The sequence below is a fragment of the Budorcas taxicolor genome, chromosome 5 (assembly GCF_023091745.1).
Source record: "Budorcas taxicolor isolate Tak-1 chromosome 5, Takin1.1, whole genome shotgun sequence".
Classification (NCBI taxonomy): domain Eukaryota; kingdom Metazoa; phylum Chordata; class Mammalia; order Artiodactyla; family Bovidae; genus Budorcas; species Budorcas taxicolor.
The window spans coordinates 83,891,432-84,462,263 of record NC_068914.1 but is presented as its reverse complement, the minus strand read 5'-3'; the positions used below and the strand labels follow the sequence as shown (position 1 = coordinate 84,462,263).

At 37.7% G+C, this 570,832-nt stretch overlaps 1 protein-coding gene, 1 non-coding gene and 1 pseudogene across 2 annotated transcripts; all 3 read left to right on the top strand.

Annotated features, from left to right (window-relative positions):
- Positions 1 to 114,670: 114,670 nt before the first annotated feature.
- Positions 114,671 to 115,211, top strand: LOC128048593 (dihydrofolate reductase-like; annotated as a pseudogene).
- A 17,217-nt stretch (positions 115,212 to 132,428) lies between these two features.
- Positions 132,429 to 549,502, top strand: PDZRN4 (PDZ domain containing ring finger 4). Its single transcript, XM_052640517.1, has 10 exons — positions 132,429 to 133,079; positions 135,546 to 135,632; positions 137,468 to 137,575; positions 474,382 to 474,638; positions 477,892 to 477,994; positions 529,378 to 529,476; positions 531,545 to 531,607; positions 539,180 to 539,281; positions 543,485 to 543,601; positions 547,976 to 549,502. The coding sequence occupies exons 1-10, from the start codon at positions 132,429 to 132,431 to the stop codon at positions 549,500 to 549,502; spliced, it is 3,114 nt and encodes a 1,037-aa protein (XP_052496477.1).
- TRNAS-GGA (transfer RNA serine (anticodon GGA)) lies at positions 264,760 to 264,832 on the top strand. Its single transcript has one exon. It is a non-coding gene; the product is annotated as a tRNA-Ser (tRNA).
- Positions 549,503 to 570,832: the final 21,330 nt, after the last annotated feature.

The following is a 570,832-nucleotide window of genomic DNA, read 5'->3' as shown; positions in this document are numbered from 1 at the left end:
CTTTTAAAATAAACTCTTGATACACGTGATGAAATTCAACCTTCTTTTCTTCCACTTTGTTGTTATTGTGCGGTCACTAAGTCTTTTCGGACTCAATGTGACCCCATGGATTGCAGTATGCCAGGCTTCCCCGTCCTTTGTGAACCTAAAAAGAATTTAGAAGAGCTTAAAATTTCAGGGCTTAGTACCATGAATCATAACTAAGAATAAGCCTTTTGGGGAAAAAAAAAAAGAAAAAAAAAACTTTGAAAAATATATAAACAGAACAAAAATTCCATGTAGATGTCATCCAAAGTTATTGAAAAATTTTTATATCTTCTACTGAATCAGCACAAACTCTTATAAATCCTTTAGAGTAATTAATGCTGATTTCAGCCAGCAACTCCTTAGATGTTTCAGACTGTTGTTACAATAGCTGAGAAATTGTTTCTTCTGTGAAAGTACAAAAAGAAGTTTCACTTGATTATGATCCTTTTAAAAATTGTGAAGGTTCAATGAATTCAGACAATTTCTTATAAGGACTTCATGTGTATGTGAAAAAACAGCGAGACACCCATTAATCCTTGATGATAGATGGGTGACACTGAATCTTGCACTAAGGCCTCAAGGTCTGACAAACATATCAGTTCAGGATCAAATTGAAAAGGAAAATCTTAAATAAAAAATACCGCCTCAAACAGGTGAGTCCCTTATTTGTCATAGCCCCAAAGCAAAGAAAAATCAAATAGAACTTTTTTCTGGTTTTGCTCTGGGAAAGCGTCTAAGTATTTGTGACTCTGAACCACCACATTTAACCAGTAGGGGACTGGAGTCTGACTTCTGTGGCATGGAGATGTTTGGATACTCGTAATATTTTCTAAATCTCAAGTCATTACATTATGGAAGGAAGCATTCATGTAGCATCTTTGGAATAGAGAAAATAACATTGGGACCAGGTTTCAGTTCAAAAGTCAATTTTGCCTTTTGCTAGGTGGACAAATCTGACCCTTAGGCCTTTCATCTGTAAATGAGGATAATGAGACAAAATTTAACTGTATTATAAGAATTAAGCAAAATAACATGTTGCAAAAATTTCCTGGACAGAGCAGGCACTTAGTAAATTAAATAAAAATAATCTCTTGAACAAATATTTTTTATTTTTATTAAAAAAAATTTTATTTTTACTTTATTTTGCTTTACAATACTGTATTGGTTTTGCCATACACTGACAGGAATCCGCCACGGGTATACATGAGTTCCCAATCCTGAACCCCACTCTCACCTCCCACCCCATATCATCTCTCTGGATCATCCCGATGCACCAGCCCCAAGCATCCTGTATCCTGTATCGAACATAGACTGGCAATTCGTTTCTTACATGATAGTATACATGTTTCATGCCATTCTCCCAAATCATCCCACCCTCTCCCTCTCCCTCTGAGTCCAAAAGTCTGTTCTATACATCTGTGTCTCTTTTGCTGTCTCGCATACAGGGTTATCATTACCATCTTTCTAAATTCCATATAGATGTGTAAGTATACTGTATTGGTGTTTTTCTTGCTGGCTTACTTCACTCTGTATAATCGGCTCCAGTTTCATCCACCTCATTAGAACTGATTCAAATGTATTCTTTTTAATGGCTGAGTAATACTCCATTGTGTATATGTACCCCAGCTTTCTTATCCATTCATCTGCTAATGGACATTTAAGTTGCTTCCGTGTCCTGGCTATTATAAACAGTGCTGCGATGAACATTGGGGTACACGTGTCTCTTTCAGTTCTGGCTTCCTCGGTGTGTATGCCCAGCAGTGGGATTGCTGGGTCATAAGGCAGTTCTATTTGCAATTTTTTAAGGAATCTCCACACTGTTCTCCATATTGGCTGAACTAGTTTGCATTCCCACCAACAGTGTAGGAGGGCTCCCTTTTCTCCACACCCTCTCCAGCATTTCTTGCTTGTAGACTTTTGGATCGCAGCCCTTCTGACTGGTGTGAAATGGTACCTCATTGTGGTTTTGATTTGCATTTCTCTGATAATGAGTGATGTTGAGCATCTTTTCATGTGTTTGTTAGCCATCCGTATGTCTTCTTTGGAGAAATGTCTATTTAGTTCTTTGGCCCATTTTTTGATTGGGTCATTTATTTTTCTGGAATTGAGTTGCATAAGTTGCTTGTATATTTTTGAGATTAGTCGTTTGTCAGTTGCTTCATTTGCTATTATTATCTCCCATTCCGAAAGCTGTCTTTTCACCTTGCTTATAGTTTCCTTTGTTGTGCAGAAGCCTTTAATTTTAATTAGATCCCATTTGTTTATTTTTGCTTTTATTTCCAGTATTCTGGGAGGTGGATTATAGACGATCCTGCTGTGATTTATGTTGGAGAGTGTTTTGCCTATTGAACAAATATTTTTTAATGACAAGTATTGTTACTTAGGCCAGTTTTAAGAAAACTTATGAATAAATAAAGTAATTTTAAAGAAATCATTTTTATTCTTATATTACCACTATCTGTATATCTAAATTTTGGAGTTTTCCTCATTGTTAGGTGAAGATTTGATTTAAAGAGAAAAGCAGAGTTAATACTTAAATTTAAATTAACCTGCATCTATTCTTTGTTGAAACCTGACACGTGAATTGGAAACCACCCCCAGGTAGGCCAGCCAGATGAAAGATGGCTGCCTAGTTAGGGTCCTACAAAGCAGTTACATAAAACTGAAAGAGTTCCCATTATAGGGATTACAGTGCCCGTTGACAGAGGATTTTCTGTGTCATCCTCAGCACTCATCTTTTGAAAAATCTACTATTTCTAAGCAAATTTAAAAAGCAAGATACCTAACCTTTCCTAGAACTGCAGGATGACTTGTCCCACAAATATGAGTACCATAAATAGGCATGCAAATATGTATCTGCTAAAAATAGGTTATCTGTCTTATAATTTTAAGGATGCCTAAACAGAATAGATCCTCTATGAATAAATAGTCATGATGTCCAGAAGCATGACTAAGCTTTTTTGCTCCATGGTCTTACCAATAAGCAAACATTTTGCCTATCATGACCATAAGCATGAGTATTAAAATCAGCAAAAGATTATTTACTCAAATTTATTTTTAGAAAGAACTAAAAAAAATTCAGTGAGCTTTGTAGTAAGATGTATCTACCTACTTCCCTTTTTTGGATTTCTTCATTTGAATTTCTTTGATTATATACACTGATGAGTTTAAGAAAAATTGACTTTCATGACCAGTTAGTTTTATTCCAGGGCTATCCATGTTAGAATATTCTGCCAGTGAGCTATTTCTAGCACCAAAAGCAAAGGTGATCCAGTAAGCTGGCTCTGGTTGTTTGTGAATAAAAAAAGCAAAAGCTTGAAGGTTATTTGTTAAGGATTTTGAGGAAAAAATTAACCCCCTGAAATCCATTATATGTATGTCAAACAATTTATAGCACAGAAGAGAAGAGAGCACTGAGTCTCTTTGGTCTCATCCCATGCTCAATTTATTCTCATAGATATTCACTAAGTAGTAATTTTTAAATGAATGCACCAAATGTCATATTTCAAATTCATAATTATCAGATGGTGCTTACTATGCATTTTTAACTTTTTTTCATTTAATTATCATGAATACTGTGCTATGGAAGTATTCCCCATTTTGCTGATAAAGAAATGGAGACTCTGAGAGATTAAGTACCTTGCAGGAGGTTACACACTCAAGTGAGGATAACAGTATTCAAGTGGAATTTTTCTTAATGTCAAGTCTCATGCTTTAGTGAAAGCCTCATCTTACATTTCTAAAAAAGTAGGTAAACCAGTTTTAAAAGTCCTCAGCCTTATAGCCTCATCTTGCCCAAAAGTCATATCAAAATTAGGCTATGCACCATGTGCTTATTAACCCTAACCCTAATCAGCAAGGAGGTCCAACCAGTCCATCCTAAAGGAGATCAGTTCTGAATTGGCAGTCCTGAATTGGAATTAGAAAGACTGACCTTGAAGCTGAAACTCCAATACCTTGGCCACCTGATGCAAAGAACTGACTCATTTGAAAAGACCCTGATGCTGGGAAAGATTGAAGGCAGGAAGAAAAGGGGACGACAGAGGATGAGATGGTTGGATGGCATCACCAACTCAATGGACATGAGTCTGAGTAAGCTCCAGGAGTTGGTGATGAACAGGGAGGCCTGGTATGCTGCAGTCCATGGGGTCGCAAGGAGTCGGACACGACTGAACGACTGAACTGAACTGAACTGTTGGCCAATAATAGACAGAAGTTATGTTTACATTTCCCAACAAATAAGCAGTCATCACTCTATTAGAAATGCTTGCTCCTTTCTCAAAGAGGAAATGCATCCTTGCAATCTAGCATTTCCTGATAGGGAAAGGACCAGAGTCAACAGTAAGGAAAGTATACAACTACCAGAATAAGCTGCCAGCAAATCATATACCCTTGCCAAAAACAACACCATTTTGCTTGACATATGTGTTTATAATTGCCAAACAAATAGGAGTAACAAGATTAGTGGGTTTCACCAGTTTTAAAGAACCATCATAACCACTATCACTTACATAATCAAGCTTTTAATGTATATATAAACAAATATCAACTTAGATTATCATAGATAAGGAGAAATATAATAAACATCTTTGCAAAGTTGATGGCTCAATCCCTGACATTCTTAAATTAATCATGGTTTGCATGGAATCACCTACTAATAGCCAGGCTAAGAACCCAAGAACAAATCAATAGCCTTGACAAGTAAAATGCACAAAGATCACGCCAGCCTCAGAGTCATATTTTAAGTCCAAATTTTCTCTTTTCTCAAAGCTACACAACTAGCTATCGACAGGACTATAAATAGGTTTAAAATTGTCTTTTTCTCTTCTTCACACAGCTTAGTGTTTTGCTATCTGAAAGAGATGTAAGGAGAAAAAATTATAAAACACAAAATAAGCAAGCTGATACCACATAGGCACTATAATAAAATAGATCTCAAAGCAAAAAAAAAAAAAAAAAAAATCAAATATATACAAAGTCTACAGTATCTCAAAGAAAAAAAATCCATTTTAATATTTTATTTCTTTTTTTTCTTTTCTAGAAACTCTTAAAAATAGATTAGATTATTCCATTTTATCAAAGGCAGGTATTTATGCTTATAATAACTGAGATAACATTGAAAACTTTCTCAACATTTCCCCCAAGAGTTAGCAGAGTGAACTAACTTTTAAAAAGATATCTCTTTTAATTCTTCTTAGGCAATTTATAAAAATAACTGTTCTGGTATATGGCCCAGAGTAAATTTTAAGGTTAACCTTACTAGTTACAGGAGTTTTACTGAAAATTCTTTACCGGATTCTAGGCAAGGATAAAAAATAGGGTGGACTAACTGGAAGAATCCAGGAAAGGTCAAAAGGAGACTCCATGTATCCTACCACCTCCCAGAATCCTCGTTGGCATCCATCGTGGCTGAGCAATGTATGCGTGAGACAGAGTAATTGGGCAGAGACAACCAGGAAACTAATCTTATCACCATAAAATACTGAGACTGTGAACCATGTCGCACAGCAGTCCTGGGTTTCTTTTCCCTCCTGCTGTCTGCCCAGGCACCCTTTCCCAATAAAATCCCTTGATTTGTCAGCAAAAAAAAAAAAAAAAACAGGTGGAAATCAGGAAAAGGGCCAGAAGAAATGTATATGGTTTGCCGGCTACTTATGCTGGCAGTTGTATACTTTTCCTTACTGTTGACTCTAGTCCTTTCCCTGTCAGGAAATGCTAAACTGCAAGAATGCATTTCCTCCTTGAGAAAGGAGCAAGCACATAGAGTGATGTCTGGTTATTTGCTGGGAACTGTAAACATATGGTCTATTATTGGCCAACAAGCACATGCTAAATAACCTAATTTTGATATGATTTTTGGGCATGATGAGTCTATAATTATGAGGACTTTTAAAACTGGTTTACCTACTTCTTTAGAAATGTAAGAGTGAACATGAAAGAGAGAAGAGACATATAAGACGCAAAGCCTAGAAATTAATTTACCAATAACAAATCCATAATTGTTTCATCTGAGACATTTAATAAAATCCCAGTAGTCGAGACGAATTTTAAATAGTTTCTTTTTTTTTTTTTTTTTTTGCCTCAAAAGACTTCAGATCCTTCATGTTAAGTCCTGCAAGAAAATTGGAGTGTGTGATATTAAAAAAAAAAATGATCTTGGTCTCTTGGTCGGAAAATTCATTCATACATTAAATTATGTGTCAGGATTTCAAAGTAAGAAACAGTTTTTCCTCCTTTAACTTTGTTTTCACCCATCTCTGTCACAAAATTTAGGAAAATAAGTGCCATTTTTCTCACTTAATCCTCACAACATCTAATTGGTAAACAGATACAAAATATTTTCTAAAAGGTACACAGCCAAGGAGTGATAGAGTCAGGAGGCCCAACTGGTTAAGCTAACTCCAAAAACAAAGCTCTTAATTAATACCTGAGATTAGAAAGTTTAATGTCTTCTTAACTGACCCTTCTCCTTGGCCAGAGTGATTGACTGAGGGATGAGATGGGCACCTACTCTAATCTAGTTCAATCACACAAATCCACTAATTCAGCCACAATATTGGTTTTACAGTAGGTGTATGACTCAGACTTCTCAAATAAGAATTTTTCCTTAAGAGTTTCCTCACTGGAGTTGGCGTTAAAAGAAATCATCTCTTTGCTTTTAAGAATGTATAATTGTGAGCTTCACACTCTGGTCTATCTTGAGGAGTCAGTCTGAGAATGTGAGGCAATCAGCAAAGGAAGAAGAGATAAATGCCAGAAACGTGGCAGACACAAGTGTTCAGTTAACTGGCTCTAGCTGTCCCAAAGCAGTGCAAATTCAGCTTTTTCTTCATTGAGTTCCAGTGAATTAAAACAAAGAATCCCCAACTACCATGTCACCAAGGAGATCACCTTGAACTGCTGCTGCTAAGTTGCTTCAGTCGTGTCCGACTCTTTGCGACCCCATAGACGGCAGCCTACCAGCTCTCCGCCCGTGGGATTTTCCAGGCAAGAGTACTGAAGTGGGTTGCCATTGCCTTCTCTGCACCTTGAGCTAGACGACTACAGAAAAGTGCAATATCCCCTGTATTGATATATGAAACGACATTTCAGGGATGTTTGTGATCGAACAGGACACAATATATGATTGGGGAGCAGTAAGTAGGCATATAGGTTTCCAATGTAAGTTTTGTGCAGGGGGCACACCTACTTTCTCTATTGTTTTCCTTTGTTTTTATCTAACTATTTTTAAAAAATAGAATCAAGGATTATATAAAGAGACGAACAACATCAAATGTATGAATCACTGTCATTTATGGGAGTTTTCTATCAGCCATGCATTTTTTGAAGTGCTCTACATAAAATAACTATTTTCAAACTGTGATAAGCAAAGCGCCACTCATTTTCTGGAGTGATGGGCTTGGGGGAGTACAGGAATCAGCATGAATGTAAAGGAGGTCAAAAATATCTGTGGTTCCCTGCCCCAGGCCCATCTCTAAATAAAGCATCCCCTCTCCCTCCTTGTTCAGTTAAAGAGCTTCCACATATGATTGCTTCTGAAGAAAGGTTATGCTGCTAAAACACATGGAAGAACCATCGATACACATCTTCTCCATGTCTTCTCACAATAAAGACATGAGATATGTTATCCCTGTTTCTTATTTGAAAGAACTAGGACATAAAAAGATTAAAGAACATGCTCAGCATTACCTAGCCAATCGAAAGCAGAGGCAGAATATGGACTTCATTATCCTTGCTTGGCTCTAGAGCCCCATGACACTATTCTTAGTACACCCTTACATCTCCTGGCAGGACGGTGGCCTGCTGACAGATCTTCATATTTGCCTATTTGTTCTCAAAATCTAAACATCCAAAGACCAAGTACAAAGTCGTACTCTGACAGGCAGTCAGACCATCTGTAATTGACTAGATGTAACAAGGAAACACACCTCAACACAGGCATGGAGCAGCACTCAAGTAGGAGGGAGAAACATCTTATGTAAGGTTTGAGTTCTTGCTGAATAATCCAGAGGAGGGTCTAAGGGAAGAAGCAATCAGTTCTGAGTTATTTGCTGTTTCTAAGATAAGGCCAGGAGTATCAGGAATTAAGTAGGGTTGGGACCCATCATCGGGCTTCCCAGGTGGTGCTAGTGGTAAAGAACCCACCTGCCAGTGCAGGAGATGCAGGAGACATGGGTTCAATCTCTGGGTGGGTAAGATCCCCTGGAAAAGGAAATGGCAACCCATTCCAGTATTCTTGCCTGGAGAATCTCATGGACAGAGGACCCTGGTAGGCTACAGTCCATGGGGTCGCAAAGAGCTAGACATGACTAAAGTGACTTAGCATGCCAGGACCCATCATGAGGGGAGAGTAGTTTACCCGCTGCATGTTCCTAGTAAAAGATAGGAACAGTAAAGAAGGTATGGAATATTATTAGTAAGTCAACACTAGCCATTCAATGATGGGGTTGTTCTTGCATTTTCTAGTTGCTGCATGATCTTAGAAATGTTTCACAGTTGGCATTATCTTTCTCTCTCATACTACTAACCTAAATAAAGACAGGTCACTTTGGGTTGTTTTTTTTTTTTTTTTCACTCTGAGCTGATTTTTACTGTCAATCCCAGACAGACTTTTATATTCTCCAAACTTGCTGCTATCCCAGAGGGAGTTTTATCGAATTCAACACAAATACACACTGATGTATACCTAACATGTCTGATATATATGAAGATGGGGATAAATCATCTTATCAAAACACTTTCTTCCCCCAGCCCAAGGCCAAGGATAAGACTTTGAAGGAATCCAAAGTAACATCCTACCAAGACAAGCTGGAGAACGCTTTGGGCTGAGGAGTAAAATAAGGCCTTTCTGATGTTGCAGGTTTTTAACATTGTTTCTCTGATAAGAGATGCAGGTCACAGTGGTTGTCTTTGTCTTCTTCTTTCAACCCTCATGTCTTACCCCTTTACTGTCTTTCTGACCTTGTACTCCACAATCAGAAAAGATTCAGGGCTTTTAACTGTAAGAATTATCTATATCATAACTTTATAGTTAAATTACTATATGTTGGGCTTGGTATTAGACAACACAGCTGAAAATATAATTTGAATATATTCCCTGTCCTGAAGTTGTTCACAATCTAGAGATGTTAAAAATTGTGAACATAAAACATGACACCACAGGAGAAAATTACAGCAAACGTTAGCAATTAGGGTTGGAGTGTGTCCAAACTTAAGCATCAGAAAAGACATTTGTATTAAAAGCTGACTAGAGTGACTGTCTTGTGCTCGTGCTCAATGCTCAGTCGCTCAGTCATGTCTGACTCTTTGTGACCCCATGGACTGTAACCCCCCAGGCTCCTCTGTCCATGGGATTTCCCAAGAAAGAATACTGGAGTGGGTTGCCATTTTCTTCTCCAGGGGATATTCCCCACCCACTAATCAAACCCCCATCTCCTGCATTGGTAGGTGGACTCTTTACCACTGAGTCACCAAGGAAGCCTAGAGTGACCGCCTACTTACCATAAAACCTGAAAAGATGGTTAAGTACTGCTTGTTTTTTACTTAAATTTCTCTTCTCAATGTGTAACTAGGCAGTTTAGAGTAAAAAAAAATCCAGAAACCCAATGACATAGTATTCTAAATAGGCTTTACATGAGTTCTTATAGCCAAAAGTAATTAACCAGATTGATGATTTGTTCATGTTTGATATTCAGTGAAAGTGAAAGTTGCTCAATTGTGTCCAGCTCTTTGAAACCATGGACTATACCGTCCATGGAATTCTCCAGGCCAGAATACTGGAGTGGGTAGCCTTTCCCTTCTCCGGGGGATGATCCCAACCCAGGGATCGAATCCAGGTCTCCTTGCATTGATGCAAAATACATGTTTTCAACTAACCATGTAAGTACTGAAATTATTCATGATAGCAATATTATATACACTTTGTTAGGTAAAAAAAGAATATATGTTTAAAACCCCTCGAGAATATGGGGATCCCACATTTAAAATGGCTTTAAATAGCAATTCAGTGAGGTCTCTAATTTGTGTTTAGAATGTAGAAGAGAATTGAAGATGAAGACCACAATTACATAGGCTTGAGCCATTAGAGAAATTAAATATAACACACATAAACTTGAAGAGTTTATTTTAAATAAATTAAATATCCTGATGTTGCAGCCACAAGTTAGGAAATTATATTTTGTTTTCATACTAACACCAAAACTTCAAAATGGCATTCACAGTTGACTAACCTTCTTTCTGTTGCCACAGTTTGTACTGAGACAACCCACATATTGAGGCAAATATGCGAACGTGTACCCATCACTAATGTAATTTGTGGTCAAAGGACAGAGCATTTCAGAGACCCCGCTGTCATTCTCAGACAAAGGTCTTTAGGAAAGATCATTTAAATTAGGTCAAACATTGAAAACTAATATTTTTCTGTGTGATTGAGGTCATTATTGGTCATCTTATTGAATAAAATAATATGTGTGCTGAGGTATAGTTTTAAAATATCTATGTAGAAAAAGAGAAGGAAAACTACAAGAACAAATACCCCTGGAAACAGCTTAGGTGCTCTACTTTCCCCTATGTCGTTTGTTTTCCTTCAGTGCTCTGCCTTGACACTTGAAGTGCAGGATGCAGCATTCTAGTGCTTTTCTAGACTTGGTTCCTTTCCAAAGTGATCTGTAGAAAGCGGCAGCAAGGTAGAAAGAGCATGGACTTTGGAGCCAGGCTGGTCTGAGATCTAATCCTGGCTCTGCCTTCTAGTGGCTACTGGTCTTAAGCAGTAATTTTATCTGAATCTGAGTTACATAATCTATAAAGTGTAGGCATGAAATTAAGAGACACTTGCTCCTTGGAAGAAAAGCTATGACAAACTTAGACGGCATTTTAAAAAGCAGAGACATGACTTTGCCGACAAAGGTATATATAGTCAAAGCTATGGTTTTTCTAGTAGTCATGTGTGGATATGAGAGTTGGATCACAAAAAAGGCTGAGCTCTGAAGAATTGATGCTTTCATACTGTGCTGGAGAAGACTCTTGAGAGTCCCTTGGACTTCAAGGAGATCAAACCAGTCAATTCTAAAGGAAATCAACCCTGAATTTTCATTGGAAGGACTGATGCTGAAGCTGAAGCTCCAATACTTTGCCACCTAATGCAAACAGCCAACTCATTGGAAAAGACCCTGAGGCTGGGAAAGATTGAGAACAGGAGGAAAGGAGGTGACAGATTATGAGATGGTTGTATGGCATCACCAATTCAATGGACATGAGTTTGAGCATACTTCAGGAGATGGTGAAGGACAGGGAAACCCGGCATGCCTCAGTCCATGGTGTTGCAAAATCGGATGTGATTGAGTGACTGAACAGCAACAACAAATCTATAGAGTCAGGATAGTAAGTTCTACCACCTTAGACTACTGTATAAATATCACAAAACACATAAAGGGCCAGTGTGGTTCTGTCTTGTAATTATACAGCCGTGAATAGCAGCTATCATAGTTATTATTAGTGTCATCATTGCTACTGGTAGTGCTGTTAAGCAGCATCTCCATAACGAGGCAGCTACTTGAGGACCGATTATATTGTGCCTATTATTCTGCCCTCACTTTTGCCTTCACTGCCCTGCTCACTTCTAAGAACCCCTTTATGTGTGTCTCATAATGCTTTCTCTCTTACATTTTCCATGCAGTACCAAATGCTGCTAACAGGGCAATAGCGGAATATAGGCAGACACAATCATTGTCCACCTTACAAGGAGTATGACTGTGCTTTCAATGACCAAATTGAAGAGAAGATTCTTCTCTTCAATCTTGAGTCTTTTGAAATGTAAGGAGAATATTGTAAAGAAAGGGATATTTAGACAGCTGTTGATATAGTTGATAACAATGACTTAAAGTTTCAAATTTAGAGAACTTCCAAAAATCTATTATATTTACACAAATAGACACAAATCTATTATACTTGCAATCTGTTGACTGTATTTTTAGCCTGCCACTCTTCCCAGCAATGTATTCATTGAAAAAAGTACTTAACACAAATCTATTATACTTGCAATCTGTTGACTGTATTTTAACCTGCCACTCTTCCCAGCAATGCGTTCATTGAAAAGAGTACTTAATAATTGTGGAGAGTTGAAAGGAAGAGTATACTTTTTTGATCCCACTTTTCAACCCTTTCTCAAGAATTCCAGTGATGCTGGACTTAGATCCATAAATTTCCTTAGCACAGGAAGAGCCCTTCTAGATGGCACTCAAGGTGTATTTTAAGTATATAGAATATCACATCATTTTTATTCTTAAATCACAGCATTAGTATTTCAGGGCAATTGTTCTTTAGATACAAATTTGAATAGATTATTATTATCAAAAACACATTTCTCAAATCATTGTGTATAAGTCCCTAAATGTTTTAAAACTATTGATATATGGGATATGAAACCATGCAATATCTTCCAGTATACATATAATGTCATTCAGTTCAGTCGCTTAGCATGTCTGACTCTTTGTGACATCATGGACTGCAGTATGCCAGGCTTCCCTGTCCATCACCAACTCCCAGAGCTTGTTCAAACTCATGTCCATCGAGTCGGTGATGTCATCCAACCATCTCATCCTCTATTGTCCCCTTCTCCTCCTCAATGTCATTGTCCCAGGTTTAACATTATTTGCATTTTTGCTGCATCTTTTCATCTTATTGTGTCACAGCTTACTTATGATTTTTCACTTATGTATGTATATTTCTTGACCTAGTGCCTTCTAGTGGAAGTTTAGGACTCCTGAATCATAGGAAAAATAGAAACATTTGTGATCTTATTATCTTAAATGATTTATATGAGCTCGTGGTATAAATAGTCTATGCACTTTCACACACAAAATCCTTGATCAACCATTTCTATTTTTACTAAGTCACTTAAGACTGAGAGAAGCTGGTATTTCTTTCGAAGGAAACACTTGTTTTTCAGGGTTACATAATATGGTCTTCCCCAAAGCAGGGGAAATGAGCAATAGTGACTGTTATCAATGAACTAATAAGCACGTGTTTGATTTGCATTATAGGTGCATCCATCCTATCACCATGTCTTCTCGGCTTCCTGTTGCCTGCCCTTGGCATCCTTGTCTACTTGGAATTCTAAATGTGGTGTGACAACCTGCTTTTCCCAGCCCAGCTCAGAGAACACCCTTCATCCCTATGATGACTACAGGTCCTTCCAATCCCTGCGGCTCCATGCTAAGCCAAATAAATCATAATTTAACAAACTATCCAACTGATTCACAACATATGTTATGACTGAGGCATTCAGGAACCCCTTCATCCAAAAGAATAAACTTTTAAATCAATATAAAATGATTTTTAACTCGTTCCAATATGCCTTATAAACCACTTAAACTGATTCTGTGACAGTTGCATGATTTAATCCAATGGGACAAGTTACAGTGTTCAATTCAATACTATAGGCTGTAGAGTGAAAGTAAAATCACCATACACAGGTGCTTTAAATTTAATAACAAGTTGTGAAATATAATAGAGGTTGAAGTGTTGATCGTATGTGGTAAATGTAAGAGTACTATAGTCTCTTGTACTATCCTCTCTGTTTTGGGTCCTGCATATTTTTGAATGGCCCCTATCATTCTTGACATTTTGAGTTTTCTTAGAAAAAAAAAATAGAACTGAAGAATTAGACATAATATCCAATACCAAATCATTTTATTGAATAAGTTGGAAGATTTTGAATATTGAAAACCAAATTCTATAACTTATGATCAGTATTCCTATTTTGGAAGCAAGTAATTTTCTAAACATTTGGTTTTCAGAATCAGTAATTCTTTTAAGTTAGTTTTTTAATAGTAAAATTAACATACTGTATGAAGTTTTTTTTTTTTACTTTTGTATTCTACTCTGATGTTCTTTTATGCTTTTCTTATTATCAATTTCAAACCTCAAAAATCATAGCTCTTGTGATAGAGTATCATCATGTTGCTGTATTTATTCATATGTGAAATGATCAATTTTAAAAAGTAGAGAGCTCCCATTTTTTTAATTGAGATGTGACAGGCTTTACATAGCTAGGGATAAATGTCAGTTAAATGAATATCAGAATTATCTAATATTCTAGTGTCTTTGTTTTTGTGCTTCATTCTAAGTAAAACCTTTCTTTATTAAAGGTGTGGGATCAAGAAATCACCTGTAGCTTGGAAAAACTACAGTATTTCCCATTATTTTTTAAATTTAGTTTCAAATTCATTTCCTGCTTCAATGCAATACCGAAAACTGGCTAAAAATACCAAATCAAGGTTTGTTAATGGTACTTTGAAAAGTATCCAAAACTAGAAGGCTGGGAGGAGACAAATAGCTTGTCTGTGCAGTGGTATCTCCCAAGTGTTGGTATTTTCGGTTTTTATAAGACCTGGAAAGGAAGATGCACATTTCTTCATTCTCCATGGTGTGCACGGACATATGTTTGAGTGTGGATGTGAAAGAAGTCAAGTAATAAAGGATTAGCTGGCTAATGAAATAGTGCAATGTCTGATGCTTCAAGAGGTATAATCCTATTTTATTAGCACAACCTTGCTAGCTAATTAAAGATAGAGTTTATCTTTTTAGAAAGGATACCTTATAGGTTCATAAAAATATCTACAGGAAGCAAAATAGATCTATTACTATTTTACCCCCTTTTCTTTAATTTGTATAATTTTTGTACTATATATCTATGTGTAAATGTTTAGAGCTTTCATTATGAAAATACCAATAAATATTTCATTAGTTTACATTTAACTCTTTGTTATAAAATGAAACTTTTTAAAAACAAGTGAAAGGGATGATTCCCCAGTAGAAGTATGTCAGCAGTCTGAGATCATTGCCAGATTTCATAAAATATTTAATTATTTGAAAAAGCAACAAAATCTCTTCATACTTTTGGGAAACAGATATTCTGTAAGCCTTCTGTACAAATGTTTGTGTTTTCATTGTTACACTTTGGGGTTTTCCTTTTGCAATGTGACCCATGTTGGGCATTTTTATATAATCAACAACTAAATATTTTGCCAAATGCATGCTTGCCTTTTATTTTCTTATGTATGGTAATAAAGAGCAAAACTGGTTAGATTTTGCATGAAATGGTTCTGACAAATAAGAAGAAAACAGACTTTGAAGGTTGTTTGTTTAATTTTAAATTTGTGACAGAGATAAAATAGAGTAAAATCTCTCATACACTGATAATTCAAGCTTTCATTTCCTCATAGACATGTACAAATTTGACTGGGACCATCAGGTTTAAACTGTTGTCAAGCTAACTAATGCATCATCTGCTTTAAGACACAAGATTCTTAATTAAACTTTATATAGTGATAGATACATCTGTTGTTTCTTTGTATTTGAAGGAAAGGTGGTAGTAGTTTTATTTGATACTGATAAATATTGAATTGATTTTTTTAGTTATTTTTTATCATTTTTTTCAATGGAGTAGCCTAGGACTGTGCTTTGTCCTTTTTATGAATGAAAAAAAATTATAAAGAAATAAATGTCTTACTGTTACCCAAGAAATAACAACTGTCCTTTCAATTTACCTGACTTTGAAAATTCATTTTTAGAGGATTTTCATTAAAAATTTAATAACATGGAAAAAATATTACACATTAAACAAAACAACAGTTCACCGTTTGAAGCATTCTACAAAAAAAATATACATACAAACATATACATGCACACACTAGCATTACAATGACATATGATCACCTGGGAGATGACTTCAGTTTATGGAGAAGTCAGTGCATATCACTCAATCTTATGCTGGACACTAATGCAAGCTGTTAGATACTGAAAAAATAAGACTGGTTATACCCTGAATGAGCTGATACTCTTAATGGAGGAATTTACTTAAAAGCATAGCTGTTCCAACAGGAATCTGGTACAGGTGAAGCCTTCTCTGAGTCCTAAGCCAGACTGAACCTCAAATAGTGAATCCCAGAGGTTTCTGCCTTCCTTACATCCTCCCCTGTGTTCTGATTGTGATTTCTCACTGCCATTCTGACCTCTCTTTCTGTTTCATGAAGCTTGCTTCCACCCTGTACCCTGGCTCCCCTTTTGGACCCTGCCTCTGTTTCTTGACCCTAAATATTATATTACTTCCATTCTAATATTTTACTTTTGGTATTTGACCCAGGACTGACCCCATCTCTAATTCTCTAGGCTTTGGGAGATCAAAGCTTCTTTCTGTGAGTGCATTTTCCCTGTTAGTTGTCCTCAAACCTGGTTGTCCATCAGGATAACCTGGAGAATTTGAAAAAGCAAAACAGATTTCCTAGGCCTCAGTCAGGCTTACCAAATCAAAATTGGGCAGTGAGGCATAGGGATCTGTATCTTTTTAGGTTGTTCGTGAGAGTCTAAAGGGGATCCAGGTTTGAGAATCACAGGTTTTTTATCATTATTACAAGTTAGATTAATTGATATTTTAAATTGAATCAACAATATAAACATCATGGATACATAATTTAAATTCTCTTAAAAATAAATCCATTCTCTTGGTTTATCTAAAATGTTAATTTGTTCATTTGTTGTCTTTTGGTTCTATATCTTAAGTGTCAAAATGCTATATACGTTTTGTCTGTTAAAATTATCCTCTAATTTGTTTGTGTCTAAAATCCATGCAGCAGACTGAAATGCATTTCAGGTTTTCTCTCTAGAGAAATGTGGATTTTATTTTAATTTTTTCTTTTCTCTTTTTGTAACATGGAAAGTTAATTAAATTTTGATACCTAATTTCCTGAGTCTCTAATCTTCTGGAGACGGCTAATATAAAGATTGTTGAAAGGTGCCCCTTCCCCGACTTGAGCATTTTTTTTTTTCCAATGGAAACATGAGTGGTTATGAATGAGTTGACTTCAAAATTAGTGGGTAGGGTGGCCAAAATTAGTTTCTACATTGTTTATCACATTTTAGAAACAGGTTTCACTTTTCAATTACTACTAATAAATTTGATGCTTGGAGAAATTATATGCATCAGTATCCATGATGCTATTAATATTTGACTTTTGAATTTAATTGGGCATATCCTAAGGCAAAACTGTGAAGTGAAGAAACTTGGTCTTAATCGATCTTATGTCCTCAGTCAGGCTCTTTTGCTTTATGAAAGCTGCCTTAAAAGCAATCCCCTAACTTTCATACCTTCTTGTATTAGTTTCCTTGGTTTTCCACAGCAAATGACCACAAACTGAGTGGCTTCAAACAACAGAAATCCATCTCTTACATTTCTGGAAGTTGGAAGCTGGAATTCAAGGTGTCAGCAAGATTGGTTTCATGTGGAGATTCTGAGGGAGCATCTGTTCTGTTCCTCTCTTGTAGCTTCTTGTGGTTGGAGGCAATCCTTGGTGTTTCTCGGTTTGCAGCTGCATGTCTCCAATCTCAGCTTCTGTTGTCATGTGACATTATCCCTTTGTATCTAAACTTCTCTCTTTTTATGGTTGCTGGGGTGAAGGACAGGAGGAAGGGATAATTGCAGAGCTTGAGATGTGTGGCAACCTGAATGGGAGAGGAGTTTGGGGGAGAATGGATACATGTATATATAGGGTGAATCCCATGGTTGTTTACCTGAAACTATCGCAGTGCTGTTTGCTAATCAGCTATATCTCTACAAAATAAAAAAGTTTAAAAAATATAAATAAAGGAATAATTTTCTCTCTCCTCATAAAAACACCAGTCATTGGATTAGGGCCTACCCTAATCCAGTTTGACATGATCTTAATTTGATTACATCCAAAAAGTTCCTGTTTCCACAAAACTGTTTCCACAAAAGGTCTCATTCATAGATTCCAGCTGAATATAAATCTAGAATACTATTCATCCCAGGATATGTCTCTTTTCCTCTTTTTAAAATCTGTATATCCCCACTCCAACTTCCCATCTGAAGCACCGGTAAAGAATCTGCCTGTCAATAGAAGAGATACAAGAGACGTGGGTTTGATCCCTTGGTCAGAAAGATCCTCTGGAATAGGAAATGGCAACCCACTCCAGTATTCTTGCCTGGAGAATTCCATGGACAGAGGAGCCTGGCGGCCTGTAGTTCACGGGATTGGAAAACGTCAGACACAACTGAGCAACTGAACACACATACACACACACACAAATGCCCCACTCTGGCTCATGAGGATTAGACTGAAAAACTACTCCAGGCATGCTTTCATAAAACATTTATGTTGATAATATACAACAGTATGGAACAGAATACATTATGCTAAGTGAAAAAAAGCCAGATTGAAAAGACTGTGTGATTCCATTTATATGACATTCTGGAAAAGGCAAAATTCTAGGGACAGAGAACAAGTCAGCAGTTATAAAGTATTAAGAGTAAGGAGGAGAGTTTGACCTAAAAGGGACAGCATGGAGGGAACTTCTCAAGGGTGCCAAAACTGATGGCAGTGACTTGAATTTATTTATCAAAACTTATAAAACTATACAACAAAAAAGTGAGTTTTACTGTATGTACACTTTAGAAATTTTTATAATGTAGTTATGCAAATATCATGGATGTTGGACAGACCTGTGATCACATTCTAACTCTATTATTACCTTGTGAAACTTTGGATGAGTAAGTTGATGTTTGGAAGATAGTTTCCTTTACCATAAAGTGAGAGTAATACTTTTGAATCATTTAGAATCCTTTCAACTGCAAGTGGCACTCAACTCAAATAAGTTTAAGACAAACAAGGACTTTGTTGACTCAAATAATTGCATCTATGAGATATAGTTAGTTAGTTCAGTCTCTCAGTCATGTCCGACTCTTTGAGACCCCATAAATCGCAGCATGCCAGGCCTCCCTGTCCATCACCAACTCCCGGAGTTCACTCAGACTCACATCCATCGAGTTGGTGATGCCATCCAGCCATCTCATCCTCTGTCGGCCCCTTCTCCTCCTGCCCCCAATCCCTCCCAGCATAAGAGTCTTTTCCAATGAGTCAACTCTTCCCATGAGGTGGCCAAAGTACTGGAATTTCAGCTTTAGCATCATTCCTTCCAAAGAAATCCCAGGGCTGATCTCCTTCAGAATGGACTGGTTGGATCTCCTTGCAGTCCAAGGGACTCTCAAGAGTCTTCTCCAACACCACAGTTCAAAAGCATCAATTCTTCAGTGCTCAGCCTTCTTTACAGTCTCACATCCATACATGACCACAGGAAAAACCATAGCCTTAACTAGACGGACTTTAGTCGGCAAAGTAATGTCTCTGCTTTTGAATATGCTATCTAGGGATGGGTATAAGGGCTTAAATAGTGTTCTCAGAGAAGTATCTCTCCATCTGACGATTCTGGTTCTCCCTGTGCACATGTTTCATTCATAGGCAGGCTATCTCCTTGTGGCAGGAATCATGGATGCTGACTGGTCCAACCCTACATTCTACTGATTGGTGGCCCCAAAGCATTAGAGATTCTTTTTCTTACTTGTTACAGGCATAAAATTTCATTAAAGACTCATATTATCCCCAGGAGGCTGGCCATCATGGGCTGTCATGAGACCCCTGGCTGTCTTTCTATATAACTGGATGGTGGCAAGAGCACTGTAGGAAGTTTCACCGGAACCACATGAAATGGAAAAGGATGATTCCCTTAAATGGGGTACCAGGTGCTATTAACAAAAGGAGGGTATTGGACTAGCAGAAACAGTCTCCACTCCACTTGTTCTTCCTAAAATTCTGTGTGTTAAATAGGTGATAGAGTTAAAATGCCTAGCATATAATAAATACCTCCCAAATCTTAAATTTCCCCTCCCACCATAACTTTTCACCATATATATGCATATTAGCACATAGGGCTTCTAAAATTCTTAATTCAGGTGATTGAATAGCTAGAGCTTAGCATTCACAGTCAAATCAAGGTCTGCTATCCTCGGTAAGGTAGAGCTGATTTAGTTGAAATGAACGCAATCCTGTCAAGTCACTTCAGTCTTGTCTGACTCTTTGCTACACTATGGACTGTAGCACGCCAGACTCCTCTGTCCATAGGATTCTCCAGGCAAGAATACTGGAATGGGTTGCAATGCCCTCCTCCAGGGGATCTTCCAGACCCAGGGATCAAACACATCTCTATGTCTGCCGCTTTGGCAAGTTGGTTCTTTACCACTAGCGCCACCTGGGAAACCCCAATGAATGCAATGCTACTGCTAAGTCGCTTCAGTCGTGTCCGACTCTGTGCGACCCCATAGGTGGCAGCCCACCAGGCTCCCCCGTCCCTGGGATTCTCCAGGCAAGAACACTGGAGTGGGTTGTCATTTCCTTCTCCAATGCATGAAAGTGAAAAGTGAAAGTGAAGTCGCTCAGTCGTGTCTGACCCTCAGCGACCCCATGGACTGCAGCCTTCCGCCTTCCAGACTCCTCCGCCCAGACTCCTCCGCCTATGGGATTTTCCACGCGGGAGTACTGGAGTCGGGTGCCATTGCCTTCTCCGAATGAATGCAATAGCAGAATATAAAAGAGCAGGGTCAAGAATCTGATGGCTCTGAAATCTTCCTTTTATTTCATTTGCAATGTATAACATTTTCAATAATGAGGCGTGAGGGGAAAACATTGTCAAGCAGTCCCGTCTATACTTTTCTCATTATTTCTAAGAATGATGTGCATATCCAGGCATACTACAAGTTTCCAAGGGACTTGAGAACTTCTTTGGAACACATATACCAGTTAAAGTGAACTATATTAGTTATTGATCACCATAATAATGCTCCAGAAACATAGTCACAAAACCTTAGTGACATGTAACAGTAAACATTAGTTGTTCACACATAAGATCAGCAGTGGATCAGAAATGTGGCCTTGCTAATGTGAGCTGGACTTTCTCACACACTTGAGAGCAGGCTGACTATCAGCAGTTATAGCTGGCGCCTTTAGGGTCAGCTTGGATCTGCTCCACTTTTCTGTCATCCTGCAGCAGCCTAGTTCTGGCATGTTGTCAAGACAAACGGCAGAGGTAGAAGGAAGCAAATGGAAATGTGCATGCACTCTTTCAAGCCTTTGCTTGCCCCATGATTACTAGTATCTCATTAACTGAATCAAGTTATATTATAAAGCTCAGAGTCAAGGAGCAGGGCGGGTCACCCATGCATGTGGGTGGACACCTTAAAGTTACAGGCAAAGGGTGTGGATAAAGGGAATACCAATAAGTTGGAAACAAACGATGCAATCTACCATGTATATTTACCAAATCCCATGGTTTAAAGGCCACTAATTTTACCATCAAGAAAGAAAAAATAATTATAATTAAACTATAATACAATGTTTATCATATAGATATGTGTATTTATGGAAATATTTATTTAAACAAAATGTTTATGACTTGTGACTCTCATGTGCACACAAGAAAGAAACTATGTACGAAAGAAATTGTGTAATATAGTCTTAAATATTTCCTTATTCAGAAAATAATTCATCTAAACCAATCTTAAACTCTGAGTAATTGATATTTGTACTTTGCCACAAAATATTATTCTTTGGTGTTATTTGTATATGCATCATTTCTTAAAAGACTGCTTAAGTATATCTTTCAAGCTATCAATGCTCATTCTGCTGTACTTTCTCAATCTTATCAGGCATTGTTGTTGTGGTTGTTGTTGATCAGTCATTAAGTATATCTGAATTTTTGTAACCCCATGGACTGCAGCACGCCAGGCTTCCCTGTCCTTCACTATCTCTTGGAGTTTGCTCAAATTCATGTCCACTGAATTGGTGATGCTACCTAATGGTCTCATCCTCTGCCACGCTCTTCACCTTTGCCTTCAATCTTTCCTAGCATCAGGGTCAACTCTTCGCATCAGGTGTTGATCTCCTTGCAGTCCAAGGGATTCTCAAGCACCATAATTTAAAAGCATCAATTCTTCGGCTCAGCTTTCTTCACAGTCTAACTCTCACATCCATCCATGACCACTGGAAAAACCATAGCCTTGACTAGATGGACATTTGTTGGCAAAGTAATGTCTCTGCTTTTGAATATGCTATCTAGGTTGGTCATAACTTTCCTTCCAAGGAGTAAGCGTCTTTTAAATTCATGGCTGCAATCACCATCTGCAGTGATTTTGGAGCCCCCAAAATAAAGTCAGCCACTGTTTCCACTGTTTCCCCATCTATTCGCCATGAAGTGATGGGACCAGATGTCATAATCTTAGTTTTCTGAATGTTGAGCTTTAAGCCAACTTTTTCACTCTCCTCTTTCACTTTATCAAGAGGCTTTTTAGTTCTTTTTAGCTCTCTGACATAAGGGTGGTGTTATCTACATATCTGAGGTTATTGATATTTCTCCCGGCAATCTTGATTCCTGCTTGTGCTTCTTCCAGCCCAGCGTTTCTCATGATATACTCTGCAAATAAGTTAAATAAGCAAGGGTGACAATATATAGTCTTGATGTACTCGTTTCCCTATTTGGAACCAGTCTGTTTTTCTATGGGGAGATACCCCATGTCCAAGGTCAGAAAAACCCAGCAAGATGGTTGGCGCTGGAGTGGTGGCTGAACAGTGCTGGAGAGGCTGTGAGGAGAGACCCCACGCCCAAGGGCAAAGGAGAATCCCCAGCAAGACTGTAGGAGGGGCAAATTCCCCATTCCCACCAGAGATGCTCAGAGAGCTGAACAAACCTTGTGCGCACCAGGACCCAGGGACCCCACAGAGACTGAGGGAGAACTGTGTTTGAACATCTCCTGTGGAGGTACGGGTCAGCAGCGGACTGCCGCAGGGGCAGGGCCTCTGGGTGCAGCAGACCTGGGTATGGCATAAGCCCTCTTGGAGGAGGTCACCATTAACCCTACCATAGAATTGCCAGAACTTACACAGGACTGGGAAATAGTCTCTTGGAGGGCACAAACAGAACCTTCTGTGCACCAGAACCCAGGAGAAAGGAGCAGTGACCCCACAAAAGACTGATCTAGACTTGCCTGGGAGTGTCCAAGAGTCTCCAGCAGAGGCGTGGGTAGATGGCGGCCTGCTGCAGGGTTTGGGGCAGTGAGTGTAACAGCACAGGCATGGGATCTTTGAAAGAGTTCACCATTACCTTCATTACCTCCATAGGAACCAGCACTCAAACTGCCAACATCAGCTGGATTATTGAAAAAGCAAGAGAGTTTTCTTGTTTTTTCTTCTAAGGGAGTCTTGCCCACAGTAGTAGATATAATTGTCATCTGAGTTAAATTCACCCATTCCAGTCCATTTTAGTTCACTGATTCCTAAAATGTTGGTGTTCACTCTTGCCATCTCCTGTATGACCACTTCCAATTTGCCTTGATTCATGGACCTAACATTCCAGGTTCGTATGCAGTATTGCTTTTTAGAGCATTGGACTTCACTTCCTGTATGTCCAGGTGCTTTATTTCCATAACTTTCAGTAGATAATAAATTTTTGGTCTTATTGATGAATTATAAGACATTTAAAGAGCCATTAAACTCAATGTTTTATCCCCCAAATGCTCCTAACACAAATGAAGTAATACCAATTATAAACAGTTATGACCAAAGTCACATATGTGCAAGCAGGGACAATAAAGTCATTATTGTCTCCTGACTTATAGCATTTAAGAGAAGCTATACATTTTAAGATGCATTCCATTCGCAGATACCAGTCAGTTCAGTTCAGTTGCTCAGTTGTGCCTGACTCTTTGCAACCCCGTGGACTACAGCACGCCAGTCTTCCCTATCCATCTCCAAATCCCAAAGCTTGCTCAAACTCATCTCCATCGAGTCAGTGATGCCATCCAACCATCTCATCCTCTGTCATTCCCTTCTCCTACCTCCAGTCTTTCCCAGAATCAGGGTCTTTTCCAATGAGTCAGTTCTTTGCATCAGGTGGTCAAAGTTTGGGAGTTTCAGCTTCATCATCAGTCCTTCCAATGAATATTCAGAACTGATTGCCTTTCGAATTGACTGGTTTGATCTCCTTGCAGTCCAAGGGACTCTCAAGAGTCTTCTCCAACACCACAATTCAAAACTATCAATTCTTTAGCACTCATCATCAATTCTCATATATTAACATGTAAAAAACATTGAGTGTATTAGAAATAATGAAATATGAATATTTACAGTTTTGAATAACTACAGTTTCTGGACCAAATTTGAGTTAAAGAAGGTAAGAGTTATATTTAGGATGCTGAACATTTTTGTTTAGTTCACTGAGGAAGCAAAATGCCTAGCATAAGTGGTTAGAATCTCAGTGGTGATTTGAGATGAGCATGATTGCCAAGAGTAATAGTTTCTCTACATTTACATTTATCATAAAGACAACAGTTCAAAGTGTCCCAACAGGCTAAACTATGCTTCTTTTCACAGAACAGCACAAGATTTTGTATGTAATAAGACACACACACAAACACATGTGTGTTTGTATATGTATAAACACACATATGGCTCAAATAGAAAAGAATCTGCTTGCAGTGCAGGAAACCCAGCTTTGATTCTGGGTAGGGAAGATCCCCTGGAGAAGGAAATGGCAATGACTCCAGTATTCTTGCCTGGAGAATCCCATGGTCACAGGAGACTGGCAGGCTGCAGTCCATAGGATGGCAAACAGTAAGACATGACTGAACAGCTAACACAAACACCCATACACCATACAGAATGGTTTAGTGAATGAAAGAATGCAATCAACCTGATTTCTCTATTGACCATCTGGTGATGTCCATGTGTAGAGTCATTTCTTGTGTTGTTAAGGAAGGTGTTTTCTATGATCAGTACATTCTCCTGGCAAAACTCTATTAGTCTTTGCTCTGCTTCATTTTGTACTCCAAGGCTAAACTTGCCTGTTACCCCAGATATCTCTTGACTTCCTACTTTTGCATTCCAGTCCCCTATGGTGAAAAGGACATCTTTTTTGGTGTTAGTTCTAAAGGGTCTTGTAGGTCTTCATAGAACCATGCAGCTTCTTTGGCATTTGTGGTTGGAACATGGGCTTAGATTACTGTGATATTGAATGGTTTGCTTTGGAAATGAACAGAGAGCATTCCGTTGTTTTTGAGATTCCAACCAAATACTGCATTTCATGCTCTTTTGTTGACTATAAGGGCTACTCTGTTTCTTCTAAATGATTCTTGCCCACAGTAGTAGATATAATGATCATCTGAATTAAATTTGCCCATTCTGGTCCATTTTAGTTCACTGATTCCTAAAACGCTGATGTTCACTCTTGACATCTTCTGTTTGACCACTTCCAATTTGCTGTGATTCATGGACCTAACATTCCAGGTTAGTATGCAGTATTGTTCTTACAGCATCAGACTTTACTTCCATCACCAGTCATATCCACAACTGGGTGTTGTTTTTCCCTTGACTCAGCCTCTTCATTCTTTCTGGAGTTATTTATCCACTCCTCTCCAGCAGCATATTGGGCACCTACTGACATGGGGAGTTCATCTTTCAGTGTCATATCTTTTGCATTTTCATGCTGTTCTTCCGTTCTCCAGGAAAAATACTAAAGTGGTTTGCCATTCCCTTCTCCAGCGGGCCACATTTTGTCAGAACTCTACACTATGTCCCGTCCATCTTGGGTGGCCCTACATGGCATGGCTCATAGTTTCATTGAGTGAGACAAGGCTGTGATCCATGTGATCAGTTTGGTTATTGTTCTGTGATTGCGGTTTTCATTCTGTCTGCCCTCTGATGGAGAAGTTCTATACAGTGAGCAAAAACAAGACCAGGAGGTTACTGTGGCTCAGATAATGAACTTATTGCTAAACTCAAAACTAAATTGAAGAAAGTAGGGAAAGCCACTAGACCATTCAGGTATGACCTAAATCAAATCACTTATGATTATACAGTGGAAGTAACAAATAAATTTAAGGGATTAGATCTGATAGACAGAATGCCTGAAGAATTATGAATGGTGGGTTGTAACATTGTATAGGAGGTGGTGATCAAAACAATCCCTAAGAAAAAGAAATGCAAAAAAGACAAAACAGTTGACTGAGGAGGCTTACAAATAGATGAGAAAAGAAGAGAAGCAAAAGGCAAAGGAGAAAAGGAAAGATATACCCATGTGAATTCAGAGATCCAAAGAATAGCAAGGAGAGATAAGAAAGCCTTCCTAAGTGATCAGTGCAAAGAAATAGAGGAAAACAATAGAATGGGAAAGACTAGAGATCCCTTCAAGAAAATTAGAGATACTAAGGGAACATTGCATGCAAAGATGGGCACAATAAAGGACAAAAATGGTATGGAACTAACAGAAGCAGAAGATATTAGGAAGAGGTGACAGAAATACAGAGAAGATCCATACAAAAAAGATCTTAATGACCCAGATAACTATGATGGTATGATTACTCACATAGAGCCAGACATCCTGGGGTGCAAAAGTCAAGTGGGCCTTCAGAAACAACATTATGAATAAAGCTAGTGGGGGTGATGAAATTCCAGCTGAGCTATTTCAAATCCTAAGAGATGATGCTGTTAAAGTGCTGCACTCAATATGCCAGCACATCTGGAAAACATCAACAGTGGACACAGGACTTGAAAAGGTCAGTTTTTATTCCAATCCTAAAGAAACACAATGACAAGGAATGTTCAAATTACTGCACACTTGCACTCATTTCACATGCTAGCAAAGCAATGCACAAAACTCTTCATGCCAGAGTCAACATAAGGTGAACCAAGAACTTCCAGATGAACATGCTGGATTTAGAAAAGGCAGAGGAACCAGAGGTCAAAGTACCACATTCACCGGGTCATAGAAAAAGCAAGAGAATGCCAGAAAAAATATCTACTTCTGCTTCATTGACTATGTTAAAGCCTTTACTGTGTGGATCACAACAAACTGTGGAAAATTCTTAAAAAGATGGGAATATCAAACCACCTGACCTGCCTCCTGAGATATCTGTATGCTGGTCAAGAAGCAACAGTAAGAACTGGACATGAAACAACAGACTGGTTCCAAATCGGGAAAGGAGTATGTCAAGGCTGTATATTGTCACCCTGCTTATTTAACTTATATGCAGAGTACTTCATGTGAAATGCTGGGCTGGATGAAGCACAAGCTGGAATCAAGTTTGCCGGGAGAGATATCAATAACCTCAGATATGCAGATGACACCACCCTTATGGAAGAAAACAAAGAGAAACTAAAGAGCCTCTGGATGAAAGTGAAAGAGGAGAGTGAAAAATTTGGCTTAAAACTCAACATTCAAAATACTAAGATCATGACATCCAGTCCCATCATTTCACGGCAAATATTTGCAGAAAAAATGGGTAGAGTGAAAGACTTTATTTTCTTGAGCTCCAGAATCACTGCAGATGGTGACTGCAGTCATAAAATTAAAAGACACTTGCTCCTTGGAAAAAAAATCTATCACAAAGCTAGACAGCATATTTACAAGAAGAGACATTACTTTGTTGACAGAAGTCTGTAGAGTTAAAGCTCTGTTTTTTCCAGTAATCATGTATGGATGTAAGTGTTGGACCTCAAAGAATGCTGAATGCTGAAGAATTGGTGCTTTTGAATTGTGGTGTTGGAAAAGATGCTTGAGAGTCCCTTGAACTTCAGGGAGAGAAAAAACAGTCAAATCCTAAAGGAAATCAACCCTGAATTTCATGGGAAAGACTGATGCTGAAGCTGAAGCTCCAGTACTTTGGCTACCTGAAACGAAGAGCTGATTCATTAGAAAAGACCCTGATGCTGGGGAAGATTGAAGGCAGGAGGAGAAGTGGAGAAAAGAGGACGAGATGGTTGGATGGCATCACTGAGTCAATGAGCATCAGATTGGGCAAGCTCCAGAAGTTGGTGAAGGACAGGTAAGCTTGGTGAGCTGCAATCCATGGGGTTGCAAAGAGCCAGGCACAACTGAGTGGCTGAAAAAAAAACAATACTTGCTCCATGTTTTTAAGTACTCCTATGGTGTGCTGGAGAAGGAAATGGCACCCCACTCCAGTACTCTTGCCTGGAAAATCCCATGGACGGAGGAGCCTGGTAGGCTACAGTTCATGGGGTCTGGAAGAGTAGGTCACGACTGAGCGACTTCACTTTCACTTTTCACTCTCATGCATTGTAGAAGGAAATGGCAACCCACTCCAGTATTCTTGCCTGAAGAATCCCAAGGACAGAGGAGCCTGGTGGGCTGCTGTCTGTGGAGTCGCACAGGGTCAGACACGACTGAAGTGACTTAGCAGCAGTATGGTGTGCTGTGCTTAATCCCTCAGTCGTGTCTCTTTGCGACCTCATGGACTGTAGCCCGCCAGGCTCCTCTGCCACAGGGCTTCTCCAGGCAAGAATACTGGAGTGGGTTGCCATGCCCTCCTCTAGGGGATCTTCTCAACCTAGGAATCAAACCCATGTGTCTCACATTGTGGGCAGATTTTTTACCATATGAGCGTCCAGGGAAGCTCAAGTACTTCTATGTTGGGGTCCAATTTTGTCCGATACAAATACTATAAGACCCTGCTATCTTTCAATTTTCAGTTGCATGGATATCTTTTTCTCTCCTGTTACTATCAGTTTGTATGTATATTTAAAGTGTATCTCTTGTAGGTAGCATATAGATACCATTAAGAAATCATCATATTTAATCATTTCCAAGCTGTGTATTTTTTCATAATTTAACATGTCTTATATCAATAACCTCAGATATGCAGATGACACCACCCTTATGCCAGAAAGTGAAGAGGAACTAAAAAGCCTCTTGATGAAAGTGAAAGAGGAGAGTGAAAAAGTTGGCTTAAAGCTCAACATTCAGAAAATGAAGATCATGGCATCTGGTCCCATTACTTCATGGGAAATAGATGGGGAAACAGTGGAAACAGTGTCAGACTTTATTTTGGGGGGGCTCCAAAAGCACTGCAGATGGTGACTGCAGCCATGAAATTAAAAGACGCTTACTCCTTGGAAGAAAAGTTATGACCAACCTAGATAGCATATTCAAAAGCAGAGATATTACTTTGCCAACTAAGGTCCGTCTAGTCAAGGCTATGGTTTTACCTGTGGTCATGTACGGATGTGAGAGTTGGACTGTGAAGAAGGCTGAGTGCTGAAGAATTGATGCTTTTGAACTGTGGTGCTGGAGAAGACTCTTGAGAGTCCCTTGGACTGCAAGGAGATCCAACCAGTCCATTCTGAAGGAGATCAGCCCTGGGATTTCTTTGGAAAGACTGATGCTAAAGCTGAAACTCCAGTACTTTGGCCACCTCATAAGAAGAGTTGACTCACTGGAAGACTTTGAATGCTGGGAGGGATTGGGGGCAGGAGGAGAAGGGGCCGACAGAGGATGAGATGGCTGGATGGCATCACTGACTCGATGGACATGAATCTGAGTGAACTCCAGGAGTTGGTGATGGACAGGCAGGCCTGGCATGCCGCAATTCATGGGGTCGCAAAGAGTTGGACACGACTGAGTGACTGAACTGAACTGAACATGTCTTAAATGGCATCTCACAATTCTGGTGGGATACAGGTATTTTAAAGAAGATGATCTTGTCTGAGCATGTGAGACTTGGTTATAATGTTAATATTGTTCTCACTACAGTTAAAAAATAGCTGTATTTGGCACCATATATATTTTGTTTAATTACATGTTAAATATTCTGGTTATAGACGCGATTCGATTCTTACATGATAGTATACATGTTTCAATGCCATTCTTCCAAATCATCCCACCCTCTCCCTCTCCCTCTGAGTCCAAAAGTCCATTATACACATCTGTGTCTTTTTTGCTGTCTTGCATACAGGGTCGTCATTGCCATCTTTCTAAATTCCATATATATGTGTTAGTATACTGTATTGGTGTTTTTCTTTCTGGCTTACTTCACTCTGTATAATCGGCTCCAGTTTCATCCATCTCATCAGAACTGATTCAAATGTATTCTTTTTAACAGCTGAGTAATACTCCATTGTGTATATGTACGACGCAGGATATAGCATGCTTGGGGCTGGTGCACAGTGATGACCCAGAGAGATGTTATGGGGAGGGAGGTGGGAGGGGGGTTCATGTTTGGGAACACATGTACACCCGTGGTGGATTCATGTCAATGTATGGCAAAACCAATACAGTATTGTAAATAAAATAAAGTAAAAAAATAAAAATAAAAATAAAATAAAATAAAATATTCTGGTTAAACTATGAATTGGTACTTATTTTTAAATGATTATATATACAAAAAGATATAAAAGCAACATAATCCAAAGACATTATATTAGTGAAATTGTTACTCATCTTTGAAGACATGACTACAAGTAACAAAATTTGCTGAATGGTGTAAATTGTTCAGAAAAATATATCTGGGACTAAACGTGCTCCATCAATTAACCTCCTCTATAGCTTAGAAATCAAGAACACTGAGAACTCAGAGAATAAAAAGCAATTCACAGAATGAAGAGGATTTAGGTAATCCTTAGTCAATTTATTTCACTTATATTTTTCTTTTTATGTGCGATAGTGAAATATGACAAAAGTAAATTTGAAGGTATATCTAAAGAGGTTATTTACTAAATATAAAAAAAGTTCTAAGGGAAAAGAAAGCATTTCTGTGTAATTAGTGATCTTTTTGGGGGGAGATATATATAGTAATGCTGCATTTTGCATGTATAACATCTTAAAAATTGATGAAATCTGAAATGTCCTTAGCACTCCTATGTTTTTATACTTTTGTAATTTTGATAGAGATTCAGAATCCAAGGAAAGGGCACTTAGTAGCCTTACTTAAACAATATGAAAATCCCTTTTCCTTAAAGAGGGTGAATACCTTGATTGATAATGCCAATAAAATTTATTCCAATGAAGACCAGTTGGATACTCAAAGAACTATCAGAATTTTATTACAAAAAGAATGGCACATAGATATTAAGTGATCAAGACAGTTGTATAACAAAATGTTCATATTAGTATTTATAACTAGAATATTCTTAAGATATAAAAAACTAATTTAAATTAATCAACAGATATGAGAATATTAATATCCCAGAAACTTCATCTACACTTGATATTACAATTTTTTCTCAATCTGATGAGAGACTATTTCACAATTGTGTTAATTTGCATTTCCTTCCTTTCTATTTAAGGCAAACATCCTTTACATGTGTCTGGTCATTTGTATTTCCTCTTCTGCAGATGATTTGTTCAAAATTTTACCTTTTTTTTTTTTTTTACTGTATTTTTGTCTTTTCTTATTCAACATTCAGAAAACTAAGATCATGGCATCTGGTCCCATCACTTCAGGGCAAATGGATGGGGAAACATTGAAAACACTGGAAACAGGGGGGACTCCAAAATCACTGCAGATGGTGATTGCAGCCACGAAATTAAAAAATGCTTGCTCCTTGGAAGAAAAGCTATGACCAAACTAAACAGCATATTCAAAAGCAGAAGCATTACTTTGCCAACAAAGGTTCATCTAGTCAAAACTACGGTTTTTCCAGTAGTCATGTATGGATGTGAGAATTGGACTATAAAGAAAGCTGAGTATCAAAGAATTAATGCTTTTGAACTGTGGTGTTGGAGAAGACTCTTGAGAGTCCCTTGGTCTGCAAAGAGAGCCAATCAGTCAATCCTAAATGAAATCCTAAATGAAATCCTGAATATTCATTGGAAAGATTGATGCTGAAGCTGAAACTCCAAAACTTTGGCCACCTGATGAGAAGAACTGACTCATTGGAAAAGACCCTGATGCTAGGAAAGATTGAAGGCAGGAGGAGAATGGGACGACAAAGGATGAGATGGTTGAATGGCATCACTGGCTCAATGGACGTGAGTCTGAGCAAGCTTTGGGAGCTGGTGATGGACAGGGAAGCCTGGCATGCTACAGTCCATGAGGGCGCAGAGTTGTACACAACTGAGTGACTGAACTGAACTGATAGTCATTATGGAATATTCTGGATATTTCTTTTCTGTTATATATTGTTGCATACTCTATCAGTAAATTGTTTTACTTTTAATTTTGTTTACATACTGCTTTTTCAAACAGATAATTGTTATTTTGGTATTGTCAGGCATATAGATTTCCCAATTCACAGAGCAAAGACAGTTAACCTCAGTAGAATATGTTCTCTTGAAACCAGTGAGTATAACTGTATTCAGTGCAGCTTGCAAATGGAGGAAAAGCCTCCAGTGTGCTGAGATGATAACTAACTGGTCTATCCAAAATAGCTAAGGGTCAAGGACTTCACTTAGAGTTTCAATAGAGTGGAAGATCCCTTCTAGGTCATTGGTCTTCAGCTCTTTCTTCCATTACACCTTGTCATAAATAGAAATATAAAAAAGACATCTTTCACTCAGTCAGTCTTGATTCTTGAGGATCCCCAAGTTCCAAGAATGTGTGAATCCTATCAAGCCTCTAGTATTAGGTTAAAAAATCCATGTGCATTCCCAAACACCCTTGTCCAACACTGACTTTATTCCATTATTTACATCACATCTTTGGAAAGAGGGCATCACAAGCATGCAGAAATTTAGCTTTTAAGACATCAATATTTTTTTATGTCTGAGCTAAACTGCTACCTCAACAGTAAAGTGATAATTATGTAAGTGTAGTATTTACCCTAAGTAGTATTTATTAAGTATTCAAAAATGCTAACAGAAAATTTTAAATGTGTACATAAACTTTTGCAATTTAGAAAATAAGATCAATAATCATCAGTCAAATATCTTGAGTCAGTTTTTTTTAATACACCCTGATTTTATGTTTTATAATTGGTTTGTTTTACTCTACAAACAATATTAAGACAGATAAGAAAATTCCTAACTCCAGAAATATAACTAGGAAGACTACATTTTAAATTATACACCATGAAACTAAATTATGTGTTCATTTTTCATGCAAAAAAATGGGAATCTATTTGCAAGCATATTTTAAAACTTGGAAAAAGTTATGAAATCAAATACCTGAAAATATTGCAGAAGAGTAGCTCATTCAGAACCAAAATGTGCAAGCATAGCTGCTTGCAACATCAATCTCATCACAAGTTCTTGGGACATTTACAAAAAGCAATTCCAAGTTCAAACAAGAATGCATTTTAAATGCTGATGATATGTGTGTGGTACTAGAAACCATGAACACAATTATTTTTGAACAGCAATTGACACAAAATCATTGGTATTAAATGAGTGTCAGCAGAGTAACTCATTAATATAAATGCTTTTACCAAGTTATGGAGAGAAGTGTTGATTACTCTTAGGCAGAGGAAATTAAATGAAGTAAACTCTAAAATCTAACATCTTGACATTTTGCTAGTAAGCAAGAGATATTTTAAACTAATCCATGAAATTGGTTGGCTGACTGCCATTATTAGCTCAGATCTTGGGTTGTTAAAGGGAAAATTTGTTCTAATAGAAAGTCTTTTTCCAGAGTAACATACTTGATGCAGGCACTATTTAAATTCCCATAAATAGAAAAATTAAGCCTGTATATCTAAGAAAGAACTTTCATCGTGTTCAATAAATATTTTTGAAACATCTCAAAAACAAATCTAAATTAATGAAAAAGTTTTTCCTTTTATCCTGAATTATACCTTTCATAATCTTTTGTTGTTAGATTAACCCTATAAATAAACTCCATGGACAATACATTTTTTATTAAAAGACTAATATTTGAAGATTATTTCAGATTCTTTATAGCCTGAGATCAGAGCTTTGTCTACAGTGACATTATCAGTTGAAAGTCAACTTTAAATCCTGCTCACAAGAAGTTATTTTTTATATTTGTTAAAAAATTCTTAAAATAGTTAAATCACGGGAAAATTCACAGTAAATTTTGATTTCTTAAAAAAGATATTTTTCAAAAAGTGACCTAGAGAAAAAAAAGAGTTAACATAGTTTAGAGAAGCATTTTTAAAAGCTTTCTTCATGGAGCAAATCACTGTCCTTTAAAACATTTAAACATTTTAAAATGATGAAAATTTTATGTGTCTGCAGTGTTCAGTATGGTACTCACTAGTCACTGGCCACCTGGAATGTGGCTAGTAGAAAGAGAAATTGAATTTTAAGTTTATTTAATTTTAACAAATTTAAATAGTTTCATATGAATAGTGAATGCTATGTTAGACATTGTGGCTATACGCTGTAGACTACCTAATCAAATAACCAAAAGGCCTTGGAAAACCACCACAATATCGTAAAGTAATTAGCCTCCAATTAAAATAAATAAATGAAAGAAAAAAGAAACAGTGAAACTAATTGAAGCAACTCAGTTCTTCCAGGTAGAAATGGATAGACACTGGTTTAAGTTTCCCCCAAATGGATAAACCAATTGATCGTTTACATCTTACCTCTGGATATTGTTTGTTGTGAAACATTCTACTAGTGAATAATCAATACTCATTATCATTATTTAATATGATAAACTATTGGTTCACAAAAGTGATTTTATTCACTTCTCATTTTCTCAAATGAAATACATTAATCACCTTAGGCTGAGGTGTTTTATTTATAAGATTAACACCATCGACATGTTAAATATAGACACGCTTAGGCATGAGTTTGGCTTGGAGATGGGTTTCCCAGAAGAAATCTCATTTACTTAGTAATTTTGCAAATTTATAAGAATATGAAATATAAACAACTCATATAATCTATACTTTATTATCTTTAAATATAGAAACTGTATATTCATTTAATGATAAAATTTGCATGTTTAAAAATATCCAAGCCATTTAGTTTTTAAAAATCAAACTATTTCATCACTTAGATATAATCATTGCTAAATTTTAATGGTCTTAATTCCAGACAATCATTTATTCTTACGTGAGCATAGAGATACAAATATCTAGACTGAGAGAGCAAACTACCGCTATTAAAATGAAACTATACTTTCTTCTTTTCTTTTAAAAATCATCAATGTCATTTTATTTTAATTTAAAAGAAAAAGAGCTGAATTGAAGCTAAATCAACTACGATCATTTTGGTAATTGCTTCTTGCTCAGAAAAATACCTTAATTTAAAGTGTCTTTCCAAATTTAATTTTAAGTGTTCATGAAAGCCTAAAGAATTTATACCATTATTTCAACTAAATATCTCAGGTTCAGGCAATAGTGATTGACTGTCTGTTACGAAGATGAGTACATGAACACTCAAATTCATTCTCCTACCAATTACTTCCTAGTCTTCCACATAGCTAAACATTTGTTATACTCTCTATGGCTTTTGTTTGTTTAGTTGGAATTTTAGTTTTATTACATATGAATGTTTTACATCACTTGCACCCTATTCTGTGACTTTTTGGCCTCCTAATAAGCCTCTCAAACTTTGTTATGCCCAACAACCAGCTCAGCAGAAGATTAAAACCTGTTCTTCCACAATCTTGTCACATATTGGTTATTAGCAACTCTAGCCTCCAGTTGCTCAGTACATGAAACCTGGAGTCATTCTTGAGGCTCCAATTTCTCACCCCACATCCAAACCGTAAAAAATCCTGCCAGTCCACTGGTACAAATCACCAATAATCTACCTGAATCTAAGCAACAGCTTCCTACCTGGTCTCCCTGCTTTGCCTTGTGCCCCCTCAGTCACTTCTCAACACAGAATGATCCTTTTTTAAAAACAGTACAGTTATGTCACCCTTTGGAGGGAAACCCTTCAAAGTTTTAACAATGGCCAACAAGTCCCTGTACAATCTCACCCTATCCCCATTTCACCTAGTGTCTTACGACCCCACTCCAGCCACGTTGGCCTCCTCAAATATGACAGGGAACTCCAGACACTACTGGACATGGTCCTTGCTATGCGTTTCATACATTTTGTTGGATACATGATTAGAATGGAATGAGTCAAATAACATATATATACACAATTTCATACACAGTGCTAAATGGTTTTCCGATGTGGTTTTACCAATTTATACTTCTACTACCAATTTATACTCCATTCCATGAGAATGGAATGGAATGGAATCTCATGGAATATGTGGAGAATTATCACTCCACGTATTTGGAAACTTCAAATTGTTAGTCTTTCTAGCCATCTGGTGAGTGCATAGTGAACCTCTTTGCAGATTTACTCCTTATTTCCCCTATTACCAAGGAGGTTGGACAGCATTCTGAATTTTCTGTTCTCAACTTGGCATCACTAATTAAGATGTTTCCTTGTTATAGAGGAGAAGCCAGATATTTTATTTCCAAGAACTTCCTGTCTGCTTGATTCTGAATTGAAGTCTGACCTTGAGAGAATTCTGAGAAGGGAAGGGAAGGTCATATTCTCCAGAGAAAGTTATAGCCAGACTAACTGGCAGACATGAGAGTCTGAGCAGCTTCTGCTGAGCTCCTGAGCACTGTCACTTGACTGAAGCAGAGGAAGACAGTAAGAGCATCTCCGAGCTTTACTACCCAGGCTCTTTATAAAGCTATATAAGCTTCTAATTCACGATACTAAAACTCTTTATACATCCAAATATGTAATGTGTCTTCTGCTTTACTATCCAAAATTCTGATGGTATTAATACCTGTTCACGTATTTATTGGCCCTTGAGAAATTTTGTGAAGGGTTTATTCAAGCCTCCTGCCTTTTTATCATTCTGGGTTGTCTTTCTCTCATTGATTAGTAGGAATATTTAATATTATTTTAGAGTTTAGTTATAGATGATATAAGTATTTCTCCCACTCCATAGACTGCTTTTTTCAATCTCTCAAATGGTGTATTTTGATAAGATTAACAATTTTGAGGTAGTTTAACAAATACATGAGTGCAGTGTCTTAGTCATGTCCGACGCTTTGCGACCCCATGGACTGTAGCCTACCAAGCTCCTCTGTCCATGGGATTTTCCAGGCAATAGTACTGGAGTGGATTGCCATTTCCTTCTCCAGGGGATCTTCCTGACCCAGGGATTGAACCTGGGCCTCACGCATTGTAGACAGACGCTTTACCATCTGAGCCACCAGGGAAGTCAAATGTAACAAATACATGAATAATGATTTTATGTTTTAACTTTAAAAACTATTTCCTAACAATAGTCATGAAGTTATGCTCTTATGCTATTTTTATCTTTGGTTTTCCTTTCACATCCATATTTAAAATTTAAAATCTGTTTGGAAATAATTTTTTCAGTAAGGCATGAGGAGAGTTCATTGCCCTCCCCCCACATAGTTATCCAATTGATCAACACTTTATCAAATAGACCATTTTTTCCCTCCCATTTCTTGGGTGGCAACTTTTACATAGATAAACTCTCTATATCTATGTGGATTTCTTTCTGGGTTTTCTAGTCTATTTCTTTGAGCTTTTGGTGTATTCTTCAGTCAACCCCACACTGTCTTAATTATCTTCATTGCAAATACAAATATTCCTTAAAGAAAGCCTTTCTACCCGTTTTTCATCCTTTAGACTGTCTCAATTATTCTAGGTCTTTTGTAATTCTAAATAAATTCTTGAATAAGATTATCAATTTCCATTTTGGAAAACTGTGAATTTATTTACTTTATCTGTTCCATTTTGTTTCATTTAGATTTTGAAGGGAGAAGGTGTGGTACTTAAATCAATACTCCCTGCTCCCAGCGATATCTGACACACAAATATAATCTCAGCTCCTCAGTTTTAATTCCGAAAGTCACACTCACTCTAGATAAAATCTTTACAGATTGTTAGACTGTTGTGCAAGACCCTATACTGACTTCTTCTTGCCTTTATTTCCAGCCACAGTATATGCCAGGAATAGAGCTCGGGAACTATATATTAGATTCAACTTCTTTCTTTAGGTATTAACCTGGCTGTCATGTTTTTCCAGAAGTCTTTCTTGAGTTCATCAAGTAAGGATAATAACTCTCTTCTGTTGTATAAACCTCTGTATGTAAGATATATTCATCTGCAGCCTTAAAATTATTTAGGCATTATTCAGATCTCCCTAATAAAAAGATAGAGATCCAATATAATCATCTTGAATCTTGAATAAAAAATACTTAGGTAAACATCTCTACTTTAGAAACATAAATGGATACACAAATAGACATTTAGAGATAAATAGTTGGCATTTGAGTCTAATATCATATTAGTTTACACTATTTATCTGCAAGTCACTTCTATAGATTTTTTGATGATTATAAAGGACAGAACAACAGAGTCAGCATTAAAAGCAGATTGGGGATTCTGTAGGAAAATAGCTCTACAGTGGTATTCTAATGATTTTGCCTGCACACAGTCCATAAGGCCAACACAGTCTAACCCAAGTGTTGATCTGGAGCCCTATGACTCGGTTTGGAGAAAGCAGAGATAAGCCTCGTGAGAAGTTGCTGCAAGGCAGTTTCTCTCCTAATCTTGTGAAAGACTGACATAGAGCTAGTTCCTGTACATATCTCTAGTTTCAGCTGAGCACAGATTTTTCCACCACACCTCATCCCCTGGAGTACAGATACAGGTTCTGTGTAAGTTTATAAAACATCTTGGTTTTGGTTTAGAAACTGCTCCCCAATGACAGAGTGACCCCATCACCTGTGTTATCTGTCATCTGATATTGTCATTTAGACTCATAATGTGAAACAGGGAATATGGGGAACTGCTACTATACTGATCTTACTTTCCTTTGGCATAAGTAATAAAGAGTTCATTTGAGGCCATTGACTCTGCACATGCCAAATCTATGGTATGGTGATAAGAAAAAACCTGTTGTCACCCTGTTACTATGCTGTTTTTGGAATATCTGACAACTTTTTAAAATGCCAGCTATTAATAATTAGCAAATTTTTCCAACCATCAACAAAAGTGTTTATAAATATGCTCTTAAAGAGTGAAAATTCATGATAACACTCAATAGAATTTATAATCTACCTTTTGAAATTGGAGTCACAAAATAAATCAATAGTAAAAAGAATGGTGGCCTATGTGTATCAGGTTCAGTTCAGTTCAGTTGCTCAGTCGTGTCCGACTCTTTGTGACCCCATGGATTGCAGTACGCCTGGCTTTCCTGTCCATCACCATCTTCCAAAGCTTGCTCTAACTCATCTCCATCAAGTCAGTGATGTCATCCAACCATCTAATAATCTTCTGTCATTTCTTTCACCTCTTGTCTTCAATCTTTCCCAGCATCAGGGTCTTTTCCAATGAGTCAGTTCTCCTCATCAGGTGGCCAAAGTATTGGAGTTTCAGCCTCAGCATCAGTCCTTCCAATGAATATTCAGGACTGATTTTATTTAGGATTGACTGGTTTGATCTTCTTTCAGTCCAAGGGACTCTCAAGAGTTTTCTCCCACACCACAGTTCAAAAGCATCAATTCTTCAGCACTCAGCTTTCTTTATAATCCAACTCTCACATCCATATATGACTACTGGGAAAAACCATAGCCTTGACTAGATGGATCTTTGTTGGCAAAGTGATGTCTCTGCTTTTGAATATGCTGTCAAGGTTGGTCATCGCTTTTCTTCCAAGGAGCAAGTGTCTTTTAATTTGATGGCTGCAGTTACCATCTACAGTGATTTTGGAGCCCCCCAAAATAAATTCCGTTACTGTTTCCATTGTTTCCCCATCTATTTGCCATGAAGTGACAGGACCGGATGCCATGATCTTAGTTTTCTGAATGTTGAGTTTTAAGCCAACTTTTTCACTCTCCTCTTTCACTTTCATCCACAGGCTCTTTAGTTTCTCTTCACTTTATGTCATAAGGGTGTTGTCATCTGCATATCTGAGGTTATTGATATTTGTCCCTGCAATCTTGATTTCAGCTTGGGGTATATTCAGCCTGGCATTTTGCATGATGTACTCTGCATATAAGTTAAATAATCAGGTCATGACAATATGCAGCCTTGACATACTCCTTTCCCAATTTGCAACCCATCTGTTGTTCCATGTCCAGTTCTAACTGTTGCTTCTTGACTTGCATACAGATTTCTCTGGAGGCAGATCAGGTGGTCTGATATTCCCATCTCTTGAAGAATTTTCCAGTTTTTTGTGATCCACATAGTCAAAGGCTTTGGCATAGTCAATAAGGCAGAATTAGATAGTAGATGTTTTTCTGGAACTCTCTTGCTTTTTTGATGATCCAGCAGGTAATGGCAATTTGATCTCTGGTTCCTCTGTCTTTTCTAAATCCAGCTTGAACATCTGGAACTTCATGATTCATGTACTTGTTGAAGTTGGCTTGGAGAATTTTGAGCATTACTTCGCTAGCATGTGAGATGAGTGCAATTGTGCATTAGTTTGAACATTCTTTGGCATAGTCTTTCTTAGGGATTGGAATGAAAACTGACCTTTTCCAGTCCTGTGGCCACTGCTGAGTTTTCCAAATTTGCTGATATGTTGAATGCAGCACTTTCACAGCATCATTTTTTAGGATTTGAAATAGCTCAATGGAATTCCATCACCTCCACTAGCTTTGTTTGAAGTTATGCTTCCTAAGGCACACTTGACTTTGCTTTCCAGGATGTCTGGCTCTAGGTGAGTGATTACACCATCGTGGTTATCTGTGTCATGAGATCTTTTTTGTATTGTTCTTCTGTGTATTCTTGCCACCTTTTCTTAATATCTTAGTATCAGTTTCACTAGTAGGGAAAATCACACTTCTTAGCTCCTTCAATTCATGTCTTCTGTTTCACAGACATGAAATGTGTGCTAGATTCTTTCTTACCTCAGGACATCAAACAGGCTGTGTCCCTCTGCTGCTCACCAATCCACCTCTCACCCAACAAGAACATGTGTAGTCATCACATGATTAATCCTTTTTCTTTCTTCAGTTTTCAGTTTAAATGGCATTACCCAGAAAACCATTCTTTGAACTACTAATCTATCAACTGGTTCTCTGATTGCATTCTATAGTATCCCTTTGTCATATTTACCACATCTTAAAATAGAAAATAAAAAATAAAGCCTGAGAAACAAAAAAATAGATCATAATTATTCATGTTTATCTTTCTTTTAGAATGTGAATTTTATGAACACAGATGATAGTTTTCCATTTATTATTATTAATAATATTATTACCATTATCATCATTACTTTGTTAAAACTTTATTTCTACCACCTAGCTCAGACCCTGGCATATAGAGGAGCTTAAATGATGGGATGTAAATTAGAAAAAATGAGACACTGACTCTCAATTTCTTGGGTATGAATTCTTGAGTGCTGTATTTCCCTTATCCCTTAAATATTCTTTTCTTCTGTTCTATATAGTCAGGGACTTAAAATTCCAAAAGTATTTCATGTAAAGCATATGAGTTTGTTAGAACTGAATTGGAAATTTGGTGGAAAAGGGCAGCAGATAGAAAAGAAGGATATTGGTGATGTTACATTGGAACTTTGGAAATGGATTCCCCCATAAGAAAAATTTTACAGGTAGAGCAGACAGTGGAAAAGGTGCAAATATTAACAATGATTGGGTAATATTTTATTATACATTTTTATTAGTTTTATATCAAAGTAACTGGCTAAGAAATTCCAAGATATTCTATGTCTGTGCTTCAGATCTCATTTCCATATTGATTTGGGGGTTTGAAGATATAGACCTCAAGAAGCAATATATCAGAATAGCTGTGATCACCGCCTGAGTGATAAGAGTCCATATCAATCATTTCATCAAATGAAAAGAGAAAATCTCCAACTTCAGTTTTCCATCTGTGTCATGTTCTGTAATGGTCTCTGTGAAGCCAAAGGTTAATTTTTAAACAGCTATACATAAGGACCCAACAAATTTATTGAAGAACAAGTTAAAGATACCAATATCCTAAAGATTCAGAAAATACCAAATCAGACAAAAATCTTAGGAAACTGACATACTAAATTAAGAAAAAACAAAGACCTTGACTCAGGAGCAGAAATGATTATAAAAACCGGTATAGATGCAGAGTTCAGAGGTAAGATAATATAGACATGGTAGACATAAATAGAGTAGATAATCTTTTTAATTAATTACAAACTAAGTAATAATGAAAATCAAAATCTTGAAGAGAGTTTGAGAAATTCCCCAGGTTGAAGAAGAAAAAGATAGATGAAATTAATAAGAGATAACAGAAAGGAAAGATAATGGTGAATGGACTCAAGTATTATAGTAATTCCCAAGGAAGTCATTTGCTGTGTGGCTCACAACAAACTGTAACAAAATTCTTAAAGAGATGGGAATACAAGACCACCTTACAAGTCTTTTAGAAATCTGTGCGCAGGTCAAGAAGCAACAGAACCAGACATGGAACAATGGATGAGTTCAATATTGGGAAAGGCGTGTGTCAAGGCTGTATATTTTCACCCTGCTTATTTAATTTATATCCAAATCATATCATGCAGAATGCCAGGATAAATGAATCACAGGCTAGAATCAAGATTTCTGGGAGAAATATCAACATCAGATATGGAGATGATAGCCCTCTAATAGCAGAAAGTGAAGTTGAACTAAAGAGATGCTTGATGATGGTGAAAGAGGAGAGTGAAAAAGCTGACTTAAAACTAAACTTTCAAAAAACTAAGATCGTGACATCTCATCCCATCACTTCGTGGCAAACAGAAAGGTAAAATGTAGAAACCAGTGAGAGAATTTATTTTCTTGGGCTCCAAAATTAGTGTAGATGTTGACTGCAGCCATGAATTTAAAAAGCATTTGCTCCTTGGGAGGAGATCTAATAGATATTATTTGTTTGCTATAGTTAGCTATGGCAAACTATGGCAGCATATTAAAAAGCAGAGACATCACTTTGGTGACAAATATCCTCGTAGTCAAAGCTATGATTTTTCCAGTAGTCATACATGGATATGAGAGTTGGACCATAAAAGAAGGATGAACACTGAAGAACTGATGCTTTGAACTGCGATGTTGGAGAAGACTCTTGAGAGTCCCTTGGACTGCAAGGAGATCCAACCCATCAATCCTAAAGGAAATCAGTCCTGAATATTCATTGGAAGGACTGAGGCTGAAGCTGAAGCTCCAATACTCTGGGCCACCTGATGAGAGGAGCCAACTCATTGGAAAAATCCCTTTTAATGGGAAAGACTGAAGGCAAAAGGAGAAGGGGGCAGCATGAGATGATATGATTAGATAGCATCACCAACTCAACGTACACGAGTGAGCAAACTTCGGGAGAGAGTCAAGGACAAAATTCGTGACATGTTGCCATTCATGGGTTCGCAAAGATTTGGAAACAACTTAGCAACCGAACAATAACAACAACTGAAGAAGCTATCAGAACTGTTAGAAAACAATTCAAAATTTATCCTGTAAAATTTCTAAAAGCAATCTTCTTTCTAGAGAGGTGATATAACTTGTTCAATGGAAAAAACATTATCTTGCGATACATGGTTGGAAAAGAAAATATGTGTGGCATATAAACTTCACTACAAAACATTACAACCATTATTAGTAAAGAATTAAAAAGGAGGAGGACTGACTCATGTAGTGAATATCAGTTCAGTTCAGTTCAGTTCAGTTGCTCAGTCCTGTTTGACTCTTGGAGACTCCATGGACTGCAGCATGCCAGGCCTCCTTGTCCATCACCAGCTCCTGGAGTTCACCCAAACTCATGTCCATTTAGTCAGTGATGCCATCCAACCACTCATCCTCTGACGTCCCCTTCTCCTGCTGCCCTCAATCTTTCTCAGTATCAGGGTCTTTTCAAATGAGTCAGCTCTTCGCATCAGGTGGCCAAAGTATTGGAGTTTCAGCTTTAGCATCAGTCCTTCCAATGAACACCCAGGACTGATCTCCTTTAGGATGGACTGGTTGGGTCTCTTTGCAGTTCAAGGGTCTCTCAAGAGTCTTCTCCAACACCACAGTTCAAAAGCATCAGTTCTTCACCACTCAGCTTTCTTTATAGTCCAACTCTCATATCCATACATGACTACTGGAAAAACCATAGCCTTGACTACATGGACCTTTGTTGGCAAAGAAATGTCTTTGCTTTTTAATATGCTGTCTAGGTTGGTCATAACTTTCCTTCCAAGGAGCAAGCATCTTTTAATTTGATGGCTGCAGTCACCATTTGCAGTGATTTTGGAGCCCAGAAAAATAAAGTCAGCTGCTGTTTCCCCATCTATTTGCCATGAAGTGATGGGACCAGATGCCATGATCTTTGTTTTCTGAATGTTGATCTTTAAGTCAACTTTTTCACTCTCCTCTTTCACTTTCATCAAGAGGCTCTTTAGTTCTTCTTCACTTTCTGCTATAACAGTGGTGGCATCTGCATATCTGAGGTTATTGATACTTCTCTCGGCAATCTTGACTCCAGCTTGGGCTTTATTCAGCCCAGCGTTTCTCATGATATACTCTGCATGTAAGTTAAATAAGCAGGGTGACAATATACAGCCTTGAAGTACTCCTTTCCTGATTTGGAAACAGTCTGTTGTTCCATGTCCAGTTCTAACTGTTACTTCCTGACCTGCATACAGATTTTTCAAGAGGCAGGTCAGGTGGTCTGGTATTCCCATCTCTTGAAGAACTTTCCTCAGTTTATTGTGTTCCAGACAGTCAAAGGCTTTGGCATAGTCAATAAAGCAGAAATAGATGTTATCCTGGAACTCTTTCGCTTTTTTGATGATCCAGCAGATGCTGGCAATTTGATTTCTGGTTCTTCTGTGTTTTCTAAAACCAGCTTGAACATCAGGAAGTTCATGGTTCACTTATTGCGGAAACCTGGCTTGGAGAATTTTGAGCAGTACTTTGCTAGTGTGTGAGATGAGTGCAATTGTGTGGTAGTTTGAGCATTCTTTGACATTGCCTTTCTTTGGGATTGGAATGAAAACTGACCTTTTCCAGTCCTGTGGCCCCTGCTGAGGTTTCCAAATTTGCTAGCATATTGAGTGCAGCACTTTCAAAGCATCATCTTTCAGAATTTGAAATAGCTCAACTGGAATTCTATCACCTCTACTAGTGAATATCTGTAGTCCATGGAAAAACAAAACCAAAAAGACTGTGGACTTATCCAAACTTGGGTAACAGTATCCCAAAGAGGGAGAATTTATTAATATGTATATATAAAACACATCTTTAAAAAAATCTATATATAAAATTTATATTAACATTCTCCTCCACTACCTAAAAAATCATTTTGTGAACATGTTAAAATAAATGTTTTAAATATATAGTTTGGCAGAATTATGGAAATGGAAGCAGCCCAAAATAAGAAAAACAATAAGAATAGAATATGGAAAATAATTTTATAAGATGTTACAGATATATTGTGGAATATTTGTTTGTATCTGCAATTAAGGATAATTTCAAACTGTGTTCTGGACACTTTCAGAGGTGCTAAGAATTAATTTGATAATCAATTAATGGTAGTTTGTGTCAGAATTTAAGTAAATACATTGTAAAAAATCGCTGAAGAAATAAAAAAAGATGAAGACAGCTGTTCTGTGAGTAACACAAAGTCCAACACAGAATAGTATGTCACATCTAATGTAACCTACCAGATTACAGTGATGTAACTCTTAATCTATTCAATAATATAGGTTTACTTTTTTTATGTTTTAAACGTAAGTTATATGAGTTCTTATGTCATACATCTTTAGGTTTTTCCTAGACAGAAAGTTGGAAATTTTAGAACATGATCTCACCACCCAACAGAGCAACTACAATCATTTTGTTATTGTTCTTGTTCAGTTGCTAAGTCATGTCTGACTCTGCGATCCCATGGACTACAGCATTCCAGGCTTCCCTGTCCTTCACTATCTTCTGGAATTTGCTCATACTCATGTCCATTGATTCAGTGATGCCATCCAATCACCTCATTCTCTGTCGCCCCCTTCTCCTCCTGCCCTCAGTCTTTCATAGCATCAGGGTCTTTTCCAGTGAGTCAGCTCTTCAGATCAGGTGGCCAAATTATTGGAGCTTCAGCTCCAGCGTCAGTCTCTCTAATGAATGCTGTTCAAGGGACTATCAAGATTCTTATCCAGTACCACATTTCAAAAGCATCAATCCTTTGGTGCTCAGCCTACTTTATGGCCCAACTCTTACCTCCATACATGACTACTGGAAAAACCATAGTTTTGACTGTGGACTTTTAACAAAGTGATGTCTCCACCTTTTAATATGCTGTCTAGGGTTTGTCATAGCTTTTCTTACAAGGAGCAAGCAGGTTTAACTTCATGGCTTCAGTCACTGTTCATAGTGATTTTGGTACCCAAGAAAACAAACTTTGCCACTGTTTCCATTTTTTATCCCATCTATTTGCCATGAAGTGGTGGGACTGTAGACCATGCTCTTATTTTTTCTGAATGTTGAGTTTTAAGCCAGCTTTTTCACTCTCCTCTTTCACCTTCATTAGAGGCTCTTTCATTACTCTTCACATTTTGCCATTAGAGTGGTATTATCTGAGTATCTAAAGGTTGTTGCTATTTCTCCTAGCAATCTTGATTCCAGCTTGTGTTTGATTCAGCCACGCATTTCACATGATGTACTCTGCATGTAAGTTAAATAAGCAGGGTGACAATATTCAGCCCTTTCTCAATTTTGAACCAGTCCTAACTAATTGCATCTTATCTAATAACTTTTTGCTTATTACTTTGCTTGCTTGCAAAGTAATATATCCTGATTTTTTATATTGTAGAATTTACATTTGCTTTGTCATGTAGCAAAATAGTCTTCATAATTATTTTAACAATTACATACTGTTCCATTGAATAGATATATCATAATTTTCTCATCCACTTTTCATTTTAATTTTAACTTGTTTCTTATTTTTGACAATAGGTAACAAGGAATGCACATCATTTTTAAATTAATTGTTTCTTTAAATGGCTTTCATGAATCCTATTTTATTATCATAATATATTATAGTTGATTTATATCAGCCAAATAAACTAAAGCATGGTTTTGTCAAAGCATGTATGAAAGTATTAATTTTGCTGCATGCTTTTATCACTTATCACTAAATTTAAAAAACTTTTCCTCATTTGAAAGGTTGTGTGTTTTATTATTCATTTTATTATTTTATTTATATATGTGAAGAATATCTTTGAAAACTAGCAAAATTGAAAATTGTTCATATATTAGTTGTATTGGCTATGAAAATTTTATATCTATGCAACCAGTAACCCAACCCATCAACTTAGTGGATACATAGAGGAAATAGATATTGGAGGTTGGAAATCTGGTAACTCTTGTTATGAAATGGCAAAGCATTTGTTTGAAATGTCACCTACAGTACTTTGGAAGGCAGATCAAGTGCCAACCAAGAGTGTAGCCTTACGTAAATAACTAGTGAAAAAGAAGAACGTAACTGTGTACTGGCAGCTTATTGTCACTTTCAGTAAATAAATTTATCAAAAAATTTCTGCAATGAATTCACATTAGAGTGAACTATTTGGCAAGCAGAGAAAAATGATAATAAAGCTTTGTTAAGAAAGATACTGCCTCTAGCCTGCAGTCAAAATTGACTAAGAATCCAAGAATTTGAAATCTTGGTGTGTGAACCTACTACAGTAGACCCATAGCCTTGGGTAGGTGACACATAAATGGGAGGATAGCTGCAGAGCTTCTCTCCAAAGAGCAGTGAGTCTGTGCCCCACTTTGGCTACCCAGTCTGAGAGTCTTACACTAAGAAGATGAGCCACTGGAGCAATCAGCTTTGAAGGTCAGTGAGGCTTAATTTCCAGAGAAGGCAATGGCACCCCACTCCAGTATTCTTGCTTGGAAAATCCCATGGATGGAGGAGCCTGGTGGGCTGCAGTCCATGGGATCGCGAAGTCGGACACGACTGAACAACTTCACTTTCACTTTTCACTCTCATGCATTGGAGAAGGAAATGGCAACCCACTCCGGTGTTCTTTCCTGGAGAATCCCAGGGAGAGAAGAGCCTGGTAGGCTGCCATCTCTGGGGTTGCACAGAGTTGGACACGACTGAAGCGACTTAGCAGCAGCAGCAGCAGAGGCTTAATTTCAGAAGATCCAGAGGGTTGTGGGAAAGGACACCTTCTTAACAGACACACACAAAATTTTAGATGCTCCAGGACCAAGAGCAGAAGCAGTAATTTGAAAGGGGATTCAGACCCACACCTTGATCCCAGAGAATCTCCCAGAAGAGCAGAAGAGAGCTGAACGTATGGGGACAACTACACAGGCAGCAGCCATTTGGGGGAGCTTTTTCTACCACCTGGACAATGGTACTGGAAAATGTCAGTTTGGAATCCTTCCTCTCATTTATTAACACTGATTGGGTCCCCTCCCATCCACCAGCCTTTAGCATAAGTAGTGGAACACTTTAGGTCAAGCTAGCCACGAGGGAAAACAGTCCCACCCACCAAAAGCCAGGCTGAATAAAGACCTCCTGACCTCAGAATGGCAAAAAATTGATGCTTTTGAACTGTGATGTTGGAGAAGACTCTTGAGAGTCCCTTGGACTGCAAGGAGATCCAACCAGTCCATTCTGAAGGAGATCAACCCTGGGATTTCTTTGGAAGGAATGATGCTAAAGCTGAATCTCCAGTACTTTGGCCACCTCAGGCAAAGAGTTGACTCATTGGAAAAGACTCTGATGCTGGGAGGGATTGGGGCAGGAGGAGAAAGGGACGACTGAGGATGAGATGGCTGGATGGCATCATGGACTCGATGGACGTGAGTCTGAGTGAACTGCAGGAGATGGTGATGGACAGGGAGGCCTGGCGTACTGTGATTCATGGGGTCGCAAAGAGTCAGACACGACTGAGCCACTGAACTGAACTGAACTGAACTGACCTCATAGCTACCCAGGACATGGCTCTGTCTACCAGAGGAATCAGGCCCACACACCAATGTATGAACACTAGCCCTGCGATTCCCAGGACACTGCTGTGAGAGACCCCAGCTCATAGCTCTCTCCACCAATTGGCTGCCACCAAGTCACAGGACCCGCTGGGCTGAGAGCACCAACCAGCAGGCTTGAAATCTGCAACAGCCATGTCAGGAAGTGACCCTCTGATCAGTAGACTGACAATAGATCTGAGAACTCTGGCACTACAACCACCCACTCCAGAACACTGCTTTGACCATAATTGAGCCAGCACTAGCCCAGGGAGTACTCAAGCACCCAGGATTCCTCACCCAGGTGCCTTGTCACCTGGCCCCAACCACTGATAGCCAGCAGCCTCTGCACAGCAAGGCAAGCAGTGGAAAACAACAAGACCAGTAACCAGCTACATTTACCATATAGCCTACAGTAGTCAGTCTGCCACAATAGAGGGACACACAGTCCACATAAGGGGCACCCCTAGAGCATGTAGGTCAGGTGACCAGAGGGGAGTACACTGCTGGGACTCATAGGATATCTCCTACAGAAGGCTACCTCCTACAGAAGGCTACTTCTTCAAAACTGGGAAGCACAGCCAACTTAGCAGATACATCACAAGAAAAACAGCAAGGACTGATGTTGAAGCTGAAACTCCAATACTTTGGCCAGCTGATGGCAAAGAGCTGACTCATTTGAAAAGACCCTGATGCTGGGAAAGATTGAGGGCAGGAGGAGAAGGGGATAACAGAGGATGAGATGGTTGGATGGCATCATTGACTCAATGGACATGAGTTTGGGTAGACTCTGGGAGTTGGTGATGGACAGGGAGGCCTGGTGTGCTGCAGTTCATAGGGTCACAAAGAGTCGGATATGACTGAGAGACTGAACTGAACTAAGGCAAAATGAGGTAATAAAGAATTACCAATTTATCTTTCAAGTGAAGGATAAAGCCCCAGAAGAACTAAGTGAAGTGGAGACAGGCAATCTACCTGAAAAAAAAAAAAAAAAGAGAGATTTACAGATGATCCAAGCACTCAGAGAAGAATGGATGAACAAAGGGAGAACCTTAAGAAAGAATTAGAAGAAGCCAACAGAGCTGGAAAAAATAATACTTGAAATAAAAAATACAGTAGAAGGAATCAACAGTAGACGAGAAAATACAAAAGAACTAAAGAGTGGGTTGTGTGCTCAGTCACTTATTGTGTCCAGCTCTTTGCAGCCTTGTGGACTGTAACCCACCAGGATCCTCTGTCCATGGAATTTTACAGGCAAGAATACTGGAGTGGGTTGCCATTTCCTACTCCAGGGCATCTTCCCGACTCAGAAATCGAACCCACATCTCTTGCATCTCCTGCATTGGCAAGTAGATTCTTTACCACTAGCTCCACCTGGCAAACCTAAGCTAGAAAGTAAAGTAATGGAAATTAGTGAAGCCAAACAGAAAATAAACGGATAAATAAATGAGGACAGTTTAAGAGACTTCTGTGACAACATCATGCACAGTAACACCTGCATTATACGGACCCAGAGGACAAAAAAAAAAAAAAAAAAGGAAAATTATAGAAAACATATTTGAAGATAAAACAGCTGAAAACTTTCCTGGAAAAGATATCTAGATCCAGGGAGCTCAGAGCGTGCAAAACTGGATAGATTCAAAGGGAACCAATACAAGAAACATTGTAATTTAAATGGCAAAAATTAAAGATGAGAGACTATTAAAAGCAGCAAAAGAAAAGCAATAAGCTACATATCAGGAAACTCACATAAGGCTACCAGTTGATTTTTAGGAAAAACTACAGGCAAGAGGGAGTTATACAATATATTTAAAGTGATTATAGGGAAAAACTTACAACCAAGAATATTCTATCCAGTGTTGGGTTAGTTGCTCAGTCATGTCCGACTCTTTGACTACATTGATTGTAGTCCACCAGGCTCTTCTGTCCATGGAATTTTCCAGGCAAGAATACGACAGTGGATGGCCACTCCATTCTCCAGTGGATCTTCCCGACCCAGGAATTGAACCCAGGTCTCCTGCATTTCAGGAAGATTCTTTACCATTTCCCAGAAAGGCCTTTATTTTAATTTGATGGGAAGAACTACAACTTTACAGACAAAACCTAAACAAAAGCTAAAGAGGTCAGTTCCACCAAACTAACTTTACCAGAAATGTTAAAGGGACTTCTCTATACAAAAAAATAAAGCAGCAACTAAAAACTTAAAAATTACCAAAGAAAAAGGCTCACTGATAAAGATAAGCACACAGTAATAGCGATAAATTAACCATCTACAAAACTAGTAAGGAAGGTTAAAAGGTAAAGTAGTAAAATCATTTATTTCCACAATAAGTAGCTAATGAATGCACAAAACAAAAAGATATAAAATATGATGTCAAAAGCAGTAGTCATGGTGAGGGGAGTGAAAATGCAAGTTTGTTAAAGTTTTCTTGAAATTAAGAGATCACCAAATGAAATAATTACATATGTATGATTATACATGCATACACACACACACACACACACACACACACACATAGAGGAAGAAAGGGAGAAAGATAGAGGAAGTGAGAGAGACTGCTGTGTATAAACCTCATGAAAACCACAATTACGTATCCTATAATAGATACACACACACAAATTCAACCATATCATTAAATGCAGTCAGCAAGTAATAACAGAAGGGAACAAAGAAGAAACAAAAAACAATGAAAGCATCTCTAGAACAATTTTTTAAATTGTAATAAACACATGCCCATCAATAATAACTTTAAATGTAAATGGACTAAATGCTCCAATGAAAAAACATAAGAGTGGCTTAATGGCTACAAAAATGAGATTCATAAAGACACTACCTACAAGAGATTCACTTTAGGTGTAAAAACACACATAAATGAAAGTGAGAAAATAGAAAAAGATATTCCATGTAAATGGAAAATCAAAAGAAAGCTGGGAGAGCAATACTTCCTTCAGAAAAAAAAATACTTTAAAACAAAAATTCTAATAAGAGACAAAAACATTATTAATCATAAAGAATAAATTCATGAGAAAGATATAACAATTGTAAATATATATACACCCAATACCAGAGACTCTAAATACATAAAGCAAATAGTAGCAGCAATAATGAAAGAAATTGATTGTAACACAATAGAACTAGGAGAGTTTTTAAGCTCCACTTATATCAATGGACAGATTATTTAAGAAAACTCTGAACAAGAATGAAACATTAGACCAAATGGATATATGTGCCTGTGTGAGTGTGGTCTAAAGTATCATCCATACATTATACATATATAATGACATATTATATACATATATATATATGACATATATCTATAAATATGTCATTACATCCAAATGCAGCAGAATGCACATTCTTTTCAAGACAACCCCAAAACAATTTTTTAAATTGCAATAAATACAGGCCTATCAATAACCATTTTAAACGTAAATGGACATTCTCCAGGATGGATCATACTTTAGGCCACAGTGTAAGTCTCAATAAATGTAAGAAAACTGAAATATCTAGCATCTTTTCGGCCATAATGCTATAAGACAATAAATTAATTGCGAGGGAAATACTACAAAAACCACAAACACATGGAGGTTTAAAAATATATACTAAACAATCAATGAAGAAATCAAATGAGATATTTTAAAAAATACCTGGAGACAACTGAAAATGAAAATACAATGACCCCAATTCTGTGGAATGCAGCAAAAGTAGCTTTAAGAGGGAAGTCTAGAGCCCACCTTGGGAAGCAAGAAAAATCTCAAGTAAACAACCCATCCTTACAGCTAAAGGAACTGGAAAAAGGAAAAAGGAGCAAATTAGGTAGAGAGAAATTATAGATTAGAGAAAGAATACATGAAATATGATTAGAAAACAATAGAAGAAATCAATTAAACTAAGAGCTGGTCCTTTGAAAAAAGCAAACAGAATTGGTTAACCATTGGCCAAGCTTATCAAGAAAAAAAGAGACAGAGCTCAAATCAATAAAATCAGAAATGGAAAAGGAGAAGTTAAAAGTAATACCACAGAAATGCAAAGAATCACAGGAGTTTACTACAAAAAAATTATACCCTAGCAAAATGGACAATCCTAGAATTGTAAAACCTCCAAAGACTGAACCAGGAAGAAACAGAAAATATGAACAAAGTAAAAACAATGATATTGAATCATTAATTAAAAATTTTAAAATCACCCAATGAAAGGACAGGACAAGTGAATTCTATCACAAATTTAGAGAAGAGTTATCACCTACCCATCCTGAACTGTTACAAAAAACTAGAGGAAAAAATGTTTTTAACTCACTGTATAAGCCACTATCATCCTGATACTAAAACTAGAGAAAGATAGCAGAAATAAATTTATAGGTCAATATCTCTGATGAATATATATGCAAAAATCCTCAACAAATTCAATCATACATTAAAAACATCATACACCATTATCAAGTGGGATTTACTCTAGGGATATAGAAATAGTTCAACTTCTGTAAATCAATGTGATACACCACATTAACAAATTGAAGAATAAAATCATATGATCATCTGCATAAGTGCAAAAAAAGCTTTTGACAAAATTCAACATACTTTTTAAGGAAAACACCTCCCAGAAATTGGGTATTGAGGGAATATACCTCAACATTATAAAGGACATATATGAGAAGCCACAGCTAAAATCATATCGAACAATGAATGGTGAAAGCATTTCCTCTTAGGTGAGGAACAAGAAAAGGGTGTTCACACTTGCAAATTTTATTCAACATTGTATAGCAGGTCCTAGCCACAGAAATCAGACAAGAAAATGAAATAATAAGAATCCAAATTGGAAAGGAAGAAATAAAACTGTCACTGTTTCAAATGATATGAAGATATTACATATAAAATCCTAAAGACACAACACACACACACAAAAGCTACTATAGATCACCAATGAATTTGGTAAAGTTGCAGGATACAAAATTAAGACAGAGGACGATGTTGCATTTCCATACACTAACAATGAACTATCAAGAAGAGAAGTTAAGAAAATGATCATATTTATCATCACATCAAAAAGAATAAAATTATTTTCCTTTGCTAAGCTGTATCTGATTCTTTGTGACTCCATGGATTACAGAACACCAGATTTCTCTGTCCTCCATTATTTCCCAGAGTTTGCTCACATTCATGTCCACTGAGTCACTGATGCTATCTAATCATTTTATCCTCTGCCACCCTCTTCTCTTTTTGCCTTCAATCTTTCTCAGCCTTTGGATCAGGTGGCCCAAGTTTTGGAGCTTCATCTGCAGCATCATTCTGTCCAATGAATATTCAGGGTTGATTTCCTTTAGCATAGACTGGTTTGATATCCTTGCTGCCCAAGTAATTCTCAATAGTCTTCTCCTGCACCACAAAAGCATCAGTTCTTCTGCACTCAGCCTTCTTCATGGCCCAGCTCTCACATCTGTACATGACAACTAGAGAAACCACAGCTTTGACTATAAGAACATTTGTTGGCAAATGATATTTCTGCTTTTCAATATGCTGCCTAGGTTTGTTATAGCTTTCCTTCCAAGGAGAAAACATCTTTTAATTTGGTGGCTGCAGTCACTGTCTGCAGTGATTTTGGAGCCAAGAAAATTAAATCTGTCACTGCTTACACTCTTTTCTCCTTCTATTTGCCAGGCGTAAACCCACCTAAGGAGGCAAAAGATCTATACTCCAAAAGTATGAGATACTGATCAAAGAAAGAAAACATAAATAGATGAAAATATGTACAATGTTTCATGGATTAGAGGAACTAATATTGTTATAAAGGACCATATCCTCAAATCAATCTAAAGTTTCACTATAAACACCTATTAAAATAACAATAGCATTTTTCATAAAACTAGAACAAATAATTATAAGACTTGTATCAGTTCAGTTCTGTTCAGTCTCTCAGTCATGTCTGACTGTTTGCGACCCCATGAATCACAGCACGTCAGGCCTCCCTGTCCATCACCAACTTTCGGAGTTCACTCAGACTCATGTCCATTGAGTCAGTGATGCCATCCAGCCATCTCATCCTCTGTCGTCCCCTTCTCCAGACTTGTATATAAACACAAAAGATCCCAAATAGTCAAAGCAATCTTGAAAAAGAACAGCACCAGACATATACACTCCCTGATTTCAGACTATTCTACAAAGCTATAATCATCAAAACAGTTTGGTACTTGCACAAAAAAAGACATATAGATCACTGGAAAAATAGAGATCCCAGAAATAAACCCATGCATTTACAGTTAGCCTATTATGAAGGAGGGAGAACATATGTAATACAGAAAAAATAGTCTCTTCTAGACGTGCTGCTGGAAAAAATTAGACAGTTACTTGTAAAAGAATAAACTAGAACATTCTCTAACACCATATGCAAAAATAAATGCAGAATAAATTAAAGACCTAAATGTAAGACCAGAATCATAAAGCTCCTACAAGTAAACATAGGCAGAACACTCTTTGACATAAATAGTAGTAGTGTGTCTTTGGATCTGTGTTCTAATGCAAAGAAAACAAAAGCAAAGATTTTAAAATGGAAACTCATAAAACTTAAATGCTTTTGCAGAGCAAAGTAAACTACTGACAAACCAAAAAGACAACTTATGGAATGGTAGAAAATATTTGTAATTAACATGACCTATTAGGGGTTAAGGAAAAGGAGTATGTCAGGCTGTATATTGTCACCCTGCTTATTTAACTTATATGCAGAGTACATCATGAGAAACACAGGGCTGGAGAAACCACAAGCTGGAATCAAGATTGCCAGGAGAAATATCAATAACCTCAGATATGCAGATGACACCACCCTTATGGCAGAAAGAGAAGAATAACTAAAAAGCCTCTTAATGAAAGTGAAAGAGGAGAGTGAAAAAGTTGGCTTAAACCTCAACATTCAGAAAACTAAGATCATGGCATCTGCTCCCATCACTTCATGGGAAATAGCTGGGGAAACAGTGGAAACAGTGTCAGACTTTATTCTGGGGGGCTCCAGAATCACTGCAGATGGTGACTGCAGCCATGAAATTAAAAGACGCTTACTCCTTGGAAGGAAAGTTGTGACCAACCTAGACAGCATATTCAAAAGCAGAGACATTACTTTGCCAACAAAGGTCTGTCTAGTCAAGACTATGGTTTTTCCAGTGGTCATGTGTGGATGTGAGAGTTGGACTGTGAAGAAAGCTGAGCACCAAAGAATTGATGCTTTGGAACTGCGGTGCTGGAGAAGACTGTAGAGAGTCCCTTGGACTGCAAGGAGACCCAACCAGTTATTCTAAAGGAGATAAGTCCTGGGTGTTCATTGGAAGGACTGATGCTAAAGCTGAAACTCCAATACTTTGGCCACTTCATGCAAAAAGTTGACTCATTGGAAAAGACTCCGATGCTGGGAGGGATTGGGGGCAGGAGGAGAAGGGGCTGACAGAGGATGAGCTGTCTGGATGGCATCATTGACTCGATGGACATGAGTTTGAGTGAACTCTGGGAGTTGGTGATGGACAGGGAGGCATGGCATGCTGCGATTCATTGGGTTGCAACAAGTCGGACACAACTGAGCGAATGAAGTGAATTGAACTGAACTGATCCAAAATATACAAACAGCTCATACAGTTGAATATCCAAAAAAAAAATTTAAAATAGGCATAAATTCTTATAGACATTTTCCCAGAGAAGATATACAGATGGCCAACAGGCACTTTCAATGCTCAATACCACTAATTATTAGACAAATGGAAATCAAACAGAATAAGGAATTACCTACACCTGTTGGAATGGATATCATCAAAAAAGTCTACAGATAACCAAATATTGATGAGGATGTGGAGAAAAGGGAGACCTTGTACACTGTTAATTGGAATGTAAATTAGTGCAGCCACTATAGAAACAACAGTATGGAGTTTCCTTGGTATCAGTTTCTGTCCTATTTCAGACTGTTAGTACAGTGTACCATAGACTGAGTGGCTTATAAACAGAAACATTTTGTTCTCCCAGTTCTGGAGGATGGAAGTCTAAAGTCAGGTTACTCACATGGTCAGTTTCTGGTGAGTCTCCTCTTTAGAGTTGCAGCCTGCCAATTTATTTTATCATTACATGGCAAGAGCAGAGAGAGGAAACAAGGTCTCACATGACTCTTACAAAGATACTCATTCCATTCATGAGGGCACCACCCTCACGACTTCATGTAATCCTAATCACTTCCCCAAAACCTCACCTTCTAATACCTCCACATTGAGGCATAGAATTTCAACCTACAACTTTGGGAGAGACACAAATATTTAATCCATTGCACTCTTACATGGAACTGTTTATAATAAATTATAAATTCTTTTGAATAACAATACGTTACTTGCCCTCCCTCCTTAATTACTTTGAACCATTGCACCAAGTGCAAGACACTTTTTATTTCCCAATGTTTGTCTCTTTATTGAAAGCCCATTTATTTTTAAAAATAGTTCACTACAACCACCAATCCTTTTTATCCCTTTCCCCTGGTTAAACTTTTACTAATCTTGACATTCATAGTAGTGCCTCTCATAGTACCATAAATAGAGAAATTAAATTTATAAGATGTAATGGATACAAATCACCAAAATATGTATCTTCTTCTAATGATTCATAATAGTAGAGGGAACACCTTCATCTAAATGGGACCATTTCATTATAGTTCTCCTATTAAGTTAGGACTGAATACATGTTTTTATTTAGGTAATTTATATCTAACCATAATAAGAGTAATAAGGGGAAAATCTCTCTCTCTCTCCTCTCTTTGCTAGACAATCATTCAATTTTTCTTATTTTTCCTATGCTTTTGTTATACCAAGTACTTCCATGACAGCTTGTGTGAACCTCAGAAAGACTGTTTTCTTCAGGGTAGCCCCACAGCAGGCAGGGAATATTCTTGTATGAATAGCACAGCATAAAGTCTCAGAATTACAAATTTTATCTCATTTCAGGTGTAGATTCATTCCCTGTCATCCAATGACATTACTCTTTTTACAGACCAGTGAGCCAAATGTAAGTTAATTCACAAAGTGGCAGGCTGAAGAGCATGTGGAATGCTGAACAAAAAATAAACAAAAATGTAGATGAAACTGGGCGCTCTGCCTAGAAAACAGAATCTGTGTGCAAACAATAGTATTCAATGCCAAATTTTATAACATTTGTGAGGCCATTCAGTTATGTTCTCTCCAAGCATAGCACCAAAGTGGAAACAGGTGACTTTTCCATCAATACACAGTGGGAAGGTGTAAGGTGTAAAGATCATATCTGCTCTAGGAAAGGCTGAACAAAAGGATAAAAATTCAACTAATGCATCCCTAATTTGACAGGTTGACAAGTCACATAGAGGTAGCTACCATCAACCACAGAAAGTCCTAGGACTCTCTTCATAGTTGAGCTCCATGTCTTAAAATTTATTTTGACTCATCAAAGACTACATTTTTCACAATATTATTAGAGAACTCAAAGGCTAAAATTAGTATCAAGTGGCTTGCACCTTATCTCAGGTTATGTGATTGGACAAATCTCTTTCTTCCAGTCCCATGTTTAAAACAAAGTAAACCATTTCCCAAAGTCATAACTACAAAATACTCTGTAAATATCAGGTGCTATTATTGTTATAGACAGCAAGGAATAGTAAGAGCATTCCAGAGAAAATAGTACTCAATCAGTTTGCAGATCCTAAATGTGGAAGTAGGAAGTAGCCAGGCCACAGCTGGGAAACAAGTAGTATACCTATCTGGTTGGCCTGATAAATTCCAAAAAATATTTTTGAAGCTTTCCACCGGTCTGAAACTATTAGTTCAGAATAACTATCCCTTCCTTTAATTTTGATAGCTTTTTCCCTTATCTCTTAACAGTCAATTAATTCCTTTCTATAATTATTATCCAGAAATTAGGAAAAAAAAGCAACCTTCTACCTGATTTGAGATTCTATGATCTCATTTCTCTCCATTTCAATCCATGTTAAAAGTCCTCACTTATAGTTTTCATGTACTGAAATATCTGCTGAAGATTCAACCGAAAAATCACTCTAAAAAGCTTAATCTTTTAGTTATATTTATTACCCGATTTCAAAGTCCTGTATTACCTACTCCTATTCAAACAGTCTAATATCGTTTTCTATCCAGGTCTGAGTCAGAGCCATTCCTTCCATTTCTGGAGGGTTTCTCAATCAGATCCACCTCTCCTCTGAGGCAGGATCTGAAATAAGTTCCCTCTGAGGGTGAAAATATGATTTAAATATATCAGTGGTCCATACCATTCTAAAGTCAGAAATGTAGCTTTCTGAGATGGAAACTTTCTGTTTCAGTGTAAACTGTGTGGTCTGCATTATTCATGTTTAGCATTTAAATTTTACAAGGAATGAGAAAAAGTCATACTACACCTAGAAAAGGTGTAAACATTGAATGCTACACACATGGAAAGGTCTGTGTCTTGATAATATTTTTAATCAAAGTTGTTTCCACAGTTACAGTATTATTAACCAGATCATGCACGGTGTGATAAGCCAATGTAATTTTCTATTGTTACTTGGTTACTAAAATATGAAATTCAACTTAAATGATTGCTTAACAATTATATTGAATATATGTTTCAAAATAAGGCAGCAAAATCATCTATGCTTTTTATGTATTAATGAGGAGGACATTTTGTTTTTAAGTTTCATGTACTTTAGTCTTTTGGAGATAGATATGGCTAAATCTAATCTCAGAAAAATTATCCTTTCTAAACAGCTTGATTTGAGGAACTATGTTTATTGTTAGGATTTGATTTTGCTATTAGTCTAAGTAAAATAATACTGTGCTTCAAAAAAAAATCTATTCTCTGAATATGCAGAGTACATAGTATTTACTACCTCTTTCAAAAACCGATTTAGGTCTGGTTTTTATGGAGAAATTCAGGGAGAAGATGAAGAATAGAGGCTTCAACCTCTGAAAGGAGTGTCACACTCTTCCTTCTGACAGTTTCTAGTTTTACGACTCTAATTTGATCTATTTTAAAGAACTCCAATACTTTGGCCACCTGATGTGAAGAGCTGATTCATTGGAAAAGACCCTGATGCTGGGAAAGATTGAGGGCAGAGGAGAAGGGGACCACAGAGGATGAGATGGCTGGATGGCATCATCAACTCAATGGACATGGGCTTGGGTGGACTCAGGAGTTGGCGATGGATAGGGAGGCCTGACGTGCTGCTATTCGTGGGGTTGCAAAGAGTCGGACATGACTGAGCAACTGAACTGAACTGAAAGAACTGTGGCCTAAAGTCAGACTTTAAAAAATGTATTATGTAACTAAATATTGCATGCCTTATGCCTTTAAGTTTGGACAATTCCTTCCTCAGGTAAAATAATATGAGTCTCAGTTTGGAGGAGTGCAACAGCTTGAGCAAGAGCACAGGATATGCAGTGGTTTGCAAAAGTGAAGGGACAAGTGTCTGGTGAAGGAAGGGACAAGTGTCTGGTGAAGGAAAGGACAAGACAGAGAGCTGAGGGAAGAGGGGCTGGGAGGGCAAGTTCTTCCTGCAACTCTGCCTCCCCTCCCTTACAGGAGCTCCCCTGGGGAAGCCAGAAGTTTCATCAAGTCCTGAAATAAACCCAACGGTGAGCTGTGCCCTGGGCTTAAGTTAGAGTTTCCTTGCTTTTTTCCTCCTACAAAGAACCTTGGTTTCATTAGAGAAATGAAAACACATTTATATCAAGCAACTTCCAATATTCAAACTTCCTCACAATTTATCTATTGACTACATATTTACAGATTAAATATGATGAGTGTGAATATCAGTAAGTGGTTGAAATGATAGCAGCAGTGTGATGCAAGGTAACACTAACTTCATCTGCCCCACCTGTCCATGCCAAGAACACCAAAGTAATCACCACTTAACAATCCCTGCACCTGGATTCTGTATTAAACTTCAGGTGGATTTTTACATAAATATAACATTAATTTAATGCCAAAACCATGAAATGAAGTCACCTTAAATGCACCAGTGTACTATGTCAAGTTAGATGCTTTGATATACCTACAGTTATACATTATAAAAAGAATTTTAAAGCTATTGTATTTCCATGTTTATTCTCCAGTTAGTCTTATAAAATTTTAGTGTTCACATAATTTTCCCAAAGGAAACTTCAGATTCTAGGCATGGCATTATGATAGTCATGGCACTATTAAAAAATAATGATAGTTGTATTTGTGATTTATGGATTTAGGTGAGTCATATATAGAGTCATATGTATATGATATTAATTGAGCTGGATGAAATCCAGAAACAAATACTCATCTTCCCATTTCTACACAAAAGATTTGAATTCTCATCTGCGAAACATTATTTATTAGCACAATATATGCTTCATGTTCTGAAATGCTCACAAGTCTGCCAGCACATTCTGCTTAAACCCTCTGAATGTCCCTATCTACTTTTCCTCTTCTACCCTATTTCTCTTTCTCTCTCTCTCTCTCCTACACACACACGTGCGTACACACATCTCAGCTTATACTTCTCATGTCAGTTTGTAATGTGTTTACTTTGGTACATTTGAACTCTCAAGGGAACTGGGGGACTGTTCATGTTTGGGCTTCCCTTGTGGCTCAGATGGTAAAAAATCCACCTGCAATGCAGGAGACCCATTGTCACCTTTTACTATTTTGTTTAAAAAAAAAGTTTGAATCACCAAGCTTCCTATCGAGACTTTATCTCTTCATAAAGCTCAATTTCCCCTTAACTCTAAGGGGAGATGAAAGAAATTTTTGGCCTGTGATGAAACAGGCATCATCGTAGGTACCTGCTGTATGTATCTCATGTAATCCTCATACCTGTTCTGAAAGATTCACTCATTTTATTTCCATTTGTGTTCAAACATCACTCTGTCAGGAAGACCTTTAGAGAAAGTCTTTATTTTCATAAATCTATCTAAATAGAAATTCCTACCATCATCTCAATTGCTTTTACCTGTTACTTTTCTTTTTAGGTATGTATCTTCACCTGATAAGATTGTATAGATTTTGCTTGTTTATTATTTTCCCCTTACTATATCAAAACTATCATGAGAGTGACCATTTTTCTTTCTTTCATTCAGACCTGTATCTTCATTACAGCCAACACATAATACATGCAAACAAATATATGTAAAATGAATGATTAAAAAAGTGATTGACCTAATGTAATGAACAAAGTTGAGTTGAGTTCAGTTGCTCAGTCATGTCTGACTTTTTGTGACCCCATGGACAGCAGCATGCCAGGACTCCCTGTCCATCACCAACTACCGGAGTTTACTTAAATTGAGTCGGTGATGCTATCCAACCATTTCATCCACTGTCATCCCCTTCTGCTCCCGCCTTCATATTTCCCAGCGTCAGCATCTTTTCAAACAATTCAGGTCTTCTCATCAGGTAGCCAAAGTATTGGAGTTTCAGTTTCAGCATTAGTCAACCCAATGAATATTCAGGACTGATTTCCTTTAGGATGGACTGGTTAGATCTCCTTGCAGTGCAGGGGATATTCAAGAGTCTCCTCCAACAACACAGTTCAAAAGCATCAATTCCTCTGTGGTCAGCTTTCTTTATAAGAACACTCACATCCATACATGCTGCTGCTGTTAAGTCACTTCAGTCGCATCCGACTCTGTGTCCGATATAGACAGCAGCCCACCAGGCTCCCCCATCCCTGGGATTCTCCAGGCAAGAACACTGGAGTGGGTTGCTATTTCCTTCTCCAATGCAAGAAAGTGAGGAGTGAAAGTGAAGTTGCTCGGTCGTATCTGACTCTTAGCAACCCCATGGACTGCAGCCTACCAGGCTCCTCCGTCCATAGGATTTTCCAGGCAACAGTACTGGAGTGGGGTGCCATTGCCTTCTCCAACATCCATATATAAGTACTGGAAAACCTATAACTTTGACTAAATGGACCTTTGTTGGCAAAATAATGTCTCTGCATTTTAATATGCTGTCTAGGTTGGTCATAACTTTTCTTCTTAACATAATTTCTTAACAGATGTGTCTGTTAATTTCAAGGCTGCCGTCACTATCTGCAGTGATTTTGTACCCCAAAAAGTAGTTTGTCACTGTTTCCATCGTTTCCCCATCTATTTCCCATGAAGTGATGGGACCAGATGCCATGATCTTAGTTTTCTAAATGTTGAGTTTTAAGCCAACTTCACTCTCCTCTTTCACTTTCATCAAGAGGCTCTTTGGTTCTTCTTTGCTTTCTGCCTTAAGGGCGGTGTCCTCTGCATATCTGAGGTTATTGATATTTCTCCTGGCAATCTTGATTCCAGCTTGTGCTTCATCCAGTCCAATATTTCTCATTATGTACTCTGCATATAAGTTAAATAAGCACGGTGACAATGTAGAGCCTTGATGTACTCCTTTCCCGATTTGGAACCAGTCTGTTGTTCCATGTCCAGTTCTAACTGTTGCTTCTTGACCTCAGGAAGCAGGTGAGGTCATCTGGTATTTCCATCTCTTGAAAAATTTTCCACAGTTTATTGTGATCCACACAGTCAAAGACTTTGCCTTACTCAATAAAACAGAAGTAGATGTTTTTCTGGAACTCTCTTGCTTTATCGATGATCCAACAGATGTTGCCAATTTGATCTCTGGTTCCACTGCCTTTTCTAAATCCAGCTTGAATATCTGGAATTTCATGAATCACATACTCTTAAAGCCTGGCTTGGAAAATTCTGAGCATTACTTTGCTAGTGTGTGAGATGAGTGCAATTGTGCAGCAATTTGAGCATTCTTTGGTATTGCCTTTCTTTGGCACTGGAATGAAAACTGACCTTTTCCAGTCCTGTGGCCATTGCTGAGTTTTCTAAATTTGCTGACATGTTGAGTGCAGCACTTTTACAGCATCATCTTTTAGGATTTGATGTAGCTCAACTGGAATTTCATCATCTCCGTTAGCTTTGTTCATAGTGATGCTTCCTAAGGCCTACTGACTTTGCATTCCAGGATGTTTGGCTCTAGGTGAGTGACCACACCATCAAGAGTATTTGGGTCATGAAGATCTTTTTTGTTTAGTTGTTCTGTGTATTATTGTCACCTCTTCTTAATATTTTCTACTTCTGTTATGTCCATAACATTTCTGTCCTTTTTGAGTCCATCTTTACATAAAATGTTCCCTTGGTATCCCTAACTTTCTTGAAGAGATCTCTAGTCTTTCCCATTCTACTGCTTTCCTCTTATTTCTTTGCAATGACCACTGAGGAAGGCTTTCTTATCTCTCTTTGCTATTCTTTGGAACTCTGCATTCAAGTGGCTATATCCTTCCTTTTCTCCTTTGCCTTTTGCTTCTCTTCTTTTCACAGCTATTTGTAAGGCCTCCTCAGACAACCTTTTTGCCTTTTTGCATTTCTTTCCCTTGGGGATGGTGTTGATCCCTGTCTCCTATATAATGTCATAAACCTCCATCAATAGTTCTTCAGGCACTCTATCAGACCTTATCTCTGAATCTATTTCTCACTTCCACTGTATAATAGTAAGGGATTTGACTTACGTCATACCTGAATGTTCTAGTGGTTTTCCCTATTTTCTTCAATTTAAGTGTGAATTTGGCAATAAGGAGTTCATGATCTGAGCCACAGTCAGCTCCCAGTCTTGTTTTTGCTGACTGTGTAGAATTTCTCCATCTTTGACTGCAAAGAATATAATCAATCTGATTTCAGTATTGACCATCTGGTGATATCCATATGTAGAGTCTTCTCTTGTGTTGTTGGAAGAGGGTGATTCTATGACCAGTGTGTTCTCTTGGCAAAATTCTGTTAGCTTTTGCCCTGCTTTATTCTTTACTCCAAGGCTAAATTTTCCTGTTACTCCAGGTGTTTCTTGACTTCCTACTTTTGCATTCCAGTCCCCTATAATGAAAAGGACATCTTTTTGGGGTGTTAGTTTTAGAAGGTCTTGTAGATCTTCATGGAACCATTCAACATCATCTTCTTCAGCATTACAGGTCAAGGTATAGATTTGGATTACTGTAATATTGAATGGTTTGCCTTGGAAATGAACAGAGGTCATTCTGTCATTTTTGAGATTGCATCCAAGTACTGCATTTCAGACTCTTATTGGCTACTCCATTTCTTCTATGAGATTCTTGCCCACAGTAGTAGATAAATGGTCATCTGAGTTAAATTCACCCATTCCACTCCATTTTAGTTCACTGATTCCTAAAATGTCAATATTCACTCTTGCCATCTCCTGTTTGACCACTTCCAATTTGCCTTAATTCATGGACCTAACATTCCAGATTCCCATGCAATATTGTTCTTCACAGCATCAGACTTTACTTCCATCATCAGTCAATCCACAACTGGGTGTTGTTTTTGCTTTGGCTCTGTCTCTTCATTGTTTCTGGAATTATTTCTCCACTGATCTCCAGTAGCATAATGGGCACCAACTGACCTGGGAAGTTTATCTTTCAGTGTCCTATCTTTTTTGCCTTTTCATACTGTTCATGGGGTCCTCAAGGCAAGAATACTGAAGTGGTTTGCCATTCCCTTCTCCAGTAGACCTCATTTTGTCAGAACTCTCCACCATGACCTGTCTGTCTTGGGTGGCACTCCATGGTATGGCTCATAGTTTCATTGAGTTAGACAATGCTGTGGTCCATGTGATCAGATTGATTAGTTTTCTGTGATTGCGGTTTTCAGTCTGTCTGCCCTCTGATGGAGAAGGATAAGAAGCTTATGGAAACTTTCTGATGGGAGAGACTGATTGAGGGAGAAACTGGGTCTTGTTCTGATGGCCCAGACCATGCTCATTAAATCTTTAACCCAAGTTTTTCTTGATAGGCGGGGCTGTCTTCCCTCCCTGTTATTTGACCTGAGGCCAAATTATGGTGCAGATAATGAAGATAATAGTGACCTCCTTCAATAGGTCCCATGCAGGCATTGCTACACTCAGTGCCCCCAACTCTGCATCAGGCCACTGCCAACCCATGCCTCCATGGGAGACTCTTGGACCCTCACGAGCAAGTCTGGCTCAGTCTCTTATGGGGTCACTACTCCTCTCTCCTGGGTCCTGGTGCACACAAGGTTTTGTTTATGCCTTCCATGAGACGTTTCCCAAGTCCGGTGTAAGTTCTGGTGGCTCTGTGGTGGGGTTAATGGCGACCTCCTCTAAGAGGGCTTATGCCACACCCAGGTCTGCTGCACCCAGAGCCACTGCCCATGCAGCTGTCCACTGCTGATCTGTATCTCCTCAGGAGACCCTCAAATGCAGTTCTGTCTCAGTCTCTGTGGAGTCTCTGGGTCCTGGTGTGCACAAGGTATGTTTGAGCCCTCTGAGTATCTGTGGCAGGTATGGAGTTTCATTATAAACACAATTTCTCCCCTCCTACCATCTTGCTAGGGCTTCTCCTTTGCCCTTGGAGGTGGGGTATCTCCTCAGTGTCGCCCTGGCACCACGCAGCCGCTGCTCCAGTGCTTACCATCTTGCTGGGGCTTCTCTGCCTTTGGACACAGGGTACATCCTCACAGTCATTGCAGTGCCACGTGACCGTACTCCAGCAAGAGCAAAGGCTGTAGTCTTAACATCTGGGTTCAGCTCCCCATAGTGTCAATGCAGGTTAGCTGTTAAATTATGTAGCCTTGGAGTCAGTCCACTTGGGTTGGAAGCCCAGCTTTATCATTCACTTTACCATTCGTTTGCTATGTGACCTTGGATGAGGTTCTTCACTGCACTGGCTTCAAGGTTCTTCATCTGAAAGATGGTGTTCATAATAGCAACCACTTCATAGGGTTATGTGAGAAATGTATGAATGAAAATAGTGTAACTAGGACAGTATCTGGTGTTCCATGTTAAAAGTTATCATTGACTTCAGTTCACAGGTCAAGAAACAGAGACTCAGAGAAGTGATACTACATATAGCTGGGAAAATAGTTCAAGCAGAACTTTTTCTGATGCCACAAATTGTATGTTGTAATAAAGTGTTCTCTGTTTAAGGAAATAATCATGGAAAAAGATAATAGGGTAAGAAAAATGACTATATGAATGAATGTATGAGGAATATATGAGGAATAATAACTCATAGCCTCATTTTTCTCTAAAATCTTTGAATATTAAATTATCTACCTACAGAGATAGCTTTGAATTGCTTATTTAAAAATCCTTCAAAAGAATGCCCAGTGTACATGGCAGCACTGTTTTCAATAGCCAAGACATGGAAGCAACCTAAATGTCTACTGACAAAGGAATAGATAAAGAAGAAGTGGTATATATATAGATAGATAGATAGATAGATAGATAGATATGAATATTCAGTTCAGTTCAGTTCAGTTGCTCAGTCATGTCTGACTCTTATTACCTGGCCATTAAAAAGAATGAAATTATGCCATTTATAGCAGCACAGATGGCCCTAGAGAGTGTCATGCTGAGTGAAGTAAGCCAGACAGAGAAGGAGCAATATGTACAGCATCCCATTTATGGGGAATCTAAAAAGAAATGATACAAATTAATGTAATTACAGAACAGAAAGAGACTCACAGACTTAGGAAATGAACTTATGGTTGCCAAGGGGAAGGGATAGTAGGGACTTTGGGAAAGTCATATACACACTGCTATATTTAAAATGAGTGACCAAGAAGAATCTACTGTACAGCACATGGAACTCTGCTCAATGTTACATCCAGCCTGGATGGGAGGGGCTTCAGGGGAGAACTGATACATGTATATGCATGGCTGGGTCCTTTCACTGTTCACCCGAAACTACCACAACATTTTTAATGGGCTATAGCCCAATATAAAATAAAAAGTTTAAAGTTTTTGGGAAAAAATTCTTCACCACGAAATGTTATTCTGTAAGCACCACAAATATAGATTCTTTTAAGAGTGAATAAGGTTGCTTGATTGCTAATTTTAGCAATTTTGTTTTATTTGTTTCCTATGATGAAGGATTTTGGGGCTTTGCAGATTTTTAAAAATATATAAAAATGGAGTCACTCAGATTGAAGTAAGATAGGACAGTTCAGAGTCTAGATCATTCAGTCCCTCCTCTAGCTCCTATAGGAGTGCCTGAAAATACAGAGAAGTCTCCAGGGTAAGATTTTCATTTCAAAAGAAATATTGTAAAGCAGAACATACTTCCCAGATCCCCCTTTGACTTTGAAAAACTAATCTAAACCTTACAATACCCAACTGACCTTCAGGACAGTGAGCCTTCAGCCAGGCTGGCTCATCCAGACCCCACACTGAGTCCTAAATGTCAGTCACCTCAGATCAGGGACTGTCTCCTTGCTTGGAAAATTATTACATATGAGAGTATAGTTAGGGACTCTTTCCCTGACAGGGAAGACATGAAAATTTCTTAGATGTTCCTTATAATAATGACTAAATATCCGTTATTCTCAGTTGTAATAGGATGAGAATTTATTTAAAACAGGTCAAGAGACTAATCTTTTTTTTTTTGTACACTGCAGTCTGAAATTTATCTCAGCTACAAATAATTTAGAAGTATTTCTTCAATTTTAGAGATGGGATATTAACTTGATGTGTTTGCCTAATAATACTTCCAAGTAGAACAGAGTCATCAAAGACTGATATTGAGTAAATTATGATGGGATTGGTTGGCTCTGACTGCACATAATAAATACATGAGTGAATATTTTAAATTGCATAGAGTGAATATACTGAGTAGTATATTCAGTTTCCAACCTGACATTTGGTTTACAGTATTAATTTTTTAACAAATACTTTTTAAGAGTAAAATACTAAAAATTGTTTAAAAAACTATTACACCGTTACAATCATATGATAAATTACTACAAAGTGCATTAAAGTTTTGCTGTATTGACAAAACTGAGATTTCAACAATGCAGAAGATCCTGTTCACCACAGATAGCAAAAATTTTAATTTTATGAAACAAAATGAGAAAAGACAAACACAATAGAATGTCTGCATATCCTTTCAGAGGTGTGTAATTTTCTTTCTAAGCATATTTCACGTTCTAATAAAAGGCACATTCCCTTACTCAACCCACACATAACAGCTTCATAACTGCTTTTGTTAATGAGGGGGTAGAGGATGATTAATAATAGGGAGAATTTCATTGAATAAATATTTTATATACTTTGTATTAAAAAGAAATAAACTAGCAGTAATCACTAGTTTTGTGGGAATCTGCAACTACAAAGCTCATTAGGTGACCAATAGCTCCTATGCAATCTTATAAAGATCACCATTTGATGGGGTTAGAGCTGATTAATAGCTCTTAAAAAAAAAAAAAACTTCATTTGCAGCTTGGCTTCACCTAAGACCCTTTTGCTGCCACCTCATCCATCATAAAGCCTGGGTTGTCTCCTGTGATAGCAAGTCTCCAAAGGGTTGTAGTATGGCACACCAATTGGAATTTCCTTCTCTAGGTTTGTGAGGAATGTCTTTGGTCCATCCCTTTTGTTTAGAGGTGCTATATACCAGCTGAATCCTATTAGCTATCCTCTCAATAAAATGTTATTATATTAAAACGGCACATACCATGTTGGATGCTTAATACGTGAGGCAGTGTGCTAGACATCTTAAGATCCCTAACTTATTCTTATTATACAGATGGTGCAACTGAGAAAGATAAGGTCATGTTTCCATAGTTAATATTAGTTAGTCAGTGTCAAAAATGGGATTCCAGTCTAGATATGATGTTTACAACTTAGCAACATGTTGCTTTTATATATTCAGCCTGTGTAATTGTGTTAGCTCATTCATCCGCTGGTTTAACAACATTTATTAAGTGCTGACAGAAAGGTGCTAGAACATAAAATGCATAGAATAGTGTGCTTGGCCTCTTGGGTTTCTCCACATGTTGAGAAGCAAAGAAATTTCTAAATAATAATATAAATAAATATTAAATGATCAGGGAGGAAAACAGAATTCAATAATTGTGGAAGCCAAGGATAAAGTTCTCAAGTGAGGATGATATAGGAATTGATTCTTGAAAGATGAATAGTATTTGGATCTATAAATGCATGTTGACTTTGAAGAAGAATGTCAAGACTGAAGTGCAAAAATGGCAAACTTGAGAGAAGACAAGGTCATATCTTGTTTAGCATTCCAATAAAAGTAAAGATTATTCTAGATGTAGATATAGGGTAAATATGAGAGTATTTTAAGAATCTCTAAGATTTATAGGTAAGCTATTTAAGGATTCTTATCTTAGCATTCAGCACTAAAAGGTCCTAGCCTTTTAGTGGGTGCTCAGTTAATGTTTTCTTGTCCATTTAATGGGTTATAAAACAGAAAATTAAATTAAAAAATAATTTAAGTAAAAGAAAGGCAAAAACAGGTGGCCTCAGTTGAGAAGAGCTTGAGCACAAATGCATCAATTATTGAAAATTTGGAGAAACAGTAAAAATTTGAATATGAAAATGTGAAAGAGCACTGTGGAGAGAGTAAGTAATCACACATAAAAATATATATGGATGCAAAATATACAAGAAGATGTTAACACCTGCCTTACAGTAAGGGTTCAATATGAAACAGCTTTAAAAAAAAAAAGAGTAAATGAGGGAGCAGAAGATGGCGAAAGAGTGAGATGCGGAGATTGCCAGCCTCTCCAAAAATACATCAAAAACTCATCAAGATATGGAACAACAACAAAGCAACCTCTAGGTGACAGCAGAAGAGCCCAGTCCTCCAGAGTGACAGACTAAGCTCCCTGAAATGAGGTAGGAGAGGGGACTGAGACATAAAAAGGGAAAAGGCAGAGAAATCCTGGGTGGGAGCTTGTGCCACAGAGGGAGGAAGTCTTGAAACAGGAAGAGTTCCCATGCACTGGGAAGCTCCCTCAAAGGCACACCTAAAGGGAAGCTGTGGAGTCTCAGAAAACCTGGCAAAGCAGGGACTTAGAGGGCCGAAAACAGAGAAAGCTGCACTTCTCAGCACATAAACAGCTCACGGGCTGTGGCCCTGCCTGGACAGCAGGCTTGGCAAATGGAGAGAAGCCCATAGAAGCCCCACAAAGGGCAGGCCCAGGGTGCTGAGAGTGGAGAGGTGTACAAACCTCTCCAGTGCACACGACCCTTGTGGCAGAGAAGGTAGGCCCAGGGAGCCAAAAGAAGGACACACAAGCCCTGTGACATAGAGGGTGGGCTGGTGAGCCAAAACAAGTGCATACAAACTCCTCAATGCAGAGGGTGGGCCCCATGAGCCAAGACAAGTGCACACAAGCCCTGTGACATAGAGGGTGGGCCTGGAGAGTGAAGACAAGTGCACATAAGCCATGTGACACAGAGGGTGAGCTCAGGGGGCTGAGGGAAGCCCACACAAGACTCTGGCGATGAAGAGGGCATGGTCAGGAGCCGCAAAAAGATTCATACAAGCCCCTAACTAGCAAGGTTAGGCCAGCAGTGCAGGACGGGACCTGGGAACAGAAGCTCTGGCAATAATTCCAGGGACAAGAAGGGGGTTGGCAGCAGTGAAGACATGCTGAGAGGGACACTTTGAAGCAGCTGCAGAAATAGATGTGTCTAACACTGTCAAAGCCAGAAGGACTGCCCAAAGACATGCTGAACCCATAGACACCCCAAAACCTACCACTGGACACTGAATTGCCCTTCAGAGAGACGAGATCCAGCTCCATCAACCAGAATACAGGCACTATCTCCCCCAACCAGGAAAACAACACAGAACACTAACCCAACCCCATCCACTGGGGCAGACTCCACAAGCAAAAAGAACCATGATCTTGAGAACCTTTTTTTCTTATAAATCAAACTGTTTGTTCCCCCTACATATTTTTACCTTCACATTAGACTTTTGCAGTGCTGTGGAGTTTTCTTCTTTGTTTAAAAAAAAATTCATTTTAAGATTTTTTAAAATTTCTTTTTCATCCAATTTTTCATGATTTTCTGATTTTGTTTTTGATACATTCAGCTGCTTTTCTTATAGTTCTTCATCAGCTATAGCTATTCCTAAATACATATAAATCTTTTTCACATATATCTATTTATCTTTGTTTTTCTATTTTTTCTTTTCTCTCTTTTTTCCAAATACTCTGTTCCACCCCTTCCATTTTTCTTTTCCCTCCCTTCTCCTCTCTTTTTTTCCTTCTCCTTTTCCCTTTCAGTCTTTCTTTTTTCACTAAGTAGGTTAAATTGTTGAACTCTTTTTGCTATACTCCTCAGTTGCCACTCTGCTCATGCTCAGTTTTCCAGATTGATCATTAGCTAGCTCTGCTTTTATTTGGTCAATATCACTTTTGGTTTCTCTTGTTCACCAAGTCAACCTCCTGTACTCTTTTCTTTAGAATACTTTGGTTATAACCATGTGTGTGGAAGTGTGTATATAAGTCCCATTATTTCTGTAATTATGTGTTTGATCTCTTCCCAATAGGACACAGGCACAAGTCACCCCTAACAAGAAGTCAATACAAACCACTCAAACAATCTTTCCCTCTAAGGGTAAAAACCAAAAGGAAGAAGGAATAAAACCCTAAACCCTGGGAAAAGGAGACCTCAAGTGGAAAAGTTAGGAGAAAAAAAAAGAGAAATATAACACAAATGAAAGAACAAGGTAGAAACTCACAACCAAATAAATGAAGAGGAAATAAGTGATCTACCTGAAAGAGAATTCAGAATAATGCCAGTAAAGATGCTCTGAAGACTTGAAAATAGAGTGGAGAAAGTGAAAGAAACATTTAACACAGTTAATAAAATCACCAAGGACATAGAAGAAATAAAGAAAAGCAAACAGAGATGAAAAACACAATTACTGAATTTAAAAATACTCTAGAAGGAACCAATAGCAGAATAACTGAGACAGAGGAATGGATAAGTGAGCTGGAAGACAGAATGGTGGAAATAACTGCTGAAGAGCAGAATAAAGGGAAAGAAATGGAAAGAATTTGAGGATAGCCTCAGTGACTTTTGGGTCAATATTAAACACACCAACATTCAAATTATAGCAGTCTCAGAGGAGGAGGGGAAAAAAAGTAAGGCACTGAGAAAATTTTTTTAAGAAATTATAGTTTAAAACTTCCCCAACATGGGAAAGGAAATAGTCAATCAAGTCCAGGAAGCAGAGTCCCTTACAGGATAAATCCAAGGAGAAACACATAGAGACACATATTAATCAAGCTAACAGAGATTAAACACAAAGATTACTAAAAGCAGCAAGGAAAAAGCAACAAGTAACATATAAGGGAAAATCCATATGATTAACAGTGGATCTTTTAGCAGAAACTCTGCAGGCCAGAAGGTAGCAGGATATATTTAAAGTACTAAAAGGAAAAAATCTACAAGCAAGATTACTATACCCAGCAAAGAGCTCATTCAAAATTGATGGAGAAATCAAAAGCTTTACAGACAAGCAAAAGTTAAGAGAATTTAGCACCACCAAACCAGCCTTAAAACAATAGTAAAGGGATTTACATAGCCAGTAAATACAAGAGAAAGGAGAGATCTACAAAAGAAAACCCAAAACAATCACAAAAATCCCAATAGAACCATGTATATCAATAAGTACCTTAAATGTAAACAGATTAAACGCACCAACCAAAGATACAGACTGACTGAACAGATACAAAAACAAGACCCATATGTATCCCTACAAGAGACCCACTTCAACCTAGAGACACATACAGACTGAAAGTGAAAAAAATAGGGAAAAGATATTCCTTGCAAATGGAAACCAAAAGAAAGCCAGAGTGGCACTCTATATTTCAGAAAAAAAAATTTTTTTTAATAAGAAAATATTATAAAAGCCAAAGAGAGACACTACATAGTGATCAAGGGATCAATCAAGAGGAAAACATAACAATTGTAAGTATCTATGCACCCAATATAGGAGCACCACAATACACAAAGCAAACACTAACAGGAATTAGAGGGAAAATCATCAATAACACAGTAATAGTAGGGGACGTTAACATCCCACTTACAGCTATGGACAAATCATCAATACAGAGAATCAATAAGGAAATGCAAATCTTAAATGAAACATTAGATTTTATGGACCTAATTTATATCTTCAGGACTTTCCATCCAAATACAGAAGAATACACTTTCTTTTCAAGTGCACATGGTACATTCTCCAGGATAGATCACATCTTGGGCCACAAATCAAGCCTCAGTAAATTTAAGAAAATTGAAATCATATCAAGTATCTTCTCTGACCATAATGCTGTGAGACTAGATATCAACTATGGGGTGGGGGGGGACCACAAAAAACACAAACTCATGGAGATTAAACAATACATTACTAAATAATGTAGCAGTTACTGAAGAAATAAGGAAAAGCAAAAGATTCCTAGAAACAAATGACAATGAAAACATGATGACCCAAAATCTATGGGATTCAGCAAAAGCAGTTCTAACAGGTAAGTTTATAGCAATAGAATCTACCTCGAGAAACAAGAAAAACATCAAATAGACAACCTAACCTGACATTTAAAGCAGCTGGAAAAAGAACAAAAAAATAACTCCAAAGTCACCAGAAGGAAAGAAATCATAAAGATAAGAGCAGAAATAAGTGGAAAAGAAATGAAGGAAATCATAGCAAAGAGTAATAAAACTTTGAGAAGATGAAACTGATAAACCACTAGCCACATTCATTAAGAAAAATAAAAATAACAAAAATTAGAAATGAAAACCAAGAGGTTACAACAGACAACTCAGAAATACAAAGTATCATACAAGAATATTATAAGCAACTATATGCTGATTAAAATGATCAGCTTAGAGCAAATGGACAGATTCTTAGTTCAACCTCCCAAGACTGAACCAGGAAGAAATAGAAATTATGAATAAGTCAATTACAACACTATAATCGAAACTGTGACCAAAAATCTCCCAAAAAAACAAAAGCCCAAGGCCATATGGCTTCACAGAGGAATTTTATCAAACATTTAGAGAAGAGCTAATGGCTATTTTTCTGAAACTCTTCCAAAAACTGCAGAGGAAGGGACACTTCCAAATTCATTCTATGAGGCCACAATCACCTTGATACCAAAGCCAGGCAAAGACAACACATACAAAAAATAAAATTATAGGCTAGTATTACTGATGAACATAGATGCAAAAATCCTCAACAAAATTCTAGCAAACAGAATTCAACAACACATTAAAAAGCTCATACACCATGATCAAGTTGGGTTTATTCCAGGGATGCAAGGATTCTTCAAATATATGTAAATCAATCGTGATACACCATATTAACAAATTAAAGATAAAAAGCATGTGATCATCTTAATAGATGCAGAAAAAACCTTTGACAAAGTTCAGCACTAATTTATGAAAAAGTGCTTCACAAAATAGGCATAGAAGGTACCTACCTCAACATAGAAAAAGCCCTAAATGATAAACCCACTGCAAATATTATTCTCAATGATGAAAAACTAAAAGCATTCCCTCGAAGATCAGGAATAAGACAAGGGTGTCTATTCTCACCACTATTATTCAGCATAGTTTTGGAAGTCCTAGCTGTGGCAATTAGAGAAGAAAAAGAAATAAAAGAATCCAGATCAGAAAAGAAGTAAATTCTCACTGTTCACAGATGACATGATACTCTACATAGAAAGCCCACAAGAAACCATCAGAAATTTACTACAGCTAATCAGTGAATTCAGCAAAGTCACAGGATACAAGGTCAATATAAAGAAATCACTTGCATTTCTATATACTAACAATGAAAAATCAGAAAGAGAAATTAAGGAATCAATCTCATTTACCATCTCAACAAGAAGAATAAAATATCTAGGAATAAACCTAGCTAAGGAGACAAATGACCTGTATATGGAAAATTATAAGACACTGATGAAAGAAATCAAAGATGATATAAACAGATGGAGAGATATTCCATGTTTCTGGGTAGGAAGAATCAATATTGTAAAATGGCTATACTACCAAATGCAATCTACAGATTCAGTGCAATCCCTATTAATTTACCAATGGCATTTTTCACACAACTAGAACAAAAAACTTCACAATCCATATGGAAACACAAAAGACCCTGATTAGCCAAAGCAGTCTTGGGAAAGAAGAATGGAGCTGGGGGAATCAACCTTCCTGACTTCACACTATACTACAAAGCTATAGTCATCAAGACAGTATGGTACTGGCACAAAAACAGAAATATAAACCAATGGAACAAGATAGAGTACCCAGAGATAAACCCATGCACTTTGGGGTACCTTATTTTTGACAGAGGAGGCACGAATATACACTGGGGCAAAGATAACCTCTTTAATAAGTGGTACTTTGGAAATTGGACAGTTATGTGCAAAAGAATGAAATTAGAACACTTCCTAACACCATACACAAAGATAAACTCAAAATGGGTTAAAGACCCAAAAGTAAAACAAGAAATTATAAAATCTTAGAGGAAAGCATAGGCAGAACACTCAATGACATTAATCAAAGCAAGACCTTCTATGACCCATCTCCTAGAATAATGGAAATAAAAACACAATAAACAAGTGCAACCTAATTAAACTTAAAGGCTTTTGCACAGCAAAGGAAGCTACAAACAAGGTGAAAAGACAACCCTTAGAATTGGAGAAAATAGTGGTAAATGAAACAACCAACAAATAATTAATTTCCAAAATATAAGAACAGCTCATACAACTCAATATCAGAAAAACAAACAGCCCAATCAATCAAAAAGTGGGAAAAAAGCCCTAAAAAACATTTCTCCAAAGAAGACATACAGATGGCTAATAAACACATGAAAAATGCTTAACATCACTCATTATTAGAGAAATGAAAATCAAAACCACAACAAAGTATCATCTCATGCCAATCAGAATGGCTGCCATCAAAAGTGTCTGCAAATAGTAAATGCCAGAGAGGGTATGAATAAAAGGGAACCCTCCTACATTGCTGGGGAATGTAAATTGATACCCACTGTGGAAGATGGTATGGAGTTTCCTTAAAAATCTAAGAATGAAACCACCATATGACCCAGCAATCCCACTACTAGGCATATACCCTGAGGAAACCAAAATTGAAAAAGACACATGTACCACAATGTTCATTGCAGCACTGTTTACAATAGCTAGAACATGGAAGCAACCTAGATGTCCACTGATAGATGAATGGATAAAGAAGCTATGGTACATATATATGATGGAACACTACTCAGCCATAGAAAGGAATGAATTTGAGTCAGTTTTAATGAGGTGGACAAAGTAATGGCATGTTGAAAAGCAGAGACATTACTTTGCCAACAAAGATCCGTCTAGTCAAGGCTATGGTTTTCCCAGTGGTCATGTATGGATGGGAGAGTTGGACTGTGAAGAAGGCTGAGCGCCGAAGAATTGATGCTTTTGAACTGTGGTGTTGGAGAAGACTCTTGAGAGTCCCTTGGACTGCAAGGAGATCCAACCAGTCCATTCTGAAGGAGATCAGCCCTGGGATTTCTTTGGAAGGAATGATGCTAAAGCTGAAACTCCAGTACTTTGGCCACCTCATGCGAAGAGTTAACTCATTGGAAAAGACTCTGATGCTGGGAGGGACTGGGGGCAGGGAGGAGAAGGGGACGACAGAGGATGAGATAGCTGGATGGCATCTTCGACTCGATGGATGTGAGTTTGAGTGAACTCCAGGAGTTGGTGATGGACAGGGAGGCCTGGTGTGCTGCAATTCATGGGGTCGCAAAGAATTGGACATGACTGAGTGACTGAACTGAAGTGAACTGATGGTTGATTCTTATTGATGTTTGACAGAAAATCACAAAATTCTGTAAAGCAATTATCCTTCAATTAAAAAAATAAATTGATGAAAAAGAAAGTAAATGGCTAATTATTTATCAGGTAACTGGAGGAAGACTGAAGGGATAAGCAGTAGACTGAATAGAAAGTTAAAAATACTGTGAATAAATTAAAGAGTGAATGGGTAAAGTTGTAATGATAAAATATTACTGATTATCCTTATGAGAATGTCCAAATGAAGACTCCCAGTGATACATTTCTTAGGCAGTATAATACAATATCCAGCTCTTTTGAATAATTTCTTGTTTTACTCCTCTTTAATAATAATGATAACTTATAAATGAATGGATTTGTATTTTGTAAAGTGCTTTCCTACTCATTAGAGAAGGAAATGGCAACCCACTCCACTATTCTTCCCTGGAGAATCCCATGGCTAGAGGAGCTCGGTGGGCTGCAGTTCATGGGGTCGCAAAGAGTTGGACACGACTGAGCGACTTCACTTTCCTACTCATAATCCCATTTAATTGTACAATAATTATGTGGGGCACTCAAAGCAGTTATTATTTTCTTTTAACAAATAAAGAAGCAGTGAAAAGGTCATTTGCCCAATGGTACTTTCAAGTCCATGTAGGAGCCAGAGTAGATTTGCAGATCATGACAACCAGCCATTTATTTTGCAGATAAAGACTATCTTAAGGTCCATGCCTCAACCAGTTGCAGGGTAAAGAAGTGGTAGGTAGGCTTGCCTATTTCATATCTCCCAGGCAAGTGTATTTTTGATTTATCAAAATTGCTTTTGTATCATTGTCTGTATCACAGGCTTTTAAAGTTTCAGAAATTTTCATTTATCTTTGTGTTAAATTTGAGACTGATAACATCCCTGTATTAAAAGATTTCACCTCATGACTTTGTCCCAAGGCAGCTTTACCTGGAAAAAAACTGACAGATATGGTTTTGTGAATATGGTCTACATAGAAAGTGAGGTGATCCTATTCTTTGTTGGTTTCTTAGCTGTATGTAGACAATGGGTAAGAATTTCCAAAAATAATTATAGTAATAATAAAGCATGTAATATATCCTTCTTACTGGCATGGCCACAGTTTGGGGGTCCTTCCCTGTGGCTGCTAGTAATTGCCTTGTTAAGGAGAAAGTGCAGAGGAAGGAATCAACATACTCCCCTGGTTTTATACAAACATATTTGTACTGTTACCAGACCTAATCCCATACAACCACACACAGAAATCTAAGATTAGCATTTCTTCTGTTTATTAACTACCAGTATTTTATCTTTAACTATCTGAAAAAAGTCCTTGCTGATTATTCAGCAGACATAATTCCATATCTAATATGTTACTAAAAGATTTATTTTACTAGTATTGCATCCAGAAAATATCCACAAACAATGGAAAACAATACACTTCACATTTGGGGGAAAATGTAAACTTCATTGAAGATGGAAACAAGAAAAAAAAAAGAACATTTCTTCAAAGGGCTTTTGTGACAATTAACAAGCTAAAGCTTATAATTAATTATTGAGGAGACTCTGTCTTGAAAAGTACGTTGCAAAAAAAAAGCTTTGTTATCGCATATCCCCATATTACAAGGATTTAAAATTATAGCTTTAAGACCACTCAATGGAAAGATTAATGATCAGTTTATAGAATTCTCAAATAATATTCTTTAAGTTTGGTCAATCTCAAGATGCCAAGTTCAATTCAGACAGCATATGCTGAGATCAGTCAGAAAAGAACAAAATCTCTGCCTCTACTTTGCTTAGTATTGCCTTTTAGAGACAATAATCTCTAAATATTTTAAAGCAATAAATTATTGTTATGATTTCCCATGTAGCTGCTGCATTAAAACAAGGATATTTGTAAAGGTTAACACTATGACTACTGTGAGAAGGAATTATATTTATTAAATTTGCCTCATTTGGCTTATTTTTTTAATATAAATTTATTTATTTTAATTGGAGGTTAATTACTTTACAAAACTGTATTGGTTTTGCCATACATCAACATGAATCTGCCACAGGTATACACGTGTTCCCCATCCTGAACCCCCCTCCCTCCTCCCTCCCTGTACCTTCCCTCAGGGTCTTCTCAGTGCACCAGTCCCAAGCATCCTGTATCATCCATTGAATCTGGGATGACCATTCATTTCGTATATGATATCTACATGTTTCAATGCCATTCTCCCAAATCATCCTACTCTGGCCCTCTCCCACAGAGTCCAAAAGACTGTTCTGCACATCTTTGTCTCTTTTGCTGTCTTGCATACAGGGTTATCATTACCATCTTTCTAAATTTCATATAGATGTGTAAGTATACTGTATTGGTATTTTTCTTGCTGGCTTACTTCACTCTGTATAATCGGCTCCAGTTTCATCCACCTCATCAGAACTGATTCAAGTGTATCCTTTTTAATGGCTGAGTAATACTCCATTGTGTATATGTACCCCAGCTTTCTTATCCATTCATCTGCTGATGGACATCTAGGTTGCTTCCATGTCCTAGCTATTATAAACAGTGCTGCGATGAACAGTGGGGTACATGTGTCTCTTTCAATTCTGGTTTCCTCAGTGTGTATGCCCAGCAGTGGGATTGTGGGGTCATAAGGCAGTTCTATTTGCAGTTTTTTAAGGAATCTCCACACTGTTCTCCATAGTGGCTGTACTAGTTTGAATTCCCACCAACAGTGTAAGAGGGCTCCCTTTTCTCCACACCCTCTCCAGCATTTATTGCTTGTAGACTCTTTGATCACAGCCATTCTGACTAGCATGAACTGGTACCTCATTGTGGTTTTGATTTGCATTTCTCTGATAATGAGTGATGTTGAGTATCTTTTCATGTGTTTGTTAGCCATCTGTATGTCTTCTTTGGAGAAATGTCTATTTAGTTCTTTGGCCCATGTTTTGATTGGGTCGTTTATTTTTCTGGAATTGAGCTGCATAAGTTGCTTGTATATTTTTGAGATTAGTTGTTTGTCAGTTGCTTCATTTGCTATTATTTTCTCCTACTCTGAAGGCTGTCTTTTCACCTTGCTTATAGTATCCTTTGTTGTGCAGAAGCTTTAAAGTTTAATTAGGTCCCATTTGTTTATTTTTGCTTTTATTTCCAATATTCTTGGAGGTGGATCATAGAGGATTTTGCTGTGATGTATGTCGAAGAGTGTTTCGCCTATGTTCTCCTCTAGGAGTTTTATAGTTTCTGGTCTTACGTTTAGATCTTTAATCCATTTTGAGTTTATTTTTGTGTATGGTGTTAGAAAGTGTTCTAGTTTCATTCTTTTACAAGTAGTTGACCAGTTTTTCCAGCACCATTTGTTAAAGAGATTGTCTTTACTCCATTGTATATTCTTGCCTCCTTTGTCAAGATAAGGTGTCCACAGATGTGTGAATTTATGTCTGGGCTTTCTATTTTGTTCTATTGATCTATGTCTCTGTCTTTGTGCCAGTACCATACTGTCTTGATGACTGTGGCTTTGTAGTAGAGCCTGAAGTCAGGCAGGTTGATTCTTCCAGTTCCATTCTTCTTTCTCAAGATTGCTTTGGCTATTCAAGGTGTTTTGTATTTCCATACAAATTGTGAAATTATTTGTTTTAGCTCTGTGAAAAATACCGCTGGTAGTTTGATAGGGATTGCATTGAATCTGTAGATTGCTTTGGGTAGTATATTCATTTTCACTATATTGATTCTTCTGATCCATGAACATGGTATATTTCTCCATCTATTAGTGTCCTCTTTGATTTTTTCACTGGTGTTTTATAGTTTTCTATATATAGGTCTTTGGTTTCTTTAGGTAGATATATTCCTAAGTATTTTATTCTTTTCATTGCAATGGTGAATGGAATTGTTTCCTTAATTTCTCTTTTTATTTTCTCATTATTAGTGTATAGGAATGCAAGGGGTTTCTGTGTACTGATTTTATATTCTGCAACTTTACTATATTCATTGATTAGCTCCAGTAATTTTCTGGCGGAGTCTTTAGGGTTTTCTATATAGAGGATCATGTCATCTGCAAACAATGAGAGTTTTACTTCTTTTCCACTTAGGATTCCTTTTATTTCTTTTTCTGCTCTGATAGCTGTGGCCTAAAGTTCCAGAACTATGTTGAATAGCAGTGGTGAAAGTGGGCACCCTTGTCTTGTTCCTGACTTTAGGGGAAATGCTTTCAATTTTTCACCATTGAGGATAATGTTTGCTGTGGGTTTGTCATATATAGCTTTTATTATGTTGAGGTATGTTCCTTCTATTCCTGCTTTCTGGAGAGTTTTTATCATAAATGGATGTTGAATTTTGTCAAAGACCTTCTCTGCATCTATTGAGATAATCATATGGCTTTTATTTTTCAATTTGTTAATGTGGTGAATTACATTGATTGATTTGAGGATATTGAAGAATCCTTGCATCCCTGGGATAAAGCCCACTTGGTCATGGTGTTTGATCTTTTTAATGTGTTGTTGGATTCTGATTGCTAGAATTTTGTTGAGGATTTTTGCATCTATGTTCATCAGTGATATTGGCCTGTAGTTTTCTTTTTTTGTGGCATCTTTGTCAGGTTTTGATATTAGGGTGATGGTGGCCTCATAGAATGAGTTTGGAAGTTTCCCTTCCTCTGCAATTTTCTGGAAGAGTTTGAGTAAGATAGGTGTTAGCTCTTCTCTAAATTTTCGGTAGAATTCAGCTGTGAAGCCATCCGGACCTGGGCTTTTGTTTGCTGGAAGATTTCTGATTACAGTTTCAATTTCGGTGCTTGATGGGTCTGTTAAGATTTTCTATTTCTTCCTGGTTCACTTTCGGAAAGTTGTACTTTTCTAAGAATTTGTCCATTTCTTCCACGTTGTCCATTTTATTGGCATATAATTGCTGATAGTAGTCTCTTATGATCCTTTGTATTTCTGTGTTGTCTGTTGTGATCTCTCCATTTTCATTTCTAATTTCATTGATTTGATTTTTCTCCCTTTGTTTCTTGATGAGTCTGGCTAATGGTTTGTCAATTTTATTTACCCTTTCAAGGAACCAGCTTTTGGCTTTGTTGATTTTTGCTATGGTCTCTTTTGTTTCTTTTGCATTTATTTCTTCCTTAATTTTTAAGATTTCTTTCCTTCTCCTAACCCTGGGGTTCTCCATTTCTTCCTTTTCTAGTTGCTTTAGAGGTAGAGTTAAGTTATTTCTTTGACTATTTTCTTGCTTCTTGAGCTATGCCTGTATTGCTATGAACTTTCCCCTTAGCACTGCTTTTACAGTGTCCCACAGGTTTCGGGTTCTTGTGTTTTAATTTTTATTCGTTTCTATGCATATTTTGATTTCTTCTGTGATTTGTTGGTTATTCAGCAGCGTGTTGTTCAGATTACATATTTTGGAATTTTTAATAGTTTTTCTTTTGTAATTGAGATCTAATCTTACTGCATTGTGGTCAGAAAAGATGCTTGGAATGATTTCAATTTTTTTGAATTTACCAAGGCTAGATTTATGGCCTAGGATGTGATCTATCCTGGAGAAGGTTCTGTGAGCACTTGAGAAAAAGGTGAAATTCATTGTTTTGGGGTGAAATGTCCTATAGATATCAATTAGGTCTAACTGGTCTATTGTATCATTTAAAGTTTGTGTTTCCTTGTTAATTTTCTGTTTAGTTGATCTGTCCATAGGTGTGAGTGAGGTATTAAAGTCTCCCACTGTTATTGTGTTATTGTTAATTTCCCCTTTCATACTTGTTAGCATCTGTCTTACATATTGTGGTGCTCCTATGTTGAGTGCATATATATTTATAATTGTTATATCTTCTTCTTGGATTGATCCTTGATCATTATATAGTGGCCTTCTTTGTCTCTTTTCACAGCCTTTGTTTTAAAGTCTATTTTATCTGATATGAGTATTGCTCCTCCTGCTTTCTTTTGGTCTCTATTTGCGTGGTATATCTTTTTCCAGCCCTTCGCTTTCAGTCTGTATGTGTCCCCTGTTTTGCGGTGGGTCTCTTGTAGACAACATATATAGGGGTCTTGTTTTTGTATCCATTCAGCCAGGTTTTGTCTTTTGGTTGGGGCATTCAACCCATTTACGTTTAAGGTAATTATTGATAAGTATGACCCCATTGCCATTTACTTTATTGTTTTGGGTTTTGTGTTTCTTGTCTAGAGAATATCCTTAAGCATTTGTTGGAGAGCTGGTTTGGAGGTGATGAATTCTCTCAGCTTTTGCTTGTCTGTAAAGCTTTTCATTTCTCCTTCGTATTTAAATGAGATCCTTGCTGGGTACAGTAATCTGGGCTGTAGGTTATTTTCTTTCATCACTTTAAGTATGTCTTGCCATTCCCTCCTGGCCTGAAGAGTTTCTATTGAAAGATCAGCTGTCATCCTTATGGGAATCCCCTTGTGTGTTATTTGTTGTTTTTCCCTTGCTGCTTTTAATATTTGTTCTTTGTGTTTGATCTTTGTTAATTTGATTAATATGTGTCTTGGGGTGTTTCACCTTGGGTTTATCCTGTTTGGGACTCTCTGGATTTCTTGGACTTGGGTGATTATTTCCTTCCCCATTTTAGGGAAGTTTTCAACTATTATCTCCTCAAGTATTTTCTCATGCTCTTTCTTTTTGTCTTCTTCTTCTGGGACTCCTATGATTCAAATGTTGGGGCATTTGACACTGTCCTGGAGGTCTCTGAGATTGTCCTCATTTCTTTTAATTCGTTTTTCTTTTTTCCTCTCTAATTCATTTATTTCTACCATTCTAATTCACTAATCCTATCTTCTGCCTCTTTTATTCTACTATTTGTTGCCTCCAGAGTGTTTTTGATCTCATTTATTGCATTATTCATTATATATTGACTCTTTTTTAATTTCTTCTAGGTCCTTGTTAAACCTTTCTTCCATCTTCTCAATCCTTGTCTCCAGGCTATTTATCTGTGATTCCATTTTGATTTCAAGATTTTGGATCATTTTCACTATCATTGTTAGGAATTCTTTATCAGGTAGATTCCCTATCTCTTCCTCTTTTGCTTCATTTGGTGAGCATTTATACTGTTCCTTTACCTGCTGGATATTCCTCTGTCTCTTCATCTTCTTTATATTGCGGAGTTTGGGGTGTCATTTCTGTATTCTGTCAGTTTGTGGAGTTCTCTTTATTGTGGAGTTTCCTCACTGTGGGTGAGGTTGTACAGGTGGCTTGTCAAGGTTTCTTGGTTAGGGAAGCTTGTGTCGGTGTTCTGGTGGGTGGAGCTGGATTTCTTCTCTCTGGAGTGCAAAGAAGTGTCCAGTAATGAGTTATGAGATGTCTGGTTTTGGAGTAACTTTGGGCAGCCTGTATATTGGAGCTCAAGGCTGTGTTCCTGTGTTACTGGAGAATTTGTGTGGTATGTCTTGCTCTGGAACTTGTTGGCCCTTGGGTGGTGCTTGGTTTCAGTGCAGGTATGGAGGAGTTTGATGAGCTCCTGTCGATTAATGTTCCCTGGAGTCAGGAGTTTTCTGGTGTTCTCAGGATTTGGACTTGAGCCTCCTGCTTCTGGTTTTCAGTCTTATTTTTACAGTAGACTCAAGACTTCTCCTTCTATACAGCACCACTGATAAAACATCTAAGTTAAAGATGACAAGTTTCTCCACAGTGAGGGACACCCAGAGAGGTTCACAGAGTTACATGGAGAAGACAAGAAGGAGAAGGGAGTTAGAGGTGACTGAATGAGATGAGGTGGAATCAATAGAGGAGAGAGCAAGCTGGCCAGTAATCCCTTCCTCATGTGCACTCCACAACTGGACTGCTCGGAGATGTTCACAGAGTTATACAGAGAAGAGAAAAGGGAGGAAGGAGACAGAGGTGCCAGGAGGATAAAAGGGGGAAATCAAAAGGAGAGAGACAGATCCAGCCAGTAATCACTTCCCTAAGTGTTCTCCACCATCTGGAACATACAGAAATTCACCGAGTTGGATAGAGAAGAGAGGGGGTAAGGGAGGAGACACAGGCGACCTGGTGGAGAAAAAGGAGAGTTCAAAGGGGGAGAGAGCAGTCAAGCCAGTAATCTCGCTCCCAAGTAAAAATGGGTACTGAAGATTGGGTTCTTAAAGGTTCAAAATTGATAACAAATACCCAAAAGAAAAGATTAAAAATCTAGAGTAGAGTTTGGAATTTCAAAAATATGATATTAAAGAGAAGAAAAAAAAAACAAAGTCACAAAAATTATTATATATATATATATGTATGTATATATATATATATATATATATAGTTTGCTTTTAAAAAATAGGGGGTTTTTTGCAAAGTAATAGTAGGTTATAAAAGTGAAAATTAAAGGAGTAATAGAGGACTTAAAAATTAAAAAATAAATAAATGAAAAAAAAAGAATGATCGTAAAAATCCTTCCTATGTAGTTGGTACAAATGACAGGGTTTTAATTTATTGCACCTGTCACTTCCAAGGCGGTTCCCTCTGTTTTAGCTTCTTCTGTTTGCTGGTCTCTTCAGTGTCTGATTTCTGCCCTGACACAAAGGGAGTGGTGGTGGACACTTTTTTTAGGCTCACTGTTCAGTCGTGCTGTGGGGAAGGAGGGATACTGCAAATAAATAACACTGGCACGTGCTTGCAGTGCCTCAGCCACACTGGGCCTGCCCCCCTCACGGCGCATGTATACTCCCTGCCCACACTGCTCAGGCTCTAGGTTGCTCCACTGGTAACTGTCCAAGGTCGGCCCTGGGCTGCATGGACCTCCCAGGTCTAAGCCCCTCAGGTTCAGGCATGTGGGTAGTCCCCAGAGGCGCAGACTCGGTTGGGCCTGCATTTTGTGCCCTTCCCAGGTCCGAGCAGCTCAGGTGATGAGGTGTTTGGTGAGCACGGTCGCTGTGACTTATTGCCTCCCCTGTCCCTGCTGCTTGGTTTTTTGGGTGTACAACTGGCACACCTTCTCAGGAGGATGTTGACCATCCAGAACCCCAGGAAGTCTTAGCTAGCAAAGAAGCCTGCTTACAGTTTTGTAGATAATGTCTCTCTGGGGCTGCGATTGCCCCCTTCTGGCTCTGGCTGCCTGTCACCAGAGGGGGATGGTCTGCAGCCTGCTAGTTCTGTTCAGTCCTTTGTTCTGTGTGGGGGCCAGCCTGGCGGTGTCTTAGGTTAGGGCTGGCTTTTTGCATGGTAGTTATCCCACAGTCTGGTTTGCTAGCCCAAATTAGTTCACTCAGATTGCGCTCGGGGCATTCAGGCCAGATCTTTACTCTAGGCAATGCAGCCCACGCCTCCCTGCCCAGCCCCCGCTTGCTGGTGGCGGGTGCAGGCATCTGCGCTGCTTCTCCGCTGAGGGAGTTACCTTTGGGCTCCTAATCTGTGGGTTTTGATTATTTATTTATTTTTCCTCCCTGTTATGTTGCCCTCTGTGCTTCCAAGGGTCGCTACAGACTCGGCAGTGAGAGTGTTTCCTGGTGTTTGGAAACTTCTCTCTTTTTAAGACTCCCTTTCCAGGACAGAGCTCTGTCCCTACCTCTTTTGTCTCCTTTTTGTCTTTTATATTTTTTTCCTACCTCCTTTCAAAGACAATGGGCTCCTTTTCTGGGTACCTGATGTCCTTTGCCAGCATTCAGAAGAACTCATTTGGCTTCTGTAACTCGATTTCAGTTAGAAGGATGATAATGCACCACAGAGGTTTGCCAAACCATTCTACTCCACAACTAGGCTCACCATAAAGATTCAATCAAGATTTCATTTATCAAAATTTTCCATAGAGAGATACAGAAGTAAAATGATTTTTCAATTAAAAGCAGTTTGACTAAAATAACCCAAAAGAAAACTTTGGAGAGTAGTTACAGGGAAGAAAGGAGAGGAGAAAAAGGGAAACTGGGGACAGAGGAAGAATGGTAACATTTTCTCCTTACTTGATGTACATCTTCCCTTACAAGCCTTGTCTCTCACAGATAAGGCAATTTGTTATATGGTGAACAATATATTTTTGTCTATCTTTATCTCTTCCTTCAGGAAACCATCCTTTCTCCCTCCATATTTTCCTGGTGAGACTGACAATTATGTATCAACCATCCCTGAGACTATTTTACCCATTGTTCTCAATTCCTGGGGCTTCCCTGGTGATTCAGATGCTAAAAAAGTCTGCCTGTGATACAGGAGACCCAGGTTCAATCCCTGGGTTGGGAAGATCCCCTGGAGAAGGGAATGGTAATTCATTCTGGTATTCTTGCCTGGGGAATCCCATGACAGAAGAGCCTGGTGGGCTACAGTCCATACGGTTGCAAAGAATCAGACACGACTGAACAACTGAGGACATATATGATGAGTCATGAGACCTAAGCTAATCAGAGTCTTTCTAAAAATGGAATAGAAAAAAATCTCAACTCCCTTCGGGCTTCCCTGGTGGCTCAGATGGTAAAAAAAAATCTGCCTACAATACAAGAGACCCAGGTCAGGAAGATACCTGGAGAAGGGAAAAGCTACCCCCTCCAATATTCTTGCCTGGAGAATTCCATGGACATAGGAGCCCAGTGAACAATAGTTCATAGGACTGAAAAAGTCTGACGCGACTGAGCAATTAACTCCCTTTGGACTATGAGATATAAGAATACAATCTGATGGCTGCTAGCATCCCTCTTTTTATCCACACAGAGACTACCTGAGATTTAGTCCACAGACAAACCTAGGGAATATTTTTCAAGTCTCTTGTTCTAACTCTACCTAGACTTCCCAGTAACATGAGTCAATATGTTCTTTTCTTTCCTCTTCTTTTCTTTTTTATTTAGGTTAATTTAACTGAGTTTATTACAACCTCCTCAATTTGACAAACACAGCCTTTACATAAATTTTTCTCAATTAATCCTCTCCAAAATTAATTTTACAGATGAGAAGCTTAGTGAGGTTAAACTAACTATCCAAATTCACAATAGAAAATGTCATAGCTAAATTCAAAGCTGTGTGGTCTGATCAGATTTTTCTTGAACACAGTACCAATGCTAATAAAAGGCTGGACCTTGTGGATCTGACATTCATGAGAGACATACTTTTTCATTTTTCTTTGTTTTTTTTTTTAATTTTTCATTTATTATATTATTTACTTTAATTAACACATCTTCCTTTATATTCTAATATGTATTTCATAGATATTCAACTTTTTTCAGCAGTTTGTCCCCTGTTAGTAGAGAAAACTCACCTTCAGCAAATATGAGAGTGTGTTGCATATATACCATGATAATTTAGAACAATTTGCACCAATGAAGAAAAAATAAAATAATGGCTTATGATTTTCAATTTATATTACTGATTTTGTACACATTTTATAGATCAACCTCACTTCTGGTATTTTTTCTAAAATGTTTAGGGTAGATGTTATGAGACAATTGCTAAGCAGCAAAAGATTGTCATGTCTCCTACACGCTTCTTCCTTCTGTCACTAAATCTAGCTTATTCTTTTTCGACTTCACTTATGCAGCCTCTGTTCCAGTGTGACGGAAACTAAAGCTTTGCTTACATAAGTCAAAACTTCCTTTTCCTAGAACTCTCTTATTCTTCTTCATTGATCCTACTGTTCCATTCACTGCTACCACACTTATATGTAATTAATTTTCTACCTGCCTACTTGCTCTGCCACATGTGAAAAACTAATATTAATTAGGGACTTTCACTCTGCTCAGCCATGAATATGCAAAAATTATGGCATCATCCATAGCCTTAGAAGCAATACGTTCAGTTGGGAAGATAGACATGTTAATAAAATTTTATAGAGAAGCCATTAGTCTTATGGTATGAGTATAAGCTTGGATCTTCCCTGGTGGCTCAGATGGTAAACAATGCCTACAATGCTGGAGACCTGGATTCAATCCCTGGTTCAGGAAGAGATCCTGGAGAAGGAAATGGCAACCCACTCCAATATTCTTATCTGGAAAATCCCATGGATGGAGGAACCTGATTAGGCTACAGTCCATGGGCTCGCAAAGGGTCGGACATGACTGAGTGACTTCACTCATAAGCTTCAAAGGCAGTCCAGATATTGGACCAACTAACACAAACAAGACCCAGTGAAAATGTTAGATCTCAGTCATCAAGGTCCGACAAGGTTGTAGAGATATAGTTGGAGAAGGAGCAGTTGTGTCAAACAGAGGCATGCCAGACAGATGACACAACAGGAATGGAGACATAAGCCGTAAAGAAACTTCGCTTGGGTCACAAAGACATTTGAAGTATGTCTACCCTATGTATAAGGAATCCTTTATTAACAACTTTCTCCACTGACACTTCTCATCCATAGTAGCTGGTCCTCCAGCAGCTATATTTATACTCCATGTCTATAATTATGCACTCTTGATTATAACTCATTAGACTAGAGTGCTGCCTGATCCAAGCTGAATACATAAGTATCCCTTCCATTAGAATTTAGAATTTGGCTTAGAGAGAGAGCTAGAAAGAGATATTTTGTTATTAAATCTAAACTTTATGAGTTTCTCTACTAGATCTGCTATGTGGAGAAGAGAGACAAAGAAAAACATGAAACCATGAAGAGAACATGGACCAGTCTGGAAACAGAGAAAACCCTGATTCATTTATTCATACAACAAAATGTATTACAGAATTATGATATGGGAAGCATTGTGAAATTCAGAGAGCAAGAGGGCAAAGAATAAAATGCAGGCCCTGCTTTCATGAAACCAACGCCTAATGCAAAAATAATCGACAAACAAGAAGTCATCAGACAGTGATTAAGGCTTCAGTGCAGTAAATCAAGGGAATGTGGAAAAAAAATGTGTTGGGGATTAATTTGGATTAGGGGTTCAGAGAAGAAGTCTATAAGGAAGTTTCATCTAAGCTAAGATTTAGTGACAAGAAAAACTCATGAAACTGTGGGGAGGAACTTCTGAAGCTGAGAATACAGGAGGGAGTAAATTTAGCACATAATGGCACAGAAAGAAGGTCAGAGTGATTGGAGCTTAAAGACTGAAGTCAGGAAGATTAAGAGTGAGACAGAGAAGAAACAGGGACCAGATGAGTTAGGATCTTTGTGCCAGGTTAAGGATTTGGAATTCTATTTTAAATTCAATCATAAACCATTAAAGCATAGTAAGTAGGCCAATAATATGCTGACTTAAGTTCTAAAAAATATTGCTTTAACTTGCAAAGTGGATTCTAGTAAGGAAAGAGGGAAGCAAGGAAATCAGGTCACAGATAACCTAAAATAGCTCAAGTTAAAGAAAATGAAAACTCTTCTCACCAGGCTAATACTAATGTAGATGTAAGAAAAAAGGGATAGGAAATTTAAAAAAAAAAAAAGCTTGCTAATAGGTTAGAGATAAAAGATGAAGAAAAAAGATAAAGCAAGAATAATTCCGTGGCTTTTGGATTAAATATTCAAGTAATTGAAGATGCAATTTTTCTGAAATACATATGATGGTGAAAAAACACATATCTGGAGTTTAGCGGGGTGAATTAAGAGTTCTGTTTTGACTACTCCAAGTTTGAGATGCCTATGAGACATCGTCACATCCATACATGACTACTGGAAAAACCATAGCCTTGACTAGATGGACCTTAGTCAGCAAAGTAATGTCTCTGCTTTTGAAGATGCTATCTAGGCTGCTCATAACTTTTCTTACAAGGAGTAAGCGTCTTTTAATTTCATGACTGCAGTCACCATCTGCAGTGATTTTGGAGCCCAAAACAATAAAATCTGACACTGTTTCTACTGTTTCTCCATCTATTTCCCACGAAGTGATGGGACTGGATGCCATGATCTTCGTTTTCTGAATGTTGAGCTTTAAGCCAACTTTTTCACTCTCCTCTTTCACTTTCATCAGGAGGCTCTTTAGTCCCTCTTCACTTTCTGCCATAAGGGTGGTGTCATCTGCATATCTGAGGTTATTGATATTTCTCCCGGCAAACTTGATTCCAGTTTGTGCTTCTTCCAGTCCAGCGTTTCTCATGATGGACTCTGCATATAAGTTAAATAAGCAGGGTGACAATATACAGCCTTGACGTACTCCTTTTCCTATTTGGAAACAGTCTGTTGTTCCATGTCCAGTTCTAACTGTTGCTTCCTGACCTGCATACAGGTTTCTCAAGAGGCAGGTCAGGTGGTCTGATATTCCCATCTCTTTCAGAATGTTCCACAGTTTATTGTGATCCACACAGTCAAAGGCTTTGGCATAGTCAATAAAGCAGAAATAGATGTTTTTCTGGAACTCTCTTGCTTTTTCCATTATCCATTGGATGTTGCAATTTGATCTCTGGTTCCTCTGCCTTTTCTAAAACCAGCTTGAACATCTGGAAGTTCACGGTTCACGTATTGCTGAAGCCTGGCTTGGAGAATTTTGAGTATTACTTTACTAGCATGTGAGATGAGGGCAATTGTGCAGTAGTTTGAGCATTCTTTGGCATTGCCTTTCTTTGGGATTGGAATGAAAACTGACCTTTTCCAGTCCTGTGGCCACTGCTGAGTTTTCCAAATTTGCTGGCATATTGAATGCAGCACTTTCACAGCATCATCTTTCAGGATCTGAGCGCTGAAGAATTGATGCTTTTGAACTGTGGTGTTGGAGAAGACTCCTGAGAGTCCCTTGGACTGCAAGGAGATCCAACCAGTCCATTCTGAAGGAGATCAGCCCTGGGATTTCTTTGGAAGGAATGATGCTAAAGCTGAAACTCCAGTACTTTGGTCACCTCATAAGAAGAGTTGACTCATTGGAAAAGACTTTGATGCTGGGAGGGACTGGGGGCAGGAGATGAAGGGGACGACAGAGGATGAGATGGCTGGATGGCATTGTTGACTCTATGGACGTGAATCTGAGTGAACTCCGGGAGCTGGTGATGGATAGGGAGGACTGGCATGCTGCGATTCATGGGGTTGCAAAGAGTCGGACACGACTGACCAACTGAACTGAACTGAACTGATGAAACATCCAGGTGGATAGGTCAAATGAGCAATTAGAAAACTAAGTCTGATCATATATATAGAGTTTAAAGTCCTGAGCTGGGTGATATCACCTAAAAAAAAAAAAAAAAAATTGTATATAGAAGCAAAAGCCCAGCCAGTTATACATTAAGACAAGGAGAAAAGTCTTCAAAGAAAACTGAGAAAGGTTACCAGTTTTCTAGAATGAAAACACTAGAGTGTGATATTTCAGAAGCCAAGAGAAGAAAGGGTTTCAACAAGGAGGGAGTATTTCTCTTTGTTGAATAGTCAGGAAAGTTGAGTAAGATGTGAAGTTGAGTAAGATGAGAACATGCATGAAACTAAGTTTTGAAATGTTGAAGACTAATTTATTAACAGTATCAGTGTCAGGACAGTGATGAAGACAGAGGCCCTACAGGAGCAAGTTGAGGAAAGAATAGGAAATGATTTACTGGAGGAATTGAATTGACACAACTCTTTCAAAATTATGTTGTTAAGGAGACCAGAAATAGGTAGGAAGAACTTAAGGAGTAAATTCCCACAATATGACTGTATTGATGAGAATGAACCCATTGAACAGTAAAGACAGTGAAACAGATGATGCATGAGTGAGGGGAGATAGTTGCAGGAGTGAGGATCTTAAGACCTTGGTAGGGGATGAGAAAGGGAGTGAGTGAAGAGACTTTAGTTGAGTGGAGGTACCTCAACAATTGCAGTGGGGAAGTAAGCACAGGATGCTGCTATCAATGCTAGGAAAATGATGAAAATGATAGATTTGGGGATGTGAAGGTGTAGGTGTTCCTGCCTTATCCTGTTTTCTTTTTGAGGGCATTAGCTAAGAGTAAGAAAGAAGGTGGAGTGTTGGAGCTTGAGGAAAAGAAGATGGTGTGAAATAATCATTTTAGAGAAAAGGAGAACAAACATCCCAGGACAGAATGTAGGATTCCTGATCAAAGTTGAGTCCTCCCTTGAGATCTGTGGTCATGAATATAAGGTGAGGTCAGTTGTGTTTTTTCCAGTAACATTTATTTGTTCAAGTATTCACAGAGGAATAGCTGGGATTTACCAGATGTGGGGCTTTTCCACACATGAATTGAATGTAGGAGAGAGATGCATGATAGTCATTTGTTTTTTCAATTAAGTAATTTTCATTATTGGCCATGAAATCTAAGCTGTGTAACCATAGCAATGAGAATTAGAGGGATATGGTTGACAGAAGAAAAAGAAGTAAAGAATTAAAAATCTCAAGAAGGACAAAGAGTCGCTGGAGTAGGAGAACTAGAATAAGTAAAATGGGTAGGAGTCTAGGGATTGAAATAGAAATTCTGGCAGAGTTTGAGCTTTTGAAAGTTATAAATGTCAAGTTAAAACTGTGGGTTTTGATCAATGAGATAAAGTTAAAGAAAAAATAACTAATGCAAGTGAGGCCAAACAATTAAGCAGCCAAGGGATTAGACAGATTGTCTAAGTAAATACGGAATCAGCAAGAACCATCCCGAGTAAATGTGATGAAGAAGAAAGGGAGCAAAGACTCCAGTCAACCTGAATGAAAGGGGAGTGGCTGGAGATTGGCTGGTGATACTCTGAGGAGGGTGCAGTTGATAAAGTTTGTTGGCATAAACTTCAAAGAATCTGTGCATTTGAAAGGGAAGGACGGAGGCAACTTGGAAGCAGCGTGGAGGAGGCAAATAAGATGCACACCTTCCTCTTCTCTGAGCCCTCAGGTAAGTGGAGGGAAAACACAAGCAAATAAACTCTGCCTGGAGTGCAGCATCAGTAAAAATGGCCAGTTTCATTTAAGACAAAGAAAGAGAAACAATGTTCAGAAAAGAAGTTACTGAAAAAAAAGGGGTTGGCTGCTAATCAACCACGCGTTCCAAAGGGTACAATGGAAGGGCATTGGAGGGTGGAGGCTGGTGACAGACTGGGTCACATTAGGCTCTGCAGCATTAGCTTGTAATCCACAAAGGTAGAGTATTTAATTAAAGACCCATCCCACACACAGACAAGCACTTATGTAACTAAAAGCAGTTTCACAAAACAACAGTTTCCTATTTAATATGTGTGATGTGCTCTGATCAGTGGCAATCATTTGTAAACAAAGATAATGTCATTTTGGATCCACTAATTAATATTCACAAGTGGCTGATCATTTATAGAAACCCAGGGCTGGAAAACATTGCACTCGGTCCTGCTTTTCCTTCAGGTTCTCTGAGAGGTTTCCCTGTGGTTTACTAAAGTGGCTCAATTATTCATCTTATTTCCTTGTTTATTTGCTTTGTGATGTTTCCAGTTTCCTGTTTATCTTTCTAATTATTATTGTCCACAGTCTCTAAAAAGTGAACTCTGTGGAGCAGCGGCCTGTCTGGTCTGTCTTTTCACCACCAGCACAGCACGTAGGTAACACACTCTTCATGCTGTTGTTCAGTCACTCAGTGGTATCCGACTCTGCAACCCCATGGACTGCAGCACGCCAGCCTTCCCGATCCTTCACCAACTCCTGGAGCATGCTCAAACCCATGTTCATTGAGTTGGTAATGCCATCCAACCATCTCATTCTCTGTCGTCCCCTACTCCTTCTGCCTTCAGTCTTTCCCAGCATCAGGGTCTTTTCCAATGCGTCAGCTCTTTGCATCAGGTGGCCAAAGTATTGGAGTTTCAGCTTCAGTATCAGTCCTTCCAATGAATATTCAGGACTGATTTGCTTTAGGATTGACTGGCTTGATCTCCTTACAGTCAAAGGGACTCTCAAGAGTCTTCTCCAGCACCACAGTTTAAAGGCATCAACTCTTTAGTGCTCCGCCTTTTCTATTGTCTAGCTCTCATGTCCATACATGACTATTGGAAAAACAACAGCTTTGGCAATACAGGCCGTTGTAGGCAAAGTGATGGCTCTGCTTTTCAATACACTGCTGGTTTGTCATTCCTTTTCTTCTAAGGAGCAAGTATCTTTTAATTTCATGGCTACAGTCACAATCGTCAGTGATTTTGGAGCCCAAGAAAATAGTCTGTCACTGTTTCCATTGTTTCCCCATTATTTGCCATGAAATAATGGGACAGGATGTCATGATCTTCATTTTTTGAACATTGGGTTTTAAGCCAGCTGTTTCACTCTCCTCTTTCACCTTCATCAAGAGGCTCTTTAATTCCTCTTCACTTTCTGCCATAATGGTGGTGTCATCTGCATATCTGAGGTTACTGGTATTTCTCCCGGCAATCTTGATTACAGCTTGTGCTTCATCTAGTCTGGCATTTCACATGATGTACTCTGCATATAAATTAAATAAGCAGGGTGACAATATACAGCCTTGTAGTCTTTTCCCAATTTGGAACCAGTCCATAGTTCCATGCCCATTTCTAACTGTTGCTTTTTGACCCACATGTAGGTTTCTCAGTAGGCAGGTAAGGTGGTTTGGTATTCCCATCTCTTTAAGAATTTTCCACAGTTTGTTGTGATCCACACAGTCAAAAGCTTTGGAATAGTCAATAAAGCAGATGTTTTTCTGGCTTCTCTAGCTCTTTCTATGATCCAACAGATGTTCACAATTTGATCTGTTTCCTCTGCCTTTTCTAAATCCAGTTTGCACATCTGGAAGTTCTTGGTTCAAATACTGTTGAAGCCTAACTTGAAGAATTTTGAGCATTACCTTGCTAGTATGTGAAATGAGTGCCATTGTGCCATATTTTGAGCATACTTTAGCATTGCTTTCTTTGGGATTGGAATGAAAACTGACTTTTTTCAGTCCTATGACCACTGCTGAGTTTTCCAAATTCGCTGGTATTGACTGCAGCACTTTCACAGCATCATCTATTAGGATTTGAAATAGCTCAGCTGGAATTCCATCATCTCCACTAGTTTGTCTGTAGTGATGCTTCCTAAGGCCCACTTGAATTTGCACTCCTTGATGTCTGACTCTAGGTGAGTGATCATACCATCGTGGTTATCTGGGTATTAAGATCTTCTTTGTGTAGTTCTTCTGTGTATTCTTGCTACCTCTTCTTAATATGTTCTGCTTGTTAGGTCCATACTGTTTCTGTCCTTTATTGTGCCATTTTTGCATAAAATGTTTCCTTGGTATCTCTAATTTTCTTAAAGAGATCTCTAGTCTTTCCCATCGTATTGTTTTCCTCTATTTTTTTTTTTTTTTGCTTTGTTCACTTAGAAAGTCTTTCTTGTCTCTCTCTCCTTGTTATTCTCTGGAACTCTGCATTCAGATGGATATATCTTTCTTTTTCTCTTGCCTTTTGCTTCTCTTCTTTTCTCAGCTATTTGTAAGGCCTCCTCAGACAACCATTTTGACTTTTTACATTTCTTTTTCTTTGACATGGTTTTAATCATCACCTCCTGTACAATGTTATGAACTTCCATTCGTAGTTTTACAGGCACTCTGTCAGATCGAATCTATTGAATATTTGTCAGTTCCACTGTATAATCATAAGGGATCTGATTTAGGTCGTACCTGAATGGTCTAGTGATTTTCCCTACTTTCTTCAATTTAAGTCTGAATTTTGCCATAAGGAGTTCATGATTGGAGCCATAGTCAGGTCCTGATCTTGTTTTTGCTGACTGTATAGAGCTTATCCATCTTTGGCTAAAAAGAATATAACCAATCTGATTTCAGTATTAACCATCTGGTGATGTCCATGTGTATAGTTGTCTCGTGTGTTGTTGGAAGACAGTGTTTGCTATGACCAGCACATTCTCTTGGCAAAGCTCTGTTAACCTTTGCCCTGCTTCATTTTGTACTTCAAGGCCAAACACACTCTACATATATATTGAATGGATCAATTCTCAAAAATACTAATTTTATATATTCTGGCCTAGAAAATACCTAAGTTGTCCCTAGCTTAAATTCTAGACCTTTACTATGTTCACTAAAACAATATGCTCTAGAGAAGTATAAAAAGTTTTCCTTGACAACCTTTTGTTTAGGCTATATATGAAAAAAAAAAAAAAGAAAAGAAAGAAAGAAACTCTACTATGTATTGACAATGTTTCCCTTCATAGTTGCTTCCCCCACCCCCGCCCCACCTGCCCCTTTCCACTGTATTTTGTGACCATCTATAGACTGCATGTCCTCTGGCTTCCAGCTAGGTCTGACCTGTAAAGGTCCCAATAAGAGACCCAGAAGTAGGGGAGAAGGAAGGTAGGTGTTTATTCACCAGGCTCTCTGACTCTCCCATTGTGGACTCAGATCATACGTGTTCTTTTTTGGGAAGCTTCCTCAGGTTTCTGCCACTGCTCCTTCTTTTGCTTGTTGAGGCCCAGAGGTGATACCTGCCCTCTCCCCAGCCTCAGCCACAAAAACTTGTTTCATTCTCTTAACTCTGCCCAAGCCTTTCTAAATGTTATCTTCCTTAAACTCTCTCCCGTCATCTCATTTGAGTGCACTGTTTGTTTCCTGCCTGGATCCTGATTGAAACAAAAATATATTTTATTTAAAATATGAACCATTCTAGGTGCCTCTGAGTTGTAAAATCATGCCAAAGGCATTTCTGAACAAGTCTATAGATGTGTAAGAAGATACACTCTGCACACCCCATCTCTAAACTCAAAGAATTAAGAGGGTGTTTTGTAGCTACAGGCAATTATTCTATTATTACCATAGCAGTGTCATTCCTTAAGTCAAAAAACCATTTACCAGCCATCTACTATGCACCAGTCTATTGACACAAAGTCAAATGGGTCACAGTGCCTGTTTAAGGAACTTAAAATGTTCTTATGGAAACACTAACTTGTGCCTGGAATTCAAAGCAAAATGAGGGTTGAGAGCAAGCTTTAAGAACAATATTATGAGATATAGAAATATTCAATGTGAAAACTCAGGAAGGAGCAACTAAATATATCAATATTGAAACATCTCAATTTGATAATTAGATATTTAGTGTTTTTACATATAAGAAGCAAAAATGCTAGGTCTTTTTGAAGCACAAAATTAGATGTTGTTTGATACAGAATTTTTAAAAATCAGGAAGAATGTATGTATAGGTATATTTCTTTCTTTGAGGAACTAAAGAATAAAACAGATATAAAGAGAAATGAGTTAGCTAATTTGAGACTAATTTTTTTGGGTTAGTAAGGGACTATCTTCTGGGTAACATTCAAAATAGGAAGCATTTGTGCTTTTAAGATCTGTTACACAAAGATTTTTATTAGGGTCCCTTGAATTTATTTTGTGGTATACACATCATTTAGGCCTGAACCACTTATAACTGTAATAAACATTTTAATTCTACCTCAAAGGAATACTAGCATGACTCATGAATTGGGTTTTCAGATAAAAAGATATTAGTGGAAATTTCCAAAGTAAACCTTATATTCTGGCCTTAGCAGCTAGCTTACTTTTCATCATGAGTAAGGAAGTAGATTTATAGTTTAGTGTTCTCTAAAATATGCTAAATGTTTTCTCCATATTTCTTTTCTGTAAAGTGAGGAGAAGCCAAGATTGATTCTTTGATACTTGTCCATAAATTGTTAAATTTATAGAAATTAATTGGCAAAATCAAAAAGATACTCATGAAAATTAGGTAATATTCAGTATAAGAAAAACAGAAACCTCCTTTAAAACTCACGTTCAGATGACAGTGATGTTTGATTTATTAAATTTCTGATGAAGCTTCACAAAACCTTTTCTTTTCCTTTCTTTGCTGGAAGTTAGAAAAACATATCATTTAAAGTAAAATAAGGAGCTTGAAGTTGATTATATCTCTGTGTGGCTAGTATGCTTGGTATAAGATGTGGGTAAAACTGTTTACCTGTAAAGGTATGCTTCTCATAGCAAAATTCAGACTTAAACTAAAGAAAACTGGGAAAAAGAATAGGCCAGACAGGTATGACTTAAATCAAATCTTGTAACAACTTGCAATAGAGATAATTAATAGATTCAAGGAACTAGATCTACCTAACAGTGTGCCTGAAGAACTATGGACAGAGGTCCATAATATAGTACAGGAGGTGGTGAACAAAACTATCCCAAAGAAAAAGAAAAGCAAGAAGGGAAAATGGTGAGCTGAGGTGGTTACAAATAGCAGAAGAATGAGCAGAAGCGAAAAGCAAGGGGGGGAGGGAAAGGTACATCCAATTAAATGCAGAGTTCCAAAAAGCAGCTAGAAGAGACAAGAAGATCTTCAATGAACAATGCTTAACGACAGAAGAAAACAATAAAAGGGTGAAAGACTAGAAATCTCTTCAGGATAATTGGAAGCATCAAGGGAGCACTTTGCCCAAAGATGGGCACAATAAAGGATAAAAATGGTAGAGACCTAATAGATGCTGAAGAGATCAAGAAGGGATGGAAAGAATACATGGAAGATCTGTACAAAAGATATCTTATTGAACCAGATTACTATGATGGTGTAGTTAATCATCCAGAGCCAGACATTCTGGAGTGTGAAGGCAAGTGATCCTTAAGAAGCACTGATGTTAATACAGCTAATGGATACAGTGAGATTCCAGTAGAACTATTTAAATCCCTAAAGGATGATGCCATCAAGGTTTTGCATTCTTTATGTCAGTAAATTTGGAAGACCCAGAAGTGGCCACAGGACTGGAAAAGGTCAATCCTCATCCCAATTCCCAAGAAGGCTAGTACCAAAGAATGTGCTAAAAACTTCGGAGAATTGCACTCCTCTCTCATGCTAGTAAGGTCATGCTTAAAATCTTGCATGGTAGGCTTCAGCATTATGAGAACCAAGAACTTCCAGTTGTCCAAGCTGGGTTTAGAAAAGGAAGAGGAACTAGAGATCAAATTGCCAGCATTGACTGGATTATAAAGAAGGCAAGAAAATTTCAGGAAAGCATCTATCTCTGTTACACCGACTATGCTAAAGCCTTTGACTGTGTGGATCATAACAAACTGCAGAAAGCTCTTAGAGAGATGGGAATATAAGACCATCTTCCTGTCTCCTGAGAAACCCATATGCGGGTCAAGAAGCAAAGCTAGAACTCTGTTTGAAACAACTGATTGGTTCAGGATTGAGAAAGGAGTACAGACAGGGCTGTCGGCTGTCATCCTGTCTGTTTAACCTGTACGCTGAGCACATCATGAGAAATGCTGGGCTGGATGAGTTAAAACCTGGAATCAAGATAGATGGGAGAAACATCAACAACCTCAGATATGTGGATGATACCACTCTAATGGCAGAAAGTGAAGAGGAACTAAAGAGCCTCTTGATGAGGGTGAAGGAGGAGAATAGCTGGCTTAAGACCAAATGTATAAAAAAAAAAAAACTAAGATCATGGCATCTAGCCTCATTACTGCATGGCAAATAGCAGGGCAGTGATTGCAACCATGAAATCAGAAGACAGTAGCTTCTTGGCAGGAAAGCAATGGCAAATCTATACAGTGCATTGAAAAGCAGAGACATTACTCTGCTGACAAAGGTCCATATAGTCAAGGCTATGGTCCTCCCACTGGTTACGTAGGGTTGTGAGAACTGGACCATAAAGAAGCTGCTGCTGCTGCTAAGTCACTTCAGTACGTTCAGCTCTATGTGACCCCATAGACAGCAGGCCATTAGGCTCCCCTGTCCCTGGGATTCTCAAGGCAAGAATACTGGAGTGGGTTGCCATTTCCTTCTCCAATGCATGAAAGTGAAAAGCGAAAGTGAAGTCACTCAGTTGTGTCCGACTCTTTAACGACCCCACGGACTGCATCCTACCAGGCTCCTCCGGTCCATGGGATTTACCAGGCAAGAGTACTGGAGTGGGTTTTCATTGCCTTCTCCAGGACCATAAAAAAGGTAGAATGCCAAAGAATGCCTTTGAACTGTGGTGCTAGAGAAGACTCCTGGAAGTCCCTTGGACAGCAAGGAGATCAAACCAGTCAATTTTAAGGGAGATAAACCCTGAATATTCACTGGAAGGATCGATGCTGAAGCTGAAGCATCTGATGCAAACAGACAACTTATTGGAAAAGTCTCTGATGCCCAGAAAGATTGAGGGCAGAAGGAGAAGAAGGCATCAGAGAATGAGATGCCTGGACAGCATCACCGATGCAGAGAACAGGAACTTGGGCAAACTGGAGATGATGAGGGACAGGAAGGCCTGGTGTGCTTCAGTCCATGGGACTGCAAAGAATCGGACATGACTGGGTGACTAAACAGCAGCAACAACAAAGGTATGCTGAAGTCCTAACACAAGGTACCTGTGAATGTGACCTTATTTGTCTACATAGGGCCTTTGCAGCTATATTCAAGTTAAGATGAGGTCATCCTGAATTAGTTTAAGTTCTAAGTCCAATGACTAGTTACTTTATATGAAAACATAAGTTTGGGCACAGGCACATACAATACATTTCTATCATCTTAAGCCACCTAGTCTGTGGTACTTGTTTATGGCTGCCTTAGGAACTAACACCAACGTTTTCAGAGATGACTAGATCTTTCTCATTCATAGCTAAAGCCAAATACACACTATTAAAACAAGAAAGCAAAATATAAATAATTATGAGAAAACCACAAATAAAACATGAAACCTAAGTAGCTACACTAAAGGCTTCTGGAAGTTCCAAGGTAAAACATTTATTTCACATTCAGCAGTGATTTAAGTCTGGCTCTAGAATGATAAGAAACACACAACTCCTCTTAAAATTTTATTACTTTGAAAGATATTAAAAAGAAAAGAATTATGTATAGTCCCTATTATTTACCAGATCCAGTAAAAGACATTCTTTTTCTAGTATAAAAACTAATCATTACAGTGACTCTGAGATAGGAATGATAGCATCTTTCTTTTCTAAATAAGGAAATCATAAAGAATTTGCCTGAGTTATAGTAAAGACAATGCCCAAGGTAAAAGTACTTCCCACTATCCGGAGTGCTGCTGTTCCTAATCCAGAATGTTCAAGTGTTTTGTGCAATGAATAGAATGTATGTGCATTTGCTTAGGTCTATGGATACATATTTCTCTTCTCCAGATATATATTAAAGATACACACACACACACACACACACACACACATCCTTGAAATGAACATATCATCAGATATGACATTAAGAAGTAGCTAGTATACTGACATCTTATATTTCTGATATGTGAGATATATGGAACTAATTAAATTTTCCCTGATGTTTGCCAAACTTGAAAAAAGACATTGATATGAAACTACAGAGTGTATATGTCAATTGAAAACAAAAAAGCACAATGTGAGAGTGGTGAGTTAAGTTTTATTTGGGGCAAATGAGAACTGTAGCCCCTGAAACAGTCTCTCAAAGTGCTGCTCTGAGAGCTGCTCTGAAGAGGTGGAGGCGGAAGTCAGTATAGGTGTGATATTAGTGAAGAGGGACACGTGCAATCAAGAACAGATTTTGGCAGAAGGTTGCTGCTAGTCACAAGGAGCATATTCTCTGTTAATGATTTTAGTGCTTTTTAGATATGAGGAGAAATAAGAAATTGAGTTCATTAAGTTTCACAAAAATATCTATCTGAAAGCCTGTCTTGCCAGTTTTTCCAGGAACACAGACCCTCATTCCTGATCTCCCTGAACTCCTATCAGGGTGCATTGAAGGTTAGCAACTACTATGGCTATTGACCTAATCCCTGCAAAGGCAGATGGCAAGTGACAAATTTTAGCTGGCATGTAGAATATGCTTTGGGCTTGAAAAATTCACAAATATTGTATGATATACCACAACTACTCTGCCCAAACCAGCACCTTGTCTATCATTTCTATTCTTTATATCCCTATTGCCCATCATTTCTGCCTTATATATTATTTTGTTATAGCACAATTCTTTTTAGCAGCATTATAATTGCAAATCTGTGATAAATGAACAATATAAAAACACAGAAACAAACTGGTATTAATAGTGTAGTAATCCCTATTGTGCTATATTTGCATCAGAAAATGCAAAATACACATTTTATAAAGGACAAATTTTATGTTCTATTTTTATTTTCATTGCCTTGTATAATATTGTAAGATTATTGTATGTCTTAATTTGCATTATAATTTTTACTACTTAAAAGTATAAATATGGCAACTTTGCAAAGTTTATTAAGTTTTAATTTTTCCTTTTATAAAAAATTATCTAGTAATGGGACAACCATTGCCAATCATATATGAAATACGAATTTTACCCCTTATGATTATTTTATAAACATTCTATATTTGCCTAATAAAAGACATGTGATACTGTACTATACATAATTTCATTTTAATGCTGTTTCATATCAGCATTTTCAAGTTTTGCTTACATTTTTAATATTGGCAAAAAGTACCACATTGACTAAACCCTGTTGCATATGGGACAGGGTTTTGCCTTATTTTGCCTTCTATCTCTCCCCACTCTTGTTCTCACTTTCTCTGTCAATGACAAATTCACACATTTTTTAACATGGCAATAAAATATAACTTTTATGCAGAAAAAAAAAGTGAGTTGTCTATGATCACACACTAGTAAGCTATGGGGCTGGAGTTTGAACCTACATCTAATGTCAGAGTTAAGTTTTGTAGGGCCTAAAGCTTGTACAATATGTGAGGGTAGCTGTTATTTAAGCAAAAGAAAACAGTATTTATGAATACAAAATGCCTATCTGGGGCAAGCGAGCGGCCTTGGAGCTTAAACTCATTTTGTCAGCTCTTGTCTGGATATCTCTGACTTTCAGCATTTTCTTCCAGGTAATCAGACACATAATACAAATTAGTTAAAGGCAAAATTTAAATACAATTAATTACTTGTTTAGGTCACTAAAAATTCAACCATCTAGAGTTAGCCATTGTTAATTACAAATATTTATATATTCTGCAGAGATCTTTCCATACATATGCGTTTATGTTTGCTTTTTTTTTTTTGAGTTAATGTACTATGTTGTTGTTGTTTAGTCACTAAGTTGTGTCGGACTTTTTGCAACCCCATGGACTGTAGCCAGTCAGGCTCTTCTGTCCATGGATTTCCCAGGCAAGAATACTGGAGTGTGTAGCCATTTCCTTCTCCAAGGGATCTTCCTGATCCAGAGATCAAACCCGTGTCTCCTGCATTAGCACGAGGACTCTACCACTGAGCCACCTGGAAAGCCCTATGACTTATTATGGCAGATCAAAAATATTTGAAAAAAATTTTCAGAAATGTCAAAAAAAATACTTGAATTTGCAGCATCAAGCAACTATTTACAAAGCATTTACATCACATTTACAACAATTTACATAATATTTGCATTGTATCAGTCATTATAAATGATCTAGAGATAATTTAGGACTTCCCTGGTAGCTCAGACGGTAAGGCCTCTGTCTACAATGTGGGAGACCAGGGTCCAATCCCTGGTTTGGGAAGATCCCCTGGAGAAGGAAAGGGCAATCCACTCCAGTACTCCTGCCTGGAAAATCCCATGGACAGACGAGCCTGGTAGGCTACAGTCCATGGGGTTGCAAAGAGTCGGACCCAACTGAGCGACTTCACTTTCACTTTCAGAGATAATTTGAAGTATAGGGGAGGATATATTAATATTGTATGCAAATACTATTCCATTTTATATAAAGAACTTGAGCATCTGTGGATTTTGGTATGCAAAAGAGGTTCTGGAACCAATTCACAGTGATAGCAAGGGGAGGGAGACTGCATTTCTTCCGAAGTTCCAAACACGCTTCTATCCTCTAGACCTGCAACACAGCTGCTTCCCTGAGATCTCCCAGAGCTCCCCTCATAGGCTGATTTCGTTTTCTTTATTTCATTATCTAGCTTCAGTTCTCTCATGTCTGCTCTCATAGTTTTAGCCAGGTTTTTGCTTCTTTGCACATATCCCCTTTCTCCCTTAAAGTTCCTTTTTTTAGGTATCATGCTCTCTTTTCAGGTTTACAGTGCTGTCTTATTTTTCTGAGGGTGTGATATATATATATAGTGGTTTTCTTTTACTGCCTGTATTGTTTCTGTTTCCTTTAATATTTCGCTTTCTCTAATATTCTCAGAAAGCTTGATTTGTATTTCACGTGAAAATCTCTCCCCAAATGTGTGGAAATTATTGTCTTGCCATTAAAATATTTAAGTGTAGGGCACTAAAAAGGTAATTGAAAATTCTGTGTGCATGGAGGTAAAGCTTATCAGCTGAGGGGTTCCTCAGAGAGCGATTGAGTATTTCAGTGTTGGGGAAATGTACGGATAAGCAGGGGCAGTAATGTATATGCCTGTCTGCACTCTTCTTGAAGCCTCACCATTATTTATTGATTTTTACACAATTTTCCTATTTTACCACAAGACTTGGGCTCCACAATTAAGTACTGCAAGTGAATTTCACATGTTCCCTGAGATATTGATTTCCTAAGCCTTTTAAATAGCCAGTTGGAGTATGGGTGGGGCCATGTTAAGGCAATCATATTTCCCATTAGAGTCAACAACCTTGATTTACAATCATTACCCGAGTATAATTAAATAGCACCCCCTTCTACTAAATATCTCCTGGTTTGGATGATAAATTACTATTTGGTGTTTTCCCAACACTTTCCATTTTTAATCAGGCATTTCATGAAGTCATTATAGTTAAAAAAACTGATTCAAAATAGTAATTTAGAGTGACAACTTCATTCTTATTAAAATTAAGATTTTTCTATGAAATCTTTATATAAGTTTACTGTTTTCCCTAACAGTTTATTTTTTTTATAATACAAGTAAACATTCTTGAATGTTTCACCAGACTCGTAGATATTTGACAGCCACCCTAAGGGCCATACGCATTGTCATATTTGTACATTCTCTAGACTCCTTTATACTTGATGAGGGTCTGGACTTCTAGTGACTGGTGGAAGTTAAGCTTGTTAGCTTCTTCCACTAACAAGGCAGTGGCAGCTACCGTCCAGAGGGAGCCAGGTAAACCTCAGGTCACAGAAACTAGTTGTTTGGAAAAATAGTCTATACCATGGGGAAATTCCCCTAGCTTCTGTATAAGGACTCCCAGAGCTGCTCCCTGCTTTTAAGCCATATACAAGATGAATGGCTTTTTCAAGCAGGGGCTCTGGTGAGGGTTTGCTTGATACCTTTGAAAGCTTTTTCTGTTCTCCATTCCAAAATAATGGTATCTGGGCCTTTAGTGGCTTCATATAGAAGTTTAGTTATTAGCCCAAATGCTGGAGTCCAAATTCTAGAAAATCCTGCCATGCCCCAAAAGATACAGAGATGTTTGTTTTTGGAGTACTTAGACCTAATATAGTTTGTTTTCTATATGGAGATAACTGTCTGCTTTCAGGGTATATTATATATCCCAGATCATTAACTTGTTGCTTTGTGATTTGGGCATTTGAGATTTGTGTGTTTTTCTGAAAGACTCTGTAACCCTGGGCCCCAAAGAAATTAAGGACTTGCAATGGTATTTTGAATGAGACCTCCATGGAGGAGTTACATATAAATATATCATCTACATACTGTACAATTGCCTCTTCTTTTAGATTTATTTCCCTCAGTTCTTTTCCTAGGGCCTGGATAAACAAGCATGAAATGTGAAAGTGAAAATGTTAGTTATTCAGTCATGTCCAACCCCTTGGACTATAGCCCACCAAACTCCTCTGTCCATGGAATTCTACAGGCAAGAATACTGGAGTGGGTTGCCATTTCCTTCTCTGGGGGATCTTCCCAACCCAGTGATTGAACCTAGGGCTCCCACATTGCTAGCCAATTCTTTACCATCTGGGCTACCAGGGAAGCTCAAATAACTTTACTCACCAGGCTCCTCTGTCCATGGAATTTTTCAGGCAAGAATACTGGAGTTGGTAGTCACTCCCTTCTCCAGGGGATCTTCCCAACCCAGGGATTGAACCCAGGTCTTCTGCATTGCAGGCAGATTCTTTACTGTCTGAGCCACCAAGGAAGCCCAAGGTGCTTCCCAGCTGGCATTAGTGGTAAACAATCCACCTGTCAGATCAGGAGATATAATGAGACATGGGTTTGATCCCTGGATTGGGAAAATCCTCTGGAGGAGAGCATGGCAACCCACTCCAGTATTCTTACCTGGTGAATCTCATGGGCAGAGGACCCTGGTGGGTTACAGTCCATAGGGTCACAAACAGTCGGACACAACTGAAGCAGAAGAAACAAGTATGAGCTGTCCCTAAGGCAATACTGTCCAAATATGTTGCTGCATTTGGCCTTAGTTGGGGTTAATTCACTTGAAGGCAAACAAATATTGCAAAGAGGAATGAACTGGGATACAAAAAGAGGCATCCCTGAGATGGAGTATAGCAAACCATTCATTGTCCTCAGGGATTTGGGCTAATATATAAGGACTGGCCACAAGGGGATATATAGAGACCATTGCATCAGTTATTACTCTAAGGTCAGATACGATCCTATTTCCCCATTTGGCTTAATGACAGGCAAACTAGGGATATTGCACAGAAATTGGCAGAGTACCAAAGGCCATGTTCTAAGAATTTACCTATGAGAGATTGTTTTCAACTTTATGGGATATTGTCTCTTGTTAGGACAGATGGCTTCTGGCCCAAGGCTAATTCTTACCGTTCGGGCTTTAAGGCCCCTCCTGGGATTTCGTTATCACATATTGAAGGGTTCACTGCTTGTAGAATATGGCTGGAAATAGACCTTGCTCTGATGGCTAGTCTGTCTTGGTCAGAGTCAAGATAAAGAGTTGTTTGGGGCCTCCTAAGAAATTAAAAGATGCTTAGTCCTTGGAAGGAAAGTTATAACCAATCTAGATAGGGCTTATTAAAAAGCAGAGACATTGCTTTGCCAACAAAGGTCCGTCTAGTCAAGGCTATGGTTTTTCCAGTGGTTATGTATGGATGTGAGAGTTGGACTGTGAAGAAAGCTGAGTGCTGAAGAATTGATGATTTTGAACTGTGGTGTTGGAAAAGACTCTTGAGAGTCCCTTAGACTGCAAGGAGATCCAACCAGTCCATCCTAAAGGAGATCAGTCCTGAATATTCATTGGAAGGACTGATGCTAAAGCTGAAACTCCAATAATTTGGCCACCTGATGCAAAGAGTTGACCTATTGGAAAAGACTCCGATGCTGGAAGGGATTAGGGGCAGGAGGAGAAGGGGACAACAGAGGATGAGATAGCTGGATGGCATCACTGACTCGATGGACACGAGTTTGGGTAAACTCCGGGAGCTGGTGATGGACAGGGAGGCCTGGCATGCTGTGATTCATGGGTTCACAAAGAGTCGGACACGACTGAGTGACTGAACTGAACTGAACTGAACCACAGTATGGAGCCAAGGGAGCCCAGAAGGTCTCTTTCTGGAAGAGAGGAAGTACAGTCACGCACAACTATTAATAAAAAGGCAGGTGAAATCAACCAGTGTCCAAACCAGCAAGTGACAGGCCCAATGTAGCAACGGGTGTGAGGCTTTTCATTGGCACCAGTCACAGTACAATTTTTGGAGGAAAGCTTGAGAAATCAAGACAGAGTAAGTGGCTCCATATCAATTAAAAATCAATCTTGTACCTACCATGTCAAGGACTATGTATGACTCCTGGATGAAGATACACATCTCACTGGGGGAGCCACCAGAATTCCCGGGCAGTCTCAGTCATCCAGCATGGCCATCTCAGGAGCAGGAACCCCACTTCCCCTTTGGGACCAAGGGCAGTCTGTCTTCCAATGATATATTTGTTTGCAGGCAGGGATGGTCCAGGGGTGCTCTTACTGGCATTCTTGGGTCCAGTGGCCAGTTGATTTGCATTTGAAGCATTCACCCTTGTTGGTCTTACTTATAGATGGATAGTTGAACTTCCTGGGCCCTTTTGGTTGTCCTGAAGTCACAAGGCATGGCTGACAGCAACAGCTATCAGTTTTGCATGAGCCCTGGCCTGCTTTTCTATATTGGATTCTCTCTTCCTCCTTAGCTTGATCTCAATTACTAAATATCCCAAATGTCACCTCTATGAGTTGGGGCAAGGGGGTTTATGGCTTTAATTGTAACTTTTGGAGTTTCCACCTAATATCAGGGTCATAGTGGCTGATAAAATTGTCCTAGCAGGGATTGATCTTCCCAAGTGAATGGATCAGTCTTAGTATATTTTCTAAAAGCTTCCACAACCTGCCTATTAAAGAAGGTTGGATTTTCTTTTTCTTCTTGAGTCACTCATTTAACCCTTTCATAATTAACTGGCTTTTTATATACTTTCTCAGTGCTTCTAATGCACGTTGTATCAAAATCATTATAAGAAATCATACAGCTTATTTTGCATTCCAAACATATTATTTTTGAATGATTCTAGGAAGGTTGCTTCAAATCTCTAAACCTCAGTGTCCTCATCTGTAATTATTAGTTCTCACTCTTTAAGAATGTAATGACAATTAAATAGTACAATGTATGTAATATGCTTAGCACAGTGCTTAATAGCATAATAGGTACTTGATAAGTTCCAGCATGCTAGTGGCTTTGTGTTGCTTCAGACTATATCTTTTACCAGATTAGTTGCTATTTGACTTATGTTCTTTGGGGCATGTTATACTGTTTAACTTAGAAAAATGTCAGACAGGCTAATGTAGTTGACAATTTAGAACAAATAGCTAATTTTATGATTAAGAATATATAGAATTATTGTTTAGTTAAGTAAAACACTGCTTTCTTTCTATCTGTAAACTTTACTCCAAAGAGAGAAAATGTAAAAAAATAAAAGAATATATCTTTCTGCATTTTCTCTCTTTGGAGTAAGCCAGAAAGAAAAACACCAATACAGTATACTAACACATATATATGGAATTTAGAAAGATGGTAATGATGACCCTGTATGCGAGACAGCAAAAGAGACACTGATGTGTAGAGCGGACTTTTGGACTCAGAGGGAGAGGGAGAGAGTGGGATGATTTGGGAGAATGGCATTGAAACATGTATACTATCATGTAAGAAACGAATCACCAGTCTATGTTTGATGCAGGATACAGGATGCTTGGGGCTGGTACAAGGGATGATCCAGAGAGATGATATGGGGTGGGAGGTGGGAGGGGGGTTGATGTTTGGGAACTCTTGTACACCTGTGGTGGATTCATGTCAATGTATGGCAAAACCAATACAGTATTGTAAAGTAAAATAAAGTAAAAAGAAAAATTAAAAAAAAAAGAATATATGAAAGAAAACATGACCAAAAAGGTGACAGCAACTGTAAGAGTATACCATATAATCAGTCGTTCTCAAATTTTAGTCACATTGGTTCAACTTAAATACAATATACTAGTTTTTAAAAGCAATTTATTTTCCTGCATCCAACTCCAATCAGTTATGATTTTGTGGTCCTGTGGGAGAACCCAGGAACACTTATAGTTAATAAGCACACTATATGTGCAGCAGGTGGCTAGTGGACTACATTTTGAGACACACTAATCTTGCTAGGACAAGACATTAAAATTCAGTAAAAAAATACTCTACTGGCCTTCTATTACATGGTGATGTAATGCACATGCTCTCAGTTGCAGGTGAGACAACACAGCCATGTAATGCAAACACTGAAAGATAGCAATATGTGAAACAAGCACATGTGCTAAATCACTTCAGTCATGTCCAGCACTTTGCGACCCTATGGACTGTACACTGCCAGGCTCCTCTGACCATGGGATTCTCCAGGCAAGAATACTGGAGTGGGTTGCAATACCAAGCACATAGCAGTCCCAAATAAATTCAACACAGTTGTGTACTAACAACTCTCAGAAATAAAATCACAACTTTGCAAAATCATTTTGGAAACTTGCACTCAATAAAAATAAACAAGTAGAACGGCAAATACTTTCAACTTTCAGTTTGCTCTATTAACTTATCTGAAAACGTAAATCAGTTAGCCTTCACAACTCTAAGAGATAGGTACTTTTAATAGTCTAAAGATGAGAAAACTAAGGCACAAAAAGTTATGTAATTAATTTAGCTTGAGGACTCACAACTTACTAAAGTGGCAAATGCAGGCACTCTGTTTCCAGAGATATGCTCACGATGATGTTATAACTAGCTTCCTGGAAGGAAGAAGATAGACTGACTCCAATTCTAATATTTATTCTTGGCCATTACATAGCTTTATGTATTTTACAGACATTAAGGTTTAGTGTTCCTTTAAATATCTTATATTTTTTTCTGTTTCTTTTCTAACTTTTCAAGTGTGTATATTTGAGTTAGCGATGAACACCAAGAACAAACTGAACGGAGACTAGCAAGGAGGAATGATAGTTTGCTGCCTATATAGATATCAAGCAAGACAAACCTATGATATCCTAAGTTCTTTTTGACATTAACTGTTCTATTCTCACAAAGTGGATTAGTCTTCCATCGTACTACTTAATGGTATGAAAGAACAGCATTAGAATCTGCATTGTTATCCTATGTAATGCTGAAGGGACAGTTTACTGTGTTCACATTTAGCACTCTACTTTCTCATAAGAGAAACAAAATTGTATTTTTGAAGGTATTTTTCTCTATTGTTGTTCAGTATCTCAGTCATGTCTGACTCTTTACAACCCCACGGACTGTAGCATGCCAGGCTTCCCTGTCCTTCACCATCTCCAGGAGTTTGCTCAAACTCTTGTCCATTGAGTCAGTGATGTCATCCAATCATCTCATTCTCTGTTGCCCCCTTCTCCTCCTGCCCTCAATCTTTCCCAGCATCAGGGTCTTTTCCAATGAGTCAGCTCTTCACATCAGGTTGCCAAAGTATTGGAACTTCAGCTTCAGCATTAGTCCTTCCAGTGAATATTCAGGGTTGATTTCCTTTAGGATTGACTGGCTTGATTTCCTTGTTGTCCAAGGGACTCTTAAGAGTTTTTTCTCTATTATGATATACCAAAATGGTCACCAAAGCAAAGATATCTGTAATGGTCATCTTTGTTGTTGAAAGAATATGATTGCTATCTGAATGCTTCCAGAATGTTCTAAATAATATGCAAACTCTCTTTTCATATTTCAGTCATTCTGGTCTTTGTTTCCTTTTGTGAAATAATACCAATGACTTACTGTTTGCTGGTCCAATTTTCCTGTATCTTTCAAAATCTATCATTGTATTTTACACTTGACTCTGCCTTTGGCTATTTATTTCTACTTCTGAGTCCTATTGCTCAAGTTTGCTTTGACAATTTCATAATTATCAATTAGATTAGTTGCCATGTAAGTTAAAGGCCACAAAATGTGTGACTTCCTAAATAATTTTTCACTGCATTAAAGTTTTGTGTCTTAAACCATTGGTAGGATACATAACTGCCTTTTTATGTGTTTCATTAACTAAATTTTTATATGGTCATTTAGGAACTCAGCTTGTAGGGACAAAATGGACCCCTGAAATGCCTTCCATTTCCACATCTTCTTGAAATTTACCATCCATGCAATGTTATTTTCTGATAATTCCAGTTCACATAGTTCTGCTTATCCTTAAACATCCTATAGAACTCCATTTTCAGCCATTGAGCTTTTGCTTTGTGTTTTAAATCTGTTCATTCTCTTTACTCAATCATACTGTAAATTCATGGGGAATAGAGATTTTATATCCTCTACCATTATATCTCCTAGAGTGTCCTTTTGGGCACTGGGTAGGTACTCATTAAATACTCATTGAAAGTTTTTTAATCATATTGTTGAGTTTCTTCCCCATACTTTGGATTGAGCTCAAACATCACTTAATACATAGCCTTTCTTAGTGAAAAAGAAAACAAGAAAAAAATTACAAACTAAGACTTTTTATCTGGTTACTGGCCTTTAATTATACTAACTGCAACTTTTAAGCTGTATTACTGATCCAAAGAAAACACTGACTGTTGGTAATTTTCTGACCTGTGATTGATGAAATGTTATTGAGTAACATTAGTCATATTCTTTGTCAGAATATAACTTTGTATTTGGCAGCTATACCATCAATTAGCATTACTGCTGATAACCTCTATTTATATACCAAGTAATTTGTTTTTCCATATGAGCTGAAAGAAGGGGAGAAGGAAATGATAGTTGCTCATTGCCACAGTCATCTGCAGTAAGAAAAATAAAGAAATATTTTTTAAACTTTTGTTAAAATCTATGTTGTTAAGTACATGTACCCATGCATGCATGGTCATCTTAAGATGGTTTCTGCCTACCATTAAGTATCAGTTTATTCTTATTGCCCATTTTTAATCTATGTCTTTGATACTTCGTTTCTTACCTAGATTTTTGGATGAGTCAAATAATCCAAGTCTCCATACCAAGGTTCCAAGATCATTCACAATGCCAAACCAAAGAGTTGCTAACTTAGTTTATTTTTCCCCTTTTCTGAAATGCATTCTAATTAAGCAAATTCATATCTCAAAGCTTTTAAAAACACTTCTTAAAAAGGAGTTAAGCATTTATTTAATGTCTACTATGTGCCAAGCAATGTGGTGGGCATTCCGCATAAGTTTATAAATGAGAAAATAATAAGCTCTAAATAACTTGGACCAAAATAAAGCAAGCATAGTTCTTTAGATACCAATCTCTTTAGAGACCAAAGTATTGGAGCTTCAGCTTCAGTATCAGTCCTTCCAACGAATATTCAGGGCTGATTTCCTTTAGGATTGACTGGTTTGATCTTTCAGTCTAAGGGACTCTCAAGAGTCTTTTCTGACACCACAATTCAAAATCATCAATTCTTTAGCTCTAAGCTTTCTTTATGGTCCAACTCTCACATCCATACATGACTACTAGAAAAACCATAGTTATGACTATATGGACCTTTGTCGACAAAGCAATGTCTCTGCTTTTTAATATGCTATCTAGATTTGTCATAGATTTTCTTCCAAGGAGCAAGTGTCTTTTAATTTCATGGCTGCAGCTACCATCTGCAGTGATTTTGGAGCCTTTTTTTCCTTTGAGACTTTTTAAGGTATCTCAATAATGACAGTGGAGAAGGCAATGGCACCCCACTCCAGTACTCTTGCCTGGAAAAACCCATGGATTGAGAAGCCTGGTAGGCTGCAGTCCATGGGGTCGCTAAGAGTCCGACACAACTGAGTGGCTTCACTTTCACTTTTCACTTTCATGCATTGGAGAAGGAAATAGCAACCCACTCCAGTGTTCTTGCCTGGAGAATCCCAGGGACGGCGGAGGCTGGTGCGCTGCCGTCTATGCGGTCGCACAGAGTTGGACACAACTGAAGCGACTTAGCAGCAGCAGCAGCAGCAGCAGCAGCAATATTGACAGAGATAACCATAGAAGTCTCAATGGGAATAATTAATTTTTAGTACTTTAAGTAGTTTATAGTTAACATGCAACCAGTAAGAAGAATCATCTAGTTTGAAATTAAGACTATTAAATCATCCGTATTAGTAGCATGAATTTTGTTCACCTTTTCCCCTAAAAATAAGAATGTTAGAGGTTTTTTCCATTAATTCAACCTCTTTTTTCATATTTACCCAGACTATCATTTGGTGTAGGCAAATATAAATACAATACAGATTTCAAAAAAAAAGTAAAAATAATTCATTCTAAGCTTCAAATACACACACACACACACACACACACACACACATTTATATGTAGGCAGGAAGATAAAGAACATTTTTGATGGAAATTGGAGCAACACTTTTTGTAAGTAGCAAACACCAATGGTTTTTATCTAAGGATTCATTAGTTTTAAAATTTCATACTAAGTGGAAAGAAAATAATGATTAATGACTTAAAGTCAGATTTAGAAAATCTAACATTTTAATTGATTTAATGCTTTCTACATACAAGTTAACATATTTTAAAAATAAAGATGGTTCATCTGCTAAACTGCATCATCACTCTGTTCCATAGCATGGGGCATCAGCAAGAATGGAGACCTGCCTTAGCTCCTGCTCAGGTATGAATTCAAGCATTCCCTGTCAGTAGAAGATAAACAGAATTTGGTGATTCTGGGTAGGAAGACATGGTTCAACACTCCAGAAAAGAATCGATCTTTAAAAGAAAGAATTAATATAATTCTCAATAGAGAACTCAAGGAACCTCCCCAGGGAGCTCATTTTCTTGCCAAAAGTCTGGATGATGCTTTAGAACTTATCATGCAACCAGCATTAACAAATAAACTAGATATGGTTTGAATAGCAGGAAGCAGTTCTATTAAGGAAGCCTTGAACAAGCCAGGCCATCTTAGATTATTTGTGGCAATAATTATGCAAGAATTTGAAAGTGATGCATTTTTTCTAGAAAATGATTTGGAAAATTATAAACTTCTCCTGGAATATCCAGGTGTTCCTTCCGTCCAGGAGGAGAAAGTCATTAAGTACAAATTTGAAGTAAAAGAAAAAAGCAATTAAAGTGAAAGTGTTTTCTTATCTATTTTGATCTATCTTCCCTCTGTCAAAACAAAAAATTACGCATTTTTTGTTGTAAAGACTTTTGTTGACTTTGAAACAATTATTTCTAAACAATGTATTCTTATTCACCATTAATCTTTTTTAAATTTTTATTGGAGTCTACTTGCTTCATAATGTGTTAGTTTCTGCTGCACAGCAACGTGAATCGGCTATGCATATACACGTATCCCCTCTTGTTTGAATTTCCTTCCCATTTAGGTCACCACAGAGCACTGAGTAGAGTTCTCTGTGCTATACAGTAGGTTCCCATGAGTTATCTATTTTTTTAGTACTAAATTTCTCATTGTGAGCTTCCTTAGTGACAGCAGTAAAGGGTCTGCCTGCAATGCAGGAGATGTGGGTTCAATTTCTGGGTCAGGAAGAGTCGCTAGAGAAGCAGATGCCAGCCCACTGCAGTATTCTTGCCTGAGAAATACCATGGACAAAGGAGCCTGGTGGGCTACAGTCCAGGGATTTGCAAAAAAGTCAGACAAAACTTAGTGACTAAAACCAAACAACAACATACAAGTTAACACATGTTAAAGATAAATCTAGGCATTATTTCCACTAGCCTTCACTCTTACATCAAGGCTGTATATTGTCACCTTGCTTTTTAAACTTATATGCAGAGTGTACATGTGTGTGCTAAGTCACTTCAATTGTGTCTGACTCTCTGAGACCCTATGGACTGTAGCCCGTCAGGCTCCTTCTGTCATGGGATTCTCGAGGCAAGAATACTGGAGTGGGTTGCTGTGCCCTCCTCCAGGGGACCTTCCCAACTGAATAATCAAACCTGCATCTCTTACATCTCCTGCATTGGTGGGAGGGTTCTTTACCATTAGCACCATTAACTTTTTATTAATTTATTTGTAATAAGTCCAAATTGTTCTTCTGGAGTATAATGAGGTTAACTATTTCAATGAAAATTAGCAAGATCCTTATTAAAAAATTACCTGAGGGCTTCCTAGGTGGAACAGCAACTAGAAGTCCACCTACCAATGTAGGTGACATGAGCTCAGTCTTTGGCCCAGGAAGCTTCCACATGTCGTGAAACAACTAAACCTGTGTTCCACAGCTACTGAGCCCACATTCTAGACCATGAGCTGCAACTACTGAACCCTTTTGCCACAACTACTGAAGCCTACATGCCTAGAGTCTATGCTCCATAATGAAATAAGCCACCATAATGAGAATCCTGTGTGCTAAAACAATAGTGGCCCCTGCTTGCTGCAACTAGAGAAAGCCCCAGTGAAGACAAAAAATAGATAAATAAATAAAATGAAAGTTTTAAAAACATAACTTGAGATATTGAATTTTACTACTTTACCCCAAATATTTATCTACAAATTATTTTCTGTTTCAACTAACTATTGTGCATCTCCTGAAAAATTATTCAGTTTTAACATAAAAATTAAATGAGCTACACATGTCAATAATGTTAGAAAATGACTTTATTAAAATATTTTACCAAGTTCTTTGTCATGATTGATACTTTACAAATTTAAAATTAAAATTTGAAATCATTTCTGTTTAGCTTTCCTTCAAAAATATATTTTAAGCTATTTAGTAAAAAAAAAAAAAAAAAAAAACCTTCTTACATGGCTAGCCTTCTCATTGTATAATTTCTTCAATTATACCCAAATACATTATCCTCTGTGATTTTCTTCATTCTACTTCTTACATCTGATAGACATTTAAAATTCTATTTTCTGCTGTATCATGAATTCTGGGTTGATTTTTTTCATTTGTTTAAGAAACACTATTGCTTCCTTCTTTAAAACATTTTTACATCTTTTTAATATACACTATTAACTTTTTTAAGCTGTGCAACTGACAGAAATAAAACGAGCAGTAGTTTGGAAAGCACCAATGGGTTACATAGGAATTTGAAAATGAAAATAATCTTCTGTTAAGGATAATGAGGTATATGGCAGTATTTATGTTGTTATATGATGCTGTAGAGAATTTTTGATAAAGGAAGGGCCTGTCAGTTCAGTTCAGTCGCTCAGTTGTATCCAACTCTTTGCGACCCCATGAACCGCAGCATGCCAGTCCTCCCTGTCCATCACCAACTTCCCAAGTCCACCCAAACCCATGTCCATTGAGTCAGTGATATCATCCAACTATCTCATCCTCTATCGTCCCATTCTCCTGCCTTGAATCTTTCCCAGCATCAGGGTCTTTTCAAATGAGTCAGCTCTTTGCATTAGGTGGCCAAAATATTGGAGTTTCAGATTCAACATCAGTCCTTCCAATGAGCACCCAGGACTGATCTCCTTCAGGATGGACTGGTTGGATCTCCTTGCAGTCCAGGGGACTCTCAAGAATCTTCTCTAACACCACAGTTTAAAAGCATCAATTCTTCAGCACTCAGCTGTATTTATAGTCCAGCTCTCACATCTATACATGACCACTGGAAAAACCATAGCTTTGACTAGATGGACCTTTGTTGGCAAAGTAATATCTCTGCTTTTCAATATGCTATCTAGGTTGGTCATAACTTTCCTTCCAAGGAGTAAGCATCTTTTAATTTCATGGCTGCAATCACCATCTGCAGTGATCTTGGAGCCCAAAAAAATAAAGTCAGCCACTGTTTCCCCATCTATTTGCCATGAAGTGATGGGACCTAATGCCGTGATCTTAGTTTTCTGAATGTTGAGCTATAAGCCAACTTTTTCACTCTCCTCTTTCACTTTCATCAAGAGGCTTTTTAGTTCCTCTTCACTTTCCGCCATAAGGGTGGTGTCATCTGCATATCTGAGGTTATTGATATTTGTCCCAGGAATCTTGATTCCAGCTTGTGCTTCTTCCAGCCCAGTGTTTCGCATGATGTATTCTGCATAGAAGTTAAATAAGCAGGGTGACAATCTATAGCCTTGACATACTTAGCTTAAAGGTCTTTCAGTTCAGTTCAGTTCAGTCGTTGTCATGTCTGACTCTTTGCGACCCCATGAATTGCAGCACGCCAGGCCTCCCTGTCCATCACCATCTCCTGGAGTTCACTCAGACCCACGTCCATCAAGTCAGTGATGCCATCCAGCCATCTCATCCTCTGTCGTCCCCTTCTCCTCCTGCCCCCAATCCCTCCCAGCATCAGAGTCTTTTCCAATAAGTCAAGTCTTCGCATGACGTAGCCAAAGTATTGGAGTTTCAGCTTCAGCATCAGTCTTTCCAATGAACACTCAGGACCGATCTCTTTTAGCATGGACTGGTTGGATCTCCTTGCAGTCCAAGGGACTCTCAAGAGTCTTCTCCAACACCACAGTTCAAAACCATCAATTCTTCAGCGCTCAGCCTTCTTTACAGTCCAACTCTCACATCCATACATGACTGCTGGAAAAACCACAGCCTTCACTAGATGACCTTTGTTGGCAAAGTATTGTCTCTGCTTTATAATATGCTTGTCTAGGTTGGTCATAACTTTTCTTCCGAGGAGCAAGTGTCTTTTAATTTCATGGCTGCAGTTACCATCTGCAGTGACTTTGGAGCCCCCCAAAATAAAGTCTGACACTCTTTCCACTGTTTTCCCATCTATTTGCCATTTAGTGATGGCACCGGATGCTATGATCTTAGTTTTCTGAATGTTGAGGTTTAAACCAACTTTTTCACTCTCTTCTTTCACCTTCATCAAGAGGCTCTTTAGTTCTTCTTCACTTTCTGCCATAAGGGTGGTGTCATCTGCATATCTGAGGTTATTGATATTTCTCTTGGCAATCTTGATTTTCTATACATACATATCTATTATAAGGTTGAATTTATAAGTTAGGCACAGTAAGAAATTACCAACAATAACTTAAAATAGGACAACTATGACAGTATATTATAATAATAAACTAAATAAATAATAAAATAAAAAATAAATAAAAAATAAATAAAATAAATAAACTAAAATGAAAGTTATGTGAATGTTGTCTCTCAAAATATCTTGCACTCATCTTTCTTTTTGTGATGATGTGATAAAATTACATGACTACATGATGTGATGCAGTGAGGTGAATGACATAGGAATTGTGACAGCATTAGGCTGATATTGACCTTCTGATGGTACCTCAGATGGAGGATGATCTGTTTCCAGTAATTTTAAGTTATCAAGCCGTGATCATGTTGATGGTTGTGGATCCTGGGTAGGATTGAGTATAATGGCACTACTCAGAATGTTGTGCAATTTGTAATCTACGAATTACTGTTTATTTCTGGAATCTTCCATTGAATATTTTCAAAATGAAGTTGACTATGGAAACTGAAACCATACAAACCAAAATCTCAGATAAAGGGGAATAATTGTAACTGAGGGTAAATATAATTAGTGACATCTAACATTTCCTTAGTGCTGTCTTCAAACTATACTTACTAATATTAGTTTTAAGCTATAGCTCTGGTATCATTATAACAAGTGTGTGTGCATGCTCAGTCACCTCCAATTATTGGTGATCCCATGGACTGCTGCCTGCCAGGTTTCCTATATTATAACAAGTGGTAAAAACCAAAGACTTAATTCAACAAAATAATTTGCTGGCATTCACTAAGCAACAAATTTAAATAATTGAACTTACCATATCTCAAAAGCTTATGACTTTGTGGAGAAACAATTAGAAGATACTAAGTTACAGAAAATTTTCAGTGAAAAACTAAACGGAAAATAATAGTTGAATCAATATATATAGTGACTGATTAATTAAGCCAGGGTTTAAAGAACTGAGACAATTGGATTATTATATAGAAAACTCCCAGGTATTTGAGACCAGTTATATGGGACAAAGTGATTTCAAATATAACCACATTAGTATTGATGTTGTCGTTCAGTTGCTCAGTGGTGTCTATTTGTGACCCCTTGGACTGCAGCATGCCAGGCTTCCCTCTCCTTCATCATCTCACGGAGCTTGCTCAAACTCGTCTTCATTGAATTGGTGATGTAATCCAACCGTCTCATCCTTTTTCATCCCCTTCTCCTCTTCAGTTCAGTTCAGTTCAGTCACTTGGCTGTGTCCAGCTCTTTGCAACCCCGTCAGCCTCAGCATGCCAGGCCTCCCTGTCTATCACCAACTCTCAGAGTTCACCTAAACCCATGTCCACTGAGTTGGTGATGCCATCCAACCATCTCATCCTCTGCTGTCCCCTTTTCCTTCTGCCTTCAATCTTTCCCAACATCAGGGTCTTTTCAAATGAGTCAGCTCTTCACATCAGGTGGCCAAAATATTAAGATTCACCATCAGTCCTTCCAATGAATATTCAGGATTTATCTCCTTTAGACTTGACTGGCTTTATCACCTTGCAGTCCAAAGTACTCTCAAGAGTCTTCTCCAACATCACAGTTCAAAAGCATCAATCCTTTGGCATTCAGTCTTCTGTATAGTTCAAATCTTACATCCATACAGGACTACCAGCAAAAACATAGCTTTGACTATACAGGGGCTTCCCTCCTAGCTCGGTTGGTATAGAATCTGCCTGCATTGCAGGAGACCCTGGTTTGATTCCTGGGTCAGGAATCTTGGGCTTCCCTCTTGACTCAGCTGGTAAAGAATCCACCTTCTATGTGGGAGACCTGGGTTTGATCCCTGGGTTGGAAAGATCCCTTGGAGAAGGGAAAGGCTACCCACTCCAGTATTCTGGCTTGGAGAAATCCATGGACTGTATAGACCATGGGGTTGCAAAGAGTCAAACATGACTGAGTGACTTTCACTTTCACTTTGACTATATAGACTTTTGTTGGAAAGTAATGTCTCTGCTTTTTAATATGCAGTCTAGGTTGGTCATAGCTTTTTTTCCAAAGAGCAGGCATTTTGTAATTTCATGGCTGCAGTCACCGTCTGCGGTGGTTTTGGGGCCTAAGAAAATAAAGTCTGTCATTGTTTCCATTGTTTCCCCTTCTATTTGCCATGAAGTGATGGGACTAGATGTATTGATGCTCACTTTTTGAATGCTGAGTTTTAAACTAGCTTTTTCATTCTCCTCATTCACTTTCATCAAGAGGCTCTTTAGTTCCTCTTTGCTTTCTGCCATAAGGGTTGTGTCATCTGCATATCTGAGGTTATTGACATTTCTCCTGGAAATCTTGTTTCCAGCTTGTGCCTCATCCAGTCCAGCATTTCACATGATGTATTCTGCAAAAAAGTTAAATAAACAGGGTGACAATATACAGCCTTGACGTACTCCTTTCCCAATTTGGAACCAGTCTGTAGTTTCATGTCCTTTTCTAACTGTTGCTTCTTGACCTGCATACAGGTTTCTCAGGAGGCAGGTAAGGTGATCTGGTATTCCCTTCTCTTTAAGAATTTTCTACAGATTGTTGTGATCTACACATAGGCTTTAGGATAGTCAATGAAGCAGAAGTAGATGGTTTTCTGGAATTCTCTTGATTTTTCTATGATCCAATGGATGTTGGCAATTTGATCTCTGGTTCCTCTGCCTTTTCTAAATCCAGGTTGTATATCTGGCAGTTCTCAGTTCATGTACTATTCAAGTCTAGCTTGAAGAATTGTGAGCACTACATTGCTAGCTTGTGAAATAAGTACAATTGTATGATAGTTTGAACATACTTTGGCATTGCCTTTCTTTGGGATTGGAATGAAAACTGACCTTTTCCAGTCCTGTAGCCACTGCTGAGTTTTCCAAATTTTCTGACATACTGAGTGCAGCACTTTCACAGTATCATCTTTTAGGATTTGAAATAGCTCAACTGGAATTCCATCACCTCCACTAGCATTGTTCATAGTTATGCTTCCTAAAGCCCATTGACTTTAAACTCCAGGATGCCTGGCTCTAGGTGAGTGATCAGACAATTGTGGTTACCTGAGTCATTGAGATCTTTTTGTATAGTTCTTCTGTGTATTCTTGCCACCTCTTCTTAATATCTTCAGCTCCTGTTAGGTTAATACTGTTTCTGTCCTTTATTGTGCTCATCTTGGCATGAAATGTTCCCTTAGTATCTCTAATTTTCTTGAAGATATCTCTAGTCTTTCCTATTCTGTTACTTTCCTCTATTTCTTTGAATTGTTCTTTAGGAAGTCTTTCTTATCTCTCCTTGCTATTCTTTGAAATTCTGCATTCAGATAAGTTTATCTTTCCTTTTCTCCTTTGCCTTTGAGACAATTTTAGACCAATTATATGGGACAAACTGATCTAAAATATAACCACGTTAGCATTATGCATAACAATTAATAACATAGTCTCATTCATTAATTACTCCAAGATGTCTAATAAGTATGAACGTAGATGTTCTCTCCTTAAAGGACAGCAAAAAAGTTGTAACCTTTAAAGAGTGGTATTCAAATATACATATTTATCGTTTCAATTTGCAATGAGATTTGATATGCACATTTTATTCTAAAATAACTCAGCAGTCAAGGTGTGAAAAAAAATGTTGTTACAGTGTAATGTTTAAGAGTGAACGTTCTTTAATGAGGCAGATTTTGGTTTAATCCCTGTTCTGCCACTTTTTTTGTAAACTTGGGTAAATTGTAGGAGTAATAATAGTATCTACCCAAAATGGTCATTGAGAGAATTGACTGAGAGTGTGCATGTAAGGACTGCCTTCACATAGTAGAGTTATTACATACCAGCTCTTATAGTTGTTTTTAATAACTTCCCTCTTTATCAGCAACTATGATCCACAGAGATACAGCACAGAAAATCAAGGTAAATCAAATAAAGGATTTAATATATTTTCCTATACAAACCATCTCTCACTTAAGGTAACATTCAGTTCAGTTCAGTCTCTCAGTCATGTCTGACTCTTTGTGACCCCATGCACTGCAGCACGTCAGCCCTCCCTGTCCTTGAGCAAACTCCCGGAGCTTGCTCTAACTCATATTCATCCAGTCGGTGATGCCATCCAACCATATCATCCTCTGTCACCCCTTCTCCTCCTGCCTTCAATCATTCCCAACATCAGTGTCTTTTCAAATAAGTCAGTTCTTGGCAGCAGGTGGCCAAAATATTGGTGCTTCAACTTCAGTATCAGTCCTTCCAAACAATATTCAGGATGGATTTCCTTTAGGATGGACTGATTTGATCTCCTTGCTGTCCAAGGGACTGTCAAGAGTATTCTCCACCACCACAGTTCAAAAGCATCAATTATTTGGCACTCAGATTTCTTTATGGTTCAACTGTCACATCCATACATGACTACTAGAAAAACTATAGTTTTGACTAGACATACCTTTGCTGGCAAAGTAATGTCTCTGCTTTTTAATATGCTGTCTAGGTCCCTCATAGCTTTTCTTTTCAAGGAGCAAATGTCTTTAATTTCGCAGCTGACAAAACATGGTCCAGTGGAGAAAGGAATGGCAAACCTCTTCAGTATTCTTGCCTTGAGAACCCCATGAACATTATAAAAAGGTACCATTACTATCTTATTTAAGAGCAATCTCTCACAACTGACCTCTCTTAAACAGGGTGCAGGAGGGCCTAGAGGAGCCATCCCACGTTGAAGGTCAGGAAGGGCGGTGGTGAGGAGATACCCCTCATCCAAGGTAAGAGAAACCCAAGTAAGATGGTAGGTGCTGCAAGAGGGCATCAGAGGGCAGACACACTGAAACCATACTCACAGGAAACTAGTCAGTCTAATCACACTAGGACCACAGCCTTGTCTAACTTAATGAAACTAAGCCATGCCCGCGGGGCAACCCAGATGGGCAGGTCATGGTGGAGAGGTCTGACAGAGTGTGGTCCACTGGAGAAGGGAATGGCAAACCACTTCAGTATTCTTGCCTTGAGAACCCCATGAACAGTATGAAAAGGCAAAATGATAGGATACCAAAAGAGGAACTCCCCAGGTCAGTAGGTGCTCAATATGCTACTGGAGGTCAGTGGAGAAATAACTCTAGAAAAAATGAAGGGATGGAGCCAAAGCAAAAACAATACCCAGTTGTGGATGTGACTGGTGATAGAAGCAAGGTCCGATGCTGTAAAGAGCAATATTGCCTAGGAACCTGGAATGTCAGTTCCATGCATCAAGGCAAATTGGAAGTGGTCAAACAAGAGATGGCAAGAGTGAACGTCAACATTCTAGGAATCAGTGAACTAAAATGGACTGGAATGGGTGAATTTAACTCAGATGACCATTATATCTACTACTGTGGGCAGGAATCCCTCAGAAGAAATGGAGTACCCATCATGGTCAACAAAAGAGTCTGAAATGCAGTACTTGGATGCAATCTCAAAAATGACAGAATGATCTCTGTTCATCTCCAAGGTAAACCATTCAATATCACAGTAATTCAAGTATATGCCCCAACCAGTAACGCTGAAGAAGCTAAAGTTGAATGGTTCTATGAAGACCTATAAGACCTTTTAGAACTAACACCTAAAAAAGATATCCTTTTCATTATAGGGGACTGGAATGCAGAAGTACGAAAAACACCTGGAGTAACAGGCAAATTTGGCTTTGGAATGCAGGATGAAGCAGGGCAAAGACTAATAGAGTTTTGCCAAGAAAATGCACTGGTCATAGCAAACACCCTCTTCCAACAACACAAGAGAAGACTCTACACATGGACATCACCAGATGGTCAACACTGAAATCAGACTGATTATATTCTTTGCAGCCAAAGATGGAGAAGGTTTATACAGTCAACAAAAACAAGACCAGGAGCTGACTGTGGCTCAGATCATGAACTCCTTATTACCAAATTCAGACTCAAATTGAAGAAAGTAGGGAAAACCGCTAGAGCATTCAGGTATGACCTAAATCAAATCCCTTATGATTATACAGTGGAAGTGAGAAATAGACTTAAGGGCCTAGATCTGATAGATAGAGTGCCTGATGAACTATGGAATAAGGTTCATGACATTGTACAGGGGACAGGGATCAAGACCATCCCCATGGAAAAGAAATGCAAAAAAGCAAAATGGCTGTCTGGGGAGGCCTCACAAATAGCTGTGAAGAGAAGAGAAGTGAAAAGCAAAGGAGAAAAGGAAAGATATAAACATCTGAATCCAGAATCCCAAAGAATAGCAAGAAGAGATAAGAAAGCTTTCTTCAGCGATCAATGCAAAGAAATAGAGGAAAAGAACAGAATGGGAAAGACTAGAGATCTCTTCAGAAAATTAGAGATACCAAGGGAACTTTTCATTCAAAGATGGGCTCAATAAAGGACAGAAATGGTATGGACCTAACAGAAGCAGGAGATATTAAGAAGAGGTGGCAAGAATACACAGAAGAACTGTGCAAAAAAGATCTTCACAACCCGGATAATCACGATGGTGTGATCACTAATCTAGAGCCAGACATCTTGGAATGTGAAGTCAAGTGGGCCTTAGAAAGCATCACTACGAACAAAGCTAGTGGAGGTGATGGCATTCCAGTTGAGCTATTTCAAATCATGAAAGATGATGCTGTGAAAGTGCCACACTCAATATGCCAGCAAATTTGGAAAACTCAGCAGTGGCCACAGGACTGGAAAAGGTCTGTTTTCATTCCAATCCCAAAGAAAGGCAATGCCAAAGAATGCTCAATCTACCGCACAATTGCACTCATCTCACATGCTAGTAAAGTAATGCTCAAAATTCTCCAAGCCAGGCTTCAGCAATACGTGACCTGTGAACTTCCTGATGTTCAAGCTGATTTTAGAAAAGGCAGAGGAGCCAGTGATCAAATTGCCAACATCCGCTGGATCATGGGAAAAGCAATAGAGTTCCAGAAAAACATCTATTTCTGCTTTATTGACTATGCCAAAGCCATTGACTGTGTGTATCACAATAAACTATGGAAAATTCTGAAAGAGATGGGAATACCAGATCACCTGACCTGCCTCTTGAGAAATATGTATGCAGGCCAGGAAGCAACAGTTAGAACTGGACATGGAACAACAGACTGGTTCCAAGTAGGAAAAGGAGTACGTCAAGGCTGTATACTGTCACCCTGCTTATTTAACTTATATGCAGAGTCCATCATGAGAAACGCTGGGCTGAAAGAAACACTATCTGGAATCAAGATTGCCGGGAGAAATATCAATAACCTCAGATATGCAGATGACACCACCCTTATGGCAGAAAGTGAAGAGGAACTCAAAAGCCTCTTGATGAAAGTGAAAAAGGAGAGTGAAAAAGTTGTCTTAAAGCTCAACATTCAGAAAATTAAGATCATGGGATCCGGTTCCATCACTTCATGGGAAATAGATGAGGAAACAGTGGAAACAGTGTCAGACTTTTTTGGGGGGGCTCCAAAATCACTGCAGATGGTGACTGCAGCCATGAAATTAAAAGACGCTTACTGCTTGGAAGAAAAGTTACGACCAACCTAGACAGCATTTCAAAAGCAGAGACATTACTTTGCCAACTAAGGTCCGTCTAGCCAAGGCTATGGTTTTTCCTGTGGTCATGTATGGATGTGAGAGTTGGACTGTGAAGAAGGCTGAGCGCTGAAGAATTGATGCTTTTGAACTGTGGTGTTGGAGAAGACTCTTGAGAGTCCCTTGGACTGCAAGGAGATCCAACCAGTCCATTCTGAAGGAGATCAGCCCTGGGATTTCTTTGGAAGGAATGATGCTAAAGCTGAAACTCCAGTACTTTGGCCACCTCATTCGAGGAGTTGACTCATTGAAAAAGACTTGATGCTGGGAGGCATTGGGGGCAGGAGAAGAAGGGGATGACAGGATGAGATGGCTGGATGGCATCACTGACTTGATGGACTTGAATCTGAGTGAACTCCGGGAGTTGGTGATGGACAGGGAGGCCTGGCATGCTGCAATTCATGGGTCACAAAGAGTCGGACACCTCTGAGCGACTGAACTGAACTCTACTGAATGTTACTTTAAGTAATGTCTCAGTGACTTTAGAGGGTCAGATTATAAGGAAATTGAAAGTTGCCAAAATTTTTAATTGATTCATTTCAGTTGCAGAGTCAGTGTCTGAATCTTTGTGAACTCCATGGACTGTAGCATGCCAGGCTTCCCTGTCCATCACCAAATCCCAGAGCTTTTTTCAAACTCATGTCCGTTGAGTTGGTAATGCTGTCCAACCATCTCATTCTCTGTCATCCCCTTCTCCTCCTGCATTCATTCATTCCCAGCATCAGGGTCTTTTCAAATGAGTCAGTCCTTCACATCAAGTGGCCAAAGTAGTGGAGTTTCAGCCTCAGCATCAGTCCTTCCAATGAATATTCAGGACTGATTTCCTTTAGGATGGACTGGTTGGATCTCCTTGCATTTTAAGGGACTCTCAAGAGTCTTCCAACACCACAGTTCAAACGCATCAATTCTTCGGTGCTCAGCCTTCTTTACAATCCAGCTCTTACATCCATACATGACCACTGGAAAAACCAAAGCTTTGACCAGATGGACCTTTGTTGGCAAAGTAATGTCTATGCTTTTTAATATACTGTCTAAATTGATTGCTTTTCTTCAAATTCTCCATTTCACTTTGTTTGACAAGTTATTCTCACAGAGACTGCCCAATTACCATAAATCTTTTACTGTATTTGGAATGCATAATAGCTTTGTTCATATCACTTTATTCCTCTTAAAAATGGCATTCTGTACTGTCATGATGTTGCTTCTACCTCTTTATTTTGCCAAAGGTAGCCCAAAAGCAAGATAATAGCATATAACTCCTAAAGACAGGGATTGTAAAGACTTATACAGCTCTCCGTTCTCTGAGTGTAACCAATTCTTTATTTACCAATGAGTAAAATATATCATAGAGTGTCTCTCATCTGGCATAGTATGTAACCCACATATCTTCTAAAAATACCTACTGCTGCCACTGCTGCTAAGTCACTTCAGTCATGTCCGACTCTGTGCGACCCCATAGACGGCAGCCCACCAGGCTCCCCCGTCCCTGGGATTCTCCGGGCAAGAACACTTGAGTGGGTTACCATTTCCTTCTCCACTAAAAATACCTGCCTTGTTTTAAATGGACTTTCAAAAATTCAACTTTAAAGCATCTCTCGCTTTATCATGTTTGGAATTTTTAACTAGTCTCAAGTTGACAGTCTTGCTGTTCCTCGCTGTGCACACTGTTTGCTGAACCCAGGGTAGGCAAGACAGGAGAGGGGAAGCTGGAAGAAAACTCAAGGAGTCATAGGAACTGCAGACATGTTTATTCTCTAATGGCGGGTGCGCCGGCCATAGCAGCAGACACTCTGTGTTCTCTCCTTTTGTGGTTGACCCAGAGGACACAGCAATAATGTAGCCACAAGGGCTTTTTCAGGTGGAACTTATATATGCTTATAGAACAAAAGTGGCCTGTGGCCAAGCAGGTACATTGGGATGTGTGTGTGCAGTGCTACAGCTGTTACATAGCCATGCATTTAGGAAACATGGGGCAAGAATGAAAGCCTGACCTCTGCCATCTTGGCTAATTTTCTCTTTCCCTACATTGACCTTTATATTATCTTATGCTTTATGAACATATTTATTTATGCTACTAGATACAATCCTGATCCTAGATTATACTGCAAAACTATCAAGAACAAAAATGAATTTTAGTTTCGTTAATACTGATAAATATAGAGCAGCTGGGTATTTTTGTCTTATCTATCAGAATAATAATATATAGTTTTATTTTGTTGTTCAGTCACTAAGTCATGTCCGACTCTTATGCCCCATGGACTATATATAGTCCACCAGGCTCTATCCATAAATTTGGGAAAACGTATTTGATTATAGACCATGAAATTAATTAATGATAAATGACTAGAGAGTAAGAGAAAAGAAAATATAAATGATGGGATTTCCAGTTCTTATAATAGAAGATGTAAAAAATTACTCATGTTAAAAGTATGAATTATGCTATATAAACATATGAAATAAATGACATTTAATTTTTGAAAAAATTTCTTCAGGTGTCCTGATTTCATGATTCTTAATCAAATTCATGAGACACCATGACAAAAGTCACAAATGAGTTGGTGTAAGGTATTATCTTCGCATGGAGTGGAAAATATCTCTTCCTTATTTTTCACCTCTCCATTCATCATTTGTGATTCTTGGAATATAGTATTTCAGTATTAGGTCTTTTAACATTTGACTTAACAATAAGTAACTAATCCGATTCCCTATTCATCCCTGAAAGTAAGGATGACTCAGAACTGGGTTGGAACCCTGCCTCTGTTCACTCAAAACATCTATGGGCATACTTTATTTTTCATTACTGGTCTAGAAATTGACCCAAAGAATACAGCAAGTTAATTTTTTAATCTGCTTTCAAGAATATGATTCCTGACAGTGAAAAGGAAAAACTATTTCTTAAGCTGAAAATACCCAACCAAATATCAACTATTTAAAGATATTTTGAATCAAGCCAGAGCCCTTGGCTTAGTGACAAACTAGGTCTATGTATTGTCTCCCCTCATCTCTCAGTTGGCCATTCATATTCTCAAGTTCAGTCTGAAAGAAAGCTTAAGAGAAAAAAGACAGGCATGGTCTTGGCTACAGCCAGCAGGATACCTAGACAAGAAGGAAGACAATGGCTCATCTTTCAGTTCTTCCTACAATATTGCTATTCAGCCTGCAAACTTCACTAACCAGACACTCAAAAGAAAATTATGATAGTGAAAGCATAAGGATATGTACAAACTAATGATGCAAGGCACTAATTTGTCTCATTTGCCAAAAGACATTTAAATATTACTGGATCAGTTTTGCTGAAATATTGTGCATACTCTATTTTAAACTTATTCCAAATGCTTCCTTTGCTTACCGCAGCTAATTATCTCAATCTAAACTGAACTGAACTCAGCTTCATGTTTCTAGCTCGCCCAAGCTTTTCCTAGATATTACTATTTTTCTTATATGTGGAATAGTTTTTTGCAGTCTGTGAAGTGAAATCAGACTATTTGGATCAACTGATGTCACACCTTTACTATGTTGCAACATTTTCAGATGGGAAGAATCCATGGGGTTCATGTTAAGTGTGTCCATTACTTTAGGGTTTAACTTGTACTGTTTTTCTCCCGGCACTTAACTGTTTTGGAAACACTCAAGCTTGCATGTTCTCAAAATTAAAAGATTTTCCCAAGTTCACTTTTGGCCTCCTTTGTTACTTGGCTTCACTTTACGTGTTCTCAGTTTTGAACTTGTTATTCTCTGTGGACACAGTCTTTGACATCCATTTTCCCTTTAGCAATCAAAACATTATATAACCTGGAAAAACTCATACCATAACCTGTTCACGTTTCTAACTTTTGTTGTAAGAATTGCATGGATGGACCAAGTGCATTATATAACCATTGTTTTAATTCTTTCTTTACAAGTAACTGCAAGTCTCATTTTCTAGTATATTTCTAGAATATTTTTAGATTCCATCTGTTCACATTCACTTTTTTAAAAAGTTCCTATTGCCATTGTTTCTATTGTAAAACAATAATTGCCAAGCCCTATTTATAAAGTCACAGCTTTAAGTCACAGCTTTTTCAATAGCTTAAAAAGATGGAATAGATGCCTCTTGCTCAGAATTATTTGAATACATTTTTTTTGAATACATTTTATAACATTCTGCTTTTCCCGATTCACCCAGTTCCCAAGAATATGTTCATGCTGTTAAATGATTTATTTATTCAGTGAATTTATTGTTTATTTGCTTGGCCAACGGGGAGAGGAATGTAGAGCACTATGCCAAATGTCACTTTATCATATACTGTATGATATACTGTATACCCTATACTGTTACTGTACATATGCAATGATCTTGTTTTGAAACAAGTTTAAAAACATATCAGATATTTGGCAACCCACCCCAGGATCCTCACTTGCTACTGAACTAATGAAGTCTTGCTAATGAAGTCTCCTCTTTCAAAAGGCTCAGAAAATTCTTATTAGCCTCTACAATTAGCCTTTGCTAACTCTTTAGTTGGTGTCAAGGATTTAAAGGACAAAGTCTGGAGCCTCTTTCATGTGTTTCAACTGATACATTTTGACACTATATCAAGTACATAATTTTCTGGGAACAGTGAGGAGTCAATCAGGGACTACTTTAGGAAGTTCATCCTAAGTTATGTGGAAGTAACTTCAAGAAAAATGGCAGGAAGTGGCGTTATCCTGGAGATAGGATTGCTTTGCATTCCTAAGGTTCAGAAGATGGTGAAGGAAGCTGGGGCGGGAAGGCTGAAGGGTCCCCTTAACTCCATGTGTCCTGTAAGGCCTGCTTGCTACACACTTTGACGAGTCAAACTGGAGGAAGGCGGCAGTTTGGATCTAAACTGTATTTTCAAGGTAAGTAGGGGGAATTGGTCATAAATTTTTATTTCTGTTATTTCACTGCTTTTTTTCATAATCTTTTCCTTTAATTCTCCTTTTCAGGTGCCCAAATGATCACATTCCCGTCCCTAGTGGTAAAATGTTTGTGGAAGTAGAAGACAAGACGGATGGTGTGGAGCTTGAACTTGGAGTCAGACTGCCTGGTAACAGAATCGTAGAGTCCTCCTGCTGCAGAGGATCTTGAATGGCGATTCAAGCTCTCGCTAAGCGGGGGATGTCCCAAGGTGAGCACCTGGCCTTTTCCTGGCCTTTCTTGTCAGCCAACATCCCACCTCTCTTACACTCACCTGATTTCTGGATCGTGATTTAAGAAGCCTGGCTCTGTAGATACTTCAGAGTAGATACTTCGGCTGCAGTCACTTAGCGGATAATTTTGTTGCGGATTTGAAAGAACAGAAGCTCATCGACCTCAAACACATTTATTGAAGAACGACTGAATGCCTGGCGATGAAGACAGTGGAAAATCCGACAACGATCCTGCTCTTCCAGAGAGACCTTCCATTCTGGTGGGGTTGGCTTCTTTCTCAACGCCTGCACTGTGCCGTGCCAGCTCTATTCAAGGACTGCTTGAAGTTCGCTATTCGGACAAAGGGGTCCACAGCTTTCCAGGGGATCGCTGTAATCCGACCTCAGCTCTCTGACAAAATTTGAAATAATAAAAACTGCAGAGCAGCGGACAGCGAAGGAGTACGTAGATTGACGGAGGGGGGAGAGGGAAGAGGAGAAGGAGCTGGGGGAACTGGGGAGAGGGGGATCCCCTGGAGGTGGCGTCTATTCGTGTCAATACGGCAGAATCAGGGGACCGAGTCAGAGCCAGAAAACTTCCAGCCAAACAAACTCAGATCACTCCCCCTCACCCCTTCCTCTCCCCTCCGACGAACCATCTCAGCTAAGAGCACTGTCCCTGTGGTAGCTCGGGGGAGACAGGGGGTTCGGAGTAGGTGGACCCCGCATTCGTGCCCCCTTCTCCCCCATCCCCACCATGGGCTTTGCCCTGGAGCGCTTCGCCGAATCGGTGGACCCAGATTTCCAGTGCAGATTGTGCGGCCAGGTGCTGGAGGAGCCCCTGTGCACGCCGTGCGGGCATGTCTTCTGCGCCCGCTGTCTGCGGCCCTGGGCGGCGCGGCGGCGCCGGTGCCCGCTGCAGTGCGGGCCCCTGGCGCCGGGCGAGCTGTACCGGGTGCTGCCTCTGCGCAGCCTCGTCCAGAAGCTGCGCATCCAGTGCGACTACCGCCCCCGCGGCTGCGGCCGCTCGGTGCAGTTGAGCGAGCTGGCGGCGCACGTCGAACGCTGCGACTTCGGCCCTGCCCGCCGCCGCCACCCGGGCAGCGTTTCCCGGCCGAACGGCCTGGGCAGTGGGGACCGGTCACTGCGCGGGGGCTGCAGCTCAGCGCCCGGCATCCGCCGCGGCGGGGGCGGGGGCGCATGCGGGGGGTCGCCGGGCGTCCGCGGCGGGAGCTGGAGGGGACCCAGGCCTCGGGTCTGGAGGTGGCGCGAGAAGGCGCTGCTAGCGCAGCTCTGGGAGCTGCAGGGCGAGGTGCGGCTCACCGCCCGCAGGTACCAGGAGAAGTTGACCCAGTACATGGCTCACGTCCGCAACTTCGCCAGGGACCTGGGTGGCGGCCACGACGCGGTAAGCGCTGAGGGATGGGGCACCGGGGAATGATCCATCGGGGTGGAAAGGGGAACAGTGCTTTCTGGCACTCAAGATTCTTTTCCAAGGTGACATCCTTCCTCCCGCAGTAGGAAGCATCCACCGCTCTGTTCATCCACTGCTCTTACCTGCCTTGTGTTTTAGTATTGCAGTCAGCGAGGATTCTCCCCTTTCCCTTATAATGGGATTGGAAGAAGTAAACAGCTTCAATTCCAACTTCTCGGTGAAGGAGGAATTAATAAAACTCGTTTTCCCACCAGACCCTTGCTCCACGTCTTTCACTCTCCTGCCCTAGCCTCTCCGCCTTTTTTTTTTTTTTTTTTTTCACCTTTGGCCTTTGCCTGAAGCCAGTTTGAGGAGGAAAGCTAGGAAACAAGGACCTCTCTGACTCTGCCTCGCCTCTGCCGCTGGAGAGCATCCCAGGGCGTGTCAGTCAGTCTCATACCTTCAGGTCTGAAAGATTTAGTTTCTACCAAACCGCCGGTATCAGCCACCTTCTACTCAGCGCAGGGACTCTGAGGGGTGCGGGAAACCAGAATTACCTGGAGTTAAGAAATGAAAAGATGACATTTCTTAGACCCACCAGGTTATTTTCATCACTTCCTAATAGTTCTTCAGTGCTTCCGAATTTCATTATTAGTGGAATGTTGCGAGTGTGAGTGTGAGACTTGGGGAACCAAGTCAGGAGCTCACATCCATCTGCCCTCAGACTAGCCCGATGAGCTCCTGGGCTGTTTCATTTCTTTGTCGAGGCTTCTGGCCTTGAAATGTGTTCCTGGACTGCCCACTTTCCGACCGAATAAACAAGCCTCCCTGAAGCGGCGGGTGAGACGAGGCCTGTTTATAAAGCTGTTCCTTCTCTTCTGAAGGACTTCTGCACAGTGTTTGACATTGTTGGTCGCTGCCATGGTGAGCAGAGATTTAACAGAACTTACACTCCGTTCAAGGAGCTGTTTTCATTCCCCAGCTTCCTGGGGAGGAGCAGCCCAGGAGGGTGCCCATCTGGGACTGCTTTGCACTGCCTCCAGCTCAAGCACCAAGTTTAGAAGCTTCTGTCCTTGAACCTAAAAAAGGATAATTGAAGGATGAGGAGCTGAGTTGTATCTAGTCTGATCAACAGAAGTACACTGTTATTAAAAGATTGGATTCTATTACATTTCTTTCTCTATTGTATCTGTATCTAGTTAAATTTATAAGACCAGAGAGAAGCACAGAATTATGGTCTGTAATACTGGTTAAGGGTGCAAGGTTTTGGGGAAGCAGTGGTTGGTGGAAAGGAGCAAGGCTAGATTATATGACAGAGAAGTCCATGCAACAAGTCAGGCTGTGGTTCTGAGAAGTGAGGAAGAACTGAGCGAGATCTGTATCTACTTACCAAACTAAGGGAGATCTACAGACTACTTACCAAAAGGCCCCTCTGTGCTGCTCAGAAATGTTTTGCCTCTACCAGTAGGGGCTGCTGTGCACACTGCCTGGGAAAAGCTCCTGAGAAAAAGTGGTGATGATGGTAGTAGTGGTGACGATGTTTATGGAAATTCATCACTCCAGAGTAATTACCAAACATGTAATTTTCCCGGATAGTTAATAATATCCATAACCATGAGTAAAACTCATAGTCTCGTACTGTTTCATCTTATGTTTAAATTGGTCTTTATTAATAAGCAGATATTGTAGATAGAATTCCTGTTTGTTTGTGTAACCAATTATTTGGCCATCAGGAAAGCAATGCATACTACTTTAGTTAACACAAATCCTCTCTCTCTTTTTAAAATTCTGCCAAACCAAATAAAATACCATTTAAAATTAGGATTACTGTAACTTACAAGACCCTGTATTTCAATAGCAATCTGAATATTACTGAAAGAAATTTATAAATAATATATTATTATATATATAAATTTATAAATATCCTTTACATCCCTCAAGAATTTCCAAAGTGAAATTTTTATATAAAATAATTCTTAGATTATTTAACAATTTACTAAACTCATCTATAATGGAGAGGAAAAACACAGATAGCTGTACAGTTGAATCAGAAATCTATTTTAAATTACAGTGGACTCAGAATTAGATGCTACATTAGGATAAAAGCTGCATGTGTAAAAATACACAGCCATTTAGCCATTTTTGGAAATAGTTATTTTTCTTACATCCATGGTTTTTCCTTCAAATGCATACTTTCATTTAAATTTAGGAAGAAATTAATCTCAAGAATTTAGCCATCCTTATCTTTAAAACTTTAAGGTTTTCTCTTTTCCAAATTTAATTTTTTTACTTTAAAAAAATTTTGATTCATGTTGATGTACGGCAAAACCAATACAATATTGTAATTAGCCTCCAATTAAAATAAATAAATTTATATTAAAAAATAAAAATAATATTGTAGCATTTGCTTTTTTCTTTTATATTTTTAACTAGTTAGTTATTTTATCCCTTTTTTTCTAGGAAGGAGAACATAAGCCACTCACTATTGTATTGGAAAGAGAAAATGACACTTTGGGATTCAATATTATAGGAGGTCGACCAAATCAGGTAAGTGATCTTGTTAATGAATAACTCGTTCCTTGTTTATAAAATAATAGAAGACTTAGCTTTCATTTGTGGATTTGGAGTAAAAAAATAAATGGTGATTTAATCTTTAAAATAGTGCTTGTCATCAAGTATCAGATTTCTTAATTGTAAATATTCCAGAACATGGTGAGAGTTTTTTGAGAAAAATAAGACAAAATAACAGTTAACTTTGCTACTTAAGAAAAAAAGAGTACATTTCATATTTTATCTACATTGTATAGACCTGTTGGCAACTTTCTTAAATAAATCTATTTCACAAAAATGTATATGCAATTTCTGCTTGATAATCTTTGGTGTATTACTTGTTCATAACTCTTATTTATAATGTCAAATTGATCAATTTTCAGATGCTAACACAGACCAGTAAGTTTATAATATATCTTGAATGAATGAAGAGTTAAAATGAATTGAAATAAGAGATAGTTGTTTTCACAATTTCATAAAAAATATCATGCTTAGAAAAGATAGTTTATTTGACATATTTTTGACTCCCCAAATCAATTCCTTTATTTAATTGAATGAATAATTTTTTCTACACTGATGCCAATCATTTTCAAAATTCATGAGTTTATAAACTCATAATAAATACTGTAGCTGCAAAGTTCTTTCTTATTCTTCAAATACTGTATCAGCTTAATTTTCATCCTCACTAGGAGAGGTGATAAAATTGTTAAAAAAATCATATTCTTTCAATTTCCCAAATTAGCTGTCATGAAAGTTTTGCACCCTACATTGCAGTTGCTGTCTATGGGAACTGAACATTGTTGGCCATATGCTGTGTTCAGGCCAGGGTGGCAATGACATGTATCCTCCTTTTATTTAGTATTTTGAAAACCTAGAAACTAATGACTGCTACGTTTCTGTTTGTAGAACCGTTCCCTTTTATTATGAAAAGGTAGAAGTCTTTTTAGCATATCATTTTGTTTTCTTTTCCCCTAAGTAATATTTTTATAAATGCTAGTTAGGTGTTTGACATTTAGATGAAACTGGACATTTTCAAGAGCCTCTTAAAATTCATGTTAAAGAAAGCTAATAAATGAGAAATAATCTTATTTAACCTGCCATAAAGTGAGATGACATTTAAAACTATATAATTTATTATTATAGGATGTTGGGCATTTTCCCTAAATGAGTTTTGCAATGTAACTGGTGTTTTGTGACTTACTAAAATGCTCTCTATGTATGATACTGACTATGTGTTTGAGAGTTAACTAATAATCAGACTCACTGTACATGGAACTCATTCCAGGAAGCCACTGAAATTTGGAGTCGATCTTTTAGAGTTTTATGCTTGAGTAAATGGTTTCCCCTGTGAATGTATACAGTCAGAGCTATATTTCCAAATGTGTCCCATTGTGAGGGTATATTTTTAGAACTATGACCACCTCTCAAACCAATTACATAGTGAGGCTGGATATGCTTTTCATTTCCTTCAACTTAGAGTCCTTTTAATTGCTACACCTCTTTAGAAGTGAGATGTTTTATAAATGATACTTAGAAGCCTACTGTTATCACCTTATACATGGCTTTCCTCATAGTTTTTATGTGTATGTACACAAAAACAGGAGGTAAATAGATAATACTGTCAAAGATGGAGCATTCCTTCACTAAAGCTGCCATCTAGATTAATGGCTAGTTTGTGTTAAGTAAGTTATAGTTCAATGCCAAATCTTCAGTTTAGAGAGAGAGTTGCATGTTTAGGGAGGTTTGACAATGTTGCATTTACTAAATTGTTTTCTAATCTAACAACATTCTGTTCACATCTTTCTTACTGCTAACGGCTTTATTGTTAATAGAATAATCAGGAAGAAACACCAATGGAAGGAATTTATGTTTCAAAAATTTTGAAAAATGGACCTGCTGATAGAACAGATGGCCTGGAAATTCATGACAAAATCATTGAGGTAAGACAATAATAAAATACAAGTACGATTTGTGAAAGAATATTTGGACATTTTAAATTTCCAAACTTACTACTTTTCCTAGGTGTAGTACTTATTAAAGTGTATATCTCCCAATAGTATTTAAGTGACCTATTTTAATTGTTAGATATTGGACTAGAAGAATGAGTCACCCAAAATTTCTAAATGTGTTAATGAATGTCTCCATTTGAAAAAATTGCCTGTCTCCATGAATTTTAAAGATGAATGTGTGATTATCAAAGGATTCGTTTTTTATGACATCTCAAAAAGGATGATAAATCTCTGCTGAAGAACATTTTTGACGAGTAAATATTACTATCTTTAAACTTGTAATTGGTAAGTTATGTGTAGAGTTTGGAATTATTTATACAATACCTTTTTAACATTTGTTAGTTTAATATGGTTATCTTGTTCATGTTTTACATGAAAAAAAAAGAAGCAGCTTTTTTTTCTTATTGCAAAAACTTGTTGGAAACTATTTTTTCTTCTGTATGTTATGTCTGTATTATTCGTATTTAGGGTTGATGAAGTAAACACTTACAAGTTAGTGAAATTTGAGTTGTGATTATGGAGTTTGGCGTCACTGCCATTTACTGACTCAGTGCTTTTGAAATGTTCATTGGTTGCTAAGTTGCTTCAGTCATGTCCCACTCTTTGTGACCCCTTGGACTACAGCCCGCCAGGCTCCTCTGTCCAAGGGATTCTCAAGGCAAAGATACTGGAATGGGTTGCCATTTCCTGTTGGATAGTATTATTTGGCTTAACTGAAAATTAGGTTACTTTTATCAATGGAATTATTTCCAATATATTAGTAAAGGCATAAATGGAAATTTGGAACATTTATTTAACTCCACTGTGCTTTTGGAAAAACTCTGTTTTCTAAATTATGTAATCGCTATCTTTCTGAGTGTCTGTATAAACTATCTGGATGGAGACTATTTTTTTATTAAACTTTGAATAATGCTTTAGATTTTCATTCATTTGTGCATTAAAAAGTTGAATTTCAAAGAATTTGACCAAGAATGAAAGTAAAGAGTAGAGAAGAGTCTATAGTTTATGGTTGACTTATGCCATTTAGAAATTAGCTGATTAGGCATTTTGGAGAAGAGAGAGGAGTTGCCTTTGGCTAAAAAAATTATGGTTTTTATCTAAAGAGGTCTCTTGTATCAAGATTTTCTTTTTGTAGCCAAGAAAGTATAGAGCTACTTTCACTGATGTTATCCAGTTTGTCTTGACAATTTGCCTGGTGGAAACATTTACATGCTACAGTATCTAAAGCTAGAATTTGTCTGTTTCTACTCATGTTTGTGCTGTATGATATAAAGGAAAGATAACAAACAAAAGATTGTTCTTATTATTTTCTGCATTATCTCTAAGCATTTAGGTTTTTCCAGTTAATGAAAAACAAATGCCTACATATGCTACTATTAGAAGTGCTGATGGAACTGGATATATATATATTCCATTAGCACACATATTCACATGTACTCATAACAGAAACACATACCCGGGATTTGAAAATGATTTATTCCAACGAGGCAACAATGTAATGTATGCTTTGTTGATGTTGTATGGAAAAGGAGGAAGGAGAATTTGTCTTTTATATTGTAATATGGCAAATTTGTTAAAAATGTATTGGTTTTGTTAATGTAAAGATGTATATTTATAAAAACTATGGTTGATTAATCAGTGCATCTCTATTTCTAATATTGTTACTAATATATTTCAAAATAACCTTACTTAAATAATACAAGATAAAAAGCAAAAAGATCAATCATGGGGTTGATTGATCAATTATATTGAAAATCAATTGATCTAAATTATAATTTATAACCAGCTGCAGTATTATTATTATTTCACCTTGATGTGCATGTATTAGCTGCTAATGACAAGAGCCTGAAATTTACCTCAGTTGCTCAGTTGTGTGTGACTCTTTGCGACCCCACGGAATTCATGCCAGGCCTCCCTGTCCATCACCAACTCCCAGAGCTTACTCAAACTCATGTCCATTGAGTCAGTGATGCCATCCAACCATCTCATCCTCTGTTGTTCTCTACTCCTCCCTCCTTCAATCTTTCCCAGTATCAGGGTCTTTTCCAATGAGTTAGTTCTTCACATCAGGTGGCCAAAGGATTGGAGTGTCAGCCTCAGCATCAGTCCTTTCAATGAATATTCAGGACTGATCTCCTTTAGGATGGACTGGTTAGATCTCACTTCCATACATGACTACTGGAAAAACCATAGCTTTGACTAGATGGACCTTTATTGGCAAAGTAATGTCTCTGCTTTTTAATATGCTGTTTAGGTTGGTCATAACTTTCCTTCCAAGGAGTAAGCGTCTTTTAATTTCATGGCTGCAATCACCATCTGCAGTGATTTTGGAGCCCAAAAAAATAAAGTCTGACACTGTTCCCTGTCTCCCCATCTATTTCCCATGAAATGATGGGACCAGATGCCATGATCTTCGTTTTCTGAATGTTGAGCTTTAAGACAACTTTTTCACTCTCCTCTTTCACTTTCGTCAAGAGGCTTTTTAGTTCCTCTTCACTTTCTGCCGTAAGGGTGGAGTCATCTGCATATCTGAGGTGATTGATATTTCTCCCAGCAATCTTGATTCCAGCTTGTGCTTCATCCAGTCCACCATTTTTCATGATGTTCTCTGCATATAAGTTAAATAAGCAAGGTGACAAAATACAGCCTTGACGTAACTCCTTTCCCGATTTGGAACCAGTCTCTTGTTCCATGTTCAGTTCTAACTGTTGCTTCTTGACCTGAATACAGATTTCTCAGGACGCAGGTCAGGTGGTCTGGTATTCCCATCTCTTGAAGAATTTTCCATGGTTAATTGTGATCCACACAGTCAAAGGCTTTGGCATAGTCAGTAAAGCAGAAGTAGAAATTTTTCTGGAACTCTCTTGAAATTTGCCTCAGTGATAGAGATTTATCAATGAATCCTTTTTGCCAGAGTACATTGGTATTATGCATATTTTCTTTATAGCTCTATACTGAATTCATGTGACCACATTTGCTGTTAAGAAATGAGTTAGGTGGTATATACATTTCTGGAATGTTATCTGTTAAATAGCATGAAATAGTTTGTAAAGAAGATGATTAGAAATAAATCTCTCATATTTAGTTGCTCAGGGATGCCATTAACTTTTTCAGAGTGAAAGGTAGTTGTGTGACCTTACTTAATATTCATATTTAAATAAGCTTGTTTGTTCTTGTGCATGTATATGTGCAGAAAATCCCTATGTGTATATAAGAAAGATATAATTCTTGTCAATTAATTAGTTCATTTGCCATTATGGCACCAGTAAACTTTATAATGGGAAGCTGAAAAGAAATATGTTGATTAATTTTAAATATACAAACATAAAAAAAAACAGATTTTATGTTAGATTAATTTTCATTTTTGTGCTCAGTGATTTGTTTAGTAAACTAATTTGATAATTTTTTTCTCAGTTTTTGAATTTCAAATGCCCATGCTGATTTAAACCTAGTTCAAAAAATATATTCATTTACAATATAAAGTACCCAAATACTTCATATATTATAGTATATGTGACTTAATTCCCACAGTCTGACACATTAATAAATGTTTTGAATTCAGTGATATATGACTTAAATGAAAAATAGAAACTGTTCTATAATTCATTTTTTACTTAAAATATACTAAAATTATTTTGTCTAGTTAATTACTTAAAACACTCATTATGACAGGTTTATGAAATAAATTTATAAAATAAATTTTCTTAAATCATTCATTTGAAGGAGAAAGTAGATATGTTAAAAGTTTGGTTCTACTGATAAAAAGATTTTGCTAATGCTAATAAAAATATTAGCTATAACAATTTTGTTAAAGTTTAACAAAGGCGAAAAACTCCAAAAATATGTCTTTAAATATTGTGCATTCCACTGAAGCTTAATTCAAGAACTATAAAAGAAAAATTAGTCATGAGATAAATCCATAACGTATTTTTCACATAATGAAAGGCATATTTAGTTTTGAGGCTAGTCACCATGAGCAATCATGTTTACCAGTTTATAGATGTTTACAAATCCACATTTGTTAAAATATTTCTGTGTGTAGATTCAGAAAAGACATCAGTTATGCTATGTCAGTTACAATATTAGGTGTCAAAGTATCACTGGAGATTGAAAAGGCAGAAGATATTGTTAGACATTTTGAAACATCACAGAAATTCACATAGACCAGGAATTCACCAGAGTGTACATCTGAATAAAAGCATCTTTTGCATGTTAGTTTTCACCCTTTCAAGGCACAAAGGACCACAGAAGATCCTTGATACTATCAAAGGCTTTGGCACACTTCTATGCAGGCAATACCAATACCTCATTATCACCATGTTAGGATGCCTGAGGGTATGTGAGAGGGAGTTGAGAGTCAAAGTTCACGGCTGCGGTCAGCAGCTACTCTTCTATTGTTATTTCTGTGATGCTGGTGGTGGGTTGCTGCTACTGCTGCTAAGTCACTTCAGTCATGTCCGACTCTGCGGCCTTATAGATGGCAGCCCACCAGGCTCCCCCGCCCCTAGAATTCTTCAGGCAAGAACACTGGAGTGGGTTGCCATTTCCTTCTCCAATGCATGAAAGTGAAAAGTGAAAGTGAAGTCGCTCAGTCGTGTCCGACTCGTAGGGACCCCATGGACTGCAGCCCACCAGGCTCCTCCGTCCATGGGATTTTCCAGGCAAGAGTGCTGGAGTGGGGTGCCATTGTTACACAACTATAACCCCCAGATGAGAAAGTGACTGGGGGGGGGGGGGTAGTCATTCATGGCTCTTCACATTTTGTTCTCCCCTACCCATTCCCCTGACTCCCAGCAATACTTTGAGATTGTGACAGGAAAGTCCACCCTTCTTTCAGCTTCTGGAGACTAGGGTGCAGGGGTCAAGTGCTGTGAAGTTTTTGAGGACAGTTGGGTGCAGAAAGCAGATTTTTCTTTAGTGTATATATTAAAATATCTTCTATTTAGTTTGAAATCCATTGTGAAATGCAGCACACAAGACTTCTCCATTTACTTTAGAAAGAATTCCAACATGGAATCATATCAATATAGCACTTTGTAGAAAGTGCTCTGTTTAGTACTAGCAGAAAGAACTTTACAAATGCAATGACTCTACAAGAACTTATTATCTCTTCCAGACTGCCAACTCTACTTTGTTTTAGTTCTTCAGTGTTAGATATTCTGCTTTCTCTGTCACTACTTTCTCTTCCTCTAAACTGAAAATCTTTGACGGATATCATGTTTATTTGCCCAAGGCTCTGCATAATTTGGTGTGGCTGTTAATGCAGGAAATTTAAATGCAGATTAGAGCTAAATGTTCAGGAATGCTTTTGAATTAGATCTTCAGTGAGGTACCCCTATATGTGCCTGATGGCATAGTGTAACTTATTGCGTCATTAAGCAGCCATGCTAATTTGTGTATGCATAAGAAGTATTTACAGGTTCTGTAGGTCACTTATATAACTGATGGGGAATTAGAATTTTTGACAAATTGCTATTTAATTCAAACATATTACAGAATTCATCAATAAAATATTATCATCCTCCCATGTTCTTAGAGTGTATTTTAATATTGACTGATTTTCTGAAAGAATTAGGAGAGAAATAAAGCAATCTTGTTAAGTGCAAGTAAAGAAGTACATCGTAATGAGTTTTAAAATCATGATTCCATTTGTAATACATGATTATCATTATATAATTGTATATTTTAGTATATCTTAAAAAGTACTGTGGTGCAGTGGGAGCATGAATTCTGAAATCAGGGAGATCTAGCTGGAATTCCTGTCCTGCCTTTTAAATGTATGACCTTAAATAGGCTTCTCTGGTGGTTCAGATGATAAAGAATCTGCCTGCAATGCAGAAGACCCTAGTTTGATCCCTGGTCAGGAAGATGCCCTGGAGAAGGGAATGGCAATCCACTCCAGTATGCTTGCCTGGAAAATTCCATGGACAGAGGAGCCTGGCAGGCTACACTCCATGGGATTGCAAAGAGTCAGACATGACTGAAAGACTAACACTTTCAGTTTCACTTGAATAAGCCAGCTGTGCCTCAGTTTCTATGCCACTCATACTTATTGTGTGCATGAAGTGCCAAGCACAGGGCAGGTTCCTGGAACCCGCTGTTGTGAGCCTGAGGTGTCTCATTCAGCTTATGCAAGTAGTTTGTTCTTCAAAGCAGACAGACAGTATAGGGAGGGGAAGGGCAGTTGTATTTTTCTTTTTTGGAGAATTCAGTCACTCCAGTGTTCAGTTATTCCCATTTCCATAGGCACCACAGTTTGAATGAGTAAATGTAGGAAGTTTTAAGTTGTACATTTCACGTACTCATATAGACATCAGATGCAAAAAGGGCTGCAGGAGAAAATTGTAGACTTATGATTTAATTCAGTCATTTAACAAGTATCTTATTAACTGCCTATATGTGTTAAATGGTGTGGTTGTATTATGGAAATAAAGAGAAATAAGGCTCATTCTCTGCTTTCAAGCAGCTCCTTATATAGAAGGCCTGTTTTCTGTCTATATAAGGCAAGGCAGGTCTTTATGTGAAGCTGCTCTTTCAATTGTTATGACGGCAAATGGGCATAATCATCTTGTCTTAGTGGAATGACACTATGGATTAATTTTAGTTTTCCTGTTATCCTAGAAGTACTTCAGTTCATTTTGAGACATGATGATATGGGATTAGTAAAAGAGTGGAATCTGGATGTAACATAGCATTTTGGTTTAAGGAGGAAATGTGGGCCTTGAACTTGGATCTCAGCCTTGGAATTGAGCTGGTTTATCTTACAAAGATTTCTCAATTTTTTCTTATTCCCATTTTTGTCCCCATGGCTATAAGGGTAACAACAGCTAGTTCCTCAAATTTTCTATCCAGTTTATCATAGTATTTTGCTTATCCCCTGAGTTTCTATTACTAATAAATTCAGTTCTGTTTCAAATATTTTAAATGTTTTATTTTAGCTTACAAAAGAAAAGCTAGAAAGGTCTTTAAAACCTTGAGCTTTAGTGAGCTAAGCACCGATTTATGTTTTAAATTTATAAGATATGAACTTTGATTTTTAAGTACTAAGCTTCTGAGAAAGTAAACAGGGCCACCATACATGACTGTGCAGTTAGCACACCACATAACTGCATGTGGTGTCCCTGTCAGAAAGCCTTAACTGTGACTCCCATTCCCCCTTTAGTTCCCAGCTACAAAGTCTCAACAGAGCACCTATGTAATTTACTTTTATTTAGATGATTTTTATTAGGTATAATTGACATGCAATATTATATTAGTTTCAGGTATACAACACAATGATTTGATATTTTGAATATATTGTAAAAACAATCACCATCATTAAGTCTAGCTGAAATCGTCACCATGGACATTTACAGGATTTTTTCCTGTGATGAGAACTTATAGGATCTACTCTCTTAGCAGCTTTCAAATATGCAAGATGGCATTTGCTAACTATACTTGCTGTTCTGTTCATTACATTCCCATCATGTATTTATTTTATATCTGGAAGTTTTTACCTTTATATTTTCTTTGCCTGTTTCCTCTATCCCTAACTCCCCAGCTCTGAGAACCATTGAACAATCTGTTGTTTGTATCTATGAGATTTTTTTTTAATTCTACATATAAGTTTGATCCCATTGTAACTCTCTCTAATTTATTTCACTCAGCTGATATATATTGATATATATATATGTACATATATATGTGTGTATATGTATGCATGTGTGTGTGTATATATACATATATGTATTTATATCTCACAGTTTCTTTATCCATTTATACATCCATGGATATTTAGGTTCTTTACATATCTTTGTCTTTCTAAATAATGCTACAATGAACATGGGGGAGCATGCATCTTTTTGAAACAGTGTTTTTATTTTCTTTGGAAAAATACCCAGAAATAGAATTTTTGGATCATATGGTAGTTCTATTTTTAATTTTTTGAGGAAACCTCATACTGTTTCTCATAGTGTTTTTCACCATCTACATTCCCACCAATAGTATGCAGGGGTTTACTTTTCTCTACATTTTGGCTAGCATTTGTCATCTCTTACCTTTTTGATAATATCTCTTCTAACAGATTTTAGGTGATATTTCACTGTGATTTTGCATTTCCCTGTTGTTTAGTGATGCTGAGCCTTTTTTCATGTTCTTTTTAGCTATCTGCAAATGTGTTTACTTCTTCTACCCATATTTTAATCAGATTATTTGTTTTTAAGATCAGTTATATATATTGTGTATATGTTTTGGATACTAATTCCTTATCAAATATATGATTTGCAAATATTTTATCTCATTCAGTAAGCTCCCTTTTCACTTTTTTCTTCTCTGCTGTGCATAAGGTGTTTAGTTTGATATATCCTCACTTGTTTCTTTTTCTTTTTTTGTTGTTGTCAAATCCAAAAAATATTATTGCCAAGTCCAGTATTGAGAACCATGGTGCCTATGTTGTCTTGGAGTTGTATGGTTTACAATTTTGCATTCAAGTCTTTAATTCATTTTAAGTGAATTTTTGTTTAGAGTATAACATAGTGATCTAGTTTCTTTCTTTTGCATGTAACTGTCCAATTTTCCCAGCACAATTTACTGAAGCGAAAGTGTTAGGTGTTCAGTTGGGTCTGACTCTTTGCAGTCTCATGGATGGTAGCCCACCAGTCTCCTCTGTCCATGGAATTCCCCAGGCAAGAATACAGGAGTTGGTATCCATTCCTTTCTCCAGGTGATCTTCCTGACCCAGGGATCAAACCCAGGTATCCTGCATTGCAAGCAGACTCTTCACCATCTGAGCCACTAGGAAGCCCATTTATTGGAGAGACTGTCCTATTGTCATTGTGTAGTCTTGCCTCCTTTGTTGTATGTAATTGTATGCCTGAATTTATTTCTAGGCTCTCTGCTCTATTAATCAATGTGTTTTTTATATCAATACCATAATGTTTTGATTCTTATAGCTTTGTAATATAGTTTGTAATCAAGGAGTGTGATGTCTTCAGCTTTCTTCATTATTCTTAAGCTTACTTTAGGGTCTTTTGTGGTCCTAGACAAATTTTAGGATTTTTGTCTGTTTCTCTGAAAAATGCCAGATTTTCATAAGGATTGCATTGAATCTATAGATTATTTTGGGTAGAATGGACATTTTAAAAATAGCAATTCTCTCAATCAGTAAGCACAGACTATCTTTCCATTTATTTGTGTTCTTCATTTTCTTTCACCAATGTCTTATAGTTTTCAGTGCACAGGTCTTTCACTTGTTCTGTTAAATTTATTTCTAGGTATTTTATTATTTTTGATATAATTGTAAGTGTGATTATTTTCTTCATTTATTTTTCAGGTAGTTCATTAATACTCTATAGAAACGGAACTGATTTCTGTGTATTGATTTTGTATCCTGCAACTTTACTGAATTTATGTATTAGTTCTAACCATTTTTGGTGGTGTCTTTAGAAAATTCTTTGTACAAATGACTGTCTGTATCTACCAGTTCTATATCTGCAAATTCAATCAACTGTGAATTTTAAAAAAAAACCTGAAAGTTCAAAAAAGCAAAACTTAAATTTGCCATGAACTTACAAATATTTATATAGCATTTACGTTGTATTTATAATTATTTACATAGCATTTACATTGTATTAGGTATTATAAGTAACCTAGAGATGATTTAAATTATATGAGAGAACATGCATACTTTACATGCTGATACTATGCCATTTTATATATGATACTTGAGCATTCACAGATTTTGGTATTAGAGAGGGCTGGTTCCTGGAACCAGTTCCATGTGGATATCAAAAGATGACTGTATAAAATTATGTCATCTGAATATAGTGAAAGTTTTACTATTTCTCTTTCTAACTTGCAAGCTTTTTATTTTATTTTCCCATCTGATTGCTAAGTCTTCCAATATTATTAATATGTTGTATAAAAGTGGTGAGAGTGGTCATCCTTGTCTTGTTCCTGATCTTATAAAGAACAACTTTAATCGTTTTAAAAATTGAGTGTGCCATTAGCTGTGGAATTTTCATATATGGCATTTATTATGTTGAGGTATTCCCTTTGTATCTAGTTGGTTGAGAGCTTTTATCATAAGTGGATGTTACATTTTGTCAAATGATTTTTCTTCATTTACTGAGCTGATCATGATTTTTATCCTTCATTTTGTTAAAGTGGTTTATCACATTGACTGATTTGTGAATATTGAACCATACTTTTACGTTTGGAATTAAGTTCCACTTGTTTATAGTATATGATCCTTTTGATGTATTGCTGAATTCAGTTTGTGAATATTTTGTTGATTTTAGATCTGTGTTCATCAGGGGTATTAGCCTGTGATTTTCCTTTCTTGTGATGTCTTTGTCTGGTTTTAGTAACAGGGTAATGCTGTCGTCCTGAAATGTGGTTGGAAATGTTCCCTCTACTTCTGTTTTTTTGGAAGAGTTTGATAGAAAGATTGGTATCAATTTTCCTTTGAATTATCATTAGAATTCACTGCGAAGCAACCTAATCCTGGGGTTTGGTTGTTGGGAGGTTTTTGATTACTGATTCAATCTCCTTACTGGTAATCACTCTGTTGAGATGTTTCATTTCTTTGTGATTCAGTCTTGGATGATTTTATTTCTAGGGATTTATCGATGACTTAAGTTATCCAATTTGTCATATATACTTGTTGATAGTAGGTCTATTATAATCCTTTGTTTTTCTGTAGTATCAGTTATAATGTTACTTCTTTCATGTCTGATTTTATTTGAGTCTTATCAGTTCCCTGGTGGCTCAGACGGTAAAAGTGTCTGCCTACAATGCGGGAGACCCGGGTTCAATCCCTGGGTCGGGAAGATCCCCTGGAGAAGGAAATGGCAACCCACTCCAGTACTCTTGCCTGGAAAATCCCATGGATGGAGGAGCCTGGTGGGCTGCAGTCCATGGGGTCACAAAGAGTCAGACACAACTGAGTGACTTCACTTTTCTTTCACTTTCTATCAGTTTTAACTTTTTAAGAACCATTTCTTTATTTAATTAATATTTTATATTGTCTTTTTGCTTTCTATTTTATTTAAATCTGCTCTGATTTTTGTTATTTCTTTCCTTCTGCTAAATTTTGTTCTTTTTCTAGTTTCTCGAGTTGTAAAGTTATGCTGTTTATTTGGGATATTTATTGTTTCTTGAGGTGGGCATTTATTGCTATGAACTTCATTTTTAAAGCTGCTTTTTGCTCCATGCCATAAATTTTGATGTGTTATGTTTCCATTTTCATTTGTCTCAAGATATTTCTCTAAATTTCCCTTTTGATTTCTTTGTCGATCATTGGTTGTTCAGTAGCGTGTTGTATAATCTCCGTATATTTGTGAAATTCTAGCTTATTCATATAATTCTTTTTACTTTTGTACTGTTTTGGTCAGGAAAGATCCTTGATATGATTTAAGTCTTCTTGAACTAGTTAAGATTTGTTGAATGACAATTAAATATATATATATATATGTATAGAGATAGAGAGAGAGAGAGAGATTCATTTTCATATTCTTTTACATTATGGTTTATCACAGGGTGAGTCTTTTATTCTTATAACCACTCTATGTCTTTGATTGGAGAATCTAGTTTCTTTACATTTAAAGTAGCTATTAATAATTATGTACTTATTTCCAATTTGTTAACTGTTTTCTGGCTGTCTTGTAGCTTCTTTATTCCAGTTTTCTTTTCTTGCTTTCTTCCTTTGTGGTTTGATGACTTTCCTTAGTGATATACTAGATTTCTTTCTGATTATCTTTTGTGAATTTACAATAGCTTTTTGCTTTGTAATAACCATAAAGCTCACATATAACAATTTATAACAGTTTAAGTTGATAAAAACTTATGTTAGAATGCATCCTAAAATTCTACATTTTTATACTCCCCACTCATGTTATATGTTTGTGATGTCACATCATACATCTTTTTATCTGGTGAATTCCTTACCTAATTATCATAGATAATTGTAGTGAGTTTCTGTACTTTGTCTTTTAATCTTCATACTAACTTTATAAGTGATTAATTCACATAAAATGTATTTATGTTTCCCAGTGAGGTTTATATTTTCATATTTTTCTTTGTTACTAATTAACATCATTTTTTTTCAGTTTATGGAGGTCACTTTAACATTTTCTGTATCACTGTTTTTATGTTGATGAACTCATTTTTCTTTTGCTTGTCTGTAAAACTATTTATTTCTCCTTTAATTTTCAATGATAACTTTGTTGGGCTGAGTATTTTTGGTTGGAAGTTTTTTTTTTCTTTCAGTACTTTTAATATATCATGTGACTGCCTTCTGGCCTGGAAAGTTTCTACAGAAAAATCTGCTGATAATCTTGTGTATAACAAGTTGTCCTTCTCTTGCTGCTTTTATGATTCTCTGGTTGTCTTTAACTTTTAGCATTTTTATTTACAGTGTTGCTTAGTATAGGTTTGTTGGACTTCATCTTATTTGGTGGTGTTTGTGCTTCCTGATGGCAACCCACTCCAGTGTTCTTGCCTGGAGAATCCCAGGGACGGGGGAGCCTGGTGGGCTGCCATCTCTGGGGTCGCAGAGAGTCGGACACGACTGAAGCGACTTAGCAGCAGCAGCAGCAGTGCTTCCTGAATCTGGAAGGCTACTTCTTCCCCAGTGTAGGGAAGTTTTCAGCCATGATTTCATTCAGTAAATGTTCTACTCCATTCTCTCTCTTTTTTCTTCTGGGACTCTTATAATGCAAATGTCATTTCACTTGCTGTTGTTTAACAGGTCCCTTATACTATCTTTACTTTTTGTTCCTCTGTGTGAACTTCTTTGTGTTGTCTTTGAGTTCATTGACATTGTTCTTTCTTCTGCTTTATCTAGTCTGCTGTTGAAACATTCCTAGTATACTTTTCAGTTCACTTATGGTATTCTTCAGTTCTTTTTCATTTTTCTTGTATTTCCTGTATTTTATCTGTGAGATTTTCATGGCATTCATTCATTCTTCTCTTGAGTTTTATAATGATCATTATTTTGAACTATTTATTGAGTAAATTATATATATCTGTTTCATTAAGGGTTTTTTTTTTTTTTTGAGGTTTTACCTTGTTCTTTCATTTGAGACATATTTCTGTCTTTCTTCATTTTTCTTGATTCTCTGTGTCAGTATCTGTGCATTAGATGAAACTGTTACCTTTCCCATTTTTTGAAGTGTTAGTCTTAGGTAGGTAAACCTTAGTGTTCAATCTTGCCTTAGCTGTTGATTTTCCTAAACCTTTGTGATTGTCCAAGCATCCTATTTTATTTAATAGCTCCCAGTGTTGAGGGTATGCCAACACCACTTATTGTCCCAAAGGGTAGGATCTCTGTCATCCCCTAGATTCAGGCTGATTGGAAGCCAGACCCCCAGGCAGCAGCATCTAGAGATTGCAAATATACACAGCCCTGTTGAACCACAAGTGTAAGCCTTGTTAGTCACCAGATCCAGGTAATATATAGGTGTCCTTTGCTAGTAGCTGCAAAAATCAAGACATCATGCTAGGATGTAAGCCCCTTTCTGAAAGATTCTAATGAACTAGAATGAGACAGAAGGAGAGGACAAAGATTACATCCATGGTGTCAATTCCCTGACAGCTCTGTAGGCCAATTGACATGTGCCAGACCAGAAAGCCTGCCCCACAAGCCTCAGCTCCTGTCCACATAACTAGGCCTCTGTCTCAGAAAGACTGGATGTTTTTCAGTCTGCTCTGTATGCAGTGCTGTGCGAATGGTAATCTGTCAAGAACTGCTTCTCCAATTGTTATAGTCCCATGAGACTGAGGAACACAAGCCTCCCCCCACTCCCTGGTTTTTACAGCCATACATTCAAGGGGTGTTCTCTGGGTCACAGCCATACAAACTGAGTTAGCAGTTGTAAAACTGGGGCATCAAAGATGTATAGAAGCTTTCCTTAAGGAGTTACTGGCACACTGATGTGTTGTACAAGGGGAGGGCAAAGATGGCACTCTGCAAAAAAAAAAAAAAAATGGCTCTGGCTGTCTTCAGTATAAACATGGGCCCCACTAGAAAGGAAAAGAAAGAAAGATGGCACCTGCTGGCTTTAGTGAGGCAGATGGAAAATGTGAAGATGGTACCCAAAAACTCTGGGCCTGGAGAGTATACCAACAGGTCCCTGATAATCAGACCAACATTTTAAAATTAGCAAATGATTGTCTTCTATGTAAAGTTTGGACAACTTTTGGCACAGCAAAGGAAACTATAAACAAAATGAAAAGAGAACCCTCTTACATCTTTGTTGGGAATGCAAACTGGTGTAGCTACTATAGAAAACAGTATGGAGGTTCCTTAAAAAACTAAAAACGTAACTACCATATGACCCTGCTATCCCACTCCAAGCCTTATATGCAAAAGAGATGAGAGCTCTAATTCCAAAAGATACATACATCTCAGTATTCTTGCAGCACTCTTTACAGTAATCAAGACATGGAAGCAACTTAAACGTCCATAAGCAGATGAATGAATAAAGATAATATGGTTTATGTATACATATATGGTATGTGTATGTCTGTGGGTGTGGGTGTGTGTGTGTGTATATATATAAAATGGAATATTATTCAGTCATAAAAAAGAGCGAAATGATGCAATTTGCAGCAACATGAATGGACCTAGAGGTTATCATACAAACTGAAGGTCAGGCAAAGAAAGACAAATATTCTCTGCTACCACTCATGACATCCTATGATATCCACTTATATGTAGAATCTTAAAAAATGATATAAATGAGCTTATTTTAAAACCAGAAATATACTTAAAGTCATTGAAAACAAACTTATGGTTACCAAAATGTAAAGGGGGGTGGGGTAAACTGGGAATTTGGGATTAACAGATACACACTACTGTATCTAAGATCGATAAACAACAAAAACCTACTGTGTAGCACAGGGAACAATACTCAATATCTTATAATAGCCTATAATGAAAAAGAATCTAAAAACGTATATATGTATAATACATATACATATTACATGCATTATATATATATATATGTAACAATCACTTTGCTGTATGCCTGAAACATTGTAGATCAACTGTACTGCAGTTAAATATTTTTAAAAAAAGAAGGGTAAAAAAGTCCAGGCATCTTTTTAAAGGGCTGCTTCTATACTGCGTCCTGGGGCAGGTGAGTCTGCAGATGAGTTTATTAAGTGCCTTTTCGTTTGCCTCGGCTTTGCAGTTCTCATGGTTATAAGTTTTATTGGTCTTCAAAGCCAAATGTTTGGGGGATCATCTTTCAGGTGCTGGCCTTAATAGTTAGTGTCCCTGATGTGGGGCTCAACAATGCCACAGGACTGGAAAAGGTCAGTTTTCATTTCAGTCCCAAAGAAAGGCAATGCCAAAGATTGCTCAAACTACTTCACAATTGCACTCATCTCACATGCTAGTAAAGTAATGCTCAAAATTCTCCAAGCCACACTTCAACAATATGTGAACCGTGAACCTCCAGATGTTCAAGCTTGTTTTAAAAAAGGCAGAGGAACCAGAAATCAAATTGCCAACATCTGCTGGATCATGGAAAAAGCAAGAGAGTTCCAGAAAAACATCTACTTCTGCTTTATTGACTATGCCAAAACTTTTAACTGTGTTGATCACAACAAACTGTGGAAAATTCTGAAAGAGATGGGAATATCAGACCACCTGACCTGCTTCTTGAGAAATCTGTATACAGGTCAGGAAGCAACAGTTAGAACTGGACATGGAACAACAGACTGGTTCCAAATAGGAAAAGGAGTACGTCAAGGCTGTATATTGTCACCCTGCTTATTTAACTTATATGCAGAGTACCTCATTAGAAATGCTGGGCTGGAAGAAGCACAAGCTGGACTCGAGATTTCCGGGAGAAATATCAATAACCTCAGATATGCAGATGACACCACCCTTATGGCAGAAAGTGAAGAGGAACTGAAAAGCCTCTTGATGACAGTGCTAGAGGAGAGTGAAAAAGTTGGCTTAAAGCTCAACATTCAGAAAATTAAGATCATGGCATCTGGCCCCATCACTTCATGACAAGTAGATGGGCAAACGGTAGAAACAGTGTCAGACTTTATTTTTTGGGCTCCAAAATCACTGCAGATGGTGACTGCAGCCATGAAATTAAGACGCTTGCTCCTTCTAAGGAAAGTTATGACCAACTTATATAGCATATTAAAAAGTAGAGACATTACTTTGCTAACAAAGATCCATTTAGTCAAGGCTATGGTTTTTCCAATGGTCATGTATGAATGTGAGAGTTGGACTATAAAGAAAGCTGAGTGCTGAAGAATTGATGCTTTTGAACTGTGGTGTTGGAGAAGACTCTTGCGAGTTCCTTGGACTGCAAGGAGATCCAACCAGTCCATCCTGAAGGAAATCAGTCCTGACTATTCACTGGAAGGACTGATGCTGAAGCTGAAACTCCAATTCTTTGGCCACTTGATGCGAAGAACTGACTCATTAGAAAAGACCCTGATGCTGGGAAAGAGTGAAGGCGGGAGGAGAAGAGGACGACAGAGAATGAGATGGTTGAATGGCATCACCAACTCAATGGACATGAGTTTGAGTAAACTCTGGGAGTTGGTGATGGACATGGAGGCCTGGTGTGCTGCAATCCATGGGGTTGCAAAGAGTCGGATACAACTGAGCCACTGAACTGAACTGAACCGATGTGAGGCAGGAAATCTTCACTCATCAGGGAGAAGGTCTAGGTTTTTAGTTCATACCTGATTTTGGGGATGCTGTTTATGGCTGTGTTGTTTCTCAGCCTCTTCTACCTGTTTCAGTGTGGTTTCCCTCTCATTATCTTGATTTAAGGTGGCCACTTCAGGTTTTGTTCAGAGGAAATTGTTCCATAATCATCTACAGATTCTGTGGGAAGATCTGAGTTCAGGATCTTTTTTCACTGATGTGCTGAACCAGAAACCCCCTATAACATCATTGGGACTTATGTTAAATTGAGATCCAGAAATGATTTTCAGTAAAATTTTGAAATGTGCCATATATTACTGTCTTTTGCCCTCTTTTACTCCATCAATAATCCTAGCAATCTGCTATCTTCTTTGTCATGTTCTTATTTCTTTGCAGCATCCATTTTTAGGGAAGAATATTGTTAAATTCACGTACACTAATAGATATTTGAATGATAAAAGTTTTCCCTACTCAGGATATCTGAACTTAACCCAGAGGTAATGTCTTCATGATTCTTAAGTATTTTTATCATTTTCACCAAACTAGCACAGTAGCTTCTTGCATAAACATTGCCTTCACCCAATCTTTACCACTTGTAACTCAACTTGTCTACTACTGGCAGGATTATTATTCTTTTCTCCTTTGCTTAAAGTCCTTCATTACCATTCTATTGTCAACAGGATAAAATCCCAATTTATTAGTGAAGCAAAAACATAAGCTTCAAAACCTTTGCTTTTTTTTTTTTTTTTTTTTCCCAGTTTTCACTTTTAGACCCTCTACTGCAATCACATTAAACTTCTCCCCTTTCTTATGTTCAGGCCTCTCTGTATTGACTCCTTCTTTCCCTTTTACCTGGTATTCTGACATTTTCCCCAACTCCACATCCCCTTTTTCACCAGCAAGTCTCTGACTAGCCTCAAAAATCCTCCGCTCCCTGAAAGCAAAAATGAAAATGAAGTGGCTCAGTCATGTCTGACTCTTTGCAACCCCTTAGACTATAGCCTACCAGGCTCCACTATCCATGGAATTCTCCAGGCAAGAGTACTGGAGTGGGTTGCCATTTCCTTCTCCAGGGGATCTTCCTGACCCAGGGATCAAACCCGGGTCTCCCACATTGCAGGCAGACACTTTATCCTCTGAGCCACCAGGGAAGCCCTTCACAATTCACCAAGGGGAGTTATTTTCTTCTCTCTGTTGCCAGTAGACTATTATACCTCTCACTTTCATAGCATTTTTTATGTTTTCCTGTTTATTATTTGTTGTTCTCCACCAACAAAGGTATGGTTTGATAAGCATAGTTTCAAATTTTATTGAACTTTCTAGTTCTAGGACACCTTCTGCTCTCAGCATTGTGTCTGGCAAACCAAAAACTCCTGTTATTTCTCTCTGAATGATGGAATAAATGAATGGATAGACATCAAGGTCAAAATTTTAGGCATCTGGACTAGATCCAGGAATTTTTCAGGTGCCAAGCAGCCAGCCCCCTGTTACATCCTATTCCTTCGCTTTACATCTTTATCACAAGGTCAGTCAAAAGTTGAAAGACTCACTGTTTAAATTTTAAAATCCCTAAGATCTACTGTAAATGGATTAAAGCAATTGTATTTCTCAAGACTGTTTCGTCTAGCCTGTAAATAAGAAAGAATTCAAGTCTGCAACACAGTGTTTCAAATTCTGTTTATGTAAATGCTTGCTTTGGACCTGCAGACATGTATGTTTGCCTTCAGATTTTTTGTCATTAAACTCGAAGAACACTGGCAAAGATTACTGAATTCACGTGCTTGTCTGCAGAGCAGATTTGCAGAAAATAGCACTGGACTGAACATGGAATCAACAAAACCATGATTAACCACAGAGGAACTGAAAAGATGAAAGATGTTTTCAATTTTTCCAAACCTTGTAAATGGTTAGGTGAAAAGACAGACTTAGTAGCTTCCTAGAGCACTGGGGAGTGGCTGGGGAAACTCTTTGAAGTTCAGATAAGAGCTGCTTGGAATAATTAACAGTAGTCCCAGCTGTGAGCTGTTCTGAGAAGCTTAAGGAACAACTCACTCAGCTTGTCACTTGGAACTTTATAAACCAAGTTCAAGAAAGTTGTTCTTCTGTGTAGTACGTGCTGTTGTACTCCTAGTAGATTCCGATGCTTTTCCAGAACTTTGTATGTATTTCTCCTTTCCTTTCTAAAAGGAATACTGATGTTGTTCTTCTCACTGCCTTGCGAAAGCATCACAAAAGAGAAAGGGCAGCTGGCAGGTGTCCGGTGGATTTGTTCTTCTTAACCTATGAATTATATTGTGGCCACATCACAGTCCAATGTCTGTATGAAAGTTCCTTTAATTGACTTCCCTCTTCTTTGTTAAGCAGTTGTGTTCTTAAAAAGTTTATCACTCCTTTAATAATCAACATCTCACAGGTGATTCATTATCATCTTGATATAAAAAGTGTCCAGAAGAATAGATATTAGTCATTATTTTTAAAATATTTTAAACAATTCTACGTTGCTTTAAAGGTGTAGGAATAAATCTCCAACTCATAAAAGAGCGATTGACTGTGCTGCTCACTTTATAGGGAAATTATTATATTTCATAATACTAATCAGGATAAAATTTAGCACTGTATAGTTGAAAAATATGTATAATTTTAAATTAAATTTTAAAATAATTTTATGTAAATTATGGATTTGATATTATATTTACATAATCTGTCATAATGAAGTAGAAGAAAATAAATTTTCTTTATGAAATCATATTTAGAAATCATTAGTTAGCAAAAATGTCTTAGTCATATAAAAGGTAATCTACTCTACCCAGTTTTCTACTGTTTTTATGAGTTTCTTTTTTTTTAAAAAATATTCCACATATAAGTGATATCATATAGTGTTGTGTGGCCTACTTCATTTAGCATAATGCCCTCAAGGTTTATCCATGTTGTCACAAACAGTGTGGTTTTCTTTCTTTCTTGTGGCTGAATAATTTTCCTTGATATATGTGTGTGTGCATGTGTGTGTATGCTCTTTATCCAATCATCTGTTGATAGATACTTAGACTGTTTCCATATATTGGCTATTGTGAATATGCTAAAGTGAATATGTGGGTACAGATATCTCTTCAGTATCTTATTTTCACTTTTTAGAAATATACCCAGAAGTGAGATTACTGCATCATATGGTAGTGCTGTTTTTATTTCTTTAGAAAAGTCTATATTGTTTTCCATAGTAGCTATGCCGATTTAATTCATACAGAGGTTCCCTTCTTTCCACATCCTTACCAACATCTCTTATCTTTATGGTGATAGTCATTCTAACATGTATGAAGTGATATATTATTTTGGACTTGATTTGCATTTCCCTGATGGTTAGTATTTGAGCATTTTTTCATGTACCTGTTGGCCATTTGGATGTTTTCTTTGTAAAAATATCTGTTCAGTTCCTCTGACCATTTCTTTAATTAAATGGTGTAGTGTTGTATAAGTTCTTCATATTTTTGTGATATTGAGGTTTTTTCTGTATGTGCAATTGTAAACAGTTTTTCTGTTCTATAGGTGCCCTTTTCATTTTGTTGATAGTCAGAAGCTTCTCAGTTTTATGTAGTCCCATCTGTCTACTTTTGCTTTTCTTGTCTTTGCTTTTTGTGTCAAACTAAAAAACATGATTCTTAATACTGATGTCAAGGAGAATACTTCCCCCTCAGTTTTACTTTTTTAGGAGTTTTGTGATTTCAGGGCTAATGTTCAAGTCTAATCCATTTTGAGCTGATTTTTCTGATGGTGCATGATAGGAGTTCAGCTTCATTATTTTGTTTGCAGCTATTTGTTTTCTCAACACAGACTGAAGAAACTGTCCTTTCCCCATTTTATATTCTTTCCTTTTTTGTCATAAATTATTCCTAATGTGGCTTTATTTCTGGACTGTCTATTCTGTTTCTTTGATCTATGTGCCTGGTTTTATGTTAATAGCATGCTGTTTTGATTACTATAGCTTTGTAATACAGTTTGTAACCAAAAAGTGTGATGTTGCTAGTGTTGTTCTTCTTGTTCAATATTGCTTTGCTATTCAAAGGTCTTTTATGATTCTGTACAAATTTTAGGATTGATTTTTCTATTTCTGTGAAAAATACCTTTGGAATTTTGATAGGATGGAATTGCATTAAATCCACAGATAATTTTGGATAGTATGGACATTTTAACAATAGGAATTTTTCCAAGCCATAAGCATAAAATATCTTTCCATTTACTGTGTATTCTTCAGTTTCTTTCATCAATGTTTTTATAATTCTTTTTTATATCTGTTCAATTAACTTTATTCCTAAGTATTTTATTCTTTTTATTGAAATTGATAGTGTAATTGATTTCTTAATTTCTCTGATAGTTCCTCATTTATAGAAATGCAGCTGAATTTTGTATATTGATTTTAGATGTGAAAGTAATAGGGGGAGGTTGGTAAAAGTATACAAACATACATTTCTAAGATAAATGAGGTCTAAGGATCTCTAGAACATAAGTACAGTTGAAACTGCTCTACTAAATAATAGAAATTTGCTGAGAGTATAACTTAAGCATTACTAATAAATGAATAAAGCGATGGATGTGTCAGTTAACTAGATGGTGAGAATCACTTTATAATATATATGTATATCAAATCATTACAGTGTACACTTTAACTATTTTACAATTTTATTTTTCAATTTTATTTCAATGAATTTGATTAAAAGATAATCACTTTTCACAGTAAAATTTACTACACCCGATTTACTAAATAATTAAACACACTTGAATTTCAATAGGCTCTTGTTGCTAGAAGTTCAGTTCAGTCACTCAGTGTGTTCGACTCTTTGTGACCGCATGAACCGCAGCAATCCCAGGGAGAGGGGAGCCAGGTGGGCTGCTGTCTATGGGGACACACAGAGTCAGACACGACTGAAATGACTTAGCAGCAGCAGCAGCAGCAGAACCGCAGCACGCCAGGCCTCCCTGTCCATCACCAACTCCTGGAGTCCACCCAAACCCATGTCCATGGAGTCAGTGATGCCATCCAACCATCTCATCCTCTGTCGTCCCCTTCTCCTCCTGCCCTCAATCTTTCCCAGCATCAGGGTCTTTTCAAATAAGTCAGCTCTTCACATTAGGTGGCCAAAGTATTGGAGTTTCAGCTTCAACATCAGTCCTTGCAATGAACACCCAGGACTGATCTCCTTTAGGATGGACTGGTTGGATCTCCTTGCAGTCCAAGGGACTCTCAAGAGTCTTCTCCAACACCACAGTTCAAAAGCAATCAATTCTTCGGTGCTCAGCTTTCTTCACAGTCCAACTCTCACATCCATATATGACCACTGGAAAATCCATAGCCTTGACTAGATGGACCTTTGTTGGCAAAGTAATGGCTCTGCTTTTCAATATGCTATCTAGGTTGGTCATAACTTTCCTTCCAAGGAGTAAGCATCTTTTAATTTCATCGCTGCAATCACCATCTGCAGTGATTTTGGAGCCCAGAAAAATAAAGTCAGCCACTGTTTCCCCATCTATTTGCCATGAAGTGGTGGGACTGGATGACATGATCTTCGTTTTCTGAATGTTGAGCTTTAAGCCAACTTTTTCACTCTCCTCTTTCACTTTCATTAATAGGCTTTTTAGTTCTTCACTTTCTGCCATAAGGGTGATGTCATCTGCATATCCATGGATGGAGGAGCCTGGTGGGCTGCAGTCCATGGGGTCGTGAAGAGTTGGGCAGGACTGAGTGACTTCACTTTCACTTTTCATTTTCATGCATTGGAGAAAGAAATGGTAACCCACTCCAGCATTCTTGCTTGGAGAATCCCAGGGACGGCGGAGCCTGGGGGGCTACCGCCTATGGGGTTACACAGAGTAGGACACGACTAAAGCGACTTAGCAGCAGCAGCAGCAGCAGCATATCTGAGGTTATTAATATTTCTCCTGGCAATCTTGATTCCAGCTTGTGCTTCCTCCAGCCAAGTGTTTCTCATGATGTACTCTGCATATAAGTTAAATAAGCAGGTGACTATATATAGCCTTGATGTACTCCTTTTCCTATTTGGAACCAGTCTGTTGTTCCATGTCCAGTTATAACTGTTGCTTCCTGACCTGCATACAGGTTTCTAAATTACCTTAAATACCTTAAGGTCGTCTCTGCTGGCTCAGTGATAAAGAATCTGCCTTCCAGTGAAGGAGATGCAGGTTCAATCCCTGGGTCAGGAAGATCCCCTAGAGAAGAAAATGGCAATCCACTCCATTATTCTTCCTTGGGAAATCTTATAAACAGAGGAGCCTGGTGGGCTACAGTCCATGGGGTCACAAAAGAGTTGGGCATGACTTAGCAACTATACAACAACTATAACAACAACAACCTTATATCAACACATGAAGATGGTGTATATTAAAAAACAAAAGCAAAAGAACAGATGATGATGAATGACTGGCACAGAGGGACTTCTAAAAAGACATCCCTGGTCTTATGGTGGCCAAAAGTTTTAAGAATGCAATGGTATTTTAAAAGAAAGATTAGAGATTAAGATGGAAGAGAGGATGGAGCAGAGGCTTTCCATATTTAGGAAGAATGCTGTGAACAAATGACAAGGCAGTATTGACTATATTGTTGCTTGACAACAATTTTGGCTGATTAACATGATGAAAAATAATAGGCAATACATACGGATTGCTGTATGTCAAATATTCTTTACAGTTGTGTAGGAGGTATTAACATTTCATCCCCATGAAGACTCTATGATGTTGGTATAATAGATACTAGTAGTATCCCCTTTTTGCAGACAAGAAAACTGAAGCACAGAAAGATCAAGTAATTTGCCATTATGACAGAGTAGGGGTTCTTGGTCTGTGCCCTTAGCCATAATTAGAGACTGCTCTTATTAAGAGTTGTATAGGTGAGTCAAGTTAGATAATATATGGGAAGTTATCTGAATTCAGATTTTGATGAAGTTGATGGAAAGCATTGTATGTTTGGCTAAAAACTTAGATTTTATAGTGTAAGCAATGAGGAGTCAGTAATCATTTTTTAAGCAGGAGGATAACACAGGTAATGTAATGATTAAAAGGTTAGTCAAAAATTGGTTTCACCAGGATGTGTAAATAGATTGAAAGTTAAGGTACTTAATCAGAAAGATTACAAAAAAGATCTAGAAATCTTTCTGATTAAGTACCTTAATTTTTCAGTCTGTTTACACATCTGTCCATATAGTCAAAGATATGGTTTTCTAATAGTCATACGGATATGAGAGTTGGACCATAAAGAAGGCTGATGGCCCAAGAATTGATGCTTTGAATTGTAGTGCTGAAGAAGACTCTTGAGAGTCCCTTGGACAGCAAGGAGATCAAAACAGTCAGTCCTAAAGGAAATCAACACTGAATATTAATTGTAACAACATGCTGAAGCTGAAGCTCGGATAGTTGGGGGATCACCTGATGTGAAGAGTTGAATCACTGGAAAAGATCCTGATACTGGGAAAGACTGAAGGCAAGAGGAGAAGAGGGCAACAGAGGATGACACGATTGGATGGCAACACTGACTCAATGGACTCGAGTTTAAGCAAACTCCAAGAGACAGTGAAGGACAGGAAAACCTGGTGTGCTGCAGTTCAGGGGGTGCAAGAGATTTGGACATAACTTGGCGACTGAACAACAACAAATCAGACTAGTGGGTAAGTACCTCAGATGCCCATATGTGAGGAATGAGGCCTATGGCAAATACAGTAGAAAATTGCCAGAAGGTAATGAAAACCTTGTTACTTCATTCACCATACTTAGTGTTCTCCCTTGTCTTCACTATCCTACAACATGTTCAGCACCATCTTTAATCAAGAATGGTACTTGGGGCTTATTTTTAAGTAAATTTGCTACAGAAGAGTCATAAATGATAAGCATCTGGTACAATAAGCAGTCAGAAAGTGAAGCCAATCGTGCAGCCAGCTTCCCAGTCAAGACAGATCATTCCAAGCACTGCAAGAATCTGCTGTATTCCTCTGTTCCACCATTGTGGTTGTTCCATCGCTAAGTGGTGTCTGATTCTTCGGGACCCCCTGGATTGCAGCATGCCGGGCTTCCCTGTCCTCCACTATCTCCTGGAGCCTGCTCAAATCCATGTCCATTGAGGTAGTGATACTATCTACCCATCTCATCCTCTGCTGCCCTCTTCTTTTGCTTTCAATCTTTCCCAGCATCAGGGTTCCGCCACTGCCTTCCTCCAAGTTTGCCTATTTTTGAACTGTGCTTAAATAGAATCGCTTGATAGGTATTCTTTATGACTTTTTTATTTAACATTATGTTGGTGAAATTCACTGGTATTATTTCGTCTAACTGTCATTTGTTCATTCTCATTGCTGTTTAGCATTTCAGTATACCACAATTTAGTTTTCAGATGTATCATTAGTGGAATTACTAATTCTGGGTTATTATAATAACTTACTCTGAATATTCTTTTGTGCATCTTTTGGTGACTATATACCTATATTTCTGGCACACACACCTGCAAATGTGGTTTGTATAGATAAGTCAGTGTAGATAATGTATGAGAATTCATTCAACATACAAATAAATGTGTCATTTGTATGCCACAATCAGAGAATGGACACACACACACACCAGGAGTATATTTGTATTTCAAAGACTCAGAAAATATATGCATAGTTACTACTGTTGAATATATTTGTTAAAATGATTGTAGCAATTTATATTCTTATCAGCAGGGTCAGAGCCAATTACTTCACATTCTTGTTAGGACTTAATATTACGTGTTTTTTAAATTTAATCCATCTAGTCAACTGGTATATACACAGCCCCTTGATGTCTTAAGGGGCTTCCCTGGTAACTCAGATGGTAAATTGTCTGCCTGCAATGCGGGAGACCTGGTTTCAATCCCTGGTTCAGGCAGGTCCCCTGGAGAAGGAAATGGCAACCCACTCCAGTACTCTTGCCTGGAAAATTTCATGGATGTAGGAGCCTCGTAGGCTACAGTCCATGGGATCACAAAGAGTTGGACATGACTGAGCAACTTCACTGGTTGATGTCTTGAAGGTTTTAGGCCATTTCAGTATCCCTTTTGGTGAAGCACCTGTTCATATTATGGTGAACTCAGAAATCCTACCTTTTCCTGCACCTTCAACACCTCACACACTGCCTGGCATGCAGTGGGCACTCATTTGTTTGATGAATAAATTAATACATACAAGATTATAAGGATAAAGCCAATCTAGCGTTGCTGTCAAATCCCTATGCTTAACATACGTGAAGTGTCCAGTAAAAGTGTACTAAATGGATGAAAAAAGCTTTCCTGTTTTTTTTTTTAACTTATCTATCATGAAGCAATTATAATCTTCCTATTTTACCCAGTTTTCTCTAGAGGAAGAAGTAAGATTGTATTTCTTTTGACATTATCTCATTTGATCATCCTGGCATGTTCAGTTTTTAATGTTACTCTTTTTGTAGAACCAAGTTACATTCTTTATTACAGTGTCACAAATATTAATATGATCCCTAAATAAATACTTTTGGCCTAGATACACTGTGTTATAAAATCTTTCACCTTGCTGAATGTGTGGGTGTTATTTTTTCAGAGGCCTAATTCTTTCCAAGAGATAAGATTGATCAAAGAAAAGAGTCTTTGTTTTTCTGCTTACCCAAGCTTTGACCTAGAGGAGATTTCATTTTGTAATCCAGAACTTTACAAAGCATATCTTCTCCTAGAGCGGTTTCCTTTTTTATTTGGGGTGGGGGGTGTCCAAATTAGAACTGTGGGACTGTCAGAGCCTACTGACTCAGAATTAGGTCACTGAAACATACTATGTTAGCTCTAAGATAAGAGGTTCCCAGGCATACATATGGTAATATAGAATCTTAAAGCTGAAAGAAATGATTAGTTGAGGACTATTATGTTAAGTGAACAATTGAAAAATAATTTTTATTTAGAAATTAAAAATGCTGAATACTCTAGCAATATTTTACATATCTAAACATTTTATAAGGTGGAAACAAGAGCTATCAAATAAATTATCTGACTATAATTCATACATATATTTCCAATACTATAATTTATACATGTATTTCTGACAATTTATACATATAGTTCCAATATATGCATATAATTTATGCACATATTTGACTACAATTTATACATATATATACCAATATTTCTCTCATGAGAGAAAACTCAAAAATATATATCACCACATAATATAAATTTTGTAACAGATGGCTCTTTATACCCATCATAGTAATTAGGACAATGATGATTATAAAGGTTAATAATAGCCCTAACATTAAAAGAGTCCTTATTGTATGCTAAATGCTATGCTATGAGTTATATGGAATAAATAAATATATTGGCACAATTAAAGAATGCCAGTGAATAACAACAATTTAAACTTTATGAGGTTAAGTTTTATCATAATCAACTTTATTATGTTCAAGGAAAAAATATGAATTGGTTTATTTGAAGGACTATTAACCATAAACTAACATGTATTGGAGACCTGGGGAATTGATAGTTCTGATAATCCTTTAAAGCAGGAAACAAAGTTTATGTTAATGATGGTATTAACCAAGTATGCTGCTTAACAAAAAATCTGGGAAATACAATTATCATTATGTTTTTTCTTTGCAGTATATAAAGTGTATAATAATTTTTGTTATTAAAAGATCACAAAACACTTAGTGGAGCAGGTTATAGACAAGTTTCATCCTTAGCTCGGAATTTCCTGTCTTTTGTTTGTTTTAAACTTTGCATGCATTGAATTGATGTGCAGAATTTCCTCTCTTCCCAAGATCCAACTGTTAAATTCCAAATTTGTAATGTACTAGAGGCGTCTTACCTGCTAAAATAGAGGTCTTTAATTATAAGCTTTATAATAAAGACTTGACTATGTGGCTCAAGAGAAATCCCAGGAATGTCTTGAAGAGAGATTCCTGCTTTGAAAATGTGATTCCCAAATTTTATTACTTCTACTTTCCTACCAAATGATTTTTTTTAACTGAAGAAATATGTGGTCCAATCTCTATGCCATTACTCATTCCAAGAGATTTTCACTGAAAATGTCAAAAATATTTGTTTTGTGTATTTTTAGGGATTGTCTTTTATCTTTGTCATTGTCACTTATTTGACCAGTAAGGGATGAAATTTGACCTTTTAGAGGGACCATAGCCTAAGGTGTTTGTTGTTCATCTTCTACCATATTTGGATTAATTCTTGACATGGAGGTGGCTTTGTAATATAAAAAAACTAAGAAGAATGTATGATTTTTGTTTTTTAATAAAAGTTTGAGCCTTGGATCTGTAGGAAACATGCTCTGTAGTTCTTTTCCCTCCTTAAAAATAATTTGATAGTAAGATGCTTATCGTTATTCTCTGGAAAAGAGGCCATGTTAAGAAAAGGGAGTGGAAATTGTTCATTTTTCCCAAATATTTTTTCTTATTCTTTATGTTTGTTATGTTGTTACAAAAACAAAGATTTTATAGAAGGTTTTCATGTCCAGATTTTATGGAAGATTTCATGAAGATAATTAATCCTTCACTTTCATTTTTCATGCTCTAAATGTTTAAAAATGTGCAGGTTAAATTTTAGGAGGTTGATAAGGTGCCTAAACCCTGTGAATTTCCCTAAGTTTACTAGTGCCTGCATGTACCTCTGTGTGTGTGTGTGTGTGTGTGTGTGTGTGTGTGTGTTTCCTCTCTCTTTGCCATGTCTGAAAGTAATGTGTCAGCACTTTGATTCATTATAAAAATAATTTTTTATCTTTATTTTGGAAAGAGCTCCAGGGATACAAATGAGTGTCTAAGTTAATGAACTATAAGAAAAAAAGTGGTTTGTTTTGAGTGGAAATGAGTTTAAAAAATCAGTAGTTACTTTGTTAGGGTTCTAAAAGGTCATTTGGATACAGATAAAATGCATCTTAAAATTGGATATCACTTTATCAGCAAGTACAATGTTAGTAGTACATTTTCTATTGAAAGTGTTCAGAAACAATGTAAATATTGTCTCACATTAGTATTGGTACTGTTTTGGAGGGCAACTATTAAAATAAACTTAAAATCTTGCAACATTCTTAAAAATGCACTAGAAGCATCATACTTTTCTGTATTTGTTGCTCATTTCCAGCAATTGGTGGCTGTATTTAAAATGTCATTATGAAATATATGTAAGAAATATTTTATTTGTATGCAGTTGTTGAAAAATGAAACCATAGTATTAAAAAATGCCATTTAAAATTACTTTTTCTTTTGAAGGAGTATTCTTGGGAATTCTGAAAGCCAAGTAGAAATGTGAATTTACACAATGCTCAAAATACAAGGCTTGTTATTTTTTTTGTGTAGTTCCTGGTATTGATTGGTACAGTGGATTTTGCTTAAGGTTTAAAGTCCTATACTACCTAAATCATTTTAAGATTTCGAATCCTTTTCCCAGAAGAAACTAAAGTCAAAAATTAGTTAACTCATTTTCATTCTGAAACCCTGAAATTTATTTCTGCTATTTATAGTTCTTTTCTATAAAGAACTTCTATTCAAGTATAAGCTCTAAAACATTATAAGTTTTACACATAACTTATGTTTATACAAAGTCAAGTAGTACAAATAATTCATAATTAAAAAAATAAAAACTAACATTTTATTCCCTTAGCAAATACATACAACGTTATTGCCAATAGTCCCTCTGCCCTTGGTTTTTCACACAAAGGTACTTTACAAATAGTCACATTATTGAAAGAAGTGAGAGTAGTTATTTGGCCCTGAGAGGAAATAAACCTCTTTGGGAAACAAATCTGGATTGCAGATTGGGGTTTACTGTTATTTAAACTATTCAGCGGGAAGATCCCCTGGAGAAAGGCATGGCAACCCACTTCAGTGTTCTTTCCTGGAGAATCCCATGGACAGAAGAGCCTGGCAGGCTACTCATCTATAGGGTCACAAAGAGTTGGACATAACTGAAGCATCTTAGCATGCAGCACAAACTATTCAGGAGCCAGCCCAATTCTGAGATTGTTCTTAGAAGTTAACTTTAGATTTTATTGCTTTCATTCATTTTAAGAGAAAATCTTTTGTAGAATATAAGAGAAGGTTATTATGTCTTTTGTATTTGTCTGTTATTTTTCTTTCTTTCTATCTATATTATTTATAGAAATCCTGGGTAGATCTGTTCTCTCTAGTCATTTCTGTGTTGTTGAAGAATCTTTTCTCTGGTGTGGTTATGTAATAATACCATTAACATGAGAAACGCTAATCACTTGAATAGAGAGATATAATCTTTTCAAAAAACTGTTATTCTGAAACTGCAACCCTAACAAAATCAAAAGGAATACACAAAGAAAGCCGCCTGTAGATTCTTTCCACTGATTTGATAATTGGATGGTTTAGGCCATAGGCATAGGAGCCTGGATTTGGGAAAATGCAATGGAATTTGAGGAGCTTCCTGAAGATCAATGTAGGCAGAGTAAAATCCTCTTATTTCAGCCAAAATCAAAATGAAAATATAGTTTTAGGAAGTAGTTTTTAAGTTAGTTTATTTATTTTAATTGGAGGATAGTTACTTTACAATATTTTGGCCATACGTAAAATCGATAGCCAGTGCCAGTTGAATATATGACACAGGGAACCCAAAGCTGGTGCTCTGTGACAGCCTGGAGGGATGGGGTGAGGAGGGAGGTGGAAGGAAGGTTCAGGGGGGTGAACTGTAGTTTTGAATGAGACCAGGAACCCACAAAAAGGACATTAATTACTTTTCTGTTAGGGTCTCACTTTTTATTAATCCTTTAAAAAAAATTTTGTATGTAGACTCTTAAAATCAGTATATACACCTTAAGTCTAAAGAAAGCATCAGTTGCTATTTTTCTATTTTCTTGCATACTGCTGTACCCCAGAATAGAATAAAACTTAATGGGCAGTCTGTCAGTCAGCCTAATTGTGAGGGAAGTTCCATCTGATATTAATTGGATTTTGCCTTAAACCAGTACATATTTCAAAATCTCTGTGGCATATAACTAGATTACATAGTTTTAATAAGAACATGAACTCCTATACAGATATTTAAGCATATGTGTTACTCAGATCAAAATATTGCTGTCGAGTAGATTTATTATGATGCCAGTGTAATGGTATTTTTCTACCACCTGTTTTTAGCATTTTGTTTGTTTTCTTTCTTGTTGTTTTTGTTTTGCTAAACTAGTAGTTCTTACAAGAAGGTTTTTGTTTCAGTTCAGTTGCTCAATTGTGTCCGACTCTTTGCGACCCCATGGACTGCAGCACGCCAGGCTTCCCTGTCCATCACCAACTCCCGGAGCTTGCTCAAACTCATGTCCATCAAGTTGGTGATGCCATCCAACCATCTCATCTTCTGTTGTCTAGTTGGTGGATTTTTCCTACTATTCATATTTATTTTATGTCATTCTGAGGACCTATGCCCTATAAATATGGAAAGATTGACATCCCTACAATATTTTTGGTGTCTTTATATGAAAAATAGCTGTCTCAAATAAAAACCAATGCTTTGACAGTATTTATTATATAATTTTCTTTTTGAAAATATTCATATTCTCATTCATTCAATAAATATTTACTTAGCTTCTCCTATAAGCCAGCTCCTATGCTGAGTACTAGTTATACTGCACCTAAGGAACGGTAATTATGGTAAAATGATAGAGACAGAATTAAAAGTAGATTACAAATTGTAGCAATATATGAAAGAAAAGTTCAAGATATTGTCTGAGGAGATAGTGAAGGTGAGGTGAAGGTGGTTTTTATTTGAGGTATTGATAGCTTATGGTGAACTGGGTCAGATCTGTGACCTGTGAAGAAGATTTTGCTTGGGGACCAGGGATGAGGCTTGATCACTCAAGAGCTTTTGTGTAGCAGAGATTTATTATAGTAAGAAAAGGGAAAGAGAAAGTGTCTGACATAGACATCAGAAGGGGGACGGAGAGTGCCCCCCTCGCTAGTCTAAGCAAGGGAGTTATATACTTTTTTAATAGGTTATTATAATAAATCAAAAGAATGTCTCAAGGTTGTAAAGATCATACTAGACCCACTCCCACAGTTTACATTTTAAAATAACAAGATTAGAACTTAACAGTAGAAAGATTTTACCAGACCCACTCCCATAATATACATTCTAAAATATCAGGATTATTCAGAAGGTTTTCAGGAAGGAGAAACTGTCCCCAAGCAGGATACATTGTAGTTATATAATCCTTCAGTTCAGTTCAGTCACTCAGTTGTGTCCGACCCTTTGCGACCCCATGAATCGCAGCATGCCAGGCCACCCTGTCCATCACTAACTCCTGGAGTTCACTCAAACTCATGCCCATTGAGTCAGTGATGCCATCCAGCCATCTCATCCTCTGTTGTCCCCTTCTCTTCCTGCCCCCAATCCCTCCCAACATCAGGGTCTTTTCCAGTGAGTCAACTCTTCACATGAAGTGGCCAAAGTATTGGAATTTCAGCTTTAGCATCATTCCTTCCAAGGAAATCCCAGGGCTGATCTCCTTCAGAATGGACTGGTTGGATCTCCTTGCAGTCCAAGGGACTCTCAAGCGTCTTCTCCAACACCACAGTTCAAAAACACCAATTCTTCGGCACTCAGCTTTCTTCACAGTCCAACTCTCACGTCCATACATGACTACTGGAAAAACCATAGCCTTGACTAGACGGACCTTTGTTGGCAAGGTAATATCTCTGCTTTTCAATATGCTCTCTAGGTTGGTCATAACTTTCTTTCCAAGGAGTAAGCATCTTTTAACTTCATGGCTGCAATCACCATCTGCAGTGGTTTAGGAGCCCCCCCCCACCCAAATATATATATATAATAATATATAAGCTGATGTATATAAGCTAAATATATTTATAATATATAAATATTATATAAATATAATAATTATAATATAAATATAATATATTAAATATAATAAATCCTTAAAATAGTATATAAGGATTATATATAATCCTTAGTACAGAGTTCAATCTGAGTTGTTTGTTGTGTAATCATCAGTTTCCAACTTAAAGAAATAAACCTCTTATATGACTAAGACTAAGAAATGTAAAGGAAAAAAAAAGGCATTTGTCCTTTCCGCCTCCTTGAGAATTCCAGACCCCTATCTCCTCTTTGCAGAGAAGGCAATGGCACCCCACTCCAGTACTCTTGCCTGGAAAATCCCATGGACAGAGGAGCCTGGTAGGCTGCAGTCCATGGCATCACGAAGAGTTGGACACAACTGAGTGACTTCACTTTCACTTTTCACTTTCATGCATTGGAGAAGGAAATGGCAACCCACTCCAGTGTTCTTGCCTGGAGAATCCCAGGGACGGAGGAGCCTAGTGGGCTGCCATCTCTGGGGTCGCACAGAGTCTGACACGACTGAAGCGACTTAGCAGCAGCAGCAGCATCTCCTCTTTGAGAGCCCCAGACTCCTCCCTCCTCCTCAGGGACCCCAGATTTCTTATCAACCGGCCTAGGAACTGATTCTCTCAGTGTCAAGGAAATCTTCTTTGAGGAGTGGTGTTTATAGCTTGAAACATGAATAAGTGTTAAGCAAAGATTTGGAGACAGAGCTTTTTAAACAGACAGATAGGCACGCACAAAAGTTGTGAGATGAGAAAAAACTCAGTGTACTATAATAATTGAAAAAAAGCTTGGGAGAATAATGGCTCTTAATGAGGGTTGGAGCATTCTGAGGGGGCTACTTCATGTAGCCTCTCACATGCAGAGTGAGCATACATCTAGGTTGCCCTGGAGAACCCTTTTGATCTGGCCAAAGGATTAATGATGCCCCTACTATCCAAAGTGCCCAAATTTAATACTAAATTATATGGTCACCCTCTTTATAAATGTTTCCTTTAATCCTAAGAAAAATAAGAATCCATTAAGTAAGTAGTAAAGTGAAAAGGACAAATTAGCATTTAAAAAATTATTCTGGCTGCAAAGTTGTAGGTTTTGTTGTTCAGTCGCTAAGTTGTGTCTGACTCTTTGTGACCCCATGGATTGCAGCACACCAGGTTTCCCTGTCCTTCACTAACTCCTGGAGTTTGCTCAAACTCATGTCCATTGAGTCGATGATGCCATTCAATCATCTCATCCTCCATCATCCCCTTCTCCTCCTGCCCTCAGTCTTTCCCAGCATCAGGGTCTTTTCTAATGAGTCAGCTCTTTGCATCAGGTGGCCAAAGTATTGGAGCTTCAGCTTCAGCATCAGTCCTTCCAATGAATATTCAGGGTTGATTTCTTTTAGGATTGACTCGTTTGATCTTCTTGCAGTCCAAGGTAGTCTCAGAAGTCTTCTCCAGCAATGCAATATGTCTACAGAAAATGAAATTTAACCATCATTCTTCTTTGCTTGTGGAAGTACACAAGTGCATGCATGCTAGTGACTTTTTAGGGAGAAAGTTGACTCAGAATCTTGGTGGTGGGGGGCAGATTTTTATTTTTATTTCAGGAGCAAGGTATTTTTAATGTTGAAACTAAAGCAGAATTAGAAACTTGTGGTGAAAATATAGACTAATTATTAGAATTGTTGTCAATTACTCTTATTAATCAGGTTAATCAATTAAAATAAATTCAGTTATTATAAATAAAAATTTCATCTCTCTTACTAATCAGTTAAGATTCATTTCCATGAGCCAGATTAATTTGGTACAACTAATAATTACTAAGCATCTCATATATGCAATGTTTTGTTCTGTGCACTGTTGGAGAAATAATGAGAAATTAAAAAGCAGTTCTTGATATTGTAGAGATTGTCTGAAGGAGGAATAAGAAGAAATACAAACAACTGTGATGAAAGTTACTATATAACAAGATAGAAAGTGCTGAGGATGGCAGTTTTTACAGGAAAAAAAGTAAAAGATGGAGTTTAAAGGACTCACAATGATTCCATATGAGCATTAAAAAGATGAGGTTTCCAAAGCTTGTGTCAGTGTTTGACTTGAATAGAAGATAGAGATAATTTCTGAAGTGTATTTTAGCTTCAAATTTTTGTGATTTGAAACCAGGAAAATCTTTGAGTATATATTCCTTTTGTTGTTGTTGTTGTTTTTTAAATACTTTTTGCTAGATCTCAAACTTCCATAATCAGAAAATTAAATTTATGTTGTACCTTGCATTGGATTTTTAAATAGTAGGTACTTATTGTAGGCCTGCTGATCTTATCTGCTCATTAATAATTCATCTCAGAGCACAGAACCAGATATTTATCATTCCTTTTTTCTTTGGGAAATATGGAATCAAGCATGAAATATGAAAAAAAAAATCACTGAGTCAACATGGAAGTTTAAATTAATGTCCTTTTGTTATTCTTAAAAAGGATCACCACCCTAAATAATATTCATGGTAAATGCCTTGCATGGAGGAGCCTCATTCATATGGAAATCCATCTTTATCTCATAAGGAAATCAACTGCTCAACATCCTCTCCTTCTCCAAACAAACAGGCTAATTTCAGTTTCTTCCCTTCACCGCACAAACATTCCCTGCATGTTCTTTATCTTTTACCTGGACAAAATCTGTAGCTTTGAAGCTCATTTAAGTAGCAGATGAGGCAGAGCTGTGCCTTGATTTTCAGTTTAAGCTCAAGTGGCTCACAAAGTTCAGGTTAGTGACCCAATTCAGAGCAATTCAACTAATCACCTTTTAAAAATAATTTTATTTATTTATTTATTTTCTTTTTTGCCGTGCAGGGTCTTTGCTGCCGCATGGGCTTTTCGTTAGGGTGGCTTCTTCTGTTGCCGAGCAAGGGCTCTAGGACACGAGGGCTTCAAAAGATGCAGCACGTGGGCTCAGCAGTTGCGGTTCCCAGGCACAGGCTCAATAATTTTGACGCATGGGCTTAGTTGCTGTGTGGCATGTGGGATTTTCTCAGACCAAGGATCAAACGTGTGTCCACCACACCGGCAGGCAGTTATTTTTTTATTTTTTTTCTTTTTAACCCTGAGCCATCAGGGAAGCCCTCAACTAATCATAATTTGTCTTTATTTCAAGTTTATGCAGAGACCAACAAGCTGCTCTGGCTGGGCTGACGTCCTCTTGCCTTGAAGGGCCCTGCACTGTTTCAGTGCTCTGCTGACACCATCTGGAGATTCCTAACACTTTTGAGCTGGGAACCCTGTATTGTCAGATTGTTCTGGGCTCCCCTTACTGTGGTGGCAGTTTCAAAACTGGATGAAAGTACCAAAGTACTATCAGTTTTTAGCACGAAGAGAAAAATAACAGATTTTTGGAGACCCAGTCAGTTGACATGCCAAATTTTCCCTGGCACATTCCAATTAAGAGAAAATATTTATATGTGCAATAGTCAAAGAAGATACAGGCAGATCTATCTGATCAGTTCAACAACTACTTCTGATAGCCTGAAGGAAAATGATTCTCTGTGTAAAACTAAAAGACCATTTTCCCAGCCCTATACCAGGTCCCTTCTTCTTTTGTTGTTTTATCTGTTTGCTTCTTTTTAAAAAATATTTATTCTTTTAGTTGGAGGATAATTGCTTTACAATGTTGTGTTGGTTTCAAACAGGATCCCGTCATCATTATATATATATAATGTATACATATATATATACATGTATATGTATCTATATATATCTTTTTCCTCTTGAGCCTCACTCCCCATTCCCATCCCTACTTTCTAAATTCTTCCTTCTGTCTCCTTCCCTCATTGTGTCCACAAGTTCATTCTCTACATCTGTGTCTCCATTCCTTCCCTGCAAATAAGTTCATTAGTACTATTTTTCTAGATTCCATATATATGCATTAATATATAGTTGTTTTTCTCTTTCTGACTCACTTCGCTCTGTATAACAGGCTCTAGGTTTATCCATCTCATTACAACTGACTCAAATTCATTTCTTTTTATTGCTGAGCAATATTCCATTGTGTATATATATATATATATATATATATATATATATATATACCACATCTTCTTTGTGTATTCTTTGGTGCTGGACATTTAGATTGCTTTCATGTCCTGGCAGTTGTGTAAAGTGCTGCAATGAATATAGGGACACGTGTGCCTTTTTGAATTGTGATTTTCTGCAGATATATGTTCAGTAGTGGGATTGCTTCTCTTTAACGATCCACACATTGGGTATTCACTGGTAGTTCAGCTGGTAAAGATTCCTCGTGCAATGCAGGAGACCCTGGTTTGATTTCTGGGTCGGGATGATCTGCTGGAGAAGGGAAAGCCTACCCACTCTGGAGAATTGTAATGAGCTAGACATGACTGAATGACTTGCACTTTCACTTTCAAGGGTCCACACAGCCATCCTAGGCATTCTTAGCATGGGCTGCCAAGAAGATAATGCCTGTTTTCCAGTTTTCAGAGTTCATTTCTGTGCCTGCAAGATCCTTCTAAATCCCATCAACTTCCTTGAAGAAAGGATGATGGAGGCCACCTCGTTATTCCTACAACTTCCCACAATGCACTGCCTTTCCAGCCCAGATGGAAAAGGACTTGGACAAGTCAGCTCTCAAAGGGCTGACACTCTGTGAGAAATAATTTATTCCCCACCTTGAAAGTTTTGATAGAGGCAAGCTTAAAGGCAATTACTTTATCTTCCCAGAATTTAGTTTGCTTCTCTAGCATAAGGAACCTATTGAAAGGGTTAAGTCAGTTTTAGAAGAATAATCATTCTTTTGTCTGAATTGTAGGAATGATTAAAGCAAAAGCCCAATTTCCTTTTGTGTTATATGAATCTGTACTGTTTTGCTCTCTCACTATTTTATTTCATTTCCCCTTCAGTTGGTAGCTTTCTATTTCATCAGAGGAGGGTAGAATAAAGTAGATGGGACACAGAACAGCGATACATTCTAAGAGAATTAAAACATGTCAAAGGCAGAAGAATGGATCATAGCAGACCTGATCACTGATTTTTAAATTGGTAAAGGCTGTTGTTGTTCAGTCACTCAGTCATTTCTGACTCTTTGTGACCCCATGAACTGCAGCACGTCTGGCTTCCCTTTCCATCACCAACTCTCAGAGCTTGCTCAAACTCATGTCCATTGAGTTGGTGATGCCATCCAACCATCTCATCCTCTGTCTTCCCCTTTTCCTCCTGCCTTCAATCTTTCCCAGAATCAGGGTATATTTTAATGAGTCAACTCTTCACATCAGGTGGCTAAAGTATTGGAGCTTCAGCTTCAGCATCAGTCCTTCCAGTGAATATTCAGGACTAATTTCCTTTAGGATTGACTGGTTTGATCTCTTTGCAGTATAAGGGTCTCTCAAAGGTCTTCTCCAACACCACAGTCCAAAAGCATCAATTCTTTGGTGCTCAGCCTTCTTTATGGTCCAACTCTCATATCCATACATGACTTCTGGAAAAACCAGAGCTTTGACTAGATAGACTTTTGGTGACAAAATAATGTCTCTGCCTTTTAATACGCTATCTCGGTTTGTCATAGCTTTTCTTCCAAGGAGCAAGTGTCTTTTAATTTCATGGCTGCAGTCACCATTTGCAGTGATTTTGGAGCCCAAGAAAATAAAGTTTGTCATTGTTTCTATTGTTTCACCCTCTAGTTGCCGTGAAGCGATGGGACCAGATGCCATGATCTTTGTTTGTTGAATGTTGAGTTTTAAGCCAGCTTTTTCACTTTCCTCTTTCACTTTCATCAAGAGGCTCTTTAGTTCCTCTTAGCTTTCTCCCATAAGGATGTTGTCATCTGTATATCTGAGGTTATTGATGTTTCTTCCTGTAGTCTTGATTCCAGCTTATGCATATCCAGCCCCACATTTTGCTTGATCTACTCCATGTATAAGTTATCTCTCAGTCATGTCTGACTCTTTGGGACTTCATGGACTAGAGTCCACCAGGCTTCTCTGTCCATGGAATTCTCCAGGCAAAAATACTGGAGTGGGCAGCCATTCCCTTCTCCAGGCAATCTTCCCGACCCAGTGGCTGAACCCAGGCCTCCCACATTGCAGGCAGATTCTTTACCACCTGAGCCACCAGGGAAGCCCATAATGTTAAGCGTAGAAGAGTTCAATCCACAGCATAAATCTGCTGTCATCACAGGTGTGACACTCACTTCTGATGTTCGTCTTGCATCAGACACATGTATTTCAACATATTTTTAAAGGGCAAGATAACTGCTTACAATATAAAAATCTGATGGTTAGTGTGGAAGAACTGACACACCCTCTATATGGAGAGTTGTGCTCTCCCACTAATAAGGAGTCAAAGTGAGAAGTCATTCCTCCTCAGGGACTCCCTCACTCTCAGATGAGTTGGTTGTATCTGCCAAAGCAAAATAATATAAAATAAATTTATTTTTATCATTAACTACAGCTCATTTCCAGCAAATAGGCATCATTTATGAAGGTTGAAATATGCTCAAATATCTTCCATCTACTACTCCTTACACAGTTTAATTTCAACTCCTTTATGGCAAATTCAAACATCTGACTAAAGGTGAATAAATCTTAAATTAACTGTAGAAATATTTCTTAAACCTTAAGCAGATATCTAGGAATAATAATACTATTCTGATGGGTGAAAATAAATGCTGCTTCATTCAGTGTACATTACAGAGGCTTCTTTGTGTACAGAGATACAGCCCATGTCTTGCAAGAGTCAAGGTCATCAGAGAATTATAGCACTGGGTCCTCAGTGCTGTGATAGGAGCTGAGAGAGGGTGAAAGTATGCTCTAGTTCTAATGGAGAGGATGGAAAGAAGCTGAGCAAAAACTGAAGAATGTTCCTGGAGAATGTGTGCATTTTGATAATTGACTGGGGTTCCCTGGTGGCTCAGAGGGTAAAGCATCTGCTTCCAATGCTGGAGACCCAGGTTCGATCTCTGGGTTGGGAAGATCCCCTGGAGAAGGAAATGGCAACCCATTCCAGTTCTCTTGCCCGGAAAATCTTATGGACAGAGAGCTCGGGTGGGCTACAGTCCATGGGGTTGCAAAGAGTCAGACATGACTGAGTGATGTCACTTAAATTAGAGTAGGGGTTGGGCTTTCCTGGTGGCTCAGCTGGTAAAGAATCCTCCTGCAATGTGGGAGACCTGGGTTTGATCCCTGGGTTGGGAAGAGCCCCTGGAGAAGGGAAAAGCTACCCACTCCAGTATTCTGGCCTGGAGAATATCATATACTATATAGTCCATGGTGTCGCAAAGAGTCGGACACGACTGGGCAACTTTCACTTTTCACTTAGGGAGTGGCAAGGAGAAGAAAGCTGGGTAGTCTCTAACCTCACATTTACTCCAAACAGTATCTTTTGTTTAGATATATTATTTTTAAAGTAGAGATCAAGGACAAGAAGTAATCTAGTGGGATGCACTAGAAGTTGACATGTGGTACTCTTAACAATGGGAGTATAACTTCTTTCCTAATCAGTTGTAACCTTGCCTATGTCCTTGGTAATCTGAATTTTAAATGGTGCTTAACAGAAGCTGGTTTATGTATTAGATGAGATGTGAAACCTGCTAACTGAACTTGTTTTGAGGAGAGACAAATTTACTGCTAGATTATACAGTAATTCTTCAGCAATTTACTAGTCTGGAGGTGACCTTCACATGATATTTAGAAATTGGCTCTAAGCATATGCTATTTTTATTAGAAAATGGATTTTTAAAAATCTTTTAATGACTATTTTAAAGCTATCTAATAACTTCCAGAATTTTCAAACCAAGTCAATTCAATCATGTCCAACTCTTTGTGATGCTATGGACTGTAGCCCACCAGACTCCTCTGTCCATGTGGATTCTCCAGGCAAGAATACTGGAGTGGGTTGCCAGGCCCTCCTCCAGGGGATCTTCCTCATCCAGGATCCAACCCAAGACTCCTATGTCTCCTGCATTGGCAGGGAGTTTCTTTACCACTAATGCCACCTGGAAAGCCCTTTTAGGCACTGTTCAGTTCACTTCAGTTCAGTCGCTCAGTCGTGTCTGACTCTTTGCGACCCCATGAATCGCAGCACGCCAGGCCTCCCTGTCCATCACCAACTCCCAGAGTTCACTCAGACTCACGTCCAGTCAGTGATGCCATCCAGCCATCTCATCCTCTGTCGTCCCCTTCTCCTCCTGCCCCCAATCCCTCCCAGCATCAGACTCTTTTCCAATGAGTCAACTCTTCGCATGAGGTGGCCAAAGTACTGGAGTTTCAGCTTTAGCATCATTCCTTCCAAAGAAATCCCAGGGCTGATCTCCTTCAGAATGGACTGGTTGGATCTCCTTGCAGTCCAAGGGAATCCCAAGAGTCTTCTCCAACACCACAGTTCAAAAGCATCAATTCTTTGGTGCTCAGCCTTCTTCACAGTCCGACTCTCACATCCATACATGACCACAAGAAAAACCATAGCCTTGACTAAACGGACATTAGTCGGCAAAGTAATGTCTCTGCTTTTGAACATGCTATCTAGGTTGGTCATAACTTTTCTTTCAAGGAGTAAGTGTCTTTTAATTTCATGGCTGCAGTCACCATCTGCAGTGATTTTGGAGCCCCAAAAAATAAAGTCAGCCACTGTTTCCCCATCTATTTCCCATGAAGTGATGGGACCGGATACCATGATCTTCGTTTTCTGAATGTTGAGCTTTAGGTCAGCTTTTTCACTCTCCACTTTCACTTTCATCAAGAGGCTTTTTAGTTCTTCTTCACTTTCTGCCATAAGGGTGGTGTCATCTGCATATCTGAGGTTATTGATATTTCTCCCGGCAATCTTAATTCCAGCTTGTGTTTCTTCCAGTCCAGCGTTTCTCATGGTGTACTCTGCATAGAAGTTAAATAAGCAGGGTGACAATATACAGCCTTGACGTACTCCTTTTCCTATTTGGAACCAGTCTGTTGTTCCATGTCCAGTTCTAACTGCTGCTTCCTGACCTGCATACATATTTCTCAAGAGGCAGGTCAGGTGGTTTGATATTCCCATCTCTTTCAGAATGTTCCACAGTTGATTGTGATCCACACAGTCAAAGGCTTTGGCATAGTCAATAAAGCAGAAATAGATGTTTTTCTGGAACTCTCTTGCTTTTTCCATGATCCAGCGGATGTTGGCAATTTGATCTCTGGTTCCTCTGCCTTTTCTAAAACTAGGTTGAACATCAGGAAGTTCACGGTTCACGTATTGCTGAAGCCTGGCTTGGAGAATTTTGAGCATTACTTTACTAGCATGTGAGATGAGTGCAATTATTCGGTAGTTTGAGCATTCTTTGGCATTGCCTTTCATTGGAACTGGAATGAAAACTGACCTTTTCCAGTCCTGTGGCCACTGCTGAGCTTTCCAAATTTGCTGGCATATTGGGTGCAGCACTTTCACAGCATTATCTTTCATGATTTGAAATAGCTCAACTGGAATGCCATCACCTCCACTAGCTTTGTTCGTAGTGATGCTTTCTAAGGCCCACTTGACTTCCCATTCCAGGATGTCTGGCTCTAGATGAGTGATCACACCATCGTGATATCTGGGTCATGAAGATCTTTTTTGTACAGTTCTTCTGTGTATTCTTGCCACCTCTTCTTAATATTTTCTGCTTCCTTAGGTCCATACCATTTCTGTCCTTTATCAAGCCTATCTTTGCATGAACTGTTCCCTTCATATCTCTAATTTTCTTGAAGAGATCTCTAGTCTTTCTCATTCTTTTATTTTCCTCTATTTCTTTGCATTGATCACTGAGGAAGGCTTTCTTATCTCTCCTTGCTATTCTTTGGAACTCTACATTCAGATGCTTATATCTTTCCTTTTCTCCTTTGCTTTTCACCTCTCTTCTTTTCACAGCTATTTGTAAGGCCTCCCCAGACAGCCATTTTGCTTTTTTGCATTTCTTTTCCATGGGGATGGTTTTGATCCCTGTCTCCTGTACAATGTCACGAACCTCATTCCATAGTTCATCAGGCACTCTATCTATCAGATCTAGGCCCTTAAGTCTATTTCTCACTTCCACTGTATAATCATAAGGGATTTGATTTAGGTCTTACCTGAATGATCTAGTGGTTTTCCCTACTTTCTTCAATTTGAGTCTGAATTTGGCAATAAGGAGTTCATGATCTGAGCCACAGTCAGCTCCTGGTCTTGTTTTTGTTGACTATATAGAGCTTCTCCATCTTTGGCTGCAAAGAATATAATCAATCTGATTTCGGTGTTGACCATCTGGTGATGTCCATGTGTAGAGTCTTCTCTTGTGTTGTTGGAAGAGGGTGTTTGCTATGACCAGTGCATTTTCTTGGCAAAACTCTATTAGTCTTTGCCCTGCTTCATTCCGCATTCCAAGGCCAAATCTGCCTGTTACTCCAGGTGTTTCTTGACTTCCTACTTTTGCATTCCAGTCCCCTATAATGAAAAGGACATCTTTTTTTGGGTGTTAGTTCTAAAAGGTCTTGTAGGTCTTCATAGAACCGTTCAACTTCAGCTTCTTCAGTGTTACTGGTTGGGGCATAGACTTGGATAACTGTGATATTGAATGGTTTGCCTTGGAGACGAACAGAGATCATTCTGTCGTTTTTGAGATTGTATCCAAGTACTGCATTTTGGACTCTTTTGTTGACCATGATGGCTACTCCATTTCTTCTGAGGGATTCCTGCCCATAGTAGTAGATATAATGGTCATCTGAGTTAAATTCACCCATTCCAGTCCATTTTAGTTCACTGATTCCTAGAATGTTGACGTTCATTCTTGCCATCTTTTGTAGTCAGCTGCTAATATGACTTACAGCATTGATTGGGGAAATTTTAGAAGCTCTTCTGTGTCAATTTGACCTCGAGACCTGTCTGGCTGCCCTCAGAGGGAGATAAACCAGGGTGGTTGCTTTCCAGAAAGACCACAAATGCCCACTGAGATCCTCGAGGACAGGACTAGTTAGGAAGGGTCTGCTGAGTGGAATGAGGAATGACAAAGGAGAGGCTTGAATCCAAGCTCCAAGAATGCACAGGACTTTTATATATTTTTCCTAGGTGAAATCTGTGTTAGTTTGCCAGGGCTGCTGTAACAATCCACCACAGACTGGGTGCTTACAGCAGATATTAATTTTATCACAATTCTAGAGACCAAAAGTCCAAAATCAAGGTATTGACAACATTCTTGCTTTCTGAAAGTCTCTTCTTAGCTTGTAAGTGGCCACCATCTTTCTGTGTCTTCCTGTGGTTTTCTATGTGTATCTTTGTGTCCTGGCTTATTCTTAGGACACCAGTCATACTGAACAAAGGCCCAACTAATGACCTTCTTTAACCTCTGTTATCTCTTTAAAGAGGTTATCTCCAAATACATTGACATTCTGAGGTTCAAGGCTTCACCATATGAATCAGAGGAAGAAGCAGTTCAACCTGTGATGGAATCCTCAGTGCTTAGAACATGTATCTGGCATATAGTTGCACTCAGCAAACTTTGTTTTGAATAGATGTTTGAAGGAATAAATAAAGAGCAGCTGATGTCAGAAGCTGACTTGGATCATGTGTACTAGACTATGGCAAGGAAATACATAACATGATGGTCATCAGTTTTGTAGTCTCCAAAGGAATGGAATGTAGTCTCCAAAAGAATGAAGTGAGGAGGAGGTAATGGAATACACCAGGCAGTTCAGAAAAGAGTAGGGCTTCCCCGGTGGTTCAGTGGTAAAGAATCCACTTGTAATGCAGGAGATTTGCAGGGAAATGGGTTCACTCCTTGGTTTGGGAAGATCCCCTAGAAGAGGAAATGGCAACCCACTCCAGTATTCTTGCCTGGGAAATCCCACAGACACAGGAGCCTGGTGGGCTGCAGTCCATGGGGTCACAAAGAGCTGGACACAACTGAATGGCTAAACACCAACAACAAAAACAAGAAGGTCAGTCCATATTGTGATATCTCAGTCTTGAGTCCGGTTACGTTTGAGTATTTTGAGCCACTATAATCATGATTTGGAAGGAAAATCTATAGAGAAAAGCATCTTTTTATCCAGAGGGCCCTTCTTCCTTTATACTCTCCTGAAACCTAATTATGGCTGCGGCATTGTTGTGCATTTCCACATTGTTGTGCATTTCCACATTGTTTTCATTGTAGGCACACTTGATGCCTACATTTCACTACTTCCCTGGCATATAGGGGGAGCTATGTGACTGAGTTCTAGCCAAGGGAATGCCAATGGGAGTATTACTACTTATAGCCCTGGCCATTAAACATCCATGCAATGCTTGCTTTGTTCTCTCACTCTCTCCCTCTCTCCTCCCCACCCCGCCCACTAACCCCTATCTGTCCTCACATGTGTTTAATTCAAACAGTTAGACAGGATAAAGATAGACAGCATATATCTCTGCCTCTCTAGAGGTTCATCCTCTAGTTATAGAATATAATACATTTGTGGTGCTCTGTTTATTTTTCAAATATGATTTTTTTTTTTTTTTGGTATTCCATATAGCAAATTGTAAGTCAGAGTATGCTTTTGTCATTAAAGCAAATGTTAAAAATAAAATAATATTGATGCTGATAGCTATTGAGCAACTAGGTATAAAGGTAGTCAGGACAATGAATCAAAGTAAGGATCATATCTATATTCATTTACTGCAACAGTGCAAGCAAGAGGTGAAAAGAGCTACCCACCTCCACAGTCACGTTTGTCCCATGGAATGCCCCTGGGCAAGTGTCAGTGGTAGGTAAACTATTTCCCTGTTGAGGAGCCCAGATAAGACTCCTACCTCTTTCAGGACCTATGGGTCCCCAGGGTAGTGAGAGGGTGAAGGGCTAAGAGCGAAAGGTAACTGAGTCAAGGTGGAGGAGAGTGCCTCAGGAAAGGCACTTCAATAAGGAGGCTTCTGAGGAGGTGCCTGGACTGCAGACTTTTATGGCAGCCTGGGAGGTGGTAGGAGAGAGACTTAACTCCTTCCCTGTAACTGCTGCCAGCAAACTACTAAATCTGTTGTGGTGAGGACAGTCTGCCCTCATGAGGCCTGCCAGGCAAAGCTTTGAGGTCACCTGCTCAATGGTTGGCCCTGCAGGATCACATGTAGCGAGGGTTTTGGATAAGAGCTGAGGTCCTTGGGCGTGCCAAACATTGAGGCAGTCGGTTCCCATGAAAGCACATGAGTTTGGGCTATTATTTACCTCTTACTGCTGAGTAAACTGATGTTCTGAAGATTAAGTTACTTGCCCAGTGTTGTGCCTTTGAATCTGTCAGCTAAAGTGTGCCAGGTTATACTCCATCTATTGACATATTCATAACAATATGCTTTGTTACCATCTTCAAAGCTTATTGTATGAAATATGAATGTTAATATTAATGAGTCAGTTATTTTCTGAGGTGTGGTCTTGAGTGGAACTCTTCCTAAGTAGCGACAGAATAAAATTATAAGCTCAGATGGTTTTAATAAAGATGTGATCAAGTGATAGTGCTTTTATTGGGATTAAAAAGCAAAAGAGAAAGTCAAGAGAATTTCTATTCCATGAAATATAGAATTGTAGATATTTTATGGAGATCATTCCACATTTACTAGTGAAGAGAATTTTTTTCTTAGAGCAATATATCTAATAGTAAAGATGAGACAAGATGTCAAAATTCCTGACTTAGCTCAATTCACATTAACAATTTAAGTCCCCTGTCTGTTCTTTCTGGATCAGCATGGATGGTTACATGTTGTGGGATGTCAAGAGATAACTGAGCATGGAGTGGGGCACCTAGAAACTTAACCCTTTACCTCTGAGTCAGGAGTCAGCACAAACCCTTACCTTTCTTGTTATGGATTTTACTGGGTCTGTTGACTCAGCTTGTTCTGTGTTAGGTATAACAGCTATTAAGATATTCTAGGATTTGGCTTCTCATCTTTATTTGCGCCATGCCCTCCTCTCTTCTGGGCTATAGCAGAGCCAGGCACCAATGAGGCAGGTGCTCCTTGTCAGCAGCACACACATGCATCCACTCGGCTTCTTTTCCCTCTGCTTTCTCCTCTCCAGACATTTCTGCTGGTCCTCAGTTTACCTGGTCTGGATCTGTTTCTCTTAGGACCTGGTTAAATGGTGACTTCAAATGCTGAGCTGATCTTTTGACATTATGGTTTTTAACAGGATAACCTTGAAATTTTCTGAAAAAAATCCTATGTGTTGTATGTTGTTACGTGCATTCTGAAATAAAGACCTTTCTGTGGTCCACCCTCTCACCAACCTTAAGGCATTGCTCACATAGTCTGTTCTTGGGAAGCACGTGTCTAACTACCACTTTAATTGTAGCGTCTCTCTACCCCAGGCCCTCCCTGCCCCGCTTACTGTTTCCCCTCAGAGTACTAGTACATTCTAATGGACTGTATGATTTACTTAGCTGTTTATCTTGTGTCCATTCTCTCTGGATCAAAAGTTCCTTGAAAGCAAGTGTTTTTTTCTTTTGTTTTTTTGTCTTTTTTATTTTTGGCCACTGCTGAATTCCTTGAAAGCATGTTTTCCTTTTTTTTTTTTGTCCACTGCTAACAACTTCAGAGCCTAGACCAGAGACTATTACTTAGTAACTGTTCAATAAAATTTATTGAAGTAACAATATAATTATGAGGGTATGTAGCTTTCATTAGCTTCCAAAAAGGGCCTTAAAATTAAAGGTAAGGAAACCTTGATTTAAAATGTCATCTCATAAAGTAAAGTATGTGCACGCATGCCAAGTCATGTCCGACTCTGTGTGACCCCGTGGACTGTAGCCCGCCAGGCTCCTCTCTGTCCCTGGGATTCTCCAGGCAAGAATACTGGAGTGGGTTGCCATACCCTCTTCCAGGGGATCTTCCTGACCCAGGGATCAAACCCACATCTCTTATGTCTCCAGCATTGGCAGGCATGTTCTTTACCACTAGCACCACCTGGAAAGCCCAAAGTAAAGCATGCTGCTGCTGCTGCTAAGTCGCTTCAGTCATGTCTGACTGTTTGTGACCCCATAGATGGCAGCCCCCCAGGCTCCCCTGTAGAACTTCCTAATTTTAAACATTGTTTCAATGGATAGAACAGCGCAGGTCCTAAAACTTTTGTTCATGGTTTAAATACTGGCCGTGAGATTCCAGTTTGCAACCTATAGCTTTAGGTATTACTCTTGTCAGGCATATTGGTATTTTGATAATATTGGGGTTAGAAAAAATTTTAAGTTTCAAAGAAAATATCAAAGCATGAGTGGCTGACAACCATAATATGTGCTATGACTAAAGAGGAAAGACTTTTGCCCACCCCACCCATCCTCTGAGCCCTCTCTCCCTGGTGAAATCATCTTCTACCTTTCAATCACACCCTTTGCCCTCTAGAGGCCTGTTTATGACATTCTTTCTCATTCTTCTTGTGTCAGTCAAACCAGCTTTCTCTTAACTGTTTTGTATTTGCTGTTTTATATACAAGTAGCTTGCCTGTGTGTATCACACAGGTATAAAATATCTCGAATTGCCTCTTAACTTTTCTGTATCCAGATTTGTAGATTCGAAACCTGTAGACAGTCTACATGTTTAGAGTAGTAGCTGTTGTTATAGTAATGTCAGATTACTTTTCATAGATGGTTAATAAAATAAGCAAAATGGTAGATTTAAAAGATATTTGTGAGAAATTTAGAGTATGAGAACTTTGTGCTGTCAAGTGGTGGTGGAAGTAATTTTGATTTAGTAAGAGGTTTGTTCTCTTCATCTTACATCAGAGCGCTCGGATCCCTAGGGATTTTGAATAAGCCCATTGCTTCTCTGTGTTTTGTCAGGGCCAATATGGACTTATCAAGCTACAAACTGATATATTCAAGTCATCAAGATGAACATATGAGATTTATGCTGTGTGGTGTTTAATGAACTATAACTTACTTTTCTTCAATATAATATATGATAATGAAAAACAAAGAGATAAAAGGGAAAAGCAAAAATCATGTCTTAAATAAGAAATAACTTGCAATTAGTTCTTAAGCAAATACATTATATCTTAAGCAAATAAAAAATCTATACAACAGATACATATACAACATATGTATATGTACATCATATATTCATCACAAGGCGATCTGTATATTATCATACACTAAAAATACAGTAGCTTTCAGAGAAGGTGTTCACTTGTACTATTTAGATGACTGATATTGACACTATCCATGATATAAATAAAAGCATAGGAAGAATGACAGGCGCCTAGATTGAACTACCATAGAGCCAGAAAGACGGAACTCTGCATCTATTTATTACCAATAATTATGAACAACACTCTTTACCATCTGCCAGAGCCCAGTGAAGATGCTTTCTAGAATTTCTCCGATCAGATGAACAGTGGCAGCCATTCATCAGTACCTCACCATTTATGTCATCATAATTGTCTTAAAGCACAGAAGGGAAATTCTTAACGGTCATTATAGGCTGAAGGTTAATTTTAATTAAGTACTGGGGCATAAGTCAGACTTACTGACTACAAAATAATTTTTGTACTACTCTGAGAATTTGTGAGTATTCAAGAAAGTTCACAACAGCCTGAGTACTATATGAATAGTCTGTTTAACTTGGATATAATAGGTCAAAAAAAAAAAAGAGAAAGAAAGAAAGAAAAAGAAAAACCTGACCTAGGCTTGGATTTTGTAAAGGCTTTTAACAGGGAGAAAAAGAATTGTGCAGTGAGTTAGAGTGTTAATTGAGGGGGGAAAAAAAAACCCAGGAGAATTTTATCATCATCCTGAAATAAAAGGCTACCTTTGTTCAGGCTCTGTCATACTCAAGGGACTGTAACCCTCTGACTTTTATAAATCAGACAACTGTAATGTTGTTGACAAGTATAAGCCTGAATTTTCTTAGAGGGAAAACAAAGTTCAGGCCGAACTTCCTATGAGTATGTCAACAAACAATGTTTCTCAATGCTTCATTGAACTATTTCTATAAAAGTCAATATATAAAATGAGATGAGGTGATTTTCTTAATATCTGTGCTTTTGTATGTAGAACAAATGAAATATTCCTATGGAGATAATTTCATAGCATTTAAAAATTAAACTGAAAGGTTATGCTGGACTATCAGCCTGGATGGGATTTAACACTCTAATTCTCAGTGTGGCATTCTTCTTCTTTTCAATAATAGACTTTACTACCTTGAATTGGAAATAAGCCCTTTCCCTCAATCAATTTCTGTGCCATGCTGGGCTTTATCATTTTCCCTACATTATCTTCTAAAGCTTACCCAGATAAACAAAGAGACATAATGTACATTATTGGTCTAAACTTGAAGATTATCACCTTGGGGCGGGCACTGAGAAGTTTGTTCAATGAAAAGTGGAAGACTTCACTATTACGGATCAAACAAAGAGCATCAACCAGGATTCTTCAAGTGTTTCCTAATCAAAAATGTCAGCAGCTTCAAGATCAGTAATTCCCAGTGCTTTCTTTCTATTATATGTGCTTTCTTGTTTCAGAGCAGATCTTCTTTTCCAATAAGTGTGAGGCATCTGTTAAGATATTACATTGTGTTTATATTGCTGGAACTAGGCTGCACTCTTTCAGACTGTGACCTTCTCCTTGTCTTATATCCTATCTGCTATATCAGGGCATAGGAATAGATGCAGTGCCTGAATCTATTTTCATCCAGCTTCACATTTTTCTTTGAAAGATTCCCGTGACCACTAGCACCATTGTATGGGAATTTTCATTTGTGACCATTCTTGTGCTGGGCTTCGGAAGCCTTGGGAACTCTCAGATTTGAGGCTTGAAAGATTTCCCATTTTATTCACTGCCTTTCTTTTCCTCAGTGTCCTAGGTGAGGTCAGTGACACTGTTTGCATTTGTCACTAGGAAGGTAATCTTTTTTTTTTTTTTAATTCTAGACTGGATGCTCAGGCATAACCCAGCTTTACACTTTGAGAAGTATAGATGAAGTTGGTACACTTAGTGATTTTTCCTATTTCCATAAGTAGTTCTTGGCCATAACAGTTTGTGACATGATTTCCATTTCTATGTCAGGGGTCTTCTATAACTGAACTACAATTACTTTTCAAAACCATCTCTGTGTCTTGTGGAGGCTAGACACTCCAAACCTGATAATATTTTGAACAGGGTGAACATTGCTGCTGGTGATATTGAAACCTCAGCCTGTGTGCACTGGTGATGAATTGAATCCCGGAGACAGAGTTTTGGGTGAAGCAGAAAACAATAGCTTAATTTTTTGACAGGCAAATGAGGACACAGCAAGCTCCTGCCTTCCAAAACTGTGTCCCAATCAGGGAGGATTTGATGAAGAGTTTTACACCAAGACTTCAAGGATAGGGTTGCTGATAACATTAGGGCCTGCACTCCTCTAATCTGGTCTAAGGTAATCTTCTGCTGAAGCTGTTCTGGTTCCTGGCCTCAGATAGTTTCTTGCCTGCTCCTGCCTGGATTAAGAATTGTTCAAATGTGCCCTTTGGAACTCAAGAAAGAGCATGGAGGTTGGATTCTGTTCCCTGCAAACAAGAAAACAGGGGACAAAAAGGCTTCTCTGACTAGGAGCCCCACAGGGTCCTGCTCATTTTCACTGGGGAGAGTACTGTAGTTTAAAGTGAGAACATCTTTGCTTTTATTTGATCCAGAAAAAGTGCAGATGCCCTTTCAGTACTGGCTGAGGCCTGGTGTAACCCAGGTACAAATAGAGAGCTTCACGGGCTTCTCTGGTGGCTCAGATGATAAAGAATCTGCCTGCAGTGCAGGAAACCTGGTTTTGATCCCTGGGTTGGGAAGATCCTCTGGAGAAGGGAATGGCTACCCACTGCAGTATTCTTGCCTGGAGAATTCGACGCACAGAGGAGCCTGGTGGGCTATATAGTCCGTAGCGTCAAAAAGAGTGTGATATGACTGAGTGACTTAACACTTTCATTTTCGTGCCATGTTGTATTAAACATATATATGTATGATTTTATCAACTGTATTTTTTAACACCTGCCTTTCTTCTCACACCCTCTTCTCGTCACTGGATTGTGTCCAGGCAATAGAGCTATGATGAATACTGCTAAGCCTGAATAAAACATAATTACGAAGATGCATCTCCTAAAATAGAAAATTAAGATCATTCAGTGTATTCCAAAGGAATTATTTGTGTTCTCTGGGTTACCACTTCCCTGGATTAGTTTTATTTCTGCTTCCCTCCTTTGCCATATAGTCAAAAAATTGACCATATCATTACTAATAAGTTATAAGTGCAGGCTGTTATGAATAAGGATGGCATATTGTAATAATATGCTGGAAGAAATAATATTCTATTCTGCCATCCCAGGAAATGGTAGAGTACAAATAAAGGATGTTTCATTTGTATCAGAGGACATGAAAACCTTTTATCTTATTCAGTTATTTGTAATTTAAACAGCCTTTTCATTATTTTAGACATTTTCAGAAAAGTAGATTATGTTTCAATTCTAACTCTCCTACCTGGTTTTATTCATAACACTCTCATACTGTTATATAGTTCTTTTATTAATAATGGTAAGCCTTTTATTAATATTTTTACACACAGCTAATCTTTTTTTACTCAGGCAACAGGAAAATCCGTGTTTCAGCTGCATTAAAAGATAATAGTATACTCTGTTTTGTCTTTGAATTGTCTAATTCTTCTAGGGTAAGATAAAAGTAATTTCTGACACCTCCCCTATGGTTTAATAGAGTGCATAGGTGAGAGAGAATGTGTGTGTGTGTTTTCAAAAAGAAATATTGAAGAGAATAGAATGGAAATTGGTTCATCAGCTCATGTTGCTTCCATTAGCTAAACATTCATCTTAAATGAAAACCACTGACTAGAGCTGAGCAGATACGGATAGTTAGAAACTGATTCTGATGTGATAAGCCCTTGAACAACCAGACTGCTCTAGTATCATTAATGAGTTTTATAAATTAGTAAACTGCTTTTTTCAAAGTTTTTATTAAGAAAAATACATATGAATGTTAAAATTGCCTTTGTAGCAACACCTTTAAAAATTCGTTTCTTGGCGTGTGCATTGCCATATTTCCAAATGACGCTTTTGTTGCAGAAAGGATTCTTCTTGCTCTGTTCTGACCTAAATATAATAGCAAAATAAATAAATAAAAGGCAAGAGAGTTAACTTGCTTTCTATTTAATTTTACTCCCCTGATGTCAGAGTTATGGTGGCATTCAAATAGGTTTCCCTGGAGATGTAATTATTCCAGAGTGATGGTTTTTCCTGATCATGGACTGAAAGATATGGCATCTTTTCTTAGACTGTATAAAAATTCACTTAGTCATTTTTGCTGTTTAAAGCTTTATTATTTTTTTTAGTCAATAATGTGTGATGGAGAAGCCTGAAGCTATGATTCTATGGACTCTTTTACCTAATTTTGCTGCATGACAATGAAGAGGCCGCTTTTAGAAAAGCACAGAAGTGTGTTATGCAGTGCCTTCTGTAGCAGCAAACCCACTTAGATTACAAATCTGTTCGAGAACTGCATTTTAAGAAGCATGTGTTCCAATTTAAACTCCTAGATTTTGATAAAGTGCTATCTTTACAATTGCTGAATATCTACTTTCATAATAAAGCAGGTATGAATTGATGCCATGTAGCCTCCCACCTCCTCTGCATGGGGATGAGAAAGAGGGGTCGAGTGCATAGTTACAATATGCATTATGATACACTATGACCTGAACATTCAATGTGAAAAAAGATCCCTATACGGTTTTCCCATATACCATGTTTAGATATGTAAGGAGCTGTTCAGTAACTGTGTTATCGAGGACTAGACTTTAGTAACACCTTACTAGCAATTTTGTAAGCAATTTACTTAGCTTCTAAATAAAGGTACTCTTGTATTTAAGTGTTTGGCTCATGAAGAGATGCATAGCTAAGGCATTTACTTCAAGATCTAGCAGACAACCCCTCTTTGACTGAACCCCATGATAGAGCAATGGTGGTCCTATGAAAAATATCCACTTTAGTGAATTTGTTTTTCTTTTATTAATAGAATCCTCAAGAAACAAAATATGGAATACTATAAGAGAGCATTTTAGGCAATATATCCTCTTAAAGTTCTAGAATTCTAGAGTTACCTGTAGTTTCATAATATAATTAAATAAATATTTTTAAATATTTTAAACAATGTTATTTATTTTAATATATGAATGAAATGAAATGTGAATGAGCATGAGTAAATATGAGTAAATATTTTAAAGAAATTATATGAATGGGTAATATAATATGAATTATGTTATATATATATTAATACAATTTTGTTATTTAGGGGGAACCAATAGTATCATGGTCTTTTTCAAAATTATTTTGGCAGAGATTTTTCTATCTTCAAATGATATAGAGAGTAACTTCTTTAAATTCATGCAGTTTGGATTCTCAGGTAAATTATAAATATGAACAGCCAGGAGTTAAAGAGAAATTCAAAATCTTTGGTCAGAAAATGATCTTAAAAAATTTAAATATACTTTTCATAGCTTCAAAGCAGAGAATCCCAGGTCCTTGCCATTGGATACGGGTGAATATCATTCATTAAGTAGGACTTTCATAGTCACAATGTGAAAGAACTCTTGCAGAAAATGTAAAGGTTCCATTTTATACAATAAATTTAAGCATCTTACAACAAAGGAAGTTCATGAGTGGTGGTTTCTGGACTGCTGGGATGAGAGAGTTGTAGTCATATATAAGTGCATAGGAAGCCTCTGAGGTTCTTCTATACGTGTACCTGTGTCTTAGATAAGATGGAATAATCACACCTCAAAAGCTCTAATGAACAGTATTTTCTTTTCTGGATTCCTCATTAGTTGTTATATAAATGTGTCCTTTAAAAGTTGTGTGGATCAGATTTGTGTTTTCTAGCTTATTTAATCTCCTGAAATTGGAGATTGCTATTTAACCCTATGACAGATGGAGACAGCCTGTCTCAGCCTTCAAAGATGAAATGTGAATGAGCACAAGTGAGTAAATATGAGACTAATTGAAGTGGACTGACTGGAGGACCAAGGAAGGATGCATTCCTGGCACTCCTCAGACTCCAGCTTTGAAGCCAATCGCCAGTCTGTGTAAATGACCCCACGAACCTACAACGGAAGGGGTTAGAAGGTTACTTAAACACACAGTCCTTTATAAGTCTATCAGAAACGCCTCTAGGGCTTAGTATCTCTAAATATGTCTAGTGTGTCTTATCAATTATAAAGTAAGAATTAAAGAATACTGATTTTTTGAGGATCTGTACAATTTTACATTATTCGGATAAAAACTTTTAGTGTAGTACAATCAAATGTTAAGTAACTGTTTGACTTGACAACCATGGGAGTATTGCAGACCCTGCCACTTTCTCACCTGAGGTATCAATCTGCCATTTTCTTCCTTTTGCAACAATATTTGCCTCCTAGGGAAATAAGAAAACAGCCAAATAATGAAGCGAACCTGCAAACAGTATGATTCAAAGTCCAGTTTATAAACTGTTGCTTTTCATAAATATGTGTTAAAACAATGAATAAGAGAAACAGTTGTGTTAACCAGGACCACAAATTTAAAATGCTAGAAGGACCAAGAAGATTCTACATGGGGAGAAAGTTGATTTGCATACACTGTGTGTATAAATAGTGAAGACTGTAACAAATTGGATGTGTATATTACTTTATAAGTATGTGGGCCCAGGAATCTTAGATTTTCTGTTTTTTATCTAAATTTGTATGCAAAAGATATTAATTGTTAAATGCAGGTTCAGAATTTTTTTAAAAACCCTCTACTGAACAAACCACACACACACAGACACACAGACACACACATATTTTCAAGAGGCATTTGGCTCTGAGGCCACCAGCCTGCAAGTTTTGATCAAATGTATAAGTTCATGCACAGATATAAAGCTCTGTGGGTAACAGGCATGTGAGAGATACATGTTTAACTGAGTGGAACATAATCTGGCAGAGTTACAGACTGATTTTCAAATGCATAACACTCATTTTTTTATTATTGAATTTTCAGAAGTCAAATTAAAGCTATATTAGACATACTCAGCTATGTAAACTAGAACTTAGCTATTTCAGAGAACAATATTAATTCTAGAGAAAATAAGTGCTAAATTAATCTGAAATATTTTTCAAAATCCAGTTAAGCCCCACTTATTGAGTATCCAGTTTAAAAGGAATTGAAGGGGTGATTGAGATGGAATTCCTAACCAAAGTAGTTGTTAATCCAGTGGATGAGAAAGACTAGCTTTAATAAAACACAGATAAAAGCAAATGTACAGATGTCACGAGAGAGAGAAGAAATGATCTCCTTTGTGCCTTCATAGTACAAAGGAAGGAAAGATCAATTCTTTGCAGAGATCAAAGATCAAGGAAACATCCTGAAGGAAGTGGCATTTCAGGTGTGTCTGAGAGTATGAATCATTGCAAGTTTTCAGATTCTTGTGCTGAGCAATAGTAAACGGTCTGTCCTGACTGGAGCATAGAGGAATCAGAGAGGGGGTGAGTGGGAGACTTAACTTGCAACAGGACTGCAGAGGGCACGTTTGGGGATTTTATTGTGCAGAAAGAAGAGATCTGAGGACTTTTAATAGGTGTAGTCTCTTTGTTAGAAGTTAGTGTTGGCACATTGTAAAACATGGATTAGAGATGGAAAAAAAGAAGAGACTGACAACAGAAAGATTAATTAGGAGGCTATTTGAATAGTGTAGACAGCAAACAGTGAGAGCTTGAGCTGTGCAGAGACAGTGGGACCTGTGAGACCATGGATGTGGGTGTCAAACTGAATGACAGTCCAGGGAACTGTTTCTCTTTCTTGACAACACTGTCAGTGAAATAATTTGACCTAGATATTAGTTTTTCTTTCTTTTTTTTTTTTTCACTTTGTCTGCTCAGCATTCTTTCTGAATTTCGTTCTAACCAATTGAATAAGGGGAAAATGGTAAGACAATGGGTATTTGGATTTTCCTACATAGTCAAAAACAAGTTCTATTTCAATGTCTGGCCATATATTCTTTTATAAATGAAATCTATTGAGAAGCATGGGCAAAAAGATAGGAAATATTTTGTTCTATTTTTATTATAGGCTGTAAAGTTGGATAACTGGTAATATTTCAAACATGCACACAGATAAAGGTTAAAATTGATGATAACATAGATTATAAAAACAAAGAAAAGGATTAGAATTTTAAGAGTTAACTTCGATTACTGGCAAAATGAAACATGAAAATGAAAACACTGTAAAGCGATATCATTTTCCAATCACCATACCTTCTTAGTGATGGTGTCCCTTTGTAAGTACTTCTTAGGAAAAATAGAAATCAAGACCTTTCACATTAATGGAGTATACAATCCAGAGACAGTTGATAAAATGAAAATATTATTTATACTACTTTAAAAAGAAATCTAGTCCCTGTTTTTCCCCTATGAAATGGAAGTATAAAACATCTGGTAAAATTAAGATCACTAAAGATAGTCTAGACATATTCAGAGAGAATACTTGTATGGAGCATGCTGTAATTTGGCCATGTTAATTGCTATAGGTGTTCAAATAAATGTCTGAACTAAAATGTTTCATAGTTTTATTACTATTATCAGTATGTGCTGCTTTGTTATGTGTGATAAAAATTTAATTTAACGCAGCAGAGCACAAAACTATCCCCTGTTGTTTCCCAATTTTGAAATAGCATAATGGCACAAGGAAATTAGTTAATTTCCTTATCTACAGTACACCAAACTCATACACCAAAAATTAACTGAGCTTCTTTTGGATGAAAGGTGTCATGTCACATGCTATTGGGGTTGCAAAGGTGACAAAAGAAGTATAGAATAAACAATTTTAAAGAATTTAAGAGTTTTTTTTTTTTGAAGCTTTAGAAAGTCAGGCTCTTATAGCTTTATATTTTCTGCTGATTCACGGGGCAGCAAGAGTAATAAAGAGGTGAGATGAGTAAAAATGAAAAATTACATAACTTATGAATTTGAAGAATATAAGGACATTTTTTAAAGGACAAATCATAAGAACAAACAGCAGTCATAAAGCTTATTGAGCTTATAACTGAGCTTATTATTGAGCTTATAATTGTCTAGAGAAAAAGACATCCAATAGTATTTTACTCAGTGTCCATTCTGGGGCTAATTTTGCCCTTTTAGAAAATTCTAATGTGTATGAAAGGAAACGGCACACATTGCCCGCTTGCACACTAAGCAGGTGGCAGTTCCTCTTCCTGACAGTGTGGCTAGTTGTACTTCATATTCTGCCCTTGCTCACTGGTTTGAAAATTTGTAAGTATTGTGATGATAATTGAATTCAAATTAATTGTAAGCCTCTGATCAGTTCCTTGCAGATAGTTGCCAGAACATTTTTGTGGGTGGTCACTCCTAAATACTTGTTTCTTGTTACCCCATCAGCAACATCATCCAGATAGGAGTCTCACATGTGCATCTAAGGACCGTGCGAGGCCCTGTTTCAGAAGTGAAGGGATAGTATAACTGCAGTTTGTCAGCACCATCCTAAAAAGTGAAAAGCTAAAGTCTGAATGTTAGAGGTGATTTAACCGGAAATAGCTGAAGAGCCAACTAATTCACGTGTTGACTGTAGCTCCTTTAGGATGCCAAGAAGCTGTAGCCATAGTGAAGACAGTAATAGCATCAACACTGGCTGCAGAGTCAACTAATTGTTTGCTCGTCTACCAATTCTTTATAGATTATACAGTCTTGTAATGAGTGGAATTCAGTGTCTATGCCTCCTCTCCCTCCCCAGTTCTTTGACCTCTCTCCTTTATACTGTGCAGGTAGATGATATCCAAATAGAGATCTGGAACTCTCACATATTCTGCGTGATTGTTATGACCGGCTTCTAATCACCACACTTCTGAAACCAAATTTGTTTTTTTTTCCTCATATCAACCAGCTACCCTACTGTCTGGACACCAAGTGAGTGTCCTACATTTGAAATTGGTCCTGACACCAACTTCCTGGAGTTAGTGCAGACCTTCACAGGTAGAAACTCAGTTCCTCAAAATTGCTTCCACTTCAAATGCCAATCACAAGTCCAGGTCACTGTTACTTCTGACTGATCAATTATAAAGTCTTGGGAGATTCCCAAGACTGAATCCCCTCCTCGGGTTCAGTAAGTTACTAGATGGCTCATAGAATGAGCCATGGATTCAGGAAGGTGATTTATTTACTATTATTCATTTATTACAGAAAATACAACTCAGAAATAGCCAAATGGAAGAGATGCACTTGTCAAGGTCAAGTACTGCGGGCAGAAGCAGAGCTTTCCATGCCTTCCCTGGAAGTGCCACTTTTTCCACATTTCAAATGTGTTCACCAACCTGGAAGCTCCTCAACTCCATCCCGTAAGGTTGTTTAATGGAAGTTTCACTTTGTAGGCAAGATTGACTAAATCATTGGTTATTAATTCCATCTCTTTCTTTGTCCCCCTCCCCAGAGATCCTGGGGGTTGGACTGAAAGTTCCAAATCTCTATTAGACTGTTTATTTCTTTGGTGACCAACTCCCATCCTGAAGCTATTTAGCAGCCAAACAGAAGTCATCTAATTAGCATGAACTCACATGGTTGAAAGGGGTTGGTTATGAGCAACGAAACAAAGCTTCTATCACCCGTATCACTCAGAACATTCCAGAAGTTTTAGAAACTCTGTACCAGGAAACAGGACAAAGTCCAAATATATATTTATTATTAGGCCAGTTGATTTTGTTGTGCATCTATATTTTGGATTTATTTAAAGAAGTTAATCAACTAAAACATATTAAAATTGAACTGTCTTAAAAATCAATGTTTAGTGGAAAGAGCATGGACTTTTGTTAGCAGATTGACTTGAATTCACCTTTTGATTCTACCACATGCTATCTCGGTAGATACGGGTAAGTTACTTATCTTCTCTGAGTCTCAGTCTCCTCAGCTATAAAGTGGGAGAAATAATTACATTGCAATGTTTTTGTGAGGATGATGTGATTTAATAATAAGGCACTTAGTTCAGGACATCTACTAGGAGTTCCAAAAAATTTTTCTACTCTTAAAAACCACTGGTGAGATGACCTTGTTTTTTTCAAATCATATGAAATAAGTATTTACTAGCATTCACTAACCTTTAACCATGGATTTATATCTTGCTCAGATTTTACAATTAATATTTTCCATTTTAAACATTTATATGGATATTACTCTAGATATTTTCTTTAGTTGAATAAGTGCAGTTTTGGGTAAAACAAGGAAAACTATAGATCTTAAAATGGTTTAAATTTATGGTCACATCTCCTGAATCATGACAAAATAATGACAAAGAAATTAGTTGAAAAATGGAAAATATCTTTCAACCAAGTTATGTTACAGAATGTGAGATAATTTAAAATATTTTTACTTATTTCACACTTAAAGCTGAATAGATTTATTGAAGTCAGTTTATATTTACAATCTTGATCAAGTAAAAATTGGCGGGGGGGGATTTTTCTTTCTAAGTGTTACAGATTTAGTGCTTTTTAAATTTCTGTATTAGATAGCATTGCTTCATATTTGATTAAAAAGATAATAGAATATAAATAGAATACGTTTTATTTTAATATTTTAGATTATAATATAGGATTTCACATGTAGAGAATATATCCTTATAACTAACAAAAATGAAAGTAACTAATGTTCCCATTTTTGTAACCTTAGCTAAAACATGGAGAAAGCAATGGCAACCCACTCCAGTACTCTTGCCTGGAAAATCCCATGGACGGAGGAGCCTGGTAGGCTGCAGTCTATGAGGTTGCTAAGAGTTCGGCACTATTGAGCAACTTCACTTTCACTTTTCACTTTCATGCATTGAAGAAGGAAATGGCAACCCACTCCAGTGTTCTTGCCTGGAGAATCCGAGGGATGGGGGAGCCTAGTAGGCTGCCGTCTATGGAGTCACACAGAGTCGGACATGACTGAAGCAACCTAGCAGCAGAAGCAGCTAAAATGTATCTACTAAATCTTTCCCCATTCCACTCTCATATTCTCAGTCTATAATTTCACTCATTAATCTGACCAGAAGAGACCTTTTTAGTTTTAACCTTTTTAATTTCCTGTCTAGTCTTAGATGGTCTCAGCCAGACCTAAGGCTGAAGGAGACTTAATGGCTACTAACATTTTATATCCAATTTTAACTTCTAACCTGGACTGCATCTACATTCCCAGAATTTCTAATTGGGCAGTTAATAGGCATCAATTTTTTCATATCTCAAAGCAAACTTCTGATTTCCAAATCTTGATCCCCAGGCCAGCTCTGTAAATAACAATTTTGTTCTTCTAGTTGCTGAGATCAAACCTCTGGATCAAACATTCTTATATCTTTTACAAGTACCTTACTTAAAATTCTGTCTCACCATCTACACTAAGCCACTGTATCTCTCTCCAGGAGTATAGCAACAGTCTTCTAACTGGCCTTTCTCCTTCCTTACCTGTCCCAATAGACTGTGCTCTCCATGCCACAGCCAGAATGGTCCTCCTGCTGTCAGAGGACCGTGACACTCCTCTGCTTGGTATTCGTCAATGATTCCCATCCCAGTGTAGTTCAGAGTTCTTTCCATTGCCTCTCTAGTGGCATCTCCTATCCCTCTCCCCTTGGTTTACTATGCCTTTAGCAAACCAACACTTTTCTCATTCCTTCAAAGGTCAAGTCAACTGCTATCTCAGACCTTTGCTGATTCCTCCCCTGGAGAGCTTTTCCCCCAGATGTACCTTTGACCTGACCCACACCTCATATTGGTCTCTAATCAAATGTCTCATTATCAGAAGGGTTTTCCTGGGTCATCCCCTTATCCCAAAGTAACATCCTTATTTCCATCTTGGGCACTCTCCCACCTTGTGGCAGTGTGTTATTTTATATCATAGCATCTTCACCACCTTAGCTGTTATATATTTATGTTTAGTATATCTTCTCAGGTTAGAGGAGAAAACTTCTTAGCACAGGAACTTGCTTGTTTTGTTTACTTCTTCCAGGACCGAAACAGTGTTAGGTGCACCTAACACTGTGTTAAGCACCTCCTATTAGGTGCTTAATAAAAATTTGTTGAATGAATGAACGAACAAATATTATTTTGTCAGCAAACACATATTGACTTTATTCCTGGCACTATTCTAATTGTTTAGTGTTCAAATTGGACTAAAGTGTGGGCTCTACCATCAAGAGGAAGAGAGACATGCAAAAAAGTACTTAGAGTATGATGTGATAACTGCTGTAGTAGAGCCTGATGAGTTTTGTGCACACTGAAATATTTATGGATGACATGGTAGAATATTTAAGATTAGCTTCAAAATGGCATGTAGGGGAGGGTTTGTTTATATATGGAGCAATGTGTTCATAATTGTTAAAGGTGAGTAATGGATCCATGTGGATTCATTACATTATTCTCTTTACTTAGATAATGCATTTTCAATTAAAATAATAGTATTTTTAATCCTATGGTAATATGGTGGGTGAAATAATAACTTTTCCTCTGGGGACAGGGAGTCTTTAAAGGGGAAATGGTATTTCCTCTGACCTCTAAAGGAGATGAGGCAAGAAGAACTCATGAAAGTGGTAAGCAGATAGTTGGAAGGCCATGCATCCCTTTGCCAACATTTGCTCTGCAAAAGTAAAGAATACAAGGGCTTGATATTTTTAGGGGTGGCTCAAATCAAGAAAGGTGGATGATAAAGAGAGTCTGGTGGAAGATAGCCAAGGACCTGTTTGCAATATGAAAGGTTATGGAATATCCTGTAAGGAGTCAAAAGCCAGCTGAGATGATAAGAATTCAAAATTTAGGGAGGTAACTCTAATAGCATGCACATTGAGCTGCTATTGGCAGTCAGGAGACATTTCACTAGCTGTGAAGGAAGTTCTCTGGCTAAGAGAATGTCTTTGACAGTTTGTTTTGAGTGTTCTTTGCCTGTCTCATTGCAATAGCTCTGTCCATAGAGGAATTTTAAAAACATAGCAGCTGTTTTGTTACACTGTACATATCAGAGTTTTAAAAGAATTTTACTATTGATAGTATATGTCAAAATCCACTCTAGCTTGAAAAGCTTTGATGACATCATAGCTAATTTTTGCAAAGAGATTATGTTGTGGGTGTAGATATGTTTGGCTATCATTCTAAGTCTGATCCTCTTGAGCTGCAGTCCCCAATCTTTTTGGCACCAGGGACTGCTTTTGTGGAAGACAGTTTTTCCACAGACCAGAGGTGTAGGGGATGCTTTAGAATGATTCAAGTGCATTACATTTATTGTGTATTTTTTCTATTATTATTACATTGTGATTTTATAATGAAATAACTATATAACTCATCATAATGCAGAATCAAATATTAGATATTAGATCCTCATAAAGAATGTGTAACCTAAATCCTCCACATGCACAGTTCACAGTAGGATTCTCACTCCTTTGAGAATCTAATGCCACTGAGTATCTAACAGGAGGCAGAACTCAGGTGGTAATGTGAGTGATGGGGAGTGGCTGTAACTACAGATGAAACTTTGTTCACTGGCCCACCACTCACCTCCTGCTGTGAGATTCAGCAGATCCATGGCCCAGGGGTTGAGGACCCCTGCCTTTGAGGCCATTCTTTGTATTCTGTATGTCACTGGCTTGTTTCATTTTGAAAGGAAGTTTTCATCCTGAATGTTTGGGGCATATTGTCTTGCTACATTTTATTATTTCATGACCATATCTAAGCTTTTTGTTTCGCTTGTATATGGTTGGCTGATGAGGTAGATCTGGTGGCAAGATGCAGACATTAGAATCGTAGCTAATTTCACTATGCTGGTTGTTTCTCCTTATTTTCATTATCTTCTAAATCTTTTCATTCAGTGAGGATTGTAAAGCAGCAAGTTTGACTTTGACCCTGTTGTTCTCTTGGCATAATAGTTTCAATTACGCCATTGAATGTGAAATAGAGTGAAGATAATAACCTCTAAATTGCTTAAGAAACTAAAGCATCTGTGTGTAGGGAGATGCTACCCAAAGTCCACTTTTACTCTGCAACATAAGTAAATAATTTTGCATGGAGTCTTCAGATAAGATATTTTGCCTCATTTTGTTTTCATTCCTTCTGGAGTGAATATGTCCTTCATCCACTTCTTCCTAGATTTAAAAAATTTTAACAAATGTTTTGAAAGCTAATACATCCAATGTTCTGTGCAAAGTACTATGAGGAATGTGATGCTGGTGAAATCCTAAACTCAAAGAATTTAAACTTAGTAAAAGGATTAACATAAACCCAAATAATTATCACCTGAAGTAGAATATGATAAGTAACAACGTTTTAGGTGTTCAGAGGAATGGTGTATCCCGTCTGATTGAGAACTTTAGAAAGATGTTAATCTTATTACCTACTATCTTTTCTACTTGTGCTTTGTGTATTTGCAGAATCAACATTCTGTGAGGACTCACTAGATATTCAGATTCTCGGGTCCCAACCAGACTCACTGAATTAATCACATTCTTCAGAAATGCAGCCTTGCAATCTCTATTTTAATAAGCTGATTTTCACATACACTAAGACATGCCCCTAACATGGCAGTTACTTAATGTAAGTAGATGAATTGTTAAATGGGGGTGGGGGCAGATGGGATTTCATTTAAGTACTTTGACTAATAAGCAAATGTCCCTCCTGTGCAGCAGAGTTCACAAAGCACTGCCTTTTGCCTTATTATGGCCTTGTGCTTGGCTCTGTTAATGACTAGCTTGCACATTGTGATAAATCTCTAACATACTGATTGTTATATATTTCTTGACATTATAGGCTTGCACAGATGATAGAAAGTAAACTAATGTAACAGATTCTTTAAAAAAAGTCCACTCATCTTCTGTCCTTTTAAAAAATATATCTTTTTCAAAAAAATAATTTTAAAGATTTTTTTAAAAAGGAAACAAAATACCCTTTGTGCTCAGCATAGCCAATTTAAAATACTAGTATTGGAAATTATTTTTAAAAGACCTAAGCTCAAACTAAGATTTTATGAAAGATTCAGGTTTATATTAGGATGATTAGTGCATTTGTACACTCATTGGGCATTTCAGCTACAGAAAGCTCTGGCATTGGGCCATGTGCTGGGAGAGTTATAGATGTGAAATTTACTGGACTGTTGTTTTGGGCAGTCAGGGAGAAACAGGAAATGAACTGCATGCAGCAGGTTGCAATGAATTGAAATGCAGGTTTACTTTACCAACGCATTAAGATATTTAAAGTGATGTTGAACCAGAGGGTTAGCAACTGTATTGGGTTTTTGTTTGTTTGCTTTGCTTCAGCTGATAATAGTTTGTGAAAATTATGGATATACTTCTGAAGGCATTTTGATGAGTCAGATGAGACCAAACCCCAAGTGCTAAATAAAATATGTAAACCTAAATCATGCATTGTCAAGGCTTTTTATAAGGGAATCGGAAACATTTTGGCTAACTTTGATTTCATTATCATACACATACGTTTTATGAATTGCACATGATATGCTGAAAATAGAGCTTTAGTGCAAATGACAGGAAAAGTAACATTTTCATTGCTTGAAAAGAAAAATTTTACTTAACATTCAATGGCTAAATTCTGTAAGTTAGTAGATAAGAGAGTAATCTCCATGATTTTATCCTCCTGCTCAGGAAATCTGCTATGAAATTGTAAGTTTAGAATAACAGTAATTAATCATTATGTTAGACTGTTAAAAAAAGAGTTCAGGTCATTTATGTTAATAATTGCATTATGTCATTTTTGATGTTTACTATGAGTCCTAACATATTTCGTATATAACACTTAACCAAAAATGCAAACATCTGGAAAGCAGTTTGTCTGAATTCTCTGAAGTGATTAAAAAAAAAAAAAAAAATATATATATATATATATATAAAACACACATATACGCCTTTGGAACATACCTTAGTGTAAATAATGGTAATATAAAATATCATTTTAAAAATAAACTGAAACACAGATAATTTACTTGACATAAAGTAATTTTCCCTAGAGCAGTTTAAATAATAATGTCAGTTACTTCAACATAGATTACATAGCAATATTCGTTTGGTAATAACCAGAGAGCATTTGTATACCAGGGTTATGATACGATCCATGTATGCATTGCACTCTGGCAGAGAAGTGAGCATTTCCAGTTCCCCAATATTTATTTTAAATTGCTTTGAAGTAAAAGCTTCTTGGTTATTATCCAGCAAAAAGATTATGTAATCCATTTTATACATGCATACACGCACAGAAACACACAGAATCAATTCCAAAAAAGGATAATTATTTTATAAGATTATATGCCTGAATATGCAAACAGATATGAGAAGAGGGACTATAAAATGTGTTACACCACAAAAAGTACAGCTCCACTCTCAGTGTGGTGGGTACTAGGCATGTTTCACAAGGAAGTAGTTTGTTACCAATTAGGAAACATTTATGTGTTAAGGGTGACTTCTCAAGAACGTATATAATTATGTCAAAATAAGTTGTTTGGGGGAAAAAAAATTTGTACATACACCCACTGAATGCCCCTGGCAAGATACTCCTATGAAAACTGTGGCCTGGCTTTAGTACTGAGTGGTGGGGATTTGAGTTAAAAGGGAAATGAATGAGTAATTTGAGGCTGGAGAGAAGTCAGTAACAGTGGGACAGGAACATAAATACGATGTTTTGAAGGTATGATTCCCTTGCTAATCCAGGTTCCTTCCAGCCTTAATCATTCATGAATCACGGCAATGGACTCACCACTGTCCAAGAGTGCTTTGCAGATAGCCTGCCTGAAATAGTATTCAGCCTTCCTTTGCTTTTAAGACTTCTTCTGTTTTGATATCTCCTATGACTTATTCTGCAAAAAGCTAATACTGACACAAGATAGTAGGGAGGTAAGAAGGAAGCAGAGGTTACCCATAGGTAGGTACACTATTTGGATTTGAAAGCTGAAGCCTTTTCTTTATTTATAAGACAGGCATATGTATGTGTGTTTAAATTTTCCCACTAAGTTTTGTGGCAATTCAGCCAAATTTCCCCACAGTTTACCCCAGAAATCATAGTTGTGAGACACATATCTCATTTAAGGACAATTTTGCTTGGATTAATTCCTCATTGAATTATTCTAGATGTAATAGATAACAGTGGAGAAAACAGGCAGCATGATGTACATAATTTACTTATTTGCTTTCGGCACAGTTATTGTGATTTTTATAGAACTATTACAAAACAGCCTTCTCGCCATTCAAGACCCACACGGCATTTTTCCTGCAACTAGCTTGTACTTCTCATTCATTCCAAGTTCCAGCAAAGGTGAACAACTGGTTTTCAGTGAAATAGTTGGGTTGGATGGAAAGACAGTTGTTATCAGTTCTAAAGCCTTGGCCATTTGTTCACTTACGAAAAACTTTTTCAGAAAAGCGAGGATCTGTCTGAAATTCTGTGCTTAGAATATACTAAGAAATTTCATGATTATTCCACCATCAATCTTCTTTAAAAAAATAAAAATTAAAAAATTGTTTTCTTTTTATATAAGTGCTCTACAATGAATCTCTCAGGACTCCACCACCCTCCTTACCTGAGCTATTTGAAAGGGTCTTGTGTGGTCAGATTATAATACAGATCAACAAACCCTTATACGAAATTATAAATTTAGTATTATATATATATATATAATTATAAATATTTACATGTAAGATAAGCATTGCAGTACAACCAGTTTGGAAACATTTGGCAATGTCTCATAACATTATGCATATTTTACTGTATGACTAATAATTTCACCCTTAGGTGCTTACTAGGAAAAAGAGAAAAAATACACAAAAAAGAGCATTTTTCATAATAGCAAAGACCTTGAAGTACTTCAAATGTTCACCAGCATGTAAATAGATAAACACATTTTGGTATGTCCAAACAATGAAATGTTACTCAACAATAAAAAAGAATGAACCAGAGACAGAGATAACTCATAAGCACTAACCCGAGTGAAAGAAGACAGACAGGGAAGGTTTGTCATATGAAACACTAAAACAAGCAAAACAAATCTGTAACAGAGAGCAGATCAGTGATTGCCTGGAGCTGGGAAGCAGGTAGGAAGGATTTATTACAAAGGAACATGCAGAAACTCTTTGGGGCACTGGGAATATTTCAGATCTTGATTCTGGAATTAGTTATGGGGTGTGTACATTTGACAGGCTCATCAAGCTATACACTTAAAATGGGTGTATTTATTGTATGTAAACTTTATCTAAAAGTTGATTTTGAAAGAAAAAAATGTAACATTGACATAGAATGTGTAAGAACAAATGAATATGTGGTAGAAGTAATTTTGTAATATAAAGTGGTAGGAAATAACATCCCTAAAAGGGCAAGAACTTGCAATTGTTTTGAATTAGACTAGAATTGGGATAAAAAAATAAAACTGAACACTGAATGTAGAAATCAGCATTTTCTTTTATACTGACAGGGAGATCAGAAGCAGGAAATGTTTATTATTTAGCACAGTGCAGATATTATACTAAGCACTTTGTAAGCCTAACATCATTTAATCTTCCCCAACCCCTGCCCCCACCATGAGGTAGGTTGTAATAAACAAACTTTAGGCAGACTAAGAAAATGCTCATTATCACATGGTTAATGAGTGGGATGGCAAATTCAATAAGACTGATTTAAAGCTATACATACTTAACAGTCATACACAACTAAAACTTTCTGGATCATAGTTCCTTACATCATTATGTAAATACTTGTATATTAATCAATCTGATTTTGGTGATGTCCATGTGTAGAGTCTTCTCTTGTGTTTTTGGAAAAGGGTGTTTGCTATGACCAGTGCATTTTCTTGGCAAAACTCTATTAGTCTTTGCCCTGCTTCATTCCGTATTCCAAGGCCAAATTTCCCTGTTACTCCAGGTGTTTCTTGACTTCCTACTTTTACATTCCAGTCCCTTATAATGAAAAGGACATCTTTTTTGGGTGTTAGTTCTAAAAGGTCTTGTAGGTCTTCATAGAACCATTCAACTTCAGCTTCTTCAGCATTACTGGTTGGGGCATAGACTTGGATTACTGTGATATTGAATGGCTTGGCTTGGAAACAAACAGAGATCATTCTGTTGTTTTTGAGATTGCATGCAAGTACTGCATTTTGGACTCTTTTGTTGACCATGATGGGTACTACATTTCTTCTAAGGGATTCCTGCCCGCAGTAGTAGATATGATGGTCATCTGAGTTAAATTCACCCATTACAGTCCATTTTAGTTCTCTGATTCCTAGAATGCTGACGTTCACTTTTGCCATCTCTTGTTTGACCACTTCCAATTTGCCTTGATTCATGGACCTGACATTGCAGGTTATTATGCAATATTGCTGTTTACAACATCGGACCTTGCTTCTATCACCAGTCACATCCACAACTGGGTATTGTTTTTGCTTTGGCTCCATCCCTTCATTCTTTCTGGAGTTATTTCTCCACTGATCTCCAGTAGCATATTGGGCACCTACTGACCTGGGGAGTCCCTCTTTCAATATCCTATCATTTTGCCTTTTCATGCTGTTCATGGGGTTCTCAAGGCAAGAGTACTGAAGTGGTTTGCCATTCCCTGCTCCAGTGCACCACATTCTGTCAGACCTCTCCACCATGACTTGCCCGTCTTGGGTGGCTCCACGGGCATGGCTTAGACAAGGCTGAGGTCCTAGTGTAATTAGATTGACTAGTTTTCTGTGATTGTGGTTTCAGTGTGTCTGCCTTCTGATGCCCTCTTTCAACACCTGCCGTCTTACTTGGGTTTCTCTTACCTTGGACGTGGGGTATCTCTTCACGGCAGCTCCAGCAAAGCGCAGCTGCTGCTCCTTACCTTGGCCTAGGGGTTTCTTCTCACTGCTGCCCCTCCTGACCTTAAATGTGGAATAACTCCTCTAGGCCCTCCTGCGCCCTCACAGCCATGGCTTCTTAGATGTGGGATAGCTCCTCCAGGCTGCCGCCCCTGGCCTCGGCCAGGATTAGCTCCTCCCGGCCGCCGCCCCCAAATTAAAAGACGCTTAATCCTCGGAAGAAAACTTATGACCAACCTAGATAGCATATTGAAAAGCAGAGACATTGCTTTGCCAACAAAGGTCCGTGTAGTCAAGGTTTTTCCAGTGGTCATGTATGGATGTGAGAGGTGGACTGTGAAGAAAGCTGAGGGCTGAAGAATTGATGCTTTTGAACTGTGGTGTCAGAGAAGACTCTTGAGAGTGCCTTGGACTACAAGGAGATCCAACCAGTCCATTCTGAAGGAGGTTAGTCCTAGGATTTCTTTGGAAGGAATGATTCTAAAGCTGAAACTCCAGTACTTTGGCCACCTAATGTGAAGAGTTGAGTCATTGGAAAAGACTCTGATGCTGGGAGGGATTGGGGGCAGGAGGAGAAGGGGATGACAGAGGATGAGATGGCTGGATGGCATCACTGACTCGATGGACGTGAGTCTGAGTGAACTCCGGGAGTTGGTGATGGACAGGGAGGCCTGGCATGCTGCAATTCATGGGGTCGCAAAGAGTCGGACATGACTGAGTGACTGAACTGAACTGAACTGAACTGTATTTTAATTGTTCCAATAAGCATCTTGTAAACAAAGAGTAAACGTAAAACATTGTACTCATTTATTCAGTAAATATTTGACTATCTACTATGTGACTTGAATTGTGCTGTGTACTAGGAACATGACAGATCCCCTGTCCTTGTGAGTTTAAAGATAAGGATAGCAGACAAAAAAGGTAAAATACTCTTTAAAGAAGGAGTAAGTGCTGTAAGACCACATTTTACAGGCAACTACCCCCTTGAAGTCATGATGTCTGAGCTGATGGATGAATGAGAGTTTTTTCTCTGGATGTAGGAAGGGGAAAGGGTAGTAATTGCCCCAGAAGAGATTAATCTCCTTTTCATCTAGAGGAGAGAAAAGTTCAGTAAGACAGGTTTAGTGGACCAGAGTGTCAAGTGCAAAGTGAGGAAATGATGAGGGAGGGGGTTGAAGTGATCATCATGGGCCAAACATTTCATTTCCTTAATTTGTGATCCAAATCAGAATGCCTGAGAAGGAAAAGGGCACTATTGATAAGTATGCCAAGACAATAGAACTAAACTGGGGCTATCCACGGCCAGAGGGATATTCCACATGCTTTGAAAGGAAGCTTGAAGTTTTTAAGGGTGGTAGGCACAACTGGAGGACTTTAAGCAGAGAAGTAAATGATTAGATTAAGTTCTGCCTTGTCTCATGTGTGTTGTGATGCTTTGGGGAGGGGGTTGAAGTGCATTTTAACTTCCTGAAGTATATGTATGATGCCTCTTATTTTATGTTTTGAATTGTAGTTGATATACAATGTTGTGCTCATTTCAGGTGTACAGCTAACAGATTCATATACATATATATATTTTTTCTTTTTCAGATTCTTTTTCCATATAGTTTATTACAAATTATTGGGTAGAGTTCCCTGTGCTATACAGTATGATGCCTTTTAAATCTTCACATTCTCAAAAGAAATTATAGTTACTCAAGCACAGTTTAAGGAAAAAGAAAATTGAACCAAAAAATATATTAATAGCCAAAAGTGTAAAGATAATTTAAAAATAAAATTATGTACTATTTTCTTTTCCTAGTCATGCAAAAGTGATTTTAAGTGAATAGTCTAAATGAAAAGGTGTGAAAGTAAAAATGAAGCAGTTTTTCCAAATGATATCTTAAAATGGACAAAAAGTTTTTTTTGAATGTTTCTAAGGCCCTGCTCTCCCAAAGTCAAATTTCGATGATGTTGTATAGAATAAAGTATTTAAGATTGCTATTTGATTTTTAAAAATTATAAAAGATGTAGTAAAAAAGAATACTTTAATGCCATTTCTACTCTGAGACTGTCTTCACTTATTTGACTATTCCACGCATAGGTGTACTGTGCCTAAAATGTGTTAGAAGAGCTTGTAAAAGCAGGTTGATCCGGCTATGGACAAATGTACACATAGAATCCTTTCCTACATTCCTGAAATCAGGCGAATAACAGCTGAATCTCAGAGGGCTTTATTGGTTATGTTCAGTAGTTGTCTTTTTTTCCCTGAAAGCAAAGAGTAGTCATTGAGGGGTTAAGGAGCATATTTCGATCAAGAGGTCCCCAGTTCATATCTGGGTAACCCCTGGTGTCCTCACTTTTGGGGCTTCCCTGGCGGCTCAGCTGCTAAAGAACCCGCCTGTAACCTGGGAGACCAGTGGTCAATCCCTGGGTTGGGAAGATCCCCTGCAGAAGGGTATGGCAACCCACTCCAGTATTCTATCCTGGAGAATTCCATGGACTGTATAGTCCATGGGGTCACAAAGAGTCGGACATGACTGAGCAACTTTGACTCACTTTGATCTAAAAGCAATTTGGAGAAAAGGTTGGTTTTGTTAGGAGAAGAAGTAGACCATTCAAGAGACATCAGCCAAGTGAGAAATCTGATAGCCTAGGCTGAGTTGATAGTGGTGGAGAAAAGTGAATAAATTCAAGACATTTGAGGGGGGGGGGGGATAAAAACAATTAAATATAGTGATAGAATATGAGAGGGAAGGGAGGAATTAGAGATGACTTTACTTTTATTTGAATGGATGAATGGTTGTGCCATTACCTGAGACAGGCAAATTAGAGATTTGGCAGAAAATTTCAGAAGATTGTTCTGTGTCATCAGAAGGCTTTGAGATACACAAGAATATAGTCAAGTAGACAGTTGATATGCAAATCTGGAGACAGTTAGGTCTAGCAACATAAATGTGTAAGTCAGCTGCATAGAGGAGGTAGCTGAAGTTTTGGGTATGAGTGACCTCAGAGAATAGATCTGAATTCTCTGGAATAGACATTAGAAGAAAAAGAGAATGAATACCCAATGACCAGATGAATAAGAAGGAACCTTTGGAGACAAAGAGAAAAATGGACAAGAGAAAGAAGTAGAACTGAGAAGTGTAGTAATACGTAATTTAAAAAGTGATTTGACAAAAGATGGAGTTTTCAATTATATTTCATTTATTTCATACTGATTTTACTGTTGCTCCAATTGGAGACTGGTCTCAATTTTGATTCTTTAGCCCCTTTCATCTATTTACTCATTTTATTTGTCTTCCTGAGAGTGGAACCCAGGTAGTAGAAAAATTATAAATAGCTTAGAAACTGCCTAGGTGTATAAATTTAATAATAACATTGGAGGCTAACATTTATTCAGCACTTTCTCCTGTGCCCATGCCAAGTGTTTTAGATGCATTTTGTTATTTCATCCTTTCAACAAAGTATGGGATCAGTTCAGTTCAGTTCAGTCACTCAGTCGTGTCCAACTCTTTGTGACCCCATGAACTGCAGCACACCAGGCCTCCCTGTCCATCACCAACTTCTGGAGTACACCCAAACCCATGTCCATTGAGTCGGTGATGCCATCCAGCCATCTCATCCTTGGCCGTCCCCTTTCCCTCCTGCCCCCAATCCATCCCAGCATCAGGCTCTTTTCCAATGAGTCAACTCTTCGCATGAGGTGGCCAAAAAGTATTGGAGTTTCAGCTTCAGCATCAGTCTTTCCAATGGACACCCAGAACTGATCTCCTTTAGAATGGACTGGTTGGATCTCCTTGCAGTCCAAGAGACTCTCAAGAGTGTTCTCCAACACCACAGTTCAAAAGCATCAATTCTCCAGTGCTCAGCTTTCTTTATAGTTCACCTCTCACATCCATACATGACCACTGGAAAAACCATAGCCTTGACTAGAAGAACCTTTGTTGGCAAAGTAATGTCTCTGGTTTTCAATATGCTATCTAGGTTGGTCATAGCTTTTCTTCCAAGGATTAAGCGTCTTTTAATTTCATGGCTGCATTCACCATCTGCAGTGATTTTGGAGCCCAAAAAATTAAAGTCTGACACTGTTTCCACTGTTTCCCCACCTATTTGCCGTGAAGTGATGGGACCAGATGCAATGATCTTAGTTTTCTGAATGTTGAGCTTTAAGCCAACTTTTTCACTCTCCTCTTTCACTTTCATCAAAAGATTCTTTAGTTCTTCTTCACTTTCTTCCATAAGATTGGTGTCATCTGCATATCTGAAGTTATTGATATTTCTCCCGGCAGTCTTAATTCCAGCTTGTGCTTTCTCCAGCCCAGCGTTTCTCATGATGTACTCTGCATAGAAGTTAAATAAGCAGGGTCACAATATACAGACTTGACGTACTCGTTTCCCTATTTGGAACCAGTCTGTTGTTCCATGTCCACTTCTCACTGTTGCTTCCTGACGTGCATACAGATTTCTCAGGAGGCAGGTCAGGTGTTCTGGTATTCCTATCTCTTTAAGAATTTTCCACAGTTTATTGTGATCCACACAGTCAAAAGCTTTGGCATAGTCAATAAAACAGAAATAGATGTTTTTCTGAAACTCTTGCTTTTCCAATGATCCAGTGGATGTTGGCAATTTGATCTCTGGTTCCTCTGCTTTTTCTAGAACCAGCTTGAACATCTGGAATTTCACGGTTCACATATTGCTGAAGCCTGGCTTGGAGAATTTTAAGCCTTACTTTACAAGCATGTGAGATGAGTGCAATTGTGCAATAGTTTGAACATTCTTTGATATTGCCTTTCTTTGGGATTGGAATGAAAACTGACCTTTTCCAGTCCTGTGGCCACTGCTGAGTTTTCCAAATTTGCTGGCATATTGAGTGCACCACTTTCACAGCAAAGTATGGGATAGATAGTATCATTATCCTTTTCATAAACAAATAGAGTAAAAGAGAACTTGACACTGAAAAACAATTATTTGTGTTGAATAAATTCAGACTGAATGTTGAGTCCACTCTTGATAGTAGAATTAAAACAGTAAGTTAAACCTGGGCTAGATTCCTACTTTGGTTCTTAGATGATCTTTTCTTATAGACTCTAATCACATATGTGGACAAAGACTTCAAGGCACAATAGAGACAATTCTAAAATATTTATACTAAGAATTTAAGATAAAAATAAACATTGAGAAAATGAATATATTCACCAGGCTAATTATACTAGTAATATTATTTTAATATTAATAATTATAATATTAACATTATAATATTAAATTATAATATTTTGCAAGTTAATTTGGTCTAGTGGGATACATTTTTGAGCTAATCAGCATAATCTTCACTGTCCTTTTCGATATCTTTATCAATAGGTATTTCACTTACTAGGATGATAAATTCTATTTACTTTGCAAGTTGATCTACAGAAATCAAAGTGTCAGTTATGTCTGTCTTTTCACCTGCACTTCTGATAAGTTTCAGAAAAGACTGACCTTGAAGGAACAGCTTAGAGTCACCTTAGGTCATTTTCTACCCTGTGTCAGAATACTGCTAGTAAACTGATTTATTTAGAATATCTGATAATTATCTTGGACATTATTTTCATATTTGATTAGTGAAAAACATTCATTTTTCTATCAAAAATAGGGAAAACAAATTTGCACTTTGAAAGTGAGGTTTTTCAGACAGCTTTTTTTGGCTTGATAACACTTTTAGAAAAATTTACCTGTCGTGTTTTGTTTTAAGTTGCATATTGGAGGTGTGTATTCCACACAACCTATTTTCTAGAAGAAATCTGGTATAATTCCCAACATGACAACAGAGATGGGGATACACACTTGTGTATCTATTATGGTATAATTTATATGAAAAAAATTAGTTTTGATTCCCTTTAAACAAAGGCAATAAGTGTCATACTCTGGGTAGTCTCTGATTGAACAGCTAGTGCTGTTGAGTGGAATTGCCATAGTTTAAGTTTGAATGAGGTAAAACCCAAATCTTAAGGAAATACAGAATTCAAGCTATGACTTCAGTTGTGTACAAGTTCATGTGAGTTTATGTGTTTCCATTTTTGTATAGTAGCCATATGTAGCCATTGTTAGCTCATTCAATGATTGGTAATAAGCACATTCCTTGATACTAAAAATTACTATCTACTATGAACTGTGGTGTTGGAGAAGACTCTTGAGAGTCCCTTGGACTGTAAGGAGATCCAACCAATCCATTCTGAAGGAGATCAGCCCTGGGATTTCTTTGGAAGGAATGATGCTAAAGCTGAAACTCCAGTACTTTGGCCACCTCATGAGAAGAGTTGACTCATTGGAAAAGACTCTGATGCTGGGAGGGATTGGAGGCAGGAGGAGAAGGGGACGGCCGAGGATGAGATGGCTGGATGGCATCACTGACTCGATGGACGTGAGTCTGAGTGAACTCTGGGAGTTGGTGATGGACAGGGAGGCCTGGCGTGCTGCGATTCATGGGGTCGCAAAGAGTCAGACACGACTAAGCAACTGAACTGAACTGAACTGAATGTTGTCGATGAATAGGAAGGAATAGTTAAGTATATTAATTCTATTAAAAATTTACTGAAGGTCTGTTATATCACCATGAGACTAGGCAAGGTGATTCCATTATATATATATTAAAGTAAGCACGAAGAATCTTACTGGATTTTGTGAACAATTGAATTCATAACTTGGATCTTCTGTAGTCTGCATTTCCTTTGCTTCACTCACAGAAAAGCATTAATATTTCTTATACTTTTCCACTTGAAATACCTGTAAGGACAGAAAATAATGAGCCTCTAACCCCAGGGTTCTGCCAATTTACTACAAAGTAAATTGACCCTGCAGTCAAGATCATTTTAAAATCTTGTATTTTTTTTTTTTAAACTTAAACCCCATGGTATATCTCCTTTTTAATTACAAAAGCAGTATGTCTTTATTGAATAAAACTGATGATCCAGAAAGATGCATTATGTTTATTTTGCTGATTCATGAATTCCATGGCATATCCTACTTTGAAAAAAGAATTCTACTGTAGACTCATTAGAGTTGTATCTAATATCTAGGGGTTCTGGAATTCCCCAGAATTCGTCACACTAATTTATGTGTATTTTTATCACTAATTTTTGAAAAAAATGTATTTGATACACTTGTGAAGAATGTAAACTGCAGTACTTAGCAAGAAACAGTTACAGTTTTCTTTAGAAACACCGAAGGGCAATGGACAAATCCCATTCCACATGGATTGTTTGTTGGAAATCTAATGACTTGTGATAAATTAATTATGCTACATCAACAGTCATAGACTTGACTAATCAAGATTTAGGAATTAAAGGAATCAGATCCAATTCTTCTACAAAAGCAGTCAGAGTAGTTGTATTTTCTTTCTTATTGTTTTGAAATCTCAATTTGGGGAAACTCGAACATTTATAGTGAAGTGTAATGTGAGAAAGATACACATACTTGCATTAGCAGATTCGAGGCAGAGAGTGTGGAGAACGGGGAGGGCAGTATTATGTTGGTGAAAAGGGTGATAGGGCACAGTGGTAAGGAGGGACTGACTTCATTGATGAAGATAGACTTAACGGCTCCTCACTGGAATCTGGGTAATTATCCTGCAATTACAGTTTCTTTTCCCATCTTCATCCTCCCATTGCCCCATCCCATGATTCCATCTGCGCTCCTTCAGTCCTCCTAGATGTTTGGTCTGAGTCCCTAAGTACCCTTTCCAGCATTAGGATTTCTGTGACTCTTCCTGTTTCCCACCGGCACTGGTGATACAGTACTGTAAGATGTAGCAATGTATTCCAGCTCTGCTGCTTAAGGATCATAGCCGCACTCTGTCCTATGCAGAGCCTTGAAATAAGCAGTCACCTGTGTGCACACAAAGCCATTTGAGGTCTTTGTCTGATGTCTTTGTATACATTTGGTTCTGTTTAAGGAGATTCTATTGAGTGTCTTTATGAAATGCAGTGTCCTTGGGCCGGATATACAAAATGAGTAAGACAAGTCCTGTGATCTGTAGGAATTTTTAAGTTAATGAGACAGATGAACAAAAACAAACCAAATGAACCCAATTTCAATATATTGTAACATCCACAATTCTTATAATAATATTTATGTAACAATGTGATCATGGTCTTAGAAGTGCTGGCTAGTACTCATAGAAAAAGAGAGTAGATTGGTAGAAGTGCTGAAGAGTAATCTGAAGTTACAAAATCCCAGCCATATGATGAATAATTTCTGACGATCTAATGTACAATATGGTGACTATGATTAGCAACATGATATTATATACTTGAAAAGTGTTAATAGAGTAGATCCTAAATGTTATCATCACAGTATGAAAATGGTACGCATGTGAAAGGATGGAAGTGTTAATTAACTTAATTGTGTTAATCATTTTGCAATATATACATGTATCAAATAATCACATTGTATACTTTAAAGTTTTATGTTAATGTCAATAATATCTCAATTAAGCTAGAAATCAAAAAAGAATTGTTAGCTAGAACATACTGGAGCTACACCTTTCCTTTGAGATGGTTTTTGAAGACTGTCAGATCCTGAAAAAATGAAATTGCTGTTGATTTAATAACTAGCATTGAGAAAAACCATAGAAATGATCACTGGCATAAGAAACACAGGGGAAACTTGTTCAAAGACCGAATGCTATTTTTTTAGATATTCTAAGATGAAGTAAAACAAGGAAACGATAAGAGGGCTAAGAAGAGCAGGAATAGCAGAGATTAATTTTCATGCTAGCTTCAATAGATTGCCAGGAGATATATTAATAACAGATATGCAGAGGACACTACTCTTATGGCAGAAAACGAAGAGGAACTAAAGAGCCTCTTGATGAAAGTGAAAGAGGAGAGTGAAAAGTTGGCTTAAAGCTCAACATTCAGAAAACTAAGATCATGGCATCTGGTTCCATCACTTCACGGCAAATAGATGGGGAAACAATGGAAACAGTGACAGACTTTATTTTCTTGGGCTCCAAAATCACTGCAGATGATGACTGCAGTCATAAAATTAAAAGATGCTTGCTCCTTGGAAGAAAATCTATGACCAACCTAGATAGCATATTAAAAAGTAGAGACATTACTTTGCCAGCAAAGGTCTGTTTAGTCAAAGCTAGGGTTTTTCCAGTGGTCATGTATGGATGTGAGAGTTGGACTATAAAGAAAGCTGAGCACCAAAGAATTGATGCTTTTGAACTGTGGTGTTGGAGGAAACTCTTGAGAGTCCTTGGACTGCAAGGAGATCAAACCAGTCAATCATAAAGGAAATCAGTCCTGAATGTTCATTGGATGGACTGATGCTGAAGCTGAAACTCCAATACTTTGGCTTCCTGATGTGAAGAACTGACTCATTGGAAAAGACCCTGATACTGAGAAGGACTGAAAGCAGGAGGAGAAGGGCATGACAGAGGATGAGATGGTTGGATGGCATCACCAACTGGATGGCCATTAGCTTGAGCAAGCGCTGGGAGTAGGTGATGGACAGGGAAGCTTGGTGTGCTGCAGTCCTTGGGGTCACAAAGAGTCGGACGTGATTGAGGGACTGGACTGAACTGAACTGAACTGAACTGAGCTCCAATACATAGGTAGCACGTGCTCAAAGCATTGAGCAGACCTTCAGGCTTCCTCCAGACCCTGTAAAAGGAACGCTCCCAATTTTTGAACGATGCCTTGGAGTTGAAACACAGGTGGAATGACACTCATGCTATGGATGTATAATCCCTGATTTAGAGTAAAATGACACTCCTTGGGGGCTTCCCTGTGGCTCAGATGGTAAAGAATCCACCTATAATACTGGAGACCTGGGTTCAGTCCCTGGGTCAGGCAGATCTCCTGGAGTAGAAAATGGCAAACCACTCCACTATTTTCACCTGAAAAATTTTACCAACAGAGGAGCCTGGCAGGCTACAGTCCTAGGGGTCACAGAGTCAGACACAACTGAGCGACTGAGCATGCACGCATGGCTCTCCTTAGACATAGCATTCCCAGCATGTGTTAGATTACCTTAGTAATTAAACCACATTTTAGATGGAGTCTAGGTTAAACTGGCAGAAGTAAATGTAGATCATTAAAGTAAGGTAAGGTAAGATGCCTGGGGTTTTAGAATTAAAGATTAATGAGTCAGTTGAGTTGCCTCCATTAGCCTAATTTTTGAGGCAGGATTAAGGAAGTCCGCAGACGCATACTAAAAGACTCATTAAAATGTATTTTTAAACAGGAAGAAAATTAAGCTCAGATATAAGGAGTAGCCATATGAAAAATATGATGAATAATCATAAATAGAATTAGCTGTTGATTTGTAAGCCAATTAGAGAGTGAAACAATTATAAAGGAAAGATAACAAGAGGGAGATTGTTCAAATGCTGGGTAAAGGAAATAAAATTCTTTGTCTTTTGAAGAGAAAAAAGCTCTATATGTACACATACATACATATACACTTACACTTAGCATTTTGTATGTTATCAATGATAGACCACAGGGGACTATGGTTATTGTGAAACTGGATAAATAAAATCATGGAAAGAGCTAATTTATTCACTTTAATTATTCCTCAAAATTATTACTGATCTCCATAAGTGACTCCCCAAAACAAAAAGGAATATATATATGTGTGTGTGCTTGCACATATCCATAATATCCATGAGACATGTAATTATTCAGTCAACTTAATGTACTAATACAATCATCTTTATTGAGTTGTATCTTACATTCACTGTTAAAAAGTGAAAATAGAGTCCATCAACTAGGTAAAAGCAAAACTGATGGAGAAGAATTAGCAATCATACTAACTTTTGTGCCTATATTAAATTTTAAAACTATTAGCTGAATATGCAATAAAATATTTGCCATATGTAATCTCATATCTTAAAATACATGAAGGAGACTCTTCCATTCCCCTAGGACTAGTTGAATTGATTCATAAACATGATTTTACATGTGCAATCAAAGGCTTCTGATAGCAAGTCAAGCATAGCCCAAGAAGCTTACTGCCTCTATAAAACCCACACCTTTGGCGTAGCATCCCAATCCTTTGAATTCTCAGAACTGTTTAAAAATACAGAACTATAGATGTACATACTTGCAAATATCCCAATTTAGAAGAAGGGATATATAATTATTCAAGCTGTGGGTACAATGAATACATTAAATTTTATATGATACAAAATAATTAAATGATTTTATTGGCCACACTAATCATAATCCGTAATCTCAAAGATCAAGTGATTATGACCTTACAAAGTAAACCTCAAACTGAGCATGTATAATTAACTAGGTAACTATATTAATTGGTTTTAAACCATCATGAATTAATACCAACAGGGATTGAAGCAACCTTCTATTGGTTATAGCTCTTGGAAATTTGCTTATCACCAATAAAATATATTCTTTGTGCCATTTCTTTTTAACTACATAGTGGTTTGTAGTGTTTCAAAAAACCCATTAGAGGGCGATATAACATTACTCTGAAGCTGAGAAATGTACTAATGAAATGGCAAAATTGCCTTGCCTCTCACATGACAGTTTTGAAAATGGGTTTCTTAGTAACAAAATAAATTACTTGGTTTTAGTCTTCCTTTATTAATATTTTACCTATCTGAAACACAAAGCCTCAGCTGACTTTAAGCTTTTTCTAAAATTAAAGTTTAAAGTGATATTATTCTAAATTTGTATTTCTGTGTGTGCTTTGTGTTTGACATAAATAGCACAGTAAATATCCTCAAGTTCTATTTTAAAAGATTTTTTCCCATAATATAATGTAAAGTGTTTCTTAAAATTGAATAAAAAACTTTCAATTGTAAAACAGGGATACACACACACGCACACACACTCACACATATACACATTCATATATATGTGAATAATGAAATAATTATGGGCTTTTTAAGATTGATTGTTTATATTAAAGAACATATATTTTACATATATGGTTTATAAATAAAATTTAAACTTCTGCTGAGTCATGAACTCAAGTTGTATTTCTAAGTTTGAAAATGAAATCTTAACTAATGTAGCCAAATAGTCTATATAATTTAACATAATTTTAGCATAACTTTGTGTTACTTAATTGAAATATCATTAAGAATGAGTGTGTCATGAGTCTGGTCTCAGGGTAAACACCTGTCCTGTGTAACAGCAGAGCACAGCGGGCAGCAGGGGCCTATCTCACATCCTGTCTTCAATCCTATTGATTTGCGCTGCACTGAAAACAAAAGAAGGAACATTTGAAGAAAACACTAGGATTAATGAAAGAACTATATTAGAACTTATATTTTCTTCTGAGGCTGTAATGAATCAGTTCTGGATTCTTCTCAGCATAGGAGTAGCTGATGACTGGGCCAATGGTGAGCATTTGAGTGATACAGACAGCTTTTTGTATAAAGACTGGTGACTGTCTGAACTTGATGAAGGGGGATGGTAATTAAGTAATCAGTTAGACTGTTTTGGGGACTTAAGATAGACCAGTGCCCCTCAAACTTTTAGCCGTATCCATGTACCTCTCATACTGTTTACTTCATGGAACCACTTTTTAAACTTAAATAATGTATTATAAAGGTTGCAATTAGCATAAATTGAAAACCAAAATGATATGATATAAATAATAGAGAATATGATAATTCCTTTTTTCCCTTTTTGCTGATATTAAATGCCACTGGAAATCCCGTTTCACATGGGCACCTAGGTTGCAATGTACATTTTTAATTGCAGATTAGAGGTCCTGAGAGCAGTGGGAAGTAGTGTGAAGCAAGAAGCTAGAACTCAAGCTACTATCTGACCTAGATGAGATGCCCATCTCAGGAATAGATATTTTGACATTTCAAAATGACAAATTGCACAGCTTCTGTTTCACTCTACCCAATGCCAGTACTCATTCTGTGTCCCAAGTGGAGAAGTCCCTGAATGGGAAAGGGACTTTGTTCTCTGCATGGTCCAGTGCCCAGGAAACCATACACACCTGCATGCCTCCATCACCTCGCTGGGTGAACCCACAGCAATCAGGCTACTAACCTGAGATCCAAGGAGAAGACAGTTCTCTCCAGCCTTCTTAGCAATCTTAGGAAAAGGACAAATATTTAGCACTGTCCCATTTAAGATTATTTTATTGGCATACACGTTTATATTTGGAAGCTATGGGTCAGAGAAGAATCTTGCAAAGACCGATACTGTTGAGAATAGAATTGTAGGGAGTGGGTGGTCCCTGTGACATTTCAGTTTTGTAGATTACCTTAGATGGTCAGGTCTTTTCACCAGTACTTCCTGGGTAAATATCCAGAAATGTGCTTATTTATTTGCTGGAAAAGAAAAGCTCCTTAATCAAAAATAGTAAAAATAGTTTTGAGGACTATATTCAAATCTTATATCATTAATAAATGGTGTTCTATTTTAATAATAATGTATGTTAGTAGTTTAAGAATAGATTTTAATAGAATGCCCTACAGCTAAGTATTCTTTCCAATACAATCACAAAATTTTTATTAAGTACTGTCAGAATTGTTAGTCTGTCCATCCATACATTTAGGTACCCAGCCTGACATCTCCATGAATTAAAGCATCATTTGCTCAAAGAATTCTTCAGCTCAGGTGCCAGACAAGCTGTTACTAAAAAATAATTTGGTGCTGGTCTATGATATCTCTGAGACAAAGCTATCCAGCCTTTGGTTGTCGTCTTATGTAGATAATGTAAAAACTGCTTTTGACTTTCAGCATATGTTGCTGCTGCTAAGCTGCTTCAGTCGTGTCCGACTCTGTGCACCCCCATAGACGGCAGCCCACCAGGCTCTGCCGTCCATGGGATTTTCCAGGCAAGAATATTGCCTCCTCTGTTTCAGCGTATAATGAAGCAGAAATATAGCTGTAGTGGAATTTGCATAGAAATGACAAGTACTTGGCACACACACAGTTTATTCGCCCCTTCCTTTGCCAATAGCGGATATTGCTAATTGATCATTCCTACCAAAACTGATAGGAATCCATCTTTAGACAGCTATTACCAACCAACTGAAAAGTGAAAGTGTTACTCACTCAGTCATGTCTGACTCTTTGTGACCCCATGGATTGTAGCCCGCCAGGCTCCTCTGTCCATGGGATTCTCAAGGCAATTGAAACAGACATGTTTCAGGGTAATTTGAAACCTTCATACCGTTCTTGTAATTGGAGGAAGAAAAAGAAGAAAGACAAAATAAGAATATGGAATAGAAGAAAGAGAAAAGGGAACCAGGGTTTCCCAGTGAATCACAAATTAAGAACATCCTTTCTATGTGCTGCTGATAAAAATTGGAGTTGAGGCAAAGGGAAGGAAAAGAGATGGATAAGAAAGTTATTCTGTTCATCCCTTTCACCATAGAAAAAGAATCCTCTACAAAGTAGCCAGTTATCATGGTGACTTGGGGGAAGCTGGGGATGTCTACTCTCCACTATCTTACTTTGTTAAGTTAAATTTAACATATGTTTGCTAAGTGACATTATATGTACTATGCATATGTTCCTGCTATGCTACATTTGTTCTGTGGTAGATATGAAAAAAAAAAAAAAGAATAGCTACAGTTATGTGCAAGACACTATGTCAGGTATTAACATATTTTATTTAAAACCCCAAACACCTTTGAGCCAAAGTAGTATTATATTGACTTTAAAGATGAGGAGACTTTGGGGGAGTTAAGTCAATTTCCAAAAGTCAAAACAGCGGCCAAGTAAGGCCAGGCCTTGCTTAAAAATTCATAGTATTTTCACATTCATGGCCAATAAGATAGTTGCACTGTTCGTACATATCTCTGGATTCACTGAAATAGCAATAGAAGCAAAAGAGCATCATTTTGCCTCCTTCATCATTTCCTTGGCCAAAATGTTCAGATTCTAAAGGATAAAAATAATCAGTTACCAGTGGTTGATTTCCTATTCTCTTCTGATTACTTGTCACCTTTAATTATTTCTAGATTTGAATAACTTTAACTTTTTCCCCTGAAAAGTAGCTATTAAACTTCATTGTAAATGTAGATTTATTAATTTAAAGATAGCATATACATCAAGAAATCACACACTGTGACTTCCAGTTAAACACATCATTCTTTATCAAGATAAAGAATTTTGGAATCAAAAATCACCGTTTAAGAAAGTTCATGTTTTAATGAAACTATCATTTGTTTGAAGAGATTGGGTTATTTCTTAAAATCCAAGTTAAATTGGAGGAATGCATGTAAGAGGAACATGATAAATGAATCATTGAGGATAAAAATGTGGGGAACTGCATGATTGAAACTAAAGCATTCCGCTTCAAACTCTGCCTTATAGACTATCAATTGGATAATACAGTTCCGTACAGAAACCCTCGATCATTAATTTTTCACTTTAAGTGGATTTCTGCTTCATCTAACTGCTAGCCCTGAGCTTAGAGAGGGCAAACAAGAGTATTTGGGTTTAGCCTAGAGTGACATAAAAAGAAATGGAATAAAATCTTCTCCAGATTTCTGTGTAGCAGGTGGCCTACAACATATGGAGATGGGGTTATAATGGTTCCAAAGTGAAGAACAGTATTGCTGGTGTCCACGAAAATGGAGAGCTACTATAAAAGTGATTGACACGTTCTATAAAGTAGACTTTCACTGTCAATCATCTAAATATGATTCATTAATCATGCTATAAGCATTTGACAGCTGACTGACAGTAACACATTCTCCCCAGAGAAAGCTATATAGAAACTTAAGAGCAGCTTATTAATGTTGATACTATTTAAGCCGGATGTTATGCATCATACAAGGAGCAGATAGCTTCTTGCAGCCCAACATAGTTGATTCCAGCAGGACTTTTATTACCAGAGTGTGCATTACACGGTGTCTGATGCATCCCCAAGTACAGAGCTGATTGGTTTCATGAAAATCTTTTTCACAAGAGAAGAAAAAAATGAGGACGAAAACATCTCTGATCCAAATTAAACAAATTTATTCAAAATAGACTTTTTCTAAAATGCATTTTTCAAAATATTTCATTAGTTTGGGAGCCTTAGTATTAACAAAACAAGCAGCATGTCAGGCTGGTGTCTGTCCCTCCATGTTGCATCACAGTGTGCCAGAGTTCAGGGCTTCATATGCTGTATGTTGAAATTTTTTTAGAATCTAATGGCTGTTTGCCTCAGACAGTTGTTAACTGATGATTGCAAAGAAAGATGCAAGGTCAAACTTGAAATAAGGCACAAGATAGAAAGACTAAGGGTGTAGTATTAAAGACTTGCTATACATAGACCCAGGGGTTGTCCTTGGAGAAAACATCAGTTAACGCTAGGTTTTGAACCATGATAAGCATGCTGACCATGATAACCACAATAAGCTCCTGATCGCCAAATTCAGACTTAAAGAAAGTAGGGAAAACCACTAGACCATTCAGGTATGACCTAAATCAAATTCCTTATGATTATACAGTGGACGTGAAAAATAAATTCAAGGGATTAGGTCTGATAGAGTTCCTGAAGAACTATGGATGGAGGTTCATGACATTGGACAGGAGGCAGTGATCAAGACCATCTCCAAGAAAAAGAAATGCAAAAAGGCAAAATGGTTTTCTGAGGAGGCCTTACAAATAGCTGAGAAAAGAGGAGAATCGAAAGGCAAAGGAGAAAAGGAAAGATACACCCATTTGAATGCAGAGTTCCAAAGAACAGCACAAAAAGATAAGAAAGCCTTCCTAAGTGGTCAGTGCAAAGAGATAAAGGAAAACAATAGAATGGGTAAGACTAGAGAACTCTTCAAGAACATACTTGAACTTTGATACTAAGGGAAATTTGCCTGCAAAGATGGGCTCCATAAAGGACAGAAATGGTATGGACCTAACAGAAGCAGAAAATATTAAGAAGAGGTGGCAAGAATACACAGAAGAACTGTACAAAAAAGATCTTCACAACCCGATAATCACCATGATGTGATCACTCACCTAGAGCCCGACATCCTGGAATGTAAAGTCAAGTGTGCCTTAGAAAGCATCACTCTTAACAAAGCTAGGGGAGGTGATGGAATTCCAGTTGCGCTATTTCAAATCCTAAAAGGTGATGCTGTGAAAGTGCTGCACTCAATATACCAGCAAATTTGGAAAACTCAGCAGTGGCCACAGAACTGGAAAAAGGTCAGTTTTCATTCCAATCCCAAAGAAAGGCAATGCCAAAGAATGCTCAAACTACCGCACGATTGCACTCATCTCACATGCTAGCAAAGTAATGCTCAAAATTCTCCAAGCCAAGTTTCCTCAGTACGTGAACCATGAAATTCCAGATGTTCAAGTTGCATTTAGAAAAGACAGAGGAACCAGAGATCAAATTGCCAATATCCGTTGGATTATCAAAAAAACAAGAGTTCCAGAAAAACATCTACTTCTGCATTATTGACTATGCCAAAGCCTTTGACTCTGTAGATCACAACAAAATGCAGAAAATTCTTAAAAGAGATTTGAATACCAGACCACTGACCTGCTTCCTGAGAAATCTGTATGCAGGTCAAGAAGCAACAGTTAGAACTGGACATGAAATAGCAGACTGGTTCCAAATCGGGAAAGGAGTACATCAAGGCTGTATATTGTCACCCTGCTTAGTTATTTGTTCTTGAGTGACACATTTAGAGACTTTTCTTTTAAAATGACATAAATCCACTCCCCCATTCCCAATCAAAGAAAGACAGGATACCTTAAATATCTTCAAGTTTTGTTTTTTCACGAATAGTTGATTCTCATTATATTCAGCTACTTTCCCTTGGGTACAAAAAATATGGGTCAAGTTCTATTTTTGTGGCCTTGTTAAATCAGAGCTGTAAGTAACATTTTTAAGCATCCATGACATTGATTAAAAGATATCTTTCACATCAATATTTTTTATGTCAGTCTTCTTTGTGTTTTGCATAAAGCTTTCTCTTCTTCCCAGACTCAGATTTTTCTGCCTATTCTGTTTTAAATATTTTGCTCCTGACAATTAAAATGCTTGCCTCTTGGTCTTAACTTCCTTTCCCTTATTCCCATCAAGCATCTGTTTTTCCACATTCTTGTATAGTTTAGCTCAGAGTGCCAATCAGTGATGACTGATCACATTTTCAGACAACAGCCTGGACCCTGGTTCTGCACTCCACATGCATTTGCCATTTTGCTTAATGAACATAAATCAGGGGTGACAATTCACATTTGCAAGTGGATGGAGAGAATTATTAGAAATACAGCATGTTAGTTAGCCAGAGCGTCCCTTCATTCTATTACAAATGCATTGAAAACAAATACATGCCCCTCATAGAACCTTGTGGTTATCATTAGGGAATATCTGAAATATGTTAATAAAACACATTGCCTAGTCTGTTTTCATTGCTTAGATCTCATAAAATATCTTTATATTTCAGTATGGCATAAGCACCAAATGATCTTTAAGATTTTCCATATCTGCATAAGTCTCTATTACGTAGAAAGTCTCCAAAAAGCAATGTTTTTCTCTACCACTTAATGAGCCCATAATTTTGTGGTATGAAAGACAGTAGTAGGAAGACATTCAAACTTGCTGTCTTAATTCGTATAAACAATAAAAATTAGGAACTTTTAAATATCCTTTCAATTAATTACTTTCTTCTTTTTATTTCTCTATCAGTATTAACTTTTGAAACACAAAATTTGTAATAAACAATCCTGTTTAAAGCCAAAGTGCTGATGGTATATGAACAGACCTAAAATTACCTCGTGAAGGTACTTTGTTTTCTTTGACTGTTAAAATTTCTGATCTGATTGCAACTTGCTGATCTGACTCTTCACATAAGATATTATAAGTAGCAAACTGTAATTCACAGACCATATGTATTGATTCTAATAGTGACCTGAATGACATATTAATTTTAAAGCATCATAACTACAATTGCCCATTCATTGTATTAAATGAGTATTAAATCTTTACAACTACTTAACACTGTTTTAAAGGGCCATGGATCTAATTGCCTCAGCAAATGGACGCCTATACCTGCAATTATTCCCATCTCCTCAAAAGGTGAAAGAAAGTGCTACTATGTTCAGTAAACTGTAACCCACTCTTCTGGTAAACTGGTTGTGCTTTTAAAGCACATGTACCAGTTTGAATTTTTACAAACTCCATCACCATGGAAGTTTTTTAAATATTTGCTGTATTTGGATTAAGTCTCCATCATTTATCATAACATTTTTACTTAGGAAATACTTTATTTTCATTCTCCTTTTGTGGCAGTCAAATTGTCCCTTGAGAGCCTCTGGAGTGGACATGGGAAGAATTGGTTAAATTGTTATACATGTGAGGAAACAGCAAAATAGGTGCTGTTGAGTGTTAATCTCAATTTCCAAAAGTTACATTAAAGTCCTGCATGTAGGAGGAAATTTACTTCTGTAGCCAATGAAAACCATAGTCTTGAGAGTTTCTGAAAGCCTCGCTTTCTTGGGCTTCCCTGATAGCTCAGCTGGTATAGAATCCACCTGCAATGCAGGAAACCCCAGTTTGATTCCTGGGTCAGGAAGATCCCCTGGAGAAGAGATAGGCTACCCTCTCCAGTATGCTTAGGCTTCCCATATGGTTCAGCTGGTAAAGAATCCTTCTGCAATGTGGTAGACCTGGGTTCAATCCCTGGGTTGGGAAGATCCCCTGGAGAAGGGAAAGACTACCTACCCACTCCAGTATTCTGGCCTGGAGAATTCTATGGACTGTATAGTCCATAGGTATCAAAGAATCAGACACGACTGAGCAACTTTCACTTGACGTCTTGCTTAAACTTATCTGGCTTAGTAGTAAGTGGTCTTTTCACGTTAAATTTATATAATAATTGGCATGAAAAATTAAAGTGCTGAGTATCCTTTGGGTTAATTTTATTCATGCAGAAATATATATTTTATGAGGCAATATGTTAGGTGCTGCAGATAAAAGTATCAAAGAGACTCAGTTTCTGCTTTCATAGTATCTTAATCTAGAAGGGGAAATATTCACGTAGGAAAATGAGTTGCAGTCCAGTTTGATAAGTATGGTAATGGAAGTATTCTTAAGACAGAGTGCTACCAGGAGGAACAATGATCAAACCAGCACAGGGAGCTCAGCTCAGCTCTGCGATGACCAAGAGGAGTGGGCTTTGCGGGGGGGTGGGGAATGGGAGGGAGGCTCAAGATGGAGGGGATATATGTATACTTACAGCTGATTCACCGTTGTTGTAAAGCAGAAACTACCACAACATTATAAAGCAATTATCCTCCAACTAAAAATAAGACACTATAACTAAACCCTGAAAATACAACTCCCCTGACATATCAAGAAGGAAAGCATATTATGAGAAGAAGAAATAGGGAATTCAAACAGAGAGGAATGAAATATGTGGCCTGATAGAAAACAGAAAGTAGCCTTGACTACAAATTAACTATGGGGTGCAAGGCAGAGATGGAGGAAATGATAAGGGATGATGTTAAGTAGGGAGCTTCAGAGTTTAGAAATTATCCTAAAAGTGATACGGAAACAAATATATGAGGTATTTCACTTGAGAAAAAGTATACTGAACCAGAAGTAGTCATTTTAGGAGTTTTTGGAAGATCTTGAATAAAGAATGAATATAAATGTAAATATAGATTGAATATTAAAAATTAATTATATTTTAATTCATAAAATATTTTGTCAGTTCTGCCAACAAAAACTCTGGTTGATTTTAAGACATGTATAATTGTAGTAAAAGCCACCAAATGCATGTAATTTATCATTAAATTTACCTTCACTGCATCCGATGCCAAAGAACAAGTTCAGCAGTTTTTCCTAATGTCATTCCATTATCATTTATCATTTTTTTAATGCATCTAGACCTAAAGTATAAGTCCATGAAGGCAAGCTTTGTCAGCAGCCATATAAATACAGTTCACTTTGATTTTCCCCTCCTGTGTCATAAAAGGGGTCTTGCCTTTTTCTATGTGAGAATGGCATTTAAGTTCAAACAACCTTTTAAGTGAGTACACTATTTTTTTTTCTTATATTGAACTGGGATAACTACATCACCAATATGTGGTAGAATAAATTGCAATCACATGTCAATAGGTCATCCTAATGAGTAAGGGTAAAGCTGGTGTTTTCCTTTAGAAAAAAATGGTTTTTCACAGAACAACAGTATATTGTATTAATATTAATAATAACTGTTCTGTGTATTATGTATTTAAAATTCGTGATTTGAAATTTTCTTAATGTCAAATATTATTTAAAATAATCACTCCATTGAGCACTAAATTGTCATGGCATCAAGGTACAATTTGAATTAAAATATATAAATTTGATATCTATAAATGGACAGCCTTTTAAGTGTTGAGCTTGTATCTGTGTTTGTGAGTATTTTCTAGTTGAAAGTAGAAAGAAAGATTGCTCTCAATTAATCAAAGCTCTGAGTTAGAGAATTCTTTGGAAGCAACTAAAGTTGACCTGCGAGCAATTTGAGAGTTAGAGATGCTGACCATCCACGTAGCCAAAAATGTATAATGTGCAGCCAGCCTCCTGCATCTGCGTTTCCTCTGGATCTGAGGTTTCCCATCCATGGATTCATCTAACCGTGGATCGTGCATTTCTGTAATGTTAACCATTACAAAAATTTCTCACGGAAGTGTCACTGCATAGTTCAAGCCCGTGATGTTCGAGAGTCAACTGTACGGTACCTCAGTCTTTCAGGGACACAAAGACCCTTTTTTAAACCACCGCCTGAAGTCTATGTGACATTCATATCGTCTCTGCCTGTTGATTCATTCGAGCACCTGAGTCAGTGGTGGGCCGCAGACCTCTCCAGGCAGTCGGCTGCTTCTTCAGATGACTCCATATAGAAAATTCTTCCTTATATGCTTCCCAAACTGTCTCCCTGCAACCACAATTCCTGGCCTGAGTTCTGTCCTCTGGGGGCATACAGCCCTATATATATCTGAGAACTACTAAAAATGAATTCCTTTCTCTTTTTATTAAATCACTAGATTGATTGGTCAGCAGGAAAATATGGTAGACAAAATACTCTAAAGTCAGCCAAATATTTGCAAAATCTCTCACTGAGTTATTATAGGCAGAAAAATATTTAGTGATGTATAGTTCATTAGATTTGTAGCTAGAGGCTACTGAATGGGTTGGTATCAGTCTGAAGAGCTGAATATCTAAAGAGCTTGGATGCTGTATGAATCTGTGCTTTAGACTCAATATTTGAATCCATGACTAAGCTTGAAGGGCTTGATTGACATAGGATCATATAGATTTTTGAGGCAACTCTGAGAGGGAGAGTGATGTGCTTACTGACAGTTATCCCTGAGAACTGTGTGTCTCATCTCTTCATTTTATTGAAGTCGCTGATTAAAAAAAAAAAAAAAAAGTCCACCTTTCCCATAGGATCTGTCTGATTACCGTATACAAATTAGCATTCTCCCCCTAAGTCTCCACTTCCTTTATTTTCTTCACTGTACTTATTACCACTTGCTATATTGTATATTTATCAGTTTATTTGGAATTCTTCCACTAGGATGTAAGTTCCAACATTTTTTCGTTTTCATTACCAGAAATCCAAGCATTCAGTTCTTTCCTGTTAAATGGTCAAGTCAGTGGCATGAGCTGTGTAGTAGAGTGAACAATAAGCCTAAAAAAGGAATACTCACGGGGTGACACAGAAGGGAGGCAGGAAGCAGAGTCCCTCTGGTTCACATTCTCACCCAGTGCATGCTAGGGACTATGCTAGACTTTCTCCTCTAAATTTTATAAAGGTGTATTGTAGACCTTAAAAAAAAAAAAAAACAAAAAAACAGAACCTGAGAACCTGAGATACAGTAAGTGAAGGAGAGAGGATTCAGACTCAGACCCAATTGATCACAAATGTAAGAGACCTTTTAAATGTCTGACTAAAATGATCACAGTGTAAAGTGGGTTTTATTGAACAAAAAATGAAGTGCAATTGACCCTTGGGAAATCATTTAGAGAAAAGGTAAGGCTTGATATAAAGAATAAAAGTGATTCTGAGGGGTGTGAGAGTAGGGAACATGGAGAATACTGTGGGTTTAAGAGTTGGATAAAGATTAGGTTACAGATAGGGAAGTTCTAGATTTAAATATCTCTATGTTGGTAAATCTAATTGACTAGCAGTGATTTCATGGTTATTAAGAGGGTGAATGGTGTGATAGGCCTAAAATATTCCCAGTGGGGATGATTCTTCATCTCAAAGTGGTGAAATTGGTTCTTGGACGGCAAAAACAAACAAACAAACAAAAAAAAAACAAACATAAAAAAGAGCATGTTACAGTGTGGAAAGAGAGTAAACACAGTAAAGTAAACAGGGAGAGAAACAGCCCTAGTGCAAGAGAGAACCTGGGTGTGGGTGTATCTTTCTACTGTGTTTACAACTTTTCTCTAAGCCTATTTGGAAATGAAAACTTATTTTTTTAAAAAGCATTCATTTCTAGCAATGAATAGAGCATTTTCTTTTAACTTGCAGTTTTTAAAACTCCAATTCATAAGTCCAACTGAACAATGAAAAATCGTATGATGAGAATGCACAGGAATTTTAAACATTCCACATGTAAGCCAGCAGATGGCAGAGTACCCAAGCGTCTGAACTTGGACCTAAAACTTCCCATCAAATGAGGCCTTCGCTTGTTTTCATACAGTTTTTGTTGATTTGTAATGTCAGAATATAAAACCTTCTCGCCTCAAAATACAGGGCTGTTGCTGAAGTGGGTGTGAGTGGAGGCTGATGTGTTAGCTCGGAGGACTGTGGAGGTGAATTCTTCGCTGAAGTAGAGGCAGCTTGGGTGCTGAACACTGTGGACTCAGGTGCTCATTCACAGTAGGGGTGTGATGTCCACAAACAGATGGCGCGCCTTCTCGTCCCAGTCTCTTTTTCACCTTATGCTCACTGTGGTGATTTCTCACCTGGTCCAGGTGGGTTTGTAATTAACTCAGTAGACTAGAAGAACTGGCCTAATCACTGATCTCCAGCTGTGCAACACTAATCTAGAGGTGCTGCTGGAAGGAAAGTACAACTCCAGCTGAAATAAGGTTGGGGAATGGCTCTGATTGTAACAACCAGGGATACTCTGCAGCTCTTTGCTCTGTAGTGAAAGCAACTGTTTGTTGTAAGAAATCAATTTCTCTTTGATAGATTGCTGCTGCTAAGTGGCTTCAGTCGTGTCCGACTCTGTGCGACCCCGTAGACAGCAGCCCACCAGGCTCCCCCGTCCCTGGGATTCTCTAGGCAAGAACACTGGAGTGGGTTGCTATTTCCTTCTCCAATGCATGAAAGTGAGAAGTGAAAGTGAAGTTGCTCAGTCACGTCCAACTTAGCGACCCCGTGGACTACAGCCTACCAGGCTCCTCCGTCCATGGGATTTTCCAGGCAAGAGTACTGGAGTGGGGTGCCATTGCCTTCTCCGATAGATTAGTGACCATGAATAGGATTCACACACAGAGGTTCCACATAGATAAAGATGAATTTTTCTAATGTCTAAGAGAAAAGAAGATAATTTATGTGAGCAAGTGAAAGGTAATGTAGAATAAAAGGGATATTAGTTAGACATTTTAGTCCTCAGCAAAGAATTTAAGGCTAATGGCCTCCATCTGATCTGAAAGCCAATTATGCTAATGGCTCTCTTAGAAGTAAAAGCTGTGGTCATAAGTCAGCAAGACCTTTGAAACTCAGTATGTTTGCATGGACACTTGGGTGATTCTTTTCCTCCCTTCCTCTAGCTGTACTCAGTGTTAAAATCATTTTTACCCTTTCATATATGTGTGACCTGTAGTGGTAATAGGACTGAATGGAGTGGAGGCTTTAATAAGGCCATCAATGGATGTATCTTCCAAACTGAGTTTTACGGGATATTCAAAAGCCATGGAAGAAAAAATAGGCACAAGATGCAGTGAAAAGTTGTCATCTTTCTATCCATATGATGTTTTTCACCAAATGCAAGGAGGCTTTAATTGCTTTTGTGCAGAAGGTTAATCGCTGAGATGAGTTAACATACAGGCATTAGTTAATCTTAGCAGTCTGTTAAATGAACAGGTTTATTGACTTTACAAAAGGTTACTTTGTGTAACGATTACATTGAAAGAGCAGAACTCAATAGAGTGCAATAGAAAGCAGTATATTTCCTCTGCTGTCCCTAAAACTGCTAGATGGGCCAGTTATTTCCTGGAAATGTCAAAGCAGTCCCACAGCTTCAGCATTTCTAATTACAAGGATGGTCTTTTAATATTCAGAACTCTCTACCTCACTCAAAGTTAAACCTTCTCCAGTGTTCTTCCCTTAGGACTCCTTTCACTCAGCTAGAAGTAAGGGAATGAATGTGGGAGGCACTGCAGTGCCAAAATTCTCTCTAGACCATCCTGTTTCTAGGCTCTTTGAATATCTAAATATCTTCAGCTTGAGTTTGTTGTTGCAAATCACTTTTTGCAAGTCCTGCCTGGTAATCTGGCATTCACGCAGGTTATGGGGATATAGTTTCTTATCTCAGCTGTTGGGCCTTCAGTCAAAACTGGAGCGAAAACAGGTCCCATTTAAATATCCTGTCCTATGAGTAACTTTGGAGGATTTCCAGGATGTGAAAAATATGGCAGCACAATGTGAAAATAGCATGATGCACTTGGATTTTTGTTCACTGAATTTTAAAGGGGAGAAATCAGAGTCTCCTGCAGGGTTCAGGTACACAGTGGTTTTCAAGTGTTTGGGTTGATAAACTTTAAGAACCACTTTTCCTGTCAAACTTTAAGCAAATCAAGCATTCTTGACATGTCATTTTGTTTACAAAATAAGAATGTTGAACTGAAGGGAATTTAAGGTTTCCTTTAGCTCAAAATTATTTAAGAATGACAAGTCAAACAATAATACTGTCAAAATTATAACTGTATAGTCCGTTTTGATTTTATTCATACAAAGTAGGTAGTTATTAATGGAGAAGGGAATGGCAATCCACCCCAGTATTCTTGTCTGGAGAATTCCATGGACAGAGAGGCCTGGCAGGCTACAGTTCATGGGATCACAAAGAGATGGACACAACTGAGTGGCTCACACACACACAGGTAGTTATTGAATCTAAAAAGCTAAAACCTTGGTACAATTTATGAGCCTAAATGCAAAGCAGCCAGTCTACATTGTGTAACAAATGATGGCTGTGGTGGTTAAAGATAAGGGCTAATTCCCAGTAATAGGTAGGAGCAACTATTATTGAATTAATTAGTTTCTATTTCAGTTACTCTAGAGAAAGCTGGTAATTTTTTTTTTCTTAAGTCTATATCCTCAAGTGAGAATATAACTGAACCTGGGTCCAGTTGGCGTGAAAGGTGAATTTTTAAAACTGAAAATGTGGAAATCAAACATATTGCCATGATATGTGAACACTAATGCTTTTGATGAAAGAAAAAGATTTGTTGAAACAAAAAAAAAACAAAGTTGAAGATAATCTAAGTGTTGAGGAGAGGCTACAAAGAGTTTTAATGATTAATAAAAGAGTACCACATACAGAGATTTTTTTTTAAATGTGAAGACTTCCTTCCTCTATCTCCATGCAGGGCTAGCATCCTATCTAGCAGAAAACAGCAATATGAAATCTGACTGAGGTTCTAAGATAGATACTAAACAAGGTTGCTGATGGTCCAGTTCTCCTTAACAGGTAACGTTTTGTTTGATGGGAGCTCAGTGCAAAGTTTAGCAGCCATGGGAAAACTGCCTTGCTTCTTCCAAAACTTTCCCAGCTTATCTCTGACCTGTCTGATGATAAAGTGAGCACACATTCCAAGGTCTGCAAGGTAGTTAACTACCGTAGCTATTGTACAATCCCATTTCATTAAATGAAGGGAGGCTCTGTTTAAATAAGTTTTTGGTGTTGTCTGTTTCTGGAGGCACGAATGATGCACATGTATCCATGAGTAAATCTCTGGGTGTCCACTAGAAGTCTTTGATGTGTTGCTCTTGTTTGCAGAAGATCCACAGGGCAGTGGGGAAGCTTGTGAGCACACAAATTCACTGTACCAGTTTAGGATTTTAGGGTAAAAAAATCTGATGACGGATAATGAGATACCTCATATACAGAAAACAATAAAGATTTACTTTTTGAAATATATGGCATGTTGTTCTATATAAATCATTTAGTGTTTTATACCTGCTCTTCGTGGTCTTTATGTTATCTAGGTTTGGAAATGTTGTCACTTGTTTTCACTTTTTCAATCAGTTAATGTTCCTTGTGTGAACGCTAAGTCACTTCAGTCCTATCCTGCTCTTGGTACCCTAAGGACCGTAGCCCTCCAGGCCCTTCTGTCCACGGGGATTCTCCAGGCAAGATTACTGGAGTGGGTTGCCATGCCTTCCTCCAGGGGATCTTCCTGATCCAAGGATCGAACCTGTGTCTCCTGTGGCTCCTGCATTGGCAGGCGGATTCTTTACCACTGAGCCACCGGGGGATGTTTCTCACTCAGACATAAAAACATATCTAAGGTAAACTTAGGGCTTCCCAGGTGGCATTACTGGTAAAGAACCAGCCTGCCAATGCATGAGACATAAGAGAAAGAGATTTGATCCCCAGGTTGAGAACATTCCCTGGAGGAGGGCATGGCAACTCATCGCAGTATTCTTGCTTAGAGAAACCCATGTGGAGCCTGGCAGGCTACAGTCCATAGGGTCACAAAGAGGAGGACATGACTGAAGCAACTTAGCACAGCAAAGTAGCTTTTATAGCTTCACTCTAGTTAGCTTCTGTAGAAGATCCAAGGAAACAACATGTTTTGATGTTGTGATATGTAGAAATAGATAATTGCATTCAAATATTTAAATAACTTAATACCATAATATATAAAATAGTGTTTTAAACTCAAGTAAGTCCACATGGAATAACAGAAAGACTAAATTAGAAAGAGACAAACCTGTGTTGTAGTCTTAGCTCCTCTAAAGGCATCACCCAGAGAAGCTGATGTGACATGATTTCAGATTTCTTATTTGTAAAGTGAACTAGTTAAACTGATAAAGATTGTGTTTAGCTCAAAACTCTGTCAACTGAATACTTGATGTCTAAAAGTAATATCCTCATTCAAAGCATCAATCACCTTCAAATTGCCTTTTATTCATTACATTTAAGCTATTTCTTCATATATAGAGTGAAAAAGGAAATTACTAAGTTTATTTGCAAAGATCCAAATACCATTTAGCTAAGAAGTCTAACCAATGTGAAGGAAAAAAAACAAAAACACCTTGAAAACTGCTAAGGAAGTCTGAGTTACTGGAAAAGTCTTCAGTCTTTTTTAAAAATCTCCCCAGAATGTGTTTAAGAATTAGGCACTTCACCGTCTGAAGCAAGGAAAGAGAGAGAAGGAAACCAAATAAAATAATAGCATACTCTGATAGGAACTCATCTTTGTAAAGTACACTGTCTGTTTTTTTGTTTAGGACCTGAATTTCCTACAGAAGCCTTACTGCTTAACATAGAAGAACACTTCCCCTATGACCCTAGTGAATCTGGCTAGAAAATTACAAATACTTCTCAGGGCTTTTGCCAAAGTCTCTCCCTTATGTAGCTCTGACATTTCTGCAAATCCTCTCTAAATATTGTGAGAGAAAGAAGTGGCTTTTTATTTGGAATGCATGTTGCGACTTCAGATTATTGGTGAAGCCCCTTTGTTTGGGCTTTATTGAAGCATGTCAACAGCTGTCAGTAATAATGCCCACTCTGCCTGCCGCAACATAATGTATTGATATGTATACAACAATATGTTATAAATTGAAATAAAATATGCATTTTTTTATAATTTATCAGCATTACGATGGCACAAAAAAGGCAGTCTTATGAATAATACAGAGCTCTTCAGCGGGCATTATGTACTGTAGGTAATAAACGCAGCCACTCCCCTGACTGCCAGGAGAGTTGTAAAGCACAATGCATTAGTTCAGCCCTGTGATAATAAATCATTTTAGTATGTCAGGAGGCTCTGGCTAACTTTTACTCCTGAGGTCTGAAAGAATAGTGTGCCATACGGCTCTGGATGGTTTCTGAAATGTTTAGACTGGCTCTGACTCTCCTGGGTAATGTTTGAGTGAGTGATATGGCTAGATAACAAGTGGCAGTATTTCTTACATATCAATATCGTGATGCCTCCGGTTGTTTTATTGCCTACAGTGGCTGATTTTGTCCTAATTGGAACTGGAATTCTTCTTTGTGTCTCCATTTACAATATGGCACAGTGTTTTTTTTTTAAAAAATAAAAGTTGTTCTGTAATACAGTGGAACCACTCTAAAGTGGGTCCACCCAGACCCTCAGTTATCTTTGTATGGATGAGAAATTAGTAAGTCCTTACTGTCCTTATTTATCCTCTTAAAAAAAAAGGCACCCATATAGGAACTGTTTCTCTTGGAGAGACAATGGTCATCAATTTATGATTACTTCATGTCATTTAAGAGATGACAAACTCAGTTGGTGGTCAAATTTCAATTGATAGTATATGATTTCTGGAATCATGTTTATTCAAACGTTGTTAGAATACCCAAGCTTTCTTTATGTAATAATTTCTTCTAGAATAACAACAGAGGTGATGGTTATCATACATGTACAGATGATCCCATTTAAAATTATTCTTTTGGTTGAGTATACATTCTTTTAAAAACATGTTACAATTTTATTATACAGTAATCAAGATCTTAAAAAATTCATAAGAAACACTAGATGGAAATTAACAGCTATTCTGAAGGAGCTGAGACATATATTTCATTTTGCATTACTTTCTTATGTTACTACTGAGTAAATTAATTCTGAAAAGAATTTTAGCTCTTTTTGATGAGTAAGATTGCTTACCAAACCTCTGCTTTCTTGATGTAAGCATCCATACAGCAAGTTCATGCTGATCTCTGTACAGTTCAGGAAACAGTGATTTGATGCATCTGCACAATATCATTTACTACAGTGTGATAGCATGGTTTATAACTTAACTTCATTTGAACATTCAAACTAATTAGAGTCATAAAACTGTAATAATGGTGTATTTTACTTCACTGCCATATTAGCCAATGTGGAAGGAGCTTGTTTTTCATATAAAAGATCACTAACTAGTCCAAAATAATATTTGGATTGAAACAGGTGAGAAATCCCAGTTCAGGCCCACTGCTCCTTCATGTCCTGAAATAAAAATGCAGGAGCTGTTAGCAGCAGTACACCAGCTGAGCTGCAGAGAGATGTCCAATTTCTAAGGAAACCAGTGTTAGTGTCTTTTGAAACACATCAACTTGACTTCATTTGGAAACAAATATGTTAACTGGTGCAGCTCACAGGGCATGGCATGGTTCTCTCCTGTTTGAAATGGCTTTCGTGGTCTCTGTTCTGCACCAGCAGGTCCTCAAAGCTGGCTCTCACAGAAGAGATTGCTGCAGTCCAATACAAGGATTAGGAAGGTCCAGAAAATGATAGTGACAGCAATTCTGAAGACAGATGACTTCTGTCACCAGATTGAGGATATAGTAAAGGAAATAACTGTGTAGAGTGTGTTCCCATCAACTTACCTCTTCCCTTTGCTTTGTGAGTGTACCCTAGAGAAGAAAGTGGAGTTCTGGCTACATAATTACAGCTGGATTTCCAGGGACTGTTATGAAATGGTTGAAAATTTTGACACCAAATAGGGCCTGCTGTCAAATATTAAGCTTAAGAATGCCTAATTTATTTGTGAAAAGCCAGTGTAGTGTGGAGGAAATGCTCATGAGGGGCCTTTCCTTTGGGTTCATGTAGCCAGAGATTTATTTGATGTTTGAGATCCATTGTGCTTTGGAATAGAATCCTCTTAGCATCCCTACCATCAGCTCAGATAAAAGATGATTTAAGTGCTGTGGCTGGCTAACATGCATTATTGCTTCTGTTTATGGGAGACATTTTTTTATAAAAAAAAATTCAAAGAAAAATATCAAATATGCTTTAGTAGGAATATTTATACATCATAAATGGAGGCTTCTCTTAAAAGGTTTTTACTCAAAAAATCTTTTTTTTTTCTTTTTTGGAAAATAGAAATTCTGAAGCTGCTTACTCTATGTCATGACACTTTAAAATAAAGGTGAATATGTCACTGATTTATCACGTTTTCTGTGAAATTCCTTTTTGCCATTTTATTTAGGAAATGTAATAGAAATAGAATATCCCTCCACATATATATGAAATTAATCATCTTTAGGGAGGAAGGCATTCATACACACATCTTCTAGAACACAAACACACATTCTGACATACATAAAAGCACTTTAACTGGGAGATGGGGGGAAGACTTGAAAAATACAAATTCTAGTATTGATATCATTTAATTAACCTTCATAAAATGGTAACTACTAAGTAGCGCAAGACTAAATCTTTGAGAAATAGTTTCATATGTTTTCCCTAATCCTGGGAAAATAGACATTCAAAATCTTTCAAATAAATCATTATCTTTTATTCCTCACAGTCTTATCAGAAATTCATTATGCTCCCTAGCTATGGCAAGGATACCTCCTCTTATACTTTCATATTTTTTACCTTCATTTAAAAAAATTTCATAATTTTCTAATCCTAAATGATTCAATTCACTTTTAAAGTTTTTTGAATTCTATATTTACCTCTCTATAAATTGGACAAAGCATAAACACAAATTTAAATGAGAGAATAAAACCTTTTTTAATAAATGAGATATATTTTGTTTTTTTCAAAAGTTGCTTTTTTGAAAAAATGCTAAGTTAACTCTAGGTAATGTAAATTCTAAGATAGAATTTACAGAATATTTGCAAGATACACAAATATTTTTCTCTATTGGATTATACATTTTTTGTACAGATATATTTGAAGATAATAAAAGTTACATGTTACTTGGTTACTGGGAATATTGTGGACATTAAAAGTATTGATTGATTTTTTAAGATATTGGGGATCAACAACACTATAGCTTGTTATAATCTAAAAAAATGCTTCTAAAGCATAAGGTTTAAATGGAAGAAACTAAGAAGGTCATGGCCCTGCCTTATTTGTTTGCCTAGGTGAGAAACTTTGTGATCATGGCAACATTTCTTGTACTGTTGAACCCCTATTGTTCTCATTTAGTAGCTATACAAACCCATTTATGTTGCTTGTGTGTGTGTGTGTGTGTGTGTGTGTGTGTGTGTGTGGCTCCGTTGTGTCTGACTCCTTGTGACCCCATGGACTTCAGCCCACCAGGTTCCTCTGTCTGTGGAACTCTCCAGGCAAAAATACTGGAATGGGTAGCCATTCCCTTCTCCAGGGAATCTTCCCAACCCAGAGATTGAACCTGGGTCTCCTGCACTGCAGGCAGATTGTTGACCATCAGAGCCACCAGGATTATGTTGCTTAGACGCTCTAAATTTCAATTTTATCATCTGTAATTTGGGAATAATAGTTCTCAGAGTTTTTATAAGATTTAAAATGCTCAATAACTGTTCTTTCCTTTATATATTGTATAATTCAAAGCATAACTCATCCTGATTCTGCCAAAGCCAAAAGTTAGCCTTGAAACACAAGAGGTGCTCAGTACATGGTGGTCATGCAGTGTTTATAGTTTTTCAGTAGGACCAGAGCTGTAGCAGCTTGGTTTGTATGAACAGTGGTTGTGAATGGGATAAAGAGATAGATGACTTTGTGTACATCAGGAGGATGATATGCTGCAGGGTCGACAAATACAATGATTATTCTTTCCCCATGAAGGACGTCCCCCACCCCTGCCCATTACCTCAAACCTGGTACATTAAATGCAGGGTTAGAGGAAAAATTGGATCAGGTATAATGATTCTTAGACAAAAGTGAGATATCATCCATAATTGTGACCATGATGCTATGAATTGCAGTGAACAACAGAACAGAGAAAATTGAGCAGAAAAACAGATTTAAGGAATCAACTAAAGAAAGTTGTCAATCCTTACTACAAGGATCAAACATTTTTAGCAAAGGGGCAACAAAAACTGTTCCAGAGCTCCCTGGGAACATATATGCAAAGAGCTAGTTCTGTGTTGCTGGACATCATGTGTGTGCAAGAAGTGAGGATAGCAAGTGCACAAGGGTCAGAAAGGGACTTCCCATGTGGTGCAGTGGTAAAGAATCTTCCTGCCAATGTAGGAGACACAAGAAAAGTGGGTTCAATCCCTGGGTCTGAAAGATCCCCTGGAGTAGGAAATGGCAACCCATTCCAATATTCTTGCCTGGAAAATCCCATGGACAGAGGAGCCTGGCAGACTACAGTCCATGGGTCGCAAAGAGCTGGACATGATTGAGTGACTAAACATGTACTAGCATGCAAGGGCCAGAAAAGAAGCAATAAGTAGCCTAGTAAGAGGTGTTCACTTGCACCATTTCATTGTATTTCTGAGGCCAGAAGAGGGATTTTTTTTTTTTTTTCTGATTCAGTTCTTACATTTCAGGGTCACAAAGAGTCGGACAGCACTGAGCAACTTCACTTACTTACTTACTTACTTACTTGGTGAAATTAGAGCCAGAAATCCCAAAATGGTCCAGAAATTCACTTTTTAAGTATACATGTTGGCACCTTGGCCATCAATGGAAGCGTGAGACTCCTTTTCTGTTCTTAATATGACTTTCTGGGTGTGGAAGCATGCTGCCTCTTTGTTGCCTTTATTTCTTAAGGAATTTGAAGAAGAATGTGGCACTTTAAGTGTGACTTTAATTAGGTTCAGCAATCTTGGAAAAAATGTCCCAGAGAGTTGTGGTTTGACAGGATCAACTATGGGTTGGAGTAAACACCCTCTAAATCTCTGTAAATGCTTATGTCTTGCTCATAAAAAGTCCCGTGTGCATGTTTGCAGTCAGGCAGCTCTCCTTGGTGGCTCTTTACTAAGATACAGCTCAGAATTGTGGGGTCCTTGCATCTTGTGTCTCCACTGCCATCTTGGAGTCCCTTCCTTCCAGCTGCTCCATCCGGGTGGGTGGTGAGTGGGAGGTGAGAGAGACAGTGGAAAATAGAGGTTCACTTTGGCCATTTTGTGGCCAGGCCCCCCAAAATTTTATGACTTCCATCCACATTCAATCCCAGAAGTCAGTGATGAGGTCCCATCAGGATGTAAAGTGTCCTGGGAAAGGTTGCCTTCCTAGTCCTGTCAAGGAAAAGCAGCTGGCTCAGAGCACACGCAGTGTTATTTCTCCCATGGTGTCCGCTCACGTGACCCATCTGTTGTTCTCGCCTCCCCCATCACCTGCCACGGCTCCTCTGCTGTCTGTGCTTCTGCTCTGTGGCAGTTGAAAGCCATCACCAGCGATGCCTATGGGAGCCAGAAGCTGATTCCCACTCTCTCTACTACTATTCAGAATAAGTGTCATGGCAAGATGCCAGCATTTGGGGGAAATTCTTTAGAATTTTAAACTGTTCCCCTTCTGTTTTGAAAAAGTAAACTCACTATTAATGCATATCCCTAGTATGTTGTATTCCAAGTAGTGGAAGAAATAATTCATCCTGGCAAAAGGAAATCACCCTGGAAATTACCAGAGGATGTGACATGGATTATTTAGTGTAATGGCTGAAGGTGTTTTCAGTAAAATGCAGTGTATGCTGTGTTCCCTGATCCCATTTGTCCTCTTAAAATTAATTTCTGTAGTGTTTCACAGTTACCTGTTTAATTATTCATTCCGGATGTCATGAAGAATGATACAGTACTGCAAAATAAAGCCAATAAAACAAGTTTCTAATGCTAAATATTGAAGCTGGAAAATATGACCATTACAAATAAGCAAGGATCTGTCTTCTCTTTTCATAAGTATTCTACAAAGACATGCCATGCAATAAACAATAGTGTTGCTTGGATTAATTTGAAGACATTTGCATGAATATGCTTAGAGTTTTATAGTTTTTTTCCCCCACAACAGTTTGTATCACAAGGGTATGTGTTTCTAGGCCAAAATATTCACCTTACTCTTTCGTACCTTTGAAACTTCTACTTCTTTTTGCAGTATAGAGCTATGGAAATAGGTGTGAGCTTTAGGATTCAAACAGATCTCAGCATGGATCCTGGATTTATTACACTTGATGTGTAGGTAACTTGCCATGTCTCAGGCTATTTGCAACGTATACTTTGCAAAGTGGTAGTGAGTAAAACCTGAATTTAATATACTGACTTGCCTTTTACTTAAATAAAGGATTAATTTCCACTAATAATTTTATATTAATTACAAATAACATAATTGATTTCAAAGGAGAATATAAATAAGAACCATAAGAGAATTGTTATGACACTATCTTCAGTCTTGTTTCCTTATTAATTAATTTGAATATTTAAGCTTTAAAATTATTTAAAACATTTGATCTCAAATAGGGTTACCTTGAAACTAAATTTTTTATTAAAACAGAGATGATCAAAACTTGATTAACTTAAATATTACCTTGTTTCCTATATTACAAAATGAGCCCAGTGTCGTTAGCAGAACACAGAATATCCCTCTTCTGGGGGAGGAGGGAATCCTTCCTTCCCCCTCATTCTGAAGCCAACCCCAGTGGAAAACTGCCCCTATAACTTGTGCCCTTAGCCATGTTCATGTGATACACAAACACAGACATTTATTGAAAGTAAAACAATATAAAAGTGTTGATTAAATTGTCAAGTTAAAAAGGAAGATGGACTATTTAAGTGTAGTCAAACTTCAAGAGACCCAGGAATCAGAATGAGGAGCAAATTCCAAGTAGTTTCTAAGCAGCCTGGAAAATCCAGTGCAATAGATTCACTGCCACAATGAGATGGTGATGTCTTTGCAGTCTCCTAAAATGGAGGAAATGGTAATCCACTCCGGTGTTCTTGCCAGGAAAATCCCATGGACAGAGGAGCCTGGCAGGCTACAGTAGTCCAGGGGGTCGAAAAGAGTCAGACACGCCTGAGTGACTAAGCACATTAACAAAGTAGATTTGTTACTATTTTTCACTATTCATTTCAAACCATATTCCTAGTTTACCCTATAGAGCAGAGAAGCCCAGTATGTATTGTCTAGTTCAAATATATATTTTAAATTTTAATCATTATTTTTATCTATAAAAATAATGTAGAAAATTAGAATTCCCAGTAATTTCTCCCCAGAGAAAAGTATTGTTAACACATGTGAGTATTCAAATGTAATTTTAATCATTGAATTTCAAGATTGTTTCCAGTGGCCAGTTGGAGCTTAAAGATTCTTTTTGTATATTCGCAGACTTTTACTATTTGTGTATTACACATTCTTGCTTTTCTAGCTAAGAATGTACTATTCTCCTTGAGTAATCCTGAGTTAATGTATCTGAAATTTTAACAGTGTCATAGCTGCATTGCCAGTTCATGTTTTAATTTGGTGTTTGCACGAACTTCATACCTTGTAATGCTATTGTATATATTTTAAACTCAATGTTATCTGTTTCTTATGAACTTTTTAAAATGATAATATGCTTTTTGTAGTAGATTATTTTTTACAAATTACCGAATAAGAATTGGATAAGAAATAGTACCTAATGGAGCTGGAAGATAAAGTGGAATGAGGTTAAAAGGTGTTAAAATGAATCAAATCAGCGAAATAGACTAATATAGCATCTTCCAGAAAGGAACATAAGTGTAACAGAGTAACACTTTAATTCCTGTCATTTTTCAATTAAAAAGACAATATTTGGGGAAAATGTTTCTTTCTCTTCCACAGGACAATCTACATCCCTTTGTCCTTTGCTGTGTGATCATGCATCACCCGCCCTTCAGTCTTGTTTCCTTATTCTTACTGTTTTGTAACACCTTTTTTTTTCTTTTTCTGACAGTAACCAAGTAACATTTTCTTAGGGGCTAGTGCCAGGTGCTCCATGCATTCTTTAGTAAGAGGAACAAGCAGCGGCCATGGGTTTTTGGAGGAGTTCTTTATTTTATATACCAGTGTAGGGCAAATAACCATTAAAAATAGGTAAGCCATCTTCTCTAGTTGTTTAAACCTCTAAATATAATTAATCGGAAACTTTCTCTGAAATTTTCTTTTAGCTGGGTTAACAGTGAAACGTTTAAATGAGAGAAATTGAAATTTTCTGCAATTAAAAAGTCTTGACCTGTACACTCATTTCTTAAGGCTTTGCTTGGGAGCCAATATTTTTCTCCTCTTTTGTAATCTATTAAACTATCAAGATTTTTTGAAAATCAGAATATTCCTATTTGACATATATTTAACTTATGAAGTTATTTTAATTATTGGTTCTGACTTCAGATTCAAACTGAATTTCCCAGAATTCATTTACATATTTATAATCTTCATATTTCTGAGGTTTAGATGATATAATCTCTGTTAATGGTGTATTATGGAGAAAGAAATGGCAACCCACTCCAGTATCCTTGCCTGGAGAATCCCGTGGACAGAGGAGCCTGGTGGGCTTGAGTCCCACAGGGTCGCAAAGAGTCGGACACGACTGAGCAACTTCACTCACTCACTCACTTACTCAATGGTGTATTATGCTTTTTTATTCAGTGGCAGATTTGTTATACCCTTTTACATGTTGGTTCTTTTTGTTTGTTTAATTTGGCTGTGCAGGCCCTAGTTGCAGCATGTGCAACTTTAGTTGTGGAATACAGGATCTAGTTCTTTGACCAGAAATTGAACCTGAGTGTCCTGCATTGACGGAGCAGGCAATGGCACCCCACTCTAGTACTCTTGCCTGGAAAACCCTATGGACGGAGGAGCTTGGTAGGCTGCAGTTCATGGGGTTGCGAAGAGTCGGCTTCACTTTCACTTTTCACTTTCATGCATTGGAGAAGGAAATGGCAACCCACTCTAGTGTTCTTGCCTGGAAAATCCCAGGGATGGGGGAGCCTAGTGGGCTGCCATCTATGGGATTGCACAGGGTCGGACACGACTGAAGCGACTTAGCAGCATCAGCAGCAGCCCTGCAGTGGGAACACAGCGTCTGCCGAATGCAAAAGTGTAATTCATTTATATCTCCAACACATAACCACTGGACTTAACCACCAAGGAAGTCCTTGTTGGTTCTTAAAGAGTAAAAAACTTTGGGAGCATATTTTCAGGTAATAAAATTAATTTAATCTTATAGGAAACAATTATAAATAAATCCTACTGTGCTTTTACATTTTCAAGTTGAATTTGTTTTCATAGCATATTTTACTGCATGTTTGTGTTTTATGATAACAGCAAATTCAGCTGCTAAAACCCATTTAAGGATTTTATATATTAAGACCTTGTACAACTTATGTCTTTCATTTTTATGAAGCAAGAATAATATTTGATAGAAAATACTATTTTATGGTGCTTTCTTAAACAAAAGTATCTTTCAAAAATGGTATGCATTAGCATACCTGGTAAAAATGGGCTTGATGCATATATTTTAGCTGTTTTATCTATTTTAAACTCTGAGTAACCTCTGCCAGTATTATTCCAAGATAAAGCATATATTGTCTATTAATTTATGTTTATCTGTATCATATTTTGTCTATTATATATTATCATATCATTTGTATTTATACATTACCAATAAACATATTCAAGAAAGAAAAGTACTATATAACAATATCAATGCCACATTGCTTTTGCATAGTTCTTCTAACCGTTTTAATATATATCTTTCATTGTTTTAAAATCTTTCAAAATCGGTTCAGTTCAGTTCAGTCGCTCAGTCATGTCTGACTCTTTAAGAGCTTTCAGAATAAATAGGTTTATAATCATGTATATAGTTTTAAGAAACTGTGATACTATAACAAGAAATGATGTGCCTGAAGACTGAGTACTAGAATTAACAGTTTTCCTGAATCACAGTTCAATAATATTTCAAGTACAGATGGTCAATAGTAAGGATTAAAATAACTTTAACAATTCTATCTGATGATATATATGCATGTGATATATGTATGTGAAATGGTTCAATAAACTTCCTGGCATACCCAGAAATGCCCCTAATTAAAATCAAACATACACTAGAAATATTTCATAATATGTAGGTTTTATTTTTTCCCTTGTGATCATTATCTCTTCTTTGAAAAATGACCTCTAATAAAGATATTCATTTGGCCCCAGGATATGTGTACACTAAGGAAATAAAAACCTCAAGAGTTCTCCCTTCCCTATTAAACCTGTAAGATATTTGTCAGCTATCCCTAGGGCCTTTTACATACTGGTCAGCTGTACAGAGATCATTATAAAAACTTCATGTAGTTTTGCAATATAACTTTGTGGTCTTTTAGAGCTGTTATATCTTCTAAGACTTCCTTGTGCTTTATTGAAAGCTTCAGGGAAAATAAATACATCTTGATAGACCCAGAACTTGAAATGACAGTGGACTCAAGAGATCAAGGTTATCAAAACACGAGTTCTGTGTTATGGCTTGTGTTTATCTGCAGGAAAGCTGTCAAGGTGAAAGGGGTTGTTGTTTTTTTTTGAAGTATTGAATTATCTGGAGGAGAAATTTCTTATCAGTATAGATGATTTTTGTTGCCAATTGACTTTATTTTTTATATAATCTCTGTCCTTTGACAGTTATTAGCTTATAGATGATCGCGGCAGAATAGCTCCCAAACTTGTTCACCCAGGAAGTTATTGAGGATGTTAGGCTATGTGTTTGCTTTCAAAGGCAGGGAGGGGTAGGGGAGAGGTTGAAATGATGAGAAAGGAAACATAGACATTTTACCCATCAGAATAAACTGCCTTGCCTTCTAGATACCCACACTCAGAATTTCTAGTGTTTTGTACTTAATATACTTAGCTATTCTCAAATCTTCAATATTTGAGGCGTTCCCTTTGTTCTGTGCAACAGAGGAATCGCTGTATTAGTGCCATGAGTAGGATTGTTGTTTCTATTTAGATATGATAAAAGAAAAATCTGACTATATTTAAACTTTATATCTAGGATCTTTATATCATTTTTACACAAAAGTGAAACCAAGTTATCGGGGTCTCTCCCTTCCTTACATAATTCAGAAGTTTTAAATATCTCATTTAATCCAAGGGGTTATTGCAGTCATTCATACTGCATATGATAGCCTAGATAAAGTATAATGTTAAATAAAATATTATAGCTGTGTTATCAGTGATAGTTACCAAAATTCTCTTTTTTTTTTTTTCATTGTAGCATAGCAAGAGAAAACAAGGTTAGACAGTGGTTAGCCTAAATAAGATATTAGGAGTCCTAACACCAAAATGTGGATGAAAATAGCCCAGGATTTGTTTTGCAGTCTGAGATATTAGATTTGAAATCAAGCCTTGATAATTAGTAACCATGTGCTCTTGAGCATGTTATTTTACTAATTGTACTTAAATCTCACATGGCTCATTTCTAAATGTTGCCTACCACTAAGTTTCAAGATTGTTGTCATCATTATTTTTTAAAAATGTATTTAAAATGCACAGCACAAGACAGAACATACTAAGTAACAGAATATCTGCTCAATGATTTTTGATCTTTTTTTCATTTTTTCTCATTTCATTTTAAAATTTACAGAATGTTTCACATAATGTATGTGTGTTGATATGTATATATATTCTTGTATATGAATATATGTATATGCATATACAGGTGTACATTTGTTTATACATGTGTATGTATGTTTTTTGTATATATATATGATATATGTTAATATATATTGTTCAGGACGTTTGGACTAATCTCAAGAGTGATATTTCTTTCAAGCTTTTTGTTTAATCTTAAAATCCATAGAAATTATGCACTACCTACTTTATTATATATTATAATATTAAAATATTATCTTTCACAGTCATCACATTTTAAAGTAATATTGTCCCCAAAAGATACTCCTCAGTGATTTCATGGTTTCTTGTGCCTTTTGTTCACCAGTGTATATCCAGGAGAAAGGATAGACACTCCAGTTTTTAAAAAACAACATTAGGTGAAGTTTTGAGGATGATTTGTGTAAAGAGCATTTTAAAAAGATGTAAGGGTTAAAGATGTAAGGATGCTATTGAGAGCCACTTGATCCTTACACATCTCTTTTGGGCACTTAATTATCCTATAAGTGGTGAGTTTTCATAGGATCATATTCACATTCCCCAAAGAAAGTTAAATCTTCTTCAATGCTGCTAACTTTTACACAGTGATTTTTGAAAAAATGTTTCTTTACAAAGTTAAAAGTTTTTCATGCATTCAGTGAGGTATCATAGCCTTACCGAGATAGTTTCTGTCTATAATTTTATGAACCATGAGGTTATCAATCGTTCATTTTCCCTCCTACTCCTATCCATACTGGATGATATCAGGTGCAGCTGATCCAAATGAACCCTCATGTGTGTCCTAAAGGGTAAACTAAATGTTTAGATATATTATAAATGTTCCTGCTCAAGAAGATGCCGTTTTATGGGGCTCAGTAGAATTATGTGAATCAATATATTATGTATATAATTTTGTTTGTCAAAAATTTAAGAGCTTGAAGTATTTAGTCCATGATACTAACCTTAGTACTGACAATCAATGAGCCATAACACACATTGTATAAGGAATTATCCACTGGGAAGCACGTGAAATCATGGCAGGATAAAGGTATTCTTTAGGGAGACCTCCACAGCAGTTACAATTATTGTTCCAAGTCTTCTATTTTCATAATGTTGTCAGCATTGGTTGGTAAATCAGTAAAACCACCAATAAGACCATGCCTTTGGCAAAATATGATGTAGCATAATTACAAAGGAGATTTTTAGAGAAAACTGCCCAGCGTCCTCTGTGCTGAGTGCCTAAGGGGTTTTTCTGCTGGCCTGCAATTTGATCACAGTCATGCGTGCTTCTCATGCCTCCAGGCTTCCTGGAAGTTCTCTTTATCCATGAACCATATTCCAAAATTTTTACGTCTCTACATAAGACAAAGGCTGCATACATCTTAGTATAAAAATGCTGCCTATCAATAAAAATAGTACAGAACTCACCTGTTTCCTCTGGAAATTTCCTATTCAATTAAGTTTCAACAAGAATTTGATCTAACTAATCACTCAATATATTTTTTTACTTGAATGTTAGAGGAACCATGTCTAAATTCTCATCATCCTGCTTACTTCAAAATAATGCTGATATTGAGCATTTGATTCATTTGATTTGAGCATTTGATGTAAAATATTTTTGCAGAATTATGACGCATCTAGAATACCACACATCCACTAAAAGGCAGATTTCATTAGAGAATATGCTTTTGCTTTTCCACCTCCACCCTTAGTGAGCTCAGAGTTCTAGATAAGCTCGCTGGCAGGTTCTTTTTATTACTCTATGTGGCAATGACAGGACAACACGCATGTAAGCTCCTCGCTTCACATTCTCTCATCAGCTTTCAGAATTCATGTAGGACTCATTTTGGTACCTACTACGGATAAGACATAAACTCTGTGTTCAGACTTCTTTCACTCTAGTTAAGGAACACAGGCATAAAGACATTATGAGACTGAAGATATATACATTAAAGCAGTTTTCCCTTAAAAAATCAGGACATACTTCACAAACAATAAAATGAAAAAGTCTGTTTTGAGAACTTGCTTAGTAGAGAAGAAAAATAAGGAATTTTGATGCCATAGTTCTGAAGCATGAAAGAATATTCTATTTACATATTTTGAGTTTCCAAATATTTTATATGCTTTAATCTTTCGCCAGCCTTGTATGACAGTACTCCATCAAGAGAAGTTAAATGACTTACACAGTCACCCAGATAAAAAGCATCAGAACTAGAGCGGGAATTCTAATTTATTTCTTCATCTACTTAAAAATATTTACTGAATATTAACAAAAATAAAAATAAACATTAAGTAAGTGCTTACTTCAAAGCACTGTTCCTCCATCTACCTTAGGATACTTTTTAAAGATTTTTAAATCTAATTGCCCTCTATCTAAGAAATGTTAATACCTTGGATATACTGTATGTCTGTTTTGTATTGGAGCTCTTTAGAAGGCCACAAAGCATTGTAATAGCTAAAAACTTTTTCACCTTCCTTCCCATTTTGACCCCTTGAAGATGTTATCTCCCCTGTTGAAAATGCATGTTTTAGAGACATTTTTCTAGATGTTAAAGAATAAAAATAAGTAGAATATGGCTTTCTCAGTCATTTCAATACTAATGGATGAGAAGTACAAGAAAAAAATAATAATTTCCACAGAGAATAGTGAGTTCCATAATAGAAAAATGTACAAACTACATTAAAAGCACAGAAGAGATTGTAACTTTGGCTGGAAGCAGTTAGAAGAGACTTCAAAAACTCCATGGTTGTGGTGTATGGTGGGATAATGTGACCATCAGGTGGAAAAAGGAGAAGGACATCGCAGACAGACAAGAGCCACAGAGGCAAAAGAGGTGAGACAACATGGCCAGATTTGGGGTCTGCAAAAAACTTACAGGAGAGGGCTGGAGAAGTACTAGATTATGTCATAAACTGGGAGCCTAAACGTTATTGTGGAAGTAGTGAAAGGGCGACATGATCAGTTTTGTCTCAGAAGGATTTCCTGGGGGTTTCACTTCTGGTTCACAGGAACTGAGGAAAGCCAACAGGTGCCTGACACACAATGTGTTATTGTGAATTATGTTTTAATGGAAACAGATAAGAGGCCATAATTGCATGATGAGATGCTTACCTGAGGCAGGAACCTGGGCCAGGGGAGGATTCTTTTTAAAAATAACTTCTCCCATTGCACCATAGCAACTTCACACAGTCCAGGAACTCATCTCATTGTTTTTCTTATTGCATTTCTTCCACAACAGCCTCTCTATGGTATCTTACAAGTTCCCTTTTGGTTACATATTAAAACAGCTTTTGTCAATATGTAACCATAATAGTTTACTTGTATTGACAGGTTATGATATGTCAAACATTGGGATAATTGTTTTAGAGACATAATTTCATTTAATGCATACAGCATTTCTGTAAGGTTATCACTGTTATTATACCCACTTCATATATGGAAAACCAAAATGAAAACAAAGCAAACCAACAGACAAAAAAATAAACAATGTAAGACTATGGCAGCTTAAGTAAATTTCTCAGGTACCTGAAGTGGTTAAATTTGAGATGATGACCCCATAACCCTGGCTATTAAACATCTGCTATTCTGCTTTACATATTATTATTTTTTGACAACATTCTTGTCTTAATCAATTTGAGTTGCAGTAACAAAATATCGCAGACTTGGTGGCTTAGAAGCAAAGTAAATGTATTTCTCACATCTCTGGGTACTTAAACATCAAAATCAAGGCTCCAGCAAATGTGGTGTCTAATGAGAGTTCACTTCAGTGTAACGTCACCTGGCAGAAGGGTCTCAGCGCTCTCTCTGAGGCCGGAGCTCTGAGGCCTCTTTTATCATGACACTAATCCCATTCATGAGAGCTCTGTCCACATGACCTAATCACCCCAAACGGCCCAGTCCACCTCCTAATACTATCACTTGGGAGCCAGAATTTCAACATATGAATTTTTGAGGGAATATAAATATTCAAACAATAGCAATTCTCATGCCTTTTTTTAAAAAAAGAATTTTCTACCTAAATATTGCTAAAATGTCTAGATTCTTTTAATTACTTGGGTCATTAATTCAGTTTGCTTTTCATTAAGCTATAATTAAAGGGTATTCCTGGCCCATGTGTAATGTATGTGTTTTCAAGAATTGGAGAGACAAGGCATTAATATTTGTCGTCTTGACTACGATGTACGAGCTCCTATGCTGACCCTTTATCATGTCCTCTCATTTCAGTCCCACCTCGACCTGTGATGTAGCATTAGAATCCTCAAGTATCAGATACCACAGTGTTTATATGTGCAAAATAAAAACACACATGTAAACTTTAGTACTCACAGTCCAAAAATGTTGAGTCATTTGGAAATTACAGTTCATAGTATCAGAAGCAGGAAACCTCAGAAAGTAAGTGTTGTTGTTGTCGTTTAGTTGCTTCAGTTGTGTCCAACTTGTTTGCGACCTCAAGGACTGTAGCCCTCCAGGCTCCTCTGTCCATAGGATTTCCCAAGCAAGAATACTGGAGCGAGTTGCCATTTCTTTCTCCAGGGGATCCTCCTGAACCAGGGCTCAAACCCACATCTCCTGCATTGGCAGGTGAATTCTTTACCACTGAGTCACCAGGGAAGCCCCCAGGAAGTAATATCCAAGATCAAATTATAAGGCAGCCTTAAATTCCACACTAAGAGTGAATCCCATATCATTAACTTGATTGTCCTAAATAAATGGGAGAAAGCAGAAATTTAGACACTTTGAAATAGCAAATAATCCAAGCACTTATTCATGTGATTTTAAAAGCTTTTAGGTGGGTGTTTGTGTTCTATAAAGAGTATAAGCTTATATCGGAATATTTAAGTGACAGATACCCCAGATAATTTTCAAAGAAAGTTTATATCATGAAATTAATTTCATATTATATTTTTATATTTCATATAATATTTAAAATAGAGAACATCACTTATTATTTTCTTTGTAAAGATGTTGTTATACAGAATATGACTTGTCACACCCATGAGTACATTTATAATAAAATATTTCAAGGTATTTTATATTGAGCTTTTAGTTAGGGAAAATATCTTATATTCTTATTTAAAGTGACACATAAAAATAAACTCCAGAAAGGTTAAAAACCTAAATTAAATTTAAAAATCTCATTAAAACAATGCTATGAAAGTACTAAAAGAGAATATAGAACATCATGGTTTATAGTATTTGAATAGGAATCTTTAAGCACCATAAAAATCCAATTAAACACTTGAAAATGAAAAATAACTATAAGCAAAATTAAAGTTAAAAATACGACTGAATGAAAGTATTTGTATCATGAATAACAGATAAAGTTAATGTCCTTAATATGCAAAGAGCTGATATAAATAAATAAAGTTAAAACAGTCTTATAGAAAGTTGAGCTAAGGCTGAGATCAGGTAACACTGCATACTGGTAAACATGCTTTAAAAACTGTCTCGTGCTAATGATCAAGTGACTAAATTTTCAGTTATCAAAGTGATAAAAGTGAAAAGGAATGACAATATCATACACCATTAAAAATAGAAAGAAAAAGTAACAGCACCCTATTCCCAGTCAGACTAAGAGGAACTTTTCTGCATGTGTGTTTGAAGTGTTATTAAAATCTGAGTAACATAAATGTCTTCCTGTAGGTTGAAAATAAGAGTGATGGGATTTACATGTTAACTGTATATCTAGAAGTTTTTAAAGTTTATGTCATGCTCTTAACTTCATCTTCCTTTTCCTTACCCCATGCCTTACTATATTAAAGAGCTCTATTCAGTGGCTCTTAACACTTCCAGACTTGCAGAGGATTTAGTCTGGATCATAGTTACATTTGCAACCACCATCTTCAGGACCTAAGTACATTATAACTGCATTGATGGTTCCATTATCACAGCTTGACCATGCCAGGCTTTATATGGTTGCCAAGTAGTCAGTGTCAATTGTTGCTCTTGAGGATGAAGGATAAAATATTTCTTAAGATAAAAGGAAAGTGTTATGAAAAAGCAAATGCTACCTTTTCCCCATAATATCCTATTTCTAAAACACTACCGTGTTTTAATGTTTTATTTATTAGGTAAATTCTTAAAAAGATCTTGTCACTTTCTTTAGTAACTTTACCTAGGAAACCATTTACATTTATGGCAGGTGGTTCTATACAAACATAAAAGGTTTTTTTTTTAAAATGTTCATAAAGTTCATATAGGATTAAGGGGAAATATACAGATCTAATGTTGAATGAATCTCATGAGCATATGAATGTTCTATTACCAATTTTCTCTGATCTTAAATGTAAATGAAGCCTCCTGCTAATAATACATTTATTTCAGCACACATAACAACTATTGAAAAATTCTTTTCATACATCTACAAAAATTCCTAGTGCACTGAATCATCAAAAATAGATGAAAGTGTTGAGCAGTTTGAATATTCTTGTCAATAAATTAGGATGTTACATGACTTTGCTCCAAAACTAACTATAGATTAACACATGTATATGGAATTCATAAAGATGGTGCCAATGATCTTACATGCAGGGCAGCAAAGAAGACACAGACATGAAGACACAGACATAAAAACAGACTTTAGGACTCAGTGGGACAAGGCAAGGGTGGGATAGTTTGAGATGGGCATTGAAACATATGCATTACCATATGTAAAATAGATGACTAGTGAGAGTTCAATGCATGAAGCAGGGCACGCAAAGTTGGTGCTCTGGTACAACCTAGAGGGATAGGGTGGGGAGGGAGGTGGGAGGGGAGTTCAGGCTGAGAGGGAACACAGGTATACCTATGGCCTATTCATGTTGATGTACGGCAAAAACTGTCACAATATTGTAAATAAAAAATAAAAATAAATGAATTAAAATTTAAAAATTAACTGTGTAATACCCCATCATTATATAGCTTAAATTGGTTTCAGTAAATCTTTAAAAATAACATCAGCTGACAAATATACATACTGAGTCTGATGTACTCTGTTATAGTCAAGGAGAGATTTTTTAAAAAGGTAGGATTGACCCTTGTTTTGTGGGAAAATCGTACTCTTGCCTATGAAAGGTAATTAGCAACACACAAGATATTATAGTTTTTCGAAATGGGTGGCAGGGCAGTGTTGTATGCTAATATTTTCAGGACATCTGTTTCAGAACAGTAATAAAACCTGTTTGGCTTCAGTTAAGTTGAGATAGACTTGAATATCAGTAGTTTTAAAGGTTCACAAGGTCTCATCTTTGGTTCAGAACTGCTTCTCTGAAACATGTTAAGACTGAAATATTGGGTATCACTGTGAAGGAATTAGAATGATACATTAAGCCTTCAGTACTTCAGGGACTTGACTTAGCTATATAATATCTAGTCTTATAGAATACAAGATGACCTTAAAAATATGAAAATTCAGTGATTCTCTAGAAGGGTGTACAACCAATATTCAGATTTAGGAATATGGATGAGCCACCCCCTGATTTGTTTTATTGTGTGGGATATTGATGTCCTATGGAAAGAGAAATAAATCTGTATCAGTTATACCAGTCTTCTCATTAACAAGGCCTCAAAAAGTATAGAGTGAATTTTAAAAGAAAATATATTAGAAAATAATTGTATTCATTACAAAGGAATACTTAGCTTTATAAACATATTTCAGTTTCTTTTAAAAACTGTATATATAAGAATATTTGGTTTGAAAAATGGCAATATTTATGAATGTGTTTAAAGAAGACATTCACTACCCCTGCTTCAGCAATGTTGTTGTTCAGTAGCTCAGTCGTGTCTGACTCTTTGCGACCCGGTGGACTACAGCATGCCAGGCTTCCTTGTCCTTCACTGTCTCCCAGAGTTTGCTCAAACTCGTGTCCATTGAGTTGGTGATGGCATCCAACCATCTCATCCTCTGATGCCCCCTTGTCCTCATGCCTTCAATCTTTCCCAGCATCAGGGTCTTTTCCAATGAGCTGGCTCTTTGCATCAGGTGGCAAAATATTGGAGCTTCAGCTTCATTCTTTCCAAAGTATATTCAGGGTTGATTTCCTCTAGGATTGACTGGTTTGATCTCCTTGCTGTCTGAGAGACTCTCAGAAGTCTTCTGCAGCACCACAGTCCCAAAGCATCAGTTCTTCAGTGCTCAGCCTTTTTTATGTTCCAACTCTACGCATCCATACATGACTACTGGAAAAACCATAGCTTCGGCTATGCAGACCTTTGGTGACAAAGTGATGCCTCTGCTTTTTTAATGCACTGTCTAGATCAGCATAGAACTTTTTATTATAGCCCTCAGCCGCACTTAAGTTGATCCTGGTGTGAATATCAGATTTCCCTTTATCAGCATTAGGATTCTTTTTCTACAGTGTCCAGATACTAACAACTTGCAAGGCATTACTTTAAATACATTTTTGCAGTGTATTCAATTTTGTTTAAAATGTCTTACTAAATATGAGCCTTCATTTGTTGTTTTTAACTTTTTCTGAGTATTTTCATATCTATGGGCAGCACAATGAGAGTGATGAGGAAAGAACAGATTTAAGAAAGCTTTGGGAGTTAGTATTGAATATGAGTTGGGGGATACAATGTAACAGTTGGTATCCTTAATTAACAGGATGATTTTTATATTTCTGATTAGGAAGTGAGTGCCACTTCTATTCCTTCTATGCAAATGTTTTATGGAAAAATATACACACATTTTACATTTATCTGTAGCAAAAAACAACTTCTAAAGTCGTTCCACTGAATTTAGCAAAATTAGGGCTTTTTTTTTTTTCCTCCCCAACAGATCCAGGTCTTTATTTTAAATATAAATTTATTTTAATTGGAGGTTAATTACTTTACAATATTGTATTGGTTTTGCCATATATCAACATTAATCTGCCACAGGTATACACGTGTTCCCCATCCTGAACCCCCTTCCCTCCTCCCTCTCCATACCATCCCTCTGGGTCGCCTCAGTGCACCAGCCCCAAGCATCCAGTATCATGCATAGAACCTGGACTGGCAATTCATTTCTTATATGATATTATACATGTTTCAGTGCCTTTCTCCCAAATCATCCCACCCTGGCCCTCTCCCACAGAGTCCAAAAGACTTCTATACATCTGTGTCTCTCTTGCTGTCTCGCATACAGGGTTATCATTACCATCTTTCTAAATTCCATATATATGCTTTAGTATACTCTATTGGTGTTTTTCTTTCTGGCTTACTTCACTCTGTATAATAGGCTCCAGTTTCATCCACCTCATTAGAACTGATTCAAATGTATTGTTCTTAATGGCTGAGTAATACTCCATTGTGTATATGTACCACAGATCCAGGTTTTGTAACATCTTTGTTTCCCTACCTATAAATACTTTGCCCTCTGTGAATAATCTACCCCTGAGGCTAGGCATGTGGCTACTTTTCTTCTTCTCTGTTCTGTCCCTGATCAATTTAATTGACTCCTTTAGCCCCTAGAGACAAGTGACTGCAGTGTCCATTACTGCCAAATCACACTGCTTTCTTTCATATTAGACCCAGACATTCGCACTGCCCACCAGACATCTCCCAACTGGATGCCCCATAGGCAAAACAACAAAAAGGATCTTCATGACCCAGATAATGATGATGATGTAATCACTCATCTAGAGCCTGGCATCCTGGAATGTGAAGTCAAGTGGGCCTTAGAAAGTATCACTACGAACAAAGCTAGTGGAGGTGATGGAATTCCAGTAGAGCTGTTTCAAATCCTGAAAGATGATGCTGTGAAAGTGCTGCACTCAATATGCCAGCAAATTTGGAAAACTCAGCAGTGGCCAGAGGACTGGAAAAGGTCAGTTTTCATTCTAATCTAAAGAAAGGCAATGCCAAAGAATGTTCAAACTACCACACAATTGCACTCATCTCACATGCTAGTAAAGTAATGCTCAAAACTCTCCAAGCCAGGCTTCAGCAATACATGAACCGTGAACTTTCTGATGTTCAAGCTGGTTTTAGAAAAGGCAGAGGAACCAGAGATCAAATTGCTAACATCTGCTGGATCATGGAAAAAGTAAGAGAGTTCCAGAAAAACATCTATTTCTGCTTTATTGACTATGCCAAAGCCTTTGACTGTGTGAATCACAATAAACAGCGGAACATTCTGAAAGAGATGGGAATACCAGACCACCTGACCTGCCTCTTGAGAAACCTGTATGCAGGTCAGGAAGCAACAGTTAGAACTGGACAGGGAACAACAGACTGGTTCTAAATAGGAAAAGGAGTATATCAAGGCTGTATATTGTCACCCTGCTTATTTAACCTATATGCAGAGTACATCATGAGAAACACTGGGCTGGAAGAAACACAAGCTGGAATCAAGATTGCCAGGAGAAATATCAATCACCTCAGATATGCAGATGACACCACCCTTATGGCAGATAGTGAAGAGGAACTAAAAAGCCTCTTGATGAAAGTAAAAGAGGAGAGTGAAAAAGTTGGCTTAAAGCTCAACATTCAGAAAATGAAGATCATGGCATCTGGTCCCATCACTCCATGGGAAATAGATGGGGAAACAGTGGAAACAGTGTCAGACTTTATTTTTTTGGGCTCCAAATCACTGCAGATAGTGACTGCAGCCATGAAATTAAAAGACACTTACTCCTTGGAAGGAAAGTTTTGACCAACCTAGATAGCATATTCAAAAGCAGAGACATTACTTTGGATGGACTAAGGTCCATCTAGTCAAGGCTATGGTTTTTCCAGTAGTCATGTATGGATGTGAGAGTTGGACTGTGAAGAAAGCTGAGTGCCGAAGAATTGATGCTTTTGAACTGTGGTGTTGGAGAAGACTCTTGAGAGTCCCTTGGATTGCAAGGAGATCCAACCAGTCCATTCTGAAGGAGATCAGCCCTGGGATTTCTTTGGAAGGAATGATGCTAAAGCTAAAACTCCAGTACTTTGGCCACCTCATGTTAAGAGTTGACTCATTGGAAAAGACTCTGATGCTGGGAGGGATTGGAGGCAGGAGGAGAAGGGGACGACCGAGGATGAGATGGCTGGATTGCATCACGGACGCGATGGAGGCGACTCTGAGTGAACTCCGGGAGTTGGTGATGGACAGGGAGGCCTGGCGTGCTACGATTCATGGGGTCGCAAAGAGTCGGACACGACTGAGCGACTGAAATGAACTGAACCGAAATGAAAAATGAAAAGTACTGCTTTGTTTCCAGACATTTCCTTCCTCTTGTGTTATCCATCTAGGTAGACCAGACCACCACTTACACTCACTTCCAAATCAGAAATATAAAAATCAGCCTGCTAATTAAGGATACCAATCATTAAAATGCCTATGGTATCCCCCAACTCATATTCAATACTAACTCCCAAACTTTTCTTAAATCAGTTCTTTCCTTGTTGCTCCCACTGTGCTGCTACCTTAGTTCTCCCCATGAGAAGCGTTTGTCTATTACAAAGGATTCAAAATTCTCTATCCCAGGTCCCATTTTCTACTCCTCTATTGCCAGAATGGTCATAATTAAATGCAACTATGCTTTTGTGATTTCCTTGCTAAAACTAAAGAGTCCTGCTGCCTTATATAACGTTCAATCCCATGAATTGGCCTTGCTCATGGACTGCTTACCTCCAGCAGAGTCTCAGCATTGGCTGAGACCAAGACCTGAATGGGATCTTAATTCTGCCTCTACCTTCGCTGATTATGTTCCCTGTGCTGGGAAGGCCCTTTCTCTTTCACTGTCCTGATTTATCCTTGCTTATTAGAAAAAGTGTCCTCTGAGACAACTCATTACTTCTTGTCCCAGAAACTGCCATCTATTTTCCATAATTTGAAGGCCTTAAAATTAGGAAAATGACAATACAAATTACAGTGTAGCATAAGTACTACAATTTAAGGCTGTGGAATATGTGGTGGTGACATAGTCAAGGAGGTGGTAATTTCTTGAGCAGGGAGGGTCTTTCACCAAAGAAGTGACATCTTAACTGAATGTTGAATGAGAATATTCCAAGTAGAAAGAAAAAGGAGGACATTCCATGCATGAGCAAAGATTTGGACATCAGAAAGAATGTGAAACATTTGGGGAAGACTGGAAAGTTTGTGTGGCGGAAAAGGTGTGCCTTATAGAGGTTTTGTTTGTGGGTTAGTCTCTGCTGTCTCGTTTCAGTTCCTTTCTTTTGAGTAAGATTTTTTTTAATGTTTCCCCTATTCAGATTCTCCAATATTGAGACACCCAGACTCTCTACTTTCTTTGTTTCATGTCTTTAAGTTTCATATGGTCCTTGCTGAGCCTAAGTCTTCTAAAAAGAAATAAAGTGCTTCTTGGGAAATTTTAGAGCTTAAATAACCATGAAAAACAATTGAAAACTAAGTCATTAGAATGGTAGCTCATGCAGACAGAGATCACAAGGGAGAAATGATAATTCTCAGTGATCTTTTTTGCTTGGTACCCAGTGGTGCACACCAAGCCAAAGCTGCGTTCCTGAGTGTTCGGGAGAATTCTTCCGGACGCAGTTCTTCACTCCTTTCTGAACACCACTCTGTTATATTATCCATATTTTCAGTCTGAGAGCATATGAAGCCAAACCCACAGGAAACAAGAGAGCATATATTTCATTGTGAACTGACATTTTATGAACTCTCTGTGTCCTTGTTCTTATGCATGCCTACTTCATAACAATGAAAACCTCTTTCACCGGCCAGTATATAAAACTCAGTTTAGTTTATTCTTTTTACTATCATGATCATGATGGTGAAAAGGCAAATAACATTTGATTTTTTTCCCCACTCTTATTTATTACATTTGATCCACACCACTGGCATTTGACCTTTGAATTAAATGAAAATGTATATGAAAGGTGTGAGAGCAAGTGAATATTTGTTTGAAGTGAAATATAAACAATGAAATAAATATGAACATAAAGATTTCAGTATTACTATGTATTAATATTATCCTTTGACTTTTAATCTTGTTTGATAAAGAGCTGTAATTTATCTGCTTTTCTTTATTTAATACATTATAAATGAAATATTCATGTGAATAATTTTGTAATACTGGGAAAAATAAGGATTATCTAATGATATGATTTATAAGAGTAGTATGCAAAAGTTGTAATACAGCAATTATCTGTAACCATATAAAGCCCTATTTAAATAGGTTGCCTTTATTCTAAGTTATTGTACTCATTTATATTATAGTACAGGTTGTTTTTCTTTTGTTGTCATTCTTGCTTTTTGGATTGGAAAGGTAGAAAAGTCCCGGTCAGAACTTAAATTTGCAAGCCAACATAAATCAAAGCTCCATTCTCCAGGCTGAAGGCTCCTGCCCCTGCCTTCACTCCCAGTGACCCTGTGAATGTAATCTTTTCAGAGTGAGCCTTGAATCTGGTCTAGACAGCATGTGACTTATGAAGGGAGATAGGGTGAGGGGTCCAGGGAGAGGCAGACCCTATATAAATGAGTCTCAAAATAATGTATTTTCTTTCTTGGAACCCTAAATTGATAAACTGCAGCCCACTTTCTTTTTCCTAGTAAACTGTTTAATGCTTTCTTTTCCTTCCACTATGCATGCCCACTGTTTATAATCCATATTACATTGTTTCTGCTTCTCATTTATTGACCTCCTCTTTTAGAGGATAAATCAGTGTAAGGAAGTACTCTTGGGTAAGACTGAAGTGTGTAATGAAAGTGAGATAAGGTAGTAACGACTCAGAAAATTTGCCTTTTCCTTCTTAATAGTTTGAATGGTGCTTTCATTGTATACTCAGTAGCCACCATAGGAAATAATCTAGGAAATATTTCTAATGAGAGTTCTGAGGTCATTCTAATGACTGGAGGAACAGGGGAAGAAAAAGATACACTGTAATTCAGGACAGTGAATCTTCTACAAGGATAGACTTTACCTAAAAAAAAACTTATTGTAACTTAGAAAAGCAATGCAAATGTCAATTTCAAAAGTATTCCAACTGCACACCTCAGTGAAAGTGGTTGATTAAGAGCACTTATATTTGCATGGTTCATAGGATATCTACTACTCTATCTTAACTTGTTAGTATTCTTAAACAATTGAATCCAGTTGGCTCCTATAAAAGAGATTGAGATCTTATTCTACATGGCACTTAGGAATCTAGGTTTGGTAGTGTTATTTTAAATTCTGGTACTTTAACCATTCACTGAGGCCCATTCATTGTCTAACCTTCGCCAGAAACATGGAGTTCTGCCTCACCAACCCTCCTCAGGGCCTCTGCTAACTGATGCTCTGCTACTCCAGCATATGAGCGCCGGGGCTGAAGCAATCACCGTCTCATTACAGTGAGAAAAATTTTATCCTTCAGCATCCAATATCATTTGGCCATTGTGTGTGTTTGTTTAGGGGCTTAAAGGTGGAGTGAAGTGCTTCCTTTGAGAAGTGAAAGCAAAGCAAATCAGAACAAAAGTTGGCCAATAATCTGTCTCTCTCATGTGTTCTGTGTGACACCTTTGGACAGCTCTGCACAGCACCTGGGCTGGTGCTTCTCCACTGTTTTCCAAGCCTACACACTGAGAGAATCAAACACATGAACAGGAACAGTGAGTGCCTCCCTATCAGAGAGATTTTCCACCATTTTTCCCGTTTCAACCACTGGCTTATCTGAATCTAGGGAAGGCTAATAGCAAACAGTGTAAAACTTTCATGCAGGTTTATGGGTTTAATATACACCACAGGTAACTGATTTTCCCCTTGGAGGCAGATACAGCCCCTTACCCTTCTCTTTTTTCTCTGTCCCTTAAAGCAATAAGTAGTTTATTTGTTAGTATATTTTCTGTTTTATATTTATTAAAGATTTAATAAATATTTACTGAATATCAAATTAAAAAGCATCCAAACAGTTGATATAGCTGCAAGAAAACCATTGTTTAGATGGCTTACTATTACCTAGGTTTGGGTAATGGAAGCAGATTTTAAAGGACAATCAAAATAAATTGGGACTTACTGTATTTTCCTTCATTGTTTTTCTTATAGACATGTTTATATAATTACCCATACACTTCTGTTTACTACCTTTTCACTATGACTACTCAATCAAAAATAATTTCCATATTATAGTGAAAGTACTAGATTAAAAAGTTGAACCTGCATTTTATAACTGTTTCTATGATTAGGAAAAATGCAAGTTCATTGTGGAAAATGGGAAAATAAAAATTGCGCATTATTCCAGTACTCAAAGAGAAACAAAAATGAACATTTTGATGTTCTCATTGAACTGCTGTCTAGGCCAGGTCCCATGGTGGGTTAGCATGGGGAGATGTAGGGATTCACTGCCCGTGTAATGCTGTGAGGATTCTCAGGCTGTCCTTCAGTATCCCCACCAGTGAAAAGCATTCATATCAAACCTTACTTTTTGGAGTGAATATAGTTTTATTTTATTTATTTATTTTTATTGAGTTATAGCTGACTTACAATGCTATTAGTTTTATGAGTACAGCATAATTTGTTTTCTATGTCTCTGGGTCTGTTTCTGCTTGCATCTTTAAAAAGCAACAAAGCTTTATTTTCTAAAATATGTATAATGAAAGCAACAGATGTGTTGGTTATGCTTTCTCAAGCTATGCAGACCCAGATTCTAATTATGTCCCCGCTTACCTCTCCTCCCACTTCCATTTGAGAATTACAAGTCTAAGCAGAAAAAAAATTATAAAGCAAAAAATCCCTCCCAGAAAACAGGAAAACCTCTGATTGGGAACTCTCTTATTGTTCTGACTCCGTTACTTACAACTTTGTTATGCTGTGCTATGCTGGGTAGATTATTACCTCCTTGAAATTTATGTCAGAGACATTAGTAGTTTTTACTTAATAATTTGTAAAGTGGCTTGTGAAGATTAAAATGGAAAAGGCACATAAAGTTCCTCTCAGTGCTACTTGGGAAATACTAAGTAACTTTTGATTCCAGGACCTGATTTGGGCCCTATCATCTATTTTGTGTAATTAATAGCTCAGAACAACTATGACCTGGAACAAGTGAATTTTTAAAAAATGTTTATTGGAGTATAGTTGATTTACAATGTTGTGTTTCAGATGTAAAATGAAGTGAGTTACATTTATTTATATATATCTCCATTCTTTTTCATATTCATTTCCCATATAGGTTATTACAGAATATTGAATAGAGTCTCCTGTGCTATATAGTAGGTCCTTGTTAGTTAACCTAGTTTATATACATGCTAAATTGCTTCAGTTGTGTCCAACTCTCACGAACTCTATGGACTGTAGACTTCCAGGTCCTCTGTTTCGGGGATTCTCCAGGCAAGAATACTGCAACCTACTGCAGTGGGTTGCCATTTCCTCCTCCAGGGACTGAACCCACGTCTCTTATTTCTCCTGCATTGGCAGGCGAGTTCTGTACCACTAGTGCCACCTGTAGTGTGTATATGTTAATCCCAAACTCCTAATTCATCCTTTTCCTTCACATTCCCCCTTTGGTAACAGTAAAGTTGATTTGTGATCTGTAAGTCTGTTTCTGTTTTATAAAAAAATTCATTTGTATCATTTTTATTAGATTCCACATAAAAGTGATATCATATAATATTTGTCTTTCTGACTTACTTCACTGAGTATGATAGTCTCCAGGTCCGTCCATGTTGTTACAAATGGAATTATTTCATTATTTTTTATGGCTGAGTAATATTTCATTGTGTATATATATATATATATATATGTATATGTATATCTATATACCATGTATTCTTTATTCATCTGCTGATGGACATTTAGGTTGCTTCCATGTTTGGCTATGGTAAAAAGCACTGCAGAGAACACCAGGGTGCATTTATCTTTTTGAATTATAGTTTTCTCTGGATATACGCCCAGGAGTGGGATTGCTGGAGCATATGATATTCTATATTTGGTTTTTTAAGGAACTTCCACTCCGTTTCCATAGTGGCTGCAACAATTTACAGTCCTGTTGCTTGCAGATTTTTTCATGATGGCTGTTCTGATATGTGTGAGGGGATACCTCATTGAAGTATTGATTTTCATTTCTCCAGTAATTAGTAATGTTAAACAAATGGGACCTAATTAAGGGTTTTTCACAGCAAAGGAAACTACAAAGAAAATGAAAAGGCAACCCACAGAATGGGAGAAAACATTTGCAAACAAAGGGGCCCACAGGAGATTAATCTCCAAAATATACAAAAAGCTTATGCAGCTCAGTATTAAAAAAAAAAATTCAATCAAAAAAATGGGCAGAATATCTAAACAGACATTTCTCCAAAGAAGACAGACAGATGGCCCAAAAGCATTTGAAGCATAGGAATTTTTACATGTAAATTGAATGCTTTAGGTTGCACCTTTCTATAGGGGCAAGTGAGATCACAGTCACATTAATGCTTAAATTAGGATATTCCTTCCAGCAAACCCCATTCGCAAAGCATCTCAACATCCCTTCAAAATCTTCCTAGTTTTTCTGAGTCTGGAAGGTTATTCATGTTCATCAAAGCCACCTTTGATGCTTTCCATGGAAATCTATTTCCCCTGCAAGCAGAAAGAGGTTCATAACATTGTACTTCCTGGTGGCTCAGAGGTTAAAGCGTCTGCCTGGAATGCAGGAGACCCAGGTTCGATCCCTGGGTTGGGAAGATCCCCTGGAGAGGGAAATGGCAACCCACTCCAGTACTCTTGCCTGGAAAATCCCATGGATGGAGGAGCCTGGTAGGCTACAGTTCATGGGGTCGCAAAGAGTCGGACAGGACTGACCGACTTCACTTTCACTTTCAACATTGTAAAAGAGGCAGTGACCAAAATCATACCCAAGAAAAGAAGTGCAGCAAGGCAAAATGGCTGCTTGAGGAAGCTTATGAATAACTGAGAAAAGAAGAGAAGCAAAAGGCAAAGGAGAAAAGGAAAGATATACCCATCTGAATGCAGAGTTCCAAACAATAGCAAGGAAAGATAAACCTTCTTAAGTGAACAATGCAAAGAAATAGAGGAAAACAATAGAATGGGAAAGACTAGAGATCTCATCAAGAAGATTAGAGATACCAAGAGATGTTTCATGCAAAGATGGATGCAATAAAGGACAAAAATGGTATGGATCTAAGAGAAGCAGAATGGTATGGTATTAAGAAGAGATGGGTAAGACTAAACAAAAGAACTGTACAAAAATGACCCAGATAACCAAGATAGTGTGGCCACTCACCTAGAGGCAGACATCCTGGAGTGCAAAGTCAAATGGGCCTTAAGAAGCATTACTAAGAGCAAAGCTAGTGGAAATGATGGAATTCCATCTGAGCTATTTCAAATCCTAAAAGGTGATGCTGTTAAACAGTTGAATTTGATATGCCAGCAAATTTGGAAAACTCAACAGTGGCCACAGGACTGGAAAAGGTCAATTTTCTAATCCCAAAGAAGGGCAATGCCAAAGAATGTTCAAACTAGTGCACAATTGCCCTCATTTCACATGCTAGCAAGATGATGCTCAAAATCCTTCAAGCAAGGCTTTAACAGTATGTGAACAGATAATTTCCAGATGTTCAAGCTTCATTTTGAAAAGGCAGAGGAATAAGAGATCAAATTGCCAACAACAGTTGGATTATAGAAAAAGCAAGAGAATTCCAAAAAATCATCTACTTCTGCTTCATTGACTATGCTAAAGGCTTTGACTGTGTGGATCACAACAAACTGTGGAAAAATCTTAAAGAGATGGAATATCAGACCACCTTATCTGCCTCCTGAGAAATCTGTATGCAGGTGAAGAAGCAACAATTAGAACCAGGCCTGAAACAAAGACTGGTTCCAAATTGGGAAAGGAGTACATCAAGGGTGTATGTTATCACCCTGCTTATGTAACTTATATGCAGAGTACATCATGCAAAATGCTGGGCTGGGCTGGATGAAATCCAAGCTGAAATCAAGGTTTCTAGGAGAAGTGTCAATAACCTCAGATATGCAGATGATACCACTATAATGGCATAAGGTGAAGAGGAAGTAAAAAGCCTATTTGATGAAGGTGAAGTTCAGTTCAGTTCAGTCGCTCAGTCACGTCTGACTCTTTGCGACCCCATGAATTGCAGCACGCCAGGCCTCCCTGTCTATCACCAACTCCCAGAGTTCACTCAAACTCATGTCCATCGAGTTGGGGATACCATCCAACCATCTCAGCCTCTGTCGTCCCCTTCTCATCCTGTCCCCGATCCCTCCCAGCATCAGAGTCTTTTCCAATGAGTCAACTCTTCGCATGAGGTGGCTAGAGTATTGGAGTTTCAGCTTTAGCATCATTCCTTCCAAAGAACACCCAGGGCTGATCTCCTTCAGAATAGACTGGTTGGATCTCCTTGCAGTCCAAGGGACTCTCAAGAGTCTTCTCCAACACCACAGTTCAAAAGCATCAATTCTTCGGCACTCAGCTTTCTTCACAGTCCAACTCTCACATCCATACATGACCACAGGAAAAACCATAGCCTTGACTAGAAGGACCTTTGTTGGCAAAGTAATGTCTCTGCTTTTCAATATGCTATCTAGGTTGCTCAAAACTTTCCTTCCAAGGAGTAAGCATCTTTTAATTTCACGGCTGCAATCACCATCTACAGTGATTTTGGAGCCCAAAAAAATAAAGTCTGACACTGTTTCCACTGTTTCCCCATCTATTTTCCATGAAGTGATGGGACCAGATGCCATGATCTTCATTTTCTGAATGCTGAGCTTTAAGCCAACTTTTTCACTCTCCACTTTCACTTTCATCAAGAGGCTTTTTAGTTCCTCTTCACTTTCTGCCATAAGGGCGGTGTCATCTGCATGTCTGAGGTTACTAATATTTCTCCTGGCAATCTTGATTCCAGCTTGTGTTTCTTCCAGCCCAGCGTTTCTCATGGTGTACTCTGCATGTAAGTTAAATAAGCAGGGTGACAATATACAGCCTTGATGTACTCCTTTTCCTATTTAGAACCAGTCTGTTGTTCCCTGTCCAGTTCTAACTGTTGCTTCCTGACCTGCATACAGGTTTCTCAAGAGGCAGGTCAGGTGGTCTGGTATTCCCATCTCTTTCAGAATGTTCCGCTGTTTATTGTGATTCACACAGTCAAAGGCTTTGGCATAGTCAATAAAGCAGAAATAGATGTTTTTCTGGAACTCTCTTACTTTTTCCATGATCCAGCAGATATTGGCAATTTGATCTCTGGTTCCTCTGCCTTTTCTAAAACTAGCTTGAACATCAGGGAGTTCACGGTTCACTTATTGCTGAAGCCTGGCTTGGAGAATTTTGAGCATTACTTTACTAGTGTATGAGATGAGTGCAGTTTTGCAGTGATTTGAGTATTCTTTGGCATTGCCTTTCTTTGGGATTGGAATGAAAACTGACCTTTTCCAGTCCTCTGGCCACTGCTGAGTTTTCCAAATTTGCTGGCATATTGACGGCAGCACTCTCACAGCATCATCTTTCAGGATTTGAAATAGCTCAACTGGAATGCCATCACCTCCACTAGCTTTGTTCGTAGTGATACTTTCTAAGGTCCACTTGACTTCACATTTCAGGATGTCTGGCTCTAGGTGAGTGATCACACCATTGTGATTATCCGGGTCATGAAGATCTTTTTTGTACAATTCTTCTGTGTATTCTTGCCACCTCTTCTTAATATCTTCTGCTTCTGTTAAGTCCATACCATTTCTGTCCTTTATCGAGCCCATCTTTGCATGAAATGTTCCCTTGGTATGTCTAAATTTCTTGAAGAGATCTCTAGTCTTTCCCATTCTGTTGTTTTTCTCTATTTCTTTGCATTGATCACTGAAAAAGGCTTTCTTATCTCTTCTTGCTATTCTTTGGAACTCTGATTCAGATACTTATATCCTTCCTTTTTTCCTTTGCTTTTCACTTCTCTTCTTGTCACAGCTATTTGTAAGGCCTCCCCAGACAGCCATTTTGCTTTTCTGCATTTCTTTTCCATGGGGATGGCCTTGATCCCTGTCTCCTGTACAACGTCACAAACCTCCATCCATAGTTCATCAGGCACTCTATCTATCAGATCTAGTCCCGTAAATCTATTTCTCACTTCCACTGTATAATCATAAGGGATTTGATTTAGGTCTTACCTGAATGTTCTAGTGGTTTCCCCTACTTTCTTCAATTTCAGTCTGAATTTGGCAATAAGGAGTTCATGATCTGAGGCACATCAGCTCCCGGTCTTATTTTTGCTGACTATATAGAGCTTCTCCATCTTTGGCTGCAAAGAATATAATCAGTCTGATTTCAATGTTGACCATCTGGTGATGTCCATGTGTAGAGTCTTCTCTTGTGTTGTTGGAAGAGTGTTTGCTATGACCAGTGCGTTCTCTTGGCAAAACTCTATTAGCCTTTGCCATATTTCATTCCGGATGAAGGTAAAAGAAGAGAGCAAAAAAGCTGGCTTGAAACTCAACATTCAAAAAAGGAAGATCATGGCCTCCAGTCCTATTACTTCACAGCAAATAAATGGGGAGACAATGGAAACAGTAACTGACTTTACTTTGGGCTCCAAAATCATTGTGTATGGTAACTGCAGCCTTGAAATTAATATGCTTGCTCCTTGGAAGAAAAGCTATGATAAACCTAGAGAGCATATTAAAAAGGAGAGACATCACTTTGCCAACAAAAGTCCATAGTCAAAATTATGGTTTTTCCAGTAGTCATGTGCAGATGTGAGAGTTGGACCATAAAGAAGGCTGAGTGAATTGATACTTTTGAACTGTGGCACTGGAGAAGACACTTGGGAACCCCTTGGACAGCAAGGACGGCAAGGAGATCAAACCAGTCAATCCTAAAGGAAATCAATCCTGAATATTCATTGCAACAACTGATGCTGAAGCTGAAGCTCCAACACTTTGGCCACCTGGTGCAAAGAGCCAACTCATAGGAGAAGACCTTGATGCTGGGAAGGATTGAGGACAGGAGGAGAAGGGGGCGACAGAGGATGAGATGGTTGGATGCCATCATCGGCTCATGGACACAAGTTTGAGCAAATTCAGGGAGATAGTGAAGGACAGGCAAGCCTATTGTGCTGCAGTCCATTTGAGTGCAAAGAGTTGGACATGAGTCAGTTGAGCGACTGAAAAACAATAGCAACTGGAGACTATAATTGTGAATACCCAGTATGCCAACTGGGTCAGTTTGCAGAGAGGAGAGAGAGGCCTCGTGGTCTGCTGTCACTGTGATGAGCTAGGTTGCCAGGGCTTGGGTTCCCAGTGCTTGTAGCCACAACCTCATATGAACATAGTCCCTCCCTCATTATTCTTCACAACCACTGCTCCAGAGCCACTCAAAACCAGCCCCCGCCCCTCATCAATGCCAACATCTGCTATCTTTCATCAATGTTTGTCACAAATCTCTTTACTCCTTCTTCCACCCTAAGACAAAAGCTCAGAAAGCTCTGTTCAGAGCCTCCCATGAATAACCAGCCCATTGATTAAACACTCAGCTAGATTCTAAATTCCTGTTTTGTTTTCCTCTCAGATAAGACTTGTTGGTTTGTTCAGAGAAAGAAATGGAGGCTGAAAATAGTTACTAAATATGCCTACTGGTTAAAACAAATTCATCTCTTTTGCAAGCCCATGATTCATTTGCAGGAGTCTCCCCCCTGCTTTTCAATCTGATGGTTACCCTACCTTTTTCTGCAAAAAGAGTCACTCCATCGTTGATGATTATCTCAGATGGGCCCTTCCTGTTCTTCCAATTGGCAGCTGTGTAGCATGGCTCTGGACTGTGCTTCTGCACATCCTTAGGCATTTGTTCTGCCTGCTGGGCTTGCAGCTACCCTGCTCTTGCGTATTATACAGCTGCCACCCGAGTGCCTGTCATTCCACATCTTCAGCACATCCCACCTGGGGCCTGAGACAGGGAGCATCATTTCAGAACCAGAGCCTTGGCCATGGTCCAGGGGCTCACTAGTGGCCTTGCCACTGACACTTCCTGTGGCTCACAGGGGATTCTGAGGAGGCTGCTCGATGCCCAGTCCTGTGTTGTATGTTGCCAGTTTCCTTAGATGTGTCAGTGGAGCAAAATCAGATACAGCATTGACACTACCTTGTCATTGCATGTCCCATAATGTGTGCTGACTAAATAGAGTCCATTTTTTCATTACATCTATCAATAAATATTCAGATTTCTTGCTGCTGAAAGCTACTTATGATCATCAGCTTTCTATGAGAAGTATTCAAGAAAAAGCTTTCTAATCTAGGATGTTGTGGAAATGGAGAGTATCTCTTAGGCAAGAAAATGTCATCGATGCTGCCTTGAGGTGTCTCCTTATCACTCCTTGCTTTCTTTGTGGGGACCAGTAAATGCTTTACCCTCTCAGAAGAGAGCAGTGTTTATTCTCAGTTGACTCTAGGCTATCGAGCAGTCAGAGGCAGACAGATGTCGATAGAGAGATGGTTGATTTAGTATAGCTTTGAAAGATTGAATGTGTGAAAATTTTGTTAAGTTGGAAGTGACAACACAAGGGAGAAATCTCATCTCTCCACTTGAATGACAATCTGTGAATTAAAATTCATAAGCGTATATGATAAAGTTCATTAGAATAAATAATCCTATAACTATAGAAGTATCAAGAAGATATACCAAAAAATTAACAATGATTATTGCTAGGTGATAACCATATGTAATTTTTAATTTTCTTTTTATTGCTTGCATTTTCTAACATTTCCACAATACATATACACATATGTATCATTTCTATAATATATATATAATTTTTATAATAAAAATGACAATATAGTAAAACTTTTATGTTTAAAAGTCATACCCCTAAAATATTTAAATATAAAAACCTTTCTTCACTTTTCAATATTTCTGTGATTTTTCTCACATACTAAAAAATCTAATATAAATAAAACAAACAAAAAACTCTCACATGCATCTTTTAAAAATAAAATGTATGTTGTTTATGTGACAAATGCTGTGCTCTGCAGATAAACAGCAAATTGCCCTCCAATGTTTGAGTTACCCATCTGCTGTCTTGCTAAAGTGGTACGGTCATCAGACTGCCATGTGCCTGGACCATATCACCTCAGCACAGAAGTGCCTTCACTGAAGGATGATTTAGTGGCATATTTGCTGCTTGTAACCTTAGAGTTATTTCAACGTTATCTCCAGGTCTGAGTTTAATGTGCGTGCTCAGTTGCTCAGTCATGTCTGACTCTGCAACCGTATGGACTGTAGCCCGCCAGGCTCCTCTGCCCATGGAATTTTCCAAGCAAGAATAATAGAGTGCGTTGCCATTTCCTTCTCCAGGGAATCTTCTGACTCATGGATTGAACTCACCTCTCTTGTGCCTCCTGCATTGGCAGGTGGATTCCTTACCTCTTGGTCACCTCATACTCTAATTTAAAATATTGCCCAGACTTACCATTATTTACACACATCTAATTAATAGGCATCTAAAAAAGCATATGATAAAAGAACAATAAAATAGAATAAAGTTTAAAAGTAATGAAGCTATTGAAATTAAATGCTACTAAGGTAAATAGACGATCCCCTGGAGAAGGGAATGGCAACCCACTCCAGTATTCTTGCCTGGGAAATCCCATGGATTGAGGAATCTGGCAGACTGTGGTCCATGGCATTGCAAAGAGTTGGAAATGACTTAAAGACTAAACAGCAACAACAAGAGAATAATTTCTAGCTGCCATGGAAACTGGTGGGGCGTGCTGGCCATCTCATCTCTTTCAAATTTGCAGAGTTTTTATTTCTTCCAATCCTCTTAAAATTCTTATCAGCTCTGGTTAAATCTGGATCCCTATTCTAGACTTGCACCTGGAACTAGGAGGTCATATATCTCTGAGGAGGGCTTAGAGTTAACCCACTCCAGTAATCTTGCCTGGCAAATCCCGTGGACGGAGGAGCCTGGTAGGCTGCAGTCCATGGGGTCGCTAGGAGTCAGACACAACTGAGCGACTTCACTTTGACTTTTCACTTTCATGCATTGGAGAAGGAAATGGCAATCCACTCCAGTGTTCTTGCCTGGAGAATCCAAGGGATGGGGGAGCCTGGTGGGCTGCCGTCTATGGGGTCACACAGAGTCGGACACGATTTAAGCGACTTAGCAGCAAGGTAAATAGAAATCTCTTATGATATTATTCCCCAGGAACAGTTTATTTCTATAGACAGATTTTATGTATCTTTTTATGGCAAAATGAAAATACCTAATCTAAATCTGCTTTGCCTTGGTTCCTAAAAATCTAAGTCAAATTCCCTGTTCACTTATGTATCTGTATGTTCTCCTAGTAGTATCTACTCCTTTGCTTTATTTGCCTCTTTGTTTTGGTCTTGTTTTTTTGGGTGGATCTAACATGGAGAAGGCAATGGCACCCCACTTCAGTACTCTTGCCTGGAAAATCCCATGGATGGAGGAGCCTGGTAGGCTGTAGTCCATGGGGTCGCTAAGAGTCGGACACGACTGAGCGACTTCACTTTCACTTTTCACTTTCATGCATTGGAGAAGGAAATGGCAACCCACTCCAGTGTTCTTGCCTGGAGAATCCCAGGGACGGGGGGAGCCTGGTGGGCTGCCGTCTATGGGGTCGCACAGAGTCAGACACTACCGAAACGACTTAGCAGCAGCAGTAGCAGCAGTATGCCCTCAGTATTGTATTTTAAATAAATAATAGACTGCCTTAGATTTTCTTAGAAGGTAAATATATAAGAAGACTGATCACATATATAAATGTTACATAGTAACCTTTAATTTCTATGAACAGACACAGTCTCACTACCAAGAACACTTTAGAATTATTATAATGTTCTAATTTGAATAATTGTATTGGAATGACTGGTTGGAAAGCTTACAGTTTTATCTTCATGCAGGTGGATATAGTTATAAATGAATAGAACTGCCTCTTCATCCTGCCTGCAAGATAATCCAAATTTATGTATTTAAAACAGGCTCTTTATTACATGCCTCATCCACCAATGCTGCCTTTTACTAAAAATTTTGTAACTAAACTTTGGGGATTGCCTATTGGGCAATTTAAAATTCGTACTAAAAATGTACTCCAAATGTATAGCTGATGCTCATTTGCTAAAAATAAATGCATTTGTGAAATGTGTTAAATTCATTTTGGAAATGTTAACTCTGTTACAGTTAGAGACATTCTTATTTAAAAGAATCTGGAATCTGATCTTTTTTTGTAAATCATGAAAAAATATTGTTTTTTAAATGGGGACTCTATTTGAAAATAGTTATCTACTTCATTGCTAGTATAATGAAAAACATGGCAGAGGACAAACAAGGACAATGCAGTAAAAAAAAAAAAAATGTGTATCTCCATTCTGTTGAGTAGTGATGAAGATGGCTAGATTAGTAGTTACAGTACTTTGTTTAGGACTTTCTGGATCTTATCAAAATATTGCCTTTAAGTACAGCAGGATAAAGCACTCTCCTTTACCCTTAAGGTTTGCATCTTAGTTGCAATTTCAAATTGACAGGAGTTAGGTGATGCTGAAACAATCTTCTATGAATAGAGTATGCCTTAAAAAGGAAACATCTAAATAAAATAATTCTTTATTATTATTGGAATGAAAAATCAAAGTCAACTTTGAAAAAATACAAATATTTTAACTTTCTTAGTATTTTGTGAAAATGTTGATCCTTTTCTTGAAATTTATGTAAGACTTTTAGTTGAGATTAATAGTCATCTAAGAAAGCATATGATGAAAGAACAATAAAACAGAATAAAGTCTAAAAGTAATGAAGCTATTGAAATTGAATGCTACCAGGGTAAATAGAAGATGAAAAAGTTATATCTTTTGCCAGATGAAGAGATGGGTCTTCTTATTGTATTGTTCAGGCAAACAAAAGCAAGAAATAATCATAACCAAGGTTATGATAAACCAAGAATAAGATAAATTTTCATACAAATTGAAATGATAATATGCTTTAAATCAGTCATAAAATTACTTGCTATCCAAAAGTCACTAATTAGCAACAAATACTATAGTTTAAATATTTAAATTTCACTTTTCTAATAAGGAATTATAAAATGCCTCAGCATTATCTGCATGTTTTTATAGTGACATACTTTTTCTATTTTATTAATAAATCTAGATATAAAATTTTTCATAGAGGTATGATATATATTAATTTTCTAAAATTTTAGTCACTCAGTCATGCCAGACTCTGCAACCCATGGACTGCAGCCCACCAGACTTAGGTGTCTATGGGATTTTCCAGGCAAGGATACTGGAGTGGTTTGCCATTTCCTTCTCGAGGGGATCTTCCCAATCCAGGGGTTGAACCCTGGTCTCCTGCACTGCAGGCAGATTATTTACCAGCTGAGCTACCAGGGAAATGAAGGTTAACTTGAATTATTTTGTTATAGTATATTATTAACCTCAAACAGAAAGCATGTTATTAACACACTATCCAAAAATTTAGCTGTATGACTGTTTATAAACAAAACTGATTATGTTTATTTCTTTTGAATTCTAAGTATTTAGCTATTTTAGATATCCATATCCTTACAATTAAACTTCCATGAATTATTTATTTAAAGATGGCACTTTCACTAATATATGAAAAAATATTTTTCATTACAGCTATTTATAAAACTCTGTCATAATATACTATAACCTAGAAAGATTGTTTAAATAAAATTTGTCTCTAAATAAAAATGATCTAATTTTTTCTTCTTTTATTCTTCTGCAAGGGATTTTGCAAGTATCAGCAAATTCTTATATATTTTCTTAATCATTTTATTTATATCTCACTTTATACATATGTTTTACAAAAAAAGTATGCAAATTTATATGTGAAACAATTTTTTAAAACAATTAGGGCATATTTGAAATTCAGGAAAGAGGTTACTGTTTACTCTATAGTTGTTCAACTTGCTAGGCTACTGAAATAGTCTTGCTTTTTGTAAATCATGAAAAAATAGAAATGTTATAAATTATATGAAGAATACATTTTAATTGAGGATTAATGTATCCATCAGGTACATTGTTTGTCTTATGATTTCAGAAAAGATATTATTATGTTTCTGTTGTAGACACAGATTACTATAATCCAGCCACCAATTTACATAGATGCATCCATTAAGAATAACTAGTTTATAGGAACTTTATGGTAAATATTCCTATAAACCAAAACACATAGTTACCTTATAGATCTGTAACTTCTATAGTAGAGTAGTCACTAGCTATGCATGGTTGCTTGACTAATCTTTAAACATTTATTTATTTCTGATTTGAGGATAATTGTTGATTTCTCCCCTAAAACAATGAGAATCGGTTATAAGTATATATACATATGTTCCCTCCTTCCCACCTCACACTCCATCCCACCCCTCTCGGTTGTCACAGCACCAATTAGAGCTCCATGTGTTATAGCAATTTCCCATTAGCTATCTATTTTACATATGATAATGTATATATTTCAATGCTATTCTCTCAATTCATCCCATCCTCTCTTGCCCCCACTCTGTCCATAAACCTTTAATTTATGTCTGAGTCTCTATTCTTGCCCTGCAAATAGGTTCATCAGTACCATTTTTATAGATTCCATATATATGTGTTAATACACGATATTTCTTTTCCTCTTTCTGCCTTTCTTCACTCTGTATAACAGACTTTAGGTTTATTGACCTCACTAAAATTGACTCAAATTCATTCATTTTATGGCTGAGCAATATTCCAGTTGTGGTATCTATGTGCCACAACTTCTTTATCCATTCATCTGTTGATGGATATCTAGGTTGCTTCTATGTCCTGGCTATTGTAAATATTGCTGCAATGAATACTGGGGTACATGTGTCTTTTCCAGCTATGATTTTCTTGGGGCATATGCCCAATAGTGGGATTTCTGTGTCACATGGTAGTTTTATCCCTAGTTTTCAAAGAAATCTCCATACTGGTCTCAGTAGTGGCTATATCAATTTACATTCCTACCAACAGTGCAAAGGGGTTACATTTTCTCCACACCTCTCCAGCATTTGTTTGTAGAACTTTTGATGATGGCCATTCTGACTGGTGGAAGGTGATTCCTCATTGTAGCTTTGCATTTCGCTAATAATAAGTGATGTTGAGAATTTTTTCATGTGTTTATTAGCCATTTGTATGTGTTCTTTGCAGAAATGTTTGTTTGATCTTCTGCCCATTTTTTGATAGAGTTGTTTGTTTTTCTGATATTGAGCTACATGAGCTGCTTATATATTTTGGAGATTAATCCTTTATCAGTTTTTCATTTACTATTATTTTTTCTCATTTTGAGGATTGCCTTTTCACCTTGTTAATGGCTTCCTTTGCTGTGCAAAATTTTTAAAGTTTTATTAGGTCCAATTTGCTTATTTTTGCTTTTATTTCTATTACTCTAGGACATAAGGTCATAGAGGATCTTGCTGTGATTTATGTCAAAGAGTGTACCACCTATGTTTTGCTCAAAGAATTTTATAGTTTCTGGCCTTACATTTAGGCCTTTTATCCATTTTGGATTTACTTTTGTGTATGGTGTTAGAAAGTGTTCTGACTTCATTTTTTTTACATGTAGCTGTCCAATTTTCCCAGCATCACTTATTGAAGGGACTGTATTTTCTCCATTGTATATTTTTGTCTCTCTTGTCAAAGATAAGGTGCCCATCTGTGCATGGGTTTATCTCTGGACTTTCTATTTGGTTTTGTTGGTTTATATTTCTGTTTATGTACCAGTACCATACTGTCTTGATGACTGTAGCTTTGTAGTATAGTCTGAAGTCAGGATAGTTGATTCTTACAACTCCATTATTCTTTCTCAAGGTTATTTTGGCTATTTAGGGTCTTTTATGTTTCCACATGAATTATGAAAATTTTTGTTTTAGTTCTGTGAAAAATGTCATTGGTAATTAGATTGGGATTGCATTGAATCTGTAGATTTTTTTGGGTAGTATAGTCATTTTCACAATACAGATTCTTCTGATCCAAGAACATGGTATATCTCTCCATTGGTTTATGTCATCTTTGATTTCTTTCATCCATGTGTTATAGTGTTCTGATTATAGCTCTTTTGTCTCCTTAAGTAGGTTTATTCATTGGTATTTTATTCTTTTCATTTCAGTGGTGAATGGGATTGATTCTCTAATTTCTCTGATTTTTTTTATTGCTACTGTGTAGGAATGCATGGGATTTCTGTGTATTGATTTTGGATCCTGCAACTTTAGTAGATTCACTAATCAGCTCTAGTAATTTTCTGATTGTATCTTAGGGTTTTCTATGTGTAGTTTCATGACATCTGCTCTTCCAATCTGGATTCCTTTTATTTCTTTTTCTTCTCTGATTGCTATGGCTAGGACTTCCAACACTGTGTTGAATAATAATTGCAAGAGTGCACACACTTGTTTTGTTCCTGATCTGAGAAGAAATGCTTTCAGGTTTTCACCATTGAGAATAATGCTTGCTGTGATTTATCATGTACAGCCTTTATTGTGTTGAGATAGATTCCTTCTATGCCAATTTTCTGGAGAGTTTTTATCATAAATGAGTGCTGCTGCCTGCTGCTGAGTCACTTCAGTCGTGTCCGACTCTGTGTGACCCCACAGACGGCAGCCCACCAGGCTCCCCCATCCCCGGGATTCTCCAGGCAAGAACATTGGAGTGGGTTGTCATTTCCTTCTCCAATGCATGAAAGTGGAAAGTGAAAGTGAAGTTGCTCAGTCATGTCTGACTCTCAGTGACCCCATCGACTGCAGCCCACCAGGCTCCCCCATCCATGGATTTTCCAGGCCACAGTACTGGAGTGGGTTGCCATTGCCTTCTCCAAATGGGTGCTGAATTGTATCAAATGCTATTTCTGCATCTGTGGAGGTTATCATATGATTTTTATCCTTTAATTTGTTAATACGGTTTATCACATTGATTGATTTGCATATATTGAAGAATCTATGCCGTGCTGTGTGGTACTTAGTTGCTCAGTCATATCCAACTCTTTGTGACCACATGAACTGTAGCCCACCAGGCTCCTCTGTCCATACGGATTCCCAGGCAAGAATACCGGAGTGAGATGCCATGCCCTCCTCCAGGGGATATTCCCAACCCAGGGATCAAAACCTTTGTCTCCCATATTGCAGGCAGATTCATTGAGCCACCAGGGAAGTCCAAGATTACTGGAATGAGTAGCCTATCCCTTCTCCAGGGGATCTTCCTGTTCCAGGAATCAAACCAGGGTCTCTGGCACTGCAGGTGGATTCTTTACCAGCTGAGCTACCACGGAAGCCCAAAGAATCCTTCCATCTCCTGGATAAGCCTGGCTTGGTCAGGGGTTATGATCCTTTTAATGTATTGTTGGATTCTGTTTGCTAGAATTTTGTTTAGGATTTTTGGATCTATGTTCGTCAGTGATAGTGCCTTTAATTTTCTTTTTTTTTGTTAATAATTTGAAGAATATTTATTTTTTAAAAAAGCAACAAAATAGGCCCTAAAAATAGTCATCATGCAACATTCTGAAACATCTTAGAGCTCCTTGTGTGCATGCTCAGTCACTTCAATCGTGTGCAACTCTGGGACCCTATAGACTGTAGCTTGCCAGGTTCCTCTGTCCATGGGATTCTTCAGGCAACAATGCTGGTGTGGGTTGCCTTCTCCTAATTTTCTTGTGTGTGTGTGTGCGCACGTGTGTAATGTCTTTGTCTGGTTTTGGTTATCAAGATGATGGTGACCTTGTAAAATGAGTTGGGAAGTGTTCCTCCTTCTGCAATTTTTGGAAGAGTTTGAGAAGAATAGGCATTAGCTATTCTCTGAACATAGAATAGATAGAATTTTCCTGTGAAGCCATCTGGCCCTGGGCTTTTGTATTTGGGGAGATTTTTTATTACAGTTCCAATTTCAGTGCTTACGATTGGCTAGTTCACACCTTCCATTTCTTCCTGGCTCAGACTTGAAATGTTAAAGTTTTCTAAGAATCTGTCCATTTCTTCCAGGTTGTCTGTTTTATTGGCATATAGTGTTAATCGCTCAGTCATGCCCGTCTCTTTGCAACCCCATGGACTGCAGTCCACCAGGCTTCTCTGTCCATGAGATTTTCCAGGCAAAGATACTGGAGTGGGTTGCCATTCCTTCTCCAGGGGATCTTCCCAACCCAGGGATCAAACCCAGGTCTCCTGCACTGCAGGCAGATTCTTTACTGACTGAGCTACAAGGGAAGCATATAGGTGCCCATATATTGTCACCCTGCTTATTTAACTTCTATGCACAGTACATCATGAAAAACGCTGGGCTGGAGGAATCATAAGCTGGAATCAAGATTGCCGGGAGAAATATCAGTAACCTCAGATATGCAGATGACACCACCCTTATGGCAGAAAGTGAAGAGGAACTAAAAAGCCTCTTGATGAAAGTGAAAGAGGAGAGTGAAAAAGTTGGCTTCAAGCTCAACAATCAGAAAATGAAGATCATGGCATCTGGTCCCATCACTTCATGGGAAATAGCTGGGGAAACAGTGGAAACAGTGTCAGACTTTATTTGGGGGGGCTCCAAAATCACTGCAGATGGTGACTGCAGCCATGAAATTAAAAGAATCTTACTCCTTGGAAGAAAAGTTATGACCAACCTAGACAGCATATTGAAAAGCAGAGACATTACTCTGCCAACAAAGGTCTGTGTAGTCAAGGCTATGGTTTTTCCAGTAGTCATGTATGGATGTGAGAGTTGGACTGTGAAGAAAGCTGAGCACCGAAGAATGGATGCTTTTGAACTGTGGTGTTGGAGAAGACTCTTGAGAGTCCCTTGGACTGCAAGAAGATCTAACCAGTCCATTCTAAAGGAGATCGGTCCTGGGTGTTCTTTGGAAGGAATGATACTAAAGCTGAAACTCCAGTACTTTGGCCACCTCATGTGAAGAGTTGACTCATTGGAAAAGACTGTGATGCTGGGAGGGATTGGGGACAGGAGAAGAGGATGACAGAGGATGAGATGGCTGGATGGCATCACCAACTCAATGGACATGAGTTTGAGTAAACTCTGGGAGTTGGTGATGGACAGGGAGGCCTGGCGTGCTGCGGTTCTTGGGGATGCAGAGTCAGACACGACTGAGTGACTGAACTGAACTGAATATTCCCTTATGATCCTTCATATTTCTGCATTGTCCGTTCTAACCTCTCCTTTTTCATTTCTAATTTTGTTTATTTAAGACATCTCCCTTTTTTTCTATATGAGTCTGGCTGATTGTTTGTCAACTCAGAGAACTAGCTGTTAGTTTACTGATCTTTGCTAAATGACCACTTCACTTCTTTTTCATTTGTTTCTGCTCTGATCTTTACGATTTCTTTCCTTCTGCTAACTTTGGGGGTTTTTAGTTCCTTTTTGCACTTGATTTAGGTATAAGGTTAGATGTATTTTGTTGTTGTTGTTGTTTCTTGAGGTAGGATTGTATCGCTATAAACTTCCCTCTTAGAACTGCTTTTGCTGAATTCCATAGGTTTTGAATCATTGTGTTTCATTGTCATTGGTTTTTAGGTATTTTTTGTTTTTTGATTTCCCACTTTATTTCTTCAGTAACCTGTTTGTTATTTAGAAATATTGTTTAATCCCCGTGTGTTTGTGTTTTAGCAGATATTTTTTTTTCTGTAATAGATACCTACTCTCATATAGTTGTTGTCAGAAAAGATGCTGGATATGATTTCAATTCTCTTAACTTTTCCAAGTCTTGATTTGTGACCCAGGATTTGATCTGTCCTGGATAATGTTCCATATGCACTTGAGAAGAAAGTGTATTGTTCTGCATTTGGATGGAATGACCTGAAGATATCAATTAGGTTCACTTATTATAATGTATCTTTTATGGCTTGTGTCCTTATTAATTTCCTGTTTTGATGATCTGGTCATTGGTTTAAGTGGAATATTGTCATGTTACTGTCAATTTCTCCCTTTATGTCTGTTTATGTTTGCCTTATGTTTTGAGGTGCTCCTGTTTTGGGTGCATGAATATTTACAATTGTTATGTTTTCTTCTTGGACTGAACCCTTGATTATTATATAGTGTCCTTCCTGATCTCTTATAATGTTCTTTATTTTAAGGTCTGTTTTGTCTGACATAAGAATTGCTGCCCCTGCTTTATTTTGATTTCCGTAGGCATGGAGTATCTTTTTCCATCCTCTCACTTGCAGCCTGTGTGTGTCTCTATGTCTGATCTGGATCTTTTGTAAACAGCATATATGCAAGTCTTGTTTTGGTATCCATTCAACCTGTTTGTGTCTTTTGGTTGAAATATTTAATCCAATTAGATTTAAAGTAATTACTGATATATTTGCTCCCATTGATATTTTCTTAATTGCTGTTGTAGGTATTTTCCTTCTTTTGTGATTCCTGCCTATAAAAGCCCCATTAGGATTTGTTGTAAAGCTAGTTTGGTGATGCTAAATTCTCTTAACTTTTGTCTATAAATCTTTTGATTTCTCCATCAGTTTTGAATGAGATCCTTTCTGGGTAGACTAACCTTGGTTGTAGATTTTTCCTTTCATTACTTTAAATATATCCTGTCATTCCCTCTGGCCTGCAGAGTTTCTGTTGAATAATAAGCTGTTAACCATATGAGGTTTCCTTTGAATGTTACCTGTTGCTTTCCTCTTGCTGCTTTTAGTATTTTTTCTTTGTGTTTGATTTTTGTTAGTTTGATTAATATGTGTCTTAGCATGTTTCTCCTTGGATTAACCCTGTATGGGCCTCTCTGTGCTTCTTGAACTTGATTGACTATTTTCTTTCCCAGTTTAGGGAAGTTTTTGACCATAATCTCCTCAAAGATTTTCTCAGATTTTCTCTTCTTCTTCTGGGACACCTGGAATTCAAATCCTGGTGCATTTAATGTTGTCCCAGAAGTCTCTGAAGCTATCCTCAATTCTTTCCATTCTTCTGTCTTTATTCTGCTCTTCCGCAGTTATTCCCACCATTCTATCATCCAGCACTCTTATCCATTCTGCCTCAGTTATTCTGCTACTGATTCCTTCTAGAGTATTTTTAATTTCAGTAATTGTGTAGCTCATTTGTTTACTTATTCTTTTTTTCTTGTGAGTCCGTGTTAAAATGTATTGAATGTTTCTTGCATTTTCTCCATTCTATTTTCAAGATTTTGGATCATCTTTACTACATTATTATAGTCTTTTACAAGCAGTTTGCCTATTTCATCTTTGTATATTTGGTCTTGTGAGTTTTCAACTTGTTCCTCCATTTGCACCATATTTCTCTGTCTTTTCATTTTACCTATCTTACTGTGTTTGAGGTCTCCTTTCCCCAGGTTATAGGGTCATGTTTTCTTTTGGTTTTGGTCTTTGCTGTCAGTGGATGAGGTTGGTCCAGTGGTTTTTGTAGGCTTCATATTGAGAGGGCCTTGTGCCTGCATACTGGTGGGAGGAGGTGGGTTTTTTTTTTCTCCCTCTGATGGGCAGGACTGTGTGAGCTGATGTTTTCAGGGTGTCCGAGGGAAGCCCATCTGCTGATGATTTGGTCTGTGTTCTTAGCTTGCTTGTTGTTTGGGTGAGGTGTCCCGTGTTGTATGCTGTCAGAAGTTGGATGGTGCCAGGTCTTAGATACGAGTAGAGGCCTTCATGGGAGTTCTCACTAATTAATACCCCCTGGGCTCAATAGTTCTCTGGAAGTCTAGTGTCCTGGACTCAGTGCTCCCACCCCAGAGACTCAGGCCCAATATCTCATTGGGGAATCAAGATACCACAAGCCATTTGTTATGAAAATAAAGGGCATTTAAATGAACATACAAAAAAACAAACAAAAAGCTAGAAAAACACATGAACCCCACACAAATGACAAATGCAAAATCAGACAAGTAGAAATAAAACAAAGGAACATACACAGACACGCACACACAAACAAAACAAAAACCAAAACAATCCTGAAAAAACAAGGTACAAGGGAGTGACCCTGCAAGTAAAGGAAACCAAAAACAATATCAACCAATTAAAAAAAAATCACCAAAAGAGACAACAAGCCCGAAGCAGTGAGCCAACTGAGGAATGAAGCAAAGAAAACAAAAGAAACTGAGAAAAATTGTGAAAAACTGAAAGGAAAAAATAGGAAAGCAAAGTTAAATCAGTTCAGTTCAGTTCACTTCAGTCACTCAGTTGTGTCCAACTCTTTGCAACCCCATGAATTGCAGCACTCCAGGCCTCCCTGTCCATCATCAACTCCCGATGTTCACTCAAACTCACATCCATCGAGTTGGTGATGCCATCCAGCCATCTCATCCTCTGTCATCCCCTTCTCCTCCTGCCCCCAATCCCTCCCAGCTTCAGAGTCTTTTCCAGTGAATCAACTCTTCGTATGAAGTGGCCAGATTACTGGAGTTTCAGCTTCAACATCAGTCCTTCCAATGAACACCCAGGACTGATCTCCTTTAGGATGGACTGGTTGGATCTCCTTGCAGTCCAGGGTACTCACAAGAGTCTTCTCCAACATCACAGTTCAAAAGCATCAATTCTTTGGTGCTCAGCTTTCTTCACAGTCCAACTCTCACATCCATACATGACCACAGGAAAAACCATAGCCTTGACTAGAAGGACCTTTGTTGGCAAAGTGATGTCTCTGCTTTTTAAAATGCTGTCTAGGTTGGTCATATCTTTTCTTCCAAGGAGTAAGCGTCTTTTAATTTCACAGCTGCAGTCACCATCTGCAGTGATTATGGAGCCCCAAAAAATAAAGTCCACCACTGTTTCCACTGTTTCCCCATCTATTTCCCATGAAGTGATGGGACTAGATGCCACAATCTTAGTTTTCTGAATGTTGAGCTTGAAGCCAACTTCTTCACTCTCCTCTTTCACTTTCATCAAGAGGCTTTTTAGTTCCTCTTCACTTTCTGCCATAAGGGTGGTGTCATCTGCATATCTGAGGTTATTGATATTTCTCCTGGCAATCTTGATTCCAGTTTGTGCTTCTTCCAGCCCAGCGTTTCTCAAGTTGTACTGTGCATAGAAGTTAAATAAGCAAAGTGACAATATACAGCCTTGATGTACTCCTTTTCCTATTTGGAACCAGTCTGTTGTTCCATGTCCAGTTCTAACTGTTGCTTCTTGACCTGCATATAGGTTTCTCAAGAGGTGGGTCAGGTGGTCTGGTAATCCTATCTCTTTCAGAATTTTCCACGGTTTATTGTGGTCCACACAGTCAAAGGCTTTGGCATAGTCAATAAAGCAGAAATAGATGTTTTTCTGGAACTCTCTTGCTTTTTCCATGATCCAGTGGATGTTAGCAATTTGATCTCTGGTTCTTCTGCCTTTTCTAAAACCAGATTCATAACCTACCTCCACCTTACTAGGAGCCCCTCTAATATTGGGAGGTAGGGTGGTCTCTGGACCTGCTGAAGGGACCTGCTCAGACTCTAATCTGGCCCTACTCCTGTGTGTTCTTGCCTCCATGTCCACAGTTGCCAGAGCTAGGATTGTGTGTGTGTGTGTGTGTGTGTGTGTGTGTGTGTGTGTGTTTATTGGCAGGGGGGCTCTCATTGTCCTTTTATATATCCCATAGACACAGAGTCCACCTGATGGATCATGTGGATTTAATCTGTAGTTTGCACAGATAGTGGAAAGTTTTTTGATACTTTTCCTTAGCCCTTCCACCCATAGAGCTCAATTGTAGCTCTATCCCAACCTCTGCTATGGATCATCCTCGGAGTTTTCTCCTGAGGCTTCCCTGGAGGACCTGGGTCTGTCCCAGTGAGGACTGAGTATGGAGGTGGCAGAGCTTCTTGGATTGCAGAGACTCTCGTGGCGCCAAGTGCACAGGGAAGCCGGTGACCACAGACACAGGAGATTTGGAACTATTAGAATCTTTTTCTAGGCTCTGGCAGCTGGCATTCAAAGGATCTCCTTTCCTGATCTTTCTCTATTGCTCAGTGCATCAGGCACTCAAAGGGCCACCCTCTCTGAGGCCTTCATTAGTCAGCTGCTGGCCTCAGCATACAGGAGGAGAGAGGCTTCAGTGATGACTCCACCCCCTGCCCATGACTTAGCATTAGCACCCTGCCTCCATGCTTCCTGGCTTTCCTCTAAAGGCATTCCCCACTGTGATCGCCTCCCTCCTGTCCCATGGGCCATCTCCCCACAGTCAATAGCAGTCTTCGCCCTGGGATTGTTCTCCAATCCCTATGCTTCAACTCCTAGCTGCCGCACATTCTTATGGACTTGTGTTCCTGTCCAGGGTACAAAGGGCTGTGGCACAGATTGTCTGCGTGGTTTTCACTCCATTTAGACTGTCACTGATCAGCTGCTTCACTCTTCAACAGCCTCAAATTCTTTCCCCTGTCCTAATCTATTGCCCTGATGTGGGGATTCACCCCTGCTCTAGCTTCCCCAACCCCCAGGTTGCAGGTCTGGTCCCACTAAATTTCTGCCTCTTTTTCCTTTCCTTCCTTTTTCCTATTGAGTTTTGCATGGATCTGTACGTTCCTTTCCAGTGGTCGGGAACTCCTGCCAGCTGTCAGCAGGTGCTCTGCAAGGTCTTCTGCATCTGAAGATGCATCCTGTGGAGAGACATCTACTCCATGTCCACCGACTTCTCCACCATCTTGTCTCTCCCCTTTGTTTGACTAATTAAATTAGTATATGTCTGAATAGAGATTTGCTGGATTTCACAAACTTATTAATTTTTATACTGATTACATGCTGATATGACAATATTTTGAGTAAATAAAATATATTGTTGGACTTTCCTGATATCTCAGTTGGTAAAGAATCTGCCTGCAATGCAGGAGACCCTAATTTGATTCCTGGTTTGGGAAGATCCACTGGAAAAGGGATAGGCTACCAACTCCAGTATTCTTGGGTTTCCTTTGTGGCTCAACTGGTAACGAATCTGCCTGCAATGTGAGAGACCTGGATTGATCCCTGGGTTGGGAAGATCTCCTGGAGAAGGGAAAGGTTACCCACTCCGGGGTTCTGGCCTAGAAAATTCTTGGGATCGCAAAGAGTCAGACACGAGTCTTTTGAGTTAAATAAAATATATTGTTAGAATTGTTGGTGTTAAATCTAGCAATATATTTTATTTAGTGTGAAAACTAGAAAATTTAACATTTCAAGTTTTATAATGTAGTTCTCATGTATGTTCATAGAATTTCTATTGTACTAGACTGTTCAAGATACTCTTCTCCAGTGCCCCTATTTTATAATTTAATATAGTAGAGCAAATATCTCTCTTTAAGGTGAGGATCAGCTGTGGGGATATTTGAATGTATTTTGTTAATATCTGTGAAATAATATTTCAAGTATTATAGCATGATTATTACTTTTATTTTCTAATATATGGTAGTATTAAAATAAATATTTCAGTGAAAAATTAATATTTAATCTTAAAAATAAAGAAATACACCATATCATCATATGATGATTCAGTGGCATTTAATCCTTACTTTCATAAATTAGAAAACCTTATGTTTGAAATGAATGTTTTTATAAAGTACCAATGTGTTTAGCATGGCACAATTTGGAAATTTTTCTGAAAAGGAAGCAAAATAAGTTGGTATGCATCAATGATTATGATATATTATATGTATTATTTTCTGTAATGGAAACATTATGAACAGTATAATAATAGATTTTAAAAGCATATAAGAATAAAGTCTCTGAGGAAATGAGATGGGAAGAGGAGATCAAGACTTAGTAAATCATCTCAACAAACTCATATCAATAGGGAGAAGGTTGACTACTGTGCTGAGCCAGGGAGTATGGAGGTCCCTTAATAGAGAAATTACCTAAGGTTAGCTGATGAGCAATGCTCAAGACCATGAAGTTAGAGTTTCTGCCAAAGATCATTTGCTTGAGAGTCTAATGACTGATCTGTCTCAGTAAACGTTGTTTTTGGAGTTTAGGTATTGTGAATATAAAATGTCTAAGTGATCCAAAAAATACATTTTAGCAAATATTATCATTCCTAATGTGGGGCATACAGTATGACAAAAAAATACGCAGTGTCAAAGTGTGTGTTAGAGAAGTTGAATATAATAATTATGTTATCAGAAAAATTGAAAAAGCTTCCTAAGATAATTCTGTTGAGGGTATTTTTGACATTCTGGTTTCATGGATAAATGTTCTACTGTTGTGATTTTCAAAGTTTTTAGATCATAACTAACAGTAATACATTTACCTCATAATATATACACAGTTTACCTAACCATATTTTGCTGTTATTATAGCTGATGGACTTTTATATTTTCTATCTAGTCTATTCAATTTCATTTTCTGGTTATGATCCACTAAATTGAGCTCACAACCACCATTCCCCATTTAAAATGATCCACAAGTTGAAAAATATATATATTGTTCAATGCAGATGTTAGGCAACTGGAGAAATAAGGTCAAACTGGAAGACCGAGCCGCAAAGGATTAAAAAGCAAGTAGGTTCAGGATTAGCAGACCCGATCCTCAGCAAGGCAAGGGCATCAGAAGGTTCTGATCACCTGTGATTAGAGTCAAGTGTAATTCTGATGCAATTATCTTTTACCCAATATATTTTCCTTCATGAAACCGAAGCAGCCCTAACCAGATGAACCAGACAAGGCAATACACCTCCCTGCCTAGAGCTGAAACGAGAATGCAAAGAATTCCTCACAAAAGCAGACTGTAATTGAAATTTTAAAAGAAATAATAAATTATGAATTGCTAAAATGAATTGCACTATTTTGATATACAATTTAGGATATTCAGGCCCTCATAAAATACATGGACAAATAATTTTAATGTTTTAATTAAATTCTGATTATAAGTGTGTAAATGAAAACAAACAAGACTGATGTGTTATTTGGTCCTGAGTGCCTGAATTGATCATTTATTTTCCCATCTGTTCAATCAGTTTCTCTCCAAAGGAATATGGTTGCTTATAATTTTTATTTGTCTTGAAGATGCAATCCCACTTTATTTTTATATTTCCTGCTTTTGTTCTGTTAAAGAGATGACATTTTCCTTTCCAATTTCAGTACATATTCTACTTTGCTAAATCAGGGTGGTAGGTGTAGTATTGCTCTTGCATTGTTCAGACCATTTTTAAATTTCTCTCTGTTCCTAGACCCCTGCTTTCCTCCAGCTGGTATTGACTGGCAGGAAGCTTGCACACATCATTCTGCAGCTTGTTTCTTAAGGGACTTTTCTTTTGCAGTTAATCCATGGTGTAAAGTCCAGGCTCCTCTCTGCACTTTTGATGCTCTTTGCTAAATCTTCTACCTCTGTGCCTAAGACACCCAAACTGTAGCACATCTTTTGAAATGTAAAGGGCAACCCTTATCACTGTAGACTGTGTTCCTTGAATTCCACTGCTTTAATTTTGGGAAAGTGGTTGTAGCTGTGAGCATCAATCAAACTGAGAGGTCTGTACAATTTGAATAAAACTTTCGTGCAGCTTGAGAAAGGTAAACACTGAAAAGCCTGTAAGTTCTCAGCCCATCTGTGAACCAGTGGATAAGGCCAGGGTTTCAAGATTGAAATGGCCACTATCTTTTAGCTCTCTGTGGGTACAAAGCTCAAAATCTTTTCAAAACTACTACCTCTCAAAAGTATCATTATTGAAAATGAAAATCACATGGTATATAATTGGGATTATAAAATAATGTTAAACTGCTCTCTCTATATACATGCCATGGTTATTTAGTCGCTCAGTCCTATCTGACTTTTTTGCAACCCCATGGACTGTATATAACCCTCCAGGCTTCTTTGTCCATGGGATTTCCCAAGCAAGAAAACAGAATTGGGTTGCCATTTCCTTCTCTAGGGGATCTTCCCAACCCAGGGATCAAACCTGCATCTCTTGCACTGCAGGTGGATTCTTTACCATTGAGTCACCTGGGAAGCCTTCATATTCATATCTATGAATATAATACATAGAAATACATGCATATATATGATGCATATGTATATTTATGCTACCTTACATATCCTTCTTCATATATAGTTATGCATTCAGGTGTATTTCTTTAAGATTACTGAAATAAAATGCATTTTTTTCTGTCTATACTGAGGCATGGCTGATATTTAAAAAACTATACTATATGAGGCAAATATGGAAAAATCTAATAAATATCATTATAAATCCAAAATTAATTTAATCAGGCTCAGAGACAGGAAGAAGGTTTATCCAACTGTATTAACTGTGCATTTAAAACGAACAATAGGAAGTAAATCTAAAAGCAAAATCTAATTTCCTAAATATGGTTGTTTTTAACCTTTTATCAGAGTCACTAGTATTGTACAAAATGTAGAGTAAGATTGTTTTATGTTACTTGACATTTGATGGTTGTATACTAGCTGAAATGTGTTCAGAAAAATATTACTTGATATAGACACACAAACATGATTTAAAAATAGAGAACTAAGGTTTGGGGAGTTTATTATACATAGCTTAAGTTTGTTTTAAAAGGTTAGCTTCAAAATTCTGCTTATATCTGTCTGGATCTCCTCTGAAAACTTATGTCCAAGATGTTTATAAGAGCCCACCAGCATAAAGAACAGGGCTTCTTTCACTGATGGACTTACTATTTCCTTATAGCTATCTTCCCTCCAGGGAAGGGTAAAATATGCCTGGCACTGAAAGCAAATCTTGAATTTTATGAGACCCGGGAAGATAGGAGACCATCATGGGGAGCATTTAGGTGGAGCCAAGTGAATTTTCTTTCGGCACTGGAAGTGAGGCTTTTATTCTTTATTTAGCCAGAAGGTAAAGAGTATTATCAACTGTACTCCAGGGAGCAACATTCATGGAAAGCTCACTCATGGTTGCAGCTCAAGCAAATTTGGACACAGTAAGCAGAATGGAACCATTGTGATGAACTTGAGATGATTGTTGTCCTCTTAGGTATTGAACTTGCTCCTCACCTCCATTTCACCTTTGAAGTTCTTCATCTCAAGTAAATGTATGGAATCTACTGCACATTCTTGATAGCACCCTCTGCTACTTATTTGGTAGTATAGGTTTATGTTCATTCATTTTGAAGGCATCAGACAAGGGAGCCTCCCTTGAAGCAATCCTAGTTACCTATGTTTTGCCTATTCATTCCAAAGCACATGGAATTATATTGAAGAGAGGCCTGTGACTTCAGTGTACTCTTACTTGGCTAAAGCCAATGTTAATACCTATACCTTCTGTGCTAGTACTTCATGTGTGCTAATACACTAACATGTTTTTTCTACTTTATGTTGTTAAAAAGGAAAGTTCATCAGAGTATATACTGGTCAGAGCATGTGTTGACAAATCCCATGGTAGCTAGTGGAATTAATTCAGCCATCTTAGCCACTTTCAATCAACCCCCTAATCATGTTTTGAAAAGTCAGTTCAGCACACTGTTCATAACAATAAATGTATCTGTTGTCATTTTTGGTGTGAGTGTGTGTAGTAATGTAATGTTAGTGTGCTTTTTTCCCTTTAATATCATCTTGGAATGTTAGAATAATGACTACTAAGAACAGGCAAATTGAGATTCTTAATTGCTGATTAAATTTCTTTTCTAGTTTCTTTAAGGAAATGTTGCTTCATCTGGTGTTCCTTATACAAATTCAACTCCATTAAACTTATGAGAAAATATAAAATAAATCATCATGCAAAGAAAATATTTTAGTAGATTAAACTGTCGCTTAAGTCAAATACCACTTTTACTCTAATTGCTCAGACCTGACTCCTAAAGATACTCCCCTATAATCTTCTATACCCAATCTTTACCTGGAGGCCAGGACTTTGATTAATCTTAGAATATAGCATACAGAGACATAAGGTGCTTTTTCAGGTTTCCTTAGGAGATAAGATAGACCATTTAAATATACTTTGTTGTGTGATTTTCAGTAAAAATGAATAATTTAGGTTCATTATGTGTTATTTAAAAAACTGCTTTTCTTTCATGCTTCTAAGTTAGCATAGTGAATATTATCAGTATGAAAAAGTAAAAATTATCTGGTAAAATCTGAACAAGTTGAACCATTGATAACCTAATGTTGCAGAACTCAAGAGTTATTATTGATGTAACTTTTTCATTATAAGGAAAAAGGATTATCTTGACATTTCAAGTGTTCCCAAGGTACCATTCTTAGTGCTATCTTTTCAAATCTTGAGCCATACAGACATGGGTGTGACGCAAGCCTTTGGTAATCAATTTCATTTCTCTGTACCTCAGTATTCTCATCTGTAAATTAAAATATTAAAATTGGCTTAAATCATCGTTTGTTGTTCAGTCACCAAGTCATGTCTGACTCTTTGTGACCCCATGAACTGCAGCATGCCAAGCTTCCCTGTCCTTCACTATCTCCCTGAATTTGCTCAAACTCATGTCCATTGAGTCAGTGATGCCATCCAACTATCTCATCCTCTGTGCTCCCCTTCCCCTCTTGTCCTCATTCTTTCCCAGCATCAGGGTCTTTTCCAGTGTATTGACTCTTCCCATCAGGTGGCCAAACTATTGGAGCTTTAACTTCAGCATCAGTCCTTCCAATGAAGAGTCAGGGTTGGTATCCTTTAGGGATGACTGGTTTGATCACTTTGCCACCCAAGGGACTCAAGAGTCTTCTCCAGCACCACAGTTCGAAAGCATCAGTTCTTTTGCACTCAGCCTTCTTTCTGGTCCAGCTCTCACACCCGTACATGACTACTGGAAAAATCATAACTTTGACTATATGGCCTTTGTCAGTAGATGTCTTTGCTTTTTAATGCCCTGTCTAGGATTGCCATAGCTTTTCTTCCAAGAAGCAAATGTCTTTTAATTTCATGGCTGCAGTGATTTTGGAGTGCAAAAAAATAAACTCTGTCACTGCTTCCATTTTTCCCCATCTATTTGCCATGAAGGGACCAGGTTCCATGATCTTAGTTTTTTGAATACTAGGTTTTAAGCCAGCTTTTTTACTCCCTTTTTTGTATCTTCCTGGTAGCTTAGCTGTTAAAGAATCTTCCTGTAATGCAAGATATCCTGGTTCAATCCCTGGTTTGGGAGGATCCCCTGGAGAAGGGATAGGCTACCCACTGCAGTATTCTTAGGTTTCCCTGGTAGCTTAGATGGTAAAGAATCCTCCTGCAATGCAGGAGACCTGTTTTGGGTCTCTGGGTTGGGAAGATCCCCTGGAGAAGGGAATGGCTACCCACTCTAGTATTCTGCCTATCTGAGTTTGTAGATATTTCTCCAAGAAATCTTGATTCCAGCTGTGATTTATCCAGCTCAGCATTTTGCATGATGTACTCTGCATTTAAGTTAAATAAGCAGGGCGACAATATATATACAGCCTTGGCATACTCCTTTCCCAATTTTGAACCAATCTGTTGTTCCATGTTAAGTCATATAAGATTGCAAGTGTATGCATCATATATGGTAAAAATAATAACAGCAGCCAATTTCCTCTGGTTTGCCCTAATTGTACCTATTTTATAAAGTTGATGAGAGAATTAAAATCTCTTACATGTAAGCTTTTAGTACAGTGTTAAATACATTGGAGTAAACTTCCATTTGTTTTAGTTCCTATTCTTATTATTGGAAAAAGAAAAATCAAGGAGTATTTGGTCCATCTGGGAGTGGAAAAAAAAAATACATTCAAAGCAATACTGTCCAGCAGCCCGAAGCCCAGCTTTCCATATTACTCTGAGGAACTGCTCTGGAGAAGCATGGTTTTCAGCACAGTTAGAACAAAGAACATTACACAAATCAAAGACACAGTTCTTCAAGGTTTGGGGAAAAAAAAAATACCAGCACATACATAGTGAATGATTATGGCTGTGGAACGAGGAAGAAAATCTTATCGAAGGAGAATCAGCATTGCATCCCGAGAAGGGAGCATTTAATCTTAATTGTTAACATGGACCTTCTTTACTTCTGCTCAGTGTGCCCTTTTCTTTAATAATTAAAACAGATGTACAATGTATGTTTGATAGGCCCTAAAGACTCTTCTAGTTAGCATCAAATTCAAGTTAACTTATGTATCCCTTTACCTCAATATGTGAAAATTTATTTTATCAGTGAATTTGCAGATCAGGAACTTGGCTGTGGTAATTTTTTTTTTCCTCAATAAAATAAGAGCTGTGAATCAGAGTGGAGTTGGAAAGGAGAGAGGATAATATACAAAATTGTCATCTCAGATATTGGAAAGTGAACTTAATTGATAAAAATGGAAGAACTGTTGAATGGTATTGAGTCTATTTGAGACGTGAGGCAATGAAGTTAAAGTAAACAGTAGTCCTGGTTGTATAATTTTCTCCAGCTACATTCACTGACTCGATAGGAAGGAATGTTAAGAAAGCAGAACCAATATAATATTGTAAAGTAATTAGCCTCCAATTAAAATAAATAAATTTAAATTTAAAAAAAGAAAGCAAATGGTTGTGAGCTTCTGGAATTTGAGTTTTGAAAGGAAAGTACAATCAAGGAGAGAAACCATGTAGATGAAGGTATAATTATAATAATTAGCCAGCTGTAAGTTGGAGAATGAAACTGGGGGGAAGGTGAGAGAAGATGAAAATTTGGGTCTAGTACCCTGGGGACCATAATGTTGTAAAAAGGGTACTATTTGAATAGGGAAGATAGAAGGATAGGAAACTTTGACTCCAGGGTGGAATGTTTGCATTTCAGATTTGGAGACAGTGCAGATTCTGTTGATGAAATCTCGCGTATGATCCAAAGAAAATATACTGAGGTACTGTGAAAGGCAAAATCATCTGAGATAAGGAGGCCAAGAACTTGAGGGTCTATTAAGTTGGATAGATAAGTCTGATTGCTGATCACATTATCAAGACTAGGTAAAGTTTGTATGACAAGGAAGACAGGGCCCACAGCTAATTTCAAGGGAAATGACCAAGAATTGAGTAACAAGCCTCCAAAGAGGTGGTGAGGGAAGAGGCAGATAAGGAAATGGTCTGGAAGTGGAAATTGGCAAACTACTGAGAATTTGAACAATTAATCATTCCACAACCTAGTCTGAAGTGAAATTTCCCTCTTTCTATTCCACTGGGCTTTCAAGTTGCTGACAAGCACCCTATGGCATAACTTCATGTCTAACCTTCTAGTGATAGTGTTTTTGTTATTGTTTCGTTTATGCACACCTCTTGGGCAAAGGCCATCCTTTTCTCTGGAAGACTCCGGTAAACCTTTGCCTCTTAATTAGCATTTGAATCTCTGGGAGGCTATAACACAGCCTTTGCTAGCATCTCACCAAATTTAGCCCATCAGAATAGAATCTTTCACAGGCCCACTTGCTGCTGCCTTCTCATTATTCTCAGATCTTTTCCACGTTTTTGTTTGGGTTGGTTTTGTTTGCTCTTGAATACTGAGAGTCTGTCTTTGGCAGCACACAAAATGTAATGAAGCTTTGGAAGTATTCAGTGAAGAGTGAAGAAAGAAAGGAAGAAAGAAAGAAGTCAAATTGATGAGTGTTATTCTAAATGCAGATGGCATTGACTAGTTTGCTGAGATCCTTCTCTGAAATAAGCTCAGCACCATCACCTTCTTATCTTGGAATCAGCCTTCCTGCCAGAAGTGATGGCTGGGACAATGCAGATGGCTCTCAAATGGGAGCTTCTCTCAGAACCCAGTCCTTATCACGGCTTTGACTGGCAAAGGCTGTCATTCACGCTGTCACTCACAGTGGGCCCACAGTGGATCATGTCTGCCTTGCACATCACAGATAACTAGACTAACAGGGGCTGGATTTAATTCCTTGGTTAAAAAAGAGGCAAAAAGATAAATCATTGATTATAGAATATCTGATTTTCCTTTAATTTACTTGTCACTGAAACTATAACCTTGTGTTCCAGATCAGTTAAATTTGTTAGCATCCCTAATAGAAACCACCATTTTAATAAGATTTTTCTCATATTTAAAAGTCTGTGTCTGTGACTCTTTTAACCCTGTGTCAGTGTAACAGTCTTTCCTTGGAAAATCAACACCGTGATTTTGATGTGCTTTGGAATTCTTATCCTAACATTTTAAGAGGACCTTGATGAAGCATTCTTGAAAAAAAAATTGGATAGGTAAAAATGAAAATATGAAGGTATTTTGTGTAAAAATCTACTGTTTATTCAATGGTGACAGCAGAGGATTCATTTACACATCTAAAGCAACTTTGTATCTTGACAAAGAAGGTGTTCAAGACAGAACCATCATAATAATTACTATGCCTAGTCACTACCATTTTATGTTATTGTATGTCACAAATGTTGTTCTCATATTAAAATAATCTGTTAAAAGGAGCAGTAACTCTTAGCTAGATTAATTATTGAGTTTTCAAAAAGCTAATTAATGATATCTGACCTGATTTGTTTTGCTATTGAAAGTATTGAAGATTTTAAGATATGCAAACATTCTGTAGTACACAGTAAAACATATTTATAATGTTTGCCCAGAATATTATTTTTTTCACTAGATTACTATAGTGAGAGTGAAAAGACTAATATTACTTGGATCTTTCTTTGCTCAGTAGGAAAACAGCTACCATGTTCAGGAAAATACATAATAATGTGTCCAAGATGTAGACATATTAATTTTACTGGAGCAGGACACTATGAACATGACTCTCGATATTCTAACCAACCTAATGTGGTAGCTTTTCCTGGGTGTCTAATTTCTGCTCCTATTAATATAGTTTTATGCTTATGTTCATTTATCCAGATAACTAAAAAAGCTAGTGCATGGTTTATTAAGATATTCATTGGAGTAAGCTTTCTTTTCATAAATAGCATGCTGATCTACACAAAACCAGTTTTAGGATAAGGCATACAAAACCTATTCTTTTAGAAAAAAGGCTAGTTCTTTCAAAGGTTTAAATATGTGTATCCAAATTAAGGAGATATTTCTCCTCAGTTAACAGTTCTCATTGAGAAATATTTATTGTCTGTCTATGAAAAACAAAATCTATTGCTCATATTATTCAACTAGTATGGCCAATAATATGTCTGATTCTATATATTATGCTCTAGAATAATGTATATGTCAACTAAAGGCTGGTTCATCTTGGCATATAAGATACAGAGAGAAGGAAGAAAGTTGAAAAATAGAAGCTTTGAGAAAGAATAATACTCTTATATGTGTGTCAGCACTTGTAAAAAAAAAAAAAAGTATTATTCTGCCTGAAGCCCAGTGGTGCTCTTATACTTCTCTTGTAGTGACCATTATAGCTTACTGGCCCTCTCAGCGGTTGGTTATCCATGAGTCAAATGCCACACCACTCCACACCTGGTCCAATCAGTGGCCAACTCCACATGAAGACCAGCCTGGGATGACTTCCCAAGAAATAGGGCTGTGTACAGGGAAGTGACAGCCAAAAGAAGAAACTGAACTCAATTGTCATGTGACTGATAGGTCTGAACATTGTCTCTCTTACAAATTCTGGAAGAATTTGTAAATTTGTGCTCACTTCTGTACTGGAGAAATGCAATTACTACTTTGCTTCTCTATCACTGACAAGTCTTTTCAGTTTCTTAATCAGTACCCCAAGTAGAGGCAGTCCAAGTCAGAGCTGTGTCCCTTAAAGAAGAAGGACAATGTGACTAACAATGGGTGGGTGACTGGACTACTTGATGCTGAGAAATATGGGGTCTCCATCTTGGGCCTGTCTTAGTTCTCTACAGTAACTTGTGAATTTAGGGATGACATGCAGCAGTCAGAATTCCAAGGGTGGGCAGGCTAGAGGAACTATGAAGCTTTGCCCCCTGGATTTAGATTTGATAATTTAGATGGGTTCTTCAGAGGAAGCTCAGAGGATTTCCATAGTCTATCTGGTTTATCATACAATAATTATCATATCACTTCAGTTTTTACTTTCTGCTCTGTCTGTGAGTCATTTCTTTACATGAAAACTTATCAGATGACCTTGATCCCAGGATTCAGCTTCCTTTGTCACCTGCCAGGATGAAAATGAAGTCCTTCCTTGGAATCCAATAGAATTAAATCATCTTTGGCCCTATCTTCTCCTGGAGTAGACAAAATCAGGACTATAATGGATGCTGGGTTACCGACATAGATGACTTAGTTGAGGCTTCAGGATCCATTCTCTTTCTAATGAATTTGATTTCTTACTAACATGACCTAGATGAAGTGTTTTCTATAAACTTGTTCTCTTAGAGAATATAGCAGTATCTGGATATGTGGCTACAGCATGTAATTTTGTTATTTGTACAGGACTGATAGCTATTTGTTCTGATCATTTGTTTTCACATTCCTCTCCAATATTAAAATATAACCTATTAGTACAGTAAATTAGATCACTCATTTATTCATCTAGTGTTCATTAGTGCCAACTATTCAAATTCTTATGAATCTCAAAATCATGAGGTCTGCAAGCAATGTATGTAGGTTAGCATTATGAACTTACTTATTTTAACAGAATGAAAATGTTAGTAAAACTCTCATAGCCTTAATTTTCCATTTTGAATGTTACTCAAAGGATTATTTGTAAAGTATATGCAGTAGAAATGCCATGGGCACAATAAATCAGTCTTTTTTTTTTTTTACTTTGGGTTTTAACTATGTAATTTATACAGGCATGGGCTTCCCAGGTGGCACAGTGGTAAAGAATCCACCTGCCAGTGCAGGAGACTCAGGGGATGTAGGTTTGATCCCTGGATTGGGACGATCCCATGGAGAAGGAAATTGCAACCCACTCCAGTATTCTTGCCTGGGAAATTTCATGGACAGAAAAGAGCCTGATGGGCTACAGTCCATGGAGTTGCAAAGAGAGGACATGACTGAAGCAGTTTAGCACATACTCACACATGCAGGCATAGACTTGCATTAGGAAGAGGAGGGAATTATCCATATCCTGGTTCTACAACCACATTGGACCAATTCTACTACACGAGATGCATAGCATACCTATTGGCAGTAGAAATGTATCACTCTCTTTATCACTATGCCTACTTGGTTGCAGAACGCTAGCAGGTACTGTGTTAATTATCAGTCACTTCATAACAAACTTAAAATAACAAAGACTTATTTGTCTCACACAGTTCCTTAGGATCAAGAGTCTGAGAGCAGTTTAGGTGGGTAATTCTGATTCAGTGTCTCTCATGAGGTTGCAGTCATGATGTAGGCCAAGGCTGTAGTCATCTGAAGGGTTGACTAGGTCTAGAGAATCTGCTTTCTACCTCATGCCTGTGGCTCTTGCCGGTAGGCTTCAGTACCTTCCTGGCTGTTGGTCAGAGGCCTCAGTTCCTTTCCACAAGGTCCTTTCCTCTAGGACTGCTCATCACATGGAAACTGGCTTCTTCGAGAGTAAATGATCCAAGAGACAGAGAGAGAGTAGACAAACAAGAGCTATGGTATATTCATAAACTCATCTCAGAAATCATATATCATCACTTCTGCCATATTCTGTGGTTAACACAGACAACCCTGTACAGTATAGGAGGAGATTACATGGGCCTCACATACCTGGCAACAGGGATCATTGGGGGCCATATTGCTTGTTGTTGTTCAATCACTCAGTCATGTCCAACTCTTTGCAGGCATACTAGAGGCTGGGTTAAAAACTTCTGATCCAATTCCCAGCTGCTTTCTGGAGAAGTCTGACCAAATTAGGTCTCTATATAAAGTGATTGTCAAAAGGAGATAAAGAGGTACAGAGTTTGGAAAAGCATGTTAATATTATAGTATAATTTTATATTTTTCAATAAGAAAACACAGTTTTTAATATGAGCTGTGTGTGTGCTCAGTTGCCTCAATCATGTCTGACATTTGTGACCCTATGGACTATAGTCCACCAGGGTTCTCTGTCCATGGGATTCTCCAGGCAAGACTACTGGAGTGGATTGCCATGCCCTCCTCCAGGGAATCTTCCCAACCCAGGGACTGAACATGAGTCTCCTGCATTGCAGGAGATTCTTTACCACAAAGTCACCAGGGAAGCCCAATATGGGCTTGTTGTTGGTGTTCAGTCACAAAGTCGTGTCTGACTCTGCAACCCCGTGGACTACAGTATGCCAGGCTTCATTATCCTTCACTATCTCCCAGAGTTTGCTTAAATTCATGTCCATTGAGTCAGTGATACCACCCAACTATCTCATCCTTTGTGACTCCTTTTCCTTCTGCCCTTAGTCTTTCCCAGCATCTGGGGCTTTTCCAATGAGTCAGCCCTTTGCATCAGATGATCAAAATATTAGAGCTTTAGTTTCAGCATCAGTCCTTCCAATGAATATTCAGGATTGATTTCCTTTAGGATTGACTGGTTTGATCTCCTTGCAATCCAAGCATTTTCTCCAGCACCACAGTGTGGGTACAGAAAATAAAATTTAGCCATTATCCTTCTTTGCTTATGGAAATACACCAGTACCTGCATGCTAGTGATTTTTTATGGAAAAAGTTGACTCAGAAACTTGGTTTGGGGGGCCAGGGATTTTATTTATATTTCAAATAGCAAGGGATTTTAATGTTGAAACTAAAACAAAATTAGAAACTTGTGGTGAAAATATAGACCGATTATTAGAATTGCTATCATTCTTATTAATCAAGTTAATCATTAATCTCTTAGTTCTTTGATTAACAAAGATTTGATCAGGTTTAAGAAAAAAGTTAATTAAAATAGTATCAAGTTACATGAAGAAATCAAGGATTTCTGACAGCCTTACAGTATATAGATCTAAAAATAAATTTTAAAATGTTATTATTGTAAAATTTAATTATTTCTATCCTAAAATACACAAATATAAGATAGTGTATGTCTACTTCTTATTAACAGAAGCATTTTATATGTGATTTCTTCATGCTAAAGCAGCTTCCGTGAGTTGGAATCTATCCCAGAGATCAAGCAAGCTGATTATATCATTGTGTTATAGTAGAACAGCAGGAAGAGTTCAATGAGGCTTTTTGTCTTAAATTATATTTTCAACTTGACCTCATTAATTTCTTTCCTTCTGCTTGTCATTGTTAGGCTTACTATTTTTCATATTTCCTCTCGGCCCCTTTTAAAATTGTCCTTTAGAAATCCCTTTCATGGAGAATTCATTATTTCTCTAGTGACAACATATTGAGTGCCCTAATGCTCTGATTTCACTATGCCTCATGACCTACATTTAGAAAAATTCAGGTAGGTTTTCTAGGTGCTGATTATTTCTTAGAAAAATCATTAAATGTCAGAAGCTATTTTTCTGTTTGCTAGTGCTCAGTTGTGTCCAATTCTTTGCTACCCCATGGTTGTAGCCCTCCAGGCTCCTCTGTCCATGGAATTTTCCAGGCAAGAATACTGGAATGGGTTGCCATTTCCTACTCCAGGGCATCTTCCCAACCCAAAGATTGAAAGTGCATCTCATGCATCTCCTGCATTGGCAGGCGAATTCTTTACCACCGAGCTACTTGAGAAGCTATTTTTCTTTTTATTCATGTCTGTTTTCAAATTAATCTGTAAAATGTGCTTAGGAGAGAAGTTGCTGTAGTCTAACAAGTAAAGAGTCTACATTTTTCCTTAGATTTTGTTTTTTAGAGTGGAAAAATAAAGAAGAGATGGGGGACTTTTTTCTCCAACATATGACCTAAATTTCTGTTCCAATAATGCTGATCTGTTTTCTATGAATTTTTGTAGTAATTAACCTATTTTTCAACAATTGTGTATGTAATGTAGGTATAAATATATATTTTAAATATTTCATGTAGATATCAATATGGGTATAATTTTGATTTAAAAATAGATTTAATCTGTAATAAAGTACAATTTTTCAAAGCATCCTTATAAAGGGGTGGAGGGGGAGGAGGAACTTGACTAAAATGCAACCAGATGAACCAATGTTAATAGACACAATGACTGAAGAGACTAAAGCAACTCATAATGAATTAAAAAGAAAAGGGCCATTAAACTGGAGAGTCCCAACAACCAAGTGGAGACATTTCAGGCTCTTCAGGCATCACTGCTGGAATAAATACTTTATCACACTAAGCTTTTATGAAAGGCTGTTACATTTTTACCAACTTTAATCTGTTTCATTTTTGTGTTTAAAGCATGGGAGTTGCATTAAAATAAAAATTCCATTTGGGTTATTATCTCCCCAGCTGTCTGTACAGAACACAGGGCTGGCCAGAGAATATTCTCATTATGTGTGTCAAGCAGTTATCCAGTGATTGATGCTTCATTAATGCATGACACAGACGTGGTCCTTTTGTTACTGAATATTGGACAAATTAGTTCTTACAAATTCACTACCCACCCTCCCTCTCCTAGTCAGTGTGTCTTCCTTCTCTTTCTCTGTCCCCTACGCATCCTGTGCCTTTCCGCCGGGCACCTGACTTGGCTACCAAGGAGAGTTAATATTGCTAATAACCCTCAGTGGATGGGAACTGAGGCAGTAGGAGGCAGAGTCTGACTAAGGAAGAGGAAGAAAACAGTTGTTGGTCCTTCTAGTCACACAATATACAACGAGGTTCTAGTCATTTTCCAAGATACCTCAGTGCATTCATGACAAATGAATTTTTTGCTAACATAGTCCCAAATTAGTTTTCCCTTCCCAACTTTTTTTGAGGAGCCATTTATCTTCTCAGTTGCTTTAAATTGACTTTTGTCATGATAGGGAAAGATGAGTCATAAAAAGAATTTTAGACAGTTTCTTTAGCCATGAAACAGTCTGGAAATGAGTATACCTTTCTTCCTTTTGCTCAAAATGTTTGTATTAGAATTTTTCCTAGAATTGTTTTAAAAAGCAGCCCAGATACTAAAACTGAAAAAGAGATCTCTGGGTATGATCCATAGTTTTTAATTGGATTATATGTCGTATATATGAATTTTGTTGTGAAAAGGTTTGCCAATGATACCAAAGGTTTAGAGTTCTTAAAATATATCATTATATGTATATTACTAGAAAAAAATATTCTGTGCTAAAAATTACTATTTCTACATTAAATCTTGAATATGGAAAATTTCCAATTGTACAGATGAAGAAACAAGCAGAGAAAGTTAGCTTAGCCAGTGTTACCTAGTTATAGCAGATCCTGACCCTGTCTCCTGAAAAAGTGGTCTAAAGACTATATGTCATTTATGAATGAAAATGAATTAAAATTTATTTATTTTCAGTTCTACAGTTAAGCTATTTCTGAGGCTTTGTTTATACAATTTCTTGGCAGTTTAAATTTTAGTTTCTAATTCAGTAAATACTGATATATAAATATTCTTATATTAGTTTGGTAAACATTGGTATAGTCTACTGGGCTTCCCTAGTAGCTCAGACAGTAAAGTATCCACCTGCAATGCAGGAGAACTGGGTTCGATCTCTGAGTTGGGAAGATCCCCTGGAGAAGGAGATGGCAACTCACTCCAGTATTCTGGCCTGGAGAATTCCATGGACAGAGGAACCTGGTGGGCTACAGTCCATGGGGTCACAAATTGTCAGACACGACTGAGCGACATATAGTCACACACACATAGTCACTAACCAAAAGCTTGATGGCTCCTGCCTGAATAATTTTTAAGTCTACAATTCAATGTTTTTTGGTATATGTAAAGGATTGCACACAATGTATGCAAACTAGCTATAGAACATTTTTGTTTTCCTAAAAGGAACCCCTCACTGTTAGCAGTCACTCCCACTTCCCTCCAATATCCTTCTACCAACGTACTTTCTGTCTCTATAGATTTTCCTATTCTGTACATCTCATGCCAGTGGAATCACAAAACTCACACAGTATGTGGTTGTTTGTGTGTGGTTTTCTTTACTTAGCATACTTCTTAAGATTCATCTATTTTCTTACACATATTAGTACTTTATTTTTTTAAATTCCAAATGGTATTCCATTGTATGACTATAGCACATGTTGTTTATCTGCTTATCAGTTGATGAACATATGGGTTGTTCCTACTTTTTGACTATGATGAATTATGCTACAGTGAATATTTGTGCACGAGGTTTTATATGGACATTTGATTTCATTTTTCTTTGGTATTTACCTAGCAGTGGAATTTTGGATCATATGGTAACTCTATATTTAACCTCTTGAGCAACTGCTAACTTGTTTTCCATAGCAGCTGTACCATTTTACATTCATACCAACAATGTATGAGGACCTCAATTTCCCTGCATCCTGCCAATACTTGTTTTTGTGTGTCTTTGTGCTTATTGCCTTCCTTGTGAGTATGAAGTGGTGTCTCATAGTTTTGATCTGTATTTACCTACTGACCAATGATGTTGAGCATTTTTATGTGTCTATTTGCCATTTGTATATTTTCTTTGGAAAAAGTATATTCATTTCTAAAAAACTATTACCTAACTCAAGGTCACAAAGATATATTCCAGTTTTCTTCTAAGTAGTTTTAGCTCTTAAATATATTGCTAAATTTTATTTGAAACATTCTATAAAAGACACTTTGTGGTATAGGCCTAAATTTTGAAATCAAAATCAAGATAAAGTTTTGGCAGATTTTTCCTGATTTAATAAAGGTCAGGAACATCACTGTTTAGTCTCACTGGTTTGGGATTTCCAGAGTGGATGTTATTGACACCTTGACTGTTCTGTGCCATAGATCAGTAGTTCTAAAAGTGTTGGCCAAGAGTTGAGGATCCCTGAGTGCCTTACAGGTGGCCTGCAGGATCAGGGCATTTCACTAATAATATTCAGATATGATTTACCTTTTTAATTGTACTGACATTGTGCTGATTATGCAGAAGCAATGGTAGATGAAACCACTGTGAGATAAGATGGATCAAGGAAGTGGCACCAAACTGTGCTGATAGTCAATAGCCATTGTGTCTCTACTGCCACAGCCTTGCAGTGAAAGCTAAAACTAAGTACGTAAATAAATAAGATGCCAGTTTCACTTAAGAACATCCTTTGTGAAGTAGTAAAATTATTAATTTTATTAGATCTTGACCTCCAATTGCATGTCTTTTTAGTAGTCTATGGGATGAGATGGAAAATCCACAGAAAGCACTCTGCTTGCATATTAGGTCATCAGGAGTGCTCCAAGGCTTACTGATATAATTACTATTAGTTCCTAATAGTCTGGACAACTGAAGCAATTCAGCAAACCTGCAATTGCTGTGACACTGGTGCTTAGACAAGATAGCACAGAGTAACAATTGTTCATAATTTATTTTGATTGGAAAGCTAGGCAAATAAGAAGTCCTTAAAGTGCTCAAAATAAATTAAAGATACTCTCAAGGGTTCAAAATAACCTTATTATTTATATAAACTTATAAATTTGATCAATTTAATTAGAATAAATGCTACACAATGATAAAATAATAGGATTCTGGAGCAAATATAAATACATTTTAGTTTAATTTGAGCATAAGTACCTGATTTCTTACTTAATAAGTATCCCCTGGCATGCTGTGATTCATGGGGTCGCAAAGAGTCGGGCACAACTGAGCAATTGAACTGAACTGAGAAGAAGATTATCTGAATCTAAAACAGTCTTCTACAAAGCTTGTAAGAAATAGCAATAACTTTTAAAACTGTAGTGTTAATAGCTTAGAACTTTGTATACATTTTTGGAATGTATTTCCCCAGTCACATTAAATATGTTATTATTATATATGCTTTACAAATGAGGGAGCAGAAGAAATGAAGCCAGCCCTAACCTGGATCTGAATTTGTCCTTATTGTTTGGGTAGAAACAGTGGTACCACCTTCATCCCTTCCTCTGTGACATACCTGGCAGCGTCCATGCATCACAACCATGATTTGGGGACTGTCAAAGCTTCATTCTGATTCTGGACAGGATTCAGTATTTGACAAAAGTCCATTCTAAAGGAGGTGAAATAGGTGCATTTCTTCTGCAGTTTTGAATCTTAGACAAGATTCTGGTTGTCAGAAGGACATTAAGTTTTTAACCAAAAATTAGTTGATTATATGACATGAGCTCTAGAGAGAAATCCAGGCTAAACAAAGAGATTTGAGTCATTACCCTATACACGATAGTCACTCTAAGACATGGCATTATATCAGAAATTCCAGAGAATGGTTGTGATCAATTTCATATTAACAAAACAAAACAGATAAGGAGTGCTTGCTCTGTTAGGCAGCAGTAAGCCTTGTAGGTAAACTAGCTTCTCCTATAAAGAAGCTGGAAATGAGTGCAGAATTTAGACATATAAATAGATGGAAAAGTAAGAGGGGACTAAGGTGAAGGGCAATAATTTTGGAAACATCAATATTTGTATTTCATTGTTCCAGCTTTATTGAGATATAGTTGGCAAAGAACATTGTGAAAGTTTAAGGTGTACAGTGTGTTCATTTGTTTATAATATTTAACAGTTTCTGAGGAGCTCATGAACAGGGTGGAGAACATCCTTTCTTAGAGGTGGATTGAAGTAGAGGAAGTCTCTTAAAAAAGTGTTTTTTTAAAAAATAGAGTTGAATAGAGACCTGGGAAACAATATAAAGTTGAGGAGGAGACTTGTTTCAAAACAGTGGGAATGGCCATTGTATCTGATTACACCTAAAGGTCACATTATGGAAAATTCTGAAAAAAGTGGACTAAGGTGTGCAAAAGAAAAATACATGGGGAAGTGAGTGTTAGATTAAACGGAGTAGTGTTACTAACTTCCATAGGTTTGAGGGTACAAAGACAGTTAGCATGGACTCCACTTCAAAGAAGCATGGCTATTAAAAGAACAAGGATAAGGGGGAGCAAAATTCTGTGAAAGGATGGTGTCAAGAAAGTGCATTTGTTGATTTAGACGAGACATGTCAGAAGCTAATGGTAAGAGCTAGTGGCAGAGGGGTGGTGGGTGATTTATCTGAATGACTGGCAATTCCTATTCTATTCAGGATAAGAGACCTTGAATTCTTATTATTTATCATGGCATTTCTGCCCTGGATAAACTTATTGTTCTCAATTCTTTCCCATTATGCCTTATAGAATTTTTGTTAAGGGGTACAGAGTTAATTATATAAGAATGAAAAATTCTAGCAGTTTATTATGATAATGCCTCAGTTAACACAAAATCAGTTAACTTATTAACCCAATTTTTTCTACATTTTCCCTATTATAGAATGAGGAAGTATGTGGAGGTGGGTGATTAAAAATTTAACTAAAAACCCACTTCAGGGGCAGATAGACAAACAGTAGGCATTTATTATGTGCTCCTCGCCCCAAAATATGATGATTTGTGTCAGAGTTGCTTCAAACATTCAATCTTGTCATCATGAATGTTGAAATCTGCGGATATAAAACTACACACGTGAACAGATGGGAACAGTGTGACAATATGAATGATAAACACCAAAATGAATGATATAGCTTAAACAGAGCAGGAATTTAGAAGACCGCTAGCAATGAGCAGAGTGTTCTGATAACTCCTTGGAAAGATGGAATTCAAGTAAATCCTTATATTGGGTAGATGTCAAGATAGAAAGAAGAGCGTTTCAGCTGGAAGTATTATTTATTCATGAATTCAGTTCAGTTCAGTCGTTCAGTCATGTCCGACTCTTTGCGACCCCATGAATCACAGCACACCAGGCCTCTTTGTCCATCACCAACTCCCAGAGTTTACTCAAACTCACGTCCATAGAGTCGGTAATACCATCCAGCCATCTCATCCTCTGTCGTCCCCTTCTTCTCCTGCCCCCAACCCCTCCCAGCATCAGAGTCTTTCCCAATGAGTCAACTCTTCGCATCAGGTGGCCAAAGTATTGGAGTTTCAGCTTTAGCATCAGTCCTTCCAAAGAACACCGAGGACTTATCTCCTTTAGAATGGACTGATTGGATCTCCTTGCAGTCCAAGGGACTCTCAAGAGTCTTCTCCAACACCACAGTTCAAAAGCACCCATTCTTTGGTGCTCTGCTTTCTTCACAGTCCAACTCTTACATCCATACATGACTACTGGAAAAACCATATCCTTGACTAGACGGACCTTTGTTGGCAAAGTAATGGCTCTGCTTTTCAATATGCTATCTAGGTTGGTCATAACTTTCCTTCCAAGGAGTAAGTGTCTTTTAATTTCATGGCTGCAATCACCATCTGCAGTGATTTTGGAGCCCCCCAAAATAAAGTTTGACACTGTTTCCACTGTTTTCCCATCTATTTCCCATGAAGTGATGGGACCAGATGCCATGATCTTCGTTTTCTGAATGTTGAGCTTTAAGCCAACATTTTCACTCTCCTCTTTCACTCTCATCAAGTGGCTTTTTAGTTCCTCTTCCCTTTCTGCCATAAGGCTGGTGTCATCTGCATATCTGAGGTGATTGATATTTCTCCCAGCAATCTTGATTCCAGCTTGTGCTTCTTCCAGCCCAGCATTTCTCATGATGTACTCTGCATGTAAGTTAAATAAGGAGGGTGACAATATACAGCCTTGATGTACTCCTTTTCCTATTTGGAACCAGTCTGTTGTTCCATGTCCATTTCTAACTGTTGTTTCCTGACCTGCATATAGGAACTACTATTTTTGGTGTTATACTAGATGTCTTAATAGGAAGAATCATAACTAATTCAATGATTTATGAAAGTGAGGAGAAATAGGAATGAATTTAACATAGATTAGTGAATGGTTGGTTTGGGTAGGACATTAGATACCAAAAAAAACTCCCTTGTTCTGTCTTAGCACCTGTTCAGTTCAGGAGCTAAGTCATGTCCTACTCTTTGTGACCCCATGGACAGCAGCACACCAGGTTCCCTGTCCATTACCATTCCCGGAGCTTACACAAACTCACATCCATTGAGTTGGTGATGCCATCCAGCCATCTCATCTTTTGTTGTCCCCTTCTACTCTTGCCTTCAATCTTTCCCAGCATCAGGAGCTGTTCAAATGAGTCAGTTCTTTGCATCAGGTGGCCAAAGTATTGGAGTTTCAGCTTCAGCATCAGTCCTTCCAATAAATATTCAGGACTGATTTCCATTAGGATGGACTGGTTGGATCTCCTTGCAGTCCAAGGGACTCTCAAAAGTCTTCTCCAACACCACAGTTCAAAAGCATCAATTTTTGCCAACATCTATTGGATCATCAAAAAAGCACGAGAGTTCCAGAAAAACATGGGTTTTAATTTCATGGCTGCAATCTCTCACATCCATACATGACTACTGAAAAACCATAACTTTGAGTAGATAGACTTTTTGTGCAGAACAATGTCTCTGCTTTTAATATGCTGTCTAAGTTGATCATAGCTTTTCTTCCAAGGAGCAAGCATATTTTAATTTCATGGCTTCAATCACCATCTGCAGTGATTTTCGACTCCTCCCCACCACACACATACAAAATAAAGTCTTTCACTGTTTCCATTATTTCCCCATCATTTGCCATGAAGTGATGGGACAGGATGCCATGATCTTAGTTTTCTGAATGTTGAATTTTAAGCCAACTTTTTCACTCTCCTCTTTCACTTTCATCAAGAGACTCTTCCGTTTTTCTTCACTTTCTACCATAAGGGTGGTGTCATCTGCATATCTCTGACTATTGATATTTCACCCAGCAGTCTTGATTCCAGCTTGCACTTCATCCATCCTGGCATTTCTCATGATGTACTCTGCATATAAGTTAAATAAGCAGAGTGACAATATACAGCCTTGACGTACTCCTTTCCTGATTTGGAACCAGTCTGTTGTTCCATGTCCAGTTCTAACTGTTATTTCTTGACCTGCATACAGATATCTCAGGAGGCAGGTCGGTGGTCTGTTATTTCCATTTCTTTAAGAATTTTCCATACTGTGTCATGATCCACACGGTCAAAGACTTTGGCTTAGTCAGTAAAGCAGAAATCCATGTTTTTCTGGAACTCTCTTGCTTTTTTGATGATCCAATAGATGTTGGCAATTTGATCACTGATTCCTCTGCCTTTTCTAAATCCAGCTTGAATATCTGGAAGTTCATGGTTTATGTGCTGAGGAGACCGGGCTTGGAGAATTTTGAGCATTACTTTGCTAGCGCGTGAGATTAGTTCAATTGTGCAGTAGTTTGAACATTCTTTGGCATTGCCTTTCTTTGGGATTGAAATGAAAACTGACCTTTTCCAGTCCTGTGGCCACTGCTGAATTTTCCAAATTTGCTGGCATATTGAGTACAGCACTTTCACAGCATCATCTTTTAGGATTTGAAATAACTCAACTGGAATTCCATCACCTCCACTATCTTTGTTTGTAAGTGATGCTTCCTAAGGCCCACTTTACCGCATTCCAGTATGTCTGGCTCTAGGTGAGTAATCACACCATCATGGTTATCTGGGTCAAGATGATTTTTTTTTTTTTGTATGGATCTTCTTTGTATTCTTTCCACCTCTTCTTAATATCTTCTGCTTCTGTTACATCCATACCATTTCTGTTATCAATTATGCCCATCTTTGCATGCAGTGTTCCCTTGGTATCTTTAATTTTCTTGAAGAGATCTCTAGTCTTTCCTATTCTATTGTTTTCCTTTATTTTTTTGTACTGATCACTGAAGAAGGCTTTCTTATCTCTCCTTGCTATTCTTTGGAACTTTGCATTCAGATGGGTATATCTTTCCTTTTTTCCTTTGCCTTTAGTTTCTCTTCTTTTTTCAAATATTTGTAAGGCTCCTCAGACATTTTTACATTTCTTTTTCTTGGGGATAGTCTTGATCACTGCCTCCTGTCCAATATCATGAATTTCTGTCTGTAGTTCTTTAGGCATTCTGTGTATCAGATTTAATCCCTTGAATCTATTTGTCACTTCCAGTTTATAATCATAAGGGATTTGATTTACATCATACATGAATGGTCTAGTGTTTTTCCCTACTTTCTTTAGTTTCAGTCTGAATTTGGCAATAAGGAGTTCATGATCTGAGCCACAGTCAGCTCCCATCTTGCTTTTGCTCACTGTATAGAGCTGCTTCATATTTGGATGCAAATAATATAATCAATCTGATTTTGGTATTAACCATGTGGTGATGTCCATGTGTAGAGTCTTCTCTTATGTTTTTGTATGAGGATGTTTGCTATGACCATTGTGTTCTCTTGGTGAATCTGTTAGCCTTTGCCCTGCTTCATTTTGTATTCCTAGGTCAAATTCACCTGTTACTCCAGGTATCTCTTGACTTCCTACTTTTGCATTCCAGTCCCCTATAATGAAAAGGATATCTTTTGGGGGTGTTAGTTCTAGGAGGTCTTGTAGGTCTTCATAGAACTCTTCAACTCCAGCTTCTTCAGCATTACTGGTTGGGGCATAGACTTGGATTACTGTGATATTGAATGGTTTGCCTTGGAAATGAATAGAGATCGTTCTGTTGTTTTTGAGATTTCATCCAAGTACTGCATTTCAGACTTTTGTTTACTATGAGGGCTACTCCATTTCTTCTAAGGGATTTTTGCCCACAGTAGTAGATATAATGGTCATCTTTGTTAAATCCATCTATTCCAGTCCATTTTAGTTCCCTGATTCCTAAAATGTCAATGTTTACTCTTGCCATCTATTGTTTGACCACTTGAAGAAGTCTACAAAAAAGATCTTCACAACCAAGGTAATCATGATGGTGTGATCTCTCACCTAGAGCCAAACATCCTGGAATGTGCAGTTAAATGAGCTTTAGAAAGCATCACTATGAACAAAACTAGTGGAGGTGACGTAATTCCAGTTGAGCTTTTCAAATCCTGAAAGATGATGCTGTGAAAGTGCTGCACTCAATATCCCAGCTAATTTGGAAAACTCAGCAGTGGCCACAGGACTGGAAAAGGTCAGTTTTCATTCCAATCCCAAAGAGAGGCAATGCAAAAGAATGCTCAAAACTGCTGCACAACTGCACTCATCTCACACACTACTAAAGTAATGCTCAAAATTCTCCAAGCCAGGCTTCAACAGTACCCAAAGTGTGAACTTCCTGATTTTCAAGCTGGTTTTAGAAAAGGCAGAGGAACCAGATATCAAATTGCCAACATCCACTGGATCATGGAAAAATCAAGAGAGTTCCAGAAAAAACATCTATTTCTGCTTTATTGACTATGCCAAAGCCTTTGACGGTGTGGATCACAATAAACTATGGAAAATTCTGAAAGAGATAGGAATGCCAGGCCACCTGACCTGCCTCTTGAGAAACCTATATGCAGGTCAGGAAACAACAGTTAGAAATGGACATGGAACAACAGATTGGTTCTAAATAGGAAAAGGAGTATATCAAGGCTGTATATTGTCACCCTGCTTATTTAACTTCTATGCAGAGTACATCATGAGAAACGCTGGGCTGGAAGAAACACAAGCTGGAATCAAGATTGCCGGGAGAAATATCAATCACCTCAGATATGCAGATGACACCACCCTTATGGCAGAAGGTGAAGAGGAACTAAAAAGCCTCTTGATGAAAGTGAAAGAGGAGAGTGAAAAAGTTGGCTTAAAGCTCAACATTCAGAAAATGAAGATCATGGCATCTGGTCCCATCACTTCATGGGAAGTAGATGGGGAAACCGTGGTTGACTTTATTTGGGGGGGCTCCAAAATCACTGCAGATGGTGACTGCAGCCATGAAATTAAAAGACACTTACTCCTTGGAAGAAAAGTTATGACCAACCTAGACAGCATATTGAAAAGCAAAGACATTACTTTGCCAACAAAGGTCTGTCTAGTCAAGGCTATGGTTTTTCTCTAGTGGTAACGTATGGGTGTGAGAGTTGGACTGTGAAAAAAGCTAAGCGCCAAAAAATTGATGCTTTTGAACTGTGGTGTTGGAGAAGACTCTTGAGAGTCCCCTTGGACTGCAAGGAGATCCAACGAGTCCATTCTAAAGGAGATAAGTCCTCGGTGTTCTTTGGAAGGACTGATGCTAAAGCTGAAACTCCAGTACTTTGGCCACCTCATGCGAAGAGTTGACTCATTGGAACAGACCCTGATGCTGGAGGGATTGGGGCAGGAGGTGAAGGGGACGACAGAGGATGAGATGGCTGGATGGCATCACCGACTCAATGGACATGAGTTAGAGTGAACTCCGGGAGTTGGTGATGGACAAGGAGGCCTGGTGTGCTGTGATTCATGGGGTCGCAAAGAGTCGGACATGACTGAGCAAGCGATTTAACTTTTATTTATTTTTAAGGAAGCTAACTTACTTCTTACTCTGTAACTTGGAAAGTCTCACTACTTGCTCCTCACCCTTATACCAAAAGATAGTGCAAGACATAGGTTTGGTCAGCCAGAAGGCTTGTTTGGAATGTGGAATCAGAAATAGGGTGCCTTCCATGATGAGGTGTCCATTCTGGAACTGGAAGCAGCTATATCCATTTGCTGTGCCATGAATGGCAGTGTACCCAGTGTTGACCATCAGCTGTGTTGATGACAGGAGTGGCAAGCTATGACATCAGTGGTGGATCAGTGTCCTCACCAAAATAGTTTGATGGCACAATTTTGAGCTGGTTTGCACTGTCTGGCCTCTCTTCTTTATTTCTACTTTTTGAGCCAGATTCTTATGCTTGTTCAACTATTATGTGAATAACACAATGATTCTTCTAACAATGCTTCTTCTTTCTGCTTTAACTAGTTAGTTTTGTGATGCCTAAGATTATTACAAGTGGAAGAGTTTAGGGTAAAATTATGAGAGCTTTTAATGTCAGCCTAACAAATTTAAGCATTATAGGAAATTACCAGTGTTAAATGGTTTTGAGCAGTAGGATGGCGTTACCTACTAAGTGATGCTTTATGAAGATTAATGTCAGTGTTGTGTAGGTTGAGTAATTTGAGATAGAGACACTATAGCTGGAAATGTAATATAGGAGATGTGGATCATATTAACAAGGGATCTAGTTTTCAGGGGAAGAAGTTAAACAGGTTGAATTTAAGTAATTTCACCAGTGAATGTATAATCACATAATAATATTATGGGATTCATCATAGATCAGAAAAGTGAGTCCAAACTTTAATAATAATAATGTGTGTTGGTGTTCTAAGCAAAGTGATTATTGCTCTGATAAAGAATTATAGAGCATTGGGCCTCTGTGTATAAACTACATAAACTACTCTGACAGGCCTGAGAGCTAACACATGGATCACACACAGGGGCAGTGGTTCAATCTGACAGTGGTTCTCTCTTTTCAGTTTTGCCTCACTTGCAATATGTATTTGAATTGGGGCAGGAGACATGTGCGCATCAAGAAAGATCCAAAAATGATTAAATAAGCCCCTTCTCCTGCAGTCTCCTCCTCCACTACAACTGCATATACCTAGGAGTCTTCTTTTGTAGAAAGTTAAAAAAAAAAAAAAAGAACAGAAACAAATACTGGCTACCCTTATGTTATGGGCTGATAGAAAATGAACTCATAAAAATAGAACAAGAAGAATTATCCAGGAAGCATCAGGATTGCCAGAACTCTTGGCAGCTGAATTCTACCTCCCTATTTTAATATCTAGAAACCTGCTCAGAAAGTGAGGCAGGATTGTATAAAAAGTATAAAATATCAGGCTTAAAGTGATTCCTTTATTTTGCACCTAAAATCCCGGAGATAGTAGAGGACAGAGGAGCCTGGCATGCTGTAGTCAATGGGGTCCACAGAGCTGGACACGACTTAGTGACTGAACAACAAAGCAACAAAAATCCTCACACTGCTTAATAGAACTTTAACTCCCTTCAGTTAGGATATTCAAGGATGATATTGCACATAAAGGACACTCTTCTGTAGCACTCTGGTTAAACAAAAAATTTCAAAAACAGCTTTCTGGATCTTCCAGAATAAAGGGCAAGTGATAGCATTAAAAGGCTTCAAGTTGTATTCCCCTATTTATTACTGTAATGTAGTGAATTGAAAACTAGATAAATTCCATGTCGTTGATGGAAAACAGAGTTGTGGGGCAAAGCAGCATAGCATTTAGTCAAGAGTCTTGTTTTGCCACCAGTTGTTTGCTTTGAAGATTTTCTTGCCTTTTCTCCACCTCGGTTTTCTTCTCTCATAAGGGACAAGATCACTGAGGGCCTTTGTGGAAAAGATTGAGAAATTGAAGGAAAAGGAAATTGGCTATGAGAGGGAATGAACAGATGATGCTGCAGGATGAAATTGCAGCCTTCAGAGCAGAAGTTGAGAACAGTTGCTACTTTGTTTAAAGGTCATTGCTCACATTTCAATAGGACTGGGTGGTGATGTCACATTTTGAACCTGTTGTCTTTGTCTAGGGTGGGCCCTACCCTTTTCTACCAGTTATCTGTTTACCTTTTAACATAATTAGGCAGACCAGATTGGTATTTAGTCTTGTTCTGACAACAGCAAATTAGGCTTAACTCTTTAATTACAATGAGAAGGAAATCACCTTTCTGATATCCTTCAATTAGCTCAAGCAGCTGTTAAGTTATAATTAAAATTTCACATGGATCATTTGAGTTCTTGGAATGTTTCCATTTAATAACAAAACATTTGCATATATGCATTCAGTTTTCAACAACCTTTTCAAATCTGTCAATGGTAAACCAAGAACACTGATACAGTGTTAAACAAAATCTTTGTCATCTTGTAAGCAGACAGCTGGGTCCTACAAAATGAAAAATGGAAATAGAAGAAGGTGATCAAAAAATATCAGTTCCTCCCAGTTTTCTGGAGCTTGTTCATGGAATTAAATTTTTGTTTAATTTATAGTTCTCCAAGAGGGGAGAAAAACACTAACCAGGAGTGAGTGGTTATTTGGTGTTTAACAAATGGATGCCTGCATTATATGTATCCCATTATTCAGTGCAACAGTCATCCACCATGTCTTTACAACTGGATTCTTGTCTCCATGGACTTTAAAAATATAAATGTGGGGGGAAAATTACATGTAAAAACTCAAATATTTCTTTTCTTTTATTTCTATTTTATCCTGAGAATTGAGTTCACTAAAATAATTACTCTCTTTGAGTTGCTCTGGCCAATATCTCTGATATGGCTATGGATTTAAGTATTAATATGTATATAAAAACAAGGTGAAAGAATAAACATGTTAAACATGCTTAGAATTAATATTTTGTATTTTGAAACACTAAATGTTGATTAAATTAAACAGAATCCAACTGAAGCATCACATGAATATTTTTAAAATTATGTGTAAAAACTTGAGTATGGAAACGGAATGGCAGAAAACTGATTACAAGAGGACATAAATCTTTTCTCTGTTTCTTAAGATATAATTTGTATTTTCTATTCTTTAACATTAGCGCTAAGAATTGATTTTCTAAACATCTGTTGGCTAATAACAGTGTTGGGTGGTTAAGCTTTTAGTATCTATATCCAAGTCCCAAAAACTATTTTTAACAAGCCAGGATTCTATTCATGCTTACTCATTGATAGTCTGTATCGACAAGTCGAATTCTATATTGGCTGAGAACCTAATGATGTCTTCCAAACCCTCAATCTGTAATGTATACTATTGAATTTAAGCCACCAAGATAATTGTGTCCCTGGGAATTAAAGAATGCACGTAAAGAAAGAAAAGAGATGAAAGAGCAATGTCTACTATCACAATTGTACCAATGTGCACACTTTGGGGGCTACCAGCTGTTATCTGCACATTTTCCATCTGCCTTTACTAATTTTATTATGACCTTTTAGAACTGACTTCATCTGGTAGAGAGTTGGCTCTGACACATTCATTTAGTCAATTTTATCTTTGAACAACTAAAGAGAAGAATGAGTAGCAAGTAGGAGTCTATGCAGGAAAATGTTCCAAACTAATATCTCATTATTCTTCTGTTAGGAAATAATGTTGTTGAATGATTTTAAGATTCAGCTCAAATACTTACAATTACTAACTGGCAAATCCACAGGTTACCTTAGGGAATTGGTGTTAGAGATAAACTCTCAAGCAGTTCAGGATTCTTTGGAAAATGTTTGTTTAAAGAGTTTACGTTTTATGCAGATGAAAATCAGAATCCTAGAAGGTAATTCCCTTTATTCTGACTTCAAATCTAGAAAGATTTACATTAACTTTTTTTTTATTGCCTTTTCCCTCATACACACACACACACACACACACACACACACTCAATATCTTATTAATAACAAGGTATTTAGAACTCTTACTGTGTGCTCTGGTTCACTTACTGTGAACAAACCATTTTATTTATCCCAACAGCCCAACAAGCTAGCTTATATTATTGTACATATCATCCATAAGAGAAAACTGAACCCATAAAAGGTTGAATCTATGAGTTTAAATCTGCATGAGTCTTAAATCTAAAGCCCATTCTTTGTTCTCTTTCCAAGATGGAGTTATATTCATTAATCGTTAATTTGGCTAGTTAGCTGTACTTGATCTCTAACTTTTATGGAATCTAGGAATACAAAGGTGAGTGAAATAGACAAGAATCTCAAGGTCTGAAAGTATATGAAATGTGTTCTCCTTAAATTGATCATACTGCCAAAGGGCAGTTTCTGCACATTCATAGGCTTTAGTCCTCAGCACATGGTATTTAGTGATGCTGCAGAGGCCTCCAACAATGCTGGGAATCTTCTGAATTCTGTAAGACAGTATCTAGAATCCAGTCTGGTGGCTGTGTTAGCCTTAGCTGATTGTTTAGGTGTTAGAGAAGACTCAAGAGTCCCTTGGACTGCAAGGAGATCCAACCAGTCCATCCTAAAGGAAATCAGTCCTGGGTATTCATTGGAAGGACTGATGTTGAAGCTGAAACTCCAATATTTTGGCCACCTGATGCGAAGAGCTGACTCATTTGAAAAGACCCAGATGTTGGGAAAGAGTGAAGGCAGGAGAAGGGGACGACAGAGGATGAGAGGGTTAGATGGCATCACTGACTCAGTGGACATGAGTTTGGGTAAACTCTGGGAGTTGGTGATGGACAGGGAAGCCTGGCATGCTGAGGTTCATGGGGTCACAAAGAGTCAGACACGACTGAGCAACTGAACTGAACTGAACAGCCGTACAACCATAGAATGCTGCAGGACCCAGCCATTAAACATGGGGTCAGTTTCTGAGTTGCTCTTGGAATTTGCCTCAGTTTTCTGACAATCTGCATTCCACTGACCCACCCTCTAAGGGGAGAATACCCTCTCTAGTTCCTCCTTAGTTACAGGCTACATGAAAGCCAAAAGAAAGTTTTTGATGTCTTTGTTCCTACCAAGATAAAAGATACTACCCTTACCCTGACTCATGCCTGGGGACAATCAGGAGGAAGGGAAGATGTTAAACACTAGGGATCTAAGTCTGAAAAAGTTTTATTCTGAGCAATGTGAATTTACAGATTTGTAATAATGCCTTAGAAGAGCTTGTTCCATTAGTAGGATTTGATGTTGAAAATGTGAAGAGTGCAGAGTATAGCAAAACAGGAACAAAGCAAAGCCTCTGAATTGTAGCCATTTGCACATCATTTATATACTAGCTATTTGTTTATCAGCAGCTACTTCCATCTAGTTATATACGCTAAATAGAAGAATTATATACAGAATTGCTGGAACTCATACACAGTTGCTCACCATAGGAAGAGAGTCTTCTGATTAAACACTATTTTCCAGGGTGTGATCAGTACTTTCCCTAATTATTCTTCTTATTGAACACCATCATTATTATTACTCTATCTTTTATTTAGGTTTTACAATGTGCCAGGGATTATCCCAGGCAGTCCCCATACATTCCATCCTCATACACACTCAATCTTCTCCATTGTGCAGATGAGAAAACTAAAGCTGGGAGAGGGTGACCGACTTGCTCAGTGGCCCCGCTCCCCACAGTGTATGGCAGAGACTGGCAGAATTCCGGTCTGATGATATCAGGTGCTTTTTACCTTGAACTAATGTTCCTCACAGAAAGGCTGTTCTGCCCTGGCTGCTGTAGGTCACCCACATGTGGAACCTGCATGTTCTTATTTATGGACTCTGTAAAGTTTTTCTTTGTTAAGTTTTATTTCTGTTACCTGTTTCTTATGTTTTTCGTTGACTCTAAAGCACAGATCCATAGATTAGCATATTTTGTGTAGATATTTTTATCTTCTAGTTTTATGATAATTTAAGGATTGTGAGCACATGTCAAAGTGAGGTTATAATTTTTTCTTTTACAAATAGTCACTAGAGATTTTTTTCTTCTGGGTTTCATTACTTAAGTATTTCTCAAATAACTATGGCTTTAATTATTGAATTTAATAATGGAGGCTCTGTGATTGATTTTTCTAAAAAAGTTTAGAGAATTGAACTAAATGATGGTCACAGTGATATTACCTAAGACCTCTCTGTCCCTCTCTAATCATTATTTATATTTTATTGGTAACTAGGTGACTTAGCAAGTCTGTTGATATCTCTGAGCCTTACATTTCTTATATAGAATAATGTTTCTCATACTTTATTCAAAGGCATTTTCAAACACAAAGTCTCTAGTATTCTTTTAAGCCTTTGAAGGGAGGACCTGGTTAATTGTTTTATGGTGGAGAAGACTTTGGAAATGAAATTGGAAGACTAGAAATCTATTAAATATATATTTTAGGTTAGAAGTGGCACACTTCCATATTAAAATTAATACATTTATATAAAAATAAATACCCACCCATTCCTAATATTAATAACCTTTTAGTTCTCTCTTCAAAAAGGCAATCAGTTATAGGCAACTCTCACTTGCAGTTAATAAACCAAAACTCTATCAGGCTAGAACCTATTGCAACTTAAGACCAGCAGTTAAAATACAATAGATAAGTAGATTGCTTTGTGTGACAGGTTTCTCCAAGACGTTTAGTGTGACAGTTAAAAAATAATAATAATTTCTAAGAAGCAGCAGTGGATTTTGCTAAAGGGATAGTTGATAAAGGTTTCCATGAAGAATAATCAACACATGCCTGCATACTGGTACTTTCTAGGTCAGCTGCCTTTTGGTATTCATTGTAAGCATCATTCAATATGACAATTTATTGTATTTGGTTATTACTTAATATGATATATGTCTTTTTTCTACTGAACTCAACGGACATAAAAATTATGTCTTATGCTTCTTCACATTCCCCTATAATACATTGCATAGAGTTAAACATATCATAACATTATAATAAATATTTACAGGATTGGATAAATTTATATTAGAAATGTTATTGATGTATTTTGCTTAAAGCAAGAAATGTCTCTAAATAATAGTTATTCTAATGTTGCTATATATTCCATATTCCAGTTGCTAAATCATACATTGAAAATACTTTTTAGACAATGTTTAGATACAGGCCTCCATTTTTCTTGGTGCCTTAGATATCATGTGAGGAACCTTATAGTGGAAACTTATTATGCAGAAATCGAGCCCTAGTATCTGAGATGCAATTCCAGCATACTGGGAGTAAGTCAGAGGCATCTTTACTTTTAAAAACACAATAAGTGATACTAAGGTACAGCCAAATTGAAAAAATCTGAAAACTAGTGTAGGGTGACCACAAAGAATTCTATAGAAACTGTCCTAAGACATCACATAGTTATTTGGTTAAAAAAAATTAATGAATAATTGACTTACTTTTATATATTTTTATTTTTTTAGTAAATTTATTTATTTTAATTGGAGGTTAATTACTTTACAATATTGTATTGGTTTTGCCATACATCAACATGTATCCGCCACTACTTTTTATGTATTTTTAGTAAACTGAATAGAGTAAAAGCATAGTTGTCACATTAGTAGACTGCTTGAAATAGGCTTGACTAAAAATTACCTTTGTGCATATTCTAGACCATCAAAGATAGGGAGAGTGTACAAACATCAACATCTGAAATGTTTCATGTCCATTGATGATTATCTCCCCTGTGTTATAAAAGGTTTTCTACTTTACTTCAGGGTCAGAAAAGCAAAGCAACAAAATAGAAAACCTGTGGATTGTTTCAAATAATTATTTATTTATGTACATAAGTATGTATATAACGTATATCTACACATATGTAGATATACATACACGTGCATATATTTCTACGTTAAGGACTTTTAAGAATCTCGTACAGGTTTTTCTTTGACTCTAAAGTATATTTTGGCTGAGTCCCTTTGTTGTCCACCTGAAATTATCACAACACTACTAATCAGCTACACTCTAATATAAAATAAAAAATAATAATAAAGTATAAGGTATTTTGTCTGATGTGGATTCTTTTCTCTTTCAGTTGCATGAAAAATTTGCAGGCTAGTTTACAGATTTACATACTATTGTATGGTTTGTTAATTTTGTCTTTTAAGAATCCAAGAAGGAAGAAAGTACATAACAAAATTGTATAAATAATGAACAAATCATATAAGTCACTTTCAGTAACCTCATTCTGAAATTTAGATGTTATTCCATTTAATTTTAATAGAAAGTCATTGGACATGCTAATAAAATATATTGGCAAGGTTCCTTTCTAATATAATAGAACAAAACAGTAAAATTTCTGCACAAACTTCACTTTTCATTTTTACTCAAAACATGCAGAAAAGGCAACTTGTCTGTGAATTGGTATTGAGCTTGCTTGTTATGAGTTATGGATGTTTTAGCAATAAAATTTGGCTTTCTGGAACAAATGGGTGTTCAAACCTGATTTTATTAGTGTAGTTGAACATTGTGGAACTAAAACAGGGAAATTTCTGCATATTGCTACAATTTGAGGCCATATGGATCATAAACTTTTCTATTTATATTTAACTGATGGATATAAATGGCATTATCTCATCAGGAAAAGAAGGGAGGCAAGGAATACACAACTTTAGTTTAGAAACTGTACATCTTGTTACTGAATGTCAGATAAAGGTGAAGCTTTTAAATAGGAGGCCCCTTGATTTAGTACCTTTAATGTGCAGAGGAAGGGATGAGCAGGGAGCATCATTAGCGTGACAGGGTGAGGGGGGCAACACGTATCTTCTGCTGCTCTGGGAAAGAGGATGGATCTGGTACAGCTCTGATGTCAGAACCTCCATCACCTTTCTCACAGATGATGTAGATTTTAATTGTACTCCAGGCTGACTCGCATCGCACCAGCTCCTACGTGACATTGAGATAGATGAAGCCATTTGTTGGCATTATCAGAGCCAGCTGTGTGCTTGGCTGCAGCTACAGTAGGCATTTTATCTCATGCATAATCCTCTCATTGAGAGGGGATCACAAGCATCTGAACCATATGGCAAATAATTTTATTATGATAAAAAAAGGACTCTTGAAGCTAGTTAAACAGAAGAGTCCTTGAAATTCAATCAGAAGAAGTTTTATTTTCATGTCACACCATCATCCTAAATGAATTGTTAGTACTGCTATAATAAATAGAACCAAGACTCTCTGCCATGCCTGCAAAGTGAGAATGAACTTAGAATTACTTCACCTGCAAGTTTTTAGTCTTCTCAACTTTGAAGAATTTATTTGTATTTAGAGGAGAGAGTTTGGATTTCTAAGACTGAAGGCAGCTTCTGATTTAAAATAATTATGATGATAATACCTCTTCAAACATGAGAACCTCAAATCAAATGAGACAAACTTGAGTTTATACCCTTCATGAATTTATATCCTCAAACTTGAGTTTATATCCTAACAGCTATATAACATAAAGGCTAATTGTTTTTTCTTCAGGCAAGTAAAATTTTAAAAGAAAGAAAGAAAATCTGTTATTTCACAGATCACCTAATAATCCTGTAAGTTTAGCATACATCTTCAAAGGAAAGAAGCAAACTTGTCTTTTCCACATGGTGTGATTTCCTGCACATTGTCAAGGAAATGCATGGGTCTCCATAGCAAAGGCATGTAATCCGCTGCCCTTCTGTCCAAGCAAGTGATGGGAAGCAGCTGTTATAGGACAAGCCAGTTCTGCTTAAGGGGAATTGTGTGAGGCTGTGGCAAGCAGCTTAGTTGTTCCATCGGACTAGAATTGCTTCCAGCTATAATATTCCTACATTAATTGTGACTTTTATTAATCACAAAGGGTGTTTCAAAACTCTAGTTCAAATGTTACAAGGCCATAAAACAGCAACTTGCCTAGTCTTACCTTGTATATGGTGTGTGTGTTTTGTTCTTTTATTATGATTTTTCTTTCCAGAGGAAAGTGTGTAAGATTTGGGCCTCAGGGCACCAGTTAGTGATGTAAAGGCATTATCAGCAACTTCCACATCACAGTTTGAGAATACAAAGTATCACAAGCTCCAGATGGCAACAACTGCCTTATCTGGAGACCAGCTTTTTATTTGGTATTTTATTCACAAATAATAAAGCTAATAATTGGACTTGGAGAGGAATAGAGCCACCTAATTTACAGGAACCTTAATTTTCTACTACTGAATGCCTGAAGTAGCTTTTTATTCTTATCACCCCCTCATGAGTAAATCAGAGTACCTGGCTGAACTCTTCAAATGATTTAAAATGTGTATTTTTCTTTTCATTGTTTAAGAGCATGTTTGAAAAAAAAATATGGTTATATTGTGAATTATGACAGTGATTCCTTAAAATGAGAAAAAACAAAAGCAGCAACATGTGATCCTGATTGTAAAGCCGGGATGTATTTGTTTGGGAAGCTTCCCTAAGTCCTTATTCCCAACTAAGGGGTGTGTACCAAGCCGGCAGAAGAGCAAGACTTAGCTTCTAGTGACTGCCAGAGGCAGGTATTCCACACCAAGAAATGGGCAAGAGGTACATCCCATTCTTCCAACTTCTTCATCAAACTTGGCAATTTAACAAAAAGAAAAAGAGGGAAAAAGAAAAAAAAAAATGATTACATTGGGCCCTTAATCTACTTGCTTATTATTAAAGTAGACATTGTATAATCTCAATCTTGCACAGTTTAAGGTCTCCCCAGTCCCTGTCATGGTACAAGGACGATAAGGGAGATTTGGTTGCGCTAGGGCAAAGAAAAGACATTCGGGGCCTTATGGTTTCACCTACGTGTGAACTTTGTTACTTTGGAACATCCAATATATTATCTGGCTAAATGAAATGTCTGATTTTATATGGGGAAATCCTGGTTATTTTTAAATGTTTTGTTTCTTTCCTCTCAGAAACAATTTACACAGTGTTGAAAGATCATTATCTGCTATATGCTTTGCAAAAGTTTTTGCTAAGTGTGTAGTATTTCATGCTACTCACTTCACAGGGATTTCGCTAGCAATGAAGGTTGTAGATAAATAATGGATGAAGAGGGGTGACAGGGGCTGAGCACTGGGGACTTGACAGATTATCCTGTGATGTATTACAATTAGATATGCATCAGTGTCACTTCATTTATTCAACTAGGAAGAGTGCATAACTCTTTGAAGGTAGATTTATGAAGAGCTTTAGTCATGTCTTTTCAAAATTTAGAATTGACTTTTGAGCATCTCTAACAGCTTTCTAAATCACCTACCCTTTATTTTTTTAAGTTGGGATTTTAAAAAATCTTTACGAACTAGTTTAAATTTTTGATTGTATATTTTATTTGCACTCAAGGCAGTTGCTGTTGACATATCATGTTGTCACCAGCTGGTCAACAGACCGAATGGGCCTTTGGAAAGAGAGAGCATGCGATTGTTGTGCAGGAATTATAGGTGCTAAATCGATGGCAAATAGTAGACATGGTAATAAAGAGCAGTTTTTTCCATTAGGAAGATTATACACATGCTTTCCAAGTAGGCATTGGCTTTTTCTTTTTGCAAACGAGATGCCAGTGGGGAGAAAAAATATAAATCCTGGCTGTTAAGAAGCACTTTTAAATGGTACCCTTTATACAAATGAAGTTTTCCTAGCCCCCTAGGGTGAATTACATAAATTAGCAATGACACAAATGCCTAGGCCCTAAAATTGTGAGGGCAGTTGAAACCAATCAGAATTTTAAATGTATTACATTTTGTTTCTTTTTCACATATTTTTTGTTTGAAAAAGATCTGTGGCAGATGATTCTATTCTCTTAGAACTCAGTGATACAAGAAATAACAAAAGATATTGGGATTAGCTAAGAGAAAAATTGCTATCTTTAACTGTGAGTGAGGCCCATACTGATTTATTTTTATAGACCCTAAGTTTCTAGCAAACTATTTTTCTAGTTTCTCCTAAATCATGTTAAATCAGGTCACTGAGAACTTAAGTATGTAATAAACACACATTATTTCTGCTACTGTAGTGTATTTCTTAATAGCATTTAAATAGGTGTTTTTAAAATAATGTATGATTGCAAAAACTCCCAACCTCTTTGGCCAGAGTGAACCTCATTTTTGAGAAATTTAATTCTGAGATTCATAACTTGATGAAGCCTTCTTGAATAACTTCTCATTAAAAAATAAATTATGTTGATTCCCCCTGAATGTTCATTTTTTGGCAAAGGAAAGTGTATTGTGTAATGCACAGTAACTGGTTACAAAACAGAAGGAACCCAGAATTATCAAAATTTCCCCTTCCCCCTTTTAGCCCAAATCAGTCTTTCCAGGGGTCTGAATAAACAAACATGCTTGTCACTGTAGGACAACTTTTACATTCTTCAGATAAGGGCAGCTCAGTTTGTGGTCAAATTATACTAGTAGCAAAACTGATCAGAGCAAACAAGGTTTCTGAGGATTCACTCACTCTTGTAAAAGCTGATTATAATTGATGAACGACCAGCTTGCTAGACCCTGACAGGCTGGTTGCCTGGCCTTTGCTCTCTGCCAGTTCAAGCCTTACAAGTGTGAAATAGCCAATTACTGGAATACCTATTGAAAGTAATAGGCCAATGAGCAAATTGCTACTGTGGGACACTGCGGCAGTGTAGATGGAAGGAGGCCAAGATAAAGTTCTGCTCTGAGCAGCTGCTCCCAACACAGATTGCTGATACTATTGGATGACCAAGAGATGAGAGCAAGGTATTTTCCCATTCAAACCGCAAGTGTCCTGCCTTGTATTGACTTAAAGTTTATGATGCATGATACCATCTTGTTTCCCAGGTCCTAATTTGCTGAAATAAATCCTCCTTTTAAAAGGTAGTTAAATAGGTAATAAGGATAGTCACGGCCATAGATTTTGTGCAAAAGCATTAAATACAATTTTTGCAGGGAATGAAAAGTCATATAGTGTGCAGAGTGTTAATACTTGCCAGCCATTTGCTATTGACAGAACAATTTATCTTGATAAAGGACAGTGAAAAATTCCAATCTATTCACTGACATCACATTATCAGCAGTAATATATGACTGCATCTAAATATAAGGTTGAGATCTGATACAGCTGAAAAGTTCCTGGTAATTTTCCTGTAAATATATTGTGTACTGGACAATGAACAAATGACACATTTACCATGTAATTGGATAACCTATTTTTATGGGAAATTTTAAGTTTTGCTGTGTTTAATGGAATATACGATAATGTTTCCTTTTGAAGGTAACCTGTTTTCTTAGTAAGATTTTAGCAATGAGTATTACTGAGTTTGATAGAGAAGAAAGGATAGACAAAGAAAAGTTAATTTTAAACATCTGCACAAGACAATAAGCTCTTTCAGTTTTTATTTCCATAAGAAAATTACCTTAATATTTACTATAATTTTATATTGTTATTATTATTATATATAGTATTTATACTATATATAGTGATATTAGGAAATTATAAATTGTTTTGAATTAAATATTTCTTTTCAAATTGCCCTAGCACAAGTCTGAAAGATTTGAAGTGTGTCTGAGTGGGTCAGAATGCAGTCAGATCAAGGTGGGGTGACACGGAGCATGAACGGTGCTGGGAAAGGTGATTTAGACCTACGTTTGAGCTCCATTTCTCCCTAGGTTAGAGGGCATACAAGTTCAGCTCAGCAAGATTACAGGAGGCCGAAGGGTACATACACCAAATCACCTCTATGTTCCTATGTACAACTTTGCCCTTACATGTGAGTCTCAAATAAGGAAGACTCAAGGCCATTGTTGCTTAAGATCCAAATCTTGAATTTATTGGTAAAAAAAAAAAGTTTATTTTTTACCAAGCCTCTGTAAACTTCCATAGTGTCTTATCAGTGCCTTTTCTGCTTTCAATTTGTCTTTCATGAATATTTTCACAAAAGAGATGAGAATTTGCTGTTATTGGGAAATGACAGCAAACAATATCTTGGGAGGATGTAGTTGGTGTGAATACGTGTGTTCCATTTCATTATCTCTATTGAAAAAGCCAAAGAGTTTACTGTTTTTAATGTATGTCTTGCTTGTTTTCAAGAATATTTGAGGAACCTTCAAACTAAATTAAATCACAATATAAAATCTCTTATTTAGTTATTGAAAGCAAATAAAAACAAGAAAAAATTTCCAGAGCACGTCCGTGATATGGAAGGAATGATTGATATCAGGCCATTGAGAGAGAAGCTCTTACCATAATTGGCACTGAGTTTGACAATCTGGTTTTGTGCTTGCTATGACAGTACAAGAAAGGTGTTCACAGTATAGTGTAGGAAAAAAGTAGTGTCCTGTTTTTCCCATACTCTAATATAATATTCTAATATTCACAGTAAACACTTAATTTACATCCTGATCTAATAAATAGGAGTCTCACAGTTTCTCTCTTTCTCTCTCCTGTTGAAGAAAAATAAAAACCCAATCCTACTTTTAAAATGAGGGTTGAAGGAATGAAGAGATATAAAGAGTCCATCCATCCTCACCATTGACTGCTTTTACTTCTGTCTGCCACAAGGTGTCGCTGTTGAAAACAGGACCTGCACAGTCTGCAGTTTTGATGTCTGCCTGTCCACAGCTGTGATACGTTCTTATTGGTTCACATTCCTGTGTACCAATTCCTGTGTATTTTTTTCCTAGAAAAAATAGCTCCAGTCCATCCAGCACTTTTCACTCGAGTTTCCCCTTCTAATTCAACCATTTTCCCTCAAGCACACCATCAGTGCCCAGAGGCAGATAAGAAAGAGCTTCAGACTCATGCTACACAAGACTGCTAGAATATCATACCTTGCTCATTGCATTTCTCAAGGGCAAGTATTTAGTGAGGGAGCCTGGTGGGCTGCCGTCTATGGTGTCACACAGAGTCGGACACGACTGAAGTGACTTAGCAGCAGCAGAAGAAGAGCCTGGTGGACTACAGTCCATAGGGTTGAAAAGAGTTGGACGTGACTGAGTGAGCACAGGGAGTTATTGCTCTCTATCTCACACACACACGCAACACACACACTTAGAACAGAGGCAGTGTGCTAAGTCGCTTCACTCGTGTCCGACTCTTTGAGACTCTGTGGACTGTAGCCCGCCAGGCTCCTCTATCCATGGGATTCTCCAGGCAAGAAGGGTGATTTTGCCATTTTCTTCAGGGGATTTTCCTGACTCGGGGATGCAACCGACCTCTCTTGTGTCTCCTGCATTGGCAGGCGGGTTCTTTACCACTGGCGCCGCCTACCGGGTGTTGTAATTATTATTCAAAGAAAATGCATAACCACCTTGAAGTTGAGCACAGGGCCCAGTCCAGACTTCTCTCTTTCCTTACCTGTAAGTTTTCCTTAGAGACCTTTGGCATCTTTATTTTCTGCAGATTTCAGTTGCATTATCTCAATCTATTCAAAAAATGTTAATATTAATCTTTAAAAAAGAAGGTGAGATCTTTACCTGTTCCATCCAGGTGCTTCTGTAATCTCTCATTTTCCCTCCTGTGACTGGCAATACAGGTGAGGGTAAGAGGCTCCTCTTGTCCAGAATGTAAAGCCCCCATTTTCCTGAGTATTTTCTGGGACATAGAAATCAGCTGGTGTATATTTGTATAACTGAGAGAGATTACTCCAGATCCAATTTACAGAACCAATCTCTCAGGTAACTTTCTTTTTTGACTTTGAAGAAAGCCAGCTAACCATTTTTGAGTATCAATGTCTCTTGCTAAAAAGTATTACTCATATTGTATTCACTTTCTATTAGGAGAAAATTTTCTGCAAAGATAATTATTTTCTCTTAATTAGACAATTATTAATGTGTCATATGAAAAGGGTAATCTAGTGTCTTCCTTCATTGTGGCCTATGATATGAACTTTATAGGGAAGGGAAAATAATGTTTCTAGATACTATAAACAGAGCTTCATTTTATCTTCACAACCCTCAAGGAAAGTAGAATTATCTTGGTATTTCAGGTTAGGAATCCATGTTCAAAGAGTTTATGTTAAATACTCAGAAATCACATGAGTAAATTAGCATGTACCTATAGAAACCAGAATTCAAACACAAGTCACTGTATAATTTTCATGAATTCATCTTATGTACAATGAATTTGCTGAAATCTTTTAATAATCTGTGAATTTATAAGCTCTTTTGGACTTTTTATTCATACAATTATTATAGTGCCTGCACATAATGAGGTTTTGTTTCTCTCTTTCCAGTTCTTTTACCTCATGTAGTTTTTTTTCTTTTTCACTGTACTGGCTAAGTCTTCTACAGCAGTCTTAAATACATTACAATTACAAAAAGTAATGACAAACATCCCTCTCTTATTCTTGATTTTAAAGAAAAAGCTTTGTTTTCAATAGTGATTCTAAGATGTGCTATATATTTTCACAGCTGAGGAACTCATATTTTTTCCTTTATCAAAAGATTTTCAAAGTAAATAAATGTCGACTTTATAAAATTTAAAGAATTTTGTTATCCATTGAAATTAGCATGTGGTTTCACAATATTAACTAACTAATAGAGGATATTCTGTTAAAAGATCATTCTAATGTTAAATCAGTTTTGCATTCCAAGGGTAAATATTGCTTGTTCATAATGTACAACTTTTTATGCATGTCCACACTTGTTTTTAAAATCAGGTTGTACTGGACTATTTATCCATTTTTTGTACTAGTATGTTAGAGATGAAGAAAACAATCATTAATTAAAACTGAGGCTGGTGATTTTTGAGGGGGTTTTTCTTCCCTACTGATTTGATTTTTTCATTATTTTAGTCATAGTCAAATTTCTATTTGCTGCTAAGCTAATCTAAGGGACTTATATTTTCCTTTTTTTCAAGAAAATGTCCACTATTTACAGTGTCTATACTGAACTGGTATTTCTAAAGTAGCTACTATATTAACTACATATAGAAACGTCCTCATCTTCCTTTCTACCATTCTACATATATTTTTTTCTTTTTTACTAGTCCAATACTGTCAACAGTTTGTCTTCTTTGGTAGTCTCTCTATATTATTTTTATTGAATACTGGTGATCTTTTTTTGTTTTCTATTTCAGTAATTTCTACTCTTTATTTTTTCCCTAATTATACTTTTTGAGGTTTAGTGTTGTCTTTAATTCATAAATTAAATACTACACATATTAATTTTCACTTCTTTTTTTCCTGATTTCCATATATGCCTTTTAGACTATATATTTTCTTTTTTTTACTACATTATCTGCATACCACATCTTAATATACAGAATCATCACTGTTATGACAAGCAAATATCTATAATTTTTGTGGACTTCCCTGGTGGCTCAGCTGGTAAAGAATCTGCCTGCAATGAGGGCGACCTGGTTCAATCCCTGGGTTGGGAAGAAAATTGTTTCTTCATCATGAATTTTTTAAAGGTATGTTTTTAAGTCTCATATTTATGAAATGTGCCCTCATCTATTCAAATTTGTTGCATTTTTGTCAAAAAAAACATGGTTTGTGCTCTGTTCATTATTCTATATTTATTGATATTCCCTTAATTATCCAATATTTGTGATTTTTTGGCAAGTTTTAAAATAACATTTCTATAATTTGGTGGTACAAGTTTATTTCTTTTTTCCCTCTCACTCATGTACATGGGAGCATAAATATATGCATGTGAATATAATATATATGTATATATTATATACATATGTATATGTATATGTGTATATTGTATATTATATATTAATATAATATTGATATATTAATATTAATATATATGTATATATGTATATTATATATACATATAATTTCATACATATGCACATACATACTTACACAGCACTAATATACACACACATATGGTAGATCTGGAGAAGAAAGTGGCAACCCACTCCAGTCTTCTTGCCTGGGAAATCCCATGGACAGAGAAGCCTGGCAGGCTACAGTCCATGGGGTCACAAAGAGTCAGACACAACTGAACAGCTGAGCACTTGTATTGCTGATCCTGTTCACACGCTCCACAGTGCTTGCTGAACCAGGATGGGTAAAGTGCGAGCTAAAAGGCTGGAAGGAGACTCGAGCAGCAGTAGGAACTGTGGACACGTTTTCTCTCCAGGCTGGCATGGCAGCCATAACACGGCCTCATTCCTGACTGACACAGCAGCTGTAGCAGCAGCCATAATATAACCTCATATAATACAACCATGATGTCGCTTCAGTGTAGCCCCAATGCAGCAGCAGCCAGAGCTTTCGTGGTGAAGCTCTTCCAGGCTTACGGCACAAAGAAGCCTGTGACCAAGTGAGTACTTCACGGTACACATGTGATAAAAGTGTTTAGCATTTAGCAGTGCTAAAATAATCTTAGCTGTTACATAATTATTTACGAAATGTGGGGCGAGAGAGCCTGAATACACCTTTTTGGCTAATTTGCTCTTTCCCCACAGCACACATGGTAGATCAAGGTTGTTAATTGTATAAATCTACTTTACATTTGCCACACTGCCTTTTTGTGTTTTCAGTTTCTTAGATTGCTCTGGTAAAATTTAGCATGATTGTGCATGTGTGCATTCTTCCTTGCAGTGCCCTTAGATGCAGTTATTACACATGTGATCAGTATGGTCACCTTTTACTCTTACACTGTTCATTTCATTTATACATCAAATAGCTCTTTTTTGTTTATCTTTTACTTTAAAGTCTATTTTGTTGGCAATCAATATTGTTATATCAGTTACCTTTCAGTTTTTATTTTACACATATCTCTTTATTTCCTTTTCTATCACACTTCTTATGTAATTGAGTCTTTAAGTGTATATCTTTTAAGCAGTGTATAGCTGGACTCTTATTTATTTCAATCTAATTTCAGAATCCTTTATCTTTACTTTTTTAAAAAACAATTTTAAAATAAACCAGATGTCCAAACAATTCTCCATGCTTTACATGTACTCACTCACTGAATATAGCTATCTCTCTTTCACAAATGATGCAATTTAAGACCCAGAGAAGTTAAGCAACCTGATCATGATCACACAGCTACTTAGTGGGAGATCCTCCCTAGTCCGTACTCTAATCTACTCTGCATTGAACTACAAAATGGCAGAAGCAAATGGGCAACTGAAGTAATGAATTGCAAATTTAAGAAAAAGTAGCTCACTGAGTTTTGCTGAAACAGAAGTTTCTTTCATTCATTTGTCAGCTAGTTACTAAAGGCCAGCATATATTCCCACCAAAACCCTGAGTCTTCTTGGGCACCTACCTTATAAGTTAGGCTTAGCTCTTATACAGAAAATAGTGAGACTCTAGATTACTTGGTAACTTCATATAGAGAGTATCAGGGTCTCTTTATTTTACAAAGATGTACTTTTTCTTTTGTACTATTTGGCAGATTTTTTGAAGACTGGGCCAAAAGATGGGAAAATTTAGGTACACATATACTGTGTGTGTGGTTTTTTTTTTTTTAAATAAAACAATGTTTTCTACTGATTCAATGGACATGAACTTGGGTAAACTTCAGGAAATGCTGAAGGACAGGGAGGCCTGGAGTGCTATGGTCCATGGGGTCACAAAGCGTCGGAAACAACTTGGTGACTGAACAACAGCAACAACAAATGTTCTCTACAATTGGCTTTTTAATTCATATCTTCATTTATAGCTTTATGTCATAAGAGCATGTTAAGAAAAGGCTAACACTAAAGAATACTAAAAGTACACAATTCCTTTGCTAACAAATGCATTTGTGCTGATATTGAATGAAATTCATCTTGTTTTATCAGTTGTCATTCTGTAAACAACAGAAAAAGATTTGTAACCTTTTCTTCACATCACTCCTCATTGGGGTTCCCCTCAGAAAGATAATAAAAGAGCACAATATATTCACTTAAGTGCAACCTAAGCAAATTCCTTTTTAATGCTGTGATATTGCAACTCATTGAGTCTAATGCATCAGCCTCCAGTTTCACTCCTCAGGCACCTGATTATGCCTTCCAGCCCTCAGATGTGCAAGGGCAACCAAACAGAACCTTCTGTGCCCTTCTGCTCTTTAGAGCACCAAATGAGGACTTTTGGCACCTAGCTGGGAAATCTGGAACACAATGTTTATTTAGCTTTTGCCATGTGGATACTCCAGAAATTTTCTTCCCTTCTGCCAAGGAAATGACTCCAGCAAAGCTGTTCTGTGGAAGCACTATGGGGTAAAAAGGCAGGAAAATGGGATCTGAAAAGCAATGTGATAAGCTGAGCATTTTAAACTAGCTAGCTGATAGAAATAAACACTTTATATGTTATGATTAAAGCACCAACTGAAATATTTATGACTGTTCAGAATGCATACACAAGCACCAAGTCACACTGAGTTTTCGTGATTAGCAAAGATATATATTTAAGAAAACACTGGAGCCCAAAAGGATCTAGGAGAATTCCTTCTCTTTCAAGATCAGCTCAAATAATCCCTCTCTGTAAAATTTCTCTCTTCACATGGATTAACCATTCTTTTATCAGTATTTGCTGTTACTTTTTACATGTTTATAATATTTATTATATTGTAATAGGTAAATATATCCTCATAGATTTTCATTTTTGTTTAGAACATATTGGGATACTTTGAGCTGATTAATACTAGCTCAGCTTTAAAAAAAAAAAAACTGATATATACACCAAGGTATAACTTTATTTTCTGAAGAGTATTGAAGATGGATGGAAAAACATTTTCATGAAATAAAGTACTCAATTTCTGGTTATCAAGTACTTCCTGGGAGGGTTCCTTAATAAACAGTGTTTCAAGCTGATGGAAGAATCAGAATTTTAAGTTATTAATATCAGTTTCATGTTGAGAACTGTATTAAGGAATATTTTTTCCAAGCTGTGGAAAGACACCATAAGCATTTCCTGTGCCACTCACACCTGAATAAACAATTATATTAACCCAGAAGTAACATGCTCCTGACAGTGTTTTTATCCCTTCAACGAGACTAGATTTAACATTACTAAAAGCTTTCTTTTGGAGACTTCTTATTTTTAGACTCAATGTAGGTGAAATTAATACTGTCTTCAGAAAGAATTTAATACTACTGGATAATTTTTAGTTGTTAAAGTTATCTTTTCTAATGTGTAAAATTGGTCTTGGAGGGGGCCCTTCTGTCCTGTGCTCTTGGAGTAGACTACTTCTAAAGACAGTTCATCCTATGAGTAACTACTGTTTACTATAACTGTTGTCTCTTATTTCTTGGTTTGGGGGAGGCCTTCTCCATAGCATCTAAAATATTTTACAATAAAGGTAAAGAGAACAGGGACTGCTAAGTTGTCAAATATGAATTAGAATCATATATCAAAATCAATTTAATACTAGAAGTAATAGCAATACTCAACTCCAAAAGTTTCAAGAAGACTAAAGTTGACGTGATGTATCTAAGCACCTAAAATCCTGCCTGGGGGGCTGTTCTCATCATGCAACATATACCTGATTGCTTTAGACATCATTATTCATCTTACATCGATTCATTCAGTGGTGCCTGTTTGATGCCAGACTAGAATATAAAGCATCTTACAGCATTTAAAAGATAACAAGCACATTTTAGCACGGGGAGACAGACCATGAACAAAATAATCTTCTATAGTAGAAAATAAGAAATGTGATGACAAAAGTCAAAACAAAGAGGATAGGAAGCTTGGAGAGGGATTGTATATTTAAAAGAGAGGTCAATTAAATAAGAAGGCAACATTTGAGCCAGCAATGAAGGCAGCAAGTGGCCCACCCATGCATATGTCTGGGGGAAGGATATTCCATGCAGAGGGAACTATTAGTGCAAAGCAAACTGGGCATAGACTTGACATATTTGAAGAATAATGGTCTAGAGCATACTGAACAGGGGAAATACATTGAAAAGGAAGTCAGAGAAGATACTGAAAGACAGGGAAACCTGGCATGGTGTAATCTATGGGGTTGCAAAGAGTCGGACACAGCTTAGAGATTGAACAACAACAGAGAAGTCACAGGGACCAAACGGTGACGGGCAGGCCATTGTCAAGGGATGGAAACGATCGGAGATTTGGGGCAGTCCTGCTGTGTATCTACTTTAGCTTTTACCACTCTGATTGCTCTTTTGAGAATGGAATCCAGGAAAAGGTGGAAGCAGGAGAACATTTAGGAAACTGTTGCAAGGATTTAGATGAGAACTTAACCAAGTACCAATGATGGAGGTGGTGAGAAGTAAAGATGCTGGGTTTATTTATGAAACAGAGCAAATGGAATTTCAGACAGATTGAATGTTATTATGAGAGAGAGGAAAAAGTCAAGGTATCTACAAAGTTTTTGACCTGAGCAGATGAACAGGTGGAGCTTTCATTTAAATGGCAAGAACAGTTTTGTATATTATTTCTTCTCCATGTACTAATCGTACTTTTCTCTCTGTATGGTCATCTGTGTGGACTGATTTGGTATAGCTTGTCAGTGACACTGATTAAACTTGTCATAAAGTTGGTTAAGATGGCTGAGATAATTGAACATTCATAGCCATAGACAGTTATGGTTGGATTGTTAAATATCTCTGGAGATATTTAAAATTATATGAAAAATAGAGGAAAAATAAGTGTTTGTTTGTACTAAGAATTTTCACCACTTTTAAAATTATGAAGTCTAAAATGCAGTATACTTGAAGGATCTATGATTTGATATAAATAATAATATAAATGAGATAATTAAAACACTCCTAAGTGAAGCATCATCTAATTACAAACTGAATCTAAATGAATTTTTAAAAGACTGAAGATACATCTTGTTTTATTAAAGAAATCTTTTAAAGACTTTCTCTGGGATTTTAAATGTAACAAAATGAAGTCCTAATTTGGAGAAAAAGATATATAAACAAATACAACCTCTGTGATAATCTAGAATTGTTAAATGAAAGAGAACTTAGAAAATATTTAGTGTCATCTCTTAAGTTTTCCATCTGAGATACTAAGAGTCAAGGTAAGTTGGCCAAACGCCATGGCTAGTTAATGGTTAAGGGAGATTTAAACCCACATCTACTGTTCCTGGCCCAGCAGTCTACTCCACCTTGTTTATGTTTTTTAATTTTAATCAGCTTTTCTTAATTTGTAGGAAATTTAGAGATTATTAAGTATAATCCCTATCAATCTCTCCATTTTATTTTGGAAATAAATAATTCAAAGTTATTTGAATGCCAAATGAGATACTTTATTTCTGTTATGTCACATGGGCCAAGTTTCCATACACTATTCCATACATATGGACTATGACCTGAAAATTATTGACCCAGATCCTCCTTTGCCATTGCTTTCTGTGCTGACCACACAGAAGTCAGACAGAAACTGACATCCCCCTGAAAGTGGGATCAGACATTTCTATTTCGGGGTTCTTCTGGGTTTTGTTACTTTCTGCAAAACACTGTGTGTGATCATGATATTTGGTATTACACTAGAGGACAAATGGCATCCGGTCCCAACACTTCGTTGGAAATAAATGGGGAAACGGTGTCAGACTTTATTTTTGGGGGCTCCAAAATCACTGCAGATGGTGACTGCAGCCATGAAATTAAAAGACGCTTACTCCTTGGAAGGAAATGACCAACATAGATAGCATATTCAAAAGCAGAGACATTACTTTGCTGACTAAGGTCCGTCTAGTCAAGGCTATGGTTTTTCCTGTGGTCATGTATGGATGTGAGAGTTGGACTGTAAAGAAGGCTGAGCGCTGAAGAATTGATGCTTTTGAACTGTGGTGTTGGAGAAGACTCTTGAGAGTCCCTTGGACTGCAGGGATATCCAACCAGTCCATTCTGAAGGAGATCAGCCCTGGGATTTCTTTGGAAGGAATGATGCTGAAGCTGAAACTCCAATACTTTGGCCACCTCATGTGAAGAGTTGACTCATTGGAAAAGACTGTGATGCTGGGAGGGATTGTGGGCAGGAGGAGAAGGGGACGACAGAGGATGAGATGGCTGGATGGCATCACCGACTCGATGGACATGAGTTTGGGTGAACTCCAGAAGTTGGTGATGGACGGGGAGGCCTGGTGTGCTGCAATTCATGGGGTCGCAAAGAGTCGGACACGACTGAGCGACCAAACTGAACTGAACTGAAAGGACAAATAATCCAGTCTCATGCACTGTGAGATTTCAGTAGTACTCTATGTTTGATAATGTTGTAAATGACAGATTACTACTCTTCAAATAAGATAAATGAATGGCTATAAGCCAGTGATTTAACACTTCATATGTTAGAAGAAAGAATGGTACGTCTGGATGGCTGAGATTAAAGCCCTTTTTATAGTTCAGGACAGTAACATTGTTAATGTTAATTTATAGTGGACAAACTGTGGATTTTTACACTGATAATCTGGCCACTTATTAGACTTTCAGGGCAGGGATAATTAGTATTGCTGTTCAGAAGAGCCGCTGTATTATTATTCATAATCTCATGAGTATAAAAAGTAACTTTTTACATTAAAATTAAAATTAATTTTTGCTTCATTGCATGCAGACTGGGGTACTTGCATTGATGCTTTTGCTACACTAGTTCATTTTCCAAATTATTTGAGCTGCTTGTTTGTCGTGGTGTTGTTTTGTTCCCCACTCCCAAACAACCCTTGTGACCCTTTAAGTGGAAAGAAGTAGCCAAAAGATATTTTCTCGAATAATTGTACCTATACTCTCTAAGAAAAATACATATTTTTGCCAGGTGAAGTAAAAGTGAAAGCGTTAGTTGCTAAGCCATATCGGACTCTTTGTGACCCCCACAGGCTATAACCGACCAGGCACCTCCATCCATGGGATTTCCCAGAAGAATACTGGAGTTGGTTGCCATTCTCTTCTCCAGGGGATCTTCCCAGCTCAGGGATTGAACCCGGGTCTCCTGTACTGTAGGCAGATTCTTTACCACCTGAGCTCCCGGGACGTAGTCTGAGGATTGTGAAGAATTTTTGAGACAAAAAAGGGAAAACTTTTTTCATATTTCCAAAGTGATGATTCAAGGAGCTCAGACCACATGCATCCTTCTACTTGGGCTGAGGAACAAACTTCAAATTCTACACTGTAGTAGCTAAAATTATGGTCGTTTCCCACTATCAGCCCATAACTGGATATACAGTTTCAAACATCTTAGGACTACTGTAATTTTCATCCCTTCAAAAAGCCCAAAGACTTAGTTTCTTATTAAAATTCTGTACTTATATACTTCATATTTCTTATGATTTCCCCTATAATGTCACCCTCACTCTTGATAGAAACTTATTTGGATAATGTCTGGAAGCAAAGCAATGCCTCCCCTCCTCAAAAATGGTTAGGGATGGAGGCACTCTTTCAATACCTGACAGGTGTAAATTTTTTAATGTATGAGCAGTAATATGAAAATACAAATCACCACCGAGAGCCAGCCTAAAGCAGACTGAAAATCTGTCATAAGCAATTTTCAAAAAGCATGAGTTATTTGATTCCCTTCCAGGGGGAACAACTCCACAGGCATAAATTTGTGAATGGTACTTGACAATCTTAACAAGTCCTTCTGTTTCCCAACTTACTGTACGGCCAGTGTGTTGCTCACCTGTATTCTGAGGCCGAGGGAGAACTGACATGGTAACTAAGAAGAGCTTGAGCCACGTTATGTACTTGAGGCACACATCAAGATTAAATAACCTCACAGTCTGCGGCATTTTGAAGCAATTTATTTGACTGCACATTATTTGTGGACCCTCTTGATAGCATCAACACATTGGGTGTCATAATATTGGGGGAAAGGTAGAGTCTGGGAAATAGACCCCTTCCCCTATCACTAGTTTATAAGCTCTAACATTATAAGATTTTTCCTTTTTTCTTTTCAGCCCTTGGTTCACTGAAAAATCTTTACTAACCGAATAGCCTTCTCCCTGGTGTGAAAAGTCTGACTTTAGCAAAGGAGTGCATGATGGGCCAGTCATTTCTAATTGAATAAGTGTCAAGGTCAAAAACCAACAAGTGATGAAGATGAGGAAGCCCTGGAGTGATGTTTGTTTCAAATCACATTATATATTTTCTAGTAGCACAGGGCTTTAGAGAGAATATGTAAAATGAAAAAAGCAGGAAAATTATAGTTTAGCTGTATGTTATTGATCCACTAACATAGAGAAAGCTATATTTTGTAATTCTTGTTAAAATTAGGTCATACAAATGTACTAATATCAGAATTCCAGAGAATTTAACACTTGAGAATGAATTAAATCATGAATGTCTCCTGAAGGATTTGCTTTGATTAAAGAGTAAAATAAAATATTTGGTTCCATAATTCAGGAGCCTCCAGTGGCTTCTGCTGACACTCCTCTAGGACAGTGGTTTTCAAACTATTTTGATCATGACCCAAAGAAGTAAGAGACTCAGTATACAAAGATACATCATATATCCACAACTTAAATATTATTCAAACGAGACCTACTCCTATTTTCTGTAATGCTTTTTAATTCTTTATTCTATTCTATTTCAATATTTTATTGGAAAGACTGATAATATGGCACTAACTAGAGGGAACAGCTTTCCAGTGGTTCACAAAAAGCTATTTGAAATACATTGTACCGAAAGCCTCCTTATTCCCAAACTATTCTGTGTGTTTCTCTCATTGGATATAGGCTCACGCCATTATTCCTTCCAGAATATTCTCCCTTTGTGTAAATCCTTATCATCCTAGAAATCATCAAGAAAGGGATCTATCACATGGTCAGAAAATCCAGGAACACTGGAACCTTATCCTTTACCAGCCATTTCTTTCAGTAAAGTTCCTAATGGAGCTACAGGAATTGCAAAGAAAATTTTATTATTAGCTGTGGCTTTAATACCAATCCACATGATAAGATAGCCCAGATTGTGTAGAAGAATCCCTTTAAGTTTAGAGTTAGCATGTAAACAAAGTCAAGGCAATGCACTTTGTCACTGAATTCTAATAGCATATACTGTATGCATTCATTCAGAATTCATTTATTCATTCAGAAAGATGTATTGAGTGCCTGCAGTGCCCTAGGCATCATATATTTACTGTGATTATACTAGGATAGTGGTTTCACTACCTCAAGTAACTGGGGAATGAAATCACTAAATCCTTTCAGCTCTGCTTTTTGATCTCTTCACTGAGTGCTTATCCTAACTGATAGGATTTATCATATAGTAAGTGTGGCTTCCCAGGTGATTCAGTAGTAAAGAATCCACCTGATCATGTAGGAGACACAGGTTCTATTCCTAGGTTGGGTAGATCCCCTGGAGGAGGAAATGACAACCCACTCCAGTATTCTTGACTGGAGAATCCTGTGGACAGGGGAGCCTGGAGGGCTACAGTCCCTGGGGTTGCAAACAGTTGGACATGACTAAGCATGCATGCACCATATAGTAAGTAGAATTTTCCCCTCTTTTTAAAATCATGCTAGATGCTTGTAGTTGTATACAGAACTTAGCATAAGTAATGGTTGCTCCTGTGCTCAGTCATGTCTGAATCTCTGCAGCCCCATGGACAGTAGCCAGTCAAGCTCCTCTGTCCTTGGAATTTTCCAGGCAATAATACTGGGGCAGGTTGCCATTTCCTACTCCAGGGGATCTTCCCAATCCAAGGATAGAACCCAAATCTCCTGCATTTCCTGTACTGGCAGGCAGACTCTTTACCCCTGTGCCACCTGGGAAGCCCAAGTAATGGTTATGTAACAGTTATTTACTTTTGAACACTATAATTGGTCTGAGTTTAATAACTGTTTGTTAGATAAGTGCATGAACATATTAGATTTATTTAAATGGCATACTTCACTGTCATGGCTATTTTTAGCTACTATGTAAGCCAATCTATTGTATTAAGTACATATTTGGAAAATTGAATAGTGGTATGCCTACTCATAATTAAAAAAGAAAATTGGGCTTCAAAGGGTCATTAATTATATTCTTTGCAGCCAAAGAAGGAAAAGCTGTATGCAGTTAGCAAAAATAAGACCGGGAGATGACTGTGGTTCGTATCAGGAGGCCCTTATTGCAAAAATCAGACTTAAATTGAAAAATATAGGGAAAACATTAGGTCATTCAGGTATGACCTAAATCAAATCCCGTATGATCATGCAGTAGAAGTGACAGATTCAAGGGATTAGATCTGATAGACAGAGTGCCAGAAGAACTATGGACGGAGGTTCATAACATTGTACAGGAGGCAGTGACCAAAACCATCCCCAAGAAAATGAAATGCAACAAGGCAAAATGGTTTTCTGAGGAAGTCTTACAAATAGCTGAAAAAAGAAGAGAAGCAAAAGGAAAAGGAGAAAGGAAAAGCCATACCCAAATGAATGCAATGTTCCAAACAAGAGCAAGGAGAGACAAGAAAGCCTTAAGTGAACAATGCAAAGAAATAGAGGAAAATAATAGAATGGGAAAAACTACAGATCTCTTCAAGAAAATTAGAGATACCAAGGGAACATTTCATGCAAAGATGGCACAATAAAGGACAGAAACAGTAAGGAACTACAGCAGCAGAAGATTAAGAAGAGCTGGCAAGAACACACAGAACTGTACAAAAAAGATCTTAATGACCCAGATAACCACAATGGTGTTTTCTCATCTACAGACAGACATCCTGGAATGTGAAGTCAAGTAGGCGATAGGAAGCATTACTGTGAACAAAGCTAACGGAGGTGATGGAATTCCAACAGAGCTATTTCAACTCTTAAAAGATGATGCTGGTAAAGTGCTGCACTACTCCAGCAAATTTGGGAAACTCAGCAGTGGCCACAGGATAGTAAAAAGTCAGTTTTCATTCAAATCCCAAAGAAGGGCAATGCCAAAGAATGTCCATGATTGGAGTCATTTCACATGCTAGTAAAGTTATGCTTAACTCCTTCAAACTAGGCTTCGACAGTACATGAACCTAGAACTTCCAGATGTCCAAACAGGATTTAGAAAAGGCAGAGGAACCAGAGAACAAATTACCAACATCAGCAATTAGTAAAAGAAAGAGAATTCCAGAAAAACAACTACTTCTTTTTCATTGACTATGCTAAAGCCTTTGTGTGGATCACAATAAACTGTGGAAAATTCTTCAAGAGACAGGGATACCAGACCACCTTACCTGCCTACTGAGAAATCTGTATGCAGGTCAAGAAGCATAAGTTAGAACCGAACATGGAAGAACAGACTGGTTTGAAATTGGGAAAGGAGTATGTCAAGGTGGTATATTGCCACCCTGTTTAACTTCCATGCAGCATACATCATAGAAAATGTCAGGCTGGATGAGGCACAAGCTAGAATTAAGATTTCCAGGAAAAATATTGATAACCCCAGGTATGCAGATGCTGCTGCTGCTGCTGCTGCTAAGTCGCTTCAGTCATGTCCGACTCTGTGCGACCCCATAGATGGCAGCCCACCAGGCTCCCCCATCTCTGGGATTTTCCAGGCAAGAACACTGGAATGGGTTGCCATTTCCATCTCCAATTGCAGAAAATGAAGTGGAAGTAAAGAGCCTCTTGATGAAGTTGAAAGAGGAGAGTGAAAAAGCTAGCTTAAAACTCAACATTCAAAAAGCTAAGATCATGGCACCTGGTCCCATCAATTCATGACAAATAGATGGGGAGAAAATGGAAATAGTGGCAGACTTTAGAGACATTACTTTGTCAACAAAGGTCCATATAGCCAAAGCTGTGATTTTTTTTTAGTAGTTATGTATGGATGTGAGAGTTGGAACATAAAGAAGGCTGAGCACCGAAAAACTGGTGTTTTCCAACTGTGGTGCTGGAGAAAACTCTTGAAATGTCCCTTGGACAGCAAGGGGATCAAACCAGTCATTCCTAAAGGAAATCAATCCTTAATATTCATTGGGAGAACTGATGCTGAAACTGAAGCTCCAATACTTTGGCCACCCAATATGAAGAGCCATCTCATTGGAGAAAACCCTGATTCTGGGAAAGATGGAGGGCGTGAGGTGAAGAGGGCAAGAAAGGATGAGATAATTGTATGGTATCATCAACTCATTGGACATGAATTTGAGCAAACTCTGGGAGATAGTGAAAGACAGGGAAGCTTGGTGTGCTGCAGGCTATGAAGTTGCAGAGTCAGACAAGACTGAGCAAGTGAGCAAAAACAACAAAGGTTCTATGTGTTCAGGGAACGCGTTTGAAACTCTTCTGGTATGGAAATGATGAATTGTTTGGTTATGTATGGCTGTGTAACAGAATCCTTATCCTACAATAAAAATGGTAACTGTAGACATAGTTTTATTATAAGTTCTCCAAACTTACGACAACAACCATTTTATTATATGCCATTATTGTGGGCCAAGAATTCAGGCAAGGCCTGAAGAGTGAATGTTCTATGTAGTGATATTTGACTGGAAGATTGCCTGTTCTAGAGGACCTATGACCCATTCACTCCCTGTCTGGTGCCTTAGCAGGGGTAGTTGTATGGCTGGACTCAGCTAGTACTGATAACAGGCACCTACATGTGGTTTCTGCACAATGACACTTTTAAGGTAGTCATATTTCTTATGTTGATGCTTTTAAATTGAGGTGCTAGAGAAAACTCTTGAGAGTCCCTTGGACTGAAAGGAGATCAAACCAGTCAATCCTAAAGAAAATCCACCTTGAATATTCATTGAAAGGACCGATGCTGAAACTGAAGCTCCAATACTTTGGCCACCTGTTATGAAGAGCCAACTCATTGGAAGAGACCCTGATGCTGGGAAAGATTGAAGGCAGGAGGAAAAGGTGGAGGCAGAAGATGAGATGGTTAGATAGCATTACCAACTTCATGGACATGAATCTGAGTAAACTCTAAGAGATAGTGGTGGACAGAGGAGCCTGGCATGCTGTAGTCAATAGGGTCAGAAAGAATCTTAGCAACTTTGCAATGCAACTTAGCAAATGAATGGCAACAACAACAAATTTCTTATTTAGTAGATCAGGATGATCCCAAAGACAGTGTTCCAAGATAAACCTTCTGAGAGGAATAAGTAGAAGCTGTGAGACTTTATTTGATCTTTACTCAGAAATCTCAGAATGCAAAGAAATAGAGGAAAACAATAGAATGGGAAAAACTAGAGATCTCTTCAAGAAAATTAGAGATACCAAGGGAACATTTCATGTGAAGATGGGCACAATAAAGGGCAGAAATGGTAAGGAACTTCAGGAACAGTAGATTAAGAAGAGGTGGCGAGAATACACAGAACTGTACAAAAAAGATTTTAATGACCCAGATAACCACAATGGTGTTTCCTCATCTAGAGCCAGACATCCTGAAGTGTGAAGTCAAGTGGGCTTTAGGAAGCATTACTGTGAACAAAGCTAATGGAAGTGATGGAATTCCAACAGAGCTATTTCAAATCTTAAAAGATGATGCTGGTAAAGTGTTGCACTCAATACTCAGCAAGTGTATTGCTTATTATTATTATTAAAAAATGAATTGATCCAAAAGGTAACAGCTTACAACTACAAGCATTATGGTCTCACTGTTTCTGTAGGTCAAGAATCTGGCACCATTTTAGCTGACTGATTCTGGCTTGAGGTCTCTTGAGATTGCAGTCAAGCTGTTGGCCAAGGCTATAGTCTCACCTGGAGGCTTAACTAGAGAGATTTTTGCTTACAGTGTCACTTACATGGTTGTTGGCAGTCCTTAGTTCCTCACTGAGTGATGACCAAGTACTTAACTTCTTCACCAGTGGGCTTCACTCCAGGTTGCCTGAATGACTTCATGATGTAGCGGCTGACTTCTCCCAGAGGAAGTGACCTAAGAGAGAGAGACAGAGAGAGAGACACACCCAAATCAGAGTCCATGGTCTTTTATGACCTAATTTGAGTGGTATAGCATCAGTTCTGCCATATTCTACCCATTATAAGTGAATTAGTACATCCAGCCCACACCCAAGGGGAGATAAAATACATTCCACCTCTCCTAAGGAATGTTTGTAAACACCATAGTCCACTTTCTGGATATAAGTTTATTCACATTACTCCCACAAGCAAAATATACTCATCTCTCTCAAAGTCCCCAAGTCTTTCACAGCCATTCAGAATCTCATCATCTAAATAAAGTCTACATATGGGTGAATCTCCTCTGTTATAAATCCTTAAACACAGCTTATTGAGTGTGATTCCTCTTAATATGTAGGTCTATGAAACCAGAGAGGCAAATTATCTGCTCCCCACACATCCAACATAGAGTGGTATCACAGGTATTAAGATAACTGATATAAACATTCCTGTTCAAAAAATGGGGGAAAATGGGAAACATAAAGGAGTCACTGGTCCATAACTTCTGAATTCCAAAGTTCCATGAATAAGTCTCAAGATCTAGGAGTGATTCTTTATAGCTATCAGTTCCACTTTCTGGCTCTGAGTCATCATTTTCCATGCAAGTTAGAACATAGTTGCAGCCAAGCAGTTTTCTTCAGCTGCTTCTCCCAAGTAAAACTTTGGAGATCAAAAATTCATATTTCATTTTGTTTTATTTCTGTCCCTTTCAATCTAACCTGAGAATATATGCAAATATATAATTATGTCAAAACTTTGTATGTCTTCTATGAATCTTCTTAGAGTCTACTTTGTTAGACAAAGGCCACAATCAAAAAAATCTTTGAGATAAACTTTCCTCTAATTTTTGAACACTGAGGAACAACAGTGTACCCTTAACCTTTCCAGAAGACTTATTGTTCAGGTGGAAGAGTGGGCACATCCCTGCTCTCTTTAGAGGCTTTTTGTGTGACTGAATAGTGCTCTGATGTGATGTATCACAGGCATACCCTTTGCTTCATCTTTGGACCAAGTTTTCTTGGTAGTGTCCTGGATTTCGCTTTTTCTCAGAAGACTTCTCTTAATTTTAGTGTCATGTACCATATGGAAGTGGTCAGTCAGTAAGTTCAGTTGCTCAGTCGTATCCAACTCTTTACTACCCCATGGACTGCAGCATGCCAGGCCTCCCTTGTCCCTCAACCAACTCCTGGAGTTTGCTCAAGCTCATGTCCATTGAGTCGGTGATGCCATCCAACCATCTCATGCTCTGTCATCCTATTCTCCTCCTGCCTTCAATCTTTCCCAGCATCAGGATCTTTTCCAATGAGTCAGCTCTTCACATCAGGTGGCCAGAGTACTGGAGCTTCAGCTTCAGCATCTGTCCTTCCAATGAGTAGTCAGGACTGATTTCCTTTTGGGTTGACTGATTTGATCTCCTTGCAGTCCAAGGGACTCTCAAGAGTCTTCTCCAACACCCCAGTTCAAAAGCGTCAGTTCTTCAGTGCTCAGCTCTCTTTTTGGTTCAATTCTCACATCCATACATGACTACTGGAAAAACCATAGCTTTGACTAGATAGAACTTTGTCAGCAGAGTAATGCCTCTGCTTTTTAAAATGCTGTCTAAGTTGGTCATAGCTTTTCTTCCAAGGAGCAAGTGTCTTTTAATTTCAAGGCTGCAATAAGAATTTTCAAAACTATCAATTCCTTCCTTCTTTTAACAGTTCACCCTCTGGTAAATCTCTATACTCTTGCATTTTACTGTAAGCAGGAATAAGAAACTAGAAAGCAACTTCTCCATTTTGCTTGAGAATGCCTTTAACTAGACCACCGAGTTCATTAGATAACTCATTTATTTCCAAATTATTGAAGGTAACAGGATTGCTACACTTTTCTGTCACTACATAACAAGGATCTCCTCTTCTCCAATTTCCAGTAACATTTACCTCATTTTCCTACAAATCCTCCCCTACAGTCCTATCAAAGACCATTGAGAGAGTTTCTTTAAGGCACTTTAAGCTCCCAGTCAGGTGTGTGCTCTGTCGCTCAGTCATGTCGGACTCTTTGTGGCCCCATGGACTGTAGCACACCAGGATCCTCTATCCATGGAATTTTCCCGGCAAGAATACTGGAGTGCGTTGCCATTTCCTACTCCAGGGAATCTTCCCAACCCAGAAATCAAACCCACTTATCTGAGTCTCCTGCATTGGCAGGTGGAGTCTTTACTACTGAACAACCTGGGAAGCCCAGGCTCTTACTCACACCCCCCCCCCCCCCAAAAGCTCGCTGCCTGGTCTCAGCGCCATGTCCACATTTGAGTATTTTGTTGTTGTTCATCATAGCATTCTATTTCCAAGTATCAAAATCTATTAGTTTTTTTTATTGCTTTGTAAAAGAATACCCCAAATGTTAGCAAGTAAAAACAACAAACATTTATTATCTTTCAATATTTGAGAGTCAAGAATTCATGAACAACATAGCTGGCCGTTTTCTGGCCCAAAGTGTCTTGTGAGGTTAGTCATGGAGTTGGCAGGGCTACAGCATCATCAGAAAGCTGTCCCGGGGAAGATCTACTTCCAAGCTTGCTTATACAAGTAAATGAAAATGTTCTTTATGTCCATGCCATTTTCTGTTGTCTATTTATATGCTATCCTAGAGGATCTAGGACATACTTTAAGAAAGATACAAAATAAAGTGCTCAGTGAGTAGGTCAAGTATTTGAGAGTAAATTTTAGCATCCATCTTAAATAACATTATTTTATGAGGCATACTAATTAAAATCATTACAGCGACCCCATGAACTGCAGCCCACCAGGCTCTTCTGTCCTTGGGATTTTCCAGGCAAGAGTACTGGAGTGGGGTGCCATTGCCTTCTCCATAATATAAATAAAACTTCACAGATATGGGTTTTATGATAATTGGGTTTTATTCTTTTGCTCACATGATGCATTTTTAAAGTGGCATGTGTCATTTGGGAGGTATATATATCCTACTATCAAGCAAAGAATGAATGCTTGTTTTAAAGTTTCTTTTTGTTGATAAGTTCTACTGTTAAGTCACTCTCATATTTGATTTTGTTAATTAAATAACTGTATGTTAAAATAACACATTGATAAAATATTGGAACCATTTTATAATCTTTCTTCTTCCTTTACCTTAGACAGAGTTGTGATTTCTAAGGGTGCATTGAGCTCTGCACTCTACTATATCTCCGTCATATTTTCAGTCCCCAAATAGGCACAACAAAGGATTCTTTCTTTGTCTCATGCCTATGAAAATGACTGGCAAAATGAGTATATCTTTGAAAGCAATTTCTACTGTTATAACAAGCTGGAATCAAAATGGCCAATCAGTAATAAGCCAACCCCTATTAACTTGCACTAAATTATTTTCATTTGGTAGATAAAATAACCACTTTTCTGCTCTTAATTAGACTTTGGTCTAATAGGATTGGCAAATCAAGCTAGGGGGATAATTCTGTATTTAATTACTTTATAATTCAGTGCTTTTAAAAAATTCAGTACTTTTTAGATTCAATTTTGAGAAAGTTGCAAAGAAATTTGAAGATCACATTTTGTTTGCTAGGTTATTCCTGGTCTTAAAAATCAAAACAACTCTAACTGTTGGATATTTAAAAATTGTGCTGTTCTATAGTATATTGATCTCTATGCCCTTATATAATTTAGATTATTATTAAAAAGTGGTAGCTTATTACCATTTCCTTTTCCAGGGGATCTTTCCAACACAGGGATCAAACCCAGGACTCCCTCATTGGAGGCAGACGCTTTAACCTCTGAGCCACCAGAGAAGCCCATAGTATATTGACCTCTATGCCCTTACATAATTTAGATTATTATTAAAAAGTGGTAGTTTATTTTGTAAGCCACTTGTATTCTCTTTTTACGCCTCTGCTGCTGCTGCTAAGTTACTTCTGTTGTGTCCGACTCTGTGCCACCCCATAGATGGCGGCCCACTAGGCTCTTCTCTCCCTGGGATTCTCCAGGCAAGAACACTGGAGTGGTTGCCATTTCCTTCTCCAATGCATGAAAGTGAAAAGTGAAAGTGAAGTCGCTCAGTCGTGCCTGACTCTTAGCGACCTCATGGACTGCAGCCTGCCAGGCTCCTCTGTCCATGGGATTTTCCAGGCAAGAGTACTGGAGTCGGGTGGCATTGCCTTCTCCGTTTACTCCTCTGTTACATGAATATAAGTCATTCTGCTCCTTTGGACTCTATCTTATGGTAAAAAGTATACAAAATTGTCACTTAGAGAAAAGAGGTACATGTTTAAAAACGATAGGCTTTAGAGCCATAAGTACTCAAATTCAAATCCTAACTCAGCTGCCAAGTAGCTGGGTGACCCTGGGCATGTTATTAACCTTGTCTGTGCCTCACAGATGATATAAAGAGAGGAGGTATAAATATAATGCCTCTAGCAAAGAACCTGGTACATAAGATATGATCGGTGAATTTGAATTTCTATTATAATTCCTCTGTTCTTAATATGGAGAACACTGGCAAACTAAATTTTAAAATACACCCACACTGGCAAACCCCATCTGTTTCCAAACCAGCTCCTCCCAGGTCCAATGTCTGGCTGCCATTGAGAAAGAATGAGTTAAGCAGTCGTGAGACTAGCATTTTAAATTAGGCTATATAGATGTTTTGATAACAGAAGATGACTGGCAAACTATAGGATTTGCTGAAAGTGTCATAAAAGGTGGGACAGTGGGATAAAGGGTATATGAAGTCAGTGACTGGAGAAAAATAACAAGTTCAAATTTGGGGAGGAAGTCAAGGGAGAGAAATAGGAAGAACCTAAATCTGTTGTCCTTTTTCTAAGAAAATCATAGGACAACATGTGAAGAAGAAATGAACAGATCAAATCATAAAGAAGGATGCATGATGTCTTAAGCGGTTTTAATTTGAATTAAGAATTATACTAGCTTACAAATACTATTCACTATAACTTTTGTGTAACTTTAGTTAGTAAATTTTTGTGCTTTTGTCAAATATCAAATGTTATATACTATTTGGGGCTTCTCTGCTGGCTCAGTGGTAAAGAATCACCTGCAAATGCAGGAGACATGGGTTCAATTCCTGGTTAGGGAGGATCCCCTGGAGAAGGAACCCACTCCAATATTATTTCCTGGGAAATCCCATGGACAAAGGAGCCTGGCAAGCTACAGGCCATGGGGCTGCAAAAGAGTCAGACATGGCTTAGCAACTAAACAATGACAAATATACTATTTTATTTTTTATTGAAATTGTAGCCTAATCAATTCACCAGGGGGCAGAAACTCAAAGATATAGAGTTTTCTCCCCATTTGTTTCATATAAATAAATCACAATATGAAAATATTTATTCCAGAAATTACAACTGTGTCTGACAGTAATATTTTTTGGTTCCACAAGAGTTGACTTAACTAGTTTGAGAATCTTCCTTTAATACTTTAATTCTAAGGTAATTTTATTAGGCTAACTTCAAAGAGACTATTTTTGTCTCATCTGCACAAATGTATCCATAAAACATTCTCAGCTATAAAACAAACACTTGCAAAGACAGGCTCTTTCAGTATTTTTCCTTACTTGCATTTTTTAAGGATTTGAGTCATTGGGTCTTAGGAAAAAGTAGAAAATGAAAAGGTATAAAAATAATATATATGTGTGTGTGTGTGTGTGTGTGTGTATATATATATATATATACTATAGATATAGTTATATAATAGTACATTATACATAATGTATGCATATAAAAGATATAAAAATAATATATATAGTGTATATAATATTACATAATATATGCACAATACATATTTGGGCTTTCCTGATGGCTCAGCGGGTAAAGAATCTGCCTTCAATACAGGAGACACAGGACCCACGGGTTTGATCCCTGGGTTGAGACGATCCCCTGGAGTAGGAAATGGCAGCCCACTCCAGTATTCTTGCCTAGAGAATCCCATGGATAAAGGAGCTTGGTGGGCTAAAGTCCAAAGTGTTGCAGAGTCAGACGTGACTGAATGACTAAGCATATAATATATATCGGTATATACAAGAATGCTAACATTTTGATTCATTAAAATTTATGAATTGTTTTTATTACACAATAATGCATTTTGATTTACATACCAAGATATGTAAAAAGAAGAAAGAAAAAACTAGTCATTAAAAAAAATTTTTTTATAACATGTCATAAAAATACAGTCTCACATAAGGTTGATAAAAGAAAATTAAAATGGTAAATTGTGTCCCATTATCCTGTTTATTTTTTTTTTTTGACTATTTTGCCAACTTTTGACAGTTGTTGTCCTGATTTTTTCAATACTACATGCTTAAATTTTTATAAATCTATGGGTTTTAAAATTATTCCAACCCATGGTGGTATATGATACAGAAATCAATAGAAGACAGAAAAAATCAATAATTTCCATCTTGTATTTCTTTGTTAATTGTTCTGTGGACCTTTCAGTTTTAGCATAAAATCCAGTTATTTGTCTTTGGGTAGATGCTTCTACTCCTTTAGCAAAAAATGAGAGGTGAAGCAGGGCAGAGGGAAAGAAGGTCCCTGACTCCCTATGCCAGCTTCATATGTAAAATGGTGTTCTCTTGTAAACTTGGGCTATTGTGTAACTTCTCTGAAGGAAATTGGAGCAGCCTTCAGTTATGAAACGGTTATCAGATAACAGGTTCTGGTTGCAAGACTCAGAGAAATACACAAATACATGCTCTTTGTTTCTATATCTACTGAATCTGCTGTTTTCTGGCAGCTTTCCTCTCCTGTTGTGCATTTAAGTTAAATCTGACAGAAACCATAGATGAATTTTGTAATAGACACTGTTGGAACTTAAGTCCCAGGAAGGCATTTTGGATAGGCTAATGTTAGCAAAAAATGTTAGCGGGCAGTCAGGAAAAGATATAAAAAACATGTAATTGGCCTCCATGTGAAATAGTTGACTAATACTCTTCTGATGGGGCTCCAGATTTATCTGAATCTGAATAATTTGTGTTAAGTGATTTGCAACACATTCCAGGGACTGTCAAGGGTGCATTTTAGGCAGAAAGGATACTTCAGAAATTAGGACTTCATGGTTTATTTTTCTTCATTTGAAAATATACTATATATGTTCTGTTTTTGTCCTGGGATTGTCATATAGCCCTAAAATGTTTACAGCTTTCAACCAGAGGGAGAGGGTCCCTGGTGAGGGAGGGATGTAGCCAGGGGAAGATAACTTCATAAAACTGCCTTCGTGCATCATTTTACTCTTTCTTACAGTAGAATCTAAGTCTCACTGAAAAATAATTTCATTAAGACTTGTTCTATAAAAGTGTCTTTAGGAACATATGTTGCTTTACAAGTAGTATAAAACCACTTTTTAATAAAAGTGTCCAAGTAGCTAAAATAGTTGTGAAGAAGTATGGCTTCTTGGTTAAAATTGTGCCTCCTTTGATTTACTTACATCTGTATCTTTTGTACTTTTGAGATGGATCTGAGCCTTACTGTAATTAGTCTTTTTTATTGTTGTTGTTGTTTGTTTTTTTTTTTTTTTTAGATTCTGGATTGTATAATACAGTTGACTTTCACATCTATTTAGGATATGAGCATTTAAAAATTATTCCTAAGGACTTAAATGTATACGTTTGAGAAAGATAGCTAGTCATAATGTGTTTTGTGTGTATTGCTACTTACTGGCAATTCAAAGTTTCTATGTAAATGAAAAGTTTCTCCTTATAATTCCTTGGATCTTCTTGCTAGGTGAATTTTAAATATTGATGAAGCCATAGACTGTCATCAACTTAACACTTTGCATGTCTATAGCCAAACAAATGAATATAGAATTTCCCTTATTCAGGAAACATTTCATGTATATTTACTGAGAACTGAGAGGATCTGTTTTGAAATGCAATTTGAAATTTCATTTTGAAATGGAAAGTTTCTTTCCAGTAGCTCATGGTAATAACATCAGTTTTTCGAATGTCTATAATAAGCATGTTTCAGTTGCTTCTTTCAGTTGCCTTTACATTGCACTGTGTGCTAAACTGAATAGTTTTATGATGAATGTGTAACTTACAAAATGCTCTCTTTATACACACGCACACACACACGTATAAGTCTTCACTGTCCATTAGTCATCCCATCCTTCACCCTCTTTCTCCTTTGCCTCAGCTTTCTTCACTGAGACAGAGGATTGCCTTCACAGGGTTTCTTGAAGCCATCCTCTTTTTGTCACTGTCACTCCCCACTGTTAGACAGGCTCTCCTCATACCTTATCTACCTTATCTAGTTTATAACAGCTTCCTTATGGATTATGTCCTCCAATCCCTTCAGTGTTGCCAGGATTTCTCCTCACTGGTGTAAACCCAAGCCTTCATACCAACTATGCTATCTGCAAGATGAAGTCTAAAGTCTATCTGTGTGTTAGTCACTCAGCTGTGTCTGACTCTTTGCAACCTCATGAACTATAAGGTTCCTCTATCCATGGAATTCTCCAGGCAAGAATTCTGATGTGGGTTGCCATTTCATTCTCCAGGAACTTCTCCAAAGTCTATACAATATTGTAAAATGATTCTGCCTCTGATTTTCATCTTAAATCACATCTTCTAAAGTTCTTCTCAAACTATGCTTCAGCCAGAAACAGTTCACGCTCTTCACTTTTTGAAGCTTTAAATTCTTCAGGGCTCTTTCACATTCTTTGCCCTTCACTGATGGAGCCTCCTTTCTCTCTCATGTAAAAAATTCTCTACACTCCTTGAGGTCAGCATTTAAGTCTTAAGCAGGTGGGCATAAGACTTAATTGCTTATAAGTAGTGGGCATACTACTACAGTCCTAACTCCTTCCCATTCCTCTCACCCTGGGACATCAAAATTATTTGAATTTGTTGAGCATTAATACTCTCAAAAATTAGAATTGCCAGTGATTTTGTCCACCAGTGATTAATCAAAGATGAAAAGATTATTTTCTATTTTGTATAAGAAAAACAAATAAAAAATACTAAGCACTTTGAAGGCAGGGTCAATATCTTATGTATTACTTATCTTTGCCCATTATAGCATTATTCACAATAGCCAAGGTATAGAAACAACTTAAGTGTCTGTCACTGGATGAATGGATCAAGAAAGTGTGAGCTAGATAATTGAGATACATACACAAGGACAGTATTCAGCCTTTAAAAAGAAGGAAATCCCTTCATTTGCCACAATATGGATGTACCTAGAGGGCATTATGCTAATTGAAATAAGCCAGACAGAAAAAGACAAATACTGCATGGTAGTACTTATCCGTGGAATCTAAAACCAAAATCTAGCTCATAGAAACAAAGTAGAAAAATAGTTGCCAGGGGATGGGAGTCTGAGGGAAATAGAAAGAATTTGGTAAAAGAGTACAAACTTTAAATTCTAGTTTGAGGATCTAATGTATAGCATGTTGATGGGGAAATCCTCTCATGATGTATGCATACTTAAATCATCACGTACACTTTAAATCTTACAATTATATTTGTCAATCATATGTCAATAATACTGAAAAAAAGGAAAATGGTATCTGATCTGATCTTCTGTGTGTTCTTCTATCTACTTGTCATCTGCTGATAACTGCTCATTCCACCCTTGTTTTCAATTGAGAGTTTAGGTGAGACACTGTTAACATCTTCATTCAGTGTGATAGGCCATTTCAGGTTTAACTGTCTTTGACTTACTTCTCTGCTACTCTTCAATGAATTCTCTTAAAATACATTGTCTAGCTTCTGATTTTTCCCCTCTGTTTACTGTCTGTCATCTCCCCAGGATTTAACTCTTGAAGCTTAAATGCTAAAAATGTATCCTTTAAATTTTTTTTGAACTTCCTGCTCTATTGAATCATTCCTTCTCGGAATAAATAAAGGAAAAGTCTTCACATTAATTGAAAGTTGGAGGCAACAGAGAGGTACAAGGGGTTGAGTATGCAAATAACTCAACACTGATACTTTAAATATCCTACACCAGAAATAATACAATATGTGAAAATGCTATTGCTGCTGTTCAGTCTCTAAGTCATATTCAACTCTTTGCAACCTAATGGACTGGGCCCCACCAGGCTTCCCTGTCCATGGTATTTCCCAGGCAAGAATACTGGGGTAAGTTGCCATTTCCTTCTCCAGGGAATCTTCCCAACCCAGGGACTGAACCCATGTCTCCTGCTTGGCAGACAGATTTTTTTTAGTTTATTTATTATTATTATTTTTTTTACCACTGAGCCACTTGGGAAGCCCTGTATTTGAAAATACTTGGAAGCAAAAGAACTCATGCACTAATCAGGAACCTAAAAAGTAGTTCAGTCTTACTGGAGTTTAGAGAAAGTGCATCCTGAAGTGGCCAAGAGTAAGACTCAAATGTTAGTAAAGTTTAGATAATGAAAGGCCTTACATGCTATTTAAGATGCTTGAACTGTATCTTGAAGGCAGTGGAGAAGCATTAAATGTCTTAAAGCAGAGAAGTAGTGACCTGAGCAGATTCTTGGTTGCCTTATAGAGTCTGTATTGGGTAGTGAGATAGAGTGTATCATCATCCACCATTATCTAGGAAAGATCATGAAAGATTTGCACTAGGAGAAAAGAATTGATAAATATGAGATATTTTAATTAAGTGACATGAACAGCACTTGGTAACTGAATGTAGAGAATGTGGCAAGGTGAGTTAACAGAGATGACACCTCAGTTTTTAAGATGGGCAATTGGGTGAATAGGGTTACTTTTTCTTTTCTTTTCTTTTTTTTTTTTAGGTTTAAAAAGGATTTGCTATTTTTTTGTTCAGTCACTAAGTCCTGTCCAGCTCTTTGCGACCCCATGAACTGCAGCATGCCAAACTTCCCTGTCCTCACCATCTCCCGGAGTTTGCTCAAACTCATGTCCATCAAGTCGGTGATACCACCCAAATATCTCATCTTCAATCATCCCCTTCTCCTACTGCCTTCAATCTTTCCCAGCATCAGGGTCTTTTCCAATGAATCATCTCTGCATCAGGTGGCCAAAGTATTGGAGCTTCAGCTTCAGCATTAGTCCTTCCAATGAATATTCTGGGTTGATTTCCTTTAGGATTAACTAGTTTGATCTTCTTGCTGTCCAAAGTCTGTTTTTATTTTTTTTTCAAAGTACACATTTATGGTCAAAATATTGAAATATACGACAAAGTTTATAGTGAAAAACAGGTATCCCTCTTTATCTCATTCCTACATCCCAGACCTCTACACATTTCTTCTGATATTTATCTCCATGTTCCTAAAGACTTTGCCTATACTACTGCACACTGGTTTTTCAATCTTACGTTGTGCTGTGTACAGTCACTTCAGTCATGTCCTACTCTTTTTGACCCCATAGACTATAGCCTGCCAGGCTCCTCTGTCCATGGGATTCTCCAGGCAAGAATACTGGAGTAGGTTGCTGTGTCTTCCTCCAGGGATCTTCCTAACCTAGGAATTGAACCCATAGCTCCCGTGTCTCCGCATCGCAGGCAGATCTTTACTCACTGAGCCACCTGGGAAGCCTTTTTAAATCTTGGGGGAAATCTGTTGGTTTCCTACCAGCCCAACCCCACCAGCTCAACACAGAAAAAACTTTTTCTCCATCTTCTGAGAGTTATCATAATTTTCAGATAAACTAAAGCAAATAAAATGAAACAAAACACAATAGTCATTGTATTATATACCTACCTTTTTTAGTATAGAAGACAGCTATTGGTTTGGGAAAATGGTAAGGGCAAGCAGGAGAAATTCAGTTAATTCAACGAGCTCAAAATGGAACATATTAAATTTGATGTAGCTTTCTGGTCATCCAAGTAGAAATTCCAAGAGAAACATCCAGTAATGCATTGGCTATATAGCTTTGGAGCTCTGGGTAGAAATCTGTAGAGAGAGAGTTGTGTCTGTTATCAGCAAGTACAAAGAAAAACTTATTTCCTGTGATTTAAGTTAGCTGAAATTTTTATTAGCAAAAACTTTGCCTAAATTGTGCTTTATCTAGACTTCTACTTCACCTTAAATCTTTACTGTAGACTAATAGTTAAATTTGGTTAAAATCAATTGGTACAAAATGATCAGACCATGTAACTCTCTCTGCCACATAAGAGAAAATGTTGAATGAGGGGTATTATTTTTAGCTTAAGATAAATTAAAATTATTTTGTCTTGAATCTATCTCATTAAGATAATAAAATTAAAAAAAAAAACTATAGTTAGGTATCTCTGGAGAATTTGGATAGGAACTTGAAGATGAATTGCTACTACATATGAAGAATGTGATCTTTGTTGTCCATTCCTGTTGAATTTCACCTATAAAACATTGAATGGATACATAATTCAATCTAACTTCTGTTCCCTTTGAACAATGATACATTCTTCAGAAAAACTAAAATATAAGTGTTAGATAAGCCTAACAAAGTATTCCTGAGTAAGAAAACTAAAGCTCTGGTTTTGCAGTATGTCTTTCAATAGCAAAGCTATATTTAGCAAGAAGAAAAGAAAATGAGGAAATAGAACAGTTGAAAAAAAAAATCAAAGCTTACTTGTGGCAGTCAATTGGCTTCCTTCATCTTGACCAAGCTATTATGAAGTCCTCAATTTGTTGTTTTGATATGAAATTATGGTATTATACTCATCCAGGGTAGCTCATCTTAAAAGCACCTGTGTATATAAACCTCTCATTGCCAATCTGCTGAGTGTAGAGCCAAAAGTTTTCAAATAGAAAAATTCCTTTCAAAATATTTTATTTAGAAAGACTATTTTTATTAGAAAAAGGTTTTATATTATTTTTGTATGCATGACTGCAAAAAATAAATAAATAAAAGAAACATACAATCCCTACTCTGTCTTCACAGTGTGAATATTGCACTGACAAGAAATGCCACAGCCTTTAGATGTTGCAAAAGTGCCTGATTTGTGAGCATCTTTCCTTCTAATGAGATGTGTGTCGTGATGCAGAACTTATATTCCTCATGGACCCTGCACTCTCAGAACTATTAATTTATCTTCTATGAATTAGCACTGCTTATGTTAATAGTACAGGGGACAGCTCTTGGCAAAGTTGTCTTCCACTTGGGAAAAAAAAACAAAAACCTGAGTTAAGTATCTCAGTGTGGTTTTAGGTTAGTACTCTGGACCAGAGTGGACTCACCGAGCAAGAAAACCCTTCTTTTCTTTATATGAAAACTTTCAAGTTCTGTGATTTAGCATGAGCCTGTAGTAAGCAGAGAGCTATTTGATGCTGAATTCTGAGCAAAGGGTTCTTTGTGGGAAGGTCTGTCAAACAGCAGAGTTACCATGGCAACCCTGGCTGGATAACCCATTTGGGAAAATACTTGTAGGACCTAACACTCTATCATCTGTCATTCAATAATTTCATGTTCATAATAACTAGGAAATCAATGGCTGTCCTCTGAGACAGTTTGTGGAAAGGGCAGGCACGCTATTGGCAGCACAGAGCTTACATTTGCGTCTACTTGTTGTGATTCTTGTGCCAGGTTACGAGTGTGAGAAAGAACTCGTTTGTTTGGCCTGGCATAAAGATTAAAGGCAGGTTCAGTTTTGCAATCTAATTACAACTGTAGTGTTTATATGTACAAAAGAGAAAGAACCAATGACATATTAACAAAGCCTTTGCTAGACTATTAGGAAGTAAAGTTCACCTAATATTAGCATTTCACATTTTAAAATTCTGCTAGAAAAGACAAGTCCAAGTTATCACGTGACTGGCATGAACAAATTTGGTAATGTAAGAGGCATTTTTCTTATCTTAGCTTTCTAATTAAACTGCTTATCATTGTAGAGCTGTGTTACCTGGCTGCTATGGTGTAGAATATAAAGTGATCTTAGAAAAGTAATTAAAATTCTTAAACATGCAGCCCGTTGACTTTACATACAATTAGTTTTTAGAGTGTGAGGTTTAATAATGAGGTCAGTTAGCTGAGTAGAGAAATATACACTTAATAATTACCTTGACAGTATTTATCAACTGGAAAAAATGCCAGGGATAATTTCAGTAAATGGATATTATAAATAAGAAAGTATGATGAACTGAGACCATGAAATGAGTAGAAGTGAAAAATTAAGCATTTTGTATTCTATGAAGAAAGGGATATTTCACCTTCATGAAAACATTTGGAAGATACAGATTTGCACGTATAAAAAGCTAATTGTTTTCAACTTAGAAGCATTCTGAAACATAAAGATGTTTGTAAATTGCTTTCTTTTCAGCACAATAAGTTTTTGTTTTAAGCTGTTCCCAGTGAAGTACTGCTATCATTCTGTAAATTTACAACATTCAAGTTTTGTCAAAGTGAAAGTATGGAAGCTGATTAAAACATCATCTTTTGCAACATAAGAGATGAAGTCTTTGAAAGTGAAAATTGTATTTTTTCCTAAGAAAGAGTAGTTCTCTAAAGAGCTGTGCTGAATATGAGCACATGAGACTTAAAGATTATAAGGTCCCTCTTAATTAAAAACCTGAGGTTTACTGAAGATTTTTAAAAATAATATTTTCATACATTTTTCCCGATAAACAATATGGCATCTTGTTGAATTTTCAAAGATCTATTGAGCAAATTTATTGCTTGCTTGTCTCTTTCTCTTCTTTCTTTCTCACTCTTGAACTTTCTTCCCTCCTCTCCCTCCATATTTTTCACTCTTAATATTTTTTTGGGACTGAAAAATATAAATTTCTATTATTAATGCTCACTTAATTCAAAAATGAAAACTTCTGGTATATTTATTTGAGAAACTTCTGCAGATGGTCGAAGCTATATGAATAGAATCCAAAGCATATGAGTAGAATCCAAGTGGTATCAAAAGTAAAACTATATTATGGAATAACTTTTTATTCCAAACAGTTTTTCTTTTAAAAGAGAGGTTGATTATATTTCTAGATGTAAGAACAGAGATAAGAAGTGGTACATATATGCAATGAAATATTAATCAGCCATAAAAAAAGAACAAAATAATGCCATTTGCAGGGACATGGATGGACCTAGAGATTGCCATACTGAGTGAAGTAAGGAAGAGAGAGACAAATACAAAATATTACTTACATGTGGAATCTTAAAAAATGATACAAATGAACTTATTTAGAAAACAGAAACTGACTCACAGACTTAGAAAACAAACCTAGAGTTGCCAAAGGGGCAACATAGTGGAGAGGAATAGATTGGGAGTTTGGGATTTATATGTACATACTCCAGTATTTAAAATAGATAATCAGTTGGTAGGAATGTAAACTACTACAGCCATTATGGAGAACAGTATGGGGGATTCCTTAAAAAATTAGAAAGAAATCTACCACATGACCCAGCAACTCTACTACTAGGCATATACCCTGAGAAAACCACAATTTTAAAAGACAAAGATACCCCAATGTTCACTGAATACTATTTACAATAGCCAAGACATTGAAGTAACCTAGATGCCCATTGATACATGAATGGATAAAGAAGATATGGTACATATATACAAAGGAATTTTACTCATCCATAAAAAAGAACGAATTTTAGTCAATTATAGTGAGGCAGATGAACCTAGAGTCTGTTACACTGAGTGAAATAAGTCAGAAAGAGGAAAACAACTTTATATTAATGCATATACATGGGATCTAGAAAAATGGTATTGATGAAAACATTTGCAGGGAAAGAATGGAGGAAGGTACAGATGCAGAGAATGGACTTGTAGACACAGTGAGGGAGGGAGACGTTGGGATGAAGGGAGAAAGTAGCATCAACATATATACACTATCAGGTGTAAGACGGATAAGCTGGTGAGAAATTGCTGTGTAGCACAGGGAGCCCGATCTGGCACTCTCTGATGACCTGGAGGGGTGGGATAGGGGGATGGGAGAAAGGCTTGGGAGGGAGGGAATGTATGTATAATTATGGCTGATTCACATTGTTGTATGGCAGAAACCCACACAACATTGTAAAAACTAAAAAAATTAAAATAAACAAAGGGAAAAAAAAAACAACAAGGACCCACTGTATAACACAGGGACTCTGATCAATATTCTGCAATGACCTATGTGGGAAAAGAATCTAAAAAATAGTAGATATATTTATATGTATAAGTGATTCACTTTGCTGTAGGGCAGAAACTAGCATAACATTGTAAATTAATAAAAATTTTTTAAAAATATAATAAAAGTTAAAGTTAACAATATTTAAAATAAATTGCCTATAGCCTTTACATAAAGAGATTTACCATGCTTTTGTTTTAGGAAATACATTTTAAATACCTTTTTTTCTTTAAAAAAAAAGGTTAAAATCTATGCTATTTTTAAAATTCTTTTATTCATTTACTACATTTGTTGAATCTTTATAGGTCCTCAAGCACCCTGCTGCGTGCAGAAGTTACAAAAATAAAAGAACTCTATCCTCAAGTACTTCTCAGTCCATTGGGAAAAAAGAGAAGTAGATAGGGATTCCTTGGCTGCTATGGGAGCACTGAAAGGAAGTATTCCATCTATTATTCTTAGAGGCATTTATTCCCCTTACTGTAGAAATTTGTTTATATGAGGTCATTTCTGATTTTAGGGACTGTAGTCTGCCAGGTTCTCTATCCATGGTTTTTTTCAGTCAAGAATACTGGAGTCGGTTTCCATTTCTTCCTCCAGGGTGTCTTCCTGACATAGGGATTGAACCTGCATCTCCTGAGTCTACTGCACTGGCAGGTGAATTCTTTACCACTGAGCCACCTGGGAAGACCCTTATTCAGTTCAGTTCAGTCACTCAGTCGTGTCTGACTCTTGGCGACCCTATGAATCGTGGCTTGCCAGGCCTCTCTGTCGATCACCAACTCCTGGAGTTCATGCAAACTCACTTCCATCGAGTCGGTAATGCCATCCAGCCATCTCATCCTCTGTTGTCCCCTTCTCCTCCTGCCCCCAATCCCTCCCAGCATAAGTCTTTTCCAGTGAGTCAACTTTGCATGAGGTGGCCAAAGTACTGGAATTTCAGCTTTAGCATCAGTCCTTCCAAAGAAATTCCAGGACTTATCTCCTTTAGAATGGACTGGTTGGATCTCCTTGCAGTCCAAGGGACTCTCAAGAGTCTTCTCCAGCACCACAGTTCAAAAGCATCAATTCTTTGGCACTCAGCCTTCTTCACAGCCCAACTGTCACATCCATACATGACCACTGGAAAAACCATAGCCTTGACTACACAGACCTTTATTGGCAAAGTAATATCTCTGCTTTTGAATATGCTATCTAGGTTGGTCATAACTTTCCTTCCAAGGAGTAAGCGTCTTTTAATTTCATGGCTGCAGTCACCATCTGCAGTGATTTTGGAGCCCAGAAAAATAAAGTCTGGCACTGTTTCCACTCTTTCCCCATCTATTTCCCATGAAATGATGGGACCAGATGCCCTGATCTTTGTTTTCTGAATGTTGAGCTTTAAGCCAACTTTTTCACTCTCCTCTTTCACTTTCATCAAGAGGCTCTTTTGTTCCTTTTCACTTTCTGCCATAAGGGTGGTGTCATCTGCATATCTGAGGTTATTGATATTTTTCCCAGCAATCTTGATTCCAGCTTGTGCCTCTTCCAGCCCAGCATTTCTCATGATGTACTCTGCATATAAGTTAAATAAGCAGGGTGACAATATACAGCCTTGATGTACTCCTTTTCCTATTTGGAACCAGTCTGTTGTTCCATGTCCAGTTCTAACTGTTGCTTCCTGATCTGCATATAGGTTTCTCAAGAGGCAGGTCAGGTGGTCTGGTATTCCCGTGTCTTTCAGAATTTTCCACAGTTTATTGTGATCCACACAGTCAAATGGTTTGGCATAGTCAATAAAGCAGAAATAGATGTTTTTCTGGAACTCTCTTGTTTTTTTGATGATCCAGTCGATGTTGGCAATTTGATCTCTGGTTCTTCTGCCTTTTCTAAAACCAGCTTGAACATCTGAAAGTTCACAGTTCATGTATTGCTGAAGCCTGGCTTGGATAATTTTGAGCATTACTTTGAGATGAGTGCAATTGTGTGGTAGTTTGGGCATTTTTTGGCATTGCCTTTCTTTGGGTTTGGAATGAAAACTGACCTTTCCAGTCCTGTGACCACTGCTGAGTTTTCCAAATTTGCTGGCATATTGAGTGCAGCACTTTCACAGCATCATCTTTCAGGATTTGAAATAACTCAACTGGAATTCCTTATTACCAATTTATAAATAAGGATTCAGAAATACCAACATGTAAAATATTTCTTGGTATTCTCAATAAAATTAAAATGTTCAAAAGGATATTTTTCAGTATTCTCAATGAATCTCCGAGACAACTAGTATTAACACATGTTTTATTAATTATTTTATGGGACTGTCTTCAAAAGTTCCACAAATTAGGTGGTTTAAAGCAATGGAAATGCGTTGTCTCCTTGTTTGAGAGGCCAGAAGTCTGAAGTCAGGGTGTCAGCTGGGCTATGTTCTTGCTGAAGTCCCCAAGAAGGAAACTTCATTGCCTCTTCTAGATCTGTAGAGCCAGGTAGTTCCTTAGCTGTAGCCACATAATTCCAGTCTCTACCTTCTCTCCGCAACCTTTCTCCCTGTATCTTTACATGACCATCTTCTTCTTAGGACATCCGTTATATTTGGCCCCTCCACTCTATCTGACCCTGTTACATCTTCAGTGACTCTGTGTCCAAATAAGGTCATGATCTGAGATACTAGGAGCTGGACTTCAGCATACATATTGGGGGGACACAATTCAACCCCTAACAGTATAAAAATGTCCACTTTAATGAAACTGAAACACTGTGAAAATGTTTTTTTCTTTCAGAAGATTTAAAACTATTTTTTTTCATGTTTTGTTGTGCAGAATAATGTGCAGCCTTTTTTAGTGTTTTCATTTGAAAACCATAAACCTAAGACTTCCTAAAAACCCTCTGTATTCTCAAATGCCAGAAAATACATACACATATAATTTTAAAGATGGAAATGGTTATTCTGAAGCTTTTGCATAATAACTCAGCCTTTAAATACAAACCACTACTTGGAGTTCTTTAACATAGGCAGTTCCACAATTAACATTTCTTTTGCTACACCACTTTACTGTTGAGCCTTCTGATTTATTTTAGACCTAGCCCGAAGTGAAATGCTAAAATGTTGACATGTTCATAATTTTAGCGATACAGACTTTTCTTTAGCATTTAGGATGTCAGGGAGTGTATTCTCTTTGGTACCCTACATAGGAGGAAGAATGCTTCTGTGAGATGTAAAGGAGGACTAATTTAATTTGGAATCGTGTTTGGTTTAATGGCCCTGACTGTTGAATCTCTCTTGGCCTTTATTTCCTCCTCTTTAAAGATGAAAAGGCTGTTGTCAAGATTAAATGATAACAAGAGAAAGTGCCTCTTTCACTGTTGCCCATGTAGAAGCTACCTGGGAAAGGGCTGACCACATTTGATTGGAAATATACAAGGTAAGCCTAGGCTCTCCCAACCTAATGGCTAGAATATGAGAACAAACAAAACCAGTGTTACCCCTGAAGTAAGTACAGATATTCTATCTGTAGCACCTCCTTTCTAGCCTTCCTTCATCTTCCCACTTAAGACAGGAATGTGAAGAGGAATAGAAAGGTGGCATCCCCGTGTACCACATTCAATATACACTACCTCCTCTGGTGTTTCTCTACATTTAGTCATGGGTTAGATCAGTAAGCCTCACACCTGAAAGTGAGAAATAGCATTGGTCAGACAGACTTCTCTCACTGGCTGAAAGCAAAAAATCAATTGATACAGGATTCTTCATCTACTGGGCAGTCATTAGACAAAGCAGAGACATAGCATCTTGGGGTTGACTTTTTAGCATGTTAAAGAACATGGAGGATAAGTTGATTCTGGCTTATTTTATTCTGTTGGGTTATTGCTTCACTGGGTACTGATTAATTGAAGCAGGAATGCTATTTCAAGTAAAAGATATGAAAAGACATTTCATTTTAACCTAGCTAATTCTTTACAAGGCCCTATAGGTAAATAAAATAGAGTAGCTATGTCCTTCTTGTTTCACTTTCTTTCCCTATTAATTTCAGTTTTTAATGTGATCAGCAGCTTTTCTCCTAGGTTATAATAGCTCAGAGGAACTCTGTTTATTAACAGGAGACAAAGAAGTTGAGAAGAAAGCCAAGAGTTTAAGATCTCTGGGTAGTCCAATATCTGCTATTCATTTCCTTATGATCTCAGGTTAAGAGAAGTTATCTCTCTTGTCGGGGAAAGGTTAGCTCTAAAATAAAGAGATTGCATTAGATCGACCTTAATTAATATCTCTAGGGTTATAGTTTCCTCACTGAAAATCTAATAATTCCTATAGATATTTCCCACCATATCTGTGTACACAAAAATACAATTTTATGTGTAAGTAGCAGTCACATCAGGCCCCCTTGAACCACATATGTGGGCATACCTGGCTTTCATTCCCACGGTCATGTCATGATCAAAATGACTGCTTCATCTGCATTCATCATGTTCAATTTATTTCTGCTGGAAGGGAAACAGAAAGGAGAAAGGGATGGTAAAGAAAAATGAATGAAGTGTATGAGCCAGAAGTGATTTTAGGAAGGTTCTTGGGAGTTGCCTCATGACACATCACTTACATTTCATTTATGGGAAACAGGGTTACACTTGAGAAATGAGTTTTGGGGGATCATGTACCAAGTTAGAAATTGGGAATTCTTTTACTTTGGAAGAAGGAATGTATTATTTTAGGTGAGCAACTTGCAGCCTCTGTTTTAGAGGTAACATAAATGCATACTGAGTAAACAAAAAAGAGGAAAAAGAAGACACCGTGTAAGAAATGTAATCAGAATATACCACATGGCTCGACTGTGTTGTATATGTGATGTAATGACTGAATATTGATATAAACAAAGAATGTGGTATAATAATATTAAAAGTTAGAAGAGGAGTAAAGAGCTAAATACTCATTGTTCACCATGAAATATCAAAACATAATGTCAGAAACCTAAAAACCTAGAAGTAAGAGCTTACTTAGTTAAGATGATAAGTATTAATCAAATTGCCAACAAGAGTAATTAAAACTGTGATCACTGCTGTGATGGAAAATACAGAATGCTAGGGTGAGATCTAACTGACAAATAATCTCACTCTGAACCTAAGGAAAAGTGTCCCAGAAGAAGTCACGTGAGATGAGTAGGTATTTATGGGACAGATAAAAGGGTTTTCATTCAGAAGGACTAGCAGAGTCAGAGGTCCTGAGGTAGTGAGGAAGATGACAGAACACACTTGAAGACTTGAATGAAACTGTGACCGATGAGAGCAGCAAGAACTGGCTCTGGAAAAGCACAGAGTTAATCACATCTGGCCTTGCAAAACACTGCGGTGGATTTAGGTATTTAGCTTTAAGACACCAGGAGTTTACTGAAGACTTAAGGTAAGGGTGTGGTCTGATCCAGCTTGTATTTTAAAATATAACTGTACTACAGGTAGGCTTCCCTGGTGGCTCAGATGGTGAAGAATCCACCTGCAGTGTGTGAGACTTAGGTTTGATCACTGGGTTGGCAAGATCCCCTGGAGGAGGGCATGGCAAACTACTCTAGTATTCTTGCCTGGAGAATCCCCATGGACAGAGGAGCCTGGCAGGCTACAGTCAATAGGGTTGCAAAGAGCTGGACGTGACTGAGCAACTAAACACAGATGAACTATGGAAAATGTGTTGCATGAGCTACTTGAGAAGGCAAGGCGTAAGTACCGGTATCCGTTTTGTACACTTTAAATGATGATAACTTCGCCTTAGTTGATTGCTGTAAAAAAAAAAGTCAACATGAGAGTAGAACTGAGAGATATTTAGAAGGAAAAGTCAATGGGACTTTCTCTCTGTCTACACACACACACACACACACACACACACACACACACACATATATATAAAACTGTAAAATGTAGTTACAGGTTTGGAAATTTTCCTTTTCTTCCTAGAATACAGCAGTACAAACTGCCCATATATAAATAAAAGTTTAGTAAATAAATATCTCAGTCTGTGTATAGGAAAGTATTGACACCATCAAATTTGTAAAAGGTAACATCTTTTGTTGTAAAGCATCTAACATTTCTGGTGAAATCTCAACTTTGGGAAAATATAATTAAGTATAAAAATGCTTTTTTAAATGTATTTAAAGGGAGAAATTGGTTACCTTGTGGTAGATAAAACACAATTATTTGGAAATGAGGAATTGTGTCCAGAAGGCATGCTTTACCATAGCAACCTTAACATTGAGTTACAGTATGTCTTTCAGTTTTACAAAGGGTCATTTATCATGGGAGGAATGTGCTGAATATGTCACATTTTACTATCTGCCTATTTAGTTAGATAATCAAGATCTTGACTCTTGAAATGGAATTATTCTAAGTTTTGTCTACTTTCATGCTTGCAAATATAACATGTATACTTCATATTCATTTTAAATTTTAAATAGATTGAAAGAGATGAAGTCTGGCTTGCATGAACAGGACATAGAAGCAAAGCCATATTTTAGTTTTCTGCTAAGACTTTAAAACTGTATAACTGATGACAAAGACCAAAATATTTTCTCTGAGATTGACAAATATATTTTTCCTAAACTGAGCCATTAAAATTTGAGACTTTAAACATAGTATAAATTGGAAAAGATGATTTAAAAGAAAAATTTGAGCAAGTATACTACATTTTTTTCATAATTGTTCCTATTTCCTTCACATACTTATATATCCCAATAGTTTAAAGTTTGGTAACTAAATTTTTATTTTAGAGATGAATTTTTCTTCTGTCAAAAATAAAACTTTTTTCTTTCTTTCTGAAGATCAAGAATGGCAAAAGAGGTACTTTCTGATTAAAAGCATTTTTTTTGTTTTTATTTTACTTTTCTCAACATGTATTTTTATATACAGCTAGAAACTTGGACAGATTTAACAACCAGAGAGCATTACAATGCCTGGAATGAATATTCTTCCCTAGGTAAATGTTCTAGTCGGTCTGAATGTGTGTGTTGGATTAGGCCTGCTCTTTTATATTGTAGGAGGGTGCTCTAGAAGTTGAGTCCAAATATATGCAAACTTTTCCCAAAACACTACCATATTACCTTTACCTAAAAGCATCATGTGCCTTGGCATGTAAACTTACTGATAAAAGCATCTTTCTTAGTCTTTTCTGAAATGCTGTAACAGGATACTATTGACTAAGTAGCTTAAGCAACAGAAATTTATTTCTCACAGTTCTAGAGGCTAGGAAATCAGAGATCAGGCACTGACAGATCTGGCGTCTGGTAAAGCCCACTTCCTGGTTCATAGAAGCTGTCTTCTCCCTGTGTCCTCAACATGGCAGAGTAGGTCTCTGGGATCTCTTTTACAAGGCACTAATCCCTCTCGGGAGAAATATCAATAACCTCAGATATGCAGATGGCACCACCCTTATGGCAGACAGTGAAGAGGAACTAAAGAGCCTCTTGATGAAAGTGAAAGAGGAGAGTGAAAAAGCTGGCTTCAAGCTCAACATTCAGAAAATGAAGATCATGGCATCTGGTCCCATCACTTCATGGGAAGTAGATGGGGAAACAGTGGAAACAGTGTCAGACTTTATTTTTCTGGGCTCCAAAATCACTGCAGATGGTGATTGCGGCCATGAAATTAAAAAACGCTTACTCCTTGGAAGAAAAGTTATGACCAACCTAGACAGCATATTCAAAAGCAGAGACATTACTTAGCCAACAAAGGTCTGTCTAGTCAAGGCTATGGTTTTTCCAGTGGTCATGTATGGATGTGACAGTTGGGCTGTGAAGAAGGCTGAGTGCCAAAAAATTGATGCTTTTGAACCGTGGTGTTGGAGAAGACTCTTGAGAGTCCCTTGGACTGCAAGGAGATCCAACCAGTCCATTCTGAAGGAGATCAGCCCTGAGATTTCTTTGGAGGCAATGATGCTGAAGCTGAAACTCCAGTACTTTGGCCACGTCATGCGAAGAGTTGACTCATTGGAAAAGACTCTGATGCTGGGAGGGATTGGAGACAGAAGGAGAAGGGGACGACAGAGGATGAGATGGCTGGATGGCATCACTGACTCGATGGACATTAGTCTGAGTGAACTCCTGGAGTTGGTGATGGACAGGGAGGCCTGGCGTGCTGCGATTCATGGGGTCGGAAAGAGTCGGACACTACTGAGCGACTGAACTGAACTGAATCCTTCTCATGAGAGTTCAGCCTAATGATCTAATCATCTCCCAAAGGTCCCCATCGTCAAATTCCAACACATTGGGCTTAGGTTTCAACATGTGAATTTGGGGTGGAAAGGGCAAACATTGATCATCTAAAGAGTAAGTTCCAAAAGATACTTGAATTTGACTTCCTGCCTGATAGACTTGTTTTGTTGTTTGATTAAAACAATTGAGGAGGCAACCTCTTTCTCACTTTCAGAGATAGAATATCAAGATGAATGTTGTAGCCTGATCAAAGACAAGTTCCAAATATTCTTACTTGGAAAGGAAATTTTATTTTCTAAATTCTAAAGAAACATATTTTCAAATGTTTTAATATTTTTAAAAATGATGAAGAAGCTTGTAATTCATACATGCCTTGAACATTATAGTATTTCCTTTCCTCCCTGCAATGAAAAGCTGATGTTAAATTAACAGTTATTTTATATGCAATGCCATTTTGGCCACAGGAAATTTGGTAAGTGTCATTGTCAACACAAACTGAGAAACATCAGCTACTTTCATGGAAAGCAACTGGCAAACCAGTGACAAGGCTAATAGTTATGATGTTCTTCTTTAATATGGTCGCAGTTTTAGTTTCATACACTTCATTCAATCATGCATTACTACATGCTGTGTATCAGTTACATGCCAGACAGTATTCAACATGACAGAAAAAAAAGAGAGGATGATGTCCTCCAAGATATAACAACCCAGCAGGCAAGTAAGGAGGCAATATTATAATTCCTAGAATAGTGATAATTATAACATGGTGTGCAGATACAGAGATAAGGGCACTGCGTTCAACTTCAGAAAGAGGGAAAAACTCACAGAAGGGGTAAAACTTGAATTCTTAGATGAGTAACTGTAGTCACCATAGAGGAAATAATATCAAATATACACAGGGATAAAGTTGTAGGAGAATGTTGTAGAATGGCAGGACTGTACAGAGTTTGTAGGGTGAGTAGAGGAAGTTAAAGTTTGAAGTTAAGTGGCACATTGTGTGGGTCTTAAAACTAGCCACACTTTTACATAATGTTTATATGTGTGTGTGCATAAAATACATAAAATGCATATACATATGTATATGGGTGTATGCATGCATACGTGCTAAATCGCTTCAGCTGTGTCTGACTCTTTGCGACCCTATGGACTACAGTCCTTCAGGCTCGTCTGTCCAAAGCATTCTCCAGGCAAGAATACTGGAGTGGATTGTCATGCTCTCCTTCAGGGGATCTTCCCAACCCAGGGATCTCCTGCTTTGGCAGGCAGATTCTTTACCATTGAGTCACCAAGGAAGCCCATATGAGTGTATATGTTTATAGTATATATATATAATGACAAGCTTAGTCCAACATGCATGTTAACTTTCTTGATAGTTAAGTAACAAAAACAAAAATTGTTTAATTTCCTAATTATTCATCCTTGCAGCAGATAATTAGCAGCCTTTATCTTATGTATGCAACCTATAAATTGTATAATTACAGATTTGTATATATTTATTAAAAAACCAAGCATGGAATTGCAAGGAGAGATAAAAAAAGCCTTCCTCAGTCATCATGCAAAGAAATAGAGGAAAAGAACAGAATGGAAAAGACTAGAGATCTCCTCAAGAAATTTAGACATACCAAGGGAACATTTCATGCAAAGATGGGCTCAATAAAGGTTAGAAATGGTATGGACCTAATGGAAGCAGAAGATATTAAGAAGAGGTGGCAAGAATACACAGAAGAACTGTACAAGAAAGATTGTCATGACCCAGATAATCACAGTGGTGTGATCGCTCACCTAGAGCCAGACATCCTGGAATGTGAAGTCAAGTGGGCCTTAGGAAGCGTCACTACAAACAAAGCTAGTGGAGGTGATGGAATTCCAGTCGAGCTATTTCAAATCCTCAAGGATGATGCTGTAAAAGTGCTGTGTTCAATATGTCAGCAAATTTGGAAAAATCAGCAGTGGCCACAGGACCGGAAAAGATCAGTTTTCATTCCAATCCCAAAGAAAGGCAATGCCAAGGAATATTCAAACTACCACACAATTGCACTCATCTCACACGCTAGTAGAGTAATGCTCAAAATTCTCCAAGCCAAGCTTCAGCAATACATGAATCATGAACTTCCAGATGTTCAAGCTAGTTTTTGAAATGGAAGAGGAACCAGAGATCAAATTGCCAACATCCACTGGATCATCAAAAAAGCAAGAGAGTTCCAGAAAAAAAAACATTTATTTCTGCTTTATTGACTATGCCAAACCATTTGACTGTGTGCATCACAATAAACAGTGGAAAATTCTGAACAAGATGGGCATATCAGACCACCTGACCTGCCTCTTGAGAAACCTATATGCAGGTCAGGAAGCAACAGTTAGAACGGGACATGGAACAACAGACTGGTTCCAAATAGGAAAAGGAATACATCAAGGCTGTATATTTTCACCCTGATTATTTAACTTACATGCAGAGTACATCATGAGAAATGCTGGGCTTGAAGAATCACAAGCTGGAATCAAGATTGCCAGGAGAAATATCAGTAACCTCAGAAATGCAGATGATACCACCCTTATGGCAGAAAGTGAAGAAGAACTAAAGAGCCTCTTGATGAAAGTGAAAGAGGAGAGTGAAAAAGTTGACTTAAAGCTCAACATTCAGTAAACTAAGATCATGGCATCCAGTCCCATCATTTCATGGCAAATAGATGGGGAAACAGTGTCAGACTTTATTTTTGGGGGCTCCAAATCACTGCAGATGGTGATTGCAGCCATGAAATTAAAAGACGCTTACTCCTTGGAAGGAAAGTTATGACCAACCTAGATAGCATATTAAAAAGCAGAGGCATTACTTTGTCAACAAAGGTCCATCTAATCTAGGCTATGGTTTTTCCAGTCGTCATGTATGGATGTGAGAGTTGGACTATGAAGAAAGCGGAGCACCAAAGAATTGATGCCTTTGAACTGTGCTGCTGGAGAAGACTCTTGAGAGTCCCTTGGACTGCAAGGAGATCCAACCAGTCCATTCTAAAGGAAATCAGTCCTGGGTGTTCATTGGAAGGACTGATGTTGAAGCTGAAACGCCAATACTCTGGCCACCTGATGCGAAAATCTGACTCATTGGAAAAGACCCTGATGCTGGGAAAGATTGAAGGCAGGAGGAGAAGGGGATGACAGAGGAGGAGATGGTTGGATGGTATCACTGACTCAATGGACATGAGTTTGGGTGGACCCTGGGAGTTGGTGATGGACAGAGAGGCCTGGCATGCTGTGGTTCATGGGGTCAGAAAGAGTCTGACACAACTGAGCAACTGAACTGCCTGAAGCATAGAATGACAAAGTGGACTATACGGTTCTAATAGGGTTATTTTTCCCTGCTTCCGGGAGCATCATGCTGCAGCAGATTATCATTTATTTGAATTTATAACTGACATTGACAAACAACAAAAGTACATGGATATTTGCATGCATTAAATTTTAAAAAATAGAAACATGCTTTAAAATCTAAATTGAAAAACCTGGAAACATCACTTTCATTCTATGGAACAGTAATGAAAGTGGAATGTCATCCTAATTGAATCATTGGTATCATTTCTGCTTATATATTATCAGGAAAGTGTAGATGGGAGAAAGATACTGTGATATACACTTTCAGACACTAACAAAGGCATTGTAGCTTGCATCAAAACAAGGACGTAACCATAGTTGCTACATATGGATGACTGACTTGAAAACTGGCCTTAAGGAATTTTATTCCTAGTAAAACATCCCTGACATTTAAAAAATTCTGTGATCATGTTTCATGCAAATCCAAAAGTAAGCTGCATCTCTATAAATAGTCATGACTTTGTCCTATTTAAAATGGTTAAACCGAGGATTCTGTAAAGATTCTCTACATTTTGCCTGTGGCTACTTTTCTACCATGAAATTTCAGAGTTGGCTGTTATGTAAAACAAAGCAATTTCACTGCAGTTCTCCTTGGAGGACAGCTCTGATATATGAAGAAAGCATTGATCTATTGCTGCTTCCCTGAGTGGATACAGCAGCAGCCAAAGGAAAAGGGCTTGGCTGGAGAACAGACGGGTGACCATTGTCGGTGTAGGTGTCAGTGGCAGGGTGGCTGCTGGCTCAGATCAGCATCTGGCTGACAACTCACAGCCTGGGAACCAGTCAAATGTGACAAATCTCCCCTTGCAATTTGATGGGATGCCCTGCTTGATTTCTTGTAGCCAGAAGAAAAGCAGATTTCCGATTAAGGCTGCTTTGTAACTCCATTCAGAGATAAAACAGGATTTTCTATGCTAATTTGTACTCTTTTCCGTAGGAAATGAGAATAAAAAAGAAATCCTTTGTTAAATGGGCTTGAGCAATAACTCTGTCGTAAGTGCCTTTCTTTTCTTCTTGTTTTGTCCTGAACGCTGGTGTTTATATTTGGTGTTTTGGTTATATGCTTCTTTAAAAAGTAAGATGGCTTCTGTGAGAGTTGCCATAAAGCTGTGGTTAGACAGTGTTCACTGCCAAACTATGTGCTGTAATCCTGTTTAGTACCTGTACAATAGTGGGACAGCTGGTGCAGGCTGCAGTTGGTGTGTGAGTATGCTATGTTGGGACTTGGGATCCACACAGATGATGAACCAGGTCAGCTTAGAACAGACCTAAGCACCCCTCAGACAGCTGGCTCAGTAACTATACACTAGCCAATCTTGGGAGGGTGATTCATGGAATAACATTAATTTTCTTCTCTAGCAGACGGTGAGGTAACTGAAGCCAGGTTGATTGTGCTACCTTGGGATTTCTACCTAATGATCTTCTGGAAAGCAGGTGCATTGGCAGGGATTTTAAGCTTCTGAAAATTCAGCTAGTATTACAGAGTAAACCTTTGCTGCCGTGGGGGTTTTACAGGAGCGGGGTGCATTAATGTGAGATCATTACAAAACATTTTGGTGACTACTACAGTTAATGGCACTTTTATGACTTGCACTTAATGAATGTCAAGAAATAAGAGTTTATATCTGTTCAAATTGTAATTTGAAATCAAACTAGCAAGCTGTCAGATGCATCCACCACATGAGAACTCCTTCTTGGTAATATTTGGTGTTTCTCTACATCCATCACAATTTTAGACCATTGCTTGGAACCTCAGCTGTTCTACACAGGCTTGATGTAAGCTTTACCATGATGAAAGCAAAGCACGTTGTCGCTTCTAAGAGGGCAATTTCCATGTCGTCCCTGTGGAAGCTTAGTTTTCTTCAGTATTGAAGTAGGTAAAATTATTCCTATCTGTGGAGCATCTCCTGATTTTGTTAAGTAGCATTCTTTAAGTTACTGATTGGCCATGTGGCCTAATGGATAAGGCATCTGATTCTGGATCAGAAGATTGAAGGTTCAAGTCCATTCATGGTCATTTGTTAAGCTCAAGAAAACTGTAACCTCACTTCCCACATCACCAAATACAAGGGCATCTGCTGTGAGCCCATTCAGCTCTCTGTCCTTCCCACACTTCTAAATCACCCAGTCTTTATTCATCTTTGTCTTCTGCCTGAGGAAAAAAATCTCCCTCCAATCAATACCAATTGCTTTTACCATGCCTCTCATCCTATTTACTCTGACTTCCTCTACTTTCCTGTTCCATCTCTCTTCAGCATCTTCAGTCTCTTCTTTCTTCCATGCATTCCTCTTTTAAAACAAGCAAACAAACAAATCCTTTCTTGATCCTATCATCTCCTACAATGTCATTTCAGCTTCCTCTTCTCTCCATTACACACTTCTTGAAAGAATAGTCTTCATCCACTGTCAACACTTTGTCACTTGGCCCATCCCTCATTCAACTCTCTGTAGACCTCACTGTCTTCCCCTACACAGCCTCTGAAGAACGGCTGGTACATTCCAACCTACCACCTTCCACTACCTGGAATCCTCAGCCATACTTGACCCCGCTAACGAGCCCCCCATTTTTGAAACTGGGTGGATTCTTGACTTTCTTGACTCTTTCTTCTCTATAGTTTCAGTTCTGAAGTCAATTTTTCTGTATCTTTTTCTGTGATATTTTCCCAATTCACTATTTTCAAATATATGTTAATGACCTTCACATCCTTATCACTATATTTGCCCTTTCTAACTAAAATTTCAACTCCATCAGTTCAGTTCAGTTCAGTCGCTCAGTCGTGTCTGACTCTTTGAGACCCCATGAATCACAGCAGGCCAGGCCTCCCTGTCCATCACCATCTCCTGGAATTCATTCACATTCACGTCCATGAAGTCGGTAATGCCACCCAGCCATCTCATCCTCTGTTGTCCTCTTCTCCTCCTGCCCCCAATCCCTCCCAGCATCACAGTCTTTTCCAATGAGTCAACTCTTCGCATGAGGTGGCCAAAGTACTGGAGTTTCAGCTTCAGCATCATTCCTTCCAAAGAACACCCAGGACTGATCTCCTTCAGAATGGACTGGTTGGATCTCCTTGCAGCCCAAGGGACTCTCAAGAGTCTTCTCCAACACCACAGTTCAAAAGCATCAGTTTTTTGGCACTCAGCTTACTTCACAGTCCAACTGTCACATCCATACATGACCACTGGAAAAACCATAGCCTTGACTAGACAGACCTTTGTTGGCAAAGAAGTATCTTGATACAATCATACCCAATTCCAATCTATTTCCACAGTAACTCTTCTTCTCAGCCCCCTTATCTCTATTAATAACACAGCTTTGAAATCAGACAGCCAGTCTCACAAATCTTCTAATTGTTCATTCCTTCCTATCGCTCGGGGGCTTCCATGGTGACTCAGACAGTAAAGAATCTGCTTGCAACGCAGGAGACCCAGATTCAATCCCTGAGTTGGGAAGATACCTCGGAGAAGTGAATGGCTACCCACTCCAGTATTCTTCCCTGGGAAATCCAATGGGCAGAGGAGCCTGGCAGGCTACAGTACATGAGCTCTCAAAGAGTCGGACATGCCTGAGCGAGTCAGTCTTACACTTCCTATCCCTTGCAAATTACTTGGCAAAACAGCGTCTTCCTATTTCTGTAGCATTTTTCTCATTTGCTCAGTATACACTTCTTTTCCATTCTCCCTTTTAATGACCATTTACACACTATTGTAAAAGATTTATTTTTATTATTAATACTGTTATTAGATTCCTCTTTGTTTCTTCCAGTTCAAAACTCTTGCGAAATTGAAATAATGACCTATACATTGTCACTCTCTTACACAAAAATCTTCAGTAGCTCTTCATTACCCACTACAGAAAGAATAAACACAGACCCTCAAGACTCTTCACCCAACAGACAAGTTCATCTCTTCCGAGAGGATTGATTCCACAATTTACCCTGCAGAGTAAATTATGTCATTCCTTTAATGTTCCTATGCTTTCTCATTCATATGTTCACTATTCTTTTCACTTACAATTTTTCTCCAGCTCCTCCATCTCTCCTGGCTAAATATATCCTACCTTATGACGTTTTTCTGGGAAATAGTAAAAATATTACCAACAATGAAGTCCAAACACATGCATCATATACTTATAAGTAAATGATATATAAAATAGATCTCTCAAGAAGCTAATACCCCACTGTGACTAGTATACTATATCTCTACTGATAATTCTGTTTTAATGATTTATTTATTTAATTATTTAAGGTTAGCAGTGTACCCGTGTGTATCAATAAATACTTGTTGAATGAACAAATGAATTTAACTGATGGTTTTTAATTAGAATCTCTTGGCTCATTATCTTGGTCTTTCTTGAGGCTGACAAAGTTATCCATTTTATTTGTAATTTTATTCTTACTGATGTGTACACCATTTACACCTATTTATACTATTTACACTAATGGAAATAGTTAAACAAATTTATCATTGAAGCAAAATAAGAAAAATCAACTCAAATATAACTAAATTTTATTTTATTAATTAATATTAGAAGAGAATATTATGTATCTGCCATTACACATCAAAAATTATGAAATAAATTCCCAGTCAAAGGAACTATGTGTCACAGACATCTAGCAGATTGGCACGTTAATGAACTTTTGTTGGTCATCACTATCGTAATAAATTTCCAGTAATAAGCTCCGTTGGAAATCATGACTAGTGTCCAGAGTTTTATGAACATATACATGCATACAAAATCTACATATGCATCTCATTCTCTGTGCATATGTGCTTACACAGTACACGCACAATGGGAACTTCTTTTTTTAATATGACATTTATTCAAGTCATGAGTAGCTAAGCGCCTGTCTGCCATAGCTCCCTTCTTTTTATGTATACCTATTCTGGTTTTCCTAATGTATTTCTGATTTCATATGTCCAACAACTCATCTTTGTTCATTAAAACTTAGCATAGAATCAACTCTTGTTTTTTTTTTTTGTTTCTTTTTGGCACTCCATGGCAATAATTTAAATTAGATAAATCTTTAAGCTTCATTATACTACAAAATGTTCCCAAACTTAACTGAATTTATATAATCCTATACCTCTGATCTTTTGTACATGGTACTGTATTCTTAAGAGATGTACTGCCATGAAATAGTTGCCTAACTTCTAATATCAGTTTCATAACACTGAGTCTCTCCCAAATCATAAGATTTCATTTTAATTTGCCATAAGACCCTGTCTAACTCCAGTAGCTAAAAAGTTGATACTAACATTCTTAGTTGTTAAGATTTTGAACAAGTTAGTCATTATAACCCATCCAAGTCATTCAGAAAGCAGTAAGACTGTTTGGAGTTGGGATAGGAATAGCTGGTCTTACATGAGAAACTCCGGGAGTTGGTGATAGACAGGGAGGCCTGGTGTGCTGCATTTCATGGGGTCACAAAGAGTCGGACACGACTGAGTGACTGAGCTGAACTGAACTGAACTGAACATGGGAAACATGTTTTTCATGTAATGCTATCAATATGCCTTTGACATGAGGCAGAAGCCATTAACTCTGCTTCCAAAATGGAAACTGAGATTCAGAAAGTTAAGCATGGCACTGCAGCTCAATTTGTAGAGCTGAGCCTTAAACCCTTGATGCTTTGCTTTTGAAGCCCATATTGTTCCGTTACTCTCTGTTTCCATCATGCTATGGAAATTTCTATTCCATACTAAAGCCATTCCATTCTGTGTCTGGTTTCTTTCAGACCCTACTCTCTTTTATTCAGAAATAATTTATCACTTGATTAGGAATGAGTTCAACCTACTTATGCTTTGTTTCAAGTTTTGGTACAAAGTTTATACAAACTTTGGTACAAAGTTGCTGTCTTAATGTAATTAAGCTGCAAAGCCACTCTGAACATCAGTATTTCTAAAATGGGCAATGTTTTGCTCCAAGGAGTAATTAGTGCTCTATAATCATACTGTGCATGTATTTAGTCTGCTTATATAAAACTGTCCTTATTTTGGATTTATTCTCTCTTCTTTCAAAAAAAAATATATATGTGTACCTTATCTTTATGGTTAAGCAAATGACCTGACAAAAATTGATGACTTATTGGAAAACTTGACAACTTTTATATTGATATTTCTGAGTAGTCATTCAATTATTCTAGGTAATGTTCTATTTATACAAAATTGTTTAAGAGGTCATTAGAAGCCATCATGACTTTTAGTGTCATGATAAGTTGAGCTTTTTCATGCTAACTGCATTCGTTTAAATACATAAACTCAGAAGTGTTGTCTTTGAATCCTAGTCATGCTGAGCTATTTGGAGTTAGCAAACAGTTTTCAAATCTTTAGCGGTTTAATGAAGTAAAGCTGCATCTCTACTTCAGACAGAGTTGCATATGGGTCTGTAAGCTTATCTGAATGTTTTTATTCAAGTAATGAATCTGGGATCCAAGTTGTAATGCATCTGGGATCTAGGTTGTATTCACCTGTGACTGCGCCATATTGGTGAGTTTTGCTTGCAGGCAAGTGGTGGATACATGTGGTCCATTCCCAGTGGATTTAATCACTTGACTTCTAGGACTGCTTCAGGCTAGACGGAGGTCACACATAGCTGGATTAAGAACAAAAACAATTTTTAAGAATCCCAGTGCACAAGCAAAATTTCCAAGGATTAACCTTCATTGACACTCCTTTGATTCCATTGGCTTTATAACCTCAATAATCTTTTTACTATTTGAAATAGATTTTAAATGTGAAGCAACTAAGCTCCAGATTGGTTGAATTTGTTATCTAGAGATACTGAACATCAAAGGAGAATCATAATCATATCTTTCAGAAGAGTAAATGGATATGGCTCATGATGGAAAATCATCTCATTAACAAAGAATCCAATAAACAGTCACTTAATTCTCTTTGCCTGACACCAATATCTAAAATTTGGGTCACTCACTGTCCCACTAGGGGTTGGTGAATTCTTCATGTTTAACCACGTATCTAATTTCAGAAGCTAAAACCCAGCTTTGTCACAAGGCTAGTAAGAATTTGCTCATCAGTATAGTCAGTATAGCCTATAGGTAGGACATGTCCAGTGAATTGCAAAAGGAGGCAATGGTCTGATTGAAGCCCAACCCTCCAACAACCCTTCATTCACAGCACATTCATCAAAGATGCTGTGCTATATGAAGTAGGTTCTATTGCCTTACTTCCTGAGGGAAGTAATATATCTTATTGGAAAAGGCAGAGTCTTAGAGTTAAGACCATCTGGATTTAAATCTCAGCTTTGCCACTTACCAGCTGTGTGACTTTGATCAAATCACATAATATTCGAGCCTGAGGTTTTTATGTTAAAAAATAACCATGTATATCTCATAAAATTTGTATGAGACTTAAAGCACATTTGCTATAGTAGGTGCTTTGGAAATGTTAGTTACTTTTTAAAATTAGTAACAAAGACTCAATGATTTCACACCTCTCTATTAAAAGAGCCTCTTTACTTGCTATCCCCTTACCTGTCTTATTTTTCTTATTTATATTAACTTGATTGGACTGGACTACTGACTGTGTGTTCAGTCATGTCTGACTCTTTGTAACCCCATGGACTATAGCCCGCCAGGCTCCTGTTTCCATGGAATTTTCCAGGTAAGAATACTGAAGCAAGTTGCTATTTCCTACTCTAGGGGATCTTCCCAACCTACATCCAGCCCACATCTCTTATGTCTGCTGCATCAGCAGGTGGGTTCTTTACCACTAGTGCCACCTGGGAAGACCTTACATGATTATCTGTATGCAAATATATAAGCAGGCAGGGAACAAAAGAGATATCCCAGACTCTAGAGTATCCAAGGCTTCCCAGATGGCACTGATGGTAAAGAATCTGCCTGCCAAGGGGTGAGATATAAGTTGGATCCCTGGGTTGAGGAGATCCCCTGGAGGAGGAAGTGGCAACTGCTCCAGAATTCCTGGAAATCCCTGGATTTCCTGGGAAATCCCATGGACAGAGATGCCTGTGAGCTACAGTCTGTGGGGTCGCAGAGTCAAACATGACTGAGCAACAGAACACAGATTATCTAAGAAGAAGAATCCAGTGACTCACCATCACACCACTCTGCTTTAATCCCTTTACTGGCCTGGATATTTTATAGGATGCTTATCTGTTTAATTTATTTATTGCTTCTTATCACTATGAAGTTTGTTCCATGAGATCCAGGACCTTTGTATGTCTTGAATATTACTATAATGATTGAAGAGGTGACAGAATCCAAAGATGAGTGAGGAGTGATCATATATCACAGTACTAGATAGAAAAGTAGAGTCTAGATTCAAGTCAAAAGAGAGATAGATAGCGAAAAAACATAAAGAGTGGTATTGACAGAAAGGCAATTGTATTCTCTGCCCCTAGAGCAGGAATATTCTGTTCTATATTGTCTATTGTGTATGTGTGTGCTTGTTGGATAGGGGGAGGTGAAAAGAGGAGAGGGAAAGATATGTAGGTTGCCGAGATGCAAGCTTAGTTGCTCAGTCCTGTCCATTCTTTCGCTACCCCATGGACTGTAGCCAACCAGACTCCACTGTCCATGGGATTCTCCAGGCAAGAATACTGGAGTGGGTTGCCATTTCCTCCTCTAGGGCATCTTCCCAAACCAGGGATTGAATCTGAATCTCCTGCACCTCCTGCATTGGCAGGCAGATTCTTTACCACTGTGCCACATGGGAAGCCCATTTGATCTGTAGGTTGACAGTGAAAGTGAAAGTCACTCAGTCCTGTCGGACTCTTTGTGACCCCACGGACTATACAGTCCATGAAATTATCCAGGCCAAAATACTGGAGTGGGTAGCCTTTCCCTTCTCCAGGGGATCTTTCCAACCCAGGTCTCCCACATTGCAGGTGGATTCTTTATTGAGGCACAAGGGATGCCCAACAATACTAGAGTGGGTAGCTATCCCTTCTGCAGTAGATCTTCCCAACCAAGTAATTGAAACAGGGTCTCCTACATTGCAGGTGGATTTTTTAACAACTGAGTTATCAGGGAACCCATCTGATCTGTAGGTTAGGGACCAGGGAATTGATGAGAGCTCAGTTTTTTTAAAAAATCAAAAAATGGGCAGAAGATCTTATGCATTTTCCAATAAAGACATGCAGATGGCCATAAGGCTTATGAAAAGATCCTTAACATCACTAATTATCTGAGAAATGCAAATCAAAACTATAGTGAGGTATCATCTCACACAGGTCAGAATGTCCATCATCAGAATGTCTACAAATAATAAATGCTGGAGAGGGTTTACAGAGAAGGGTACTCTCCAGCACTGTTGGTAGTAATATAAGTTGGTGTAGCTACTATAGAGAACAGTATGGGAACTTCTCAAAAAAACTAAAAGTAGAGTTAGCATCAGTTCAGTTCAGTCGCTCAGTCGTGTCCAACTCTTTGCGACTCCATGAATCGCAGCACGCCAGGCCTCCCTGTCCATCACCATCTCCCGGAGTTCACTCAGACCCACGTCCATCAAGTCCATGATGCCATCCAGCCATCTCATCCTCGGTTGTCCCCTTCTCCTCCTGCCCCCAATCCCTCCCAGCATCACAGTCTTTTCCAATCAGTCAACTCTTCGCATGACGTGGCCAAAGTACTGGAGTTTCAGCTATAGCATCATTCCTTCCAAAGAAATTCCAGGGTTGATCTCCTTCAGAATGGACTGGTTGGATATCCCTGCAGTCCAAGGGACTCTCAAGAGTCTTCTCCAACACCACAGTTCAAAAGCATCATTCTTCGGCGCTCAGCCTTCTTCACAGTACAACTCTCAAATCCATACATGACCACAGGAAAAACCATAGCCTTGACTAGACGGACCTTTGTTGGCAAAGTAACATCTCTGCTTTTGAATATACTATCTAAGTTGGTCATAACTTTTCTTCCAAGGAATAAGCGTCTTTTAATTTCATGGCTGCAGTCACCATCTGCAGTGATTTTGGAGCCCCCCCAAAATAAAGTCTGACACTATTTCCACCAGATGCTATGATCTTCGTTTTCTGAATGTTGAGCTTTAAGCCAACTTTTTCACTCTCCACTTTCACTTTCATCAAGAGGCTTTTTAGCTCCTCTTCACTTTCTGCCATAAGGGTGGTGTCATCTGCATATCTGAGGTGATTGATATTTCTCCCGGCAATCTTGATTCCAGCTTGTGTTTCTTCCAGTCCAACGTTTAAATAAGCAGGGTGACAATATACAGCCTTGATGTACTCCTTTTCCTATTTGGAACTAGTCTGTTGTTCCATGTCCAGTTCTAACCATTGCTTCCTGGCCTGCATACAGATTTCTCAAGAGGCAGATGGTCTGGTATTCCCATCTCTTTCAGAATTTTCCACAGTTTATTGTGATCCACACAGTCAAAGACTTTGGGATAGTCAATAAAGCAGAAATAGATGTTTTTCTGGAACTCTCTTGCTTTTTCAATGATCCAGCAGATGTTGGCAATTTGATCTCTGGTCCCTCTGCCTTTTCTAAAACCAGCTTGAACATCAGGGAGTTCACGGTTCACTTATTGCTGAAGCCTGGCTTGGAGAATTTTGAGCATTACTTTACTAGCATGTGAGATGAGTGCAATTGTGTGGTAGTTTGAGCATTCTTTGGCATTGCCTTTCTTTGGAATTGGAGTGAAAACTGACCTTTTCCAGTCCTGTGGTCACTGCTGAGTTTTCCAAATTTGCTGGCATATTGAGTGCAGCACTTTCACAGTATCATCTTTCAGGATTTGAAAGAGCTCAACTGGAATTCCATCACCTCCACTAGCTTTGTTCGTAGTGATGCTTATGATCCTGCAATCTCACTCCTGGGCACATATCCAGAGAAAACCATAATTAAAAAGAAACATGCACTCCAATGTTCATAGCAGTACTGTTTTCAATATCCAGGACATGGAAGCAACCTAAATGTCAGTCAACAGATGAATGGAAAGAAGATGTCATATATATATATATAAATAAAATATATGTACACACAATGGAATATTACTCAGCCATAAAAATTAATGAAATAATACCATTTACAGCAACATGCCTGGCCCTAGAAATTATCATACAAGTGAAGTCCTTCAATCAGAGAAACAAAAATATCATACGGGAAAGAAATGCAAACAGGCAAAATTGTTGTCTGAGGAGGCCTTACAAATAGCTGAGAGAAGAGGGAAGTGAAAAGCATAGGAGAAAAGGAAAGTATACCCATCTGAATCCCAAGTTCCAAAGAATAGCAAGGAGAGAGAAGAGAGCCTTCCTCAGTGATCAATGCAAAGAAATAGAGGAAAACACTAGAATGGGAAAGACTAGAGATCTCCTCAAGAAAATTAGAAATACCAAGGGAACGTTTAATGCAAAGATGGGTACAATAAAGGACAGAAATGATATGCACCTAACAGAAGCAGAAGAGGTGGCAAGAATACACAGAAGAACTATACAGAGAAGTCCTAATGACCCAGATAACCAGTATGGTGTGATCACTCACCTAGAGCCAGACATCCTGGAGTGCTAAGTCAAGTGGGCCCTAGGAAACATAACTATGAACAAAGCTATTGGAGATGAGGAAATTCCAGCTGAGCTATTTCAAATCCTAAAAGATGATGCTGTGAAAGTACTGTACTCGATATGCTAGCAAATTTGGAAAACTCAGCAGTGGCCACAGGACTGGAAAAGGTCAGTTTTCATTCTAATTCGAAAGAAGGGCAATATCAAAGAATGTTCAAACGACTGCACAATTACACTTATTTCACATGCTAGCAAGGAAATGCTCAAAATCCTTCAATCAAGAGTAGTCTAGTGTTCAATTCAGTCTTCTCCGTGAACTGTGAACTTCCAGATGTAGAAGCTGGATTTAGAAAAGGCAGAGGAATCAGAGATCAAACTGTCAACATCCATTGGATCATACAAAAAGCAAGAGAACTCCAGAAAAATATCTACCTCTGCTTCATTGACAATTCTAAAGCCTTTGACTGTGTGGATCACAACAAACTGTTGAAAATTCTTAAAGAGATGGGAATACCAGACCACCTTACCTGCCTCCTGAGAAACCTGTACACAGGTCAGGAAACAGCAGTTAGAACCAGACATGGATGAACAGACCGGTTCCAGATTGGGAGAGGAGTCAGTCAATGCTGTGTATTGTCACGCTGCTTATTTAACTTTTATGCAGAGTACGTCACATGAGATGTCAGGCTGGATGAATCCCAAACTGGAATCAAGATTCTGGGGAGAAATATCAATAACCTCAGATATGCAAATTATACCACCCTTAAGGCAGAAAGCAAAGAGGAATTAAAGAGCCTCTAGAAGATAGAAGAGAATAGTGAAAAAACTGGCTTAAAATTCAACATTCAAAAAATAAAAATCATGGCATCCAGTCCCATCACTTTAAGGCAAATAGATGAGTAAACAATGGAAACAGTGAGAGACTTTATTTTCTTGGGCTCCAGAATCACTGTGGATGATGACTGCAGCCATGAAATGAAAAGACGTTTGCTTCTTGGAAGTAAAGCTATGACCAACCTAGACAGTGTATTAAAAAGCAGAGACATTACTTAACCCACAAAGGCTCGTATAGTCAAAAGTATGGTTTTTCCAGCAGTCATGTATGGATGAGAGAGCTGGACCATAAAGAATGCTAAGCACCAAAGGGTTGATATTTTTGAACTGTGGTATTGAAGAAGACTCTTGAGAGTCCCTTGGACTCCAAGGAGATCAAACCAGTCAATCCCAAATGAAACCAATCCTGAATATTCATTGGGAGGACTGATGCTGAAGCTGAAGGTCCAATACTTTGGCCACTTGATGCAAAGTGGTGACTCATTGGAAAAGACCCTGATGCTAGGAAAGATTGAAAGCAGGAGGAGAAGGGGATGACAGAGGACAAGATTGTTGGATGACATCATCGAATTAATGGACATGAGTTTGAGCAAAATCTGGGAGATGGTGAAGGACAGGGAAGCCTAGTGTGCTGCAGTATACAGGGTCACAGAGTCGAACACAACTGAGTGACTGAACAACAACAATGACAATTGCTTATACGTGGAACTAAAAAAAGATGGTACACATTACCTTACATACGAAACAGAAATAGATCCATAGACACAGAAAACAAGCTTATATGTGTGTGTGCTAAGTTGCTTCAGTCGTGTTTGACTCTTTGCAACCCTATTTATTTTTTGAAGTAACTGTTGATGATTATTTCCAAACATAGAGATATGACTGCACTATTATCAATACATATATTTCTTACTGTAATACATATTAAGAAAAAAAAGTATTCTATGTTTGTTGGTACATGTTTAGTGTAAGCATCCCCCATCAACAGTGGAGTGGAGTAAGGTTATGACATTGCTTAGATGTATTCAATCTACTTTATGCATCCATGCTTTAGAATAAAACTTGGAACTTGGGAGTTAATTTTAGACTATACTTCTGGTCCTTGGGGAAATTCTTACAGCTCAATGTGCTACAAGCATCACCAGGATGACTTCTTCTAGCCATCTAGGAATTTGCATAATGATGACTATCTCTAAGTGACAGGCAGTATAAAATACTGATTAAGCAGTGGACCCACACTATTTGGATCTGAGTCCTAGCTCCTCTATTTACTACTAATATGACCCATTTTCTACCCATGTCAAGAGGAAATAGTCATAGTACTTACCTATGAGAGTTGATATGAGGATTAAAACAAATTAATAACATATTGTGTCAGAAGGACAACTAGTATACAAAAAAATGCTAAATAAGTGTTGTCTTATTTTCAAAAATGTTTAAGAATTAACAGCATTCTCTTATTCATCACGGTATTCAAAAAATACTGAAAAATAAAAGAATATGCTGGCCATTTACTTGGTTACTTTTGTAGAACTAAGAAATGGTGAAGGTAGTATTCTGGGAAACCCTATATACTATATATGAAGTTGTTAGACAGTGTTTTACTACCAAGATATGATACCCTGGAGTTGTACATAGTCAATTGATCTATAGATGATCAAACCAAGAAAGCCAGTATTACACTGGGCTAGATTAGTAGCTGTTAAATTTCTCAGAGAACTAGCTATTTCACAGTTGTATGAATGTTACTTCAGATGTTATCATCCATTTCTTGTACACTTATATCCACATTACTTACACATTATGCATTAAGAAAAATAAATGCAATATCAGGATTATTACTCTAAATGTTTATGTTACATTCTTTACACAGAAAAAGAAATCTTTGTGCTATGTGCTAAGTTGCTTCAGTCGTATCTTGACTCTTTGTGACCGTACGGCTGTAGCCCTCCGGGCTCCTCTGTCCATGGAATTCTCTAGGCAAGAATACTGGAGTGGGTTGCTGTGCCCTTCTCCAGGGCATCTTCCTGACCCAAGAATGGGACCTTAGTCTTTTGCGTCTCCTGCACGGGCAGGCAGATTCTTTACCACTGTTACACAAGAAGCTGAAAAACAAACAACCTTTCAGAAGTTGTTGAATGACCACTTTGTAACTGTACAATAGCAAACAAGTGGACAGAGTATAACTATAATGTTTCCGTGAAGTAAGTTTGAAATAATGTAATAGAGATTTATTATGATAGAAAAGTTAGAATTAAACAGATAACCTGAAAACTGGAAATAGATAATTATTTTCATAACTACACTACTTGATTACCAGTAACTAATAGGGATGGGGCTACATCCTAGGCGTCAGATATACTAGACATATATTATCATCACAATAACCTTAACCCTTGAAATAATTGTTTGGTAGATGCTATTATTATCCTTGCTTTAGAGATGAAAATGGAAGAATCAGAGAAGTTAAAAAATGATAACTTGCCAACATCACATAGATAGAGATTAGGGAAGCTGGACCTTCACCCAGGACAGACTCATATAGAACTACCATTGTCCTAACGTAGACCAACTACTTCACAGTTTATGAGTCCCTCCTCATGTATTTTGTCCCATTCCATCCTCACAATCAGTCTGCAGGTTAAGTATTATTTGAGTATGTAAGTTGCATAAAGTGACACAGGTTGACAGTAACAAAGTTCAAATGGAAGCATTCCTTGGAATCCCACACCCTTCCTTTCCATTGGAGTCTAGTCTAATAACTTGCCAGTTCTTGGAGGAGTTCATAAACTGGTGAAGCACTGTTAATTCCACAAGCAATGATTGAATTGAGTTGGCCAAAAAGTTCATTTGGTTTTCTGCATGTGCTATTACAGGAAAACCTGAACAAACTTTTTGTCCAACCCAATAGATGCAAAATGAAGATGGTCAGCTAGTGAATAAATTGTGAAGAGTATGTTTGGTTACACAGTGGTCCTTGGGACTGTAACCAAGCAGATGGATGTCATGTATGCTCTCTTAACAGAGCATTTTTGTAAATTCATGATATTAGCTCATACTGTATAGTGTTATGGAAAAAAAACACTGGTTCAGAGCCAAAAGACAAAGGCTCTGGGTTTCCCAGCTTTAGGAATTTCAACATCTATTAATTTCTTTCTTAATAAATATGGGACAATACCTGAAATACTTCAGAAAAATTATAAACATCAAATGAGATGATATATGATTTTAAACAGCTGGCATTCTTATACCATCAGATGTAAGATAAGTACCCAATAAGTACTTTGGTGATAAATAAATGAATATGTAAATAATATGTGAAACAGAGTATAACTTGGAATGCATACATAGTATGTGTATATATATAAAGTTGTAAACATCAAATGAGATGATATGTGATTTTAAACAGCTGGCATTCTTATATCATCAGATGTAAGATAAGTACCCAATAAATACTTGGGGGATAAATAAATGAATATGTAAATAGTATGTGAAAGGGAGTATAACTTGAAATCCATACATAGTATATATATATATATATGTATATGTATATATGAAGTGAAAGTGAAAGTTTCTCAGTTGTGTCCAACTCTTTAAGACTTCATGGACTATACAGTCCATGGAATTCTCCAGGCCAGAATATTGGAGTGGGTGGCCTTTCCTCTCTCCAATATATATATGAGGTAACTGATAAAACACATGTGGTCATACTTTATTTTTTGTGTACCTGGCACAGAAAATTTCATTTCAGGGATTCTCAAATTTGTGTTTATAGAATTAAACCAGATTAAATCTATCTATGCTTATGACTCTTCAATCCTTTGATTTACTGTCCTTGAATAAACCCTAATGGGGAAAAATGTTACCTTGCAATTAGGTATAGAGACAGAAACACAAGTATATGTCACTTTGTCAGAATCAGGTCTCTTCTTATTTCCCAATCACAGCCATTCATTCACTGTCTCTATTGCAGACCTGCAGTGTGAAAGACACCCAGGCTACTCTTGATATTTTGAGGAAGTCAAAGATCAGCTAACCAATTCATCTCAGGTTGCCCAGGTCTTCCGTTACTGCTCCCTCACATATCTCATAGTCCAACAGGAGTGGTAAGGCAATGGCAACCCACTGCAGTACTCTTGCCTGGAGAATCCCATGGAGGGAGGAGCCTGGTAGGCTACAGTCCATGGGGTCACAAAGAATCGGACACGACTGAGCGATTTCACTTTCACTTTCACTTTCAAGGCATGTATACAGAAATCATGTAAGGAAGTGTTGTGTGTCTTGAGATGAATATGGATAAGATGCACTGAGATTTTGCAAGTTGAAGAGATCACTACTTCAACTCCAAGAGTCCAGAGAGGAGAGAGTGTTTAAACTGAACCACAATAGCTTGATTTGTGTTTCTGAAGAATAAGCCGTATGAGGTAAAGTCTGAGGCAATGGTAGGAAGAGATGGGGACTTCTATATAGATGTTCAGTTTTGCTGGAGCCTGAAAAAAAAGGAGATGTGCACTCCAGAGACCAATTTGCTGAGGACTATAGTCCTTCTAAGATAGGGAACCTCGAGCTAAAAGCCAGGGAAATCCCAGGATGAGTTGCCCTTTCTCCTGTGTACTCAGGGAACACACCCAATGACTGGTTGTGGAGGAGTTTTAGCTAATTGAAGGTACTTAGCTGTGACATATTAAAAAAATTTTCAGTTGTTTGATGAAGTTTACATTTTTAACTGCAATTCACTTTCATTATTTCAAGCAGTATCTATCTTTTAAAGGTATATTCCTTCTCTCTCCTTTTCTCTCTCTCCCTTCCACCTTTATTTCAGCACTTTCAAGGGGCTAACCTTCATTTCCTGTCATCAGGATCATATGAAGGCATATTGATGTAGCTCTAGCTTCCTCTACTAGATAGAGAGCTCAGCAAATTAGATATCAAGTTCAACCACAGAATTTGTAATTGGAGAACTGAGTTCAGATCTCTTTACTCGGTTTGACCTTGAGCAAGTCGCTGTCTCCCTGAGCCTCAGATTCTTTGTCTTTATGATTGAATATAAGATATTAAACTTTAGAAAATGTTATGCAGGTAAACATCTACTCAAAAGCGCCCAAATATATCCCTAAAATAAATACAAGATTGAGACTAAGAAGGAAATTTGTACACTAGGTGTCAAGACAGATAGCAGAGTTAGAAGATCCACACACGGCTGTGGCAAGGATAGAGACAGGGTCTGAGAGAGGACTTACCTACTGTACATCCACACCTGCATAGGAGAAACAATACCAGTCTTTGCAAAGGTAATAGAGAAACTGTCATCTGCAACTGATGGCAGCTGCCATAGACTCAAGGACATGGTGACTCAAAATAGTCACATTTAGACTGTCCCTCTCTCTCTTATTTGGGACTGCAGCTGCGTACTGCATTGACCACCAGGGATGGGACATAGGTGCAGCCTCTTCGAAAAGTAGTTTTTAAAATGTCTTCTTGTGAATGTAGCAAAAATACAGGAAACACATAAAACAAAGTTTTACCAAATAAATTATAATGCAGCCACCTAGTAAAACTACTGCCCAGATTAGGAATTAGAACTTTGTTAGCCATACTGAGACTTTCTGATGTCCCATCCTAAACACAGTCCCCTTTCTCCCCCTAAAGAGTAACCACCCTCTTGACTTTTTTTGGTAATCCTTTTCTTACTTCTATTTATCATTTTATCACCCAAATTATTTGCATATACAAAATATAGTTTAGAATGTTGGTTTATGAAGTGTCTTGAAGTGTCTATAGACTTCCTAGCCATCATATCTCCGTACTCTTCCTCCCTGCCTCTCTTTCTCAGACACTGAAATATGTATTTATGTTGTTACCCGCAATCAATTGGCTGACTGCATCCCTGTGGCATAATTTAACATACGTCTTGGTCTTCCACATTCCATGTAATTTGCTCACTTTGGGAAAAACTTGCTTTTTGAAAGGTGTCATTTTCTTCTGTCAAATATACAATATCTAGTTATTTCCTGTGTGTGTGCATGAGTGTGTCATGTCAGCAGCCATTAATTCTTAGTACTAGGTCCATTAAATAATTAAGGGCTGCATGGCGTGGGCATGCCCTATCATTCCTTGGTGTTCACTGGCATAATTCTATAAAGAAAATTATTTCTTTCCTGTACTATTTAGTAGTACAGTTTGGTAGCCCAAATGGTAAAGAATCCACCTGCAAAGGAGGATGCCCAGGTTCCATCCATAGGTCAAGAAAATCCCCTGGAGAAGGGAATGGCAACCCACTCCAGTATTCTAGCCTGGAGAATTCCATGGACAGAGAATACTGGCCGGCCATAGTCCATGGAGTCAGAAAGAGCTGGACACAACTGAGCAACTAACACACACTCACATGGTTTATATAGCAAAAGTGAGATAAACGCTGGATTCCTTCTGTTCAGTTACTTCTCACTTCAATTCAGTTCAGTCACTCAGTCTTGTCCGACTCTTTGCAACCCCATGAATTGCAGCACGCCAGGCCTCCCTGTCCATCACCAACTCCAGGAGTTCACTCAGACCCATGTCCATCGAGTCCGTGATGCCATCCAGCCATCTCATCCTCTGTCGTCCCCTTCTCCTCCTGCCCCTAATCCCTCCCAGCATCAGAGTCTTTTCCAGTGAGTCAACTCTTCGCGTGAGGTGGCCAAAGTACTGGAGTTTCAGCTTTAGCATCATTCTTTCCAAAGAAATCCCAGGGTAGATCTCCTTCAGAGTGGACTGGTTGGATCTCCTTGCAGTCCAAGGGACTCTCAAGAGTCTTCTCCAACACCACAGTTCAAAAGCATTAATTCTTCGGCGCTCAGCCTTCTTCACAGTCCAACTCTCACATCCATACATGACCACAAGAAAAACCATAGCCTTGACTAGATGGACCTTAGTCGGCAAAGTAATGTCTCTGCTTTTGAATATGCTATCTAGGTTGGTCATAACTTTGCTTCCGAGAAGTAAACATCTTTTAATTTCACTTAACTTCTCACTTACCCCTCTGATATATCAGCCCAGATCTTGATGAAAATGTCTCTTATTTTGAATATCACTGCTTTTGAGGGGAGTAAACTAACACACATTAAAGGCAATTAAAATAAATAACTATATCTTGAAATATATGCCCAACATATTTTTTTATACTTTGATGAATCTCTTTTAAGAATATTTGAGAAGTTAAATTATTATTATTAATTATTATGTATTATTATTATATATTATCATTATTATTAAACATCTATTATCTGCTTATTTTAACCCATAATATCCCGTATTATTACTGTCCAAGAGAGATAATATCTAATCCATTTACCTTGTTAAAACATTGTTTGGATTAACTCACTTGTCACTGTCTGCTTCAAACTTATACTCTAATATGAGGTTTCACAGCTCAGTCATTGGAAAAATCTAACACTCATTCTCTATTGAAATTTAGAGAAATTTAGAATCATAGTTCTCCTTTTTTATAAATCACCTTTCAGTTTTGGAGGATGAACCTGTTAGAAGCAAAAGATAGACTCCTCCAAGGTACCAGAGTCAAGGGCATTATTTGATAAGTGAAGGAAGAAGCTATACTTGCTTCCTGAGAAAGGAATTAAATAACAGAAATGGAAATGAATAAAGAAAACAGTCAAGAAAAATTTCTGAAAGAATAACTCTAATTTGAAATTTCTTACTTCATTGTTCATTCTTTACTTTTCTATGATGAAGAAAATATTTTTTAAGGCTGTGGTTGTTTCAATTTTCTTTACAAACCAACTACAAAATATTATAAGTAAGGTCCAGTAAGCAACCATAGCTTCAATAATTGCTTCCTACTTAGCTTTCAAAACCTTTTGCATTATAAAGACTTTTATCAGTAGAGGAAAAAAACATTTTCATTCATAGGTGAGTGAACCATCCTTGCCTTGCTGCTGCTGCTGCTAAGTCGTTTCAGCCATGTCCGACTCTGTGCGACCCCATAGATGAAAGCCCACCAGTCTCCCCCGTCCCTGGGATTCTCCAGGCAAGAACACTGGAGTGGGTCATCCTTGCATTATTGCATTCTAATTCCTTGATGTGACTTTCCAAAGGACAGAATTTAAATATCTGAGAGTCATTAATTTTATCTCAACTTGGCAGTATAGAATTCTTCAAAAAACAGTCAACATTTGCTTTGAGTATGTGATCTCTTGAATAAGAACACTTCATGTGAAGTGGTATAGAGACTCAAAGAATATTAAACTTTAAAAAGCATCTAACATATATATTTTACGTTTGCACCTAAGGAGGTTACATGTGTTTGTGAACACCGTTGACTTTCATAAAGGTTCCCCTCAAATACTTCCTTGATTATATCCTTTTCATAAAGAAATCAAAATAATTAATATTTACTACAAGTGGTATCCAATTTACAGAAAGTCCTGGTAAACTTTGTTCACATGCAGGTCCTCAATTATGATACTGCTTCGTGTAGTTCTCTTAGCTTGGCTTTCATCCAGGCTGTTAGGTGAAATTAGGCCCAGAAAATCGGATTATTACATCCCAAGGGAAATGACTGATAAGCAGCAGATGATTGCTCATCTCCTGGCTCCTTGCTGGTGTTGAGGTGTTGCTAGTTACAAAGCCAATTTGTTAACAATTAGTACTCATTAGAATCATTTCCTGTTATCGATTCTAAACATTTGATAAAGCACTTTTAGGAAATTGGACCCCCAAAAGTAGCTATCCATAAGAGTCGAGCAATTAAAAGTCTTCAGGATCCAAAGTAATTCCTAACCAGAGTCATCAGTTTCCAAGTAATTATTTTTGCTTTGAAACCCACCTGCTATCCTGTCCAGTTTAAAGATGTGCTGGTACAAGGACATACTTCTTAATTAGCAGAGGTTGTAGATAACTCAGTATAGAAACAAAAGGAATTTTCTTTTATTATTATTATCTGCTTTAGCTATTTGTAGTATATCTTTAAGGGACAAAAAAATGCCAGCTTGCAATACAACATATATATTGTGAGTGTGTGAAATTAAATGTATTACTTCTATTATCTAAGTATCTAAGCTTAGTTTTTATTTCTATGTTCACCTTTGTATTTTATGAACTCTAAATATAGAATCATAAATGGAGTCATTGTGCATTACATTAGAATTTAAATATTACCAGTGTCAGCTTTCTGAAATATTATATATGACTTTAATAAAATTAGCATAAATACTATATGCATTTGAAATTTTTCTCAGAAAGGGCACTGTATTTATCTAATTTTAAAATATAGATCTGCATGTATTATAAGGCTGCAAATTTATAGTCAATGGATATACACCATATCTAATTAAAATCTTTATTATCTGTACAAGTATATCTACTGATACTTGCTTAAATGTTCTTTATTTAGACTAAGAAAATATGCCTTATTTTCTCCCTCTTAAGTAATGGTCTTTACATGTGAACTATTTAGTTATTTTTGTAGGATTAGAATTAAGATTCTGAATGACACCCCCATCTTCTATTCCTTGCCCACATCACTCCCCAAATTTTCCTTTGCCTCTATGTTTATTTTATAAATTTAAATTGCTCCTATTCATCTTCCCCTACACTTAATAATGCTAAAAATATTTTTTCTAATTGTGGCAAAATATGAAGATGTGAATTAAGTATAATATTTCTGTTTCTGAATTTCTTATTCCCATATTAAAAGCTTACGTCAATGGAGAAATTAAGTGTATGTTCTTTGAAATGCCCTAAGCTCAACCCCTCTATCCTTAATAAACAGAGATGGTATTGACTCAAGTGAATTTTGTTTAACCACACTACATTTGCTTCTTAATTAGTGAATATTCATCTGTCATCAGCAGCAGCTATGACACCCCTCCCTGCTAACATGTTCTGTCATAAATAATCAATGAGGCACTATTAATATTCATGAGCTGGAATCTGTGTAGTCATGTGCACTGATGCAGAGACAGGGGGAGTGTTGCCATGAACTGACTGGAAACTCTGTGTGTGTATCCGTGAGTGCAAGATACTTAGAGAAAGCGAAGAAGAGCACGCTGCTACACAGCACCCTGGCTTGTGCTTCCAGCTAACAGCGGTTTGTCTGTGTTTCTGGGCTGAAGTGACTGATGAAAAACAGTAGTCAAGTCTGGAGGGTGATTCCCTTTCAGTTCACTTGCCTTTCAGTTCTGGGGAAATTAGAAGATTTGCTCTCTCTCTCTGCTTCTTAGAATGGGCTGCAATTTGTGCACTTTTCAGAAAAGAGAGGAACACTACAAACTGCTGTATGAAGTTTCCCAGGTGAGTGCAGGGTCTGTTACCAGCAACTAAGCAGCCAGGCTTTGTGTTTGTCTGAAAAATGGTCAATGAACTACGGCTAGCTTTATTTTTTCTTTCTGTAGATTTAAGAATTAAGGGCAGACTTGCTAGCTGGGGCTTTTTATTTTGGTTTGGGGTGGCAGTTTTCAGCTTCCTTGCCACTCCCCCTTCAGATGACTTCCTGTGGGATTCTTTTTAACATTTTTTTGTATCTACTGCCAAGATGTCAATCAAGTAAAAGGAGTAACACTGAGATCCATGTCTGTAATATTTTGAAACCCCTCTTATATTTTGGAATAATGTTGACATTTGAAAATCAAATGTATCATTGTCTGCATAAATATTGGGATTTAATAGGTCTGTGAGCTCAGTTATTTTGAATAGACAGGAAAAGTTTCTTGCCAAATCTTGTTAGTCAGAGGAATTATTTGATTAATTTGGAATTTGTGCTTTGGTTTAAGAGGAAGACCTGGTATATTTGTATTTTATGCAGAAAGTACTTGCTCTGTCTTGGCTTAAAAAAAGGAGATAAAGGAATTTTCTTATCACTTGTACTTGGATTCTTTTTTATAATTTTGTGTCTGTTTTAGCACCAAAAATTAATTTCAAAAGCTTATTACAATATTTGTATTGTAATAAAAAGGGAAAAACTGTGTCCCTTTTCAGATGTCTGTTTAATGTATATCTGAGGGCTTTTTAGAATAAAAATAAGAAAATGATATTCCAAGCCTTCAGAGTTTTCCCAGAATTCTATTAATTCACCATTTTATTTAGGCAGGATTCTCTGGGTGTATATGAAGTCCAAATTTCTTGTCTGGCAAAATAAAGTTTATTTCTCCCTTCTGGTTTGTCCCAGATGTGACATGCTACTACTTTTGTTTTCACATGATATTGCTGATGAAAGACAATGTTTGGAATGTTGGCGGTCTATGGGCACAGCAGTAGCCAAGTGCCCACTGCCTACTGGTTCCCTCAGACTTCCCCCTGACGTGATTCATTTCACAGTGGGCTAATTACAAAGTGGATTTGCTACACATGAAACAGCCTCCTCAGTTGCAATGTTAATGCACATTTTCATGGTAATGTGATCAGAGGCTCATTAGCCAGTTTCCAAAATGATCCTCTGCATTAATTAAATATAAAAATGATTCCTTTATCACCATAGAGAGGAAAAAGAAGATTAACATTGTTAATTACACCAGGGGCAATACCTTTTGCTTCGTTTTTTTCTTTTTAAACTATAAACTTGCAAACCCAGGCTGAAATCATCTTCATTCCTAGATAAGCTTTTATTTGCTTCGACTCATGAAAACAGACTCTAGGTGGAACACTTCCCTTTAGTTTGGTTTGTTGGAGTTTGAGTTCTACTATTGTTTTTCTTTAGGTGGTGGAGGAGCAGGGGAGTGGATTAATCAATCTATTATTTCTCTGAATTACTAAATTGACATAAAAGTATAATATGAAGGAAGTGGTAGGTGGCATCCTCCCTGATTATGCCTCGGTTAAGCTATTTATCTTCCGCTAAGAAATCAAGCCAGATTTCTGCATCCAGAAAGGATGACTGTGTTTGTTAAGGAGCCTTTGTTAATAGGATTTTAAAGTGCTTGTCTGTGAGTTTTGCTTTTAAGTGCTTCCTAAATCTTGAGAAAATAGATAAGTCATACTCTCTATTGCCTCCACCCGTATTCCTTCACATATTTATTTTATTTTCTCTTCTCCTGAGTTGCAGTACTTATGATCTTTAATAAAGGGGGTGAAAATGAAGTATTCGCTTCCATTTAACTGGCTTTTATTAGATAAGTTAAAACTCCAGCTTAAAGATCTTGTGTGTGTTTTCCAAGTGGAGCCCTCCTACAGTTTGTCCCTAGCTTTGTGCTCTATTTTATTGAGTTAATGGAATAGATAAGCTATCAAAGGAAACCAGTGATAGGCTCATATAATACACTGGAGCCCCGTGTGGTGCTGCAAACTAGTTTATATTTTTATTTGGAGTAGTGGCAGCCCAGAGCACATGTGAGAGTGAATATGTTCTTAACCAGGTGTTCACAAGGGTGCACATGGCTGCCCCCAGAATAGAGGATACTATTTACAAAAGTGACTGGGGATTGGAAACCTGCGTATTTCTAAGTGGTATATTAAAAGCGAATTAGCTCACACAAATATCAACACCTGATGGTCCAAATCATATGTATTTATTTATAGACTTGTAATTCTTAAATCACCTGATTTTATTGCTCCTTTTGTTATTATTTCTTAAAAGCTAAGTAAGGCAAATTAAAGTTTATCAGGGGTGTAAAGAGTTAAGACTAGCCATGAATACTAAATATATGATCAAAATTATTATTTCTCTGTAACAGAGTCATTATGGCATTGAACTTTTTCCCATTTTGTCTCTATAATCCTAGATTTTGCTGTCTGATAACATGGGCCACATAGAATTCAGTTTCAGATTTGTAACCACAGTAAACAAAAATAAATGTGCTCACTGAGAAGTCAAGTGAAACAATCAGAATAATGTACGTAGGTGTGAAGTGCGGGCAAGTATAAATTTGGCTAATGTTTTTTGCTAATATACAGAAGCTAGGACTTTCAGCAGACAGAAGAAAGGAAACGTTGCCTCAAGAAAATTATTTTCATCTGAAGTTGGGCCAGTCCAGATGCAAGAAACTAGGGTTTGTGTAGATCTAGTAACCTTCACACCAAGTAATTTTCATGCGTCTATTAACTTTATATGTGTCAGGGATACAATTGTTATCTGCAGTGATTTATTCAAAGTAGGTTATTTATTAACCTATTAAGAATTAATAAATGGCCAATTTGAACAATGCCATTCTATTGACACAGATTAAATTGCCTGTTTTGTATTAATCTGATTGAATAGCCAGTTGGACCAAGAGAGCTACAGTAGCTTGTTAGGCATTTATGACCTAAAAACAGATTTATCTCTGAGGGAGATTTTATGGTAATACCTAACTTTGTTGAGTTCTTGGTTTAACTTTTCATACATAAATTGAATGTAACTTTTTGATTGATTAAATAATGCAAATTATCAATGGAATGTTTATTGGTATTGAATAATGTGAACATGGGAGCAAATATTGACTGGCTTGGCACAACTAGAAGACCTCCCCCATGCACCCATGAATTACTCTCATAAGCTGAAACAGAACCTGCATTGACAGTTACAGTGCTGACAGCAGCTTGAGCTCTTCCTTTATTCTAGGCACTGTGCTGGGCACTCTTTCCCTAAGCATTTTCTTATTTAATCCTCACAATATCCCAACAAGAAGTTATAGGATAGCATCCCCTAATTTTTAAATATGTTTGTCTCATTTATTCTACAGTGAGTTCTTTAACCTTGTATAATCTCCCTTCTCTAGTGACTGTCCCATATTCTTCAGAAATTTATTTTGTTTCATACCATGTAAACCCAACTTATAATGTTAACCTCTTTACCCATATATCATCCTTTCCCCCATATTCCTTAGTGCTAGTGAAAGTCTCACCATACTTCTTGCTATCAGTGAAACTCAAAAATTCTGAATTAAAATAAGGTGCTTCCTCATCCACACTGAACTTCTGGCTATTTCACGTCTACACATTCTGCTGCATCAATTCCTGCCTTCCCACAATCACAAGTCTTTTTATTAAGTGTCTGTGACATCATGGTAACAACTTTTCCACTTAGAATCTGTCAATGTGTCAGTCTACTCTGATTGTGTTGCTAAACCCATATTTCTAGAAAGTATTCAGTGGCTCCCAATTAATATACAATGAAGTAAATCTTCTCATTCCAATATATTCAGGGACCTCCTAAGTTGGCACTAGATTCCTTTCTGGCTTTCTCTTTCACTGATCTTGCCCCCAGTGTGATTTATAATCTATCTAGACTGATGATTTAACTTTTCGCTCCAAGCTGATATCCAGAATTAGACCCTTGTAACTTAGTTCTCTTCTTTCAGCCTCTATGGATGCCCTCTCCATCCCACCACTATCTATCTTCTTCCATCACGAGCTATTCAAATCCTACCCCTTTGGCTTTAATATCTCCTTGGGCAGAGAGCTTTTTGCAGCTATTATTTTTTTAAATCTGTATCTTCCCACCTTGGAACTCTCATAGCATTTTGCTTGCACTATTTTGAGTTTCTTTCTTTTTTATATGTTCTTCTGTCTGGTATTATGGTCAAGTGTGTGTAACTGACTTGTGTGTTCCTGGAATGCAGGTTAGGGGCTTGACTGTCCTTTAACCCCCACGCTGCCAGCAGACACTCACTGAGTTCCACCATGCTGCCCTGAATGACTGCAGCCTCTCCTCTCCCCATCAACAGCTTCTGGTGAAGGACCACATCACTCTTTCTTCCTCTCTGCCCCACACTTATCAGCTGACTAGCCAGGAACAGTCACCCAGTACATGAATTTGAGGGTACAATTAGGTCAATTACATTTTTCAGTCTCAGAAATTTATTTTGGGAAACAGGCCATTATTAAAGGGATTAGAATGCAGAAGGAGAAATAGAAAGAGAGGAGGGCTTAAGTAGATTGGAGAGCTTGAGGGTCTGTGTTTCACCAGATCTACAAAGACCAAATGTGCTAAGAGAATCAGAAAAACCTGAGAAATAAAGCACGTGACTCATGAGAAAGAGAAAAGAATACACAGCAGGTCTGCAGAGTGGCCTGATTTCCACAGTCCCAGGACATTCTATAACAGATTCCCCATTTATTTTAATTTTGAGGACACATCACAATAATGTCTTACCTTTGTCAACTACTCAGCACCTGCCTTAAACTCTAGCTGTTCAGTTCAATAAACTATGTTCAGGAAGCTTTGATTGCCTGATGTGTGCCTTGTACTCATCTTCGCCATGACGGGATTCAAAGACAGATGTGGCAGTCCTTGCTTTTGAGAAGCACACAGTATGGTAGGGAAGAAAGACACAAGCAGAGAATTTTCACACGGTGTCATAAGTGAATATGCTGAATTACGAGAGATGCTGGCAGGCTTCAGAGGAGTGCACAGGGACTCTACAGGGAGGATTGGAGGTTTGGAAGAGGGGGATGATAAGGGAGAGGAAATCAGAGAAATGGAAGGGTAAAGAAGTCCATGGAGGTGGCAAATAAGTGCTGGGTGTGAATGGACCTGGAGTAGGGAGCTACAAGGAATGAGTGTTACTTAAACCTCAATGGCAGGCAGGCTTCAGACCATGGCCTGAGATGTGGGCAAGACCAGACTTTGGAGAGTATCCCATGTCCCAGGATTTTGTCTGTTGGTTTGTTTTTAAAGAGGGAGAATTCACTCTGATAGGAGTTAAGAGTGTAGACTTGGCTGTGGTGTGTGTCTGCGGACATTGGGCTTGAATACTGCCACAAGACTACAAGGGAGACTAATTTGGAGGCTGTTGCCAAGAGTTAGATAGTGCAAGAAATCATTTAAAAAACAAGGACAGGAATGAGGCACTGAGCAGGTAAGTTAGATTTCTGGCTTGTGAGACCAGGGAAGTATTCTGAAATTCATAGAAAGAATAAAGAAGAGAAGGAAGTAAGTTCTGGGAAGAGGTGAGAAGGCCATTGATTTCACCATGAGCTGTCCAAGAAATGCTTGCAGACAGTGAATATTCAAAGTAAAAACTTGGTATATATGTGTTTGGTGGATGATATCAACCAAAAAGATCTGAAAAGTGAGGAGAAAAATTGAACAGTGAGGAGAGTTGTGAACCAAGGACATAAAATTGAGGAACACAAAAAGGAGAAGAAAGAAAAGATGATAAAGTGAAATTGCTATAGTGTGAGAATGAAGACCAGCAGAAAGTTGTGGGAAAAGCCAAGCAGAGAGGGTATTTTAAAAAGAGTGGTCAACATTGTCAAACAGGTCAAGAACTGCAGTGTCTTTGGATTTGAAAATATGTGGTGTGCTACCTGGGTGTCTCTTCAGGAAGGACTTGCTGTCCCAGCTGCTAAAAGTGCTGCCAACCCCTCAGGGACCATCTTATCTGCAGAGAGTCCCTCACCCAAGGTTATTCCTCTCTCAGGACTCAACCCATCCAATGACAGATGGATGCAAGTGTACACAAGCCTGGGCATCTCGGCCTGAACTGGGACCCTCTGAAAGGCAACTCTAGTTCCAGAGCTCCCTGCAGCTGTTGTTGAGCCTGCACCCAAGCTTGGTTCACCTTCTGCCCAGTTCTGCTTCCTTTTTCTCCTCCCTTCCACAAAAGGAATGCTCCTTAGAAAGCACCTTTCCCACTAGATTCTGTTTCTTGTTAGCTTCCTGGAGAACCTAACCTGGAGAGAGTTCAGTGGTGACAATTACAGAGCATATTAATACAGAAATGTGGACAAAATTCAGAAAGTGGATTTTGGAATTTTTCAAGAGGACTATTTCTGAATATTGATAATGAAAAATCCTTGCACAACAGGCAATCACTATTTTGTATATTCATTTTATATGGATAGATTTTTACATAATGAATTTTCACAAGCCATTTATTAGGTTTTCAATCAATACTATTAAACGATTGGTTGTGGTGGTGGTTTAGTCACGCAGTTGTGTCTGACTCTTGTGACCCAATGGACTGTAGCCCACTGAGCATCTCTATCCATGGGATTTCCCAGGCAAGAATACTGGAGCAGGTTGCCATTTCCTTCTCCAGGGGATCTTCCTGACCCAGGGACCAAATCCATGTCTCCTGCATTGCAAGATCATTATCATTGAGCTACCAAAAAACCATTCAATGATTAAGAAAAAAAAAAATAGTGTAGGGCCTCTTCTTGAGTACCTAGTGATTTAATTCTTTTTTATTAAATGATTAAGAAAAATGAAAAAAAAAATCACTAGGTACTCAAAAAGAGGCCCTAAACTATGGATCTATGAAGGATTCTGTTCTTGAAAAGTTTATAATTCGTGAAGGAAAGGTGAGCAGTTTGCCCAGAACAGGCTCTGTCTCAATCACTGTTTTCTGTTAGTCCATTTTGGGCATACATCATCATCAGAATTTTAGGTATTATTCTTTTCTTAAAATTTTTATAGAGTCTAGTTGATTTACAACTTCATGTTAATTTCAGGTGTGCAGCAAAGTGACTCAGTTATACATATCCATATATCCACTCTTTTCTTATATTCTTTCCCCACATAGGCCATTACAGAGAACTGAGTAGAGTTCCCTGTGCTATATAGCAGGTTCTTATTCAGTTCAGTTCAGTTCAGTTCAGTCGCTCAGTCATGTCTGACACTTGGCAACCCCATGAATCGCAGCACGCCAGGCCTCCCCGTCCATCACCAACTCCCGGAATTCACCCAGATTCACGTCCATCGAGTCAGTGATGCCATCCAGCCATCTCATCCTCTGTCGTCCGTTTCTCCTCCTGCCCCCAATCCCTCCCAGCATCAAAGTCCTTTCCAATGAGTCAGCTCTTCGCATGAGGTGGCCAAAGTTATCTGTTTTATATTTAGTATTGTGTACACATCAATCCAAGTCTCCCAGTTTATCCCTTCCCATTTTATCCCCAGTAATCATGTTTGTTTTCTACATCTGTGACTCTACTTCTGTTTTGTAAATAAGTTAATTTGTATACTTTTAAAAGATTCTGCATATAAGCAATATCATACAATATTTGTCTTTCTGTGTCTGACATTTCACTAAGTATGATAATCTCTTAGCCTGTCCATGTTGCTGTAAATGGCATTATTTCATTCACTTTGGGCTGAGTAATATTCCATTGTATGTTTATAACCCATCTTCTTTATCCATTCCTCTGTCAATGGACATTAGGTTGCTTCCATGTCCTGGCTGTTGTAAATAGTGCTGCAATGAATGCTGGGGTTCATGTACCTTTTCAAATTATGGTTTTCTCTGGGCATATGCCCAGGAATGAGATTGCTGAGTCATATGGTAACTCTATTTTTAATTTTTTAAGGAACCTCCATACTGTTTTCCATAGTGGCTATACCAATTTACATTGTTGCCAATAGTATAGGAGGGTTACCTCTTCTTATGCATTCAAGCATTTATTGTTTATCGATTTTTCGATGATGGCCATTCTGATTGGTATAGGGTGATACCTCATCATAGTTTTGATTTGGAATTAGTGGCTGAGCATCTTTTTGTGTGCTTTTTGGCCGTGTGTACGTCTTCTTTGGAGAAATGTCTATTTAGATTTTCTGCCCCATTCTTTTATTGGGTTTATTTTTTATATTGAGTTGTGTTAGCTCTTTGTATATTTTAGAGATTAAGCCCTTGCCAGTTGCTTGGTTGCAAATATTTTCTCATATTCTGATGGCTTCCTTTTTGTTTTGTTTATGGTTTTCTTTGCTTTGCAAAAGCTTTCAAGTTTAATTAGATTCCATTTGTTTATTTTTATTTTTACTACTCTAGGAGGTGGGTCAAAAAAGATCTTGCTGTGAATTATGTCAAAGAGTGTTCTGCCAATATTTTTCTCTAAGAGTTTTATAGTGTCTGGCATTATACTTAAGTCTTTAATCCATTTTGAGTTTATTTTTCTGTGGTGTTAGGGAGTGTTCTGATTTCATTCTTTTACATGTACCTGTCCAGTTTTCCTAGCTTCAGTTGTTTAAGGAACTATCTTTTTTCCATTGTATATTCTTGCCTCCCTTGTCATAGAGTAGGAGTCCATAGGTTAGTGGCTTCATCTCTGGTCTATCTATCCTATTCCATTGATCTGTATTACTGATTTGATTACTATAGTTTTGCAGTGTAGTCGCAAGTCAGGGAGGCTGATTCCTCCAGCTCCCTTTTTCTTTCTCAAGACTGCTTTGGCTAGTCAAGGTTTTTTATATTTTCATACAAATTGTAAATTTTTTTCTTCTAATTGTGCAAAAAAATGCCATTGGTAATTTGACAGTGATTACATTGGATCTGTAAATTCCTTTGAGTAGTATAGTCCAAGAACATGGTTCATCTCTCCATCTGTTTGTGTCATCTTTTTTTTTATCAATATCTTGGTTTTCTGAGTACGGGTCTTTTGCTTCCTTAGGTAGGCTTATCCCAGGTGTTATTCTTAATAGATGAATTCTTGTGATTCATGAGGATTCAGGTTATCACTGGGTGGTAATTTTGTTTTCAAATTTAGAATTTTAGGTAATTTAAGTGCAACAGTGATTTTCTTATACAATGCAACATATCCCAAAGTCATCTATATAACCTGTCATAGTTCTGTCTCATTTCTAGTTGTATGCATTTCTTCTCTCCTAATTATTTCACTCCCAATGTGGAATAACAGGCTTTAAAAATTATTATAAATAGTTCATTGTTTCCTTCAACAAAAAGTTTAAAAGGGAGTAGCCCCATATTCTCCTGTGTTTCAACATATAACATCCAATTGTTACATGTGCCATTTTGTAACAAGCTGTAAATCCTACTTCATGGTTGTTTGAGTCCTAGTGAAGAATACCACCTATTGCTCCTTTCTACAGCTTTTTAGAAATACTGTAGGCAATTTTTATAAACTTGCTCTCATCTCCATTGTTGTTGTTCAGTTGCTAAGTTGTGTCTAACTCTTTGCAACCCCATGAACTGGAGCACCCCAATTTTCCCTGTCCTTCTCTATCTCCTAGAGCTTGCTCAAATTCATGGCCATTGAGTTGATGATGTCATCCAACCATCTCATCCTCTGTTGCCCACTTCTCCTCTCCTCAATCTTTCCCAGTGTCAGGATGATGGGAAATCATCTAATGAGTCGGCTCTTTGCATCAGGTGCTCAAAGTATTGTATTATTGAAAGTAACTCAAAGTATTGAATTATTCAATTCAGCATCACTCCTTCTAGTGAATATTCAGGGTTTATTTATTTTAGGATTGACTGATTTGATCTCCTTGCTGTCCAAAGGACTCTCAAGAGTCTTCTCCAGCACCACAGTTCAAAAGCATCAATTCTTCAGTGCTCAGCCTGCTTTATGGTCCAACTCTCATATCTGTACATGACTACAGGAAAAACCATAGCTTTGACTATATGGGCCTTTGTTAGCAAGGTGACATCTCTGCTTTTTAATGTGCTAAGTTTGCAATAGCTTTTCTTCCAAGAAGCAAGCATCTTTTAATTTCATGGCTACAGTCACTAGCTGTGATGATTTTGGAGCCCAAGAAAATAAAACCTGTCAGTGGTTGCACTTTTTCCCCACCTATGTACTATGAAGTGATGATACTGGATGCCAGATGCCATGATCTCAGTTTTTTGAATGTTGAGTTTGAAGCCAGTCTTTTCACTTTCCTCTTTAACCCTCATCAAGAGGCTCTTTAGTTCCTCTTTGCTTTCTGCCATTAGTGTGATATCATCTGCATATCTGAGGTTGTTGATGTTTCTCTGGGCAATCTTGATTCCAGCTGGTGATTCATCCAGCCTGGTATTTTGCATGATGCACTCGGCATATAAATTAAATAAAGTGTGGAAATATACAGCCTTGATGTACTCCTTTCCTAATTTTGATCCAGTCCATTGTTCCATATCTGGTTCTAACTGTTGCTTCTTGTCCTGCATACAGGTTTCTCAGGAAACAGGTAAGGTGGTCTGGTATTCCCATCTTTAAGAATTTTCCACAGTTTGTTACGATCCACACAGTCATGGGCTTTAGTGTAGTCAATGAAGCAGAGGTAGATTTTTTTTTTTTAATTCCCCTGCTTATTCCAAGATCCAGCAGATGTTGGCAATTCAATCTCTGGTTCCATCTCAGTGGATATTAGATTTTTCCAAACTAAGGTTTTACTTCCAAACATCTTAAGGGTCTGTACCATGTACCTTAATTTAAAATTAAAGTTAAAAAAATTTAAACTATTTTCAAGTATATATGAACAAAAAGAATTGCTAAGTATGGTCTAAAAATAATAAATCCACAGATTAAGGACCATTCTTTTAATCAGTGATATTATTATTTTCCTATAATTAAATTATGGTAAAATTCAGATATTAATGCTTTTGAAGTAAAGAAAAGCTTGGGAAAGAATGTTTCTCATTGAATAACCACAAATAATTACACTGTACTTGCTTTGTGCTCAGTAGGGTGCTAGACAGCAGCAGAGAATGCAAAATAAACATTGTCTGAGAAGCCAGTCTTCAAGGTGTATTGTTGTTGTTGTTGTATTGTTGTCATTCAGTCACTAAGTTGTGTCCTACTCTTTATGACCCCATGGACTGCAGCACACCAGGCTCCCCTGTCCTCCACTATCACCGAGTCTGCTCAAATTCATATCCATTGAGTCAGTGATGCTATCTAACCACCTCATCCCTGCTGCCCTCTTCTCTTTCTATTACGAAGCAATTAGAAGACAAATGTGGAAATGTACAACCTTAACACAACCTTAACCTTATCCTATATGGGTAAGGATAATCAAAGGGTCTTCATATAGCAGCCTAACTAATTGTGCTTCTTATTTAGAATGACCTAGATCAGGAGCCTAGGATCATTTTTAAATTCAGCATAATTATTTTATATCTAGTCAGTCTATGTAGTATGTTGGTGTCCAGGATTTGCTGTAAAAGCAAAGTCATAAAATATGACTAATAGGACCCACATAGGGGAAATAGGATAAACAGTCTCACTAAAGCAGGATATGGGATGAGGATGGTTGCATATCTTGATCTCTCTGCAAAAATGAATGAATTTGGTGTCATCATCACTGCAGGATTCTATAAAACTTAAATATGTGATCAAATAGAGTCTCTGAAATAAATTTAAATGATAGAATATGTGTAAGTATTGTTTGCTTGGCACTTTATTTAAAGGAGCTCTGTCATGCTAAGTTGATCCTCAATGGATAGATTTTTGCCATTCACTCCTTAAGTGTGCTCTATATTTCCTTAGAGGCTCATTTTTTTGTTTGTTTGTTTGTATGAAGTTGGTTCTGCCTTTGCAATTGTGAACCTCAGTGTTAAGACAACATGGAAAACAGTGAAAATGGTTTACTCTGTTTACAACTGAGGTATAATTAACTGTTTGATGAGTACTTGCTAAATGCCTAAGAAAGAATAGAAGCTTTGGAATCAAGCAGTAGCACCACTTATGTCCTCTCTGATTGTGAATTAGTTACTTAATTTCATTGAGTCTTTGTTTAATTGATGAATATCAATCTTGAAGCGTTCTATTGAGGATTAAATGAGATCATATATTTAAATTACACATTACAAGGATGCTATAAATAGTAAATATGGGGGTTATGATCTCAAAAGTTTTAGTGACGTTGTGAGTTAGGTAATATTGTCCCCATTTTGCAAATAAGAAAGCTGAGGCACAACGTAATCATGTGACAAATTCATATTGTCAGCAAGTAGAATACCTGAAATTCAAATCAGGATTTGCCTAATACCAAAGTCCATGTTCATTTTATTATGAATATCAAATATCCTTTACCCTTTGAGCTTTCCATATTTATCCACTGAAAAGTAAAGTAAAAATCAGGCCAAAATACTGGAGTGGGTAGCCTTTCCCTTCTCCAGGGGATCTTCCCAACCCAGGGATTGAACCCAGGTCTCCCACATTGCAGGAGGATTCTTTACCAGCTGAGCCACAAGGGAAGCCCTTTATCCACTGAAATGATCCGTTCATACTGAGCTCCTGGTACATAGCAGGTCCTCAACAAATGTCTGATAAAGAAGAAATGGCAGGGGGGAGGAAAGGATGAAGAAAGGGAGATAATGGATGCTATTTATATTTCTCTTCAGAAGGTTCTACAGAGATGCCCTTTTCAGTATAAGGAAAAGAAGCAGGTCCTCTGTATTACCACTCTCCCCATCTGTTTTAACAGCTTAAATCAAAATGTCTCAACTATGAAGCCCATCAGCAAGGGAAAGTGATTTGACACTCTGCTTTTTAGGGCTTGAAAGCCTTCCCCGAATTTTCCCATAAATCTGTGCCTAGCATGAATAATCCTTCACAATCTCCTATCTTTCTTCATACATTCCCAACAGCCCAAATTTTCACCGAACCAAACTATAATTTCCTATTTGAAAGCAACATGACTTTTCTCGTGTTTGCTTTCAATGAAATGTCCCTTTTGCCTAGTGTGTTTTTTATACCCTGTATACATAAAAATTCTAATCCCTTGTTACTCAATTCTAGGCTTACCATTTGGGAAGTCTTCTCTGAACACAAGACAGGGTAGATTGCTCTTCTCAAAATTCTTCCAAAATTTGAAAGATGGTTCTGTATTTGTGTTTAGTTTTTCTGCATCTCTGCATTTCTACCGTATCACACATTGCCTGGCTCAGAAGGTATTTAATACAAATCAAGTCACAGAATAGGAGTGGGGACATAGCTACAAATACATTCACAAAAGAAACCTGATTTTACTATTGTCTCCAGAATTCACTGAGGTCTCTTTCAAAATAAGATGATTTAAGAAACTACAAAATTGTGTATTTTCTTGATTTTGAAGATATCTGTTTTGTAATATTGTTACTCTCAAGGCTCATTAACAAATTTAAAGAAAACTGGGGGCATGCAGGGTTGACAAGCTACCACCTTTAATATACATATTGATTGCAAGCTAAATCCTCATTTCAGAAACAAGAAGATATTGGGGAAAACTCACATCTTAAAACTGAGGAAAAGTGGTCACTGCTTTTCTAAAAAACAAAACAAACAATAAACGCTATCAGCCCTTCTTTCACTCTGTACTGCACCCTATTCCCTGACCTCTTCCCAAGCTGAGGAATTTATTAACAAGGTGGAATCAGCATATCCGGCCCTTTTATCAATATTGCCAGTCATAATGGATAATGACATAACTTATTCCTCAACTGTCAAACTGGCCAATATACCTTGCTGTTGTTCTTCCTGGGTAGTTTCCCCATTGTCCTCCAGCTCACTAAATTGTAGGCTTCCTCAGAGCCTGGGTTAGGTATCACCTCTTCCAGGAAATCTCCCTGGAGTCCCTGAACTTAAGAAGGCCCCTCTTTTCTCCTTCGAAAGTACCCAGTGCTTACCTTTGTCATGACATATACCAAATGGTATCATTTCTCAGTTTACTTGTTTATGATTTTCACTAATCTCTGAATCTCTGTAGGGCAAAAATGCCATTTTCAATCTAACTCAGTACTCACACACATATTTATTGAGTAAAGGATAAATGGCAAAAGTCTAAATGAATTCTGTGTGCAAGGCAATATGTTAAAGGCGATATAAAAGCAGAATAAGGTGGGATCCCTGCCCACAATGTGTTTAGTGTCCTGCAGTCTCCAGGAATACACACTTGTTCACCAATAACTGGGCTTCCCTGGTGGTTTAGATGGCAAAGAATTCACCTGCAATGTGGCAGGCCTGGGTTCAATCCCTAGGTAAGGAAGATCCCCTGAAGAAGGGAATGGCTACCCACTCCAGGATTCTGGACTGGAGAATTCCATGGACAGAGGAGCCTACTATAATGCAAGGTACAATATTAGTTCCATGAGAGAGAGAGAGGAACAAGGTATCATGAGATGTTATAGTGATGAAGATTTACTGTATTATAGATAAAAAATAAAGTGTCTAAAATTAATATATGTATATCATATACATTGTATAAAGCAAAATAGTGTTTTGTGTGTGATTAGATTGATTATTGATTTAGTAACTGTCATATTTCTTCATCTGCTGCCTTCCATGCTATTTTGTGTAAAATGGCTTAGTACATCTTTTTATTTTACATGATTTATATCCATCATTGAAATAGTAAACTGTGGCTAAGTTATTACAGTATTCATTTTCTACATGTCCCGCCTAACTATAAAAGGATTCAAAGTGGTAATTATTATAAAATACATTGGAAAATGCCTGAATTTTTTCTGATGATGTAGTCTTTGGTTTCATAGTTGTCTCTAGCACCAATAAGAGAATTTGCCCAAGTGCAACTATCCCATTAAGGTCACATAAAGCAAAGAATAGACCTCCATAAAACATGAAAACAAATTTTAAAGATTTAAGCTCTAAATAAAACCTAGTCCAATTCAATAATATTCTAAAAGTAGATTTGTTTCAATATATCCAAACCATATGTATATAAACCCCACTTATTTTGTTGGTGTTGTTGTTGTTTAGCCACTAAGTCATGTCTGACTCTTTGCAACCTCATAAACTATAGTCCACCAGGCTCCTCTATCCATGGGATTTCCCAGGCAAGAATACTAGAGTGGCTTGCCGTTTCCTTCTGCAGAGAGTCTTCCTGACCCAGGGATTGAACCCACATCTCTTGTGCCTCCTGCACTGGCAGGCAGATTCTTTACCACTGAGCCACCAGGGAAGCCCCTTATTATGCATGACTACTTATGAAAGTGAGGATATTCTTTGAGCAATGAGGAACATAATGAGAGTAAAGATAACCCCCTTCATTTACCCAGTATCAGTGAAGTTTTGCAAGAAACTAACTCAGTGACCCACAGGTAACTTGAGACAGACTACTCAGACAGGATAGAAGTTAAGATTCTGAATTTGAAAAAATTGTAGCTTTTAATCAAAATTAATTTTCTTTTGCCACAAAATTAGTTCTGAACTGTGACAGAGATGCATAATCTGAAGGGGGGGGGGGCGGTAAAGAAAGAGATTTTAACTGTCTTGTTTATGGTGACCATTTTAAGAACTAAATATAAGAATGGTAAATCACTGTCAAATTTAAGAATTTTCAAAAATTGAAGTAAAAATTTTTAAGTTTTTTGGAATTGCACCATATATTTAATGTAGTTGGTAGAATTGACAGAATGAGTCAGTTATAACATTCTAGTCAATAAAGTCATATTTCACTAGATGTGAAATTTAAACTAAAAAGTGTTAGAGAGTATCTCTTCCTGAACTGACATAGATTAGATGGCTGAATTTAGTCTTTTCCATTTTCACCTTCTGAAATAAAACATCACCAGTAAAAACCAGTACCTTAGCAGATGCATAAACATCACAAATTCATTTCTATGATGCTCATCTCCACAGTAGATTATTCTCAGATATATTTCAGTTGAGCCTATGACTGCAAGTTCTTTTTCAGATGTGTGGGATCCAGATATTAAGTATTCTAAAAAGTTGTTAAAACCAAGTTAAATATTAATTTAGAAAGAAATGGCCTTAAAATTTTTCATACTGTCATTTCAGTCTCTTGAAAGCAAAGTAGCTAAGTCTTAGATCTCAGGAAAGTGAAATTGTGGTTTCATAACTGATTAAAAACAACAGTGATAAAAGAATTTAAAGCAAATGCTATACATAAATAGCCTCCCCAGCGATCATATTATGAGGTGATCTCCTTGATGGATTATCATTTTCTGGCTGAGTAATTGACACCTCATCTGTGACTGCTGAACTGACCACTGGCATCATTGAGCTACCCAGTAACACTGTTAGTGCCCTAATGATTGCTCCCTAGAGCTTCTCTCTTCTTCCCCTCGCCATAAATACCTGGTTTTCACCTTCCACAGCAAACAGAAAATCATTTTAAAACTGGCCTCTCACTTTGAAGTTTGCTTTGATGGTTTTGAAGTATTCACAGCTTTTCAGACAGTATTATCTATGTTTCATAGATCACAGAAAATCCTGAGAGAGGGGAAAAACATTTATTAATTTGAGATGTAGAATCTTCTGTTGATATTTTTCAAATGGATTTAGTTTGAATTTTAGATACCTTGTTATAAAGTGTTGCCTTTAGGTAGCACTTAAGAGACAAATGTCTAACAGGACCTTAGAGAAATATCTACATACATTTTATTAATAACATCATAGTATCCACAAGTGGGAACCAATGGGTGGTCACATATATATGCCTAAATCCCTCAGAAAGGAAGCTGTCAGGACTAGCAAATGGTACCTCAGCCCCTGAGTGTATTTTAATACACTTTAATTAGTTACTGGGTTACTTAAAGATACAGAAGGATGCTAGAATCAAGCTGCACTTAAATCACTAAATGTCATATGCTTCAACATTTTTAAGTTATATAAAAAAACATCTTTTGGTATGTATAAATCCTAGCAAAGTAACAATTACGGCACTTACCAATTGTGAAGATGAACACCTGTGGTTATTTCATTCAGCCCAGTATTTAAATTATCTTAATTTGCTACAAAGAAAAATACCTCTTTGGTTATATTTGCTGTCAGGTTACATGGCCTGGGAAACAGGCTCTGAGGCAAAGGTTTGTACATGAGATGCTTCAGAGCTTTCCCAGGGACAGCGCTTGTGTGGGAATGAAGGCAGTAGGACCAGGCAACAGGAAAAGATTGTAGCGCAGTCCCGACAGAGAGCTCAGATAATGAAGGAGGTCGCTGTGAAGCTGGGATGACCCATCAGAATTGTTCTCAAGTGAGGCAGAGTAACCTGGCTCTGCCCTCCTGCATCATCTCCTCTTTGGAGGTTGGCGGCTCCTAGTGAGCAGGATTGCTTTGCACCAGGTCACTAATTCCTTTTGGCTGAGCTCAGTGCCTGGAGCAGGACAAAGCCGTGAGGCAGTAGCACCTACTGGCCCCTGGGGCTGGGCAAGTGAGTGCCTTGGTCCTGAAGGCAGAATCTCAGTGCTCAGCAAGCATCCACTGCATATACCAATTCATCTTGTAATATATGGACATCATTTCTAGCCTATAATAAAATCCCCCTTCCAAAGGAATTTTAATCACTTAGAAGACAAGGTCAGGTTGCTTAAGGTTAGAGTGTCCTTCTCCTCTTTATCCACTTTGTTGTTAGATTAAATCATTTTCTGGAATTAAGAGTGTCATTGAAAATGTATATTTCAAAGTCATATTTTGAAAATGTGACTTTGAAAGTCTGACCTGTAGAAATGTGATAAACTGTGTTTGGAGATTGATTTTGCTGAGTGCTAGTACCAGATCATGGAGTGATGTAGTTTCACTTACTAAATATTGCCCAGCCCATATTGTTGAACTCTGGGCTGCCACAGTCACCTCATCAGAATGTTTTCTGTCCTGTGACTAGTGGCTTCAAATGTACTCATCCATCTTCTTGTCCCATTACATTTTGTGTGACTGATGTTCTGTACCCATTAAAATTGATGGGAAAGAACAAAGAGAAGAAAAATGTGCCCTTCAATTGATTACGTCTCTGAAAGAACAAATGAGAATTCTCTAGGACCAACAAGAGATTTAAAGTAGTAGTTTTTCCCCATTTATTAAGTGCTTTAATTAGTTAGGTTTACTAAACAGAGTCTCCTATTTATGAAAGCACATTCTTAGCATGCTTTAAAATTCAGCATCCCTCTAAAATGTTTGATATTTGTAAGTTGAATTAATAGCTGTTACATTGTTTATAGTCAGGAGGCATTTTGGTGACTTCACAGTAGTAGAATCAATTAGATCAGATGCCTTCCATGTGAGATCCCATCCCCACCCCACCCCTTGGATAAGCTATTATAATGGCTCATTTTACATTCTCTGATAGCCAATAGTTGAATTTACCGTTACTGTAAACTTAAGCCAAAACCACAGTAATTTTGGAAGACCCAGTCTTCCTAGGCTTTTTTTTGGATATATTGAATGTTATCTTTGTTCTCAACAAATTTCAGAGCCGCAAAGTATTTCTGCAGTTCTTGCAAAACATTTGTTTAATTACAACATCTAATGTGTTGAGACGAGGGAAACCTGCCCACCATAAGTTACCAGACTTTGGCCTCTACACCTCATTTCTCCTCATGTTCCCATGTTTGTCTTGGAGGAAACACTGTGAACATATTTCTTAAGTGACAGAAGAAGTTCACATTTTAAAAATAAAATTAAAATGAAATAAATTTAACAAAATAATAGTATGATCAAATAAATTATTATGGATTTCCCTTAAGAGAACCTCACTGTCCAGGGATCAAGGTATCCCCCTCAATATATTTAAGTACTGTGGATAATATAGTCCAAGGAGAATCAGGAAAGTAAAAAACATTCTCCCATATTGACTTTGGCAACAGGGTTGGTGGGAGCTATTCTGAAATTTGTTCATAGAAGTATACCTGTGAACAGCTGTTAAACTGCATGTGGCCTACCTGGTTTACATTTTTAGCAAAGCTGTTGATCACGTGCTGTACAAATACTTAGACCAACTTTGGGTCAAATGGGACTAATCAAACTAAAGTCAGATCCTTTCATTTATGTAAAAAATGATCTCAATTAGCCTTGTCTGATAGAAATTTCAGTGTTGATGGACATATCCTATATTTTGTTGTTGAGTAGTATGTAGCCACTAACTACAGGTGGGTATCAGTTGATTAAAATGCAGCTAATATAACAGAGGAAATAAATCTCCAGTTTTATTAATTTTAGTTAATTTAAATTTCAGTAGCCACATGTGGTTACTGACTACTGCACTGGATAGTGCAGGTCTAAAAATCCTTAAGGAAGCATATCCAGTGCAATAGATTTTAAGGTTTTATAACTTTAAAGTTCAGTTCAATTTTTATTCTATCCTAGCATTTTTAAAAAATCTCTCTGTCAATTTCTTTTGGGAGGTATTTTGTTAAAATATGTAATGCTTCTTTAAAAACTAAAATAAAATATAAGCTCTGAAAACAAGCATGTAAAATATGAATCCTATGGAATAACCTACAGAAAGGTGTCTTAGAAATTGGAACACTGAAAGAAACCCCTCACAGATTCTTTGTAGTAAAATTTCGCAGAAAAAATGAACAGTCTTGACATTTCATAACTTACAGATCTTAAAAGCCTGAAATCTGGGTCACTGTACATTAGCAGTAGAAGTGAAGAATAAATTCATTTTAATCTGAATGCAAACGAGCTGCATTTCTAGACCTAAAAAAAATTGCCATGTATTGGGGCATTCTAGAAAAAGAGTTCCTTTCCAACTGTAACAACAAAAATAAAATAATAAAATGACAAAATAAATAATAGTATAATTAGGGATGCAGTACATTGAACCTCCTTTCTCAGTCTCCCCCAGTTGTAGGATTCTGCCTATCAGTCATGTACATTGATCTGAGAAATTCTTGTGAAGTGTTCCTTCACGGCTCTCATCAGTTCATTTTGACTGTATAATATTTCCTATTATGTAAGAATTGTTTTATTCTCAATGTTTACTCCAAAGTATGTGTAATAGGACTTGTCTCTTAGTAGCAAACCCATCTCCTTTGAGTACGTATTATTTTTCCCTGGTGAGCGTATCAGAAGCCATTCATTCATTAAGCTGTAAGTCATTGTCGACCCAGCTGTGTCCCTCATCCTGTTCTCACAGACAGCATATTCAAATTGCCAAATTCCTTGATCTTCCTCTACCGTCCTTGTTACCGTTACTCCTCATTTCCTTTACTGCCAACCTTCTGGACTTATTAAGCCTTCACTTCTCTCCACTCCTAGTCTATCGCCTTGATCCTAGTCTCCGTGCATCAAGTCATCGTCCACCTGGTGCCCATTCGTTGTCCTTCAGGCTCCTTTGCTCAGATGTCTTGAGTGTCAGATTCCCCACTCTCCGCAGGACACGGTCCTGTTACACCAGTTACACATGGCTCAGAGGGCACTGGATCCTGAAAGCCTTCCACAGTCACCTCAGCTGGAACCAGTTTCTATCTGCCCATGTTAGTTGACTCTATTTCTTTCCAGAATAACTCCAAAGTGTATGAAGAAATTAATGGGATTAGTGAGGTTTATTATTTTAGAGATTACAAAACATTCTCAATGCCCTATCTTATATTGAAGTTTCCCAAGTAATTCTGGGATCCAAGTAGAGCAGACAGGATTATTTCCCCATTCTGTAAGTAAGGAGACCTGCTGAGATAAAGAAATGTGAAAGAATAAATCAAAATTATACTCCCAGTAAGAGACCCAATATCTGGGGTTTTTCTATATTAATAAAATAAATGTTTTAATAAAAATAATATCTTCAGCACCTACATGGGGCTTCCCTGGTAGCTCAGAGGGTAAAGAATCCATCTGCAATGCAGGAGACCTGCATTTGATCCCTGAGTCTGGAAGATCCCCTGGAGAAGGAAATGGCAACGCACTCCACTGTTCTTGCCTGGAGAATCCCATGGACAGAGGAGCCTGGCAGGCTACCGGCCATGGAATCACAAAGAGTTGGGCACAACTGAGCAACTAATACTTTCTTTCAGCACCTAAAATAGTGCCTGGCACATAATAATGGTTAAAAAAAAATGTGTTGATTAATGAAATGAATGAGTGAATGAATGAATGAGGGTGCATTGCTAAGGGTGCTAGGGGCCTTTTGAATATTGTGACTGTCATTTTGCTCTGGATTAACTAGGCAATGAGCTGGTGATCCAGGGATCATTGAGCAGGAGGGGAGCAGGTAAATATGAGAAGATAGATAGGAAGTGAGATAAGAGGTTCATTCAGTGGGAGAGTGGGAACCAAATAAAAATGGAAGAGTGAGAGACTTTTTAAAATTTTTTAATTTTTATTGGAGTATAATTGCTTTATATAGGATTTCCCAGGTAGCACAGTGGTAAAGAATCCTCCTGCCAATGCAGGAGAAAAGAGACATGGGTTTGATCTCTGGGTTGGGAAAATCCCTCAGAATAGGAACACACACTAGTATTCTTGCCTGGAAATCTCATGGACAGCGAAGCCTGACAGGTCACAGTCTATGGGGTTGCAAAATAATTGGACACAACTGAGTGATTGAGCGCACACACACACACACACACACACACACACATGCACGTAGTTGCTTTACAGAGAGGCATTTTAAAGAATGAATTAAGAATTATTACTCCTTGATACTAGTTGAATGTGCAGCCAAAGGAGAAGCCAGAGCCAAACATTCATCCATTGTGTGGCTGTCAATGATGCTCACTCCGGAGATCAGCCTGGAGGAGTCGTTGTCTTCTTTGAATGTAGATGAGCCTTTATCTGCTAAGCCTTTTGGCATCTGATTGTACTATATATTGTCTCATAATCCTTATGGATCCATGTCTAATTATTCACATGTGAAAATGTTGTTTTCCTCTATGTTTTAGTACTTTATTGTTCCCGTGGCACCGAAGCCTCTGCTAGGCAAAAGATAGACTCTCTAAGAAGTGCGGAAATTGATTAATTTGAATATGATATAAACACCGCATAATTGAATTATACTGCACCCTTTATTATAATTAGGCTCAAGTTGTACAGTTGAAAGTATGGTTTTCAGAAAAAGTAGCCCATCTATAAAATACTGGTTAAATTTTTCTCAATGTGTTTTGCTACTGAAGCCTTTTGAAGTGGAATAGAAGTGCAATAAAATGCACAAACTTAACTTCCATACAGGAAAAGGTGCTTGGATTTGAAAGATTATTTTCTTCAAGCTTTCTATGGAATACTAAAAAAAACATTTAAATTCCCTCAAGCTTTATAGGAGAGAAATGTTCAAGTCGTGAAGCCAAGAATGGTCTCTTACTGGCCCCCTCACCCCTGCCTCTTTTTAGCTGTAGTAAAATAAAATGGCTGCATATTGTCCCCATTTTAATCATATGATTATGACTACAATTTCTAGAGAACCAAGACTTTCCATCCATGATTACTTTCATTGTACCAATGTCAGAAACATGGCATTTGTTTTCAATTAAATTAAGATAACTTAATTTATGTCTTTAAAATTTAGCTCTTAGAAATAATCAAGTGCATTAGTGACTTTTTGGTAATATGAGTAGTAAATTAACCTAGTGGTTAACACTGGCCGTCTGATGAGACACAATACAGACTTGAAGTGCATTCTTGATGCATGGCTGCTAGCACAGAGGCAGCTGCAGTGGCGAAGAAGATAAGAACTGAGCCCTCCAGGAACGTCCCATCCTTAGGATGTCATCGTGGTGACACAAAATGCAACTGACGACCAGGAAAAGGAGAATTGTAACTAAGGAAGCCATACACAGAAACCTTATGAAAACATATGATTCAAGCTGTTCCTGGAACATCAAACAGATGGAGGTCAGCATTCTGGCTGTAAGGACAAAAAGAGTGAAGGATCAGGATTTGGGGAATCTAGGCTATGCTGGTGTGGAACACTGGGGTCTTTGGGAAAGAAGAGCAAGTGCCCCAAAAAGGCAGGGGTAGATGTTGGGATATTGAGTGCTAAGCTGAGAAGAGTGAGTTTTCTTTTACATGCAGTTAGAAAGCTTCAAACAATGTTGTTTGTTTTGAGAAAGATAGATCTATGCTTGCTAAAATGAGTGGAAGTTACTATTTGCAAGATGAGCGTCATTTTCATTTTGACTTTAGGAATCAAATCTTTTGGTTTGCCTGTTTTCCAAATGAAACAAGGAGCTTCAATATACAAAACAGAGTTGCCTGGCTGAGTCTGAGAAACTGAGGAGGATGAACTGAGCACTGTGAGCCCCAGGGTGCCCCCAAGGCTACTACAGGTGGGAATGGTGAGGAAAGCAAATGAGGAAGACCAGAGGTTAACAGAAATATCCAGAGAACCCAGAGGAGGGGCTGGCTTGGGAAGAGTGGCTGCAAGAAGCAGCCAGGCCAGAGTATCATGATTTGGTTACTGAGTCTGGTGGAGGAGGTTAGAGAGAAAAAGGAGGCAGAGATGTTTCTGATGTTTCACTTTGGAGGAACTGGTAAGAGGGCAGTGGGCCTGAGAAGAAATACAAAAGGCAGAACAGGTCTTTAGGAATAATTGAGCACTGGGCATGGGACCTGCATTCAATGAGCCCATAGAATAGTATGTGTCAAAAATTCAGACAAATATTGTAGCTTTACTCACTGACTTGAATATGTTATATATCTGATTGCCCCAAATCATGTCAGCACAGCCCAAGTCTAAATGAGTGATATGTTTGTATTTATTACTTTTTTTCTCTTTAGTATATCCTGGAGCTTTTTTGTTCTGATTTTTCATGTTAACCTTTCAAAACAACTTGAGAAATTACTAGAGGAGAGTCTTGACACCTGGCATATGATTCAGGCTAATGTAACAAATTTTAAAATGTCTTTTCATAGGCAAGTTAAAAATGTGCAGCTTAGAGAGTCGTTGAAACTCCATATGCCTCTTTTGGCCAACACAGTAATGCAGCCTGCAGAAATAGAAATGAACATTCAGAAATTGGAAGCATGCCTTTGTCTAAAATCTGGGCCATATTTAATCTTTCCTACACATTGAAATCTTTCAATTAGCCCTTACCAGACTTAAATAAAGAAGCAAATAGCTGGTGCTGGATCCCACATCCTGTCTGTAGCTGAATCAGGTTCCCTGGCTAAAGAGATGCAATGTGTTTAACAGCCTTTATGAACAGACTTATGGGCCCAGAGATTCTGTTATTTCAGGAAGCTCTTATGAACAACAAGGCTCTAAATTGTGAATGCTTATTAGACATTATAAATCACTTTCCCTTGCAATAAACATCAATTAAATGCACTTCACAAGCCACAATGCATGGTACAGATTGATTCTGAAGATAGCACAGCGCCCTCGTTACCTACAGTTGGGGTGTAGAAAAAGAATGCCCATTAAATTAACATTAGCTTAAGAAAAATGAAAACTTCTTGAACAATTACAGGTTTACTGTTTTGACTGAAGGGGGAAAAAGGAGCTTTGTTCCAAGAGATGAGACTTGAACAATGCTATTCTGCTTGAAACTGAGAGCTTGCCAGCACTCCCAACCTGACAGATAGTGTGCGCGAGATAGTTCTGCTTCATTAGGCTCTCGTGAATAAGTGGTAGTTTCCCTATTTATACATTTTCTGTCAGGATATCCTGCATAACACATATTTTTACTGCTGCATTTTTGTTTATATATTGGTTGCCTCATTGACAAAGAGTTTATTCCCAAATTGAATAAGTATTCTCCTTTTCAAATATTTAGATAGGTATTAGGAATAGGTTAAAATATATACACATTACTTTTTATAATGTTGCACGTTAACTATGCACTCCTTCAAGAATTTAATTTTTCAGTGAATGAAAATAAACATACTTAACTGGCTTCAAACTTTCTAATACATAAATTTTAACACACTGAAAATGAAGTTTAATGGACAGGCATTTCATAAGTGAAAACATTTTTCTTGTTCAGTTTGAACAAGGCAAGTCTAGAGAAAGTGAATTGTTTACAGATGAATTCACTTGGATTTTAATTGAGAAAAAATTTAAGCAAGTTGTCTGCATGAATCTTCTTAGATCCTCTGTGTATGCATGCTCAGTCATATCCGACTCTTTGTGATCCCGTGGACTGTAGCCCACCAGGCTCCTCTGTCTATGGGATTTTCCAGGAAGGAATACTGGAATGGGTTGCCATTTCCTACTCCAGGAGATTCTTCCTGACCCAGGGATCAAACCCACATCTCCTGCATTGGTAGGCAGATTCTTTACCCACTGTGCCACCTGGGAAGCCCTGTTAGAGCCTACTTGAATACATTTTTGAAATATCCAATATATCTTAGAAATTGTGTAGTATTTTCCAAGTAGCATGTTACTAATAATTGCATAAAGGTACTTAATGTTCACTAACCATATTTGTGTTTGTGTATGTGTGGGTATGTAGGAGGGTGGATGAGTGGATGGATAAAAAGGGAAGGAGGGAAAGAAGTATTATCCTATAATGGCAGTGTTATTCCTTTGCATTCTGCTCTGCCTTTTTGAGTGAGAAGAGTCGAGTTCCATCTTGCTGCAAAACGCACACATAACCCTTGATGAATGGAATCATGGAGATATGTCTGTCTGTCATGAGCAGACACTACCTTCTTGCTGCTGGACTGAGGAATAACAAAGTAGATCTTGAGAATTCAGTTTGTTCCATTTGATTCCTTCACCTACAGGGGTCTCTAGGATGTTTAACTCACGTGCTTTCCTCAGGACAGCTGGGTAGCACCTCCGTTACCCTGGATTATGTTCTGCAGAGTTTCTTCTGTAGTAAAGGGGCATCGTTCTTGGGCCCTAGCATTGAAGAGACCCCAATTTCAACAAGGGCTTCAGGGAGACAGTTGATGTCAACCAAACTAATGCCAAACACAAAAGCAACAGCAAAAGCAACCACTAAGTTACATGGGCAAACCTCCCTAAAGAGAGAAGAGAGGAGGCTCCTGACAACCATGCCTTCACATGTTATCCCAGATGGTATCTACCTCTCAGAACATCTAACATAGATACATATTAGCTAGATTCTACCCAGATAAATGAATTGGGGAATGAGACTGAAATGTCCTTCCCTTACTTCCTTAGCTTTAAAAATCCTATCTCACACTCAAGACTCAATTTAAATGCCACTTGCTTTTCGATATCTTCTCAGAACACTGCATAGAATCAATGGATTCTCCTCCAAAAATCCATAATACTACCTGAGCCTTTCTTAGGAAACTTTCATCAGGTGCTTTGTATTTTAAGTGAGTTTTTTAAATTCCTGTCTTTGTTCTCCAAAGCAAAACCTTTTTCATATTTGCTTCATTCCTGTACCCAACTCTAAATCCCACAGAAAAGTGCTTTGCACATAGTGAGGTTGTGAGCAGCTGGTGTGAAAAGATTGTTGTTGCTTAGTCATTCAGTCGTGTCAAATCTTTTGCAACTCCATGGACTATAGCCTATCATACTCCTCTGTCCATGGGATTTCCCAGGCTATAATACTGGAGTAGGTTGCCATTTCCCTCTCCAGAGGATCTTCCTGACTCAGGGATCAAACTCACGTCTCCTGCGTTGTCAGGCGGATTCTTTACCACTGAGCCACCAGCCCTTTGCACATCGTAGATATTTGTTAAAATGTCATTCACGTTCACATTCAATGTTAACCTCACACTGTGCTCCCAAGGGTTAGATCTGGATAATGGCTCTGGTTATGTTTAGTCTTATATGACCATACAACGTCAGTCTTTTCTGCCAGCCAGTAAGCAGCCTTCTACTGGATTTTCAAATCTGTTTAGAGTTAAAAGCAAGTTTAACTTCTGTTTTGAAAGGTCCTTGAGAAAACTATCCAACTCATATATCCTTTTTGTATCTCACAGAATTGCTTACTACAGAACTTTTAACAAAATTGTTACTCAGTGTTTGTGGAATGAAATTGTTAAGTCAAGAATACCTGTAAAACTCACATAGAGTTTCTTGACTGCTGAGCATGCATTTCCTATGTATATTTTCTCATAGAAAGTTAATGTACCAGGAAGACTTCATTAAGTTTTCATTATGCTTTAACACTAAAAAGGTATTGACATGGTTTAGAAGTCATTGATCATTAGTCACAAGAGGCTGCTAATCTTTCTACCTGAGTAAAACAAATGAAGCTATTCAGGTAAAAAAAAAAAATAGTTGTCACTTATTCCTTCAGAAGATTCCTGGACTATATTTAAGCCTCAATTCCAGGCCAGCTGTGAGAAAAGGACACAGGTATTGATTGTCAAACTTTGCTTAATCAAGTAAAAATAAGCAAATTTTTGAGGGAATTCTTTTCAATAGAGTGATGAACACAATTATGTGTCAGTAATTCTGTCAACTTTTTTTTTTAGAAAATGCCCTTACAAAATAAGAAAGCACAAGAATTACAGTAATTCAACTGCCAAGAGCAGTTGGCTAGGTATGGAGGTCTTCGGTGTCTGTCCACTTCCAGATCCTGGGCTGGACACCTTCCAGTTTCCTTGCAGTCAAGATGGGGTCATGTCTCCTGAGTTCACTTCTAGCATTGAAGGTGTAGTTGGTGATTTCTTTGTCACCCCATTGCCAAATACAAATGCTTAAGGAATGTCTTACTATATAATTTCCTTGCTCAAAAAGTCTTTAGTAGCTTCTCCCACTTGTCTATAAAATTATAAAACCAGGTATGATCAGCAAGTATTTTAAGATTTTAGTGCTATGATCAAACCCACTCTTCTCTTAAGCAATATTTCCCAATTGTCCCTAATATACAGTGCCAAACTGTAGCTGGCTGACTTATGAATTTATTTTGCACCTTTCCCATTCCACATTCTCTGCTAGGTGAATTTTTCTACCTTAGGGTTTCCTCCCCAGCTCTGAAGTCTTCCTTGAGCTCCTCAACTATACTTTTCATGGTTAATAATAATGCTCTTTCCATTCTGACCTGTATTGGAGTTACTCAGATATGGGGGGCTCATCCTTATATTCCCTTGAAAGAAGGGCCCTGTCATGGATTCTTTGCTCCTTCCACAATACCTACTACAATGTCTTATTCATTGTGGATATAGACCACATATAATCTTTAAATAAACAAATGAGAACCCACAGTACCTTGGAAGGCACAGTACATTCAAAAGATGCAAAGAACAATAGAATTAGAATACTATATGGTCATCACTACGTTTATATCCAACATGTGACTCCCTTGATAAATCAGCTAGTAGGGTGCACTGTGATATATTGAAGTTTAAACAGAAACTGTAGGTAAGTCACACCCATTTGACATTAAAGTAAAATTTTGTTTCTTATTCCTATGGAATTGATCATCAGAAAGCTTCTGAACTTAGACACATCTCTGATAAGGTGGAGGGCCATATACTTTTCCTCCAGTACTTAAAGATCTTGTGTCAGTAAGATACATGTTAGCCATTTGCAAAGCTGCAACCTGGCCAGACATAAGGCAGATTCTGGGAGCTCAGCTAACCCGGAGAAGACGCAGAGACCACCCAGGCTCTCAGAGCTTTTGTAGTGAATCTATTGTGAAGGTCGGTTTTGCATCTCCAGGGATATTATGGAAGTAGAATTCGGTTACTTCCAGAAGTGGCTGCTTTGTCCTCCACACTCCATAACACCCGCCACTTCACTTAGTATAGTCGAGTCAGCATAGTCGTGAATGAACACAGGAGCAAACCTCATTCAATGCAGCTGACTGTCTTCAGAGATTCAGTTGAAGGCCAAGAGCCCAGTTCTGGGCTTCCACTGCACTGGCTTCCAGAAAGAATAGTTTGGCTTTCATATATGGGTCAATTCTATAAGACAGAAGAGTGCAAGGGAAGCAGACAGAACGGTCACCTGAGCCTACTCACCGTTCCCATTATGCTGTTACTCAGTGGAGTCACTCATTCAGCCAGCAGTGTCTGGGGAGGCGCCAGTCCAGACCTGGGATCAGAGTACTTAGCAAATCATAAACACAATTAGATGCATTCGGAAATTATAACTTTCAAGGGGATTTTTTCACTAAGACTTTTTAGGTATGTATTGTTACTTTTTCTCTCCTGAATTAAAAACATATTTTGCTGTAGAGTTTACAAATGATTATTTCTAAATTAGAACAACCAAATACTAACTTCCATATTTTTCTCTCTAACTCATCTGGTGAATTCACTCATCACTCTTAGAAAAAGTAAGGACAGCATGTGATAATGAACATATTATGTGATAACTATAGCTTATGTAGAACCACATGCATTGAATTTCATTGTTACATGGGTGAATGAAAATTATGGCATTTCTTTTACCTCTTGTCCACTAAGATAGTGAGCAAGTATGAATGGATAACTGTCATGCCCCCAAATTAATCCTTCCTTTTCTTTAAAGGCTTGAAAGTGACCTATAAACATCTACTTACATGGTTTGCTTCTGTGTTTTTGGGTGAGAAGTGAACCATATAGTGGATCAATATAGGAGAGAGAGAGAAGGTTAAGTCATGACATCCAAGTGCATCAATGACCACTGAGAATCCGCTTCTATCTCCCTACACCTAAAAGAACTAAAGTTCTTTCTCTTTTTTTCTAACTTTTTTCTAAACCAAGAATCTTAAGTGTGCATGTTTATGAACAATCAGTTGGCCAAAGAGAAGCTATGAAGAGATATTACATTAACAAACAGAAATGGAAAGCTTCTGTGTTGAAGAAGATTGAAAATACTCCCATTTGCTTACTCTTAGATTAATATGATAATAACATCATTTAGAGACTCATTTTGTGTTTTGGCGGCTGTTTCTCCTTCACCCAGTCCCTATCCTTTCTTTAGCCTGCTCCCATAGTGGTGCTTTACATCCAGACAATTGTAGCACTAACTGATCTCTCTCCCTGCCTCCAGCTCATTGGAGAATAGAGGATGAAGAAGAGAAGGATGTGAGAAATATGTGTTTAAGATGATTTCAATTTCTTGCAAACTGTTAATTTATAGAATCTCACCAGTGATACTTAAATGCAGCCTAAGTTATAATGCCACAGTGTTTTCACAAAACACATGCACAGCTGTTTTAGTGTTCTTTAAAAAAAAAAAAAAGCCCTGGTTTCAATGTCCTTATCAGTTCATTATCAGCGTGTTGTTTGTTTCATTGTCCAGCACAACTGTCTGATAAAATCCTTAATTATTAAGTATCTGATAATACTAGCCAAACTACTTTAATTACAGCACATTTTGTGTCTTGTTTTATTACATTTCATGCCAGAATGCCCTGGCCAGGATCTTTAATAAGGCCATATTAAATCCAGGCTAGAGGTTAAAACTCATGAGGCATCCTTGATTCTCTGCCTATTGTGTTGAGAATCTCATCAGAAAAGCCCCAAACTTCATTAAAGACCGCTGGATGTGGGCCCTCCTATATTGCCATTTACTTTAAGGGCTATCACTCAGGGGCAATTATTGGTGTGCTCCTCATGATCCCTGTTATATTAAGGCAATTTCTACACCTAGGTTAGGCATTAATACCACCATTATCTCCAACACAAATCCCCTGACAGTTAGAAAAGCAGGAGAAATTACAGGCGGATTAATCTCTAGTGCCCCTCCAAAAAGAAAACCTTCCCCCAGAGGATAGAGGCGGCCGTGTTGAACTCAGTTAAGCTGTGTTAGATGTAATGAGAAAGAGCCCCCTGTGCCTGCCTCTGTCGGAGACATAGATGACCCTTCCTCAACTTGTCAATATCCCTCTGGGCTTTCCTTCTCTCCACTCCTCCTAGGCTTCTCTGAGTCTTACGGCATCTTTAAATTATTGCTTGTGTTTAAAAAATAAAAGAGAGTGAGAGAAAGCAACTAAGCTTATCCATGTGGGAAGGCTGGACAGAGTAGTCCATTTCATCCAAAAAGAAAAAAAAGAGAATAAGAGCCTGGGGTTTTCACAAATCCTTTCTATTTCCAGTGTGTTTCTCCAGATGTGTTTGTAGGGGTCACACCATGAACCATGCTAAGAAAAACAGATCATAGAATAAGGACAAAGAATCCCACTATGCACAAAGGCATCTGAAGACAGGAGGCTGCAGTGACTTGGCAGGTCATTCCCCGAGCACCCTGCCTCGCCTGATAAGGATACCTTTGACAGTGGCGGATGCTGCTTTTGATGCACCTCTGTGCTTGCCACAGCATCACTGGGGTTTGGGAAAGGAATGATAAGGAACACAATGAATAACTAACAAAGCTCCTTTGATGAATGCAGTCATTTGCATTACAGCACAAAATAGCTTTGCTCCTGATGGGAGAGTGTCATACCTAACCACAAGTATTATTTTTGTCCTTCAGTGACATGTAAGGGCAGTAGTAGCCAGAATGAGAGTTCAGTGAGTGGGAAGTCCTCATTCTTTGCTTTATTACTGTGCAGAAAAGTTGACCCAACAAATTTTTTTAATGTTATTGACCTCAAATCTAATGAGGTTTTTTTTGGTTTGAATGGAATATATTTGTAATAAAAATACACTTTCAAAAACTGTTATAGTTGAAATTAATATCTCATGTGTCCTTTATATAATGGTGTTAAGGAGACAGTGTAGTCTGCCTCATTGCTACAAAAATGCTATTTTAACTCACTTTATGCTTAGTCTTGGAGAAGGCAATGGCACCCCACTCCAGTACTCTTGCCTGGAAAATCCCATGGATGGGGGAGCCTGGTAGGCTGCAGTCCATGGGGTCGCTAAGAGTTCTACACGACTAAGGGACTTCACTTTCACTTTTCACTTTTATGCATTGGAGAAGGAAATGGCAACCCACTCCAGTGTTCTTGCCTGGAACATCCAGGGACGGGGGAGGCTGGTGGGCTGCCGTCTATGGGGTCACACAGAGTCGGACACAACTGAAGCGACTTAGCAGCAGTAGCATGCTTAGTCTATTCAATAGGACAACAAAAAAGGAGGTGTTGAGTATATGAGGTAGAACATGAGGGGCTTTCTGGATTGTAAACTTTACAAGAGAAGTAATTGGATATATTTGTCACTTTGAGGTGATGTAGTTTGCCTAGAACATAGCAGAGATTTCCAGGCTGAATGTACCCACTCTTAGGTTACCACGCACCAGAAATATAAGACTGTGACCCAGAGCATTTATCAGCCATATCTTCATCCATTGATTGGATCTACTGCTTGGTGATAACTGATGACTTCCAACTCACAATGCAGAACACCCCACAGACTCAGCACTTGCTGGCCAAATCAAAGTAATATAAAATGAGAAGTCACTTATTCTATGAACCACTCCTAATTCATCATATGTTCCTCTTTTTTGTCAGTAAATTAGTTGCTATTTTCACTGAATGTTTCTTTGCCCCTTTAAATTGCTTAAGTAACAATAGCTTCTATAACCTTTGATATTCTAACATTCACTAAACAAACATATATTAAACATCTAAGTGCCAGGCATTGCATTTCATTGATAGAAAAATAGAAGTAGTGTTTTCATTTAATGGAGGAAGAAATGGCGTATACATTTTTGCAACCTAATGTGAAGGGTGCTATAATTAAAGTACCAGCAAAACACCATGAGAGTACACAGAAGGAAGGGACAATTTCAGGGAAATTGTAGCTCATTTCTAGAAATGTGATAAATAAAAATTAATCCAAGAATATTTATAAAGACCTCCCAGCTTAATTATCTATCCTTTGGATAGAACGATTAAATCATAGAAAATATTCAGAAAAATTGTTCATGAACATATGTGGGCATAAGGAAACTCTCACCCATAGGAAAAGAGGGAATATCTTCTCTTTAAAAGACTCCGAACTGTTGCCCTCTGTACATGAAGCCCAGAACAGTTGAGAGTGAACTAATTTAACATTAAAGACAGACATTCTTGACTGACCTTTAAAAGGGAAATCACCAAAAAGACTAAAGTGTTCATTTCTTTTACTGAAAATGTATCTTTTTTGCTCACTCCCATTTGCCCACTGCAAATATATATTCTTAAATAATAGCCACACTTTCTGAATTAAATTCTTTTCCTGCTGCTTCCTTTTGAGTTGTAGGCACTATGATTACATTTTCAACTTTTAAGGTATTCCCCCTACACACAAATGTAACATACATTTATTAGAATGTAACCTTTTCACAAATGCATAGTATACAAACTGAACATATTCCATCATCTCTTCCACTCATCGACAGTGGCTAATTAGAAATAATCAGAATCAATTCTACCATAAACAACATAGTAAACCTCTTTTTGCTAACTTTTGGTTTTTGCCTTCAAGATTTGTTAAATCATCCAGATCTCCCCCTAGGCATAGCCATCCTTTCTTCAGTTTCTTTGTGGTACTAGTTTCCCAAATGTTACAGCAAAAGGATACTAGGTGAAGAAGCATTTCTCTTTAGAATTTGAGGCTTTGTTTAGAAAACTGACTTTAAGTAAAGTTGTTTTGCCTGAAAAGCCAGCTAAAGATTAATGTCTTTGAAGAAAGTCATGCTAAAAACCTGGAGAAGGCAATGGCACCCCACTCCAGTACTCTTGCCTGGCAAATCCCATGGACGAAGGAGCCTGGTGGGCTGCAGTTCATGCGGTCGCTGGGAGTCGGACACGACTGAGTGACTTCACTTTCACTTTTCACTTTCATGCATTGGAGAAGGAAATGGCAACCCACTCCAGTGTTCTTGCCTGGAGAATCCCAGGGACGGGGGAGCCTGGTGGGCTGCCGTCTATGGGGTCGCACAGAGTCGGACACGAGTGAAGCGACTTAGTAGTAGTAGTAGTATGCTAAAAACAGTTGGTAAATTATAAAACAAATATTATAATTAAATACTTAGATAATTTAATATTAACCAAATGTATAAAATCAAAGAGTGTCAACTTACCTTGTTGCTTGTTGACTTAACATATGTTCATCTTACTCTGTATCAGCATAATTATTTTCTAAATTCTAACCTGGCTCTAAGTGAAAATAAACAGATAAGTTAAACATAGTGATTTGTATCATTGTGTTCCCTTTATTAAGTAGACTCTGTCATAGTTTTTGAAAATTTTCTGCCTGAGTTGGAGTTTTTTGTTTTTTGTTTTTTCCTTGTACATTAATTAACTCAGATTCATTTCTTGCTGATATTGGGGTGTCTGCTAATTGTTGTGTGCCACAAGCTGAAAAATCAGATTAGAAAAAAAAAACTTGCTAAACTATTAAGGAGTTGTTAAAATAAGACTAGACTCAGATTTTATAGATTCCCCCTTGTTTTAAGCCCTATCATTTGTTACTAAGAGATTTTGATATTTATTTAAGTCCTCAAAGGCCTTTATAGACTTACTTCTGGGTCTTTACTGAGTTTTATTTAGATGAATTTGCCAGGAAATTTCCAAATTGTTTTTAGATTTTGGCTATAGTTGAGATCTCTATCAACAACATTTCATCAAGTGACATAAATAAATCACCCTCATTCTTAATATATTTGTGATAATGGTGATAAGAAAGGTCAAAATTATTGTGATAAGGTTCCTCTGCAGGAGAGAAGGAAAATTAACTTGGGATTGGTTACTCTCTCATATTGTCAGGACCTTCCTCCATGGAATTCAGGGACTCAGGCTCCTTCCATTCCATGTCTCTGTTATCGCCTGTGGTTTCAGAATCCTCCACTCCCAGCCAGCAGAAAGGGAAAAGGAACAGAGTAGAAAACCGCTTTCCTGCTTCTTAAAAGTCCTGACCAGAAATGATACAGATCACTTCTGCTGTTACTGTGTGGCAAGAACAAGCCTAATGGCCACACCCGGACACCAGCAGGGGAGAGTCAGGAAATACAGCACCTGGCTCAGCAGCACCCTCAACCACAATCCCACGCTGGAGCAGCATGACTTTATGGTAGATAACCAGCCACCTCAGCTAGAAGCTGGGAAGATGAAGGAAAATGCACAAACAAGAATATGTGCACACACATTAACTCATCTAGCTCCAACAACATGCAAATTACCTTCTTAACAACATTCCTGATTGAGTTAATCGTATGCTCTGAATATTGTTTTCAGTGACAGTAGTGACTTTATGGAGAAGGCAATGGCACCCCACTCCAGTACTCTTGCCTGGCAAATCCCATGGATGGAGGAGGCTGGTAGGCTGCAGTCCATGGGATCTCGAAGAGTCGGACGCGACTGAGCGACTTCACTTTCACTTTTCACTTTCATGCATTGGAGAAGGAAATGGCAACCCACTGCAGTGTTCTTGCCTGGAGAATCCCAGGGACAGGGGAGCCTGGTGGGCTGCCATCTATGGGGTCTCACAGAGTCAGACACGACTGAAGCAACTTAGCAGTGACTTTAAATGACCCCTCTGCTCCCCCAAATAGTCACACATACAGAGCTACAGTGACAGAGAAACTTTCTTAGTGACAAAGTATACTCCATGGCAGCCTCTATTAAACAACTTAAATATTATTAAAATATGAAAAATTACCAAGGATAACAGTAATGTAAACCAATTTCATGCTCTTTTTCATCTCACTCTTACTGAAGCTATTTAAAAATGCTCATTGGTTTATTCGATTCATCTATTTACCGTCATATCTAACAGGTGATGTCAAGAAGAAATGTGAAATAGTTTCTAGAGTAAATTAGTTTTGATGTGTATCTGTAAATATGCTAGGGTAGCTAAATTTAGCTTTACAAACAGAATTCATTCTTTACTTTGGTAAAAAGGAGGACTTATTGGTTTGCTTTTGAATCATTGCCCTGTAGATAGTAGGTATTTAATAAATATTTGATGAATTTAAATAGGTTTTGGTGATGTTGATGATTATGGTTTGATGACTTTTATACAGAAATCAGAGATAGTTGTATGGATTAAAGAATGCAGGTTGAAACTGATTTAGCTGTTATGATATTCTGTATCAGTCATAATAATATGGTTGTTAGAGAGTGATGATTGTAAGTCATTGATAAAATATGCCAAGAAAATACTTCATTTAACATAGAATGTTCTGCTTTTATAAAAATTTCTTTATGGAGGTCTATTTGTTTTTTCTTAAGAATACATTTTAATACTTGAGATCCTTGAACATAGTTAATTGTATTTCTAATAAATGTTAGTATAATTGATAGATGACAAGTGATATCATCAATAGGTCAGTTCAAGTAATAAAATGCCCACATATTTAATAACTGTTATTCTGTGAAACTTATTAAGCTTTCTTTAAGATATTTCATATCATGTAGTGCTCTTTGTTGATCAGCTACGACAAGGATGTAGTTATACTTTCATGGATAGATATCTTTGTAAGACATATCTTATCGCCTCAGGAATATTAAAAAGTAATTAACTTTCTTTGAAAATGTTTTAAGAGAAGTATTCTAAGCTCATTGTCTCCCTTTTTAAAATTTTTTTATTGAAATATAGTTGAATTACAATGTGTTAGCTACAGGTATACAGCAAAGTGACTCAGGTGATTCAGTTATACATATATATATTTTTTACATTCTCTTCTATTACAGGTTATTACAAGATATCGAGTATAGCTTCCTCTGCTGTACAGAAGGTCTTTGTTGGTTATTTATTTTATACATAGTAGCATATATATTTTAATGCCAAACTCTTAATTTATCCTTCCCCCACTTCCCCTTTGGTAACCATCAGGTTTTTTTGTTATGTCTGTGAGTCTATTTCTGTTCTATAAAGAAGTTCACTTGTTTCATTTTTTATATGTATATATAAGTAATATCATATATTTGTCTCTTTCTGTCTGACTTACTTCACTTAGTATGATAATCTCTAGGTACCCTTTTAATCATGATTTATGTTAAGATAACATTAGCTAAGATTCATTGAGTTTTTACTAAGTACTGGTGTCATTCTAAGAGTTTTAAGTGTATTAACTCATTTGGTCTTCCTGACAGTTGTATGAGATTGTAGTAATATTACTTCCATTTTTAACAGTGAGGAAGCAGAAGCATAGAATAGTTAAATAACTTGCTCATAGTCATCACACTGCTAACTAGAGGAGCAGGGTTTGTACCCAAGAGGTTGACAGCAGAGAACTTGCTCTGATCCAAACTAAAGTGGCTTCTCTACTAAGAACAACCAAAATGTTGATTTTAAGATACTTTTTACATAATAGTATTTTGCAATGTACCTAAGCAAGCTTGATATCACTGAGCAACCAGTAATTGAATAGAATGCACATATAGTTCATTACTACATTTAAAAGACAGAGATTATAGTAACCATTACTTCTCTTGATTTCAAAAAAATTCTGATCTTAGAAGACTCTCAGAACAGCTAATATTTGAAGAAAGGGGGAAAAGCTTATTATTATTTTTCAGCCTTAAACGTTAACTAATATGACAAAGTTTGGGGATTTTTTTTTCCAGTAAAGCCACCTGGAAAACACTAAAAATATATTCAATTGAACCATATGAAATGTCCGTATTTCACATTTGCCGAACCATATGTCCAACTATATTTGGGGGATAAAAAAGTCACATGTTGCCAATTCTATATGATTCAAACTATTGCCAACGGAATACCACAAGTATTTGTTAAAGAATGGCTCAGAAATTATGATGGGGAGAAGGAAGAATTCAAAAGCAGTAAGACACTGTCCTCGTCATAAGGGCTAACAATGCAAGTGTAGTAGCAAGACAGACACGCCTATAAATGTAGCTGATGCCACTCGAGAGATCTTACAGAGCTGTGTCCAGGTGCTGACTCAGAGAGCTTTCTCCACAAGGGCAGGAATGAGCTCCCAGGTTTTCAGAAAGGGCCCTGAGACTTCACTGTACTTCCCAAGGACATGGTGAGTGTTCCTGCCCAAATTCAGCAACCTCTGCCCGTCAACCCTGCAGAAACCGCATACACTCTGATCTTTCACCTTGATTGAGGCTTGCTTTCCTGCTAACGTCTGTAGTTACGTTCTCACACGCTCTAGGCCTGTGTACCCACCCCAGCTGACAATACTGTGCCCATGTCTAGCGTCTGACCTTTGCCTCTGGCTCCTGTGTTCAAGGGAGTGAACTCAGGTATCTATGCTGATGCTTTGATAGGGTTCAGCCTACTACACAGTCAAGTTTATAAATGTTATAAAGTTTACGTTATTGTATTAATAATACATCAATATAAGTTTATGAATTATTATATTATATATTAATATAATAAAGTCCTTCAAAGTGACCAAACCAGGATTGTAATTTTAAGGAGAGACAGTCTTTGAGAATCAGAACATCTAGAGAAAATTTCAGTGACGGGTAAGCCTTGAAACGATATTTTAACAACAGGTAGAATTTGGATGAGTGCAAAAGGAAAAGGCTATTTAGACTGTGGAAGCAGTGGAATGAAAGATACAACACAGAGGGGCCATGGCATGTGGAGGGAAGAAAGGGACATTCAGTGAGAGTAGAGATGTCATGCCCTCAGACATAAGAATGATGAATTAAAACAGTTTATGCCAAGTCTTCAATGCTAGGCCAAAGGCCTTGAGTCACAACTAGTAAAAGACACCATGCACTGAGCACCTACTATGTGCCAGGTGCTGACATCTTACTTCTATTTTAACAAATCAGAGAAATCAGTGGTCAACTAAACAAATAAGAAGCTGAGATCGAGAGAAGGTGTCTCATAAAAGGTTAAATTTTAAATATTTTAATCACTTTTAAAGCAGTTATTATATAATATGTCTAGATATAAGTGCTTAACAAGTCAATTCATTTAAACTATACACCAACCCAATGAAGCAAAGTATAATTATTATCCTTATTCTTATCTTCTAATAGAGTTAAATGAGGTTCACAGGGATTACCTAACCTGCTCAAGGTCTCACATGTTATAAAGGGTGGAGCCAGGGTTCAGATATGGGAAGCCTTGTTTCAGGATCTGTGTTCTTCTGTGCTCTGCTAATAGTTGTTAAAAAAAAAAAAACGAAAGAAGTGGGGTTGGGTGGCAGCAGGGCACTCAAAGTTTTAAGCAAGATGACGACATAACAAAGTGGAATGACATTTTTATTAGATGTTTACCTAGGATGTCGGGCTTCCCAGGTGGCTCAGAGGTAAAGAATCTGCCTGCAATGTTGGAAATGCAGGAGATGCAGATTGGGAAGATCCGGGCTTGGCAACCCACTCTAGTATTCTTACCTGGGAAATCCCATGGAAAGAGGAGCCTGGTGGGCTAAGGTCCATAGAGTGCAAAGAGTCGGACACAACAGAAGCAATTTAGCACACACGCACTTGGGATGTCAGGTGGAAGATTATATCTGTAATTTTAAACTGAGATGACTGAGGCCTGGATAGGGCAGTACTGGGGAGGACAGAAAAAGAAAAAAATGCAAGAAACATGATGAAGGAAGAATAAAGCCGGTATGGGGAAACGTTTTGTGACAGATTTTGTGTCCAGAGTGGAAAATGCAAGTGGAAATATCCAGCCAACTATTGCACATAGATACCTGGAATTCCCATTTTGTATGGGATGCACTCATATCCTCTTCAATACCATGTTTCTGTATCTCTTCCTTCTGCCTGAAAGGAATTTCTAGGCTGTCATCCCTTTGAACCCTCAGTGCCCAGCACTGAATCTGGAAACATAGTAGATGCTCAAAGAATATGATCAAATCAATCAGAATTGTCCAGATAATAATAATAGCTGTGTTCTTGTGTCTTTAAAAAAATTATAGAGAAATGAGGACTAGAAGTCAGTTTTCTCCTTCTTTGGAGGCTTATGGTCTCAGCTCTCTTATCCTAATAGAATACAGAACTTGCAACCTGTGATATTGTGGAGTAAAATAAATTACCAAATGTTTAACAGAATATTAGCTTAGAATTATCTTAATGGTTTACTAGATGGAATCAATACACGTCTATTACTTTTGTGTCTTTAATTATGTTTATCTAGAGTACTTGATGGCCAGACTATAAGTGGTGTGGAAAAGCAAATCCTTTGCAGTTCTAAAAGGTACTGTAGGAAATTTTCATGAGAACATTCATGCACTGAGAATAACTGTCATTTTTTGATTAAAAACAATAATGCATTTTGACCCTATGATCTTCTGAATCTAAAACCTCCTTGAAAAGCGGATTGACAGCATAGTATTCACAGTTCAAATTTTAGTTATTTTTTTCAAACACAATATCATCCTTTCTCCTATGCCTATAATGTTTGAGATGCATTAGAAACTTGGAGTTCCTGCCTATTGTCTTGAATCAGAGTCCTTTATCCTTATTTCCTTTGCTCTCTTCTCCCTCTGTTTTCTTCATTTGTCCTCTAGGCCTACTATTTATTTGCTGCATGCTACTTGGTATTTTAAGCTATACTTTCATGTACAGAGAATTTCAGCTCCTTGAGGATATTGTGTTTCAAGTTTCCAAAGATTTGCCTTAGTGCCTGCAGTCCCCTGTATATACCCCCATGCCTGTGTGCACAGAGTATGGCCAAATACCAGTTATGGTTGAGAGCCTTTTGAGATTCCAAAGTACCCCAGAAATAGTCCTTTAGTATTCCCTATAAATCTAATACTTTTCTATGATTATTATGATCATGAAAATGTTGTGCATGAGGAAGGAAACACAATAGTGAAATAAAAATTAGAAATGCAGTTGTAAAATGATGTCAGTTTCTTTAGGGATTGGTCCATCATGATTCCTATGCCTGATTTATTTCTCTTTCCGAGGTTGACTTTAAATTTGTAATAGCTGTTGTTCTTTACAAAACTGATGGAAAGCATTCATTTTCATATTATGTGTGTTTGTGCATGCTAAGTCACTTCAGTTATATCAAATAGACTTAAGGTATTAAATAGCCTTAGCTCTGCCAGGCTCCTCTGTCCATGGGATTCTCCAGGCAAGAATACTTGAGTTTCTTGAGTGGGTTGCATGTCTATTTCCAGGGGATCTACCCGACCCAGGGATCGAACTCACATCTCTTTACAACTTCTGCATTGGTAGACGGGTTCTTTACCACTAGCACCGGCTGGGAAGCCCTTCATTGTATGTATGCATTACTAAAGAAACAGCAGAGCAAACCAGGAATAGAATTACAATTATAAATTAAAATTAGGAGGTTCAAATTTCATTTTTATTGTGTTAGGTAAGACCCAAAATGAACTAGTAGTTAAGCACCATTCATTATAAAAAATGAATTAGAGGACCTCTCAAATATAAACAGATGACACTTTTACTTTATTATTTCACCCACTTGGTCCTCTTCTAACATTTGTTTTCCCCAGGCAGAAACATCTGTACTGCCTCCCCTTCAGACTACTCCTCCTTCAAGAACACCTTGAAGCCTCTTGTCTGCTCTAAGAGTTCTGTTTATTTTATTTATAAAAAGCTCCTCTTATTTGGATATTTCACACTTACAAGAAGGTGGTACCTTGATGGCAGCTCTGATAGTAAAGAGAAATTGACATGCCTGAGCCCTATTTTCCTCAACTACTTGCTAATGGTGCCCAGGCCTGCGTGGCAGCCTCCGTCCCCAATTAAGCCTTTGTGGAAGCTGGGAAGCAAGCCTCTTGATGGAGAAGCTGAAGATACAAGGGAGGTTACAATTTCTGCTAAGATATGTCTCAGGCCCAATTTCTTTCCCTCATCCTCATTCTTGCATTTGTCTTTTGTTACCCTGCAGCCCCCTCCCCTATTCCATCCACACTGCAAGACATGGAGGTTATTTGCTGAACATCTGAATACACAAAAGTCATTTTGCATGAGGAACTTTGAGCTCCATAAATAACCTCCTACTGAATCAGGATCCGTGACGAATTTAGTCCTAATTGCACCATATCCTCACCCTACCCCCACACCTCCCATTAAGATATATTGTCTAGGACACATCCAGGAGATCTGTTTGCAGCTATCTTTTACATAGAACTGATTGTTTAATTGCAGATTAAAGATTAATGCAACTATAATGATTCCAGGAGGACACTTCAGACAAAAGCATCCTGCATCAGGCTGCCTGCCTCCATTTTTCAATTTGACCATAAATTTGGCTGGGAATTAAATAGTAAGTAGCCGTGATTGCAAGTCTGGTCTCTGAAGGCACTCACGGGAATGAAAATAAATGAACAGGCTCTCACACAAAGCATGTTTCATTATGGTCATTAGTGGGCAGATTCTCAGCAGCATTGAAGGTGAAATTGTCTAGAAGAGATGTTGGCACATGTCCGTTAAGAATAGCTGAAGAGTATGGTGAAAAGTATGGAAGTGGTCTTGGTTGTGGCATATGTTTTGAATTTTAATTCCTTTTATTTATAATTATTGTTTAAAAGTTTTTAGGCATCAGATACTTATGCTACAAAACCACATAAATGTAAACATATTTCATACCGAATCAGTATTGGCATGATATAGAAAATGAATATAATTATAAATGATGGTTAGTTGCTAAATATACCAATTCTGCAAAAAACAGCCAAATAAAAAATATTAGAGATAAATGTGACATCATGAAAAGCCACCAAGGACTTTCCCATATTCATGGTAATAATTTTGATTGAGAAATGCTTATCTTTGAATTTCTCCTGTGTTTTTCAAGTAAAAGAGGCTTTTTCCTTAAGCCTTTGACTCTGTGACTGGCTGGCCCTCCATTGTGAGCATGAGATTAAGTTTATTTTATTTTATTCTCTTGCTTATCAGCAAGCAAATTAACCTACATGATTATAAATAAGAAGACAAACCTGGCTGCTCTGGCCTTTTTTACTGGCCACTGGTTTTATACCCCCAAATAACATATTTCATCCCCAGGTGCTTAGAATGATATTACCCTAATAAGTATGTTAATTTAAAGAGCTCTACACATACTCGAGCTTGTTTCAGTTATACTGTTATTTGCTGGTTCTTACTCTTTACAAAAACTAAAACTCTAGAGACTATTCCTTTTATGATATGTTAATGCATTTTCAAACCTGTTGAGAGTTTATATGAAAAACATAAACTAGTCTAACAAGACACAAACTTTCCCTCATGTTTTCTACAGTCTTATTGAGAACCTCTTATATGAAGGAACAAGTACAACTGTAACAACAATGACCCAATAATTATTGGGTCAAAAAAAGCTAAAATGTTGTGTAATAAGTTTAGCCTCTTATATAGGGAGCACATACATGTACAGTCTTACTGTTGATGATATCCTAGGGAGCTCTCCTGGTAAAAACGGATGGAGCAAAGCTAAAGGTTGATAAACTTTTTACTAAAACCATATTGTGTCAGAAACACTCTTTAGTGCCAAGTCTTAACTATTAGTAAGGATGTTCCAAGTCAGAATTCTAAGGGAAAATACTAGTATTTTTAGTTTCTAATGAGTTAAGACATAAGGACCAAAGTAATCTCTTTCTCTCTTCCCCAAATAAAAGCAAGTCGTTAAAAAAAAAGAATGTTCTGTTTCTATTATGAAAACCACTCAAATATTTAACTTCACAAATGAGAGAAGGATTTTAGAATAAGAAATGACTTTTACTAATGAGGTGCAATGAGAACACTGGCAGTTGGAAAGAATCTGATCATATCATTATTTGAAAGTGGTATGTTTTCAACTGACCCACAGAAGGAAAGGCTGACTTCTTCTTGAGATTAGGGCAAAATTGATTTCTCAGGAAACTAAAGTAGATGACACAATATATTTTTCTCTTCCCTTTTTGTGCAGTCTCATAGATCAGTGAATATAGTTATGACAGTACTATGATAATATGTATCTATCCATTTTTGACTTGGTTCCATTATCACTTTGAAATTCTTATATGGCTAAGAGATTGATTAACTTCTCATGTGCATGAGATTATTTTATGAAAGAGTTTAACCAGCTGCTCACCATTTTCACTGATGAATGAGCAGGAAGAAATAGTTTCAGTTGAAGTAACAGGTCCCTAAGTTGTATGGGAATCATGATCATTGACATTATCCTATCAATGTCTGTCCAGAGCCTCCCTACATGTGAGTTCCTGCTGGACACAGAGCCTCCCTACATGTGAGTGCCTCCTCTCTGGAAAGGTGGTTAAATGTAAGAAAGTCTTGACAAAAGAAATTGTGGAACACCCATTTGTATAGATCTCTTTAGAGAAAAAGAGACACAGACATGTCCTTTTGTTCAAGATATCAATAACAATTTTACATTAATGAAAATAAGAAATTATGAGAAATGTAGGAATTAATTAACATGCACACATATTAAAACAATTTTTCTATCCTTAAAACCAGTCATTTCCTCCATCTGACTGTTTATCTGCTCTGAATAACTTTTCTGTTAAATGTGGGTAAATATCACTGATCCATAACTTTGTAAAATGAGATCAAGTGAAGAGTAATTTCCATGAACCAGAATGGTTCAGCTCCTGGGCCCATGAAATTCTTTGTGTATTTCAAGTCTGCATGTTTCATGCTCATGATATTTTGGTACAGGGACTTTTCTTCTCTAAATTACCTATAGTGATTAGAAGTTCAAGGGCATGGTTTTGAATATGTCAGCAGTTTCTTCTCCACTCAAAACAACTATCTCCTTCACCAGCCACCTGTTGAGAGAGCAGCTGGCCTATTTATTGCCTTAGTGGCCTTGATGTCCTTCTGAGGTGAGACTAGTCTATCAACCCCATCCTAGCTTTGATTCTGTTCATAAGACGTATGTGTCTGGCATTAGCTCACAGCTAAGTCTCCAGATGGTGGAAATATTTTTCATAGTCACATTAGAACTGAGATTTGGAATTCTGATGTAAAATTTACTTCCACCCCTTTGTTTTATGTATGCCTATTGTACTAAGAATATAGATTTTCAGTGGAGTAAGAGATCTTGCTGAGATTTTGACCTTTCTGAGATTTATTCTATTAACAAACTGAATATCAGAATATAACATGCTATGAAGATATAAAGTTGTTAGAAGTAGGTTTTATTTCTCATACTAGATGCTCTGTGGGAAGGTTTCTACTGTGTTTGTACTGCTGTACAATGTAGTTTTTAATGAATATAATAAAAACTAGCAAAAAGTATCTCTGCATCTAAGTGTTTCCCAATGTCAGGCTCAATTAACAAATAGAAGCTATTACATAAACATTTTATAATTTCTGAACTCTTCTCCTGGAAGATATTCTTTTCAGATTGTTAGTGCAGAGCAAGATAAAGGAAAAGAAATAGAAAAAGATACTCTGATCATCTCTAGTGAGAGCTCTAGGTGGGCACTGCTGATATTCTGTAGAATGGGGGACAGATAAAATTTCAACAGGATGTAGAATGGAGAGGATAAGAGATTTCAGAACATGACAAAATAGTTGAGTTTGATAGACTGAGAAGACTCATGATATCAGGAAAATAAAATATAAAAACCAAAACAAAATCTTAGAGTACAGATAGTATTTTTCTAATAAATCATATTTCAGAATCATTTCCATTTTGTTCTTCACGTAAATGAAGATGAGCAGCATATGAAGATGTATGTGGTGTTGAAAAAATGCTGCCAAGCACATGTACCCAAATATATCTATCCTAGGGCTTCCACAAACTGGTCATCAGTAATCTTGAGACTTAAATTTCCATAGCACTGATTGCTTTCATTTTTGTACTAATTTTTTTAAAATTTACCTTTTTTAATGTACATGCCCTATCTCTCCAAGCAAACTAAGAGCCTCTCTGGGGCATAAACCATATTTTAGACCTATTACATGGCCCTACTTAGATTAGCCATTTACTAGTAATAAGGGTCAATTTACCAGGTTAAGAATGAATTCATTTTAATAAATCTTTGTATCTATAGATATAAAACTAAAAATTTTATTAGTCTCATAATTATTTGGCTATAAGTAACTTGATACTTCACTAAAGGTGGATTAAATATAGGAGCTCAACTTAATTTGATCACATCAAAAAGCAATTATTCACGGCCAGGATTGGTGATTGGCTTCCCTGTCTTTATCTTAGCCTTAGTCACAAATGGCCTCTGTAGCTCCAAGCAGCACATCCTCACACAGCCAGACTTCAGCTGGGAAGGTAAATGTTTTTCCTTGCCATCTTTCTCTTTTCTCAAGAAGAAAAATCCAAGAAATACCCCAGTAGAGTCCCCAGAAATAATTTAGACCAGTGTATGATTATATGCCTATCTTTTAACATTTAAAGAAGCTGGAAAATAAGTATCTGAAATATTTGGCCTCCATCGTGGGACCTGGGTTTCTCTGAAAAGGAAGAAGGAAATGACTTCTGGGCGGGCAATCAATCCTATTGGTAACTAGTAATGTTCAGAGTCAAATTGCTTTCACGTATGTTGAGTTATTATTCTGTCAAACTAATAGTATTTTCCATTTTGTGGATGAAGAAGCCGACTCTTAGAGCGGTTAGAGAGTTACCAAAATTAACTAAGTAAGAGAGGTGAGTTTTTAAGTTCCTCTTACAAAGCCAAGGTCAGGGTGTTTTCTACTACATCTTTGTGTCCCAGATCAGAAAATTTTGATAATAGATGCAGAAGAAAAATCCTAACCAAAATAGGAAAGGGAGTGTACCTAGCATACAGTAAGAGAGGAACAAGGGATAGTGCAAATAAATTCGTCTTCTGGCAGTGAGACTACCTATAGGGGATGGAGGAAGTTTAGACAGGGATCAACTCAATTTAAGAGTTTTAAGAACTTTTCAAACTTGTACAATTATTTCTGTTTCTATAAATGGAAAAATATTTAATGTTTTGTGAAATTAATCCTGATATCATATATATACAGTTGACCCTTGAATGATGAGGGTTTGACTGCAAGGGTCTGCTTATACACAGATACTTTTCAATAATAGATAATTAATTGTGCAGTAGGACTGTGAAGAAATCTGAGCGCCAAAGAATTGATGCTTTTGAACTGTGGTGTTGGAGAAGACTCTTGAGAGTCCCTTGGACTGCAAGGAGATCCAACCAGTCCATTCTGAAGGAGATCAGCCCTGGGATTTCTTTGGAAGGAATGATGCTAAAGCTGAAATTCCAGTACTTTGGCCACCTCATGCGAAGAGTTGACTCATTGGAAAAGACTCTGATGCTGGGAGGGATTGGGGGCAGGAGGAGAAGAGGACGACAGAGGATGAGATGGCTGAATGGCATCACTGACTCGACGGACGTGAGTCTGAATGAACTCCGGGAGTTGGTGATGGACACGGAGGCCTGGCGTGCTGTGATTCATGGGGTTGCACAAGAGTCGGACACGACTGAGTGACTGAACTGAACTGAACACAGTCCATGGCTGATGGATTCTGCAGATGCAGAGGAACCGTAAATATGGAAGACCAACTATAGGCTATATGCAGATTAGCCCATACAGTTGTTCAAAGGTCAACTGTTTAACATTTGAGGAGCTGTCATATCATGAAGTGCCATGTTTCAGAAAGTGCAATATATGTAGAACCTAAAGGATAGCCTGTATTTCAGCTGAGATTTTAAGTATTTTCAACATTTTGTATTTTAACCTCTTTATCAAAGAGTAGATAGTATGTGTCCTTCATAACCAAGGATTATGGTTTTCCTTTATTTTAAAATTTCTTTTTTTAAAGTTTTTCAAAAAGTAGCAGTTTATTTTCATTCTCTCAATAAGCTTACACAAGCCTTCAAAGGGAAGAATCTCAAAAAATAAAAATAAAAAACACTGTATGTTTCTTTTGAGATTTCTTTAGAGTTTTATGGTGCCTTGTGAAGAACTGACTCATTTGAAAAGACCCTGATGCCGAGGAAGACTGAAGGTGGGAGGAGAAGGGGATGACAGAGGATGAGATGGTTGGATGGCATCACCGACTCAATGGACATGAATTTAAGTAAACTCCAGGAGTTGTTGATGGACAAGGAGGCCTGGGGTGCTGCAGTCCATGGGATCACAAACAGTTGGAAATAACTAAGCAACTGAACTGAACTGAACTGAGGACTTTTGGAAAACAGCATCCTAAATATCATTCTTTGTTGTTGTGAAAGCATTTAGGGAGGAGAAAGGAGAGGGTGGCTGGAGTTACCCCAGTCCTCATCTAAAGCTTCAGATCTGTGTGTACAATTAATGTATAATACCCTGTTCCTTTGTAAAAGCACCAGGAATATTAAAATATTCTTGTTATCTGTGCTTAGCTTCAAGCTTCTTTAATGATCCTCCCAGATCTTGCAAGAACTCAGACTAAATTGACTCTGTGAGTTCAGTTGGGAGCATCACAGTGACAATTAATGGTTTTCTTCAGGATCCCTTAAGTACGATATCTAGCTACTACTTGTTTTTTTCTCTCTCAAAGGTTCTTGGGCAGCTTATTAAAGTGTCTAACCTTTGCTCTGGCAAGCCCTCTCAAAGGAAAAAAATAAACAACCAATCAAGTAGAATCTTTGTGGCTTATTCAGAGTCCAGTTATGTGAATAAAACCCTCTTCTTTTGTCATTTGAACTTGTATTATTTTCATCTAATTTTTTTTGCCATTTTTTTAATCTGTTGTTTTATTCTGTGTCCCACTCTGAAAAAATACATTTTTTAAGTAGCTAAATACATAAAAATATGTTAAAAATTTATGAGTAAGATCATGCTCTTCCTGTTAGGCCTATCAAAATAGTTCAAAAGCTTATTTGTAAAAGAAAGAGATGAATGATCTATATTATGCAAATAACTTATGAGTGTCTTACAGCAAAATTGACAGAGTGCTGTTTTTCACAGCTGGGCTTTCTTGCTCTATCATAATGTGGAATTGAGAAGATGTATTTGGAAATACTCAAATCCTTAGAAATCAAAGCAAATCCATGTGAAATTTTTTAAAAGTAAATTTATTTTTATTTATATTCATTTATGTTTGGCTGTGCTGGATCTTCATTGCTGTACAGGCTTTCCTTTAGTTGCAGAGAGTGGGGGCTTTTCTCTAGTTGCAGCACACAGGTTTCTCACTTTTCACTGTGGTGGCTTCCCTTGTTTCTGAGCACTGGCTCTAGAGTGAGAGGTCTTCAGTAGCTGTGGGCACATGGGGTCAGAAGTTGCGGCTCCTGGGCTCTAGAGCACAGAGCAATCAATAGTTGTGCGTGGGTTTAGTTGTTCCACGACATGTGGGATCTTCTTGGAACAGGAATCAAACAAGTGTCTCCTGTATTGGCAGGTGGCTTCTTTACTGCTGAGCCACCAGGGAAGTCCCCACATGAACTTCTGAACCTGAACCCACCTTAATCAAAATTGCAGAACTGAAGAGGTCATTTATGTGCTGGCTTCTTCCCACTACCATCAATTGACTCAATAATGTCAATATCAGTGTTTTTTTCTAATTTCAGTACAGTAATTAAGAATTTGGGTTCAAAACCTGACTCTTCATGAACTAGCTGTGTGACTTGAGATCAGCCGCTTAAAATCACTACATTTGTTTCTCATCCATTCAAGTCGTATAATAGGGGGATCATTCTACCACAATACTTCCCTGGTGGCTAAGATGGTAAAGCGTCTGTCTACAATGTGGAAGACCTGGGTTCAATCTCTGGGTTGGGAAGATTCCCTGGAGAAGGAAATGGCAACCCACACTAGTACTCTTGCCTAAAAAATCCCATGGACGGAGGAGCCTGGTGCAGGCTACTGTCCATGGGGTCACAAAGAGTCAGACACGACTGAGCGACTTCACTTTCACTTTCTACTACAATGAGTTTTTTTTAATTTTTCTTTTGTATCAGAGGACAGTTGATTTACAATGTTGCGTTAGTTTTGGTATATCGCAAAGTGATTCAGTTGTCCATATGCATACACCTATTCTTTTTCAAATTGTTTTCTCCTTTAGGTTATTGCAGAATATTGAGCAGAGTTCCCTGTGCTATACAGTAGGTCCTTGTTGGTTAGCTATTTTAAATATAGTGGTGTGTCAATTCCAGACTCCCAATTTATGCACCCCCACCCCGCCACCTTTCCCCTTTGGTAACTATAAATTCATTCTATAAATCTGTGATTCTGTTTTTGTTTTGTAAATAAGTCCATTTGTATCAAAGTAAGTTCTTTTGTATAATTTTTTTAGATTCTCCATGTAAGTGATATCATATATTTGCTTTTCTCTAACTTACTTCACTTAGTATATCTCCAGGAACATCCACATTGCCATAAATGGCATTATTTCATTCTTTTTAAAGGCTAATATTCCATTGTATATATGTAGCACCTCTTTATTCATCTGTCAATAGACATTTAGGTTGTTTCCATGTCCTGGCTGTTGTAAGCAATGCAGCAATGAACATTGGAGTGCATGTATACTTTCCAACAATGGTTTTCTGTAGACATATGCCCAGGAGTAGGATGACTGCATTATATGTTTTGTTTTTTATGGAACCTCCATGCTCTTCTCCATAGTGGCTATACCAGTTTACAATCCCACCAACAGTATAGGAGGGTTCCCTTTTCTCCACACCTTCTCCAACTTTTATTGTTTGTAGACTTTCTGATGATGGCCATTCTGACTGGTATGAGGTGTTATCTCATTGTAGTTTTGATGTTGAATAGATTATATGCTAAATGCATGTGAGGAAAATATTTAACATTTGGTGACTAGTAAGTGCTAAATGAATGTGAGCTATTACAACTATTATTTGCCTTATTTTCATCTCACCTAATATAACCCTAACCAAGCCAAGGAATCCAAAGACCAGATAGATTTCAGTTCTCCAGATCTGCTACAAACTAGGTGACTTTATACTACACACTTAAACCTTATGATTCTGTTTCCTTAACTAGGTGAAATTTCCAGTCCAAATATTCTTTGGCAGAACCGTAGGCATTTAAGTCTGAAATCCATCACAGGGTGACAAACACCAGAAAAAAAAGCAGGGAGTAGATCAGGTGTGCATATATACGTGTCCACCTGTTGATTTTTTTAATGTTCATTTAGATGGCAACCTCCTTCTGGCCTTTGAGCCTGGTCCCTATAGTACTTCCTACCCTGACTCCCTAATCATCAATCTCAAGCCACAAAAATTACACCCCTCTCCAATCCCAACCTCTTCTTAGAAAAAATATACTTGCTCTGTACCCAGCTTTCTTAAAGTTTCTTAGTGTCGACACAAGTAGGCCTGTTTAACTCATCTATAGTAAATTGCAGTGTATGTTAATCTGTTATCATTCCCAGACAAAATATATGTTGTTATTTTTGAAGTGGAGTTGGGGGTGGGGAGGATAAGGAAAAATGAGAAATTTCAGGCATCACGGCAGAGGAGGCTACCGAGGAAACAGGAAGCACATCTTTGGGCAGACAACACTTGCGTTATCCTGTCTTTGGCACAACACAGATTAGACAGCCTGTACCCTTTATTATCCTAAGATGATCCTAGAGATTGACTATTCCTGTCTGTTAATTCCAGTATGGAAATGACATGCCAGGAAATTCCCAGAATGCCAGGACTCACTGGAAGTGTTACTATTTGTACTGCCACCTGTTTCCTATGTTGCTATTTGTGTTTGTTTTGAAATAGAATTAGAGGAAAGGCAGTTTAACAGTCTCTGTCTACCTTTGTTACAACTTTACCTCAAAAACAAAATTTAACCAGAATATACCTAAAATATTTTTCAAATTTAACACTTAATGAGATAAACTAAATTGAAATGCCGTTTAGAAGAACGTATAGAAAACTAAAAGGTGACAGTAACTTTTCAATATTAATACCTGAAAAATCACAGACGATAGTTTCCAGTTTATTACAGGCAAAGCAATGGAATAGCAGGGACCTATGTTATAGAATAGTGCTATTTTTAAAGTACCTTGATACTTTGTTACCAAAAGTTTTCATATGTACCCTAGATGACCCTTTGGCATAGATTTCGTAAAATAATTTCAGATAACTGAAGGGAGGTTAGATAGTAGGACTTCCAAGGCCACTTGTAACACTGAAAAATAAATTTTGTAAGACTCCTATTCTGTTAAATCCACTGTTTGAAATACTGAGTTGGGGATAGAAAAACCAGGGAACAACATAGTTATTGGTGGATGAAAATTTCAGACTTAGCATAAATTCAACTGAGGTTCAAATCCCATTACTTATGAATCTTTATCGTGCAGCAATGAGCAGATGGATGTAACTTTCAGGTGCAATAATCTAAAAAAAACCTGGAAAAATTGAACTCAACAAGATTGTATCTAATGTATCATGCTGGACATAGAGTAGATCAATGAATGAGGCTTTATTTGTGTGGATAGTCAACCAGGAGATTACAAGAGAAATGGCAATACACTGAAAAGGCGATAATTGGGAGAATATGGTGATGACAGAGAATGAAGGCAGCAGACTGACTAAGATGGGAAGGTGGAGAATGAAAATAGGGAAAAGAAACCAAAGTAAGGAAAGTGGGAAAAGCTTTCTGGGAAAGATAGCCAAGAGTCAAAGATGAGTTTGTAGGGTAGACTAGTATGTGTCCAGTTTCTGTGAGTTCAGCCATCACCCTCTCCTCATTCAATCTCCTCTAGTCATCTTTCCTCCCTGCTGCCCACAAATACAATGAATGCTGCTTCCTCTGGGCCTTTGCAATGGCTGTTTTACTCCTTGACTTCCTCCATATAGACACAGCAGTTCAGTTCAGTTCAGCTGCTCAGCCACGTCCAACTCAGCCATGTGATCCCATGGGCTGCAGCACACCAGGCTTCCCTGTCCGTCACCAACTCCCAAAGCTTGCTCAAACTCATGTCCATTGAGTTGGTGATGCCATCCACATCTCATCCTCTGTCATCCCCTTCTCCTCCTGCCTTCAATCTTTCTCAGAATCAGGGTCTTTTCAAATGAGTCAGTTCTTTGATCAGGTGACCAAATTATCAGAGTTTCAGCTTCAGCATCAGCCCTTCCAATCAATATTCAGGACTGATTTCCTTTAGGATTGACTGGTTTGATCTCCTTGCAGTCCAAGGGACTCTCAAGAATGTTCTCCAATACCACAGTGCAAAAGCATCAACTCTTCAGTGCCCAGCTTTGTTTATAGTCCAACTCTCATATCCATGTATGACCACTGGAAAAACCACAGCTTTGACTAGACAGACCTTTGTTGGTAAAGTAATGTCTTTGCTTTTTAATATGCTGTCTAGGTTGGTCATAACTTTCCTTCCAAGGAGCAAGCGTCTTTTAATTTCATAGCTGCAGTCACCATCTGCAGTGATTTTGGAGCCCAAGAAAATAGTCTCTCACTGTTTCCATCGTTTCCCCATCTATTTGCCATGAAGTGATGGGACTGGATGCCATGATCTTAGTTTTTGAATGTTGAGTTTTAAGCCAGCTTTTCTCCTCTCCTCTTTCACTGTCATCAAGAGAGTCTTTAGTTCCTTTATTTTTTTAAAGGGTGGTGACATCTGCATATCTGAGGTTACTGATATTTCTCCCGGCGGTCTTGATTCCAGTTTGTGTTTCATCCAGCTTGGCATTTCACACAATGTACTCTGCATATATGTTAAATAAGTAAGGTGATAATATAGACACATGAGCATTCCTTTTTCTTTTAATTAGGTCTTTGCTCAAATGTCTCCACCTTCTCAATGAGAACTACAGGAGCCAAAAAGGAAAAATTACAACTTATCTCTTGCACTATCTGTTCTCCTTATGCTGCTCTATTTTCTCCATAGCAAGTAACAAACAATTATCTTTTCATTGTACTTAATATATTTAAGTATTTAATATATTTATTGTATGTTTGCTTCATTAAAATGTCGACTCCATAAGGTCAGGGATTTCATTTGACTTGTTCACTTATATTACCTCACTGCCTAAATCTGTCTAGCATGTTGCTGGTCCTCAGTAATTTCTCTTTTTTTTTTTCCATTCATGAATGAAAATTGAAGGCAAAAACAGGAAGAGGATACTAATCTTAGATTCAAGAAAATTATTTTCTAATTTTTCATTTTAATTAGTATGCCCAGTGCTGTGACGGGAGCATAACATTACACACATCTAATTATTCAAAAGCAGAGACATTACTTTGCTGACTAAGGTCCATCTAGTCAAGGCTATGGTTTTTCCAGTGGTCATGTATGGATGTGAGAGTTGGACTGTGAAGAAGGCAGAGCGCCAAAGAATTGATGCTTTTGAACTGTGGTGTTGGAGAAGACTCTTGAGAGTCCCTTGGACTGCAGGGAGATCCAACCAGTCCATTCTAAAGAAGATCAGCCCCAGGATTTCTTTGGAAGGAAAGATGCTAAAGCTGAAACTCCAGTACTTTGGCCACCTCATGTGAAGAGTTGACTCATTGGAGAAGACTCTGATGCTGGGAGGGATTGAGGGCAGGAGGAGAAGGGGATGACAGAGGATGAGATGGCTGGATGGCATCACTGACTCGATGGACGTGAGTCTGAGTGAACTGCGGGAGTTGGTGATGGACAGGGAGGCCTGGTGTGCTGCGATTCATGGGGTGGCAAAGAGTCGGACATGACTGAGTGACTGAAATGAACTGAATTATATTCTAAATTATAATTGTTAGCTTTGAGTTTTAGTAACATCATTTGCCCTCTAGTCACTGTAACCAACTCTAAATAGGCTTAAAACTTGAAATACTAAGAGCAGGGAAGCTCAACTGTATGTATTAAAATGTTTAATATATCTTTAAAAATATGATGTTTTCCAAAATTTAGCTAATTATGTAAAATATACATGTATATGTTTGGTTATATACCAACAAGATTCTTTAATTCATAAGGCTTGTCTCTTGGTATCTATTCAACAGTAGAAATATTTAAAGCTCTGATATCTAGCAATTAAAATTATAGTGGAAGCAACTAACGTAGACAGAGCACAAATTTTGTCACACTTGATCACCCTTTTCTATATCATGCTCAACTACCCTAATGAGGAAATATGGAAAATGGAAAATGTCAACTGGCTGAAAGGTGAGTGTTTTCTCCTATTGGAGTTCTAAAGTTGAAAAAGTAGTTCTTTGTTGGGTAAACATAGTAATTGACTTTTATAGTCTTTTAGAAAACACATATGTGTGCAGCCTTTTTAAATATAGAAAGAAATGCATTATATATTAATGAATGGATGAATAAAAAATGAGTCTGCTATGTTTCTTTCTATCAGCATCCAAAATAACAGTATGTAGTGATATCAAGAACTCTAAAGAGTTAACCATTATTTTCATATTTTCATAGTAACTGTTACCAGTTATTGTTAATCTTGTGGTATTTCACAGCCTTTCAGTCCTGCAAAGGAACATTCCATTATCCTTTCCACAGTTCTTTATCCAGTATCGAAAGTCCTGTCCCAAGTCAGTAATTCCATGAAATGGTGAAATAATTGACATGGAGCAGAGCATTTCTAAAAACAGTACATGGGATCTCAAACAATTTTTCAATTCATATTAACAATGCTTAGGCTATTACTTATTAGGATGCATATTACAAGCATATGTGGGCCTCATTAGTAGAGGAGGACATGGAAAAATGTTTAGAGGAAGTTATAAATTGAATATAAAAATAAAATCTGTAGTGAAAAATTACTGAAACAATATTTATTTGTTGGAATAAATACGGCAGGTCACCTGGAATCCACGGATCTTTGTCATCTCAATCCTTGTCATATGGCCATCACCACAAAGCATGATCTTACCACTTTAATGACAGCTCAAGGAATCCAATATATAGTAACTGATGAACAAGTGATAACTTCTGGGTTGCTATACCAGAACAACACCACGATGAAAGAACCCTGACAGTTACACAATCACATTTAACTTTTCTTGACTGACAGAGAAAAACAAAACAAAACATAATTAGAGCCTTTTGCTGGCCACATGGCATGACATGTGGCGTTTCAGGAACCAAGGATTGAATCCACACCCTTGCAGTGAAAGGGCGGAGTCTTAATCACTGGGTCACCATGGAAGTCCCAGGGCTCTTTTTATAAGTACTATTAGTTGGTATTTCACTCAGATATTTTCCAGGTCAATTTTCCCCTTAAAATATGACTATATATAATTATAAAATTTTTTAAATCCATGAAATAGAGGTTAATTTCTCTCAACTTCTATGTTATGCAGTGTTTCAGTATTCTTATAATAAATAAGAATGTGTCTATTAGACACAGCATTCTTCAACCTTCATGGAGTAAAATGTCATGAGCTTAAAACTGAGCATAGTCTTGCCTTCTAGGAGACATTTTTGGTCGTCACAGTTGGCGGTGTGCGTATGGGGGAGTTTCAGGAGAAGGGGCAGTAATACTAGCATCTAGTGGGTAGAGACCAGGATGCTGCTTCTCAGCTTCAAGATGCAAGACCGTCTTCCTCAGTGAAGAACTCTCAAGCCTGAAATGCCGGCAGCACTACCATTGAGAAAGACCAGCCTACAGGCAATTCTGCTATTCAGCAGTTCTGTCACCTCAGAAATAATTTCCACCAGCTGCTTCTCTCATGCCTCCTGTATTAGAGTAATTGCAAGGTAATGGAGCAGTAGATGTAAATGGAACTTACCTCCATGTTTGGAGTCTCAGCAATTTACACGCTGTTTGATTTAAGCAACAAGAGCAAGTCAACTTGCCATTATTTAAACTAAATTTTGTTATTTTACTTTATTTTGAAAGACTTAGACATCGTAAGTTTGGGCCATGTTACTGAGGTTTTTCTTCTAAACAGAACTCTTAACTTTGTGAAGCTGTCATTTAGTAAGTCTAGGAAATTGGTAAAAATGTGATGGTGACATCAATCGACCATGATCTTCAGCTTTCTAAAAGTTACCAAACTGAATATTTCACAAGGTCCCAGTTCAGCCAAAAGTTCTATGTTCTGGTTTCTACTAAACTCAGAAATACTTGACAGAATTAGGAAATCAGTAATCTCTTCTTGTTTTCATTGCCTTTTTGATAAGCAATTTTGCTGAGAATGTAATATTTAGATTTAAATTAGCAACCATTTCCCATATCCCTCACAAGGATTGATTAACTAATCTAGGCAACAGGTTGAGAACAAAAGAGAGATGTTATGGTGGCATAAAAAGAATGCTGAGAGTCAGTCTAGGCTTCACAACTTGTTGTATGACCTTGGTAAAAATCAATTAAACCAATATCTACTGCCTACTTAAGATGTACATAATCCTTAAATCTCCTGTGAGTGATGAGATGCATTTGGTGAGGAAATTAACTCATAAATTGCTAAATAGATTGCAAACATCAAGCACTAAATTCTCTCATCTGTATTGACTTCACATATATTTGAAACTTACAGTGAACTGAGGTTTTGAAGACTTATGTAACTTTCCAAGTCTACTTTGGTAACAAATGGTATAGAATTCAAGTCCTCTAACCACTAATCCAATACTCTTTGTGTATAACGTTTTACTTCTTAAAATGTTTGCCATCCAAAAATCTCACTGGCATGCTTTGTCAACATGTCTAAACCTACTATCATTATCACTCTCTGATAAACACTGGATAGAGAACCCTTTTGAATGCCATACAGATAACAAAATAATAAATAATTTCCATATTTTATTGAATTTCAACTCTATCTTGTATATTGGTTATGTTTTATTATTTCCTCATTATTTTGTCATAACGACTTTTAGAGATCAGCATTATTATACCCAGTTATATAGATGAAGAAACCAAAGTGTGCAAGTGTCAAATGATCAACCTGAAGTTACATAACTGCCAAGGGACAAAGCTTGGGATCAAGCAAGGGACAACCTAGGGCCAGACAATCATGCTTTTTCCCTTTACTTTACTTTGCCTTTTTGCATTATAATGCATATTCCTGAATATCTTGTCATGTACTATTTAAACCTTTTTGCATTATAATGTATATTCATGAACATCTTGTCATGTACTGACAGAATGTGGTCCACGGAAGAAGGGAAAGGCAAACCACTTCAGTATTCTTGCCTTGAGAACCCCATGAAAGTGAAAGTGAAAGTGAAGTCGCTCAGTCGTGTCTGACTCTTTGTGACCCCATGGACTGTAGCCTACCAGGCTCCTCTGTCCGTGAGATTCTCCAGGCAAGAATAGTGGAGTGGGTTGCCATTACCTTCTCCAGGGGATCTTCCCAACCCAGGGATCGAACCCGGGTCTCCTGCATTGGAGTCAGACGCTTTAACCTCTGAGCCACCAGGGAAGCCCTGAGAACCCCATGAACAGTATGAAAAGGCAAAAAGATAGGATACTGAAAGAGGAACTCCTCAGGTCGATAGGTGCCCAATAAGCTACTGGAGATCAGTGGAGAAATAACTCCTGAAAGAGTGAAGGGATGGAGCCAAAGCGAAAACAACACCCAGTTGTGAATGGGACTGGTGATAGAAGCAAGGTTTGATGCTGTAAAGAGCAATGTTGCATAGGAACCTGGAATGTCAGGTCCATGAATCAAGGCAAATTGGAAGTGGTCAAACAGATGACAAGAGTGAACATTGACATTCTAGGAATCAGTGAACTAAGATGGACTGGAATGGGTGAATTTAACTCAGATGATCATTATATCTACTACTGTGGGCAGGAATCCCTTAGAAGAAATGGAGTAGCCATCATGGTCAACAAAAGAGTCCAAAATGCAGCACTTGGATGCAATCTCAAAAACAGCAGAAAGATCTCTGTTCGTTTCCAAGGCAAACCATTCAATATCATGGTAATCCAAGTCTATGCCCCGACCAGTAGTGCTGAAGAAGCTGAAATTGAACAGTTCTAAGAAGACCTACAAGACCTTCTAGAACTAACACCCCCCAAAAAAGATGTCCTTTCCATTATAGGGGACTAGAATGCAAAAGTAGGAAATCAAGAAACACCTGGAGTAACAGGCAAAATTGGCCTTAGAGTACAGAATGAAGCAGGGCAAAGGCTAATAGAGTTCTGCCAAGAGAACACACTGGTCATAGCAAACACCCTCTTCCAACAACACAAGAGAAAACTCTACACATGGACATCACCAGATGGTCAACACTGAAATCAAATTGATTATATTCTTTGCAGCCAAAGATGGAGAAGCTCTAAACAGTCAGCAAAAACAAGACCAGTAGCTGACTGTGACTCAGATCATGAACTCCTTATTGCCAAATTCAGACTTAAATTGAAGAAGGTGGAGAAAACCACAAGACCATTCAGTTATGACCTAAATCAAATTCCTTATGATTATACAGTGGAAGTGAGAAATAGATTTAAGGTACTAGATCTGATAGAGTGCCTGATGAACTATGGAATGAGGTTCGTGACATTGTACAGGAGACAGGGATCAAGACCATCCCCATGGAAAAGAAATGCAAAAAAGCAAAATGGCTGTCTGAGGAGGCCTTAAAAATAGCTGTGAAAAGAAGGGAAGTGAAAAGCAAAGGAGAAAAGGAAAGATATACACATTTGAATGCAGAGTTCCAAAGAATAGCAAGGAGAGATAAGAAAGCCTTCCTCAGTGATCAATGCAAAGAAATAGAGGAAAACAACAGAATGGGAGAGACTAGAGATCTCTTCAAGAAAATTAGAGATAGCAAGGGAACATTTCATGCAAAGATGGGCTCGATAAAGGACAGAAATGGTAGGGACCTGACAGAAGCAGAAGATATTAAGAAGAGGTGGCAAGAATACACAGAACTATGCAAAATAGATCTTCATGACCCAGATAATCATGATGGTGTGATCACTCACCTAGAGCCAGACATTCTGGAATGTGAAGTCAAGTGGGCCTTAGAAAGCATCACTACGAACAAAGCTAATGGAGGTGATGGCATTCCCGTTGAGCTATTTCAAATCCTGAAAGATGATGCTGTGAAAGTGCTGCACTCAATATGCCAGCAAATTTGGAAAACTCAGCAGTGGTCACAGGACTGGGAAAGGTCAGTTTTCATTCCAATCCCAAAGAAAGGCAATACCAAAGAATGCTCAAACTACTGCACAATTGCACTCATATCACACACTAGTAAAGCAATGCTTAAAATTCCCCAAGCCAGGCTTCAGCAATACATGAACCGTGAACTTCCAGATGTTCAAAGCGGTTTCAGAAAAGGCAGAGGAACCAGAGATCAAATTACCAACATCCATTGGATCATCAAAAATGCAAGAGAGTTCCAAAAATACATCTATTTCTGCTTTATTGACTATGCCAAAACCTTTGACTGTGTGGATCACAATAAACTGTGGAAAATTCTGAAAGAGATGGGAATAGCAGACTCCCTGACCTGCCTCTTGAGAAACCTGTATGCAGGTCAAGAAGCAACAGTTAGAACTGGACATGGAACAACAGACTGGTTCCAAATAGGAAGAGGAGTACATCAAGGCTGTATATTGTCACCCCGCTTATTTAGCTTATATGCAGAGTACATCATGAGAAACGCTGGGCTGGAGGAAGCACAAGCTGAAATCAAGATTGCTGTGAGAATATCAATAACCTCAGATATGCAGATGACACCACTCTTACGGCAGAAAGTGAAGAGGAACTCAAAAGCCTCTTGATGAAAGTAAAAGAGGAGAGTGAAAAAGTTGGCTTAAAGTTCCACATTCAGAAAACTAAGATCATGGCATCCAGTCCCATCAGTTCCTGGCAAATAGATGGGGAAACAGTGGAAACAGTGGCTGACTTTATTTTTCTGGGCTCCAAAATCACTGCGGATGGTAATTGCAGCCATGAAATTAAAAGACGCTTACTCCTTGGAAGGAAAGCTATGACCAACTTAGATAGCATATTGAGAAGCAGAGACATTGCTTTACCAACAAAGGTCCATCTAGTCAAGGCTATGGTTTTTCCAGTAGTCATGTATGGATGTGAGTGTTGGACTATAAAGAAAGCTGAGTGCGGAAGAATTGATGCTTTTGAACTGTGATGTTGGAGAAGACTCTCAAGAGTCCCTTGGACTGCAAGGAGATCCAGCAGGTCCATCCTAAAGGTGATCAGTCCTGGATGTTCATTGGAAGGACTGATGTTGAAGCTGAAACTCCTATACTTTGGCCACCTGATGCAAAGAGCTGACTCATTGGAAAAGACCCTGATGGTGGAAAAGATTGAGGGCAGGAGGAGAAGGGGATGACAGAGGATGAGATGGTTGGATAGCATCACTGACTTGATGGACATGGGTTTGGGTCGACTCCGGTAGTTGGTGATGGACAGGGAGGCCTGGTGTGCTACAATTCATGGCATTGCAAAGAGTTGGACATAACTGAGCGACTGAACCCAACACCCTCAAAGTAGTACTTTCTCTGTGTTAGTGTTAAAGTTAGGGAAATAGTACTTTCTCTTGTCTCCAAGGATGTCATGAACTTAAAAAGTATTGGACTTAAAAAATAAAAAAGGATAAGTATGACTCAGGCCTCTCTCCTTTTCTCTCTTGCTCTCACTCTTTCCTTTCTTTCTCTTCCCATTCTCCCTTCTCATATAAGAAAGTTTAAAGAAAAGTAAAGTAAATGATAACTTATGAGGAAAACACTTAAAATGAAAAATACTTTTAAATATGGCAACATTACATAGTCTTAAGAAAAGATGTTAATCCTCCCCAGAAGCAGCATCATGTGCATTCACCTGAGGACCTTGTCTTTAGGATTGTCTGTTCTCTGAGACCCTCTACTTGGAACTTTTGTTTAGTCAGTCTCCGCACACATTTCAAGAAGTCCCTACCATCTACCTCTTGGTGGATGGAATGGCAATGGCTACCTAGTATTCTTGCCTGGGAAATCCCGTGGACAGAAGAGCCTGGTGACCTATAGTCCACCAACTCACAAGAGTCAGACACAACTCAGCGACTAAACAACAACTTCTTGGTGGAATCGCATTTCTCAAGTTCCATCTTCTCAACCCCAAGAGTACTACCTTCAGGTCTGAGTTATTAGCATCATCTTCTGAGGGTTCCAGGAGGACACAGTAGAGTAGGGTTTTGTATGGTGAGGAGCACAGAATATCCCAGGGTGAGCATGGGTGCTGTTGGAGTCTTTGAGATTTCCTTCCAGACAGGCAGCACATCCTCCACTTTACTTTTCTGATATCCAGTATGGGTAACTCATAACTCATACACACACTCACACACACACACACACACACACACACACACACACATGCGCAAGCACACACACACATACACCACATGCCCAAGTCGTCCCAATGCCCTGTGAATCCTCAGAGAAAGCTGTCTCAATTTTTAGTTTGGTTCAATCAGCAGTGAAGAATTCTGTCATAACTGGGGCAAAGAAAATACTTGTGAATAATTCTGCCTTTCATTGTCTTCCTTTGTGCCTTCATAGATAATTTTAGTGGGACATTGGGAGAGCCTGTGTTAGGAGCTGCCAACTAGTTACAACTCTAAAAGAAAAAGACTATCTTGTGCAGTTTAAAAATTGTCTTTAGCACTTTTGTTCTCATTAGAAGTTGCATGTTATATTATAAACTGATTAGGCCCTGAAGACATTTTCATGTACTTAATAAGAGCCACTTTTGATCATATGTTAGTAATGGCTGCCTTTGGGAGAGTGGCACGTTTTTACCTTTGTGCTTTACTCTCTTTGTCTGATTCCTAGACGTTTATTAATGCCCAGTATAGACTGACTAAAAATATTTTCACTTGATATAATTTTAGTCACCTAACTTATATCTGTTTCATTCATACATATTCATAGGGAGACCACATTACCCTCAGAAAAATGAAATCTATGTTATGAATTGATTAGTGTATCAAGCAATTGTATCAGATGCATACAAAAATATGTGTTTTCCATGATATTAAAAGATGCTTTTTAAGTTAAAGATTTATTTATTCAACAACCCACAACTCCTACATGCTGTGATAAAAATCTTAAAAATATGAAACAATAATGGCAAACCAATAGTTAATTTTCACATATTAAAACATCTTTAAAAGATAGGAAAAAATGCATCGTCTAAGATTAATTTTTATGTTATCTCCTTACTTGTGCAAAACTCTTGGAATTTATATCTTGCTTGAAGAAGAAAAGGAATCTTAGATCATATAAAAAGCATGTGACTACCTCCCATTAGAGAGTTTCTCTCCCCAAAATTAATGAAAGGGTCATAAGAACAAAAAAGACTATGCTTGGCAGGGAATATTGAAGAGCAGCGATGAGTATGTGTGTTTGTGTGTAGATATGTGTGTGTGTATGTCTTTGGTGCTCAAATTAAAAGATATCATAAGGAAAGTGTGTTTTGTCTCTGTGATTTGAGTGTTTTACTGGGATGCAGGTGGTAGAAATTTCTGAATCTCACCCTGCCATTTGGAAGGAAATGAAGGGAAGATGCTGCTTAATGCTGAGTCTCACCATCCTAGCAGTCATATTAAAATGGAACTACTTCAAGTTCTTGCAAATATGAGATCCTCGTGGTGCAAGAAAAATCGGACTTCATTTAGCATTCTACTAGTCACTCCTTTTGGATTATTCTTTACATCTTTGAAATGTCCAAGTCACTCTGGGATGGCTATTTGTAAGCTGCCACTGTGAGATGACATTTAAAACAAATGAAAGAGATATAGACAGCATCCTCTCTAAATAAACAAAATCAAGCTAGAAAGCTGCTGTGGAAATGCTTGATTTCTGTCCCACTCTTCTGTGCATATGGCATTCTGGAAATTATAAATTCTGTTTTTATAGAACTACAATATTTATTACCAGAGGAAAATAGATTATTAATTATAGCCAAAGGCTGCTTTGATTAAATATACAATTAATTAGCTATGCTAAGCTCATCCATCCCAGAGCTCCTAATATTTTCAGCCTGATGATTCTTCTAGTACTTTTAATTAAAATTGTTTTAAAAAGCCACAAGTTAGTTGCATGTGCACTTAAATTGAAGTTTTCTCTTCAGTGTTTCACTGGTTTCCGTATGCCATATAATTAATCTTTTGTGATTAAATGTACATAAAATCATCAGAGATGTAAGGTAATTTGTGCAGACATGGAACAATGGAGAGCTTTTTACTGGACTTTGGCAGGATTGTTTTATCTGCTGAAAATTATTTTAAAATTGTACATATGTTAATTGTTTACAGGAACTAAAATTACAAAAATATGCCCCTCTCCCCGACTCTTCCAAACAAAGCAAAATAAAATCAACAGTATTAGTGTAGAAACATGTTTGTGGCAGGTTGAATTTAAGAATATAATGACTCCATCTGTGGTTACACTCACTTTGGTCTTCAGTCTCATTCATTTCCTGAAGGAGTCATAGGGCCGAGTAAAACACAGTCTTCAAAAAGCATCCCCAAGAACTGTTGTCTAATTTAACATGCATGCCGAAAGAGCATGCCACAACCTTGAGTTAGCTGCAGTTTTACATACAGTCCAGCTACTATTTTGGAGAAGTTCTCTCTGTTTGCACCACTCGTTGTAATATGTCCACCAAGGAGAAAACACAAGAGAACACAGGTGGTCTCTTCGCTGGGAACTTCATCCATCACACCTCTGTGGGCCACTGAACTGCTGTGAGGCAGTAACAAAACTGTGTCCCACATGAGCAAGGCCAGACTTTGAATTAGGCATCTCATGGAAAAGTTCAATGACAGACTGACAGGTCCTGGAGTCACCTTCATGTCTGAGCTTTACTTGATTCACTTACAGAAAACAAAGAGGTGGAGGGTTCTTTTTACTAAAGTTTTAAATGACTTCAGGATTGTGTGAAAATAGTGCATATTCATGCTTATGTATACTTGTATAGATTTTCTTAGAACTGTGAAGATCTTTAAATATCATTGTCTAAACTATTCATTTTACAGAAACATTTTTTTTTCACTTTTCAACTGAAATTTTCTTGTCCTAGGGACAGAAATTGAGACAATTATTCATATCCATGACTACCTACAGTTCAATTCAGCTTCGTTCAGTCGCTCAGTCGTGTCCGACTATTTGCAACCCCGTGGACTGCAGCACTCCAGGCCTCCATGTTCATCAGCAACTCCCAGAGCTTGCTCAGACTCACGTCCATTGAGTCAGTGATGCCATCCAACCATCTCCTCCTCTGTCGTCCCCTTCTCCTCTTGCCTTTACTACTTACAGTTGATTACTTAATTGTAGTCTTATAAATTACTTACTAAAAGAAAATAGAAAAATAAACCCACCAATCCTCTTATTTAGTTTTTAGAGCTCTATACCTCTATTGATGTGTAATAATAGAAATTTTAAGAAAAATTTTGTTGTTTTTTTTCACTCAGTAACTATGTGATCTTGAGCAAATTGCTTAAAATCTTCAGATTTAATTTCTTTATCTAGAGGATGAGTTTTATAATTCCTTCACCTCTAGGAGTAGATAGTACTGAGTGGAGTATGTGGCACATAGTAAGCACTCAACCAATTTTTATTACTCTTATTACCTTTATTATCCATTTCAAGGTACAAGTAGAGACAACCAAGTTAAGGAATCACTGGGGAAATTTTCAGCTATTTTATATAAAATTATATCAGTTGCTATTTTAAATGCATTTACTTCATCTTTTGGCTTAGGCAGCTTTTATTAAATACAGACCAATATATTGCTTTTCACAGTTCATGAATTTGAGGAATTTGGAAGCATGGTGTTAAGAAGGTTATGGGCACAAATTCAGTTGGTTTTACTTGTGGGCATGAAAGCATGTGAATTTCCCTGTGGACTTGGCCTTTTTACTGTAGTTTCATATCATTGATTGAGTTCAACAAGTGTCAGAATGAATTCAAATGGCAGAATTGATTGTTGAAAATGATTTAAACCTTCCACTTCTCCAAGGGTAATGACTGTTTGTTCAGATTTTTGTCCTGTCCTTTCAAACTCATATGCAATAACTTTCATATTAGAAGCACTAGGTTAGAGATGTTGGTAGTGAAGAAACAGTTATATATCATACAAGTTCTACTTTCTTGTGTTAATCCCTGTGTTCTGAAACTCCTATATCCAGTTGGGTGAAACATTTAAGTTTATAATTCACACAAAGCCAAAAATGACTCAGGTGGAGGACCCTAGAAGGTATAAGAGTATTTGTATATGTGCAAGTTTGTGTGAGTTTTATGAGTGTTTGTGTATGTGTGTGAGAGAGAGAGAAAGAGGGGGAGAGAGAGAGAGCGAGAAAGGAGGTATGTAGTGTTGAGACAGTTACCATTTCCTAGGTGAGTACTAACCAGAGATGCAGTTTCAGAACATTGGAAGAAGTAGTTTTTGATTTCCAAAATAATCACTGAAAATATAAGTCTATAGGAGAAGGGCAACATCCACTTAGAATGCCTTTATACTTTATTTTTAAAAATTAATTAAAATTACTTTACAATGTTCTGTTAGCTTCTACTGTACAGGAAAACAGTAGAACCAGCTATATGTATACACACATCTCCCTTTTACATTACTTTCCCTTTTAGGTCATGAGAGAACACTGAGTAGGGTACTTGAGCCATACAGCAGGTTCTCATTAGTTATCTATTTTATACATAACATCACTACTTTTTATATGTCAATAAACCTTTATACTTAAAATCAAATTCTACAGCTTGTGTTTCTGTACAAGGAGGATTTAATCAATTGGACTAGAAACTGTGGCTAGGCTGTTGTAGAAAATCTGCCAATCGGACACTCCTATTGAACTGTGTATGAATGAGAGTATCATAATGCCATTGTACAGCCCTCTCCTACCTCCTCCATTTGGACCATCCTCGCTGTCCCCATCAGATACAGGCACTGATCATTCTCTCCAAGTATCTTCCTAAAAAAGATCTTAACAACCCAGATAATCACCATGGTGTGATCACTCACCTAGAGCCAGACATCCTGGAACACGAAGTCAAGTGGGCCTTAGGAAGCGTCACTATGAACAAAGCTAGTGGAGGTGATGGAATTCCAGTTGAGCTATTGCAAATCCTAAAAGATGATGCTGTGAAAGTGCTGCACTCAATATCCCAGCTAATTTGGAAACCTCAGCAGTGGCCACAGGACTGGACAAGGTCAGTTTTCATTCCAATCCCAAAGAAAGGCAATGCCAAAGAATGCTCAAACTACTACACAATTGCATTAATCTCACACGCTAGTAAAGTAACACTAAAAATTCTCCAAGCCAGGCTTCAACACTTCATGAACCATGAAATTCCAGATGTTCAAGCTGGTTTTAGAAAAGGCAGAGGAGCCAAAAATCAAATTACTAACATTTGTTCGATCATGGAAAAAGCAAGAGAGTTCCAGAAAAACATCTATTTCTGCTTTATTGACTATGCCAAAGCCTTTGACTGTGTAGATCGCCACAAACTGTGGAAAATACTGAAAGAGATGGGAATAGCAGACCACCTGACCTGCCTCTTGAGAAATTTGTATGCAGGTCAAGAAGCAACAGTTAGAACTGGACATGAAACAGACTGGTTCCAAATCAGGAAAGGAGTACATCAAGGCTGTATATTGTCACCCTGCTAATTTAGCTTATATGCAGAGTACATCATGAGAAACGCTGGGCTGGAGGAAGAACAAGCTGGAATCAAGATTGCCGGGAGAATATCAATAACCTCAGATATGCAGATGACACCACCCTTATGGCAGAAAGTGAAAAGGAACAAAAGAGCCTCTTGATGAAAGTGAAAGAGGAGAGTGAAAAAGTTGGCTTAAAGCTCCACATTCAGAAAACTAAGATCATAGCATCCAGTCCCATCACTTCATGGCAAATAGATGGGGAAACAGTGGAAATAGTTACCGAATTTATTTTTGGGGGCTCCAAAATCACTGCAGATGGTGACTGCAGCCATGAAATAAAAGACGCTTACTCCTTGGAAGAAGAGTTATGGCCAACCTAGACAGCATATTAAAAAGCAAAGACATTACTTTGCCAACAAAGGTCCATCTAGTCAAGGCTATGGTTTTTCCAGTAGTCATGTATGGATATGAGAGTTGGACTATAAAGAAAGTTGAGCGCCGAAGAATTGATGCTTTTGAACTGTGGTGTTGGAGAAGACTCTTGAGAGTCAATCCAACCAGTCCTAAGTATTCATTGGAAGGACTGATGTTGAAGCTGAAATCCAATATTTGGACCTGATGCAAAGAACTGAGTCATTTGAAAAGACCCTGATGTTGGGAAAGATTGAAGGTGGGAGGAGAAGGGGATGACAGAGGATGAGATGATTGGATGGCATCACTGACTTGATGGACATGAGTTTGAGTAAACTCTGGGATTTGGTGATGGACAGGGAGGCTTGGCGTGCTGCAGTACATGGGGTCGCAAAGAGTCAGACACGCCTGAGCGACTGAACTGAACTGATCTTCCTAAATGCCTTCCCTGCTTTGGTTACTTCTCACTGTAGACTTGGGAGTTATCTTCAAAACCTAAATGAGACCATGCTATATTTCAGATGCAAGGTGAACGAATACCTTGCCACGGCCCATTGCAAACACGGGAATCTTGTGAAAGCCTCCTTTCCAGACTCTTTTTTCTGTACTTACCCTAATCCCTCTGAACTCTGTTACACCAGATTTCCTACTGGTTCCCAGAAATCTTGTACTTTTATTCCTTTGCCCTGGGTTTTTCTTCCTTACTCCCATCTTTGCTGCTAATGAAACTCTACATCTTGAAGACTGCCTCAAATCTCAAGTCCTGGAGTCAAATCACAATAGTGCCAGATATGGTTGGCCCTTGATACTTTCATAGAACTATACTAGCACCTTTATTTCAGCTCTTTACAAGTTTGCTTACAGTTACAAATGTAGCTGTTGTTTTTCCCTAGCAGATTGTGAGAGCAGGTGCTTTTCCTTACGCCTTCTGATCCTCGGCTTCCACAGCTTTCAAATGGGGATAAAATTCTTACCTCACATGATTGTTCTTGGATGTGACTGAGCTAACAGAGGCCAAGGGCTTGGCTCAGCTTCTGGCTTATTGTGAAGACTGCTCACTCAGTGCTAACCAGTATTGTCATTGTTGCTGCCAGGACTGTAAGCACAGGTATTTTCTTGTAACCCCAGAGAATCACCTGGTCTCTGTCACTCAAGAGTTCCCCAGGAAGGAAGGGAAGGAATCAAGGAAGCATGAATCAACATCATAGCATGTCAGCTGCCTTAGCTGTATTATTTACGTGATCCTGTCCATAGCTCTGTGAGTGGGTGTTACTATCTCCTGTTCCAGATAAACTAACTGAGACTCAGAGAATTTAGATAACTTAAAGTCCCACAACTGATACTGAGAACTCTGTATAGACCCCAGTCCTGAATGATTCTCACATCCTTGTTCTTTTTGCTAAAACATTGAATGGTGGGCGGGGCTCTGCTGCTGCTGCTGCTGCTAAGTCGCTTCAGTCGTGTCCGACTCTGTGTGACCCCATAGATGGCAGCCCATAAGACTCCCCCGTCCCTGGGATGGCAGCCCACCAGGCTCCCTTGTCCCTGGGATTCTCCAGGCAAGAACACTGGAGTGCGTTGCCATTTCCTTCTCCAATGCATGAAAGTGAAAAGTGAAAGTGAAGTCGCTCAGTAGTGTCCGACTCCTAGCGACCTCATGGACTGTAGCACACCTGGCTCCTCCGTCCATGGGATTTTCCAGGCGAGGCTCTAGAGCAGAGCAATTAATGCCCTTTCTTGGCCACTCAAATCCATTTTAATGGTAGATTTAAGTAAAAGGAATAATATGGATAACTGGACTACAAAATAGAGCTGGGGAATGAAAGGCATGCAGTTTGCACATAATCACAGGTAACTTTAGAGACAAACCCAGTCACATTTGTTTTAGCATGGTGGTGGTGGTTTAGTCACTCAGTTGTGTCTGATTCTTGTGACCCCATGGGCTGTAGCCTGCCAGTCTCCTCTGTCCATGGGATTCTCCAGGCAAGAATACTGGAGTGGGTTGCCATTTCCTTCTCCAGGTTGTTTTAACATGCATCCTGATAAATACATAAAAATTTATTTAACATATTTATTGTCAAGTACGTGCCAAACACATTTGGGGCCCTTAAACAGCAGTACTAGACAAAACACACAGCTTCTTGTCATTCAGTGTTTGTTGCGCAGAACCATTTAAATAGCTAAGCATGTTTTGATATGCTTGTAGATAGCGGACAGTGGACTTCTGGTGAAGATGTACTCAGCATCTCTGATGTTGTCATCAGTATCCTATTACAAATAAGTCACTATCTTGTCCCTCATTAGTAACTATGTATAACACTAGTATTCCTTTGATTTAACAGAAAGTTATTTTTAACACTTCTATGACACTATGCTAGTGTGGCTGAGACCCAAAGTTATGTTCTTAATATCCATATATGTTCTCATCATGAAAATGGTACCAAGAGATCCTGTCCAAGGGCTGAGAGCACATTTCCGCTTGTTCAGTGGGTATGAAAAATGTATAGCTCTGTCTGAATCCTTAGTTGCTTATGCTGTTTATAGTAATTTTTAAAGAAAATATGGGTCATTTAATTACAATGAAGTTTGTTCCCAATGAAACAGTTTGAGTTCATTTTAACAGCCCTATGTATGCCTTATGTCTTTACACCCTTAGGCCTGCTGCAGGAAATTTTATGTCTCCATCAGAATTTCTCTAAGTTTAACATATTTGGATCTGATGTGTCAAAAGTCAATGGATAGGTTTATTAATAATCAACTACATCAGCTTAGTATTATCTTAGGAAGTAAAAGGTCAATAAGTAGTTGTTATCCTACCATTTCATCAGTGGACTCTTCTGCAAAGACTTCAAGTCATTATTCACTGCTTATAGAGTCACTTGAGATATAAAAAGTCTTTTATAGTAATGAAAGAACTCCTACAATTAGCCAGAAGGCAGTCATCTATCTTTTTAAATAGCTCAGCTTGGAGGAGAACAGGATTTCAGGTGATACTCAGTAGATGAATTGTTATGACAATGATAAAGTTGGTGATAGCAATCTGTGTTTTTTGCTGTAGGGATGTGTGTGTGTGTGTGTATGTGTGTGTGTGTGTGTGATATGTGCACAAGAAAAAAGACATTCAGTTCAGACTAAGAATCTGTTCCTCTTAAAGATATGCAAATACAGAAACACTCTGTAGGGACCTTATAATTCATCAATTGCTTATAATTACTTGCTAACTCTAAATGATTATAGCAAAAATACATTTGTAGCTAATAACAAATATAGCAGTATCTTGAGACATTTTATTTTGACATAAGTTCAGACTCATCAAAAAGTTATAAGAATAGTATAAGGAATTCTCAAATACCATACATATAGAATTTTATTTAACATTTTAAATAAGCATTTAACATATTTAACATTAACATCTTACATGTGCTTTAGATTCATTCTCTGTCTCTCCTCTCTTCCCCACCCCATCTCTCCAGTGCTCTCACTCTCCCCCTCATCAAGTCATAAAGATTAATATCACCAATAGTGAACCAAGGTGGTAAGTTTTAGCTTTTCTTTAATTAATTTATTTTTATTGAAGATAATTGCATAAGAGAATTTTGCTGTTTTCTGTCAAACCTCAACATGAATCAGCCATAAATATACATATATCCTCTCCCTTTTGGAACTTCCTCCCATCTTCCTCCCCACCCCACCCCTTTAACCATTACTTTGTTATTGTTTTTTTTAAATCAGAGGAGTTCCATGCCTAGTTATATTAATAAGTAGGAAACAGAGAGCACACTCAAAGAGTTTCACTGAAGAAAGGAACACTTACAGAGGTATGAGCAGAGTTAAGGGAATGAACACAAGGAGTAGCAATAGAAAGAGAAATCCTTACTACTCACAGACCTGAAAGAGGTAAGGTAAGCCAGGGTGTGAACCAACCCTGACCAGAGCTGGCATCCTGAAAGCCAGCTCTGGTCAGGAAGGGAGGGCCTGGATAAAGACAGAACATTAGCTCTCTTACCACTGGCCAAGGCAAGCAAAAGACATAAAGCAAGGGAGCCCAGTGACATGGAATACAGTTGGCAGCATCCCAGCATATACAGAGCTGGGTGGAAAAGAGTACACTATGAATCTCAGGGACAAACAAAAAAACACCAACTCATGTGCCAAAGAGGAGAAGTTTCCATTTCTTTCATTAAGGGGAGAGAAGATAAATTTATTTATAATGAGGAAAATAAAATTATGTTGCATACATTTTATTTCCCTCAGTAAGAATCAAAACTATCATAACCTGTTCCTTTAATAATTGGAATCATTCACATATATAACCACTCTTCAAATTTGCTAAATCCCAGCCAAATGGGAAATCCAGGAAAAAAAGTGTGGCAATGAAAAGAAAAAAAAACAGAAAATACCAAAGAAGGAATACAAAAATTAAGACAGAGAAAAGGTAATAAGGGGAAAGGCAATTATTAAAAATGCATCCCCAAGATTTCCTATAACCAAAACTATAAACTGGTTCAAGAAGAGCTCTGAAAAATCCATAAATAATGGGTCTATAACGTTTTTTAAAATTTGTTTTTGGTTGTGCTGGGTCTTCACTGCTGCGTGAGTGCTTTCTCAAGTTGCAGCAAGCAGGTGCTATTCTTCCTTGCTGTGCACGAGCTTCTCATTGCGGTGACTTCTCTTGTTGAGGCGCACAGACTTCAGGCACAACGGCTTCAGTAGTTCCTGTTCACCATCTCTAGAGCGTCAACTCAGTAGTTGTGGCTCAGGGGCTTTAGTTGCTGCACAGCATGTGGAATATTCCCAGACCAGGGATCGAATCCATGTCCCCTGCATTAGCAGGTGGATTTCCATCCAGTGCACCACTAGGGAAGTCCTGGGTCTACAACATCTTAATAAGAAAAGTTGGAGATGAGTCTTGCTTGTGTTTGGGAACACTTTCATCAAGATGTACTGTGAAAGGAGCTGGGAAACAGCATCCTGTAGTAGTGACCTCAGTGTCACAATCAGTTAACTAAATATATTATTAGGCTTTTAAAATATCTCCTTGGGTTAATAAGAGTCTGCAATTCATAATGTTACATGTAGAAGCATTTTGAATAAATTCAGTTCTTTATGTTGTAAATGTGTGTCACACAGGGTTGTTAGGGCAAATTCTGCACTGTTGCAAGTTATAGGTTAGACCACAGTCTCTATTGATTACCTGGTAGCTCAGTCACTAAAGAATTCACCTGCAATGCAGGAAACCTGGGTTTGATCCCTGGGTTGGGAAGATCCCCTGGAGGAGGGCATGGCAACCCACTCCAATATTCCTGCCTGGAGAATCTCCAAGGACACAAGCCTGGTGGACTGCAGTCCATGGGGTGGCAAAAAGTCGGACACGACTGAGCGATAAAGCATAGCACAGAAAGCACAATACAGTCTCTATTGGGAAAACATACAAGTCAGGGGTCAGCAGCACACGGGGACCTGGAACTCTTGCACATACAGTGGGTCTGTATTCCAGTGGAGAGACCCCACCCTGCTGTTGCTCTCTTAGGGTCACGTTGTCAGGAGGGAAACACAGGAGATTTAGGCTGTCTGAGTTAGAAGTCAGTTATCTCTATTTTCTGGGAAAGCCAGCTACCCAGCACTGGGGAGCCTTTGGAGCTCAAGGGAAGCTGCAAGACCTCACACACCAGGAAAATGAAGCTACCACCCTGCAGTCCAGGCAAGACAGAAGGAGCCCCAGGATCACTTCTAAATAAGTCTGCTCATTAGAACCTGTGTGATAATTACCATATTCTCTTCCCAAAATCTGACAACAGCACTGTCAAAAGAACACTGAACTACACAGACTTTTGATTTGGTGCAACATAACATTTTTTATGTTCTCACTTTCTAAAATATGATTATCACAGGCCTACCAATGTTTTGTTCATTGACAATATTTTTTAAACGTTTCAAAATTAAGTTTAGTCAATCTCACAAGATTTTCTTCATAACATGTTGCACAATTCCTTTTCTGTGAGTTCTTTTTGCTATAAATATTTCTTATGCTATGCTGTCCTTAATTTACATAACAGATGTCCTTCTAGAATCAAACATACCAAGTTTAGAAAAAGGCGATATGCTTAAATTCTTTACAACTGATTTACAGATTGTATATGCCAAGTGTTTTAATGAATATAGAGTTTGGATTATTTTAAATTCCTTTGATACTAAACATTTTAGCAGTAATTTAAATATTGCTTTTTTCTTACATAAAACATTATTAGGCTCTGTTTTTATAACACCCCCATAATTATCAGAGAATTTGATCAGCAATCACATAGGGATTCTAATCAAAATTTATTTCATAGTTATTTGTGAGGGTGAGAGTTCTTGTAAACTGTCATGCCCAACCAGAATTACAACACTCAGATCTGAGGATCTAAAGTAAAAATAGTGACTGTAGTTGATAACACTGTATTATATAATTGAAATTTGCTAAGCAAATAGAACGTAAATGTTCTCACCTAAAAGAAAACATAATTAATTAATTGAAGTGATAAATGTGTTAATTAGCTATTTGGAATCCTTTCACAACACATACATATATTAAATCACTACCATGTACGTGTTAAATATCTTATTATGTTGTTATTTGTATCTCCATAATGCTGAAAATGAGTGAATGAATGAAAAAAATAAATTAAATTTTATAAACATTAAAAAACAGTATTTAAGTGTTTTATGCTTGCTTGTTCTCCACTTGAAATTGTACATAATCTTTGGTATTCTGCACCTCTTCTACTGAGTATTCTTATATGTATAATCTCATGAAAGGCAGAGATACTTAAAAGCCCTTGTTTCTGTAAGAGGCACAGAGGTTTGGAAACCCTCATCATCCCAAACAGCTGACCTTGGAAATGAAATCGCACCAGGGTGATTTGGTCATTCATGCCCTTGTTTGCGCTTTGGAAAAAAGAAAAGCCTGTTTGTTTTCTGACACTCAAGAAAATTGTGCATGTGGCTGGATTCGGAGGAATAATCAAAGCAGAAGAGCTCACATACAAGCTGAGGCCACCAGTCACTCTGGGGAGGTTGTTGACAAGTAGCTCAGATTTTGCAGTTTATCCAAAAGAGTAGATTGATTTTTAGTTAAACAGAAGCTTCACCAAATGATAGCTGATTTGGTTTACATATGAAAAGCTATATTTTTTACTTAACATTCACAAGTTGCTTATGGATTAATTAGCCCATCTGCCGCAACAAATGGATTCTCACTTCTTTTGCATTGCTTGCTGAAAAGTGCCTACTTGTCTCCTATTCACTTCCCTATATCAATAAAATGGAAAATAATTTTTTAGAAGTAAGATATTTATTTTTTCATATCTGGAAAAATGTTTATATTTTCAACATATCCACTAAATTGATAAAGTAAGTGCAGGAAAGAGGAAGACCTTCTCTGGAAAGGGTTTTCCATGGTTAGGATTTCTTTTAGTCACTAAACATCTAGTAGAACTGTTCCAAGTTTGGCATGTTTAAGGCTCCTCTTTACACTTGCTTCCAATCCCAAATCTATTTTTCTTCTTGAGGATAACCACATCTCTGTTTCTCCAAGAACTTCTATCATTAGCATCTTCCTTTCCTCTTTTATGCTATTACCAATTCTGATAATCTTCTTTATCAATATTCTGCCTGGTTTCTCATTTATCTCAAATCAGGTGACTTAATCACCATTTCAGAGTCCAGTTGCTCCACTCTGGGCTGTGAGCTTCTTATCAGAGAGCAATTACATGAGTCTTTTCAGTTTTACTCTAGTTGCTAGATAGCTTTAGAAACAAATCAGTTTTGTCCACAGTTATCAAAAATCCAAATGTTATAGTAATAGAGAGAATTACCTCATATACTTCTCATGTTTATTAGGACGGTTTAACCTCTCACTCGCTTCATTAACAACCACTTTAGAAAAAGGTCTCTTTCTCTACACCATGCTTAAATCAAATCATCAGCCTTCTGCATGTACTCTTCAAACCTACACCCTGTAATACATGGGTATATCTTAATTTTCAAATTACCTTTCCTCCCATCAATTTTGCTCCCATCACTCTTCACCCAGTTTTTCCTCCTGAAAATCAGCTTCTACCACTTTTGCTTCCTTCCATTGATTAGGCACCTAGAACTGCTTGGATCAGCACTCTTAACTACCTATGTTAACTGGAATGCCATTAATAGCCGACTTTTCCTTCTCCAATTTCATTTCACATATATTGTCCATACAAAACCAAGATTGAGGTAGAGAGAGAGGAAGAGGAGGAATAGTGAAGGGAGGGACGGAAAGAATATGATGGAAAAGAAATAAAAGGATAATGATATGGCACTATGAAATACCAAATATCTTGTTGGTTTAGGATCTAACTACCTGGAAAATACAGTTTTGCTATGAATTTGTTAATTTACTTCAAAATTTTCTATAGGATTACAATTTCAGGTATTATTTCAAAATTATTCTTCTCCCTAGTTGTAACTAATGATAACTGAGTAAAGGAACTGCCAGAAAATACCAATTAAACTCTTCTTTTTTCTATTGTGAAAGGCATAACTTACAGTGACCTTTTGGTAGGCTAACAGTATGTTGATGAACTTCAAGTGAAGTGAAAAAAAGAGTGTTTCGTATCACCAGTGCTTACATTTTCTAAGGGATCACATGGGGCAGTACACTAAGCCTTCAAAGGTCATAGACTTCTTTACTTTGAGAGATATTAAACAGCTTATGGAAATAGGGGTCAGCTGCATGATAACTAGAAGAAAAGAGCATTCCCAATAGGGAAGTAAGATATTTGAGATTATATTGACTGTCTTTTTTTAAGATTGCATTCAATTGTCCATAAAGCAAAAAATTAATTCTGCATATAAATGCCATGGTTGTAAATGAATGAATGTACAGGTCTTAGAATCAATAGCTATTGATCTTGCTGTATGAATCCTAATATTATCTGCATATACTAAGTATTATGATAAGAACTAATAATTTCGCGGGCTAAAATACTCTCCAGTAATTTTTTGTTTCTGCAAATTTTTTTATAGTTTTCTGAACTTTGCAAAAATGATCTTCACTTATAGGAGCATAAGATAAATAATCTTTATCATTAAGGAACTTACTTTTTAAAAATTATTCTTTCTTTGAAGATCATTAAAACAAGTAAGAAACAAAGGAGTCTCAAGACTAGGTTGTAGGCAGGGTCCTGAGCCACCTTGGGGAAGAAATAGAATAATGGCATTTCTTCACTATTTAATAACATACAGTTTATGCATTAGCAGGATTTCATGTGGGTGTCCCCTGGAGAAGGAAATGGCAACCCACTCCAGTGTTCTTGCCTGGAGAATCCCAGGGACGGGGGAGCCTGGTGGGCTGCCGTCTATGGGGTCGCACAGAGTCAGACACGACTGAAGCAACTTAGCAGCAGCATCAGCAGCAGCAGTGGGCTTCCCAGGTGGTGCTAGTGGCAAGGAACCTACTGTTAATGCAGAAGACATAAGGATGAGGGTTCAATCCCTGGGTTAGGAAGATCCTCTGGAGGAGGGCATGGCAACCCACACCAGTATTCTTGCCTGGAGAATCCCATGGACAGAGGAACCCAGCAGGCTATGGTCCATAGAGTTGCAAAGAGTTGGACACGACTGAAATGACTTAGCACACACACACGCAGAATTTCATATATGACTGGAAGAAACCATGGCCAAAAATTATTTTCCATTTACCTTCAGATAATGTTTAAAGTTCCTTCAAAAGAACACTTTCATTCTGCCATTGTTAGGAGTTACTCTAGATACAATGCTTATAGGAAAAGATAGCATTATTGACATTGTTCCAGTAGGTTTTAAATAGCTGGTAATAGATTATGACCAAGAGTTCTTTTCAGAGAGGTAAAAGTATGAAATCTTGCACAAATGAATATTCACTCAGTTGAAGGGACACCATGAAGCAGGAAATGTGTGGATAAAAGGGAAATTCTTCCATATCACATAGATTATGACAGAAGAGTCTATCTACCAATGGATCATCTTCCATAATTCTGGACTTAGTAAACACTGACCGTAAGAAGAGACAGAGGATGATGTTCTTCAACACAAGAAGCCAGATTTCAGTTTGTACTTTTCCACCCTGGAACTTCTCTTGCCATTTGCTGACTACAGGTCTTCAGGAGTAGTGTCCACTCCAGAGTGCCTGTCATCTGAAAGTGCGAAAAGTTGGTAGGTGTGCTGTGTTCACATTGCCCCATATGCCCAAAGTCATCAAGCCATTCCAAAAAAATTGCAAATAGAACTACCTTATGACCCAGCCATCCCACTGCTGGGCATACACACCGAGGAAACCAGAATTGAAAGAGACACATGTACCCCAATGTTCATTGCAGCACTGTTTATAATAGCCAGGACATGGAAACAACCTAGATGTCCATCAGCAGATGAATGGATAAGAAAGCAGTGGTACATATACACAATGGAGTATTACTCAGCCATTAAAAAGAATTCATTTGATTCAGTTCTGATGAGATGGATGAAACTGGAGCCGATTATACAGAGTGAAGTAAGCCAGAAAGAAAAACACCAATATAGTATACTAACACATATATATGGAATTTAGAAAGATGGCAATGACGACCCTGTATGCAAGACAGGAAAAAAGACACAGCTGTCTATAACGGACTTTTGGACTCAGAGGGAGAGGGAGAGGGTGGGGTGATTTGGGAGAATGGCATTTTATCATGTATACTATCATGTAAGAATTGAATCGCCAGTCTATGTCTGATGCAGGATACAACATGCTTGGGGCTGGTGCATGGGGATGACCCACAGAGATGTTATGGGGAGGGAGGTGGGAGGGGGGTTCATGTTTGGGAACACATGTAAGAATTAAAGATTTTAAAATTAAAAAAAATAAATAAAATAAAAGCCAGAAGGCACAAAGTAAAAAAAATAAATAAATAAATAAAATAAAACTAAAAAACAAAACAAAACAAAGTTATATCAGTGAAAACTCAGTGGTAATGTTCTGGTTCATGGAGAAAATTAATGACTATGCACATTGGTAGGTAAACACCCAAATCTCCAACTGATGTTTCTTACTAGTTATTCTAGAACTGTACTGGGTCATATGGTGAGGAAACTTAATTGCTGGTGCTGGTGAGGAAACTTAATTGCTCAATTTCTGAAGGCACATTAACTCTTTCAGGGTCAGTTGAGTAAATTAGCTCATCCGGGTCATTAAGCCTATCTCTACATGACATGACAATTTCCACCTGGCACTGTATCATTTACCCCAAAATGTCCCACATTTACTCTGAGCATGCACATATTCTTTCTCTACTTAGAGGGAGAAAGTGTGCTCATTTGAATGTCAGCAATCTCCTGCTGGCTGCAACTCAGTGATTCCCTTTGTGTTTTTTGAAGGCTTCCAGGATCTCTAAAGATTTGCTGGTGCACCAATGGCACCCCACTCCAGTTCTCTTGCCTGGAAACTCCCATGGGTGGAGGAGCCTTGAAGGCTGCAAGGCCATGGGGGTTGCTAACAGTCAGACACGACTGAGCGACTTCACTTTCACTTTTCACTTTCACGCACTGGAGAAGGAAATGGCAACCCACTCCAGTGTTCTTGCCTGGAGAATCCCAGGCATGGGGGAGCCTGGTGGGCTGCCATCCATGGGGTCACACAGAGTCAGACACAACTGAAGCAACTTAGCAGCAGCAGCAGCAATTAGAGCCTCACCAGCAGATGCGTGGTTTAAGTTGTCCAGAAATGGTATAATTTCAGGGTTTTTGAGCACAGTACTGTACTCCCAAGTATCTCTTCCTATTTGCAAAAGCCAACATTATTGGTTCATTTGGGGTGGGAGTTTTGACTTTCTTTTAGGATACAATAGCTGTTTATGAAAACACAACTTCCACTAAGAGGCTGTGTTACTAGAACCCACGTTAGGGGAATAAATTGATGACAATTTGAGAGCAGTCTCTGTACTACCTCTCAAGAGGGTAATCAGAAAAGCCTGTGGGTGTTTTGGGTGCCACAAAGGTGGGGAAACATCATTGGCCCTTTAAAAAGCAGGCATGAGAGAGTGTCACTAAAAGAAAAATTTTTATCCCCCAAATGCCAATGGTTGGCCCAACTGAGAAGCAGTGAGTGATGGAAGGAAAGGGCAAACATCCCCTCTTCCTCTGTTATGTCCAGGCTACATTGGAGAGTCATAAATGGTATAGGTGAATACAGGTGAGGAGACAAAGGGACATGGCATACTTTCTCAGAGGTGTTTTAGAGCAGTGTTCCTTTCTTATGCATGTAAATCAGCTGGTATCTTGTTAAAATGCAAGTTCTCATTTAACAGGTCTGGGGTATGGCCAGGGATTCTGCATTTCTAATCTCTTATGCTGCTGGTCCACAAACCATACTGTGAATGGCAAGGACTTAGGATAACATGCACATGAGCAATAACATGGTCTTGGATAAAAATGATGAAAATAAAATAAATCTGACAGAAATTACATTGCAAGTCAGTAAGATTAATTAAGGGCTTCCCTGGTGACTCAGTGGTAAAGAATCCACCTGCCAGTGCAACAGACGTGGGTTCAATCCCTGGGTCGGATGATCCTGGAGAAGAAAATGGCAACCCACTCCACTATTCTTGCTTGGGAAATCCCATGGACAGAAGAGCCTGGCAGGCTACAGTCCATGGGATTGCAAGAGTCAGACATGGCTTAGAGACCAAACAACCACAAGACTGATTAAATATTGAAAATGCCACCAGAAGATTGATAGATCATTTTTTAAAAAAGATATACTTACCATTTCTACCTAGCTGAAGATTTTAATCATTTTCTGAGGCTTATTCGTTGTTTAAGGTTTGAAATCTTTACTAATAATTCTGATAGTGTGCTTTGTAAAGATCTAGGAAATAACTGTTTTCCTAGTTTCCATCACTTTCTCCTGTTGGTGAATAGTTCAATAAAGGTCAATGTCTGATTAAATATTCCTTCACAAAATTCATATCAGAGCTTGTTTAAACCTCCCCTGCCCACCTTTTATTAATCTATCATGACAGTCTCTCTGTTCTTTCCTCTGAGATGAGCAATGCCCTTTTATCTTTGCAGGTCAATGGGAAAGATCTCTCAAAGGCTACCCATGAAGAGGCAGTGGAAGCTTTTCGAAATGCCAAGGAGCCTATCGTGGTCCAGGTGCTAAGGCGAACACCTCTCAGTAAACCAGCCTATGGGACAACCCCAGAAGTGCGACTCATGAATGCCAGCACTCAGACGGACATCACCTTTGAACATATAATGGCCCTGGCCAAACTTAGGCCACCCACCCCTCCAGTGCCCGACATCTGTCCATTTCTGCTCTCAGACAGGTATTTTTCTGTCATTTTTACTAGAGACTTATTTGTTGTCATTTGTCAATGAAAGTAGATGTTGGAAAGAATCAGGCATCGTAGCAAGTTGACAGTTACAGAGACAAGCTCTCAGTTCTGTTTGGAAAATATCTGTGACTGTGTTTCCATACAATTAGTTCTCAGTTGTCCTGGTCCTCCCTTTCTTGACCCACATGATTGTTTCAGCTCAGGAATCCTACTTGCTGAGATGCAGTGAGAAAGTCTGGCTCTGATTAGTTCATCTTCATATTTTCAGTCATCACAAACCTTGCACAGCTCACAAGCACTGGTCAGGGAAATAGATTTTCTCACTGAAGTTGCCAAAAACCTTATTAAGACAGACCTAGAAGCAGCATGTTGGCACTCTGTTCTCCTTTGTGGGTTGCCTCGCTCTCCTTCTCTCTTTTGTTTTTCTCTTCTTTGGAGAAGCTAGGAAATTCACTTTATTAAGGTGCAATTCTCTGCAGGAAGCAATTACCTGATATATTGAGATGTAAACCAAAGGTCCTGGATGTCTGAGAGGAAGTAAATAGAGCTACAAAATAAAGAACTATTAAACAAATATTTCTTCTTAGTTTTTACCTGAGTTAAAGGCTGTTACAGCTATTTTACTCAAATAATCCTACCTGTGCAGTTTTGGAAGTCTGTTTGGCCCCACACATTTTGTTCTCTGAGTTTTTAAGCAAATATTCAAAAGTTATTGAGAGCTTGTTATATAAGAGCAGAACTCTCTGTTGCCTGCATTTTCATTGCCTGCTGCAGTCCATGTTCCATTTAGTAAAATGTAGACCTGGTCATGACACCTGCCTGCCCTTTAGTGTCTTCTATTAAGTCCATCTCAGTGATTCACATGTGTGCATTAAAGTCACTTGGGAACTTTGAAAAGCAGAATAAATGCAGTGCCCGGCTCAGTCCTACCTCAGGCCAAAATATAGGTGTTCAAACTTTTCAGAAATCTCCCTAAGAAATTTTAATGTGCACCATGTGCCCCACTTCTTGAAACCTTACATTTCTAGGTGGGCAGGGCCTCTGTCTGTCTGACCTATGATTCTAGTCATGCATCCCTTACTTATTAAATAGCCCCTTGTGTCAGGCACTAAAACGCAATACTGGGCAGAAAACTGGTAACAAAAACAAAGCCACTACCTCCTGGAGCTTATCTTCTAGAAGGGAAATTAAAAACACACAAACAAAAGAACAAATAATATTTATTTGTGCAGCCTGATGCAGAGTAGCCATCCAACAAATACTTTCTTCAATAAATGATAGTTAACATTTATTAGCTAACTTAACATGTTTTAGGTAATATTCCTCACAAAAATCTTCTGAGTGAGCACATTACATTATTACCATGCCCATGTCACAGATGAGGAAAAAAATGTTAAGGAATTTGTCAGGGTCACACAAAAGGAAGTGATAGGGTCAGGCTTCTGAACCTAAGGTATCTGACCCCTTGGTAGGTGCTCTCATAGCTTCTCTATTTTCTCCTTATAATTATCACACTGTATTAAAATCCCCACTTTGCTGCTCTACCCAATTAATAGGAAATGAATTGGATTTTGTGCCCAACCAATTTCCAGCAATTGGCATAGGGCCTGGCATCTTGTAGATATTCAGTAAATGCTTACTCAAGTATCAGGAAGGTGTCCTTCAAGCAGGCCTCATTTTTCAATAATTCAAGGACCAGGAAAACACATCAGCTGCTCCAAACAGCAGGTTATGATGTTTAAGCAGGAGGAATGGGCTTCTCAAAACCAGTCCAGGTTTAAGCTCTTAGACCAGCAAGCAAGATGCTGCCTGCACTGCTTTTGCTATTTGGGCCCAAATTAGAGAACAGTAAGAAGAGGCTGGTAGAGCAGTTACACTGATCCTGTGAGGAACCAGGACGGACCTTCCCAGGCTTTTAGCTATTAATAGATAAGGGCACTAATTTGTGCTACTAAGTTCATATTTGTCATAATGTTCAAAATGGGCTTCGAGGCCTTTCCTGAAGCCAACTTGGTTAATTTCACATAGGCTTTTTTCACTGACTTAGAAATTCTCATAGAGACCCTCATGCCCTTTGCTGCTAAACTGTGCTTAGCTTTCACATTGGGCTTCCCAGCTGGTGCCAGTGGTAAAGAATACACCTGCCAATGCAGGAGACGCAAAAGTTGTGGGCTCTGTCCCTGGGTTGGGAAGATCCCTTGGATGAGGAAGTGACACCTCATTCCAGTATTCTTGCCTAGAAAATTCCATGGGCAGAGGAGCCTGGTGGGTGACAGTCCAAATGGTTATAAAAATTGGGACACAACCAAGCAACTGAGCACACACACACACACACAGCTTCATATTGTATAATGTATACATCATGGCATATAGTAATTTGAGAGCACTTCTATGAATTATTTAAAACATTTTCCCAAAGTTAATGGATACATAAAAGTCATACACAGTGTCCTGGAACCCCTTCATTTCCTTTACTTTATCAGTTCTCTCTGTCCCTGGATGTTTTCTAAAAGGATTATGAAACTCTACAGTTTATAGGAGTTTCCAGTGAGTTATTACCGTGAACATTCTTTAACATTTGTGTATGTGGGTTATGAGGGAGAATGGGGAAGAAAGTCTCAAGAAATGGAGGCAATGTGAGTACAATTTGCAGACTGAAAAATACAATTCCCACTTCACTCCCACACCTGTAGATTCTGCATCCAAGGATTCAACCAACTTCAGATTTGATTTTTTGATCTATGGTTAATTGAATAAAAATACAGAACACATACATTCAGAAGACTGACTGTATGAGCTTTTAAAATCAAATTTCAGAAAAAGTTTGAGGCTGTAATTATGATATTGGTAGTCCTTTGTTACAAAATACCGACCTTTGGGTAGACTGCAGTCTCAGAAGCCACACACCATGTGTGTATCGAGTCCGCTGGATGGAGTGGAAGGCAGCCAGACTATCAGTGTGGCGCCATGGCCAGGGTAGAGTGCACATCTGCCCCTTCACAAAAGGAAGCTCTGACAATGAGCCACTGTCTTGGTATTCTCTCAGAAAATCAAATTGATGGATTTCATATAAGCAGAGAAAGAAAAGCAATTGTCCTTTCTGAGCTGTAGTTCATTTAAAGGCTAGATCACTATAGGTCTTATTGGTGAGCAGAGAAAACTAAAGTGAAATTCTACTGCCATTTTTTAATCTTGAGAACAACCCTTTTGATCCATCTCTATCATATTGCTACATTCCCCACAGCTGCCATTCTCTCCATCCAATGGAGCATGAATTTTATGAAGACAATGAGTATCTTTCCAGCTTGCCTGCTGATGCAGACAGAACAGAGGACTTTGAATATGAGGTAAGATAATTTTCACACCACTTCACACTTCTCCATGAAGTTATGGTTGAGCGGTTTTGCATAACAAAGAAAAAATTAATTTATTACTATGAGAAATATTTTATCTACCTATATATCTAAGCTAAGAGCTTTTAAATATTTGTTTTAGCAATTTGGTATCTAGTATTTTAAGTGTATTGGAAAACATTTTGATAAGATAAACCTGAAAATAATTTGCTCACATTTTTGTTGCTTTCTGTAAATAGTGTTATGGAAGCTACATTTTTTTCTTCTTTTTGTAATATAAGAGAATTTCAAGTAGAGTTTGGAAAGGAAATTACATTTAAAACCAAGACTGTGTTTACTATTTTTATTCATTCTATAGTACTTTTATTTTAATTGATAAACTAAATTTTATGGTATTTATATTCCCTTTCACAAACTCAATATTCTTTTCATTTAAGACTCAAGTAGTTTAAAGAATATTTTCCCTGACTTTCTAGAAAGAGAGATGACCTCATGTCCTCTGCTGTTAAACCATGTTTAACCTTCACATAGTACACGTTAGAGTGTGTGTACTGTGAAATGAAATAATTTCAAAAACCTGTCTATTAATTACTTAGAAGTTTTCACAAAAGTTAAAGGAGTCATCCTAATATTTCCTCTGTTTCTGCAGTCTATAAATCTTTGAAAGGTTTCAGACTACTCTGACATTTGGAAATAAAGTAGATTGAGGACATAAAGAAGCTTTGGTAAACAGGCAAAGAAGTCATGATTATCTGCCCTTTTAATGCTTTAGATGATGTCATACAAGTTCAGCAAAATGTTCTCTTCCATTTTACAACCAGGAAATCCTGAAATCTCTTCCCTTAGGAGGATCTGAAATTAAATAAGGCCAATTCAGTGAAGCTCACCTAAAGCAAATAGACATTTATTTGAAATCTCCCTCCAAAAGTCATTGCTGGGGATTACAGAAATCATTATTTATTTTCAGCCAGAATTTGGAAGTGTGTGCAATGATACCCAACATCTGAGTAAATGGTTTTGTCATTTTTGTTCATGTTAATTACTTATCCCCTCCTCTCCATTAGTTTGATTGAAAAGTTTTATAAATCCTCTTAAGTACTGATATACACTGAAATATCCATTAAGTTTTGCCTATTCATGCAAAATAAATTACTAAGTTGAGTCACTTATCCAAATAATTCAAGATTAAACGATGTCTTTCTTTCAGTTAATTAATTGCTTTGGATTTGGGGAATGGAATTATCTAGATCACTTCAACTTTTTATTTAGTTTGTGCCATAAAGCTTTATTAAAATACATCTGTGTGCTAGGGAAGGGTATGGGAGAGAGACTTGCTTAGGCTAAGCAGAGTCACAGTAAAAACTATTTTCAATAATTAGCATGTCATTGACTATTACAATACAGTCAGATTCTCTAGTGCTTACTCTAGCTGAACCACATCCTCTTTTCCAACCAATGTCAACCCCTAATAGCGCCCAGCATCATTGTGATGACAGTGGTGAGTGCTCAGACAGGTCTTCTGTAACCTGTAATCTGAACTAATCGCAGAATCCTAGTCATTACTTGGCTGTCAGCTGTGATTCTCTTGCCGAAGGCACCTTTCTGAGTTATTGAAATAAAGAATGTTCCTGTGAAATTTAAATAAGGACTAAGGTACTGTGACAGGCTTCAGTCACGAGGAAGGGTACATTTGAGAATATCTGCATGGCTAATGGGGGAATGGAGGCACTGGGGAAGACCCAAGGATAATGGACCAACTTTAGAAGAGAGTGATTCTACTCAGTACACCTCAGTCTGTTACACTAACGTGGCAGAGTTTCACATACCACGTCTCTTGATTGCATCAGATGGGACTGTGAGACCTAGTGAGCCCACTGCTATCACCAGAGCTGACTGTGCTCACCACATTAAATAGGGGGAGATTTAGAAATGCTGCCTTTACATGCTATTACACTTAGAAGCAGACTGGTCAAGTGTTTCTGTGACTAGCTCAGATGATCCCAGCTTCTCCAGGAACTCTGTTATAACCTGGAAGTTGGGGCGATGATGCTTCAAGAAGGACCAGTTTTATACCACTCAGAGAGTATTACAGGAACCTGAGGTCTAATGCCCAAACAAAGCACTTCATCTCAGAAAGAGATACTCATTCCTCTTCAGCTTAAAAATGAAAACACATTGATAGGCAATTGGGAAAGTAGAGGTATGACTCCTTTTCATCTGCTTTTGTTCAGTTGTACCATAAATATTTAATGAGCAGTTAAAAAAGATGCCAGGTTTTTATCTAGGTTTTTATTGAGGATTGATAAAGCCTTTACTCCAGTGGAGCTTAACCTTTAGGGGACACAGATGGGCAGAAAACAAGTGAAGATGCGTTATATCAGATGGTGATTAAGTCCTCGTGGAGAACAAGCAGTGTGGGTAACAGAGGAAGGAAATGCATGGTGTTGGGATGAGGTGCTGCTCTCTTATATAGGTGGTCAGGGAGGGCTGCTCTCTTAAGAGACCCGAAGAGAACTAGCCAGGTGGATTCTGAGAGAGCAGCCTTCCAGATAGAGCAAAGGGCAAGCATGGATACAAAGGGCCGAAAGGAGGACCACTCCTGGATGTGCCCAGGTACAGCAGAGGCCAGTGTGCTCTGGGGCCCGGGCAAGGGGGACAGACAGGCAGCAGTAGGAGGCAAACTCGGAATGAGTAGGGGCCTATCCTTGAGGGACCTTTGGCTTTTAGGATGAGATGCAAAGTTGCTGAAGGAGAGCCTGGCTGGGTTCTGCAGTCCTCATATGATCCCTCTGCTGCTGGAATGAGCTTGAAGGTGGGTACATAGTCTCCAGCCTAGCAGTGGGAGGAAAAAGAGGGCATGGGACCTGGCTGATGACAGAGGCGGGGGTAAGATATGGTCTGGAAGGGCAGCATTCACCCTGTCCTGAGGCTCTGCCTGTGTGTCCGTGCTTCCATATCTCGTCTTGTAGTTTTAATTGTCTGTGCTCTGGGGGGCTTTCTTCTTCTGACTTTCTAAAAGCAAAATATCATAGGCCAGAGTGAAACAGAGCTTCTGGCATCCACTGAAACTAGCATAATAAATCTACTCTTAAAAGACAAAGTGTACAGAACTGCATTTCTGAACTTGCTGAAAGCAAACTATGCAACTATTAATATTTAGGCACCTTTTTAAAAGGCTTACTTACTATCAGCTCAGTGAACGAAAGCTGATCTATCTTGTGAATACATATTTAGGGGCTTTTAGTGTGGGAATTCTTGACCCAATAGATCAAACCAGACCTGAATATCTTGTAAATACATATTTAGGGACTCTTTAACACGCAGATTACTGTATAGAAAGATGGTAACTGCTCCCCTCAGAGCCATGATAGACAGCAAGCTCTTCTCTGGAGATACTGTAGTCAGTGTGTCAATGCTGTGCTGACTCTGTATGGTAGGGACCTCTATGAAATTTTAATGACACCCATATCTCACCATGACCTATCACCACTTTGCTCAGGAAAATTATTTGACTGGGTTTTACATTTCCCCTCAGTGCTTCAGAAAAGTCTCAGCAGACCAGTCTGTATTAAAAGACTCACAGCTTGAAGTTTGATCTTTTTTCAAAAACAATAGCACTGTTTTCTAATTAAAAATGATAAAGGATTTTAATTTTAACTTTGAGGGAAAAAATAAAAACATAAAAATTTACACAATGCAGCCCTCATAAGAGTTAGGGTGCTGACTTTCATTGAAATAACACTGAGGATTAAGCACTCTTTTTCTGTATTTTCAACTTTGTTCATTTTTTTCTTTCATAGAGCCAGCTAAAGGTTGAAATAAATCATAAATAGCCTTTAGCAAGTCACAGGCAGATCTCACATCCAGCCTCTACCAGAAATAATTTAAAGGGAAAGGCTTTGAGAAATATAGAGCTCTTTTGTCCAACTGTTAATAGAGATATGTTTGCTATTGCAGGAGGGCAGAGAAGATGTTGAATTTTCTGCAGCATTTGCAATCAACTCTCAAAATTCAATGTTGAGAGAGGAAAGTCAGAAAATTAATAAGTGCAACATTTTGATAGTATAAAATATCATGTTAGACACAACAAGCAAGTAATTTTAGCAACATTTCTAAGCCTGGTGATTTTCATCACTTAGAAATGCTACTTGAAATTGTTGTTATTCCTCGGCCTAAAATCAAGCTGAAGAAACATCCAACAGCCTAAATACTCATAGAGTTGCCCTTGTGTGTACATTGTCATCACTGTGAAAGGGCATTTAGAAATTTGCTTGGACAGGTGGTAAAGAGAGAAAGACAAGTACATGTCAGAGTGCTATATAATGTTAACTGAAAATCCAACTTGGGCTATAAACAAGAAAGATCATTAAGCATATTAATTAGCTACCTCTTAGCAATTCTTATGCAAAGCGTAAGTAAACCCTTGTGCTATGTTGAGAAGTGTCATTTTGCAAAATTTATTTCCCAGGTCTGGATCCCTGTGAATATGTGCAGAATATTTGCGAGAATTTAAGTATATAATCTCTCTCTTACATAGTTAAAGAAAAGATAATTTTGAATCAAAGACATGTTCATTCAAAAAAATAGTTAACAAGAGAATAAGCATTAGTGAGATTTTAATCATATCTTTTTGGGCCGACTCATGATTTGTGAGCCAGCTTTCAGAAAAATGTCCCTAGTGTGCGTGTGTAAGAGCTATATGTCTCCTTTCTAGTCTGTGAGGACAGAACCTTATCTGCCTGTTCATCATTGCATCATATCACCTGTCTCAAATTCGGTAATTCGGCACTCAGTATTTGATGAAGGAATATACGAGGGTTCTTATTGCTGTCTCCATGAACCAAACTTTGAGCAGTGCAGTCCCTTTTCACCTTTTGTACAAGGGAATTGGAAAGGAGCTTGAGACCACCATGCAGTTATAACAGATATCCTCTCCCTTTTAATAGGTATTTGTTCTTTTTTCAAGTTTGTACTGTTTTACTGACCTCTCCCTGTTTACCTCACCCCCTAGCCCCTGGCAACCATTTTTCTACTTTCCATTTCTGTGTTTGACTTTATTTTGTTTTGTTTCGATTCCACATGAGTGATACCATGCATATTTATTTTTCTCTATCTAATTAATTTAACAGTATAATGCCCAAATCTATCTATGTCACAAATGAAAGAATTTCCATCTTGCTCATGGCTGAATGATAGTTCATTGTATGCATATACATATATATGTGTGTGCATATATATATATGTATACTACACCTTCTTTATCTGTTCATCTATTGATAAATAGTTTGCTTTCATATCTTGGCTATTATAAATAAAGGTATTTGTTCTTTATGTTAGGGGTTCTAATCCTAGTGCCATTTTTGTTTCAGTTAAACCTAAGGAAAGGGCTAAAACAGGGAGAAGCAAAAAGAACTATGTAATGAAATAGATTTTTGACTCCATGAAAAGGCATTTTTTCTAGTCATCATCTTATAAACTCATAGAATCTCATATTTGACATGTTCTTTAATCCACGCCTATATCCAGTTTGTAAGTTCGTCATCAAGGGACAATTAAGCAAGCTTGTAAAACTCCACAGTGGACAGAGAACTGAGAGCCTCCCCAAGTAAACGACTCTGACTCTTACAGTCAGTCAGTTCAGTCGCTCAGTCATGTCTGACTCCTTGTGACCCCAAGAACCACAGCACGCCAGGCCTCCCTGTCCATCACCAACTCCCGGAGTCCACCCAAACCCATGTCCATTGAGTCAGTGATGCCATCCAACCACTCATCCTCTGTCATCCCCTTCTCCTCCTGCTCTCAATCTTTCTGAGCATCAGGATCTTTTCCAGTGAGTCAGCTCTTCGCATAAGGTGGCCAAATTATTGGAGTTTCAGCTTCCAATGAACACCCAGGACTTATCTCCTTTAGGATGGATTGGTTGGATCTCCTTGCCGTCCAAGGGACTCTCAAAAGTCTTCTCCAGTACCACAGTTCAAAAACAACACTTCTTCAGCGCTCAGCTTTCTTTATAGTCCAAGTCTCATATCCATACACGACCACTGGAAAAACTATAGCCTTGACTAGACGGATCTTTGTTGACAAAGTAATGTCTCTGCTTTTGAATATGCTATCTAGGTTGGTCATAACTTTCCTTCCACGGAATGCTGCTACTGCTGCTAAGTCGCTTCAGTCGTGTCCAACTCTGTGCGACCCCATAGACGGCAGCCCAACAGGCTCCCCCGTCCCTGGGATTCAACAGGCAAGAACACTAGAGTGGGTTGCCATTTCCTTCTCCAATGCGTGAAAGTGAAAAGTGAAAGTGATATCGCTCAGTCGTGTCTGACTCTTAGCGACCCTATGGACTATGGCCTACCAGGCTCCTCCGTCCATGGGATTTTCCAGGCAAGAGTACTGCAGTGGGGTACCATTGCCTTCTCCATTCCAAAGAGTAAGCGTCTTTTAATTTCATGGCTGCAATCACCATCTGCAGTGATTTTGGAGCCCAAAAAAGTAAAGTCAGCCACTGTTTCCACTGTTTCTCCATCTATTTGCCATGAAATGATGGGACCAGATGCCATGATCTTAGTTTTCTGAATGTGGAGCTTTAAGCCAACTTTTTCACTCTCCTCTTTCACTTTCATCAAGAGGCTTTTTAGTTCCTCTTCACTTTCGGCCATAAGGATGGTGTCATCTGCATATCTGAGGTTATTGATATTTCTCCCGGCAATCTTGATTCCAGCTTGTTCTTCATCCAACCCAGCGTTTCTCATGATGTACTCTGCATATAAGTTAAATAAGCAGGGTGACAATATACAGCCTTGACAGACTCCTTTTCCTACTTGGAACCAATCTGTTGTTCCATGTCCAGTTCTAACTGTTGCTTCCTGACCTGCATACAGGTATAGTCTCTGAGAAATGTTTTATGAAGTTTGAAAAAGTAATAGCAGGAGTGTGTTTGGGTATAAAACATAACTCATAAAGAGACTATATATTATCCATATGTTGTGGTAGACATCAGGGAAAAGAGAAAATAGTGTGCAGTGTGAAAGTATAGAATCTTCAGAATTTTTAAATTCAGTGGGTGCTTTACAGTTCACCAATCTATTTCCTTCCACTTGTTAGTTCCATTTTAGAATTATTAATAAAATATCTCAAATAACTTCATACCACTTACCTCTTGAGCAATAAAATCATCCATTAAAAAATCATGTTAATAAGTTCATTCTTTGGGGAACTGTGTTGAATTGAAAACTAATCTAGATGAAGTGTGAATATATTTTTATTAATCTGAACATTTAAGATAAAATGTTGTTCGGCCAGGCAGGCGTTGGTTCAGTAAAGGACCAAGTAATGACACTCCCATTTTCACTTCAGTTCACCATATCAGTTATATCACATTAAAATCCTAATCATGGCGGCCAAACCATCCAGTTGTCATATATTGGGGATTATATGTCCTATATCATGACTGCTTCCTCCTTTGTCTAAGACATTCCTTTATCCCAGGCTACTTCTTGGTCTCCTGGGGTCAGTCCATAGTCTGTGGTCCATCCTATTCCCCACTGCCAGACCAGCCTTTCTTAAACGCACTTCTTATTGGATCACTCCCCTGTGTGTCATCTTGTAGGGCCCTGTTCCTTGAATTAACTCTAAGATACCCTCTGTAGCACTGAAGATCCTTTGTACTCTGTCACTGCTCTATTTTTCCAGACTCTGGTAGTGAGCTTTTCTTTATCTGTGTCTTTACTGTGGGCTTTTTCACTCCTGAAACACCTTTCTCACTATCACTGAACTCCCCTATGATATTTCATATATATTTTTGTCATGATTCCCTGGGCTTTAGTGACTTTTATACTTATATTTTTCTTCTAAATGGTTTTTATTTTTAACAGAAGTGACCACTCCTAATTATCTTTATATCACCTGGAAAGTCTAGCACATGCCCTGGTTCATGGAGCCCACCCAGCAGCATTGGATGAGTGAACACAGTATTGACCATTGCTGCTGGTGTTATTCTATGAGCCCTGGATACAAATTCAAAGGGTTAAATGAAGGACAGATCAAACCAGTCAATCCTACAGGATTGATTTGATCTGCAAAGAGATCAAACCAGTCAATCCTAAAGGAAATTGACCCTGAATATTCAATAGAAGGGCTGATGCTACAGCTGAATCTCCAATAATTTTGCCACTTGATGCAAAGGGCCGATTCATTGGAAAAGACCCTGATGCTGGGAAAGATTGAGGGTAGGAGGAGAAGGGAGCGACAAAGGATGAGATGGTTGGATAGTATGACTCCTTGGACATGAGTTTGAGCCAATTCATGCAGCTCATGGAGTTGGCCACCTGCAATGTGGGAGACTTGGGCTCAATCCCTGGGTTGGGAAGATCACCTGGAGAAGGGAAAGGCTACCCACTCCAGTATTCTAGCCTGGAGAACTCCACAGAGGATATAGTCCATGGGGTCACAAAGAGTCAGACATGACTGAGCAACTTTCACTTAGCGACTAGACATCAACAAAATGAAGGCAAAGAAGAGAATTTTGTAATAAAGTGTTAAAGTCTTTTTTTTCTCATAATAATTCAACTAACAATCCAGTTGTTAGAATAAACAGTTAACAGACACTTGTGCCAGGTTGTAAAAGAAGGAAATCTGGATTTTTCTGGTTGCCTTTCTAACAAAGAAAATGTGCATGTTTTACCCCAAACTTACAAGTTGGAGGACCCTAGCAAATAGACATGCTAATTTACATAGGTAAAGAATGGACTAGGGTTCAGTTCTTATTAGGATAATCAGATGTCCTGGTTTGCCCTAAACTGTCTGCATGTATGACTACTGTTCAGTTTAATTATGAATGGCATCCTCTTCCGCTTTCAGAAATGTCCTGTTGCACAATACATTGTATGGTTTTCCTAGTTTTATACTTGTTGAACCCTAGTGGAGGCTGAGACTTTGTAATCCCATTCTATATTGTCCTAATATTCCAAACAGAGGTGACTCAGAGTTTCCCAATTTGAATACCAATGCTTATTAAACTGAACGATTTGCCTAAGTCATGAGTCTCTATTTTTTTTAAAAAAGTCTTCCTTAATGAATGACTAGAAAGAAAATGACACAAAGTTGGAAATAGTCGTCAAAGTTACTGTAATTTTTTTAGATTTCTTACTGAAAGAAATGAAATTAGTTGGGCTGTTAATTTGGTCATGTAATTTCATAAAACAAATATAAGGAAAATTTGTCTTTTGCCTCACTGATTATGAAACCATTAAACCTAATTTCCTAAGAAAACAATGAAAAGCAAATTGAACCTTCCAAATTGGTTATTAAACAGTGTAACCAAGGGAACATTTCTTTGAATAGGAACCTAGATATAAAATGAAGATTCCTTATACTGCATGTATGAATTTTATCAAAATGCTGATATTCAGTTTTTGTTTGAAGATGCTCAATGATACACATTCAGATGATTTTCTTGCATTAGTGAAAGGTGTTTGTGAAAGGTTGTGTTTAAGGTGAATATTTGCATATCAAATAATATTTTCAGATGACTTCTGCTTTCAAAGAAGTTTACATAGGACAAAGAAAGGATTTTAATGCTCCTTTTAGAAGCAATGTAATCAAGCGGAAGGAATTCAAACTAGGAGTCTGGTCCCAATTCTAGCTCTGTCTCTAGAAGGGACTTATTACCTTTTCAATAATAGCATCCTCACATGTGAGATCTGCGGGCTCACCAGTGTTGGTTAGGGAATGAATTCGTCAGCATCTACTTTTTCCTTGAAATACACTTAAGCAAAGTGAGACAAATGCATAGTCAAATCCTTAAAATTTTATAAATATTTTAATATTTCAAACATATCAACCCACACTTTATGAGTTTTTATAAAGAGAACACATACATGTAAGGGTTCACATTTTCTATGAGTAGTTGTTCTGGTCTTTATAGACTACAAATGGTCTACAGTACCATTTGTAGCAAGCAGTACACCTCTCCATATTGTCTCCTTTAGGGTTTAGAACATTAACTCATGTACATTTGCCAATTCAAAGTGGCAGATGCAGCACTAGAAATAAATGGCTTTTTAAAAATTCAGTGTTATTCTATAGAAAATTTTTAATTAGAAAATAATTATAGTTTGGATTTTCTAACACCTATTTATCATCTCTGAAAAAAATGTTGGAATTGTTAAGAGAATGTGTTTTGTATTGGCATGATTGTTCTGCCTTTCCTCCCTAAGATGTAAGCTATCAGTGAAGCTCTGGTTCAGTTACATGGTGCATCCATCAGTATTCACTATGTATTAAACAATCTAACTTATTCAATAGTGTGGGTAACAGGGAACCTTGCATGTATAATACAGGTGAACCAAGAATGATGGTAAATCTGATCTATGTGTTTATAGTCCAAAATATTTAAATATCATTATTGAAATATATTTGTTATATATTTAAATCAAATATATGTAAATAGAATTAAAATATAATTGATATATAACATTGTATAAATTAAAGATAAGGAACACGATGATTGATTCATGCATATATTGCAAAATGATTGCCACAATAAGATTAGTTAATGCACCCATCCCCTCACATGATTACCATTTTTGTATGTGTGGTAAGAGCGTTTAAGATCTACTCCCTCAGCACCTCTTATGCTATAATACAACACTGTTAATAATAGTCAGCATGCTGTAAGTTAGATCTCTAGAAGTTATTCATTTTATAGCTGGAAGTATGTACCCTTTGACCAACATCTTCTCATATCACACAATCCCCAGCCCCTGGCAACCTCCATTCTACTCTCTGGTTTTGAGTTTGGCTTTTTTAGACTCCAAATATAAATGAGAACACAGTTTAAGTCTTATCTGTCTGACTTATTTCACTTAGTATGATATCCTCAAGGTCCATCAATGTAGTTGCTAATGGCAGGGTTTCCTTCTAATTGCTGAATAATATTTCATATGTATCATATGTATGTATGATATATATCACATTTTATTTATTCGTTTATGGATTTATGGACACTTAGATAGTTTCCATGTCTTAGCTATTGTGAATAAAGAAAGGTGCAATGAACATAGGTTGCTGATACTGCTTTGACATCTTATTTTTGTTTCTTTTGGGTATATTCCCAGAGACAGGATTGCTAGATCACTGGTTGTTCTGTTTAAAACTTTTATGAGGGAACTCCATATTGTTTTTCATAGTGGTAGCCAACTTACATTCCCATTGACAGTGCACTAGGGTTCCCTTTTCTCCACATCCTCACTAACACATTTATTATTTGTCTTTTTGGTGACAGTCATTCTTAACAGGTATGAAGTGATATTTCATTGTGGTTTTGATTTTTATTTACCTGATGACTAGTGAAGTTGAGCATCTTTTCATGTACCTCTTGGCCATTTGTATCTCTTCTTCAGGAAAATGTCTATTCAAGGCCTCTACCCTTATTATTTTTTTGGCCACACCACATGGCATGTGGTATCTTCCCCCACCAGGAATCAAACCCAAGTTCCTGGTACTGGAAGCACAGAGTCTTAACCACTGGACATTCAGGGAAGACCTACCCCCATTTTTAATAAGGGTTTTGCTGTTGTTTTATTGTTGTTGTCTTTGCTGTTGAATTGTATGAGTTGTTTTATGTATTTTGGATACTAATCCTTTACATGATATGTGATGTGCAGACATCTTCTCCATTTTTGTACATCGCCTCTTTATTCTGTTGATTGTTTCTTTTACTGTGCTGAAGCTTTTTAGTTTGGTGTAGTCTCACTTATTATTTCTATAGCTTGTACTTTTGGTGTCATATCTAAAATATAGTTGCCAAGACCAACGTCAGGGAGATTTGTCTTCATTTTCTACTAGGTATTTTATGGTTTCAGGTGTTATATTCAAGTTTATTTCAAGTTTATTTTTATAAGTGGTAGAAGATAGGGTTCCAGTTTCATAAAAGATGGGGTTATTTTGCATGTGACTACCTAGTTTTCCCAGTACCACTTATTGAAGAGGCTATCTTTTTCCTATTGATTATTCTTGGCTTCCGGGTCAAATAATAGCTGACCATATATGCTTGGGTTTATTTCTAGGCTTTTCACTCTGTTCCACTGGTCAATGTGTCTGTTTTCATGGCAGTACCATACTATTCTGATCGCTATAACTTTGTAATATAAAGATTGATTTGGCTATTTGGAATCTTTTCTAGAACCATATAGGTTTAAAAATTTTTTCTACTTCTGTGAAAAATATCATTGGAATTTTGACAGGGATTGCATTCAATTTATATATGGCTTTGGATAATATAAATGCAACAATATTAACTTTTGTGACCTGGAATCAAGGGATATTTTTCCACTTATTTGTGTCTTTTTCAGTTTTTTTCATGAAAGTCTTGTAGTTTTCAGTGTAAAGATTTTTCATCTTCTTGGTCAAATTTACTCCTAAGAATTTTGTTGGTTTTGATGTTATTGTGAATAGGATTGCTTTCTTTCTTTTTCAGTTACTTCATTGTTAATGTGTAGAAATGGAACTGATTACTCTGTGTTGATTTTGTATCTGGCAATTTTACTGAATTCACTGATTAATTCTAATGGTTTTAGTTGGGATCTTTAGGATTTTCTATTTTCTAGAAACAGAGACAACTTTGCTCTTTTCTCCCTGAGTGAGATGCTTTTTATTTCTTCTTTTTTGCCTAATTACTCTTGCTAGGATCACCAGGGCTGTATTAAGTAGGAATGATGAGAGAATGCACCTTTATCTTGCTCCTGATTTTAGAAGAATAACTTTCAACCCTTCACCACTGAATATTTTAGCTATAGGCTGGTCATATTTGGCCTGCATTATGTTGAGGTACAGGCTTCCCAGGTGTTGCTAGTGGTAAAGAACCCACCTGCCAATGCAGGAGACATAAGAGATGTGGGTTCGATCCTGGGTCAGGAAGACCCCCATGGAGGGGAGCATGGCAGCCCTCACGAGAATATTTTTGCCAGGAGAATCCCAAGGACAGAGGAGCCTGGTGGGCTATAGTCCATAGTATGGCAAAGAGTTGGACATGACTGAAGTGACTTAGCACACACGCATTCATATGTTGAGGTACATTCCTTCTACACTCAATTGGTTGAGAGTTTTTAATCATGAAAGGAAGTTAAATTTTTTTAATGGTTTTTCTACATATATTGAGATGATCATATGGTTTTCATCTTTCATTCTATTAATATGGTATATCACAGATTTGAATATGTTGAACCATTCTTGTATCCCAAAGATAAATCCCACTTGGTCATGATACATGTTTCTTTTAATGTGCTATTGAATTTTGTTTACTAGTATTTTGTTGAAAATTTTTGTGCCTACCTTCATCAGGTATATTTGCTTATAGTTCTCTTGTTTTTTAATGATTTTATCTGGTTTTGGTATCAGAGTAATTCTGGCCTTGTAAAATGAGTGTTCTCTCCTCTTCAACTTTTTGGAAGAATTTGAGAAATATTGACATTAATTTTTCTTTGAATGTTTGGTAAAATTCACTAGAAGAACTGTCTGGTCCTGGGCTTTTCTTTGTTGGGAAGTTTTTGGTTACTTATCAATCTCCTACTTATCTTTGGTTTGTTAGACTTTATCTTCATGATTAAGTCTTGATGACAGTTGGTTTCTAGGAACTCATCCATGTTTTCAAGGCTATGCAGTTTGTGGAGTGTAATTGTTCACAGCAGTTTCTTATGGTGCTTGGTATTTCTTGTGATCTCAATTATAATGTGTCCTCTTTCTTTTCTGACTTTATTGATTTGAGTTTTCCTTCCTTTTATTCTTAGGTCTAGCTAAAGTGTTCTCCATTTTTTATCTTCTAAAAAAAAAACTATCTCCTACTCTCACTGATCATTTCTTGTTTTCCGTGGCTGTATTTTATCTGTTCCAGCTCTAGTCTTCCTTCTGCTAACTTCAGGCTTAGCTTTTTCTTCTTTTGCTGGTTTCTTGAAGTGTAAAATTAAGTGTTTTTTAGTTTTTTCTTTTTTTTTGTTAATGTCGATATTTGTCACTCTAACTTTCCTCTTAGGACTGCTCGTGCTGCATCGTTTAAAGTTGGGCATGTTATGCTACCATTTTGGTTTCAAGAAATTTTTGATTTCTCTCTTTTTTTATTATTATTGTTGGTTGTTCAGCTGTGTGTTCTTTAGTTTCCACGTATCTGTAAATTTTCCAGCTTCCCTCCTATTATTGATTTCTAATTTTACACCATGTGATCAGAAATTATACTTGATATGATGTCAGTTTTCTGAATTTTCCAAGCTTGGTTTGTGATTTGACATATGATCTACTTTGGACAATGTTCTGTGTGTGCTTTGGAAGAAATGTATTCTGATGCTAGATTGAATGTTCTTTATTCATCAGGTTCATTTGGTCTAATACATACAGTTTCCCCTTGAACAATGAGGGAGACTGGGGGTGGGGGGTGGGGTGGGGAACTGTCCCTTGCAATCAAATATATTAAAAAGTATGTAAGTTTACAGTCAGCCCTCTATGTCCATGGTTCCACAACCATAGATACAATCAACCATGGATTGTGGAGTATTGTAATATGCATTCATTTTTTAAAAATCCACATATAAATTCACCCGTGTAGTTCAAAACTCTGTTGTTCAAGGGTCAATTGTATTTCAAGTCCAATATTTCTGTATTGATTTTCAATATGTCCTTATTGATTTTCAGTGCTTCATTATTGATTTCTTATTGATGATCTATCCATTATTGAAAGTGGGGTATTGAATCTCTCTATTATTGTTGTATTGTTCTGTATTTTTCCCTTCAGGTCTTCTAGTGTTTGCTTAATATATATAGGTACTCTGATTCTACATGTGTATACTTTTACAATTGTTATATCCTCTTGACAAATTGACTCCTTTATCATTGTATAATGACCGGCTTTTATATTGTTATGACTTTTGACTTACAGTCTATTTTTTTCTGATATAAATATAGCTATCCTTGCTCTCATTTGGTTTCTACTTGCACGAAGTATCCTTTCTGTCCACTCACTTTTAGCGTACATGTGTTGTAAGGTCAAAGTGAGTCTCAAAGTGGGCAGTATATAGTTGGGTCTTGCTTGTCTTTTTTTTTTTATCTGTCCAGTCACTCTGTGCTTTTTGATTGGAGAATTTAATCCATTCACATTTAGAATAATGATTAATAGATAAAGACTTACTAATGCCATTTTATTATTTGTGTTCTTCCTGTTTACTGTCTTCCTTTGTGAATTAATTATTCACTAACTTTATGTTGAATGTAAGAATATTTACAAACCCTTAATAGGGTCCCATGGAGTAGGCACCCCACTCCAGTATTCTTGCCTGGAAGATCCCATGGATGGAGGAGCCTGGTAGGCTGCAGTCCATGGGGTCGCCAAGAGTCGGACACGACTGAGTGACTTCACTTTCACTTTTCACTTTCATGCATTGGAGAAGGAAATGGCAACCCACTCTGGTGTTCTTGCCTGGAGAATCCCAGGGACGGGGGAGCCTGTTGGGCTGCTGTCTATGGGGTCGCACAGAGTCGGACACGACTGAAGTGACTTAGCAGCAGCAATAGGGTCCCAACTGCCTGAGGTCACTTGAAGACACAGCTGTGCATCAGAGCTCAAGTACCTGAGTTGGAGAAGTACCTGAGTTGGAGCAGCACCTGTAGTTGGTTTGCATTCACTATGTGCCTAGGCCACATACACAGGAGTTCAAAAAGTTTCTGTAGCTATTTTTGTAGCATATCTGTGAGCTCTCCTGGGCATGTCTGGAGTGGGTTTTGGAGATCAGCTTGCATCCTTTTCAGCTAGGCCACCCTTCTGTTGCTCATGCCTAACTTCTTACCTAACATTAGTAATCAAGTCATAATAAGAGATAGAGGCAAAGCTTTAAAATAGAAGTAGACACATTTGGATAAAGAATAAATAGTGTTTGGATAGAAGAGAATTAAAATTAAGAGAACTTTGACATGGTGGAATTGGAACTATATGCAGGCTGCTGAAGCATAACGGACTGACTTAACAGAGAAAACTAAAGGCCTTGAAGTTTAAAAATTCAACTAGCACAGCTAGTTATTAGCAGATGCTGGACAAAAATTACCTCTTTTTCTTTCATATATATATATATATATATATTTTTTTTTTTTAGTTTTTTTTCAGTTGATTAATTTATTTATTTGGAGGATAATTACAATATTGTGATGGTTTTTGCCATACATCAACATGAATCAGCCACAAATATACATGTGTCCCCACCATCTCCCACCCCTCTCCCATTCCCTCCCCACCCTATCCTTCTGGGTTGTCTCAGAGCCCCAGCTTTGGGTGCTCTGCTTCATGTGTCAAACTTGCACCAGTCATTCATTTTACATATGATAATGTACATGTTTGAATGCTATTCTCTCAAATCATCCCACCCTCGCCTTTTCCCACTGAATCCAAAAGTCTGTTCTTTATATCTGTGTTCCCTTTGCTGCCCTGCATGTAGGACTGTCATAACTGTCTTTCTAAATTCCATATATATGCATAAATATATAGCATTTGTCTTTCACTTTCTGACTTACTTCAATCTGTATAATCGGTCCAGGTTCATCCACCTTATTAGAACTGACTCAATTGTGTTAATTTTTATAGCTGAGAAATATTCCATTGCGTATATGTACCACAACTTCATTATCCATGCATCTGCTGATGGACATCTAGGTTGCTTCCATACGCTAGCTATTGTAAATCATGCTGCAATGGACATTGGGGTACATGTCTCTCCTAATTCTGGTTTCCTTTGGATATATGCCAAGCAGCGGGATTTCTGGGTCATATGGCCGTTCTATTCCCATTTTTTTAGGGAATCTCCACACTGTTCTCCATAGTGGCTGTACCAGTTTGCGTTCCCTCCAACAGTATATTCCACACTCTCTCCAGCATTTATTGTTTGTAGACTTTTTGATGATGGCCATTCTGACCAGTGTGAGATGATACTCATTGTGGTTTTGATTTACATTTCTCTAATAATGAGTGATGTTTAGCATCTTTTTGTGTGTTTATTAACTATCTAAATGTCTTCTTTGGACAAATGTCTGTTTAGGTCTTTTGCCCACTTTTTGATTGGGTTGTTCGTTTTCCTGGTATTAAGCTTCATGAGCTGCTTGTATATTTTGGAGATTATTTCTCTGTCAATTGTTTCATTTGCTATTTTTTTCTCCCATTCTGAGGGCTGTCTTTTCACCTTGCTTATAGTTACCTTTATTGCACAAAAGCTTTTAAGTTTAATTAGGTCCAGTTTGTTTATTTTTCTTTTTATTTCCATTACTCTGGCAGGTGGGTCATAGAGGATCTTGCTGTAATTTATGTTGGAGAGTGTTCTGCCTATAGTTTTCTCTAAGAGTTTTATAGTTTTTGGTATTATATTTATGTCTTTAATCCATTTTGAATCTATTTTTGTGTATGGTGTTAGAAAGAGTTCTTGATTCATTCGTTTACATGTAGTTGACCAGTTTTCCCAGCACTATTGTTGAAGAGATGTCTTTTCTCCATTGAATATTTTGTCAAAGATAAGGTGTCCTTTGTCAAAGATAAGGTATCCATAGGGGTATAGAGTTATCTCTGGACTTTCTATTTTGTTCCATTGATCTATATTTCTGTCCTTGTGCCAGTACCATATTGTCTTGATGACTATAGCTTTTGTAGTATAGTCTGAAGTCAGGAAGGGTTGATTTTTCTGGTTCCATTCTTCTTTCTCAAATAGCCTTGACTATTCGGGGTCTTTTTTGTTTCCATACAAATTGTGAAATTATTTGTTCTAGATCTGTGAAAAATATCATTGGTAGTTTGATAGGATTTGCACTGAATCTATAGATTGCTTAGGGTAGTATACTCATTTTCACTATGTTGATTCTTACAGTCCAAGAACATTGTCTATTTCTTCATCTATTTGTGTCATCTTTGATTTCTTTTATCAGTGTTTTATAATTTTCTAAAATATACAGGTCTTTTGTTTCTTTAGGTAAATTTATTCCTAAGTATTATATTCTTTTCATTGCAATGGTGAATGGGATTATTTCCTTAATTTCTCTTTCTGATTTTTTATTGTTAGTTTATAGGAATGCAAGGGATTTCTTTCTATTAATTTTATATCCTGCAACTTTACTATGCTCATTGATTAGCTCTAGTAATTTTCTGATGGCCTGTTTAAGATTTTCTATGTAGAGGCTCATGTCATCTGCAAACAGTGAGAGCTTTACTTCTTCTTTTCCAGTCTGGATTCCTTTGAAAAAAATATTATAATAAAAGCAATAGATATTTACTGTTTTGTTTCATTATTCATATTCCCTTTGGCATGTAATTGAGTACGTATTCTTTTCTGGAGTGTATAATTTTCAAGACTATATAACATTTCACTTTCCTTTTATAAACAAACAAAAACTAACTCATCCTAAAAGGTGATCACCTGTATTTATCTTCTGAGAGAGCTCTGAAACTCCTAAATAACCATTGGAAGGATAGTATGTTTTGAGGGGATGTTTATAAATGACTAGTGAAAGAGAAGGTGTTAGTTGCTCAGTTGTGTCCAATTCTTTGTGACTGCAGGGACAGTCCCTCTGTCCATGGAATTCTCCAGGCAAGAATACTGGAGTGGTTTGCCATTCCCTTCTCCAGGGAATCTTCCCAACCCAGGAATCAAACCCAAGTTTTTTGCATTGTATGCAGGTTCTTTACTGTCTGAGCCACCAGGAAAGGAATAAGTAACTAGAGGAGCCACAAACAGCTGTTACACATTTTTGCAGCCATGGAGTTCATAATCCTTAAAAAATGTTTTCTTCCATTCATTTATACATGAATATTTACTAAAATAGGGCTTCCCAAGTAGCACCAGTGGTAAAGAACACACCCCCCAATGCAGGAAACATGAGATGTGAGTTCAATCCCAGGGTCAGGAAGATACCCTGGAGGAGGGCATGGAGACCCACTCCAGTATTCTTGCCTGGAGAATCCCATGGACAGAGGAGCCTGGAAGGCTATAGTTAATAGGGTCTCAAAGAGTTGGACATAACTGAAGCAACTGAGCATGCATCCATGCCCCTACCAAATAAAGACAATAGTGGATCCCTTTATGCAAAAGTTTTAAATTCTAAAGTTCAAAAGTTTTGAATTCTTTAAAAGTTTTATAGCTCTTCATAAAGTTCTTTAACAAAAAGAACACAAGAGAATTTAGCTGGGAAATAAGAAAGCTGTGATTCTCTAAATGAAAACACTACTATTTGTAGTTTTAGAAATGATTTAATTACTTCCTTCTGATATGCACAGGAAGTAATAAAAACTTCTCCACCAAAATGAAAGTGAAAGGGGCTCAAAACTTTTGTTTTTCTCCTTCAGATATCCCAGATGACCATCAGAGTTCCTATTATTGACTTTCTTCTATGTTAATTTCATTCATTCATTTCAGTTGCTCAGTCATGTCTGACTCTTTGTGAACTCATGGACTGCAGCAAGCCAGGCTTCTTTGTCAATCACCAACTCTTGGAGTTTACTCAAACTTATGTCCATGCCAATGGTGATGCCATCCAAATATCTCATCCTGTATCATCCCCTTCTCTTCCCACCTTCAATCTTTCCCTGCATCAGAGTCTTTTCAAATGAGTCAGTTGTTCGCATCAGGTGGCCAAAGAATTGGAGTTTCAGCTTCACCATCAGTCCTTCCAATGAATATTCAGGACTAATTTCCTTTAGGATGGACTGGTTGGATCTTCTTGCCATCCAAAGGACTCTCAAGAGTCTTCTCCAACATCAAAGTTCAAGAGCATCATTTCTTCGGCGCTCAGCTTTCTTTATTGTCCAATTCTTACATCCACACGTGACTCCTGGAAAACCCATAGCTTTGACTAGATGGACCTTTGTTGGCAAAGTAATGTCTCTGCTGTTTAATATGCTATCTAGTTTGGTCATAACTTTTCTTCCAAGGTGCAATCATCATTTAATGTCATGGCTGCAGTCACTATCTGCAGTGATTTTGAGACCCAAGAAAATAAAGTCTCTCACTGTTTCCATTGTTTCCCCGTCTATTTGCTATGAAGTGACGGGACCAGATGCCGTGATCTTAGTTTTCTGAATGTTGAGTTTTAAGCCAACTTTTTCACTCTCCTCTTTCACTTTCATCAAGAGGTTTTTTAGTTCCTTTTCACTTTCTGCCATAAGGGTGGTGTCATCTGCATATCTGAGGTTATTGATATTTCTCCTGGCAATCTTGATTCCAGCTTGTGCTTCATCTAGCCTAGGATTCTGCATGATGTAATCTGCATATAAGTTAAATAAGCAAGATGACAATATACAGCCTTGATGTACTCCTTTCCCGATTTGGAACCAGTCTGTTAGTTCTAACGGTTGTTTCTTGACCTGAATACAGACTTCTCAAGAGGCAGATCAGGTGGTCTGGTATTCCGATCTCTTGAAGAATTTTCTACAGTTTATTGTGATCCACACATCAAAGGCTTTGGCATAGTCAATACAGAAGAAGTAGATGTTTTTCTGGAACTCTCTTTCTTTTTCAGTGATCCAGAGGATGTTGGCAATTTGATCTCTAGTTCCTCTGCCTTATCTAAAACCAGCTTGAACATCTGGAAGTTTGCAGTTCACATATTGCTGAAGCTTGGCTTGGAGTATTTTGAGCATTACTTTGCTAGCGTGTGAGATGAGGGCAATTGTGCAACTGAACATTCTCTGCCATTGCCTTTCTTTGTGATTGAAATGAAAACTGACCTTTTCCAGTCCTGTGGCCACTGCTGAGTTTTCCAAATTTGCTGGCATATTGCATGCAGCATTTTCATTGCATCATCTTTTAGGATTTGAAATAGGTCAACTGAAATTCCATCCCTCCACTAGTTTTGCTCTTAGTGATGCTTCCTAAGGCCCACTTGACTTCACATTCCAGGATGTCTGGCTCTAGGTGAATGATCACACCATCATGGTTATCTGAGTCATGAAGATCTTTTTTGTATAGATCTTCTGTGTATTCTTTCCACTTCTTCTTAATATCTTCTGCTTCTGTTAGGTCCATACCATTTCTCTCCTTTATTGTGCCCATCTTTGCCTGAAATTTTCCTTTGGTATCTCTAATTTTCTTGAAGAGCTCTCTAGTCTTTCCCATTCTATTGTTTTCCTCTATTTCTTTGCATTGATCACAAGGAAGCCTGTCTTATCTCTCTCTCCTTGCTATTCTTTAGAATTCTGTATTCAAATGGGTATATCTTCCCTTTGCCTTTTGCTTCTCTTCTTTTCTCAGCTATTTGTAAGTCCTTCTCAGACAACCATTTTGCCTTTTTGCATTTCTTTTTCTTGGGGATGGTCTTGATCACTGCCTCTTATACAATGTCATGAATGTCTGTTCATAGTTCTTCATGCACTCTGTCTATCAGATCTAATCCCTTGAATCTATTTATCACTTCCACTGTATAATCATAAGGGATTTGATAAGTCATAGCTGAATGGTCTAGGGGTTTTCCCTACTTTCTTCAATTTAAGTCTGAATTTTGCAATAAGGAGTTCATGATTTGAGCCATAGTCAGCTCCTGGTCTTATATTAATTTACAGGTCCAAAAATTCCCAGTGATGTACTTTGGGATTTATCCAGTTTAAAGAATTTTAGTAATGCAATCTCATTACTCCCAGTATATATTAATTTACACATCCAAATATTAAATATAATATAATTAAAATAAATATTATTTTATATAATTTAATTAAATAATGTTCAATATTAAAAATTAAATATTTTTAGTAATGCAATCTCATTACTCCTGGTCTATACTAATTTATAGGTCCAAAAATCTCCAGTGATGTACTTAGGGCTTTACCCAGTTTAAATATTTTTAGTAATGCAATCTCATACAATAATACCAAATATAGGATAAATAAACTGTAGGTCCCATAGTAATTCATAGAAGAGGCAGTACATTTGTATATTGAGTTAGTTTTAGTTTTATGCTCTGATTTTCAGAGGAGGAAATACATTAACATTATTCCAACTCAATACCAGACTGATCATTCCATATGCAAGTTCTGTTCTTTATGTCTGTCAAAAGCAGAGAAACCCAAATATTCTCTCAGGGAGTTTTTTCAGGTATGAAGAAGTTATTTTTATGGTCATTTCTTGTCACTTTTCTTATAGGTCTTGAACACATGCAGAACTATAGTAATCATGTAATATAATAATGAAGGTGATCAGTATCTTAAAAATATCAGATGAATAACATAAAAAAGATTCTAGATTTTCGACACCCAAATTAATTTGCTTATATTCCAACTATATAAAATAAATTACCTTCATTAAATCATCATTTTTGTCTCCTATAAATAACCTAATGCTTTCATTTGTAAGAAAATCCTTCAAAATGTTATTACCCACAAAGTGAAGAACTAATTGTATCATTCTGACTGGAGGAAAATTATATTTGGGTACATTAGGAATCAGCTTGAAGCATACTCAAGTCAAACTCCACTGCTTAGTACTTGTGTGACCTCTTGCTGCTTTAGGTTCCTCATCTTTGCAAAGAAGAGAATATAATATTAAGTGAGGTAACGTATGAGAACTCACAGTAAAATGACTGGAGTATATATTTAAATATTTTGTATGTGTATATGTGTTTTCCATTATTTAACCATTGCAAGTCTCAATTTCATCAGCTTGAGTGGAGAATATTTAAGAAAGAAGGAGAAAATGAACAATAAGAAAAGAAACTTCATGTCTTATGGAGGATAGGGTCTGTGTCAAGCCCTTGAAACATGAGTTGTAAACTGCACACAAGGAGAACTGTTCTGAATGTCATAGCAGGCCCAAGCACTTTCAAAAGTTCTTTATGTAAAAGAAAAAAAGAAAAAGAAAAGCCCTTGAATGGAGCCTGTTTGGATCTCTGACTTTCGTCTTCTCTATTCTTTTTCCTCAATGTCTTAAAAGAAGAGTTTGACTCTCTGAAACGTTTTCAAAATCTCATTTATTTCTCATTCTGTTAAATGTGATTTAAGGATGACAAGTAATGGCAGAATGACCAAATCCAGGTATACCTTCTACTTCCCTACTCTTACAGGTGAAAATTTAGTGCTACTGGCCATGTGCATCTTCTTGAGAAGTTCTTCTTCCTTTGTTTCCATAAAGCCACACTGCCTTTCCTCCTAAACCAAGAACAGTTCCACCTGGCCTTAACTGGGTTTATATACCTAGGTTTGGAGCTACTACAACCTTACTGCTTGGGGATCTGGGGAGGGTTAGGCAAGCTGCTCTGTGGCTTTTGGTGTTCTAAGCCGGCAGGGAGAACGGGGCTGGAGGAACCTGCTGTGTGCAGTGCGCCACCACCCTCCTGTGTGTCTGGAGGCTCCCTGCCTTGTCTAGCTGGTTCAGTGCTGCTTTAAAATCAAACCCTTAGCACTCATTCTCTCATTTCTGAGCTTTAGGCTTTAACATGACCTCTTCTGCTTTTCCTCTTTCAGAGATTTCTGTTTCCAATATGCCTTTCTTATTTTAAAGCATTATTGTGGTTCTTTTCAATATATACTTTTCTTATATATTCTGTGGTTTTGCAACAGGAAAGGAGATGCTAGGCTATGTTAGTATCAGTGTATGGTAGACTATTGAGTGGAGTTCTTTGTGCTATACAACAGGTTCCCATTAGTTATCTTTTTTTATACATGGTAGTGTATATGTGTCAAACAGTCTCCCAATTCATCCCGCCCACTCCTTCCTTGCTTGGTATCCATGTTTGTTTTCTACATCTATGTCTATTTCTGCTTTGCCTATAAGTTCATCTGTACCATTTTTCTAGATTGCATATATAACCAAATTATATATTTGTTTTCATCTTTCTAACTTCTCTCTGTATGACAGCCTTTAGGTCTATCCATGTCTCTGAAAATAGCAGGATCCCGTTCCTTTTTATGGATGAGTAATATTCCACTGTATATCTACCACATCTTCTTTATTTACATTCCTTTGTTGCTGAACATTTAGCTTGTTTTCATATCCTGGCTATTATAAATCATGCTGCATGCCTCTTATAATTAGTTATATGTTCAATATGTATCTGTCAGATGATTTTGTGTGTGTATATATTTTGAAAGTAAAATAAGTGAAGTGTTAGTTTTCTTTTTAGACTAGAATAAGGACAACACTGGGCTTCCCAGGTGGCACTAGTCATAAAGAACCCGCCTGCAATGCAGGAGATACAAGAAATATGGGTTCTATCTCTGGACTGGGAATATCTCCTGGAGAAGGATGTGGCAATGCACTCCAGTATTCTTGCCTGGAGAATCCCATGGACAGAGGAGCCCAGTGGGCTACAGTCCATAGCGTTTCAAAGAGTCAGACTTGACTGAAGCAATTTAGCATGCATGCAGGCCCAAGGATAGCACCAGTAGTAATAGCACCAGTAGAAACTGAAAGTCAGGGATAGATCTGAAACATATACGAGAAACAAATTTGAAGACTTGGTAATTATTACAATGTGGTATATTATGGAAAGGCCTAGCACAATGTTAGATATTATTACTAAACAAATTACTGCAAATTAAAGAGAATTTTATCTACATTTACTAAATTACTTAAGTGTTCCCTTGGTTTTTAAAAATTCACAAAAGTCCAACATCAGAAGCTCATCTCAGTCCATAGTTTTACAACTTCATACAACATTATAGTCAATGATTTTAAATTGCACCTTAATAACTGTTGGTAGTAATGTAAATTGGTGTAGCAGCCTTGAAAACAGTATGGAGGTTCCTCAGAAGGTTTAAATTTAACTGCAGTAAGATCCAGCAATTCTATTTTTAGATATATATCCAAAGATATGTATATATATATATGTATATATATATACATACAGCCTCATGTTCATTGCACCCTTATTTACAATAGCCAAACATGAACATAAACTAAGTGACCATCAAATAATGGATGGATTGAAGAAATGTGTATACATACAAGGAAATATTTTTCAGCCATAAAATAAGGGAATTTTGCCATCTCTTAGGTCTTCTGCATTGGCAGGTGGGTTCATTACCATGATTGTCACCTGGGAAGCCCCAACCTTAATGGTATTATGCAAAGTGGAATAAGTCAGACAGAGAAAGTCAAACGTTGTGTTCTCACTTTTATGTGTAATCTAAATAAGCCAAACACAAAGAAATAGAGAAGAATGGTAGCTGCCAGGGGCTGGGAAGTGGGGGGAAACGGAAGATGTTGGTCAAGGGGTAGAAGCCTCCAGCTATAAAATGAAGTTCTGGGAATCTAATGGTGTTGATAACTATTTACAACCATTATTAGTTGTTAAGAGAGTAGATGTTATATGTTTTCCCCACAACAAAGGTAAATTACGTGGAGGAATGAAGGTGTTAAGTATCCTTATAGTGGTAATTATCTCATAATACATACATATATCAAATCATCACATTGTACACCTTAAATTTATATAAGCTATATGTCAACAATATCTCAGTAAGCAGTACAGAATCCACCTACAGTGCAGGAGCTGCAGGAGACCTGGGTTTGATCCCTGGGTAGGGAAACTCCCCTGGAGGAGGGCATGGCAACCCACTCCAGTACTTTTGCCTGAAGAATTCCCATGTACAGAGAAGCCTGACAGGCTACAGACCATAGTGTCACAAATAGTCCGACACAACTGAAGTGACTTAGCAGCACAATATCCCAGTAAACCCGGAAAAATCAGGAAATAAAATAAAATTCCACTCTATGGCCTCAGTCCTTCTGCATGCAAACACAGATCATGGTATTCCCATAATACATGATTAAACATGGGGTCTTTACATTTTATTTTTCATATGTCATTAAATTTTGCTTTTGAATCCAAGGATTTTATACTGACTTTTATTTCTGTGATATAAAGATGTTTTCCTTTAAGCTTCTGATAAATATGGTGACTCAGATAAATTCAGAAGTAAATATTTTTGATCAATATGATATCTCAGATTCTATGCTGAGCATTGGTAAGCCAAAAATAAATGAGATACTGTCTTCTATCAAGAAGCTCGCAGTTTAGAAACCAGTTCCAGCCACTCAACACTCAAAAACCAATACATGAGGGAGAGACAAATGCTGTAGAAAGGAAAGTTGCTTTTAATCAGAATGTTGGCAGTCTGGGGAGATGATTGACTCAGTCCCTCCCAAAAACAACTTCTGAAGATCCTGCTCAGCCATGAAAACATTTAAAGGGAAAAAAAGGAACTAATCTGTTAATCACTGAGATAGGGGGATCAAAGACATCGCCATCCCCTGCTGTGTGCAAGCCTTGGTTTAGGCTTGTTGACTTCTTGTGATTTTTCTTTAGATTCTATTTTGTTCACAGCTTGTTCTCAAGATTACTGATGGGGAAGCTTGGGAAGAGATCTGGCCATCTATTAGTTACTTATTCTTCATTTCTGCTTCCTTGATCTATGGATAAACCAACAAGTTCGGCAAAGTATTGTGTGATCAAAAGATTTGAAAGGTGTGATTGGCCTGGGGTGTGTAGGGCCTGAAGGTGCCTGGATTGAGGTTAGTGACAAGACAAGGGGCCTCCTGTGGAGAGTTCTTTCTTGCCAAAAGCTGCTTATAGAAATAGGAAGATATATATATGTAAATATATGTATATATATAATTACAGCACTTTGATACATACATAACAATAAAATACAGAAGTGGTACAGAGACACCAGTGACTCTTTGGTCAGAGAGGAAACAGTACCTGAGAAGAGTTCTGAACAAGCCAGTGTTTAAGGCAAGAGCAAGTGTGAACATGTAAAGGCAACAAACACAGCAGGTTCAAGGGACTGCACATCATTCAGTCTAACTGGAGAGTAAGTGTTGAGAAGTGAAGAAAGACACAGCATAAGCCTGGACAATTATGCAGAGGCCAGGTAAGGAAACACCCCTTATGTCATAACTAGGAAATTGGACTTTATCCTACAGGCAATGGGAAGACACTTCCATGTTACAAGAGGCCTGAGGGAGTCAGACTGGTTTCCCAGACTGATCCATTTTGGTAGGAGTGTGGAGGATAGATTTGAAGAATAAAACCCAAATAAGAGAGGCAGATTTTTATAGTCCAGGTGTGAAAAGGAAAGGACTTGAACTAAAGTGGTGAGAATGGTAGAGTATAAATTCAAAGAAACAAATAGTTGGCCTTTTTAAAATTAAAATTATTTAGACTATTCTCTTTTCCCTGTGTGAAAGTGGTTATGAGCCCTATTTCCTTTAGAGTCAACTGCCAGCTAAAGTCATTGTAGAAAACTTGACATTCAGCATGATTTGTCCTCTTTGATAAATGTTCCGGGGAGTCAAGACCGTCATCTGTCAAAATTGATAAGTGAGACCACAGCGGGGAACACAGTCTCCTCTGTCACAGCACAGCCGCCAGCACTAGCAGCCTGTTTACCTCTAGACTGGTCTGTCTCGCTCCAAGACTTTTCTATTTCCACCCAAATACCCTCCAAACGCAATGAGGCCATGCCTACCTATATGAGATATTCATTCCAGGGTAGTCTGCAAGTGCGGGAGGGGAATAAAGAGGCCACTTTCATTAGGCTGTTTTCACAACTGAAGAGTTTCAATAGCTCTCAAAGGGAAAGCATGAACTTGACCAATTCTCTGTAGGTATATAGCAAAATACTTAGTAAATTCTGTGAAATAGAAAAGCCCAAGGGATTACGATGAAGCGTCTAAGATCCTGAAACACTCATTACCTCATGCATGGAATATATCTAAGGAATAAGAAGCTGTTTTTTTTTGTTGTTTTTTTTTTTTTTTTTGATTAAAAGGACTTAGTTCTGAACAATAGAGTGGCTGGTATTTTTAAATTAAATACACAGGAAGGTACTTAAACTTCATTTTCTGCCTTTATGAAGAAAAGAATTGAAAGTCTCAGAGGACCATCCCAGCATTGATGAGAAGTCCATTCTGTACAATAAACTTTTTCTTTCTTTCTTCTTTACTAATGGGATTATGATTATCTATGTACATGAACACATTGCTTCAAAATCTAGGAAGGAAAGAGCCGGAATCAGAATAGAGCAAGAGCAAGACTTTGGTCTACCCATGGTGTGGTCATTAATAAACCTTGCATTCACAGTCAAAGTGCAAAAATTCTTAAAGTGAACTTTTTCTTTAAATGAGATGCTAGCAACAGTTAGGAAAACTCTACTATGTAAGTGTCCACTGTTTCCCACTCACCAGATCATCCTGTTTCACATTGTTTACTTCAGGAAACCATATGTGAAGATTAAACTGACTTTTTTCCCAAGCAAGCAAATAATGATTTTTTGAAACTGTAATGCCCTTGTCCTTCCAGTACTCAGTAGTGAATTGCAAGGCTTTCTCTTTCACAGGTGAGTTTTCAACAATTGTCGTAACCCTGGTACAGTTCTGAAGGTTCTATCTTTCCTCTACTGCAGATGTTTGCCCAGTTTAAACAGTTGAAATAAATATTTTCCTTGATACTTTTAAGTCCTTCCTATGATACAGCCTTTATATCTCCTGCCGAGATTACTCCAAGACCTAACAGATTCCATTATTAGAAAACATTTTACAGTATTCAAATTGGCTTTTACTATGTTAAATTTCATAGTTTTTCCTCTCCATTGCCCATTATAGAAGTAATTTGCAGAATTTCTGCATTTTAGCCAGGAACATTCAGGAGTGACTACCTGGGGCACTGGATCTACTGGCATCACCAAGCTGGAAAAGACAGAGCCTTTTAGGGCTGCTATAGATTCCAGAGGGATGTGTGTGTGTGTGTGTGTGTGTGTGTGTGTGTGTGTGTGTGTGTGTGTGTGTAGGAGAGAGAGAGAGTGTGTGTGTGTCTGGAGTTCCATCTGTACATAAATTACTGTCTCTATATATTAATATTACGCGTTTCTTATTCTCTTTATAGATTCATGGACACACTTGCACAGCCTCTTTCCCAGACCTACATGCTTGTCCTAGATTAGATTCTGAGTTAAATTTGGATACACCTAGGGTATTTGACGCAGAAGGCAATGGCACCCCATTCTAGTACTCTTGCCTGGAAAATCCCATGGATGAAGGAGCCTGGAAGGTTGCAGTCCATGGGGTCGCTGAGGGTCAGACACGACTGGGTGACATCACTTTCACTTTTCACTTTCATGCATTGGAGAAGGAAATGGAAACCCACTCCAGTGCTCTTGCCTGGAAAATCCCAGGGACAGGGGAGCCTGGTGGGCTGCCGTCTATGGGGTCGCACAGAGTCGGACACAACTGAAGCGACTTAGCAGCAGTAGCAGCAGGGTATTTGGAGACTAATAGAATGGCATTTCCTTCTGAAAAAAGTCATGTGCCTTCTTTTGTTTTTAAAAATGGTATCCTTAATGCGTGCACGTGAAGTCACTTCAGTCATGTCTGACTCTGCGACCCTACAGACTGTAGCCTGCAAGGCTCCTCTGTCCATGGAATTCTCCAGGCAAGAATACTGAAGTGGGTTGCCATGCCCTCCTCCAGAGGATCTTCCCAACCCAGGGATTGAACCTATATCTCTTGTGTCTCATGCATTGATAGATGGGTTCTTTACCACTAATGCAACCTGGGAAGCTGGTATCACTAATATCTAGTATCAGATACACTTATAAGTTGTTTTATTAGGAGTACTGTTGGATTTTTTGCATTCATTCGTGAATTTTTTATATCATGTAAAATATTATGATATAATATATAATCTCTGCCCTCAGCAAATTAATATCTATTATTCATTTTAATTGCACATTAATATATATTATTCATCTTAAGTCTACTTTCTTTAGAAAATGGCTGTGTTTAGAAAAAAAAAAAAACAGTAATAAAACAGTATTTTTCTGGCTATACTCTTTCCTCTAGTTTTTTGGTTTCTTCAAGTCACACCTCAAAATCCTTCCAGAAGCTTCTGAGAATTCTCACAGTATGTCATATATGCTCTCTCAAACTGCCGAGTGACTGGCCCATCGGATCTGGTGTTTTCCTTTCTTCTTCTTCAGCTGTGAGGATCATATCCACTGTTGGACCTAAAGTTCTGGGCTGCTTTCTTTCCCTCTCTCCATTTCTGACTGGCCCAAACAGATGGCAAGATCACTGCATATAGCTGGATTGTTGTTCTTTCATGCTAACAGTAACAGTGGTCTGTTTGCATTTATATTCTGTTATTTTTTGCCTTTTAACTACATGATTTTGTGTGCTTACACATAATTATTTATAAATTTGGGCATAATTATATTATCTTATACTGTACTTTGTTTTCTCTTTTCTGTTTCTTTTCCTAACCTTTCTTTTAAGTAAATTGTCTATTTTTTAATTCCATTTTTTTTACTCTGCTGGGTTACAATATGGTTATAAAAACTATTTCTATTCTTTACATGCTTATCTTATAAAACTTAGTGTATCAAACAATATATTTACTTTCATCCTTAAGAGGAATATAAGGACTCAGGAACGCTTAAGCAAACCACACCCTTCCTGACTTACATGTTGCCTTTATAAGCATTTTAATTTTTCCTGGCCTTTCTTTAACCCCTTAAAACATTATATAGTATAAGTTGTTATATACAATTTATATTTGTTTAGATTTCTTTATTCTTCATTTCTTTTTACATCTCAAACCTGCTGAGTTTTCCTTCTAAAGTGAAGTGTTTATATCTTTTAGCTTCCCTTAGGGGCAGCACAGAGTCGGACATGACTGAAGTGACTTAGCAGCAGCAGCAGCAGTGAGAATCTGCTACTTGCAAAACTGTTTTATTTACCCTTGTAAAAAACATTTTCCCTGGGTATAGAACTCTAGGTCAGCAGATGTTTTGTTTGACACAAGAGTACCATTCCACCATATTTTTACTGATACATAATACAGATAATACAAATACAGTGCACAATAAAGATATTGTGGGGACCAGTCTGTTATTGCTTATTCTCAGATGAGACTTTTCTCTGTTTTACTCAAGGCCAAAATTCATGATAGACAATTTTCTGTGCGATGTCCTGGGAGAGAGGTATTGTGTTTCTTGTTCACTATTAAACTCAGTCAATAGCTCTTGGGCCTCCCAACTTCCTGTTAGACTCTTTATCTTGGATAGGCCCAGGACATTGTCTCTTAGTCTTTGTGCTCTGTAAAACTGTGGACTTTGAGTCCTAGGTTCACTTAAATCAGTACATACTCTGAAGGATAAAATCAGCTTCCTGATAATTCTTTTCCAAATTCTCAGCTTCACTCACTTGTTTTGTCCTCTGAATATTTACTGTTGTCATCCTAGTAACACATTAAAAATAAATAAAATAAGTATGTCAGCATCATTAGTTGTTTTCAGCAGGAAGGCTCTTCAAAGTACCTAGCACAACATAACTACCAAACATAAAAGTCCTATTTTTCGAGTCCTATTCTTTGAATCTTTATATTCTTTTTCACAGGAGGATTCTTAAGCCCTCTTACAAATAGATCCCAGCAGTCCGTCTATACCAGTCTTCTAGACATGGCCAGATGCAGCAAATCCTAATGTGAAAACATTATAGGCCTATAAGCTGGAAATGTTCCAGTCTTCCATGTCAACACATAAGGTGGAGTGTGATTTATATTTAAATAGAGCTGCAGAAACCTCTGTGTACTCAGGGATAAAGAGTAATTCTGGGTGATAAAGAGACTGTGATAGAGGTTTGGTTTAAAATGGATGCATTCATTTAGCAAACAAGAACAGTCACTTAATGCTTGCAAGTTCCTACTATCAACACTGAGATACAAAGCTGAATACATTTCCTCCACCCTCAAGGATTTCCCTGGTGTCTCAGCTACTAAAGAATCCACCTGTAATGCAGGGGACCTGGGTTCTATCCCTGGGTTGGGATCCCCTGGCGGAGGGCATGCAACCCACTCCAGTATTCTTGCCTGGTGGGCAAATCCCCAAGACAGAGGAGCCTAAGGGGTGCAGTCCATGGGATCACAAAGAGTCTGACATGAGTGAGTGACTAAGCACAGAACAGCCACCATTTAAGAGTTCATAGTTTACTAGATCTTAAATATAGGTAGAATTTTAATCCAGCAGAGAAACCCAAGTAAGATGGTAGGTGTTGCAAGAGGGCATCAGAGGGCAAACACACTGAAACCATACTCACAGAAAACTAGACAATCTAATCACACTAGGACCACAGCCTTCTCTAACTCAATGAAACCAAGCTATGCCCGCGCGGCAACCCAAGACGGGCGGGTCATGGTGGAGAGGTCTGACAGAATGTGGTCCACTGGAGAAGGGAATGGCAAACCACTTCAGTATTCTTGCCTTGAGAACCCCATGAACAGTATGAAAAGGCAAAATGATAGGATACTGAAAGAGGAACTCCCCAGGTCAGTAGGTGCCCAATAAGCTACTGGAGATCAGTGGAGAAATAACTCCAGAAAGAATGAAGGGATGAAGCCAAAGCAAAAACAATACCCGGCTGCCGATGTGACTGGTGATAGAAGCAAGGTCCGATGCTGTAAAGAGCAATATTGCATAGGAACCTGGAATGTCAGGTCCATGAATCAAGGCAAATTGGAAGTGGTCAAACGAGATGGCAAGAGTGAATGTCGACATTCTAGGAATCAGCGAACTAAAATGTACTGGAATGGGTGAATTTAACTCAGATGACTATTATATCTACTACCGTGGGCAGGAATCCCTCAGAAGAAATGGAGTAGCCATCATGGTCAACAAAAGAGTCCGAAATGCAGTACTTGGATGCAATCTCAAAAACAACAGAATGATCTCTGTTCGTCTCCAAGGCAAACCATTCAATTTCACAGTAATCCAAGTCTGTGCCCCAACCAGTAACGCTGAAGAAGCTGAAGTTGAATGGTTCTATGAAGACCTACAAGACCTTTTAGAACTAACACCCAAAAAAGATGTCCTTTTCATTATAGGGGACTGGAATGCACAAGTAGGAAGTCAAGAAACACCTGGAGTAACATGCAAATTTGGCCTTGGAATGCGGAATGAAGCAGGGCAAAAACTAATAGAGTTTTGCCAAGAAAAGGCACTGGTCATAGCAAACACCCTCTTCCAACAACACAAGAGAAGATTCTACACATGGACATCACCAGATGGTCAACACCGAAATCAGATTGATTAAATTCTTTGCAGCCAAAGATGGAGAAGCTCTATATAGTCAACAAAAACAAGACCAGGAGCTGACTGTGGCTCAGATCATGAACTCCTTATTACCAAATTCAGACTCAAATTGAAGAAAGTAGGGAAAACCGCTAGAGCATTCAGGTATGACCTAAATCAAATCCCTTATGATTATACAGTGGAAGTGAAAAATAGATTTAAGGGTCTAGATCTCATAGGTAGAGTGCCTGATGAACTATGGACAGAGGTTCATGACATTGTACAGGAGACAGGGATTAAGAACATCCCCATGGAAAAGCAATGCAAAAAAGCAAAATGGCTGTCTGGGGAGGCCTTACAAATAGCTGTGAAAAGAAGAGAGGTGAAAAGCAAAGGAGAAAAGGAAAGATATAAGCATCTGAATGCAGAGTTCCAGAGAATAGCAAAAAGAGATAAGAAAGACTTCTTCAGTGATCAATGAAAAGAAATAGAGGAAAAGAACAGAATGGGAAAGACTAGAGATCTCTTCAAGAAAATTAGAGATCCCAAGGGAACATTTCATGCAAAGATGGGCTCGATAAAGGACAGAAATGGTCTGGACCTAACAGAAGCAGAAGATATTAAGAAGAGGTGGCAAGAATACATAGAAGAACTGTACAAAAAAGATCTTCACGACCTAGATAATCATGATGGTGTGATCACTAATCTAGAGCCAGACATCCTAGAATGTGAAGTCAAGTGGGCCATGGAAAGCATCGCTACGAACAAAGCTAATGGAGGTGATGGAATTCCAGTTGAGCTGTTTCAAATCCTGAAAGATGATGCTGTGAAAGTGCTGCACTCCCTATGCCAGACAATTTGGAAAACTCAGCAGTGCCCACAGGACTGGGAAAGGTCAGTTTTCATTCCAATCCCAAAGAAAGGAAATGCCAAAGAATGCTCAAACTACCACACAATTGCACTCATCTCACATGCTAGTAGAGTAATGCTCAAAATTCTCCAAGCCAGGCTTCAGCAATATGTGAACCGTGAACTTCCTGATGTTCAAGCTGGTTGTAGAGAAGGCAGAGGAACCAGAGATCAAATTGCCAACATCTGCTGGATCATGGAAAAAGCAAGAGAGTTCCAGAAAAACATCTATTTCTGCTTTATTGACTATGCCAAAGCCTTTGACTGTGTGGCACAATAAACTGGAAAATTCTGAAAGAGATGGGAATACCAGACCACCTGACCTGCCTCTTGAGAAATCTGTATGCAGGTCAGGAAGCAACAGTTAGAACTGGACATGGAACAACAGACTGGTTCCAATAGGAAAAGGAGTACATCAAGGCTGTATATTGTCACCCTGCTTATTTAACTTCTATGCAGAGTGCATCATGAGAAACGCTGGGCTGGAAGAAACACAAGCTGGAATCAAGATTGCCAGGAGAAATATCGATAACCTCAGATATGCAGATGACACCACCCTTATGGCAGAAAGTGAAGAAGAACTCAAAAGCCTCTTGATGAAAGTGAGAGTGGAGAGTGAAAAAGTTGGCTTCAAGCTCAACATTCAGAAAATGAAGATCATGGCATCTGGCCCCATCACTTCATGGGAAATAGATGGAGAAACAGTGGAAACAGTGTCAGACATTATTTTGGGGGGCTCCAAAATCACTGCAGATGGTGATTGCAGCCATGAAATTAAAAGACGCTTACTCCTTGGAAGAAAAGTTATGACCAACCTAGATAGCATATTCAAAAGCAGAGACATTACTTTGCCGACTAAGGTCCGTCTAGTCAAGGCTATGGTTTTTCCTATGGTCATGTATGGATATGAGAGTTGTACTGTGAAGAAGGCTGAGCGCCGAAGAATTGATGCTTTTGAACTGTGGTGTTGGAGAAGACTCTTGAGAGTCCCTTGGACTGCAAGGAGATCCAACCAGTCCATTCTAAAGGAGATCAGCCCTGGGATTTCTTTGGAAGGAATGATGCTAAAGTTGAAACTCCAGTACTTTGGCCACCTCATGCAAAGTGTTGACTCATTGGAAAAGACTCTGATGCTGGGAGGGATTGGGGGCAGGAGGAGAAGGGGACAACAGAGGATGAGATGGCTGGATGCCATCACTGACTCGATGGACGTGAGTCTGAGTGAACTCCGGGAGTTGGTGATGGATAGGGAGGCCTGGTGTGCTGTGATTCATGGGGTCACAAAGAGTCGGACACGACTGAGTGACTGAACTGAACTGAACTGAACTAAATGAAGTGGAATATATTTTTCTAAGGAGTCTCTCAGATCTGGGAAATTATTCCTACTGCAGTTTGGCCAGGTTATCAGATCTTTGAGCAGAAGAATAGGAGATATTGGGGGAAATGTTGTTTGGGATCATATTACAGAAGGTCTGGAGAGTCATTCTGAGGACTTTGAACTTAATTCAGTAATTGGGGAGAGCCATTAATGCCTGGAAAATCCCATGGATGGAGGAGCCTGGTAGGCTACAGTCCATTGGGTCGCTAAGAGTCAGACACGACTGAGCGACTTCACTTTCACTTTTTACTTTCATGCACTGGAGAAGGAAATGGCAACCCACTCCATGGTTCTTGCCTGGAGAATCTCAGGGACAGCGGAGCCTGGTGGGCTGCCGTCTATGGGGTTGCACAGAGTCGAACACAACTGAAGCAACTTAGCAGCAGCAGCAGCAGCAGCATTAATACTTTTGAGCACGAAATAATGTATTAAGGGCATATTAATAAGATTAATCAAGCAGTAATCTTCCAGATGGATTCAAGGGGATAGAAGAGGCAAAGAAGAAAAAAATACGAGACTGAACTAGAGTAACAACAAAAGGAATAGAAAGAAAAGGAGAATCATTTTATAGGCAATGGTCAATTATCTGTAAAACAGCAAAGTTGGAGAATACAGTATTACTCTGAAGACCTAAACCAGGCTGATTGGCACAATGGTAATACCATTAAGCAAGCTGGGAAGATCAGAATTGCGGAGAGTCAGTAAGTCTGACACGTTTGTGTCCTACAGCGTACACAACTTCAGGATCTAGCACTTCATAACAGAAAAGCTTAATTAAATTTGGGGCATAAAACCAAGGCTTAATTCTGTGTCTTCTTTTGATGGAGATAAGCCATTTGAGCTTCTTACCCACACAAAGTGTTTTTTTGATGTTTGTGTTTAGTTTCTTCTTACTCCACTGAATTGATCAAAATCCTTTTTTCCCCTTGCCTTTTAATTAGTGTTTTCTAGTAAATAAGACAGTTGTATAGAAGGGAAAGAATAGAGTTCTGTGAACTTCTGTGATGTACAGAGCACCTATTTTTTTTAATGATTAACATTAGTTTTTTTAAATAGTGTTTATTTTTCTAATTCTAAGTAAGTGCATACTTATAGAAATATACTCATAGAACTATAAGGATATATTAAAAATAAAAGAATCATGATTATAATAATAGTAACTAGAGTTAACTACTCACATCTCTTCCAGGAATTTTTCTTTGACTACAAGACTAAAGACAGAAAAACAAAAGGGGGATGATTATGTGTTATGTAAATTTGTGTCCTGCTTTATTATTTAGTGTTTGTAATGATCATTTCCCATGTTATGAAAGTTCTCCAGAGTCTTACTATTCTATCATTCAGATATTTCCTTATTTATTTAAGAAGTCTCATATTGTATACATAGAGGACATTTATGATACTTTACTATTGTAAATTATGTGATAGTGAACAGATGCTGATATACTTCAGATTAATGTTGATGATTCATGTTTTTGTATGTAGTTATCAAATCAGGCTGCAGAATACATAATGCAATGATGGAAATTCATTTTTAAGTGGTCAAAATATCCAGACTGATCTCATTAACAACAGAGAACATGTCTACTTTTCAGAAGCCCAAAGGAAAAGAAGTTCATAAAGCATTTGGCCAAATAATGTAAAATATTGTATAAAATAAATATGTAAAATAAATACATAATTTAAATTGATCTGATCATTATTTATTTAAATGTCTATCCCATAAGATAAAATACTACTGCTCTAAATTCCACAAACTGACATCATGGTTACATAAATATACAAGTATACACTATGTATGAGTCATTGGGGAAATTATACCATTACAATAAAAATTGATACATATGTGTGAGACTATGTGCATTCTTATGCAACTTTACAAGCTCAGAAAAGTCCATACCATGACTTATTTCGCATCTAAAAAATAGATCATAGGATAATATGTGATAAACATTACAATTCGTTGTTAACATGAATCATATAGGTATAGAAAGACCAAACTTAGAAAATATGTATATACGAAATTATACCTGCAAATAATGTTATGTACGTTTTGAGAAAGCTGCTCTAATGTTTAAAATGTACATCCCTCCCAAATGAACTTTCTCCTTTCCAAGAATGAAAGTGTTAGTCGTTCAATCATGTCTGAGTCTTTGCAACCCCACAGACTGAAGCCTGTGTTCGTGAAATTCTCTAGGCCAGAATATTGGAGTGGGTTGCCATTCTCTTCACCAGGGGATCTTCCCGACACAGGATTGAACGTAGGACTCTCACATTGCAGGCGTATTCTTTACTGTCTGAGCCACCAGGGAAGCTCTTTCTAAGATTGGGTGTTTCAAAATGCATACCTTACTTCCTGATTTAAGAAAAATATTTTTTTCTAAAACTCACCAAGTTATCTTGAGCTTTTGGAGAAAAAGTAAAAATGTTGAGTAAAAATGCAAAGCTTTAACTTCTACATTTTAAACCTTTTGTTATATTTTGTAACAGATCTATTTTTAGGGTTTAATTTCTTCAGGTAGATCAGAAATATCTATGGAGGTAATGTGAACACATTTGATGATATGAAAGTTCTACTTTACCAAACAGGAAAAAATAATTTGGGAACAATTATTGTAACTTCCATGGGATCTTGACAGGTTTAAAAGTCTTGTACATTTTCCTGTTTTGATGACCACAGGAAAATCTCCCACTATAAAATAGCTTAGACAAAAAATCGCAGTCATAGCCCAGTGCCTCATTAGAAAAGCCTGCATTTCCTGCTCCAATAACCAGCTGATGGAAATAAAGTTCATCTTGTCAACAGGTTTATTTATTTCCCCTCTTCATCTGCTTTGTTAATCTTCCTTTTATGTTTCCTTAATAACATATTCTGTAAAGGTTCCTGAATGCTTTTCAAATAAAGAGAAATTCTGAGAAGGATTGACAAATTTCTGTTGTGTCAACATAGACAGGGGTGTCTCCCAGTCTGGAACTCAATGTATAATATCTGAAATAGATAAATGTACATTCTCCTTTTCTCATTCATTCAATCAGAAGATATTTGGGTTTACTAATTGGTTTTAATGCATGTTATTAGAGTTGTATTGCCAGGACAATAAAGATGCAATGCATTTTATGTATCATAACAGACTGACCTTAAAAAAATCACTAGGAGATCTGGGTCCAAAAAGAAGGGATAGGAAAGGAAAAATCTAGAATCTGTGCTAACAGATAAATTCTTTGAACACTTTGGGATAATGGCCAGTGGCAAACCATAGAACCTATCAGATATGAAATAAATGCTGAAATCAGGATCAACATTTTACCTACAATTACTATATATTTACAAAGAAATTTTTTATTATTATACACTGTCATACTAATCTGGAGATGTGGGACATCAAACATCTTTTCCAAGTTGCTTACTAACCAGCAGATGCTTAAATAAAGTACCATATTCTTGAATGATCATGGTAAGGCAGAGGATATGTTGGGTTTTCTTAGTTAGAAGAAAATTTAATTCATTATTTTATCATATTTTCAAGCAAGGTCTCAAATATTAAGTATAAAAATATAATAATATAAAAGAATTTTTCCTTTGACCCACTTCCAGATACACAAATTTATTCTGTTTTACAATGTAAAATATTCATAGGTTTTGTGTAAGTTTGCAATTTATTTCCCTGCCTTGAAGAAAACAGTGGGTTTGCACTGTTACTAGTAAAAAAAAAAAATTTATATTGCATATCAGTATATTGTCCCAAAACGGAGCATGAAAAACGGAATATTATCTGATAAATTTAGATTAATATCACCATTCAAGTTCAAAAAGTAGCTTTTGCTGTCATGCCCCAGATTATTTCCTTTAAGCTCAAGTTCACAATGGAGCTTCCCAAGTGGCACTAATGGTAAAGAACTCCCCTGCCAATGCAGGAGACATAAGAGTTGTGGGTTCAATCCCTGGGATGGGACCATCCCTTGGAGGAGGGCATGGCAACCCACTCAAGTATTTTGCCTGGAGAATCCCACAGACAGAGGAGCTTGGAGGGCTACAGTCCACAACATTGCCAAGAGTTGGACATGACTCAAGAGACAGCACAGATGCACTCAAGTTCACAATAAATCTACCGTCTCTACTAAACTCTGTGCCCTCTGGAATGGCGTTTGAGCCCTACTCACCAAAGTCACATATACGTCTTCTTGGGTTTTCTTAGACCACAGCCCTCTAGCTCTTCATTCTGCCACTTTGTTCTTAGCCATATATACTTGTCAAGGGATAGGCAATGTCTCAATTCCTGTACTAAATATCCAACAGGTCTTCCAATATTTTGGGTCCCAAATGACATTGTTTTCTGTCAGATAAAGCACTGATAACTTAGTCATCCAGTGTTGATATTTATAACCTAGTTCAGTCCCTCTTTACTCAGTTCATTTTTAGGTGCTCCTTAGGATCATTTTGTGAACGTGTAGATTATACTTTTATTCCTTTAATATGCTCACCTAACTACCCAGAAATAGCTATAGTTGTCTTATATTTCGGTAAAAGATATTTTGTCTTTCTCAAGTAAATGCCTGCCTCTTCAAAATGATTTCTTTTTTACCCTGAAACAGCATTTCAGATCTCCTTTACTTAAAACACAGCCAGATTGAAAGCATGATGATAAATGTTACCAAGAAGCACAGTCATTGAACAAGGGACTACCACGACACAAAGGGTCACCCTGGCCTTTTCAACTATTTACTTTTCAGAATGCACATGGTTAATATCAAAGAAATGCTGTTAACACTTTCTTTTGAAAAAGCTAGTTTCAGCAATTCAAAGGAAAGATAGCTTACAATTGCCAGGAGTAGAGATACACTAAAGACAGCAGGACCAGGTGAAACACATACCATGAGAATGGCAATAGGCATTTTGAGACTTTCAGAAAATGAACAACACTTGTGTATGAAATTTTAGTGTGCTATTTCTTCTTTTTAAATCTGCTGTAGACTCAGAGGTTTGAAAGAATACTTCTAAAAAAAAAAAGTCAACTCAAGCCCTTCTCTGCTAACACACTGATCCAGTTTGCTGTTGTTGTTCACTCACTAAGCCATGTTGGACTCTTTGCAGCCTCACAGACTGCAGCACACCAGGCTTCTCTGTCATCCATTATTTCCCAGAGTTTGCTCAAATTTGTGTCCATTGAGTCAGTGATACTGTCCAACCATCTCATCCTCTGCTTCCCTCTTCTCTTTTTGTCTTCTATCTTTCCCAGTATCAGGGTCTTTTCAATGAAGCAGCTCTTCACATAAGATAGCCAAAGTATTGGATCTTTAGTTTCAGCATCAGTCCTTTTCCAGCCCTAAATGAACATTCAGGGTTGATTTCCTTTAGGTCTGACTGGTTTGGTCTCCTTACAGTCCAAGGGACTCTCACAAGTCTCCTACAACATGATTCGAAAGCATCAGTTTTTCAGCGCTCAGCCTTCTTTATGGTCCAGCTCACATCCATACATGACCACTGGAAAAACCATAGGTTTGACTATACGGATCTTTGTCAGCAAAGTGATGTCTCTGTTTTTTAATACACTGTCTAGGTTTGTCATAGCTTTCCTTCCAAGAAGCAAGCGTCTCTTCAATCTCATGGCTGCAGTCACAGTTCACAGTGATCTTGGAGCCCCAGAAAATAAAATCTGTCAGTTTTCAATTTTCCCCTTCTATTTGCCATTAAGTGATGGGATCAGCTGCCGTGATCCTTTTTTCATGTTGATTTTCAAGGCAGCTTTTTCACACTCCTCTTTCACCCTCATCAAGAAACTCTTTAGTTCCTCTTCAATTTCTGCCATTTGAATGGTATCATCAGCATATCTGAGGTTGTTGATATTTCTCTCAACAAGCTTGATTCCAACTAGTGATTCATCCAGCCCAGCAGTGATTCAGTTTACCTAAGCTAACATCACTGGTCAATCTTGTTCCTGCTTCCATACATTTCACCTTCATAACCCACTTCCATCAGCTTCTCTCATTTCTTGCAGTGATTTTCCCATCCCAACACACTCTTCTCCATGCACACCCCAACTTACCATCCCAGATGAGAATTGCTCAAGGAATAATATAAGAACCAACATGATAACAGTTATTAAGAGTGATTGAATAAACGTTAGGAGACTTGGCTTCTATCTTAGCTCTGCCACTAAATTATCAGGTGAATGTGGGGAAGTCGTTTCTATTAATAAAAGTTGGAGGATAAGTTGTGTCTAGAATTTCCTTCCAAATAACCCTGTGAAATAAATTATGATTATATTAATTTTCTCAAAACTTAATCTGCTTTGAAAATAAAATAGGAGAAATGTATGCATCTGCCTCAGCTGAATGCTAAACAATCAAATCCTTTCTTTCAATAGTCTTAGTTTCATAATTCATTGTTGTTTATAGAAGATGAAACACTCTAAATTTTGCATATTGGCCTCCCTCTCCCTTTTCTGCCCAGTATTTTTGTCATGAGACCTTTTAGAATTTGGTTCTAACAAGTCTCTGGCATCCTCTGTTCATATTCCCTTCAGCACCCTTTGCAATAGCTGCACTGAACTTCTCACCCTCTGTGTGAAGGTAGCTTGTCTCTGGAACTTTTCCTCTTTTGGCTCATCTCTTGATGCTTGCCTCATCTCATCTATCTTTTACCATGTATGTCTTTGCACTTTTGTGAGTTCTTTATGTTTTTAAGCCTCAGTCTACACAATGAGCTTTTAAATCATCGTTGAACTATAAGAGTGTATTGATTGAAAAAACAAGCTTCAGAGTAAAAGAAAAAGAACCTATGTTCAGTTTCTGACTCAGACAAATGGTTGCTAAGTAACCTTAGGGAAGTCGCTAAATACTGATCCTGAATTGTTTTATATGTAAAATGAAATTTGTAACATCTTCCAATATCAACTGGGACTCTGATCCAAAAAGACATATGACCCAAAACAGATACTTAAGGGGAAAAAGAGATGTATTAACTTTTTGAGTTGAAAATTCCAGAAGATCCTGTTTCAAGCATAACTTGATCCAGGGACTTAAATGATGTGAGTAAATTTCAATCTTTCTCCATCTTTTGGCTTTTACCTCCTCTTTGCTGGATTTATTCCTAGGGTCTACATATTGTGGGAAAATGAAGATCTGAGCTGTTCCTATAGTCTTGTAGGCTCAAGTACAACAGGAAAGACAAGTGTTCTTTTCTCAAGAGTTTCAACAGAGGTCTCGGGCCTGATATTGATGGGCTTAATTAAACTCTATCAAATATCCATTCTTAAAATGATCATTACAGTTAATGAATAAAATACACTCATTGACTGATGTCTGGGTCACATGACTGCTCCCAAAGCTGAAATCAGCATTGAACAAACAAGCAGATAAAGAAAGAAGAAGGTGCAATTCTGCACAAGAAATATGGGTTAATGTTTCCAAAAAGAAAGTAATTGAATGCTGGTTGGATCATAAATAACTACGATGCACTATATTAGCCTGTCATATTTTTATAAAACTAAATGTGACATTATTCCCAAAACATTTATCACAATGTTTGGTATATAAAAGTTTCCAGTGCTAAATGTGGGCCTTGGTACATAGCAGGTGTTAAGAAAGTATCAGGTGAATAAAGTGAATACACACTAAATGTGCTAGAGAAATTCTTAGAATTTGTACTTTATAGTTAATTTTGCTTTATTTTTCCAGCTCACTCTGATTATTTTGTTGGCAGAGATTATAAGAGAATAAGTCACATTTATTATTTAAACAGTTTTCTGAATATATTCTACTTAATTAAATACAATTATACTGAGGTACAAATATGCCAAAGCAATTATAGTCTATATCCAACTTCACTATAGTAGTTAGCTCATCCAAAAGATGCCTGTGGGACTTCTCATAAGTTCCCAGATTTTGCTGGCATTAGGAATGCAATGAAGATGGCATGGCACTGTCCTCAAGAGTTTGATTCATATCTAAGGCTTGTGGGATATGAAAAACACTAGATAAAATACATGCTTATAGGATAGTAAAGGGAAAAGACAATAAAAAGTAAGCAATCTAAAAAAATATAAATTTGCTAATAAAAGTGAATAAATAATCATAGTTGTCGAGAAGTTTCTAAGCATCTGAAATTTCTGTAGAGAATTTAAAGACCTGCTTTAGAAAGAGTGATGGAGAGGGACACTACCCAGGATATTATTTAAGCTGCAAACAGAAAAATGAGAACGAGTTATATATGGAAACAGAGGAAGGAGCTGTTGAGAACTGAAGTCCTTCAGTTAGGACTTGAATCTCAGTTCTGCCTCTGACTTAACTGCGTGTCTCTGGGCAAGTTAGTTGACTTATCTCTATGCTTCATTTTCCTCATCAATAAAATAGCAATAATAGTAACAGTGTTTAAGGACTGACACAGTTGGCATTCAAAACCTTACCTTCTCCTTCATGTGTTGATAACATTCCCCACTTGTGTGCTCATCTCTTAACCCCTACAACTCATGGGCCATGCTACCTCTGTAGCCATTTTCCAAACTGCAAGCCAGACTATGTTAGTTCCTTTTCAGTTAGTCTTCTTTACTTTTTTGCAGATATAATTACTTAATATAGTATAGTCATTTTTCCATGATCTTGCCACTTTTCCAGTTTTATTTTTCACCATGAATTCTTACCCACTCCAATCTTCAACCCTTAGCTTCACACACATTAACTACTTGAAGTTCATCTAACATGTCATGCATTCCCTATCTCTGTGCCTTTACATAGTAAAAGTTCTCTGCTTGGGAATTCAGGCTTGGTGAACACCCAGTCTATTCTATTATGTCTTCCAAGTTTTTTATTTGATTCTGTCAATGACCCTCAACCTAGAGTGGATCATCACTGTTGTGGGGTTTCTACTCGACAGGGTGGATACAGATGAATTTAGATTTATATGCTGAATGGAGGGAAGATGTAGCAGTTTCCATCTCATGGTTTATTTTTTTTCCCACAAAGTGTGAAATAGAATGATTGGCTATGAGTAATAAGAATCTCTTAGTATCCTGTGAAGTATGAGGGGAGGCCATCAGCTGAGAGTGGGCATATTTAATTGGAAAATTTATGAAGAAAGAAGAGCAGCTTCACAAGGGAAGCATATGGGATTGTCGACCAGTGTTGATGGCCCATTTGAGGTTTGTGGGAATGAATTTACCGTGAAAGCAGTCCATGTGGTCTGCATGACTGTGCCTTTTCCTCCAGGGCCATACTGCAGCCATTTAGGTGAAAACCCAAGGGAGCGAACAGTTGGGCTTAACAGTGATTGACCTTTGCTGGGTGATACGGTGAAGGCAGAGAACAATGAGGGGGTTCTGGAATTTTAAAAGAGTATCATTACTAACTGCAGTTTCAAGCTGGGCAAGGAGAGAGAAGAGGGCATAAGGGAATTATTGATAGTGAAAAGTCAACTAGTTCAAGGTCCCCTGAGAGAGCACAAATGCTGGAGTGGGAATGGAAGAGTATCTGAGCTGATCAGAGCATGAAATGCTAAAGTGGATATTTTAGAAGGAAAGCAACTATGGAGATAACATTTTGGAGTAGTCTTTTCCATAGTTTGCTATGATATGTTGAATTATTTTGATGGAGACCAGCCAAGAGCTAACATACAAATCACAAAACATAGACAAAAAATGACTATGGATATTAACATTGCTGCCATTTATAAGCTAATAAATGATCATTTAATGTTTTGTTCAAATCTCAAGTGTCAACTCTGAAAAACCCAGGGTTACAAAGGTAAACTATATGATCCTAATATCTAAAAACAAGTGCAGCTTTCTCAAAAGGCACAAGCTCAAAATGAGGCAAAAAACATATCTGATGTAACCAGCATGTTTCCGTGGTTTCCTCCCCTGTCTTTGTTCTTTGATGCAGACAGAGCAGGGCTGAGTGAAAGCCCATTAAAGGGCAGGTGTGCATGAAGCTGGCCTGACTCTATAACTGACACAGCAGAATGATACGAACCACTTCTCACACTCACCTTGATGTTAAGTTTCCCATTTCTATTCCTGGTCCAGATTTCATGACATGGACTCAATTACGGGCCTCATGAATCCATTTCCTCCCTCAGTTAAAAGTATAAACAAAATTAACATCTTTTTCTTTGTTAAGGTGTAAAATTTATTCCAAATGGGTAATTTAAGACTTCCGAAGGTGATTCAGAGGCCGCAAGAAAGAGGCAGTCTGGGTCAAGGAAAATGTGGCACCTTTATTTCTCAAAGGATCCAGAAAGAGAAAGTCTCTAAGAACAGGAAACTGGGTTTAAAATCTACCTGTATTTTGCGACAACATCATCAAGAAGGGAAAGTGGTTGTGTGTTTACCAACCATTCACTTCATCTCAGTGGTGAGATAAAAGGTGTCAATGTAAAGACAAGACTATATGTTTCACTTTTATCCTAATGTCTCTACAAAATGTGATTTAGTTGCTAGTTGCAGTAATTTGTTATGAATGTTTGGAGTTGAGGTGTCCAAACCTGAAATGAGACAGCAATTTGAGTATTTCAGGAGGCTTTTTGTTTATTTTTATTGAACTTTATTCCTGATTTTCACTATCCAGGAGATAGTGAATCAAAATGATTTTTCCATAATACAGTATCTAAGCTTCTCATGGATATGGAGGTTAAAGTTTTCATATTTCCCACTTCAGTTCAGTTCAGTTCAGTCACTCAGCCGTGTCTGACTCTTTGCAACCCCATGAATCGCAGCACACCAGTCCTCCCTTGTCCATCACCAACTCCCGGAGTTCACTCAGACTCACATCCATGGAGTCAGTGATGCCATCCATCCATCTCATCCTCTGTCATCCCCTCTTCCTCCTTCCCCCAATCCCTCCCAGCATCAGAGTCTTTTCCAATGAGTCAACTCTTCGCATGAGGTAGCCAAAGTACTGGAGTTTCAGCTTTAGCATAATTCCTTCCAAAAAACACCCAGGGCTGATCTCCTTTAGAATGGACTGGTTGGATCTCCTTGCAGTCCAAGGGACTCCCAAGAGTCTTCTCCAACACCACAGTTCAAAAGCATCAATTCTTCGGCACTCAGCTTTTTTCACAGTCCAACTCTCACATGACCACTGGAAAAACCATAGCCTTGACTAGATGGACCTTTGTCGGCAAAGTAATGTCTCTGCTTTTGAATATGCTATCTAGGTTGGTCATAACTTTTCTTCCAAGGAGTAAGCGTCTTTTAATTTCATGGCTGCAATCATCATCTGCAGTGATTTTGGAGCCCAGAAAAATAAAGTCTGACACTGTTTCCACTGTTTCCTCATCTATTCCCCATGAAGTGATGGGGCCAGATGCCATGATCTTCGTTTTCTGGATGTTGAGCTTTAAGCCAACTTTTTCACTCTCCTCTTTCACTTTCATCAAGAGGCTTTTGAGTTCCTCTTCACTTTCTGCCATAAGGGTGGTGTCATCTGCATATCTGAGGTGATTGATATTTCTCCCAGAAATCTTGATTCCCACTTAATTCATTTTAAATAAAGATCTTGTTGGAACAACTAAGTGTGGTACTTCACTAGTTAGTAATCAACATTACAAAATTTAATATAGTTATATATGATTAAAGCTAAGCTGATAAAATAGTGGATATGTTGTCTTATGGGGCTTCCAGGGTAACTCAGCTGGTAAAAAAATCTGCCTGCAATGCAGGAGGCCCCGGTTCAATTTGTGGGTCAAGATGTTCCCCTGAAGAAGGGATAGGCTACCCACTCCAGTATTCTTGGGCTTCCCTGGTAGTTCAAATGTTAAAGAATCTGCCTGCATTGCAGGAGACCTGGGTTCTCTCCCTGGGTTGGGAAGATCTCCTGGAGGAGGGCATGGCAACCCACTCCAGTATTCTTGCCTGGAGAATGCCTCATGGACAGAGGAGCCTTGCGGGCTACAGTCCATGGGGTCAGAAAGAGTTGGACATGACTGAGCAACTGAGCACAACACAGCACATGTTGTCTTATCAATAAAAAGGAAATAAAATTAAAAGAAAAATATGAACACACTAGACCCCTCTCTGGATTGTCAACTGGTATCAGTGACCATCCTGTCTAGCCCTGGTTTTCATTCTGACTTGTGTAGTACTGATTGCCGTGCTGTGCTAAGTCGCTTCAGTCATGTCTGACTCTGTGAGCCTATTGACTGCAGCCTGCCCGGCTCCTCTGTCCATGGGATTCTTCAGGCAAGCATACTAGAGTGGGTAGCTGTGCCTTCCTCCAGGCCATCTTCCCGACCCAGGGATCTAACCCATATCTCATGCAGCTCCTGCTTTATAGGTGAATTCTTTACCACTGAGCCTCAGAGGAAGCCCTGTAGTACTGATTGCCTCTGAATTTTCTCACTCATGTCATGGACCTCAAGCTCTCCGGAGTATAGAAACAATTTGCTTAAATTCACATTGTTGTGCAGCAGAAACTAACACAACATTGTAAAGCAATTATACTCCAATGAAAGAACATTGCAGGCAGCTTCAAGCCTCAGATCTTCCAACAAGAGAATGCCACCTAAAAAGCAAAAGTGTGTTTATATTTTTTAACTTCCTTCTTCCACCTGAGACCGAATCATTAAAACATAAAACTTTCACAGCACTGTAGTGCAACCAATTTATATAAAAATCCCATTCTTTCTACGATTTGAAGGATGTTTCACAGTAAATTCAACTAACTAACTTTAATCCCTTACTCCACCCTCAACCTTCATAATCAGTTTCTCACAGGATTAGATATTATGGCATGATTTTTTAAGGGATTATACATATTCCCAGAATGTAAGACTTTAAAGCACATTTAAGCCAAAATTAATATGGTTTCAGGTGTATGAAGTGACTCTTCCATTCTAGTCGCAAATGCCTTATGGACAGTTAACAGTGCCGTCCAGGCGGACTTGGCTTTGATTTGTAGATGCCCGAGAATTGTCTTCGCAGAGAAAATGTACAGAGATAGCATTTCACTTTTATGTTTTTCATCAAACAGCTTCCTCGTGACAGAGGGAAAGGCATGAAAGTTGTTAGGGAAAACATTCTCTATTACCAGGAGGTTGTTTCTTCAGAAGTCAGAGGCTTGTGTGCACTGTGAAGAGAATACTAAATGAAACCCGGGCTAGAGGATGCCTTTCAGATAAGCAGCCTTTACAATGCCACCTTTGCCTCATACAAACAAAACGGTCTACAGCTAGCGGCTTATAAATTATTTGGTCATAGAATTAAAGAAACTTTGATTCTAAAGTGTATGCTTCTGTGGACCAATATGAAATATGTAATACCTGAAACATTCTCAACCAAAGAAAGAAGTGCAAGTCCACTCTTGAGGCTGGTGTTAGGTGGTCTGTGGACTGCAGGAAATCTCACTTGAGTCTTCTTCAGAGCCTGGAATCTTACTTCCATAAGTTCAGTCCTTTGAATTAAGGCTTGTAATAGGAATTGTATGCTCAGTCTTTATTGGTGTAAACCAAACACTGGATGGGACAACATTTTAAAAAACTATTAATAATGATCTCCTTAGGAAATATTTATTATTTTCTTTATATCTCAAGAGCTACTTGTGAGATAATGGAAGATGATACCAAGGGCCAGGTTTTGCTAGGAGGTAATTAGGATGACAAACCTGAATACCAATGGCTTCCTAGGTAAACAGACCTTAGGAACTCCAGGAAGCTAAAGAAATAGAAGCAGGGTGTCCAGTATCTTAAAAGGGCAGGGGAGGAGATGCTATTAAAAACAAAGGTGCTGTGGGTAATTTTGAGACCTGCTTCACAAATTTGCTTCGGTTCAATATGACCTTGGTTTCTCAGATCTCCGTTTCCTTGCAATTCTTATTAAATGGTTTGCAATATTGATATTTATGGGTGATTTTGCCCTTTTTGTTTTAATAGATTGGTTCCACCTTTATTACAGGATATTTAGATATGCATCTTTTAAACAAACACCAAAATAATAGTACACCATTGAGAGTGCAGAGAAAACACTCAGAAAAGGAATGCTTCCCTCTGGAGATGACTTCCCCCAATGTGGGGTGTTTCTCTTGTGCTATTGGAAGGACAAAGAAAGTCAATGGATTTCAGCTCCACGTTTGCTTTAATTTTAAGTTCCCATTCTCATCCCATAAGTTCTTTATGGGATGTTTAGATTTCCTTGTAGGCCTCTTAGGAATCACAAACTTTTTTACTCCTTAACTGTATATATTTGATTGCTGTAATTAGAGCTTTTTGTTGCCGTAATTCCTTCATAATGTTACAGTTTTAGTCAAGCATTCTTTCCCTCTGGAGGCATTAATTGTTGCCAATTTTGAAAATGCCCTTCATGAGTGTGTACTTTTTGTTTTTCTGGTGATAAAACATGTCACTATTTCCTATTTTTCCTCTAGGTGAAAAGAGTTTTTTTGTTGTTGTTCAGCATATGCTATGCCCTTTTTAAGCCCTGTAGTGTAATTTAGAGTATCTTTGTCCACCAGCTGGAAAGTCAGCATTGGTCATGGTTTCATGTACTTCACCAATTTGCAGTACATGTCTCAAGATGCAAGATTTAAATTTTCTTTTATTTGCTGTTAGCTGTGAAATCGTTGGTCACTGGAGCTTATGACAGTTTATCCTTGTTAATGATTTACCTATGGCAAGTAGAAACATATGGTTTGTAGTATGTCATTAAAATAAATGGTTATTTTCCAATGACAAGTCCTTCACTGAAATACAAAGTTAAAATGGAAGATACTTCTTCAAATGTAGCAGCGTGCACTGGAAATATCCTCTAGTTTGAAACTGAGTGAGTATATCTTTGTTTAGTCCTGGTAACTACTTGAGATAATGGATACTATATTAAATTTATTCCCTTCATTCACATACACACACACACACACACACACTCAATGCATGCACACAAAATCTATCTCCAATTAAAGAGGAAAGATTGATTATTGGTTTACAAAAAACGACAAACACTCAGACATGTTTTGAAATAAAAGCCATTATCCTTCAACCAGCATGGACTGAGTTCCCACACTGAGACTGTCCCTGATCTAGGCCCTAGTGAAAAAGAGTATTAAGCAAGACAGACAAATTCATAACTCCCACAAAACCTGAGGTTTAGAAACTTGGTCTAGATCTGATCATTTGTTCATTTCCAGTTTAAATTTATTCTGCTCTTCCTCATCTGATTATTTACTAAAGGGCCTTATATGCTCCATCCAATAGGAACACGTTCTCCATGATAAGAGCACCAATTGGTGTTTTACTGTTTGGAATTATGCAATTTATTCTAAAGTCATCTGCTTCTGAGAGCAGTACAAGTCTATTTCATTATATAAAAATGAAACACACTGAAATTTATTATTATTTTACTGAACATAAATCAGGAAATAGATTCAATATATATTACCTAAAGACTGACATTTCAAGCCCCTTAGCCATGTGTTTCAGTAAATGTGATTCCTTGTTCATTTACTGCTGCATTTTGAATCATTGCCTCTGCCCATATGACTGTTGATGTCTCTTGCTGCAGCCTGGATGAACCCATTTCTTTTCAAGGCTGAGAGTTGCTACAAGATAATAGAAAATCTTGGCCTAGCTACACAAGACTATCATCATATATAGAACTCAAAAGAAGAATTGATGCAGAGTCCAGTTCATCTTTTTTATTTTAATTTTATTTTGTTTTATTAAAATAAAAACACAGGAACTCTGAATAGTTTTATAAACATTTTGCTACCTACATTGACATTCTCAAGTATTTTCTTGATTCCACATTATTGATTTATACATATTTTATTTGAACTTCATTTGTGAGTTTTTTAAGTTTTATAACTTAATGCAAAAAAATGTGCATCTCCAGCTTTATAATTAAAATTTAAAACGTTGGCCTGATCATACAGATATATATGTTGAGAGTGAATTTTGAGGATTTTGGTAACATAGGTTAATTCAAATGTCAGGTAATAGTTGTGAAAACATCCCAGGATGACCCAGAGAATATCAGTGAGTTCTGCATCCTGCTGTGGGATTTCTCTCTGAGATAAATGTCGGTCTCTGTGTTTTTCTCCCAGGAGGTCGAGTTGTGTCGTGTTAGCAGTCAAGAGAAGCTGGGTCTGACAGTCTGTTACCGAACGGATGATGAAGAAGACACCGGCATTTATGTCAGCAAGGTAAGAAATGCCATGGAAGAGAGATTAGGGGAGGCAGACGGCAAGCAATGGAGTGAAATGACTCACAATGAGAAAATCCTTGGGAGGCTTGAATGTGAAGAACTGGCCATGTTCCAATACTTGTCATTTCCAATTAAAGAAGTAAATTATGTTGCCCAAGTAATGTAATTATTATCAGCTTATTTAATGTGGATGCTTTCACCGCAGAATCCCAGTAAGAAAGAGTGCAAAAATGGTAACATTGTCTAAATTTGAATAAAGTCCCATAAATATGCCGGAAGTCAGGCAACGTTCTTGATCAGCAAACATTTGTGTTTCCATCCCTGCTGTGTCTTTTATCTGACTTGTTAGCAATCGCATTAACTAATTGTTTTAAATCTAATATTGACATCTAATATTTTAAATCTAAAATCTAAACATTTACTAAAAATCTAATATTTTACTCTGCTGAAGATGGACAAATTTGAATATCATATCCAAGAAGGGCATCCATTAGTTTGTTTTATTCAACCACATAATCACTTTCAAAAAGTGACGTATTGACTCAGGGAACTATATTCAATATCCTATAATGTTACAATGGAAAAGAATATGAAAAAGAATAAAATCAACTATATTTCAGTTTAAAAAGTGAGGTACTTAAATGTGAAATACCTTCAGTGTTATTTTGAAAAAAAGTGAAGCAAAGTTTATTATTATAGGTGATTTTTGAAACTCCCAAAAGAATCATTTTATGAGAAGTAGTAAGGTATTATGTATGCAGATATGATTAAAAATCACATATGTACATGCAAGCACATATGTGTATATATGTGTGCATGTTATCTAATCCCTGCATATCTAACCCCCTCTGATTATGGTGAGGAAGTATAAGGCAACACATGCAGAATTATCTTTTGTAATATGTATGGAAGTGCAAATACAGAATTTTAGTATTAGTTTGATTATAGTTCTGAAGACAAAATTTTAGATTGTGAATGGCTTCTAAATAAGATACAATTAATTAACTATCCATCATTTCCTTCAGGTAAGTCTCTGTTTACAATTTAAACATGTCGGCTCTGGAACTTTGCTCTTCAGGAATAGTAAGAAAAGCCACAGGAACAGAACATATGTACTTGGAAAAAATGTTTCCTTATACATCAAACATGTAATTATAGCATCTTTTGTTCTTGACTGATCACTTAAAACTCATTTATTGGGTGGCACTACCTAATTAGAAAGTGATATCTAACATCTGGATAGGATGGATCAACCTTATGCTACACTTGAAATATTTTGCTTAAAGAAAAAAAAAAAAAAGGCTTTGCTGGAATAAGCTCCAATAAATGGTTGGAAGCCATCATGTGAAATGTGTGCTAGATAAAATTACCTCCAGTAAACAGTAAGTCATCACTCAAGTTTGGCCAATTAAAGTGTGGATAAGCTCTTAAAAGAGCTTTAAATATCTATTTATTCTAAAATAAATGATAGTTAATATAGTTCACCCTACATGTAAAGTAGTGTCTGCATGGGTAGGATTTTTTTTTTAACTTTTTGAGCTACATAGATTATAAATCCCTTTATAAATTTGTGTGATCATAACACAGAAATCCCTTTAATAAGTATGGACTTAAGAATGTAGCTATCAGGTTTTCTCAGACAGCTAAGGCAGGATTCAAAAATCACCCTAGCAGAAAGTACATTTCCTGGGTCCAGAGAATTCTGGTATTAACATCATCTGAGGATCAGGTCAGCTGAAAACAACGTCTGACAGTTGGGATACAGAAATGAGTGAACAGTTGTAAAAAAAATAAAATAAAAAAGAAGGAAAGGATAAAAGGAAGAAAGAAAAAGAGGGAGGGAGAGAAAAGTGGTCTACAGGTCAAATTGGGCTTCCTTCTCCTTAATTTTATTATGATTAATTCTAAAATAGCTCATTTTAACATTTTTAGAATCAGTTGACAAAGAAAAATTTGGCATGCCCTCTATAACTCAGTAGAAAAACATGAATCATATTTAAAAAGAAATCTAAGTTTCTGGGGACGATATTGCATATCCAGTTGACACTGTGTCCTCTCCCTTACAGGTAGATCCAAACAGCATTGCTGCCAAAGATGGCCGAATTCGAGAAGGGGATCGTATTTTGCAAGTACGTGTGCAGTTATTTTCTCTAGTTTCCTTCTATCTGTCCAACAGCTTTCATTTTATTTCACACCTTGAAAAATATTAGAAAAATAATTTCCCCTTGTTTCTGGATAGTAACATCTACAAAACTAAAAGCTATCATTCAAACCTTTTTTTTTTTAATTTTTATTTTTACTTTATTTTACTTTACAATACTGTTTTGGTTTTGCCATACATTGACATGAATCCAAAAAAACAATTGAAGTGCCATTTATTAAGGATTATTAGTAATAATTTTAGTAAGGCATAATCTCTGGACTCAGATACCTCACCTTCAGCTTCCAGCTCCATCACTTACTTGGAAGCTTTACTTCACTTCTCATTGTAAGACTGTTTCCTTATCTTAAAGAATGATAACAGTAAAATATATTGTGGCAAAGGTTAGATGTAATTAAGCCTGTGATATGCTTAGTGAGTAATAAGTGCATGGCCAGAAATGAGTGTATGGTGTGTAATAAGCATGAACTGCTGTTGTTACTGGCATCAGCAGCATTTACTGCTGCCTTTTCCACAATAAATTAGGTAAACAATGATCCCAGTGTTCCATTATGATGAAAGTTTAGAAATATGAAGTCTTAATTATTTACAAATGAGTTGCTGAGGACAGGTGGAGGACGGACATGTGAAAACATAGAGATGGACTAAATTTCATTTTAACAACAGAGATGGTAAGCACCTTCTGGGAGGTGTATAAACTGGAAAGAGTTCCAAGCCAAATCAGGAAAAACCTTGAAAGCCAAAGTTTCTATCATAAATCTTCCTTGACCTGCTTTGTCACTTTTGAGTCCTTTCCCATAAAGAGTGGCTGCAGGAAGACACACAGCACCCCAGCTCTTGTATTCAATTTAACCCCCAAAATAAGAACAGAGGCCTTTGAATTACGCTGTAGAAAAAAGAAAAAAAATGAAAGTACTAGTCACTCCATTATGTTTGATACTGCAACCCCATGGACAGTAGCCCACCAAGCTCCTCTGTTCATAGAATTCTCCAGACAAGAATACTGGAGTGGGTTCCTGTTCAGTTCAGTTACTCAGTTGTGTCCGACTCTTTGCGACCCTGTGGACTGCAGCCTGTTAGGCTCCTCTGTCCATGGAATTTTTCAGGCAAGAATACTGGTATGAGTTGCCATTTCATCCTCTAGGGACTAGAGTAAGTAACCATTTCTTTGTCCAGGAGATCTTCCTGACCCAGGGATAGAACCTTGGTCTCCTGCATTGCAGGTAGATTTTTTACCATCTAAACAACCCGGGAAGCAGATCACACCTGTAAAACAGAAAGGAGGACTCAAATGACACATTGAAGAAGTGACAACCTGTCGATATATTCTGTAAAATTTTAGTTGTTGTATCTATCATCCCCATTTCTCCTTCTTAGATATGAACCCCTGAAAAATTTATTTCTTTTGATTCAATACATTTGGATTCAACACTCTACCTGGAACCAGGGCTTTAAAATAAACAAGCTGCCATGGCAGTCTTTGGGGCACTTCCTGTGTAATTAGCAAGACAGCTGCAAACACAGATGATGACAGTACAACGTGGCATTGTTGTGAGAAAGTTGTGCCACACCAGAGGGCTGCCCTACTCAGCCTTCCGCTGTTTCCTTTCCTTTCTTTAGGGGGGCACTCACCAAATCACACCCCTTCTCCATACGCCTTCCCTTCTCAAGTGAGAGGCCACAGAACTCCATTTTCATCAGGGACCCTCTACTAAAGCTCCAATTAGGAAAGAACTGGAGATTATTCATGGTCCCACTAGTTCTCAGGAAACTTCAAGAATATATAATTTCAACTTTATTGAGCTCCTTGGTGGTTAAACAAAATGGGATATGTCTGTCACTGGATAATTCAGGAGCAGGAAAAGCGAATCAAGAAGTTAAGACTTAGTCTTGTCTGCTACTCTATTTTCAATATCTCTTTCACACACGTGAATAAATGAAGGGATGAAACCAGATATTCAGTAGAGTGACAGAATAGATGGAGGAGTAAAGCTTTAGCTATGTATTCTCGTTAATAAAAAGCGTATTATTTTAGTGTGTCATCCAGATAACAAAGCTTCAAAAATATATCATTAGTATTTGACTTATGAATCATTTTAAATGTGTTGTTTACTTTATTAATATCTTCAATTAAGTAAACTGAAAAGAATGTAACCTTCCTTTGATGCTGAGGGTCACATCCTACCCAGCCATCACCACCCAATGCTATAATGGAGTAAAATGCTCAGTGACTGAAAGGCCTGGAAGATTGTGTGCCATGATATTAAATGACCCTAGTTGGCTACTTTTTCTGTGCTTTGTCATTTTCCTCATGCTGTTACCAGCTGTCACTTTTTCCTCTCACCTTCTACTCACCACACCCTATATTCATACTGCAGCCTCACTGACTCCCATCCTAGTTTCTAGCTCACCACATTCCAAATACAGTTAGTAAAATACAGTTAGATACACAATGCTGCTGCTGCTGCTGCTGCTGTTGCTAAATCGCTTCAGTCGTGTCCGACTCTGTGCGACCCCATAGACGGCAGCCCACCAGGCTCCCCCCGTCCCTGGGATTCTCCAGGCAAGAACACTGGAGTGGGTTGCCATATCCTTCTCCAATGCATGAAAGTGAAAAGTGAAAGTGAAGTCGCTCAGTCGTGTCCGACTCCCAGCAACCCCATGGACTGCAGCCTACCAGGCTCCTCCGCCCATGGGATTTTCCAGGCAAGAGTACTGGAGTGGGGTGCCATTGCCTTCTCCGAGATACACAATACACAAATACAATTAGTGAAGTGGCATCTGTTAGTTCTTTAGGTAGAGTTCAACAGATGTAGAGTACATGTGTTTCCATAGTTGCATACCACATGTTCGGACACTTCCTCATTTTTGGCTATGTTGTGGGTAGTTAAAGTTATCAGATAAAAATTTTTCTGGTTAATAAGGCATTCCGTAATGGAGCTGGTTCATTGAAACAGCAGCAGAATTGATAAAGTGCTGTGGTTTGCCTGATTAGTTTATATTCAGTGACAAATATGTCACATCTAATGAATAAATACCTGTCACATTAAAAAGCCTAGAATTCAATTCTATCTGCACATACAGGAAACAAAGAGTCTTAAGAGTGATAGTAAAATTATATTAAAGAAAACCGTGACAAAATTGTACTCATAGACAAATAGCTCCTATGTGGCTGGTAAGGAGATTATGGGATACACTGTAATGAACAATTAATGACTCCTTTCCCAGGGAGATGAGAGTAGGAGAAAGAGGGTATCTTCTCATCCTTTAGCTTTCCTGGCTGGCTTTGATTTGAATGAATCTTGTTAAAGCAATAGTGATTTTAATTTCCTGTTCACAATGACCTAAGTATAGTACTTCTATGGCTCTGCCCTCATTGTGTGGCTAAAATTTTCTAACTGTAGTGCTCCGTGGACATGTTAGAGGACCTTTCTCAGTGACTACACACACACATGGGTATTCACACAATATTGATAGAAGGTAGGGATCATACAGAAGAGAAACTATGACCCAGCTTCATGAGAACATATTCTAGCTCTCATGTGTTTTTTTGTTTTTTTTTTTTCTCTGCAAGTGCTTGACAGTCTATTTGCTGTGCTATTGCTACAAACTGGTTGTATCAGATGTGTTCCCAGGAATTAATATGGGGAAGTCCTTTAACAAAATTGTAGTGCTGAGCCAGAGAGAAAAATTAAAGACACATACATGATTGACTATCTAAAGGAAAGAGGGCTCTATTCTCACATTCTCTTTCGCATGGTAAGCATATAGTATTCCATGTAACTGTATATTATTCTAATCTTGGCCAGAAAAGTCAGTCATGTTTCTAAGGATTATTCCCTGACAAAACCCTGCAAAAGCTCAACAAAACAGTGGAACAGTAAGACCTCTAATCAGTTCTTTCTTTCTCTACCCTAAACTGGTCCTTAGCATTTCTACCTACTCTTACTTGCTTTTTTTGGATAACTATTTTCCTTCCATTTCTATTTGTTTCACCTCTGTATCTCTATGCTTCCTTTGCCTTCTTTTACACAGTGAAATATCAATACATTTGACATAAATCTTTCCTCTTTTGCTTAGATTTTTGGGTTTTCAAATAAGAAATTCTACCACCTATAGTTGGTTGAATGCCAAAAACTTTAGTTGCCTACCTGCCCATGGTACATTGACATGAAAACCTAAAAATTGTCATATTTAAACAAAAAAGAAGCTATATGAAGACACTTCTAGTCTTCTAAGTTTTTATACACATTCATATACTAAGTCGCTTCAGTCATGTCCGACTCTTTGCTGCCCTATAGACTATAGCCTGTCAGGCTCCTTTGTCCATGGGGTTCTCCAGGCAAGAATACTGGAGTGGGTTGCCATATCCTCCTCCAGGGGACCTTCCTGACCCAGGGATTGAACACTCATCTCTTATGTCTCCTGCATTGGTAGGGAGGTTCTTTACTACTAGTGCCACCTGAGAAGCCACATATACACACACATATGCATGTACAGGAGATTAGGCCTGAAGTAGGATTTTGGCTGATTTTTCTTTGTAATTGCCATAATTCTCTTCTAAGCCAAGATAATATCCATTTTGAAACTAATGTTTACATATGCCCATGCACAGAAAATGAGACAAATATATTATCTAGCAGGCTTTTTTTTTTTTAATTTATAACAAAGTTACATATTGCCTTCTTCCTCTCTTTTTTCCTCTCTATTGTCTTGAAATGGAAGTCTTTCATTAAATAGTGATGACTCCGCTCCTCATCCATGTCCTCCCTTTGTTTCTGGCTCCTTCACTCTTTCTGTCTTCATGGTGTTTTCAGGCATAGGAAGCTGTTTTCCCACAAGGAATCCTTCAGCTATGAACCATCATTCAGGAAACAAAGCAAATGAAGGTAGAAAGCTCTGTTTCCATTCCTCAAGTCTTTTCATTCCATGAGAAGAATCTTTGATGAAACCTATGGCTGCATTTTTTGTCTCAATATTAATCTGAGTATCAAACTAAAATGGAATCTACTAACCCGGTGGCTCAGGTGACCTTTATTTTATAAAAGAAATAAAAATTGCATGTTAATCCCAGTTTTCTGTGGCAAATTTATTTCACTCCACCTATGATTCTGGATGTAAACTGTTTCTACAATAAATGATCTGTCCTCCCAAAATAAGGACATAATGCCCAGACTGAAGATCATAGCTCTGGTCATTATGAGTTCACAGAGGAGATAGAAGAATACCAACTATAAAGGAAATCAAACTCAGCCATAGTGTTTCTTGATGACCTTCTAAGAATTAAAAGTACATATGAAATAGATATATCTTAAGCTAGAACCGTGTTTACTATTGTGGATTTCATTGTTATGCATGAATTTTAATATATTTGCTTTGTTTAGAAGAAAAGAATCTTTCTGAGGGATTAAAACATAAATAATCATAGTAATAGCAACAATAGCATTAATAGTAATATATACCAACCTTGTGCACTTTCTGTATACAATCATATATTTAAACCTTTTACATATATTAGCCCATTTAATCCTGTATCAGCCCTCTGAGAGAGGCACTATTATTTGCATTTTAATAGAGAAAAACATAATAGTAACATTAACATGAATGAAGAGTGTTTAGATCAATGGTAAGTAAAATTTACATGAAGAATTTGGAAGTGAGAAAAAGTGAGAACTGCATTTCAAATTATTCTTAAAAGTTTAACATAAATTGTGTGAGATCATCCAACTCATTCTCCTTATGATTAATGTGCCTACAGAGGCAGGAAGAAGAAAGACTAGATGCAGAAGAAGAAAGATGGACAGTTAGATGCATCATAGATGTACTACAAGAATTACTATGAAAGGCATGCAAGCCCTCAAAACTTAAAGAAAGTAAAATTTTTCATATTATTATTTTTAAACTACACACAGGTGAGGGGAGTAATCCTCCACTGCCAATTTATGTTTATTTAAAGGAAAAAAGGCCTTGGACCCAGTACAGAAATAGCTTTTCAGATAAACATTTACAAAAAAAAAAAAAGAAAACTACAACATATCACTCTGGGTTATTAGTCCCCAATTTGGAATCAAAGTTTTTTATTTTTTTTCTAATTTGATAAATTTTATTTGGAAATTGCAAAAAGAAAAGAAAACAGATTTGAAAGTTATAAAAGCTGAATTTCCTGTCCACACACACAACTGAGGAGCTATTCATTTGATTACAGTAAGAAAATATAGCATGTGGTTGTATGATTTTTCCCTCCTTTGACTGTTATTGTCTGCTTCCTTCATACTAAATATGAGTCTATAAGAATCATTGATTGTGGTGCACAGATGAGATTCCTGAGCTTGTCCTCAGATAATTATGTCTGTCTTCATGAGTCAGCCAGAATCCCGAGACCCACAAGGAGAAAACCTCAGGAGTCTACTTCACGTGTTTAAGAAGAAATTCTCAATGAAAGATGTTAGATTAATTATTGAAAATAGTGATCAGTGCAGCCACATTTTGTTTAATTTATTGACATTTTTAATACTTATTTTAGATAGAATTACTTGACCTCTTCAGTTGAAATTTCTTTCTACTTTCTGTGATTATGTTATGGGTCAAAAATCTCCTTGTTTCCATGGAATGGAATGATTAATAAATAAAATAAATTTATAAAGGGCAAAGAAAAAAATGCATCAATAAGAGCTAAATACCTTTGAACATGAAAATGTAGTTTAAAATGCAAATTTTAGGAACCTTGTTTTCTCTGTAGCACTTAGGAAAAAAAATGGTACTTTTCAAGCACTGCTAGAATTTACTGTTTTTAATAAATTTACTTAAGCTTGCCTTCTTTCATTAAGCATTCCTATTTAAAAAAATTTAAGTTTTTAAATTTAAGTATACTTAAGAGTTGAGCCTTATTTCACTAGTTTTGTGGTTTTAGAGAAGCAGATAAATCTGAGAAAGGAGCTGGGAGTAGACGAGGATGTTACCGATAAGCTTGTTCTCGTTTGATTAGTTAAGCATCAAAAGATATCCAGAGAGTGATTTGGGGCAACTGAGTCAGACCCACATGCAAATATGAGATGATTAAATGAAAATGCAAGCAGCAGCAGCCCGGGAGCATCACCCGGTGAGAGATAACACGGGGGCTCTCTAATTGGCTCACAGCAAGCGCGCAGGATGACGGATTTCAGTTGTGGTATTGCTGGGCCTGCTTTCCCCAGCACCATTATCTCAGAGTGACACTTCCATTACTCTGAGCGGAGAAAGATGAACGTCACCTGTCAGGGGCTGGTTAATTGTGTTGCTAGATGTATGTTGCCAGGGCGCAGGTTGGACATTTATGAACATAACTGCTTCCTCTGATGTCCGCCATCCTTCAGGGATCGATATGGCTCTTACAGTAAGCGCGTAATTGAGTGAAGGCACTTACCACCGAGGGGCTGAAGACGAGCCCATTGTGTGAGCTTCATTGTCCATACATTTACCATAAATGAGCTGATATTTGCCATTTATTGTGTGCAGCATTGTGGAAATGGAAACTAATGCGCCACTTTCATTTGTTTTCTAGATAAATGGGGAAGACGTCCAGGATCGCGAGGCGGCGGTGGCCCAGCTGTCTAGCGACGAGTGCAGGAGAATCCTGCTGCTGGTCGCAAGGCCAGAGAGTCAGGTCAGAATACAGAGCAAAAGCCTTGGACTGAACCTTAGGTTCATCGTCTGCTATTCCACATCAGATCAGTGCCACAGTTATTCATAAAACCAGGCATACAAAATAGAACCTAGTTATCATTCCCAATTTGCCAACCTTATCAAAACAATTTTAAGACTCCTTAATATTGCTTCACATAAAGGCAGCTAAACAACTTATTTTTTTAAAAGAAACACAAAATTAAATAATTACTGCCTCCTTCCACTTGCCAGTTATTTAAAATTAATTAATTAATGAAAAATGATTGACTTTCCATGATATTTAATTCTGTGTGCATCCCTGCTTTAGGTTCTCATCTAAAAATACTTAATTGGCATATTAAGGTATCTTAAAAGAATCTCTAATGAGACAAACATTAGCATATCTTTCTGTCAACTCAAATCTCTTTAGAGTGACTTTATCAAATAAAAGACCTTAGATAGCATGATGCGGTTCCAGATATAGTAGATGAATTTTTTCCAAGTTTAGCATGACAGACACATCTGTCTGGCCAAAACCAAAAACTGATAGCTTCTAAGGAGTTTTTTAATATCTTTACAGAGGGAGATGACATGAAAGTAAAGGAGAGGTAATGGTGGAAGAAAAGTACTATCGGAACTTTTTTTATGTCCTTTTTATCCCCCACCGCAATGCAGAAAGGACTTTACATTGTCACCATTCTATCCTTCTGTCAGTAGTTTGAGTGAACTTGGTTATATCACCATTTGTCTTTTAGGTTATTGATCTGATATTTTTCAGACTCAGTAACTACATCCTATCTATAAATTACATTGAGTGAGTGTATTTCAGTGTCAGACTGAATCCTGACTCGAATATAGTGGTTATAAAAGATCACCCTTTCCGCATATATTTCCTTTATGTCCTTGACCATTCTAAATGGTTCCCATAAAGCCTTCCATAGCCCAGGGCAGACTGAAGTTGCACACCTGAGGTCCTGGGAGTGGGGTTGGACAGGCTGCAACTGGCTGAGCTGCCTATGTGAGAGTGAATTATTAAAATATGTATGAAATTGCACTAATTACCTGGAAATTTGGCACACCAGTTAATCTCAATGACCCCATTTTCTTGAAAAAGAATAAAGAGGCTAAATACATAATGGTGAAATTAAGGGTAAATTGAAGAGAGCTCAATACTCACCGTTTGTAGAAAAGATACTTTGACTTTATCCTGTGGTTTCCCTGCCCTTTCCATGTAACTGCTAGACAACCTCATTAATTTAGAATCAAAGCATTTCCTTAACTATGCCATATAACAGCTGTAATGTACTGTGGAAAGAATAGAAGTTAATAACATAAGACCAGATCCCGTTAATCTTTGATAGCACAAATATTTTCAGTAGAACAAGTGGTGTTTGTGAATAACTGACCATACTCCTAACCCAAGAGTTAATGTTGGAGGATGAATTTTCAAATACTTTCCACAATTTATAAAAGATGATCATCTGACTCTGAAGGATACCATCCTGTCTGACAAAAATAGGATCTTCCTTAGCCCCTTGATCCTGAAGAAGTCATAACGACACTGGAATGAAGCTGATTGCCTTTAGAAAACCAGATTTCTAGAAAAATAAGGAAAGAAAATGCATTGTAACACCTACTTTAAAATGTAATTTAAGCATTACATGCTATAAGGTGGCAAAAGCAACGCAAAACAAAACTTGTATTTATGTCACCATATTTTCCCATCAGTTTCAATATATTCCATTATTGCATTTTTGTTTGTATATCTTATTTAGGGAGAGTAGAAGTTTATGTGTCATTTTTCTAGCCTTTTAAAAATAATGTTTCAAATACTCTCAGAAATAATCTACAGAGTTGCTGGGGGCGGTATTGTGCAACCATGCAATATTTTTAAATAACTCATTTCTTCCATTCCCTGTCAACGTCAACTTACTTTCATTTTCTGCCCATTTTCTTCCTTAGACCATTAAAGATATTGCTATTTTGCCCTATTCCCCTTGGGACCCTGGGTGAGAACAGGCTCTTGCTAGAACTGTAGAGAACTTTTGAGACACTGCAGGTTGATCCTTTCTTTGAGATACCACGTGTGATCCTCTGCGGTGCAGACAGATCCCCTTGTATAATTATGACTATGCTCTGCCAGAGCACTGGACTCAGACTGCCATATTTATGCCAGCCTGTCACATTATGGGAAATGTGACAGGGAAAGGTGAGCCAGAAGAATCTCTCCTGACTGAGTGTGTTGTGTACCCCTCCAGCCTAGAGGGACACCTTATCAGAGCAGACGGACGCCAACTACCCATGGCAACTCAGGGATCTGTGGGGTTAGATAACAAGAAAAGGGTTATAGGAAACTGTTAATTTCTATCATTTGTTTTCTTTGTCTTCCCCACCCCTTCATTTCAATTTCAAAAGATTCTGTTCTATCATTCACTGTATCAATGTTGGCAAATATTTTGTTTTGACCTGATTAAACAAACATTCCTTGGTATGCTTATAAAAAATAAACAGTTTTAGCTTTAAGTAATTTCTTTTGGAGTCTGGCATTTGCAACTTCATGAAACTTAAAAGGGATTAAAAAATATAAAACTTGAACAATTATGAATTGGACTGAATTTAAATTTTTAACCAGCTTAATTTTCATAGCTCATCTGCATATCAAAGTCACTGGGGTGGAACTTGGTCAAGTTATTCAGGCCAAATTGAAATAAATGAGGATGAATAAATGCATTGATGCTTTTGGCCCAGTCAAGTTTGAGATAATTTAAGGTCTAGGTAAACTTCAGTAAATAAAAAAGAAACCTATGATTGCCTTATTTTAATGAATATGATGCATATACACTAATGCCTCTTCTGATGCAATTTAATGTTTTCTCAGGGATTCCCAGGTGACTCAATGATAAATAAAAAAATCCAGCTACCAATGCAGGAGACATGGGCTTGATCCCTGGGTCAGGGAGATCACTTGGAGGAGGGCATGGCAACCCACTCCAGTATTCTTGCCTGAAAATCCCATGGATAGTGAAGCCTGGCAGGCTACAGTCTGTAGGGGTCACAAAGAGTTGGACACACTGAGCATGCACACAGGTTTATTTGTGTTTAAGTTTTAGAAGTTCAGCTCTCTTAAAGACAAGCTTGTTTTATGTGTTTGCTTGGGGCTTAAGCATTAGTCTGGTAGTGAAAACATCTCCCACTCTTGTTAATTTTGACTCACTAGAAAACTGCTGTTCATTATAACACAGAGTAAAGAAGAACTTTGACAATTATTCAGTTAATTCAATCAGTATAGACAGCTAATTTATGTAATCTAGCTCCAAAAACCCACTTTGAGGCAAATTATCTGTATTGACTGTCAACACTCATCATATTAACAAGATAACCATGAGTTTTCCACTTCCCTTTGTATTAAGAAGCCAAAAGGATTTGCTTGGTTTAGTTTGTGTAAGACTCCCACAAGAATACCTGCCTTTAGCCCCCACAGACAAAACTCTGCATACTTCACACTGCTCCCTCACCTTTATATGCAACATGTAAGGTCTTTTTCCTTGGAATTGGGTCTGAGAAATGAATCACAATAGTTATACCGTAGCGTCACTTTGTTTTTGAAATAACTTGGGATTTTCCTTTTTTTTTTTCAGAGAAAATAAATGTGTGTATTTGTGGCAAGGAGCCATCTTGTTAACTTGAAAGTCATCCACCTCAAAATCAAAAACAGAGTGAGGATAGCGTGTGTGTGTGTGTGTGTGTGTGTGTGTGTGTGTGTGTGTGTGTATTGAGAGGGGCACTTTGTGTGGAGTTGCTTTGAGGTTGTTGTTAAGGAAAAAGGCCCTTTTGTCTCATAGCCCTATTAGTACCACTGCAGTTCTTTAGCACGGGGACTGTCGGAGGCAATGAGCGTGACAGCTGTGGATTATGCAGCATGCTTTTCATACATTTTGAAAGACGGTAATGTTCTGTGCTGTGAGATCTACTCAGTTATGAGAGAAAATCTGTAGTTCTGTTTTGGGAAAAGATAAAAAGCATAAGAGCCCAATTTTTTGTTATCACCTTTTCTTCCTTCTGAGAGGTGAACTATAGGAGGCTAGTATTTTGAAGAGAATCATTATGATAAAAGGAACTAGTCAGGCATCACCATTTAAGTTTACCCTATTTTAGCATGAGTCCTCACTAACAGAATATAATGTACTAATGTATTCTTATGTAGGTGGATGAAGGCTGGCTGGAAGATGAAAGGAATGAATTATTAGAAGAGTTAAACTTGGCGATGTTGGAAGAACAGCATAATGATGCAATGCAGCGCACTGCCGATGAGGTGGAGCAGGTAGGACCACGATCTGAACTCCATCATTGGAAATGATGCTCTTCTTCCTTAAATGCATAATCTTAAATGAATTTTTTTTTTAAAATCAAAGAGTTTTAGTGAACATCTCTGTGATGGTAATTTCTGAAGGCAAAAGATCATCTCAAATGAAGTGGAGGAAATACGTACAATTTTTTCTATTAAGAATATTTTTAGTTTGAGAAGCTTAGGGACCATTATGGAGGGCACAGTAGTATTCAGGTGCTGACTCAGGTACTGTTCAGTGTAATTCAGAAATTTAATAGTAAAAATATATTTTGCCTCTCAGTACACCAGCTGAGATAGACTATATCTCATGAAATAACCCCTCCTCCCCCAAAAGTAATTTTTTTTATTTTAAAATATCAATGTAGATATTTGAATATCTATCTGAGGAAGATGATGACATGATTAAGCCACTGATCTTATTTGGATATTTGGTATCATGATTACACTGAATTAAGAGTAGTTAGATGAGATTATTGACATCATTTTGCCTTAAGGTCACTTATTCATTCAACAAAAATTTCTGAGCCCCTGATATACTTCAAGTACCACATTTGATCCTGAGAATACAAACAAAATGAGCAAAATTCCTCCCTTTAAGTAATTCATAACTGGTGAATGATCAAAGAGTGGTTTGTGGCAAACTGAACCTTAGGAATCTTTTCATTTTTGTTGTCATTGTTTTTTACTAGATAAAATTAAGATCAATAGAGCCTAGATTTTTTATGTCAGATTCATGTCATTCTTTTCCCTGATATAATTGTATTAACACTTCTGCTCTCAATCTGCTGACTGTTTAATTATCATCCTATTCTCAACATTAATTGTTAACTCACCCTAAAAGATTATTATTTTAAAAAGTCCAGACAGTTAGGCTTAGGAACATAAAACACAAACATCTTATCACTTTACCAAACTGAATGATGAGATAGGGTGACATGCTGACATCCCAAAACAGAGGGGTGTGTGTGTGTGTGTGTGTGTGTGTGTGTGTGCATATACTAATAATTAGGTTGCAAACTACAGTTGACAGGCCATGTGTGCTCACCATGGATAGTCAGTGGCCACTTCACAAACAGTAGTTCATGCTCAAAAGCAATGCTACTGCTGTAGTGATTGCTTTTCAATATAAGGAGGACAGATTGAAAGTTTTATGTATGACTTCAACACTGGCCACAAATAAAGATATTTTTTGGTGGCAGCTGCTGGTTATGAGCAAGAAAGTCCTTGCTCCAGGCTGTTTCTCTCTTAGAGACAAAATGTGAGCTGATACAGAATTGACAGGAGGATGTTGGAATAAAGAAAGGAGAAATCCTGCCCAGGTGAAGTGATATGGTGTCAGATGCTGCCTACTCATCAGACATAATACAAATGCTAGGTCTTTTGAGGTAACACAAGATGTCCCTGAGGTTAGATTTTCACTGTGCAGAAATTTTTCTTCACCATGAGACTGAAAAATGATGAGAAATACAGAAACCTTTAAAAGTCCTTTGCCCTTATAAACAATAATACTACATTAGAAATGTCTTGGTAGAAACATTTCCTGTCACTATGATGATTCCATAGGGAAATGATAAATTATAGAGTAACATTATATCAGAAACCAGGAATTTTAGTTTTGAGAATAGAAAACTCTTTTTATTTTCACATGTGCTCATAAACCAGTAACCAAAGAAAGATAAATGCAATTAAAAATTGTGTATCCATATATAAAAGTTAAAATATACATCCATCTGAAAGTTTCACCTTACATGCTCTCCTTGGTCCTGTGACTGCTGTTGACACACATTTTGTCAACAAATTTGTCTATCATTTATACTCCATAAGAAAAATATCACCTTCTTGTATTTTTCAGCTTACTCTTAGACAGGAGAAAATATAAATATAAGTATTGTGGTATACAAACTGAACTGTCCAATATCAGTAATATCCTCTGGGGATTTTATAGGGATTCCTTGGTGGCTCAGATGGTAAAGAGTCTGCCTGCAATGTGGGAGACCCAGGTTTGATCCCTGGGTTGGGAAGATTCACTGGAGAAGGAAATGGCAACACACTCCAATATTTTTGCCTGGGGGTGTTATGGCACAGTATGCAAATGTTACCACATTTGATGTCACTGTCATCTTATAGCAAGGAATATAGAGATGTATCAAGTTTTCCATTATTAGTTACAATTACTTATGCATGTTCGCTCACTAAGTCACTTCAGTTGTATCTTACTCTGTGCAACCATATGGACTGAAGCCTGCCAGGTTCCTCTGTCCATGGGATTCTCCGTGCAATAATCCTGAAGTGGGTGGCCATGCCCTCCTTCAGGGGAACTTCCTGACTCATGGATCAAACCCACATCTCTTACATTTACCTGCATTGGCAAGCAGGTTCTTTACCACTAGTGCCTTATGCTTAACATTCTTTTTTATCAATAAGACATTTTAAATCAATCATAGTATGTTCTCAACAAATGAGGGAAAATATTTTATCGAAAGATTGAGAATCCTAGAATTAACATGATACATGGTCATGTTCTCCCTCCAGTTCATTATATTTTTTTCTGCCATTACTTGATTGGAAGAAAACAACAATTATCTGACACTTTCAAACCTGTATTATTTATTATCACCTATCCTTTCTTTCTTTGGCACTAACAGGCTTAATTATATCTAATTATATAATTTCCTGCTAAAGGGAAAAATGTATATATGTATAAAAGTGAGTAAACTTAGACATAAGGAGAAAACAATCTAGAAATTGCATCTGTAGACTTTTTATAAGAGAAGTGATAGAATAAAGAGTAACTTTATGCTATTCACAGAGAAACAACTAGATGTGCATCTCCCTAGGGCAGTGACAGTTAATCGTTCTGCTTGAAAAGCCAAAAATTACCCGGGAGTGAAGTTCACATATATATTTACTTACATATCTGTTTTTTTACATTATGCCCTTGTCTGGCAATCAGTGATGCTCAGATTTGAGGAGAGCCATTATTTTACTCTCAGTAGAATAAAACTCACTTCTGAAGGAAATTACTGGCTAAGAGTAGAAAAATTTTTTTTTTTTTTTTTTTTGTATTTGGGATTTGCTTTATTTTTTTTTTTTTTTTATTATTATTATTATTTTTTTTAATTTTAAAATCTTTAATTCTTACATGTGTTCCCAAACATGAACCCCCCTCCCACCTCCCTCCCCATAACATCTCTGTGGGTCATCCCCATGCACCAGCCCCAAGCATGCTGTATCCTGCGTCAGACATAGACTAGCGATTCAATTCTTACATGATAGTATACATGATAGAATGCCATTCTCCCATATCATCCCACCCTCTCCCTCTCCCTCTGAGTCCAAAAGTCCGTTATAGACAGCTGCGTCTTTTTCCTGTCTTGCATCCAGGGTCGTCATTGCCATCTTTCTAAATTCCGTATATATGTGTTAGTATACTGTATTGGTGTTTTTCTTTCTGGCTTACTTCACTCTGTATAATCGGCTCCAGTTTCGTCCATCTCATCAGAACTGATTCAAATGAATTCTTTTTAAGAGTAGAAAAATTTTTTAAAGCAACCCAATGAATCCTAAGACATTACTGTTGCTTTTGAACAACATGATATGGAGATGCCTTGAAGTCAAAGTACATGTATGCAAGAATATAGTGCCTCGGATGTAAAGAAATCCTGTCCATGGAGGATGGCACTGGCCTCCTAGACTTCCTGCCTAAGAAGTTACATCCATCTGGGACTAAGTTTCCTTATCTATGGATGGAAGGTCTTGGGCTCATGTACTTATTCCTGAAATTTTGTGATATTTCATTTATTATCATCAGTGTATTACTAGATCCAATGAAGTTTCTCTTGAACTTGAGAAAAGTTCATGAAGAAAAGAAATAGTAACAAGTGATGTGGCTTCTGAATTCCAGACCGTCATTGCTGAAGACTGTTTTGGGATTCTGTCTTACTCGTCCTTCTGTATGTTATCACCTCAGAAACTCATAAAGTCACCTCATTTATACAACTTCACTCCAGTTTCTCAACTAAAAGAGAGCCTAAGACAAGAATCACTTATTTTAAATGACTCATTTAATTTTAATTATTTTAATGTATCCCGTTTTATTTATCTCCAAGTGAGTAACATAGCCATATTCAAGCAGCTTTTGTTTTCTTTATTTTAGAGCAAAAAAAAAAAAAAAAGACTGCCATAAGCCAGTTGCCTTTATTTGTAAAACTGTTATAGATACTAAAATTAGGGTAGCTTTCTAGGAGCTGAACTTTTGCCAAGAAGCATTGTTTTTTCAAACAAGTTTTCAAAGACTGATTTTCAAAATAATTTACTTTCTTTCTTCTCTTAACTTTATTTTCCTAGCCAAAAAAGCAAGAAGAAGAAGAGGGCACAACAGACACGGCAACATCCTCATCCAACAACCATGAGAAGGACAGCGGAGTGGGGCGCACAGACGAAAGCTTGAGGAATGACGAGAGCTCAGAGCAGGAGAATGCAACCGAGGATCCCCACGGCACCTCTCTGAAAAGCAAAAGAGAGCTGGGGCAGAGCCAAGACACTCTGGGAAGCGTTGAACTTCAGTGCAATGAGAGTTTTGTGTCTGGTGAATACATTGACTCAGACTGTATTGGCAACCAAGATGAGGAGTGTGAAAGGTTTCGGCAGCTCCTGGAGCTCAAATGCAAGATAAGGAAGCACGGGGAGTATGACCTGTATTACTCAAGCAGCACAATAGAATGCAATCAGGGAGGACGAGAGGGAGTGGAGCATGAACTGCAGTTGCTTAATGAAGAACTGAGAAACATTGAACTTGAGTGCCAAACTATCATGCAGGCTCACAGGCTCCAGAAAGTGACAGACCAGTACGGAGATATCTGGGCATTGCATGATGGAGGATTCCGAAGTTATAACACCAGCATAGATACCCATAGGGGAAAACTAGATGACATCCTTGAACACCCAGAAAAGTCAGACAAAGACAGCTCCAGTGCTTACAACACAGCTGAAAGTTGCAGAAGCACTCCACTCACTGTGGACCGTTCCCCTGACAGTTCCCTTCCAAGAGTGATCAGCCTCACCAATAAGAAAAACCTGAGAAGCACAATGGCAGCCAGCCAGTCCTCTTCTGGCCAGAGCACTAAAGAGTCGACCTGCACCAAAGCCAAAACCTCTGAACAAGGCTGTGTCATTGAAGGCAAAGAGAAGACTTCAGAAAGCAGCAAGCTTTCTGATCCAGAGAAGACCAGCAGTGAACACATCCCTTATCTCTCTCCTTACCACAGCTCCTCCTATAGATATGCAAACATCCCAGCACATGCCAGGCATTATCAAAGCTACATGCAGTTAATTCAACAGAGGTCCGCAGTCGAGTACGCTCAGAGTCAGCTCAGCTTGGTGAGCGTGTGCAAGGAGTCTCAGAAGTGCTCAGAACCCAAGATGGAATGGAAGGTGAAAATCAGGAGCGACGGGACGCGGTACATCACCAAGAGACCCGTGCGGGACCGCATTCTAAAGGAGCGTGCCTTAAAGATCAAGGAGGAGCGGAGTGGCATGACCACGGACGATGACACCATGAGCGAGATGAAGATGGGGCGGTACTGGAGCAAAGAGGAGAGGAAACAACACTTGGTGCGGGCCAAGGAGCAGCGGCGCCGCCGAGAGTTCATGATGCGGAGCCGGCTGGAGTGTCTCAAGGAGAGTCCCCAGAGCGGCAGTGAGGGCAAGAAAGAGGTCAACATCATTGAACTGAGTCACAAAAAGATGATGAAGAAAAGAAACAAGAAAATTTTGGACAACTGGATGACAATCCAAGAACTGATGACCCATGGGGCCAAGTCCCCTGATGGTACACAAGTTCCTAATGCCTTTTTGTCTGTCACCACAGTATGACCCAATGGATGGAATGCAGCTGATTTTCAGAGGGTACTACCAGTTTGGGTAGAGGATGCTTGCCTCGTTCAATGTGGCATTTTTATATATATTTTGTGACTCTTTACAGTTTAAATTTTTTGTAAGCAAAAATACCTGCTAATTTTTCATTTGTTTTTCATATATCGGTACTTCTTTTTGGCTGAGATTTTTTTCTTTGACTTGTGATATATTCATATTACTCATTTATATATAAAAACAAGCAAAAGGAAAGAAAAAATCTTGCACAAAAATACTGAGGAGCCAATTAATTTCCTATTTTAATGTACCTATTATAGATCTGGATTTATTTCTCTAGTTTACTTATTTTCAACTTTAATAACAACTCAATGCCAAAATATTTCTATGCTTGCTTCTTGACCTAATACATATGAAATCAAACCTGATGATAAATCATGTGCCACATCCTGTTTTATACATAAAAATCACCTCTTTTTAACATCCTGTTGTACATTTAACACATAAATGGCCATCATTTTTGTCTCAGTAAAGTGTAGGTGGACAATCTTCCTGTGGTATGTAGTGACACTGTTTATGTAGTTAGATAGTTGTGGTAATTGTGACAATAAAAGAGAAATTAATTATTGATTATCCCTGAGAAAAGCTATCAAGGAGTGTTCTATTTCCATTGTTCCCTGTGGTTACCAGATATAAATTAGTTATATATGTATACTCTTTAGAAGACTCCTAATTGTGAATTATAAAATGTGTACATTTTCTATCCCATTTTTCAATAAATTGTCCTGAAATATTTCCCATAGATCATTGTGTCACATATTTTTACCAAGATTAAGTTATGTAGAGCATCTAAGAGTTTCTGTCTAAGCATTCAATAATCATGAGTTCATGCTCTCCTTGACTGCTACCCACGTAAAGAAAATCCAAGAACAATTTAAGGGATGATATGGAGACAGAGGATCAGTAAGTAGCTGAGACTGTTTATAAGGACAGCTCAAACTGCCATAACGACATATTATAGTCTGTGTGGCTTAAATAACAGGAATTTCTCATAGTTCTTGAGGCTGGAAACCCAACATCAAGGCACCAACCAATTTAGCTCCTGATGAGGGCTCTCTTCCTGTTTTGTAAATGGCCTCCTTGCTTTGTCCTCACAAGATAGAGAAAGAGAGGAAGCTGTTTGATGTAACTTCTTTTAAGGACACTAATCCTGTCATGAGGGTCTCACCTTCATGACCTCATTTAAACCTAATTACCACCCAAAGGCACCATTTTCAGCTACCATCACATTAGGACTTAGAGCTTCAACATATGGATTTGTCAGGGAAGAGGCAGTTCAGACCACAGCACCATGAGCATTTGTTTAGTTCATCCTTTGGAAAGAAATTCTTGGAAACTATCTTTCAATAATTTTCAGCCTACTCAATTACAGATGCCTTATTAAAAAGTGAGATTGTTAGGTTATCAGATAGGATATTTGAGTCTAGCTTTTCATCATATACGCATCAACTATATCATATATCAATCATGATGCCTTCAAAGCGAAAGATCAGATTAATGTGTGTGAATTTGATCAAATTTTCATTCAACCCAAAAGATTGTTGTAACATAACAGAGACACAACATCTAAACATCTTTGAAGCTACTTTCCTGTTTAAAAACCTATAATGGCTCCTTACTAGCTCATAAATCAAACTGATGCCTCAGCCTTATTTTCAAGGTTCTCCACTAACTTGCCCACCTTGCCTCCTGTGCCTCCTCTTTAGGTTTTCTCTGAGTTGTTCTGGCTTCCGAGCAGCCTGCCCATTTTCACTGAAGTTATCTAATGTTATTTACCCATCTGGAGTTTCTGTGCTAAACCCTACAACTCTCTTAGAGAGTAATCACATGTACATCTTCTCTTTGGAGCCTGTTTAGATGACACTGGGTTTTCTTTGCATTTTGACATACACTATGATGCACCTGCAGTTTATTTAACCTTGAAAATTTTATCCTTCCATTATTTGGATCATATACACAGAACTTATTGTCTCCCTCCACAGATCTAAAGTTCATGGAGTCTGGCCCTTGAGTCACCTTCTTTGTAAATCTCTCATAGGATGTCATTTAAACAATAACAAATGCTAGTTGAGTTAAATTATTTTATTCACTTATCTCACGTATTGGTCCTTTTGTTACTATTTTCCTTACTCGTCTACCTGTCTAAGTTCTTACCTTTTAAAGGGCTATTACATAGATGGAAAGAAATAAATCTTATTTACATATAATAAAAAGCTGGTCTCAAAAATTTTAAGATAGTCATAGTAATAGTAACTTAACTGAGAATTTCATCACTGCTAACTTTAATCTAATCAATAAAACTACTCAGTGAACCTAGAGCTAAATTTTGATCAGATGATTTTAAATAAGAATGCCTCTCTATCTTAAAAACTCAGTTTCTTCCTTATCTAATGCCTATGGTTATTGTTTATCCTCTTGATACAACTGGGTTTAAATATTCATTGAATTCAAATTACTCCTATAGATAAATGAGTTTGGAACCAACATGTAGATATTTTCCAGAAGAAATATGTACACATCTTACAGAATGCAGTGTTTCCAAAGTTACCAGCTTAATTTTATTTTTATTAATGTGCTTGCCAATTTTTAAAAACTGTGATGTTAGTGTTTTTCATGTCTGTGTTTATACAGTTCTACAAATTGAGAAGTGTCTTTTTCAAAAATCAGTGAAAATCTGAGAAGTGTTATGTTTTATCTTTCTACATAACATATCTTTGTGCTAAGCATGTTTTTTTTCTAGTAAATGAATAATAAACCTGCTGCTCAACAAAGATAAATAAGTGACTATATGTGAAATATTTTATTTTAGTTCAAAAGATGTATGTGACTGTGAAGAGGAAAAAATACTTTACTTGGGCTTACCTTTGAAATTCCATATGTTTTATTGACAGAAATCGGTGTTAGGATCCATATGTGAATGACCTATGGAGGGGGGAATAATGTGTTCCCTATGGGCGTTTCTTCACTGTGTGTCATGAAGAAGGCTATTGTTGCCACGCTATTTTGTGCAGACTGTCCCTTTAGGAGCATACAGCATGGCTTCCTCTAACATAACCTTTCCATAACTACATACTGATTTAATCCATGTCTTGCTGCTGTGTCTAAATCTTCCATCTAAACATATTTTTATGCTTCCAATGAGCTGTTATCTCTACTTCAAATTATTTTGTGATGGTGCCACTGTTTGCTGCTCTGTCACACTTATCACCTGAGTCTTCTCGAATTTCTGTTTTATCTGGTAAGTGACAAAGCAGTGTGAATTTTCTTTTCTAAATATGTCAGGTTGTCTTCAATAGCCTTACCCACTCATCTTTTGGTGTATACTGTCTCCATCTCCTTTCTAATTACCTCGACAGATCTGGATTTGTTCTCCCTGGACACCTTTCCCAGTCTCCCTAACTTGTGGCAGCAACACTGGGCCTCCTAAATACTGCTTTCCTCACTTTGCTTGAATATCTTCAGAAATCTTTTCCTGAGTATAGGATAAAATCTGAATGCCTGAGATATTCATCAAGGACTTTATAATTTAACCTCAACTTTTTTTTCTATCAGATCTCACACTTCTCTCCAGAAAGAATTTCTAACTCAGACCTCAAGAAATCTGTGTTTTACGGAGTGGTGGTAGTTTAGTCACTAAATTATGTCCAACTTGTGGCACCCCATGGAGTATATCCTGCCAGGCTCCTCCATCCATGGAATTTTCCAGGCAAGAATACTAGAGTGGGTTGCCATTTCCTACTCCAGGGGATCTTCCCAACCCAGGGATCAAACTCACATCTCTTGTGTCTCCTGCGTTGGTAAGTGGATTCTTTACCAACTGCACCACTTGGGAAGATGCACCTTCATACTAATATTCTTCCAACTTTAAATAAAATTTAATGAAATTTTTTTTGTATTGATTTGTACTCTACTATTTTGTTGATTTCCATTATTTTTATTTGTATGCATAATCATGGATTGGTATGATATAATTCATAGCAGCACAATAATAATTATTAAATAATTTCTATTAATTTTCAATGAATTGAATACTGCAATAAGTTCACTGACAAATTCACTTCTTAAAAAATAAAGTAAAAAAAAAATTCCGAGAAAATTATTTTCCACTTACCTGAAATCTATGTTCTCTTTCCAGTTTCTCATCGTTATTTTCCAAAATGTAAATATTTGGAACTTTATTAAAAAGATTTAAAATCTAGGTAAAACAAACCATTTGCTTCTGTAAATATGCATGAAATGGCTTCAGAATTTCAATGAATAGTGACAACAGGAAACCACTGACAAAAAAACTGACCAAATCAGTCCTTATTAATAAATGAATATTTTGAGATTTTTTTTATTCTCTTTTTTTTTTCCATTTCTACTCAAGTATGCTACCTTTTTCAACAGGACTGGTTTATACTGGAACAAGTTTATAAGGAGTACCCTTGTAGAACTGAGTTAATGGTCCCATAAATCTGATTATTTGGAGATGTTTTGTGTTACTTCTAATGTCCCACTCTGCTTCTGCTTTAATCAGACAGGACTCCCCACAGTTTGTCTAACATGCCACTCTCATTTTCGAGGCCACTCTGCATGTGGTGTCCCTCATGCCAAATAAACCCTCTCCTTTCTCTTTGTCAACATTTTCCCATCTCTCCAGGGGATTTTCCCTAACTCTTGCTAACAGCCACTCATTTCTGAACACTCATAGAAGGTACTGTCTTATCACTTCCTTTGCTTTCCACCCAATAGTGTCTAATATTTTTTCCATAATGTGTCTCTCTTGATTCCAGTTTGTTGCACAGTTAGTAATCATTGGCACATATATCCTTCTGGAATTTCTTCTGTTTCACCAAAAAAGAGCTGCTCAGGATTTTGAGTGCCTTGTATGTTTTACATGCCCTAGTCAACTGTGTTGTGTCTCAACAAGTACTGCTCCTGAACTCACTGGTCAGTTATAAATTAGAGTCCCGTTTATTACTCCGTATCCTACCTCCCAGCTCTGCCATTTACTAGGTTCATATTCTTAAGAAAGTTGGTTACGCTTGCTGCTGCTCATTAGAGGGAGATAAATATAGCCTTTTTCATAAATTAGGAATCAATTGAGCTAATACATATAAAGAAGCTAGATGAGTGTGGGCACAGAGTGGGCACTCAATAGATATTAAAGCTTATTTTTATTTTCTGATGAGTTGTTGTTCAGTATTTTAGTCGTGTCTGACTCTTTGTGACCCCACGAATTGCAAAAGACCAGGCTCTTCTGTCCTTCATTATTTCCCTGAGTTTACTTAAACTCATGTCTACTGAGTAGGTGATGCCATCCAACCATCTCATCCTCTGTCACCCCTTTCTCCTCTTGTCCTTAATCTTTCCCCACATCAGGGTCTTTTCCAAACAGTTGGCTTTTCATATCAGGTGGCCAAAGTATTGGATCTTCAGCTTCAGCATCAGTCCTTCCAATGAATATTCAGGACTGACTTCCTTTAGGATTGACTGGTTTTATTTTGCAGTCCAAGGGACTTTCAAGAGTCTTCTCCAGTACAACAATTCAAAAGCATCAACTCTTCAGCGCTCAGCCTTCTTTATGTTTCAACTCTCACATCCATACACGACCACTGGAAAAAGTGGTATCTTGGCTTTTTAATACATTATCTAGGTTTGCCATAGCTTTTATTCCAATGAGCAAGTGTCTTTTAATTTCATGGCTGCAGTCACCACCCTCAGTAACTTTGGAGCCTAAGAAAATAAGATGCACCACTGTTTCCACTGTTTCCCCACTCTTTTTTTTTTTTTTTTTTTTTTGCCACAAAGTGATGGGACTGGCTGCCATGATCTTTGTTGTTTGAATGTTGTGGTTTAAACTAGCTTTTACACTCTCCTCTTTCACTTTCATCAAGAGGCTCTTAATACCTCTTCACTTTCTGTCATTAAAGTGACATATATCTGACACTGTTTATATTTCTCCTGGAAATCTTGATACCAGCTTGTGAGTCATCCAGCCTGGCATTTTCCATGATGTATTCTGCAAATAAGTTAAATAAGCAGAGTGACAATATGCAATCTTGATGTACTCCTTTTTCAATTTTAAACCAGTCCATTGTTCCACATCTTGTTCTAACTGTTGTTTCCTGTCCTGCATACAGTTTTCTTAGAAGACAGGTTAGGAGGTCAGATATTCCCATCTCTTTAAAAATTATCCACAGTGTATTATGATCCACACAGCCAAAGGCTATAACATAGTCAATGAAGCAGATTTTTTTTAAAATTTATTATCTTTTTCTATGATCCAGCTGATGTTGGCAATTTGATCTCTGGTTCATTCTACATCTGGAATTTCTCCATTCATGTACTGCTAAAGCCTAGCTTGAAGGATTTTGAGCATAATCTTCCTAGCATATGAAACAAGTGCAATTGTTCTGTAATTTGAACATTCTTTGGGATTAGAATGAAAACTGACCTTTTCCAGTCCTGTGGCCACTGCTGAGTTTTCCAAATTTTCTGGCATGTTGAGTGCAGCACTTTAACAGCATCATTTTTTAGGATTTGAAATAGCTCAACAGAAATTCCATCACAGCCACTAGCTTTGTTCATAGTAATGCTTCCTAAGGGCCACTTGACTTCACACTGCAAGATATATGACTTTAGGTGAGTGACCACACCATCATGGTTACCTAAGTCATTAAGATCATTTTGTACAGTTCCTGTGTATTCTTACTGCCTATTTTAACATCTTCTGCTTCTGTTAGGTCGTTACCATTTCTATTCTTTATTGTGCCCATCATTGCATGAAATATTCCCTTGGCATCTCCAATTTTCCTGAAGAGATCTCTAGTCTTTCCCATTCTCTTGTTTTCCTCTATTTCTTTGCATTGATTACTGAGGAAGGCTTTCTTATCTCTCTTGCTGTTCTCTGAAACTCTGTATTCAGTTGAGTATACCTTTCCCTTTCTCCTTTGCCTTTCACTTTTCTTTTCTCAGCTGTTTGTAAGGCTTCCTTAGAAAACCACTTTGTCTTCTTACATTTCTTTTTCTTGGAGACGATTTTGGTCACCACCTCCTGTACAATGTTATGAACCTCCACCTATAGTTCTTCAGGCATTCTGTCTACCAGTTATAATCCCTTGAATCTATTCATCATTTCCACTGTATAATCATAAGGTATTTGATTTATGTCATACCTGAATGGCCTAGTGGTTTTCCCTACTTTCTTCAATTTAAGCCTGAATTTTGCAATAAGGAGCTGATGATCTGAGCTCCAGTTCTTCTTTTTATAATTTTAGTCATCTGCCATAAGTTCTAAAACTACTAGGCCATAGATTGTATTCAGACTCATAATGGTCTGCCCCCAAATTTCTCTTCCTTCTACTACTTACACTATCCAAGTTGACTAAGAATAGGCATGAGCGTTAACAGCAGCTTGTTCACTAAGCTCCTTCTTCTGTTTAAACAGAAGTGTAGACTCTGCCACCATTTTCTCTGTCATCAAACATGCTGATGAAACAAGAGGGAGGAGGCAGAACACAACCTCTGAAAGAATGACACAGCCCTTGAGGATACATCATTAACTGACTAGAACCAACCAGGTTCAAGATGATGGAAGATTTGACTTCCAGTAGACCTTGAGCCTCATTACATGCTTGTTGTATTCTATTAGCATGTGATAAATGAAACACACACCATGCCAAGACAGTTCTGAGACTGACCATCAAAGGTCAGAAAATGGGCAGTGGACCAATTCTTGGAAATTTCTGCCCCTTTCCTGAAATGGTTGGAATAATCCTCCAACTTGTTAGCCTATGAAATTATCCAGTCCATAAAAACTAACCACCCCATATTTCAGGACCTCTCGTGTTCTTAGATGGTCCACACTCTGTGTAGTGTGTTTCTCCAAGGCCATTCTCACCTTTTGAGCCAACCACATTCTGTCTATAGAATGTGTATCTTTCTAAATAAATCTACTTCTTACATGTCACTTTGCCTCACACTGAATTCTTTCTGCATTAAGACATAAAGAACCCAAGCTTCACTATGTCCTGAGACCAGATGTGTGATCTCAATTAAAAGACTGGGTTCAAGTCTCAATCTAAGCTACACGGTTTCATTGACTTTTTTCATTTTGTTCTATTTTTTGAATTATATGTTGCCTAGGGATTCTCTGGTGGCTCAGACTGTAAAGAATCTGCCTACAGTGCAGGAGACCTGGCTTCAGTCCCTGGATTGTGAAGATCCCCTGGAGAAGGAAATGGAAATCCACTCAGTAGTCTTGCCTGCAGAATTCCATGAACAAAGGAGTCTGGTGAGCTACTGTCCATAGGATCACCAAGAGTTGGATACAACTGAGCAACTCACACACACATACACACACACACACACACACACACACACACACACACACACACTGCCTATGGTGTGGGTTTCAGTAGTAGATTTTGATTTTAACCAATGAGCCTATAATTGTTTCTCTAGAGCCAGTATATAACTGCATCCTGCCTCAGATTTATTATCACCTTTTTCCATTGTGCTGCCTGCTCTGTTCATGATCAAAAGAGTGACACTTGTAAAGAACGTATTGGAGATCCATTTACAGAACTGTCACAGCTACTTAAATCCTTTGTATTTTAATACAAAGGATTGTCAGTGCTAGATATTCAATCCTCAAGTATGTTTGAATAAACAGTTTAATAAGCCATACACTTATTCAACTTTACCTCTTTGATGGTGATAAGAATAGATTAGACGAGATGCAACTTCTTTACACAACTTGGAAAATCTGTGGAATACACTCTGAAGCAAATTGTAATCAAATATTTCCAGAAACTAGCCCTACACTGACGTTCTCATTATGGTAGGATCAGTGAGTATAGTATAGATTTCTATTTTTGTCCACTTAATTTATCCCTACTTCATTACTGAAACAGAATGTTAATCAGGAAATCAATCAGATGGAGAACACAAAACAACAGAAATGGTACAAAACAGTCAAGAGAAGGAAGCATATTTGGAGCATACAATGTTCACTGTGTTAAATACTTTACATGGATCATTAGTAAACTTAGGAAGATGAAATGTGAGCATGTAAAAAGTAATATAACTTTATAAAGCAAGTCAGTGTAGAGTGAGAAACACAGGAAGGTTAAGGGGAGTGGAAAGTTATGGGTTAATGCAACCTTTGAGAAGCCGTCCCTGGTCTCACAGCCTTGAGACTCAAATAATGGTTCACGCTAAGGATCAGTTTAGTTCCGTTCATTTCAGTTGCTCAGTCGTGTCTGACTCTTTGTGACCCCATGAACCGCAGCACGCCAGGCCTCCCTGTCCATTATCAACTCCCAGTTTACCCAAACTCATGTCCATTGAGTCAGTGATGCCATCTGATCATCTCATATTCTGTCATCCTCTTCTCTTCCTGCCTTCAATCTTTCCCAACATAAGGGTCTTTTCAAATGAGTCAGCTCTTCATATCAGGTGGCCAAAATATTGAAGTTTCAGCTTCAGCATCAGTCCTTCCAATGAACACCCAGGACTGATTTCCTTTAGGATGAACTGGTTGGATCTCCTTGCAGTCCGAGGGACTCTCAAGAGTCTTCTCCAACACCACAGTTCAAAAGCATCAATTCTTCGGCCCTCAACTTTCTTTATAGTCCAAATCTCACATCCATACATGACCATTGGAAAAATCATAGCCTTGACTAGACGGACCTTTGTTGGCAAAGTAATGTCTCTGCTTCTTAATATGCTATCTATGTTGGTCATAACTTTCCTTCCAAGGAGTAAACGTCTTTTAATTTCATAGCTACAATCACCATCTACATTGATTTTGGGGCCCCAAAAAATAAAGTCTGACACTGTTTCCTCTGTTTCCCCATCTATTTCCCATGAAGTGATGAGACCAGATGCCATGATCTTAGTTTTCTGAATGTTAAGCTTTAAGCCAACTTTTTCACTCTCCACTTTCACTTTCATCAAGAGGCTCTTTTGTTCCTCTTCACTTTCTGCCATAAGGGTGGTGTCATCTGCATATCTGAGGTTATTGGTATTTCTTTTGGCATTCTTGATTCCAGCTTGTGCTTCTTCCAGCCCAGTGTTTCTCATAGAAGTTAAATAAGCAAGGGGACAATATACAGCTTTGATGTACTTCTTTTCCTATTTGGAACCAGTCTGTTGTTCCATGTCCAGTTCTAACTGTTGCTTCCTGACCTGCATACAGGTTTCTCAAGAGGCAGGTCAGGTGGTCTGGTATTCCCATCTCTTTCAGAATCTTCCACAGTTTATTGTGATCCACACAGTCAAAGGCTTTGGCATAGTCAATAAAGCAGAAATAGATGTTTTTCTGGAACTCTCTTGCCTTTTCCATGATCCAGCAGATGTTGGCAATTTGATCTCTGGTTCCTCTGCCTTTTCTAAAATCAGCTTGAACATCTGGAAGTTCGCGGTTCACATATGCTGAAGTCTGGCTTGGAGAATTTTGAGCATTACTTTACTAGCATGTGAGATGAGTGCAATTGTGCGGTAGTTTGAGCATTCTTTGGCATTGCCTTTCTTTGGGATTGGAATGAAAACTGATCTTGTCCAGTCCCGTGGGCACTGCTGAGTTTTCCAAATTTGCTGGCATATTGAGTGCAGCACTTTCACAGCATCATCTTTCAGGATTTGAAATAGCTCAGCTGGAATTCCATCACCTCCTCTAGCTTTGTTCATAGTGATGCTTTCTAAGGCCCACTTGACTTCACATTCCAGGATGTCTGGCTCTAGGTGAGTGATCATACCATCGTGATTATCTGGGTCATGAAGCTCTTTTTGTACAGTTCTTCTGTGTATTCTTGCCACCTCTTCTTAATATCTTCTGCTTCTGTTAGGTCCATACCATTTCTGTCCTTTATCGAGCCCATCTTTGCATGAAATATTCCCTTGATATCTCTAATTTCCTTGAAGAGATCCCCAGTCTTTCCCATTCTGTTGTCTCCTTGGGTAAGTTTATTCCCAGATTTTTAATTTTTTTTGTTCAATGTTGAATGATATTGATACCTTAATTTCTCTTTCTGATTTTTCAGCAAGTGATTTCTGTGTATTGATTTTGTATCCTACAACTTTGCTAAATTCACTGATTAGCTCTAGTAATTTTATGATAACTATCTTTAGGGTTTTCTATGTACAGTATCATGTCATCTGCAAACAGTGAGAGCCTTATTTCTTCTTTTCTGATCTAGATTCCTTTTATTTCTTTTTCTTCTCTTATTGCTATAGCTAGCACCTCCAGAACTATGTTAAATAATAGTAGTGAAAGTGGACACCCTTGTCTTGTTCCTGATCTTAGGGAGAATGCTTTCTGTTTTTCACCATTGAGAATAATGTTTGCTGTGGGTGTATCATATATGGCCTTTACTATGTTGAGGTAGGTTCCTTCTATGCCCATTTTTTGAAGAGTTTTAATCATAAATTGGTGCTAAATTTTGTCAAAGGCTTTTTCTGCATCTATTGAGATTGTTATATGGTCTTTATCTTTCAATTTGTTAATATGATGTATCACATTGATTTGCATATATTGAAGAATCCTTGCATCCTTGGAATAAACCCAACTTAATCCTTGTGTATGAGCTTTTTGATGTGTTGTTGTATTCTGTTTGCTAAAATTTTGTTGGGGATTTTGGCATCTGTGTTCGTTAGTGATATTGGCCTGTAGTTTTCCTTTTTTGTGCTGTCTTTGGTTTTGGTATCAGGGTGATGGTGGCCTCATAGAATGAGCATGGAATTGTTCCTTCCTCTGCAATTTTTTGAAAGTGTTTTAGAAGGATAGGCATTAGCTCTTCTCTAAATATTTGATAGAATTCTCCTGTGAAGCCATCTGGTCCTGGGCTTTTGTGTTTTGGGAGATTTTTGATCACACCTTCAATTTCAGTGCTTGTAACTGGGTTGTTCATAATTTCTATTTCTTCCTGGTTCAATCTTGGAAGATTGACCTTTTCTAAGAATCTGTCCATTTCTTACAGGTTATCCATTTTATTGCCACATATTTGTTCATAATAGTCTCTTATAATCCTTTCTATTTCTGCATTGTCTGTTGTAACCTTTCCTTGTTGATTTCTAATTTTGTTGATTTGATTCTTCTCTTTTATTCTCAATGAGTCTGGCTAAAAGTTTGTCAATTTTATCTTCTCAAAGAATCAGCCTTTAGTTTTATTAATCTCTACTATTGTTTCTTTCATTTCTTTTTCACTTATTTCTGCTCTGATCTTTATGATTTCTTTCCTTCTGCTAACTTTAGGGTTTTTTTGTTCTTCTTTTTCCAGTTGTTTTAGGTGTAAAGTTAGGTTGTTATTCGATGTTTTTCTTGTTTCTTGAGGTAGGATTGAATTGCTATAAAATTCCCTCTTAGAACTGCTTTTGCTGCATCTCATAGGTTTTGAGTTGTGGTGTTTTCATTGTCATTTGTTTCTAGAAATTTTTGATTTCCCTTTTGATTTCTTCAGCAACCTGATGGTTTTTTAGAAATATATTGTTTAATCTCCATGTGTTTGTGTTTTTTACAATTTTTTCTTGTAATTGATATCTAGTCTGATAGCATTGAGATCAGAGAAGATGCTTGATTCAATTTCAATTTTCTTAAATTTACTGAGGTTTGATTTGTGACCCAAGATGTGGTATGTCCTAGAGAATGTTCCATGTGCACTTGAGATGCAGGTGTATTCTTCTGCATTTGGATGGAATGTCCTGAGTATATCAATGAGATCTATCTCATCTAATGTATCATTTAAGACTTGTATTTCCTTATTAATTTTCTGTTTTGATGATGTGTCCACTGGTGTGTGTAGGGTGTTAAAATCACTTAACTATTATTATATTACTGTCAATTTCTCCTTTTATGTCTGTTAGTGTTTGTCTTATGTATTGAGGGTCTCCTATGTTGGGTGCAGCAGTTCAGTTCAGTTAAGTAGCTCAGTCATGTCCGACTCTTCGTGACCCCATGAACTGCAGCACACCAGGCCTCCCTGTCCATCACCAACTCCCAGAGTCCACCTAAATCCATGTCCATTGAGTTGGTGATGCCATCCAACCATCTTATCCTCTGTCATCCCCTTCTCCTTCTGCCCTCAATCTTTCCCAGCATCAGGGTCTTTTCAAATGAGTCAGCTCTTCGCAATAGATGGCAAAAGTATTGGAGTTTCAGCTTCAACATCAGTCCTTCTGATGAATACCCAGGACTGATCTGGGTGCATAGATATTTACAATTGTTATGTCTTCCTCTTGGATTGATCCCATGATCATTATGTAGTGTCCTTCCTTATCTCTTGTAATCTTTATTTTAAGGTATATTTTGTCTGACATGTGAATTGCTACTCCAGCTTTCTTTTGTTTCCCATTTGCAAGAAATATATTTTTACATCCACTCACTTTCAGTCTTTATGTGTCTTTAGGTCTGAAGTGGGTTTCTTGTAGACAGCATATATGTGGTTCTTGTTTTTGTATCCATTCAGCCAGTCTGTGTCTTTTGGTTGGAGCATTTAAAGTAATTATTGATATATATGTTCCTACTGCCATTTTCTTAATTGTTTGGTGTTGCTTTTGTAGATCTCTTTTTCTTCTCTTGTATTACTTGACTATATAAGCCCCTTTAACATTTGTTGTAAAGCTGCCTTGGTGGTACTGAATTCTCTTAATTTTTGCTTGTCTGAAAATCTTATTTCTCCACCAATTTTGAGTGAGATCCTTGCCAGGTATAGTAATCTTGGTTGTAGATTTTCCCCTTTTGCTACTTTAAATATATCCTGCCATTCCCTTCTGTCTTGCAGAGTTTCTGCTGAAATATCAGGTGTTAAACGTATGAGCTTTCCTGTGTATATTACTTTTCCCTTGCTGCTTTTAAGATTCTTTTTGTGTTTAGTCTTTGCTAATTTGATTAATATGTGTCTTGGCATGTTTCTCCCTGGAATTATCCTGTATGAGACTCTTTGTGCCTCTTGAACTTGATTGACTATTTACTTTTCCATGTTGGGGAAATTTTCAACTATAATCTCTTCAAAAATTTTCTCATATCCTTTCTTTTTCTCTTCTTCTTCTGGGACCCCTATAATTCAAATGTCAGTGCATTTGATATTGTCCCACTGGTTTCTGAGACTATCCTCAGTTCTTTTCATTCTTTTTACTTTATTCTGCTCTTCAGAAGTTATTTCCACCATTTTATCTTTCAGCTCGTTGATTCATTCTTCTGCTTCAGATATTCTGCTTTTGAGTCCTTTTAGGGTATTTTTAGTAATTATGTTATTTGTCTCTATATATTATTCTTTAATTCTTCTAGGCCTTTGTTAATTGATTCTTGCGTTTTCTCCATTTTGTTTTCAAGGTTTTTGATCATCTTTACTATCTTTATTCTGAATTCTTTTCGGGTAGTTTGCCTATTTCCTCTTCATTTATTTGGACTTCTATGTTTCTAGTTTCTCCCTTCATTTATGTAGTATATCTCTACCTTTCGAAAAAAATTTTTTAACTTACTGTGTTTGAGGTCTCCTTTCCCAAGCTTCAAGGATGAATTCTCTCTTCCTTTTGTTTTCTGTCCTCCTAAGGTTTGTCCAGTGGTTTGTGTAAGCATAGTATAGGGTGAGTTTTGTGTTGAGGTTTTTGTTTGTTTTTCCTCTGATGGGCAAGGCTGGGTGAGGTGGTAATCCTATCTGCTGATGATTAGATTTCTATTTTTGTTTCCTTTTTTGTTTAGCTGAGGTATCTTGTACAGGGTGCTACTGGTCACTGGGAGATGCTGGGACTAGGATTTAAGTGGTTTCCTTTGTGTGAGTTCTCACTATTTAATACTCCCTAGGGTAAGTTCTCTGGTAGTATAGGGTCTTGGATTCAGTGCACCCACTCCAAAGGCTCAGGGCTTGATCTCTGGTCAGGAACAAAGTTTCCCCAAGTGGTTTTTATGGCATAAGGTGAGATTAAAACAAATTCTTCAAAAAGAGAAACTAAAGATGAACCCTAGACAAAGGGCAGTTACTAAATCAGACAAATAATAAAATAATGGAATATGCACATGTATATATACAACCATAAGCAAAATCAAAACAGCCCAACAAAAATACAGTAGATTGACCTGGTGAACAAAAAGAAATGAGAATGACATTTACCAGTTAAGTACAAAACTAAATAAAGCACACACTGGGAAATAACTAAAGCGAGGTGCCAAGTGGAGAATAGAGCAATGAAAAAATAAATTTATTGAGAAGAAAGAAAAGAAAGAAAAAAATTGATATGCAAAGTTAAAGAGAAGTAGATGAAGAAGATTTGGAAAACTCAGCAGTGAACACAGGATGGGAAAAGGTCAGTTTTCATCCCAATCCCAAAGAAAGGCGATGCCAAAGAATGTTCAAACTACACAATTGCACTCATCTCACACGCCAGCAAATTAATGGTCAAAATTCTCCAAGACAAGCTTTAACAGTATGTGAACTGTGAACTTCCAGATGTTCAAGCTGGATTCAGAAAAGGCAAAGGAACCAGAGATCAAATTGCCAGCATTCACTGAATCATTGAAAAGCAAGAGAGTTCCAGAAAAACATATATTTCTGCTTTATTAACTACTCCAAAGCCTTTGACTGTGTGAATCACAAAAAAACTGTGGAAAATTCTTAAAGAGATGAGAATACCAGACCACCTTACCTGCTTCCTGAGAAATCTGTATGCTGGTCAGGAAGCAATAGTTAGAACTGGACATGGAACACAGACTGGTTCAAAATTGAGAAAGGAGTATGGTGAGGCTGTGTATTGTCACCATGCTTATTTAACATCTATGCAGAGTACATAAGGTGAAATGCTGGGTTGGATGAAGCACAAACAAAAATCAAAAGTGTCAGGGGAAATATCAATAACCTCAGATATACAGATGATACCACGCTTATGGCAGAAAATGAAGAATTAAAGAGCTTCTTGATGAAAGTGAAAATGGAGAGTGAAAAAGTTGGCTTAAAACTCAACATTCAGAAAACTAAGGTCATGACATCCAGTCCCAAAACTTCATGGCAAACAGATGAGGAAACAGTGGAAAGAGTGAGAGACATTATTTTCTTGGGCTCTAAAATCACTGCAGATGCTGACTGCAGACATGAAATTAAAAGATGCAGGTTCCTTGGAAGAAAAGCTATGACAAACCTAGTTCAGTTCAGTAGCTTAGTCATGTCTGACACTTTCCAACCCCATGGACTGCAGCTGCCAGGCTTCTGGGTCCATCACCAACTCCCAAAGCTTACTCAAACTCATGTCCATCAAAATCAGTGATGCCATCCACCATCTCATCCTCTGTCCACCCCTTCTCCTCCTGCCTTCAATCTTTCCCAGCATCAGGGTCTTTTCAAGTGAGTCAGATATTTGCATCAGGTGGCCAAAGTATGGAGTTTCAGCTTCAACATCAGTCCTTCCAATGAACACCCAGGACTGCTTTCCTTTAGGAGGGACTGGTTGGATCTCCTTGCAGTCCAAGGGACTCTCAAGAGTCTTCTCCAACACCTCAGTTCAAAAGCATCAATTCTTTGGCGCTCAGCTTTCTTTATAGTCCAACTCTCACATCCGTACAAGACTACTGGAAAAACCATAGCTTTGAATAGATGGACCTTTGTTGGCAAGTAATGTCTCTGCTGTTTAACATGCTCTCTAGGTTGGTCATAGCTTTTCTTCCAAGGAGCAAGCGTCTTTTAATTTCATGGCTACAGTCACCATCTGCAGTGATTTTGGAGCCCAAAAAATAAAGTCTGACACTGTTTCTACTGTTTCCCTGTCTATTTCCCATGAAGTGATGGGACCAGATGCCATGATTTTTGTTTTCTGAATGTTGAGCTTTAAGCCAACTTTTTCACTCTCCTCTCTCACTTTCATCAAGAGGCTCTTTAGTGCCTCTTCAGTTTCTGCCATAAGGGTGTTGTCATCTGCATATCTGAGGTTATTGATATTTCTCCCGGCAATCTCAACTCCAGCTTGTGCTTATTCCAGTGTTTCTCATGAGGTACAGGGTGACAATATACAGCCTTGACGTCCTCCTTTTCTATTTGGAAGCAGTCTGTTGTTCCATTTCCAGTTCTGACTGTTGCTTCCTGACCTGCACATAGGTTTCTCAAGAGGCAGGTCAGGTGGTCTGGTATTCCCATCTCTTACAGAATTTTCCACAGTTTATTGTGATTTACACAGTCAAAGGCTTTGGCATAGTCAATAAAGGAGAAATAGATGTTTTTCTGGAACTCTCTTGCTTTTTTGATGATCCAGCAGATGTTTAGAAAACTTAAAATTTAGAAGTAAAAAATGAATAGAAATAATAACAGGAAGAAGAAAGAAAAAAAAAGAAAGAAAGGAAAAAAAAAAGGAAAACTCCAGAGAACTGCCAAAGCCTAATGTAGAGGCACAGTTTTAGAACAACAGTAAAAAGTGTGACCAAATATACACATATACATATACATCTATAAGCAAAATCAAAACAGTCCTACAAAAATGTAGTACAAAAGATTGACCCAGGGAATAAAGGAAACCAAAATGTATATCTATCAGTTAAGAACAAAACTAACTAAAGCACAAACTGGAAAACAAAACTAAAGCAAGGTGCCAATTTGGGAATAAAGCAATGAGAATAAAACTAGCAAATACGCTGAGAAGAAGGGAAAGAAAGAATAGATATGTAAAGTTAAATAGAAGTAGATAAACAAGACTTGTATACATTAAAGATTAACTGCAAGGGGAGAAAAAAATGGGAAAAGCAATCAAAGGAATAAATGTAGAAAAAATAGCAATAGGTTTAAAAAATTAAAAATTAAAATTAAAAAAAATGAAAAGAAAAAATAGAAAGAAGAAAGAAAAAAAGGAAAACTTCACATAACTGCCAAAGCCCAATGTAGAGGCAAAGATTTATAACAACAATAAAAAATATGACTAAGGGGGAAAAATAAAAAGCTAAAAAGCCTAATTAGATTTCATAGTGCCAATGAAACCAACAACTACAACAGAGGGGGAAAAAAGAAAAAAAATTCAAAAGAATCTACAGAACAAGTCAAAACATGAGAATAATAAATGTTTTTCTTGAGTCACTGTTATCAGAGTCCTTTCCCTCATTGGGAGTCACAGTCTACCTCACCTCCTTGGGATGCCTTCCAACACTGTGCTGGTCTCTGGACCTGCTGTGGGGGCAACTCAGATTCTAATTTGGTCCTACTCCTGTGTGTTCTTGCCTCCAATGTCCATAGCTATCAGAACTAGTGTTTTCTTTTTGTGGGAGCTCTCAGTGTCCTTTTATATATTCCATAAGACAGAGTCTGCCTAGTTGGTCATGTCGATTTCATTTGCAGCTTCTACAGCTGGTGGGAAGGTTTTGGGTCTTCTTCCTTAGCCACACTGCTCCTGAATTTCAACTGTGGTTTTATTTCTGCCTCTGTATGTGGGTCGTCCACTGGGGTTTGCTCCTGAGGCTGCCCTGGAGGACTTGGGTCTACCCAGTGAGGGCCAGGTGTGGAGGTGGTGCAGCTGCTTGGATTGCAGGGGTTCTGGCAGCACCAGGTACTCAGGGGAGTAGGCAGCTAGGGCAGCAGGAAATATAGTGCTCTAGAAGGGTGTGGTAACCAGTATTGGCCAATACACTCCAGTACTCTTGCCTGGAGAACCCCCTGACAGAGAAACCTGGCAGGCCACAGTCCACAGGGTTGCAGAGTTGGACACAACTGCAACAACCCTGCATACATAGATACAAGACTTTCTTTGCCCATGGCAGTTCTGCCCCAGTGAGGGTTGAGCATGAAGGTGGCTCAGCTACTTGGATTACAGGGATCCTGGTGGCAAGTGTGCAGGGATAGAGACTGCCTCCACCACAGGAGTTATGGCACTATCAGGGTCTTTTTTTGAGCCTCTTGTAGCTAGCAATCAGCAGGCCTCTTTGGCCAGTCTTTCTCCATAGCTCTGCCCATTCCAGCACTTAGAAAGCTCCCTTGCTTTGTACCCTTCTCTGTTGTTTGGCATGTCAGGCATACAGAGGGGCTGCCCTGGCTGGGGTCTTACTCTGTAGTCTGGTGTATCAGTCACTTAAAGGATCACCCTAGATGGGGTCCTCCTCTGTAGTTCACTGTGTCTGGCATTTCTATTGTTTCTCTGTTGTTCAGCTGCTGATGCTGGCATGTGGGGAGAGTGAGGAATGTGGGGAGAGAGAGGCTATGGTGATGGCTCCAGTCCCTAAGCTCCAGCTCCCAGCTGCTGTGCCTTCCAGGGGCCCTGCATCCTTGTCCAAGATATGTATGGCTGTGGCAAAGACTGTCTGATTCCCATTCCGTTTAGGTTGCCACAGACCAGCTGTTTCACTCTCAGCCATAAATGTTTCTCCTCTGATTCAGACAATTACCCCAATGTGGGGATCAGACCCCTGCTTCAGCTCCCCCACCCGCCGAGGGCAGGTCCAGTCCTGCTAACACTCCTGGTTTCCCCCCTAGTTCCTTCATTCTACCATGTTTTGCATGGTTCTATGTATTCTTTCATACTGGTCAGGTACTCCTGTCCACTCTTAGGTGGTGTTCTGCATGGACTTCTGTGTCTAAAGGTGTATTCCTGATGTATCCATGGAGAGAGATGTACTCCACATCCACCCGCTCCTCTGCCGTCTTGTTCTCCCTCCACTCCAGCATTCTTGCCTACAGAATTCCATGAACAGAGGAGCCTGGTGGGCTACAGCCCATTTGGTCACAGAGTTGGACACGACTGAGCGACTTTCACTTTTACTTCACCAATGAAGAAAATAAGGATATTCTCAAAAGGAAAAATAAGAAAGCAATCCACTGGTGTAAAATGATACCTATTCCCTTCTTCCATTATTTACCAGCTACCACATCATACACTTTTTTCTAGAAGCCATCTTTAATCATGATTAGCACTCTCTGAAAGACTACATATGCATTCTACACTCTAGAACATGACAGAATGTGGTCTAGGAGAGAGCCCTGGATCTTCTGACACTTGCATATTTTTAGAGATGGTGAGAAGAGAAAAGTATCATCCTCCATTTGGACAACTCCTAGCTTTGCATTCAAGGTTACAGCCTTCCAAATATGAGCAAGCTTGTTGCTGGGTTACTTGAAGCAGAGCCTCTGTGGTCATCCAGCAGACATATTGGCTAGTTTCTCCACATAACATGTAGAATTTAGTTATAAGAAGGGTGCGATTGCTAGGTAGGCGCCAAGTCAAGAAGGGTTTCATGTGCAAAGAAGTGAGAGAATTAGTTATCAAATATGTGTTTTAGAAAGATCAAGCTGTTAGCAACTGAGACCTTTTAGTCGGTGGGGAAATGTTTGGAAGAAGGACAGCATGACTTTTTAAATTATAAACATCCCCTTACAAGTTCAGTTCAAGTGTTGCAATGCAATTATTTATGGGAAAAAGTTCTGTTTTCAGAAATTTATGAATTTTAGAATTTCAGGTGAAAGACTGTGAAAAATAAAAGTGTTGGTCGCTCAACTGTGCCTTAATCTTTGAGACACAATAGACTGTAGCCTGCCAGGTTCACCTATCCATAGACTTCTCCAGGCAAGAAAACTGGAGTGGGTAGCCATTCCCTTCTCCAGGTACCCTCCTGACCCAGGGATAGAATGGGGGTCTCTTGCATTGCAGGCAGATTCTTTACTGTATGAGCCATCAGGATTATTTACATCAAAGACAGCGTAACTGAACAGGTATTTTTCACTTAGTATCATTCGCTATTAGTCTATAAAGAGTCTCCGCTTGATTGCCCTTCTTTTTAAACAGAAAAATATTGCATTGTATTGATGTACCACAAATAGATTAATCTGTCACCCATTTACATTCTTTGATTATCTCTAATTTTAACTACTGCAATCAATGCCTTAATTAATAAACTTATAAGTATATCATTTCATGATAACTTTCTAGAAGTGGAATTACTAAGACTGCAATTATAAATACTACTGTATGAGTAGTGGATCAGAAGTTAAAGCACCTGCCTGTAATGCAGGAGACCTGGGTTCGATCCCTGGGTCAGGAAGATCCTCTGGAGAAGGAAGTGGCAACCCACTCCAGTATTCTTGCCTGGAGAATCCCATGGATGGAGGAGCCTGGTGGGCTACAGTCCACGGGGTCGCAAAGAGTCGGACACGACTGAGTGAGCGATTTAATTTATTTATTTAACTACAGAGGTGGCACAATTTTTATTTTAACTGCTATTAGCAGAGTATGAAAGGCCCCTTTTCCCCCACTTTCTTATTGTGACATTTTGGCCCTATTTTCCTTCCCCTCCCCCTCAGTTTCTCTTGGGCTGTATGTCTGAAAGCTCTCATG

What these genes read in the sequence shown, in the direction of transcription:
- PDZRN4 (XM_052640517.1), top strand. Translation starts at nt 132,429, where the DNA reads ATGGGCTTTGCCCTGGAGCGCTTCGCCGAATCGGTGGACCCAGATTTC. An exon ending in TTCATGACAAAATCATTGAG is followed by an intron (nt 137,576 to 474,381) that starts GTAAGACAATAA and finishes TTATCTTTGCAG; the next exon opens with GTCAATGGGAAAGATCTCTC. An exon ending in CCGGCATTTATGTCAGCAAG is followed by an intron (nt 529,477 to 531,544) that starts GTAAGAAATGCC and finishes TCTCCCTTACAG; the next exon opens with GTAGATCCAAACAGCATTGC.